At 40.2% G+C, this 576,716-nt stretch overlaps 4 protein-coding genes, 2 long non-coding RNA genes and 1 pseudogene across 20 annotated transcripts; 3 read left to right on the top strand and 4 right to left on the bottom strand.

Moving 5' to 3' along the window:
- Nucleotides 1-3,189, top strand: part of LOC148113400 (uncharacterized) — a 5,809-nt pseudogene extending 2,620 nt beyond the window's left edge.
- Nucleotides 3,190-22,442: 19,253 nt separating this feature from the next.
- On the bottom strand, nt 22,443-50,871 carry NDP (norrin cystine knot growth factor NDP). Of its 3 annotated transcripts, none has more exons than XM_034423868.3 (4): nt 50,489-50,850; nt 30,757-30,877; nt 26,508-26,863; nt 22,443-23,859 (listed from the first exon to the last, which is right to left on the bottom strand). In XM_034423868.3, the coding sequence occupies exons 3-4, from the start codon at nt 26,679-26,681 to the stop codon at nt 23,632-23,634; spliced, it is 402 nt and encodes a 133-aa protein (XP_034279759.1). In that variant the 5' UTR covers nt 26,682-26,863; nt 30,757-30,877; nt 50,489-50,850; the 3' UTR covers nt 22,443-23,631. The 3 variants fall into 3 exon arrangements, with proteins under 3 accessions (XP_034279759.1, XP_034279761.1, XP_034279760.1); XM_034423870.3 differs by having other exon boundaries at nt 30,767-30,877; nt 50,489-50,610; XM_034423869.3 differs by lacking the exon at nt 30,757-30,877 and having other exon boundaries at nt 50,489-50,871.
- Nucleotides 50,872-126,321: 75,450 nt separating this feature from the next.
- On the bottom strand, nt 126,322-180,330 carry EFHC2 (EF-hand domain containing 2). Its single transcript, XM_034423872.3, has 15 exons — nt 180,202-180,330; nt 178,650-178,838; nt 175,415-175,565; nt 172,880-173,103; nt 160,698-160,949; nt 159,797-159,907; nt 159,154-159,292; nt 150,570-150,735; nt 149,636-149,778; nt 147,862-148,058; nt 144,108-144,241; nt 138,600-138,797; nt 137,081-137,173; nt 130,689-130,794; nt 126,322-126,523 (listed from the first exon to the last, which is right to left on the bottom strand). The coding sequence occupies exons 1-15, from the start codon at nt 180,241-180,243 to the stop codon at nt 126,428-126,430; spliced, it is 2,241 nt and encodes a 746-aa protein (XP_034279763.1). The 5' UTR covers nt 180,244-180,330; the 3' UTR covers nt 126,322-126,427.
- Nucleotides 180,331-250,579: 70,249 nt separating this feature from the next.
- FUNDC1 (FUN14 domain containing 1) lies at nt 250,580-269,619 on the bottom strand. The gene is made up of 5 exons (XM_034423873.3): nt 269,442-269,619; nt 258,488-258,644; nt 257,279-257,354; nt 255,677-255,805; nt 250,580-251,149 (listed from the first exon to the last, which is right to left on the bottom strand). The coding sequence occupies exons 1-5, from the start codon at nt 269,467-269,469 to the stop codon at nt 251,072-251,074; spliced, it is 468 nt and encodes a 155-aa protein (XP_034279764.1). The 5' UTR covers nt 269,470-269,619; the 3' UTR covers nt 250,580-251,071.
- Nucleotides 269,620-269,743: 124 nt separating this feature from the next.
- LOC148113399 (uncharacterized) lies at nt 269,744-278,630 on the top strand. Its single transcript, XR_015728218.1, has 2 exons — nt 269,744-270,166; nt 273,283-278,630. It is a non-coding gene; the product is annotated as an uncharacterized LOC148113399 (long non-coding RNA).
- LOC148113398 (uncharacterized) lies at nt 271,279-294,283 on the bottom strand. The gene is made up of 2 exons (XR_015728217.1): nt 284,002-294,283; nt 271,279-271,942 (listed from the first exon to the last, which is right to left on the bottom strand). It is a non-coding gene; the product is annotated as an uncharacterized LOC148113398 (long non-coding RNA).
- Nucleotides 294,284-294,370: 87 nt separating this feature from the next.
- Nucleotides 294,371-571,797, top strand: KDM6A (lysine demethylase 6A). Of its 13 annotated transcripts, XM_034423874.3 has the most exons (31): nt 294,377-295,054; nt 295,345-295,408; nt 344,573-344,681; nt 360,212-360,261; nt 408,680-408,738; nt 418,654-418,774; nt 439,692-439,746; nt 443,158-443,192; nt 444,897-444,995; nt 445,587-445,680; nt 446,942-447,068; nt 456,520-456,618; nt 457,023-457,242; nt 457,780-457,914; nt 458,348-458,497; nt 458,990-459,088; nt 459,926-460,030; nt 460,969-461,364; nt 492,875-493,650; nt 507,224-507,353; nt 508,064-508,169; nt 508,405-508,610; nt 526,442-526,506; nt 529,196-529,270; nt 540,112-540,260; nt 543,952-544,066; nt 544,684-544,871; nt 550,912-551,053; nt 563,152-563,278; nt 565,450-565,620; nt 570,918-571,797. In XM_034423874.3, the coding sequence occupies exons 1-31, from the start codon at nt 294,894-294,896 to the stop codon at nt 570,945-570,947; spliced, it is 4,458 nt and encodes a 1,485-aa protein (XP_034279765.2). In that variant the 5' UTR covers nt 294,377-294,893; the 3' UTR covers nt 570,948-571,797. The 13 variants fall into 13 exon arrangements, with proteins under 13 accessions (XP_034279767.2, XP_034279765.2, XP_034279768.2 ...); XM_034423876.3 differs by lacking the exon at nt 444,897-444,995 and having other exon boundaries at nt 294,371-295,054; XM_034423877.3 differs by lacking the exon at nt 457,780-457,914.
- Nucleotides 571,798-576,716: the final 4,919 nt, after the last annotated feature.

The following is a 576,716-nucleotide window of genomic DNA, read 5'->3' as shown; positions in this document are numbered from 1 at the left end:
ATGCCCTCAGCCAATGTCCCTTGCCCGAATTATGGACAACCCGACCCCAGAAGCCCCAGTTTTACTGCTTGACATTGTTTCCCCGGGCCCCATTTCTTCGAACGAGGTGGCGAGGGTTTCTGCCAGAGACTCTGTTTTGCGCACAGTAATGGGCTGGGTAACGAGGGGATGGCCTACCAAGGTGGACGGTGGTGACTTCCAATTGTACTTTAACAAAAAAAATGAACTGTCAATGTTGGGGGGTTGTTTGTTGTGGGGAGACAGGGTGGTCATTCCTTCGTGGTTAAGGCACAGAGTTCTCAAAATGCTGCATGAGGGACACCCTGGTGTTGTTCGCATGAAAAGCCTAGCTCGTAGCTATGTTTGGTGGCCACATCTCGACCAAGATGTCACTGAGTGGGTGGGGAAGTGTAGGCCCTGCCAGGAGTCCCACCCAGATCCTCCCATAGCGCCCGTTCGGGAATGGGAAAAACCAAAAGGGCCGTGGGGGAGGATTCACATCGATTTCGCTGGCCCGTTCCATGGCCAGAACTTTCTTATTATTGTAGATGCATATTCTAAGTGGCTCGAAATTGCCTTAATGCCATCTACCACTTCTGAGGCCATAATCAAAGTACTCAGAAAACTATTCGCAACACACGGGTTGCCAGACACCCTGGTATCCAACAATGGGCCCCAATTCACGGCGACTCAATTCGAAGGCTACCTAGCCGAATTAGGCATAAGACATGCATTATCCGCTCCTTTTCAGCCGGTTTCTAATGGCCTTGTTGAAAGATTTGTAAGAACAGCCAAAGAAGCCCTCTCCCGACTCGATGCAGGGGACTGGCAGGCTAGAATAAATGAGTTCTTAGCAGTACAGCATGCCACCCCGTGCTCCACTTCAGGCCGCAGCCCAGCCGAGCTTTTAATGGGCCGAAAGCTACAATGCGTTCTAGACAGACTGCATCCTAATTACTCCTCCGATAGCTTCACCGGGGAAGGGGGAGGACTAAGACATTTCGAAGTAGGATCACCAGTTTTTGCTAGAAGCTACACCAATGGGCCTTTATGGGTAGAGGGAACCACTGTAGGAATTACCGGTCCAAAGTCATACACAGTTGATATAGGGCATGGTAAAATCTGGAGGAGACATATAGATCAATTGTGTAAACGTTTACCAAACAAAAACTCGTGTCCTAACTATCCAAGTCTTCCTGACACAGCTACCTCAAGCCCGAGTAAGCCGGAATACTTATCTGGCAACCCTGAGTTCCAGCGCCGCCCCAGCGAGCCAACACTCCCAGCCGGAGATAGCCACACCTCCGGAGAAATCCGGGAGGTTCCATTGGCGGAGCCGGAAGAGACAGGAGGTCCCTCCGACCGGCTCGAGGCCTCGCCAACAACTGAACTGCGCAGGTCAACCAGGATTAAGACACGCCCTGGTCACCTGTGTGTTTTTGTATGTAAATATGTAAATAGATAGAATAAGTCTTGATAGTACAGTGGTTTAATGCACCCTGTTATTAACACAGCTGCCTGCAATTTCTGCTGGTTCGAATCTCTCCAAGGCTCAAGGTTGACTCAGCCTTCCATCCTTTCTAAGGTAGGTGAAATGAGGACCCAGTTTGTGGGGGCAATAAGCTGACTTTGTATAAAAAATATACAAAAGAATGAAGGCTATTGCTTAACACATTGTAAGCCGCCCTGAGTCTCCGGAGAAGGGCGGCATATAAATCAAATTTTTAAAAAAAAAATTAAAAAAAAGTGCCTTCTGGGAGGGGAGGGGTGTTGTGTATGTATCTATTTTGTGCGGGAAATTCAAATCCACAGTGAATTCTGATTGGTTCTTGGTTGCCTCTGGAAAGTATATAAAGAGGGCTGTTGCCTGTGAGTTTTTAAAGAGCTGTTGTTATTAGCCTGCTTGTGCCTCTCGTTATTCCCGCGCTACAACAATGCCTATTTGTTGGCTGACCTTGTTACCATGTCTCCATTCAGTCCCCATTGGCTAATCTATTCCAGTCCATGAATAGTCATACTCTGACAATACCAAATTTGATCTTTGCTTTGTTCAATTTTTGGAGAGTTATTCTGTTGGTGTATAGACAAACTGAACAATTTTGGGGTCATTTTCCGTCATGTATGTCTACCACTTGTCTGAAAAGGGTGACTATAGAAATTGAATGAAAGAAAAACAAATAAATTAAATATCCTTTGAAGTGAAAATAACTACAAAAGGGGGCAGTCTCCCTCCCTCTCTCCCCCCCCCCACACACCCTCTCTCTTTCTTAGGACTGGGTTCCAGAAATGGTTGAACCAAAGCTCCCAGAATCCTTGTCTTTTAACTGTGTTGGTAGGGATAGCTAAGAGTTATATAGATGTATATGCTGTTCGGTGTGAAAACCTCAGTTTTCATTTCCTGGATATGTTTCTGGAGACTTTGATGGAAGTGTCCCATTATCCAAGTGCCAGCTCTGTTCAAAGTATTGCTCTCTGAATGAAATCTGGCTAATCTATGAAGGCTCAGAGAGAGATGTAAAAAAGAATTGGCAGAAAGGCACTGAGAATAAATTCTGCCTTGAAAGTGTCTGAGTATTATGAGTGACTGTTATGTGTTCCAGGGGTTTCTGTTCTGAATGTGCGGTTTCACTTAGGCTCCATAACTGATTATATACTTTTCTGTTGTAGCTGCCAAATAAACAGGCCTCTTTGGAATTGTTTCTAGCTAGCTGTTTCTAATAAAGCCTTGACATTTGTTTATTTATATATTTGTTTGTTTAATGCTTCACTGAAAAATGCAATTCTTTACTCTTTTTGAAAACTATTCATTTTCTAAGACAGCTTTACTAAGAAACAATAAAATGCAATATTATTGTTTTTTAAAAAATCAAGTTAATCTTATTCTAACTTAAAGTAAGGAAGTGAAAATATAATGCAGTTTGAAATATTGCAAAGTATTATGTCTATTGTAAGTCAAAGCAGTCAAGAACATTTTACAAACCTTTTAAAACAGCCACAGATGGAGCCATGGAATCATGTACTGTTTTTTAATTGGCAAAGGATAGGCCCTTCTGTTGTTGATAGACCCCTCAAAACCTCTCCAAACCCCCCATGCAGAAAGAGGACAAAAACAAACAAACAAAGAGGCAAATAGACATCCCTGTCTACCCTGAAAGGCTCTGGGGAACTGAAAAGACAGTGCCGGGATAGGAGAGGGTATTTGTGTCCCATGCATTGCCCATCCTTGAAGGGGGACATATATGGAACCACAAGAAAGTTGAAACATTCACTAAAACGGGTGTCAAACTCAAGGCCCGTGGGCTGGATCTGGCCCACAAGGTGGTTAGATCCAGCCCATGGGACCATCCTGGAAACAGCAAAGGACCAGCCTGTGGCGCCTTGGCCCAGCCCAGGACAACTGGCCGCTGATCTGCAACCTGATGGCATCTGTCCGGACTGGACCATGGCCAGCCTTAGATCCGCGGTGCCACCTCACCCCCACCCCTTGGACGTGTGCATGGGAGGTGGCAAGTGCATCCCTGGGGACTGCATTCTGAGCGCTTCCTTTCTCCCAGGAAGCCAGACCTTGCATGCTTGCCGCCTCCTGCATGCACGCCCAGGGGTGGGGCTGAGGCGGTGCCACCACCAGGTTGCAGATCAGCCCCAAGGCTGAACCAGCATCTCCATGCCCTGCTTGCTGGCCTTTCACTGAGACTACCCCGCCCCCGTGCAGGAAAGCCACACTGCCAATATCTCCCCCTCCCCTCATTCCTTTCTGAGCATGGACAAACGAAGGAAATGGGAATGAGATGGAATGGGATCTTTAGGCCATGGGGCTTTTGTCTGCCAGGGGCGAACAGGCAAAAGGCGGTGGCGTGCAGCTTCTGGCATTGGGGGGGGGCAGAAGCAGAACTGCCCTCTCAGCATCAGATGTGGAGGCAACAGAGGGGAGGGTGGACAAAAAGGGAAGCCGCTGCTCCCCAAGTTCTTTTTAAAGCTGCCAGAGGCTCCAGATAGAAGTTTCCCATTTTGATCCTTCCCCCATCGTTGTCTCTGCGTGGCTCTCCACTCACTTCTCCCAGACCCCTGCATGTGTGTGTGTGTGCAGGGGTCTCCCCCCTTGCAGACCCATACTGTGACATTGGGGAGAAAAAGAACAGGAGAAGAGAAGCTGGGAAGCTTCTTGCAGGCTTCCACAGGGCTGGGGGCAGGAGCTTGGGAGACAGGGCACAATGCAATCGGTGGCAGGTTGGGGGAGGATGTGCAGTCCACAGTACCTTGAGCACACACCATTGAAGTGGCAATAGGTGAGAAAAAGAAAAGAGCTCTCCAAAAAACCAGCTTTCGTTAGTTTGCAGCCTGCCATTGCAAAAGGTCTCTGTTCAGGGTACAGGGCTACAAGGGGTGGAGATCCCCTGTGCATGCACGCACGCACACACACACACACACACACACACCAGTGATGGATTTCATTTTTTTTTACTACCAGTTCTGTGGGTGTGGCTTGGTGGGCTTAGCATGGCTTGGTGGGTGTGGCTTGGTGGCATGGCAGGGGAAGGATACTATAAAATCTCCATTCCCTCCCCACTCCAGGGGAAGGATACTGTAAAATCTCCATTCCCTCCCCACTCCAGGGGAAGGTTACTGCAAAATCCGCATTTCCTCCCGATCAGCTAGGACTCGGGAGGCAGAGAATAGATGGGGGCAGGGCCAGTCAGAGGTGGTATTTACTGGTTCTCCGATCTACTCAAAATTTCCGCTACCGGTTCCCCAGAACTGGTCAGAACCTGCTGAAACCCACCTCTGACACACACAAGTATGTGCACGGCAGTGGTGAAATCCTGCCAGTTCTGTCCAGCTTGCACGAACTGGTAGCAGCGGTGGCATGTGGTTTGGCGAACTGGTAGCAATGGCAGCGCGAGGATCTACCCACCCACCCACCCACCCAGATGTCATTACTTCCTGGTTTTAACCAGGAAGTAACCCATTTTTGACCTTCTGTGCATGAGCAGAAGGCTTTGCGCATATGCAGAGGGTCAAAAATTGGACCTGACGACGCAGCTTGTGCATTTCCGAACTGGTAGGGAAGGTAAGTAGATTTCACCCCTGGTGCACGGGTCTGGGACAGTTGAGCTGAAAGCCACATAGAGGCCCATCAGGCGCAGAGGCAACGATAGAGAGGAGGGGTCAAAATTGGAAGCCACTGTCTGGAGCCTCTGGCATCTTAAAAGAAAGAAAGAAAGCAGGGAAGGAAGGAGGGGAAGAAAGAAGGAGGGGAGGAAGGAAGGAAGTAGAAGAGAGGGAGGGAGGGAGGGAAAGAGGAAGGAACGAAGGAGAGGCAACTTGGTTGGAGATGCTCAGTTCAAAGAAGAAAACAATTTTATGTTCTGTTTTGTCACAGACAGAACTTCGTTGGCAATCCAAGTTAACATTGGTATTCTTGAATTCTCTTAGGAAAGTATCCCCTCCTTGTGTGTTGGAAACAGTCATTTCCAGTGGGGAAAACAGGACAAAGCAGAGGGGGGGGTATTTTCCTTTGCTATATTTCCAGTCTGAATTAGACCATGGCAGGGTCCCTACAGGAGAGCCCTTTTAAGGATTGTATATTAATAGGAAATCTCATAAAAAACAGAGGAGCACTGATCAACTATCACAGTACAGCCACAGCTGTACTGTTGTCCATGGATGTGCCCACGAAATGCAAACACAGGGTAAACTGAGCCTAGTTTGTCTTTTAAGTGGCCACAAACTACTAGCAAATGTAGCATTTGATCACAAGGCAAGGAAGCATCAAGAAATGTTTCCCCTTTTGCATTTGAGTATCAAAAAAGGACAGGAAAGGAGAAAGGGAAAGAGGAAAGACAAAGAAAAAAGAAGGAAAGAGGGGAAGAAAGAAGAAAGAAAGGAGGAAGAGGGAAGGAAAAAGAAGAAAAAGAAGGAAGGAAGGAAGGAAGGAAGGAAGGAAGGAAGGAAGGAAGGAAGGAAGGAAGGAAGGAAGGAAGGAAATAAATTATAATGAGAGGGAGGGTGGGTCTAAGGAAAATCCTGCCTTAGCACTTGGCCATCAGCAACCTTGCTGCCTTTTCGCCATTCCCTTGTCCCCTCCTCCTGACCTCTCTTGGTGGTCTCCCATCCTATCACTGAGGATGCTTTGGTTACAAAGCTGGGTCTCCTCGCAAGGAGAGCAAGTGGGCCTCCCTCTGACCCACATACTTTGCCCTCCCACACACACCATGAGCAACCTGGCCAAGGAGAGCGAGCACAGCAGCAGCAGCCTCAAGTAGGAGGTAAGGGCAGCCAGGCAACCCCTTGAGGAAGGCTGGGCAGGGCTGGGCACTTACCCTTTACTGCCCAGGGCTCCAGGCAGCCTGCACCACCATCTGGGGGTCCTCCACATGACCTGAGAGGGTTGGCGAGGCACCTCTGGTGGACAAGGGTCTCACCTGATCTCGCCTTCTTCTGCTAGAGACGATGGATCCCCCCATGCCTCCCCGACCACCCCCACCTTCCCCCTCCCCAAGGTCAACCACAAGCCTGATGTGGCCCTCAATGAAATTGAGTTTGATACCCCAGCACTAAAGTAAGTATATGCCTGTAAATTATAGTAATTGTGGCTGAATGTGCATGTATAGATCTATATCCACTCATAGATTTTTTTAATCAAATCTATGGTGGTGTGGGGGAAGGTTGCCCTTTTTTTAGTGATCCATTCCTTCATCAGCAATCAAAAACTTAGTGAAAATATGTAAGCTATGAGTTCAGGCTGTATTTGCTGCTTTCCTTCTCTTTTTCTTTCATCTTTCATTTACACAAATCGGAAAAAATGAAGTATTTGCTGCGCAGCAACTCCTGGCTCCTTAGAGGCAGTAATTTGGCTGTGAGTGTGTGATCCCTTTCTTGGGATATAGACATATCTCATGAGATAGAACCAAATGTTTTTAAAAAGAAAAGAAATCTGGAAACATTTTCTTAAAAAGCAATTTACAAAACTACATGCAATATTCCAGACTAACCATAAGATGGTGGCAATCTACTACAAATAGTGACCTTAGCTAGACATCCTAAAAATAGAGAGTTTCTAAGAAATTAAGAGAAAGTTGGATATTCTTGAATATGGCCAGGAAGAGAAAGAAAAGAGCTGTATTTACATAGAATCACTTGCAGTATTTGCAGTAAAAACAAGAGACAAATAAGGCTAATTAGCACCCCACAGGAAAATGCAAGTTCCTGGTTATAGATTTTTACCTATTTCTACAAAGATTATGGGTTTTGATTTTAAATTCCTCTGATTATATATCTGACCTTGTCCTAGATTTCTTGAAATCCAGATTTTAAACAGAGGTTGTAGAGGTTGATGGTAAACTTCTTTTGTAACAGACTCAGTCTTTGGGTATTTCTTCAGTTCCCTGCTTTAATTCAAATTTTTAAAACAGATTCTATTTTTTTGTCTCGAAGAAGAAAGGACTAGGAAAACTCTGCCTTTTATGTATGTAGATGATGTATATTCAAAATGAGATACTGACTTGCATGAGAGGTGCTTTAATAGTCAATAATTTAAAACATTTGTAGACAGATTTCTTTCAGATTGATTTAAATAGTTGTGCTCAGATCGCATTCATGTCAGAGGCACTGATGTACTTCTGGACTGGAAACAATTAGCTGGTGACATCACTGTTGCCTGAGGGATACCCAGTTGGGGGCTCCTTCATGTCCCTGGCAGGAGTGAAGGACAGGAGCTCATCCTGCCTCATGGCAGCACTAGGGTCTTGAACACAAGCTTGCTGCTTGTCAAGCCAGCATCCTAACCACACGGGTCACAGTGCTCCTGGAGTAGTTGTGCTAATAAACAAAGAGTGATCACTGTTTCACTGATAATATCCTTAATTGCAGTGACAATTTCTCCTGCTTTTCTTTGTATTGCTCATGTTTATTGTCAAGGAATCCCTTATTGATTGGACTAGTTGGGTCTCAGACTACAGTCTACAATTTGTTTAACTTCTGAATGGACTTTCCAGTATTCCAATATAATTTAAGAATTACATTTATTAACAGAGGCATCAGGTTAGAAACCAGGATACCATGAGTGCTAACCCTGCCACAAAGCCAGCTCAGTGACCTTGGACCAATTACTCCTTCTCAGTCCTAGGAAGCAGGCAATGGCAAATCAATGGAAGCCAAATGTTTCAAATCTTGCTGAGGAAACTTCACGGACTAGTTCAACACCAATTCGAAAGCAACCTCCACCACACACAAACCTATTAAAGATTTTATTTCCAAAAATCTGTGCCTGCCAATTGCTCCTCATGTTTTATTTCTTTCTATAATAGCGCCATTGTTCCCTTCCTACTAAGTTTTCTACCCAGCTTTCATTTCACTGTCATTTGTTTGTTGCAGTTTGAGATTTACTGTACATCAGCTATTAAATAAGCCTGTTGGTAGTCTTGAATGGTATGTCATTTCATTCAAAAATTAAATTAGGCATAACAAGCTTGGTGAAAAAGCAAGGTGCAGAACATACATACATACATACATGGATTCAGAAAAGCAATTTGCTGTAGGTTCAACTTAGGATCCCTATCTTCAAAAAAGGAGACCCCAGCCTAGTTGAAAATTACAGACCAATCTCTTTATGCTGCATCACCTGCAAAGTCATGGAATCAATCATTAACCAATCCATTACCCTCCACCTAGAAACAAACAACCTACTCTCTAATAAACAATTTGATCTCAGAAAAAAATTATCCTGTAATCTACAACTTCTACACTGCAAAAACATATGGACTACAAATCTCGATCAGGGCAAAGCAATAGATGCAATTTACATAGACTTCTGTAAAGCCTTTGACTCATTGGTACATGACAAACTACTTCTAAAACTAAAATCCTATGGCATCTCTGGACCCCTACATAATTGGATAGCTGCGATCCTTTCAAACAGACAACAAGTGGTCAAAATAGGGAGTGTCCTATTAAATCCTGCACCTGTAAATAGCAGTGTCCCCCAAGGCAGCGTTCTAGGACCAACACTCTTCATACTATACATAAACTACCTTTGCAATCATATTATAAGCAACTGCGTTCTCTTCGTGATGATCTAAAAATATTTAACACCACCAACAATGCTGCTACCCTTCAAAAAGACCTTGACTTTGTGTCGGAATGGTCAAACAATTGGCAACTCCAAATCTCAACCAACAAATGCTCTGTCTTACACATTGGCAAAAAGAATCAGAACACAAAATACAAGCTGTGTGGACACGACCTTGTAGATGACCCTCACTCTGTCAAGGACCTTGGAGTACTCATATCAAATGATCTAAGTGCCAAATCCCACTGTAACAACATCGCCAAAAAGAGTTGTAAACCTAATCTTGCATAGCTTCTTCTCTGGTAATATCACACTATTAACCAGAGCATACAAGACATTTGCTAGACCAATTCTTGAATACAGCTCATCTGTCTGGAACCCACCCTGCATATTGGACATTAATACAATCAAACGTGTCCAGAAATATTTCACAGGAAGAGTCCTCCACTCCTCTGCTTGCAACAAAATACCTTATGCCACCAGACTTGAAATTCTGGGCCTAGAAAACTTAGAACTACGCCATCTTCGGTAGCTCATAAAATTATCTGCTACAATGTCCTACCAGTCAATGACTACTTCAGCTTCAACCACAACAATACACGAGCGCACAATAAATACAAACTTAAAGTGAACCACTCCAAACTCGATTGCAGAAAATATGACTTCAGCAACAGAGTGGTCAATGCCTGGAATACATTACTTGATTCTGTGGTTTCATCCCAAAACCCCCAAAATTTTAACCTAAAACTTTCTACTGTTGACCTCACCCCATTCCTAAGAGGTCTGTAAGGGGCGCGCATAAGAGCACCAGCGTGCCTACCATCCCTGTCCTAATGTTTCCTCTATTTATATGTATTTTATGTATCCAATCCATGTTTATACTTATTACCTAATATGTTCTTGACAAATAATAAAATAAAATAAAATAAAATAAAATAAAATAAAATAAAATAAAATAAAATAAAATACAGGCAGATAGAATGACAATTTCTGTGAACTAGATTATCACCACTGGACCTCCTAAAGCCTGACTATCTTATGTCTGTTATTCTATTTCATAGCCTTAGCATTACTTGTCCTCCCCCTACTTCTGATGCTGAAAGATTTAAAGATGGTTATCTGGGTTGCTATTTTCCTCTGACTCTTCAGCATTTTACTCTTTCCAGCAGAACAGAATGTTAGAAAAAAATTACAAAAAAGGGTGTCAGGACTCTTTGTCCATCAGGTTGCAATCAGTAAACTAAACTGAATGGAATCAAATTTTTCTATTGTGGAAGAAGTGATATAAGAAAGCTTGAGTTTAAATACAGGCCAAATCCAGTTTAGGTCTGCAAAGTAAAGCATTCCAGAAAAAAAAAAAACCCAAAATTGACACAGCAGTATAGGTTGCATATTGGTTTATCAAGATTGTTGATGGTCCATTCTACAACCACCTCTCTTTTTCCTCTTGCTTATGACCAAATGTAGAGCAGTCAGAATTTATTCTGTGCTTCCCAATCCAGAAACCTACAAAAAATAACATGTAATGAAAGCAGAAGCATACACATGCACACAACACATCTGTAAAGCAATATTATCTTGTGGAAGCTAGGAGACATGCCTTCTCAGTAGCTGGGCCTGTCCTGTGGAACAGCATTCCCTCTAAAGTCCATAGGGCCCAACTCTGTTACATTTTCATGAAGATGCAAAACATACAACTTGGAAATAAGATAAGGTGACCAGATTTTAACATTGGTAAAGAGGGACATTGTGGGCGTGGCTTATTTTGTGGACGTGGCTAGCTGGTCATGTGACTGGATGGGCGTGGCTAGCTGGTCATGTGACTGGGTGGGCGTGGCTAGCTGGTCATGTGACCGGGTGGCCATGGCTATGTGTATAGGGTAAGGTGAACAGATTTTAACATTGGTAAGAAGGACACCATTGTGGGCGTGACTTATTGTGTGGGCGTGGCTTGGAGGCCATGTGACTGGGTGGGCGTGGCTAGCTGGTCATGTGACCGGGTGGCCATGGCTATGTGTATAGGGACTACTCAGAGGGCTGAAAAGTCATTTCTGACAGGTCCTCACACTTTTGACTGGTCCTCACACTTATGACCATCCTCACATTTATGCCCGTGCAGTATTCTTAACAACCATGTCACTCATTTCACAACTGCTTCTCTTCACCATGGTGACAAGATAGGGCAAAAACGTAAAATGTGAGGACAGTCGTAAGTTCGAGGACTGGTCAAAAGTGTGAGGACCAGTCAAAAATAACTTTTTCAGCCCTCTGAGTAGTCCATATGCACAAAAGGACTAACCAGAGGGCTGAAAAAAGTCATTTCTGACAGGTCCTCGCACTTTTGACTGGTCCTCACACTTATGACCATCCTCACATTTATGCCCATGCAGCATCCTTAACAACCATGTCACTCATTTCACAACTGCTTCTCTTCACCATGTGATAAGACTGGGCAAAAAACGTAAAATGTGAGGACAGTCGTAAGTTCGAGGACTGGTCAAAAGTGCGAGGACCAGTCAAAAATAACTTTTTCAGCCCTCTGAGTAGTCCATATGCATAAAAGGATAGAGCAATAGAGAGGGATGAAGGAAGGGAAGGGAAATTAGAGTAGGAGTGAGGGTAAGAGGGGGAGGAAGAGAGGAGGAGAAGGAGAAAGGAAGAGGAAGTAGGGAGGAGAAGAAGAGGGCGGGAAGAGAAAGTAAGAAGGAAAGAAAAGAGAGAGGTGGTAGGTTTGAGGAGAAAGATTGCTGTACAATAAAAAAGATGAAAGGGAAGAAAGCCAACCCCAAACAAATATAAAGATATTAAGATAAAGAATGAATGGTTAAACTTTAAAGAATAAAAGAGAACAAATATGAATAAATAGCAGTAATTAGAAACACACATACAAACATACAATTTATTTTCTTTGAACAGAGTATTTGGCCCGTTCACAAATTTAAACAGTGTTTAGTCACTTCAATTAAATTTACAATTTCTATATTTCCTTTTTGCCATATTTATTCCTCATCTATTTTTTTAAAAAAACCAATATTACCCTTCATCCTCATCTCTAATCTTAATCAAATTCAATTTTTCCCTTCTATTCTATATTATACCCCTTCCCATTGTCATCTATTTTTATATCCATCCTCACATTGGTTAATTATGTAATTATGTAATACAGTTGTTTAAAACAAATTCAACATTTTAATATAAATCAATTAGTTATAAAACTATCTTTTTTGTATATTAATCAATATGAACATGAATATTCCAATTATTTCCATGCAATCCAATTTCTTACAAATCAATTAATTATATTTACCAATAATAATAAACCAAATAATTTCCCCCATATATTCCTCAGAACCACAATTTAACCATTTCTGCTTTCAATACAATATACAATTAATAGTATCTCAATTATTACAATTCCCTAGTTAAATACAGCTTTTTTTTCTTTTGTGTTTTAAAATCTTGAACTCTCCTCCTAAATTTCCCATTGTTTGCAGTTTTTCACCTACCTTTTTTAGGGAGGAAAAATAAAAATAAAAATAAATCTCTTCTCTGCCTCATTTTGTCAAGTTGCACCAAAGATCCTGGTTTCGGTTTCGTTTCTGCAGCTTAGCTAGGGGGGAAAAAACTGCTTCAGGAACTCTTTACACTGATTGCCTGTAGGGCGGCCCTTTGAAGCCCCGGGCAAGAGTTTAAACAGTTTTTTTTTTCTTCTAGCCATCAGCTGGGGCTCAAGAGGCAGCGGGACTCAGGAGGGAGAATGAAAAATCGGGACTTTTTTGAAACGCCGCGGGACGCGGGACAAATTGCTAAAAATCGGGACTGTCCCGCCAAAAGCGGGACGTCTGGTCACCTTAAAATAAGGCAACATAATACATAGTTTATGTAATTTCACTTTCCTGTAGTAACTTCTGAATCTTTTTGGGATTTTACCAGTTTTTAACTGATAATCCTAAATATTTTGAGGCATATACACATCTAAAGATTTTATGAATAAAAGATCATTCTCAGAAGATGAATAGAGGCCTGTGATTATTTAAAGGTTTTGAAAGATGAATATCCTGGAAACAAACTAGTAATCTGTCCAGCCAAAATGTTTAATTCTGATCAGGCCCTGCTTCCCTTCACTGCAGTTTGGAATATGCAAGGTTGTGTGACAACCATATTGCTATGTTACTCCTAACTTTCTTGGGTACTAGAATGATAGCTTTGAAAAAATCTTTTATTTCTGTTTTGTTTCTTTTTGTTCATTCTGACAAATCTGTCACCTTGTAACCCTTATAAGGTAACTTTTGCTTGCTAACTCTTGTTTCTCTGGGTAAAGTGATATTCCAGCTTCCAACCTTGTTTTGTAAAATTCAGCTGAGCCATCAATGGGAATAAAAACATTGCAAAACAACCTCTTGTAGACTGTTATAGTGGTATATCTTGTCTCCTGCTGGGCTCTGGATTTTTCATACTTACTGCATACCCTGAATAAGTCCTTCGTATTTCTAAAAACTCTCTGCCAAATTATGTTATTAGGATTTTGTCCTGTTCCTACTGAGCTCAGCTGAAAATCTCCCATCAGTTTCATTGGTAAATAATCACACATGGAGGTAAACTATATATCTTTTTTAAAAGACACATTATCATACGTGCCTCCAAAACAGGTGCTGGTTGCCTTATCTAATATTTTTGTTTTCTTCTTAAGTGTGAAGATAATAATAAAATAGTCATAAGTAACAGAATATTGGATTGCTCCTTATTAGAAATGTACAAATACATATTTAATTAAAATGCATCTTAATTTCTGGCATTAAAGACAAGCAGGAACCCCAGCATACCATCTGGAATTGTACGATATTTGTATCTGTAGTTATGCCAATTAAGCCAATTTGAACCAATATGTAGTAATGTTTACCAAAATTAATAGAAATTACCATATAATATATTGCAAACAACCTAACTGTAACCTCAGAATATAAATCTGACTTCTTATGATGATGGTGTGAGTACAATCCTCCCAGTGCAACTGAAACAAGTGTATCAAGTAAATTCACAATTTTTAAGAGGTCAAGTTTGGGACTTTCGCTTTATGAATATTAACAAGGCTGAGAATTCTTCAAGAAAAAATTATACGATAGCTACTTCAGTGAGGGAAAATTTAATCAGGAAATATTTGCTTCAGACCAATTTACAACATCTAACAGAACAACTTTGGGAGTTTTTTTTTTAAAATGGATATAAATAAAGCTGAGAACTTCTTCAAGAAAGGAGACTTTGATAGACTCTCCCAAGAAGAAAAACACTCTATTCTATGAAGATAAGATAGAGGGAGTGACTTAAATATGTTTTAATTAATTAGGATGGATTTTTTAAAAATGTCATATATATACTGATAGTAAGCTTTAAATTAGTTTTGTATATATAAAATGAGTATGTATGTATGCACAGATCTACCGGTTCTTTAAGTAATGCTGAATAATATTCTAACATTGGTAAAATATTATGGAGTAGATTTGAAAATATGAGAATGAATCAGCAGTGAAATGCACTTACCTTTGCTACTGGTTTGGGAGTATGAGCATGCACACCTCTTCTGCGCATGTGCAGAGGGTCAAAAAGGGGACATAATAATGTCCTGGCGGGTGGGCAGAGCCTCCCACTGCTGGAGCTACTGGTTCACGCGAGCTGGATAGATCCGGCCAGATTTCACTGCTGGAATGAATGATATATTATTCCCCACAGCAAAGATAAGACAAGATAGTTAAAATGATTCTTTTATCCAAATAAGAGATTATATTTAATTTTATCTCTAGTTTGAAATTGCTTCTGGATTTTGTGTTTGTAATGAGAAAAAAAATGAAACTTTGATTCTGTTTTTTTAAACTAGACAGACTTATTGTTATAGAAATGGCTTGTACATACTGTTGTGTAAAAGCAACAAGTTGTGGTTGTAATGTTGTTACCTTCAACTGTGCCAAAGAGAGTCAGAAGTTAGAGTCTTTTTCTTTTTTTCCTCCTGTTACACTATACCCCCTCTTTTTCTCTTCCTCTCTTCTTATTTTCCATGGTTTTTTTTCTTTATATTTTATACTTTAATAAACTAATAAAAAAGTTAAATTAAAAAAAATACCATATAACATAAGGTGTGGCTAAACATTTAAAAGACAGACCACATGCAATGGCAGGCCAAGGCAGATTTAAATGTAGTACAGACAAAAAAAGAAATGGGTAGAGCCAGGGATGGGATTGAAAAATTTCAGCAACTGGTTCATTGCCTGGTTGCTGGGTGGGTGTGGCCATGGGGTATGGCGTCCCCAGGCTCTGGAGGCTTTTCTCAAGCCTCCAGGAGGGCGAAAATGGCCTCCCCTGGCACCGGAGGCCCTCTGGAGGCCGGAAACAGGCCCATTTCTGGACTTCCGGTAGGCCCATTTTTTGCCCTCCCAGAACCTTCACACACCCCCTGCACTTACCTGGCATCCAAAACGGGCTGCATGGAGACTACTGGGAGGGGTGGGGTGGACGGGGTCAGCTAGTCCATGGAACAACTGGTTTGGCGAACCAAATTAAAATTAACATCCAGTTCACCCGAACCGGTTGGAACCAGCTGAATCCCACCCCTGGGTGGAGCCATCGAGAGAAAGCAGGTGATGTCAAAGTGAGTCTTGAATCTGGGCAACTACATCGAGAAGTCTATGCATCTTTTTTGACAGCATTTTTCAGATATGCCTTCCTAGAGCTAAGCTATGGTGACTGGACCAGTGGTGAAATGCAGCTGGTTCTATCCGGCTCGGGTGTTTTTGACCTCCACACATGAACAGAAGGCTCTGTGCGTGTGTGGAGGAGGCACATGTGAGTGTAGCAAGCAGACGAGTGCACTCCCATTTGCAAAGTGGATTTCACCCCTGGACTGGACCAAAGTCATCCGGCTGGATTTATACCTAATGGAAAACTAAAATTCATGATCTTCCTGTTTCTAGCATATCGCCTTTAACCATTATACCAAATAGACTCTCTTAAATCAAAAATTATGTGACATGAGATTAAAATTTAATGAATTAAATTACATAAGAATAAACTTAATGTTCTCCTTCTGGCAATCTGATCTTTAAAAAACCCTGACAGGGATGATTCAGAATTCACTATCAAATACTGTGTTCAACCATTTTATCATCAAGTGGGGCATTTCAAAATAAGAAAAATATGATTTTTCCCCCTACTTTTAATTTATATTCTGAACCTCTGTAACTCTGAAGTATAAACCGTCCTGATTGCTTTTCATTTTTCTAACCCTAATAATTTCCAGATCATTGTTCCAGCAAGTTAAGTGTTTGCAGCTAAATGCCCATAGTCAATGATAACATCAGGTTTCACTGGCAATGAGCAGTGGAATCCATAAAGTCTTCAAGAAAAAGCTGCAGTTAACCACCTATAAGCAATAATGGCAACAGACTCCAATTTAGGAATGTACTGATGGATGTAAATTAAAGAAAAGTCTTACAGATTGGTGATTACTTTATTATGCAGATTAAATTATGCATATAGCACAATTACATTGGTTATTTAAATTTGGATTTAATGGATAGTTGGACTTGCCTGATACTCCTTCCTCTCAAAAGGTTCATTAAATGAAGATTTAGCATTAATAGGAAAATGCTGGAAAGGAACAACCTGCTTGTACTTACAAAATGTTTAAATGGCCATTTCATTAATTCAGTTTTGTAGATGTAAAAAGTAAGCATTAAACCGACTATCTTAAAGAACTAATCAGTATTGAAATATAAGACCTACTCCTATGAATCGTAAGATTTTTACTGGAGTCTATTGGCTGTGTCTGTGAAAAAGGAATTAAAAATACCTACAAACTCTAAACCCCAAAAACAAAAACTCCAAGAAAGATTGTGTAAGGCCTAGCAAATGTTAAAGTCTGTAGTTGAGTTTGTCTACATGGACATATCTACAGTATACTGCTTTCTCAATAACACCATAGAAGTAGTTTGTTGTTAACTTCTTTCAATAATGTTTTCAACTTCTCTGTCTCAGTTGTGAGAAAATCTCTTCCTCAACCTATTAAACCAGGGACAGAATTTTTGAAGTTTGCTGTAAGAGGTTTTTGCCAGTTTATATGAATGCTGTTTTTGACCTAGTCAGCGATGGATATTTCCAGGTCTCATGTGGTAATAAGATCCACTCCTCTTGTTTGATACAATATCTTACTGCCAGGGGTGAAATGCTACCAGTTCAGGCAAACCGGTAGCGATAAAAACTACTGGTTCAGGTGAACCATAGTAAAAAAAACTACCAGTTCGGTCGAACCGGTAGTTAAAAAAAGCTACGATCCGACGATCACCTGTGCCGCACGGTTTAGCTTTGCTAGAAAGCAGGATTTCCTGCGTTCTAGCGAAGCTAAACTACACGTCACAGCTGATCCCCCCCTCGCTGTTCCACTTACCTTCCCAAGCCTCCTTTTGGTGGTGCGTACTGCGCATGCACGTGCACGCAGTATGTGCCAAAAGTAGGCTTGGGAAGGTAAGTAGAACAGTGAGGGGGGGATCAGCTGTGGCACACAGTTTAGCTTCGCTAGAACACAGGAAATCCTGCTTTCTAGCAAAGCTTAACCGTGCAGCACAGGTGATCGTTGGATCGTAGCTTTTTTAAAATACCGGTTCGCCCAAACCAGTAAATTTTTAAACACACAGCGCACATTTGATGTGCACTGCGCATGCGCACACAGTGCGTGTTTGGTGCGCATTGCACATGCAGCATGCATTTTGTGTGCAATGCACATGCAGTGCACATTTGGTGCGCACTGAGCATGCACATGGAGTGTGCATTTGGTGCACACTGTGCATGCGCATGCAGCATGTGTTTGGTACGCACTGTACATGTGCATGCAGCACACATTTGGAGTGCACTGTGCATGAGCACGCAGCACATGTTTGGTGCACACTGTGCATGTGCACATAGCATGTGTTTGGTGTGCACTGCACATGTGCATGCAGCGTGCGCTTGGTGCGCATTCTGCATGCCCAGCCAGCAAACCGGTAGCAAACCGATTCAGATTTCACCCCTGCTTGTTGCCAGAAGATACTTGCAGCTAGCCTAGAAAGTATGATGAATGCATCTCCAATGAAAGATAGTTCCTCCCCTAGTTTAAAGGATCATTTTATTAGGTCTTTGCTTAAGAAGCTCACCTTAGATCCATTAGTCTTGGAATTTACAGATCTGTTCCTCAAGTCTAGGTAAGGTAAGCAAGAAGGTGGTAGCTGATTGGCTTCAGGCAGATCTAAATAAAATAGATTAGCAAAACCCATTTCAAATTTGTTCAGAGGAAAATATAGAGGTGATACTACCTGAGTCAATCTAATTATTATCTATGATTGGAGAAAGAACTCCATTGATTCTCATAGATTTTTTAGCACCACCGACCAAGATATTATTCTGGGCAGCCTAGTAGGTTTAGAGGGACTGCCCTTTGGTCATAGGGGTTCCTTTCCTGTCTGCCTCAACATCTCGCTTAAGCACTGCTATTCCACGTAGCAGAAATTGTTTGTGGAATCCCCACAGGCTTTGTTTGTCCTTGATTCTTTTTAATATATACAGTAAATGAAACTGTATATATGTATTCAGTATATGTATACTGAAACTGTATAGATTCTGTTCTATATACCAATATCATTAAGCAATTGGTATAGATCCTCTTAGTGTTTGCCTATGAATAACATTGGGTTAGATGATGGTAAATATATTGAAAATGAATGTAGATAAAACTGAAAAAGGGATATTATAGATCCATGATAAATTCACCTATTCTGGATAAGCTATACCTTTCTATAAAATTTGGGAATGATTCTAAAACGGACTCTTTGTAATTGTTCAGGTGGAGTTGGTGGCCAGAAACTCTTTTTATCAATTTCAAGTGGCACACCACTTGCAACCATTCCTAGATAATAATGGCTTAAAAATAGTAGTACTCTAGACTTGACTTTTATAATTTATATTTTACACACTATGTTATATCAATGTTATAATGCCACACTGGCTGACAATTCATTTTGGGGTAGAATATAAAATGCTGTTCCTAAAGTCCTGAATGGCTTTGGCCTGGGATATCTAAAAGAACACCACCTCCTTCAAGGTTTATATTGCCTCTTGGAGTCACTTGGGAAGAATGATTGGAGATAGCCATATGTGAAACTCACTCCCCAGGAATATGGGGTCACCCATCCACCTGGTACATCTTTTCCAATTGAGTTTTAACAATGTCTAATTGCTTATATTATTATGAGATTTGCTGTTTTAGTAAGTTTAATTTGACTAAACCACCAAGCTGCTTTGGGAATGATCATCTTTGAAAAAATCAGATGAACAAACAAATAATGTAGATCCCCTGACAGCATAATCTTAATGTATTTATACTACACTGAACATCTAAATCTAATTGTATACACTATTATATCTTAATAGCTTTTAGGCTGCCTTGATGCTTAAGATTCAATTAATCCTTAAATTGTTTGGCTTAGCAATTAATTTGTGGAGGAAGTTGATACTGACATCTTAATATGCAAATGTATAATACTGAACATTTTATAACAGAAATGGAAGAAATCTGTAACAGTTAAACTTGTATACATTATCTTTTCTGAGTTAAATTGTATGATAATAACTCTGACATTTTAATAGCAAAGGAAAGGGCTGTACAGACAGTGATGAGTCTAAAATCTTTTCACTTACTGTAAATATTTTTCCTATGCTTATTCTCGAGTGAAAGTATAATATTGAACTGACCTTTTTTTCCTAATAATGTGAATTAATGTGATGTTGTAGGATGTCTATGGTAACTTTTGATAAAACTTTATTGAAAGCTCTTTAATAAAATTTGTTAATCAGAAAGGATGCTATCAGATTCCTTCTGATTTTATTTGTTGATGTGCAAGAGAAGGAATGGGACAGCTACATGAATAATGCATTATTATTTAATTCTGAACCTCTTGGCTGTACATTAATATCTCAAAATGTCACAGGGGTGGAAAAACAATGACAGTTCTGAAAATTGGTGTAAGATCTATTGAGAGTTGACGGTATCATTTAATTCTTGAGAAATATGTCAGGAGCTGGAATGTGCGAGGAAAATAGATGAGGCCAAAATAGTTGTAATTATACTTACAAGGTATACATGTGTACACTCTCAGCACACCCATACAATCCTGTTCACATTCACACATACATGCATTCATAATCACCATTAAATTGTTTTCCTACAGCTACCTCTAAGATCACTTTACTCTGCCTCAATATACCATTGATTTATATCTTTCAATCAATTATTCCTCTTCCATTGTTTGATGTTATAGTTTCTGGTTGGTTGATTGGTTGGCTTTCTAATGATTCTGAAAACCCTGAGCCTGCAGAACATATTTCTGCAGCCAGGAAGAGGTCAACTAGTCAGAGGTCAGGAAGGAAGGAAGGAAAGGAAGGAAGGAAGGAAGGAAGGAAGGAAGGAAGGAAGGAAGGAAGGAAGGAAGGAAGGAAGGAAGGAAGGAAGAAAAAGAAAGAAAAAAAGAAAGGAAGGAAGAGAGAAAGAGAGAAAGAGAGAGAGAGAGAGAGAGAGAGAGAGAGAGAGAGAGAAAGAAAGAAAGAAAGAAAGAAAGAAAGAAAGAAAGAAAGAAAGAAAGAAAGATTTCTTTTTCAATGCAGGGAGAAATCTGCATTACTGCTGGGAAAGAATAAATTAAACCAAAGAAAAGCTTTGACTGAACCTCGGGCTTGGGTTATAAATCAATGCATTTTCCAAATTTATTCAGCTATTGAAATAGCCACTACAGTTTATGGTTTGAAGTCTCCTGAATGTAAAATAAATGAATGAATGAATGAATGAATGAATGAATGAATGAATGAATGAATGAATGAATGAATGTTAATATGTGAAAATGTCAATATATCTGTATAATATATGTGTCAAATATAGGCCACATTAGCTAAAGAGTGATAAAACTATAAGCATTCTAGATTTTAAAAAAATAGCTTAACCAGGAACATAGAATTAGACTGAAATCTGTGAACATCTAGATTTGATTCTGTAGTCATAAAGACATGATAGGACTTGATCCCTGTTGTGATGGATGAAGGAACTTGGATTCATGATCTCCACAAATTTCCTATCTGCTGGACAACTCACAATTTATTATTTTCACAGTGTTAACAAAAATCAGTTAAAGCCAACAAACTCTTGCATTTTGGTTAATTTGATAACATGGATGTTAACAGCTTGGTTTTCAAGAATTTTTTTGTGAGATGATAATCATATTTCTTACTTGATAGTCCAGTTCTGTTAACAGATTTATATGAAGGTATAGGGGAAAAAATCCACTCAGAGGTAGGCAAGCTGTGGCACTTCATACACTATTGAGCTACAAGTTACCCATCCGCTGGGTCTGACTGAAATTAAAGTCTAATCATAATTTGAAGACCACATATTACCAGTTTCCACCATAGATAGACAATTTTAGTAGCTGTATATCAACATAGAAAACAGAAATAGAAATGTAAAAGAAAAAATGGGGGAAATATTCAAAATACTTTTCACCATGGCAATGGAAAGATCATTCTGAAACAATGCATATCTGATCAAATGTTCTAAAAGTTTCTGTCATGAATGATATCTTTGTGAAAAGTATTTAACTTCAGAAAGTAGCTTACACCTGCCACTAATTTCTCTTTCTCTCTCCTTGCAGTTTATTGATGAATGGTCAATACTAATGAATTTTGGCATTTCCTGGATGATCATAATTATGGCTGTGTAATTCACAAAGCTGCTTGGCTAGATATTCAGCAGGTCCTTTCAGTTGTTGTTTCCATTAGCCAGGCAACCATCCCCGAAGAGACCAAGAGGACTCTTTCTGTGTATTTAATGGCCTCTCTCTGATTTAATTGTCAAAATTCTGGTTACTCTACATGGCAAGTATTCCAGAAAGAATATATGACATAGAACAGATGGGCTGCTTGCCTTCTCAGTTTAAGCCCCCATTTTATGTGTTTAATCAGTTAAATTATGCTAACGATATTAATATGACTGTAATTGTTAGACTATAGTATAATTAATTGGGGAGTTGACAATTTCTTTGGAGCCACAAATCAGCATCCAGGAATCACTCTAAATTTTTATACAAGTCTATGTGAAGCAAAATCATTGTACGCTATAGTGATAATGGTGAGATCCTTATATCAAGGCCTTTGTGATGAGAATGCCAGTTCTATCCTCCTTTTACTCTCTATAATTCTCTTTTGTGTAACTTTGAAAATGGAATTTATATTCGTTGGAGAATGTATAATACAATGTAATCGGTATAACTCTTTTTAAAAATATCTGTGAATTACAAAATTCATGAAGAACTTTTTTTAAAATGTGAAACATTTATTAAACCTATGTTTCCAGAATAAATCATTTTGTTAGAGTCTCCCACCTAGAGCCACAAGTGTATTTGGCACAATGAGTCAATGAATTTAAGTTTAAAAATCTTATGGTTCCACTATAAAAATGTAAGCATACTAGTTTACTATATTATGAGTAATTGGTTGATATTACCTTTTCTGAGTGATACATACATTTAAGATAAATCTTTATTTAAATTTGTTTTTACATATAAATGAAAGCAAAACCAAGTATTATTATTTTGGTAGATTTAGATTAATATTATAATACTGACCAAGAATGTGTAACATTTTCTTTTTGGGGGATTACTTGACACTCGACAGAGGAGGGGGAAGAGGAAAAGGAAGGGGAAGGGGAAAGAAAAGGAGGAAGAGAAGGGGAAGGGGAAGCAGAAAGAGAAAGAGGAGGAGGAGGAGCTTGTTTTCCAGATTTCAACTTTTGACTGTAAATATACTTTGTAAATATACTGGAGAATCCACACTGATAGTTCCATAAATTTTCTATTATTTATTTTGTAATTGCACCTAAATCACAATAACTTGTCTAACTGCTGCCAGACCATATAAAATATATCTTTTACTATTCAATGCAGTCTGTTTTCATGGCCACTATAAACTAAAGGACATGTTTAAAAGACACAATAGGCTTCTGTGTACAGGGAAGGAGTCTTTGTTTTCTTGTAGAATAAATTGTTTTCCCACATAATAGCTTCCACTGTATGCATTTTCTATGTCCCTGGTCCTTTTGTGTTGCTGGCTGAACATTCAAACCAAGAGCCATAATTCTTAAGTTGACCTTATTCAATATTAAAGAATCACTGACATAGAAAAATGACCCGAAGAACCTGAATGAGAGATTTCTAACAATGTATGTTCCCATTCCTCACCATCACAAATGATTACATCTTCAGCAACGATGTGCAATTATACATTCTGGTGTCTGTTGTATTGTTTGGTACAACCCCCATGTATCCATGTGGCTCCTTCTCACCAATGAAATCCATTCTAATATTCCTGGTTGTAGCAACAGCAAACCATCAGAAGGTTATCCCTAGTTGTTTCTGCTTCTGGAAGTTCTGCTGAAGAGCATTTCTACTTCCTGGTTTTTTGTTTTGTTTTGTTTTTGTTTTTTTGCTACAGCAGATTTTCCCCTAAGAGTTGCATTCCTCACAGTGACACGAGAGGATGTAGCGGTAGGTGGCAGTAAGTCTCATTCCACCAGAACAGCGCAAACGCATAGCCTTCAGTTTAGAAGTCTGTGGCCGGCAGCAATGACATGTGGATCGGAAAGGCTGTTTCAGAACTGTGCTGAAGGACACCATTGGCTCTGAGCGTGATATCTGAGTGCACTGTCCCTCACAGCGAGCCAGCAGCACCATCTGTAAAGAAAGGAGACCAAAAGATCAGAAAAGAAGAGTTAGCCCTAAAGAGTGCAACATATAATACAAGTAGAAAATGTGGGGCTCAGAACTGTATGATTCTTACATCCCAATTCATAAACTGGTGAAGTCTTATATATGTTGTTGAGCCATTTTAAAGTCTGTATAAAACTTACAGTAATCTTCCTTGCACATATAAATAGCCATATCCTAAATGTTATATCATGGACACTGCATATTGTATTAACTATATAAGCATCTGCATGGTATATCAATATTTTCAGTGTATTTTTAATCACTCCCATTCAATTTAATAAAAAGACATTTCTTTCAAAAGAAGAACAAAGCTGATGGAGTTCTCACCATGTATACTGTATATAGTATATATTGAAAGGTGTGTGTATCCTGACTTTTCACATTTAATTTATGAAGGGAAATTTATGAGGAACTGTCTGGAAGGGTTTTTTTTTTTTTCTAATCAGGATTCATGGGCAACCAGAGAGACTTCAGAATGATGGAACAGCATGCCACAAAGAGAAACTCAACAAAATCTCACAACTATAAAATTTTACACCATGTACCACTTAAAGAAAGGGGAATCATGAGATCACGCTGTAAAATAACCTAACTAAAATGCTGAATATTGCAAAAATTAAGTAATTTATTATGGCAAATTAAAAATGGTGCATTTTGATCAGATACATAATCTGTCACTTCATAGAATACAATTTAATACAAATTCAGATTCTAAATTCTAATACAAATTCAGATTCTAGACTAGTATTGTCGCTGGCCTTGTAGTCAAGGTTTATGTTTGGGTGAAATAATAACAATGAAGAGTTCCTTTATTAAGGAACTTAATAAACACTTAATTTAAGTAAAATTACAGCAGTTGAACCCACTACATCAGGGATCTCAAATTAGATTTCATTGAGGGCCACATCAGGGTTGTGTTTGACCTCGGAGGGCCGGGGTGGGCATGGCCAGGGTGGGAATGGCCAGCATGATGTCACTCATTTCTGCCAGAGAAACTGTGACAGCCTCCTGCAACCCTCTGCCAGCGAAAGCAAAGCTCGGGGGACGCGAGCGGCCCTCACGAGCTCCATTTTCAGCTGGGACAGCCATCTGCAACTCTCTGCCAGTGAAAACAGAGCTTAGGGGGTTCATACGCAGCCCTTGTAAGCTCCTTTTTCAGCTGGGACAGCCTTAGTGCAACCCTCTGCCAGTAAAAATGGAACTCAGGAGGGCTGCATGCAGCCCTTGTGAGCTCTGTTTTCACTGGCAGAGGCACCTTGGGCAAGTCCTTAGCTGTTTCTAGGGTGGCCCTGCAGGCCAAATCTAACCAGATCTAAGCAGGTCTTGAGTTTGACACCCCTTCCCTACATTATTTAGGAATTCACTAAATTTGTCTAAATTTTCAGCCATCTGTATATGCTATGGAACAAAATAAGACCATATATGAAATACAATTGTGCATTGGTGAACATGTAATTGATAAATTGAAATTTGAAACAGAGGAAAAACAGGTTAAATAATGTATCATAAGGTAGGCTATGAATTTTAGTTTTAATATACAGATAGACTAAAGGGAAAATATGTGATTGAAAGGGTTGAAATTTAGGCTGTTATAATCTTAAAGAGATTTTTTGTAAAATGATGTACTGTTGAGATATATCACGAGAGAAATTGTCTAAAATGTATAATAGCACTTCAAATTCAAATTGGAAATGCGAACAACAAGGGACATTTTATCATGTTTAGTGGACATGTAAGAAAGCTAGAAAGTTTTGGATTCAAATACACATGTTGATGCAGAGCATTTTAAAGATATACAACTGAGAACAGAAGTCTTTCTTTTGGGACTGATGGAGAAACTGCTGGAAAAAGTCAGGGAACATTGCTTTTGTATGTGATAACTGCAGTGAGATTATTGTATGCACAAACATGGAAAAATTGTCCACAATGGAGGAATGGTTGTTGAAGATGATGGAAATTTCTGAGATGACTAAATTGCTTTTTTAATTTAGAGAAAAGATAATATCTATGTTTATTGTTGACTGAAAATCCTTTATGGATTTTTGTGTAGAGCAGAAATAAAAAGTTTGGTTAAACTACTAAAAACCAGGGAACTGTGAGTTCTAGTCCCTCTTTAGGCACAAAAGCTGGCTGGGTGATTTTGCGCCTCTCATTCAGCCCAACTCACCTCACAGAGGGGTTGTTGTGGGGAAGGAGGAAGGAATATTAGTTATGTTTGCCACCTTGAGTTGTTTATAAAAATGATAAAGGCAGGATATAAATAAAAACAAACAAATAAATAAATAATGGTTTTATGATTACAGGATAGATTATGGAAAGAACTCTCTCCTAGTATATGAACTGAAGTTGATTGAAATGTTAGTTCAGCTTCTTTCTCTAAAATGAAGTGGACAGAAGCATGCATCTTTACATCACATCAAGTAATAAAAGATCATTTTCTGATGATCTTGCATAATATCAAAACATCTCTGGAATTAACCTAATTTTATAAGCAATTATGTATTGATATTAAGCTAATATTTGGTTTTAGAAAATGTAATTGTCCTTCCTTACAAGTTTGGTAGTGCCTGTAATAATTCCACGTAGCTTGAGAAGTTTCCAGCAACACTTACCTTTGAGCTGCATTTGTATAAAGGATGGCTGATAGAATCAACATAGTGATGCCTCATACATCGCCCTGGGTCCGTATCAATCATAAAGGTACTATCCTTTTTACTGCCTGTATCTCCTGTTATTACCAGAAGGGACAGCATGGAAATTGAAGCCGCAATGACATGATTTCCCATCCTTAGTGAATGTCTTAGGAGTACCAGTAGAGGGAGATAGAGTATCAGAAGCCCTCTAAAGACTGAGGCCCAGTCTTTTGCCAAGAAAGCAGAGGGTCTGTTTTAAGTCTCCAGGTTGTCATTGCCGGTTTGGGGTTAGACATTGGCTGAGGTTATAATCCATCAAAACATCTCCTTCATAGCTGGAATAAAAATAAATAAGTTACACTCCTGGAAAACAGCACAATGGCCTCAAGAGGCATAAATTACAATGGAGCTCAAAGTGCTGATGTGGTCCAAGAAACACTTATGGAGTAACCATTGTCCCAAATTAAATATAATGAAAATAAGGGTCAAACCTTGCCAAGCTTAAGGCCTCTTCTATTGACATTATAGTGGAGAGGATTTTAACTTTTAATCTTGAAATGTGGGTGATGAAATCTCTCCACTGGGATCCAACTTAATGAAAATTAGCAAGGTATTTGTGGTTTCTAAATGTAAATGCCTGTATATCCACATGTCATAATAAAAGGCCTATTATAGGGGTTTAGATCAAGACAGTGTTTCATCAGAGTTGCTGGTTTGGCTTCAAGAGGAAGAGAAATTGGATTCTTCCCTTTCCTGGGTGGGTTGCCTTGTCATTACAAAAGCGAGTTCCTCAGTCATATATTTGTGTCTACAAATATACAACCCACTCATGCTTGTGCGCATTAAAATGTACTGAATGAGACTTATGGAATTAGTGGATGTAATACTGTTTGCAAGGTAAAAATAGATTTTACATCTGCACATGCAAATAGGCTACAGATGTCTGTATGTGAACACACTCATGATAGATGTGCTCCATTAAATAGGAAATACATGTATGAAAAAAAGAATACCTATAAGGAGGATAGAGCTATAAACAAAGTTTTTAAAAAATCATTCATAAAGGCACAATCTGATAAAAATCTTGATCCTAAATGTAAATATGACTCTGTTATTAGCAGATTTTATTTTCATATGCACCTATGAGAAAATTAATTTTTCCACCTGAGAGAAAAGAACAGCTATTATTAATTAACTCTCTTAATTTATTCAAATACAGTCAAATAATTATGTAAACACATCAGGCCTTAAAATACTAATTATTGAAATACTCAATAAAAGTAGCTGCTAATTTAAAAGAACCATAAAACTCATTCCAAATTGCTTTAAAACAAGAATGCAATAGTTAAAATATAAATGCTGAAAATCTATAAAATGATGGCGCTATAAATATAAATGATTTCAAGTTGCAAAATTGATTTTTGAAAGTCTGAAAGCTGAAAAGATATATACGTTATCTTTATTCATACAGAGATAACTGTAAATGTTTATCCAGTGATATATATGTAGACATGAGCCACTTGATAAATCAACAGGAACTCTGATCTTGCAGCTACTATTCAACTACTAAACTTATTATGTTCATTTCCATTAGCATATAAGAGCTGTCATTTCTTGCTGTCCAGGCAACCATCAAGAAAAGAGACTTTCCATAGTGACGTAATTATTCAAGGACAGAGCTACATCCTCTATTCCATCTGCTTGGTATCTCCCCCACATTCTTTATCTCCATCAAGGAAGGCAATATGAAGAGTTAAGTGATTCATTTTCTTTCCAACAGAAATCTAGAAGTTGGACACTCCAGTAGGAAGGGAAAAAAGTACATAAATTCTGTTCACAAAGTTAATTTGTCTGTGAACATGAGATCAGTTCTTAGAAATAATATGGTTTAGTATACAAACTGACGTACAGGGAAAAATAAGGCACCTTCACAGTCTTCACCAAAGCCATTCCAGAAATGCTATTGTATTTGGGTAAATTAAACAGTGTTTCTTTCAGCCAACTGCACAATACTGAACTAGCAATTCACCTTATCCTCATCCTTAGCTTGCTGAGCATTTTCGTAGTAATTTGTTTTCAAACTGTTCTCATGAGAGAGAAAGCTGCAAAGCCATCTTTCCACTAAACTGAAAAAGCTTGGGGAAGTGTTGTGTGGCACCAGGAAACCATCAAGAAGTAAAAACCCAAGCTGCAGCATTACCCTTGCAGACATCCTACTCAACGGTTGGGTCATAATTAAATTGGCTCAGTAAAGTGTTGGGAATGCAGGATGTCAGCAACTTAGTGAAAGCTAATGCTATGCCAATTTTGTACCCCATCATCCCTACTTCTCATTCAGTTTGATGGGAAAACTATGCCACTACTGCTACCAAGAAAAAGAACATGTTATTCTAGCACTTCTGCTCCTTATGAGATGACTGAAGAGACTCTTCTGTCTTATTGTACCCTCACTATAGCACTCTGCTGCTTTCGTGGCTTCCCACACCTTAATTAAATCCCATCAAAACATATATGGGGGAATTTTGCCTGTGGGTGTGCCCCCCCCCCCCGAATCATGGAAAACCAGGAAGGCAGCAAAGTGTGGAGAGATAAGAAAGAAAAAGGCAATAGCAGCAGCTTCTATCATTTCTGAAACTTTTTCAAAAGCTATTTTAAAATGTTCTAAATAATTAAGTAGAGAAAGTGTCAAACCAAAGAATATTGAACAGAACTGATTGTACTTTCACTGAAAAAATACTGCTACTCCCTATTTGAAAATTTGGGCTTCAAATTGGCTGTTTCCTTGAATTAATGGAAAGATTGATCAATGTTACTTCATGAATGTTTAATAAGATTTAATATATAGCAATAGCAACAGCACTTAGACTTATATACCACTCCATATTGCTTTATAGCACTCTCTGTGTTGGCATATTGCCCCCAACAATCTGGTCTTCATTTTACCGACCTTGGAAGGATGGAATGCTGAGTCAACCTTGAGTCAGTCAGGATTGAACTCCAGGCTGTGGGCAGAGCATTCTAACCACTGTGCCACCAAGACTCCCAGGATATATGCTGTCACCATGTATTATAATAATTTTCCTTTCTCTTTTTATATATTGTTTTGTATTGTGTGGTAACATTTCTTGTTTTCATTTTGTATATTACAATAGTAGTGAAAATAATGGGATGTGGCAGTATCTGGAGACAGCAGAAGAGAAGAGAAAGAACTGGAAAAGATAACAAAATATAAAGACCTGCAAATAGAAATAGAACTGTGGCAAAAGAAATCAAAGGTAGTACCAGTAATAATAGATGCCTTTGCTGCAATCCCAAAACAATTGGAGCACCACTTGAATACCATTGACATTGACAAATTCACATCAGTCAATTGCAAAAGGCAGCTTTACTTGGAACAGCTTACATCCTTTCATGATATATGTAACACCGTCAAACATCCATATCTGCCTATCCCAGGTCCTTAGGAAGGACTTGGTAGGCAGACAAAAATACCAAATTCAGTCTGAACATCTGGCTGACTGTGTGATGAATCATCCTAATAATAATGCAGCCCAATGATGATCTTTGCAAAAGCAATCATCAGGCTCCCCTAGGCCTCCTTCTGCAGTCTTTTGTTACATGCCCAAAAGACCCACAATCTCCAGCTAAATGACAAACAACTATTACCAATATATGGTTTTCTTTGAAGTCTGGTTTAATTACTTTATGTACTCCTCTATGATCATATAGCTGTATATTGATAGGCCTCCGTTATAAATTGACACACATACATAATATAAACATGTAGATACCAGGAAAGGGGGCATATGCCTCACAGGCATCCTCTTACTTCCCCCTTGCAAGTATAGAGGGTTAATTGTCCTATTAGGAATCACTGTCTCACAAATTTAAAACATGCTTCAAAAATATTGAACAAGAAAGACATTTGAGCAATGAGTAACTCTTGGAACTGTTTTCTTTATTATATAATTTTCCTGTTTTTATATATATATATATATTCTGAAAGTCATATTATGTTATTAAGGCTAATATATGCTTGGGTTTGTTTGGTTTTTTTGTTTAATTAATTTAATGAAACTAATTTTTAAAATGAAATGGACTTATTTATCTATTACTAAGATAGTCTTTTGCCCCTTATAATTTTACTGCTGATGTTATTTTTATTGAACAAGTGGTAGGTACATTGGGATATGATGGTTTTGCATATAATGGAAGACTGGAAACTCACTTCAACCTACAAAAATAGTGAATGTCCTCTTCCATCATTTCTATTTGGGACAATGAAGATTACACAATCATTCTGGCTGTACAGTTTCTCCAAGTTGTCCTTTTAGAGCCCAACTGTTTACCTGTAGATTCAAAAGGGAGATGCAACAAACTTAATAAATATTTGATGTATATTAACTGTAGAAATGGCTTTGATTCTACCACAGACTTGTAACACAATAAAATGTTTTTAGAAGAGTGAATTTTGGTTTCTCATCAAATCCCAACTCAATAAACAATTTGGCAGAGAATGCTGGCTCCAAGATTACTAAATTCAGTTTTTCCTTTACTTCATTATTATATCTATGATATTACATTTTCCTTTCTTGCAAATAATTTCAGGGATACATAAAACACCTAAATATGAGGCATGAGTTAGAAATTGAAATTGACACTCAGATTTATTTGGCATACATATGATTGTAGAGACTCCTAATTTATTTTTCTTCCTCCATAGCACAACATGTTTTTTCAATGCTGTTTTAGAGCATGAAAGAAACTTTCCATAAATGCATGTTGCTTTTGACATCACTTATTTCTGCTTGAATCAGAACAGGCAGCCCACTTTTGCCTGCCAAATCTGAATGGCAGGAAATTTTGAAGTCATGCAGGTGTCTCTCCCTGTAAGGATCTGTTAAGGCCCTTATCAAGAAAGGAAACTAATCCAGAGAGTCTGCTGTGCAAAGCAACTCATGTTTTCCTGCTGAGCTCCTACATTTGGGTCAATTGAATCCATGCACACATTGCCATAACTACATGTAATTATTTCTGCATGAAGCCAAAAGGCCTATATTCAGGGGTGAAATGCTATTGGTTCGGACTGGTTCGGCCGAACTGGAGCAATGGCGGCAGTTGTTTCGGAGAACCGGTAGCAACGGCAAGCTAAGACTCCGCCCACCCACCTGGTCGTTGTTACTTCCTGGTTTTAACCAGGAAGTAACCTGTTTTTTACCCTCTGTGCATGAGCAGAAGGGTTTGCGCATGTGCAGAGGGTCCGCGCGTGACGCGTGGCCCGTGCACTTCTGAACTGGTAGGGAAGGTAAGTATATTTCACCCCTGGCTATATTGCAGCCAAAACAGTCCTTGAAGGGACAATTCAGTCACAAGAGTACATGTAGAACCAGAAATACATAAGTCATCATATATCTATACACATACATGGAATACACATATACCTGAAGAACATCCACCCCTATTCTATATATCTCCTACATAGTCACATACATACAGCTTCACATGTTACTCAGGAGTAGTGATTTTTGAGGGCAAGTATATCCTTCTACCAAAATCCAAAATTAAATTCATGATAAAATGCAACCCTTATGAATAACAAAGACTCCACATAGTCATTGAATTGCTGCAACATACAAGAGAATCCCACCTTTCATTTATTTACACTTTATCAGCCTGCAATAGACACAATAGGAGCCAGATGAATCTTCATATATTTCCCATGATTGCCTTTTGGAAAAGAGCAAAAGGCATACCAAATAGATTTTGTCCTTTGTCACTAAATAAAAATTACATTACATGTTTATTTCTCTCTCCCTTTTCTTTTTCTTTTTTCCTTATTGAAGCATTTGTGTATCGCTGATGATTGGTTGGGCAATGATTTGAGCACATTTGAAACTCATTTTATACCCGATTGTAGAATGCCCAATGAAATTATAAAGCAGCTGTGGTTCATTCAGAGGTAAAGAGGAGAAAATAGAGGCAATATAAAGTATACTTCCAAACAAATAACAAAGGGTCACTCCCCACTCTGACACAATTTTGTATGGACACCAAATTCAACATTTGGAGTCTGATGTTCTCTGATGGAGATGCATGGAAAACTGGCTACAATATACCCCAAATTGCTTAAAGCCTGTTGAACATTTGGCCTACAATTTATGAACACTAATCTAGGATTGTATAAACAATATGCTGTTTAAGCATGGAATCTGATCAAATTGTCTACAATTGAAGGGTGGGTCTTTTGGCTTATGTCTTTATGCTGTCCTGTCATGGCTGTTGAGTATTCCAACATAAAGATGGAATCCACCTGCAATCCTTTCTTCAGGAAGTTTGGGGGGGGGGAGTATTTTCCTTGAAGCCAGCATTTTACCTGAAGCCATTTTGCTAAATTCTAGTGAACAATTGCTAGGCCTGGGCTCAGGGGCTATGGTTTCATCTTCATGAGGTACTTTGGGATAAACTATGTCTTGCTGATGATTCACTTCACATCTTTCATAACTCCTCCTAGTTATCTCCATAGTGTCAAATAGTGTCAAATGTGGTATCTTAATTTGATACTTGTTACTAGTAAACTTATTTTGTCTCTCTTCATGGTCAAAAAGAAAGACTTGGGACACCCAAATGTCAAATCCCATTTTAAACTTATCAATAGATTTTGTCCTTCAGAATACAGTTGTTTTGAAGATAGAAAATGAATGTGTAGCAGAAAGAATGGATCTAGGTCCTGAATCTTTGTAGAAAGGATAAGATCAAAACATTTAGAATATCAGAATCATCCTTCTCATCTTTTCTACTACCTTCTCTTATTGGTGGTATTATGATTATATTACTTTGTTGTTTGTATGTACATTAATGCAGTTTATGCATTGGAACAAATTCCTTGTGTGTCCAATCACACTTGGATAGTTATTCTACCCTTCTCTATTCCTAAAATGGAGGAACTAAGAGAAGACAGAAAAATTTCTTTGCAAATCCTGTTAGGAATCAAGGAAGCTGCTTGTCCTCTACTAAGTCAGACCACAAGCCCTTGTCCAGCATAGTTTAGTGTTGTGGGAATTTAGATGGGGAGTCTCCATATCAGGTTGGCAATGCCAGAGATTCAACCTGGAGGTTTTTGCAGCAAAGCATGAACTCCACCATTTTGCTGAAGTCATATACCAAATGAGTGAGGTGAGGAGGTGGGACTTAGACATACAACTACAACAGGAACTGGTTTATATTTTAAGGTCTGGGCATTTGGAAAATCTCTTCTGCCTCAGTCTATTGGTCAAACTTCCTTACTGAGAGGCTGGCATCAGCTGTGCAGAGGTTTAAACTAGAGTACATGGGATCATCCATTGTACTACAGTCTTTATTCATGGAGCAATGGGAAAAAAATAAACATGTGGGAGATATAGGTTCCAAGTTTTCACATATTTCTTTAGATTTTTTTTTATCCTGCCTTCATTATTTTACAAGTAATGCAAGTATACATGACACTCCTTCCTCCCCCTGTTTTTGCCACAACAACCCTGTGAAATGGGTTGGGCTGACAAAGAGTGACTGGTTCAAAGTCACTCAGCTGGTGTTTTTTGGCATATTTGATATGTACATAAGCCACATGGAAATGCCAATGGCAGCATGTGCTTCTATTGGAGACTCAGATTAGGGGACTCCTCTAGTATGTAGATTCTGCAATAACTATTGTGTGCCTATACATTTTCTAGAAATCAGTGCTAGTCAGCTAAAGTATGCCCTTATCTTATCAGATTTCAATCAGTTACTGAAGCCATGAAAAAAAATCTGTGCAAGATTGTACAAATTATGATCTACCACAAGTTTCATGATAAGTATTGTATAGACGTACAATATAAGGAGTAGGGAATGGTACACTCAAGATTCGTTTGGACCCTTTCCTGGAAATCCCCCTCCTGCTCATTGGGTTGAAGCATGCTATAATATGGTCCTTAAGGGTACTATTAATTAGACCCTGGGATGCCCCTAGAAAACACAGTACTTTTTCATTGAAAACCCCATACTGCTAATAATGGGATGCGATGTTTACTAGTGGTCCTAGACATAGCTAAAACCAGCTTTTCAAAAAACAAAATCGTAGCCATCTGAGTCTACAATTCCCAGGGGAATGCCCAACCTATATAACTCTGTCTTATGTCTAATAAGCTTGAAGTTTCAATATCAGGGCTTACAAGTATATCCAATATGGATATAATCAACATTATCATACGACTGACAAATACTTATATGTGAGTATCAGAGCTTTATCTTCTACAATCTGAAAACAGAACATAACTTCTGAAGGCTGGATGTCTTTTAAATTTTGGTGAATAAAGTTTGGCTTTCCTACACCTTCAACTTTGCTATTATAAAATGCTAAAATGTTATTATTTTAAATTCTAATCTGATTCACAAAGCAGCTTTAAATTCTAACTACATGAGGGAGTGACATTCTGCTAGAATTTATAATTTTTACAAAATGAAGAATTAGTATTTCTTTGATGCTTTAGATAGAAAAACCTGAACCCAGGGGCTGTTCCCCCCACCACCACTGTGTAAAGATTAATCAAGACGAATCTGCCTTCATGGGTGAGATACACTGCAGAGAATTGAGTTTCCTAATCACATCCAATTGTTCCCATAGCCTTCAGCCTTTCCCCTTTGGTTAACAATCAGCCTGCATAAAAAAGAGTTCTAGCAATTCACAAGATTGATCACCATTTGGTAACATGTGAACTGGGAAGAGTGGTGGAAACACTCTCTACTGAAGAAAACAGCAACTCTCATTTCCCCACTTTCTGTTCGCTAGCCAGACATGTTGCCAAAAAAATCTTTGAACAGGCTTCTAGGTAACTGGAAACTGACTAATTTTAATTAAAATTTAGAAGCTTCTAGAACAATTAAGAAATATTGATATTACTGAACAACTCTTTTAAAATGTGGAACCAATTTTTTTAAAAGAAGCAGGACTGTGATAATCAATACACACAGACTAGAGGAAGTGAACATATATTCAATATAAAATCTTCCTTTTTAAATTAAAATCAAGGATAAAAAGAGAAAAATTCCCATTTGAAAATATTTCCTGATACAAATTCTGTGAATCCTAACTATCAAAAGTACAACCATTAACATCTGCATTGCCAAGAGCAAACATCCCAATCTAATTCATGTTCAATTAATACCTCCATAATCCCCAACTCATTGTGGAGAACATTTGATTGGAAATGCAGGCCTAGTGGGAAGGACTACTTTGATAACATAGGAGGAAAGATATAGATGATGATGATGATGTTCGTCCATCATTTTCGAAGAGGACATCTAACAAGTTGTGGGCTGTCCTGCATGTGTCCACGGGTGGCTGGTAAGGCCTATACAGGCATGGAATGTTCTGCCACATGTCGGGCAGACATGTGTGGGCACCACTATTGTAGCATTTGCAGCTCTGGCTTTGCAGAGTGCTCGCTTCTCTTGGTGGATCAACATGCACCATGTCAATGATAGATGATAGATAGATAGACAATGATAGATGATAGATAGATAGATAGACAGACAAATGGACAGACAGGTGGGTGGGTGGGAGAGGAGGGGGTAGATAGGTAAATAAATAAACTTCTTTTTCTGCTCATTTGCCCCTTACTATAGTATGAACTGAATAGCAGAGAGAGATAAGTTTATTTATTGATAGGCTCTGAAGATTCATGAAATGTGGAGATTAGATTGGCCCCCACTTTGACATTCTTTCACAAGGCCCTTAAGACCTGGTTTTGCCAACGGGCCAAGGGAACCTAAAGTGGCTTATCTGATCTATTGTTATTGCCGGGTGGGGGTAGTCTGTGCAAAAATGCTAGAGAGATATATAGGATTCCAAGAGAGAAACATAAAAGAATCACTAAAAAATCAATAAATGATGAAATTTTTAAAAGGCTGAGAGATGATGAATAGAGATATAATATTTTGCAATATAGTAACAATAGAAATAAGTGGAAAGTTTAAACTGGGAAAACAGTAGTATATATATAGACATATAATGGAATTTATTATAAATACAAATACATTACAATTAGGAGGTAAAAGACTAGGATTAGATATATCTAAAGGTATTATGATCAACAGGATGTAAAAAATATATTGGAAAATATAGTTTTCAAGGACTATAAATTCAGGGGACTTAGAGATATGTGACTCCTCTACTCACAATAGAATTCCCTATGCCTCCAGGCTTGAAATTTTGCGCTTGGACAATCTGGAACTGCGCCACCTGCAGTCCGATCTAAGCATAGTACACAAAATTGTCTGTTACATCTTGCCTGTCAACGACTTCTTCAGTTTCAATCACAATAGTACACGGGCAAACAATTGATACAAACTCAAGGTAAACCGCTTCAAACTCGATTGCAGAAAATACGACTTCAGCAACAGAGTGGTCAACGTCTGGAATGCTCTACCCGACTCCATTGTTACAGCCTCAAACTCTCACAGCTTCAATCTCAAACTGTCTACCGTGGACCTCACCCCATTCTTAAGAGGTCCATAAAGGGGATGTGCCTACAGCCCCTGTCTTACTGTCCCCATTTATCTGTATTTACTTCCTTTGCTCATGTTTCTCTTCATACCTATACTTGTTATCATGTTTGACAAACAAATTTTATATATATATATATATATATATATATGCGATATTTTTGCAATCAGGGTTTTTTTCCTATGTTGAAAGATGTTAAAATGGCCATGGTGGGATGAAATCTCTATTCATCACTTTCAGACCTGTCAGACATTTTATGTTGTTTCTTCTGTGACTTATGGGAGACTGGGATAGCACTATTTCGGCCTTTTTAGACCTCTTCAGCCAGACACACCCATATTTTGTGACTCCTCCCTGTAGAGGTCAAATATTTATTTCTTTTGATTCATAGGTATAAATGTGCGATATTTTTGCAATCAGGGTTTTTTCCTATGTTGAAAGATGTTAAAATGGCCATGGTGGGATGAAATCTCTATTCATCACTTTCAGACCTGTCAGACATTTTATGTTGTTTCTCCTTTCATCTTTCAACATAGGAAAAAACCCTGATTGCAAAAATATGAGTCACAAAATATGGGTGTGTCTGGCTGAAGAGGTCTAAAAAGGCCGAAATAGTGCTATCCCAGTCTCCCATAAGTCACAGAAGAAACAACATAAAATGTCTGACAGGTCTGAAAGTGATGAATAGAGATTTCATCCCACCATGGCCATTTTAACATCTTTCAACATAGGAAAAAACCCTGATTGCAAAAATATCGCACATTTATACCTATGAATCAAAAGAAATAAATATTTGACCTCTACAGGGAGGAGTCACAAAATATGGGTGTGTCTGGCTGAAGAGGTCTAAAAAGGCCGAAATAGTGCTATCCCAGTCTCCCATAAATCACAGAAGAAACAATATAAAATGTCTGACAGGTCTGAAAGTGATGAATAGAAATTTCATCCCACCATGGCCATTTTAACATCTTTCAACATAGAAAAAACCCTGATTGCAAAAATATCGCACATTTATACCTATGAATCAAAAGAAATAAATATTTGACCTCTACAGGGAGGAGTCACAAAATATGGGTGTGTCTGGCTGAAGAGGTCTAAAAAGGCCGAAATAGTGCTATCCCAGTCTCCCATAAGTCGCAGAAGAAACAACATAAAATGTCTGACAGGTCTGAAAGTGATGAATAGAGATTTCATCCCACCATGGCCATTTTAACATCTTTCAACATAGGAAAAAACCCTGATTGCAAAAATATCGCACATTTATACCTATGAATCAAAAGAAATAAATATTTGACCTCTACAGGGAGGAGTCACAAAATATGGGTGTGTCTGGCTGAAGAGGTCTAAAAAGGCCGAAATAGTGCTATCCCAGTCTCCCATAAGTCACAGAAGAAACAACATAAAATGTCTGACAGGTCTGAAAGTGATGAATAGAGATTTCATCCCACCATGGCCATTTTAACATCTTTCAACATAGGAAAAAACCCTGATTGCAAAAATATCGCACATTTATACCTATGAATCAAAAGAAATAAATATTTGACCTCTACAGGGAGGAGTCACAAAATATGGGTGTGTCTGGCTGAAGAGGTCTAAAAAGGCCGAAATAGTGCTATCCCAGTCTCCCATAAGTCACAGAAGAAACAACATAAAATGTCTGACAGGTCTGAAAGTGATGAATAGAGATTTCATCCCACCATGGCCATTTTAACATCTTTCAACATAGGAAAAAACCCTGATTGCAAAAATATCGCACATTTATACCTATGAATCAAAAGAAATAAATATTTGACCTCTACAGGGAGGAGTCACAAAATATGGGTGTGTCTGGCTGAAGAGGTCTAAAAAGGCCGAAATAGTGCTATCCCAGTCTCCCATAAGTCACAGAAGAAACAACATAAAATGTCTGACAGGCCTGAAAGCGATGAATAGAGATTTCATCCCACCATGGCCATTTTAACATCTTTCAACATAGGAAAAAACCCTGATTGCAAAAATATCGCACATTTATACCTATGAATCAAAAGAAATAAATATTTGACCTCTACAGGGAGGAGTCACAAAATATGGGTGTGTCTGGCTGAAGAGGTCTAAAAAGGCCGAAATAGTGCTATCCCAGTCTCCCATAAGTCACAGAAGAAACAACATAAAATGTCTGACAGGCCTGAAAGTGATGAATAGAGATTTCATCCCACCATGGCCATTTTAACATCTTTCAACATAGGAAAAAACCCTGATTGCAAAAATATCGCACATTTATACCTATGAATCAAAAGAAATAAATATTTGACCTCTACAGGGAGGAGTCACAAAATATGGGTGTGTCTGGCTGAAGAGGTCTAAAAAGGCCGAAATAGTGCTATCCCAGTCTCCCATAAGTCACAGAAGAAACAATATAAAATGTCTGACAGGTCTGAAAGTGATGAATAGAGATTTCATCCCACCATGGCCATTTTAACATCTTTCAACATAAGAAAAAACCCTGATTGCAAAAATATCGCACATTTATACCTATGAATCAAAAGAAATATATATATATATATATATATAAGCTTGGGACTGATTAAATTTTATTGATTACTAGTTTTATTGGTATTTATAGAAAGTTAAGATATTGAAAATGTGGTGAAACACTGAGTAATAAATTGGGAAAATATTAGTGTAATATTGATTGATACATAAAAGAATATATTATAATTATAAGGAGCACATTTAGGCTAGAAGTTGGAAGATAAAAAATCTGTATATGTAATTGTATTATTACTGTGAGCACTGTATGAAAAATATGTCAACCCAGTCATTACACTGTCCACAAAAAAATGTTGGTTGTTAAAGAAAAACTGTAAATAAAACATATACCAAAAAAAGATTCATGAAATGTGGAGGTTAGATTGGCCCCCACTTTGACATTCTTTCACAAGGCCCTAAAGACCTGGTTTTGCCAACGGGCCAAGGGAACCTAAAGTGGCTTATCTGATCTATTGTTATTGCCGGGTGGGGGTAGAGCATTATTTTTGTTGTTTGTATATTGGTTTTTTATTTTGTTAAGACACCCAGAGTCACTGAAAGGGAGTGGGGAGCCACACAAATTTTCTTAAATAAGTTTTTGAAATCCATATAAACCTTAACTTTATTGCACCATATGCCTTCAAACCTCATGTATAATCTTCTAACTCTAAAGGTATCTTGTTTCTCAGTAACATCCATGAGGTCAGACCTGGACAACGTGCTGCCAGAACCACTATTTTCTTGAAGCATTACTGGGAACAAAGTTCATTCATCCTCATTTGACCCAATGCCTACATGCCATTTATTGGTCAGCCAGAATGTCTCTGAACAGAGATTTAGTATTCTTTTACAAAAGCACTAAACAGCTCAACTCACAGATAAGAAGCCCAAAGAAGATGTCAAGAAACTCTCTCTTGCTTCTCCTGATGCCCTCTCCGTAATGCCTGCCCCTTTCTCAGTTAGGCAATGTGACAGGGAGATAACCGCCATTTTGAGCTTGGGCCTAAACTCCTTCCACTTCCACTTTGCCATATCCCATAATGATTGATGATTGTTTTCCTGACACCAGGTGACTGTTAGTGGGAGGGGAAGTGAAGCCAATGGAAGCAATCTTGCCTTTTAATAAGTAATTAAGGATTGCATCATTTCTCAGCCTTGCCATTTTTACAGAGTAGGGACCAGCAATGGGGGCAACACAGTTTAGGCTGACATACTTTTCTGCCAGCACCTGGTTGATAACACATTAATACAGTCATAAAGAAGAACCTCCCTCTTCTCCCCTCTCTCCCTCCTTCCTCCCTCCCTCCCTTCCTCCCTCACCCTCACCCCCTCTCTCTTTCTCTTTCTCTTTCCCTCTCTTACACACACAGATATTGTCAATCACTTCAAGAGCTAAAAAGAATTTTTAAAAAATGAACAAAGAATTGCTTTTTTGCTGTATCTTCAGCTTCATCTTTTCAATTTATGCAAGCCCTATTTTCCCTGAAAGAGTATTTAATTGCGAACAGATAAAAGACCCACACATCTCTATTATTTCTATTAAGAATACAAATGCACCCTTGGAGATCCCATTCATAGAGAGCTTCATCGTTGCGGCAGTGATGTGCATGTCACTGCCATGGAATGCTCAACCTTTGCCAAACCAGACGCTGGGTATTAACTCCAGTGCTGAACTTGCTTGTCCTAAAGGGCAGTATGGCCCCTTCTGCTCCAACCTCACCACACCAATGTAGATTGTGTCTCTGTTATAATAAGCTTGAAAACCTTGTTAACAGACTCCCTCACCCCTATGATTGAATTTTGCTGGTGGTGGTGGTAAAATATTATTCAATTTCAATACCACCAAAATAATACGAAAACAACCTTATTCCTGGTGGCTCATAGTCTCCTCGATTATCCTGAACATTTGATTGGTGAATGGTGAGAATAATCAGACAAAAATATTACCTGGAGTTTGTAATTTATTAAGCATGATAATGCCTGGCATGAGAGCTGATACAGCAGAGAAGTGACAGTGTTTCCCAAATTCTACACTGAATTAAATTATATGAAGAAGAAGAAGAAAGTAAGTGGGAGAGGGTGTGGGGGGAGAGACAGAGAGAATATATAGACAACCAGCTGCTCAAAGGCTTACTACAACCCTGGTTTCATTGTTCTGTTAAGTTAGAGGTGGGGCATCAAAGAGATTCCATGCGTGCTGTTACTGAGAAATTTTAATATGTTCTACACTGACACATATAAAAAGGAAATAACAGCTGATTGTAAGTCAGACCAGGCGACAGAATCACACACTCTCTCCCTTTAGATGTATGCAAAATAGTAAGCCCTCCACGAAGGCTGCATCATTGTGTGCAAGGAATCGAGCAAATAAATTCAGGGAAGGAACCACAACTATATTTTGTTATGAAAGTTAACCATACAAATCCTAGGCAGTCATCAGTCCCTAAAGGTAATTAAATTAATGTGTTGTGGCCTCATATCAATTTAGTACCTTAACAATCTCTATTCTTAGCTTACAAGAACCGAGGGATAATAAATGGCATAAGAAGCAATCTACTGAATATTGTTGAGATAAAACTCTTTATCTTTAAAGCAGCACCATGGAATTCACTGCCACGGGATTTTTCTTAAAGCAAGAGCTAAATAAAATCTATGAAATAAAATGGTTGCTATATGAATATGATCAATTAAAATAACAAAAATTAGAATGTTCTGAAGCATTAAAGTTTATTAGTTTTTCAGTTATGCTTCAGAACCCAAGGCAGCTTTTGCCTTAAAGAGATTAAGGAAAACTCCACTTAATTTTTTTTTCCTGTATAGAACATGGCTTGTTGGTAATCCATGCCAAGAAGGTTTGACAGTTAAGCTGATTAGCAATAAATAGATTTCACTGCATTATTAGAAGAATCCTGCTAGACTGGATGAAGCATCCTTATTATTTTGGTTTCTGAAATGTCTTCCAATTATTGACTATTGTTTCATTTTTCTTCTTTTTGTTTATTTGTTTTACTTCAATGATAATTTCCTATTACTGGATAAAATTCACTGTAGGGATATTTTATAACAGCTATCTAATATAGATATCATATTTTTCTCATTGAGCTTGGAATATAAACAGATTTAGGGGAAAGACTGAAATGTGACAGATATTTTTCTTACATTTCTTAGCCAGAACAAGCTTTTCTTGGGTTGAATCAAACCCTTATTCTCTGTCAGATTAAATGTATGCCCATCCTTATGTAATGGGGTTGATTCTCTGATAAAGAAAAAGTCTGAAATATATAAAATAAGAAGATTGTCTAATACATTGTTTACTCTATTTGGTCACCTCTTGATACATTTGGACTAAAATTCTCAGAACTTTCATCCACTGATAGTTTGGAATTCTGGGAATTGAAGATGCAGCCCATCAAGAGGGCATCAGATCGGAGGAGGCTGAATTAATCAAACTATTTATTACCTCTTGCAATTACATATCTTCTTCCCTGCTTCCCTCACTTTGCCTAGAAAAAAAGGAAAGTGGCTTATCTGGTTTGGACTTTCTAGTTAACCCAATAGTGTCCACTTTGACTAGTAGTAGCAGCAGAAGCTTTTTAACCTTTCAAGCAAAGATTACCCAGAAATGGTTCATGCCATTTTTTTTCACCATCTGCATGCCTCTGCAGTGCTTAAATGAAAGGCCGTCTTCCCTTGACTGAATACATTCATCAAGTACATATATCAAGTAATTTATTTTGAATGCAACTGCAGGATGCTCATCTTGGTTTGCATTTTTTTTCCTACTAGTCAATTTGCTGTGTATAGTTCAGAACACAAGTACTAGAAAACTAATACAGCTTCTCTCTCCAGCATTTCCTCACAAAAGTTTTCTCGTTCTCATTCTCTCTCTCTTCCTGGTCCCTTCATATACATTGAAAATTGAAAATGAAGGCCTCATTTCCCATTTTCATGAATTATGAAAGGACATTTTCTGTCTCCACAACCAATAAACAATTGTGAGATAAAATTCATTGGGGCAAAAAAACCCTGCATGTTCACCACAGAAAAACTTGTGGGCATTTGTGTGTATACAGTGTAAGAAAGGCAGTAGAATTGCTACAATAAATTCCTTTCTCTAAGTAAGCTAAGTAAGACTATATCTTAAATGCCCATGTTCACTCCCACCGAACTAAGATTTGATATAAAATGATAGCTATAGATGACAGACAGAAAGGTAGGTATGAATGGACCATGCTGCTTCAATTTCAGATTTTATTTACTTTATTGAAAGTACCTGTAATACAATCTGGATCAGGACCATAAGGCATAGGAAGGGCAAACACCATCTTTTTTTCTAGCTCTTTTGTTTGAAAGACTAAATAGAATAACCTCCACCATTGTCAGTCCTAGACTCTGCAAAAAGGAAAGGAGGGCACTCTGATCATGATGTCTTTGGACTGTCTGTCCCCATATTTCTAGCTCAATTATGAAACAGAAAAGGCTTAGATTCTGAATCTTCTGCAGTTTTGAGGACAACTCTCCCCAGCAGAAACATGCTTGAGAAAGAACTGAGTATGAAGAAGAGATGCTTCCCTCTGTTAACTGCACCATTAACCTTTCCTTACAGTGGAAAGATCACCTGTGAGAGAGAGCCAAGATGTTGTCTAATCAAGTGCGCTGGTGTTTGTGTTTCTAAAATTGATTCTGTTAGGAAATGGCTATTGCCTAACTGGTTGGGTTGGCAATATATATAAACCATCAATGCATGTTTGCAGTCAAAATGTATTGTATAGCTTTAAGACTGTAATGCTGTATTGCATCATACTGTATTCTGATTGGCTAGCTCTGTAGCCAATGTACTTAAGAGGAAGCTTGAATCATGGCTTATTGTTCTTATTACATTATTATTGCTACCTCTGCTCCTCTCTGCCTGTTCTCTCTGCATGATCACTGCTTGATCATTGCTACTTGTTGTTTTCTACTGTTTTACTGATTCTTTTACTGCTGTACTTGTTCCTGTTTGTAACTCCAAAAAGAACTGTTTTATTGCATATGACTTCAACAACTGGTAAGAAGACTTTGTCCTTGGAATATCACTGGACTGACAATTTAACTCTCTTTATCTGTGTATGACCTGGATTGTTTATTGGACTTTGCTTTGCTTTTTCCTAAAAGTAAAAGAATATCACAACTCCGACGATCTGGAATGAGATACGGAGGATTCCGGATATGCGCACCTTCTGCCGCGAGCTGAAGACTCTTTTATTTCATCAAGCTGGCCTCACCTAAATCTTCTCCCTTTTAAGTGTAAATTTTAAATTTTTACTGTATTTTAAAATATGGGTATTTAAAATTATGGGTATCAATTCAGCCAAATTTATTTAATTCATTTTATTCGATTTTAAATTTTGTATATGTATGTGTTTTATTTCATGGCTGTTCACCGCCCTGAGTCCTTCGGGAGTAGGGCGGTATAGAAATTCAATAAAATAAATAAATAAAATAAATAAACTCAGTGTGTCTGTATTGACAGTGCTTATTCACATCACTCTCAGCCGTTTTCTCATGTGCACACCCTTGCTCCTCAAGGGTTACTCTGCGCATATTCCTTAACATTGGTTATGGGCCCAGAATACTGAGAGTTGGTGTGAATACACAGTACCATATTCAGACAGCTGTGTTTGTGGTTAATTGTCCAAGTGAAGATGGCACAAGAACAGTCATCCAGCATATCCATGATAGCCCTGTTGGATGGAACAAACTATGTTTCCTGGTCTATGAAATGCAGCCTACTTCTGCGTAAGGAAGGGCTATGGGATGTAGTTATTAATCCACCGGTTGTAACTGATTGGAATCCAGCGAACGATGAAGATGTGAAGAAAATAGCAAACTTTTACCAGGATAACAAAAGGGCTCTTTGTATAATTGGACTGACACTGAGTGACCAGCAGCTAGTCTATATTCATGGTGAGGATTCTGCTGCCAGGTGTTGGAACAATTTGAAGAGGATTTATGTTCGTGATAGTGTGGGAGCACACATACATCTTACACGTAAACTGTTTAGAGCTTGTCTTCTGAAAGGTGGAGATATGTTAGCTCATTTGGAGTTTATGAAGAGAACTTTATAAGAGCTACATGAAAAAGAGCTAATTTTCTCAGAACTGCATCAGGTTTATATCATTCTTTCCTCTTTGGATGAAAGTTATGATGATTATGTGTCTTCACTGGAAGTTTTGACCAGAGATGAACTATCATTGACTGGCATAACCGGAAGATTGTTAGAAGAGTCCATAAGAAGGCAAGAAAGAGACCAACTGAGAGAGAGACAACCACAAGAAGAAAAACTGTCTTCAACTGCCTATACTGTTAGAAAATGTTTTTCTTGTGGGGCTAAGGGTCATATAGCTAGATTCTGTAAAAAGGGTAAGAAAATGAATACTGGTAATCAACAGAATCAAAAAGAATGTTAATCTAGCTATATCCAGTTCCACTACTGTAAACCATGATTTGTGGGTAGTTGACAGTGAAGCATCACAGTCTACCACTAAAAATAAAGAGAGGTTTGTAAACGTGACTAATAGTAAACAACATGTATCATTAGCCAATAGATGGAAAATGAAAGCATCTGGAGAAGGTATTGCATATTGTTCATGTATAAATGAGCAGTTACCAATGTTGTATATACCTAAACTAAAATTCAAGTGTGTCTGTATTGACAGTGCTTATTCACAATCATTCTCAGCCTTTTTCTCGTGTGCACACCCTTGCTACTCAAGGGTTACTCTGCGCATATTCCTTAAGAGATTCAAAGCTGCTTTCTAATCCAAGTCATCTTAAATGTTTCAGGCTCAAATTGCCCTAAGTTATTTGGCTCCTATGCCGTTCCTGTCTGTTTTTTAAGCTATCTTCAAAAATTCAAGTTTTTGGTTGCAAAACATTGGGCACAGGGCTGGGCTGCCCACCCTAAGACTTGACTGATTGTTCCCCAATCCTTGTTCTTCTCATATATATGCAGGAAAGACAAGTCTCAGCTACACAGCTACACAGACCATTTGTTACCAGTGCCTGCTTTGTTGTTTGTTTGTTTGTTTTTTGTGAGATTGTTCTACCTCGCTAGCATCATGCTTTCCCAGAGATTTCCATACACAGATGCCTTCACATCCCTTCCTTTCTCCTTATCATTGCTCGTTAGATCCTAAGACCCTTTGTAGGTCCAGGAAAACTTGTAAGAATAAAGAATTGATGGTTCAGTTTCCTAGAAAAAAGAAAGTAGCAACTTTCCCATGTTGTAACTTTTTTAAAGAGGAAGGGTAAGGAAGCTTTGCAAATGGGGAGAATGTTTTACCCAGCTTGGGTAGAAATCAAAACAGTGCCCACTAAGAGATGCAAGGATTGAACGAAGCATAAGTTTCTAGAGATTTCAATGAATTAAAAAGGCATTGCTAGATCAATGTGGGATTATAAAAAAGTAGCAGTTGTCAACCAGCAGAGAACATAGAAGCTTGCTAGCCTAGGTTGAAACAACACAGAACAGTGCCCAGACACTGGAGGGGAGAGAGGTATGTAAGCACCGTATCCCATCAGAGCTAGGGCACTTACTACAACAGAATGAAACTCTGGAGAGCCTTTACACTAAAGGGCTTAAGACTGTTGGTGTCCTAAAATTATAGTTTTGAATCTGAGTTGGAAAACATTATGTGGGTGCATTTGCAACGGACTGGGAGTGGGGAGATGATGGTGTCATCCTTTCCTGCATTCAAGAAGTGGTGGGTGGAGTACACCGATGGGTTAAGAAGAACATGGAAATTTGTTCCTTAGGATGCAAGGTGGAATTTCCTGAAGATAGGTCCCCAGAGCTCTATTTAAAGCATTGGCAGTCAGGAAATTGATTTCATGAGGCATACATGGCGCTATCTTTGAATAAATATGATTGCAGATGAGAGAAGTGGGACTGGCAAATTGGTTTAAGTATAAATGGCCATGTGCAGTAGGGCTGTGCAGCAGTTGGAATCAAAGGGAGGCGTGTGATTCAGAAACATGTAGCATTTGTCAGAAACACCTTAAAGCAGATGGACCTTTCCCAAGCTAAAGTTGCTGCCTTATGTAGCCATGTTTGGATTAAGACATTTCTGGAGGGTGCTTCCATTTTTCTATGAATCCCATTTTCCCCTTCATATTCAAAATGCTGCACAGCCCTAATGTATAATGTAGCATTTGTAAAGCACACACCACTTTTCTTCTCCCTGGACTCCCCACAAATCCACATCTTATAATTGCTTTATATACCCGATATGCTGTAGCAAATTTTGGAGTGCATGCATTTTAAATGTATATAAATCGTGGCACTATTATAACTAACATAACATAACAAAACGGAATTTGTTGTGAAGTATTGCTTACTTGGAATAAACACCATTTTGTAAAGGATCAACCATAAGTTAAAGTAAAAAATAATTAAACAAACTTTTGTAACTATCTTGGAATGAGGGGTGTGTGTGTGTAGAGAAGGTTGCTACAACAGTGAGTCCCCATGAGATCTAAAACCTAGATTTCCTATTCCTTTGTACATAGCTATTTGGGAATTCTCTGGATCCAATCTGGAAAATCTTATTGATGTTGAATACTGTGCATTCATTATTTTGTGACTGAGGACAATGTGATTAAAGTCAAGAACATTTGGGTAATATGAGAGGGAGTTGGTGGAATTTGTAGTATGATGGGGACTTGGTACCTTATCTTGAGTTAAAAATTGTTCCTTCTAAAAATGTTGCATTTCAGGGCCCAAAATTTCAGTAACATAAACTGTAGGGGTGTGTGCATGCCCTTTAAACGGTTGTTAAAATGTTTTTGGGATCACTGTAGCCTATGATTGCCTCTTCAGGTTACAGTAGCAGATTTCTCAGTATTAGCTGCAATTCTAGGAAGAACTGGGAAGAAAGCTGCTAAATGCAAACCAACATAGATATGACCATCTTGGAAAATCTTGTCTTACCTTTATGGAAAGAAGTCTGTTTCTTTGGTAGGCTATGTACTTTATTATTGTTGGCAAGTAGAATTTTTATTACCTCTCATTTTCTCGCTCTCTCTTTTAAAACATTAGCTTCTATCATACAAACACTGCAAGGTTCAGTAAGAAAAATGTCCATCTAAAACTCAGAATGCCCTTGCCAGACAGCTAGGATGCAACAATAGCTGCCTTAAGGATTTGATTTAGCTTCCCCCACCCCCCACCCCAGTCCCTTGGATTACATTAGCATGTATTACAGCCAGAGAATTGGGTGAAATCCCCCTGCCTCCTTCCGTCTACATAAGGAAACTGATTCTTCCTTGTGTAAATCTTTGGTTGAAGCTGTCAAACATGCATCCACTTAAATCTCAGTCATTATTTTGCATATGGGTTTTGGTCATATCATGTGGTTTAATAGTGGGAAATCCTTTGGAAATGAGATAATGAAACTATATTGCATCTCTTATAACTACATTTTCTGCTACCCACCATTCCGGGAGGAATAGAGTCCCAATTGTAAATGAAAAAATCACTTTATTAAAGTGATTTGGGGTATATTCTCTCTATTTTTGGGCTGACTCTGGCTCATGCATTTCCTATACAGTATCCCATTTCAGGTAGTGATTGGGATGTTACTTGTAAGGTAATCTTTCATTGTGTACATTGAATTTTCTTTAGTGTGTTCATTCCAAAATTAGCATTATGCTAAAAAGATTTGCTCACATCCTTCATGCTAACAGGCAGAAATCTCTCAAATTCAAATGCAACCTTTAAAAAAAGTTAAAGGACAATGTTCTTAATCCCACAGTCAAGCTTGTTAATTTTAAGCAGTCATCTCTGACTGCGTATTTTAGCTCAGCATCTGGTGGTAGTTTATATTTTTAATAAAATAACATTTGAGGATTTTTCTATATTTTATCTTACTTTAAGGTCTCTGTTAATTTCATGTTTTAACATTGGTTATACATTTATCCTAAAATCCCATGACCTTTTTATCTTGCAAGGTAATTCTTCTTTGAAAGAACCACCACCAAAACATGATTCTAAGATAGAAGAAACTTCTCTTAAGGACAAGCACTAAAGACCTGACAAATTATTCTCTAAACCACTTTTTTGTTGAGCATCCTCTAGTTTGATCTGCCAACAGGCATCTACATTGCATTAATGGTAAGCCGACTGCTCAATATATCTCCTCTGTTCTGCAGCCAAGACAAACACAATGGATTTACTTACTCCCTTTAACCAAACACATGCACATATTAAATCTATTTCTAATCCATAACCAGTGCTGTGTACTCAATGGCAAAACTTCCCTGGACATTTAATAAAGGGGTTTTTTTTAATGACCTCCACACTACCTCCGCACACATGCTCACATGCTCATATATAAAACCTAAAACTATTCTCTGTGAAGGATGACAGACTATGCCTGAAATAAATATTGCCATTGTTTCCAATTATTCTAAGCATTCTATCAGATGACCATCATCCATAAGTTGCAATAAAAGTAAACATTGGTTTCAAAGCAGATGCTTAGCCTATGATCATAGAGTCCCATTATGATGGCATATAGAGACAGTGCTGAGAGTATCCTGATCCTTTTTAGAACTCACATCCAATTCTAATATTTCCTGCTGTCAAGTAATGGTTTTGTGCAAATGAAGAGCAGTCTAAAGGCACAAATTTAACATAACTGATAGCCAAGAGATTCTCTGTTGCTGCCTAATTTCTCACAAACATTCTTAGCAGATATATAATTCAAAGACATGCTGGCAATAAAAAAGATGCAGATACTGAGGTTAGTTACCTATCTTTAAAACAAAGCTTATTAAGCTTCAAAGAAGATATTCAAATAATCTTGGGCTGCAAAAAATCAGCTAGTGATATTAAGTACATGAAATGTTTGGTGTTTGATCCTAAGCTTTTGGTGATATGCTTGCTTACCTTTTGCAAAATGCACTGTGCCTTCCCTTCTATTGGACTCCCCAGACCGAGGGCTAAAATGAGGTCTTGTTACTTCCAAATGCTTTTGTTCTTCTGCCCCTCTATCACATGGTTTGCCTTTTATATTTGCAACACACAAAAGTTAGGGCTGCTGTTTAAGCAAGAGAAAAGGGGGGTGGGTGAGTGGGAAGAGAGTGCAAGGGAGAGAGAGAGAGAGAGAGAGAGAGAGAGAGAGAGAGAGAGAGAGAGAGAGAGAGAGAGAGAGAGAGAGAGAGAGAGAATGTCAGATGGAAAAGTGCCATTGCAGCCATCGATCAATCAGGCAAGCTGCAGCCATACAGCAGCAGCACAGCAGCAGAAGCAGCGATTCACCAGCAAATGGGAATTTGCAGAAATGTGAAGCTCTTGTTATCTGAGAAATCATTAAATTCCACCAGTCCAACTCCGTTCTGCAGGGGTTTCTCATTGGAGAGAGGCATAATCGTATGTTAATATATGGAAATATACAATGCTTCAAGTTAGGAAGGCATGAAAGTTTGAAGCCCTCTGTGCAGAATATATCTAAATACCAAGAGCAACTTACTTCACATAACTCTGGTGATGCTTACATGCACTAGATGTGAAAAATCAGGCACTGTACAGTATTTGAAATATTTATCCCCCGTTTATGGCTTGGAACCTAAAGAGGAGATGGATCATCTTATAGAAGTCAATCAAGCAATACATATCATACTAGCCTAACATGAAGCCTTTATAGATATGGAATTGTAATTCTGAAATTTTTTCCCACTAGCTTGAAAATCTCTTTTATTAAGGTCTAAAGCTCAGAGAATAGCCTGTTCATGAAGCATTAATGCATACTTGCCAACAATTTCTTTTGCTATCACTTTTTTTCCCTCCATGTCCTTTTTGATTGGGTTGATTCATTGGCTTAATCCTTTTGGCTTAACCTTGAAGTATTAGAGGCAGGATGTTAATGACCCACTTCTAATGTTGGATAAGATGAAATCTAAGCACAGAAAAAGCACCCAGTGTAATTGATGCTGTGTTCTCATTCCTTGATACTGACTGGTGTAACATGGGATGAAACCTGCCCCTTTGCCACACAGAGGCCCTACAGTATATTGCTGTAATGCTCAAAAGATTAGTACCGCTTCACACAACTCAGTGTCATCTATTAAAAATAAAAGCTTTGCACTCTGAGCTATAAAGTGAAGCTCACATCTTTCTATCCAAAACTGCTATGCAGGGAGCCCCTGACTCCCAAACTGGCAGACATCCTGAGTCCATGTCGTCACGGTCTCTTTAGACTGTGTTGTTAATATCTGAGCCTCTTCTGTGGTAAAAGATCAAAAGACAAATGGAAAATTAGGCTGTAAAAATAGACTCCTCTAAAAGGGGAATGGCTGGTAGATGAGTAAGCATCATGCATACACAACAAAGGAAACATTCTTCAACTTGATCTGTATAGTTGGATTTGGCTGGGAGGAAAGTAAGTGGACCACTTTGGTTTTAGGCTGGTTTAAGAGAGCCATTTCTTCCAACCAGCCAGCCCCTGGGATACAATGTAATGGTTCCTTTTCTTCTTGTAAAAGAAGAGGAGTGACAGTCTGTGATGACCAAATATCAGGAATCTAATAGCATCGTTTCTGACTAATACATGTTATTAAAAGGAAATATGTTAAGGATCAAACCTTCAAGAACCAAAATTTATTTCCATTCCATGAAACTTACAACATGGTTTTAAGCCCCTGCAGCTTTGCAAATGAAAGCAACAGGTGAAAGTGCTCATGCATTGAAATCATGTAATATAAGGAAAAAGAAAATGTGTCTTAAAATATATATCTATAGCTCTGGGGGAAAAGTCACTCAATAAAGTGCACTTTTATCATGCGTTCTTAGCTGAGTATGTACAATGCCAACAATATAGTTGCCTAAAAATAATATGCATTATTTATGCACTCTGCAAATAGCAATATACTGAGACTTATATACTGCTTCATAGTGCTTTACAGCCCTTTCTAAGCAGTTTACAGAGTCAGCATATTGCCCCCAAAAGTCTGGTTCCTCATTTTACCAACCTCGGGAGGCTGAGTCAACTTTGAGCCAGTCAGGATCAAACTCCTGGCAACGATAAATAATAGGGGGGGGTGTGTGAAATGATTTATTGCTAATTCTGTTGTATCTCATGTGCCAGTTTCTATTAATTTCCTGTTAAAATAAAGGTCTTGAAATTGGAATTTTGACATCAGTGCCATTTTCCTTCATGAAACAATTTATGATGAGCTGTATATTCCAAAAACTCAACTGTCCCAAGATAATGTACAACTTATAGATTATAATCAATATACTGTATATTTGTATATACAAATACAATAATACTACCAACAAATACAGAACAGAACCATCAAATGGTTTTTGAAGATGAGTATAATTGCACCTTTGGGAAGACGGAGTAGAATAACTATCTTCAGCACACTGTTTGTCCTAGTATTGTCAGAGAACCTACCATGATATATCATGTGTAATTAGCCCATGAAACAAGCCATCACAGGAACAAATGGCAGCATCTCCACAGATAGGGAAGAACTTCTTTCTAGTTGACTTTTGTTGTTGGCTGTTCTTTTGCCTCAACAGGGAGGGGCTTTAAAGATTCCTAGTTCCCGTTGTGAAAGCCAATAGTAAGCTTGCTGGTTTAGGGTTCACTTTCTTATATCCTGATTATTGAAATCAGAGCTTCTAGTGAATGATTGAAATAGTAGCTTCTAGTGAACTCCACAGCCTAGACTGCATGAATACAATTTTTCTGCTTTGTTTGAATATGTCTCTTACAAATAAACTCTACCCTTAATGATTGAGAGAAATTGTCCATCTTTTATTCCTTCAATACATAGAAACATTGTTTTAGCATAATAAAATTGCCTCTTTCAAGTAAGTGCAAAATTGAGAACAATTATGTTTATAAGTCGAATTTTATTTCTGTCCTTTAGATATGTCTACTGAGTTATCACTCCAGTTATAGCTATATTATTTTCTTGCATAAATATCAAAGCACAAGCCATGAATTAGAGGCAAACATTCCAGCTATTGAGCTATTCAGACCATGGGTAAATCTGGAGGGGAAGTGCTCAGGTAAAAATATCCCCCCAAAAATATATTTTTTCTTCCTCTTTTTTACTTCTGATCATGCCTAATGATTTATTCTAAAAGCTCTCCTTTTGCTGGCCTCCCACAAAAAATAAGGCATGGCAGAAGAGGAGCTATCATTTTGCATTTCAAGCTGTTCCATTACTTATCTTTGCATTTTCCTGAATATACTAGCAGCAATAATAGGGCCCAACAATTTCCAAGGATAGATTGAAAATTTAGTTAACTGGAACAGGAGGTTTTTACATGTGTGTGCATTTATATGTGTGTTTGTGTGTATGTGCGTGAGAAAGAGAAACTCAGCCAATCACCAGCATCAGATAAGAGAACTCCCATTAAGTGATAATCAAGCTCTACAGTCCTTTCTGTATTTTCATCTGACTGTGTGGAAGAACTCAATAGGCATAAGAAGATGGGTTGGGGCCTGTTTCTTCCTTCACATCATTATCTGTAAAAGACGTGTTGCTCTAAAGGTTACTGACCATTGTCCCATCCTCTCCCAGGGGTTCCCTCTATCTCTGCCTCTGTCTCTGGCATTTTCAGGTAATAACAGTGCTGTGTGATACCATATATTTCAGTCAGGGCCGGATTTAGATGAAAAGAGGCCCTAGGCTATTCCACTTATGAGGCCCTTTCACCTATAGTGAAAGTGTAATTTTAATTTTGCTAACAATTTGAATGTAGGCCCCTCTTGATCTTGAGGCCCTAGGCTGAAGCCTAGTTAGCCTATAGGAAAATCCGGCCCCGATTTCAGTGTGTTTCTTTGGAAATGGAACCCCAAAAATTGAGAGAGGGAAAAAAATAAGCTAGATTAGTGCCACTTCGGAAACACAAAAGATTGTGAAGAGTTTTTGAGATTCTCTACAATCCCCCCACCCTTAGTTAAATATGCATTTTATGAAAGACCAGACCCACCATTCAGCATTTTATAAATGGGCAATCTACCATACCATCCATTTTTGGAGGCATATGTAATATGCTCTGAAATTGTTAAATGTGGCCATTAGGCTCCAAAGTCTTCCTATCTTTGCTATACACATTTCTCTTCGATTAAGCCCTGTTGTATTGAATGGAGCAATGTTGGTTTGTCTACGAGGGAGTGTGAAATTTTAGACCTCAGTGTTTTGGATGACTCATTCCCTCATTTATTTACTCTAAAATCAGCATTGAGACTTTGCATGTCACAGATTATATACAGATAGAATTTTTAGGTCATCAAATAATGCTTTTTATTTGTATTTATTTTACTTATTTATAATTTGATTTATACCCAACTTTTCCTTGGCACCTTTAGGCAGCACATATGAGAATTGCCCATAATTTATCCTCCCAACAACAGCAACAAACCACAATAATGAGGATACATGGATGATGATATCATCATGTAAATGCCACAAATTATATATGCATTATGGCACTTAACACAAGTGCATATAGTATGAGATTTGTATGATGTTGTCATTAACCATGTTATATCACTCCACACACACACACGCTTGTCTTTCCACATAAAAACATGCACAACTATAATGTGAAAGATAGAGTAGGCTAAGATAATGGTCTGACCCCAAATTTCCCGTGAACTCCAGTGTTGAGTGGTTAAGTGAAGTTCCATCTTTGTGGACCAAATCCAAAATCTTACCTTACTACTATATTAGCCTGGTTGAAAGAAATTTTATCTGAATTTCAAAAAAAAAATGATTAATTACACATACCCAAACATGCATGCTATTTCGTTTCTTTGCCGGGGGTTGGGGGGTGGAGGAGTTAACAAATTTATGGTCCTGAAGCACTTCTGTTCAGCTAACCACAGTCCATTTGATTTTGAAATTATAACAGCAGATTTACAAAGTGATCCAAGAACAGTGTAAATAATATATACCAACCATTCCCATTAACCCAGATATCTTTAGGTAGGAGGACAGTAACACATTTATGGCTATTTAATGCCACAAATTGGAATATTCCTCTTTAAAGAGTTCCTTACCAGCTATTGCTACTGCATCCTCCATTTCCAAGTATCTATAACAAGAAGCCAAATATTTTTCTGTCACACTTTGACTTCTTAGATTTGTTACTTTGCTTAAATGATCAAACATATTCTTCTGGTACTCAGATTGGTAATCTGGATATTAAGGATTTTGTCAGATGCTTCATGAAAATGTAGCTCTAAAGATAAAAATAGTAGTAGCCCATAGCAGGAAGGGAGGACGGGAGGGACAGTCTTTGGGAGGGACAGAAGCATAACTCCAGGGAGCAAAATATCATGAAGTGAAGAAGTAATGCTAATTTTGCAGCAGTGGATAATTATGAGCTATAATGAATTGGCTACATACCACTATACAACTGATTGAAAAAAATCCACTTTGCACTCAAAGGTGAATAAATGTACTCCTACACTATTAATGACATTAATGTGATAGTCATTTTGGTAAAAGTATTTGCATTGTACTACAACCTCTGTAAAGGTTGTCCCCTGCCTTATGCTGGTGAATTTCCAGCATAATTTGTAGCTTTCACTGACAAGTCAGAAAGTGTTTTCTTAAATAAACCTTTAGTCATTGGGAACCAGAAGATGAATCTGATTCTTTTGTTATCCTCAGACAAGGCACTTGAAGCCATCTCCTCAAAGAAGAACCACTGGGCTTTCTGATTTATTGCATCTGCACAGATGTCTCAGTAATTATGAAAGCCCAGTTAGCTTCCAAGTACAAAGTTTTCCTCTTCTTTTGTTCCCAGGATCTGGTACAACTGAAAGAGTAACAAGTACAGGGAAGCCTCTGTGACAGGTTGCCATGTGACACCCAATCTCTAACATCTCTGTATGAAATGGCAGCCTAAATTATAGGAATACTTTTAAGAGAATATTTATAGGTAACAAAGATGTTGCAGCTTGGTGTTTTGGTGTCAATTCCAGCCACTTCTCATGCTATTCATCTTTCCCCACCATTCATACCCGTATATAAAATGACCAGATGCAAAAGGGGAAATGTTTTTGTTATGCAAATAAAAGAGCTGAGTTGCTCTTTTAACCCCAACCATCAGGCCACTGAGCATGTTAGGGTCTTCCCACCCACCCCCAAGATATTTCTTAGTTTTGCAACTCATGGGGTTATTATGAATCTAATGATCATTTCTGTGTATGGATGGCACGGTTCTGAGTATATAAGAAGAGATAGTTAAAAAATGAAAGCATTTATTACTATGTATAACAGTTGCATTTTACACAATAAAAAGTCAAAAGAGAGGAGGAGAATGATGACAATAATTAAAAGCAGCAACAGCCTATTATAGACAAAGGAGAAAGTGTAAATTACAGTTCTCATCTGTTTCACCATCAGGATATATTATATTGGTATGTTGCATATTATGTCTTTTTTTTCACATTCCTTATACTATTCTGATTTTTTAAAATCAGAATTAAATTATCTGCATGTAAGCAAGAAACTTTAGCCACATTATCATAAAGTAAAAAATAAATTGGTTAGGTAAGTTTCTACTGAATCTCATCATCGAAGGACCCTAATCAAGCTCTTCAATCATGATATGCATCCCCCTGGGGGAAAAACACCCCTGCTGTCTATTTATTCTTTTATTTTATATTAACACCCTTTAGCTACTGCAACTGGACAGCCCTTGTGCTATGACTGATCAACACTTCTTGATTTCTCTTTGGTTGCCTTGGGCTATATAAAACAGCACATGGAAAGCAAGACGTATATAAGCAACGTGACAGCTGCTATCCTTGTTTGCAGTTCAGATGCCAGGCCAATTTCTCCTCTCACCTTGACCCGTCCTTGCTTCTGCTTTTGAAACTTGTCTTTTGTGCGTTCTCCCCATGGTCTGATTCTGACTCCTTTTTTGTTTGTGAGCTTCCTAAATTCTTGCTCCTACCCAAGTACTATGGTTTGTCTGTGCTCCCAGTTTTCCCTTCATCGTCAGTCCTTAATTTGATTTTCTGATTGTTCTTTAATCCTTCAAATCTGTAACCTAACTTGAATAGGCATGCAAAATTTGTTGAGCATGACTGACTCCAATAAATATTCCTTATAGCTGAAGAAAATATTTTAATAATATCTCAGGTTTTTAAACATTCATATTCCTTTTCCCCAGTATGCTTTTTGTTCCAGTAATTATTCAACAGAAAACACACTGAAAAGTTTAAAGAAATAAAATACACGATTCTTCTTTATACCAACATACACTTTCATTAAAACTGGAGTTTAATTCTTGTATAAAATAAGAAAACCCTAAATAGAAGAGTCATTATTCTAGCTCAAGTAAACATGATTTGTTTTGGCCCCTGGAGCAATTTTATGAATTTTTTTGAAAGGAAATACCATATGTATTTTTAAATAATATACAGGATCCCTCAAACTTCAGATATCAGATAGAAGGTTTATGGAAAGAACAATATGCATCTTTAAACATCAAAGTAATTCTTGCTCTTTATAGCACATTCATTATAACTTTTCATAGTTTTCCTTTTGATCCTCTTTTCTTTCTTTATGGACCCAGTCCAGTTGCACTGATCAAAGCCAAGGTTGCCAGTTCCATCCTGGAGGCTCAGAGCCTCAGCTTTTGTTCTAAACATTCTCAACATCCCATGTGCCAAAAGGTTCATGGGAAAACTACCACTACAGGATGACTAGCCTTGCAGTGGGCATTGAAGCAGCAAACTCACATGCTAGCTTTATTATGCCTATTTATGATGTCCTGCTGGTTAGAGAGGCTACATTCTTCAAGTACATGAAAGGAAAGCACACAAAAGAAGTTTGAGGTTTGTTCTGTATTGTTCCAAAGAACAGGACACAGAATAATGGTTTTAAGTTCATTTCAATTACAGTACGGAAGATTCCAATTGAGCGGGTTTAAAAAAATCTCCCTAACTTCATATATTATTGAACAGTTGGAGCAATTCTATAAGGGAACCAGTTACCCAGACAAGTGATGATTTCCAATCATAAAGTGGAGACTGGATAACCATAGTGGATGCTTTTATTAGGGTTTCTGCACCTAACAGAGAGTTGGAGACTTGATACTCTTAATACCCCTTTCTAATACATGATTATATATTGGATTTAGGTGACCACAAAAAAGGAGCTCAGCATAACTAAAGTTTACATGTCAAGTGGCCAATTCCAAAGCTATAGAATAGATAATGTATCTTCATAACAAATCATCCTTTTCCTGACTAGGATTTCTATATACCATTGGAAAAGAAAGTACTTTTTTAAATGATAATGATGATAATGATGAATTTATATCCCATCTTTCTCCCATTCCCCTAGAGCTAATACAAATTCCTCACTTAATAAAAAACAGTATTAAACTGTTTTTAAATAAAGGTAAATGTTGGAAGGGAGGGAGGATCTACAAACTGTATTTTGGGACTCTCTGAGTCTTTATTTAACCTTTTTTCTGATCCACATTTTTCCTATCCTACAAAATGCAAAATATACCATTGACTTTCATTCTACCCTTTATACTGTAACCAAAACATGATTTACAACGAACTTTGTCTGAAACAAACATAATATCATTATCAATGGACATGCTTAGAAAATAATGTCAAAGTTGTCAGCTATGTGTTTGCATTCACTTCTCCTGATCTTTGAAAGCTGAGAAGATGCTCAGAACACCAAGGACCAGTCACTGATTCCTAGTAAGTGATTGTAAACATTACAATCAACTCCTCCAGTCCATATGGAAAGGGAAAAATCAAATCAAACTGCTTGCTTGTCCCCCTTAAATCTTCAGTATATTCTATATGTATTTTGTTTTGCCATTTTAAAAAGCCAAAGCCCTGAGCTGTTGGAACAAAGGTAAACCAACTTGATAAAGAGTTTATTCTCCCTGCTATTGTTGAGGTTGAAGAAAGTCAGCTTGGTTGCCTAGGAAGAAGGTTTGCACACAAGGGGGGCTAACAATAGTAGCCACAATGGTACAATCAATATTCATTTTGATTATAAGATGTGCCGCACTACTATCTTGATTTTTTTTTTTTTACCATACCCTGCAGACACTCCTGATTCTATGTTATCACAAAAACTCAGTGGCAATGCAGGATCAGTAATGAAGCCCTGGGTTATTTGTTGCTATTGTTTTTACTGCAATGTACTGTAAAATATTCTGAGTTGTGGTGAACCTTAAAAAGAAATCTAGCAGTTGAGGTGCTAGATAAGCATGCTCTTCGTAGTGATGCCTTGTGAAAATTATTCTGAGGATTCCTTGATGTTCTCTGAGCTTGGTTGTTTTCTTCCAGATGTTTCATTACCCAAACTAGGTAACATCATGCAGCACTGATGATATTACCTAGTTTGGGTAATGAAATATCTGCAAGAAAACAACCAAGCTCAGAGAGCACCAAGGACCCTTCATTTCAACCCTGAGTTACAAATATTCTCCTTTATTGATAATTATTCTTGATAAAGTATTTACTAAATAATTTTGCACCTCAATGGTCATATCTAGCCCCCCAAAGTTAAAACCTGTCTACCAGGTTGACTTGATATCCAAAGCCAGAGATAGGAATCAACATGATGAAATAAGATCCATAAAAAGCAACTTCTTCAGTAACTTTCAGTGAAATTCTTTTATGAATCAGCTCTGGTTCACTATAGCTTTCATTCGTTTCTCCCCAAACTAGCTAAATTATGAATTCCAATAAAACATATTGTGATCTTTCCATTGTTGAAACCTAAATGAGCATTTTGAGGAACATTCCAAACTTTGCCTGCTTTCAGCAAAGAAATGTATGAGTCCCTGAAATTATTTGTTTTTATTCTTGCTATATGTCTACAAAAAGTAAAAATCAATCATGTTGACTTTCACAAAGAAAATCCATTTCATTCTTTAATTATCTAAAGGTCTTTAATTCTTGAATAAAATGTACAAGCATGAACTTATCTGTTTGATAATCTGATACCGCTCTATTCCTAAATAATATATATTCAGGTTTAAAAAATTAAAAATAGAATAGAAGATAACTGATTCACAGAATATAGATTCAGCCAAACTATCATATGTTTATTGCTCATTTTAAAACACACAATGTGCTTCTTTGGCAGGAAAATATGAAACAACTGCAAAAAACATGGGGATCTGATATTGAATAAACTGTTTAGCAACTTTCTGAAACCCAAATAGTAAGCAATGATTTGATGTGTAAACTGTCTAAATGGAATGTGAGAACAAAGCCTGTCTTGAAATTCAATATAATTTCTAAGATTATCATCAAGGCTCCAAAGTAGCAAACTGATTAATGTTAAAAGGAAGCATGCAAACATAGACTATTGGAAAATACATTGTGCATTCCTCATTGTTGCTAACGGTGGCCAGATGAAACATTGCACACCAAAAATAAACAATATAAAAAAGCAAAAACAAATGCTTTTGATAAAAATCCAAATTATTTAAAAAACAAATTATCATAAAAATAAAAAATGAAACACTGACAGAAAGCATTCATTCATTTATTTATTTGGTACTTTAAAAATACAAATTTGTCCTCAATGTGACATTAAAACAGACTTTAACAATCTGGTACATGATACAACAGACATCATCCCAGTTTGCATCCAAAGATTTTGGTAGCACATGCTGTCCAGTCCTTGCACAGAAAAGGAAGATAACTAGGGGGGATAGAATAATGCTTCCTTTTTATTTCAGGTTTAAAAATAGGATTGAATCCTTTATATCCACACCATTTTATGAATAGAATTCCTCACTCACTGCATTTTCAAACTTCAGTATAAATAGGTATCTATTCATTGACTATGTCACACAACTGAATCAGTATAGAAAACAAAGTTACAACCAGTGCAATAATTATAATAAAATTATGAACCATGAAGCAATAAATATGTAATTCAAGTTAAAAATTAAAATTAACCATAGAAAAATAATTGTATAGGGAGTTAGACACCTGTTAAAAGAGTTTATATTCTGTAAGTCAGGTCTCGCTGTCATCTGTATTCTGTTTCTTAGATGCAAAAAGCATTTATATCTACAATTCTTCTTTTTCCCACTACTCTCTTTTTATTTTACACACAGAGGTATACATATAAGCTGTTAAAAGTGGAAAGATAGAATAACCAGAAGTGCATAAATATGTGCAGCAGCTATGCAGAATGTTAACAAGATTTTTTTTATTTTTAGGATTTTTTTCCACAGCATCCTAAGGAATCCATAAACATTGGTAACACACTTGCACCCATCTGAAGACTCTAATATTCTTAGGAATCTACAGATCCATATATATCACAACATTGTAATTTTTCCATTTGTTATAGCAGCATTCCAATCCATTGGAAGGAAAAATCCACATATAAAGCATTTGCATAAAATTTCCTATCAGGTATAATTTTTAAGACACAGCATCTAATAGAATATTAGATATATTCTAATATATGTAGTTCAGGTTGAATGTAGTCTTTAGCCATATCTTAGTTAGAGACTTGAACAATGCCAGTTGATTTTATCTCTGTGCATAGGTGGTATTCTAAATTAATTGCAGAGCTCTGAAACAAGAAATGGCAGCTGAAATGGCAGCTGATTGCCTGTCCTGGCATAAGCTCTCCTGTAATAATTTGATATATTGGATGTGTTTCAGGAATAGAAAAATACAATTCTGCAAAAAATTGAAAACATGTCAGTTGAAGGCCAATTTTTGCACCCACACAGTCTTGATTGGACCGGTGGTGTCTCTAAAGTTGTATAGAATATGGTGCTCCAGTTACTTTTAGGAATGTGCTTGCATCCTGCACAAAGCAAACACAAATGTTATCTTTGTTTATATCTGGTTTTTATGTTTGTGTATGCATGCCTTCTTTTAATCTTCTCCATATGCCAAGGCTGCATCAGCCAACTTCTATTTGTTCAGTTTTGATAACCTCTCCTCAAACATTTTGCCATTTCCCATTTCTCTATCATTTATGGGCTGTATGTAATTCTGAGAATATAATCCTATATATAATTCATCTGAGAATATAGACATATTCTTACACACTGATCCCCTTTGTATAATAGCTATTATAGCCGAAATGTTTTGGAAGAGAGTGCATTTTTGGCCTCAGTAAATGCATTAATTTCAGTGAAATACATTACAAACCTATAACCTCCTTAAAAATGTCAAAATAAGTATCCACAGTATGAGCCTTAGAATGCAAACCTATGTGTATTTATCTGGGAATAAGTATGCAGGGCTTTCTCTTTGTATATAAGCTTGTTTTGAGAGTGATGAATATGAATATTTAATAGCAAATTTTAAACATTCTTGTCTCTGTTTTAAATTTTTATATTCAGTTATTACGTTTTTAACCTTTTATTTGTACAGGCTGTTTCATTTAAAAGAATGAATAAAGGCCTCTTCTGGGATTGGCATTACAATTTTTGCACGTTTTGTCTCTGTGAAAAGCAGGAAACCACAACTTTGCTTTGAGCAGTTGCGTTGAAACAGTGGTTGGAAGGAGTACTGGGGCATAGAAAAGATGCAGCTATTTTAGAAGCTAAGCAATGCTGGGGATGGTTAGTACTTCGATGGAGCAATTCCAAGGAACAGCAACACTATTAGCTAAACTGAGAAGCTCAGAAAAAGACTCTGGCAAACAATTCTGCAACATTGCCAGCAAAATACCCTCTAAGCAGTAAGTAGGATCTGAGCTTGACTCCAGGACACCTTTCCCTTGTTTGAGAGTTACCAGTGACCCTGATTCTTCTATAGTGTATTGATTTATTTATTAATTTGGATGGCTCTTGTTTGCATTTTAATATCTTAATTGTTAAAAAAAGCAACATGAGCAAAGTCCATATTCTTTTGTAACTTAAATTCTTGTGGCAAAAAAAGTATTACAAGAATATGCTAGGAGTAGTGAATTCAGTATTTTGAATAGGGAATTAAATAATAAATACATTTGAAGCTACAGTAATTCAGGCATATATGCACTGAATGGCATCTGCCAACATCTTTTCCTATGCTAAAAATCTGCAGGGGAAAAATACAATTTTAGCATATACCGGTACTACTAAAACATACACAACAGGTAGTTGTTTTAAAGTATAGCAATATTGTGTACTGAAAACATTCATGCAGAAAGAATGACATCTATAAATAGAATAGAATAGAATAGAATAGAATAGAATAGAATAGAATAGAATAGAATAGAATAGAATAGAATAGAATAGAATAGAATAGAATAAGCAATAAAAAGTAGTAAAATAAAAATAAGTTTTCTTCTGAAAAACTTTGTCTTTGGTGCTCTTTGAGCTTGGTTGTTTGCTTGCAGAAGTTTCACTATCCAACCAAGTGACTTCATCAGTGCTAGTGAGTGCAAAGCTTGCTCCTTGTTTCTATTACAGTAGTTTGCCCTGCCAGTGTTAGTGAGGAATGTGGGTTTTGTTCCTTGGTAGTTCCTTGATTAGGGCATTTTTTTGCTGCTTTACAGGTAACCCTCAGTCTACAACTGTAATGGAGTTTGCTGATTATAGTCACAAGTAAGGTCAAATGTTAAGTGAGACAGACTTGTTTAACAACTTCCACTACCTGCTCTCCCTGATGCCACCATTAAATGAATGCCTGGGTCATTAAGCAAGTACAGGGTACCTTATGAGTGGGGGAGGCTCTGGGAGGCCGGTCACTCAGCTGAATCCATAAAGAAGGCAGAGAAGCAACAGCTTTGCAAAGCCAAAAAAAATAATTAAAGTAGAGGTCGGCTGCCTCCATCTCCAAGGCTTCCTTGAGATACCCAGGGCAGTATTATCAATCGGGTACAATCAGCTGGCTATTGAATTTCAGGAGGGACCATCACAGAGCCTTACCTACCCAACTGATGCAGTGCTACAGAACAGACCTACATACTACAGAACCAGAGATCTACCACACAAATGCTTCAGTTAAGGCCTGCCTTTCTATCTGACATCATGGAAATGATGTCACTTTCTACAGATAGCTGCACTTTCAGCTCAGATCCAGCAAGAGCAAATGTGGAAGCCAGGCCCCATCCATGCTTTTTAATTAATTTTTATTCAACTGCCTGCTGTAATTAATAAGATTCTTATTTTATTCCACTCTAATAAATCTCTAATTTTTAATTCACTCTAATTTTATTCCATTCATAAGAATGAAAGATTTTTGGACCCACTGTCAGTGGTCTAAATCATTCCAAGAATTCTACTGTAAAAGAAAAAATAAATATAAATTTATAATCACAGTGCAATTGACTGTAGTGATAACTCCATTCTTTTTTAAAGAAGTGTGATTGAATCCAATTACTTAGCAGCATTCAATGTAATTTATTCTGAATGATTAAGGTTTGCATGGATAAACCAACATCCAATGTTTTTTTTAAAAAAACCCTTCTCTTGTAAGGTTTTGTTGTGGATGTCCATTGTTAAATATCCTGTAATGGGAAATTTCACTGATTTCCACTAGATGTGCTATGTTAAACATAGAGTTATAGCCAATGAAGGAGGAGGAAGGGGGGAAGAATTCAAGAAACAAAAGGAGATGACTGATGATACTATTCAGCCAAAGGACTGAAAGGTGAAAATGGTTCTGATGTCCCTCTCTATTTGACTTGTCACTGAACACTTCAGCCAGGAAAATGGTATTTTGTGATTTAGACACTCCTAGGTTGGGAAGACCACTTACCATCAAACTATGATTGGTAATAACAAATATGCTGATTTATGTTACAGATTCTTTATAAATGGTATGTGTTAATCTATAGACTAATTTCTATAGACTAGAAATATTGTTTGCTCAAGTTATGCTTCATTTTCCTTTCTAAAATTCTTTCAAATCTGCATGATAAACATTTTTAGTTAAAGTTGAGTTCAATAAACATGAAAGTATTGGCCTTCCTTGGAGGATTAAATGGCTTTTAATTTAGGTTTTTATGTATAAACCTAACAATTCCTCCAATTCATAATAACATTGCCCATCTCATAAGCTAGTCATCTACTTTGTAAACTAGATTTCAAATGGAAAAGTTACAGATGACTTTAGTGTAAGTATTTTATTATTTTACTTTTATAGAATTGATATGGCTGTCTAGCTGGAACACTATAACTTAAGGAGCATATAGTAGATCCAAAATATATAGAAGAAACAACTATTTCCATTATGTTCCCAAACATTAATAGGTGACCAAATATTCATACCTCTATCCAGATAGGGATTGTTAAATCAGGCGCAGGGAAAGAAGACGCGACCAGCGATGGTCCATCCACTGGGCCCCCAGTGACAGCAGTTCCTTTTTCCCGCCGGTGGATTAGCCAATCCCTGACGGATGTCCTTACATGGACATAACACCCGTCCCCTCCTAGTTTGCAGTCTGTCCATCATAGTCAATAAAGGTTACGTAGTCGCGCAGGTAGGCGGGACGTCTGATGGTCCTGGTTGACCTGCGCAGACCCATTTGAGCTTTGCCGCCTACCAGAACAGCGAAGCTCCTGTTCCCTCCGGTTCCCACGTAGGAACCATCCAGAGCTCGGCCATCGAGTGTGCGGGCCCTGCCCCAGCACCTCCGGCTGAGTCTCGAAGTTCTCCTCGCTGGTGACGCCGGTCCTCTCCCTGTCCTGGATGCTGGATGCCTCGCGGCCGGACATCGCTGCTGATCAGTGGGGAACAACTGATGCCCGGTAAGTCCTTGGTTTTTTCCTTTGGCTTGGTGGCTTGCAAGGTTGGGGGGTCTGGTTGGGCCTCCAGTTCCTGTTGCCGTTGTCATTGTTGACAATGTTTATCTGGTTGTCGTGGCTGGTGGCCGACCCCGCCAGGGGGTCGTCCGTCTACCTTGCCGGGCCGGTGCAGGCCTTCCTCACCGGGGTGGTGCAGGCCGACCTCGCTGGGGTGTTGAGGGCCTGCCTTTTCCGCGCGTTGCCGGTCTACCTCAATGGGGTGGTGGAGGTCTCCCTCGCCAGGGTGGTTTCGTCCCACTTCCCTCCACCTTTTCCAGAGCTGGTCGATGTAATGTTTACAGACCTGTCCGTCTTCGAGCTCCACTCGGTAGGACTTCGGGCCGGTTATACTCGCAATCTTCCCCTTCAGCCATTTCGGAACCCCATGGAAATTGAGTGCAAATACCAGATCCCCTATGGTGAAAGTGTGCAGCGGGCGGCTGGCGTTTGGTGGCACCTCTGGGTTGTATTGGGGGTGCAGCCGATCCAGAGGTGATCTCAGTCTTCTGCCCATTAGCAGTTCTGCTGGGCTCTTGTGTGTGGTGGCGTGTGGCGTGATGTGCTGGGTAAGGAGAAATTTGTCAATTCTCTCTTGCCAGTCGCCTGTGCCCATCTTGGCGAGTGCCTCCTTGGTGAGTCTCACCATTCTCCCCACTTGTCCATTTCCAGCCGGCCTGTATGGTGCTATCAGGGCATGATGGATGCCCAATTCTGCCAGGAACGCTTCCATGGGCTTAGATGTGAGTTGAGGCCCATTGTCAGAGACCAGCACATCCGGTAGCCCGTGGGTTGCGAATAACCTCCGGAGCACCCTGATCATTGCCTCTGTAGTGGTGGATGTCATGGGAATTACTTCCAGCCACTTCGAGAAGGCATCCACTACTATCAGGAGATGTTTCCCCTTCATCGGATCCACAAAGTCAATGTGGACTCTTGACCATGGGTTGCTGGGTGTCTCCTACTCCGTCGGCTGGGCATGTGGAGGTGCTGGCCGCACTTCTTGGCATGGGTCGCATTTGGTGACCCATTCCTCAATGTCTCTGTCTAGGGTTGGCCACCAGATGTAGCTTTGTGCCAACCCCTTCATCCTCACTATGCCCGGGTGCCCGCTGTGGAGGGTTTCCAGGGTCTTCCATTGTAGGGCGCAGGGAATCACTACTCTGTCACCCCAGAGGAGACAGCCCTTCATGGTGGATAGCTCTTGCTGCTTCCTGGTGAATGGGCTGAACTCTTCTGCCATCTTCCCCGTGGGCCAGCCCTGCAGGACCCATGACCTCACTTAACTGAGGGTCTTGTCCTTTTGTGTATGGGCTGCCACATCTGCAGAGGTTACCGGGCAAGCTTGGTCGTCGTCGATGTGGAAGAGCCCAAGTGTGGGGGCTGGGTCTTCCACCGGCTCTTTGGAAGGGCATCTGCTAAGGGCATCTGCATTGCCTATGGTTTTGCCGGGTCTATGGATCAGTGTGTATGAGTACCCAGCTAGGAAGATTGCCCATTGCGTCATCCTGGGGGACATGTATGATGGTGTCGGTTTATCACCCGCAAGTAGTCCCAGCAGTGGCTTGTAATCGGTGATAATGTTAAATCTCCTGCTGTAGAGGTATTCGTGGAAGTGCTTGATGCCAGCGACGATGGCCAAGGCTTCCTTGTCCAGCTGACTGTAATTGCATTCTGCACTGGACATCGTTTTGGAAAAATAAGCGATGGGTACTTCTGTGCCATTGGGGAGTTTGTGGCTGAGTACTGCTCTGACTCCGTAGGGTGACATGTCACGGGTCAACATCAGTGGGAGCGTCTCATGGTATTGCATGAGCACGCTGTCCGAAGAAAGCAGTCCTTTGATGGCTTTGAATGCCGCTTCCTCTTCTTCCTCCCACTTCCAGGGTGCTGCTTTCCCCAATAGGCGATGGAGTGGCTCAACAGTCGTAGCTTTCTGTTTTAAAAAGACACTGTAAAAATTCAGTAGTCCTAAGAAAGCCTGAAGCTCCGCTTTGTTTTTGGGGTCTGGAGCTTCGTGGATAGCTTTGACCTTGGTTTTGGTGGGGTGGATGCCAGTGCTATCAATGAGATAGCCCAGGAACTCGACCTCCTGGACTCCAATGATGCACTTATCTCTCCTGACTCTTAAACCCTTCGCCTTGAACTGCTGTAGGATAAGCCTGAGTCACTCAATTAGTTGGGTTTTTGAGTGCCCGGAGATTAAGACATCATCAAAGTACAGCACCACCCCCGGAATGCCTTGGAGTAGGCATTCCATCATCAATTGGAAAATGCCTGGGGCTGCGCTGACTCTGAATTGGAGGCGGTTGCATTTAAATGCACCCCTGTGGGTGACGACTGTCTGAGCCTCTGCAGTTTTTTCATCCACTGGCAGTTGCTGGTAAGCCTGGGCCTGGTCCAGTTTTGCGAATATTGACCCACTCCCAAGTGAATGTAGCAGATGTTGCACCACTGGAACTGGGTATGCTCTCTTCTGTAATGCCCGATTGATCGTGCATTTATAGTCAGCGCAGATGCGCACAGATCCATCATGCTTCATTGGGGTCACAATGGGGGTCTCCCATGTCGCATGATCGATTGGTTCCAATACGCCCTGGGCAATTAATTTGTCCAGCTGGGCATCTACTTTGGGCCGCAAGGGAATGGAACCCTGCAAGGCTTGAGCCTAATTGGGGTAATTGACTTATCTGAATTGAAGGAAATGGGTTTCCCCAAAAATTTACCTAATTTCCCATCGAAGACTTCCTTGAATTCTTCGATGAGCTTGTCGAGTTCATCCTGTCGAATTTGGTGAATCCCTCCAATTGAGAGCCCTAAGGGCTTGAACCACTCCACTCCCAAAAGGTTTGGGCGGCTGTGCTTGACGATGGTGATGGGGAGGTCGCCATGGAAATTGTGATAGGTGACCTGGAGTGAGGTTCTTCCAAGGACTCCAATTGGATTGCCTCAGAAGTCGACCAGCCTTGACCGTAGGGGTTCCAAGTCCTTCTTACTGAAGCCCGGCTTTAAGCGCTTCAGCTGATGCCAGTTCATGATGGAGTAGATTGAGCCCGAATCTACTTCCATGGAACATGGTGTCCCTTCCACATGCACCGTCATGTGGAACTTGGTGGCACTGTTGTCGTCAGTATGAGCAATGGTGATCTGATGGACTGCTCCGCTTCTGGTAAAGTCATCCTCCCCCTGTCTGGGTTGGTAGGAGGACCGTCTAGATGACCTCTGGTTGTCTTTGCAATTTTCGCGAAACCGATGCTTGGACGGTTCTGGGGCTGGATCCCCAGCTTTGCAGGCTTCTGCGATGTGATCCCTCTTCAAACAATGTCTGCAGGTCGCATCTCTCCACCGGCATTTGGCCTACGCATGGTCCCCTCTGCAACTGCTGCAGCATTCCCCCTGGTCACCATTTTGAGCAACTTCCCGCCTTGGGGGTCTGGAGACCTTGTGGACGGCCATTTCCTCCTCTAGCTCGGATCCAGCAGTGGATTCGTTGGTGGAAGTTTGGGGAGCCCTTTGGATCTTGTGAACCGCTTTGACTTTCATCATTGCAGCCACTGTTTTCTCCGATGTTTCCGCAGCCATGGCTTCTTCGACAACTTCCTTGAGCGCTATCTTTTTTCTGCTTAAGAATTTCTTTTGGAGCGCCATGTCCCTCATGCCAAACACAATGCGGTCTCTGATGGCATTGTTCATGTTGTTGAATTCGCAGTTGGCTGCGATTTGGCGTAGGGCTGCCACGAAGTCCTTGATCGACTCTCCTTCCAGTTGGTTCCTCTGCTGGAAGGTGAAACGGTTAGCGATCGGAGTTCCCGTTGGGGCATAGTGCTCTTGTAGCACTTCTTGGAGGTCACCCCACAACATTTCTTCGATGTCCCTCAGGGCCACGAGGTCGATGGCCATTTCCAGGACTTCGGAGCTGCATTGGGCCCGGAAAAGGGCTCTTTTGCGGTCATCGTTTAAGTCTTGGAAGTTGTTGCTCCTAAGGAACTGGCGAAAACGGATCATGTACGATCTCCATTTTTCCTTTCCGGGGTTGAATGCGGCTAGCAAGGCTAGCGGGGCTTGCGGTGTTGCCATGATTCCGGTGGCTTCGGTTCCTGCAACTTCAGCTCAGTGCCTAGCTCTGTTGGTCGGCTGGCGATGTGCCACGAGGTTCTTCGCTGTGGTTCTTTGTGTCCTTCGTCGCCAGTGTTAAATCAGGTGCAGGGAAAGAAGACGTGACCAGCGATGGTCCATTCAGCACTTTATTCAGCTCAGGAGTAGACTGGCAGCTGCACTGCCGGAGCTCTCTTTTATAGCACTCCAGCAGGCTGGGCCGCCCAGTGACAGCAGTTCCTTTTTCCCACCGGTGGATTAGCCAATCCCCGATGGATGTCCTTATACGGACATAACAGGGATTCCAATCATCCTAAGCCTAAGGAAATTAGCAAAAACATGAAATCTTGTGGCAGTTTCAAAAATAAAAAGTTATTTAGGCATTACAGGAATAAGCAGCCTACATTCTATAGCAGTGATGGCTAACCTTTTTGCCATCTCGTGCAAAAAGTGGGGGGAGGGGGGGGTCGCACACGTTTGTGCCCACACTCTTAATTCTATGCACCCCGCCTCCCCATCCATGCATGCACGACCCCTCTGCACTCCTCCCACTTTTGGCATGCAATGGCACTGTGGTCCTGGTAGGCCCATTTTTCATTCTCCCCAGGCTCCAGAGCCTTTCTAGGAGCCTGGGGAGGGTGAAAACGGCCTTCCCCACACCCCTGGAGGCCCTCCAGAGGCTGGAAACAGCATGTTTCCTGACTTCTGGTGGGCCCAGAAGGCCCGAAAATCAGCTGGCCGGAGCTGAGCTTGCGTGCCCACCAATATGGCTCTGTGTGCCACCTATGGCACACGTGCCATAGGTTCGCCATCACGGTCTTATAGGAACCAGAATGCCCATGCGCTGATCAGAGTTGCTTCTTTAATGTTGGCTATCTATTTACAAGAATCTCACCAGACTGACTACATTCTATTGGAAATAGTCAGATAAAGGCTTAAGGAATTTTCCAGTAACTGGCCTCCATCACTTCCTTCCCTGCAAGAACTCAATATTCATCATCTTTTCATTCCTCCCCCACTCTAGTTGGAGCTTCCATCACAATATAGAAGGAGCAAGCATTCTTAAGAATGTATCATGAATCTTGAAGAACTATCTATGATAGATGAAAAAGGCAATGAAGTGATGTCAATGGCAAATATATTTCCATAAATTTTCAGTAGCCATATAATATATAAATGGGCACATGAGCCTTATGTCCACCAGAAATGCATAATTTGAACATTAATTCACTTCTGGGAAGATGGCCAGCTACATTACACACCCAGGGAGAGATCTCTGAAAGATTTTTCCCTGGGGTGTAGCCTTTAAACTGATAGGACTGGCATCCCATCAGCTTTTATGACCCACTCGGTCAGGTTGTGTTGAAGAATTTCCCCTTGGAACTCTCCAATATAGCTCTAAACCAGCAAATGGCTTCTGGAGTTGAACTCTGCATGCCAAAAGCTGAGAGAGGAGGAGTTGTAATCTGTTCAGGGTTGAAGAAGCCTCTGCTTTGAAATTCACCTTTCAAACAGACAGTAAGTCATGCCTTTCTCTTCTTAATCACTTTCAATGACTATTATTCTTTCTTAAGTGAACTTAAAAAGAGGCTCTTTCTAGAAACAGCCTACTATACCTTTTTGAAACTTGTGCAATTTTAGGGATCTCTTTTTGTCTCAAAGAACAAGGAAGAAGGCTGCTAAGGCAAGCCAAATAAGGAAGTGTGTTGAGAGAAAGAAAGAAAGCTGACAGAAAAAGATAGATTGAAAGCTGTGATTTTAGTTTACTATTGTAATAACTGGTAGCTTGATCTTCTTAGCTGTGGGTGGTTAAAATCTTCTGATTCTGATTAAAAGAGGAAGACAATATGGTGGAGCAAAGTATTAGAGATATATTTGAAAGATCTCTAAATAAAATACGCCAATTTGTTGACCAGCTGTTCTCTGATGATAAAAAATCCTCTCAAATTACTTTTGAGATGCAAATATGTGGAGAATGTTACCAAACTGCCGGGGCAACTTCACAAGTAGCTGAAAATGCAGAGGAGTTTATCATAGTTTTGGTAGAACCTGATATTAACTTTCACTACTATGGTTCAAATGTAAACCTCTCAACACAACTGAAAGAAAAACATCGAGAGAAAAGGCAAATTTGGGACTTTTTCTTTAAGCTTGAGGATCTTATGATAAAAAGAAAGGCCTATAAATCTTTGATAAAACTTCCAGAGAAGAAAAAGATTTTACTCCATGAAGATAAGATGGAAGGAGTGACTTAAACTTAATGAGTTAACTGGAATTAGGATGCATTTTTGTCTGCTTGATATGTGCAACTGAAAAAAAGGTTTAACCTAAAATTTGAAAATATATTTTTTTACATGTATATAATGCTTAAGTAATTCTTAAAGTAGGTAAAAATTATTGAAAATGTATTTGAGAGTACCTGTATTAAGAGAAAGTTAAAGAAGATGATGTACCAGTTTAAAGAAAAAAAATTCTATAAGAGTAGTTTGGAGGGAGGGATCTAAATGCAATACTGAAGTTTAAAGCTAGTTTGTTAAGAAGTCAAAGAAAAAGATGTACTAGAAAGTTTTGATTTTAAAAAAAGAAAATTGTTTTTTTTTAAAAAGTTTAGTACTTTGAGGGAAAAAGATGGGGAAAAGGGGGGGGTTTCCCCCCCTTTTTTTTCAGTAAGGTCAAAGAATTTGAAAGAATACAATAAATTTTGTAAATAAAAATGGTGACAGTTCACAAAAATTACTAGGTGGAAATAGAAATACGCATTATTTCCAGCAAGGAAGATAAAGCAGGAATTGTTAAATTGATTATTTTATTCAAAGAGTAAAATATGTTCTTATTTGGATATCACTTCTGCAATTTGTACTTGTGAAGAAAAAAATGTAACTTTGACCTTGGTTTTGTTGATTAGAAAGATTTGGTGTTATAGGAATGGCTAGCTATATATTAATGTGTAAAAGCAAAAAAAGTTGAGTTGGAGTGTGCTAAGAAGAGTTAGAAGTCAATGGCCCCTTTTCTTTCTTTTTCTCTTTCCCCTTGTATCTCACGCCCCCTTTTCCCCGCTCCCTTTCCCTCCCTTAATTTCCTATTTTTTCTTTTCTTCTTTGTATTTTATATAATAAAATAAAAATGATAAATGAAGAGATGAAAATTAATGAAAATATAAACCCCCGAAAGGATAGTTCTTCAGATTTAAAAGAAAAATGAAAATCAAACGATTTGAAGTGTCACATGATGCAAACTTATACTATATATGTACTTACTCAGGGGTAGTGTGTAAAATAGCAGCTTCCCACTTATGACTGTATGACTGTACCCTTGTTGCTGGTATCCTTACAATTTATATTGACTGTTTCCTAATATGATTTGATTGCTTATTTGTACCCTATGACTATCATTAAGTGTTGTACCTTATGATTCTTGATGAACGTGTCTTTTATTTTATGTACACTGAGAGCATATGCACCAAGACAAATTCCTTGTGTGTCCAATCACACTTGGCCAATAAAAAAATCTATTCTGTTCTGTTCTGTTCTTTTCTGTTCTGTTCTGTTCTGTTCTATTCTATTCAGCATTTTCTTCAGCATAATCAGAAGGTCTTACTAACATTCATGTCAACTGATATAAAGATATAATTTGAATTCTACACTGGGATAGCTTGGTTAAAAAAAAAAGGTAAATTTAGCCTTATTCTAAAAGTGAATACATTTAATTACAGCAGGAATAAGCAAACTGTTTGAAGAACTGAAAGACCAATGGAGAAAATCTACCTGTGTGATTGCCAAGAGACAACTGTAACTTGATGACACATAATCATAATTATCATATTCAATTAATTTAACATTGACCCAATTCTGTGATTTTCTTGTAAAAATGCAAAGAACGTCATCATTTATATATTATTTAAGAAAAGCTCAACTGTTTTTTAAAAAATAGTCTAAGAAATGTAGTTAGGCCTTTATAGCTCTTTGCATTCATTTTATCACTACCTAGATAACAAGAAAATAGCTCCTTTCCTCTCTACTGTCACACCAAATACAAAGAAATAAGTGGCTAATAACACCAGCTACTTTATACCTGTTACCCTATCTATAGGTTGTATCTATATACAAATGTGATTCATATTGATTTATGGCTACTAGGCTTCTTATATAATAATTGCTTACTGCAGTTTAATATGTGTAGTTCTAAATATATCTGAGGGATGTTACTTCGTATCTCAGGAGTCTGCCAATTATTTATTAAGAAAACAATATTTGTCGGGACTTCCGGTTTGCTGCTTGTCCCCGCTGGACGCTCCTTCGGGATCGTCGAACCCACTGCCTGTAAGAGCCGCCTTTTTCAGCGGAATGGCGGCTCGAAAAAACTCCGTTTCCATTAGGAAACGGAGATAGAGCCGGCTGGGGTGGGTAGAGTCCTCTGCCTAATCCCAAAAGTTTTTTATTTACTTTTGGGAGGGAGCGGAAGAGACTCCCCGTATCCCCAGCCGATGCTCCGGGCTCTGGGAAATCTCTGCTACACGCAGAGCTAGGGGGCAAAAGCAAGCCTGTAAATCTGTCAAATAAATTAATTAAAGAAGATATGAGCTGGACCTCTGATCCTGAAGCGCAAGTATTCTTTTTATTTTATTTTGCCTAAGAAGTGAAGTGAAGGGAAAAAAGTTTTTTAAAATGGCGATTGCTGCTGCAGCTTGAAGAGAGGCTGAAAGGGAAACTCCTTCCATTTTCAATTACAAAGTAGCGGAATGAATACTTTTGGCTGTAACTGAAGGCAAAACCTCACTCTCACTTCTGTTTTTTTTTCCTTTTTTTTTCCTTGGGGATCTGATATTGATCTTGGTTGGAAAAAAGTTTTTTTTTTCTCTTTTCCAGTAAATTTTGTCTGCGTGGAAAAATGGCACTGAGACTTATAAAGCTAGACAAACAGGCAGTGGGGGGGGATTCCCCCATTAATAAATTACATCAACAAGTTTTAACTCTCCAGTCTCAGAAATCTGACTTTAATATAATAGAATTTCTTCTTGAGGAGATTGTAAGAAGGGATGAGATTGTGAATCAGCAACTTGAAAAATTTAAGTTGGAAATCAAAGAAATTGGTGAATTGGTGAAATCTAAGTTTGGCTTTTTGGATCGAAAGATTTTAAAAACAGCTAATGGCTTAGCAGACTTTGTGATTCAGTTGGATGCAAATACTAAATTATTAGAGTCTAAAATGAAAGAAACTGAGGAGAATTTGGATGACAAGATCCAAAAAATTAAAAAGGATTTGGCAAACACTCAGGATAATAGTTCAGAAGACAAACTTAAAATGGAGGCTGATCAAAAGACTGGTAATGAAGAAAATGTACAACAGAGGATTGAAAGAGAAGTTTTAATGATCCAACACAATTTTACAGAATATGCAATTAGACTGAGAGGTCTGCAGGAAAATGACAGAGATGATTTAAGGAAGATATCTTCTGAAATTCTGGCTGGGATTTTAAAGGTTCAACCTGATGAAGTGTTTTGCAGGATTGACAGAATTTATAGAATAAACTCCTGGTTGGCAAAACAAAGGCAATTGCCTAGAGATGTGGTGATTTATTTTACAGACAAAGAAATTAGAAATAAAATTGTGCAGAATTCTTATAATTCTACTTTGCAATTTCGTGGAAGAAAGATTTGGATTTTTAAGGAACTCCCGCCCAAGATGTTAATGGAGAGGAAGAAATTTGGTTTTCTAGTGAATGAGTTAAAAAAAAGGAATATTCTATTTAGGTGGGACGTCCCAGTTGGTTTAATATTGAGACACCAAGGAGTAAGATACCAACTGAATACTGTCGAAAAAGCGGAAGAATTTTATCAAAAAATTTTAAAAATAAATTTAACATCTTTAGGCATAACACAGGACAAGCAAAAGGAGCTGGAAATAAAGGGAAAACATCAAATTACAGAGGCTGTGGTAGATAAACTGTCTTCGGACTCCTTGGATACCCCAGCTGGACTGTCTATAAATTTGAGAGCAGTGTCATCTGATTCTAATGTGATGAATTATCAAGTTACAGACAAGTGCGTAAATCAACCAGTTGATATACAAGTGATGGAAAAGACATATGAGATAATAAAACAAAACCAACAAGATCAATTTACAAAGCAGAATGACAACCGATCAGCTGATACACAACTTGTAGGAAGGAAATCTGGATGGAAATGCAACCCGCAAAAGAAAAAGAAAAGAAACAGATCTCGTAGAAATAGTAGTTTCTAAACCAAGCAACAGTGAAGCCAGGGATTTTAAAAAATAAATGAATATGTGAAAAGATATTGGAGGCGAATTATTGTTTAATACTATCTTGAGGAAAGTGGCAGATCTCTGCAATGCCGTGATTTTGGGATGTGGAAAGAGCCTTACATTGTTGGATTTGAACTATCTATTTTGGATTTCTTTTACCGATAAATATATTATAATTATTTTGAGTTACAAGGCAAGAGAGTTATGCTGGGGCATGCAGAAGATCTGGCTGTTACCCACTAAGATGATGGGAATTTATAATCCTGATGAAAACCACAATTACAACTATATGGAATATAATTATAATGTCACTCGGGTGGTTGTTTTTACTTTTATATATACATGAGGATATTCATTATTGATGGGGGCAGAAGATGACTGAAGATTTTGAATAAACTGTTGCACCAGGATGCTATGTTACCCTATTATGGATGATGGATTTAACAATCTAGTGGAAAGACATCAAAGAAGATACTAAATGAATTATAAATTTAAAGTTATTGTCTTTTCTCTTTTTATAAAATGGAATGTATATATAGACATATGTATATTTTAGCAGAGTGGGCAGTGGATTATATTTAGAATTGTAGTGTATGGTAATCTTGCAGGAAACTGGGTTGAAATAGGCTAGTTTAGTGATTGATTAGTTTAAGAAAAAGGATTTTTAAGTCATATATTTTGGGGAGTGGAAGAATTGGATAGAACTGAATAAATGTTAAATTTGGAGAAGGCTGCTTTGAAATGTTATATTAATATATATAAAAGATTAAAGGTTATGTTGTAATAATAATAATATTTTATAAGTTTGGGGGAGGAGAAAAAGGGTAGATTATTGCGAAAAGCGGAGAAAAGCGGAGTTATAAGAATATTATGCTAAGGGTCAGTACTTTGAGGAGTGAGTAAGGGCATGGTAAAATATTATGTAATTAATTACGAATTAGCTTATTGTTGTGAAGAAGAAGTCACAGGGGGGATGGGTGGTGAGGGGGGGTTAGGGAAGAGGGGGGGAAAGGGGGAAAAACTTGTATTTGAAAACTTTTTCAATAAAAAAAAAAGAAAACAATATTTGTCTAAGATAGTTGAAGAGTTTTTCCTCTCTGCTTTCAATTAGTTGGGAATTTACTGTCCTCAACCACATGTCCATTTATCAAATCCTCAATTCCCAACAATCTGATATATATATATCAGTGCCCTGTTCAGCAAAACAAAGGAACAGGGAAATGAATCCCATGAAACAAGGAACAAACAATGAGTCCATGAACTAAGGAACAAACAGTGAGTCCACCAAGTAAGGAACAAGGTACTGAGTCCACAAAGTCAGGAAGAAGCAAACAGTCCTGCAAACTCTAAATGTCTGTACCAGCACACCAAACTCTACCAATTCAGCATTTGTTCCCGACAGTGTCTCCTTAAATCTCAATCCCGAGGTGTGCCTTGCAAAAAGGGGCAGGGTATTCTCCTCCCAAGTCATTGGGTGGGCCTGCATTGTTCCCACCTTCTCTCTACTCTCCATGCTCGGGGATCAGAAGAGGGTGGTCCTTGCTCATATATATATATGAATTTTTTACTTTGCACAGTATCCTGATTTATATCAGGTGGTCTTTTCATTCCTAAAGTCATACACATAAAGAATCCTGCAGATTATATACAAAAACCCACCTAGCATAGGAACTAGTTCTTACATTGTGTACTAAGGTTCCTGTGAAAACTATGAACATTGCAACATCTTACTATCTTGGTCTCTGTAACTGGTATTCCATGCCACACTGTTGTAGATAGATGTGCCACCATGGGCAATAGTAGAGGGAACAGTAGAGGGAAATGTGCAGTATGAATTCAATCAACAAAGGCACTTCTTACAGCTTACTTTCTGTAAATTTGCATTTCTTCATTTGCAGCTAAGCCATAACATGTGCATATCCCACAATAAAAAAAATGATATCTTAAACATACATAATTAGGCCTGGCCAACACTATATTGATGATGTAACATTCAGCAAATTCATGTTGATGCTCAATTATTTTGCTATTGTTGCCAACTTTCATTGGATCCTAGAAAAGCCAATAATCAGAGGCAACAAAGTAGTACCATTCATGGTGCGATAGGTTTTTAGGTATTAGAAAAATCAATATAAGGTCATTTTTTTTCTTTTAAAAAAAATGATCTTTATTAGGTATAAAAAGATAAAATATCACATTCACTACATACAATATAAAATATGAAATAAAGAGATAAAAGAACATTAAGAACTGAAGAGAAAGAGAAAGACATAAAAAAGAGAAAGACACACAAAAGAAAGAAAAAAAGGAAAAGAAGAAAAGGAAAAGAAAAAAAAGAAAAATAGAAAATGGATGTGAGGACGATCTGGCTGCGACATCTGTCACCCCATTGATCGCCAGGGTTGATTCGGCTGATCTGGCTGGCTAGGTGGGTGTCCCCTTCCTCCCTCACCGCTCCATGTGCGTCCCTCCCGAAGCTGTGTGCTCGGTGGAAGAGGACGACCATCCCAGATAGAAGGAGTGTACCGATCTTCGGTCAAGGGTATACGATAGCTGCGCTCCCCTGCTAGAACCTCCAAACAAGCTCAATGTCATTTTTTTTTTCAATTCCTTAACCATAGCCTTATTTAGTCTGGTGTACTATAATCCCTTTTTAAAAACACAAGTAGAAGATTGCTAGAAAGGGTATTTCTTCCATCCAGTGGTGGTAAATCTATGAAATCTATTAAAAGTGACACACCACTGCATTTTGGGTGACATAGCAGCATTCACCATCTGCTGACAACAACTATACTTGAAAGTACGCCCCATTCTAGTACAATTTTTGAAAGCTGTGAAGGTCTCATGAGAGTGGGGCATGCTTTTGCATGGTGTTTGGAAGCTGCAGAAGCAATGAGAGAGCATTCTGCAAAGCCATTTCAAGAATGAAGACCTTGTGCGACCCAGAGGTCCCTCAGGTAGACTGCAGGGGTCTGTCAACAGAAAGTAAATATCCTGGGGATAACACACACGATTGGAACTTTTTTGGGAACTTTTTTTTAACATAAATGAATATGTAAACAGTTACTGCTTGCTGTTTGGGGTATCTGTGGTGACACATCAGCAGAGTCAAGTTAGGCATTATGCTTTTTTTTGAAATGTATGGTAAAAGGGGAAAGTAACAATATCAATAATATTTTTAGTAAGTAAGGGTCAGTATATAGAGGAGGGAGTAAGGAGATGGTAAAATATTATGTAATCTGTTATGAATTAGGTTTTTGGTGTGAAGAAGTCACAGGGGGGGATGGGTGGCGAGGGGGGGTTAGGGAGGAGGGGGGGAAGGAAAAAAGGGGGAAAATTTGTATTTGAAAACTTTTTCAATAAAAAAAAAAAGAAAGAAAGTAAATATCCTGGGGATAACACACACGATTGGAACTTTTTTGGGAACTTTTTTTTAACATAAATGAATATGTAAACAGTTACTGCTTGCTGTTTGGGGTATCTGTGGTGACACATCAGCAGAGTCAAGTTAGGCATTTTTTTGAATTTTTGATATGCTGAGCCCAAAAGATTTGCCATCACAGAAATAGCTGGTTCTGGAGATTTGGAGAAGAAAAGGTTTTAAAACCCGCCACTGTCCATATTGTGCTCCTCTTCCAGTTTGCAACTTCCTGAAAAAAACTATCTGGATTTCAGAAAGCAACTTCTGCTATGTCTGTAATTATGGATCAAAGAAGCTTGAGAATTTTGATCTGTCTCCACTTTTAAGCAAACTCACTTGACTTACACTTCCCATGAAGTAGAATGCAGTGATCCTTCAGATCATAATTCTTTCCTTGTTACTTTTGTCAGTAATTTTTGACTTAATGTGAATTTTATTTTGGTGTAACTGCTTATAAGCATGTATTGAATTAAATTAATTCATTAGATGCAAATGGGAACGTAGGCTTTTTAAAACTAAAAACATTATATATTGTTTATTCAATGGGATGGAATAGATTTATGAATGGAAATATCAGATGTGAATTGGAGTAGAAATATGCGAATGACATTGGCAGATAATGGAACATTTCCAGTACCAGGAGTATAAGTAACAACTTAGTTCTCCCTGTGCCTAGCCACCTGGAGTTTATTATTATCTTGATTTGCACAGTCAGACAGATGTTTAGACTGGATTTGGCATTTTTGTTCATTTATCAAGCCCTTCCCAAGCAACTGAGATAGGCAGATGTGGGTATTTTTATGGACTTAAACAGGGGTATCAAACTCAAGGCCCAGGACTGAATCCAGTCCACTAGACAGGAAAGGAGAAAGGGAAAGAGGAAAGACAAAGAAAAAAAAGGAAAGATGGAAAGAGAGCAAGGAAGGAAAAAGAAGGAAAGAGGGGTAGGAAGAAGAAAGGAGAATGAAGAGGGAAGCAAAAAGAAGAAAAGGAAGGAAGGAAGGAAGGAAGGAAGGAAGGAAGGAAGGAAGGAAGGAAGGAAGGAAGGAAGGAAGGAAGGAAGGAAGGAAACAATGGATCCCCCAGCCCCACCCGGGCCACCACAGGTGCCCCCAACACAAGTGATGTTGAGCTGGCCATGCTCACCCTGGCCATGGCTCCCCTGGCCCCCCAAGGTCAAACCAACCCTGATGCAGCCTTCAATGAAATGGAGTTTGATACCCTGGTCTTAAAGGTATCATTGGAGGATGTAAGCTGTTCCAAACAAAGTTGCCTATTGCAATTGACTGGTGGTGATTTTGTCAATGATGATGGTGTTAAAGTGATGCTCCAGTTGCTTGGGATTGCACCCAAGGCACCTATTACTATTGGTACGACATAAGTCATTCTATTTCTATTTGCAGGTCTTTGTGTTTTATTATTTTATCCAATTCTTTCTCTTCTATTCTGCAGTCTCCAGGTAATGCCATGGTCCAATATCCAGACCTTTTTTTGGCTTTTCTTATTGACAGTTGTTTGGTCTGGGCTGTTATTTGTTAGATGCCTGTCTGTTTGAATTCTAAATTCCCAGAGCACTTTAGCTTCTTCAAATTCTATTATTTTCTCTATTTATTTATTTTTATTTGATTTATATGCCGCCCTTCTCCGGAGACTCAGGGCGGTTTACAATGCCTTAAGCAATAGCCTTCATCTTTTGTATATTTATACAAAGTCAGCTTATTGCCCCCACAAACTGGGTCCTCAATTTACCTACCTTAGAAAGGATGGAAGGCTGAGTCAACCTTGAGCCTTGGCGAGATTCGAACCTGCAGTAATTGCAGGCAGCTGGTCTTAATAACAGGGTGCTTTAGACCACTGTATTACCAAGGCTCCTTATTTTATGGTCCCACTGGTTCTTGCTTCCAGGCAAATGGTATTTCTTTAAGATCTTCCAATGCATCGTTGTTGTTACTTTGTCATGCTGTTGTTTGTAGTTAGTCTGTGCAATCTTCTTGCAGCAGCTAAACAGGTGATCCACTGTTTCTTTAGCTTCTTTGCAGAGGTGGAGTTTGCTGTCTGTTGCAGTCTTCTCACTTCTCACTTTCATCTGTTCTAGCTTGCTTGCATCTGATCTTATCTTATTGATCTTATTTTCCAACATGATCTTCCATTTTGTGGTACACTGCTTGGTTTTTATTGTATGTTGATTTTGCCTCCTAGATATTTAATAATAACGGCAGCCATACTATTTACTGTTTCTTGCAGTGAGCTAGTGCTTATATTTTATATTACAATATTGGCATCTTTTAAAACTTATGCTTTTTTTTTAATAAGCTGCAATGCAAACAATCTTATTCGGTTGTTTCTGTTATTCTAGTTGCTCAATTATTCCTTATTTTAATTCTTCTTCTTTTGTTAAATGGCTTGTTCTTCCTGAGGAGAAGGCAGAGGAGCAGATGCCTTGTGCGGGAATGAAAACAATTCAGTAACTATGCCAGCCTCTACTACTGCTGACTTCACCAGATTTGCTTCTACAATATGTACTATTTTATGCCAAGGCTTCAGTTTATTTGCCCTGGGTGGACTTTTGTAGTTCTTCCAATTCTGTTTTGTGAATACTTTATTTTGTATTATAAATTAATATTGATCATCTAGTCTCTATTCAGTTATCTCTGATTCTGGATATTGTTTAGTGCATTCTTTTCAGCTATCCTCTTCTTTGGACTTGATTCATAATAACAAATCATTTTTTTTTCCATTTTCAATCTCTGTATATTTGCAATGGGTAAAACACCTCTTTTTCCAGTAGTTTTGCAGCTGCTGGCTCTGGTTGCTCAATCAACAGTCCTTTGTCACCAAATGTCCAACACCTAGTACAGTCCTTGTTGATGACTGATCTGTTATGGGCTTCTATAAATTACATCTCACCATATTTTTAAATGGGAAAATCACTCTTTATACTGCTCCTCTGATGAAACTGGTCCAGTATGGTTGAACCTCTGGCAGAGATCTCAGCTTCCTGAGAATGCACAAGTCCTACAATCATAATTATAATTTGTAAAGCTACCCAAATCTCTGTCTCTGGGTGGCATACAGCATAACAATCCACCCCCATCACACTGTATAATATTGAACATCTACAATATATAAATGTAAAACATAAAATAGTGATCACACAGAACAACTAAAAAGGTACCTCACTCATCTAGCTCCCAAGAATTTCACTGCTTTCCTACATAGACGAAATGCATGGAGAAACTTTGCGTAGAAATGAAAAGAGAATATAACTAAAACACAACTTCCACAGGGGTGGGTTCTAAATTTTTTTACTACCGGTTCGGTGGGTGTGGCTAGGGGTGTGTGTGACTGATTGCGCGTGGCCAACATGATGTCACTCACGCACTCAGTCACATGACCCCCCCCAAGCCACGCCCACTGAAAAGGTGGCTAAAATTTTTGGGACTTCTTGAAACTTTTTTTTGACACTCCGGTCCCATATCCAGGTCGGGACGCATGAGGTGGCGGTGGTCATCTTGGTTTTCCCTCCATTGCCCTTCCTGGCCGAAAAGTGCCCCTTCTCGCCTCTGATGGGCCTTCCTTGTGGTTGCAGCCGGAGCAACCCACTCTGCCAGGTCAGGGCAGTGGACTCAGCTGCAGCCCAGATGAGCCAAGAAACTGCGGGGAGCCTCCCGCGTGTTGCACCCCCTCCCAGCCTTCCCCCTGTGCCTCCTCACCATTTTCAGGCACCCAGCTTACTGGGCTGCCCCAGTCCCTATTGCGGCTCCAACGGCGGCGTCTTTGGGAGATGCTAGTGGCACGAAAGCACGGACAAAGGCTGGGAGGGGGATGCAACACGTGGAGGGCCAAGTCTGCTTCCCTTCACCTCCCCACACTTGTTTACCTGTCCCAGAAAGCTTGGGCTATGCCTCCCTCCGACCCAGCTGCCTTCCTTGCTGGCGTCGCACCTGAGTGAACTCTTCTGTCCTCGGCTGTTGCAAAGAAGCGGCAGCTCTGGCTGCGCCACGCCCCTTCGTTCTCTTTGAGAGCCGCTTTGCACCTTGTTTGCAAAGCAGCTGTCAAAGAGAAAGAAGCGGGCATGGCTCACCCAGAGCTGCCGCTTCTTTGCAACAGCCAAGGACTTCTTCCGCTTGGAGCTCCAAGTTGCGGGGAGTGGGGGGACTGCTGCAATGCCAGCAGCTTCGGTGGGCTCCTTCCCTCCGTGGTTTGTTTTCTTTTACCTCGTCTAGATGACTTTGTAATTAAAGGCTGCTCCACGCCTTTTGATCTTTCTCTGGCACGGAGAAAAGCGACCCTATGTGAAGGGACTGAGCCTGCTGCTGAACTCAGAAGCCGAGAGGCTTCTTTTCTACCCAGCCACTGGTGCACAGCACCGAAAAGACCTCCGGTCGCTGCTGCCATCTTCACGCATGTGCAGCTTTCACCGGCTGAAGGACTTTTCAGCACCCTCAGGTGGCTGAGAGGCTTCTTTGCTCCGGTCAGCTTCGGGTGGGCGAGCAAGCAGCGCTCTCTTACCAAGAGCCTTTTTTTCTAAAAGGAGATATGGCAACAACTATAAAGGCAGCATTGCTCAGCATTCCCAGTTTTTCATTGGATTATCTAACATGATCCAACACCAATAGGTGCTTGCCTTTCCCATTTTCTTGAAATATCTCCCCCCCAGTTCCCTTTTTTGGGTACAGTTCAGTGGTGATTGCTACTGATTTGCCCCGGATCAGGCGAACTGGTAGCGGCGGCGGCAGTAGGAGGCTCCGCCCACCCGCCCAGACATCTCTGCGCATGCGCAGAAGTGTTGCGTGCTCATGAAAGTGCACACCCACCCACGAGTGAATCGGTAGCAGCCAAAATTGAAACCATTACTGGTACAGTTAAAGCTAAATTGTACAGTGTTATGCTGCTCCTATATCTCATCCAATTTCCCCAGCTGGAATAATAATCCTTTTGAAGTTCTCCATGCTTTCTGAACTTGGATGTTTTCATGCAGACATTTCATTAACCATTTCATTATTACCTGTTAGCTAGTTGGCTAATGAAAAGTTTGTAAGAAAACAATCAAGCACCAAGGAATCCACAGTTCAACACCAAGTTACATATATTCTCTAATAAGCATTATTACATGTTATTACTCTTTGAGATTGTTCTCTTGGGTCTTTCCCAAGGCTTCCCAAAAAGAGAATATATGGCTCCAGAAAGCAACCCACAGTCCATCAATCTGTCCTTATTTCCATACTATCTCTGAACGGTCTGTCCAGCTTTATTTGACATGAGCCAGAAACCTCTCCCACACAGGCAGCTTCTTTTGCTTCCCACTGCCTGGTTCCCTCCCTTCTCCTTTTGTCTAAGCAGATGACACCACACCATAGCTCTGATTTAAGCCATAGCTACTACATTATTTTTTGCTAGCTCAAATATACATGACTTCAATAAAATGGATCTTTTCAATATTGCTTATAGTTTTCTCACAAATCTAAATAATTTCTGATCCAAACAGAGAAGCGAATTTCATATAAATACACACATTATATACACATACATTTTTATTTTGATTATGAGTTTATTTTTCAGTAAACTGACTTGACACTAAAATAATTCATTTTGAAACATCAGAATAATGTGAAATTCTTTGTTTTTGTTGTGCCCTTTTCTTGCTTGATAGTTTTTCTAAGTTACTGCATTATTTACTGCAATAAATTGGATCTGAAACATTATAGCAAGGCCCAGTAATTCTATAGTTAAATAGGGATTTTTTGCTATAACGGAATTGACAACGTTTTTACTAGTTTTTCCATCCACATTTTTAATCCCAGCATTTTAGGTAGGAACATATACATAATCAATCATTTCAATTAACTAACAATTGGCCAGCTATTTTCTGCAAATTATGTCCCAAGCCATTATAAGGAATTATTGCTTTTGGGGCATTCAGGATAAGCCAAGCTTATGTGTTACTTGTAGATGGTTCCACACTGAGTTGCTAGTTCAGAAAATTCTCTAAGGACAGATAGTTTAAATATGCCAAATATATAATCCATGATTGGTGTATATGATCCTCTTTTTGATGTAACATCTTCTGAATGGGGCAGATGAGCTGGAAGTACCTCCTCTGGGGGTGGGGAGCTTTATTTAATTTCAGGGCAAGTTGACATTTGTTTTCCCACTCTTACTTTCAGACTTAAGGTATTTCTTGAAAGCAGGATCAAGTCACAACATATAGTCCCATTTCCATTCTGCATAAGGCAGCCTTCCTCAATTTTATTTTTAATTTTTATTTTATTTATTTATTTATTTGACAAGCATATTTAAGATAACAGGTAAAAGTATAAATAATTTGAATACATGAAAAGAGTAAGAGTAAAAAGGAACATTAGAACAGGGACGGTAGGCACACTGGTGCACTTATGCACACCCCTTACAGACCTTTTAGGAATGGGATGAGGTCAGTGGTGGGATTCAAATTTTTTAACAACTGGTTCTGTGGGTGTGGCTTATTTGGGGGCATGGCTTGGAGGTCATGTGACCAGGTGGCTGTGGCTATGCGCATAGGGACTACCCAGAGGGCTGAAAAAAGTGATTTCTGACAGGTCCTCGCACTTGTGACCAGTTCTCGCACTTGTGACCAGTCATAATTTATGCCCGTTGCAGCATTCTTAACAACCGTGTCACTCATTTCACAACTGCAGTGCTTCATGTGACCGGGTGAGCATGGCCAGGTGGTCATGTGACATTGCTTCTTTGCCCTAACGACAGTTTGCTGCAACAGTCTAAAGTGTGAAAAATGGTCATAAATCACTTTTTTCAGTGCCATTATAACTGTTGTAAATCAAGGATTACCTGTAGAAAAATGCAAAATGCTTCTTTGCTTGCAAAAAGCTGCCCTAAATACCAATCATTAGATTAGAAATACCTGCAAACTGGAGTTACAAATCAGGCAGGGTGCCAGAGCACTTTGAGGAATTAAAAAAGTTAAAATGCAATGATAACTATCAGCAGCCAACTCTTGCTCATAAAGTAAAACCCTTAAGCAGAGAGATCATTTAAATTCTCCAGAATGAAGCAAAGGAGCAAACAGAGTATCTGTTGCTTGTTAAACCAATTACCAGAACAAATAGACACAGGAACTAGTCAGATTTCTGAAGCTGCTTCTTTTCAGGAACAGAGATTAACATTTTTCCTTCCAAACAAAGCTGAATAGGGAAAATTATCCTATCAATAAACACAGGATTAAACATCATCAACACAGAATTAAACTTCACCAAAAACCAGTTTTAGACCAAAAGTCAGAAAGGGTATGTAAACTCACGTTTGAATGTCAATCTTTCTAACTAGCCAAGAAGCCTTGCTGAATGTCACTCATCTTGATTCCTTGTCATTAAAAGCTTCTGCTTCATTATTCAATTATTTTTTCAAAGTGCTGATCATTGCATCCTGGCTGGAAGAACTCCAACAGGGGAGTATTTCCTCCCAACAGTGGTGTAAAAAGCTTAAGACAACCCTTCCCCTTTAAGAAAGTCAAGCAAAAAAAACAACAACACACAACTCCGAGAAGCTCCGGAACCGGAAGCGACAGTAAGTCTAGGCGTACTGCCAAGAATGTAATAAGGGTTAATGGAGAGGCAGTTTCTGTAAGCAGGGCAATAAAGATTAGGCTAGGAAACACCAGAATGTTGTAATTCCTTACAGGATTAATTCTGTAAAGTGGAAAAAAACAACAGGAGATTTCTTCTAACAACCGGTTTTCTGAACTGCTTAACTACTTAATAACCAGTTCTACCAAACTGATGCGAACCAGTAGAATCCCACCACTGGGTGAGGTCTACAGTAGACAGTCTAAGGTTAAAGTTTTGGGGGTTTGGGGAAAAAACCACAGAGTCAGGTAATGCATTCCAGACATTGAGCACTCTGTTACTGAAGTCATATTTTCTGCAATCAAGTTTGGAGCAGTTTACCTTGATTTTGTATCTATTATTTGCTTGTGTATTGTTGTGGTTGAAACTGAAGTAGTCATTGACAGGTAGGACATTGTGGCAGATAATTTTATGTATTACGCTTAGGTCAGACCAAAGACAGTGTAGTTCTAAGTTGTCTAAGCCCAAAATTTCAAGTCTGGTGGCATAAGATATTTTATTGCAGGTAGAAGAATGGAGGACTCTTCTCATGAAATATCTCTGGACTCTCTCAATTGTATTAATGTCTGATATGCAGTGTGGGCTCAGACAGATCTTTATCTTTTATCTTTTATTAGATTTGTATACCGCCCTTCTCCTTTCGGACTCAGGGCGGTGAACAGCCAAAATAAAAACATTTGTACACAAAAGTTAAAATAATTTTTAAAAATAATTAAATGAAATTTGGCCCATAATTTAAAACATTTCAATTAAAATCAGTATCAAACGTTAAAACCAACATGGAATCAGGCCAGCCTGGCTAACTGAAAAAAGTAAGTTTTTAGGGCCCGACGAAAATTCCAGAGGTCTGGGATCACTCGTATCTCTGGGGGTAGATCGTTCCAGAGGGTAAGTGCCACCACAGAGAAGGCTCTCTCCCTGGGGGTCACCAGCCGACATTCTCTGGCTGATGGCACCCTGAGGAGGCCCTCTCTGTGGGAGCAAACCGGCTGGTGGGAGGCAATTGGTGGCAGAAGGCGGTCCCATAAGTACCCCGGCCCTAAGCCATGGAGCGCTTTAAAGGTGGTCACCAACACCTTGAAGTGCACCCGGAAGTCCACCGGAAGCCAATGCAGCTCGCGCAGGAGAGGTGTCACATGGGAGCGCCCCGTCACTCCCATAATCCCCCGCGCGGCCGCATTTTGCACCAGTTGGAGCCTCCGGGTGCACCCCAAAGGGAGCCCCATGTAGAGAGTGTTACAATAGTCCAGATGAGAAGTGACGAGTGCTTGAGTGATCGTGCGTAAGGAGTCCCGATCTAGAAAGGGGTGCAACTGGCGTATCAGGCGAACCTGATAGAAAGCCCCCCTGGCCACGGCCGTTGTATGCTCTTCTAAAGACAGCCGTGCGTCCAAGAGGACGCCCAAGTTGTGGGCCCTTTCCATGGGGGCCAGTGATTCGCCCCCAATAACCAGTGTTGGCACCAGCTGGCTATACCGGGACGCCGCAGCCACAGCCACTCGATCTTGGAAGGGTTGAGTCAAAGCCTGTTTCTCCCCATCCAGACCCGCATGGCCTCCAGGCACTGGGACATCACTTCCAAGGCATCATTGGGATGGTCTGGGGTGAAGATGTACAGCTGAGTGTCATCAGCGTACTGATGGAACTCCACCCCAAAACCACGGATGATCTCACCCAGCATCTTCAAGTTGAACAGGAGGGGCGAGAGGACCGACCCTGGTGGCACCCCACAAACAAGGCGCCTCGGGGTTGACCACTGCCCCCCTGTCAACACAGATTGCGACCGGTCAGAGAGATAGGAGAACCACTGCAAAACGGTGCCCCCCACCCCCAATCCCTCCAACCGGCGTAACATGATACCATGGTCGATGGTATCAAAAGCCGCTGAGAGATCTAACAGGACCAGTTTAGAGGAATAACCCCTACCCCGAGCCCTCCAGAGATCATCCACCAACGCGACCAATGCCGTTTCCGTGCTGTACCCAGGCCTGAAACCGGACTGGAGCAGGTCCAAATAAACAGCTTCATCTAGGTACTGGGGAAGCTGCTGCGCCACCACACTCTCAACAACCTTCGCAATAAAACGAAGGTTGGAGACTGGACGATAGTTAGCCAAAACAGCCAGATCCAGAGAGGGCTTCTTGAGGAGGGGCCTCACCACCACCTCTTTCAAGGTGGTCGGCAGGACACCCTCACTCAAAGAAGCATTAATAATCCCCTGGAGCCAGCCTCGTGTAACCTCCCGGGAAGCCAGCACCAACCAGGAGGGACACGGGTCCAATAAACATGTGGTCGCGTTCAGCCATACCAAGGTCCTGTCCACATCCTCGGGAGCCACAGGATCGAACTCCTCCCAGATAACACTCTCAAGACCTACCTCAGTCATCTCGTCTGAACTAACCCAGTCAGCGGCCAAGTCTTCCCGAATCTGAGTTATTTTATCATACAGATATTGTACAAAATCCTCAGCTTGGCCCTGCAAGGGGTCATCCCGCACTCCCAGAGGGAGCAGGTCACCCTAAACAGGGCGGCTGGGCGATTATCTGATGACGTGATAAGAGCAGCAAAATAGCTAGATTTCGCCGCTTTTATCGCCACTAGGTAGGTCTTAATATGAGACCTTACCAGTATCAAATCAGATTCGGACCGGCTGGCCCTCCAACCGCTCTCTAGGCGTCTTTTCCAGCGCTTCATCTCCCTCAGCTCCTCGGAGAACCAAGGAACTAAGTGAGTTCAGTGCCGGGTCAGAGGCCGCAAAGGCACGACATGGTCCAAAGCCCAGGCGGCCGCACTATCCCAGGCAGCCACCAGGTCCTCAGCCAAGTTGTGAGCCAGAGTCTCAGGAAATGGCCCAAGCTCCATCTGGAACCTATCAGGATCCATCAGGTGCCTGGGGCGGAATCACCTGGTCAGTTCCGCCTCCCTGCGATGGGGTGCGGCGGTCAGAAAGTCAAGTCAAAGGAGCGAGTGGTCAGACCATGACAAGGGTTCAATGCCTATATCCCCTATATCAAGGCCACTCGACCACTGACTAAAGATAAAAACTAAGTCCAGAGTGCGTCCACCTATGTGAGTAGGGCCATGAATTATTTGAGTCAGGTCCATGGCCATCATGGAAGCCACGAACTCCCGAGCTACCTCAGATGTTTCACCGATGGATGGCAGGTTAAAATCCCCCATGACCAAAAGTCTGGGGGTATCAACCGCCACCTCATCTAATACAGATGAGCTGTATTAGAGAATTGGTTATCATCCAGATGCATTTGAATAGAAGTTCCATCACCCAACTTCAACAGCTAATGATCATGTTTGCAGGAATGATGGCAATAATGTCTGGAGGGTACTAAAATGAGGGAGGCAATCATGGACAGAATGACTGTGATGTGTTCATATCTGTTTCCTTGCATAAACTCCCCTTAGCATCTGTCTAATGTTCCTCAGCCTGGGTAATTGAGAGGAATGAGTATTTATTTTACTAGTGAAATACACCTGCAGCCCTAAGTGCTGTATGATAAGCAGATGTTCATGTCTATAAATTGAACTACACATAATGATTTATGGAGACGTTGGAATCAAAATACCAAGTGAGAGCCAAGGTCCCTACTGGATTTTTCACATTTAATACATCTTGACATTGTTTGGATATAGGAGGAAGGCTTGTGGTGGAAACAAAGTCATTATAACATGTAACTATTTTAGAGGTATGTTAGTAGTGATCTATGAAGCAGATGTAATACAGGTTGATTTTAACACATGAAGCTGACCTTGGAGAGGAGATTAAACAAATTAAGCACCAAGTCTGGAAACACAGATGAAGTATAGAGTGAAATATATATAAGTGAGGTGATCACATCAGCCACTGTATATCTAATACAGCCTTGCTCAATTGGGTTCTGACCAAATATGTTGGAAACCACCATAGTAAATAGCTATGGTCTCTAGGAAAGATATGAACTTCAGGATACATATCCAGAGAGCTGAAGGTTGAAGAAATTCAATTTTAGGCTTCATTTGTTATCATCTGGAATGCCTAAATAGACTTGTATAGGATTGGCCTCCATAGTTTGAAAACATATTGTCATTTAAGGTGGTGTAGGATTTTATCTGAATTATATTTCAGGTTCTCTGTGTCATGCATGCTTGCTCAGACTTTCCTGCTTGCTTGCTTATTTGCTGGCTTAATGACCATAATAAAATTTTCATATCAAAATGTGCATTTGGCATTGCATGCATCAGAATGCTCAAATTTTTCCTATTGTACCAAAAGAATTATATCTGATTGCAAAATAAATTGTAGGTATTATACTCTTTCTCACCTAGTGTAAATATAAATATATCAGAAGACTATCGCTGTGCTCAGGCTTGCTTTTGCAAAATGCTCCTCTAAGAGTTTCATTCATTTTGAATCAAAGCTTTAAAGCAGATATATCTTTTTCAGATTAGCTTGGATGCCCAAACAAAAATAAATAAACCAACACAGGTTGCTTTACAAAACCTAACAGAAGTGCTGTGTTAACACAAATTTCAAAATCTTTTCACCAAATAATGTTCAAAACACACACACACTTAATTTATGGTATTTCTCTCCTCCAATTTTATTCTCACAAAATCCACTGAGGAACTTGAATAAAACTTTTAAAACTATAGTTGGTGGTCATATCTCTGTGAACATTAATCAAATATGAGTCTGGGTCATCTTGTTCCTCACAGTGTATCAATGATAGTTAGCAAAGGATTCCAAAACCCATCTGATGGCTTGTAAGAATCCTGACAAGAAGACAAGCAACAGCATGAGATCCTGGCATATTCTAGTAATCCCTCTTGCCACAAAATACAAGACCAATATTTTTGTAGCAAGCTCCACTTACTGGTATTGTTGTGATGCTTTTAAGTTCACTTCATGCATGTTTGGCAAATTATTTTATATGTTTTTCCTTAAATGCTATATTAAATTTCAGTATAGCATTAGATGTTCAAAAAAGTTCAAAACATACGTCAAGAACTGCAGACAGAAAAATAGAAAACAGTGGAGTGAAACATAAAGAAAATAGACACTAAAAATCTGGAAAAAAAGCTTTACTAATGCCAAGGAAGTATTTGGTGACAATATATCGATGAAGATTGGAACAGTATAAATATTTCAGTTATCAATAACCTTCTCTGGATATCTGTGGTAGTTTGTTAGACTGCAAAACATGTGCAAAAATAACTTCTAATTTTACTTCTGAAAGTGAAAATATGTACCCATATTAGGCATAGGAAAAAAACATATGGTTGACTGTGAAGATGAAACAATGACAGTAAAACAGGCATATTTCCAAATATATATATATATATATATTTGATAGTCAAGTCTACAATAAAATTGTATCATTACTAGAAGCTGCTAATGCAAATTTACTTTACTTAATTTAATAAAATGTCAACCAACCATACCATGAAAAGTACTGGTTTCAGGATCTATAAGAACTAATAAAACAGCAAATGAAGTTGCAGTTAGTAGTGCAGAAGCAAAATGTTATAAATATTTCAAGAACAAAAGAAGCTCACTCATTGTACTTTTCATTTTGAAAGGTTAATAAAACAAATTATTGATGGAACCAGTTGACTAATTTAGATAATGCCTAGCAACACATCAATATGATATATTGCGTAAATAACCATGGCTGGGAAGAGGTATTAGACAACAGAACAGCAAATATTTCATTTCCTTTTAGTATTGTGTTAATTCTGTGATTCACCTAAATGGAATAATAATGTCTGTGGGAAAGGACATTTGTCTCTTTTATCCTTCCAGAGTTTATCAAAATCAAACTGCAATCTATTTGGTAACTGGAAAAGGGACAGCTTTTGCAACTGTTCCAGAGAGGCCAATATCTCTAGTATTGCTAAGAGATAAGAAAAGATGGATAAGCTGTATTATCTTACATATTACTCATGAAAGGATAAGAAAACATGCATTTTTTAATGGAATACTATCTCTATAACAAAACTTTGATTTTCAGCCAATTTATAACTTTTGAAGACATCCTGTACTTTATTAGCTTTTCTAAGATTGAATCTTGGGCTCTGCAGATGGACAGTGACACAAATCCTTCAGCTCCATGCAAGAAAAAGAATCAGCTTCTTAGATCAGGGATAAGCAATAGGGTGCCAGTTAGCATTATAATCTCACTGGCTTCCTGCTCCAGCAAACTTCATATAAAATAAAGAATAAGAAACTGCTGTAAAGGAGTAATAACATATATCAACATCTTTGCTTTATTTAATGTTTTGGAGGGGGAAATTATTTCATTTCCACTATATATTTTAGGACTTCCAGATATGGATTGCAAAAATCTAGATAACCACTAGATAGCAGCAAAGAAATACAGAATACTATTTTTTTTTTTTTTTTTAGTGTTTAGGGTCATCTGGTATTTATCAAAATTTCTTCATTCATGGAACACAAAATAAATACTCACAGAAAATGCAGACCAACCAGATAAATACCCCTTCCTATGTTTCATTTTTAAATGTATACCTTTTGGTGAATAAGATAATGTTATAGTTGCCTTCCTGTATGCCTTTCCATCTCCTCCTTTTTAAAATGTCTTTTTGACTAAATCATTTATTTTTTTAAAAACTAAAGTTATTTTGTTAAATTAATTCTTTATGTTTTTTTACAACTTCAATTATTTTATATCTCAGATATCACACTGCAATAAGAGCACAAACATTTAGAAGAATATTCTTAATAAATATCTAGATGGGCAGGGATAAGTGAATCTTGAGTTCAGCAAAATTTAGTTGGTAGATATTAATTTTTATATTTTATACAAGTCTTTTCTTTTTGCTAATACAAGATCACAGTTCCATGTTACACAGCACATGTGGATTGAGTAACTACACCCAAGATTGATCAGGTTTTTTTAATGTAATATTTACATTATTATTTGTTGTTTTTTATTGAAAATAGATTTCAAACCACTAGTTCTCAGTCACCAATGTATTTATGCAAATCAATTGATCAGTAGTAGATCTGGAGGGGCTAAGGTTGAGAAAGAAAGCAGCTCTGGCCTAGCAATTGACTGGCTGTGAACTAGGGAAACTAAGTGAATGGTGTATTTATTTCTTTAAATTAGTGGATGCATCTTTAGTACTTTCTGTTCATTATAATTTGATGATTGCTCCTCTGATTTCCTTCTGATTGTTGAAATAAGACTTTAACAGTTAAGGTAGTATCGATGCCATGAAAAATAATTCAAGGCATTAAAGATTCCACAACCACAACAACAAAACTACTTAAGGAGTCTAGACTGATGCTGCGTTGGTAGCATATCAAATGTGAATTTACCAGGCTTCTTAAATTGTCTTTCCATTTCAAAAGGAGTCATCTGCATGAGTTCATTTAAACAGCCAGTTTAGTGTAGTGGTTGAGCTGGACTAGAACTGGAATACTGTAAGTCCTGGTACTTCCTTAAGCATGGGAACTGGCATGGGATTTGGGGCAGTTGTTTCTTTCAGCCCAATCCAATTCACAAGGGGGAAATTGAAGGAAGAATCAGTATCATGCATACTGGTTTGAATTATATAACTAAAGGTGTGGTATAAATAAATTTATCTCCCATCTACAAGATAAATTTATTTATATTGCACCCTTAGTAATATAACTAATAACTAATGTAACTAAATTATAGTTATATAATATATATAATGTATATAATATATAAATTATATATTATTATCTAATACAACTAAATCAAACTAATATAAGTAATAATAACCCCACAAATTAACCATTACCAAAAACACCAGATACACCACATAGCTCTGGGTTAATTTATTGAAATATGCTGGAGTTTAACAAAGAAGGAATTGTGTTTATTCCCAAATAAGTGTTCAATAGTCTTTTACTCAATTTTACTCAATGTAATGTAATGTAATGCAATTAAAAATAAAATAGCACAAAATCTAGAGTTTGCAAAATCTATAAAAATATCAACACCTGGTGGGAGCAACAGTTAAGTCCTCATAGATTTCTGCAGTCATAAAAAGTTAGCAGCAAGGATGCCATGCAACTTTATTGCTACTTTCACCACAGAATATTCCATTGTTTGACTGTTCATGGCAAAGAATGCTACAACTAGCTCACTCTTCAAGTTGATGAATTTGGGCCTGTTAATCATCCCACCCCAGCCTACATGACGGAGGGAGCACTGTGTATGTCAGCTTAAGCTCTTCTATGATAGACGTGATCAATCAGTCAATGGGATGTACAAGTCTTGGTAGTACAGTGGGAGCCTTGGTAGTACAGTGGTTTAATGCACCCTGTTATTAACACAGCTGCCTGCAATTTCTGCAGGTTCGAATCTTACCAGGCTCAAGGTTGACTCAGCCTTCCATCCTTTCTAAGGTAGGTTAAATGAGGACCCAGTTTGTGGGGGCAATAAGCTGACTTTGTATAAATATACAAAAGAATGAAGGCTATTGCTTAACGCATTGTAAGCCGCCCTGAGTCTCCGGAGAAGGGCGGCATATAAATCAATTTTTTTAAAAAAAGTCATTTTCTGTTTTTTTCATTATTCTACTTTTTTTCAGTCAAGGAGGATTTATCTTATTTCCATATTAGATTTCTTAATGTATAAATATGTACAATATAATTATTTCTGTAAATGCACATTTGGCTGCAGAAGTTTGCATTGTGATGTCAACCCCACTAGGTAGATCAGCCCATGAAATTAACTCCATTCGCTATAATTATGTAATTTTGCAAGTCTGATTGTGCTACATCTTGAAGTTCAGTCAATTAGGGAGGCATCTGCCTGAGCTGCTTTTGAATGTTAGCTCATGGTTCGGCATGATATAATTTGCATATCTCTATCAAGGTCATCTTCCTTACTCTGTACAAATATAAGTATTGAAATCATTTTCTTTAACACATTTTGATTTCCTTATATTCCCTTTAATATTTATCTTCTGTGAACCTTTTTAATGCATTGCAGAAGTTGAAAAAGTATAACTTTCAAAGAGAACCACATTTTGCTCTTGTAAAATCCTTGAAAAATTAATTGAGAAATTAAAATAATGTGAAGAAAATAAATGCTTCCCCTCATGCATAGCAAAAAGCACTTTTGGACATGAGCATTGTTCCAAAGACCAAGTCAGATTTAATGTCTTGTAAATCAACTAATTGTTATCCTTCATGTTAGTCACTGCTGAGCGATGCATGCCTATTCCATTAACTCTCCTCAAGAAGCCTTCCCTGGACCCGGCAGTATTGGCTAACTATCGTCCAGTCTCCAACCTTTGCTTTGTGGCGAAGGTTGTTGAGAGTGTTGTTGCACAACAGTTCCCCCAGTACCTGGATGAAACGACGTATCTAGATCCCTTCCAGTCGGGCTTCAGGCCTGGGTACAGCACGGAAACGGCACTGGTCGCGTTGGTGGATGAGCTCTGGAGGGCTCGGGACAGGGGGTGCTCCTCTGTCCTGGTCCTGTTAGATCTCTCAGTGGCTTTTGATACCATCGACCATGGTATCATGCTGCACCAGTTGGAAGAGTTGGGGGTGGGAGGCACCGTATTACGGTGGTTCTCCTCCTTTCTCTCCGACCGGTCGCAGTCTGTGTTGACGGGGGGCAGAGGTCGACCCCGAGGCCCCTTATATGTGGGGTGCCACAAGGATCGGTCCTCTCGCCCCTTTTGTTCAACATTTATGTAAAGCCGCTGGGCGAGATCATCCGTGGTTTCAGGGTGGAGTACCATCAGTATGCTGACGACACCCAGCTGTACATCTCCACTCCAGACCACCCCAACAATGCCCTTAAAGTAATGTCCCGGTGCCTGGAGGCCGTACGGATGTGGATGGGGAGAAACAGGCTCAGGCTCAACCCATCCAAGACCGAGTGGCTGTGGTTTCCGACGTCCCGATATAGTCAGCTGGTGCCATCGCTGACTATTGGGGGCAAATCATTGGCCCCCACAGAAAGGGCTCGCAACTTGGGTGTCCTCCTGGACTCACGGCTGTCTTTAGAAGAGCACTTGATGGCCGTGACCGGGAGGATTTTTCATAAGGTTCGCCTGATTCTCCAGTTGCGTCCCTTTCTAGATTGGGACTCCTTACGCATGGTCACTCATGCCCTCGTCACCTCCCATCTGGACTATTGTAACGCTTTCTACATGGGGCTCCCCTTGAGGAGCACTTGGAGGCTCCAACTGGCACAGAGTGCGGTCACGCAGATGTTGACAGGAGCGACGTGGCGCTCCCATGTAACACCTCTCCTGTGCGAGCTGCACTGGCTCCTGGTGGTCTTCTGAGTGCACTTCAAGGTTTTGGTTATCACGTTTAGAGCACTCCATGGCTTAGGACCTGGTTATTTATGGGACCGCCTGCTACCACCAATAGCCTCCCACCGACCAGTATGCTCCCATAGAGAGGGGCTCCTCCGGGTGTCGTTGGCCAAACAATGTCGACTGGTGGCCCCCAGGGGGAGAGCCTTCTCTGTGGGAGCACCTACTATCTGGAACAAGCTCCCCCCGGAGATACGGAGGATCCCAGATCTGCGTACCTTCCGTCGCGCGCTCAAGACCTTCCTATTTCATCAAGCCGGGCTGACCTAAGTCTTTCCCCTTGTAAATGGAAATTTTAAATCTGGTTTTAAATTATTGGGGTTTTAAATTTGTTCAGCCAAATTATTTAATTCGTTTTAATCTATTTTAAATTTTGTATTTATATGTTTTATTCCATGGCTGTTCACTGCCCTGAGTCCTTCGGGAGTAGGGCGGTATACAAATTCAATAAAATAAATAAATAAATAAATAAACCATTATTCTAATCAAATCCATTCTTTTCTTTGTCTTCAGTATATGCAAGAGGATCTTCTCCAGAGAATTTGAGGTCTAGACACCACCATTTTCACTTTAAACTGCAGCTTTACTGTTCAACTATAATCTTCAGCCTATAAATTGGACATTAATTTTTCAAAGTGGGAATAGAAATTTGGTAAAAGTGGGGCTTCTGGGGTGATGTCATGGTGGTGCAGTACAGGAGAATGGCAATGGCAAAGTTGGACCTTGGAAAGGTCAGCGATAGAGAGGGGATAATCTAGGGGTGACAGGGAGAAGAGCAATCCCCCCATTGTGGAGGGTGGAATTCCTGAAATCTGGCATGGAAGAGACCAGCTGTCATAGCTAGGTCCGGAGGCGTGACAGCCTGATTGAATGGCGGAGGAAGCAAAAAGTGAGAAACAGCAAGAAGTATTGGTGGAGAGTGCCAAAACAAAGTGAGATACCGAGTTACTTCTCTAAGTTGGTGGAATATACAAACGAGTATTCAAGTGAGTTTCCAAAGTGGAAGAGCAGCGCCTTAGCAGTGGGAGTGGAAAAAGAAAGAAGATGGAATCAGCACAGAATCGGTAGAAAGTGAAAGCGATTGCGAATGGTGATTCGAACGACTGTTGTTTTGGAAAATCGTATAGACCTCTGAGACTGAAGTTGTGGGATACGTTGGAGAGTTTGTATAGGTGGTGAACGGACTGGAAAAAGAAGAAAAGAAAGGATCTTAGTGACAGAGATGGAGAAAAGTGAAGAGAGGGGACAGTGACTGTGCAAATTGTGGGAAGCTGTCATCTTGAATGTGGAGAACAGGGAAGTTGCAGAGGAAGTAGAGAGATTGAGGAATAAAGAACTTTGGTGATTCCAACGAAGGACTTTGGATTGGACTCATCTATAATCAGCTTTGTATATTGATTACTCAAATACTTTTTATAGTTTAAATACTTTTATATAATCTAGAGACATTTATTACTGTGATATTTATATAGAATCTTTAGCTTTAAAAATTTAATATTTTGTATATATATATATACATTTTATATATACTTAATACAGATTTATGCATATTTAAAATAGGTTAAAATTTATAGTTACTTCATTTATTACTGCATATTTGAAAATTTACTTAGTTTAAAATAGGAATTGTTGATCAACATTAATTTTTAATTAATTGTGTATATTAATTTTATGTATTTATATAGATTTAATATATAGTAAAAAAACTGTAATAGATTATTCAAACACACACACACACACACACACACACACACACATATATATATATATGTATGTATGCACACACTTCTTTTTTCTTTCCTTTTAATATAATTAAGTTAAGTCAGGAAAATCCATATTAAATTTATAACAATAATAATAATTATAAATATAATAACATAACTGTGACTTATATATACAATTGTATATAGAAAATTGATATTAATTGTTGGACCTAATTAGTGAATTACATCATATTTTTATTGTTAATTATCCATTACAAAAAAGGGATATACGCAGGGGCAGTGACTAAGAAAAGACCTGTTAGAGTGAAAGATTAGAAACTTATGGTATTGTGGAATAACCTCTTCAAAAAGCTAAAGATGTCAAACACATCTACAGTTACCAAAAGTGTAAAGAAAATAGTGCCAACGATAGCCTCTCCAGCAGGTTGAAGTCAACAACCAACATGTCAAGCAGTGAAAACCCAGGATCTGCACTAACCTTACAAAACATGCAAGCCACATTAAATATGATTCAGGAGGTTATGATGAAAACACAAGAATCAATAAACAACAACTATGAGGAAATGAAAGGTGAATTACGTGAAGTGAAAGAAGATATAAAGAAATTGGATGATAGAATGGGGAAGATTCAGGAAACAATAGTTAAAAATGAGCAGAAGATAAAAATGGTAGAAACAAGAACAGAACAAACTGAAAAGAAACTGGAAGCAACGGAAAAAGGCTGACAGAGATCTGGAGGAGGCATTAATCCATCTAGAATTGGAAAGATCCTCATTTTACTTGAGATTCCAAAATATAACGGAGACCAAAGAAGAGGATCTATCAAAACTTATGACAGAATTGTTAGTGGACTCATTGCAAATGGATAAATGTGAACTGCGGAACAACATTGATGAAATATACAGAGTGCATACCAATTACACATGACGACATAGATTACCCACAAAATACATGTAAGATTTGCAAAAAAAAAGCCGTTAAACATGAAATCTACAAAATAACAAGAGATGAGCAGGTGATCTATAAAGGAAAAGAAGTCATAACCCTCAAACAGTTACCGAAGAGAATTAGAGAGCAAAGAAGGAACTACCAATTTCTCTCCTCACAATTGATAAAAAATAAAATAATGTTCCGTTGGTTGATACCTGAAGGCATGCTAATATCCTGGCAAGATAAGAAAATAAGAGTCCATAGATAGAGCCATAGTTAAAGCCCAGGAATTTTATGAACATTACATAGGGGAAGAATCGGACAGGAGAGAGGAGTTAGAAACTAAAAGCCAAAAGGAGCAATAAACAGAGGAAAAAGAATCAGACCAAGAAGTGAGAGAAAGGATGGATACGGAAGACCAGGAAAGAGAAGGAGCGAGGATAAGAAACCAAAGGGAAATAAAACCAAGAAGAGGAACAAGGGCGACAAACAAGTAATAGAATGGAGAAAGAAGTGAAATTAATATCGGTTAATATAAATGGACTAAACTCACCTATAAAAAGAAGACAAACAATTTCTAAACTCCAACAAAAAAAAAAATTGGATATCACATGCCTACAGGAGGTTCACATCAAAAAAGGAAAAGGTGGTATCCTGGAATCTCCCAAGATAGGAAAACTATATCTAGCCTTGACCAAAACAAAGAAAAGGGGAATTGCAGTATATGTAAAGGAATGACTAAAACCTAAACAATTATATGCAGATGAAGAGAGAAGAACATTAAAGAGTATTAATCGCAGTCATATATGCACCAAATACAAATCAGAAAGAATACTACAGTAAATTACACAAACAGATAGCAGAATTAGAGTTGGACAAAGTATGTTTACTTGGGGACTTTAAGGTGGTAGTAGATCCAAAGAAAGATTATAAAACAGGCAAAAAAAAAAAAATCATGAAAGGAGAACATTACCAAATGCATTTTTTGAAATGACCCAAGAATTAAGCCTAAAAACCGTATGGAGAGAAGTCAACCCGCAGAAGAACCAATATACTTTCTTTTCCAACCCTCATAATTCATGGTCCAGGATTGACATGCTGTGGATGGACCCAGAAATGGAGAAAGATATAGCAGAAATAGAAATAGCATCAAACATCTGGGCAGACCACAACCCATTAATAGTTAAATGGAAAGGAGAAGCAAAAAGGAAAGGGAGATGGACCATGAACCAGAGGGTTGTGAAAGAAAAGAACTATGTCCAATACATAGAAAAAGAACTAGCGTTTTTCCTAAGGGAAAATTGGAACAAACCAGTGGTGAAATGTAAAATTTGTTATTACTAGTTCTGTGGGCGTGGCTTGGTGGGGAGGTAATGTGACTGGGTGGGCGTGGCCAACCTTTTTTTTCTTTTAAAAACATTTTTTCTACAACCTCTTTGGCTGAAGAGGTTGTAAAAAAATGCTTTTAAAAGCCTCTGATGATCCCAGCTGAGCTGCGCGATCATCAGAGCCTTTTTTTTTTACTTTTAAAAGCATTTTTTCAGCCGAATAGGTTGTAGAAAAAAAGCTTTTAAAATTTTTTTAAAAGCCTCTGATGATTGTGTGGCTCAACTGGGCATGGGTGGGGGGGTGCAGGGATTTTTGCTACCATTTCTCCAAACCACCAGCCGCCATCGCTACCAGATCGGGCGATCCGGTCCAAACCAGGAGCATTTCACCCCTGGAACAAACATACAACCACTCAAAATTTATGGGACACAACCAAAGCCTATGTGCGGAGCATAACAATAGTGTATACAATATGAAGAAACAAAAACAAAAAGAAACAATATGCAGAGCTCTGGGAAAACTGGAGAAATTAGAATAAAAAATGCAGAAAGAACCCCAAAACCAAGAAATCAAAGAAGAAAAAAGACATAATCAAACTTAATTTGCATTTAATTACACAAGAAGAAGTGCCCAAAAAAATTAGATCAATTAGATAAAACAATTTCAAAAATGCCAATAAACCGGGGAGATGGCTGGCCTACAAATTAAAAAAAGAAAAAGAAAAGAAATTAAAACAGCAATTAGAGGATGAAGAAGGGATGACACACTACCAGAAAACGGGGGGGGAGGGAAAGTATCGCAGTAAGATATTTTCAAACCCTGTACAGTCGAGAGAAAATAGAAGAGGACGTCAAACAATACTTACAAGAGAGGAATCTCCCAACTCTACTGGACTCAACAAAGGAAATACTAAATGAGAGAATAATGATGCTAGAGTTGAAGAGGGCAATCCAAAAGCAAAAAAACAACGAAACCCTGGGCCCAGATGGAATTCCAGCAGAATTTTATAAAGAAATTCAAAAACCATTAGAGAACCTATTATTAGAAATATACAATGAAGCATTAGAACAAGCTAAGATATCTTGGACGGAGGCACTAATAACACTCATCCCCAAAGATAACACCGAGAAACAAAAGATCCAAAATGATCTTTTGTTAAAGATCTTTAACAAGCGATTTTAACGATTGCTGTTAAATGCTGATTATAAAATATTTATGGCGATAATGGCAGAAAGAATTAAAACTATACTAAATGAAATCATACACCCGGACCAAAATGGATTTCTACCCAATAAGCACATAAAAAACAATATACAAACTATAATGAATGTATTAGAATACTATGAGGCACATCCAGAAAAACAAGCAACATTGATATTCATAGATGCACAAAAAGTGTTTGATAACCTAAATTGGGATTTTCTTATAAATCAATTAGCAGTAATGAATTTTGGACAGAAATTTATTGGAATGATCAGAGTAATATATTCTAACCAGATGGCAAAAATAATATTAAATGGAGAACAAATAGAAGACTTCAACATAACTAAAGGGGTAAGACAGGGATGCCCCCTATCCCTGCTGTTATTCATCCTCTCAATGGAGACATTAATGTTACAAATTAGACAAAATCAGGAAATAAAGGGATTAAAAATCAAAACACAGGAATATAAAGTGCAGGCCTTCGCGGATGATCTGGCATTTATCATAGAAGAACCTTTAGAAACCGGGCAAATACTATTACAAGATATAAATCAATTTGGCAAAATGGCAGGACTTAAAATAAATAAAGAGAAAACTAAAATATTAACCAAGAGCCTAACCAATAGACAAAATGAAGAACTGGAGGAGAAATTGGGACTCTCGAGAGCCAAGAAACTCAGATATTTGGGAATATGGTTATCGGCAAAATGCATTACGACAACTACAATAATTGTTTGGACAATTGGACCAAACTACAGATATCACTAATTGGCAGAATCTCAACAATTAAAATGAATATACTACCCAAATTACTTTATCTCTTTCAAACAATACCAATAAAATTAGGGAATTTTTTTTTTGAACAATTAAATAAAATGGTATCCAAATTTATCTGGTCAGGGGAAAAAAACACGTATTAAACTTAAACTTCTACAAGATAGTAGAAATAAAGGTGGTTTTGATCTCCCAGACTGGGAGCTTTACTATCAGGTGGCAGCCTTGATATGGCTCAAGGACTGCATCCAGTTGAAAAATAAAAGGATACTAACAATAGAAAGCCACAATTTCAAACTCAGCTGGCACAGTTTCCTCTGGGAGGGGAAGAATAAATCCCATTTATACTTCCAGAGGCACATAGTAAGAGATGCCCTGTTAAAGATTTGGGGGAAAATTAAAAAGAACCACTATATGAAAATCCCAGTTTGGTTATCAACAATGGAGGCAATGATATATCCAAATACCACAGATCTTAGTAAAATGGTGAGTTACGCTGAACTTTTAGATGAAAAGGGAGAATTAAAATCGATCCAGGATATGAAATTACAAGGAATAGATATGGAATGGTGGCCTTATTTACAAATCAAGACAAGTTTCAAAAAAGATCGGGAACAATATGGTATTTATGAGAAACAATTGGAAGTGGATAAATTACTAGAAGGAACAGGAGGAAATGATCACTAAAATATACAATTTCCTTTTAAGATACAAAATGGAGGAAGAGACAGTAAAGGAGACAATGATTAGTTGGGCCAGAAATTTCGGTCATAATATAGAGCTAGAACAATGGGATAAATTATGGGAAAGAAACTATAAATTTACGAAGGCTGTAGCCTACAAAGAAAATCTCTATAAAATGTTTTATAGATGGCATTTTCCTCCAGCAAGATTGGCCAAAATGTTTCCAAATCTATCCCCCAAATGTTGGAGATGCGGTCACAAGTCAGGAACGTTCTATCATATGTGGTGGACGTGCCCCAATACAAAATCAAGAAATGGCTGGAAGAAATTATGGAACAAAAAATAGAACTGAAACCGGAATTGTTTTTACTAGGAATATTAGATCCGAAAATGGATAAAAGTTTTCAATATATAACACTACACATACTAACTGCTGCTAGGATTGCCTTCGCGCAAAATTGGAAACAGATCAGAGATGGGTTTCAGCAGGTTCTGACCAGTTCTGGAGAACTGGTAGTGGAAATTTTGAGTAGTTCAGAGAACCAGTAGTAAAAATTCTGACTGGCCCCACCCCATCTATTCTCTGCCTCCCAAGTCCAGCTGATCGGGAGGAAATTGAGATTTTACAGTATTCTTCTGATGCCACACCCACCAAGCCATGCCCTCCAAGCCATGCAATGCCACGCCCACCAAGCCACACCCACAGAACCGGTAGTAAAAAAACTTGAAACCCACCCACCATAGTAATCAGAAAGATACTTGAGTGCGCAGTGGACAAAATGACCATAGAGTTAAAAGAAAGAGAACAATCGGATTATTATAAAGTTTGGAATAGAATGTATAAGTGGGTAGAGAACAGAAGCCAAAGCAAGAAATAGGAGTTTTAAATTAGTATTGATTAAATATTAACCAAAATTACCAATTATTACCGTGTTTCCCCGAAAATAGGACATGTGCCGAAAATAAGGCCACACCTGATTTTTGGGGTGGGTGTAAATATACGCCCTCTGCCCGAAAATAAGCCCTCCAGCAAGCATGGCCATTTTTGCCATGGATTGCAGCCACTTCTGCAGCAGGAGTCCAAGTGATGCGCCTCATGTGCCTTGTGGCAGCCTTCTGAAGGATACTGTAGCAACAGCTATCCACAATTTTTTTACCCTTATTTCATCCCAACTGTACTGGGCCACATGGGTCGGGGCAAAATAATGGTTAACAAATTGTGGATAGCTGCTGCTACGGTACCCTTCGGAAGGCCGGCGCGAGGCACGAGTCTCCTGCTGCAGAAGTGGCTGCGCCCAAGGAGCCCTTTTGGGAGGGAAGGCAAAGGGGAAGCGATCACTTGCAAACTCCCGCCCTGCTCCCGCCTCTCCACCGGGCGACTCCCGGCAGCCCCAGATGCCCAAAGCCTGTGCCCACCTGGCTCCCTTTTCCACAGTGCCTGGCTCTTTATTGAGGGGGGTGGGAGAGAAGCGAGATGCATGGAGCGAGACAGGGCTCACTCTTCTTGCCGTCTCTTCTCCCCCTCTCACTGGGCATGGCAGGGTTTCATGTCCCTGCCCAAATGGGATGCAATTTGGGGATGGCAAGTGGGGAGGAGTGGGGCTGGGGAGATGTGAAATGTGTCTTACCTGCCTTGTAGCTCCATTGCGTGTCTCACCATTGTTTGCAAGCAAACACATTGTAGGGTAAAAGAAACCTCGTGAGTTCAATCAAACTTCTCGAACTCGCGAAAAGTTTGGTTTTACCCTACAACGTGTTTGCCTGCAGACAATGATGAGACACGCGATAGAGCTGCAAGGCAGGTAAGATGCGCGTCTCGTGTCTCCCCAGCCACACCCCTCCCCACCTGCCACCCCCAAATTGCATCCAATTTGGGCAGGGGCAGGAAGCCCTGCCATGCCCGGCAAAATGGGGAGAAGAGACTGCAAGAGGAGCCCCATCATGCTCCATGAATCTCGCTTCTCCCCCGCCCTACCTGACATCCCCCTTGACAAAGAGATGGCAGAAAAGGGCAGAAGCCAGGCTGCTGTTACAGTACCATTGGATTGCGTGGAGCTGTCTTACCTGCCTTGCAGCTCCATCATGTGTCTTGCCATTGTCTGCAGGCAAACACGTAGGGTAAAAAAAAAACTTGTGAGTTCAATCAAACTTCTTGAACTCACAAGAAGTTTAGTTTTACCCTACGTGTTTGCCTGCAGACAACAGCGAGACACATGACAGAGCTGCAAGGCAGGTAAGATGTGCGTCTCGTGTCTCCCCGGCCCTGGTGAGGGGGGAGAAGAGACAGCAAGAGGAGTGAGCCCCATCTCGCTCCACGCGTCTTGCTTCTTCCCTGCCCCACATGCCACCCCCTCGATAAAGAGCCAGGTGCTGTGGAAAAGGGAGCCAGGTGGGCTCAGGCTTTGGGCATCTGGGGCTGCCAGGGGTCACCCGGCAGAGAGGTGGAAGCGGGGTGGGAGTTTGCAGGCGAGGGGGATGGATGGATCGATGGGAGGCGGGCAAGTGCCAAGAACGCTGGGGAGATTCCCACCTTTGGTTGCCCCAGCGAACAGCTGATGAGCGGCTGATGAGCAGAAGCCATGAGGTGGCCACACTCGCTGTCTCCTGCACCCCCAAAATAATAAGAAACCCCCCCCCTGATAATAAGGCCAAGCTCTTATTTCAAGGTTCAAAAAAATATAAGACAGGGTCTTATTTTTGGGAAAACATGGTATTAAATCTAAATTACTGGTTATAATGTAAGTGTAATGTAGATATGAATAATTAGTATTGTTATAATTGTTATTATAGCATTATACTTGTTATAACCGATAGGAAGGCAATGTAGAAGTACGAACTATAAAAACAGAACACATATGCTAATATGGAAGACTGTAAAACTACTCTACATTGTTATGTTTGTCTTGTTTTCTCTTGTTTTTTTTCTGTTTTTGTTGTTGTTTTTTGTTTTTAAAGGTGAAAAATGTTTAATAAAAACTATTTTTAGAAAAAAAGAAATTCGGTAAAAGTGAACAATGTATTATTGATGGGGCTACATTCTGCACAAAGGCAGAGGTCTAATTTTTGTTTGTTTCTAATTTTTGTGCCTTGGGAGTAGTGTCTTCTTAAAGTGTGTTAAACTTAATTTATGTTTATACTACAATGTTGGTGTATTTCCTATCTTAGCATGGTAGGAAACTGAAATTGTATGCTTCATTTGCTGAGTCTTCCTAAAGAATTAACAGATAATTGGTGCTGGGGCCAACTTTTCTTATGCAATTTGCCATTTAATTATCATGCCAGTGCAGAGTTCTGATTATACTTACAGTATATAGCTCTGAATAGAGATATTTTTTCAGGGTGTACAATATGAATAGGGCCCACTTTTGTAAGGATCCCTTCAAACAATTCAGCACTTTCCACAAGAAATAATGAAAGCCATAGCATTATGCATATTTTCTAAGGAATAAATCCCAATGAAAACTGTAGGACATACGTTTCAGTTACATGCTTAGAATTAAACTTTATGGATATTAGGAAATTCTGTTTGCCAGGGAGAAGGTTTATTTATTCTTCGATAGAAGCCAACTTTAATAAAGCAAGTCTATTCTCTCCCGAGAGGCAAGCAAATAGTTGAGAAATGCCATAAATTTCATAAATCCAACTTAAGGGTACAAAACATGATCTGCATTGTAACAAGTTTTCTGTCATGTGCTTTCTTTGAAAAAAGTACTTAATGGGACTGAAATAAAACTTTTATCTCTGACTAAATAAAGTGTATGGTGAAACATTTGAATAAATGTTCTCAGCTGGTTTTAATTTGTCCAGAAGGGAAAAGTACAGATTTCCCAACATAAACATGATTCCAAAAAAAAAAAAAGTTGAGAAAGAACATACTAATTACTGTTTTATTTTGATTTATTCTTTACACGTAGGTAAGAAGGGTTTCTCCTACTTTTTTCTCCTCTAAATGTTTTCCTCTAGGTTGAAAAAAGTTTGGCTTCAAGTGAAATTCTAAAATCTGGGGGTGGAGAGGCCTTAAAATTAGCTACTTTTATGCCTGTCCATAAAAACTTTTGCCAACATAAATGCCAATCCGTTTAGAAAGGTTCTTTGGAAGTATAACATTTCCAGAATAAAGTTTTTCCTCAAGAAATTAGATTATTAAACACTTGTTCCAGTACCAGCAAAGTTAATTGGAGAAGAATCCACCAATTTATTTGGTATTTGGAGTGCATATCATCTTATCATGGATTTGCTAAGTGCATAGAATTTATTTATGTATTTACTGGAAACATTCATTGCTTTTCAGCCTGAATAATACTCAGAACAGTTTAAGGATGGGGGTTCCTGCCCTAAAGTTTATAATTCTTTTTAAAAGATACACTTAAAAAGGGTGAGAAAGGAAGAGAATAACAGCATTGATGTAAGTACAAACTGGAGGTGTGCAAAATATTTCCGTCTGGTAGCTTGCCAGTTCTAAAATACATTGCTCCAAAATTACTGGAACAATGACTGATTTAATAATAAAAAGGAGATTAGATGAAAAATTTAGTTAACCTGGTACAGCTTCAGAAACACTTTCAGGGTGTTCTGGAGAAAGTAAATTTCAATAATGAAAAGTTTGGTATTATGGTAATTTTTAATATTTTATATATTCACTGATAACCCGGCATTGCCCGGTATTTATTGATCGCTGGTTCCCCCCTCTCTGTGTGTATCTCTCTCTCTCTACCCCTCTCTCTCCCCACCGTCTCTGTATCTCTCTCTCTCTCTCTCTTCCCTCTCTCCCCCCTCTCTGTGTGTCTGTCTCTCCCCTTCTCTATCTCCCCCCTCTCTCTGTGTATCTCTCTGTCTCTCTCTCTCCCCCTCTCCCCCCCCCGTATCTCTCTCTGTGTCTCTGTGTCTCCCCTCTGTATCTTTCTGTGTGTGTGTGTGTGTGTCTCTCTGTCTGTATCTCTCTCCCACCCTCTGTTGTGACTCCGACCCCCGAGCCCGTCTTATCAGAGGGAGAAGACTCCAAAAGTGAAGGAGAGGAGGCAATGCCTCAGATGTCTTCCGAAGGAGAAGAGATAGGCCAGGAGCCAGGCATTTCTGAGCAGCTGCAGTTAGACAGTGACGGAGATAAGTCTTGGCTGGATCCCCGACAGTGTCAGAAAGACAAGCGCAGGCAGCAGAGAAGGAGGCGTGCCAGAGATTAAGCTGAGTCACTGGACCACACCCCACAGGGGATAAAAGGGGGTGTGGTGGCCATTCAGGCTTTGTGATGGACAAAACTGAAAGCTAGCAAGTCGTTCTGCATTTCTGGAACTTTGTTATATACTCTGCTTGGACTGATTTTTTGGACTGGACTTGACTATTCTTTGGCTTTTGTGGACATTGATGTTTTCAGTCGGAGGAGATAAACCTCCCTTTGTAAGTAAAAAACTGTTGGCAAGCAGCCACTGGGTTGCTGCCAATTCTGTTATCAAAGGAAATTCTTGTCTGCTGGTTTATTTTAACTCTTGGTCGACTGCTGGTGTGTGTGTGTGAGACGGGGACAGAACACCCTCTGATTCTGATATGAGGCATCGGGCAGGCCATGAGGCACTCTTGCAGTACCTTGCGCAGCACAGTGAACTTTAGTGCACTTCACAATGGGGAGATGGGGTCCCTTCCTTCTCCTGCAGCCCATTACAATGCGATCCTGCCCCACTCGCCCCTAGCAACAGGACGCGGCTTACAGCTCTGAGCCAGAAGCAGCAGGAGGGCTGCCTTGAGTGCAAATGTGGCATGAAGGCAAGTACAGGGTCGGTTAGCTCCTGCACTAAAGCTCTGGTCATTGCCTTGCTGTGTCCCCCATTCCTTCCCCCAAGAGCTCTTTGGCCGAGCGCGGTGGGTATGAGCTCCAGCCCGAAGTGGCAGGAGGCAAAGGCTGCCTTGAGCACAAATGTGGCGTGAAGGCAAGTATATAGCCACTTCACTCCTGCACTAAGACTCTGGTGGCCCTCTTCCTCCTCTCCCTCCTTCTCCTCTCGTGACCACTGGCTGGCTGTGGTGGGGCTGGGAGGGTGCACCGTTACCATGGCAACTCCACTGTGCTGTACAGTAGAAGCCATTTTAAGGCAGTACAGTAGAAGCCATTTTAAGGCATAACAGATTGTATCTTAACAGAACACACCCCCCCCCGAGGGGTGTTAGGGGTGTCTTACCCCCAGAGTGTTTGTTTCCAGGGAGTAAGTCATCTGTGTACCAAGTTTGGTTGAAATTGCTCGAGACATTCCAGAATTATGCTGGAAGATACACATACGCATGCACACACATACACACGCACACAAACAGCCTTTTATATATAGATAGATAGATAGATAGATTTACCTAATCCTAAAAGGACTGATAGTAATATATTAAAGAGTGGTATTGAGATGAAGGCTCTTAAAATGTAATGATGAATAAGGATCACCAAATTAATATACTGAAGACCAAAGTAGTTGTTTTTCATAGGGAAACTGGAATGAGTAAGTTCCGTAGATGTGGGGAAACATTGGAGCAAGTAGAGGGATTAGTTTACCCTGGTAGTAATTTTCTGAGAGGAGCAAATACTGGTAGAAAGGTAGCAGGCAATATATGTGATACATTGTGATGAACATTTGTCTAAAGAAAATGAGCGTGTATAAGATGGTGCTTCTACTTAATTTCTTAAGCATGACGCATCTGGCCCGCGGGCCACAAGTTGACACCCTGGCCTACACAATTTGGCAGCTGTCATCACCTGTCTCTTTATTCATGCAGAAACAGGTGAAAACGGATGTTGGCTTACCTGAATGTCCCTTTTTAGCTCGCTGCGACGACAATCCACACATGGGTATTCACTTCTGTTTTGCTAGAGACTGAGTGTAAATTTTTTTCCATTGGTCTAGCCACGCCCCCTGCTCTGCTCTTCAGTCTTTTCACGAAGGCATAGGCAGTAGAAATCTTGCAGAAACGACCATCCAGAAGAACCCAACTCCGGTCTTGAACAGTCAGCAACGAACCGTCCCCAGGAAATCTGCAGGAGAAGCACAGAGAACAACTGGCCAAACAACTGGCAACCTAGGATCAGGAAGGCTAAAGTGCGGGTTGGATTGTCATTGCAGTGAGCTGAAAAGGGACGTTCAGGTAAGCCAACATCCATTTTCCAGACTCGCTGCTCTGACAATCGATGCATGGGATATACTCAAGCTCAAGGACACTGGGCGGGGGCCTGATCGATCCCCTGTCCATGGGTGGAGAGTACGCTTTGTAAAACCCTTCTCCCAAATGATACCTCAGCAGAGGCCAACCTGTAATGTCTTACAAAGAAGGATAACAACAACCAGGAGGCTGCCCTACTATTTATTTATTTATTTGTTTGTTTATTTATTTATTGATTTGATTTGATTTGATTTGATTTGATTTGATTTGATTTGATTTGATTTATATGCCACCCTTTTCCGGAGACTCACGGTGGGTCCTCATTTTACCTACCTTAGAAAGGATGGAAGGCTGAGTCAACCTTGAGCCTGGTGAGATTCGAACTTACAGTAATTGCAGACAGCTGGTGTTAATCACAATGCTTTTAGTCTGCTGATCCACCAGGCCCTACAAATGTCCTCCACAGATGCCTGGGTAGCCCAAGCAGCCATAGTAACCACACTGTGAGTAGAATGCGGTAAAACTCTTCCTGGCAAGGACTTAGCCTTCAGTTCATAGGCTTTAGAAATATAGGCCTTCAGCCACCTGCCCACAGTAGAGGCTGAAACCTTCTTCCCCATAGAAGAAGGGTGAAATGACACAAACAATGCCTCAGTCTGTCTGAACGAGGCTGTCCGTGCGATATATCGTCTGAGGGCCCTGCGAACATCCAAGATGTGCCAGTGTGCTTCCCACGGATTGCGAGGATCAGAGCAGAAGTCAGGTAATATGAGTTCTTTTTTTTTTTATTGCAAAAGCTTTACAATTACATTTTCACCCCATTTTTCCCCCCCTCAACCCGCCCCAAACTCCCCAACCTCACCCTCCCTAACCCCCCCCTAACTCTCCCCTCCCCCCCGGACTTCCACAGAATATGCTCACATCAAAAAAGACCCCCCTTTATATAAAACTTGAACCCTTCCATCCCCCATATAATTTTTCATCTTGACAAAGTTAAAATGTTTCTATCTTAATATAACATTTTCAATTAAAAGCTATTTGATACTTCCTGGTTTGATATTTGTTCTGCACATAATCTATCCACTTTTTCCATTCCCATTCATAAGTCTCTTGTGAACAATCTTTTAGATATGCTGAAATCTTCGCCATCTCTGCAAAACTGGCCATCTTCAAAGTCCATTCCTCGATAGTGGGCAAAGCTTCATTTTTCCAGTATTTACCTATCAGTAATCTCGCTGCTGTTATCATATGAGTATGAATATGAGTTCTTGAGCATGATGAAAGTAGGAATTAACTTTAGGTAAAAAGGCAGGATCCATATGAAGGACTACACTGTTAGAATGAAAGATGCAGAGGTCTTTCCGAATGGAGAGAGCTGCCAGTTCGGAAATCCGCCGTGCAGATGTAATTGCCAATAGAAAAACAACTTTTAATGACAAGAATCAAAGATTGACAGAGCCAAGCAGCTCAAAGGGTGTTGCCGTCAATGCCTGGAGGACCAATGTGAGGTCCCACGTTGGGTAGTGATGCACAACCGGAGGTCGAAGATTGGTAGCCCCTTGGAGAAAGGAACAAATCCTCGGATGGTGAGACAAAGACCGGTGTGTATCGCAGGCGAGCACAGTAGACAAGGCCGCAACCTAGTGACGGGAGTAGGAGGGGCCAAACCCTTGTCCAAGCCTGCTTGGAGGAATTCAAGAACGTCAGACACTGATGCCGATGTTGGATCGACGTGAAACTTGGAGCACCACAGGCAGAAGTCTCGCCAAGAAGTGTTGTAAATCCGATTTGTCAATGCCTGCCTGGATGCCTGAATGGTATCTATCACCTTCCCTGAAAGATTGTCCCTCCTCAAGAGGACCCTCTCAAGTGCCAGACGGTCAATTGGAGCCACTTGGGCTCTGGATTGAGAATGACCCCCTGGCTGAGAGAAATCCTTTTCGGAGGGATCCTCCAGGGACATGACACGGATAGATTTACTAGGACTGGTGCAGCCAATGAGGCGCTATTAGAAGAATCTCCGCCTTTTCAGTGAGCAGCTTCCGAAGAATTCACGGAATGAGGGGAATCGGCAGAAATGCATATAGGAGCCCCTCTGGCCATTTGCAACAAAGGGCATTGCAACCTTCCGCCCCCGGACTCGGGAACCTCAAGAAAAAATAGAGCCTGTAGTACAGTGGACTAAAGCACTGTAATTAACATTTGCTGCTTGCAATTACTGCAAGTTCAAATCTCACCAGGCTCAAGGTTGACTCAGCCTTCCATCCTTTCAAAGGTAGGTAAAATGAAGACCCAGATTGTGGGGGCAATAAGCTGACTTTGTATAAATATACAAAAGTATGAAGGCTATTGCTTAACGCATTGTAAGCTGCCCTGAGTCTCCGGAGAATGGCGGCATATAAATTAAAGCAAAAAAAAAAACCTCGGCAGCTGTGTATTCTTGGGCTGGGTGAAGAGGTCTAGAATTGGATTGCTGAATTTTAGAGATAAGTCCAGAAACAGCTGAGGATGAAGTCTCCTTTCAGATGGATCTAGGTGGGTCCGGCTCAGCCAGTCCGCTTGAAGATTGGATGAGCCAGAAATGTGTTCTGCCTTCACTGAGAGAGTATCTCTCTCTGCCCAGCTCATCAATCGCTCTGCTTCCTCCATTAGCAGCTTGGACCGTGTGACCTCTTGTCAGTTTATATGGGCCTTCGTGGCCATATTGTCCATTAGTATTAAGACATGTCGACCGGCCACCTCAGTCCGAAAGTGATGAAGAGCAAGCCTCACCGCCTGCAGCTCCAGCCAATTGATGCTGTGGTGACGTTTCTCTGGAAACCATTGTCCTTGCACCACCTGAGATAACAGATGTGCACCCCAGCCATAGAGGCTTGCATCTGATTTTAGTGTGATGCGTTCAGGGTCCTGGACTGCACAACCATTGTGCAAGGCCGACGACATCCACCAGCGGAGAAACAGGCAAACTCGAGATGGTACCAGTACTTTGGACCTGGAGGTGTTCAGTCCTTGTTTTTGGAATGGTAAGAGGAACCATTGTAGTGGGCGAGAATGTAGATGAGCCCATGGTACAATTGACAGACATGAGATCATCTTCCCTAACAATTGGGAGAGCAGAAGCAACAGAACCAACCTCTGTGACAATATTGTTGACACCATCTCCGTGATGCTGCACTGGCGATCGGGCGAGAGATATACTTGGCCTCTGACAAAAACTATCACCTTCCAAGGTGAAGAATGTGAGTGGAGATCGGTGGTAGGTTGCTCCCGGTTCACACCGGTTCTCAAGAACCGGTAGTAAAAAAATTTAATAGTTTGGAGAACCGGTAATAAGATTGGCTGGCCACGCCCCCGAACCAGTTCCTGGCCCGGTTGCTGTTCACTTACCCTGCCCATTCCCAATCTATGCTGCCTCCTGAGTCCCAGCTGATGGCTAGAGGGGAAAAAATCTGTTTAAACTCTTGCCGCGGGACTTCAAAGGGCCGCCCTACAGCTGATCAGTGTTAAAAGAAAACAAATGAGTAGACCTGTGCCTGCAAAAATAGAAAAAACAGCCCCTTTCAGCTTCAGCATAGGTTAATTAGCAGAAGTTGATTAGATCGGCCTCCCAACTCTCAGCTGTTTTGCTCAGGGCTCTGTTCTGTTGCTAGCTGCAAAGAGTGCTGGAGCAGATTTTTTTCCCCTAGCTATGCTGAAAAAACAAAACTGAAAGTAAAGCAGGGTCTTTGCTGCAACGTGACAAAATGAGGCAGAGAGAGATTTCTTTTTCTTTTTCCTCACCAAAAAAGGTAGGTGCAAAACTGCAAACAATGGGAAATTTAGGGCAAAAGAGGAGAATTCAAGATTTTAAAACACAAAAGAAAAAAAGCTCTATTTAACTAGGGAATTGTAATAATTGAGATATTAATTGTATATTGTGTTGAAAGCAGAAATGGTTAAGTTATGGTTTGGAGGAATATATGGGGGAAATTATTTGGTTTATTATTATTGGTAAATATAATTAATTGATTTGTAAGAAATTGGATTGCATGAAAATAATTGGAATATTCATGTTGATATTGATTAATATACAAAAAAGATAGTTATATAACTAATTGATTTATATTAAAATGTTGAATTTGTATTAAACAACTGTAATATTACATAATTAACCAATGTGAGGATGGATATAAAAATAGATGACAATGGGAAGGGGTATAATATGGAATAGAAGGGAAAAATTGAATTTGATTAAGATTAGAGATGAGGATGAAGGGTAATATTGGTTTTTTAAAAAAATAGTTGAGGAATAAATATGGCAAAAAGGAAATACAGAAATTGTAAATTTAATTGAAATGACTAAACACTGTTTAAATTTGTGAACCGGCCAAATACTCTGTTCAAAGAAAATACATTGTATGTTTGTATGTGTGTTTCTAATTATTGCTATTTATTCATATTTGTTCTCTTTTATTCTTTAAAGTTTAACAATTCATTCTTTATCTTAATATCTTTATATTGGTTTGGGGTTGCCTTTCTTCCATTTCACCTTTTTTATTGTACAGCAATCTTTCTCCTCAAACCTACCACCTCTCTCTTTTCTTTCCTTCTTACTTTCTCTTCCTCCCCCTCTTCTTCTCCCCCCTACTTCATCTTCCTTTCTCCTTCTCCTCCTCTCTTCCTCCCTCTCTTACCCTCACTCCTACTCTAATTTCCCTTCCCTTCCTTCATCCCTCTCTATTGCTGTATCCTTTTATGCATATGGACTACTCAGAGGGCTGAAAAAGTTGTTTTTGACTGGTCCTCGCACTTTTGACCAGTCCTCGAACTTACAACTGTCCTCACATTTTACATTTTTGCCCTATCTTGTCACCATGGTGAAGAGAAGCAGTTGTGAAATGAGTGACACGGTTGTTAAGAATACTGCAATGGGCATAAATGATGACCAGTCATAAGTGCGAAGACCGGTCAAAAGTGCGAGGACCTGTCAGAAATGACTTTTTTCAGCCCTCTGAGTAGTCCCTATACACATAGCCATGGCCACCCGGTCACATGACCAGTTAGCCCCACCCACCCAGTCAAATGACCTCCAAGCCACACCCACAAAATAAGCCACGCCCACAGAACCGGTTGTAAAACAAATTAGAACCCACCCCTGGTGCAGATGACTCTTTGCTAGGTTGATAGTGAATCCATGACGCTGAAATGCATGAGTCACTCCTTCAGCATCGGCCACTGCCTGCGACAGGTTGGACGACAGAATTAGAATGTCCTCCAAATAGCAGAGAATATGGACCGGAACCATGCAGACAGCCGCTGCTATCACCGCCAGCAATTTTGTGAATGTCTGCGGAGCTGAGGAAAGTCCAAATGGCATGGCCCAGTATTGGTAATGACGATTTGCATATGCGAAGCAGAGATACTTGCGATGTGCTGGATTAACTGCAAGAGATCACCCTGCTGTATGCATCCCAAGATTGACCTTAGGGATTGCATCTTGAATCATCTGTACAATATATAATAATTTAATTGCTTGAGATTCAAGATCCCTCTCCATCCCCCTGAACCTTTTGGAACAGAAACAGGATGGAATAAAACCCCATCCGTTTCTTGTTCTCTGGCACCGGTTCGATGGCCCTGATATCAAAAAGATGTTGAATTTCATCATCCATGAGTTGTTTCTTTACATGGTGACAAGAGACCGGGCACTGGACATAACAGTTTGGGGGGCTGGTGTGGAATTCTAAGGTGAGACCGAGTTCTACCGTTCGTCGAATCCAAGCATCGGACGTGACTAAGTCCCATTGGCGGTGAAATTGTTGGAGACGACCACCAATGTGAGAAGTGGCTGGGAGTCACTTGCCATGACGAAATGACTGGTTGCCCATTCCCCAAAAGGATTGCTTAGACTGGGCCTGGTGTCTGCCACGATCTCTGAACATTGTTCGGTCAGAAGATTGAGTAAATCCCTGTGAATAAGATCGTTGAAAGTAGGACCCCCTGGGTCCGGAGTCATAACGATAGGGCTGTCGCTGCGAATAGGGAGTGTATCTGTGGTCTGGTCTTCTTTGAGAAGAAGATAAAACTTTCCGTTTATCTCGTCCCTCTACTAACACTGGATCTAATGCTTCCCCGAAGAGGTTAGACCCCTTATACGGAGCAGACGTGAGTTTCTATTTTGATTTTGTATCCACCTTCCAATGGCGGAGCCACAGCAGTCTGTGAGAAGTGACAGTAGAGGCCAAAGCCCGAGAAGCAAACTTTACCCGCCAGTGATCCAGGCTGATTCCACGGTTTTTGGATCACCTCTGAAAACAGAGCTGGGCATGATATAAACTTCTGTTCAGTTTTTGGCATTCTAAACAGACCACCATGAGGGTTGGAGGAGTCCAGATCCTGCGTTGAGGAAGTACCTTCAACACCCATATTTGTGGCTAATTTAGCTTTGTGCAACAGTGATCTGAAAAGTGAAGGGCGAAATAGGCCAGTAAAAGCCAGTGTATCCGACACCATCCCTTCATCTTCGGAAAATTCAAGGTCCCCATGATAATCGTCTTCCAGGATTGAACTGTCACTGTAAGAGGAGTCGTGGTCAGAAGGGGAGTCAGGTGCATTAGACGCATGTAATGGTAACTGAGGCCTAGACATGACCTCATTGGAGGGCAAACATGTGCCCCATTGGATGGTAGCAGCAAAAATCTTTGAAATAGCCTCCAATATTACAGATTGAAAGTCCAAAATCTGACCAGCCTGCTGCTCGTCACCCACATGGAGCCCCGCTGCTGTCGGAGTGAAGGTCACCTCTGGAACCCGGCAGTTATCTGCAGATGTAACGGGAACCTCTGGCAGTTGTGTCTGAGATACTGCCAAGGGGATGTCATGTGCCATACCCACTGATTGTCTTTGCAGAACCATAGTTCCGCCAGATGCCACCTTATCCTGCATGACTAATACATCCTCAGTAACAGATTCCACCAAATGCCCAGAAGCTTGTCACTTGGCTTTGTCAAACTGATGCTCCAAGGCCTTATGGCGCCTTTCTGTGGCTTTATCTATCACAGATGTCCTTTTGGAAGTCCCAGAAGAAGACACCTTAGCGTTGGTCAACTTACGTGTGGAAACAGCCCTAGACCATTTGGAACCCAAGTGCTGAGATTTATGCAGGGCTGAGTAGATTGCCCTGTAGACCAAGTACTGTGTGAGAGAAATAGGTTATCATTAAGACCTGGCCAAGCAGGTCAATGTTAGTAGTCACTCTGATAATAACACACATACTTTCCAGGAAACAGCTGTAGGAGCTATACTAGTCCAAAACAGCTGGAGACAAATCTGACTATAGCACACGTTGGGCAAACCTGTCCTTCCTCGCTGTCGTGTTGGGTCTCCTTAGCACTGTCAAAGGCAGAAGACAACCAGGAACTCGGCGTGGGGAAAGGCAAGACCCCCTGAAGGCCACACCACTTCGCAAGAAGGCTCGGCTTTGCAAACAAAGTCCCAGAGCCTGTGGTAGTACAGCAAGGTGAGAGACGTCAAATGCCTCCAAATTCGCCGCCACGGCTGACAAGGAAACAAAATGGCGGGCGTGAGCAGGAAAACCGCTCCTCAGTGCCACCACAGCCTGCTGAAATGTCAAAATGGTGCGAAAGCTAAAAATCGCCTTCTCAGCGCCGCAAAGCGAGTTCCTGGACACAGAATTTGTCATGGTTCGGCAGGCAGTGACTCCAGAGCCGCTGCTGAGGAGAGGGCTGAGGGGGTGGTGGCGGTTGTGCCGGCAAGCTGGGGAACCAGCTCATCACCAGCAGCAATCAGAAACACACGGAGCTGCCCCAAAGACTTCCAGAAAGCTGCTTGCTGTAAGGTCCTGGGCAGTGGAAGCGACTTGGAGCCCTAAGCACACTAATCACACGGCCAGCAGCTGAGCGGAGCGCTGCAAATCCCCTATAAATCCACGTTGCGCAACCCTTCCTGTAGAATTCAACTAACCAAGTCCAAAGGATCCGAATAAGTAATAATCCACAAAAAAACCAACAGAAATAAAACAATTGAGAAACTGACAATGTCAGAGAAATCCAACTCAAGTCTCTTCAGCTAGACTAAGTGAAAAGACTGAAGAGCACGAGCAGGGGGCGTGGCTAGACCAACGGAAAAAGTTTTACACTCAGTCTCTAGCAAAACCCATGCGTGGATTATTGGAGCAGCGAGTCTGGAAAACTGATTACTGCAGTTCACCACAAGCCTTGCAAATACACACGCTTTGTCTCACTAATTAAGGGCTTAGTCCAAAAGGTAAAGGATCTGTCTGTTCTGTCACCCCTGTAATTCTGGTAGATTCAGTTAATAATCTTTGGTCCTGGTTACCTTTCTCCCAATGTCTCTATCTAACCTGTAGAATCTGTCAGAGAGGGCGTGTTCTGGGTCCCATTCTTGTAACAATTCATGTAAAGGGTCCCAGGGAACATACCTTCTTCATAGTGGCATCTATCTTCTGGAAAGTTTTTCTCCCCATCCCCATCCCATAAATTCACATTGCTCTTTTAAGCAAGCTTCTTCCCCAAGTCCTTGAGATGATGTGCTGTTTTGGGGTGTGTTTTGCACAATCAGGTTTTGTTCTTTTTGATTTCCATTCTTTTTATTCTGGTTTGGTCATTTTACTAGATGCTTTTTAACTGGATTTTCTTTTAAGATGTGCTCATTCTGTCAAGCTGAGAGACTCTAAAAATGTGATTAAAAAGAAATAAGAAAATCACTCAACACAGGATTCCCTTCCTTTAATGAAATATATAGACTAATTCATGATGATCTATCAACGTGCTCACCAAGAGTTGAAAATAACTTGATGCATGTAATAAATAAATCAATTTAAACTAATATTTTCCTATCAGGGCATTTGTCAATCTATGCCTCAGTCAACGGATTACCTGCATATTTTATTGCCATTGCTAAGTATTTGCAGAGTTCCAAGGGAAAAGATCACCTCAATTTCCTTTGCTTTGCTTTGTGCTTGTAACACAAGCATTAATTCCCTGCATATGATTAGGGAAAGAAGGCTGAACAAAATGCTTTTTTAAAAGATCAAACAAAAAGGATGCTTTAACACCAGCATTCCAACAGCACCTGGTATCATAAAATAAAATCCCAGGCAGGCAGATAAAATTATGGTTTTATTAATATACTATTTAGATCAATATTACACCATCCTCATTCAAATATAAGTTTCATTAACAAAGTCAGCTGTCTAGTTTTCCACTGTTGTTTTTAGACTGATATTTAGTATGATAAGTCTCCTGAGAAAATTGACTGACGCAAAAGGACAAATGTGCCTATTGCTGCCATGTTCTGAATTATGAACATTAAAATAAGTCAACATATATTAAAGATATTTTGGTGCCAGAGTTTTCTTCCTGTTTCATGTAGGTAGAGGTCCCATAATATATGCTATATACTAGACTTTCAAAAAGCCTTGAACAAGAACCTTATTAAAGAGGCCTAAAAAAACTCAGCTCCCATAGGATAATAGGGATATTGCACTCATGCACTGGTAACTGTAGCCAAAAATGTAGAACTAAATGGAAAATTTGACAGTTGTTCAAAGTAGATCTATCAAGGGTCAATAATGGGAGTTTTAAAAATGATTTGGAGTTTGAAATGAGTAGTTAGGTTATCAAGTTTCCTTATCACTAAACTGCTCAGGATGGCAAATCAAAAGTAATTATATGTTCTGAAATGATCCCTAGCTAAACTGAGTAAATGAGCATTAAAATGTGCAGTTCAGTGTAAGACCAAAGTAATTCATAGATGTGCAAAATATATTATATATACTAATGAGATTCCAGCTAGCACTGACTGAGAAGGGGTTTTGGTCATATAGTGGACAGCAAAATAAAAATGTTGACATGATATGTGATTACTGTATAACAAAAACAACGCATTTCATTCTTGGAATTACAGTATTAGAAGGGGAATTTAAAATCAAGGAATCAGTTTAGCAATGTTCATATGTAAACCTATGTTAAATTGCATCTGGAGAGTGATGTACAATTCTGGTCATCATATCTTAAAAAGAATGTCAGGTTGAAAGGGAGCTCCAAAGGGGCCAAAATGATTAAAAGCTTAACACGGCTCCCACACAAAGAAAGGTCCCTCGATTCAGAACGAGGCTCCAGATCTATCAAATTTCACAATGCTAGCGTGTTTATATTCTTGATACCTTCCAGTTGTCATAGGACAGTGATGGTATTTGAGTGGGCTGCTATTCCACCTCCCAAGCCCAAAATGGGAGGTCATCTAAGAATGTGATGATGTCATGGAAAGTGGTAGGGCTGAACATTTGCAGTCCATTTTGGCAGGAAGGGAATTTAAGATTGGAAGTGCAAGTTCTTATTCTATTCTCACCCCTTGAATTTTATAAAATGTGCCTATTTCACTATGCCTTGGGCCTTCTGGCCAAAAGAACTTGAAGAGACCTTTGGCTTCCATTCCTATCCTTGAAAAATAATCATTACAGATCTCAAGAAGGTGGAGTTGATAAATATGATACTGGATTGCTCATCTGAATTTACAATATGTCTTGTCCACTCACCAGCATAGCAATATGTATCCATGGTTGGGAAAAGTACCAAGTTTTATACTAATATGCCATCATTCCATCTTCATAGTTTGTAACACGCTTTTAAAGGCAACAAAGTAATAACATCTTTGCAACCAGGACATTTTTCCTTGTAGTACATGTTTGGACATATACTGAATGTCAGGTTTGAAATGTTGATGGCGATGCTTCCAGTTTATTTTGCTCCCTTTAATATTGATTGGGTTTAAAATATTTTTTTTTTTTTGCTCAAAAATCTATTGTAAGATTTGGAGGGGAAGGGAGGGGAGTGGGGGGAACAAGATGTTCAAATTAAGCATTTTGTGCTCTCCTAGTGATAGAAAGCCGATTGTTTATCATGTTCCCTGCAATTTCAAATCTGCAGAAATGAGGTCGACTACAAGCTGGTTTCGAACCCCTTATTCAAGGATTTGTGGAGCAGAAACAATGGATTGTAGAAATGCTTAAAGAGTACAATAGTGATTGTCAGCTTGGAACAGAAAAAGTTAAAGTAATTTATGAAAGAATATACAGTATATAGTTAGAAGCCAGTATGGAAAATATGGAGAATCTTTTCTTCTCTATGATATTAGAGTTAGGGCCCATTCATTCAAACTTGGACAACTTTTTTAATTGCAGTAGTATATAAATGTAATAAAATAATTCATGTAATAAAAAAAGATTGGATATTAATACTATTAGATTTTTATCCCTCCTGTTTTAATGTACTTTGGCCAACTGAAATACTCTTAATAGCTTGTTTATGAGGATTATGCTGCAGGTCCTGTCTACTAGTGTATATGAAGGACCCAGATGGCATTTCTTTAGTGCTGTAGCGCGCCTTCCCCCCCCCCCCCATCCATTTTCTGCAACATCATTCTCCCTGTGGTAAAGTTGGACCCACCATCTACTTTCTGGAAGGCTTTTAAGATTTCATTTGGGGGTCATCAGCCATGGTGAGCCAGCAAGATAGTTATGTGATGCTGAATGATTGCGTTGTCTCACTTTCTTTGTTTTTTATCCTTTATGTTGTTCAAATCATGATTTTAACTGTGCATATGTTGTATGCTGCCTAGACTTATGTTTCATGAGATGGGTACTAGCTCTTAGACTTATATACCACTTCATAGTGATTTTATAGCCGTTTAGATTCTAAGCAGTTTACAGAGTCAGCATATTGCTCCCAACAATCTGGGTAGCTATATGAATTTATCAAATCAAATCATGGAGGATTATACTATCAATTGCTATGAATTTTGATTACTCTTTACTACACTCTACACTCATTTACAGCATCATCTAAGGATCATCAATGATGAAAGAAGACTAGTATCTTTTTATCTGTATTGTGGTTCCCTGAGTGCATCTAGTTGTTCACTGTGTGACGCAGAATGCTGGACCAGATGGGCTGTTGGCCTGATGAAGCAGCATCCCCCCCCCACCTACATTCTAATGTTCCATTCTTGCCCAATATAGGATTGCCGCAGACTCTAGTGAATCAGACAACATACACACGTTTGTAATAAACAAATAATTACGATCCCCATGTAATAAAAATGTTGGTCAGGAGTTACACCCCCACTCAGCAGTCTGCATATCCTTTGCTCTGTTGAATCACCAAACATCCAAAGACAGCACAGACCCACATATTGCTGAATGAATCAATAAACATGTACCTGCCAATTTTAACAGTAGGAATCATTATTCATTGTTGACTGGAAATGTTGACTAACTTTTAATCATACTCTTTTTTTTGTATTTCTGATATCATAAGATACATTACTCATTGTTAAGTGGACCAGGAGTTGGTTAGTGATGTTATTCACATACATGAAGGGAAATCTCATCCAAGTCAATGCATTCACTTCACTATTTTCAGGCTGGGTCCTCTCAAAAGGTTTGAAAAGTAAGTTAGAAGACTTAAAACGTTTGCTGGTATTTAAAGCATTCAGATCAGTAGTGGGTTGCTAGTGGTGGCGGCAGGAGGCTCTGCCCACCCGTCTGGATGCTTCTGCGCATGCGCAGAAGCATTGTGTGCGCACGCAAGCGCCCACGCACTCACGAGCAAACCAGTAGCGACGAGTTTTGAAACCCGCCCCTGATTCAGATCTATTTGTATAATTTCCTGGGAATACATATACTGTTCTCATAATATAAAAACCTGAAGAGTTTGAACTGGAACAAAATTAAATAAAAATGTATTTCAACTTTATACTTTAAATCACACATCCAACAGGTGAAAACTTGAAAGGATGTCCCATTTGCCATAAAGAAGAAAGGGTCAACCTATTTTCCAAATCACCAGAAGGCAGGACAAGAAGCAATGGATGGAAACTAATTAAGGAGAGAACCAACCTAGAACTAAGGAGAAATGTCATGACCATTAGAACAATTGATCAGTGGAATAGCTTGCCTTCAGAAGTTGTAGGTGCTCCATCACTGGAGGTTTTAAAGAAAAGATTGGACAGCCATTTGTTTAGAATGGTATAGGGTCTCCTGCTGGAGCAGGGGGTTGGACTTGGAGACCTCCAAGGTCCCTTCCAACTCTTTTCTGTTAAGTCTAGGGATATTATAAATATTTTTATATGAGAATTTCTTGGCACATTCCTGTTTGGAGCAATAAAACCATGAACTATTAAAAAATGTATTGATGTTTCTGAATTGTGATGTATTTTTTTAAAAAAAATCTCTTTTCAGTTATTTCACAAATCACTTTCCTTTTTCCAAACAAAAAGAAAATATCTTGTATTAAAGACTTTTTGTTCAGATTGCTGTTGTCCATATTTAAGGAAAAGACATTCATTCCTGTGAGAAAGTGGAGAAATGTTAAGACAACAGTTAAAGGAATGTATGATTTTATTACAAATTTATTTTAGTCATTAATAAATCTATTCAAATTCTTTTCCAACAAAGGAGAAATATTTGGTATTCCAAAATACGCTAGAAAGAAATGGGGGAAAGGATTATGAATATTTCACTATTACCAGACTACTGTGCTATAACAAAGATAGGAAAGTTCCAGGTACTTTAATAAATTTGTTATTAATTATATCACTCATGTAAATGTTTTTCCTGAGATAGTATTTAAGAATATCAAAACAAAATCTGTCCCACAAACAAAATCTGGCTAAATAGAACTGTACCGCACTTGTAAGAGGACTGCCTGCACTATTAAACACATCCATCTCTAGTTCTATCTCTATACCCATATCTATTATCTATATTTCTCATATAAATACATACACACACCTATATTTAAGAGAGGCATAAGGCTATATTAACAAAATAGGATGAAGAATGATAGTTACTTTTGTCATGAGACAGCTGAGAACAAAACATGTTTTACATTTTATTAAACTTACTCCATGAGCAATCCGTATCTGCATAAAGCACATCCCTGTGACCTTCTATCAATAGATTTTTATTCTTGATATTTCTTGCATTTTCTTTTGGTTGTTTTTAACGATCAATTGGGAATTTTGAAAAAGATATTATCTTATTATAATCATAGAACAAGCCTGGCGGTAATCTGGAGTCATTTTAACTATTATTGACATGCTTTGACATGCAAATATACATTCCTGTTCCTTTTCATGTGGAAGTTGAATTGTAATTACTTATTAACAACATTTAAAATGCTAGGCTGGGAGATTCTGGTCAATTTTTCTCTTCTATGCAACTCTCAAAGGGCCAGGCTTTAATCCCAAAATTTGTAAGGACTTTCTTGAAAAAACAAAGGGTAACAGCTTGATTGTTCAAGTGGAAAGGAGCAAAATTCTAAATTATATAGCATCCATTCCATATGTAAGAACTGAAAATAAAAACACATTTAAATTATTATACTGAATATATGGTATAAGCATTTCAAAGAATTACAAAGTATATGAATTATATTTCTACAATAAAATAAAAAATAAAACTTACATCCCCCCCAAAAAATCTATAGCTGTGATTCTTTTATTTTGTTTAAATAAAAATATGCAGTAACTGTCCAGAAAGAGAAAGTTGCAATGTTTATCCATAAGAAGTATAATGTATGGACTAAGGCTAATCTTTGCTGCCAAAGACATCTTCTATTAATGGTAGGTATTTTATTTTTTTCACTGGAAGTGCTGGTGGCTCCCCACTCCATCCATCTTCATACTGAAAGCATAAGCAAAGGGTAAGAAGGTTTAGAACTGCAAAGTGAAATGGATAGTAACTAAAAATAATGTTGAGTACTAACAAGCATTGCAGTCTTTGTTTCTATCAAAACAATACACCATATATTTGCATTGTAATTTTCAGTGCTCTCCAGATGAAGAGGGGGAGTTTACCTTTTTTCCGGCCTTTTTCTGACGTAAACCTGATGATAAACCTGATGATTTACCTCATGATGTAGTGATGTGTCTATCTTATTTGATGTAAATATAGATGTAAAATATATTTAATTACATAAAACTGTAAGTTAATTTCAACGTCTCATTTGGACACTAGCTGCGCAATTCCCTGACATCATGACTATCTGTATATTTCTTTGGCCTGCCCAGGGAAGGGACAGTGCTGGCCAATCTTAATAATTGGGGGGAGGGGAAAATGCTCTGTTAGACAAACTGACTGCCAATAGGATTCCTCAATCTAATATCCTTCTGGAGAGAGACTGATCTCCATCCAAGAAAAATTAAAATGAGAACTGAAGACAGTCCGATAGAATTCCCTTTAGAAATATTGGTAAGGAAGGCACGTTATTATGTATGTTCCATTTTAAAGTAGAATATATATTATTAAATAATTGGGTGAGACAATGTTTAATTTGGAAACAGTATGATTTTTATTTCCTCTTTACATAGTTCCTCTGTGCAGTTTCTAAATGTGATAATTAAATAAAATGAAATATTAAGGGGCAAATGAATAGAGATTTCTACACTTTAAATGTATGCTACCCACGTTATCCAAAATTATTTTAAATGACAACATGTTTATTCTTCAACTCATTTTATGATTAACCTTTCATGTTTTCTTGGAGCTTGCAAAGATGGAATGAGACTTAAAAAGTTGTTTGAAAATATTCAAGGGAATCTCTGCCCAATTGCTCTATATTTCTACTGTCAAGAGACAGATAGACAGACGGACTTGACTGACTGACTACCAGTAATAGATATGATTAGGGAGAACTTCAAAAGTCTGAGAATGTACATCTTTAAGACAGACAATCAGCTGCTGCTGCATACTGAACAGCTCATAGAAAATGTTATTAAATAGGATGTCCCACATCTATAAATGTGAAGTCTCTAGCTTTTATTGAAATGAACTGCCTGGTCACTCACTATAGGCTAAATTCTGAGAAACTGATAGAAGGAAGCATCAGAATTGTAGGAACTAAATTTCAAAAAGTCTTGAGATCAGGTTATCATGCTTTACTGTTTTTAGTACCCCCATTAAATATAAATTTTGCCTTCTTGTAATCTTATTTTTTCCCTCCCTAAACTTCATAAATCAGGTACAACAGGTAGCAGTACCTACCCAACCTTACTTAATCAAATAACTAAAAGGACAGGACAGGCTGGTTTTTGAATAAACAATTATAATGAAAGCCCAGAGCTATAAACTAGAGTAGGAAACACACACACAAAAAAAAAAATGGTAGAGGGAAGCAATGGCAAGCTACCTCATCTTATCGGCCAAAAAATGTAGTCAATAGGAATCTAATTTGACTTGAAGGAGACTATCTTTCATGGAATGAGAGAAGTGATTCTTACTGTGATCCATACAATGGATGAAAAAAGAAAATACTTGGCTTGTATTTCAATATGAATCAACCTAATTTAAACTTTCCAAGTATTTTTTATAAGAGAAAAAATGTTACTAATAAAACATTAATTAGCACTGTTTCATACTTTTTCAAATTTTGGAATATAATTCTTTAATGAAAAAACAGGCAACATTATGAGAAAGTAAAAATTAGTGGGAGAATGCTTATGTACAAAAATGTACATTACATTTTACATGCAAGTATATATATATTGATATTCATACTGATTTTAAAAAGAAATAAATGTATAAACTGAATATGAGATTAAAAATTTATTAACGTTATAAAAATTAGAGATTCCTAATCTGCAGTTATCGGTTTCATATCTTTTGTTAATCTAGGCCATTTCATTTCTCCTTAAATCTGATTTAATTAATATCTCATTAATATCTCATCAAGTAGAAGCTGATTTTTAATATCTGAAGGATATTAAATATGCCACAGGATATTATGGTAGCAGATATAAGAAATTTTAAATAAGTATCTGGTAGGCACTCTAGGCTGCATTCTCACTTAATATTTAACATTTTTTAAGCTATGCTTTGTACTCTAATGACCTGGTTTGAACAGAGAGAAGTCGTCATAGATAGAGCTGCACATCCAAAATTAAACCATTTCAATTACAACATAGAGTTTGGGACAAAGCAATCTTTGTCCCAAAGATGGGTACCCTCTTCATCAACCTAACGTATGTTTTCTTAATCAACTTAAATTAATCCTGCCTGGTTCATACACTGATTAAACCTCCTAGCAACTTAAAATCAGCACAGGGTGCCGTTGGTCAAGCAATGTCGGCTGGCGGCCCCCAGGGGGAGAGCCTTCTCTGTGGGAGCACCCGCCCTCTGGAACGAGCTACCTCCCAGAATATGACTGATCTCCACACTTTCCGTAAGGCCCTGAAGACATTTTTATTTCAGCAAGCTGGCCTGGCCTGAATAGATTTTATGGGTTAGTTTTTAATTGTATAGCTTGGGGTTTTAAATTGGGAGGCTGATTAATTTAATTTATTTTTAGTTATCTTAACTTTTATATTGTATGTTATTTTAATTTTCGGCTGTTCACCGCCCTGAGTCTCTTCGGGGAGAAGGGCGGAATATAAATTCAATAAATAGATAGATAGATAGATAGATAGATAGATAGATAGATAGATAGATAGATAGATAGATAGATAGATAGATAGATAGATATGGATAGAGAAGCTACTCAGTGGTGGGCTCCATATTTTTTAACAACCAGTTATCTGCTCTAATGACTGGCTGGGTAGGCTGGGTGGAGTCATAGGACTGAGTGGGCGTGGCCAACTCTACATCATTTGTGTGGGACAGGCAGGATTGAGGAGGGAATCCAGGGGTCTCCGGTGTGGGGGGGGAGGAAAAAAAGATCCAACCTGTTTGTGTGTGTATGCTTGTGTGTGTGTGTGTGTGTGTGTGTGTGTGTGTGTGTGAGAGAGAGAGAGAGAGAGAGAGAGAGAGAGAGAGAGAGAGAGAGAGAGCGTCAAGCTAGACTGGGAAAGATGGCTGCGAGAGGAGGAGAAACTGGGTAAGCTGGACCCAGACGTTTCCCGGGTCCCCTCATCCCAGAAGCAGCAACCTTGCAATCTCCCCTCTCTGCTAGCCCCCTTCTTCGCACGGGATCGCCCAGCAGCAGAGACGGAGAGGGAGAAGGGGGCAGTGATGGCCGCTAGCATTGAGGGGAGGAGTGCCACACAGAAATGGGAGCACACAGAAACACCGCCCCTTCTCCCTCTCCGTTGCTGGGCAGAAGCTACTTCACGTGGACATGATCCTCATTATATAGGATTATTACCTGTAAAATGGAGGGCCTATGAAAGTATAAATTAACTAGGTATACAGGTAGAGGCCATAAACATTAATACCAAGTGTAGAACTAATTAACATCCACCATAGAGAGAAAGTTGAAGCAAACATAATTAAGTTTTCAATTCTATATGCTACTAAAACTCTCATGCCTATAAACTTTAATTAGGTGAAATGGTACATCGTAGAGAAAACATTTTCAACCAGGATACCCAAATGAGGTGATGTACAGAGCTGATGACATACAGACCTATGACAACCAGCGAAACTGAAATTTTACCAATTTTATAAAACATTTTATGAAATAAAAATTATTATAAAGCATTTTGTGACACAATACAAAATGTCATAAAATGTTTCCTAAGATCAACTCCTAATGTCTGACAGTGCTATACAGTTCAACATAGGCTACTTTCCAGGCACATATATCTCTGAATATCTCCTTGAAATTTTAAGAATCTTTCAAATACATTATAAACACTGCCATTTTTAAAGGCATTGGGGAATCTGGTAAGGAAATATCTCTCAAATGATGACCCAAACAGTTACAAATTGTCTAGTGTAAAATTAAAACTGAAATTCCTTATAAATAGTAGCAATGTTTTGGCAGTAAACACAAACCACTCTGTATTCTTGTTTAAGAACCTGAACTGTTATGATTTATATTTTTGGAAACTTATGGATACAAAATTTACTTTACCTGTAATGGCGTCAGGATGGTTTGGAAAGCTGGAATTGGGTGCTCTCTCCAGTTCAGCCTATCAACCAACTTCTTATAATTTACATGTTCTTTGCAATCTTCACATCTAAATAAAGATTGTGTGCATATTTTCATTATTTGGCTCTCCTTCTATCATTTGGTTTAACCTGTTTATTTTGACATAATGAATAATAAAAGTATCTTTGGAGTATAGCTGAAACTCATGAAAAAGAAGAAATGTAAGGAGAAAAAAAGAGACCCTTGGTTTTATCTTGTGTTCACTCATGTCTTTTAAGCAAACAAATTTTCATTATTTATGTACAGAAAGTGTGAAAGCAACTCCCTATTTTAAGACAGGCTTGCTTACAGAGCCCTCTTGTTTTTCTTTTATTATTTCTTGATGATTTCTTATTCCTGATTTAACTGGCAAAGCACCATGTTGGCATAGGCCCCTAGCTCTCAGAGCTCAGCTGTCACAAGAGAAGACTGGTCTGTCAGTGAAGCAACTGATACTTAAGAGGCTTTTTTAGAATTCAGAAACTAAATTCCAAGAGTCAGAGTATGCTCTGGAAATGCTTAAAGGCCCCTCGTTTGTGGCAGAGTTTACTTTGCAGGTGCACATTCATGGAGTGTTTTTTTTGAGTCATTCGACCACAAGGAGTGGACCGAAATTTATTTTTATGGTAGAATTCTCCTTTTACTTAAGAAAGACTGAAGTATTGGTTATGTATTACAAGAATAGATAATGAAAAGGCAACAAAATCAAAATGAAATAAATTATGGTAGTGGCCTTTGAACTAAATTAGATTGACTCCAGAAATATTCCTGATTTTGTTTGCTGATGGGAAATCTGGTCAACTGCCATGAACATGTTTTATGTCATTACATTTATTCTTCCCATTTGTGAAAAACAATTACTTATCACACAGAAATACTGAGCCAATAAATGGTCATATTTTAAAAGATTAAATCTGAAATGACAATAATTCCCAAACCTTTGTTTAAATAACAAATACACTAAATAAAAATCAACTGGTATTAAACAGTTTTACATGTGTGCCTTGAAATAACATGTATTCTTTCAGTAAAGACTAGGGCAATCATCCTTTAGAGAAATATTGGATTGCTACATTATATTAACAATCTGCAATTTTATTAATAGGTTTTTAGCTTTTTGCATTTGCAGTATTTGTTTGGCTCAGAAAAAAAAGGAGAAAAAGTAAGAGTAAGAAGCCTAAAGCTAAAGAAATAAATGTTGTTACAGTGTTAGATAAAAACAACAACTGCGGCACGCAGAGATAGACTTTCTCTGTTAAAAAAACTTTTTTTACACTCAACATCTGAACAAACAATACATATTCATTCCACTGCTGTAAAAGTGCTATTGTATAATTCAGGAAATAACTGGGAACATACTCCAATTTTCAAGTTGTTGGATCAAATTTTTTAAAAAATATTCCAATAAATACTGTATACTATAAGATTGTGGGAAACACTGTAGGCCCTCTTCCTTAATTGCTATCAAATAACCATGGCAATTGAATTATCGGTTTTGTTTCAGATGTAATACATTCCTGTGGCCCATTTTATATTTCACAATATGAAATTTGTAATTATTTTTAGATGAACACATGTATAAGACTTAATTCAGAGAAAGTTTAGCTTTTATATAACAAATTAAACATGTGTTTTGTAATTGTAATTGTAAAATTGACATATTGTGGAATTCGTTCAGGAGAAAAAGAGAAAGAAAGAAAAAGAAAGAAAGGAAGGAAGGAAGGAAGGAAGGAAGGAAAAGGAAGGAAGAAGGAAGGAAGGAAGGAAAGATAGATGATGGATGGATAGATTTTATATATACACACATATATGCAGAGAGAGAGAGAGATCAAAAGTTATGTTGTATTCCTCTATATTTTCTATACAAAGCACTCATATTAAATATTCAATACATTTATCATAATTCTCTTTGGATACAATTCTTTGACTACTGGTTTAGAGAACAGAGATAATTTTTCATTCTGGGATTTTAGCTATTCTAACTTTCTAACCATTCAGTAGGGAATCTAAAGTGGTTTACTTTCCTCTTTTTAATGCTCATGACCAGGTGTTATAAATGATGAATATGCAGCAAGTTGCAAAAATTATCCATTTGCCACTATGGTGAAGTCCCTGAAATTATTTTATTTTATGAAGAAACCAATTTTTTCACTAGCATTTTAGTACTCATTAGGCATTTCAGATAAAGATTATTTCCTATGAAGAAATAAAACTCAATAAATAAATAAAAACCCTCAATAAAACTTTATATTCAAAGTGTCATCCTATATTCAGAGCTGAGATATTGAGTCTTGTCTTTCACAGAACAGAATCCTATGTTTGGAACGAAAATAAGGACTGGGAGTAACTACAGTATAATTCATAAGAACTCCCCTGATGAATATTAACTATACTTCTGCACATAAATCCCCTAGCTTTTCCTCTGTGGAGCTCCTATAAAGTCTTTCCAATTAAAGTATTGGCTAAAATTAATCTTTAGAGGAGAATCTCAAATCCAGTTATGGTTTAGTCTTCTTCTTCTACAAAAAATGTATGGTCTCAGATTTGAATTCTTATGATTTCTAACATAATTCCTGATGATGCTGTGATTTGACAGTTACTTTAGAAATAAAGCTGCAATTTCCCAACATGGTTTTACATATAGTAGGACTCCCTCACAATTCTAACACTTAGCCACTTTGATAATCCTTTAACCACTCTACTATACTAAGAGATAGTTAAAAGACTATTATAGCTATTTTACTAATATTTTCTCCATCTTGCATAAGAAAACATTCTCTTGGGTTAAACTAAATGTTCTATCATCCGTGGTTCTACACTGTGTGCACAATAGTTAGGCAAGTTGTATTTTGGAGGGTTAATGTTATTATTGAACAACTACAGTGTTCTCGGTCAATCCAAAATATTAATAAACCTCAAACCTGAATATTTAAGAAAGTAAAAGTGAGGTTTTGGCTTTCTTAGGAGAATATCTATGTGTGCACAGTATTTGGGCAACTATTAGTATGCAAAATTATTATGAAGAATGAAAATTTGCCCATCTCATTCGTTTATTTGCATTTGATAAAGTAAGAATAATAAACAAACAACTCAAAATGTACAAATAAACATTTATCAGTGACCAATATAGCCTTCTTTTCAATAACAGTCATAAGCCTTCCATTCATGGAGTCTGTCAATTTCTTGATCTGTTGACGATCAACTTTTTGTGCAGCAGCAACCACAGCCTCCCAGACACTGTTCAGAGAAATGTACTGTTTTTCTTCACCATAAATCTCCCGTTTAAGAAGGGCCCACAAGTTCTCAATAGGGTTTAGGTCAGATGCGGAAGGGGGGGCATAACATTATTCTTTCATCTTTAAGGCCTTTAGTGGCTAGCCACACAGTGGAGTACTTCGATGCATGTGAACGACTGAGCAGTGTCCTGCATAAAAATCATGGCCTTCTTGAAAGATGCAGACATTTTCTGTATCACTGCTTGAAGAACTGCCTTCTAAAAACTGGCAGTAGGTTTGGGAGTTGATTTTGAGTCCATCTTCAACCCGAAAAGGTCCAACTACTTCATCTTTCATACCAGCCCATACCAGCACCCCTTCTCCACCTTGCTGGTGTCTTGAGTCAAAGTGGAGCTCTATGCCCATTACTGATCCAGCCACGGGCCCATCCATCTAGTCCGTCAAGAGTCACTCTCATCTCATCAGTCCATAAAACCTTTGAAAAATCTGTCTTCAGATATTTCTTGGCTCAGTCTTGCCCTTTCAACTTATGTGTTTTATTCGGGGGTGGTTGGATTTCAGCCTTCCTTACCGTGGCCATGTCTCTGAGCATTGAACACCTTGTATTCTGGGCACTCCAGCTGTGGTGAAATCCAAATTTTTTTATTACCGGTTCTGTGGGCATGGCTTGGTAGGTGTGGTGTGGCTTGGTGGGTGTGGCTTGGTGGGCATGTCAGGGGAAGGATACTGCAAAATCTCCATTCCCACCCCACTCCAGAGGAAGAATACTGCAAAATCCTCATTCCCTCCCCACTCCTGGAGAAAGGATATTGCAAAATCTCCATTTCCAACCCACTCTGGGGCCAGCCAGAGGTGGTATTGGCGGGTTCTCCGAACTACTTAAAATTTCCGTTACCAATTTTCCAAACTGCTCAAAATTTCCGCTACCGATTCTCCAGAATCTGTCAGAATCTGCTGGATTTCACCCCTGCACTTCAGGTAGGTTGCAATTCTGGAATATGACAGCACTGGAGGATAATGGGTTCCTGGTAACTTTAAATTTGATTATTCTCAAATCTTTGGTGGTTAATGTGCATCATTTTTTTTCAACACGTTTTTTTTGTGACCCTGTTGACTATTTGCAATAAAGTTTGATGGGCCTGTGATCACGCCCGAATATCTTAGCAATTTCAAGAGTGCTGCATCCCTCTGAAATACTTTTTACAATTTTTGACTTTTCAGAATCAGTTACATCTCTTTTTTGGCACATTTTGCCCTGAGGAAAAAAAGCTGCCTAATAAATATGCACACTTTGATATAGGGTGTTGATCTCCTTAGGCCATACCCTCCCTCATTACACATCACCTGATATGCTTATATCCACTAAGCATTCAAGTTTATACAGCTTGAAGATGGAAAATATGCATAAAAATGATATGGTCAAAATATTCAGTTGCCTAATAATTGTACACACAGTGTAGAGGGGAGGGTTCTGAAATGTAACAAGCCTACAGTTATCTCATGCATCATAACCCTCTGGTGTTCTGAATGAATAATACCCAAATTGGGTATTGTAACCCAAACTGGGTTGCCTTGAAGAGTTGAATATCCCCCGCTGCACTTTTGCAAGTAGTATGCTCAAAATAATAGGCAGTGACAGATATATAGCTTTAATAGTTGCACTGACTAACTTCAGCCTAAATAGTCCAAGTTCAATAATGAGGCGACTTTTTCATTCAAGCTGTTTCTACATTGTGTATTTTCTTCTGAAGCAGCTGTGTTAACAGCACATTTTCTAAACAATATTCTCATTTGTTTCAACATTGCTAACATATTGAAGTGCAATGTACACACATGACTCATCTGAATAATAAAAATATTAAGCAGAGATATAACAAGGCTGTAGTCAAAATGAAAATAGCATGAATATGGAAAAGAATCCCTGGGGAGAAACAACATTAGAATATAAACAATAAGAAGGGCAGAATTACTTGCAGATTGCCATTCATCCAAGCTGAATAGGTTTAATAATTTTTCTCAGTGTTAAAAGGGATTTTAATTAAAGGGATGACATGTAATTCCATTCCCACTTAAGGAAAAAAGGGTTTTGTATATTTTACTACTAATTCATAAACTGGCTGTGACTATCTCTCAGATTTGGAAAGAAATTTGCATCACTTGAAAACTTTTCTAGACATATAGCAGATTCTTCATCTTCCCTATCAAGCTCTGATTTTAAAAAACTGAACTGAACCCTGCAAGTATACAAAGGACTCTCCCACAGATCTGGGACTGAAGGAGATATAAGACCATTTTGTCTTAAACATTTTGCCTTGCTAGTTTCTATAAAACATAAATATAAGTTCCTGAAAATCACTGGACCAGCTTTTATGTGTATGTTTGGAAACCCTTCTCGAACAATTAATATATTGTTTGTGTGGACTGCTGCTTTCCCTTATTATTTCTTTTTCTCCATTTTTCCACATAATCATCTATTGTTGTTTAGAGGCTGAACATTTGGATATTTATTTTAGCAAGAAAATCAAGTTCCTTGCTAAAATCTCTTCAAGGTAAACAGATATTTCCATTCCTGCTATTTTTACATTTTTTTTCCTTAGAGTGGTGCTTGTCAAAGCATCTTTGACAAGAAGGTTTAGATGTATCCTGCTGAATAGATTAAGACAAGGTAGGATTCTCATAACTGGAGGACAGGAGCAAGTACCCTAGGAAACCTATGGCTTGCTAAAACAGACAGTCATTCCTCTTTTTAAAGTCCATCTCTCATTGAAATTACTTCCAAATAATGATTACTAGTTTACAATGGAATTACTTCAGCATCACATCTCAGATATGTTGCCTGGAGCATTTATATTAAGATCAATGGAATGTTATGTGGTTCTTGGCCTTTTTTGTGTTAAAAAAAAACCTTCTCCAATCAAGTAGTTTAGCCCTGTGTCCTGATCCCAACAGCAACAGAGAGAGGAAGAAGGGATAGGAAGAAAAGAGATGGTCCTGAAATAGCCTCTGATACATTATCAGAAAAGGAATGTGGCTCTCAGAAGAAAAAAAAATTATTTAACTCTTATTCATACTAATTATTACACTGGAATTATGACTTACGCAGCCAATAAAGCACGTAGAAGATCATCTGCTAATGGTAGCCTGAAGGATTTGCAAACAGTCCTGCACTTGTCACTGGCCAGCAGTCCGCATCTGCGCAAACAAAAGTAGTAACTTTCTAATTTTTTAAAATTTGGAATTAAGAACAATCATGATGGATGGTTTAAAAGAATGTTTAGAATTGTGCTATAAAGGAATGTAAAAAGGATGGGAAATGAAAAGGAAAACTGGTTCAAATGTGCCAGCTATTTCTTTTGATCCTCTGTCTTTAAAGGTTTTGAGCCCTAGAGAAAATTGATGTTCCTGAACATTTGCACTCTTTTCACCAAGCAATCACTTGGCTCCCCCACCAACAACCTCCTGCCAAAGTTTATTTATTAGTTCAATTTATATGCCGCCTTTCTCTGAAGATTCAGGGTGGCTTCCATCTTCCTTCCATCTTCCCATCCCCAATTCAGGCATTAACGAACAATACATTATCACTTCTGTGATGTATTTGTTGGGGGGGGGGGTACCTTCAGTTCATAGCTGAGCAGCCACCTTCCTCATCCTTCCTCCTTGCTAAAGAATTTTGCCTCTAAGACAAGGGCCTTCAACCCCCGGTCGTAAACTGGCCCCAGTCGGCAGCATGACAGAAACTGGTCCAGGCAAACAAATGAAGCCCCATCCACGGGATGTAGGCAGCAGGTGAAACCTCTGTAGTCCATGGAAAAACCTCTCCCAACAGAACTGGTCCTGTGTGCTCAAAAGGTTGGGGCTGCTGCTCTAAGACACTAACACCCATGTAACTACACCAACAGATTTATATTTATCTTCTCTTTCAAATCTATAGGTTTATATTGATTGAACTGTTTTGGTATATGATTTGTTAACAGTATTAAGATCCAGACCATATTCATTCTGTAGGATATTTAGAAAAACAAACATTTTGAAGCATATTAAAAAGATAAGAAAGTTGTAACTACTGTTCCACGCCTTTTTAGCATATTAAAGATATCTGGAATCAAATTTCAACTTTTGCTTTGGTTCAATATAAAGTAAAAAAAGCCCTTCAGTTATCGAAATCAGAATATTCAAATAAATCCAAATCGCTTACAGTTCATGAAGGTCTTATATTATGCATATATGAGTCTTATATGCCCAAAGGGAAGCCATTGACAATTGTTTTCTCTAATTACTTAGGCTGAGTGATGAAGTATGATTATGAAGGCAGATTGATTATTCCATTGTCATTGTGCTTCTGAGAGTTTCCTATTAGTTGTTTGTAATGCATGATACCCGATTTAAATGGGAAGGAAGGCAGGAGTGAGAGTAATTTCTGTTCACTTCTGCCATGACAGGAAGGCTGACATGGAGAAAAGCTATTTCCAGTGTCAATCATCTGAGATATAGAGTAGAAGGCTTAAACTTTCCACCACACACATTGACTTGACATGAGGGGAAAGACAGCTCCTATTTTATTAGATTGGGGTTAATAAGAATTAAACCATGCAGATTTGATATTAGAAGAAGGCCTTACTTTTCCCGATCACTGTATGCCAAGGCTGCCAACAGCTGGCCAAAATTTTCAAAGTTATTTTTCTTGAGATTTTCCTGAGACACTGCCAGAAGATAAGTGGCATCCATTTCATTCTCCTCTCTTACACTGTAATATCGCCCAATAGTCATAATTTCATGTTCTGATAATTTTCCATCTGAGATATTCAATAACACATTTCTAAAAAGGAAAAGTAAATTAAAACATTAGTCCATCCATCTGTCCACTGGCATTTCTAGAGTAGTGTATATATATAGTATGCAGAATGTTTTGTGTGTGTCATCCAGCAGTAAAATACAGCTCTTTCTAATGCCAGCAGAAATGAAAGAATATCTAATTCTATAATGGAGTGGAAAATGTCTATATTATGTGTATCACAATGGCACTTAAAACTTACTTACTTACTTTATGACTAGTATCTTGTGTAAAAAGTATCATGTTTGCTTTTTCTACAAAGAAAGAAGCACTTAGCAACAGAAAAAGTATTTATTTATTTGTAGCATCTTAGCTGTTCTAAGAGCTTTGTTGTTTCCTTGCAGAAATTTCATTACCTGACTAGGTAACATCTTCAGTGTTAAGTGTGCTTGGGGCTTGCTCCCTATATATGTACAGCATAATACTTGCCCTGCCAGTATTGATGGAGTTAGGTGTTCTCTATTGCTTAATTGCTTAATTTCTTGTCTGGTATTAATCCTTTTAATTTGGGTGTTGGCTGCTGAATGAATATGCTGTGGTCTTCTTAGCTGTTTACTATCTCTTATGAATGGTATGTAAACGTGGACTGATGGCTGATTTCTTTGAACACCAAGTTTCAACAGTAACCTACATATATTCTTATTTATATGTTTGTTTGTTTGTTTGTTTACTTATTTACTTATTATATATTTATTCATTTTAGTTCTTATAACTGGATATTCCAAAGACAAATTGGATTAGAATTGGTAATTTAAAAAACTGTTTTTGTCTTAAAATACCCAATGAGGGAGCACGCAGTATTGCTTAAAAAATAATAACATTCATTACTAATATATTATTGGGCTAAATTTTTCACAATGGCTTTTCATTCAGATAGGGAGCACACTGATTAATTTTCTTTGAGAAAACATTCAGACCTTAAAGCACAGAGATAAACTATGCTTTAAAAGCTGTTATAAGCAATCACTGATAGTGACATCTATATCAGTGGTGAAATCTAAAATTTGTTAATACCGGTTCTGTGGGCGTGGCTTGGGGGGGTAATGTGACTGGGTGGGCGTGGCCTTTTTAAAAAAACTTTTAAAACCATTTTTTCTACAACCTCTTTGGCAAAGAGGTTGTAAAAAAATGCTTTCAAAAGGCTCTGACGATCCCAGCCTCTGCCTTTAAAAAACCTCTGCCAATCAGGCAACTCAGCTTGTATCGTCAGAGGCATTTAAAAGAAAAAAAGGGGTTTTTTCTTTTAAATGCCTCTAACGATCCAAGCTGAATTTTTTAAAAAGCCTCTGCCGATTAGGCAACTCAGCTTGTATCATCAGAGGCATTTAAAAGAAAAAAAGGGTGTTTTTTTAAAAAAAGCCTTTGATGATCCCAGCTGAGCCGCGCAATCATCAGAGGCTTTTTTTTTTTACTTTTAAAAGCCTTTTTTTGGCCGAAGAGGTTGTAGAAAAAATGCTTTTAAAAGTAAAAAAAAAAAAAAAAAGCCTCTGATGATTGTGCGGCTCAGCGGGGGAGGGGGGGAGAGGGGAGGGCAGGGATTTTTGCTACCGGTTCTCCAAACCACCCGCCTCCATCGCTCTGGTCCGAACCGGGAACATTTCACCCCTGATCTATATACCTAAAGGAAAAAAATTATATTGGATAATGCTTATTTTACTGCTACTCCGCTCAACTCTATTGATTTTAATAAACATGGGTTCTTAAGGTAAACAAATAACATAGATTTTTGTGTGGACTTTTAATTAACTAACTCAGTCCAATAATTTCAGGGCTTTTAAAAAAGTACTAGTATTTTAATAGTGCCTTGAAATGTACTGTCAATTGATGCATCTGGTCCTGAATTAGTGTAATACAATCTGACTGTTTAGCACCAACAAAAATAAATTTAAAAAATTCTAAATTTTGTATAAATTGAACTTTTTGAATAAAAAAAAATATGTTTACAGGCTATATTACTGAGATGAATTCCATTTCTCTTAACTAAAGTCACAGTTGAAGTATAAGCCTAAACTGATGGATGCTCCAAATTGTATTACTCCAATAGTAATTGGAGTAATAGTAATTGAATCCCTCTATCAAATTAATAATTCCTTATTTGAAACACTTCTTTTTCCCAATTAAACTTTAGCCTGTTCAACCATATCTAGCCCCTAACTACCACCAGTTTTTCAGTTTCCTAAGAGTTTATAGATTAAAAAAGAGGGGCACAACCATTTGAAATCTTCATATTAATAACACTAGCAAAAACTTTATAGGTCATTTCTAGTGGTTTAACACAGATATTAAACAGCACAGAAGATAAGTACTATACAACTAAGGGTCACAGGGCCCAGCAAAAATCCCAGAATTTTTGAGATACATCTTTCAGATAGGATTAAAGCAACCATAATACTCCATTCCTAAAGCTCAACCCAACTGAGAAACCATTCAAAAGAATATTATCGTCCATAAACTGCCATCCTGTAGAGCATTCTAGAAAGTTTAAACTCTTAAATCAGGCATTAATCTGGTCTAAAATTACCTAAAATGAAATACTGCTAAAATTAGTATTGACTATCTTTTGCTGCACATTATACTGCTTCTTTTTTACCATGAGTTTCATAAAATAATGAGATGGAAAAAAATATCATGGCAATATGTCAATTTCTGAACTTTTACCTACTTAGTTTAGGATTGTTTTTCATAATATTGATAAGTTCTATGAATTATAATATGAAAGTTTAATAAACCAAGAAAGACACTTAAAACACACAATCCACCTAAGTTAAATTTGGAATTCTAAACTATATATTAGTTACTGATATTTAGATTGTGCACATTTAAGGATAGGAACATTGTTTTTAACTTTTATTTTCCTTGACAACTCCAAATGATTTTTCTTTGGATCATAAACAACAAAACATCTGAATCAGGGTGATCGAGAGATGGTATTATCTCCAAAATTATTCTGTCTACTTCTAAGGAAAAAAGATGAAGCAAAGTTCTAGTTTTCTTAAAACTCTGCAGTGGTTGGGAATGATAAACTAAACAATGGTCAACTTCAATAACTGAAACTGTATTCTTACATTAGAAGTTGTAGTTTAATATTGATAAAATGATTGCACTGTGTCTTGCTGAAAGGCACTGATTTGAAAATAAGATTGTTTTAACTCATAACAGGAGACAATTATTTTATAAAGATGTATGCATATTTGTTCAAGATCAATATGACTTTCCAATAATAAGGAACGCTCACAGTTACAGTAATATTCACACTTTATTTCACTAAAGCAGCATAATCAATATAGATTCATCAAATATCTTCTGATAAGATATCATATTTTTTGGACTATAAGACACACATAGCTTTTGGGGATGAAAACAAGAAAAAAAAATCTGCCTCTGCCTCTGCCTCCCAGCAATTTGCCTCCTTGCAGCAAACAGCAAACAGCCTGGTCAGCTTCAGCACAGCCTGCTTTAGCATGAGTAACTTGATTGGTGGTTGGATCTGCTTCCTGGAATACTGCCTATCAGCTGTTCCAGGCTGCGGGGATCGCCACGCCCATCACCGCTGCCGCCTATTGCCGCCTCCATGCACCCCATTTTCAGCCTCTGCATGTCCCATTTTCAGCCCATCCCAGGCGGCGGGGATAGGTGGCAGTGGCAATCCCCGCCGCCTGGAACAGGCCAAAAATGGGGCGTGCAGATCCAACCGCCAATCAGCTGCTCATGCTAAAACAGGTTGTCCTGAAGCTGACCAATCTGTTTGCTGCAAGGAGGCAAACTGATGGGAGGCAGAGGCCAAAGGGTGGGGGCCGGTGGGTGGGTGGGGCTTTGGCAACATTTGCTGTATAAGACGCACAGACATTTCCATCCACTTTTTTTTAGGAGGGGGAGTGTGTCTTATATACCAAAAATACGGTAAATCTGATTCCCTTGGAATACAATTCTGTACAGGTGATCACCATTTGTAACCTTCCAACAAGCAAAGTCAATGGAGAAAGCCAGATTAGCTTAATGACTGCACAATTCATTTAACAACTGCATTAATTCAAATAATGACTGTGGCAAAAAAGGTCATAAAATTAGACACAACTTACTTAATTACTGCCTTGTTTAGCAATGGAAATTTTGGGCTCAATTGTGGTCACATGTGGAGGATTACTTGTATAGGGTGACCCTGAAGGAATTGCCTGATTTATGAACTTTCTTCAGGTTCCTGATAGGGCATATTCTTACTTACTTACTTACTTACTTACTTACTTACTTACTTACTTATTTACTTACTTACTTATTTACTTATTTATTTATTTATTTATTTATTTATTTATAATTTATATACCGCCCTTCTCCCTGAGGACTCAGAGCGGTGCACAGCCAGAATTAAAAACATAAAATACAAATATTAAAAACAATTAAAATCTATATAAATTTGGCCCAAAATTTAAAAAACCACAAACCAATTAAACATTTAAAAATTTAAAAAATTTCTTCCTAAGCCAGCCTGGCTTGCTGGAAAAAGTGGGTTTTAAGGGCACGGCAGAAGGCACTGAGGTCTTGGATTCTCCTTATCTCTGGGGGCAGCTGATTCCAGAGGGTAGGTGCCCCCACAGAGAAGACTCTCCCCCTGGAGGTCACCAGCCTACATTGTTTGGCTGATGGCACCCTGAGGAGGCCCTCTCTGTGGGAACACACGGGTCGCTGGGAGGTCGTCGGTAGCAGCAGGCGGTCTCGAAGATAGCTAGGCCCTTAAAGGACTCTTCAGCCTCAATCCATGTAAAGCAGGGGTATCAAACTTGTGGCCCGCAGGCCAGATGCATCATGTGCTGGCCCCGCTCCCACCCAGTTTAGCGAAGGGGGGAAGTCCTGATATGTCATGTGACACCGCCGTGACGACGCGAGTTTGACACCCCTGATGTAAAGCAAAGAGTTAAAAAATGGCATGTTGAATTCACCTGCCATTTTGTTATTTACTGAAGGTACCTAAAGTATGCAAGGACCTTGGTGTTAATGGAAGGCTTTTGGAAAGATACTTTTGAAATATATTGTTATGAACTTACAATATTGTCTATAATTATGAACATAACATTTTGATCTATGTATAGAATGACTAAGGTTCAATTGCTTTTTATGCTCTGGGAAAAATCTTTCATAGTAGGGTTAATTAAAACAAAACATGCTGGCTAAATGGATGAATAGTTAAAGAGTATAACAACTCGTATGTTAGAAAATTCATTTTGTTTAACAATATTCTACATAAGAATTAAAAAGAATTCTTTGTGGTAGCATTATTTGCTTGGATGCTCAGAATCTTACCTGAACTCATCATAATCAATCATGTAAGTGCTCTGAGGATCAGCGGCTGCAAAAATCTGTTTAATCTCTCTTGACCGAGGTTCTCCTATAACTTTCAATTTGTTCAGGATTACGTTGATATTGGCCATAGCATACTAGAAAAAAAAATGAGGGAGGTTCAAGGTTGATTTTGCTGTACCCCTTAACTTAATACTGTATAGTGCAAGACTGAGTTCTAATGACACCAAGTTATTTTTTCCTTATGACATATATCCATTGAATTACATTTCAAATTACCACTTATTAAGAATGCCAGGATTTACTTCAGAGTCATGTGCCAATATACTGTCAGACTGCACATGTATTCTCCCAGTTTTCTTATATGGATAGCCAGCAGTTTCGATCTGCATCTCACCACTGCTCTTTCCTGAGTTTGAGCATGGATAACAGCATTAGTGGAGAGCCAATTTAGTGGAGAGGTTAAGGCGTCAGGCTAGAAACTGGAAGAGTATTGGTTCTAATCCTGCTTTAGGCATGAAACGAGCTGTGTAATTTTGGGCCAGCCACTCTTGTCAATACTAGAAAATAGGCAATGGCAAACCACTTCAAAAAATTCTTTTCCAGGAAAATTGCAAGGACTAGTTACTAGGAATCAAAAACCATCTTGAAGCCCTGCCCCCCCCCCCAAGTATTAGAGAGAAGGTATTTTAGAAACTTAGTATTTTTATAACTCTTGGCCTGTTCTGTGAGGAATTAAGACAGTAAAACAAGGCAATATTACCTTGAAAGCAAGACAATTTGTCAGATTGTTAATATGAAAATTTCACTGCTAGAATGCAGAAAACAAAAACCAGAAGTTAAAGAACTGAAGAGAACAAACAACTTGCACAGAATTTGGACTGATCGAATGATGCCAGTTCTGGATGTCAAGTACAATTTCACCATGTGTGAAGAAACTATGAAACTGTGTTATATATAATTTAACTTTAAATTTTAAATTTAAGAAATTATAATCTTTATAAGACTTGTACTTGATTACTCTGCTGTCTTAGTGATATGCAATATTTTCCTACTGAAAATACCAATATTTTCCAGTGAGTGAGAAAATCTAAAAACATTCATTGTGCACTAATATTAATAACTGGCAAAAACAAATGGTAATGGTTTTAAAAAGTGACATACCATTTTGTTCTGCATCTAATTTGCATTCAAGACAAAAGCTTAGTCACATCAGATCTATGGTGTTAGGCAACAATTGTAGCATGATCTCCAATATGTTTGAAATGGATCTGAATTTTAGTATTGCTTATTTTTACTTGTATATATTTTATTTATTGATTTGTTCAACTTCTATGCCGCCTTTCTCTGAAGACTCAAGGCGGCTTACAATGCATTTAAAAACTATATATAAAAACATTAAAAATTAAAACATTAAAAACAATTGAAACCCATTCACACCATTCATGGCCGGATCTCGCCAGATCGCAACAGCGAGATCAACGGCCCCAGGCCTGCCGGAAAAGCCAGGTCTTCACTGCTTTTCGGAAGGCCAATAGGGTGGGGATGGTCCAGATCTCAGAAGGTAACTGGTTCCAGAGAGCTGGGGCAGCCACAGAGAAGGCCCTCCCCTGCGGGCCTGCCAGCCAGCATTGTTTAGCTGACGGGACCCGGAGGAGACCAACTCTGTGGGATCTTACCGGTCATTGGGAGCTATGCGGTAGAAGGCGGTCTCGAAGATAACCTGGCCCTGAGCCATGTAGGGCTTTAAAGGTAATAACCAACACCTTGAATTGTGACCGGAGACCAATAGGGAGCCAGTGCAGCTCGCGGAGAATTGGTGTAATGTGGGTGTACCTAGGTGCACCCACGACAGCTCATGCGGCTGCGTTCCGGACCAACTGTAGTCTCCAAACACTTTTCAAGGGTAGCCCCATGTAGAGCGCGCTGCAATAATCTAACCGTGAGGTGACAAGGGCATGAGTGACTGTGAGGAGAGCCTCCTGATCCAAGTAGGGTCACAATTGGTGCACCAGGCGAACCTTGCAAAGGTCCCCCTAGCCACAGCTGACAGATGTTGCTCTAATCTTAGCTGTGAGTCTAAGAGGACACCCAAATTGCGAGCCTGTTCTGAGGGGACCTTTGCAAGGTTCGCCTTGCAAAGGCGACCCCCCAGAACCAAGGATGGACAATCAACATAGTCTTTAGGAGGCAATACCCACAGCCACTTGGTCTTGTCTGGGTTAAGTCTGAGTCTGTTGACTCCCATCCAAACCCTCACAGCCTCCAGGCATCGGCACATCACATCCACCGCCTCACTGAATTGACGCGGGGTAGAGATATACAGCTGGGTATCATCAGCGTATTGCTGATACCTCACCCAGTATCATCGGATGATCTCACCCAGTGGCTTCATGTAGATGTTAAATAGGAGGGGAGAGAGGACTGAGCCCTGAGGCACCCCGCAAACGAGGGGCCTAGGGGTCGACCTCTCTCCTCCTACCAACACCGACTGTGACCGACCAGAGAGATAGGAGGAGAACCACCATAACACGGTGTCTCCCACTCCAAAGTCATCCCAGGATACCATGGTCAATGGTATCGAAAGCTGCTGAGAGGTCAAGTAGCACTAAAATGGAGGAATGACCCCCATCTCGGGCTCGCCAGAGATCATCCATCAGTGTGACCAAGACAGTTTCTGAGCTGTAGCCTGAAGCCAGACTGAAAAGGGTCTAGATAATCCGTTTCCTCCAATGACCGCAGGAGCTGAAGTGCCACCACTTTCTCTACCACCTTTCCCACAAAGGGTAGGTTGGAGACTGGACGAAAGTTCTTTAATTCTGCTGGATCCAGGGAAGGCTTCTTGAGGAGGGGCCTTACAACTGCTTCCTTTAATGGTTGCGGGAAGGCCCCTTCCCTCAAGGACTCGTTAACTAAAGCCTAGAGCCAGCCTCGTGTCACCTCCCTGCTGGCCAAAACCAGCCAGGAGGGGCACGGGTCCAACAAACAAGTGGAAGAACTCATCGCTCCTACAGCCTTGTCCACTTCCTCAGCAGTCACAGGCTCAAATTCATCCCACACAATAGGACTAAGACCTAAGACCTATTTGCACAATGGCATTGTAAATTCTTTTCTAATTTGAGAAAATGTTATCACAACATATGGCTATTAAAATATATCTACTTCAACAGAATACATCAAGTAGCTATAAGCATCAAATAGAAATGATATTTAGTTTCTGGATTAAAATTAAAAAGTTTTAAAAAATTCCTACAATTCTGCCAAATTTTTCATCAGGCTAGTTTTATCTTTTCATTGTTTAGCTGTTCTTTATCCAATAGGCTTTACATGAATACTATAGTAAACAAGCAATCATAACAATGATCAAATATTCTTAGGGATTTTGTTTGATTAGCTTTAGCTCCTTTGGATTTTGTATGGGAAAATAAACCGGTACAACACAGGCCTTATCAGTAGTTCCCTTTTTGTTACTATTATTATTCCTTTCTTAAAACAAAGGTAGGATTAGAACATTATGAAAAATCAGTCTGTAAACTTCAGTCATCAGGCACAAAATAAACTCCATGGCATTTACCAAACTCACAATGTAGCACGTATTACTCATAGAGCATATTATTTTTTATACAAAATCAAACAATGATGGCTGTTTTGATCCTCAACATATAAACAAAGATCTTCAGAGCCGCCCTTATTTAGGCAAGATAATAAAACCACATATGCCTTCAAAGACAAATAAGGATTAGCAAACATAGCTTGCCTCATTTGCATGCTTCTCCATGTAGTTGAAAGCATATTCATCAGCATCCACCAAAAGAAGGACGTGGCCATGGAAACACACTTTGGCTCCAACAAACAGGTCCTTAGCTGTGTAGTATTCAGATGGCTCACTTTTATAAAGCTCTTGTCCAGGCTTTTTAATGCGACTTCTTTCCAAGAATTTCCCACCAATTACTCCTATAATGAAAAAATCATAAGCACACTAGATCTTTTGAATGCAAGTCATAAAATACACATGAAAATAAAACAAGACTCATACATTTCACTCACTCACATTGAATTTTCCATAGCCAAGCCTATGTAACAATCATTACAATTCATTTCCTCCTTGCCCCAGATTTCCTGCTATATTCATGATAATAATCAACATAATCTAACGACACTCTTCTTTTATTTCACCACAATGATCAAACTTACAATTTTAGAAGTTTTCATGAGCAACTGAGAATCATATCATCCCTTTGGGAGAAATTAGGATTACAGCAGACTGGATTCATAAGAAATTAGGAAAATATTAACTCAAATGATTTGAATTTTATTTTATAATTTTATTGCAACGTAAAAAATAGAACTCAATACACATATCCAATAAATATGTTATAATATCTAAACAAAATAAAATAAAATAAGAAATGGAAAATTAATTTATTAAATTTAATAACATGTCAGATTATATATACTATATATGTGTTTGTAAGATATTACGAAATCTATGCCAATGAAATGCATCATGTCATTTTTTTAATTAATAGAAAAAACAGCCTTTTCAAAAATTAATGTTACAGATTTCTTGAATCCAGTCTTTGATATCTGGGATAATACATTTTCAGTCATTGAATATAATTCTCTTGACTATTCTTATGCCTGATATAATCAATATTTCCCCCACATTGTCAGATTCCATGATTTTGAAATAAATGATGTAATATAAACTCAACATCTTTAATTTGAAAACATTTACCTATGTATCTACATACTTACCTATGATAAAATATCATCCCCCAAAAACCACCAAAAGAGATATGACCAAATAATAAGAGCTCACGTACTACCAAAAACATTCCTATTTATAAGAGGGTGTCCACACTTATGCAACCATATTATTGTAAGTTTTTATTTGTATTTTATCCCTCCCCCAAATGTTTTCAGTTTGTTTTTCAATTAAATTGTATGGCTTACATGTTATATTAAAGGCGGAAAAATTCTGAAGTGATTTATCTTGGTCTGATATTTTTTTACATCTTAAAAACTGACATTTTAACAGGGATGTTAAAGAAGAAGCCTTGGTACTACAGTGGTTTAAAGCACCCTGTTATTAACACAGCTGCCTGCAATTTACTGCTGGTTCGAATCTCTCCAAGGCTCAAGGTTGACTCAGCCTTCCATCCTTTCTAAGGTAGGTGAAATGAGGACCCAGTTTGTGGGGGCAATAAGCTGACTTTGTATAAATATACAAAAGTATGAAGGCTATTGCTGAACGCACTGTAAGCCGCCCTGAGTCTCCGGAGAAGGGCGGCATATAAATCAAATTTAAAAAAAAAAAATGTGTAGACTTCTGTGTAACAACTGTGGGATTCAGTTAACAAAGACAACAAGGATTGCGAGGATTGGTTTTGCTAAGTAATGCACTAATGCTTTAGACTGCATCACTTACTGACAGTAATTCAGTCCCAATCACAGTTGTAAGTAAAGGACAATCTCTATCCTCTTCATTATCAGAGTTGCATGCAGCAGAATTACCGGTATTATCTTACCTGTATTTCTTTGGGGAGGTTCAAACACTGATATCGTGTCATCACTTAGAAAATAAGAAATAATGAACTTCCGATCCTTAGCGATGGGATCAGAAGTAATATATTGTGCAAGGAACCGCAAAATATTGCTTTCAAGGCCTTGTCTGAAAAAGCAGAAGGACAGATTTTCAAAATTGTTTCATTTTCTCTTTACCTGGAGAAACAGATAATTTCAATTTGTAAAATAACATCCCATAGTCAGGATTTATATTAATTCAATCTTGGCCCTCCAAAACTGCTGTGGGAAGTGCATTACAGCATACTAAGATTAATATATTTGAAAAGAGGAGTTTGATTGCTAAAAAATATTCCTAAGAAGAGCAGACTGATTTGTTGGGCTTCCAGTCTTTGATAAGTTGTTTAAATGCACTAAGTGCACACTCATACCCCATTATTAAGAACACTTCCTAGAGAAGCCAAGATACTGAAGTTTTGGGGAGATGGTCATGAACTATATTGATTTGCAATTGTCCTCTATAAGGAAAGAATTCAAATCTGTGGGGAAATTCCATAGCAAGGCTTTCTCCATTAATTCACAAAATTTACCCATGCAGTATATAATGATCTAGATGTCCTAATTCGAAAAACTGCTTTGTAAATCTCAGACTACGTTGCAAAATAGAGCATGATATAGGACATATAAATGATTACAGAGAAGAGGCCAGAAAAGATAAACGGACTATAATGGTTCTTAGAATTTTCTTATAGAAAATTTGAGATTAATGAAAATATATTAGATCAAAACTTTGTTATTAGGATCTGTTGTCTACCAGATAGAAAATATGACTGCTACAATTGCCCATTTGTATTGACATTATTTAAAAAATGATCATCTCTTCCTGTCTCTCACTCAAATGGAGAAAAAAGGTTCTGAGTATCACTGTTATTCAGATACCTGTCTTTTTCCATGAATTTCTTGAAGTCCTTTTGGGGAGGTTTAGGAAGTAAGCTAAGGCAAGAGCAAAGAGAGTCTTCTTCAGATCCAAAACCACTGTACGGAGGAATCACTCTTTCTATTTTCAGAGAAGGTGCTGTCTTGTATGGAACTGGAGTAAAATCCTCTGTGAAACACAAGTAACAAATCAACATATTTCAGATTAGTTCCTGAATATTAGCGCTTACATTTTATATATACCACATACATCTATTGAAATAAAATAATTTTCCATTTAAAAAAAAAGTCATAAGATAAGTAAGTATATGTTTGAAGAATAAGACATTTCTCTAAACAGGAATTTTTGTAAAGATTTTTCCCTGCATATCACCATTGATAGTTCCCTTTGCTTCCTGTACATTTGCCTGGTCAGTAAAATGAGCACTATGAAGCACTATGAAACAGTATATAAGTCTAAGTGCTATTGCTATTTTTTTATAGATAGGAAAAACTTATACATTACTAATAACATTCTAGAAGATGGACCTTTATTCACATCATTAGTTTTAGATTATTTTAGTCTTTTTAAATATAAATACAGATCACTAAAGTTTACCTGTAATAATTTCATAACTATGATATATTTCATAACATTTTACTCCAGCTATGTATAATTTATATGTAACCATCCTGCCCTAACATTAAATTACATGGGTAAACCAATTTATTCTCACTGAGCTCAACTAAATTACAGCTAATAAAGGAGAATATTTGTAGTTCAGGGTTGAAATGAGGGATCCTTGGTGCTTTCTGAGCTTGATTGTTTTCTTGCAGACGTTTTATTCCCAAAACTAGATAACATCATCCTGCTAAACCACTGTTTTGGTAATGAAACGTCTACAAGAAAACAATCAAGCTCAGAGAGCACCAAGGACCCCTACATTATAGCTATACATTTATGAAGAGTTACTGGGAGTCAGGCAGTATTGCTGTAACAGTACTACTATCACTACTTATTATAATCTCTGTATTATATGAAATACTAGAACCAATCCTATGAATTGACCCGTCCCCTAGCGAAGAAGGATTAAAAGAGAAAATTATGACATATGCAGGATTTTCAATAGAAAGACAAAATTGTCTGCATTGAAAGTAATGCCCCTAAAATATCTGGCACCTATAATGAAGGATGTAAATAAGATCCTTGCAAAGATTAAAATAACATGTATCAAACAGACCAGTCAGTCTGCCTACAATACAGCAGTGGTTGATATAGAAAAACTGAATATCAAACTTAGAAAACCAAAAGCAAAATTATATGCAATCCCAAAATGGAAGAGTAGATTGGAGATCAAAATAAAGAAATTAAGATCAGATGTGAGTAATTTAAAGAATATGAAAGAGCAAAATCTGAAAAATGTAAGGAAAAAGATAAGCCTAATAAAAAAATATTGTCTTAGCACAAGAAAAATTGAAGAAATCAAATTTAGAAATCATAAAGCAGCAAATAACAACAATAGTGGGGAACACTAATGGATATATCATCCAATTTAAATAAAATCACCTATCTCAATCAGACCAGAAACTATTCTACCGAAGTAAAATAGCAACAGAAATTCCGAAAATAGAAAACCAAATAAAAAGGAAACAATCATTTTGGAAAGATATATGGGAAACTCAGAAAGAATGCAAGATGGATAAAAGAATTTGAAAATGAATTTACTACAAATCATATGGAAGAGCCAATAATATGAGCAGAAATTGTTAAAAATCAAGTGAAAATGATTAAAAATTAGATAATTCCTGGAAATTACCAATTGCATAACTTTTGGCTCAAATAGTTGACTAGCTTACATTCAACTATAGCTAAACAGCCTAATGAACTATTGCAATAATTGGCTAATCCTAATTTGATTCAAAAAAATCCAGTGAAAGGAAACTACAGGCCAACAACATGCCAAGAAACTACAGGCCAACAACATACTTGCCAACAATGTTTAAATTACTCACCAGCATGATGGGCAGGCAAAATGCAAGGTTATTTAGAAGAAAATAGCATCCTTTCAATAGAAAAGAAAGGAAATAAAAGGAAAAGCAGAGATACAAAAAATCAAATTCTGAGTGATAAAACGGTTTTGGAGAATTACATATGGCAAAAAGCAAATTTTCATATGGTCTGAACTGATTATAAAAAGGCATTTGATAATTACTATATAGAATGTTATTGAATGTTTGCAAACAACTGGTGTCAATAGAAACATTAGAATGTCTGTATAAAAAATAATGAAGTAGTGGAAGGCAGAACTGGTGATTGGAAATGACAAATAAGGGATCTTCCAGGGTGACTCATTATTACCCTTATTATTTGTCATTGCTATGAACCCACTTTCAGTGATTTTGAAAAAAACCCCACAAATCTTGAATACAAATCAGCAAAAAGTTCTAATAAAATCTCACATCTGCTTTAGATGGATGATTTGAAGTTTTATGGAAAATTAGAAATTGAAATAGAACCATTAGGAGCCATCAGGATGAAACTTACAGTATCTGGGCACTTTATAGTTGAGTAACATCAAGTATGGATAAATTAAAAATGTGATTAGTAAAGTTATCCAAAGAGTGAGAAAAGATTGAATATAAAAATTAGTACCCAGTACAAAAGAAGTACATTGTGTGGTTTGGTCAAGTAAAGAGAATAAATCACAAAACAAATGAGTGAGTTGAAAGGAAGGAGAGGGCTAAGAAAATTGTGATTACCATAAATAGAGCTGACATAGACTGAGTGGTTAGAAACCTAACAAACAAAAGACAATGCATGAATCAGTAAGTGAAGATAGTGAAAGAAAGAATAGCTTCCCAAGACTTAAAGATGTGAAGTTATACTGAACAGGATTGATATAAATTAAATTTAGTCAAGAGCTCCTTTTTCTTTTTTCTTAACTCCTGACTTTAATTTCTTTTGCTTACTGCTTTTTATTTTCTCTGCATTATGTTGTTTATACCAAAGAGGAATAACATAATAACATATTCCAAACAATAAATGGGATATGTTCCTTGAGGACAAACATTTTTTTAATGTGCAGTTATCTTTTCCTGAATCTGAATTTCAGGACTTGCATAACAAATAGATTGCTGATTAAGATCTTCCTTTATTCCAACAGTGCCACCTAGTGCACTTCTTGAAGATGGGCTAAAAGGAACTACATTTAAATGGTTCTTCCAAGAGAACCATTGTAAAAATGAAAAGCCAGTTCTTCTACTTCAGTTGCACCAGCAACTGCAGATCACAACAAGCTCAGCTTGAAACTGAAAGCAATACATTGTGTTAATCTCTCAAATGCATTTATTTTACTCATTTACTTGAGTATTTTTGCTGCTCTAGTCTGCAGATTCTAATAAATAAGAAGCAACTGTTTCTGTTGCTTTTCTCATTCTCTCAGAAGCATTGCTGCAAGGCAGGATGTGAAAATAAATCTCACAAGCAACCACAAATTCTTTTCAGCTGGTGAGTGTCCAATAGAAATCATAAAATGCAGAGATGATCAGGCTCAAATAAATAGCTTACTCTTAATTTTCAATGCAACAGGCTATTTAAATTCACATTTAACTCTCCAAGAGAAATCATTTCAAACTTAAAGGATTTGAACTTAGGTTTTGCAATTGCTGTTGTTTCTCTAATAGAATTCCCATGACCAAGTTTTATTACAATCTGATATAATCTGATGTTCAGACTATCTAGCACTGAATAAACAAAAAAGTGAATCAGTTAAAGAAGGCTGGTTAATTCTTACTTTATCTGAAGAGTAAAGTAATAGGAGTCAAAAATTCCATGTTTGAAGCAGAACACCCATTACTTAAAATTGTTTTTTCCTTGGAAGCTGCATTTATTAAAGCACTCATGGGGAGAGCTGGTCATGTTATTGGAGTGGGCAGGACAACTCTATTTTTGAACATATTTGCAAGTTTCAGTATTAAATAGCTTGATATGTGTACTGTAAATCTTCAATCCTAAAAAATATCAAAAACTTTGCTAGTAAATTTTTTCAATGGACTGCTCCTGAGGAGATTTAGGGGCCACACAGAGCCTATGGGCTGCCCATTGACCTAAAGCAGACATGTGAAACACAAGGCCCATGGGCCACATCTGGCCCGTGATGTGGTTAGATCTGGCCTGTGGGGCTGCCTGGAGATAGCAAGAGGCCGGCCCATGCCGCCTCGACCCCAGCCCAGCCCACTAGGTGGCAAGCGCGTGGGGGCTGGCCTCCAGGGTGGCCCCACAGGCTTGATCTAAGGCCTGGGTAAGCCACCACGAAGTTGATGTAGATCAGCGTGCGGCCAACAGCAGTATAGCAGCAGCCACCATTGTCTCCACTGCCTCCATGGCTCGCTCGCTGGTGTGGCCCCACAGCCCACCCCCCACCCCTGTATGGGAAAACCATGGCCACCAGCAGCTCTGCCACCCTCTCCCCCTCCCTCCTTCATCCCTTTCTGGATGCAGAGAAAGGGAGGGAGGGAGGGAGGGAAGTTGGAATGATAGGGAGGGAGGGTCTGAGGGAAATCCTGCCTTAGCACTTGGCCACCAGCAGCCCTGCTGCCCTTTTGCCATCCCCTTGCCCCCTTCTCCTGGTCTCTCCTGATGGTCTCCCATTCTATCACTGAGGATGTTTTGCTTACAAAGCCAGGTCTCCTCGCATGGAGAGGGAGTGCAGGGGCATGCACTTTGCCATCCTACACCCACCATGAGCAACCTGGCCAAGGACAACACAGCAGCAGCAACCTCAAGAAGGAGGTAAGTGCGGCTGGGTGCCCTCTCAGGGAAGTGGGGCAGGGCTGGGCTTCTTGGTCCCAGTACCCCAGGAGCTTGAGCCCAGGCTGGGCACTTGCCCTTTGCTGCACAGAGCTCCGAGCAGCCCGCGCTGCCATCCAGAGGTCTTTTGTGTGGCCTGAGAGTAATGGCGAGGCGCCTTCGGTGAACGAGGCTTTGATGGTCACCCTGATTTTGCCTTCCTCCACTGGAGATCTCCGGATCCCCCCTCCCAGCCTTGACTTGCCCCCCACAGGTGGCAGAGGATGATGCTGCTGCATGTGGAAGCACAGAGGAGAAAGTTTGCAGGAAGCAGTTTCCTCCAAGTCCAACTTCTGCCTTGACAGATCTCTAGAAAGGAGGAGGAGGTGGCAGAGGAGCTTCATGAGGGAAGCCTGCCCCAACAAGCCAGGATTCTTACCATACATGATTGGAAATGGGGATTCCCTTTCGAGAAGGGCCAGCCTCCCTCGTGCAGGACTGGGAAGCACTGCTCCCCACCTCCTCCTCTTGCTCTCCAGAGATCTGGACTCGGAGAAAATTGCTTCCTGCAAACTTTCTCCTCTGTGCTTCCACATGCAGTAGGATTGTCCTCCACTTCCTGCTTTCCTGGGAGGGGGCACCGGAAAGGGAAATGCCAATGTCCCGATGTCTGGGATTGGGGGAAGAACGTCTCCTTTAACATGTTGTGCACATGCATGCACACACACATCATTCCAAGTCTTCATTGGAGACTTTTATCCACATCTGAACTTGCAAACTGCCAATCATGCCTGGGCTTGGAGAGAAGGCCCTCTCTCTCTGTGGATAAAAATCCCCAAATGTAGAATGTGTGTGTGTGTGTGTGTGTGTGAGCATGCACGCACGCACTTGGCTGCCAGCAGTTTAGGGAGGCGAGCAGCTTGTAGGGCACCGAAATGTCTCCACATTGAGTTAGCCACTACAACTTGTTCCATCCCAACGTAGCCATCTCTGGTCAGCCGCACCCAGTGAGGAGGGTTGAGCTGGTCATACCCAGCTATATCCACTTAGTTGCAGCGACCCGGCTGTGACCACCCAGCCACACCTACCCAGCCACACCCACCTGGCCACTGTGAGTTGTCATAGTATTACATACAGTGGGGCAAAAAAGTATTTAGTCAGCCACCAATTGTGCAAGTTCTCCCATTTAAAAAGATGAGAGAAGCCTGTAATTGTCATCATAGGTAGACCTCAGCTATGAGAGACAAAATGAGAAAACAAATCCAGACAATCACATTGTCTGATTTGGAAAGAATTTATTTGCAAATTATGGTGGAAAATAAATATTTGGTCACTTACAAACAAGCAAGATTTCTGGCTCTCACAGACCTGTAACTTCTTCTTTAAGAGGCTCCTCTGTCCTCCACTCATTACCTGTATTAATGGCACCTCTTTGAACTTGTTATCAGTATAAAAGACACCTGTCCACAACCTCAAACAGTCACACTCCAAACTCCACTATGGTGAAGACCAAAGAGCTGTCGAAGGACACCAGAAACAAAATTGTAGACCTGCACCAGGCTGGGAAGACTGAATCTGCAATAGGCAAGCAGCTTGGTGTGAAGAAATCAACTGTGGGAGCAATAATTAGAAAATGGAAGACATACAAGACCACTGATAATCTCCCTCAATCTGGGGCTCCACGCATGATCTTACCCCGTGGGATCAAAATGATCACAAGGATGGTGAGCAAAAATCCCAGAACCACACGGGGGGACCTAGTGAATGACCTGCAGAGCTTGGACCAACGTAACAAAGCCTTTGTTAAAGGCTACCATCAGTAACACACTACGCCGCCAGGGACTCAGATCCTGCAGTGCCAGACGTGTCCCCCTGCTTAAGCCAGTACATGTCCGGGCCCGTCTGAAGTTTGCTAGAGAGCATTTGGATGATCCAGAAGAGGATTGGGAGAATGTCATATGGTCAGATGAAACCAAAGTAGAACTGTTTGGTAGAAACACAACTCATCGTGTTTGGAAGAGAGAGAATGCTGAGTTGCATCCAAAGAACACCATACCTACTGTGAAGCATGGGGGTGGCAACATCTTGCTTTGGGGCTGTTTCTCTGCAAAGGGACCAGGACGACTGATCCGTGTACAGGAAAGAATGAATGGGGCCATGTATCGTGAGATTTTGAGTGCAAACCTCCTTCCATCAGCATGAAACGTGGCTGGGTCTTTCAGCATGACAATGATCCCAAACACACCACCCGGGCAACGAAGGAGTGGCTTCGTAAGAAGCATTTCAAGGTCCTGGAGTGGCCTAGCCAATCTCCAGATCTCAACCCCATAGAAAACCTTTGGAGGGAGTTGAAAGTTCGTGTTGCCCAGCAACAGCCCCAAAACATCACTGCTCTAGAGGAGATCTGCATGGAGGAATGGGCCAACATACCAGCAACAGTGTGTGCCAACCTTGTGAAGACTTACAGAAAACGTTTGACCTCTGTCACTGCCAACAAAGGATATATAACAAAGTATTGAGATGAACTTTTGATATTGACCAAATACTTATTTTCCACCATAATTTGCAAATAAATTCTTTCCAAATCAGACAATGTGATTGTCTGGATTTGTTTTCTCATTTTGTCTCTCATAGTTGAGGTCTACCTATGATGACAATTACAGGCCTCTCTCATCTTTTTAAGTGGGAGAACTTGCACAATTGGTGGCTGACTAAATACTTTTTTGCCCCACTGTACAACTGGTCCTTTTGAGGGCAACCATAATGCTGATACAGCCCTTGATGAAATTGAGTTTGACATCCCTGGTCTAAGTTATTTCATTTTATTTATTTTTAATTTACTATTAAATATGATTATTCTCCATTCATATTTTTCTTCTATCTCATTACAAGTTTTAATTTGGTAATAACCTTTGACAATTTCTGGGGGGTATAACTAGAGGTAAAAGTATATGAAATCCAAGGGGCTCAGATATGACAGAATCTTTGCCATACAAGGATATTAATAAAAGCATTCATCTCCAATTGCTTAAATTCCTATACAGATCAGTGGTGGGTTGCTCCCAGTTCGCAAAAACTGGTAGTAAAAATTTGTAGTAGTTCGGAGAATCGGTAATAACATTGGCTGGCCACACCCTCGAACCGGTCCCCGGCCTGGTCACCGCTCGCTTACACCGCCCACCTCATCAGAGGCTTTTTTTTTTTTTACTTTTAAAAGCATTTTTTCTACAACCTCTTTGGCTGAAAAAAATGCTTTTAAAGTAAAAAAAAAAAAGCCTCTGATGATTGTGCGGCTCAGTTGGGATCGTCAGAGGCTTTTAAAAGCATTTTTTCTGCAACCTCTTCAGCTGAAGAGGTTGTAGGGGAAAAAATGCCTTTAAAAGCTTCTGGCGATCCCAGCTGAGTTGCCTGATTGGCATTAGGCTTTTAAAAGCATTTTTTTCTGCAACCTCTTTGGCCGAAGAGGAGGTAGGGAAAAAAATGCCTTTAAAAGCCTCTGGTGATCCCAGCTGAGTTGCCTGATCGTCAGAGGCTTTTAAAAGCATTTTTTTCTGCAACCTCTTAAGGTTGTAGAAAAAAATGCTTTTAAAAGTTAAAAAAAAAAAAGGCCACGCCCACCCAGTCACATTACCCCCATGAAGCCATGCCCACAAAATAAGCCATGCCAACAGAACCGGTAGTGAAAAATTTTAGAACCCACCCCTAATACAGTTGTTATTGTTAAAATGAGCACTACAGTAATGAAGATTCTCAATGGATTAAAAAGCCAACCTTGACAAATGCCCAATTTAAAATTAAAATATTGGTATTTTTACTTACTGACTCCATACTTTGTCTTATAATATTCTTTGGAAAATTCATCACAATCACAGAGAATTATTTTTCGTCCCCAAACATTGATTGTTGCTCCTATTCTCAGGTCACAGTCTTTATAAAATTCCTGATACACTGCTCCTGTCTAATAATTGGGGAGTGGGGAGAGGAGAAATATATACACTAAAGGTTATATCAGTTATTTTATTTTGAAAAATTTCTTGAGAAGCTTCGGTTTGAGAAATAATTTTTGTTTTTAATTTGATTTATATGCCGCCCTTCTCCGGAGACTCAGGGCGGCTTACAGTGCGTTAAGCAATAGCCTTCATACTTTTGTATGTTTATACAAAGTCAAGCTTATTGCCCCCACAAACTGGGTCCTCAATTTACCTACCTTAGAAAGGATGGAAGGCTGAGTCAACCTTGAGCCCGGTGAGATTCGATCTTACTTTAATTGCAGACAGCTGGTGTTAAATTACAGAGCTCTGTCTGTTGAGCTATCCAGGCTCCTTTTTGTATGAGATTATATTTTTGTATTACATTCTCCCAATTCACATTTTCACCCAACCTGCTTACTCAAGTTACAGTCATAGAAATACAATTTAAATATTGTGAACTTTGTAAATTATAATTGTCTAAAATAGCTTACCTTACGATTATCCAGAATATAACGACCTTTATTCCCAACTAGCCCTCCAAACACATTCAAGACTGTTCGATCTGTAATTGTACCAGGCTGATATATTCCAACTGGAGCAAACTGGGATTCAGGTAAAAGACACAGGCTATTAATATATGTAATTACCAGACTAACTAAAGAGAACAGCCAGGATTATCTAGTATAAAGAGTGCTCGATGTATGACCATTCATTCAGCAACTATTTGAAATTACACTGGTACTAATTGAATGGAATTATGACCCATGCCTGAAGTTACAGCTGTTGTAGTCCTCATGATCATGTTATCAAAATTCAGGAGCTTGGCAGCTCAGCCACACTACAACCATACTACAGCCACACTACAACTGCAACTCCCTCCACCCACCTACGTAAATCTATGCAAATATGTAAAAATGTTTATGTGTGTGGATGGACTCTGTCTGAAGCCAGCTGAGGCCTCCCAGGCCATGGAAGGATTGCATGTGCTGCAACACCCTATCTTATCCTTAGCCTACATTGGGCATCCAGGTGTTTTTCCCACCCGCTCTGAAGCAACTGGTACTATTTAGTTGTGATTCCATTCACACAATGACCTATAAGATCACTTAACAATTTCAAACGTGAGTGCCAGAATTGCAGGTCATGTCATGTCTCACTTAAAGGCCACTTCACTCAACCATCAAGATTCCTGTCCCAATAAGTCAAGAACTACCTGCATCTGAAATTTTATAAGGTAATAAATTTCTGTTTCACATAAAAGCTATATTTTATGTCCAGCTAAGTACATATATAAATATTTATTTCATTGAAAAAGACAGCAAATGAAATAAGTGTATAAATTCATTCCAACCCTGCCAAATATCAAATCATATTTTTCACATACGCATTTACCTTTGGTAGTTTCTGTCTATTGAGGAATAGAGGTACAGCATCCCGGCCAGAATTTAAAGGTATCACTTCTTTTATTTCAATCGTATCATCAGCCAAAAAATAATGTAGCACCACTTCTCGAATGTCCCCAAACATTGTTTCAGTGTCATCCCAAACACCATAAAAACGTAAAACATGTCCTTCATGTTCCAGAAACTGACGAAGTGTATCAAAGCGCTCATAGGGACGCAATGGTGTCATACTATCTATCAACTGCAGATCAGAAAATATTTTTTTAAAAAAATTACTATTGTTATGAACATATAAATCTCAGTGTGTTACTAACTTTTAAAATGTCCCATAGGACCAGTCTTCATAGCTAAAACCATAGTTTATTCCCTAATATGTCTTGTTTCCTATACATTTTATTTTAGCACAACATATACACATTTCAATTTTGTTATAGCAAATGAAATATATGCTATATTTAGTAACCATCCAGGAACAATTTCAATAGTGAGTTTAAGTATCAAGTTTTCATTTTTTTTTCCTTTTCATGATGAACTTTTACATCTAAAAATTGGAAATTTATTTATTTATTTATTGAATTTATACTGCCACCTATTCGCACTTGGCGACTCAAGGTGGCTTAAGGAATATAAAACCTCATTTAAAACAATAAAACAAATAAAAAAGAATCAAATAAATTAATATAATAAAATAAAATCACCCCCAGCCCCCCCCCCTTGGCGACAGCACATCACACAAGTCATTTAATGGGCTCCATTCTTCAGCGCCTTCCAGAAGAGTGTTAGAGTGGGGGCCATTCTAATCTCTGGGGGAATGATGTTCCAGAGAGAGGGAGCCACCATGGAGAAGGCCCTTCTTCTGGGTCCCATCAGGTGTATCTCCTGAGGAGATGGGACCCGCAACATTCCCTGCCTCCCTGCTCTGATAGGTCAGGTAGATGTGACTGGAAAGAAATGGCCCCTCAGATAACCTGGTCCCAAGCTATGAAGGGCTTTAAAGGTGACAACCAGCACATTGAATTGCACCCAGAAGCAAATTGGCAGCCAATGCAGCTCCCGCAGGAGAAGTGATACATATGCATATGGGGTCTGCACAGAACCATGTGGGCTACTGTATTTTGCACCAATGGAACTTCCGGATGCTCTTCAAGGGCAGCCCCATGTAGAGCGCATTGCAATAGTCAAGGCGGGAAGTGACTACGGCATGAGTAACTGTGAGTAGGGATTGTTGGTCCAGGAAAGGGCATAACTGGCACACAATCTGCAGTTGCGCAAAGGCCCTCCTGGCCACAACCACCACCTGCTCTTTGAGCAGGAGTCGTGAGTCCAGGAGAACCCCCAGATTATGCACAGGGTCTGTTTGGGGTAATGCCACCCCATCCAAGACCAAAGGTGGCAATTCTTCTGAGCCAATGAACCCCAAACCCAGAGCCACTTGGTCTTGCCAAGGTTTAGTTTCAACTCGTTGCTCCCCATCCAGCCCCATCCAGGCCCTAACAGCCTCCAGACAACATTACTATCTTCCAATATCTCAATACACGATCCCATTTTTTGTATGCAAAAATGTGTCTCAGGCACATTTTTGTCAGATATATTTTCTTCATTTTGTAAACATACTTTTTCATGTTCTGAAGTGGTATTATAAACTTTCTTATCCAAGCAGGTATCGGTTCTTGTTGTCAAAATGAACCTTTTACTATTTTTTAATACTAGCAGCTTGCTACATTATGCTTATAAAATAAACTAAATTAAAATGGTTCTGTTCTCAAAATATATCCATTAGTATTATTTCAGTATTAGTAACTTGCTACAATACGCTTATAAGGAAGGTTCAAAGACAAAATAAATAATTGTACTGAAAACCACATTAGGTGAATAATTGGAGGTAATGAGACTATATAAAAACAGTTTGTGAAAATAGGAACACATTTTGAATGGAAGAAAATGGTCTGAAGAAATGGCAGCAATGAGGAAAAAGATAGTAAGATAAAAATTTGAAGAGACCAAATTGTTCATTGACAAATCTAGAAAGCCAATACAAATACCCTAGAAACAGTGTAAATGATATTACCTTCAATTTGAAACCTGAATTTGATTTCAAAATCAAATTAATGAAATGTGAATGAAGGAAACAAGCAATAAACATCTAAAGGAAACAGGATTAACATCCCTGTCTCTTCAGAACACTAACCTTAGATATTATGACATCACTGAAGAGGAAGTGGGAGGGGGGGCTGGAATCAAGGGGAAAAAAGGCAAAAAGGCAGATAGAAAGGCATAAAATGTTGTTAGTCTATTATCCTATAAGCCCCAACCAATGATTGAGCAACCATAGTATTCCAGACTTTAAAATATTAATAAAATGATCACTGAGTATAAGGCTGGGAAGAACCTTAAGATCCTCTAGTCCAAGCCCCTTTCCAACATTATTTAAAACCATGGTTAACTTAGAATGCTAATTCAAAACTAAACAAATTACATTATGGCTTAGCATGTTGTGTGAATCAGATTCAGATCAATTGAACTGTAGTGAAAGAAGCAAAGTTTCATTTTATTATGAAGCAACATAGAAGTGGACAATTGAATAGTAGAAGCTAGGTCCTCTAGAAGGGCTATATTGAATTGTTTTCGACAATTCAATATCTCTTAGTTTAATCTATACAATGGGACCATTATGAAAATAAAGAAATAAAATGCTAGTTAAACAAAAAAGTATATTTGCTCTTTTAATCATAAAAGCATGATTTTAAAAATAAAGAACTGGGATGACAGTTGCATGATTAAAAACTGTCATGGCATTTGGGGACAAGAAAGAGGGAGAAACTGTTAATAGCTAGAAACTGTTAACAGCTATAGGAATTAATGTGGATTAGGAGCTGTCAGTATATTGTTCAACTTAAACCATTCATAACACATCTACAGTAGCATCATTTTGATATTCTTGCTTTACATCATTGTTATATTTTTTACAAAACATATGAGATAAAATGAATAAATGGGCAAAAAAAACTTGATCAAAAAGATTGTGAGGGGAAAATGGTAAATTCTCCTTTCAGTAATAGATATCATATTTATCTATTAAATACACAAAAATCTTACATTGTAGTATTATAACAACTCTAATTTAGAGTCTCTAAATTTTCCATGGATTAATATAATCATTCTCCTGGAAAACAAATCAGTTAGTTTGCCAGATTACATAGTTTAAAATATATATTGCCACTCAATTATTTTATATGCCAGCTAAAATAATAAGTATGTTAACATTAGCAATCGTAAACACATGTATTCTGTAGGTTACATATGTGCAGGTCAATTAAGAACAATTTCTATCTCAAATCTGCTATCCACTACTCCCAGTCTCTAGGCTGTAGAGATTTAAGCAACAATCCTACTATCATTTACTGTGGAGTAAACACCAAAAAACTCAGTGATAATTTGAGTAGATGCAGTAGTATAGGATTGCTCTCTAAATAGGGCTGAGGGTACACAAAATATTTGTGCACAACGGCTACTTAATCTAAATGGCCACCTGTGGCAGAATTTCCCTGCTTCTTAAAATGACATTTTGAATATATTAATAATTGTGCTAAAATTTTCTAGATTCTGTGTGTATACATGTGTGTAAAGAATGAGATGGATTTAGAAGAAAAAGGATGGTCAGCTGCCACTACTGAACTTTTTGTAATATAATATATTCTTAATGAGCCAACTGAAAAGAGAAGGCTAGTGCAGATAATAAAGTGAAAATATTACTATCCAGAACAATCCAGAATATATTTTTATCTGGCCCCTGTGCATAAGCAATTATGGACATTGATTTCCAAATACATCATTTGTGCCATTTATAAGATGTGTGTGAAACATCTTTATATCTTGTTCTAAACCCAACGATGCCTTGGAAGTGATGTCCCAGTGCCTGGAGGCCGTGCGGGTCTGGATGGGGAGAAACAGGCTTCGACTCAACCCTTCCAAGACCGAGTGGCTGTGGCTGCCGGCGTCCCGATATAGCCGGCTGGCGCCATCGCTGGTTATTGGGGGCGAATCATTGGCCCCCACGGAATGGGCTCACAACTTGGGCGTCCTCCTGGATGCACGGCTGTCTTTAGAAGAGCATATGACGGCCGTGGCCAGGGGGGCTTTCTATCAGGTTCGACTGATACGCCAGTTGCGCCCTTTTCTGGATCGGGACTCCCTACGCACAGTCACTCAAGCACTCGTCACTTCTCGTCTGGACTATTGTAACGCTCTCTACATGGGGCTCCCCTTGGGGTGCACCCGGAGGCTCCAACTGGTGCAGAATGCAGCCGCGCGGGGGATTATGGGAGCAACGGGGCGCTCCCATGTGACTCCTCTCCTGTGCGAGCTGCATTGGCTTCCGGTGGACTTCCGGGTGCGCTTCAAGGTGTTGGTGATCGCCTTTAAAGCGTCCATGGCTTAGGGCCGGGGTACTTACGGGACCGTCTTCTGCCACCAATTGCCTCCCACCGGCCAGTTCGCTCCCACAGAGAGGGCCTCCTCAGGGTGCCGTCAGCCAGACAATGTCAGCTGGCGACCCCCAGGGGGAGAGCCTTCTCTGTGGTAGCACCTACCCTCTGGAACAATCTATCCCCCGAGATACGAGGATCTCAGACCTCCGGACTTTTCGTCGGGCCCTTAAAACCTACCTCTTTCAGTTAGCCAGGCTGTCCTGATTTTATGATGGGTTTTTAAAATTTGAAATTGGTTTTAAATTGAAATGTTTTAAATTATGGGCCAAATTATTTAATTACTTTTAAATCTATTTTAACTTTTGTATATAAAGTGTTTTACTTGGCTGTTCACCGCCCTGAGTCTGAAAGGAGAAGGGTGGTATAGAAATTTGAAATAATAATAATAATAATAATAATAATAATAATAATAATAATAATAATAATAATAATAAACCAAGAGCAGAGGGTGGTCGAGGACTCCTACAAGTAAAGCAGACTGTGGAAGAAGAAAAATGCAGCTTGAATGGTTACATCCAGAAAAGTGAAGAACCAATGATTAAGGAAGTAAATAAAGGAGGCCTTTTAAAGACAACTAAAACAAAAGCAGAATATAAGAAAGAAGTAATTGAGCAGCGAGCTGAAAATTGGAAACACAAAGCTCTGCATGGCCAATACTTGAAAAGTATTGAAGGCAAAGCTGACCAGAAACTAACTTGGAACTGGTTAAGATCAGGAGTACTGAAAAAAGAAACAGAAAGCTTTATTTTGGCAGCTCAAGAACAAGCCCTAGCCACAAACTGTATGAAGGCAAAAATTCAACATGTTACCACCAACAGCAAATGCCGCCTCTGCAATGAGAAAGATGAGACAGTCAACCACCTGATCAGTGGGTGCAGCAAAATTTCACAAACTGACTACCTACAACGCCATGACCGTGTTGCTAAAATCATTCACTGGAAATTGTGCCAGAAGTTTGGATTTGAGTACAGCAAAAACCACTGGGAACATCAGGTTGAGAAAGTTTTAGAGAATGAGAAACTCAAGATCTTGTGGGACTTTAGGATTCAGACTGACAGGCACTTGGTCCACAACACACCTGACATAACAATAGTTGAAAAGAAAAAAGTATGGTTCATTGACATTGCAATACCTGGTGATGCACGAATTGAAGATAAGCAGCAAGAAAAAATCACAAAGTACCGGGACTTACAAATTGAAGTTGAGCGACTGTGGAAAAAGAAATCGTGTGTTGTCCCGATTGTAATTGGAGCCCTCGGAGCAATACCCAAAGGGTTACCCCGCTATTTAGAAATTCTAAATTTGCCGGACTTGAACATTTTGACTCTACAAAAAACCACCTTACTCGGAACAGCTTACATCCTCCGACGATACCTTAACAGTTCCTAGGTCCTTGGTTAGGACTCGAGCTGCTGAGCTATTAACCAGCCTCAAAGGCTGTGAATCTCACTAAAGATTAACCAATAAATAATAATAATAATAATAATAATAATAATAATAATAATAATAATAATAATAATAATAATAATAATAATAATAAACATTTAGGGAAGCAGAGTTTCCACTCTTTGTTGAGTTAACATTGAAATATAGAGAAATTAAGAGAAAACGAGCAAGCATCACAGAAGTATAAATAAGTGTGTATGAAACTGAGTAAAGACGTGTGTGCATATTGCAAGCTCTCAGTGGTTAGTTCAGCATAGAAAAGCCTTTCAATCAGCAACTACAGACAAAAAAAGAAATGATAACATAGTTGAACTGTTTCAGTGCCGTAACAGCTACTTTTTTTATTTTGTCTGTGAATAATCCATAATTCTTGATTTATGAAATCTTAGATTAAATCCACTGTCCCTATTCTTAACAATGGCTTTCAGAAATTAATTCATAATTTCTTGGCACTTACTATGATGACAGCAGAACTCTATATGTTCAGCCACCCCTGTTATATGGCTCCTTATCTACAATTCTGTAACATAAAGGAGTATCTATGGGGATTCTCAGTCATCCAGGTCATGGTTGCCCCAAAGGTGCTTTTTCCAAGAGGCAACTGGACTTTTTTGTTTTTCTTTGAAGACGTTTGGCTTCTTTATTATCCAAGGAGCTTCTTCAGCTCCCATTCCCCACCACCCAGTCAGAGTTGAAGAAGCTTCTTGGATGAGAAGCCAAACATCTTCAAAGAAAAACAAAAAAGTCCAGTTGAAAAAAGTCCTCTTGAAAAACATTTTGGGACAACATAAAGAAGTCTTTTCCATCAGTTTTATTCCATTCTCTTGTCTTTTGTTCTATTGCAAATTAATTGTTATGCAACATAGGAAAGAACAAACGATAATAGAAACTGGTATTAAATTAATCTGACAGTTACCATGGTGCAGTTACGTTTAAGCTAGGAGAATCCTAATTAAAAATCTATGTAAAAGCTTGTAGTGCTATTACATTGATTCAAACATGTATTACAAGATAAACTATAAACATTCTGCATATTCATTCTAGTAAAGTACAGCTAGGTTTGTGATAAATGGCATTGAGGGTTTTCAGTAGGTTAGGGTAGGCCAACAAATGTCTGTTCAGTTGATTTATTTCATGAAATCTCTCCTTAGGGTAGTTATTATTTTATGTTTATTATTAAGTTCCAGGCTTTAAACCAAGCAGCTTTGAATATATTACATATTTTACAATTCCTTCCAGAACAATAAAAAACTGCCAAAATGTTTAAAAGTATCAGCAAGATTAGAATTTAAATGAAATTGTCTCAAAGGGGGATATATACAAGAACACAACATTTGAGCAGATTCATATAATGGGAATTCTGTTGCACTGTGTTACATTTTACAAAGTAATTATAAACATTCAGCAGAGTTTCTTACATATGTGAATTCCTCTTACAATTTTTGTATCAACTTCCCTGAATTAACAGCTACTCAGTTTTAGGCAATAGGTCAGTGATGGCTAACCTTTTTGCTGTTGCATGCCAAAAGCGGGGGGGAGTGGGGTGGTGGTGCATACATGTGCCCACACCCATAATTCAATGTCCCCCGTGCTCCGCCCCCCCCATGGATGCACACATGACCCCGTGCTCCCCCCACTTTTTGCATGTGACGGCAAAAAGGTTACTGGTGGGCCCAGTAGGCCTGTTTTTTCGCCCTCCCCAGGCTCCAGAGGCTTTCTTGGAGCCTGGGGAGGGCGAAAACGGCCTTCCCCATCCCCCTGGAGGCCCTCCAGAGGCCAAAAACGGCCCGTTTCCTGACTTCCGGTGGGTCAAGGCCTGGAAATCAGTTGGCTGGCGCGAACTAGGGCAACACTCGCGTTCTCACAGATATGGTTCCGCGTACCATCATGGCAATAGGTCTTACTAGAGAAAAACCTTCAGCTCTTACTTCTTTTTAATCTAATTCAACTCCAGTGCCTATTTTCCTTCTGCTTCCCTTTAATATAAACTAGCCCCCATTTTCTCCTATAATAAATCTCACAAGGAATCTGTCCCAGTTGTTATCCTCAACCTAGTGTTGAAATCGCCCAAAATGATGAATTTGTCACTGTCTAAGCTTATTCAAATAATTTGATTCAGGTCTTCATAGAAAGCTTTCTTGTCTTCAAATGTGCTAGTGAGAGTTGGTAAATAGGTGCTGACAATGGTTATATACCAGGTTTTGCTGAGAGGAAAGAGAAACTTCATGAGGCATTCATTTATTCCAGGCAGAGTAGAGTTCTTCAGCAGAGCAGTTTTGAATACAAAACTGCTCACTATTCAGTGAGTCCTGTTATCAGTCTATTTTCCTTTTCCAAAAAAACTCACTTGCAACTTCCTGTTATGAACCTTCATCTGCCAACCTATCTCACTGAGTGCAGCAAAGTCATTGCTATAATAGCAAAGTTGGGCTGCTATGAGCATTGTTTGTCTTTCAGGCCATAGCACCTTGTCTCTATCAAACAATGTATGGATGCTCCAGGCTCCAAAAATGAGTTTTCTTTGATTTTTTTCCTCTTGATTCTTGACTGTTAAGGGGATGATCTGCTAGCTATGATTAACTAGCCAGATGTTGTTGAGGGGCAAGCAATGTTTAGATACCTTTTCTAACCCCCTCCCTTATATGAAGGTGAACACTGCTATCTTAAAAGGTCTGTCAGTTGCCCTTGAGATTCCTTATTTTACAATTAGAAAATAATTAATTCGGAGATAAATTTGTAAAGATGGTAGAAAAAATATATTCAACTCAAACGGCAAAGATAGCAATAAATGGAGACATTACCGAACAATTCACAATAGCAAAAGGAATGAGACAGGATTGTCCTCTATCCCCATTACTATTTATCTTAACACTAGAGATACTGTTAAACAAAATTAGAAGTGAAAATGAAATAAAAGGATTGGAAATAAAAAAAGAGGAATATAAAGTCCAAGCCTTTGCCGATGACCTGGTCTTCATCTTAGAACAACCAATACTGTCAGGACCCAAATTAATAACGCAAATAGAGAAATATGGAAAAGTAGCAGGACTTAAAATTAATAAACTCAAAACAAAGGCACTAACAAAAAACCTTACCAAGCAGCAGGAGAAAGAATTAGAAGACAAAATGGGTATCCAAATGAAAAAAAAATTAAAATATTTAGGAATATGGTTAACAAATAAAGGTTCATCGATCAAAGATGACAACTATAATAAATTAATATTACAGATAAAGAAAGACTTGGAAATTTGGAGCAAATTACAATTATCCTTTTTAGGAAAGATAGCTTCGATTAAAATGATTACTATTCTTATTTCCTTATTTCCCATAAAATTAGGAAAAAAATTTTTTAAGATCTAAATAAATTAATAGCAAACTATATCTGGCAGGGAAAAAGATCAATAATCAAAATACAATCATTGCAAGATAATAGAGAAAGAGGAGGATTTGGACTCCCAGATTGGTAAACATACTATAAAGCATACTATATGGATCAAAGACTGGATGGGACTATGAAATAAAAGAATTTTAACATTAGAGGGATATGATTTGCAGAGATGGTGGCACACCTTTTTATGGGAAGGAAAAAATAGACAACATAACTATTTTCAGTGACACTTAATCAGAGATGCACTATTACAAATATGGCAAGGGATAAAAAAGAATCATTACGATAAAATTCCAGAATGGTTATCCTCAATGGAGGCACAAATCTACCCAAATGCATTAGACAGCAACAAAATGAAAAGATATAAAGATTTGTTAAATAGTCAAGGGGAATTGAAAACAAGGCAGGAATGAAAAGAACAGGGTACATACATTGATTGGTGGCCTTACATGCAAATAAAATCTAGATATAAGACAGATTTGACACAATATGGATTCCAAAGAGAAGTATATGAATTACACAAAATCCTCCAAGGTACAGAAAGTAAATTGATCAAAAAAATTTACAATTATTTATTAAGACACAAATTGGAAGAGGAGGTAGTTAAAGAAAATATGATAATTTGGGTGAAAAATTTCGGATATAACATTGAATTAGATAAATGGGAGAAATTATGGAACAAAAATTATAAACTGACAATGTCTGTATCCTATAAAGAAAATCTGTATAAAATGTTTTACAGGTGGCACTTGCCACCAGCCAGATTGGCAAAGATGTTTCCCAATACCTCACCAATGTGTTGGAAATGCAAATAGAAAAAGGGAACATATTACCACATGTGGTGGTCCTGCCACAAAGCGAAACAATATTGGAGTAGAATCAGATCACAATTAGAAGAAATAACCAAACAAAAGAGAGAGAGGAGGCCAGAAACATTTTTATTAGGAATACTCCCAGGGTCATACGAAGCACTCCATGGCTTAGGACCTGGATACTTACAGGACCGCCTGCTGCCACCAATAGCCTCTCACCGGCCAGTACGCTCTCATAGAGAGGAGATCCTCAGGATGCCGTCGGCCAAACAGTGTTGGCTGGCGGCCCCCAGGGGGAGAGCCTTCTCTGTGGGGGCACCTGTTATTTGGAATGAGCTCCCCCCGGAGATACGGAGGATCCCGGATTTACGCACCTTCCGCCGCACCCTCAAGACCTTTTTATTCCAACAGGCTGGCCTGGCCTAACTTTCCCTTTTAAATGGTATATGAGAAATTTTAAATTTGTTTTAAATATGGGGATGTTTTTTAATTCGTCTCGGGCCAAATTGTTTAATACGTTTTTATACTCTTTTAAATTTTATAATCTGTATGTTTTATCTTTTTGGCTGTTCACCGCCCTGAGTCCTTCGGGAGTAGGGCGGCATATAAATCTAATAAAATAAATAAATAAATAAAAAGAAATACAATATTTAATTATCCATATTACCACAGCAGCAAGAATAATCTACGCTCAGATTGGAAAAATGATAATATACCATCCGAAGATAATTTGATCAGAAAAGTTTTGGAATGTGTGGAGATGGACAAATTAACAAAGGAGATACAAGAAAAAGAGGAAACAGAATATTACTTAGTGTGGGAGAAATGGTATGAATGGTTGGAGGAGAGAGATAAAAGGAAGGGAAAAATTAAATAATGGTCGAAATAGGAGTTGAAGTATAATTGCTAATCTGAGGAAACAAAAATTGTAGAAATGAAAGTGGGTACACGGTTATTGTTATGTATATATGTAAGTAAATAAATATATATTAGAAGTATATGAATAAAAGATATAGTAGAAATAAGGGAGGAAAAAATGTATAACTATGAAATTTTTGACTGATGCGAGACTGTTGAAACAGAAAAAGTGTTAAAGCTTTCTTTTTGTTTTTTAAAAAAATGTTTAATAATTTTTTTTTTGCCAGTTGCCCTTGATGTTGCCAGACATTTCTGCTGCCCAGGGTACACAAATGAACGACCAAGGCACATAATGAAATATGAAATACAAAATGGATAGAGTAACAGTATCTTGAAACAGAGTCAGCTGCCAGACAACAAGCAAGCTGCAAGCTACATAGCTGATTAGTGTTAATTGAAAATTCTCAAAGAAAATGTAAACTAGAAAGATTCAATCAGTGCCTTTGATCAGAGAAATAAAATAATTACTGCTGCAATTGAAGAGAGGCTTGCTATTTTGCTTACTATGTTCCATGCTGATATGTGTTGAAAAATGGGCTTTTCAGTCAAATAAAGTTAAAGAAACATTTATAGTACATTATAAGTTTCTTTTAAACAGGTTCCACTGTATATAATCATTCTTCCTCCTTAGTTTGCAGTATTTTAAAAAGTATTAAAAGGACTTTATTATCTGCAGTACTTTTGAACACTAACATCCTTGGTCTACTATTCAATATTTTATTCGCAAATGAGAGAAGGCAAGACATTTTACATGCTATCTAACACATCCTGGATATTGTATGAAAACTATGCACAATGCATGAAGATACTGCCAATTTAATCTGGTTTACTCATTGATACAAACACCAAATTTTATAGCACTATTTATAGTGATGGCAAACATAATGTTAAGCTATACTTCTGGTCATGTTCTGGGGGAATAAAGTATATAATAAGGAATATATGCAAACCAATACAAGAAATGTAATAAAATATGGATTATTAATATAAGACCTCTTCTTAAGAAGGATTCTTTAAGATATTTCTTTCCCAACAAGAAATTTTGCTTGTTTGTTATATACAAGCTGTTCTTAATTTTATCCTACAAACAATAGTATTATCAACCATTCTTTCAGCTAACCTTCTGGCGTCCTTTCGTATAGGGATCATCTGGACGTTCCAACGGGGGATTTACTTTGACTCCCATCTTTCTCAAGAAATTTTTAGTGAACTGATCACAGTCTATAATTTTATATCTTTGGTCATAAAATATCACATCAGTGTCAAGGTTGAAATAATCAACAGTATAAAACTGATCTTCATTAGGAGGCGGGAGTGGAATCCGATGGCGCCTAAGAAGTGTTCCTATATTGAAGAAAAACACAATTAATATAACTTACTCCAAACTGGAACTTTGTATTAACATTATTCACATGAAATCTCAAAACAGTTACATGGTAACAGAAATTTCACCTGAAATATTAAATAGGATGAATTTAAAATCAATTTAAACAGCGACCTTTGGACTGTGCCACTTGAAACTTGTATCTGAGGATTTCTCTCAGAAAATCATCGATAAAAACAGTATATCAGGGTTTTGTTCCTTTATATATTATTACTATATGCATTCAGAATTCTGAATGCAACTTACAGAATTTTGTGCCTCTAATTCCAGTAGCTTACTAGGTAAAGATGTAACGTTTCAAACAATTACCGTATTTTAGCATTCCTTGTTTGAGATTACCCTCAATTTACAACAGTTTGTTTAGTGACTGTTTGAAGTTACAATGTGACTTATGACCATTTTTCACACTTACAACTATTGCAGTATCCCAATGGTCGCATGATCAAAATTCAGACAATTGACTCATATTAATGACAGTTGCAGCATCCCGGGGTCATGTGATCACCTTTTGTGGCCTTCTGATAAGCAAAGTCAATAAGAACCAGATTCACTTAATAACTGTGTTACTAACTTAAAAACTGCATTGATTCACTGTGGCAAGAAAGATTGTAAAATGGGGCAAAACTCACTTAACAAATTTCTTGCTTAGCAACAGAAATTTTGGACTCAATTGTGGTCATAAATTGAGGACTACCTGTACTAGATATTTCTTAAAGTAAAGACATTTATTTTCTTAAAATCCAATAAATATCACTATAAATCCTTGCTTTCTGGCCATCACTGTCTTACCAGGTCAGGTTAAATCTCGTATAAGTTATGTCTTCTGATTTCTTGATGGATTTGTTTTTTTATTTGTCACTAGTGCCATAAATATGGTGGTTTCCCTCTTAATAGTTAATGTTAACTGTTATTCTGTTCCTGTGCATACTTATTTAAAATCTTACTTCATTAAATAGGATTTATTTAAACACATAAAACCACAATACAGATTTCTGTTTTTCTGCAATCTTATCAAATTCTGAAATTAGAAGACCACCTATAAACTTGTTCCAGAAAACTATCCTTAGCTGAACAATTTTCTCTAAAAATACATTCAAACACAATTATACCAACAGCACAGCAAATGAACTAAAATACCTCTGCTTTACTTTCCCTCACAACCCTCTCCTTTTGTATCTATTGTATAGTGTGCATCTTCAAATCAGTGCTGATTCTAATAAGTACATGAACTATGCAATTTTCTTGGCAATATTTTTCAGAAGTAGTTTGCCATTACCTTTTCCCTAGGACTGAGGGACACAATTGACCCTAAATCACTAAATCATTTTGGACCTAAAGGATCCATAGTGTCTCAGTTTCTAGCACATTGTCTTTAGCAAAACCATAAAAATTAATTGAGATTAGGTTAGGGTTAAGGTTTGGAAAGAAAACACAAAACATGGGATGAATACTGCAAGCAGAAATGCTGGATTATCCTTAACCAGATGATCAAGAGACTCCTCCTCCTGAGGCTTCATTAGTTTTTTATCTAGCTATCATACAAGGTGGTGTTACAGCTGTATTAAAAATATCAGAAATATTACTATAGATCTTATACTAAAAACTAAAAGCAAATAAACAAAAATGGTTTTCTTCATTATAACTGAATGAAAAAAGGATTTCCTTTCTGAAAAAAAATGCAACTTTTCCTTTTTGTGTTCATAAACATTATTAGGTTTAGCATAATAATGTAATTTTTTTACTGATAATATGTCATCAACTTTAAACCGTTGACTCTCAAAGGTAAAGGAAATTTAAACTCTATATTTTCAATTTCAGATTTAAAACACAATTATAATTCATATGAAATATCATTTCTATAATTCACACTTAAATCTAATCACAGGACCATCACAAAATTATATTGGGAAACTATATACTGTATATTGCAACAAATAGTGGCCTATATCACTAAATTTTATATGGTGGCTGAAGCTCAACATAATTAAGTGGTTCTTGACTCTCAGAAAATTTATTAGGCAAGCAAAAGAAAAAAAACTCTCAGAACAGAAAAAATAACTGTTAAAATAATTATCATTGGAATGGCTTGCCTTCCGAAGTTGTGTGTATTCCATTACTTTTTTAGGTTTTTAAGAAGAGATTGGACAACCATTTGTCTGAAATGGTATAAGGTCTCCTGCTTGAGCAGAGGGTTGGATTAGAAGACCGCCCAAGATCCTTCCAACTCTATTATTCTGTTAAAACATTTGCAATAAAAAAGATATAAAATACCTTGTAGAATTCCACTATTCTTCACTTGGGGTTCAACAACCTGAATTGTGTCATCTTCAAGATAGAAATATATTTTACAATGTCTTATTCTAAACAGCTCTTGATTTTTGTCAGGAACTTCTTCATCAAAATAAGCACTAAAAGACAATACCTACATAAAAGCAGAGACAGAGAAAATCAATTCTAGTACTACTACTACTACTACTACTACTACTACTACTACTACTATACACACACACAGTATATGCATATGGATACACATGTACACATTGGAAAAGTTGGATTCTAACAAAGAACTATACTATTTTGTATTTATTATGGAGATATTTTAATTAGTTGTATTGATTTTTTATAGGATCATAACACTGGAATTGATCTGATTATACAATTGATTATTTATCCAGATTCTTACATTTAGATATGACACAAATAAAATAGCTCAACAATCTAAGAATGAAAATCAGTATTAAATTTTCCTATTTCTGAAGGGAGGGAGGGAGGGAGGGAGGGAGGGAGGGAGGAGTAAAATCAACAGAAAATCCCCATGTCAACAACTTTTTTAATTGTCAGGGACATAACAACAGAAATTATATTTTTTTTAAAGGAACTCTATTGAATGCCACTCTGTCTGATTGTCCTGATACTGTAAACACATGGCTATCCAAATTTTCTGGTTTTGTAATATTCATTGGAAAATAAATTATTTAAAACTGTCTTAATATGATGGCATATATTTTTTGTAGTGCATGCAATCAGCATGGCATACTGCAGAAAGAAGAGATCCTTTAGCATGCTTTACTGAAAGAATACCAAAGCATGTTCTGCTATCAAGATAAGAGGGACAGCAGCTATGTAGGCAAGAAAAAGATTATGAAAGGTAGAGTCCTGTCTGAATTTACCCTTAATGATAGATTTAATCTTCTAATTACACAGGCTATACATAGTTAATTAAACATTGTGCAGCTATCATTACCAATATCAAATGGAAATAATCACAAGCCTCATCAAGAAAAATGTTCATATTAGCAAGGAAAAAAATTGTAGATGATACTTTCTGGTAATTCAAATCTCTGAATTTTTGAAATGTCCTTTTTTTCTTGTAAGTATATAGCTTTGGAAACAATTTAACACCATCTGCCTAGTGTTTGGCAGGTATGTGCTGATATTTATTCTCCTTTTTTCAATAAAATTAATAGAAATTCTATACCAAGGAGAAAAAAACATGGTGGTAGACAGGGAAAATGGAGATTAGCCAAATCCTGGGGGCACTGCAGGAAACTGAATTATGTTTGGCTTGCTTGGACAATACAGTTTAATGAACATGTTTTATAAGGAATATTTTCAAGCATGAATTGTCCCATTTGTGACTTAACTATTTAATATCCTAATCCACAGTCCAGCTAAGTAATTTTATTTGGATTTATATGAATTCTGTCCCACAGGGTTTTTTTCAGACTGGGAAATGATTTAATTTCAAAACACTTTGGCTGAACTAGTTTGTAAATCATGCTGCAAACATTACATTCATGTGGCAAGCATTACACAAACAGAAAACTAAGATTATCATTTTATGTGTTATTATTATGCATGAAATGCAAACCTTTCTCTAATCATCATAATCCTTCAATTTGTATACTTTGAAAATATAAAATTAGGAGTAAAAAGAATAGTATGTGAGCATTTCACATGATACAAACTCTTAAATGCTGGATTACAAATGGAATACTTCTGTCTATATAAAAAATAAAAAGACCTACAGGATCTGGCTAAAGGCTTATCTTGTCCAGCATTCTGTATAACACATGGTCAACCAAACACATTTTGGAAAGAAGCATGGACAAGGGGGTAATAGCCCTTTTCCATTGTTTTCTAGTAGTCTGTAATTAGAGTGTGTGATTGGAGCAAGATCTGAAAAGCAAGACAGTAAATTGGATTAAACTGTTTGGCAATCCTGGATCAGAGGGCTTGCTAATCACAGGAAGCATAACAGTCTGTTTCCAATCATCCAAGCTAGAGTGTGAAGGTACAGAAATATGATTTGTGATAGACCATTACCTAAATAACCCCACAATAATCTTGCAAATTAAATCAATTTCTAAGGTACTAAATGCATTCATAGTACTGCGAGTTTTTCTAAATTTATAATTTAATTACTTTCTGTCAGAACTTTATAGTCAAAATCCCAAGCTAGATGTATCCTTAATATTTATTGCACAAGAGGAGGTAACACTGGAGATACAACTAATATTTATAAAATTCATAAAATCTATAAAACAGCAAATGTATGCCAAGTGTGCTTTTGCACATAGCGAATCCAGGATAACAAAACTCTGATTTGCTTACAAATTCAGTAGAATAAATGAATTGCAGAGATGAAGCAAGTAAGAAGAATCTCTGGTCAATTGGACTGGACATTTTTTTTATCTGAATAAATCTGTTAAAATTTCATCTAACAGTTTGCAAGGTTGGAGTGTACAGTTCTTTAATTATATAAATGACTTGTGAACAACACACACCAACACAGACTAGAAGTTATGTATACATAATTAAAAACTGTTGAAGAGCGCTAGAAGATTTGACTTCTAACTGTCCCTGCAGGCACTTCAGAGGTGGGTTTCAGCAGGTTCTGACCAGTTCTGGAGAACCAGTAGTGGAAATTTTGAGTAGTTCGGAGAACCGGTAGTAAAAATTCTGACTGGCTCTGCCCCCATCTATTCTCTGCCTCCCAAGTCCCAGCTGATTGGGAGGAAATGGGGATTTTGCAGTATCCTTCCCCTGGAGTGGAGTGGGAATGGAGATTTTACAGTATCCTTCCCCTGCCACGCCTACCAAGCCATGCCACACCCACCAAGCCACGCCCACAGAACCAGTAGTAAAAAAAATTAAAACCCACCACTGAGGCACTTCTATATGTTGTCCAACCTCCAAAATGTTTTGTGTATATAGTCCAATAGCACAGAATTTGTCTAGTAGCCTGGCCAGATTTCAATAACTCAATAGCAAAGACTTCCACCAATTCTGGACTATTCTCTTCCTCATTAGAAATTCCTCCTCTTCATCCCATCTGATGTGCAATGGTCAATCTCTGGCTCTCCCAAAATGCTTTTTATGGGGTACAATAAACTTTCTTCTTTCATTTTTTCAGTTAACTTATTTTAAGATCCAATTAATTACTGAAAATGAAAACACACACAAAAAACAGCAGCAGATCAGTGAGAAAAAACTAATCAATTACCTGTTTATCAAATGCTACCCATGAAGGTGCATCACTTCCAACGCCTCTAGGAAATACACTATACTTTGGTTTTAGTTTTTGTCCAAGCAAAGGTTCTCCTCCTATTCCAGGTTTGTCTTCTCCCACCAACATAGAAACCTTATTGCAGTAACTCCAATGTTGAGATTTATGGAACTTTTCTTTTCCTAGCTGCAATCAAAATGAAATAAATAGAAGAGAATTATTAAAAAAAAAAAGAAAGGAAAAGAATGTTTTAAATATACAAAATAATTTATACAATAATTATTCAAATCCATAAAACTCTGAAGAAACCTGAGTGGCAGTCAGTTTTATTATCAGTGATGAAATATTGTATGTTTTCAATCACATTTAAAGATAAAGGTGGGGCAAGACTGCATAATGTTAAGAGTCCATCTTAATACTGTGCCTTAGCTTTACAAGAACCAATGTCAAAATTTATCATGTAACAAAACACAGACCTGACTTTGCAGATTTAAAGTGCTACTTCTGTAAATAACAATGGGAATGGATATGCTCTGTGAAAACATACATATACATTTTAATGATCTCTTATTTTCTCTCTCTCTCTCTCTCTCACACACACACACACACACACACACACTCACTCACACACACATATGCAATAGTGACTTAAGAAACTACTAAAATTATGGAGTGCTGGTGGTGCAAGAGGCAACTTCTATGGAGGTACTTCTGAAACATTTAATTGTACCATGGCTCTAAAAAAACAGAGGAAAAAGTGGACAGCTACACTTTGGGTAAATTCAAATATCAAATAAGGATAGGAGTACTGGAATAAGTTGGCTTTTTTAAGTATAAGATATTTTTATATCTGCATAGATGAATAGCAGACCAAGGAATGATGTTGGCTGAATCTCTAACCTGCACTGCCAATCAGTTGTAAAATCCTTCTCAATATAAGATTTAGCCATATCCTTATATCAGAAAGCATTATACACTAAGAAAGGCAGGGTGTATATATACATATACATATACATATACATATACATATACATATACATATACATATACATATATATATATATATATATATATATATATATATATATATATATATATATATATATATATATATATATATATATATACAATATCCTGCCAATTTTAGCAATGAAAGAAGAGTGAAAATACAAAACTGATTCATCCACCTTCTCTGTCGCCTGGGTGCAGACAGAGCTCCTGTTTCGTCACCCCATATTTCTAGCAAGGACTCCCAATAATCAGGTTTAGCCTTTTCTTTACCCAGATGATGCAGGTCCAGGAAGCAAGCCGGGATTATACCACATTGACGAATCCTATAAATAATCTGAGACTTGATCAAAGACAGAGTTTGAGTCTGCCTTCTGAAGGGAAGAGATTCTTTCTCTGGTTGGACGGCAGTTATTGGGCATTTAGAATTAGTTTCACGAACGAAGTTTACACACGTGCATAGGTATCCCCGCAAAACATTCTGTAAACCTAAATTTAGAGAGCTCCCGGTGGCTCCTGGATCTTACTCAACATTACTTACATTCCTGTTGAAAGAGTTCCCGGGCAGGAGCGGTAGCGCCATAGTTGTGCCGGTCCTGCCTGCCGCGCCCCCCGCCGCCTCAGGGCTGGTGTTGCTGCCCGAACCTGGCTGACCGCCCTCCGCGCTACCAAGGCCGAAGGAAGCGCAGCAGCGCTGTTTGGAGTCCAGTTGCCTGGAGACCCCCATTTGACGTCACATAGGGTGGCGGGGAATAGTGCGTTCGCTTCGCCCCTGCTCTTTGCTGCCCCCTGCAGACACAAGACTCTGCCGCAAAACCTGCTTGGGCTGTTGGCTCGCGCTTTGCTGTTGGGTTATGCGAAGTTCCATCTACGGGACTCCTAGGAAAGGTCTTTCTTCCTTTTCATCGTGCATATCCAAGGGATTGTTGCCATCCCAGGTCACAAATTAATTAAATGGACATTTTCATTGACATAGGCCAATTCTTGAAAATGGACATAACAACAGGTAGCCCTTTTATTATATTATAGCTTACAGTTACTTATTGTGGTGCCTCACTATATTACCAATATATTAGGTGGTATATGAAATACAGCTAACTTCACTTCGGAAATTCGGATTTCGAAATTCTTCCATTTTTATTTTAGGAGGCATCTACCACCTTGGGAAAGTCTCCCCCCCCCCCAAAAAAAAATCTGGAACTCCTGAGTCTAAAATTCTGTCAGCACTGATTTTGCTTTTTGTTTTCTGTTCACTCCATGAGTGGCGAGATAATACCTCATCAATCAGTCCTGCAGGGAATGATCATTGTTCTTTTGTGTATATTTAACTAAAATTTGTTATACACATTTAGGAGTATAAGTCTTTTTGAAATGAGTAGGATAATATCAACTAAACATCTTAGGGTGATTTATTAAACTGTAATATAATATCATTCACTAAATTCAGTTATATATATTTGTCTATACTCACCTGTAGCCTGAGAAGTGTAGATAGTTTGTTTCATTTTCACATTTGATGAAGTAAATACTAATCCCCAATTTGTTCCTTATCTAATATCTTGATTTCAAATTGGAATTACATAACCTAGCACCTTTCCTGATGTGATTGGCTGGTATTCTATAATCCTTTGTCTTTTTAAAGTATTTAAAACAGCACAAACATGATGAATTCAGCCACATACTCCATAATTTAATTCACCTGCAAATGGACAGCAGTTTTCTGGTGACATATCAATGTGTTTGTGTGAAAATTCTTGTGCAAGAAGAAAAAATATTTTATATTGGAATGCATGGAATCTTTATCTCCATCATGTTGACCTTACAGCAGGCCACTGTTCAGTGTATAGTTGTATATCTGGGTAACATCTAGACTCAATTTGTTGGCCTTTTAAAATATAATCAATTACTGGTATGATTTAAGATCCCTGCTTGAAACATACTTTATGCTACTTGTATCTGGTGTTTTTGCCAACAACATGAATTGTGAATAAAAACCAAAAATTAAGCCATTGTATAACTGGCACAGCTTCCTGGGAAATCATTTTCTTTCCTCTCCTCTACCTATACCCAGAGCCTTGGTACTACAGTGGTTTAAAGCACCCTGTTATTAACACAGCTGCCTGCAATTTACTGCTGGTTCGAATCTCTCCAAGGCTCAAGGTTGACTCAGCCTTCCATCCTTTCTAAGGTAGGTTAAATGAGGACCCAGTTTGTGGGGGCAATAAGCTGACTTTGTATAAATATACAAAAGTATGAAGGCTATTGCTTAACGCACTGTAAGCCGCCCTGAGTCTTCGGAGAAGGGCGGCATATAAATCAAATTAAAAAAAAATATATATTACAAAGAGATAATGTTGAGTGACATGAAGCTAGCAGTAGCTGCTTCCCTATTCAACTGCTATCGCAACACTATATTTCCTTTTTATCAATTACTTTCTTAGCAGCTAGGCTTATTTTAAACTTATTTTATACTTATTTTTTATACTTATTTTATACTTATTTTATTCAGAAATGGTGTAGGGTCTCCTGCTTGGGGGGGTGGGGTTGGACTAGAAGGTCCCTTCCAACTCTGTTAATCTGTTAATCTGAGTCTATTTGCACAAATTTTGTAGTGTGTAAGGCCTCACATTTTGTTCTTCATACAATTTCTTTGTGAAAAGACAATCTTCAATTTATCTACAGTTCAATTATTGTGTCTTTTCAAAAGGAAGCCAAGAGAAATAAGTCTCTTTCTTATATCATTGATTACCATTTTTGTAGCCAGTTGATAATGGAATAGAAGTAAACTCTAGTTTATTTATTTAATTTATTATTCATATTTCTATGCCACCCACTCTCCGAGGACTCTGGGCGGCTTACAACAAAGACAACATGAACAACATATTGCCCCCAACAATCTGGGTCCTCATTTTACCCACCTCGGAAGGATGGAAGGCTGAGTCAACCTTGAGCCGGTGAGATTTGATCTGTTGATCTGCTGAACTAGCAGTCAGCTAAAGTAGCTGCAGTACTGCACTCTAACCACTGCGCCACCTCGGCTCTTTTTACAGCTTCTTTGTTAAAAATAAATTAACTGAATCAACCAAACTCTTTTATAAACAATGCCAACTTGGGAACCAATAATTTAAAAATGCACATCAGTTGTCATTTAATTTTATTCAAAGTTTAGTAAACAAATGTTGGTATCCTTTCTGTGTATCCTTTGTGCTTACTACAAATCCTTTTTCTTTTCCATATCAAGACCAAAATATCTTAGTTCTTTATTAACAAGCAAACCTTCTGTATTCTACATATTTTCAAAATGCCACTTGCAAATCGCTTTATAAACAAAAAGAGGTTTAGTGGATTTTATTTGCTGGTCTATTTTGCAATAGAAAAATTTTGTGGTAATTTCTACCTGAATTGTAATTTGGCCAGTATTCATTCCTATATGAATAAATATAGCAGTGACCAAAGATTTTAAAAAATCATTATTTCATTCTGCCTAATAAAGATTGATTCATGATAAAATTACATTGAACTAGTCACAACATATGTAATACATCAAACAAATTCATAACACATGAATTTAACTCACAAAGACTAAAAAGTATACACACATACATACAATACAGGCAGGGAGGTGTATATCAATTGAACAAAAGAAAAATAAGGAGGTTGATAGCAAAGTATTTTCTTCCCTTTTGAGGCAACTCAGAGGTGAATGGAATTTTTACTGCTCCAGATTTGGCAGTAATTTGGGACAGGAGACAGTGTTTTGCATTCTCCTATAGGTTCAGCCAGAGGGAACATTGATTGGTTCATGGCCTTCTGAGCATCTTTTTTTTTTTTTTTGCTTCACATTTTTTATTTTATAACATATAAAAATTCCATTTTCAGTGTGTTGTCTGGGTACAAATAGTTTTAGGAAATAATCAAAATGTTTACAACAGTATTCATTACAATAATAACAACAACAACAACAACAACAATAATAATGGACTTGAAAAATGTGCTATATTATCCATGCAGCAAGGAAAAATGGAAAAAACAGAAGGAATAGAACTGGGAAATGGAAACATAGTAAAAGCATTAGCAAAGGATGATGGTTACAAATACCTAGGCATATTGGAAGCAGATAACATCTTGATTGGAAAAGTCACAAAGAGTCGAGACAAAAGGAATACATCAGGAGGGTCCACAAAATATTAAAATCAAAGCCGAATGCTGGAAACATAATTAGAGGCATTAATACATGGGCAGTTCCAGCTGGAATCATCAACTGGACTTTGGCTGAACTGGAAAACTTGGACCGGAAATGCACAAACTTTTGAATATGTACCACGCTTTACATCCACGAAGTGACATCAACAAGTTGTACCTGCCAAGAAAAATAGGGGGCAGAGGACTATTGCAAATCCATCAAACTGTAGAAGAAGAAAAACGAAGTTTGAATGATTATGTGAACCAAAGTACAAAAAAATTGCTGCAGGCTGTGAAAACAGATAACATTATAAAAACAACAGAAACAAAGGCAGAATATAAGGAAAAACAGCTGGATGACAGATTAAATAGATGGAAAACCAAAGCTTTGCATGGACAGCATTTGAAAAACATTGAAGGAAAATGTGATGACAACTTTACATGGGCATGGCTTAAGATGGGGACCATCAAGAAAGAAATGGAAGGTTTAGTACTCGCTGCTCAAGAACAAGCACTACAAACTAATGCCATGAAAGCAAAGATACAAAAATCCACCGACAATTCAAACTGCCAACTTTGCAACAACAAAGTCGAAACTGTTTCACATTTAATATGTGAATGCAGCAAAATCACACAAACTGATTACAAAGCTAGACACGACCAAGTTGCTAAATTAATCCACTGGTCATTATGTAAAAAATACGACTTATCTGTATCCAAAAAGTCATGGGAACAAAAAGTGGAAAAAGTTATAGAAAATGAGAAGGTGAAGAACTTATGGGACTTTCGAATACAGACAGATCGTCACTTGGAACACAACACGCCAGATATCACAGTTGTCGAAAACCGAAACGTACAATTTATTGACATCGTGGTACCAGGAGATGCCAGAGTCGAAGAAAAAGAACTGGAAAAAATCATGAAATATTGTGATCTGGCCATCAAAACTACACGGCTATGGATGAAACATGTAACAGTGATACCCATTGTCATCGGGACACTTGGTACCATGTCCAAGAATTTTATAAGATACATCAACAAATTGCAGCTTCCTGCAATAACACCAGCGGAACTGCAAAAAACTGCCCTACTTGGAACATCATACATCTTAAGAAGGTATTGGTTGATACCTAGGACACTGGCAGCAACCTGTACACCATCAGTGGTATTTGTGATGCATTTTTGAATGTTCAGTTGACTGAGTTTCATGTTTAATGAATAAAGTAAATAATAATAATAATAACAACAGCAGCAGCAATAACAATAATGTTTACTCAACCATTTTAACATACCTTTCTTATATCATTGATCCTTTCCATGTATTTCCCTGTTTCTAGCTCCTGTTTTTGTCAGCTAACCATTGATAAAATAAGTCCCAGGTCAAAAAGTATTCCGTTTCTTTCTTTTCCTTAATTGTAAGTGTTAGCCTATCCATTTCTGCACATTCTAATATTTTCTTAATTACATTCCCCTCAGACAGGGTCTCATCATTTTTCCATTGTTGTGCAAATACAATTCTAGCTGCAGTCAGTACATGTAAAATGAAATATGCATTCCCTTTATTATACTTATCCAGTAAAATGCCCAACAAGAATATTTTTGGTTTCAAATCAATATGTTGTTTTACCATTTTTTCCAACCATGTATGTATTTTTGTCCCATATTTTTGTGCTTTTGGGCAGGTCCACCATATATGATAGTACGAACCAGGTGTTTGATGGCATTTCCAACATTTTGTGGCCTTATCCTTAAACATCTTTGCTAACCTTGCCATCTATAAAACATTTTATAAAGATTTTCTTTGTATGCAGTAGACATTGTTAATTTATAATTTCTATTCCATAGTTTCTGCCATTTATCTGCCATTTATTTAATCAGATAGCCAAAGTTTTTAGCCCATACTATTATTGTCTCTTTTACCTGTTTATCTTCCATCTTAATACTTAACAAATAACTATATATTCTCCATTGTGGGTGGAGACAGCAGCCAGGCATGGGTTGTACTCGTCTGTTCAGATTGAAAGACTGAGTCTGTCAGAGTTATTAAGTCCCGCCCTTGTTGCTAAGGGCTTCCAGCTTTTGACTCAGTCCTTCAGACTGGACGGACGTTTCTCTGGCACTGTTACTCTGGCATTCATTGATTGATGTTTCTGCATACTTTGGATTGGATTTCCAGGAATTTCACCAGAATCATGAGTGACAAGACTGATTCCACCTTAGTGGATCCTGCCTTTTCCCCTGCAGCTAGCTTTGGCTAACTTACATTTGGGGTTTTCTCAGCTCTCTATTTGATTTAATTGAAGGTTTCAAGCTCTGTTGAACAGCAGGTATTCTGGAGCGATGTGGAGTTTCGCGCTCCAATGGGAGCTGGCATTATTTGCAGAGCTTCGCGCTCCCCACAGCCGGAAGAATTGTGTGGAGCTTAGTGCTCGCCTGAAGGTTAGTCGGATGGCTGTTTGCTCTTTCAGCTGACAGAAGCCGCCCGACATCTGATTCTGTTTGTGGAACTTTGCGCTCCCCTTTCGCCCGCCTGCAACCTGAGAGGCGACAGCCCTGCCTAATTATTCTCCAGCTTGGCGGCAGCGACTTCCGAAGCTAGGCAGAGTGGTTGGATCTTACATGCTTCATTTGCCGCCCTAGGAGCTTCATGCTCCTCTACTGGTTTCACAGCTACCATTTTGAGTTTCGCGCTCAAGTTTCTGTTAGTGCAATCACGCATTTTAGTATTGGACCTTCGTGCCCTTCTGAAGCACTTAACAGCGGTTTTGACTTGCACGCTTCATTGGCTGCCGTAGGAGCTGCGCACTCAGCTTGTTACCCGCCGCCTTTTGAGCTTCACGCTCAAATTTCAGTCAGCGCAATCGTGCATTGTGTATAGGAGCTTCACGCTCCGCCATTACTGACTGCCCGCCATTTGAGCTTCACGCTCGATTTTTGGCAGCGCAAACATGCTTTACAGCTGATCCTGACCGGCCATTCTTGTGAATTTTCCGAGGGTCTCCTTGCCCTCCGAGACTAACTGTGGCCGGGGCGGTGGCCATTTTGCAAGGTGGTTTGAAATTTGAACTGGCAGTGCTCTGACAGACTCTGTTTGTCTTGGTGACCTTGTTCTATCCATCCTTTGCCACACCTTTGTTCCAAGGGCAGCATCAGTCTGCTTGATAATGCACAAAGCTTTAACTAAATCAAAGCATGGCTGAAAGGCCGGGGCACATGAACAATCAATCTCGGTTCCAAAGGACGCTGTTCCTGGCCCTTCCCAAGCCCACAGCCCATGGGTTAAGGCCTCAGGCAACAAGGACACACGTCCTCACTACAAGCCTTACAGTCACAGTTCTGCATCTTTGAAAGATGAGAGGCGCAGGGACAAAGCCTTGCAAAAGATTTGCAATAAGGCTAGTAGTCATCTGCCTTTAGCTGCAGCGCCCATGGAGGGAGTTTGTCCTTCCGGCACAGAGCTGCCTCTGGAGTGGTCTTCCATGGTGACCCCAGACCAAGTGTCTCTCAGAGATTGTCCTGAGTCCATTTCAACATCTGGATTGTGGGGGCCCACTATGGTCTCAGCATCTGCTCCTGCTCCTGCTGGTGATACTACGCCTGCTCCTAACATGGGTCCAGCACCTTCTTCGGTCCACACTTCCATGGAGGCAGGACCTTCTCAAGACCAGGTTCACAACCTTATTCTACCTGAGAACATTCAGCATATTATTGCCGCAGCTAATCAACAATCGTTGTCAGCAGGATTGGTGCCTCCCAGCAGGGAACCTTCTATGCAGTCCATCGCTTCTGCTTCTCCTGATTGGGATTACTAAAACGACTCCTTGTCTACTCTGCCTTCAGGTTCCCTGGCTCCCTCCCATGGAGGCCGCCCATCGCTTCTTGGTGAGGTTGAGCCCCGGGAATCAGATCTTTCTGATGATGAAGCTTTTCCCCCAGAGCAACCCACTTTCACTGGTCTCTTTCCTCAGGCCATTTTCAAGTCTTACACTCTTTAAGGCTTCCAATGCTGCACAGCTTGGCTCTTGTTCTACTGAGACAGTCACTCCATCATCTCATGGGGGTCTGAACCCTCTATTTGCAGAACCTACCAAGCCGGTGGATTCCATTCCAGCATCTCCTCTTTTCCTCGACGTTGTCAGGAAGCAATGGTCCTCACCCGGGTTGGCTTTGGTGTTGTCTTTGGCTGACAGGCGCTTCTTCAACATGGCACCTGAATTGGCAGCACTCCTCCAAGTGCCGACTGTGGATGCCCCAGTCACCACTCTGCTGCCAAACACCACCATCCTGGGGGATCCGGATGAGGGGCTGCATCCAGAGGAACAGCGGTCTGACTTGGTCCTTCAATGGGCACATCAAGGGGCTCCCTGGGTGATTCGCTCAGCAACCACTGCATCTTTTTTCAAAAGGGCAACATTACTGTGGTTGTGCCAGTTGCAGGGTAAATTGTCACCTGAGGACACCAGACTGCAGTAGGACCTGAATAAAATCATTGCTGCAGTCCAATTTTCAGCTGACGCCACCCTCAACTCTGCAAGTTTCACTTCTAAATCCCTAGCATCTTCGGTGGCAGCTCGCCGCTTGGTCTAGCTCAGACATTGGCAGGCAGATGCTAGACACAAGTGGCATTTGGCTTTGGTTCCCTTTACGGGGACTAAATTGTTTGGAGATCCATTTGACACAGTTCTGGTTGAAACCAAGGACAAATGGAAGGTTTTGCCAGCTGCTCACTGTAGGGGGGGAGTCCCGTTTTCTATCGTACTCCCATTGCCTCCAGTTTTGGGGATCAGAGAGGGTTCTTCTCATTTTCAGGGAACTTTCCCTCCGAGACAGAGGGGGCTCCATGACAGGTCTTCAAGAAGTAGACCCTTTTTGAGTAAATGGCCCTTTCGAGGGGGAGGAGGTCGTTCGATCCGGTGCCATCGCTAGCTGCATTCCTGGTCCTCCCATTGGCGGCAGTTTGGCCTTCTTTACCAACCGATGGGAGAGAACAACATCTGATAAGTGAGTCAGGGATAGTATAAAATTGGATTTATCCCTGGAATTTTTCTCAATCCCTCCGACGTTTTTTATACGCTGCCCACTGTCTTACAACAAAGACAAGTGGATCCTCATGGATTTAGTGGTACAGCATCAGCTTGAAATTAGAGCTATCCAGAAAGTGCCTGAAGATCAATTCAGGCTAGGATTTTATTCCTGTGTTTTTCTTGTTCCAAAAATCATCGGGGGGGGGGGGTAGAGACCCATTCTGGACCTTAAAATGTCTGAGTTGTTATATTGTATATAAATGGTTCAAAATGCAGTCTCTGTGATCCATTCGGCGTTAGGAAGGGTGACTTCCTCACCTCTATTGACCTCACCAAGGTTTACCTCCATATTCCAATCCTCCGTTCTCATCGAAGGTTTCTCAGGTTTTGTTACACAGGGGCCCATTATCAATATCGGGCTTTGCCCTTTGGGCTGACCTCCGCTCCCTGTAGTTTCACCAAGGTTTTATCCTCCTTGGCTGCCTCTATTAGGGCCAAATCGATTCGTCTACACTGCTACCTGGATAATATTTTAATTTTGTCCCCTTTGGCACAGCGAGCAGCTGAGGACCTCCATGTAACACTTCATGTCCTCGCTTCCCATGGGTTCTCCATTAACGTGGAGAAGAGTCATTTGACTCCTTCGACCCATTTACTCCATCTGGGAGCAGTCATTGATTCCCTTGAGGGCAGGTTTTATTTGTCCCAAGAGCACCAGGATAGTCTTAACAGCCCTTGTGGCCAGAGTTCAAAGGGACCGAAGGGTGTCCCCTTTCTTACTTTCACAGCTCCTGGGCAAAATGATTTCGACCATTTCCATCATTCCCTGGGCTCGCTTGCATGCTAGAGACCTTCAATGGTTCCTTTTACCGTTCCAGAAGGGGGGCGGAGGCATGTCATCAGCTAGGGTCCCTGTCTTAAAGGAGGTGCTCAGATACGTTGACTGGTGGTGGTCGCTAGCCTTTGCCAAGGGCTGTCAGTTCCACGATCCCCAGAGGCTGGTGGTAACAATGGATGCCAGCTTCTTCGGCTGGGGGGCGCACTTACAGTCACGGGTGGCTCAGGGCAGGTGGAGTGCCCACGAGCAGCTGGAGTTGGCTGGAGTTGCAGGCCTTCTATCTGGCCCTCCATCATTGTCAGAGGTTTCTGTTCGACAGGCACGTTCTAGTGCTCACAGACAATGTTGTTACAAAGGTGCACATAAAACATCAGGGGGGCACCAGGTCCAAGTCCCTGATGTTGGAGGCCAAGAGACTGGGGCTTTGGGCAGAGTGACACCTTTGCTTCTTGATGGTGGAGCATATCTCCGGGGTGTTCAATATGCAGGCGGGGACTGGCTGAGTTGACAGGCCATCAACCACTCAGAGTGGCGCCTGCACCCATCGCTCTTCAGGGACCTGATGGCCTATTCTGGCATCCCAGAGGTTGACTTGTTTGCCAGACAAGTGAACGGTCAACTTCCGGGTTTCTTCTCACAGTATCCAACATTACAAGTGGAGGGCATGGATGTTCTCCAGTCCCCATGGCCAAAAGGGCTCCTCTATGCGTTCCCTCCGCTGTCCCTCATTCTGAGAGTGGTATGCAAGATTCTACAAGAACAAGCAGAGGTCGTTCTTCTTGCACCTCATTGGCCAAGGTGGCCGTGGTTCACCAACTTATTAACATTGTTGGTGGCCCCACCCTGGAGGATCCCTCAGGGCATGGCTCTGCTCAGCCAGGGGGCATTGGTCCACACGGATCCTCAGTGGCTCCAACGGACCACCTGGCGCTTGAGCGGCACACTCTGAGTGGGGACAACTTCTCCAGGGTCATCCAGACTATTCAAGCTTCCCAGAGGCCTTCTATGGAGTGAATTTATTCTGCCACTTGGCGGATATTTTGTTCTTGGTGTGAACGGGTGGGTGTTTTTCCCTTCCAGGCCTCGATAGCCCAGATCCTGGAATTTCTCCAGGACAGACTCGATAGTGGGCTATCGCCCAACACTGTTGTGGTCCGCCAGCAGCCTGTGGAGCTGGCAGTGGAATCGGACAGCAATGAGGCTGAGGAAGAACATGGGCCAGTTCTGGAGGCTGGGGAAGGACCAGATGAGGGCTCTGCGTCGGAGGCAGAGATGGGGCCAGGGCCATCAGGGAGTGATGCACAGACTTCGGAGCCTCCAGAGGCTGACAGTACAGAGGCAGAGGAACAGGAAGAGCCTGTTTCTAGTGCACGTATGAGAAGAGCTGCCAGAAGGCAGGAGCAGCTAAAGCAGAGAGGACGACTCGGGAGTAGGGCCAAGAGATGATTGGCCCCTCCCATAAGGCTTAAAAGACGAGCAACGGCTCTTGGTCTCTTTGCCGGAAAACAACCATTGAGAGATTTGCTTTGTGTTTGGATGTATTTCTTTCTGGTCAGCGTCTTCTGTTCCTGAACTGTTGCCAAGAAAAGCTTTGGCACTTTGCCTAATTATCCCAAGGTCAGAGATAAACTGAAGAATGGTGTTTTGAGGACTTTGCTTTCATTTAATTCGGAATACGCTGAGAATGAGTTAATTCTCAGCTGTTTTAATAAAATCTGTCTGTTTTTTGGAACTGTTTTGCATTTAATATTAACTATGTGGGCCTGGGTCACAACAAATACCATCAGGAGACAGGTGGCGGCTCTCTCAAGTGTCCTGACTTGTAGGTCCCTTATCTCTTTATCTCAGAATCCCACCATATGGAGGTTCCTGAAGGGTGCCATGAATTTATGTCCCCCTGTGGTCCACAGATATACCCCACCTGGGACCTGTCTATTGTACTAAACTCCCTTATGGGAGCCCCATACAAACCCTTACGGATGGTCAGCCTCTGTCTTCTGTCATGTAAGGTCACCTTTTTGGTGGCAATTACTTCTGCCAGGCGGATTTCGGAGATTGCCTCACTTTCTATGCGAAGTGACCTCTGCGTGTTCGACACTGATCATGTGGTTCTTTGTTTTGACCCCATTTTTGTTCCTAAGGTCAATACGCCATTCCATCGGATGCAAGAGCTGATCCTTCCTGATTTCTGCCCTCATCCTGCTAACCCTTTGGAACGACGTTGGCATATTTTGGACGTCCGGAAAATATTGGGCAAAATATTCATTTTTATAGTAGCTATTCTTTCTATCAATGACAATTGCACATTTTTCCACTTCTCCAAATCTGCTTTAATTTGTTGCGCCAATTTATAATAATTATCTTCTTTAACACACCTTGCCATTAGTTGAATTTCTAAATATTTATCTTTCTTGACTCTCTTCTATTCTTTTTGAAGAGCTATTAATCTAAATTGACCTTTTTTTCTCCCCTGCTCAGAACATTTTAATATAAAGTTTAAAATATGCAATTAACATATTAACATTTATGTTTTAAACTATGATATTAAGGCACTAGTGTCAACTTTCAAAACGACTCTGACTCAGGCATTTTTTTTCCATTTCTCAGTTGCCACACAGATGTGGGGAGGATAGTAGGTTTGGAATGCTATTCTACAATGTGCTACATTTACTGCATTTACTCTAGTGTTGACACTAGACATAACATAGGCAGAGGCTGGTAGAGCCAAGGTCATCTCAACAAGTGCTGAGCAAGAAAGGAGGGGAGTGCCTGAAGAGCCTACCATTTACCCAGTTGAGCAATGTGATCTGTGACACTTGGGGGGGTGGAATCATTTACTCTTTTAATTACAGTAGAACCTCTGGTCATGAACGCTTCTGACCACAACCAAATCGGGTTCTGACCAAAAAATTCACAAATTCTTTTCTTTTCTTTCTTTTTTGCAGCCGATTTCCCCTTCCGCGCCATTTTTTTTGTAAGTGCCAAATTTCCAAAATTAGATTCAGGTCACGACCAAATCGGGTTGCGACCAAAGTTATGGATCAAATTATGGTAATGACCAGAGGTTTTACTGTATACTGAACCACGGGAAATATTTAGAGTTGGCTTCACATTTGAACATGCAGATACGATGTACCCAATAAAGAGAATCTTTGAAAAGAGCTCCAGTCTCAGAGTTTTGTCTTGGTTGGGATCATTACTCAGAACCATGACATCAAGCCAACTCCTAAACCAACCCTCTGGGGTCCTGACCCTGGCTGCCTACCCAGTCACTCCGGGAGGACGGGTAAGACTCAGGGAAAATGGTGGAGAGGCTGAAAGAGAGGGGTGAACTGGAGCCACTGGTGGAGACTGACATATGCAATCCAACCACCCCTCATCTGTCAGAGGCTGAGTTCACCTGCAGTAGCCTGACCAGCCAGTCTGCCTTCTTGGCTGGCTGAAGTGCTGAGCCCGGCGGGGTGGCCGTGGCAAACCCCTGGAGGTCCTGGACCATACCAATGACCCTATCCCCAGTCCCTGGTTGGCACCCTGGCTATTGGGTGCCTCTACCTTCGCCAGTGGATCCCCCTCCAATTTGAGTCACCTTCGACAGAAACCTAGACAAGCTGGCCTTTTTCCTGAACCAGATACTGGCGTATGTGGATCGCTATGGCTTAGCCTACCCAACCGGAATGGTGAATGCTGTAGCCGTTAACCTGGAAGGGGAGGCTGTGGAGTGGGTGGCAAGCCACCCTTCTTTTCAATAAGTCATAATCCTTCCATTCATGGACTTTTGTCAGTTTCCTGATCTGTTGATGATCAACTGTTTGTGCAGCATAGCCTCCCAGTTACTGTTCAGAGAGCTGTACTGCTTTCCTACACTGTAAATCTCCTGTGTAAGAAAGGCCCACAAGTTCTCAGTGGGGTGTAGGTCAGGTGAGGAAGGGGGCCATGTCATTAGTTTTTCATCTTTTACTGGCTAGCCATGTAGTGGAGTACTTCGATGCATGGTTGGAGCATTGTCCTGCATAAAAATCATGGTCTTCTTGAAAGATGCAGACTTTTTCCTGTACCACTGCTTGAAGAAAGTGTCTTCTAAAAACTGGCAGTAGGTTTGGGAGTTGATTTTGACTCCATCTTCAACCCAAAAAAGTCCAACTATCTCAACTTAAATATTACGAGCCCATACCAGTACCCCACCTTCACCTTGCTGACATCTGACTCAGCAAATGGATTCAGTCATGGGCCCATCCATCTAGTCTGTCAAGAGTCACTCTCATCTGATCAGTCCATTAAACTTTTGAAAAATCTGTCGTCAGATTTTTTTTGGCCCAGTCTTGCCGTTTCAACGTATGTATCTTGTTCAGTTGTGGTCAGGTTTCACCCTTCTTTCCCTTGGCCATGTCTCTGAGCAGTGAACTTGTGCTTCTGGGCACTCCAGGTAGGTTGCAGTTCTGGAATATGACAATACTGGAGGATAATGGATTCCTGGTAGCTTCACATTTGATTCTTCTCAAATCTTTGACAGTTAATGTGCATCTTTTTTTCTCAACACGTTTCTTGTGACCCTGTTGACTATTTGCAACAAAACGTTTGATGATTCTTTGATCATGCCCCAATATCCTAGCAATTTCAAGAGTGCTGTATCTCTCTGAAATACTTTTTAAAGTTTATTTAAATTTAAATTAAATTAAATTAAAGTTAATTTAAAAATAAAAAGTTTACTTTTTATTTTTGACTTTTCAGAGTCAGTTAAATCTCTTTTTTGGCTCATTTTGCCTGAGGAAAACAAGTTGCCTAATAATTATGTACACCTTGATATATGGTGTTGATCTCCTTAGGCCACACCTTCCCTCATTACACAAGTACACATCACCTGATCTGCTTATATCCACTAACCATTCAAGTTTATACAGCTTGGAGTTGGAAAATATGCATAAAAATGATGATATGGTCATTGAAACTGGGGATCCGAGTGAAGCGGCTATCCAGGGCCATGAAATTTGAGCAGGTCGATGGCTTGCTAATGGGGGGGGGCTGCTACCCACCTGACTGAACCAGTGAGGCTAGAAATGGGTCAGCATTGGGAGATGATTCAGTTTGTGATAGTCTCAAAAATGACTGAAGTGGTGATCCTGGGACTGGACTGGCTGGACAAGTGGGGTCCAATGATTTGGTTGGAAGGGGAAAACATGAAGATGAGGCTAGGGAGAGGCCCTCTTCCTCCTCTGCACAACCAGGACATGCTACCCCTCCAGCAAAATACAGGTGATAGACAACCTGAATACTCAAGTGCAAGAGTACCAGGATCTGGCAGAGGTGTTCAGTGAAAAGGAGTGTGACATACTGCCTCCACACGGTCCCACAGACCAGGGCTGTGGAGTCGGGAGATAAATGTTCCGACTCCGACTTCTCAGTTTTTTGTACTTCCGACTCCGACTCCGTCTCCAGGTACCCAAAATTTACTCCGACTCTGACTCCGACTCCGACTCCTCGACTCCGACTCCACAGCACTGGCTGTGGAGTCAGGAGATAAATGTTCCGACTCCGACTCCGACTACTCAGTTTTTTGTACTTCCGACTCCGACTCCGACTCCAGGTACCCAAAATTTCCTCCGACTCCGACTCCTCAACTCCAACTCCGACTCCACAGCACTGCCTCAGACTGTGCAATCAAAATCATACCAGGGCAAAACTACCTAAGCCCAAAATGTACTCTATGATTAAATTCACTACTTAATGTCCAATCTTTAATAGTAGGTAAGTCTTCCTTCTTTCAATACTGCGCCACCAAAAGTCTGGCTGCTGTTATTAAATTTAAAATCAATTTGGTTTCTATAACCGTACAATTTGTAATTATACCCAACACAAAGAACTGTGGAGTAAATTTTATCTTCTTCTTGAGAATATTTTGGATAATCCACCATATTTTTATCCAAAATACCTTAATTTTTTTACATGTCCACCATATATGATAATACGTGGCATCATCATATTCGCATCTCCAACACTTAGGTTGCAAACTTGGATACATACAGGCTAGCTTTTTAGGATCTAGATGCCATCTATAAAACATTTTATAAAAGTTCTCTCTTAAATTTTGGGCTTGTGTAAACTTTACATTTCTAACCCATATTTTTTCCCACATTTCCATCATTATTGGTTCTTAAATATTTTGTGCCCATTTTATCATGCAGTCCTTAACTAGCTCCATTTCTGAATCTATTTCTACCAATGCATTATACAACCTTTTTATATGCATTTGACTTTGGTCTCTAATTTGTTTTACCAAGTTCTCCTCATTCTGCAAGATACCAGTTTTCTGATCTTCTCTCCATCTAGCTTGCAGCTGTCCATACTGAAGCCATGTTTGAATTATCTTTTCTTCTCTTAATTGATTCAAAGATTTTAATTGTAGTATACCTCTTTCCTTATTAAGAAGCTCTTTATAAGTAGTCACATCTTGTTTTTGCTCTACACTTATATTCTCTATCGCGTGTCTGGGTATTGCCCACATTGGTAACTTACTGTTTAATTTATACTGATACTTTTTCCAGACACACAATAAAGCATTCTTTAATATGTGACTTTTAAAAGTTTTATCCACTTTCTTGTCATATAATAAATAAGCATGCCAACTGTAAACCAAATCATATCCCTCAATATTCAATATTCTTTCTTCTGTTGAATTCATCCAGTCACTAATTGCTGATGGGGCAGCTGCCTCATAATATAATCTTAAATTGGGCATTTTGGGACCTCCTCTTTCTCGTATATCCTGCATTATTTTTTGCTTTATTCTCGGTCTCTTTCCTGCCCAGACAAAATTGTTAATACCCTTCTGCCATATCTTCAAATTTTCATCTTTTTTAAGTATTGGTATCATTTGAAAAAGAAATAAAAACTTAGGCAAAACATTCATTTTTACTGCTGCTATTCTTCCCAACAAAGATAATTGTAATTTTTTCCAATTTTCCATCTCTCTCTGTATTTTTTGCCACAACGGATCATAATTATGCTTAAATAATTTTGCATTTGATGTCGTAATATAAACCCCTAAATACTTAACTTTTTTTTACTATTTCAAATCCTGTTAGTCTTTCTAATTCTTCTTTTTGATTTGTAGTCATGTTTTTAGTTATTATCTTTGTTTTCCTTGCATTTATTTTAAATCCAGATACTTGTCCATATTGATTAATTATATCCATTAAACATACAACCGACTGTAATGGTTGGGTTAAAGTAACAACCAAGTCGTCTGCAAATGCTCGTAATCTGTAATCATACTGCCTAATTTTAATTCCCTTTATTTTATCCAACCCACGTATTTTACTCAACAAAAATTCCAAAGTCAAAATAAACAATAATGGAGACAAGGGACATCCTTGTCTTGTTCCTTTTTCTATATTAAAAGTATCTGTTAAACTACCATTAATTATTATTTGCTCTGCTTGTTTCTGATATATTGCCTTAATAGATTGTGTAAAATATTCTCCAAACTGCATCTTTTCTATTATTTTCAATAAGAAATGCCAGTTCAATCGATCGAATGCTTTCTCCGCATCAAGAAATATTAGCACCGCAGGGACTTGGTTGTTCTTCCCCAAATACTCTAATAGGTTAACAACTTGCCTTACATTACTTTTCATTTGTCTACCATTTATAAAACCAGTTTGATCATTATGAATCATTTGTTGCATGACTGTCATTAACCTATTTGCTAGTATTTTAGCAAAAATCTTATAATCTGTATTTAAAAGTGATATAGGCCTATAATTTTTTTGGCTGGGTGTGGTCTTGGTCCTCCTTTGGAATCAGAGAAATAAAAGCTGTCCTTCAGGATGGGGGTACATCTCCTCCAGATTGTATATTAGTAAATAGTTCCTTAAGTGATCCCACCATTTCTAACTGCAAGTATTTGTAATAAGCGGCTGTCAAACCATCTGTCCCAGGGGCTTTACCCACTTTCAACTGCGAGGAGGCGAGAAGGGTAATCTGACCGGGGTTCCGGGTAGCGAAAAGAAGGGCAGTTCCATCAATTTGATAAGTGGGAGGGACAGGTATGGTGGACGCAGGGGGCCATATCAGGTTCTGGGGGTGCGCATGCGCTGTCTTCAAGCAATTGCGCACTCCGGCCCCCATAGCGTGGCTTGTGTCCTGGATTGCACAGAGTCTTAGGCCCTGGATCCTCGACTGATGTTATGTAATGCCAGGTCGGTAATTAATAAAGCCCCCCCTCATTTGTGATCTTATTATGGAGGGGGGTGCAGACCTGGCTGGGATTACGGAGACCTAGTTGGGCCAGGAGGGGGGGTTCCCCTCGTTGAAATGTGCCCTCCAGGCTCCCGTGCATTTCATCAGCCGAGGGCTCAGGGAAGGGGTGGGGGGATAGCAGCAATTATTAGAGAAAGTCTTTGTCCGAGGGAGGCCACTGTTCCTCAGATAGCCGGATGTGAGTACCTTTTTGTGAAGTGGGGTTGTGGGGTGCAGATGGGCTTGCTGACTACGTACCTGGCTCCCTGCCACATGGTAGCGACCCTGCCTGAGCTACTCGACGTGATAGCCAGGGTGGCGGTTGATACCCCCAGACTTATTGTTATGGGGGACTTCAACCTGCCATCCGTCGGTGAGACATCAGAGGTGGCTCGGGAGTTCGCTCCTTCACTTAGATTTTCAAGCCACTTCCCCCCGCCGCAGGGAGACTGAACCGACTAGATGGTTCCGTCCCAGGCGCCTGATGGATCCTGAAAGGTTCCAGATGGAGCTTGGGCCATTTCCGGAGACTCTGGCACATGACTCGACTGAAGACCTGGTGGCCGCCTGGGATAGTGCGGCTGCAGGGGCTTTGGACCGCGTTGTGCCTTTGTGGCCTCTGACCCGATGCCGACCTCAACCGGCTCCTTGGTTCTCCGAGGAGCTGAGGGAGATGAAGTGTCGGAAAAGACGCCTAGAGAGTGTTTGGAGGACTAGTCAATCCGAATCTGACCGGACTCAGGTGAGATCTTATATCAAGACCTACCTAGTGGCGATAAAAGCGGCAAAATCTAACTATTTTTCCGCTCTTATCGCATCTGCAGAGAACCACCCAGCCGCTCTGTTTAGGGTGACCCACTCCCTCCTTTGGGTGGGAGTGCAGGAAGATCCCTTGCAGGGTCGAGCTGAGGATTTTGTGCAGTTCCTGCATGATAAAGTCACTCAGATTCGGGAAGGTGTCACAAGTGTTTTCAGGATTGCTGTGGCTACTTGATCAGTCACAAACAGTATGGATCCAATCAAGCCATCTCCTGTTTGCAATTAACTGCAAGCCTTCCCCGCCGTAGTTAATTGTAGGCTAACTCCCCATATAAGCATGGACCTTTCTGCTTGCTACTTGGGCCTAAACACTGTTTAGGCCTAGATGCAGAGCCAGTGCTGAAGCACCTGGACGCAGAGCCCAGAGCAGAGCTGCAGAAGGGAGGAGAACTCAGATAAGGAGTCCTGACGGCTGCAGCAGAGATAGCAGCAGAAAAGGAGTCGAAGAGCTGTGTAAAGATACTCTCACGGAGCTAGCTGCAACTGTGAGTTGAGATAGCTGGGAACCTTTTGAAGTCTCCAATTTCGGCTTGCCTTTTGCTGAGTTGAAGCACGCAAGCCAACATCTGAACTGTTGCTGCTGGACAGTTTCCCTCCCAGGAGCTTCAAGCCACGTTTGCTGACTGAATTGTTTTTCACAGGTGACTTTTAGCTGTGAAGCCTACGCTGCTGCGCTTCTACCACCTCAATGATGTATCGACACCGAAGCTGTTTAATGTCATGTTAGTTTTTTCTTATGGACTGTTTCAGTATTGTGGAGAGGAATTTAGGGAGATGGCCTGGCTTCATTTAACCAAGATAAGACTTTGTTATTAATGTGCCCTTTTAAAGATATAGTGTTTTTAAAACATTTTGAAGTAAAGTATATTTTTATACAAGACTCCTCTGCTAGTTTTATTTCAGTCCTAGTGTGTTTGCTCGTGAGCTGGTTTACGGTTCGGGGACAACCCTCAACCCCATCCTGACAGAAGGCTTGGATTCCGACTGGATGAGTCCGGGGAGGGAGACGGGGGTGAGTCTTGAGAATATTATCTGGGAAGAGTTGACCCCATGGCTCCCGAGGACGTGGACAGGATTCTGGGTAGGCTTAGTGCTGCCACATGTTTATTGGACCCGTGTCCCTCCTGGTTGGTACTGGCCTCCCGGGAGGTTACACGAGGCTGGCTCCAGGGGATTATAAATGCTTCCTTGAGTGAGGGTGCCTTTCCACTGCCTTGAAAGAGGCGGTGGTGAGGCCCCTCCTCAAGAAGCCATCCCTGGACCCGGCAGTATTAGTAAATTATCATCCAGTCTCCAACCTTCGTTTTGTGGCGAAGGTTGTCGAGAGTGTGGTGGCACGACAGCTACCGCAGTACCTGGAGGAAGCTGTCTATCTGGACTTGTACCAGTCGGGCTTCAGGCAGGGGTACAGCACAGAAATGGCATTGGTCGCATTGGTTGATGATCTCTGGAGGGCTCGGGACAGGGGTTGCTCCTCTGTCCTGGTCCTATTAGATCTCTCAGCAGCTTTTGATAGCATCAACCATGGTATCATGCTGCAGCGGTTGAAGGGATTAGGAATTGGAGGCACTGTGTTATGGTGGTTCTCCTCCTACCTCTCTGACCACTCACAGTTTGTGTTGGCAGGGGGGCAGAGGTCAACCTCGAGGCGCCTCCCTTGGGGGGTGCCGCAGGGATCGGTCCTCTCGCCCCTTCTGTTCAACATTATGTGAAGCCGCTGGGTGAGATCATCCGTGGCTTTGGGGTGAGAGTCCACCAGTACGCTGATGACACCCAGCTGTACATCTCCACCCCAAACCACCCCAATGATGCCCTTGATGTGATGTCCCGCTGCCTGGAGGCCGTGGGGGTCTGGATGGGGGAGAAATAGGCTCAAGCTCAACCCTTCCAAGACTGAGTGGCTGTGGCTTCTGGTGTCCCGGTATAGTCAGCTGATGCCATCGCTGACTATTGGGGATGAATCTCTGCCCCCCCCCACAGAGAGGGCTCGCAATCTGGGTGTCCTCCTGGACTCACGGCTGTCTTTAGAAGAGCACATGACGGCTGTAGCCAGGGGGGCTTTTTATCAGGTTCGCCTGATCTGCCAGTTGCGTCCCTTTCTGGACTGGGATGCCTTGCGCACAGTCACTCACACCCTCGTCACCTTCCGTCTGGACTATTGTAATGCTCTCTACATGGGGCTCCCCTTGAAGAGCACTCGGAGGCTCCAACTGGTCCAGAATGTGGCCGTGCGGGTGGTTATGGGCGTGCCTCGTTATGCCCATGTAACACCTCTCCTGCGCGAGCTGCACTGGCTCCCAGTGGTCTTCCGAGTGCAATTCAAGGTGTTGGTTACCACCTTTAAAGCGCTCCATGCATAGGACCAGGATATCTACGGGACCGCCTTCTGCCACCAATAGCCTCCCACCGACCAGTTCGCTCCCACAGAGAGGGACTCCTCAGGGTGCCGTCGGCCAAGTTATGCCGGCTGGCGACACCCAGGAGGAGAGCCTTCTCTGTCGGAGCCCCTGCCCTTTGGAATGAATTGCCCCCGGATATTCATAACATCTCTGATCTCCGGGTCTTTCGCTGTGCCCTCAAGACCCTACTGTTCCAACAAGCGGGGCTGTCTAATTAAATGATTTTAAATTGGGTTTTAACTTTGGGTTTTCAAATTTGGCCAAAACTATTTCTTTCTTCTTTCTTTCTTTTATTAGATTTATATACCGCCCTACTCCCGAAGGACTCAGGGCGGTGAATAGGCACAAAATAAAATACATAAATACAAAAGTTAAAAGATATAATTAAAGCCAAATTAAATAATTTAGCCCAAGACAATTAAAAAATCCCAATAATTTAAAACAAATTAAAATTTCGATGTAAAAGAATTTTAAAACAGGGGAGAAAATTAGGCCAGGCCGGCTTGCTGGAATAGAAGAATCTTAAGAGCATGGCGGAAAGTGCGTAGATCCGGGATCCTCTGTATCTCTGGGGAGAGCTCGTTCCAGATAGTGGGTGCCCCCACAGAGAAGGCCTTCCCCCTGGGGGCCGCCAGTCGACATTGTTTAGCTGATGGCACCCGGAGGAGCCCCTCTGTATGAGAGCGTACCGGCCAGTGGGAGGCTGTTTGTGGTAGTAGGTGGTCCCGTAAATAACCAGGTCCTAAGCCATGGAGCACTCTAAAGGTGGTAACCAGAACCTTGAAACACACCCGGAAGACCACCGGGAGCCAGTGCAGCTCATGCAGGAGAGGTGTCACATGGGAGCGCCATGTTGCTCCCATAACCACCCGTGCGGCCGCACTCTGTGCCAGTTGGAGCCTCCGGGTGCACCTCAAGGGGAGCCCCATGTAGAGAGCATTGCAGTAGTCCAGGCGGGAAGTGACGAGGGCATGAGTGACTGTGTGTAGGGAGTCCTGATCCAGAAAGGGACGCAACTGGTGAATCAGGCGAACCTGATGAAAAATCCTCCCGGTCACAGCCGTCAAGTGCTCTTCTAAAGACAGCCATGAATCCAGGAGGACACCCAAGTTGCGAGCCCTTTCCGTGGGGGCCAGCGATTTGCCCCCAATAGTCAGCGATGGCGTCAACTGACTATATCGGGACGTCAGAAACCACAGCCACTTGGTCTTGGATGGGTTGAGCCTGAGCCTGTTCCTCCCCATCCAGATCCGCACGGCCTCCAGACACCAGGACATCACTTCAAGGGCATCGTTGGGGTGGTCCGGGGTGGAGATGAACAGCTGGGTGTCATCAGCGTACTGATGGTACTTCACCCTGAAACCATGGATGATCTCGCCCAGCGGCTTTACATAAATGTTGAACAAAAGGGGCGAGAGGACCGACCCTTGTGGCACCCCACATATGAGGTGCCTTGGGTTCGACCTCTGCCCCCCTGCCAACACAGACTGCAACCGGTCGGAGAGAAAGGAGGAGAACCACCGTAATACAGTGCCCCCCACCCCTAACTCTTCCAACCGGTGCAGCATGATACCATGGTTGATGGTATCAAAAGCCGCTGAGAGGTCTAATAGGACCAGGACAGAGGAGCAGCCCCTGTCCCGAGCCCTCCAGAGATCATCAACCAACGCGACCAATGCCATTTCCATGCTGTACCCAGGCCTGAAGCCCAACTGGAATGGATCCAGATACGTCGTTTCATCCAGGTACTGGGGGAGCTGTCGTGCAACCACACTCTCAACAACCTTCACAACAAAGCGAAGGTTGGAGACCAGATGATAGTTAGCCAACACTGCCGGGTCCAGGGAAGGCTTCTTGAGGAGAGGCCTCACCACCGCCTCTTTCAAGGCGGCGGGGAAGTCACCCTCACCCAACGAAGCATTTATAATCCCCTGGAGCCAGCCTCGCGTCACCTCCCAGGAAGCCAGCACTAACCAGGAGGGGCATGGGTCCAATAAACATGTGGTCGCGTTCAGTCCACCCAGAATCCTGTCCACGTTGTCAGGGGTCACAGGATCAAACTCATCCCAGATAACATTCTCAAGACCTGCCTCAGTCAACCCCCCTGGAACTACCCAGTCGGAGTCCAGATCTTCCCGAATCTGAGTGATTTTGTCATACAGATATTGAACAAAATCCTCGGCTCTACCCTCCAAGGGGTCCTCCCGCGCTTCCTGGTGGAGCAGGGAGTAGGTCACCCTAAACAGAGCTGCAGGGCGATTATCTGATGATGCAATAAGAGCAGCAAAATATGTATATTTTGCTGCTTTTATTGCCACTAGGTAATTCTTAATATGAGATCTTACCAGTGTCCGGTCTGATTCAGAAAGACTGGCCCTCCAACTACTCTCTAGGCATCTTTTCCGGCGCTTCATCTCCCTCAACTCTTCAGTGAACCAAGGAGCTAGGTGAGATCGGCGCCGGGTCAGAGGCTGCAAAGGCACGACCCGATCCAGAGCTCCAGCAGCCGCCCTATCCCAGGTGGCCACTAGGTCCCTAGTCGAGGCGTGTGCCAGAGCCTCAGGAAATGGCCCAAGCTCCATCTGGAATTCTCAGGTTCCATCAGGCGCCTGGAGCAGAACCATCGTACCAGCTCCGCCTCTCTGCGACGGGGTATAGTGGTTCGAAGGTCAAGGCGAAGGAGAGAGTGATCCGATCATGACAAGGGCTCGGTGACTATATCCCCTATCTCGAGATCACTCAACCACTGTCCAGAGACAAAAATCAGGTCCAGCGTGTTTCCCCTGTGTGGGTAGGGCCATGAATTAACTGGGTCAGGTCCATAGCTGTCATGGAAGCCATGAACTCCCGAGCCACTTCCGACGTCTCACCCACAGATGGCAGGTTGAAATCCCCCATGACCATAAGTCTGGGGGTATCAACCACCACTGCGGCGATAACGTCGAGGAGCTCGGGCAGGGCTGCTGCCACGTGGCAGGGAGCCAGGTACGTGATCAGGAAGCCCATCTGAACCCCATGACCCCACTTCACAAGGAGGGACTCACAGCCGGCCGTCTGAGGAACAGTGGCCTCCCTCGATCTCAGACCTTCTTTAATAATAACCGCTACTCCCCCACCCCTGCCCTGTGACCTCGGCCGATGGAATGCAAGGAAACCTGGCGGGCACATTTCCACGAGGGGAACCCCCCCTCCTGGCCCAACCAGGTCTCCGTAACACCTGCCAGGTCCGCTCCCCCCTCACCAATTAAGTCACAGATGAGGGGGGCTTTATTTACTACAGACCTGGCATTGCACAGCATCAGCTGGAGGGCCGGGCCCTGAGGGTCTGTGCAACCTGGGGAACGGGTGGAGCCTTGGGGGCTGGAGCGCACCACCGCTCGTAAACAGCAAGTGTGCACTCCCCTGACTCGATATGGCCCCCTGCTCCCGCCATATCTACCCCTCCCACTCATGGTAGTGATGTTCAGAGCACTATCAGGACAAACTCTGACTCCCCCCTCGACCTCGGGATCCCACCTCCCACACCGTGTTTTCTTGCCAGGCCCACCCCTCCCCTTAGTGGGCTATCCCCCATGCCCACAACCCGCATTACAATCAAACCCTCCCTCTCCCTAGAACCCCTTAAAAAATTAACTAAAAATTTGAGTAAAAGACCCCTCAACCCCCTAGTTTTCATATGCCACCTCTCCGGGTCCCAAAACCCATCCTTGAGGTAGGCCCTCGATAGAGAGGAGGGCCACATCTGCAAGAGGGGGGAATCTCGCAGCGCAAGCAGGTCCAATGTCGTATACATCTCCAAGTGTAACGATGGAGGCACGGAGCATAAACAGGGGTCTCACAAAAGATGTAAAATACAGGTATAGTTCAATGAGGCATACTGGTACTTCCACTGTCCTCTCACGACAGTGGGAAGGGTCCTGACAAATACAATTCAATAGGAGTAACATCCAACTCGCCCTCACACGACGAGCGGCCTACAAGTGACCTTAGATCGAAATGGAGTATTCCTCCCAGTGGTACAGTCAAGATGTAATACTGTCCCCCTCAGATATTGCCTAGTTGACTAACCACAAGCTATCAGTCTATCAATCGGCCAATCAGTCCAGGGAGAGAGATGGAAATAGTCTCTGGCATAGTCGTATACTCGCAGATCACATTCGAGTAATAGTTCTGATAGAGGGGAAAAGAGGGAAAGGGCGGGGGGGAAGGAGAGGAGAACTCTTTCAATTTCAGGGCAGCTGGTAAGCCTGTTTCATAACATATGCAGTGCCCGGGAAAGGGGGAGAGGAGGGGGGGATAGATATCAATGCGACGAAGGGATGCCCCTCCATCGCCCCCAACCCTATTTCCTCAGTTTTTTGGGAAGCATAATTGCTTCCAGACCCCAGCTTCCCTTAAATACCATGAAAGGCCTCCAGGTCTACTGCAACGTTAAAGGTCTTCCGTGAGTGGTCACACATCTCCATCAGGCAACTGCCTGTGCCCCTCTCCTTTTCCTCCACAGCAGCCCCCTTCATGCCGGTGTTTGGCCAAGCGTCCAGTGTTTCTAATGGGGTATGCTGCGGCCCTATATAGTCTCTGGACCGATCTCGCACTCCCACTGATGCCAATTCTACCATCCCCGGTTCCAAGGGGCGTCATGAAGATTTCCAGGTGGGGCAGATGAAAAAAATTTTTTTTCAAGCGGTCCATCTTCCCGCTCACCACCAGGCTGCCTTGTCATTGCACCACCGCCTTCTCCTTCACCTTCTTTGCTGCCACGAACGCTGCCAGTGGGCGGCCGACAAGCTAGCATTCCCCCTGGCTCCTCCAGCTCCTTTGGCTCCGCCACACTCAGGAGCCAACACCCAAGGCCGACGCGGCCACAGCCCTCCACAGCCAAGCCGAACCCAGTCCAATGCGCCCAATTTTATTTAATGATTTTAATTAATTTTAACTATGATATTGTATATTTATGTTTTTAATTTTGGCTGTACACCGCCCCGAGTCCTTCGGGAGGAGGGCGGTATATAAATAAAATTATTATTATTATTATTATTATTATTATTATTATTATTATTATTATTATTATTATTATTATTATTATTATTATTATTATTATTATTAATTATTATTATTAATAATAATAATAATAATAATAATAATAATAATAATAATAATAATAATTGCAAACATAACTTCCTCAGAAGTTATCGGTTGATTTAAACCCTCCCTTTGCTCTTTTGTAATTATAGAAATATTCTCTCTCTGTAAATATCTATCTATATCTATACTTTAAATTTTATCACTAGCATACAACCTCGTTTAAATTTTAAAAATGCTTTTTTAATCATATTTTGCTGATAAAACTCTTTACCTTTATATTCTATTTTCTCTATAGTCCGTAACTTTTGTTTTTTCCTTAACAGATATGCTAACCATCTGCCTGGTTTGTTAGCATTGCAAAAAGTATTGTGTTTAGCATATTGCAAGTTAGTTGCAACCTGATCTTCCATTAACATATTAAATTGCCCTCGCAGTAAGTTAATTGCCTCTTTTGTTTTCTTGTCTGCTGGATTCAATATCAAAGCTTGTTCTTTTTTTTTATTTCCTCTTCTAAGTCCTTCCTTTTTTTTTCCTGTTTATGCCTATGTTTATTATTCAAATATATCAAAATACCTCTCATATATGCTTTACTTGCGTCCCAAACCATTTCCATAGATGTACCCTTATGCATATACATAATGAAAAAATTTTTCATAAATTTTTTACATTCTTTTACATTTTTCTCATATCTAAACAGATTTTCATTTAACCTCCAAGACCTCTTAAATCCCTTTCCATACTCCAATTCCATCCAAACTGGAGTATGGTCCGTTAAAACTCTTGGACATATCTTCGTCTTCTTCACCCTAGAAAAGAGATCATTGGTAATTAATATGAAATCAATCTTAGAAAAAGATTGATGTCTGTCAGAAAAAAAAGTAAAATCTTTTTCTTCAGAATTCCTCTCTCGCCAGATATCTCTCAACTCCATGTCATCCATCATTTCAAAAAACGATTTTGGCAATCTAGCGCGCGTTGAGATATTTTGCAAGAGCCCCTTCTTATCTTTTTTAGTGTCCAAACTCTATTCCAATCACCCAATAAAATGCATGATTTATAATCCCATTGTAGTAACTTGGAATGTAAAAGCTTGTAAAATTTTTCCTGTTGTTGGTTCGGTGCATATACTCCAATTAAAAGTATTTTTCCCCTTTTATTAAAAGTTCAATTGCTATGAATCTTCCTTGATCATCTGCTTCAATTAGTTTAGCAATTAAGTCTTTTTTTAGGTATATAACTATACCATTCTTCTTTTCTGGAGCAGATGTAACAAAATGTGTACCTAGTCTTGCGTTTATTAAATATTTTTGATCTTTCATTCTAATATGAGTCTCTTTAGACAGATTACTTCATTTTTAAACTGTTTCAAATAATGAAATATTTTTCTCCTCTTTTGTGGTGAATTTAGGCCATTAACATTCCAAGTCAGAAATCTAGTTGCCATTCTTGGCACCCTGAAGCTTCTGGAGCATCTGCTGGAAATCTTCATGCATTTTGCTTTTTGGCCTTGCTCCTCCCACTGCTTCTGTTTTTGTAGTTTCTTGAGTTGTCATCTGGAGTTGCTGCACTCTTAATTCTTCTTTACGCTTGGCTGCCGCTCGGGTCTGTCTTTGATCCTTAGGTTCTTCTATTTTTTCAAATACATCCAAAGCTTGAGCAGTAGTTGAAAGTTGTATTAAATCTTCTTGAATAATCAAAGGCCCTTTGGGCCTGTGCCAGCAATTCTTCCTTCTCCCCCTTTCTTGCCCCCTCTGCTTCCATCTTCCTTCTAGCTTCTGGGGACTGTGGGCATCCAACCTTTAGTACATTGGTGTAAAAATCTCTTGCCTTCCACACTGAATTAAGACGATATCTTTCTCCTGAAAAGTTCACCACTAGTCTAGCTGGAACCTCCCATCTGTACTGTATCTGAAGGTTTCTCAGTTCTTCCACCAGAAAGGCATAATCTGGCTCTCAACATTTTGGGGGGGGATTTCTTTCAATATTAAAACCTCCTGCCCCTCCACTTGAGGTTTGTTTTTAAAAGTGGCTTGTAAAATTTCATTGCGTATCCTCCTTGTAGTAAAATGAACTACAATGTCTCTTGGTAAATGTTCTGTCTGGCAACCCATGAATTGACACGATAAATTTTGTCAATTTGCCATTCAAAATTTGCTTTTTGTTCTCCCATTATCTGTGCAAATGCTTCTGCAAAAATCTCTCTCAAATTCTCTTGCTTATTTTCCTTCAGACCTCTTATTCTCAAAGCAAATTCCATGTCTCTATATTGTATCATTATTACATCGGCCTCTGCTCTTTCCATCTTATTCTGAACCTCTCCCATTTTATTTTCCAAATTCACATTAGACTGCTTAATTTCTTCCACTTTTTCATCTTTCAATATGGCTTGCCAGACCTTGAACTGCCATAACAATATCTTCTCTAATTTCCTGATTTTGAATTTGAATAAACTCTTTAATTTCAGCCATCTCATCAGCGACATCTCGAATTTTATCCTCAAACACAGAAGTAATTTTTTTTTCTGTAACAGAGGCTTGTGTTTTAAGGGCTTCCTGCAACATTTCAAGTGTTAATATTCGTGGTACTGTTGGAACAGAGAGAGACTGCAATTTGGACATTTGAGCTGGCGAACTCCCAGCACTTTTAGGGACAACAGTCTTTATTTGTTTGAAGCCATTTTTAGTTTTTAATTTGAATTTATTCATCAACCAGAACAACAAATCCACCAGGTCCAAAAATTTCCAGTCCTTGAATAATATCAATCATTTTTTAAAATCACTACTATAGTCTTTTTAGCCTTAAAATCTTCTTTCTTTCAAAGAAAAAATCTCTAATTTTAGATAGGGGCTGTGAGTGCTAAACGGAACTTTCCTTTTAGCTTTCACTTTCCATGCCCTATTAGAACTCAATCGCCATCTTGCTTTCACTTTCTTCCCTTAATAACTCAGAAGGAAGTAATACACATTTAGAGTTAAAGTTTAGTACTTGCAAATCTGATCTCTCCTAGCTTTACTCAGCCTGCTTCCAAATCCAATGTTTTATTCAAAGCGTTGTTTGCAGGGGTGGTCGCGGTGTCTTGTTCTGCTTAAAGCAGAAATGTCCCGGACCTGGAGCTGTCGGGCTTCCAGGGAGCTCTCACCCTTCGAGCCCCAGAATTGTTCCCGGGGCTCTTGGGGAGCTCTACCTACACCCGTCTGCTCTCTTCCTCCCCTTTTCCCAGAGAGAAAGTTTCCAAGCCGCTAGACAGCTGATTTGCGCTGTTCTAGCGGCTTTACGCGATCGCGGGGCTGGCGCTCACAAAGGAGCATCTACAATGCCTACGGTGCCACCGGAAGTCCCTAGATTATGCGTGGACTTTAGGAGAATTAATGGAGTATGTGTGGAAAACATGTACCCCTCCCTCTGATGACAGACATGCTGGCACACTTGGCTAAGGGAAAGATATTCACCAAACTAGACTTGAGAGAGGCATATTACTGGGTCAGGATCAAACGGGAATGGGTGGAAAATGGCAGTCAAATGCCCGCTTGGAAGCTTCCAGTTCAAAGTGAAGCCGTTTGTGTTACAGGGAGCCCCCACAGTGTTTATGCAGCTGATTAATGAAGTGCTACACAAGCATCTATATAAGGGGTTTATTTGGATGATATCCTGATCTTCACTGAGACGATAGAAGAACACGTCAAGCTCGTCCGTCAGGTCCTTAAGAAACTACTGGCAGCAAACCTATACGCTAAGTTGTCCAAGTGCGAGTTCCATCAGACCCACCTGTCGTACCTGGATTACCAAGTGTCAAGTGATGGGGTGGAAATGGACCTCACAAAGGTGAAAGCCATCTGGGAGTGGCAACCCCCTCGTACCTGCAAACAGCTACAGAGTTTTCTGGGGTTTGCAAATTTCTATCAGCAATTCATCTCTTCATTTGCAAAAGTAATCCTGTTGATCCCAGACTTATTGAAGAAGGGAAGTATGGCAGCTAAGCCACGACCAAGCCAGCCCCTCCAGTGGACTATGGAATGCCAGGAGGCATTCAAAACACTAAAGAGGTTGGTCGCAAAGAAACCGGTCCTAAAGCACCCTGACCCTGAGGAGCCTTTTGTTATCCAAGCCGATGCTAGCAATGTGGCTGCAGGGGCTGTCCTCCTTCAGAAGAATGAGGGGGAGACTTACAGCCGTGTGCCTACACCTCTCGGAAACTCACTGATACTGAGAAGTGACGGGCCATATGGGAAAAGGAGGCTTTTGCCTTTGGGTGCTGCTGACTTGGTGACATTTCCTAAAGGGCAGCAAGGTGTCTTTTGAAGTATGGACTGATCACAAAAATCTGGAGGCTCTTAAGATCCTCGCAAGCTCTCACCCAAACAGGTCCAATGGGCACAGTACTTCAACTGGTTCAACTTCACCTTAAAGCACATCCCTGGGGGGGAGACACTCCCTGACTGATGCTCTTTTGCAAATGCCCCAGTACAAGAGCAGCAGGGAGGAAGTGGTCAATGCAATCATCCCCTCTCCCTCAGCAAGCAGCCCAAATGACCATGAAGTGATGAGCCAGAAAACAATCAGCTAAGTCTGGTAATGAGTTGATACTGAAGCTCAAGGCTGAGCTATAATCCAACCCCTAGTTCAAAGACCACCAGCAACTCCTGACCACCAGGGACGGGTTAGCATGGAAGGGGACCAAACTATATATCCCAAGTACTCTATGAGTCCAAGTTGTTCAGAGAACCAATGATGCCAAGCAAGCTGGACACTGGGTTTTTGAAAACCCTACACCTGGCCAAGAGGCAGTTTTGGTGGCCAAGAATGAAAAAGGACATAGGGAATTATGTTAAAATCTGTGCGACTTGTGCAACAATAAAGAACAGACCAGGAAGCCAGTTATTTGGACAGTAATTGATCTATTTTCAAAACAGGTTCACTTTATGGCCTGTTCCGGACTATCCTCAGCCCACATACTTGTGAAGCTGTTCCTGAAATACATCTACTGGATGCAGGGAGTACCAAGAGAATCATCATCTCAGATCGGCAGGGTTCAATTTACGGGTTTCAATTTTCCCCTCAGTCTCACAGACTGGGTCGATTCGTTGCAGAGCACTGGAGAAATGTAAAGTGAGCGCTGACTAAAGCGGCAGAGGTTCAAAAGGAGCACGCAGATAAGAGGCAGTCCTCTCAGAGACCGTTTCACATTGGGGAAAAGTTTTACCTCTCCACTGAATACTTAAAATTAAAACTGCCTTGCAAGAAACTAGGTTCTAAGTTCCTAGGCCTGTTCTCAATAGTAAAAGTCATCAACCTGGTCATGGTGGAGCTAAAACTTCCCCGCTTACTGGGTAAAGTGCATCCTGTCTTCCACAGCAGCTTATTGAAGCCAGTAATAAGTTCAGAGCTAAGACCAGTAGCTTGGATAGCTCCTTGGTCCCATAGTAGTAGAAGGGGAAACCCATTATGAAGTAAAACAAATCCTAGGCTATATAAGACTCTAGGCTATATAAGGGGAAGCTACAGTATTTAGTTCAGTGGAAGGGTTACCCTCTGTCAGAGGCCCCCTTCACCAGCGGTCGCACTGTCCTGCATGAGCTCCATGGTGGCCCTGCAGTGGGACGGAGGAGGGAGGGGGAGATCACCCCTTCCACCTTTGCACCCCAAAACCCCATCTTCCCTGGCCTCTGAGCCCCCTGCCTGCACCCCTCTCACTAGAGCAAGATGTGCAATTCAATACCGATATTACCATGGAGGCCTCCCAGTGCAACTCCCTGCCATAGCTTTGGAGTAAACCTCCTTCCCTGCGCAGGATTGCACAGGAAAATCCCCCCATTTTCCTGACGATTGTTCTTTCCTTGGGATCGCAGCACAAATGCACATCCCCCAAATGCTCCATCTGAAGGCTTCAGTTTTGCAATCCTGGATGTGCATGTGGTGGCTGAGAACGGAACTAGAAGGCAGGTTAGTGAAAGGATGTGGCTTGAGGGTGAGGGTTTGGCATGGGTGGCCTGGCTGAAGGGCCTTGAGGTAAGCCAGTGCAGGGCACTTGGGGTAGCTCTGCACCCCCTGCCTTGCTTTGTCCTCCACCCACCCACCGCCTCACTTCATTCTACTTCAGAACATGCAGCCTCTCACAGTAATGAGAATTGCAGGCATGGTAGAAGCAAAGCGCAGCCTATCCCTTTAAGCAATCAAGTGTGTGTGTGTGTGTGTGTGTGTGTGTGTGTGTGTGTGTGTGTGTGTGAAAGAGAGAGAGAGAGAGAGAGAGGGAGAGAGATATGACTGGAGGGGAGTAACAAGAATTGCAGGCAACGCTGTTTGAAAGGATTTTCCCTCCACCTCTCCCTCCCCCCCCCTCTCTCTCTCTCTCCCCTCTCTCTCTCTCACACACACATTTTGTTGCTTGAAAGGGACAGGCTGCACTTTGTTTCTACCTTAAGCACACACTTCTCACATTCTTCCAGTTTTGCCTGCAATTTTCGTTACTGTGAGAGGCTGCACGTTGCTTCTGGGTGGGAGAGGCTCAGTCCCCTTACTTGGTTCCCCTCCACCATTTCTCTTTCTCTCTTTCTCTCTCTCTGTCGGCCTGCATTGTCAAATGTTTGGGCTGCTGAACCTATTCGGTGCTGCAGGCACTGGGCTACAACTATGCTGAACCCAGCACTTTTCGGGCTTTGGCCCTGGTGGCTGCTGCAGCTCTCATGCCAGCTGTGCGAGGCAAGCTTGGGGCTGCCCCTGTGTAAAGGGGCTTACCCCCCCAAGATCCTCTCAAACACCGGGCTGCAGGCTCCACTCCAGGGAGCCTCAATTGGGGCCAAGCTCTCTGTACATCCCGGCCTCCACCCGCCAGAAGGGCAAAGAACCCCGTGAAGCCAACAGCAGCATGGGCAGTAACTTAGTAGCTGCAGCATGTGGCCAAGGAGTGTCTCAGCAGCAGGCAGGGCAGCTGGAGGCTGAGGTGTGCTGAGAGTGTGGCCCATTGTGGCCATGGGCAAGCAGATAGTGGGAAGGAGAGGGCAGACCAGCAGTAGCTGCGCTCCCACTCCTAACAGCCCCTGTGTTGCCTCTTGCACATAAAAAAAATAAGACCTCCCCAAAAATAAGCCCTAGTGCTTATTTCGGGGCCCAAAAGAAAATAAGACTGAGTCTTATTTTTGGGAAACATAGTAGATGTTCACAGAACTATTTTTAAATTATTTTTTCCAGTATCTTCCCAGGTATTCATGTTAAGCTGATTGGTCTGTAGTTTCCTGGGTCTGTTCCCCCCCCCCGCTTTTTTTTTTAAGATGGGAACCACAATAGCTCTTCCAATCCTCTGGTAGTGTTCCAAAATTTTTTAAAGATATGATAACAATGGTTCTGAGATAACATCTGCTAGTTCCTTCAGAACTCTGGGATGTAATCCATCAGGTCCCTGTGATTTATATTCATCAAGGTCAGACAGGTATTCTCTTACAATTTTCTTGCTTATTTTAATTTTTATTTCTAGTCTAGAAATTATGTTTTTGGTAGGTTGGGCTATAGCTTCTTTTTTGCATGAAGACTGATACAAATAATGAGTTTTTTCTTGTTATTTATATGTTGAAATAAACTTTTTTTTTATTATCTTTGACTTTTGTTATAGGTCTTTGTTTATTCTAAGCCTTTGCTTTCCTTACTTCATCTTTGCAGATTCGGGTTACCTGCTAATATTCTTTGTACTTATCCTTTTTGTCTTTCAATTTATCAAAGAGCTATTTGTGCAACCAAGCTGTTTCTTCATGGATTTCTTATTTTTCTTTTTCAATGGTATTGTTCATACTCATGCTCATGAGTATGAGTGTGTTCATGCCCATACTCATCCTGAGTTTGACACCATTTTAAATTTTAAGTTCAATACTATATTTGAAATCAGAAGTACCCAACCAATAATATCCATTTAAGGCATTTTCAAGGGGTTTTGTTCCTGAAAGAAACAGGTAAAATCCTTGGACAGGTTCATTCCACTCTTTATTCATCAGATTCTGCCTTAGCCTGGCTTCTTTAAGCCTTTAAAGACTTGGTCCTCTCAATAATTAGTTAGCCTATTAATGCTTATTTGCAGCAAATAAATCTTTCTGCAGCCATAAAGGAAGGAAACAGTGGTGAAATTTTTTATTAAAGGAGTTATATTTGGACCAAGGCACGTGGAACAAATGTTGGCCAATGCCTATGCCATTATAGCACCTCTATGCCCAGAGAAAGATAGCAAGAGTGAATGCAAAAACATCAGAGGGATATGTTTGTTAAGTGTGCCCAAAGAGGGAAATTCTTTGAATATGATCATAAGATAAAAACTAGTGAAAATTTAAGCCTTAAAGAGGGACAAAAAGATTTTTTTTTTGCAGCCATGATTTATGTATACATTCTATTTCTCTAGCCTCTAATTCCCTTTTGTTTAGCAACATAAAGTGTAATGATGCAAGTATGAATGATACATTGAATGAATTAATTGGAATTAGCATTATTTAGGCTTCTAGAAAAATTGTTCATACTTTACCACGTAACTCAATTGTCTTATTATGCAACCCTACATTCTTTCAAAAGGTCAGGACACACAGATTCAGAATGATCTTGAGAAGTTAAAACAGCAGGATGAAAATTACATTTCATAAATCAAACTTGAAGTTCTACATACAGATAAAAGAAACCAGATTTACAGATATAGGATAGAGAATACCTGATAACTATACATGGAACAAAGACCTTGAAACTGTAGTTCATCACAAGCTGAATATACTCCAAGCCAGATAACTTAACACTGCCAACAGGCAAAAGCAATTTTGAGCTACATCAATAGAAATTTTGTTTCCAGGTCAAAGGAAGTAATAATTCCACTACATAGTATTCTGCATTGATGAAACTCCTTCACATTTCTGGACACCACAAAGAAAGAAACGGACAATCTGGAACAAGTTCACAGAAAAGAGACAAGGATGACCAAGAGGCTAAAAATAAAAGTTTTATTAGAGATACTTTTAGTTTTGAGGAAAGACAGTTGAGACACAATTTATAGCACTTTCTTTAATGAAAAAAAAACCCCAAAGGAATGTTAAATAAAAAGTCCAGTCTTGTTCCTTATTTCTTAGAGAACAGGAAACGAAATAATGGCAATAGAGTGAAGTAAGGCAGATTCCAAATGAATGTTTGGTTCAGCTTTTCGATAATCCTTTATGATTTTATTTCAGTTTACACTATTACTGTAAACATGTGTATTCAGTCAGAAATTGCTTAATTTGAGGTTAAATATAGTTTAAAGTTGTACTGCCATTACATAAAAAATAAAATTGTTATACAGAAGCTTTGTGTAATGTGTATTTGTGTGTGCGTGCATGCCCGTTCATGCGCCTTCGAGGCAGTTTTTGACTCCTGGCACCTGTGTGGAATAATTCCTGCAGCTTTCTTGGCAAGGTTTTTCAGAACTGGTTTGCCATTGCCTCCTTCCCAGAGCTGAAAGAGAGTGACTGGCTCAAAGTCACCCAGTTGGCTTCATGCCTAAGGCAGAATTAGAACTTACTTTCCCAGTTACTACCCTGGTGCCTTAACCACTCACCAAACTGGCTCTATACTAAGACTATCTCCCCTTTACTGCTTCTTTTTGTAATGTAGCACTTGGCTTGTGTGTGTGGCGGTGGTGGTGGTCATTCAAGGCATGATCTAATAATAAGGCAGGGTTATGGAGTTTTTTTCTCAAACTTTCCTTTTTCTATGAACCAAGGAACGTTTTCTGAAAATGTCCCCTTAATAGTTCACCTTCCTTCCCATTCTTAAGACTTCCTTCCCTTCTCTTCCCAGTTTTGGTTGCCTGTCCTAGTTTCTTACTTTTCTACTATGTTCACTTAATTAGATTTATGAAGTAAACTGTTGTATCATCACAACCTTTAAAGTCTACTTTGTAAGATAATGGGAAGACTTTGCATTTACAGAAACTATTAATCCAGTTGGAATATTGAAAGTACAGGGATTCCCTGCAGTCTGACTAATTTTTACCATGCTTTTGTTAATCTTTGATAGCCATTTGTAGTTGATCAATGAAAGAAGCCAAATTGTTTTTTTGGGGGGGGAGAGTTTGTGATATATTTGTGACGTTATGATGATGTATTGTAACAACATGTTCTTTTGAATTAAGTAAAGTACTTCTTAAATTGGGCTTTTAATAAAGCAATGTGATAATATTGATTACATAGTCCTCCAATTTCATCATTTTTCTCTCCTTCAGCTCGGAGATTATTCTGTTTGAACTTCATAGCACTTTAAGCTCTTCTTGACATTCTTTTCCCTTGAATTATGCATAGTTCTAATGATCACAATATAAAAAGAAAATATGAAAACATAAAAATGCCCATACAATCCAGTTCTTTGTGCACCTTCTGGAATTTGATCCTGAACAGCTTAAGGTTGACTCAGCCTTCCGTACTTCCAAGGTAAGTAAAATGAGAACCCGGATTGTTGGGGGCAATATGCTGACATAGTAAACCACTCTGAGAGTGCTATTATGCACTATGGAGCAGTGTATAAGTCTAAGTGTTATTGCTATTGCCATTGCTGCTATTATAATTATTTAGAGAATCCCTCTAGACACAAATTCTTACAGAACAGACAATGTTAAAAGTTTACATTTTGAATGGGTGAAGTATGAAAGTTGACATCAGTTTTGGAAGAATATTATTTTTGTACAGCATGTGTGGATGCATGCATCATACCTATCAGCATGTCCTTACGGCAAATGCCTTATCCTGGTATTGTCTATGTGAAACATGGAAGAGATGCAGTTTCTTTAAGGATTTGCTGACCCCATAGATACTTCCAGTGAACTTTTCTCCTTAAATCTAGGTAGCTGTATAGCTATAGCAGTTATGTATTAACCTAGAATGCATTGTATAGTTATTCGGATGCTACATTCCTTTTCTCTGTAAATATCATCAAACAATTTCCAGTTTGAAAAAAGTTAATTAAAATGTGGTCCCTTCTTGTTATTTTTCAGACAGAGGATCTTTTGTTAGCGTATATTGTTTTGTTAGCATGTATTAAACTAGATTTCCCCACCTGAATATTTTGGATTTCAATTGATGGTTAAGAATTACAGGAGCAAAAGTCCAGGACTAACAGTTTGGGGAAGATTGCCTCAGTTGCTTGCTCCATAAACTCATAAAATAGTATGCCATTCTTAAGAATCATAACCATATCAATGACACAGTACTGTTAAAAAATGCTTATTGTTATGTAAATTGGAAAAATGGAAAATATTTTTTTTAAAAAAGAATCATAACCATATCCAATGGTTGAACTACATTTTTTTAACAAATAAAAAAAGCTCTTTTGATTTTTCCAATTGAGATCAACATATAATCTGAATTCCCCATGTCATTCCACATCTGCTTAATTCCAGTTAGAGAAAATAGTTTCTTGTGCTTCAGTCATACTGAAAGGGCATTCACTGTTCTCCAACAGTACAGTAGAATGCTAGAGTTAAGAAAATCAGCAAAATGGTTCAGAAATAGAGCTACAGCTAGAATGTGTGTGTGTGTGTGTTGTGTGTGTTTGTGTATATCTTTAGCTTTAGAGCATAATTAGATATGACAGCTTGCTCTGATCTTTTATGAATGTTAATAAACTTTCACTAATCAGGGTTTTGGGTGAACTTTTGTCCAAAGGTCATCAGGGTAAAATTTGGGAACAACAAGCTTTTCCTTTCCCTTCATATTGGTGTTGCAAACCTTCACACAAAACCTCTAGTGCAAAAACACTAGGTTTCAAGTTTTAAACATTTATTAGGTTATAAGATAAAGGGACACAGTGGCTCAGTGGCTAAGATCCCGAGCTTGTCGATCAAAAGGTCGGCAGCTCAGTGGTTCGAACTGAACTGCCGTGTAATGGAGTGAGCTCCCATTACTTGTCCCAGCTTCTGCCAACCTAGCAGTTTGAAAGCACGTAAAAAATGCAAGTAGAAAAATAGGGACTTCCTTTGGTGGGAAGGTAACAGCGTTCTTTGCACCTTTGGCATTTAGTCATGCCAGCCACATGACCACGGAGACATCTTCGGACAGCGCTGGTTCTTCGGCTTTGAAACAGAGATGACCACCGCCCCCTAGAGTCGGGAACGACTAGCACATATGTGCGAGGGGAACATTTACCTTTACCTTTAGGTTATAAGATAAGATACAAAATACAAAAGTAAATAGGAAAGCAGCGGGGGGAAAGAGAAGTGAGAAAGGGTTTGAAAAAAGAAAAAAAGTGTTGACTTCCGACTCCCTCTGTTGCAGTAAAATAAGGCATTAACATCAAACCATAACTTTTTGCTTTTTCATAATAATATAAACTAGCCATTTCTATAAGCATCTATCAATCTAATCAGTAAAATCAGAGTTTCATTTTTTCCACCTCAAGCACAAAGTTCAGAAGCGGTCTCCATGTGGAAACAAAGGTACTTATATTCTTTTCTTTAATCAAAATAGTCAATTTAGCCATTTCTGTCAACTCCATCAGCTTTTGCAGCCATTAATCCATGGTGGGAATCGAAGTGTCCTTTAATTTTTGTGCACAATAGTCTTGCTGCTGTCAACATATCACTATGTGGTCAAAATGCCATTTTTTTTTCTCCAAGTCATTTTCCATTAGACCCAAAAGAAAAGTTTCTGGTTTCATCTTTATCTTTGTTTTCAGAATTTTCTGTATTAAAATATGAATCTTACTCCAAAATTTCTTTGCTTTATCACATGTCCACAGGGGTGAAATCTAAAATTTTTTGCTACCGGTTCTGTGGGCATGGCTTAATTAGTGGGCGTAGCTTGGTGGTCAGGTGACTGGGAGGGTGTGGCTTGTTGGTCAGGTGGGCGTGGCCAAGTCAATGTCACTTCTTTGCCCTTTTTTAACCTACAAAACACAACACAACACAACTGGCTCACCCACAATATAAAAGCAGCTGTGCTAAACCCAAAATGGCCCCTGCAACAAGCAGGAACCTCACACAGCCACAAAAAGCCCAAAAAAACAACTTTCACACTTTATACACACACAACACAACACAACACAACTGGCTCACCCACAATGTAAAAGCAGCTGTGCTAGACCCAAAATGGCCCCTGCAACAAGCAGGAACCTCACACACACACAAAATTCCACATACAGCTTTATGAGATTTTGAGTGTTTGTGTAGTTAGAGTGAAATACTACAGAAATACACTAAATCCCAGAAAGCTGCACAAATATTATTTTATTTTTATTTATTTTTATTTTTATATAAAAGCAACTAAATTTAAAACTTCCTAAACTTTAAATGGCTAGGTCTAAAAAAAGAACAACTAAAAAAAACCCCAATTAACTGTTTTTTTTAAGCTCCCAAAGGGGGAAAAAACTTACCCAATAGAACAGGGGTCTCCAACCTTGGCAACTTTAAGACTTGTAGACTTCAACTCCCAGAATTCCTCAGCCAGCTTTGTTTTGCTGGCTGAGGAATTCTGGGAGTTGAAATCCACAACTCCCTGCCTGCTTGATTGCAGGCAGGGAGATTCAGTTGCTTGCTGATGCAATCGATTGCATGCAGGGATTACAGCAAGGCGTTGCGACCAGCAGCTAAGGTAAGCAAGCTGAGGGGGGGAGGGGGAGGGATCATCAGAGCCATTTAAAAGGAAAAAAGTTTTTTTCTTTTACATGGCTCTGGCAATCCAAAACTGAGTTGCCTGATTAGCAGGCAACTCAGCTGGGATCGTCAGAGTTTGGCGGGTCAGAGCCATTTAAAAGAAAAAAAAAGGGCTCTGATGATCGCGCGGCTCAGCTGGGCATGGGGGGTGGGGGCAAGGATTTTTGCTACCGGTTCTCCGAATTGCCCACCGCTATCGCTACCTACTCGCCCGAGCCAGTCCGAACTGGGAGCATTTCACCCCTGCATGTCCACCAGAAATGATAAAAAGTCCCTTCTTTACTTTTATACTTCCAACCTTCATTTGACAAAACTTTATATATTTTAAATACCTTATCTGGTATTAGATACCAGTCATCTTATAATTTTTTTCTTTTAAATTATAGTTTAGTGTAAATTTTAAACCCTTCGTCCGCATATTTTCCCATTGTTCAAGCATCACATTAAATCCAAAATTCCTTTCCCACGAATCATACAGTGTTTTACATGTTCACTTTCCAAATTCAGTTTCAATAACATTTTATAAATCTTGAGCAATAATATGTTCATCATTTCCACACAGTAAGATTTCCAATTCATTTTTAACAAAATCAAACCCATAACTCTTTTTATCCAATTTAAATCTTTCTTTCAGTTGTTGCTATGTGAACCAATGGCAACCATAACCTTCTGATTCAAGTTCTTCCCTCAACTTAAGTATAGGGTCACCAAAGTTGAAAGATAGAATTTTGCCACACATCCGCCAGTCTGGCTTGACCACCATTTCTTTTCTTTAAAAAGCTTCCTGGGGTGATACCCAAAGAGGCAATTTCATAGAGACCCTTGTTTTATATTTATTCCAAATAAAAACACTAGATTGATTTATTTAAAACCCATAGCTTTAGATTTTATGCTAATTGCTTTAGCTATGCTACATTTAAACAGCACAGGATCCTTCAGGCTAATTATTCCTGTTAAATGAAACAAGTTAATGCATGGTAAAATCTTAACATACTTGATTTTGTTCCCTTCAATTGTTAAATAAAACAGGAGCAATATATTAAGTGATATGCATGACATACAAATTATTGTAAAAATTGTCTTATAACGGGGGAGAAAATGGCATGGCATTTGGATGGGGAAATATTAAAACGTGACAAAACATTATTGAATAATTGTTTATTGTAGTATGTTGCCATAATTTTCAGCTTTCGTGACTGCACTTCTATATACACATGAGTTAATCTTACTGAACACTGTAGGATTTTCATTGGAGTAAATATGCATAAAAATGGGCTTCAAGTCATTATGATCAGAGGAAATTCATGAGAAATCCACAGGGTTTATAGATAGATATAAATGTTACATGCTCAAGGACCTTTTATAGTTGAATAATTTTATGTGGCTAAAAAGGCTAAGATTACATATCTTTCTGAGTCTAAATGCTAAACCAGAACTCAGCTACTTTGTAATAACTTCAAACTAATTTTGGAGTTATATAATGCCTTTAAAAAAATCAGCATTTAAAGAATCCATTGGAACTGGAATAAGGACAGGTTTTCAACAAGAATGTCCATCAGTCACAGGCAGTATGAATGGCCAGTGATAAAGGATATGTTGCACAATATCTACATGACACAGGTTTGCTCACCTCATTATGATATCTTCAGTCCAACCTCAAATCTTCTAAATATATTGTTTTAATGTCCTTAATTTTAAATATACTCTATTTTTAATACAGTTTAGACATTGATCTGCAAAATGACAAAAATCAGCACCTATATTAAATAAACATTTCTCAAAGCATTCCCCATCCAACTCTAGCAGCTTTACAAAATATGAAAGTTATTGATAAACCATAAAAAAAGAGGAAGAGGAAGCTAAAGGTGAGAAACCACAAGACATTTCCAAAGCCGGGCATATAAAATGGGGCTATTTTGAGTTTCTTTCTCACACTTTCCTCCTTTTCAGAACCAAGTAATTTTTAATGAAACTTCTTTAACAGTTAACTCATTCCTTCCCCATTTCAAAGACCATATCTACATTCTTGCAATATGAAAAACACTTGTGAAACCACATGAATGAATTGCCTTCTCTGCTGTGCCTGTTTTTGACCACCTCCATCTCAAAGGCTGACATGCTCTTTTCCATGTGTGTCTATAGCTAGCCAACTAGCCGTGTTTCCTGAAAATAAGACTTGCTTATATTTATTTTTGCTCTAAAAAGCCCATCTTATTTTTTCATGTACTGGAGGTGGTGAGTGCAGGAGCCAATGAGAGTGGGAGCACTGCTATTGCGGGCTGGCCCTCTCTGTCCCACTGTCTGCTTGCCCATAGCAGCGACAGGCCAAGCTCTCAATGACCCTGGCCTCCGCCTGCCCTGCCTGCTGGCCCTGCTGCTGCCAGGACACTTCTTGTCTGTGGTGGACAACATGCTGGCCACTGAGCAGCTGCCCGTGCTGCTGCTGGCCTCCAATGGGCTCTTCACCCTCCTGGCTATGCTGCTCTCAGCCGCCCTGCTGGGCTGCTCCTGCCTGGCACAGGGTGAGTCAGCCCACATGTACGACCTCTGGAGACCCCCCCCACTGTCGGCCTGCCAGGGCCCCTTTGCCTGCGGCCGCTGGTACATCCACACTACCCATGCTGCCTTGCCCACCATCGCCTTTGGGCTGCTGAGCACTGACTTGCATGCCTACTCGGTACTGCAGGAGATGCGCTAAAGGCTGAGCCCAGTGCTGTCCAGGCCCAGGCCCAGGTCCAGGCCCTGGTGGGTGCTCCAGCTCTTGTGCCAGTTGTGCGAGGTGGGCATGGAATTGCTCCTGGCTGCCTTCGGCCTCTATTTCAACTGTGACTACTCTATTGCTGGCCACTATTGCTGCATTGCCTTCCACCCGGCCCACTGCCAAGCCTGGCTGCTATCCAGCACCCTCCACCACCTCCTGCTGGAGCTGCCTCATGCACCCTGCAGGCCAGGCTGCACACTCCTCCCCTGCATTGCATGGCTTCAGCAGGTGTCTGGCAGTCAGATGGAGGCAGTTCCACCATCACCTGCCCCACCTCACCTCGTGGCAGTGGCATCAGCCTGCCGGACAGGCCAGGCCAGAGGGAAGGCGAGGTTGTGGCAGTAGCCAGCGGCAGAGCAGCCGCAGTGGAGTTACAGGCTTAAGGCAGCCAGGAGCAGCCCCAAACCCACCTCACACAGCTGGCAACAAGAGCTGCAGCAGCCACTAGGGCTGGGGCCCAAAGAGCGCCGGACTCAGCCCCTAGCACAGCTTCTGTAGCATTAAGTAGGCATGCAGGCTGGCACTCAGCAGCCCGAATGTGATGGTCAAGACAGGCAGGCCCGGGAACAGCACCGCTGTGACTGAAGAAGAACCAGAGCACCGCTAAGCAACCCCAGATACTGTAGCAGCAGCCTGAGCAAGACCCAAGCTCCAGGCCTGGAGCATAAACTGTGGTCACCACCTGCTCCAGAGCCACAAGATGAGCTGTGGAAGAGAGGGGCCCACATTGGCTTGGTTGCCTGGTCCTGCGGGCAGGGCCAGGGCTGGCAAGAGTACATCGGAAACATCTCAAGGCTCCCTAAGAGACAGAATGAGAGGTCGTTGGCTGTTCCTGGCCTGGAGGCAGTGGGGGGAAATAAGTTTTCTCCTCTAGCTTCATCGCCCCCTCCTCCGTTGGGGGGGATTTACAACTTCAACTCAGGCCTTCAATTTATGTGGGCATCTGAATCAGTATACCCAGAAGCGAGTTCCTTCTCTTTAGTTACTTTTTTTTTGCAATGTTTTATTTTCTGCCCTTAGGTCTAACTGTGTTTGGGTGATTTACACATCTATTGTGCCCTCCCACTCCGTCCCACTGTCTCTCTGCTTGTCCGTGGCTGCTGCCGGACACTGTCAGCCCTCACACGCTTGCTGCCTCCTATGCTGGCCATGTCCACACACAGTGGGCTAATGATGATATTCACTAGGGCTTATTTTCTGGTTAGGTCTTATTTTTGGGAAAACAAAAATAAGACCATCTAGTGACCATCTGGATTTTGCAGCCCAGGTCTGGTAATTATATCTCCACTTTACAGTATAGCATTAAAGTAAGATATGCTTTCTTGTTTCTGTTTCTGTCATTTTAGGTAGTAGATTCCATGTGGAATAACTGTTTTCTATTTTAAAATGTTATGAGGGCAAAGGAGAAAGATCATCCTACGAGATAACATTTTGTAGACTATCTAAAAACCATTCTTTTTTTTAAAATGCAAAATGGAGAATGATGACAAAATAGAGAATTACTTTTTTCAATATTTTTTCTGATCTTCCCTTATTGCTTTTTGCATATAGGAATTTTGATGATGATGGTGATGGTGATGATGATGATAGAACATAAGAAATTTAGCTGAAAATATTTGTGTGGAAAAATGAAACAACCCATTCTATACAATTACACTACAGCATTGCCAAGAAAATGTGTGCATGGGGCAAAATACTAATGGCACTTAAGTTAGTGTACATTCAATGATCCTTCAAAGCCAATTAAGCAATTTTGGCATCTCAGATACGTCTTTTACTACCCCTTGACAATAAATAAATGGAGTAGTCCCCTTTGAATTATTTCTATTTATAATAGGGCCCTTGAAATCATAAGGGTGAAATTTTCCATAATTAAGCCCCATAGTTTTCTGTCCATCTAGACCAGAGGTATCAAACTCAATTTCATTGAGGGCTGCATCAGGGTTGTGTTTGACCTCGAGGGGCCAGGAAGGGCATGGCGAGGTGGGCATGGCCCGCTCGACATCATTTGTATCAGACGTGCCTGTGTCAGCCCGAGTGCTCTGTCAGTAAAAACAGGCTTCTGAGGTCAGTTTTCAGCTGTGACAGCCTCCTGCAACCCTTTGCCAGTGAAAACGGACCTCAGGAGGGCTGCCTGCGGCCCTTGTGAGCTCCATTTTTGGTTGGATGGCCTCCTGCAACCCTCTGCCAGTGAAAATGGAACTCAGGAGGGCCACTGCAGCCTTTGCGAGTTCTGTTTTCAGCTGTGACGGCCTCCTGCAACCCTCTGCCAGTGTAAATGGAGCTCAGGAGGGCTGCCACAACCCTTGCAAGCTCTGTTTTCAGCTGCGATGGCCCTCCTGCAACCCTCTGTCAGCAAAAACAGAGCTCCATTTTTGCTGGTAGAGGCATCACGGGCCAGTCCTTCGCTGTTTTCAGAGTGGCCCTGCAGGCCAGATCTAAGCACCCCGTGGGCCAGATCCAACCCCCGGGCCCTGAGTTTGGCACCCCTGATCTAGGCTGTACTTAGATTGATTTAAAAACAATAGAGCTTAATTATGTTGCTTGTTTAAAATAAAAACTTAATTACTAATACAGTGTCATTTTTTTATGATATACCTACAGTACAGGAATTTGCAGAAATGGGATAGGGGAGCAAGTGATAAAAAGTGCACTGTCATATCACGATACAAACCCCACGACTTGTATATATGCATTTGATATCCAAAGGGTTTATGATATTACTATATGATATTTCTTTTGTTAGTCTTTTTGTCACTAAGTTTGTAATGGGCTCCTATGAAGATCTCAGAATTCTTGTATAAGATTGTTGTCTCACTTTGCCAGACCTAGCATGAAGTTTACAAAATGCATAGTAAGAAGTAAGAGATACTTTTGATTTGGCTGTAATAGTTTGAGTCCCTTATGACAGTGCCATGACTGAAAAAAGAAGAGAGAGAATCAATTACATTTTAATTGCACTAATATGATATATTTCTCTTGGTTAATATATTGATAGTTTACTCAGCTCAATTTTCTAGTTTTGGAGTACATGCCATAATCGTCAAAAAAACACAAAGGCAAGGTTCACAGTACACAGTAGGCTTAGATATGACTGACTCATGTACACATTAGTCATGTAACCAAGCATTTGTAATGCAGAGACAAATCAAACATTCTTCTGTCATATGTATTGAAGCATTCCCTCATTTGATTATAGACAATTCTGAGAGCAACTTCATTTGTACTGCCTGGATGATGGGCTTAGGTGAGGAATTTTGAAGCTCAATTTGTCACTTTTATCTGAATTCGTCAAAATGACTTTGAACTAATCATCATTGTCTATGTCAGCTTATCTTACTTAAAGTTTGTTGAGTATGTAACAAATTCCATTTTATGTATCAGTAACTTCGCCACAGTTCATTGCTAAAGCAAGAAAGCTACCCCTCTGTCTTTAGACTGCAGAGTTTATTGTGTTATTCTTGTTAGTTATTTATTAGATAATTGGCCTATCTTTATTATTATATAAGTAACTCAAGGCAGCGAACATACATAATACTCCTTCTTCCTCCTATTTTCCCCACAACAACCTTGTGAAGTGGGTTGAGCTGAGGAAGTGTGACTGGCCCAACCTGTTGTTTAGTCAACTGATATCCCCCAGAACAGCTAACTTTAATTAAGAGGGAGGGATTGGTGCTGTTCTCAGGTTTTTACAGATATCCCTCACCAAAGGCATTGGGACTCGCAACTGCATTGCAAATTTTCAAAAGATCCTAGCAATTCTTCAGTGGTTTGTTGAGTGACATCTAATCTAAGGGACCCATCATCAGGCACTATAAAGTTTCAATTACTTTATAATGTCCTATGAGGTCTTCTTGGTAAACTGCAAAAGTGGTTTACCATTGCCTTCTTCAGTGCAGTATAAAATGATGCCTTTGACATTACAAAAATGATCACTTGTCTCCAGCATTTTCCTATATTGCTGCTGGCCTGATAGAGATCCTTGCATCCTTTATCAGGGTAGCTGTGGTGACCTCTGCTGACATTACTAGGAATATATATTCTTGGCATACATTTCTGGCGTTCTTTGCTTATCTTCCACTAGGAAAATAACCACCCCATCCCTGCCATGATAAGGAAGCACAAGATTTGAGGTATACAGGTAGTCCTTAGCTTACAATCATTCATTTAATGACTGTTCAAAGTTACAATGACACTGAAAAAAATACTTACAACTGCTCTTTGTGCTTACAACTGTTGCAGCATTCCCATGGCCACATGATCTAAATTTGGGTGTTTGACAATTAACATGTATTTTATAACAGTGGCAACACCTTGGGATCGTGGTTGCTATTTGCAATCTTCCCAACTGGGTTCTGATAAGGAAAGTAAACGGTGAAAGGCAGATTCGCTTAACAACTGGTTCACTTAACCTTGGTTCACTTAACAACTGCAGGCGAAATCAAGGAGAGAGAAAATTCCTTGGAGCCTGGTTTTCCACCAATCAGTCAATAAACAGACATATTGACATCGATCCAGTCTACAAATCACTGAGAACGAAAGAATTGCATCAACCATGATTCCGAAGATAACATTTTAAATGAACAAACAGGCATCCCACTACGCAACAACAAAAATCACAGCCCATCATCTCACAAGAAATCGGACCACATCTCAGTAACAACCAGCCATTCAAGCAGCCTGAAACTAGACTACGACTCAGCAGTATCTGAACAAACAACACTAATTTAGATCACACAGATGATACTTAAAACCAAAGACCATACCTCAGTAACAACAGCCAGCCAATCAAACAGTCTGAAGTCAGAAGTAGTGACCCAGAAGTAGTTGAACAAACAACATCCATACTAATTTGCATGACATAAAAAGGTATTTAAAGACCAGTGATCTGACAGATGAGCACAACTCAAAGTGCACTGATGATGTCTCCTTGTATGGTGACAAAACGTTTGCAACCAAATTGCCAAGCTCAGAGCTCAAACCAACAGCCCAACTACCAACCTGAGCTACTTTTATTCAAATACAATTCAATAGGAAATTTGGCTAAAATTGCCATTCATAGTGTGGAGACTTTGTCTGGAGAACCATCAGATAGAAGAAAACTGTAAAAAAGTGACTGAAGCACTGTCGGACATTCAAGTTACGTGAAACAAGCCCATTTGATTGATGGGGCTCTCCTTGAAGAGCACTCGGAGGCTCCAACTGGTCCAGAATGCGGCCGCGCGGGTGGTTATGGGCGCAACTTGTGCCCACGTGACACCCCTCCTGCGTGAGCTGCACTGGTTCCCAGTGGTCTTCTGGATGCGATTCAAGGTGTTGGTTACCACCTTTAAAGCGCTCCATGGCATAGGACCCGGGTACCTTCGAGACCGACTTCTGCCACCAATAGCCTCCCACCGGCCAGTCCGCTCCCACAGAGAGGGTCTCCTCAGGGTGCCATCGGCCAAGTTATGTTGGCTGGCGACACCCAGGGGGAGGGCCTTCTCTGTGGGAGCCCCTGCCCTGTGGGATGAACTGCCCCCGGAAATGCGTAAGATCTCCAACCTCCGTGTATTTCGCTGTGCCCTCAAGACCCTGCTATTCCGCCAGGCTGGGTATCAGTGTAATGATTTTAAATTTGGTGTTTTAAATTTTTGGGGTTTTAAATCTGAGCCGAAATTATTTAAAAATTATTTAAAAATTAAAATAATTTTAATTATTTTTAATTGATGTCTGTCTTTGTGTTTTTAATAGGCTGTACACCGCCATGAGTCCTTCGGGAGAAGGGCGGTATAGAAATAAAATAATAATAATAATAATAATAATAATAATAATAATAATAATAATAATAATTATTATTATTATTATTATTATTATTATTATTATTATTATTATTATTATTATTATTATTATTGTTGTTGTTGTTGTTGTTGTTGTTGTTGTTGTTGTTGTTATTATTATTATTATTATTATTATTATTATTATTATTATTATTATTATTATTATTAGGCTAAACTGCCTCCCCATCCACCATATATTTTAAGCATGACTTTCAGTAGTTTTACGCCATAAAGGACACAAGTTAATAATGGATCCAGTACATACAATACCATTGAAAACAAGGAAGTCATTATTGGTCTGGAAAATATGTAGTGGAATAACAATTTTAAACTGAAACCTATTATTTAATTTCTGAAACCGGTAAAGATTCACAAGGAAAGACTGAATTTTCTTTAATATGTTTGATTTATTTTGTTTGAAAAGGTTTTTCAAAATAAATTAATCACTGAAGTGTTACTGACAAGAATACCTATCTCACCTCCATATTTCCCATTACATAGTTTTATTCAAAATAGCTTCTTTGCTTGTCAATTTCAAATTAAATCAGTAAATGATTCAACTAAGATGCAACACTGTTCACTGTCAATGCAAAATGACTCACAGCAGTTTGTGTGGAAGACTAGCTGTGGCTGGAATTTAATTGTGACATGCATGACCTGCTCAGTTGCATTCTTAATACAAAACTGTCAACTTGAAATCTCACAGCTTTTGCTTCTGCCAAGCTTGGTAGCTTTTCAATTGCATTTTTAATTAAACATTTCTTTCTTTCCAGCTGTTTCAATAAAAGGCATTAAGGGAAATATTGCAATTAGAATGTCAGGTTATACCCGAAAGCAACATAGGGAGTAACATTAAGTTACACAATAGCTAATCAGTTTTCTGTGGCTGAAAATAGAAATAAGCAAGTTGTGAAAGTCTTACATATGGCCTGTAGGAGGCCCATATAGTCCAGCATGTAATTACACTCAGTGTTGATTCCTTTTTATCATTTATTTAAAAAAAGCATAGAAGCCAGATCTGGCATGAACCCATAAATTTGCTACCTTATATGGATATCCATTATGTTGATTCTTGGGAGATAGCTACTTGTCAGGTTAGAAAAAAACAATTTGTTAGAGCAATGGATTATGGATTAGAGCAATGGATGCACCAGTCTTATTTTAACCTAATTTAAGTAGAAAACAGGTGTTAATAATGCATATTCTTTGAGGTAAGGCACACTGGAAATATGAAAGATATAGATTTTTGATTTTTTTTTGCCAAGTGTGATTGGACACACAAGGAATTTGTCTTGGATGTCTCATCAGATGAGAATCTAATGCTAGCCAATAAAGCAAGATTTATGGTTTTGTGCCATCCAGTTGTGGTAAACTTCAAATCTCATCATTCAAATCTTATCCAAATATAGTTTGTATTCAGAACATCTAGAACAACCAATTGGTTAATAGTGCAGTAAAGTTTGGCTAGTATTGCACTTATACTACTATATAACTTTCTGAATAAAGTTAAATTCAAGCTCAATTCTCAGCTACAGTATAGGGCAGTGGTGGTGAATCTATGGCACGCGTGCCAGAGGGGGCACTCAGAGCCCTCTCTGTGGGCACATGCGCTGTTGCCCCAGGACTGAGTTCCAAGCCAAACCTGCCGGCCTGACACTCCTTCCCAGTGCGGCTGGCCAGTTTGGGAGAATGGATGCTCAGCTGTGAGGGGGATCTGTTCTGGGGAATCTAAAGCCAGATTAATGATCTTGGGGGGACGACACTTGACCTCAGTAGGCGGATGCTGCACCATCAATCCTGGGGAACCATCTCTCGGTAAAAAAAGCCCAGCCCGAGTCTGCCTTTTCTGCTTGAGAAAGTGGAAGGGGAGTTGGGCTGCGCTTTTCACTTCCAGAAGGGAGAAGTGGGCATTGGAAAGGTGAGCGGGAAGTGGCTGAAATCATTAAAAGGATCCCTGGGTGCCCACTTGTGCAGAGCCAGGCAGACTGGGCGAAGCGTAGGAACCAAGCGTGCCTGGTGGGAATTCCCACCCAATCCTTTTCCCCCGACTTCGGGGGATTCAGGTAGCGCTGTTCGACGCCTGAGCAGTTTCAGTGGGAATAAAAGGCAGAGAGAAAGGTTGCGTGCAGGAACTTTTTTTTTTTGTAAACAAGTTTTATTAATATTTTTCTTTCATCATACATATTTTATGAACAGAGTGTTGACTGGGTCACATCTTAATTTTTATAATCTATTCCAATCTTCCCATTTTTTCCATATTCATCCCTTTTATATAATTCTTTATCACAAATTCATCATTTTTCACCATATCTTGTTATTTCATCTCTTTTCTTTTTTTTTTTCTTCCCCAAATACATTTTACATATTTCCAGTTTTGGCTATAATATTCTTTTTCCATATTTCTTTATCTTATCTTAATCTCTTCTTAATACATAATACATAAACAGTATCACTATCTGCCTTTTAATTTCTAGTTTCTTACAATAACATCAATTAATTATCTTATTTCTCCTTTTGCAGAATATATTTCTCAAAATCCCTATCCCACTTTTTAACTATACACAATATACATCATCTTATTCAATTCTTACATTGAAACCCTTTAACTTAATTGACCATCCACATCTTTTTTAATCTCTTCTTAATACATAATACATAAACAGTATCACTATCCACCCTTTAATTCCTAATTTCTTACAATAACATCAATTAATTGTCTTATTTCTTCATTTACAGCATATATTTTTCAAAATCCCCATCCCACTTTTTAACATTTCAATTTTGTCTCTTAATTTAACTTGTCTTCATAATTGCCATTTCATATTTCATATTTCATCTGCTATTCTGTTTTGCTATAAGCAATATACATCATCAATATTCACTTCTTACATTAAAACCCTTTAACTTAATTGACCATCCACAATTAATAATATTAATACAGTTCCCTTAAATCTACTAACATATACCTTATTTCCTTTCCTCCTTTCCTCTATTTTCCCCCTCTTTAACCATTTTCTCTTGGTCTGTCCAAAATTCCACTTCTTAATAATTTCCTCCTTTTATCCCATTCTTTTAACTTCTTCTTCTTCTTCTTTTTTGGTATTTATTATATCTTTTCTCCTGAATCATTTTTCTCACTTTTAGCTATATTGCTCAAGTAATTCTCCCCAAGATTTCTCCTAATCTCTTTCCACTATTTCCTTCTTTTCCCTTTGATTGATTCTTTTGGGGGAAATATTCCCCCCTATACACTCTTTTTTTGCCACTGTTAATCCCAGTGAAAACATCTAACTGCTTTTTGCATTCAATTCCTTTTTCTTCAATATTATTTTCTTGCTCCTCATTTATGCTCCCTTTTTCCTGTTCTGTGTGTTCCAGCAAAATTTCTGACTTTTTATTATCCTTTAGTGATTTGTGCATGTTTTTAAACATCTCAATTAATTCCTCACACATCCAAGACTCCATATTGTCAATTTAAAAAAATGTTAAAACTTTTGATTTATGTTTAATTAAAATTTTAAAGTCCATATAGTCTCATTTTAGTTCCAAATAGTATCCAATTCAATTATTTATCCAATCCACTCCAAGTTAAAGCTTTGTTATCTTCCACAACCATTGAGAGTTGAAACCAAGCAGTTCAGAAAAATAGATACCCCTTAAAAATTCTCACATTTTCCCAATTATCTTTTATTAGTCAAGGTCACAGCTGTCATTTTCTCTTCTATCTTCCAACCAATATTGCAGTACTCTCTTTCCACCAGCAGATGTCTCTCTCAAATCCATAATATTCTCAGATCAACAGTATCAAAACTGTCAAAGCTGTCAAAAATATTTTAAATCCACATAAAGAGTGCTTTTCCTTGGGTTTCTTTTTCTTTTATTATTTTTAGTTTCTCCAAATGCAATTTTAAATCCAGTTATAAAATTTTCTTTCTTGGGCTTTGGTATTTTAACTTCCTCTTTGTTCTTCTCCTTCAAATGTCAAAACTATCAAAAATATTTTTAATCCACATAAAAAGTACTTTCCCTCGAGTTTCTTTTTCTTTTATTATTTTTAATTTCTCCAAATCCAATTTTAAATCCAGTTGTAAAATTTTCTTTCTTGGGCTTTGGTATTTTAATCTCCTGTTTGTTCTTCTCCCTCCATTAACTTTCCCAAGTGCCAATTAGCTGCTCATTTCTGCTCCAGGACACCTTTTAAAATTTTTCTTTTTTAACTGTGAGTTGGCCAATCACTAACCCGGTACCAGCACTCCGTTCATAACTCCTAACTCCTGCACAAAAAACTTAGTCCGGTTGCCCTAGCTTCAGAGCGGTCATTTTTCAATGGCCGCCACCCCCGCTGCTGGTTTGAAGAGCAGGCTCTGACCTTTTGAGGAACTTGCCTGTTCCTCTTGGTCGTCCGAGGCACCTCTCTTTCTTTTCCTTCGGTTCTGGTCTGAAGACCCCCCGACAGCAGTTTGTTCAGCTGGATTTTCATGGAGCTTCATCGGAGCCCGCTATTTTTCCAGCCGGTCTCGCCACGATGCTTCCAGTTTCTCCCTGTGCAGGAACTTGATTGAATTTCTCAGTATCAGGTTCAACGGTCCTCGGGTTTACCAAATGAAGCAGATTTTCTGAGCTCTCCAGGAACCATAAGTGAATACTGGGCTATCAAGCCCGCTGGATTTATTTTTTCTTTCTTTCTGGTGATTCACAAGACTGTGTTAACATGGGGAATTGGCCACTTCCATCACTAAGGAGAACCCGGGCAAACTGAGTTCATTTCTAAGATGTGGATTCAGACAGGGTTTTTATTTTTGCAAACTGGATTGTGGAAGCAAACAAGCAAACAAGCAAGCCAGTAAGCATGCGTGGCCCTGGACACTGAATTCCCGCATTTGCCAAGGGGTGACTTGTGTTGTTTGTTATTCTGTTCACATCTTTTGTTGGCTTGTTGTGGGGGATTCAGCGGTAAGGCAATTTTTTTTGAAATTTTTTATTTTTATTTTTTTAGACATACAACATAAAATACATGTTTTTAGAGCAAGGATTTGATCTGGTATAAAATAGGTACAATTACTCACATTCCCTCAACCAATTTTGTTCCAAATTTTATCCATTTACATCTTTAAAAAAAAAGAAAGAAAAAAAATCTTATTCTAAACATTTATCATTCTACTATATCACCCAAAATTCTACACAATTATTTCCAAATAGACACCAGTCCAAATCTTTGTCATTTTAACAACCAATATTTCATATATATTCCTCATTCCTAAGACCCATTACATCAAATCTATATTCTACTTCTCCTAAATGGCAGCTAGTATCCATGATCTTGACAAAGAATATTTTCCTCCTCTCTAAAAGTCGTTTCAAAATCAGTCAACATTTCCATCTATAATTTGTTACTCCCAAAATACTTTATTTTGTTTACTTCAGGCTTGTTCTCTAATACTATTAAGTCTGAATTTAGCTGGTTCATAATTTAAGTAGCTATTTCCCAGCGGTATTTTCCACCACTTCTATCTCTATTTGTTTAACTGGTTCACAGTTTGGCTTAACCATTCTCCAGTATTACCTCCTCCACTTCCTCCTAGGTTTATTTTTTGGCTGGTTCACAACTTAATCAGCTGCTTTCCAGCAATGCTTTTCTCCACTTCTAACCTTACTTATTTAGGCTGGTTCACAATATAATTTTAACTACACACCAACGTTATCTCCTTCACTCCTCCTAGATCTATTATGAAAACTGGTTCACAACTCAAATAGTTGCTTTCCAGCAATGCTTTCCTCCGCTCCAACCCCTATTTTTAACTGGTTCACAACTTTCTTTCAGTTGATCTCCAGATATATTTTCCTCCACTCCTAACTTTTTATTTTTTGGCTAGTTCACAGTTTTGCTTTAACTGTTATCCAGCGTATGCTTTCCTCCACTCCTAACTCTGTTTATTGGCTGGTTCACAGCTTTACTTTAACTGTTTTCCAGCAGGTGCTTTCCTCCACTCCTAACTTTTTTTTTAATTTTTAACTGGTTCCCAGCTTTGCTTTAACTGTTCTCCAGTATGATGCTTTCCTCCACTACTACCTAATTTGTAAGACTGGATCACAGTTTTGCTTTCACTGTTCTCCAGAATCATGCTTCCCTCCACTCCTAACTTCATTTATTTAGCTGGTTCATAGCATTTTATTTTAGTTATTGTCCAGCTTTATGTTTTCCTCCATTCCTACATCTCTTATTCAGTTTTTTAACTTTAAATTAATTCACAATGTATTACCCATATTTATTTTTCGATCCATTCTCCTCCATATCTTTTACTAATTTAAAATAAGAATGTATATCAACAAATATCTTAGCTCGTATTCTCTCCTAGGCTTTCTCCCATTCCATGGTTATTTCTTATTTTCTATAAGTAACAGCATTTTAAGTCACTTTAAAATCAATTTTCTATAATTATTAAGTCTGTAAATAGATCTTTTTAATATCCAGCACCTTAGACTTCCTGTTTGCTGCTGGCCGCCGCCAGACGTTCCTTAGGGATCGTCAGCTTCCACTGCCTGTCAGAGCCGCCTTCACAACGGAACGGCGGCTCGAAAAAACTCCGTTCCCATGAGGAAACGGAGATAGAGCCGGCAGGGGTGGGTAGAACTCTCTGCAGAGTCCCAAAAGTTTTTCTTTTACTTTTGGGATGGAGCGGATGAGATGCCCCATATCCCCAGCCGTTGCTCCGGGCTTTGGGAGACCTCTGCTAATGCAGAGCCAGGCGTCAAAAGCAAGCTTGCGAATTTGACAGATTACTCAAAGAAAATGTGAGCTGGACCTGTAATACTGAAGCGCAAGTATTTTACTTATCTTTTAAAAATTACTTAAGAGAATAGAGGAAGAGAAAGAGGAAAAAAGTTTCTTTTTAAAATGGCGTCTGCCGCGGCTGGAGAAGAGTTTGAGAGGGAAAGTTCTTCCGTTTTTTATTATTACAATGTAGCGGAATAAATACCACTGGCTACATTTGTAGACAAAACTCCGCTCCTGTTTTTGTTTTTCTCTTTTTTCCCTGGAGGCTTGAGTGTTGCTGGCTGGAAGTCTTTTGTCTTGTTTTTTTTTTTTTTCTTCTTCTAACAAAGCCTGCTTAGGCGGAAACATGGCACTGAGGCTTGTGAAGTCAGACAAACAAATAGGTGGGGGGGATTCCCCCACTAAGAATTTAAAGCAATATGTTTTAACTCTTCAGTCCCAGAAACCTGATTTTAATATAATAGAATTTCTCTTAGAGGAGATTGAAAGAAGGGATGAGATTGTGAATCAGCAACTTGAAAAATTTAAGCAGGAAACTAAGGAATTGGTGAAATCCAAGTTTGACTTTTTGCAGCAAAAAATTTTAAAATTGCCAGAATTCATGATTCGGTTGGATACAAATACTAATTTACTAGAGTCAAAAATGGATGAAATTCAAGATAAATTGGACAATAGAATTCAAAAAATTGAAAATGATTTGTTAAATATTCAGGATTATAGTTCAGAAGAAAAATTTAAAATGGATGCTGACCAAAAGTCTGGTAATGTAGAATATCTGGAACAGAGGATTCAAAAAGAGGTTCTAAAGATACAATATAATTTCACAGAATATGCAATAAGACTTAGAGGTTTGCAGGAAAATAACAGAGATGACTTAAGGAAAATATCTTCTGAATTTCTAGCTGGGATTTTAAAGATTCAACCTGAGGAAGTGTTTTGTAGGATTGACAGAGCTTATCGAATAAACTCTTGGACTGCCAAGCAAAGGCAATTGCCTAGAGATGTGGTAATCTATTTTTCAGATAAAGAAATTAGGAATAAAATTGTGCAAAATTCCTTCAATTCTAATTTGCAATTGTATGGAAGAAAGATTTGGATTTACAAGGAACTCCCACCTAAGATACTAATGGAAAGGAAGAAATTTGGCTTTCTGGTGTCTGAGTTAAAAAGGAGAAATATTCAATTCCGGTGGGACGTCCCAGTTGGTATTATATTGAGATATCAAGGAGAAAGATACCAGTTAAATACTGTTGAAAGGGCGGAAGAATTTTATCAAAATAGGTTGAAAATGAATTTAACGTCTTCAGATATAATACAGGATAAGCAGAAGGAGCTGGAACTAAAGACAGAGACTGTACCAGATAAATTGCCTTTGGATTTATCGGATACCCCAGCTGGATTATCTACAAATTTGAGAGAAGTGCCATCTGATTTTAATGTGATGACTTATCAAGGCAAGGACAAGCATGGAAACCAATTAGAGGATATACAAGGGATAAAAAAGAAATGCGAGACACAAAAAATTAGGATGAAGGTCAAACCCACAAAAAGAAAACAAAAAAAGAAATAGGTTGTACAAAAATAGAAATTTCTAACCCAAGCAACAGTGAAGCCAGTGATTTTAAAATATGAATGATAATGTGAAAACATAGAGGAGGCGACATATTGGTCAATATCATCCTGAGGATAGTGGCAGATCTCTGCATTGCCGTAATTTTGGGACATGGAAAGAGCCTCAAATTGATGGTTTTGAATTATCTATTTTGAAACTTCTTTTTGTGTTGATAAATATATTATAATTATCTTGAATTATAAGGCAAGAGAATCACATTGGGACATGCAGAAGATCGGGTTGTTACCCAATACGATGATGGAAATTAATAATCCTGATGAAACCCACAATTATTATTATATGGAATACAATTATAATGTCACTCGGGTGGTTGTTTTTACTTTTATATATATAAGAAGATGTTTACTACTGATGGGGGCAGATATGATTGGAGATCTTGAATAAACTGTTGCATCCGCAAGCTATGTCACCCTATTATGGATGTTGGTTTTAACAATCCAGTGGAAAGACTTCAAGAAGATATTATATGGACTATAAATTTAAAGTTATTGTCTTTTCTTTTTTTATTTAGATATAATGGAATATATATATATATATATTTTTAAGTAGTGTGGGCAGTGAATTAAAGATATCAAGAATTGTTGTGTATGGTAAATTTGCAAGACAGTGGGTGAATAAGCTAGCTACAGACTGATTAGTTTAAGAAAAGGGATTTTTAAGTGATACATTTAGGGGAGTGGAGGAAATGGATAGAGTGGAATAAATGTTAAATTAGATTTTATGGGGAGCCCGCTTTGAAATGTTATTAAAGTAGGACTTATTGTATAGTTTTAAAGTGGAAGGTGGTTTTGAATTGTTGCAATAATGCATAGATATAAAACACTATTATGCTAAATTAGAGTTATTTTATAATAGTTATAGTATAATGTGTTTGTTTTTTTTGTTTTGTTTTTTTTTTCTCTTCTTCTTTTCTGAAATGTATGGATAAAGGGGGATTTATAATACTTTTAGTAAGTAAAGGTCAGTATTTTGAGGAGGGAGTAAGTAATCTGTTATGAATTAGGGTTTTTTTTTTGTTACGAAGAAGTCACAGGGGGGGAAGGGTGGGGAGGGGGGGTTAGGGAGGGGGGGGAGGGGGGGGAAAAAGGGGGAAAAATTTGTATTTGAAAACCTTTTCAATAAAAAAAAAAAATATCCAGCACCTTGAAAAACATTTTCATCTAAATTATTAGGTCTGTAAATAGAGCTTATTAAAGATTCAAAATTTAAAAAGGCAATTAGAACATCCAAAAATCATGTTTTTCAATCATTTATACTCTTGTTTTCTAATCAAATTATTTGTATATTTATAAAATCCATTTCAATAAAAATAATAGTGAAGAAAGAGAGAGAATAATAACAATATTTATAATAGTTAGAATAAAAAAGAAAAAAAGGAAAAATAAAGAAAGGAAAGAGAATAGAAATATGACAAAAGAGATTAAAAAAAGAATTAGAAAAATTAGAGAGGGGAAAAAAGACAAAAAAGAAAAGAAAAAAAGAAAAGAAAACAAAGAACAAAGAGAAGACGGAAAGTATCTCCTAAGATTATTCAAACATCAAACACCCAGACACCTTTGCATCCATTTAAATCAAACTGTAGTATTTTGTTATCTTGTTACATAATATATTTCATTTTTTTTCTTTCTCCAATCTGTCTAAGTATGTTTCTTTTCCATTTCAATGTCATCAAAGTTATAAATTCTATAAAATTACCGTATTTTCCGGGGTATAAGACGACTGGGCGTATAAGACGACTCCCAATTTTTCCTGTTAAAATATAGGGTTTGGGCTATACTCGCCATATAAGACTACCCCTCTTCCGACTCACACCAAATAAAAATTAAATTAAATTAAATAAATAAATAAAATAAAATAAAATAAATAAAAATACACACACACAACGCAACACAACTGGCTCACCCACAATGTAAAAGCAGCTGTGCTAGACCCAAAATGGCCTCTGCAACAAGCAGGAACCTCACACAGCCACAAAAAGTCCCAAAAACCAACTTTCAACTTTACACACACAAAATTCCACATACAGCTTTGTGAGATTTTGAGTGTTTGTGTAGTTAGAGTGAAACACTACAGAAACACACAAAATCTCAGAAAGCTGCACAAATATTATTTTATTTTATTTTTATTTTTATATAAAAGTAGCTAAATTTAAAACTTCCTAAACTTTAAATGGCTAGGTCTAAAAAAAGAACAATTAAAAAAAACCCCAATTAACTATTTTTTTTAATGCTCCCAAAGGGGAAAAAAACTTACCCAATAGAACAGGGGTCTCCAACCTTGGCAACTTTAAGACTTGTAGACTTCAACTCCCAGAATTCCTCAGCCAGCTTTTCTTTGCTGGCTGAGGAATTCTGGGAGTTGAAGTCCACAACTCCCTGCCTGCTTGATTGCAGGCAGGGAGATTCAGTTGCTTGCTGATGTAATCGATTGCAGGCAAGCGAAGCAAGACAAGCGTTACGACTAGCAGCTAAAGTAAGCAAGCTGGAGGGGGGGGGATTTTTGCTACTGATTAGCAGTCAGTCAGAGCCATTTAAAAGAAAAAACTTTTTTAAATGGCTCTGGCGATCCAAGCTGAATTGCCTGATTAGCAGGCAACTCAGCTGGGATAGTCAGAGCTTGGCTCGTTAGAGCCTTTCGGGCTGGTCTGCCTGGTTACAGAAGAACGACACCAGGCGTATAAGACGACCCCCGGCTTTTGATAAGATTTTCATGTGTTAAAAAGTCTTCTTATACGCCGGAAAATACTGAAGTTCTGAGTTAGCTATTCCATATATGGTATCATCATGTCCTCCTTTTATTGCCACACCCTTTTTCTCTTGTTGCCATGCTTATTATTTCAGTTTCCATTATTCCATTTAGTTTCTTCTTTCTGATCTTCAATAAATCCTCCAATAAACAGATTATATATCCAAAGTCAAGCCTCCTGAGTTTTTTCTCAAAATAATCCACTTTAAGTAACAAGCAACAAAGTTTCTCTTTCAAATAACAAGCAGTCTGGAATTTACACTTTCACTTCTCCAGCGGTAAGGCAATTTTTGACAAAGTTGTGTGGGTATCCATTTTGTTGGAAGGTGCTTATAGGCTGGCTGTTTCCTTATTCTGGTGTTCAGAGTTGCTGTAGTCACATTATACTGGGATTGTCAGGGGGAACTTTGTATTGGCTGCTGTCCATAGGAACCAACCTGCTAATGGGAAAATGAAAGCTTGTATGGATGATCGAAGTTTGAACCCTTCCTGTGTATGGGAAATGTGCGCTACACCTCCACTTCATCTTATTTATGAAAATTCCCCAAGAAGTAGATCCAACGCATGTACAGCGGAGATGAATCAAAAATAGGAAATGCATTCAGATGCCTTTTTCAGAGCAGGCCAAAAGCTAGTGATCAGTGGAACATTGCTCTGTTATTGTGTTTTTCTTTTAAGACAAAAGATGTTAATGTATGAGTTGTTTTTTCTAAACTAAAACCTCAGTATTCAAGTTAAATTACTATGTTGGCACTTTGCGATAAATAAGTGGGTTTTGGGTTGCAGTTTGGGCACTCGGTCTCTAAAAGGTTCACCATCACTTGTATAGGGAATATATAATATTAGTTAAAGGTGTTTTAAAAGGTTGGAAAAATTCATATATATAAAATTTATCTTAATACTGAAACAGGACTTACATCTGTAAAACTTGCTTATTTCTGAAATTCCAGTTTTTGGGAAACTAACAATTACAATGGTTGACTATCCCTTCCTGTGTGGCTTGTGGATTTGGCTGGCATTAACCTGACCATTAAGATTTCTTAACTGGTGATTCAACAATGACCTTCTGTTGTTAGGCATTAGTGATATTCCTTTCCTAAATCCAAACCATGAAGAATTTAAATGAAATTATTCTGTAGGAAATAGTTGTCATCTTAAGTGATTAAAGGAAAATTGCTATGTCACATTTTTTAAAGTGACTGTTTTGATTTTTAAAGCAACAGATGTAAATAGGGAAACATAAATCATCAAACATTGATCATTCCAATGCCCCTTTAGTTTAGCAAGCCTTCCATGCTAAATATGTGAACAAATTTTGCACAATGAATAGAAATTTGTAATAGCTAAATGTAACTAATTGGGTTCATGTAAGATTGATCTCATTACTACGTTTTGTTTCCCAAGAAAAAATGTATCAGACATTAATTTACATTCCATTTAGCAATGTCATTTATAATACGTGAATCATATCCAATGAACCAAAAGTCTGCAGTTTGCACAGTTCTAATAAAAATTCTTGATTGAAATTACAATGACTTATCTTTTGCTAAATATAATATTCTTTTTAAAGAAAATCATGGCCATTAATAAAATAGATTTTCTAACTATTGTAAAAAAAACAAAACCTGATCTTTACTCAATGCACAACCCAATTAAATTAAAAAGCTTGGATCTTTGCGAAACTAATCACATTGTCTTCAATTGAGTTTAATCAAATTCGAAAACTTACTTTATGGCTTAGGCTGAAAATACAGTAATAAGAATCACTTCAAGATTAGCAAAAAAAAAAAAAAAAGCATCAAATTGATTAGATGACTAGAGTTCATTTAGAAACAAGACTGGTTCATCTTAGTTATGCTTCTTGCCAAACCAAGATACTTCTTACTAGTTTTTCCTTAATCTATAAAACTGGTTTCCCAAGAAAACTAAAGTCTTGCTAAAACTAAATAAATATATATTGGCATAATAAACAAAAAAAATATCTGAAAAATGTTGGTGGATTTCTAAAAACTGCAAAATATTTCAAGATGAGAGTAGCCCTGAGTACCTCTGCCCATGCAGTCACTGCTATAGTAGTTAAAAATGGAAACAGCTCTCCAATGAATAGTTTCTACAGCTTTCTGGCATTGTTGGAAGAATAGGAAAGATGAGTATTGTAAGAGCTCATTTTTCCTGCCTTAAGACTATTGCAAAAAAAGCCAAACCAGTAGTCTAGAGAAAAAAAAATGAAAGCAATGTAGGCAGTGGTGAAATGCTGCTGGTTTAACAACTGGCTTGGTGATTACGGGTACAACTGCTCATCGGTGCTACTGGTTCACCTGAACCAGTCCTAACCGGCTGAATTCTACCTCTGAATGTAGGTGGCCCATCATCACAACTTGTTAAAAAACATCCTAGATATAGTACTGTAGTGGCTAGACACTTTGCAGTGGATAGTGTATGCTAATGAAAATATAGTTGAGAAAGAGAAGTTGTAAACTGGAATTCTGATTACTTTTTCCTTGTGGGTCTATGGTAAAAGACTAGAATGTTGAATTAATATATAAGATCCTTGGGTTTGCTCAGTGGTCCCAAATCCATTCATATTCAGTGCTCCCAGTTCATCCAGATGGGAAGGTGCTTACCGTTGGGACTATTATTCACTTGAATGCAAGTAGAAGTTTGCAAAGTCAGAATAAATTCCTGTTTACTAATAATGTGGTAATCTGTAGACTTTCTCATTCAAATCAGAAACAGTAAGCAGGGCTGGTGTGCATGCTACTCCTCTTACTTATGTATAGATACCTTTCTCAGATTTACATAACAGTGAATCAGTGAAAGGATTTTAAAAATTTAAAAATGTGGGAAAAGATGACAGAATTTAACTGTGAAAGAAATGTGTAGTAAGATAAAAGCTGTAAATTTTAACTTGAGAATACTGAGTGGCACTGCTATATAAGAGAGAGAGGAGGAGAGGGAGGGAAGTCAAAAGTGAAGATTTAGAAAAAGGCAATAAAGGCATATTTTTGAGATACTCCTCCATCCACAAAGGAATAGCTGTAAAATAGCTACATTGTAGTAGGATAGAAGGGAAGAACAGAAAAACAGAACTGGGTAGCATCACCAATAACAATTCTGCACCAAAAGAAATTATCTGTCAAAAACAAGGATAGAGTAAAAAAAGAAGTTGGCCAGTAACAATCCTGAAGAATCCCAATGGAAATGTGAAACAAAATATTAAGAGTTTAAGAATGAACAGTGAGAGATCCAATTCAATAAAAAAGAACTAAGTCAAAAGACATGAAAGAATAGTAACAAAGCTGGAATAATGGAGAGATTTTTTTTCTCAATGACCTTTACAGATTTTCCTGTTTATCCTTAGTATCCTCTAATACATCTTAAATTATTTCTAGCATTATTAACCAAGATCACTAGCCTTCCATAACCTGGGTAACCTTTACATGCCTGGTCAACTTCCAAAATTCTCAGCAATGGCTATGCAGGTTAGGGAACTTTTAGTCTTATATCTGGAGGATGCCTAGACAGGAAAGGGTAGCCCAGCTGATTTATTTTTTTAAATATCTGTATCTTAATATGGAAGACAACAATTTTGACTTTAAATGTTGAATTTTATGCTTATCAAAACCAGCATACTCCGATTATTTGTTGGATTCTTCTTATATGAATAAGCAGGGAGATTCCCAGGAACAACTTAAAAACATATACCTTGTAGGAACCAATTTACATTATCTAGCCACACTCAAACATGCTATTTAACACTGTAAAATGATGCTGACAGTTTTAACAGCAATGAGGGAATAGAAGGGGAACTTATCAAATTTGTAAAGGACACTAAACTGGCAGGAATAGTAACACTCCAGAAGATAACCTCAAGATAAAGAAGGATCTTGACAGACTTTAACATTTCTAGCAAAATGAAATTCAATAGTGAGAAAAGTAAGGATTTACACTAAATGTACACGTACAGATTAGGTGAAACCTGGCTCAATAGCAGTGAAAGGGTTCTTGGAATCCTAGTGGATAATCGCTTAAATATGAGCCAGCAGTGTATGCTGCTGCAATCCTAGGTTGCATTAACAGAAGGACAGAATCGAGATTATGTAGTATGGAGGCTTTATAAAGCAGTATTAAGACCACATTTAGAATACTGCATCCAGTTTTGGTCACCATATTATTAAGAAGATGTGAAGACTCTGGAAAGAGGGCAGAAAAGAGCATCAAAGATGATTAGGGGGCTGGAGGCTAAAACAAATACTTCGTAAAACCACGCCTGGCATACTGCATCAGTTTTGGTCACATTATAAAAAAGATGTTGAGACTTTGGAAAAAGTGCAAACAAAGACAACCGACTCTAAAGGTTCCCGCAGTTTTTCACCTAGTTAAAAGAGAACATTCTCCATTGTAGTGGGGGCAGCATCCAGGAATGGGTTGTCCTCGTCTGCTAGCCAATAGGACTGAGACTGTCAAAGCTGCGAGGACACGCCTACACCAATGGTCCCCAGCTTCTGTCTCAGTCCTGGCTGTGGACAGACATGTCTTTGTTTGGTCAACCATTCCTGAATGCTTGGAGTTTGTTTGGACTTCGTTATAGGAAGAATTTTTTCCTTTTTTCTTTACAATTTAGTTGAATTAGGTTTCAGGGTGATGTGCTTTTAGCATGAGACCGCTGAGGGCCGCATTGCGGCAAGTCAGGCCACCAGCTGGTGGTCTTGACTGGGCAGCCAGATCGAGTTCGCTTGCAGCGCTGACCCAGAGCCTGGACATCGCCTCTTGTGGATTCCGCCTCAGCGGGAAGCTTAGCGCTCTGCTTTGAGCCGAAGGGCGGCTGGGCTGTCAGCAAAGCCCAAGCTGTCAAAGGGCAGTAGCCACCGGAAGGAGGAGTCCCTGTCCTATTTGGTTACACTCTATTTGCCCCGTTTGGTCGCTGGAGACTAGGGGCCCGATTCCCGAGCCTCTACTCATTCGCAAGCATGCTCGGAAGCCGCCACGGCCGCGGCGAGGCCACCTTTGATCACAGCTGTGCCGCGGTAGCCTTTAAAATGGCAGATGCGACTCTCAGTGTCAACGGGAAAGCCGCTCTTCAGAGATTGTCGCCTCTAGCCTTTGAATCCAGATCGGCTAGTAGGAGTGCTGTGGCTAAGCTCTCTAAGAGAACAAGGAAAGCTGCGAAGCCTTCCAAGGCAGCTGAGAAGGATGCTGCTAGGCGCCAGAAGGCACTTGAAAAACAGGTAGCCAGGGCATCTGTTAGCACTAGTGGGGTCCCTCAGAGTCACTCTACTGGTTTTTCCCGCCATTTTCAGGAGCAGCAGTTAAATCCTGAGGATAACAGCCGGCTATTGCAGCCCTTGTCACCGGATGGCGCTCCTGAGCAATTTTCGACTGACAATCTGCCTGACAACAGGCCAGCTCTCTTTGGCTCTTTCCCTGTTTCCCGTTCTGCCCAAGTGGCATGGCAACAGCTGATTAGGCACAGATCCTCTGCTGCAGAGGCTGCCTTTCCTCCTGTTTTACAGGGAGCTAGTTCAGGGGAGAAGCAGCAAGGCCAGTTTCCATCTAACATGGAGGCCATTATTTCTCAGGCTATTGAGAGGGGAATTGCAGCTGTCTTACAGCGCAGCCACAGTCACCGTGAGGCTTCCCTTCACTCAGACTATTCAGCGACCTCCCAGACGCCCATAAGGGGCCAGACCTCAGCTGAAGTAATACAGTCCCAGGGTTCTTACTTCCCTGGGTCTTCAGATCAGGAGGGTTCACATGAGGACATGGACAGAGAGCTTGACCTCTCAGAAGATGAGGGCTTATCTACTGAGCAGCCCTCCTTTGTGGGCCTTTTCCGGCCTCAGCTGTTTAAGTCCTTATTATATAAGGCTTCCAGCATGGTCAGGCTGGCTGGGCATCTGCCAGCAGTGGATCCGGCTCCTGATTCTGGACAGCATAGTGGCTCTCTGTTTTCTGAGCCCAAAGCAGAGGCTGAGGTGGTTCCAGCACCACCACTGTTCACAGATGTGGTACGTCGACAGTGGGCCTCCCCGGGAGTGGGACCAACTCCCAGCTCGCTTGATAGGTGGTACTTTAATATGGCCGCTGATTTGTCTCAGGCACTTGAGGTGCCAACTGTGGATGGGCCAGTCATGGCCTTAGTGACTTTGTCTGTCATGACAGATGTACCTGAAGAGTCTCTCTGGCCAGAGGACAGATGCACTGAGCACGCCCTTAAAAAGGCTCACCAGTCAGCAGCATGGGCTGTGAAGGCCTCTACGGCTGCTTCATTTTTTAATCGGGCTTCCCTATTGTGGCTCAGGCAGTTGCAGGACAGAATTCCTGTTGCAGATGTGCGTACCCATCAAGATTTAAATCAATTATCGGCCGCTATTGAGTTTTCTGCAGATGCAAGACTTGGAGCAGCGAGGTTTGCATCAAAAGCTATCGCTTCGTCCGTGGCTTCCAGGAGACTCCTCTGGCTCTGCCAGTGGCAGGCGGATGCCAAGCAGAAGTGGTGACTGGCATCTGCCCCGTTCTTGGGGAAGCAACTGTTTGGAGAGTCGCTGGAGCCACTGCTCGTGGAAACTAAAGTCAAACATAAGGTCCTCCCTTCCCTGTCACGATGGACACATTCACGCCCTTCTCCATATTTTAGAAGCCAGTCCTTCAGGGGCCCTGATGGGGAGGGGGTTGGCTCGGATAGGACGCAGCGCTCCTTCCAACCTAGACAAGGTCAACCTCAGGATAGAGGAGGGAAATTTAAGCAATTCCCTCCTAGGCGGTCCTTTTGAGGGGGAGGGAGCCGTCCTTACTGGTGCCAGCGATAACTGCCTCACGAACCCTCCCATTGAGGGATGCCTGGCCTATTTTGCCAGGCGCTGGGAGGGTATTACAACGGGTGCATGGGTCCTGGAGACGGTCCATTCGGTCCTCTCCTTAGAATTCCTCTCTACTCCCCTGAGGTTTTTCATCTCTTTCCCTGTTTCGGTAATCCGGTCAAACGAGACCTTATGGAAACTGCTATCCAACACCTATTGGATATACATGCTGTTCAACCAGTTCCAGGGGTCGAGCGAGGGATGGGGTTTTATTCTATCCTCTTTGTAATTCCAAAAGCCTCGGGTGGGTATAGGACAATTCTGGATTTCAAAAGACTGAACTGATACGTTATTTACAAACGGTTCAAGATGCATTCTCTCAAATCCATCTTGGACGGCGTCAGAGAGGGCAACTTCCTCACCTCAATTAACCTTACTGAAGCTTATTTACATATCCCCATCCTTACAGGTCATAGGAAATATCTCCGCTTCTGTTATGCAGGCCGGCACTATCAGTATCGAACCTTACCCTTTGGCCTGTCGTCAGCGTCTAGGGTTTTCACGAAAGTGTTGGCGGTCTTAGCTGCCTACCTGTGGGCTCGTCCCGTGCGCGTCCAGTGCTACCTGGATGACATCCTGATCCATTCAGCCTCCCAGGACCAGGAATGTGCAGACCTCAGGGTCACCATGCAGGTGCTTCAGGAGCACGGGTTTTCTGTTAATCTCAAAAAGAGTCATTTAATTCCTGCAACACGGCTGCTGCATTTGGGTGCGGAGATTGATACCATTGAATGCAGGGTGTATCTATCCCAGGACCGTAGGGGGAGTCTAATTGACCTTGTACTTCAGGTCAAAGGGGCTCGTTCAGTGCCCCTGGCGACGCTTTCGTGGCTGCTGGGCAAGATGGTGTCCTGCATATCAATTGTGCCGTGGGCGCGTTTCAGTTGGGCCATTCAGTTGGTGCTCCTTCCTTATCAAAGGGTGGGTACAAGTACCTCTCTGCATAAGGTTAGGTTAACTCTGCCCGCATTACATTCCCTAGAGTGGTGGCTTCTCTGGCTCTGGCCTTAGGTAGTACGTTTAAGGAGCTGGAGTGTCTAACAGTTACAACTGATGCCAGTCTTTATGGTTGGGGAGCTCATCTACAGGATGGGGTAGCCCAGGGCAGGTGGTCTCCGGCAGATTTAGCCCACATTAATTGGCTGGAACTTAGGGCCGTCCACCTGGCCCTTAAGGAGTTCCAGGATCTGGTGACAGGCAGACATATTTTGATCCTCATTGATAATGTGGCCACCAAGACACATTTTAATAGACAAGGGGGTTCCCAGTCTAGGGCCTTTATGGAGGAGGCTGAGCGACTCTATCTTTGGGCAGAACGGCTCCAGATATCATTGAGGGCGGAGCATATTTCAGGGACCGCCAGTGTTAGGGCTGACTGGCTCAGCTGGGCCACAATCGACCACGCAGAGTGGCGCCTGCAACCAGAGTTGTTTCAGGAGCTGACAGAGCGCTTCGGACAACCGACAGTGGACCTCTTCGCTATCCCGGACAATGCTCACCTGGACAGGCTCTTCACAAGGTTTCCGGTTCCTTGGCCGGCAGAGCTGCTCTACGCCTTCCCCTCATTCCGAGAGTGGTAAGGAAGATCCTGGCAGAATGAACGGAGGTGATCCTGCTGGTGCACTGGCCACGGCGGCCTTGGTTTGCTGACTTGGTGGCCTTTTCGGTGGCCAGGCCTTGGAGAATACCGCCAGACAGTCTCCCTCAGCCAGGGGGCAGTGGTCCACCCGGACCCTCAGTGGTTCCACTTGACTGCCTGGCGTTTGAGCAGAGGGCTCTGAGCCAGGACAACTATTCCTCCGAGGTCATTGATACCATCCAGGCCTCCTGGAGGGCCTCTACTAACAGAATTTCTGCAACTGGATCTAAACAAGGGGCTGTTGCCCAACATGCTCTGTCGCCAGGTGGCGGCTCTCTCCTCTGTTTTCTCCTGCGGGGGTTTGGACTCTCTGGCTCGCCACCCGAACATTTGTAGGTTCCTCAGAGGGGCGGCAAACCTCAGACCTCCGGTGGTTCACCGTTTTCCGACTTGGGACCTTACCAAGATGCTACAGGCTCTGATGGGTGAACCCTTTGAGTCACTGCGAGAGACCCCCCTGCGCTTCCTGTCCTTCAAAGTGGCCTTCCTGGTCGCCATAACCTCAGCCAGGAGGATCTCAGAATTGACGGCCCTTTCTGTCCATCCAGACCTGTGTGTGTTTCATACCAACCGGGTGGTGTTATGTTTGGACCCTTCCTTCTTACCAAAGGTTAACTCATGGTTTCACAGGGCCCAGGAGCTGGTGCTCCCAAATGTTTGTCCAGATCCAGGGCATGTGCTGGAACGCAAGTGGCACACGTTAGACGTGCGTAGAGCACTCCAGATTTATATAAAGCGGACTTCTTCCTTCCGGAAGACGGAGTCTCTGTTTGTTTCATTTCAGCCGGTCTCCTTGGAGGCCAAGGTCACTTTTTCGACCCTGGGATGCTGGATTAGGGTGTGTATTGCCAAATCCTATGAAATGCAGGCCCTTCCATTGCCCAAGAATATTATTGCACACTCCACCAGGAGTGCGGCCACAAGTGCGGCATGGGCTACGCAGGCCTCCCTGGAGGAGGTTTGCCGTGCTGCTGCCTGGTCCTCCCCATCCTCCTTTATCAGACACTATAAATTTGACGTGTATGCCTCTGCCGAGGCGGCCTTTGGGAGGCAGGTCCTCCAGCAGGTGCGTACTGATGAGGGGACCTAGAGCCGGGCTCCTGCCCACCTGTAAGGACAGCACCGCTTTGGTATGTCCCACTCCTGGATGCTGCCCCCACTACAATGAAGAAGGAACTTTGGTCTTACCTGATACGATCCTTCTTGTTGAGTGGGGGCAGCATCCAGCCCCACCCTGTTTAGGAGCCGGCCTCAGTCCGCTGGAGGGTGGTTGTATGTTGTTGCTTGACTGCTTGTTGCTTTGTTTCTGACCATGACACGTCGAGGCTGTTGTAGTTCCTTCATCAGAAGCTGGGAACTGTTGGTGTAGGCGTCCTCGCAGCTTTGACAGTCTGAGTCCTATTGGCTAGCAGACGAGGACAACCCATTCCTGGATGCTGTCCCCACTCAACGAGGATTGTATCAGGTTAAGACCAACGTTCCTTTTCCCACAACCCCAAACAATCATTCACATGGTCCAATCAAGACGCTGTCTGGTCATCTGGTGACCTCCTTCCACGGTCCAGGTGTGAGAATGTCCTTGGTTTTCAAGAGAAAGTACTTGTTTTGACTACACAAACCCCTCTATCTCTAATCCCCCTCCCTCTTCCTTAACTCCAGTGTGGCAACACTGAAGCTCCAATATGGCTCTGGTCAGGTCAGCTTCAGGGTTGACACTAAGTTGATTAAGGGCCTGGAGACAAAAACATATGAAGAACAGTTGCAGGATTTGGGTTTGTCTAGTTTAGTGAAACGAAGGACCAGGGGTGACATGATAGCAGTATTCCAATATTTGAGGGGCTGTCATAAAGGTTTTCCAAAGCACCAAAAGGCAAAACAAAGAAAAATGGATGGAAATTAATCAAGGAGGGAAACAACATAGAATTAAGAAGAATTTCCTAATAGTGGGAACAATTAACCAGTGGAACAGCTTGCCTTCAAAAGTTGTGGGTGCTCCATCACTGGAGGCTTTTAAATAGAGACTGGACAGCCACTTGTCTGGAATGGAATAGGGTCTCTTGCGTGAGCAGGGGTAGACCTCCAAGGTCTCTTCCAACTCTGTTATTCTGTTATCTCTCACACCCCTCCTTTTTTCTTCTGGATATTTAGCCATTGTACCTGGAAAAGGATACTTGGTATTCAAAGGCTTGCATGCTACCGGTATTTACTTATATGGGTAATAAAACTGTTCTCCTAATATGAACCTTTCCTCATCAGTATAATTGCATGTACTTTTTAATCTACTAACTCAATTTCTCAAAGGTACCATTATGCAGTAATGACACTGCAGTATTGAAAGAATGAGTAGTACTTTGTAGTCCAGAATCAAGAAGATGATGGTTTGCATCTCATATAGGCTTCCTAAATGCAGATTCATAATACAATCCCAAATTGAGAAAAGAAGGAAAATATAAAACAGCAAAGATCTGCTAATGTTATTTTACTCTTTAATGGGTTCATAGTTGCTTATTATTTCATTTTTACAAAAAAATACATGTACAAATTATTATTATGCTGTGATTTCAAAAATAAGGCGGCTAGCCCTGCACTTAAAGTACAATATCCTACATGTTTGGCATAACATTAACCACAGTATGAGATAATTTTATATAATAAATATAAACCCTAAAATGAAAAGTGCAGAACAAAAATAACATATTCAATATGAACGCTAAAGGAAAATGAAAACATTATAAGAATTAGCCTTTTTTTCTTTGGGAATGATACTGAATGCACAGCAGAATTTTCATGAAACCTCCTTCAGGTAAGCATAAGGAGGTAAAGCCTAAGACATAAAATGCTCCGATGTATCTGGCAACTTCATCCTTCTTCCTCAGGAGATTCAGGGAGGACAGAAAAGTTCTGTGCATCGCTGTCATTCATCTTTACCATGGTTAGGTCATCAGGATGAAAGTCATGTCCTTAAGATGCAAGACCCAACAAAAAGCCTCCGACAAACCCACCAGATACCACGATGTTCTGCTTAAGAAATTCTGTTGACTGAAAACAAAAGAGGTTTATGTCAAACTTTATAAATGCACTGGATGCTAATCAATGAGCACTTAATTATATACAAAGATCCTGCTATGCTGTTTGGTTATTCATATCAGACAGAGACAGACAACCCCTGATGCAAGAGGATCTTCTAATGGTTTTGGGGTTTTTTTTGACAACTTTCCATCCAACAGTATTTTTGATAGTTATTTTGAACCAGTTGCCACAAGTTGCTGAATTTGTGGCAACTGATTCAAAATAATTAAAAACAAAATAAAACACATTAAAACACATATACTTAGCTTTCAATAGGCTTAACACACTTCTTTTACTAAATTCCTTTATTCCTCAAATTTGAAAAAAATGTGATAAAAATTCCAGTCCTTAGCCTTTTTAAGTGATATCAGCACTGCTTAGATAGTTATACTACAATATCTACCTTCTTTCTGGGAGTGTCAAACACACTAATCCAAAGATGGCCCATGAAGGAAAGTTTCTATTAGACAACTTAAACCAGCAGTTTATTTCATAAATCAAAATCTAGAACATTAATACATTCTTCTCTGATAACAGGAAGTTTTGAATAAAAAGGGGTGAATTTTTGTTAATAAATTTTCAAAACAGAGCTTTTTTTGTTTGTTAGTAAATACCTTTTAAGAATATTTAAAAGATGCACAATCACTATAAACAACCAAGGCATTATATACTAATTAGATAGTAAATTATCAAAGCATTTTATTTTATCACAAAGTATCAATTTAAGTGAGGCCCATTTAGACAAATATATTATTATTTTTAAATATATTATTTATAATACTATTCAGCCATCTGAGATACATCTCCCAACTGCAGATTCAGTGATTTCAGTATTAATCTCACAGAATTGTTCTATTTCATGAAATAACTCTAGTTTTCAATCATTCCTCCTGCCAGTAAGAATTCTTCACAGCTCATTGTTGGGTCCCTTATTATTCTCTTGATGAATTCTTTCCCTTATATGCTCTGAATTTGTATTCCAAATTCCAAATTCAATCCTACATATATACTGACAACTTTCAGATTTGTTTGTCCCTTCTGTGGATAACAATAATGTGGGAATTTTTTTAATAACTGCTATAATATGATTTCAGATTGGATGTGCTCACACTGTCTTAAAATGAACATAATATGATAGAGATTATTGTATTTTGATACTTTGATCATCTCATCCCCACCCATTTCCCATTTTTCACTGTGTTCCAAGGTTGTCAGTTCTGAGCTACTGGAAGCCGAAACGAGTGATATATCAACATAAAAGTTTTTTTATTAAAAAACAAAAATCCAAAAACAAAAAGCCCACAACCTCCTAAAACCTGCCATTTCCATGGAATGGATGCCCACAGCATCTATGAGCATTTCTTGTTTAATGTCCTAATTGTGTCAGATTTGGATTATTGTAGCAGCCTATCAAGTGGGCAATCTAACATTTCATTCTATACTTTGATTCATGACCAGTATGCTTTTGTTTATATTTTAATGCACTTTTCCTACTCTGCTTCTGTTTCTTAATGATATTATATTAGGCCTGGATTATTTTATTCTACTGCATATTCAGGGCCCTCTTAAGAGCTTTTTCTCCTGGCTCCAGTTCTCTGCAATAGACTCCTACTAGTACTGAAGTTGAAGATGAATTGCTTAACTTTTAAAAAGCACTAACATTTCTTTATCATCATGAACATTTCGTTTTAGAAACGCCTTCAATAATTTATGTTTTTGTATCAATTATTGCTTTATTCCATGACAGCACCATGCGTGTTTATCACTTTTATATCTTTCCATAATCAAACGATTCTTAGCAGTTAACATGATATAAAGAAAAGCAGTGAAAATAACATTAGTATAAAATCAAAACAATATAACAATAAAATATTAAGAACAAAAGAATCTGCCAAATAAAAGAGATGACCCAATTTAATTAGAATGCCACCGGCACAGTTCTGTTTCAGTATCTTTCTCAATAAAATTAGTGAGGGGATCAGCTTGATTTTCACAGGAAGATTGTAGCATATAACTGGCCTTGCTACCAAGAAGTAGCTCCTTTTATCCCCCAAAGTGGGACACTAGAAACACTTTCTCCATGGATGACCTAATTGATTAGGCCAAGTCTGGTTGGCACAAGCAGCCCTGTAAATTACCCATGTGCCAAAACAAAGGCTTTTGTTAGGTCAAACGAGCTTCTTAAATTGCATACAGAAGCTAATTGAACCTAGTGCAGAGCCCCCAAGCAAAAAGTGTAATATGTTTGGGCAACAAGTGCCAGTATTATATAGGCCACTGGATTCTGTATGAATTATTGTCCCTGAATTATATTTAAAAGGAGGTTAGACTATTAAAGTGCCTTGCAATAATCTAACCTGTGGTAAGAAGGGTGCAAATTACTGTAATAAAAGTTCTCTTCTGCCAAGTAATGCTGTAACTGGTGCACTAGTCAGTGCTGGGCAAAGACTCTTCAAATCATAGCTCTCACCTGCTGTACTAGCAAAAGCTGTGAGACTAGAAGAATCCTCAAATGTGAACCTGCTTCTTCAGGGATAGTGCCCATCTTCCAGTGAGAACACTGATGTCAATGGCAAACAGTACCTTTGACTGGGCATGGCTACAGTTTGTTCTGTGCCTTCCAATCTCTGATGGTCTTCAAGTACCCAGAAAGGACATCAATAACATTTCCCCTACCTACAGTGGTAGTGATTGAGCATCACCAGGATATGATGACATAGTGTACCTTGAACTATCAGATGACCTCACCCAGCAAAGTGGAACAGGAGAGAGAAGAGCAATACACGTAGAATTCTGTGAAGCGGAGATCACTGACTCACTTCCCTTTTCCCACTACTACTGTCTCCATCTCCATCTGGAGTGGAGCATTGCAAAATGATATCTGCAATCCTGAATCCCATAAGGCCATCCAGTACAATACCATGGTAATGGAAACCCACTGAGGACCAGCAGAAGTGAGCTCCCCTTGGGAATCTAAGCATTTTGCTGTGCAAACTGGCCACATTAAGCAGGTGGAGAACATGGCATTAACTTTTTTCTAACAGAATTAGTTACTCTAAACAGGCACACAGGATGACAGTCTATTAATATAATAGTGAAGAAGATGTTCTGCCTCCCTTATCATTGTAGAGTAGGTCTGAACATGGGCATATACTCATGCTTAGTGAGAATCACTTTTCATCTTCCTCTACTAGCATTTTAGCAATTATTTCTGTTGATTCAATTTCTGGAAGTCCTCATAAAACAAAGAAGCAACTAGAATTAGCCAGCAGAAAGAAGCCACTCAGAAGCAATTTTATATAGTTCTAGGCTTGCCTCCCATGACTAGTGATTTACCAGGCACAGGAAAGAGCTGTCTGGCTGGATTTTTGGGAAATGCCCCAAATGTTCTCTAAAAACCATTTGGATTCATTAGACATTTGGACAATCCAAATGTGTTTGTGTTTTGGATGGCAATCAATATCATCTGGATCAGGTATAAGCTATAATAAATAACAGTAATAATTGAAAAATGTAATTTATACATAAAGTAATACAAACAAGTCCTAAACTGTGGATGTGCAAAAATATTTATTGTGAATAACAAGGCCAGTATGTGCCAAATTGTGGGTAATGGAATCATAGATAGCTTCATCTATATTTATCATTTTTTTAAAGTTTGGAGAAAAAGTTATGATTCTAAGAGCATGCATTTGAGGCATTACATTTATATTATGATTGTTCTAAACACTAAAACAAAACTCCAGTTTTGTTTTCTTTATATCTGTTATTCATTCTTCAGATTCTTCAAATCTCTGTTAGAGACATATTAATGCATAATCTGCTTTGGCAAAAAGCAATTTATTCAATTTATTTTAGCATTTTATAACTTAATAATAATAATGTATTATATTATTATTTATAATTACTATTATAAAGCTCTTGAGGGGAATGAGAAACTAGAAAATAAGAGCTCAACATTGTTTTTCTTCCTGTAATTCAACAATGCTTTAATTCTAGTATAAATGATTCAAATAACTCCTAAATAAAAACTGTATAAGTATACTTCTACTAATCTGTTATACTAAAAGTAGAGGTATATGGCAATTTAAATCAAATTGATTGTAATGCAATATTTTGTAGTGTAAAGCCAATGCATTTCTAAAATTTGTTTTTAAATATTCCATACAATTCTTCACCTAAAAAAGTAAGCTCCTGGATGGTAGGCAAAAATGGTACAACAACATATAGCATAACACACACATACACACAATAAAACACCCAACCAACTGAACCATATTAGAATAAAGAAAACGACAACAGTTAAGGTTCTTATCAATGAACAATCAAATATTCTAGGTAAGTAGCAACTTGTTTCTGACAAGTTCAGAGGAAAGCTAGGCCATACGAGACACAAAATGCTGAAGATCTATTAAACATTTTTTCCCCTGAATGGGCCATCCATATACCAAGAAATTACACAAAATCAATATGTAAAATAAATAACACGTATTTTACCTCTTCAATTAATGTGTTGATTTCTGGTGCTGCTTTGTTTGCACGTTTTTTGAGCTGCTTTTTTGCTTTATTTACATCTTTTTCAACTCTTTTCCAGTCAATCTGTATGTAACCACTATGGCTAGCTATCTAGGAACATGAAAGAGTTTTAAGAATTTTAAAAATACAAGGAATAATATATGAGCAAAATAAAAGATAGTCTGGATATAAAAAGCCTTATACTAAATAAACAAGCCTATTCTTGCTTGTGAGCTGGCTGAGGGGCCTCAGGAAATGATGACTGTGTCAGTCAAGACAGAAATAGGCCAAAAAAAAACCCCAATATATGCAAGAAATATCTCAGGCCACCCATAGAAAGTTCTATTCATATCATGCTCCACTTTCTTTACTTTCTCTGCAGCAGGGGAACTGGGATGAATGCAAAGATACCACTTTTTAGTCCAGTTTGGTCCCCAAATATGTACCAGCCACTCTCAGTCATGTATATGAGATTGGCAGACTATAAATTTACTAAGCAAACGGAAACTCCATGTAAGGCAAACAACTAAACAATAAACTACAAAAGCTTTCCCACCATAATATTCTTCTGCACCAATAGCAAATTGAACAGACACATGATGGCATGATTTCTGAACATGTGTAGTGGAATGTGTGGATGACCTTGGGTGATGAGGAAAAAAGATGCTGCCTTGGACAAGAGAGATTTAGGAGCCTGCAGTCACTTAATAGTCAGAGAAAGAAACTTAGAAAGGACCCATCTTCAGATGGTTAAAAGTGGCAGCAGGAAGTCTGTATTTCAGACTTGCAAGATTCTGTTAATGTAGTCTTATAATGAAGTAAATTTAGCTCATTTAATTGTGCTTCCTTTCTAGTTTATCTGGGAGGGCTGGCAACATGTGGATGTCACATCTGGTGCTGCCATCAGGATAAGGCAGAAATATCCTTTTTAAAGATTTAAACTACATATTTATGGCAGAAAATAATTGCAACAGGGGATATTATTTTTGTCATTTCACATTACATATCTCCCTAGACAAAATAAAAACATATATCAGACCCTTAATCTGAACTAGGTTTGTTCTCCTTATGAACACACATTAACTTTTATCTAAAAGCCAATCAAGTATACTTTAAGGAATTGGGTGATCTCTATGGCAGATTGGGAATATGTAAATTAATTAACTTCTGTAAATCAGTTCATGTGATTGGTTGTTAATTATATGGTTATCTTTTTATTTTTAATTTTAAAAATAGTTTAAACACTTCTGAAAATCTGCTTACACAATCCCCTTAAACATTGATTTGTATACTGCCTTTATTATTTTTACAAATAACTCAAAGCAGTAAACGTATCTAATAGTCCCTCCTCTTCCTGTTTTCTCACAATAGCTATGTGAGATGGGTTGGGCTGAGAGAAAATGACTGACCCAAAGTCACCCAGCTTGGCTTTCATGCCTAAGGCAGAATTTGAACTCATGGTCTCCCATGAGTTCAAATCCCTCTATTTAACCTATTTCTCTAGGTTCTATTTCCTTTTCTATATATGCAAAACACTTAAGTGACATTTGAATTCATATTTTCAGAATAATAACAACTACCTACTTGTAGCAAAAGAAAGCCACCACCTACTGCAGTTGCTGCTAGTTTTCCGACCTTCTGAAACAAAAATCCTGCACACCTTAAGAAATAAAAAGAGAAATAAAATTCAAAATTCATAAGACAATGGGCAATAAATATATGGTGTTATATTTAAATGTGACAAGTACAGGAAATATGCCAGAATGCTGACAATGCAGACAAAGTAATGGCAGAGTAACACAAGAGATTAAGTCATGTTAAAATGCATTAAGATCCTGCTTTTTTAAAAAAATAAATATGATCATACAGCTTTCTGTAACTTCATGCACTGACTCTTGCACAATCTTTAAGGAGAATGTGCTACCCATAACAACATACAATGAAGATGCTGTCAAATATAAACTGTATTATCACTTTACCACATATTCCAGTGTTGAATATGTTTGTTCAGTCTCTTTCAGCCCAATTACAATATACTTTTAAAATAAATTATTCTCTAACATTAGCTTTTATTTCTGGGAGGATCATTTTTCTGCTTCTTGCACATTGCTACAGTTTCTGGTAACTAAAATTAACCTACTTATCTACCCTCAGATTTTTATACTCATTTTCTTTTCAAAAATCACAACAAAAACATTTTAAAGAAATTTTAGCAAATTACTTACATGAATTATTGAAAAATTGTTTTGCTTCTATTGACTTAATAGTTTTATAATTCATCAGACAATAAGTTATTTAATAGAAAAATACAAATTAATACATTTAGCATTCAATTAATCTTTTAAAGCAGATTAAGTATAGATAATCCTCAATTTACAGCCACAATTGAGCCCAAAATTTATGTTGCTAAGTGAGAAAGTTAAGTGAGTTTGCCCCATTTTACAACCCTTCTTGCCATAATTGTTAAGTGAGTCACTGAAGTTGTTAATGGTTGTTAAATTAATCTGGCTTCCCCATTGACTTTGCTTGTCAGAAGGTCACAAAAGGTGATCATGTGACCACAAGGCACTGCAACTGTCATAAATATACTCGAGTCACTTGCCAAGCATCTGAATTTTGATCATGTGAACACAGTGATGCTGCAATGGCCGCAAGTGTGAAAAACGGTCATAAGTCACTTTTTTCAGTGCCTTTGTAATTTTGAATGGTCACTTAACAAACTGTATTAAGTCGAGGACAACCTGTATATAAAATAAATGTGCCAAATAGAAAGTCAAAGTAATTTGTTCTCACCAGCCTGTTATACCACCCATTACAATCTGAGTGGCTACAGAATACTTTTCTACAATAGGTCCAGAATTTCTGCCAAATACACGGTTCCACCAATGGTGACGCCTTGCATATTCTGTTAAATCCAACACTTCATATGAATCATCATCACTGTCACATTCTTTAAAAGAAATTGAAAATTAGACATTTTCTACATTTTAAAAAGATGTAAAACTACAGTATTCAAACATATGCATTAAGAAACAAGATAATACAAGTACATTTTCACTGAGCTACCTTGAATAGCAAATTATACAAAATATTTATTTATTTATGAAAATGTATATAGTATTCCAACTCACTCTCAGTGATCCCGGGTGGCTTATAAAGATAAAAAATCCAATATAAAAATAATAAAAAGGCAAAAAACCCCACTCTGGTGTCAACAATCAAATGTATCATTTGAGGAGCTCCATCCCACTCTGGGGTCCCCATGCTTATTGACAAAACCAGGTCTTCATGGTCTTATGAAAAAGTGTTAAAGTGGGGGCCAATCTTATATTTTCTTAGTAATAAAAACAATAATAAATACATTATTTTAATTACCTTTGAAAACATTGAATATACCAATCAGATTTAGATTTGGAATCTCCATCAATGCTCCCAATACATTACTTTATTGGTAGATCTTACTTAGTAATTTTGTAACCAATGTCCGCATTTACCATCTTTGCAGATATGCAGAAGAAACGAAAGCTGAAGATTGTAAGCATAGTCTCAATAACTTTTCACTTAGTGACGGCTTCATTTAATGACCAAGTTGCCGATCCCAACTGTGGTTGTTAATACAGGACAATAATACAGGACTACCTGTATTATATTCTTTAAAATGGTATTTACGGACTTGAAATTAAAGTTGACTCATCAAAATCCATCTATTTAATTAAAGTATATTAGGCTCTCCAAACAGTGTACTTAAACAGTGTATCAGATTTTTTCTATTGGAGTTAAAAAAATGTGAGGACTCATTAAACTATATGAAATGTATAGGCACTACATTTCTGGAGTAGTATTTTAATAGACACTAATAGATTTATGGAAAACTATCTAACACTAAAGATGTGATGTTGAATTATTTACCAAAAGTCTGGAATTTGATTAACGAATTATGGTTGTACTAGTTAAGAGTTTGGGTTGGGAAGAAGAATGATGTAGAGAAATCGGAAAGGGGTGTTGGTCTTACCTGAGACGCACCTTCTCGTTGGGTGGAGACAGCAGCCAGGCATAGCTAGGTTGTACTCGTCTGTTCAGATTGAAGGACTGAGTCTGTCATAATTGTTAAGTCCCGCCCCTGCTGCTAGGGGCTTCCAGCTTTTGGTGAAGATGGAGAAACAGACTTGACGTGTGGGAGAAAAAAAAGGAAAAAGTTAGCAATGAAGACCAGACTGACAAAAGGGTGGGGCTGGCTGCTGTCTCCACCCAACGAGAAGGTGCATCTCAGACCAACATCCCTTCTCTATTGTGGGTGGAGACAGCAGCCAGGCATGGGACATACCAAAGTTCACTGTCCCTAGGTATGGGCGGGCCCAGTCTGGTCAGAAGACTCCCCTTCAGTAAAAACTCTTTGTAGCACTCTACGTCCAAATGCCGCTTCAGCGGAGGCAAACTTGTCCAACTTATAGTGCTGAATAAAGGGCGAAGGAGAAGTCCAAGTCGCCGCCCTGCAAATCTCCAGCAAAGATGCCTGCGTGGCCCAAGCCATCGACATAGCCGCACTGCGGGTAGAATGCGCAGTCAGGTGAGCGGGTCTGGGTAAGGAACGAAGTTCATAGGCCTTAGCGATCGTCTGCCGAATCCACCGTCCAATGGTAGGAATCATCTTGCAACCTAAAGAGACTGGGAGAAATGACACAAACAACGACTCTGTCTTGCGGAAGTCAGCAGTTCCCTAAAGGTATACCCAGAAAGCCCTCCGGAATACCAAAGCATGTCAAAGGCATTCTAAGGGGTGAGCAGGGTGAGGGCAGAAATCGGGAAGAATCAGTTCTTGCATCTGATGAAACGGTGTATTGATCTTAGGGATGAAAGTGGAGTCAAGACGAAGGATCACACAATCGGCATGGAACACGCAGAGGTCACTTCGCATAGAAATTGCAGCAATCTCTGAAATCCGCCTGGCGGAAGTAATTGCCATCAAAAAGGCGACCTTCCATTACAGAAGGTGGAGACTGGTTGTCCGTAAGGGCTCGTACGGAGCACCCATAAGAGAGTTCAGAACAATAGATAGGTCCCAGGTGGGAAACCTGTGGATTATGGGGGGACATAAATTAGAGACTCCTTTCAGGAACCACCGAATGATGGGATGTTGAGACAAAGAGGTAAGGAATCCACAAGACAGGACCATTGAGAGAGCCACCACCTGCCTTCTGATGGCATTGGGCGATAGCCCCTTATCGATCCTGTCCTGGAGAAATTCCAGGATCTGGGCTATCGAGACCTGGAGGGGAACAACACCCACCCGGTCACACCACGATCAAAATGCCCACCAAGTGGCCGAATAAATCCGCTCCGTAGAAGGTCGATGGAGGCCTGAATCATCCGGATGACCCGGAGAAGTTGTCCCCACTCAGGGCGCGCCGTTCAAGAGCCAGGCAGTCAGTTGGAGCTACTGGGGGTCCGGGTGGACCATTGCCCCCTAGCTGAGTGAGGTCACGCCCTGAGGGATCCTCCAGGGTGAGGCCACCGACAATGTCTTGAGGTTGGCAAACCATAGCCTCCTCGGCCAATGAGGCAGTAGAAGAATGACCTCTGTTTGCTCTTGTAGAATCTTGTGTATAACCCTCAGGATGACGGGAATCGGAGGAAAGGCATAGAGGAGTCCTGGTGGCCACTAGAACCGAAGAGCATCTATGGCTTCCGCCTGAGGTGTTGGGAACTGCGAGTAAAAACACGGAAGTTGAGCGTTCACTTGAGTCGCGAACAAGTCTACCTCCAGGATGCCAAACTGGGCCATCAGATCCCTGAACAGTGTTGGGTGCAGGCACCAGTCCAAGTGGTTGATAGCCTGTCAACTCAGCCAGTCTGCCTGCACATTGGACACCCCGGAGATGTGCTCCACCGTCAAGGAGCAAAGGTGCCGTTCTGCCCAAAGTCCCAAACTTTTGGCCTCCAATATAAGGGACATGGACCTGGTACCCCCCTGGTGGTTTATGTGCGCTTTTGCCACGACATTGTCTGTGAGCACTAGTACATGGCTGCCAGACAGAAAGCACTGAAAGGAATGGAGAGCCAGAAACTCTGCCCGCAATTCCAGCCTACTGATGTTCTGATGGCGCTCGCTGGCACTCCATCTGCCCTGTGCTACCCACGACTGAAAGTGTGCTGAGGGTTGTGAAAGTGACAGCCCTTGGAGATGGCTGGAGACCGCCACCAGTTGAGAGATCTGAGCACCGCCTTTGGGACAGGAACCTTGATTGATGACATACTTCTGCCTGCCTTCTGAAACGGCAAAAGGAACCATTGAAGGTCTCGTGAATGCATTCAAGCCCAGGGAATGATGGAAATAGCCGAAATCTTTTTGCCCAGGAACTGTGAAAGTAAGAAATGGGACACTCTCTGGTCTCTTTGAACCCTGGCCACAAGGGCCATCAGGCTATCCTGACGCTCCTGGGACAAATAAACCCTGCCTTCAACAGAATCAATTACCGCCCCTAAATGGAGCAGATGGGTTGAAGGAGTCAAATGACTCTTCTCCACATTAACGGAGAACCCGTGAGAGGTGAGAACCTGAAGTGTAACCTGAAGGTCATCGAGGACTCACTGAACCGAAGGGGGCAAAATTAAAATGTCATCTAGATAGCACTGTAGACGAATAGATCTGGCCCTAAGGGACGCAGCCAAGGCTACTAAAACCTTGGTGAAACAACGGGAAGTGGAGGCAAAGCCCGATATTGATAATGGGCCCCCGCACAGCAGAGCCTAAGAAACCTCCTGAGAGGGAAGGATTGGAATATGAAGATAGGCCTCAGTGAGGACAATAGAGGTGAGGAAGTCGCCCTTTCTAACGCCATCAAGAATGGATCGCAAAGACTGCATTTTGAACTGGCGATATACCACATACCGGTTCAAACGTTTAAGGTCAAGAATTGGTCTCCACCCCCACCCCCCTGATGTCTTAGGAACTAGGAACACCTGGGAATAAAATCCCTGCCCGACTTGATCCCCAGGCACCTTTTGGATAGGAGATGCTGAACCGCAGAATCCATAAGGATTTGCCTATCTTTGTCATGAGAAATCAGGCGGCATATAAAAGACATTGGAGGTGTGGAGAGAAATTCCAGGGATAAACCTGATCTTATGGTATCCCAGACCCATTTATCAGATGTAGTTCTCTCCCAGAGGTCGGCGAAGAGGGCCAATCTGCCGCCAATGGGAGGATCGGAAGTACAGCTAACGACGGCGCTGGATAGAACAACCCCCTCCCCCACAAAAGGGCCGTTTACTCAAAAAGGGTCTACCTCTTGAGGACCTGTCTGGGAACCCCCTCTGCCAGGGAGAGAAAGTCCCCTGAAAACAAGAAGAAGCAATACCTCCTTCAGATCCTCAAAACTGGGGGCAATGAGAATATGGCAAAAACCGGGACTCCCCCCTACAGTGGGCTGTTGGCAAAACCCTCCGTTTGTCCTTGGTTTCAACTAGGAAAGAGTCCAAAGGATCCCCAAACAATTTTGTGCCCACAAAAGGAATGGAGGCCAAACACTACTTGTGTCTGGCGTCTGCCTGCTAGTGCCAGAGCCAGACCAAACAGCGAGCCACCACCGAAGCAGCTAGGAACTTAGCAGTGAAGCGGGCAGAGTTGAGGGTGGCGTCTACTGAAAATTGGACGGCAGCGATGATTTTATTCAAGTCTTGTTGCAGCCTTGTGTCCTCAGGTGACAATTTATCTTGCAACTGGTATAACCACAACAAAGTTGTCCGGTTGAAAAAAGACGCTGTGGTAGCCGCGTGAATCTCCCAGGCAGCCCCTTGATGTGCCCGTTGAAGAACCTGGTCAGAATGATGCTCCTCAGGATGTAGCCCTTCATCTGGATCCCCGGGAATAGTCACGTTAGGTAGTAGAGCGACAACCGGGGCATCCACGGTCGGCACCTGGAGGAGCGCTGCCAGGTCAGGTGCTATGTTGAAATATATTTTATACAAAGCTGATTTTGTATAAAATAGAACACCACTTAGGGGGGGCCAAAAGCCCAACTAAGCAGGTATATACAAAAGTATGAAGGCTATTGCTTAAAAGCATTGTAAGCCACCCTGAGTCTCTGGAGAAGGGCGGCATATAAATCAAACTAATAAACTAATAAATAATTTTCGGTTGGCTGAAGACAGTACCGGAGCTGACCTGGGCGAGGACTATTGTTTCCTGACCATATCGAGGAACAAAGGTGGTGCTGGAATGGAATCCACTGGCTTGGTAGGTTCCGCAAACAGAGGGTTCAGACTCCCATGAGACGGTGGGGGAACAGACTCAGTTGAACAGGAACCAAGCTGGCCGCATTAACTGCCTTGAATAATAAAGACTTGAAAAGAGCTTGAGGAAAAAGGCCAGTGAATGCGGGTTCCTCCGGGGGAAGGCCTTCATCTTCAGAAAGGTCTGGTTCCTGGGGCTCAAACTCCCCAAGAAGCAATGGGCGGCTTCTGTGGGAAGTAGCCGGGGAACTGGTCCAGGTGAACCTGGTCCAGAGAAGGTCCAGCTTCCTAAGAAGCTTGGACAGAAGCAGCACCCTGTCCCATGGTGGGAACAGGCGCAGCCGCAGAAGGACCACCGGGGCAGGAGCTGCGGATAAACTTGGCCCCCATATTTCAGAAGTTGGGATGGCCACAGGACAGTCTCGGAGAGATATATGGTCCGGGGTGACTGCAACAGTTCTTTCCTGAGATAGCTGAGTGGTAGAAAGACCAACTCCCTCCATAGGCATAGCCGCTAAAGGCAGATGACCACTGGTGACCACTTATCACAATTTTTTTCAAAGCCTTGTCCCTGCGCCTCTCATCCTTCAAAGAGGCTGAAGTATGCTTGGAGGGCTTGTGGTGAGGACGTGCGTCCTTGCCCACTGAGGACTTGCCTTTAGGACAGTAGTCCTGAGAAGATCTGGGAACAGAGTTCCATGGATCCACTAAGGGCTCACTTGCCCCAGGCTTCCAACCATGCTTAGATTTGGCTAAGGCCTTGGGCATGATTAGGCGGTTTGCTGCTGCCCCTGGAATCCAAAAGCTAATTAGGGGCTGTGAAACAGCACCACACTGACCAAAATGGCCACCAAAGGGTCCTGTTGGCTATCTCGGCACCAAAGGAAAATGGCCGCCAAAGACAAGCCTTGTCTATTCTGATAACGATGATGCAGCCGCAATTGTCAATGTTCTCCTAGCCACCAGCAAAGGTGGATAAACGGGCCCGTCCAGAGCATAGAAACACTCAAGGTGGCTAATAAAGCCTCAATCCAATTAAGGCAAAGACCTAAGTCTGGAGGCCAGCTGAAAAAGCACAACCGCACTATCTATAATTCAGGCGTCAAAACAAAATGGTGGCCACCAACAGCCTGCCGCAATCGGGAGCACGAAACTCTTCCTAATGGCCGCTCACTGCCAAAAAGACAAAGGCTGAAGTGCGAAGCTCCTGGAGCCGTCAGCACAAAGCTGGGAGGAAAGGCAGCTTAAAGGGCTGTCGCCAAGCACAGGCAGGCCCGCAAAAGCGGAGTGCAAAGCTTCCTCGTTAAACAAAAAGTCGGGGGGCTGCTGTCAGTTGTTAGATCAAAGAAGGGGCTGCCCAAGCCATCCACGGGGGAGCGCAAAGCTCCATGCAAGTCTCCTCCAGCTACTGGGAGCATGAAGCTCCGCTAAGCAAAGTCCCAGCTCCTTCCGGGAGTGCGAAGCTCCACACCGCTCCAGAACGTTGGACTACTCAACAGAGGGAATATCTGATTTAAAGAGAAAACCGGGAGCTGGGAACAGCCTGACAGGCAAGCCAAAGCTAGCTGCAGGGGAGAGCACAAGCCACAAAGGTGGAATCAGCCCTGACACTAACAAGTTGAAGCATCAACATCCAAATCCAGAGTCCAAAGTCCAAGTGGTGAAAGAAGCCAAAGACACAGTCCCACACGTCCGTCCAGTCTGAAGGACTGAGTCAAAAGCTAGAAGCCCCTAGCAACAGGTACAGGACTTAACAATTATGACAGACTCAGTCCTTCAATCTGAACAGAGGAGTACAACCCAGCTGTGCCTGACTGCTGTCTCCATCCACAATGGAGAAAGTAATATTCCTATTATTCCAGACAATAAGGACTGGCTCTTACATACATCTGTATGTTCTACTAATCAAAGGATGAAGAACTATAAAAATTCTTTTTTATAAAAGAATAAAACCTCTCCCATAAAACCTCTCCTCTCCCCTTCTCTCCCTCAGGCTGGCCCCATAGATCCTCTCCTCTTCTTTCCCTCAGGCTGGCCCCACAGAAGCTCTCCCCTTCTCTCCCTCAGCCTAGCCCCACAGAAACATCTCCTATCTTATCCCCTTCTCTCCATGAGGCCTGCCCCACAGAAGCCTGCCATATGCTATCCCATTCTCTCCAGATTTATTTTCAAGTTGGAAGGGGGAGTAGAACGTCTAATTAGCATCAAAGCATGTTATAATAATATAGGAAATACTAATGCTCTGATGGTCATTTCGAAAAATCATTTCTTAGTGAGCACCTAGAAGCCAAGAGGAACATACGTGGCAAATTTCAAGTTTGTAGGCTTTACAGTTCTTGAGATTTTGTGATTAATGCGTGAGTGGTTTTCACTTTTATATATATATATATATATATATATATATATATATATATATATATATATATATATATATATATATATATATATATATATATATATATATATATATATACACACACACACACACACACACACACACACACACACACACACACACACACACATATTATATGGTATTTTTTGAAAATTAGTGACTGGCTTTCACATACCGGTATATGTTAGACTTTTATTTTCAACAAACTCTTTAATACTGTAATTGGTTAAATTTTGTTTACAGGTTTTAAGGATGGCTGGAATTTTGTCTTTTTCTTTTAATGTTTTACTTTTCACTAATTTTTTAAAAATTTTATATCTTGAATTAATTAAATGTTGCTTTTACTGTGTATTTTAGTCCTCTATATTTTGTAAATTTCTAAAAATAAAGAATAAAATTTTAAAAAGGCTTATTGTTTTTTACATAACCTATCAACCAAGTTTCCATTAGCTGTTAGAAAATAATGTACTATTATATAAATGGATCTGGAATTACATTCTAATCATATTTTCATAAGAATCAGTAGAATAGAAAACTATATTTACCGTAACTAAAATAATTTTTAATTAATGATGTTGTTTGTAAGTTTCTATCCCAGAGATGCACTAAATACATTCTATTGTTAAGATCTATAGGTGACAGCTTACAACTCTCCTTTAGTTTGATTTGATTCCTCTTTCTTCTTGACGAAAGACTGTACAGTAGTAACAGGAACTAATATAAACTGAATCCAGAATAAACTTCTGAAGTTCCTCATACATTATAGCCATTAGAAGTCCATGATCTTGAACTTCACATCTGTTAACTCCTTTAAAATTACATGCACTGACATAGCTTTTATGACATAGGAATGAAAGAACAATAAAAGTACTCATATTACAGACATGAAGAAAAATTAATATGGTCACCACATATTAAGTGTTGCAAGAAATATATATACATACATACATACATACATACATACATACATACATACATGAGCTCTGGTGGCTCAGCAGACTAATTAACATCCACTTACATCTGCTGCCTGCAATTACTGCAAATTCAAATCTCACCAGGCTCAAGGTTGACTCAGCCTTCCATCCTTTCTAAGGTAGGTAAAATGAGGACCCAGATTATGGGGGCAATAAACTGACTTTGTATAAATATATAAAAGGATGAAGGCTATTGCTTAACGCATTGTAAACTGCCCTGAGTCTCCAGAGAAAGGCGGCATATAAATCAAATTAAAAAAACAAAACAACCCCCCCCCCCCAAATAATACCTACTGCAATCAGATTTTCAAAATATTATATTTTCAGTGGTTGTTAATGATAATTCTTTAAGCAGACAATGAAAAATAAAAATTTAATTTTAAAAGGGTAAATACAATTTAGGGAAAAAAGAAACATAAGTAAAATGAATTTTATAAATCTATTTCAGCTAAAAGTAATTATAGTAATAAACTCTGAATAAGCTATGGTTTCCAGTTCTATTTTCAGTTGACATTTTCTCAATATATCTAATTTTAAAATATAAAATTAAATATAGAATTATAAATACAATAGAATCATCATTTAAGAAGTTTGAAATTTAAGTGGCACTATTCTCAAGTTCAACCTTTTTCCAAAACTAAAATTCAAGGTTGAGTGGTGGAATAGTCAAAAGGCAGTAAATTATCATTTAACTATTTAAAAATAGAATAAAATGGCATCTCATAAAATGGCCTAACAATTAAAAAGGCTGAGCTTGAGCTTGATCAGCACAAAAAACATGTTTATCTAGTTTGGTTGAACATATTGCAATTAATCCATAAAACTGGGTTAGCTGAGTAATTTTTTAAAAATTTAATAAGTGTCTCATGTTAACAGAATCACAGTTTATTTTGAATTAGAGGCTAACAGTGCCAGTTATTTGACACCAACTATGAGTTCCCTCCTAAGCAAAGAAGCAACAGTAAAAAAAATTTGGACCATGTATCTTCCTTCCTATCAGTATGGGAACATCTCTCAGGAAAAGAACACATTTGGATAAACACCATTATATTTATTTACTTTGCTTTCTATGACAATCTTCCAGAGTCCCAGCAGTTAACAGGAAAATAAATTCCATGATAAATTAAGAACACCCACCCACAACCAAATAAAACTAGAGGAGCAAAAATATCTTGAGTGTATCCCAATTCATAATGTTATAGGGCAGGCTGGAAGGTTGTTTATTTCCTGGTCTTACGGTAGATTCAGCTCCAGATGACACATGCCATGAAAGGGGGTAATTACACATACACAAAATGTATCCAATGATCTTATTCAAAAAGGCCTTATTTCTTACGGCACAATGGCTACCAAGCGCGGACTGAACAATGAGCCTCAGCCCATCCCGTCAGGTGAACATGCTATAGGCATTTCTAACTTGTTTACTTGAACGCGGGCTCATAAACTATCTTCAGTCGTATCTTGATTTCATGGGAAGATGGCAGGGAGGGGAGGAACTTTTCTTAATTTTTACAGGGAACAGAGCGCATGGGCGCAGCATCGGGAACCGACAGGCAAACTCAGGACGGAAATTGGCAAAGCCAATCGTGGCTACTAACCACGATGCTGCTCCAGGACTCAAGGCAGCAAAAGCTCTGAATCGCCTGTCTTATGACCGTCCCGGTGAAGCACCTGGTTGGCCATTTTGGGAGCTGGCTTTTGGCCTCCTCCTGCGAGGCTCTTCTGACGCACCATCTCGCATCTTTCTACAAGCAAGGCGAGCCCCCCCCCAGGATGTCTGCCTGGTTAATGCGCAGTCCTCGGACGACCCCCCCACTCCCGGCGAGAGACCGCCGCTCCGCCCCGCCCGCCCTCCCTTCACGTTTCCCAGCGGGAGTCCGAGGAAAGGGCTGAGCCAAGCTCCGCCCCCCGCGCTCAACCACTCAGCTCTCGCCCGGCCCTCGGTGCGGTTGGAGGGAGGGGATCCTCTTCCTGCGCAGAGAAAGGGTCAGAGGAAGCCTGGGGAAAGAGGGCAACTTCTGGCCGAACGGACCCACGATTTCCTCGACTAGTGACTGTAATCTCTTCCCGAAATGTTGGCAAGCTCCATTCGGGAAAGCAGGAATAGCGCCATGACAGCCCTGAGAGAAACAGGGCTCTCACTGACCTGAGGCGGAGCGATTTCTCCGAGACATGTTTAGTAGCACCTGGGAAAAGCGGGAGGAAGGGAGACGCCGCGGAGTTTCACTCAGTCGCAACCTATCTCCCCTCGCATCATTCTGAACTCCGAAGGTTTCTTGCAGGAACGCATGCGCATTGCAAAGAAAACAGGCTCGCACGCTCGCCTGGATTGTCGCTCAGTAACGTCATCACAGAATCTTCCTGAGGGACTGTGGGAATTGTAGTTTGATTATTGCTCTGCACTAAAGCATGTATTGGACCCAGTCTTCCTCGCATTTAGGGAAATACATTGATAGACTGTGTTTTCCCCCGGAATGCCATGTCTGTACAAAACCTGTCGAAAATAAAAGGCTATTTAATTTCCACATACGGTGGTATTCAGCGGCATTCCGTAAATTGTAATCTGTTTATCTCGCCGTAAGGATTAGCAGTGTTACATTATTTGTAACACTGGTTAAATTCGTCCTTGGCAGATCTGGTGGAAATTTTCCCAGAGGTTCGTGTGAAAAACAAAGAGCAGGGAGTGATGTGTATGAAAGAAATTCAGCAGACAAAAGTAGTAATGGAGAGGAGAAACGCGGGGAGAGAGAAATGGCAGCCGAGCAACCAGAGAGGAGAGGACCTATCTGTGCCTTCCAACATACATTAATCCAAAGAGACTGGTGATCACATTTATAAAATGTCATCTAGTTGCCATCTCCAAAATAATAGGTGAGAAAGCATTACAGAATTACCTTAAAACCGTGGCGAGATAAAAATCTTAAAACAGGGATTCTTAATTTGGGGATTATAACCCCTAAAGTTCAGGAACTTGAATAGGAAAAAAATTACAACTTCATTTTTTACTAATCTCTGACATTTAGCTTGCATTGTTTAATAGAATCAAGAAGTTCAGATATTACTCTATTTGTTAATTTTTAATACTTAATACTTTAATACATTTTTAAAAGAGCTCCATTGTACAAAAAGGTTAATAATCTGTCTTAAAGAGCTTAAATACCAATGTAAAATCTATAGTTGATACTTTATTAATGAAGTGTAGGTGAGATCAGAGCAATTTCATAGGGTTACTTTGAAGGCCTTAATATTTTGCCATTACTTGTTCTTTTCCTTCCCGTTCCATCAGATTCTGATTTTTTTCACATTTTTGAACTGCCCATCTCCCTCCAGAGATGACCCTTATAGAAAAAGTGCACAGTACTGTATCTTGTCTGTTTAAAATATGGTTGGCATGGTGGATGTGGCCACAACACACTCATTTAGAAAATAATCTGATGAAATTGTTCTCTGCCATCTGGTCTTATAAGTAGTTCTCTAACCAGTATTTGATTATTTCCAATTATCTATAATCAAGTCTTTCTCGGATTGTGGCTCCCAAAAATATAGAAATAATTGATAAAGAAGCCCTCCCCACAAATATTTGTTGAAATAATGTCTTTAAAAATCTGTTATTTTATGACAGTACTATATTAGAGACCTTTGATGGTGCATGTGAGCTGTTGCATGAAAGACTCAGATGTAGATTCCCACTGTCTATGCCTTGAAAAACATTGACTGTGTTTACACAACATATTTATCTATGTTTAACTGATCATTATTGATTTAATTGGCACACATTCATATCACACATTGAAAAGTAATCACACAGCTTTGTTTCACACAGTATCCCAGTTTAAAGTATTGTTGGCTACTATTTAGCCGGGTGTTTTTCAAACAGTCATAGAATGAATGCAGCCAACTTGTTATCTCTGTTTATCTCAGAGTTCTGAGATATCTGTATCCATTTAGGAGAAAAATGAATTAATATATATAAAAAAGCTATGTTTAAAATTTGTATCAATTTATTTGTATTAGATTTGAACATTGAAATATCTAAGTTGCATTAAGTCCAAAATCTTTGAGTCTATTTCCTGAGATTCAGCAATTGTCCATAAAGATTAACTGTACTGTGGACTTCTTTAATAGCTATGTAGAAATAGATTCTCTTATTGAAACAAAACCCAATCCTTTTTTTTTACTGTTTTGCATGCAAGATTACTAGGAGGAAAAATAAAATACCAACATCCATTTTAAGGCACAGAGTTAATAGCAGAAATAGTGATAAACTTTCTCAATTTAATGTTCACATAACTCCTTGCTTTATATCTGTAATAGCATATAATTGAAATAGAGGGATCATTTTTATGTTTCCCTAAGAGGTACAGACATGCCTTGAAAACTGTTTTAAATGACCTTTCCTCATGATACAATTTTTAAAAAATCATCTGTAGCTCACAGCTGAGGCAACTTCATTGTCAGCTATTCCAGAATAAAAGGAATGTTTTTCTTCTCCAACATATTTTTCCCATGAACATGCTTCATTGGGAATAATGGCTGATGATGCAGTCAGAAGCTGGAATCTACACAGCTCTGTTTGGTCACCTTTGGCTTCTTTGGCCTTACTCTTGTCTTTCATCCATGGCACTTCCATCCATGGCCATTGGACATCTGTGGAGACAGGCAGCTACTAATGCTTTCCAAAACACTTGCCAGTTCTTACACATGAACCTTATGACTATAGATTAAGACACAATATTAGAACCTTTTTTTAAAAAAACAACCAGGTTTAATAGTTTTGCATTAGACTCAAAACAAGAGTCTTCCTCTCTTGAAAGAAGCTAGTTCTCTACTGTTGGGAAATTTAAACTGGGAAAGAAAGCTGGGTTCTGGCTACTATGGGTTACTAGTTCCACAACCAGTGAGTACATTTCAAGTTTTCACCGTTTCTGCCTAACAAAAAGTTTTGCCTGGCAATACTTTTTTTACTGTATGTAGTAGGAAAGTACCATTTTGTCGCTTTCAAAGCTACCTCTGGATGTTGCCAGCCATAACCACTGGGTGCCCATCTTGTTATTTCTTTGTAGCACCAAACATTATAATTTACCTGCATACCTCTTCAATGGAATAATAAATCACAAGGAAAAAACAAGGGCAATGGGTAAACAAAGAGGGAGCACTCCCAAAAATCTTTATAACTTTATAACCCCTCCTCCTGACCAGGGTATCTAGTACAGTTTTCAAAGACTGGTGCTGAACTGATGACATCACATAGCCTGAATAAGTGGCATAGAGGACCTCTGAAAGATGGCTAACCCCTCCAGGCACCAACTACACTTGTCCAACTCTGCCCCAATGCAAGTTAGAGTGACTAAGTAGTGCGTGCTCTCCTGTTTCCAGTGATGCTCAGTGGGAGGAAAACCTAAGGCAGGGTAATTCTCAAATTGTTTTTAATAAATCCTTCCATTCCCCACCATCCAGTTAGAGCTGAAAAAGCTTCTTGGATGAGAAGCGAAACGTCTTCAAAGAAAGACAAAAAAAAAGAAAAAACAAAAACAAGAAAGTCCAATTGCCTCTTGAAAAAGCACCTTTCGGACTACTGTAGTCATCCTATGGAAATCTAAACTTCTGGTACTGAAGGGATTAGAATAATGTTTTTTTCCCACCTACATTTTTGTTAGGTTCTTATGACCCAATATGTATATTGATTTCTTATTTTTTTGCTTTGTTTGCTATAGCTTTCTTTAAGTAATGTTTCTTTTCTGCCTAATCAGTATTTCCACTTATGCGTTACTGAAATAGCTAGCTAGATTCTTGAACTTACAATAAGTAAAAATTTCCTCAGTCAGGAGCCTCAGTCAGCACTTTGGAATGGTGAATACTGTCAGTTGTACTTTAGCAAAGTTAAAAGTGTTAAAAGTTTCCTTGTGTGTTTTATAAAATCTATTTTATAAAATCATCCTGCAATTATCTTTAAATTGGCTTAATATTCATTTTCTTATATTTTTCAGTGGTGTACCATTCATCTCCAAGAAACACAGAACAGCTTATAAGAGAGGTTTTCTGTTTTTATATAAAAAATAACTCTGAATAATGGGTTAGATGACCCATAGATTCAACTGAGATAGCTTGATTTATATACAGGTAGTCCTTACAATTATTAATTTAATGACTTTAAAATTACAATAGCACTGAAAATGATTTATGACCATTTTTCATACTTACGTCCATCGCAGCATCCCCACATCCACATGATCCAAATTTAGGCGCTTGGCAACTAACTTATATTTGTAATGGTTCCCGGAGTCATATGATCACGGTTTGCAACCTTCTGACAAGCAGAGTTAATGGAGAAACCAGATTCACTTAACAACCATGTTACTAACTAGGAACGACAGTAATTCGCTTAATAACTGTGGCAAAAAAGATCATAAAATGGCCTTAACTGTTGCTTAAATTTTGAACTCAATTGTGGTCGTAAGTGGAAAACTACCTGTATCAGATGAAGTAATAATGCAAATTGTTGAATCCAGTTACTTTGATACAATGTACTGTAGTAGTTTATTGTCATGAATATCAGGAAATCATTATTTACTCAATAACCATAGTTCGTTGAGTGTTTGGCCTGAAACTGTTTAAATTGCTTTTATGGCTGTGCAACTAATTGAATCACATCATTTTCTATTTCTATACAACTGTTTACACATCCTACATCATGCTGGCTCTTTCAAAACGAATTTAATATGTTGATTAGGTCTGGGTAACTTATTTCAGGGTTTGAGGAAGTTTGCTAATTTGATTAACTTGGAGACACTGATTCTCAGACCACTGTGGATTCTGTTCATATTTTAAGGGAAGATGGAAACAGTATAAAGATTAAAATATATTTGGATATAAAACTTCTCACAGAGATCAGAAAAAAATGCGTAGAAAAAATTGTGGTGGTGATGTTTACCTTAAAATTTTCTCCTGAAAAAGTCGCCACTAGAGGCCTAATTTGCCAATTAACCAAACATAAAGAGGGAAGATCCTGACATTTATTTTCTGTCAAATTCCCATTATTCATAAGTGTGACAAATTTAAGTTGTCCTTGATTGTACTAGTGTTAAAACTAGTATTTTCTCCCTTGAGTTGAGAGTATCCAACAACAGTCATATGTAAAATCTGCTATGTTTCATCATACATTCTTTTGGAGATTAAATGGTTGGTTTAATCTCTACTGCTACAGAAGGTAGCAAACAAAAGTAATCAAGTAACATGTATTATTTTATATCTATGATTTATATGGCTGCCCAATTCACACAAAAGCCTTTTTGAATCAGTAAACTTTTCCATTCCATTCCTGGCTAGCTTAAGAGTCAAATATTTATTCAGTGTTTGCAGATGTTTCTGTCCTAAGCTTTGCTGATTCCCATTGCTCCAGCTTCAACGTTTACAATAACTGTTGCTTTATAGATGTAGTGAGTTGCCATACATTTTCTAAAGCATCCTTAACTGTACATTTTGATTACAAATTCAAGTACAGTGTTAATACTGTGTCATATTCATAGTTAATATTTTACATTGCTATGGTAGTTATTTTTGTTTGTCTATCCTGCAGTGTTTTGGAGAAGAGTAAAATTATAGGCTCTGATTTTAGGCTATTTGTGTTTGAACACTATTTGTTTATTAACTCTGACTGTTTGTGTTTCTTTTTTGCTACGCTATTTCTTTTATAGTTAATTATTTATAATGAAATAAACTTGATCTAGAAAGATTTCTGATGGATGAGGGATCATAGTTTTGTTTCTTTAACAAAAAGCAAACTATATTAGTTGTATAAAGAACTGTAAATGATTCTGATTTTTTACACTTGGCTAAGCAGACACTCCAGCATATGTTTTCCAGCTGCTTTCATGCCAGTAAAGGAAATTCTGTCATATGATTCTTTCAAAACCACTGTTTATAAGAGACAGTTCATCTGATTTATGTATATTTTGCTTATAAGTCTGATTTCTAAATATTAATGAGATTTACTCTTAATTCATTGTAAAGTAGTTAGTTGCAATTTTTTCCTTTCTGTTCAATTGTGTCTGATCTTAGAGACTGCCTGAATAAGCCACTTGGCATGGTTTTTCAGAAGTGATTTGCCATTGGGCTGAGAAGAAGTGACTAACCCAACATCATCCAGCTGGCTTTGTCCCAAAGGTAGAACTAGAGTTTACAGTCTCCCAATTTCTAGCCTAATGCTTTAACTAAACTGGCTCTCTCAGTTGCAGTACTTCCATGTAGAATGCCTTTGTCCATAAAAATAAGTATGATGCTAACAACAAAATCCTAAAGAAAAAAATGCTTACTTATATTGAAAGACTAGAAAAAAATCCCACTAGCTGCTGCATAAAAACAAATGCACTGACATTATGGTCACCTTTAATTTTCTTAGTTTTAAGGGCAGATGTCCAACTCCATTTTTCCACTATACAGAAAGTCCCAAGTTACGAATGTAATGGAGCCTGTTCATTCCATTCATAACCTGAGGATTCGTAGGAGTGAATCTCGTACCTTGAATGCGATCACTCCCTCCTTTCTCACACACTTTCACTAATCAAATGTGTGGCTTGTTAAGTACACACGAGGTATCTTGGGGTGGAGAAGGCCATGGGGGGCCTAGTGATGGAACAGGCCACCTGCTTCAGACCACCCAAGGCTTCGCCCGACCAACAGATATTTATTTATTTATTTGTTTAGACTTATATGCCGCCCTATCTCTGAGAGGACTCAGGGCGGCTCACAACAATAAAACAGAAAAATAAAACAAAAACTCCGGGTTAAAAATTACACATAAAAACCCTAAAATCAATTAAAATCCATTTAAAAAACCCCTCAGTCCAGGCCAGCCAGGCGAAAAAGCCACGTTTTTAGTTTGTGGCGGAAAGAGTGAAGGTCAGGGCCCATCCGGAGCTCCAGGGGGAGCTGATTCCAGAGGGTAGGTGCGCCCACAGAGAAGGCCCGCTCCCTAGGGGTCGCCAGCCCTAATTAATAATTAATTGTATTAATTAATACAATTAAAATTAATCCAGATAAGAAAAAAATGATCCTAGTCAGGACACTGCTACCCAAATCAGCATACTTGGATCTGTTTAGTTTAACTTGCATGAGTGCTACAAATGGATTTCCATGTAACATCGTGATTAGGACTCTTCACTACCAGTTAGGTTGATTCAGCAGCTGAAATCAAACAAGAGGGACTAATGTGATGCTCCCTCATTACAGCTACTTCTACAGAGGGCAGAAGCTGGTAAGGTGTGAAGCAGTGATGTTCAGTCCAGATAACATTATAATGTAGACAAGCAGCAGATGTATTCCTGCTACAAGGCTGAGAAAAGAAAACCCAAGAATCTGTTGACTTGAAAAAGTGGGGGCAAAGGCTTTAAAAGCCTAAATGGTTCAGGATTGGGTCCCAAAACTAGCCTTTGAACTGTCATTAAGATCTATCAAGTTGATAGATATCATTAATAAGTAATTTCAATAGTAGAGTCACATTAGCTAATTTGCTGTAAGATGATGCACCCCCTATATGATGAGCTACTTTAATTTTTTTAAACAAAATTACTTAAATTTAAATAGATCTATTATGTGGCATTCAGAATTCAAATCTCACCTCTTTCTTAAAACTTCCTAAATGAGTGCTTACGTATTATATCAGTTTTATCCAAGTGAATAAGGATGTATAATAGTAAAAAATTGGAATGGCACATCCAATTCAGAACCACACTGAGAAAATAGTGGAACTACTAGCAATGGCATTTTCTTGAATACAGAGAATCTGATTTATCAGATTTGCTATCAGAAAGATATCTCGTTCTCCCTCCCGCGGGGTCCCCACAATTGGTCCCCCCCCATCCTGCTGCACTGGGTCACTTACCTGATGAAAATCTGTCTCCTCTCCAGCCTGTTTTTTTGCCTGCTCCCTCCTTTTTCATCGGCGAAGCCTTCCTCAAGCAGTTCAGCGATTAAAAAGGAGGCCCCAAAACAGGAGGAGGTGGGGTTTTCTCTACTCCATTAACCACCTCCATAAATGATTTGACCAGAAGCATCACGGCGAGACAGACGGGCTCTGATGAGCCTTGCGAAATCCCGGGCTGACAAGCAGCTATCGAGGGGTCTTCAGACCAGATCTGTCCTGTAGGACGGAGAAGGAGGAGAGACATCTCAGATGACCAAGAGGAACAGGCAAGTTCCTCAGAGGTTGGAGGAAGCTCTAAGACTCGGCGGCAGGGACAGTGGCCATTGCGGCCGTCATAAAGCTGGGGCAACCAGACCAAGTCTTGAGCAGGAGCGGTGATTTGAACAGAGTACTGATGCCGGGTGAGTGATTGCCAGCTCACAAGCAAAAAAGGAATACTTTTAAATTGTTAAAAGATGCCCCAGCGAAATAACAGCAGCTAATGGGCATGGAGGAAATGAAGAAGAATAAAGGGGAAGTTTAAAGTGGCAAAGCCCAAAATGAAACTTGATTTTTGAACTAAATGTGTGGAGATAATTAAACAATTAGAAGAAGAAAAAAACAAAAATAAACCCATAATAGGTGTGAAGAGGATTGGAAAGAATTTAAATAGAATTTTGTTGACTGCTGAAGAAAGGACAAAGGGAAACTTAAAACTAAAGCCCTGTAATAGAAGATTTTTTTAAAAAAAGCTGGATTCGGAATTTGGATTTGGATTCAAAATTGATTAGGAAATATAAAATTAAGAAGAAAAAGATAAAAATTGGCAAAGATTGGCAACATGGATTTTAAACAAAATGGATACTTTTTAGGCTGTTGATTGGAATTGTGGAATGGAGAGAGACATCTACAGGCGAAAAAAAGAACATTACAACACTGAACTTTTACTTTGAAAAAAAACCTCTTAAAGTGATAAGAGCAGTGAGAACTTTTAGGGAGGATTTGTCTGCAAGCTGTTCAACCTTGACAATTAAAGAAGGTGGATTATAACAAAACTTAAACAACAACCCAGAAATAAGAAAATGGCGCAGGAACTAATTGAAATGATTAAAAGGATCTGTATATCACTGAAAACAGAGCTAAATGAAATGATCATAATGATGCATGGAAAAACTAATCCTGATGAACCAGAAACTACATTAGAATATACTCAAGTGGATAAAGAAACCATGAATGAGAAGCAAGAAAGTGATACTGAAGACAAAGATAAAGATATTGATTATGAAAAATTAAATGATTATGTGGGAAGCAATAATGAAAAGGAGAAAATTGGGAGAAAAGAGATAAGCAATAAAGGTGAACTTTAAAGATTATATTGGGATTAACAATGATAAAAATAGAGAGGGTGGAAAGGGACAAGGAGAGGAAAAAGGGGGGAATAGAAAAAATATAAAAAATTTAAATGATTACACTGGGATTAACAATGGGAAAAGAAGAAAAGGGGATAGAAAGCAATTGGAAATACAGGCAAAATAGAAGAGTTCAGGATTTTAAAATGGAAGGAAAAAAGGGGGGAAAGAAGAAAAAATGGGAGAAAGAGAGAAAGAAATGATTGATTGATGGAAAGGGAAAAGAGAAATATGCTGTATACATTTAGAACTAAAAATCAATTGAAGTAAAAATTATAGATATAAATGAATTTTAGAAAACTTAATAGCTGAGATTGTAATATTTGGAATATTCTTAATAGTAATGATGAAATTAACTAAAACATTTGAAATTAAGATGAAAAGTAATTGTCTAAATTATGTACAAAGCAATGGATAATTACTTGAATTAAAAATGAATTGAAATAAGATTTATAAATACGTATAAATTTAATATATGAGATTGTAATATTTGGAATATTTTTAATTGTAACTATGGAAACTAATATTTGGATATATTTGAAAAAGCAATTGAAACTTGGATTTACATTAAAAATAAGGAGATTGAGAAACAGAATTATAAATGAACTGAAGTAAATTTTATGATAATGTATTGTGCAAAGTAACTTGACTTATTGTTTTAATAAGAGAATACATATATATGTGAAAAAGGGAAAGAAATGAATGATTGTAATGTTATACAATTAAGTGATTTTTAGTAAGATAATGGATTGTAATATTTAGATAAGATGACAGAGAAAAATATTAATGTTTGGGATAAGGGAATTTAAGGAAATACTGGAAATTATGTTGTGAAAAAGATGCAATGGGGAAATATTTGAATTGGAGTTAAGGTTAATTATTAGAAAAATGATTGATTTCAAATTTAAGGGTTTTAACTTGGAGAAAGTAAGGAAAAAATTAAATTTGATTAAATTTAGAGATTAGGGCAAATTGTAATATTGGCTATTAGAAGAAACAAGGAAAAGAAAATAAAAATTAGAGAGAAAAAATATTATGGTAAAAAGTGAAATATATAAACTGTGTTGGAGATAAAATTGTATAAATTTGTGACTCAGTCAATACTCTGTTCAGAAAAAATGCATTGCTTATTTGTTTGTGTAAAAAATAAAAATTATAAAAAAACCCACCTCCATAATATTTTAACTTCATTATCGCTACATTATCCAGAACATAGAAGTACCCTTATTCATATTAAGAGCAAAAAATTCATTTGTTTTTTAAGCTCTTTCACATTTTCTTCATATCTAAATAAATTTTCATTTAACTTCCAAGACCTCCTTTCTCCCCTCTCCTTTTCAAATTCCACCCAAACCGGACTATGATCAGTTAAAATTCTTGGACATATCTTCGTCTTCTTCACCCTGGAAATAAAATCATTTGTGGTTAGTATAAAATCAATCCTGGAGAAGGATTGATGTCTATCAGAAAAAAAAGTAAGGTCTCTTTCCTCCACATTACGTTCTCTCCAAATATCTCTCAGTTCTATATCTTCCATCATATCAAAAAAAGATTTAGGTAATTTTGCACGTGTTGAGATCTTTGATAAACTTTTTTTATCTTTCTGTGTCTATTACTCCATTCCAGTCACCCATTAATATAAAAGATTTATAATCCCATTGTATTATTTTAGTATGCAAAAATTTATAAAACTTGTCTTGTTGCTGATTAGGGGCATATATTCCAATTAAAAGCATTATTCCAGTCTGTGTTAGTAATTCAATTGCAATATATCTTCCTTGATCATCTGCCTCAATTAAATTAGCTGATAATCCTTTCCTTACATATATGACTAGCCCATTTTTCTTCTCTGGCGCTGATGCCACAAAGTGTGTACCTAATCTTGAATTTATCAAATATTTTTGGTATAATAATCTAATATGTGTTTCTTGCAGATAAATAACATCATTGTTAAATTGTTTCAAGTAGTGAAATGCTTTCTTTCTTTTTTGTGGTGAATTTAGGCCATTAACATTCCAAGATAGAAATTTAGTTGCCATCTTTAGCCTTTCGAAGCCGCATGAGCATCAGCTGAAGATCCTCCTCCACCTTACTCTTCAGCCTAGCCCCACACACCCCGCTTCTGTTTTCTGGACTTCTTGAGATAAATCTTGAGATTGTTGCATTTTTGATTGTTGTTCTTGAAGTTTATAAGTTGATCGGGTCAGTCGTTGTGCTTTTGGCTCTCCCTTCTTAGATGGTTCCAAAGTTGGGGGTAGGCCCCCAAGATCCAAACCTTCTTCCATGATAATTCCTCCAGCTGCAACCTCCGCATAAGTTTGTATCTGCTTTCCATCTTTTTCTTGTTGTATCATCTCCATTTTCTTCCTACCCCGCCCTGGTGAGGGTGGGTATCCAGCCTTTAAAACATTGACATAAAAATCTTTTGCCTTCCAAACTGTGTTTAACCGGTATCTTTTGTGGGAATGCGGGTTCAACTGGATATTCTCTGAAGGGCCCTATTCGTTCTCTCTTTGTTCAGAACATAGGCTGTGCCTGCATAGTAGAGACATCTCCTTGTAGAACATTCCTGAGGGTTGAAGTAATCTGATAAACGGGGAGATGGGCCCCCTCGGCTGGCAGCAACTGGCAGCAAATATGATAACATAGCCAGAGTTAAGTTTTGTTTTGCACCTTAAGTATCGCTTTCCTAGAATTCACGTGATTTACTGTAATAGGTAGAATGTGAAACCTATAAGGAGAATATGCTTCTCTATTTCTTGTATGTAATATGAGATGTGTAGCCATAATAATGCTTTCTGATGACGCTGTATTTTGATAACTAATAAAAGAGATGGCAGCCTTTTGTTCTTTGCTCCATCATCCCGAGAAACACCTGCGTTTGTGTCTTCTCTAATCTGGACCATACATGAGGAGCCCACCAGGTTGAATTGCAACAATCTTTCTCCACTATAAGTCACTATCTGTATGCCACTTGTTGATTTCTCAGCTCATTTACCAAAAAACCAAAGTCTTTTCTACTTCTCAACATCTTTGGAGGGATCTCTTTCAAAACCACCACTTCTTGCCCAGCCACCTGAACTTTATTCTTGTAAGAAGCTTGTAAAATATCATTTCTGATCCTCCTAGTAGTAAAATACATCACCACATCTCTTGGCAGCTGTCTTTGTCTTGCCAGCCAGGAGTTAACCCTGTAGATTTTATCAATTCTGCTTGCCACATCTTCTGGTCTTTCTTTAATTATCTCTGCAATAGCATCAGCACAAATATCTTTTAAATTTTCTTTGCTGTTTTCTTTCAAGCCTCTCAATCTCAAAGCAAACTCCATGGACCTGTATTGTAACATTACCAATTCATCATCCACTTTCTCTGTTTTGGTCATGACATCTCCCATTTTGCTTTCCAAATTTAAATTGGCTTCATTAATTTCTTCCACTTTCTCATCCAGCTGAATAACAAGTTTTGACAATCCTGATACAGCATAAACAATATCATCTCTTATTTCATCGTGTTTTGTTGCAACCACTTCTTTGATTTTATATCCTCCTCAACTTTCTTTAATTTCCCTTCCACAAGTACAGTTAAGTTATTCATTGCTGTGGCTTGATTATTCATAGCTTCTTTCATTGCTGTTGCTTGATTATTCATGGCTTCTTTCATAAATTCTTTGAAATCATTAAGAGCAGCCTCCTGACTCTGTGAATCAGCCGGAAGTTGTGCTTTCTGTGTCACCACTGACACAACTGGAGAACCTCCCCCTCCTTTAACAACTCCTGGCTTAACTTGTTTAGAAACCATCTTTTTGTTTCCTTTTTTTAAAAAAAAAGATCTTTTTTTTCTTTTTTTTTTCAAAGCCACAAAGTCCCTTGAACAACTTTAAAATGCTTGTAATTTATAGTCTCTAATTTATCAGGCAAAATAGTCTTTTCTCCACAAGCTCTCACTTCCCAGCAGCTTTAATCCACTCTCCCAGCGTAAAGTTCTCAATAAGCACTTTCGTTTCTGACTTTCACTTTCAAAACCATAACAAAGATGCCATCTTCAGCCTCCAGCTCAATGAGATTCAGTTTGAAACAAAATAACTCTGGAGTTAAGCTCTGTTACTTTTAAGGCTTGTTCTCCTGTTTCCGCTCTGCCTGCGCTTGTAATCAATCAGACTCACTTTTTGACAGCAGGATCGGATCGCGGCTTCTTGCTCTGCTTCCACAGAGTCGTCCTAGCTTCGGAGCTTCTTGGCGGGCTGGCTGGGGAGCTCTCACCCTCCAAGCCTCTGGAATTATTTCAGAGGACTTTCGGGGAGCTCAACTCTCACCCACCGGCTCTCCTTTCCTTCTTTTCCTGAAGTGGAGGTTTTTCAGCCGCCAGACAGCCGATTTGCGCTGTCAAAGCGGCTTTTACAAAGTCACGGGGCTGGTGGTCTAAGGAGACCGTCCACAAAGCCTGTGGTGCCAACCAGAAGTCGGAAAGAAGCGAGACTGGACACATTCTTGTTGACTCTGTAGAAAAGGCTGCTTATTTAGACCTTTATTTAAAAATTTAAAAATAAAAAATATTGGGGCAACCAGGAAAAATGGTCTTACTTATTGCAGGGAATAAACCTGTACATAATCAATACGTTTGCACTCTTCATTTCAAAGCCATCTCAAAGAGAACAAAATACCTTTATCAGATTGGCATTAACTATAGAAGTGACAATCTATCATGAAGTTTTGTTTTGATCAATTTGCATTTTTGTATCAATTTTATATATTTGATATACTCAACTGACAACTAATAAAGTTCTTTTATTTCATATTAAACTACTTTATCTTTACCCTTCTATCTTTATATTGTATACTATATTTTGTTTTATTTTATCTCACCATAGTATTTTATCTTACTTCACTGTCTTATCTCAGTTATTGTATTTTACTGTGGCTGATGCTAATGTTTGATATGGTCAATTGACTAAACAATAAAGTATCATTGACTAAACTGCCTGAAACTAATTCATCATATTTTCTATCACATAAAAATTCTGCATGGCATTATTAGTTTTGAATGAAATGTAAAGTTATTTGGATAAAGCTTTTTCATATTCTGAAATGTTTTTATACAGGACACTGTACTCTGGACCAATTAAATGTAAGACCAGCTTTGTACTATTTTTACTATAAGAAAAACTAGAAGCTCATATAACAATTTTAAAATCAAGGCCACAAAAACACAGTTTTTAGCCGCCCAAATCCCCCACGCATTGTGTTTTTGCCCTCCCCAGCCCCCAGGAGCACTCTGCAGGTCTCCCAAACCCTCTGCGTGCCCCGTTTTTGTGAAAAACAGGATGCACAGAAGGTTTGGGAGGCCTGCAGAGTGCTCCTGGGGGCCGGGGAGGGCAAAAACCTTTTTTTCTTGCTTACCTCTTTGAAATCTTGGTGCATCTTATACTGCATTTAACTCTGCCCCTATTTTCATGACCAGTTGTTTTCCATTCATCTTGCACAGGAGGCATTCTATAAAAGTAAAAACAAAAACCATTTACAGTGTTTATAAGTATTTATTGTAAATAAAACAATGCTTGTACAGATTCCTTCCTCGGAATTGGCACCTTTGCTTCATTAAGAATCCCAGTGTTCATGGAACAATTGGAAACTTAGGAGAAAAGTTGAAAAGGAAGAAGAAATGAACACTTACCTTCTGAAGTGACTGATTTCAGTCCCTGTTAGCCCAGAGACTAGCTGTTCCCACATTTAGGATCACGCTCACACATACACATATTAGACAAGATTCTTATAGTCCCAATCTCAATCCATCAAAATAAAACAGAATTTATAGTTGACACTATAGCTTGTTACCCACATTCATTAAATTGAACACTATTGCTGCTAACCAGGGGCTTTGCCCTTACCTTGTTTTCAGCCAGCCCAGGGCGAGCAAGCACAAGTAGCAAAACATAAGGACATAATGGAGCCCAGTCTCTCTTCTTATAAAAGCTTACCTTGAGAGCAGGGGAGCTCACCCTCTTGATGGATTCCTCTGCATTTGATTGTCCTGGGCTTTTGTTGTTTCTATCTATTACCTGGAATGAAGGTCAACTAAAATTCCTCGGTATCTCAATATCTTGAATGGAATCTTCTCCACCTGAGCTGCTCATTTTAATTTTTAAAAAAATCTTATTTTTACTAAGCAAATAATTTTTGCTTTTCCTGTTAAATACTGTAAATCTGCTGCAAAGTTTTATTTCAGTCAATAGTACATAAATGTTTTCCTGTGCAAGTCTCTTTACATACACATTTTGTTTGCATTTTTCCTAGTGTGCACATGATTTTTTTGTAATATAAAAATTGCTTGTTATATGTTATCCTAAGATACAATTTTTGTGTGTGCATTTCATTTTTATACCCATATTTTCAATTTGAAAAATTTTGAAAAATGTGGATTTCACAATAACAGTGCATTCTAGCTTTGCTACAAGTTCACCCGTGAATAGGACCAAATTTATATAACAGTTGAAATGGAATGGATTTTTCATATATCCCTAGTCATAGTACCATATTCTCCTATCCAATCACTTTTAAAGCTAGTCATAAATTACAAAGCTACTCTCTGTTAATTTCCAAGCCAAGGCTTTTAAACTATTGTAGTCTGAATAAGGTTCCATCTGGCAGACTGGATTTGAAGAGCAGCACAAAAACGTTGCCCAAATGAAGCAGATGCTCAAGTTCCAGGGACAGCAAAGTATGGCAACCAAGATCTAACATGCAAAGTAGTGATATGGTTAAGACATAGATGGGGTCAAGGGTTTGTATTCTCAAGTGCAACATAAATGAAAAGCCCAAACAGTTATCACCATAATTTAACAATACTTTGGTAAAGTCTTAATTCCACTGGCTGTCCATCTTTGTCCAGCATACTGATGTCTATCATGCCTATTTACAGAGTCTGGTACTGCAAAACTACATGTGTGTTCCACTTATGCAGGGGTATCAAACTCAAGGCCCATGGGCCGAATCCAGCCCACAGGTTGTTTAAATCTGGCCTGTGGTGCCACCCTGGAAACAGCAAAGGACCAGCCCATGGTGCCTCTGCCAGTAAAAACTGAGCTGGAGAAGGAACGCACGGCCCTCCTGAGCTCCGTTTTCACTGGCAGAGGGTTACAGGAAGCCACTGAAGTCGAAAATGGAGCTCATGAATCCTGGCTACCCCTACCCTGGCCACACACATCCGGCCCCCCAGGGTCAAACACAACTCTGATGGAGCCCTCAATGAAATCGAGTTTGACACCCCTGCACTTACACTATGAGCTTTTCTTTGCAAATGGGCACTCTTTCTTTGTTTTCTCTCGATAGCCAGTGACACTTCTACTGAGTAATGAGTCAGTATTTAGAATAAGAATCTATCGGAGGAAAAGTTGCAGTGCTATCAAAGTAACTTTTTCATGGAACAGGGATTTATAGAATAAACTCCATTAGAAATCATTCCTGTCAAATTAATGATATTCCTCCTTAACCAAGGAAGACATCGTTTAGTAAATTAATGTAGGACCCATGATAGTAGCTTTGTTGACTAAAACAATTAATTATACTAAGGTTTAATATTCAGAAGTTTTAATAGTAGAATTCAAATCCTTGCTCAAACAAACCCACACTGCAGTGGTGAATGCTCTGTATGGCAACCCGGGGTCAGTAACTGAGGCGAGACCAGGTAAAGTCAAACAGGAACGTTTATTGCTAACAGAACAGGTAGAGAGAAACAGAGCAAAGAGCTAGGCGTTTGACAGCTATTTATACCATAGCTGTCAAACCAACAACCAATAGGAATTGAGTATTCTCCCGCCAGCTGGATGGTGCGTTTTAGCCAATCAGGGCCGCACGTTGTAAGTGCGAGGACCTCGTCATAAGTGTGAGGACTCAACAGTGAAATTCAATTGTTTTTTACTACCGGTTCTGTGGGCGTGGCTTGGTGGGCATGGTGTGGCTTGGTGGGTGTGGCAGGGGAAGGATACTGCAAAATCTCCATTCCCACTCCACTCCAGGGGAAGGTTACTACAAAATCCCCATTCCCTCCCCAGTCCTGGGGGAAGGATATTGCAAAATCTCCATTCCCACCCCACTCTGGGGCCAGCCAGAGGTGGAACTACTCAAAATTTCCGCTACTGGTTCTCCAGAACCTGTCAGAATCTGCTGAATTTCACCCCTGTCACACTGCATGATTTTGGGCCAATCATCTCAGCTTAATCTCACAAAATTAAGTGTTCTCATGTTAAGTGAATCTGGCTTCCCCATTGACTTTGCTTGCCAGAAAGTCACAAAAGGTGATCACATGACCCTGGGACACTCAAATGTCATAAATATAAGTCAGTTACCAGGTATCTGAATTTTGATCACACGACTTGTAAGCCGTTGCAAGTGTGAAAAACTGTCATAAGTCATTTTAAAACTGTCCATCTACCTCACAGAGGAAGTACAGGTAGTCCTCAACTTACAACAATTCATTTAGTGACCGTTTCGAAGTTATAATGGCACTGAAAAAAGTGACTTATGACTGCTTTTCATACTTTTGACCATTGCAGCATCCCAATGGTCACATGATCAAAATTCAGATGCTTGGCAATTGACTCATATTTATGACAGTTGCAGTGTCCTGGCATCATGTGATCACCTTTTGTGACCATCTGACAAGCAAAATCTTCCTCTTCACTTATAGGAGCTTCTGGAGGTTCTGAAGGCCCTGGCTGAATCTCTGCCTCTGGCACCACATCTTCTCCAGCCTCCTCATTGTCTGACTCGAGTGCCAGCTGCACAGGCTGCTGGCACAGCACCACACCAGCCTCCTCGCTGTCGGAATCAGCTACTAGCTGCACAGGCCGCTGACGGGCCACAGCACTTCCATTGAGGACCTGTATACTGCACGAATCATAAAGTGGGCTGTGAAAATATTTAAAAGACCCCTCACATCCTGGACATAAACTGTTTCAACTCCTACCCTCAAAACGACGCTATAGAGCACACCAGAACAACTAGACACAAGGAGAGTTTTTTCCCAAACGCCATCACTCTGCTAAACAAATAATTCCCTCAACACTGTCAAACTATTTACTAAGTCTGCACTGCTATTAATCTTCTCATTGTTCCTATCACCCATCTCCTCCCACTTATGACTGTACGACTGTAACTTTGTTGCTTGTATCCTTATAATTTATATTGACTGTTTCCTAATATGATTTGATTTGCTTATTTGTACCCTATGACTATCATTAAGTGTTGTACCTTATGATTCTTGACAAATGTATCTTTTCTTTTATGCACACTGAGAGCATATGCACCAAGACAAATTCCTTGTGTGTCCAATCACACTTGGCCAATAAAGAATTCTATTCTATTCTATTTAAACCTGTCTTGCCCTTGAAGACAATTGACAATCCAAGTGATGACCAAGTTTAAAAGCACAATCCTTCATTCTAATCAGATATGAATGAATACTCTCAGGTTAACAATATTGGGGGGAAAAAGGTCTACATATTTTTATTATAATAATATGGTTACTAATAGCTTTAAATTCTAAAAAAGTAACTGTGTTTAAATAAAATGCACATATAATCTGTAAATGACTCTTATTTGAGAAAAAAAAGTTTCCTGGATTAGGTAAGGTAAAGGTAAAGGTTCCCCCGCACACGCATGCTAGTCGTTTCCGGCTCTAGGGGCGGTGCTCATCTCCATTTCTAAACTGAAGAGCCAGCACTGTCCAAAGACATCTCAGTGGTCATGTGGCCAGCATAACTAAATGCTGAAGGCGCACAGAATGCTGTTACCTTCCCACCAAAGTGGTCCCTATTTTTCTATCTGCATTTTTTACATACTTTCGATCTGCTAGGTTGGCAGAAGCCAGGACAAGTAACGGGAGCTCAGCTAGGGATTCAAACCGCTGAACTGCCGACCTTCTGATCAACAAGCTCAGTGTCTTAGCCACTGCGTCCCTTGGATTAAGCATCATTAATTCAACATTCTTTTAAATAATTTCAGTAATCAGTTGAGTGGTGGGTTGCTACCAGTTTGCCCCGGATCTGGTGAACTGATAGCGGCGGCAGGAGGCGCCACCTACCCGCTTCTGCGTATGCGCAGAAGTGTTGCGCACATGCACCAGCGCGCCCGGGCCCACAAGCGAACCAGTAGCGACGGTTTTGAAACCCGCCCCTGAATCAGTTATTTGGTAGATTAGTAATTTGGACAAAAAAATTCTAGCCAACTAAAATATAAGAAATACTAGAAAACTCTTACAGAACTTTTAACCAAGAGATTGATATAGTAAATAATGCACATATTTTATCAATATTAATTATACATATCCACTAATTTTATGGGTGCATGAAACTGATGTTTGGGAAAATACTTAATAAAACCTGCGAACTTTGTTTTCTGAGAAAGCTGTTTTTTAAAGTTTCCTATTGCCTACATATTAAGCAGGCTTGATAGTGTGATGACCCTTAGTCTAACAACTCCTGCAAGCAATGCACTGTATATAGATATTCTAAATATCAGAGATCAAGAAGGCAGTCTTCAACTGACAGGCAGATGATAAAGTCACTGCCTGGCAACCATCCCTTAGGAGAAATTTCAAAAAGCAAACAATCACAGAAGGGCCCAGATTCTATGCACATAACTTATAAAGTTAGAGCTGCAGGAGTAAGGTCTTAAAGATTTGATGGAATGGGTAAGTTGCTATGGGAACAAGTAGTTCTTAGATAATTTGGTCCTTGGCAGTTTTTGAGTTGTATAAGCAGACAAAATTGGAAACCAATGTAACAATATCAGCACAAAAAAATATAGTTATGGAGGATACAAATTAACAACTTGGTTGCTATGTTCTTATTAAATATAAGATTTAAAATGGTTTTTTTTAAAAAAGCAGTCCAGCGTATAAATACATCCTGGTGTTTTTTTGGGGGGGGGAGGGGAAGTGAATTTATAATAAATAAAACCTTATATAGATCTACGTTAGAATGGATGACTATGGTAATCCCATCACTTTTAGGAAAAATGAAACTAACAGAACAGCAAGAATTTATAGAAACTATTTCACATTACAAAGTAATGTAATTTATTAAGTCAGATGTATTCATAATCCAAAAAACCAGTTGTATAAGAGATATGATAAACTCACTAGTTATTGAAACTCTTGTGAGGCAGCAGTCAAGATCAGTATCAGCACTGCAGCTTATTTGAATTAAAATTCATCTTACTTCTTGGTGGCCATTTAACTCCTGGTTTTATTGATTAAAATTATGTTAATATAATTTTCTTGGTTTGCTGTTGCTTTCTTTAATGAGTCAATATCCCCAGTAACCTCTGTCTCATATCCAAAACCTAGCCAGATCTAACCTTGCTTAGATTCTGAGCCCAGGCATGAACAGTTAGGTACTACCAGTTATTGAAGCTGTAGCTCTTAAAATTATCTCAAAAAATTGCCTTGAGGAAATTTAGATTTAAAGAAGAATTTGTTTGGCATAACCCTAAGGTTTTGTATTTTCCTATGTAGTTACCTCTTGATGAAAGTGAAATTAACTTCAGTCCCAGAAATAAGACTGGAAGTCAAATGGAAATAAAACATTTGGCTCATTCAGACATATGTGAAGTTAAACAACTTCTGCCCTCTTCAAAATCTTATCCTAAATACCCACTGCTCTGATTGTCAATATTTTTTTTGTCCACCACTTTCAAGGAAACCAAAATAACTTTTAATCAGTGAGGCATTTTATAACTACTTGGATCAACACATCCACTCAAGTCCTTATAAGCCAACAAAACATTCAAACAATTGTCTCTAGCAGCTTGTCTACATCCTTATTTTTAAATTATGCCCCCACGAGGTCAAACACAACCCTGATGTGGCCCTCAATGAAATAGAGTTTGACACCCCTGGGCTAGACAATCCTGGGGTGCTGATGCTAACACCCTATGAACAACAGCCTTGGCTTTGGTTTGTTTCACAGCTGAATATTGTGCCAGTGTGTGGTTTAACAGTGCCCGCACCCAATTGGTTGATGTCTGACTCCACCAGACAATGTGTATCATCTCTGGAACATTGCATCCCACTTGTGCATACTAGTTACCAGTATGTTGCAGTATCATACTGCCCCACATACGAAGACAAGTTCTAGTTTAGTTATGGTCAAGGATGCTAAACAAGGCCCTCCCAGTTCACCAGTACAATGCATAGCCCATAACAAGATTGAAATCCCATAGGCCAGCATGGAAAACAATGGTTCATTTAACATCTATCCAGTTTAAGCCCCATGCCTGGAGAAAAGAATGGTCAAAGGTGCCTTCTTATGGCCTGACCCTTGGTGATCCATCTACCAAACTAGCTAATTTTGACCTATATCGCTCTATCTGGACAAGATTGAACAGAATTAGGTGTGATACTGGAAGAATTTCCTGGAGCCTGTACTAGTGGGGACGGAAAGATCCCCCTTGTTGTGATAGTGGTGCTGATATGCAAACTACTAAACATATAGTGCAAGATTGCCAACCATGTGTTTTCTGGTTCCCTAGAAGACCTTGACAAAGTAATGCCTGGAAGCTGAATTGGATATCCTGTTAGGCCATTGTAGTTTTCTGTAGAATTTACATGGATTGTGTGTATAGGTATACTTCTTTTCTGTCATGTTTGTATCATATGCTTAATAATAAATAGGAAAAAGCAAATTGCATACGGCTGAAGACACTGTATGCTTATAGAATAAGACTGTTTTAATGACTAAGTGCTTATGAGCAAAGCTTTTCATATTCCTGTTGATTTAAATTGTACCTGTAGATTTGCGGAATCTATATTGTAGAAATGTGGAAAGCAAAAAGTTGCAGCATTAAAGGAGCTCTTGTTCCTTTTATGTCTGCCAAAAGATTTTAACCAATGAATTTGATGAACCAATTACTTCTATTTTGGCAGTCTCATGCATTTGCCCACCCGTCCACCCACTAAATCAGCTAAGTTTTGTGTTATTGATCAATGGTTGACATTACCTCTGTGAATGTATGTCTCACACAATAATCTCAACAAGCATCTTGCACTAATCAATTATATCTGTGACAGGTAACTTTTCAGACATGGGTTTTAATACTAATAGCAGGCAAAAGAAAAAAAAAAAAAAAGAAAACTGGCCACCTACCTTATCCTCTCCTTAGAAATGTCACATTCAACAACCCATTGATTAGGAACAAGTTATAATCAATAGCTTATATCATTCTAATTGACGGTAGTCTTTGTAAATTGACTTGATTTAAACTTACTCAGAGCAAGTAACTAAAAAAATGTAGGTGCAAAACTTATTTTTTCCAAGGTAAGCTAAACCAGAGAACAAAACACAATGCTTAACATCAAACATGTTTTAAAAATTACACTTATTTCAGAGACTACTGCTTTAAAATATTAACATTTTTTTCAGTTTGCTTCTACAGTATAATTGGGAAAGAATGCAGCATGACCTTTAAAAATGGAGCACTGTAGTAAAATTATTTTAGGTAAATCAAACTGGCATTTTTTGGAATACCATTACAATGTATAAAAAGACTTGTAAATAGGTAGAATAGCATTCTATATAAGTTAAGAACGATCATACTAGAAAAAAGTCCAGTTCTTTTCAGATTCAAGGATTATTTACAAAACTGGCCTACATAGCAAGAACATATTACACATCAGCACTAGTTTTTGTCCATTAAAGTCCAAGAATTTCATGGAGCTTAATACACATGGTAATTATGTAGTCCTTTATTACTTTAAAGCACGTAAGAAGTTTGGAAATCATATCACAGTAAAAACCCCACGGCAGCATTTACAAATGCAGCATATCCTGAATCGTGATACATTGATACAAAATTAGGAATGTGGAAACAACTAGTACACTACGCTAGAAAGGCAAAATATTTCAGTATTTCTTTTACGTATTTTCTTTTATTCCTGCCTTCTCGCCGCTTCTTGGGAGAAACTGGAAAATCCGAAGACGTCCGTTTGCTTCACTTCTCGCTGAAGCCAAGAAACATTCAATTCCCACTGTACTGTTTCCCCACCCCCAAGTCATTCGTACCGCTCTCCTCCCTAACACGTCCAGCATGTCTATTCCTAGGAATGGTAATCCGCGTAGAAAGAGGGGACTCTCCAAATAGGCCTTTGGGCAGTTACTCTTCTGGATCAAAGGCATGAGCTCCAGGCCTTGCGTTAAAAATTGACTTCTTGCACGGAAAAAACGCCTTCAATTATTTCACTTATCTGCGCCGGGGGGGGGAGCTCCCTCCCCCACCCCAAGCTCCTTGGAAAGGGAAAAGCCTTTATATAATATCTATAAATTAGGCCCAGAAAATGAATCGTTCGTCTCTGGTGAAGGAGACGAGCCCAAGTCGCAGCAACCAGAACCACCCTCGCTCCCCGCGACTGCCGCTGCTAAGAAGCGGCGCCCTCTCCGTTCACAGTATTTAGCGAAGAGCAGCGAAATACCGCCCAGTTACTCCAGATCTGTTAACGGGAACAGGCGCCACTCAGACAACCGCCCACTCCTTCGTAGCGTCCCGCTAGGCTCGGCTGCGTGCCCGGACGGATTCCTCTCGTCACGCGCACGGACGGCGCTCAAGGGAAGCCATTATTACTCGTTGTTGCCAGAAGAACCACGCCCCAGGCCGTCCCAAAGGGGAGCGGGAGGGGCACACGCGTTGGCAGAGTAACCCCCCTCTACACACACACACACACACACACACACAGAGACAGTTGCATATCCCCACCGAGGGGACTGCAGCCCGCGCGCCCAGGCGTAAGTACGACTCGCGCTCGAAGACCCTCTAAACCCTTTTACAGAAATGCAGCCGCTCCACAACTAATTTAAAGGGCGCGTACGAACATGCTGATCATGAGTGACAAAGCCGTTTGATTGACTCACTAACGGCCGAATGATAACCCGAGAATATAATAAAATTCCGCCCTCTCTGTTAATATTGTGCATCCAGCGATGAGGATGGAAACCTAAGAAATAGAATGCAGTTGAATGTTTCCGGTTTCTGATTGACCTTTTGAAGTACGTACCACATGTCGGAAAAGAGTGAAGAAAATACGTAGGGATAAGTATTGTGGTAATAAAGAAACAAATATAATAGAGGTCTTCATTTCATTGCTACGCTTAGCATTAATCATGCCTTCCCTTCAAAATGGCTTTTGATTTCTAAGGAAGTCTGCGACTTCATTTGCTTGTTGGAATAGATCTCTTCCCTATTTTTTTTTTATCGGCGTGAAAACCTGCCAGTTTATAAATGGTAGTTTTAAAGATGTAAACAACAAAAAGTGGTTTTGGCTAGCGAGTAGAACAAATGAACTTTTCCTAACAAGATCAAAAGACGCGTTTGATATCCATCTTTTCAGATCCGAAACAAACTTTATGTGTAGGAGAATGCATTTCTTAATTTCTGTCTGCGATGTTACCTTGTCAAGACATCAGAATACAACCCATTTTAAATTCACGTACTGTAGTTTGTTCTAGTAGTTTACAAAACCTTAAGATGCCAATTTAAAAATTATTTAAGGAATACGAGCCTTTGAAATTTGCCCCGTTTAATTCCTCTTGGCCGGCCGCATGTGAGGGTCTCCACATACTGCAAACTGGAAGGTCTGAAATACAGCCTCAAATACATAATGGCTTTAGCCCCTTGATGGAAGCAGCGGCAATACCAAGCTTGAGCGGAGCGCTAGAAGAGCGCTACGACTGACGTAAGTCAACAAAGGTCACGTGGCCACGCCTAAGTGCGGTGATTGGCTGCGTGGGCACAGGGAAACGGGGTGGGGAGGGGGGTCACGGTGGCGGCGTGGGGTTCGCTGTGTGACACAATTACAACAACTTTGTTCAGCTGCTGGGGAAGTTTGTACAGGCAACAAATACACCCCACGCGGGCGGGCGCGGGTCCCTGTCACCTCGACTCCACTCACTTTTCGCCGCTGGGGCTGGCGGCTCAGCAGCGATGTAAACACTGCTCCGTCACCGCCAGCAGCAGCAGCAGCAGCAGCAGCCGCAGCAGCAGCCTCCTCCTCCTTCTCCTCCCACTCCCCCCCCCCCCCAGTCTTCGGCGCTGGGGCTCCCTTCCTGCTCCCTCCTCCTCCGATCAGCGGGGCTTCCCCCCGCCTTTCTCTCCCTCCCCCTCTCTGCCGGCTGTTGTTGTTGTAATAAAAGTTGTGGTGGTGCGTGTGTGTCGGGCACCCCGCCCCGCCCGGCACTGGGGGGGGGTGTTGGGGCGCGCGGGGAGGGGGGCTTGCGATCGTGAGTTAATTACGTTGCGTTTCCATGAAATCGTGTGGAGTGTCGCTCGCCGCTGCCGCCGCTGCCTCTACTGCTTTCGGTGATGAGGAAAAGAAAATGGCGGCGGGGAAAGCGAGCGGCCAGAGCGAGGAGGACTTCGCCAGCCTGACAGCGGAGGAAAGAGAAGTCCTCTCTGGCCTCGACAGGTACTCAGATGGCAGCCTCCGTATTCCGGCTTGTCCGGTGATCTCTCTTGCCCGCCCGCCCGAGGTGTACGAGTGAGCGAACGAGCGAGCGAGTGTGTGTGCGCGTGAGAGGGAGAAAAAGCGAGTGTGAGTGCGGCGGTGCTCTTGGGCCGGAGTGAGGGCTCTGCCCCTGCCAGCGAGTGTGAGGGAGCGCACGGAGCGATCTGTTTGGGGCGGGGTGGGCTGGGGGACTCGGCGAACGTGTCTGTTTTGCTCAATCTCTCTCTGTCGCTTGATTCCCCCTTGTGCAGCCGACTCTTCGGATTTTTAAGGCTTCATGAAGATGGCGCCAGAACGAAGGCCTTGCTGTTAAAGGTAAGGGGATTGGGGTGGGGGAGGAGGCAACTGACCAGGGAGCCACCCTCCCGGGTTTGTGTGCGTGTGTGTGTGTATTTGTGTAGGAGCATGTGTGAGTGTGCTGGAGAGCTGCGGAATTAAGCCGTCACCTCGCGACCGTGAGGTTCGGAATCGCGCTGACTACCCCCTTCCTCGCCTGGCTCTCGGGAGAGAACCGCTCGGCTCTTCCTTCTCCGGCCCGCTGGAATAGAAAGCTCCCGTTGCTCACTTTCAGGGTTTTATCTAAAAAGTAGGGTAGAAGGTGTCGCCCCGATTCTCTCCATTTAGGAGCAATCGGCCGATATTTAATAAGGACTGGTTGCTGAAGAGGAAAAAACTGGATCGAATTGAATCGCTGAAAATGAATTGATATAAATAGGAAGAAGGGTATTGAAGAAACGTGGCGCCTCTTCCGTGGTGTGTCACTCTCAGGAGTCTCGTAGCAAACTGATTTGTTTACTCGTGCTGTATCCATCTTCCTTGCAACGTGCATCTTCATTGAACGATTTGCTTTTTCATAAGCTTTTTATTTCGTAGGGCCGTTTATAGAGAACGGGTTGTAGGTTGCGGCTGTTTTTGTACAACTGACTAAAGAGGTATCTTCTTTCAGTAAAAAAAAAAAAAGTTATTGGTCCTGTCATTTAGTTAAATAATGGCTTCTCCTCTTGGCCCAAGATGGCCGGACAGGGAGGAGAAAGAACTTGGTGGGAGGAGGTAAACAGAAATAAATACTCTACTCGGAATGTATATGCAAATATGTGTGAAATGTTTGACTTTTTAGGAGCTGCATAGGCTGATGTGTCAAAAGTTGAATTTACTAAAAGCAGAATATTGTGTTTACAGAGGTATTGGTATATCTTATTAACCTGTAGCATATCTACCTAAATTACATAGATTTTGAAACAACAAATTAATTTATGGGACAAATATTATTAGACAACAAGAAATGGTTTATATTTCATCACTTGAGATTTTCTTTTCAGTACTAGTATCTCACAGCTTTAGTTTAGATGTAATGATTTCCTTATTGAATTTATTGGTCTACTTTGGGTATAATATAAACTTCTCTGCATTTCTTTTATATAACCAAGTAACTTAGTTTAAAGATTCGTGATTTAGGGATTTTTTTGATAGAATGTAAGTTCTTGTTTCTGGTGAAATTGTTTTTTAAAAGGCAATCTTTACCAAACATTGAAACGTTTTCTAGATACGTATGTCAAATATTTGTGATGGCAACTATCTGAATTCTAAATCTTCAAGTATTTCATTTTCTGGCACAAGGTAAAACTATACAGTATACTGAAAGAGTTGTTTTTGATGTTTAAAATGTTAGACTACAGTATTAAGGTTTGACATGATTTTAAAGAAAAGGGTTCTAAGGAGTAATATGCTATTAATTCCTCTGTAACTTAGTTTATGTATTTATCTACTGGGTATAATTACAGGAAAATTATGGGTTGGTCTTCTTTTGTTTCATTGGTGTAAGTTTAATGCTTAGTATGTACTATAATATATGTTGTGATCTACTTGGTATTTTTAAATGGTTTGTCTATTAAACCTAGATTAAAATTTTAATTGTAGGAATATCAGAAGTCAGATTATTGGTCCAACTCTCACAGAATTGATAAAACTGAATGGCAGGGTTTCGCCCATAATTTTCCTCACTTTTGTCTGGAAATTAAATGGAACTCTCCTGCATGTAAATCATTTGTTTTGCTAGAGTACTTCAGCTCCTTCTTTACATATATTTCTACTCTGTAATATATACTGTTGAATTTAATAGGGATTACTCCAGCTAAGTGGATATAGCATAAATGGTATCAGAAATTACACATCAGAAGAAAACATTTTAAACAGCCTATGGTTTTGCAGAAAGAGCGAAGTCAAACAATTGATGCCTTTGAAAGTATTAGGGTAGTAACTTTCAGAATTCCCCACTATCATTTCCAAAATGCATTGTTTCCATCAAATTTTAGATTGAAGAAGACTGTGCTAAATATTAAAGTTTATTTTCCAGAATAGGTCACATCAGACAAAGAAAATAGTACCTTGGTATTTATTCATCGTTAATTGGTTCCATGAAGCGATGACTATCAAAAATGATGAGAACAAACAGATTTTTCCCATAAGGAATAATGTAGTGAGTCACAAGGCAGCCAACACAGACAAGTTCTACTTTGTGCATTGAGTACCAAACAATGAGTACCTGGACACATTTTTGTGTCAAAACGTGTTGAGTATAAAACTTGATAAGTTTCAAAGCAGTTGACTGCCAGGGTACCACTGTAGTTGAATTATATAGAAGGTAAATTATAGTTTCGTTATAGACAGATGTGTATATGTGAGTCCAATATATAAATATTTTGGATAAGGTAGACCAAATCAAAGAAACAGTGATGGTCATAAATACCTAATGGTTATATAGTCAACAAGATAGCCCTCAATTCAGGCCTCCTTGCCCTGGTATGCTCCAGGAGTTAGTCTACAATTCAGTTCGTATTGTAAGATGTATGGTGTAAGACATATCATTAATTCATCTGTAGGTACAAATTTAGGAAAGTTTACTTTAAGAAATGAGAACAGGAAATTGGAGTGAGGAATTCTTCATTCTTAAATGTTAATACTGATGTTTACAATCAGCAAGAGAAACCAATCTAATAATTCTCCAAACTATTTTACCTTTTTAAAGGCAAAATTAAAGCTGCAAGTTAAATATTTCAAAATCTGTTTGGGTTTCAGCTGAGTTAATAGTTATATTAATATTATATATTAATGTTATGTGGAAGGTTTGTGGTCTTGTTGTTTAAAACAGCTTTCATATTGTAGGAAAAGTGAAGAAACTGTTGCTTATGTGCAAAGTCAGAGATACTGGTATTTGTACAGATATGGATGATAAATGAGATACCTGTGTAAGAACGGGGAAATGTCAAATATTTTCCTCTTGCATAGTGATTAAATCCATGATCATCATGAAACTGTCTCTTAAGCTTGGTATTTGTGTTCCTTTTGATAGATTGTTTCAGTTGTTTTATAAGAAAAATTGAGTTAAATATTCTCCAAAGTGATAGCCATTTTATGAATCAGCTCCCACCAGTAGTAACATAGTTATCACTTTAGAAAACATTAAACCCACTTTTTCTGCTGATATCAATTTACCATTATTATTTGTAATTATTGTACAATATTGCTTTTAGATATATTTCAGGAGATGCATAGCTTAGATTCACAGTATTGTGCTGTTATAGATATGATAACCTCATCTGACTTTTAACTTTTTGGCATAAGTACTGCTATTTTCAATGAAATTGGAAATAATGTATTTTTATTCTGATGAGTAGAGGCTGATACTCAATTTATGATGTCAGTTCCTGTTTTCTGCATATATGCTGCATTTAGGTTCTGTTGAAGCAAAAAGACATAGCTAATGATTTCTGTAATTCTATCAAATAAAATGCTAGTGTGAATGTCTCTGTTCAATCTGCTCTAAAATTTACATAAACACCATCATCTGAAGCATGGAACTGAAAAGAAAATTGAAATGGTGGCAAACACTGTTTCCTGATAGCCAGTTTAAAGCATTTTGGTGATTAAAACAAATATAGTAAAGTCATGATTCTTGAATAAGACCAATAAACAGCAATTAGTAGTTATTAATTACTTGATTACAAGCCGGTAGATGGTAGAACAGCTTGGAGTGTACAGTATTCTCAGCCAATGATTTTGCTATTTATATATTTGCTGTATACATGTTTCTGAAAAGTTCATTATATTAGGACTTGGTATGTGAAGTTGTAAGAAAATGAAAACCTTGCATAGAAACCTCATTTGCATCGCATGCCAGATGTTTTTCTGGCATCTCATTTCCTAATTAATAAAAACCAGCCTAAAAGATATACTTGTTAACCAGGAGAGTGATGTGCATGATATGTAGATCGAACATGCCTCATACATAGTTCAATACATTATAGGAACTTCTAATATAAAATCATTTGCACTGCTTATTAGTATGCTGATAAACAATGTCAAAAGGCTATGATAGAAATAATAATTCTTTAAAAGTATTGTTAAAATTAATTATTGGTTAATATTAAAATGGAATTGGACAGATATAATCAAAACTTCCAGTTGACAACTTCTTCCTCAATAACAGTGTTTATATAGAATTACACATGTAAGTAATGCTGTATCAATAAAGTAGCATTTAATGAAGTTTTATTGCTCTGTAGTTAAATGAATATCTACATGCATAGAAATCACCATCAACAGACATTTTAAGTAACACTTTAAACTCACCCTCAATCGTTATTAGCTATCTTCTGTGTCATTGTTGTGGTATATTATGGTCTGCTTAAAAGGGATGTCTTATTTAATATTGGAGCATTTTGTTTTCAAAGAAAGAAACTGTGAAAGGTTCTGTATGACTGACATCTTCATTTTCTCTTTTCTATGTAACTCCATGTTAATACATTTACATAGCAGGTATGGCATTAACTGAATTTAATACTCATGAAGTTGATAAAAATTCATTTGCATGATAAATCCACAGCTGATAGGTATCTACGGTATAAGGTTTGATTTTATTTTTAAAACACTGTAGCTTATGTAATGGCATACTGAGTTGCGTTCATTGCTTTATTTTTCTACTGCTTCAACGTGTTGTTCTGTAATCTTGAAAACATACATGCCATTTGGATTTTAAAGGATGTGCAGTTTGTGTTTTGATATAGCCATTTTTATGTTGAAATATCAAATTAATTCCAGGGAACGTTTTGAGCAATTGAACCAAAATTGGAGTAATGAACCTTATCAAAATGCTACTTCAATTTTAATTTATTTAAAATTAAATAATTTTATTATTTGCGGTGAGTTGATATTTTATATAGGGATTCAGAATATTTTTTAAATTTATCTGTTCTAACTTCTAGCTATAGTTATAGCCTTACAAATATATGAAAATTTGCATAGACCTTTCCCCCCCACCCCCACAGCACAGAAGCCATCTCTGATATATTTGATGATTTTATATGTGTGCTACTATATTTATTTGTTAGATTTATATAGTCTTTTATTGAAAAGCTCAAAGCAGTGTAGGTAGTGTTTCCCCTCCTATTTTTATCACAGCAATAATTGTATGACATAAATTGAACTTTATATCATTATATCTCAATCTGGACGTATTGTATAGATTTCAACTAGCTAGATAGAAAATGCTGGGGATAGAAATCTGCACATCTGGAATTGTGAAGGTTGGGAACATGCAATACACTACTATGGATAGATGTTTACTGAGTTTTATTAGAGTTATATTGGATAGATTCATATATTTGGATTATACAAAAAAAGTGCAATGTTGTGAAGTTTAAATGTGAAATTGTCGGCTTCTTGAGCTACTCATACATTGCTTCAGATCAAATGCATATATACTAAAGCATAGTTCTTGGAAGATATTAACATTGCAATGGCATTATCTGGTATATGGACCTAAGATATTAATGTAGTTAGTTAGCAACTTGAAATTGCTTTTTTTGAACACAGTTTGAATATACAATATATTTAATATGTAGTTACCTAGTCAAACATTACAAACATAATTAGTATTCTTATTGGCTAGAAATTTTAAGTATCAGTTTCTTAATGTGTACTTGCATGCAATCACAGATAATTGTTTATATTACCTGCTTACTAACAGTTTAGCAAAATTCTGATTGACAATTCTACAGTATTAAAAAAAAAAGTGGAATTGCAGAGCATTTAATATCGTAATATCACTAAGTATATTTTTATAGCAGATGTTAAGTGAGATACTGAATCTTGATAGATTAAAAGGATAGGTAATACAGTATATTGTTCACTTAGAAGATGAGTTTAGTTTGCATAATTGTAATGATACAAGATTGTTCACAGATCTCTTTTTAAAAAATAAAAATGAAGGGAATCTTGAACTTTTTTTCTGATTATCCATTCATTGTGTTTCTATACAGCCTAAGAATATATTTCATGAGGTGGCTAATTTATGGATATACAGTCATGTATGAGTTGATGCATGAAAAAAATAATTATTTCCCAACCAAAATAGTTGTGGTTGTAGGTTGAGGACTTTCTGTAGAGTGCTGAATGGTAATAAAAGTGCAGTCTCTGCTCTGCTATCAATAGAAGAGGAGATCATTGCAGAATTCAATCTGGGTCGATCGCCAGGACCAGATGTTTTGTCTTCGAGCTTTTGGACTCGTGCTGGAGCCCATCTTCAGGGAACTTCTCTCTTATCTGCAAAACAGATCAGGTACCTTTTTGTGTAGTTGTCATTTTTGGTTAATAAATGGGATATACACCATATTTTTTTAGAAGAAGGATAAGGAAAAAAAATGAAATGTGTGTAGTGTGTGTGTGCGTGTGCGTTGTAAATGGATGTGTGTGATTGTATATAAATAAGTACAAATTCCTATTTTACCTCTGGATGGTTTGTGTCTTCCTCAATCTTGGATCCTATGTCAGAGGCCTGATAGTTTGAGAGTTCTGTGCAGTATCTTGGTTATTTCTACCACTGAACCTTTCTGAACTCTTGAGATTTTTCTTGGGATCCCTCAGAGCCCAAGAATCCCTCCAGTTTAGGAACCCTGAGTGCTCTTGACACCAGTTGGATCTTAGCTTTTACTTTCCATATCCTCTCTAGTTCCTCCTTCAGACTAGTATTTCTCCAAATTCTCATATTCTATCACTTGGGCTTCACTATATCATCACCTCTGTCTTCTGGTTCTTATCTCTTACTACAGCCATTGATTGATTGGCTAATACCTGCCTGTTAATTTGGATACATAAGTCCCACAGGATCTTATTCTTCATGACTTTTTGTGGAAAGTCTAGCCTATACACTATGCAGATGTTCCTGTATATCAGGGCTGTCAAACTCGTGTTGTCATGGCATCGTCACATGGCGTATCCGGAGGTTTTACCCCTTTGCTAAACTGGGCGTGGGTGTAGCCACTATGTGACGCATCCGGGCCGTGAGTTTGACAGCCCTGCTCTATACAATATCAGCTACCTGTTGTGCCATTTAGTGTATTCTATTTGCTGCCTGCATCTTATACCTTGCCACTATTTGTTAAATTGTCTCTGTCTCTCTGCATCTTGGGTCCTATCTAATGTGGTATACTCCTTCTTGTATGGATTTGGTCCTTACTGCCTGTTCTTGTGTTGCTCTGATCAGTGCCTGAGTTCTGCCTTTTAATCCATCCCTTTCAGTCACTGGTAAGATTTTCCAATGTCAGCCATCACAGCTATCTCTTCAAAGTATATTCCAGATTTATATAATCACCTGAAGCCAACTGGACTTTAGTCAGCTTACAGAATTTACATAATAAAAAGAGATGCTTTTGAATCAGTCTTCGCTCTGGGACAATTACAATTTCTTGGCAGCATTGCCTTCCAATGGCTAAGAGAAAGTGATTGACCCAAAGTCACCCAGCTGCTTTCATGCCCAAGGCAAGACTAGAACTCAGTTGTCGGGTTTCTAGCCTGGTGCCTTTAACTGCTATACCAAACTAGCTCTCAGATAATAATTCAACTAAAAGGCTGAAAGTCTAGAATTAGAGAAAATGTAGTTGCTGCTGTATAAGTTAATGTCCAAAGACCCTCTGAAAGAGACCTATTTTCTCTTGTTTTTAGAATGCAATAAGGCTGGGATCCATTCATGCTTTTGAGTACAAACTGCTGTACTGTGTTGCAGAAGAGAAGAGTTGTTATAAAAACACCACTTTGGGGCCACATCATGCCATGCCTCTTAGAAGATGGAGACTATTGGTTAGTGCTCACTAATTGCCTGGGTAGGAAGATATCTAGGCCCCAAACCATATGGGACTTTATACAAGTGACCTGCATCTTGAATTATACCTCAAAACATTCTGGAAATCAGTACAGGTTGAACAGCAGAGGAGTGATATGTAACTGACCACTGAACATATGCACCACTGTGAGTTGGCCAGTTGAAGTTTCTGGATAGTCTGGGTATTGGGTAGAGAAGATTACAGTAATCAATATATAACAAGCAACTGTCTTCAGTGCATCTGTTTTAGGTAAGGTTGCAATTGGCACATCAGCTGAAGTTATGCAAAAGTGTTGAGTCTGTTTTTCCCCATCCATATCCTGACAGCCTCCAGGCATTGCATCAAGGTATGACTTCTATCACATCTTTCAAGAGGTCTTGATTGGAGATGTATAGTTGAATGTCACCTAATATAAATCAGTGGCCCCCAACCTTTTTGGCACCAGGGCCTGGTTTCATGGACTGTGGTGGTTTTGGTTTTGCTCACTCAACTGCTGCTCACCCCGTAGGATTCCTAACAGGCCATGGACCAGTACCGGTCTGAGGATTGGGGACCTCTGATATAGATGATATTTCATTTTGAACAGATGAATAATCTAGCAGTTTTATGTAGATGTTGAGCAGGATAACAGAAAGGATGATCTGACTTTTTCTCTCCACAGCACCTACTAAATTCCCAAGTAGAAGCAGAATCACCTTAAAATGGTGCCTCCAAATCTCAGCTCTCACATATGGTTCAGAAGGGTACTCTGCTAAAGCCTATCAAAAATTCCTGAAAGAAGTAGGAAGACAAGGATGGTTGTTCCACCTCAATCCAAGCTCACCCTAGGTCATCCATAAGAACTACTAATGTGGTTTCTTTGCCATGCCCAGGTCTAAAACCAGATTGGAAATTTCCAAATCTATATTCATCAGAGCTTTTTGCAGTTGCAACCATCTCAAGAAGGAAAAGTTTAAAATAAGATGATAATTTTATTAAATCCAGGCCTCACCTCTTAAGGAGTAGGCAAACAAGTGCCTCTTTAATATGGCTCTGCACTACATCGTACAACATCTTGAATCTCCAAAGACCTATGCAAGGGTCCTCTTTGTAGACTTTAGTTCAGCATTCAACACCCATCATTCCAGAAATCCTTCTAACTAAGCTAAACCAGCTAGCGATACCTGAACACACATGTAAATGGATCATAAGCTTCCTAACAGACAGGAAGCAGCAGGTGAAGCTAAGCAGAACCACATCAGATACCTGTACAATTAGCACAGGGGCCCCACAAGGCTGTGTGCTCTCTCCACTTCTCTATATACCAATGACTGAATCTCGCAACGATCCATCTGTTAAACTACTGAAGTTTGCAGATGACACAACAGTGATTGATCTCATTAGAGACAATGATGAATCCACATACAGCCTCGTGGTACGATCAGAACAATCTGGAACCGAACATACTTAAAACCATAGAAATTGTGGTGGACTTTAGGAGAAACACTCTCATACTACCACCTCTTACAATACTAGACAACACAGTATCAACAGTAGAGACCTTCAAATTTCTAGGTTCTACCATATCTCACAACCTAAAATGGACGCCCAGCATCAAAAACGTCATCAAAAAAGCACAACAAAGAATGTTATTTCTGCGCCAATTCAGAAAGCTCAAAGTACCCAAGGAGCTGCTGATACAGTTCTACAGAGGAATTATTGAGTCTGTCATCTGTACCTCTATAACTGTCTGGTTCGGTTCTGCAACCCAACAAGACAGACACAGACTTCCTGGACATAAACTGTTTCAACTCCTATCCTCAAAACGACGCTATAGAGCACTGCAGACCAGAACAACTAGACACAAGAACAGTTTTCCCCCGAATGCCATCACTCTGCTAAACAAATAATTCCCTCAACATTGTCAAACTATTCACTAAGTCTGCATTACTATTAATCTTCTCATCGTTCTTATCACCCATCTCCTCCCACTTAAGACTGTATGACTAACCTTGTTGCTGGTATCCTTAAGATTTATATTGACTGTTTCCCTATGACTATCATTAAGTGTTGTACCTTATGACTCTTGACGAATGTATCTTTTCTTTTATGCACACTGAGAGCATATGCACCAAGACAAATTCCTTGTGTGTCCAGTCACACTTGGCCAATAAAGAATTCCATTCTATTTCTATTTCTATTTCTATTCTAGACCTCTACCATCTCTCCTTCCCTCCTTTCCTAAAGGGACATTCACTACAGCTGGATACAGCTCACAATCCCCTCCCTGGCCACTTTAATTAGCTAGGTTGGATCCAGTTCACAAATTAAATTTATTTTAACTGATGCTTGTAACCTCTTCAGAGCTGCCTCTATACCCTGAACCATCCGCAACCATGGAAGCTCACTAGGTGACTTCAAACCAGTCACTAAGTCTCAGTTCATCCTTTTTCATAGGGTTGTTGTTTGGGGAGAGAAGTAGGAGGAGAAAACACAGCATTGTATTTGCTATCTTGACCTTCTCTATCAAAGGCAGAATCTATGTCATAAATTAGAAATAAATGTAACTGAGATTGGATGTTTCGGAAGGAATATATCAATAGTGCAGATTTTTGTACTCCTTTAAAATATTTTAATCTCTATTAAATATGTGATGAAAATTGAAATGATCCCTAGATCTCAATTGGAGAATGCTTTGGTTAAAGATAAAGCAGCAGATTGAGGAGGCATGTGCAAGGAGGAGGTATATTTATCAGGAGCAGTACTTATTCTTAATGAAGCTGTTTATCGAGAATTAAAAAATAAGGCAGAAGAATATATTGGTAGACTAAAATCAATTAGCTAATGGCAGATCATAGAACATTCCATCATGCAGTTAGAAGGAAAGAACAGGCATCCAGTGAGAAGAGACTGGTAAATTAGGAAACTCTCCTCATTCACTAAAATATACTGTTCTTTGGTTATCAATGGATGGATTAATTTTAGGATTGCTGTGACTAAAGGGCAATCATTGAAAATGATATGTTCTATTTTTTTCTACCTTGGTTTTATACATAAACACACACTCTGGTTGTTTCTCCTTTTGACACCGTTGTCAGATTGCTGACTGGCATTCTGGAGAATCATCAAAACTGGACTTTCGGGAGGTCAGAAATAGAATAGATGACAATTATTATCTTGTGTCTTTTAAAAGAAAGATTTATCCTGCTGCATTTAGAATCTGACACTTGGCCAAGTGCGGTGCATTACATTATAATCTAAAATTAGTATTTCTGATAGCAAAAATGTACTTTGGGTATGTACTGTATTTCATCTGAAGATAGGTAGCAGTTTAACAACTGATGTGTTCCCTTTTCTGAAGTTTCAATTTCAACTTAATAAAATTTGTTTGTAAATCAAATGTGTAAAATTGGCAGTATACAAGTTAAAATTATATCCAGTAGAGTAAAAACAAAAGGAAACCTGTAATCCAGATCTAATATACCCAGCATATTAATAGATCTTCGGCCAAGGCATATACTTCTTAACTCTGTGTGAGGAAAGAGTCAGGTCTTCAAGGCCCACTTAAAGGATGGCAAGGCTGAGCATACTTGAACTTTTGAGTCAGGAGGAGTGGGGAGTATACTATTCCAGAGGCAGGTAATGCAACAGAAAAGTCATGCTTCCTGGATCCCTTCACTGTTTCAAAGAAAACATCTGAAACATGCTTTTGTTTGCTTTTGTAAATATGGCTGCACCTTTATATGTTTTAATGTTTTACTATTACCTTTTAATATTTTAATCACATTTTTCATAAGTCATCACTCTCAGATAATAGTGCTGTGAAGTTTTCAAGCACTGTCTTTGGTATCTATTTTAGGAAAGCTGTTGCTTTGGTCAAAATGGAAGTATTTGTTGAAATGGCTTACTTGAGATTTTGACCTACATGTATTTATTTCATTTTTTAAAAATTTTGTCAAGCATGTATTTTATGACAGATACAAGTGTTTATAACATAATTATAAATACATGAAAAGGTTGCGAATAAAAGAAAACATTAGGACAGGGACGTCTCCTTGTTGGCCAATGGGGCAAATTGGTAGCCTTTGGAGTTCGGCCACATCTTGAAAGTTATAGGTTGCTTATTCTTATCCACAGTTCAAGTATATTTTAGAGAAATATTTGATTTAAAAGAATGAAGTATTTTTTAAAAAATGTATCTAACCTATAGTTCAGTTATTCCTTTACTAAGCATTGTTTTGCAATAGAGCAACAATAGATGTTTATAATTTGAAAACATGCAGTACAGTGATTACCTTGCCGAAAATTCCAGGTCAGACATGGAATAATTCATGGAATAATTTCTTGATCAAGCTCCTCAATGTTGTTATTGAGTTCTCCATATTTTTATGCAGACAACTTCAGTATTGATGACCTTACCATGGCAAATCAATCAAAACTGTTTTTAAGCTTAATTAGTTATAGAGTAATAGTTATTAAAAGTTCACTTTGTTGCTGTTTTTTTCAATGTTATATTTGGCTTTGACTTCTCATATTCCTCAAATGAATGCTTTAAAGAAGGCTGAGTGCTACAAAGTTATAGGATCCAAGTCAGAATTATCCACATGAGCTTCAAGAACAAATCCTTTTTATAAAGAAGGCAACTTCAAGTGATCTGTTAAGACATTCTGTCATCTAGAAAGAGGCATATATTCTCTGAATAGGACTTTAAAGGAATTAAAAAAGATCATAGGTGTTTCTGCTGAGTTGATGCCTTGAATAGCATCTTGAAAAAAATTAACTACAAACTCGATGCCCTTGATGTATATGAACTTAAATTTCCATAGTTTCCAGGCAGTACAGCTTATATTATGAATTCTAAGATTTAAAGTCCATACCTAGAAAGGATTGTTGTATCTGAGCTGCAAAAATCTGGACAACTACTAGATGACAACTAAGATGTACAGAAGCATCAACTCTTGGTGCTGTCAACTGGTTATATAAGGTTTGCAGCTCAAATACAGTATCCCTGCATCAGGAGAATGTCTGGCTTGGGGAAGGTCAGGAGAGGAATCATGTATCAGAATGGGTATGTTTATTTTCATTAAATATGTTTCTTCAAAGCAGTGAACTCACAATATAAATATTTTCTGTTCATGTATTCACATAAAATTTGAGCTACAAAGTTTTCAGCATGTTTCTGATAGGATTGGCCCAGATAAATGCTATCATTTGGAAGAGATTTGAATAAGGATGAATGGAGTTTCTTCCATTTTTGCAATTGCAGTTCTATAGTTCTTATTTTAAGAAGAATGTTTTTTTTGTTGTTGTTTATGGCAGAAATTACAGTTAAAGATAATTTCAGTGTAACGTCTTAAATATTTTATTTGCATTTTATGCATCACCGGTTGGCAACTATCACAAATGACAAGACACTTAAAATGGGGACCAAGCTTCACTCTTATATTATATACTTCACTCAATTTAGTTTTTTCTCAGTAAATGAAATAAGATAAGAAAGCATAAATTCTAGAAAACAAGACAAAACATTCTGCTTTTTGTTTTTTTGTTTGACTACCCTTTGTTATTCTTTTTCTGTATCTTATCTATATATGGATGATATATAGATATTATTAATATGTTGGCCTCTTATCAGTAAAGAAAGAAAAAGGAACTACAAAGATTCTAGTACCCCTTCTTTAAAAAACCAATCAGTGACATTGTGTGAAAAGGCATTTATTTTAAAAGCAGGGTGGCAGTTCCTTTTACATGGAAGGTAGAAATTTACTGGAATATTCTGTAGGAGGCTAGATGTCAGTTGGCAAATAGAACTTGTAAAACAGTTTTGTATACTATTTTATTTAATATATTTTTACTGATAGTATTTATTTTACTATTTGTTACAATATTTGTTCTATTTTATAAAACAAATAGTATTTTCTTTACTATTAATAGTATTTATTTAATATTTTGTTTAATATTTTTAAACTTGTCATAACTAATTTATCAGTACGTATAATAAATATAAAGCAATTTAGTTACATAACCATGAAGCATAAAATAGACATTTGTTCAGCTTCTATATAGATAGTCTGTAAATGCTTATCAGAAAAGATGAGATTTAAACCTATTAAGATAATGGTTTCATTTTAATATTTGTTGGTTATATATGACATCAGATCATATATATTATTTGGACTATGTGGCAATTTTAGAGGTATTGTATTAGGAGTATAAAGTTGGGGAAACATCTATAATTGGGCTGAGTATAAAGAGCATGGAAAATACAGTAATTAAAGAATTACATTGGTATTGTTAGTTCTGAATTCAAGTCAAGAATATTTATTGCAGTCAATGAACAATCCATTAATTCTGAATTCTATATATAGGTACTGTAGTTCTTGTTTAGTGACTGTTTGAACTGGAAATGTTTGCAGCTGCAATGGTGATGAAAAAGTAACTGCTTCCAATGCTTGCATATATAACCTTTGCAAAATCTTCTCTCTCTCTCTGTCAGTCATGTGTTTGCCATTATAGTCAGTATGTGTCCTTCAGTGCCTGACTTATTTTTTTCCCTCTTGCAAAGTTTCCCTAAACAAGCCAGATTTTCCTGAGTTGCTTTTCTTCCCAGCCCAACTCATCCCTAAAAAGTACAGAACAGAACAGAATAGAATTCTTTATTGGCCAAGTGTGATTGGACACACAAGCAATTTGTCTTTGGTGTATATGCTCTCAGTGTACATAAAAGAAAAAAATACATTCATCAAGAATCGTAAGATACAACACAGTGATAGTCATACAAGCTTAACTCTGGAACCTTAATTAGTTGATTAGAACCTTGGAGAGCTGGCTTCCACTGCCTGAAATTGACAAGCGCCCAGTCAGTTTTACATTAAATACTCTTGTTTGCCTACTAAGCTGGCTTGCAGCCACAAGCAAGCTAGACAAATAGACCATGCTACTGCATGCCTTTTGATGTGTGTTCCCCATTGTGTGCCTGCTTACTCTCTTGTAATCCCTTTCTCTCCATGTGGATATAAACATTTAGTATCTTATTGCTAATTACCTCATCACTGGGGTGAGTATCTCAAAGGTTGGAGAAATGGAGAAAGGGCTATAAGATTTGCTCTTTTACCTGGTTTCTTCCTGAGTAGAGTTCCAGAAATCTTCCCTGCCATTTGAGCTCACCCAGCTATTTGGGATTGTATCATTCTGATGCTGTAAAATAAAGAAAATGTAAAGTGAAATTATAAGCATGGTTGCCTGATTTTCTTTTAGCAACTGCTTTGCTTAACAATCAAGTTGCGGGTCCCAGTTGCAGTCTAAAATCTTCTGAAAGCAGATTTCGCTTTCCTTTTGTCAGTTATTTCATTTCTGTTCATCTGTTTGCCAACTTTTTTCTGTTGATTTATTGCAATAATCATAATGTTATATAATATGTACTTAATAAGAGGTCTTTGAAACATATGTATGTATTTGCACATATTCTATGTACATATAATAAAACTAGAAGCTGCAACTGGATCCACATTTAAATGGATTAAGCACCATTTACCTTGTTTGTAGTTTCTTGGGGTAAGTACAGTAGTTATGTATAACTTTTCAGTGAGAATGTAGAACAATAGTTTTAGAGTTTTTTTAAAAAACTGTACATAGATGCTGTTCTGTGTAATATGTGAAGTATTGTACATAACAAAGCTTACATGCACAGTAATGAAGAACGCTATTGTTTCACCAAGCAGGGCTGGCCTAAATGCTATTTTAATGGGTGGTTTCTATTTTAGCTCTTTTAGCCAAATTATTTAATATTTTTAAATTGTCTTTTAACTTTCATGTAGTTGTGGGTTTTATTTTTGGCTGTACACCGCCCTGAGTCCTTCGGGAGAAGGGCGGTATAAAAATTTAATAAAATAAAATAAATAAATAAATAAATTAAACTAATTTAACTTCAAGTTAAATAATATCATCCAGAATCCTGGATGAAACGGCTGGTGCGGGGTCCAGGAGGATAGCCTTCTTTGCTGTTGTTCCTGTCCTCTGGAACATCTTGCTCCCTGATGTGGCCCCAACCCTCCTAACCTTTCATAAAGGTCTAAAGATGTGGCTTTGGCAGTTGGCTTGGGACCCCAATGGGGGAACAGTACAGTGAAGGTGGCTGATCAAATAATAACAGATCTCACCCCCCCGCCACTCTGCCTCTGCCCCCCCCATGTGTTCTTAGGTTTTAATGTTTGATTTTAATTATTTATATTTTAATTGTATATGTGTAAACATATTTTTATGAATGTAAACCGCCCAGAGTTACCCTATGGTAAGGTGGGTGGTCAATAAAATTTATAAAGAAAGAAATGTATTTTTTTTTTGGTAGCACCTGAGTGAAGAAACACTTGCATGCAACCTATGCTGGGCCTCCCAAAGGCTCTCCCACCCACCTTACTTTACTACATTTCCTCTCCATTCCCTGCTTGGATTTTGACTGCTTCTCATCTTGGGGGGGATGCGGGGGCTAGATGAAAAGCTGCCTATCAAAGGAGTTCTCCACGCATGGTAGGGATCTCTTGACGGTATAAGAGCAGAAATAAAAAATTAAGGATTTTAGTTCCATTTCTACATCCCCTGAAGGAATTCAGCTCTCATCAGCAGGCAGCTTCAGGCAGTCCCCAGAAACGAGAATGACTCCTCTCAGTAGGCGGCAGCAGCTTGCAACATTCTCTGACTGCTTTTCGATTGTCTTTGCAGGAAAGTTGGCAGAGAATATTGTAGATAGCAATCACATGATTGCAGGGCTCTTGCAAGTGCAAACAGGTTGCTAGTACCCAGATCACAATCCCATGACTGCAGGAGAGGTAATGCAACATTTTGTGACAGCCGGAAGTGTTTCAGGGGCTGTAAAACACCCTTTCCAAGGCTGTCATAATTCCAGACCAATTTTATGTGAAAGTCAAGGACTATGTATTATCATAATACAATCTTTAAAATATATCACTTGATTATGTGTGTGCACATTTAAATAGCATAGATTAATATTTTTCTCTGTCTGAAGGAAAATTTTGCCTAAAGGGAATTTTAAAGTAATTATGTGAAGCTCCTTCTTAGGAAAAAATTTAGAAATTGTAAATGAATTAAAAATAGGGTTTTATCAATTAAAAAAATCAGGAGATATCACACACTTTTTTGGAAATCTTAATGGGAATGTTATATTCTGAGACAGAGTTGTACACAGAAATTTTGATTCTTGGCCTACTCGATTTCTATCACTTTGGGTGGGATTGAATGCAAAAAAAATTGTTTCCCTGCATTTTGCAGAATGTAACAGTTTTTTCATGCAGTAGAAAATAAATGCATTTAATGCTAATTGTTTCTGTTTATCGTTCATTTCTTTAAATCTTTTTTGTCTCTTAGAATTATTCAGTAGTTCAATGGAGAATTTAGAAGAATGATAAAAATAATTGCAACATTATTATCAGAAGATTACTAGAAGTTGGGAACAAAACTGTTTTTATTAGACTAATTTAGGTTGATTATGCATACTTATTCAGAAATGTAATTTTCATTGAAAAAAGTGTTTGTACATATACAGACATTCACAGAGAAAGGCATATTTTGGCTTTCCTGGAATAAATCCTAATTTAATTAGTATAAATCCATGTATTTGTGACTCATTTGTGTAATACATCCGGTATTGTAATTAGAGTGTTATACAAATTGAGGTCAGTATAGATTTGCCTTGTGATCTTTCTGTCAAACAATATAGTTACATCTGACTTTACAGATCAGTTCTCTCCATTGTTTCTGATGTTTTAAAACGTTGATGTTTCTGTGTTTAAAATATCTTGTTTCATATAGTCTATATAGACGATTCTTTATTGACCTCGTTTTTAGCATCTCCAACTATTCCTGGTGTAATTAATTTTTCTAAGAATTTAAACACATAATATCACCAAAATAAGACACGTTTAGCACGATAATCATACCTTCTATTGATTGATACTTCTGACTTGAAGCAGTCTACCATATTTTTAGTATTTTTGCTATCTATGGTTTTGTAGTAGTCAACTCCAAATTTGTAATTTTAAGTAGTTAGTTTTCTTCTGTGAGCTTTTTATTGTCCACTTTTCCCAAGTGTGGCTATTGTAGTTACAGGAAAACAAAGTTGTAGCAGAGGTGGATACAAAAAACGAGGCGGTAGATCCTTTCTGGTAGTGGATTTCAGAAAACACTTGACAGGCTGCTAGACAGGCCACATGTTGTGCATGCCTGTGTTAGATTGTTTATCTCTCTGTAACAAATTTGCTTATCCTAATTTCCAAATTGCCTAAATTGACATTCCTCAAACTTGCCCCTAAATATAAATTGAATTAAAATTCATATAAAATGAATTGAAATAAAACTCCTATTGTACACCTTTAGAACTAATTTGTGCTTCAGTTGTTGGGTCTCAACAAAATTTTGCCACAATGTAATGTCAGAGCTATAGTGCAGTAGTTGAGCAGACCTATATGTCACCCTTCTTTAAAATTCAGATGAATATTACTTTCTCCATTGTGGGTGGAGCCAGCAGCCAGGCATGGCTTGTACTCATCTGTTCAGATTGATGGACTGAGTCTGTCATAGTTGTTAAGTCCCGCCCTTGTTGCTAGGGGCTTCCAGCTTTTGACTCAGTCTATCAGACTGGACAGGCGTGTGGGACTATTGCTCTGGCTTTATTCCCATATTATTGGATCTTTCTGTTTCTACTGATCTTAGATTTCTGGACTTTAACCTTGGATTGTATTTTACTACTGATTGTGAGTGCTACGTGTCTTGGCATAAGGTGGAATTTCTTTTCCCCAACGGCTGGCTTTGGCTAGCCAGGGGAGGGTTTAACTCCCCTTTTATTGTCAAGTGGCCCCATTGAAAGAACATTGTTCCGGGGCGTCATGGAGCTTCGCGCTCCCAAGGGGAGTCGAGCTTTTATTGACAGTGGAGTTTGACACTCCCGGAGACCGGTGGAGTTTGTGTGGAGTTTCGCGCTCCCAGAGAGCAGGGCGAATGGCCATTTTGTCAGCCAGCATTCACACGCTTTACTAAGACTTGTGCGGCCGTCTGGACTCTTTATTCTCCGGCTGGATTTAAAAGAGCTTCCTTCACAGCCTCGATAGCTGCTCTTTTCCCCGGATTCGTGGCGCACGGCGTGAGCAGCCGCACCAGACAAGTTTTTTCCTTAAAGCGGAAAGAGGAGCTTCGCGCTCCCATTCTAGCGGTTGGCGGCCATTGAGTGAAGCCTCGCGCTCCCATTGTCACCCATGTTTGCCACCGTCATTTTGGTTTATTACTTACTCAGCCCTGAGAACGGCAACCATTTGGTGGAACTTCGCGCTCCTGTTGTCACCCACGTTTGCCGGCCGCCATTTTGTTTGCCGCTACAACAAACACCTGACCGCGACAGCTATTTCTGTGGGCCTCCAGGCTTCTGCCTGTGTCTTCCTGCCATTTGATCCCCTGCTTATCCAGAGGACGGTCTTCGGCTTATTTGAGCCTGCAGTCAAATTGCCTCATTGCTGGCAGTGATTGAAGGCTTGTTTTTCTGACAGCCTTGCGCATAACTGTGAGGAGCTCATTGGCCCCCTTAGCCTGAACCAGGGCAGAGTTGGTTAGTTGTTTCACGATGCCCAAAGCCTTGGCCAAGTCCAAGCATGGCCGGGGCTGGAGGCGATGGATCACCGGATGGGCGATCTTCCACTCATGTGACAACCGCAAGGGAGGCATCCTCTGAGCCGTCTATTAGCAGCCAGTCTTCACTTCCACATCATAAGCCTCACAGACATGCCTTAACATCTTCTAAAGATGAGAGGTGCAGAGACAAGGCCTTGAAAAAGCTTTGTGACAAAGCTAGTGCCCATCTGACTCTGGCAGGGGCTAAGGAGTCTGGTCCTTCTAGGGACCTTCTAGGTCCTCTTGTGGAACATGTGCCTGCGGGAACTCCGGACCAGGTATCTCTTTGGGACTGCCCTGTCACCATTCCAACCTCAGGAGTTGTGGGGCCCGATTTCTTCGGCAGCACCAACACCTGACGCATTAGGTCCTGTGGTTCCTGATAGCATTTCATGTCTACCTCCTACATCAGACTCTGATACCAGACCTCCTCAAGAGCAGATTTGTTGCCAAGTCCAGCCAGAGCAGCTTCAACAAATGATCTCTGCTGCTATCCAACGATCATTGTCGACTTGTTTCAGGCCTCCCAGCAGCGGCGGTTCAGTGAGGTCCTTTGAGTCTGCCTATCCTGAATGGGTTTACCCCAAGGACTCTCTTTCAGCTGGGGCTCCTGATTCCCCGACTTCATCTCATATGAGCCATCCATTGTCTTTGGTGGAGGTGGAGTCTCATGAGCTGGACTTGTTGGAGGATGAAGGCCTTACTGTTTAAGGCGGTTAATATGGCCCAGCTAGGTTCCGGAGTGCCGGAGCCTGCTCCTTCTCCAACTCCAGGTTCTTTGAATCCGCTGTTCGCGGAACCTTCAAAACCCGTGACTTCTATCCCAACTCCACTGCTTTTCCTTGACTTGGTCAGGAAACAATGGACCTCGCCAGGCTTAGGCCTGGTCCCTTCTTCGACAGACTGAAAAAAAATTAATGTAGCACCCGATCTAGAGTCTCTTCTCCAGCTACCGACGGTGGACGCTCCGGTTGCCGCTTTGTTACCCAACGCTTTGATCCCTAGGGATCCGGATGAGGGGCTATGCCCTGAGGAGCATCGATCGGATTTGGTTCTGCAACGGGCACATCAGGGGTCAGCATGGGCGATTCGATCCGCGACGACTGCATCGTTCTTCAACCGAACTACATTATTTATGGTTGTGTCAACTGCAAGAGAAGTTACCTCCTGATGACTCGAGGATGAAGCAGGATTTGAATAAAATCGTTGCGGTGGTTCAGTTTTCAGCGGATGCTACACTCAACGCTGCTGACTTTGCTGAGAAGTCCTTGGCTTCCTCGGTGATGGCTCGCCGTTTGCTCTGGTTGCACCATTGGCAGGCAGACGCGAGACATAAGTGGCGTTTGGCATCTGTGCCCTTTAAGGGGACTAAATTGTTTGGAGATCCACTGGACTCTTTTCTTATAGAGACCAAAGATAAACTGAAGGTCTTGCCTGCTGCATATCGTAGGGGGGAGTCCCGTTTTTTGCCATACCCCTTTCGCCCTCAGGTTCAAGGCTACGACGGGAATGGTACTACTACTTCTTCTGCTTCTCGGGGGCAAGGGACCTTCAACCCCAGACAGCGAGGCTCCCAAGACAGGTCTTCTAGAGGTAGACTCTTTTTGAATAAACGGCCCTTTCGAAGGGGAGGGGGTTGTTCACTCAGACGCCGTCGCGAACTGCGTTTCGGATCCTCCCATTGGTGGCAGATTGGCCCTATTTGCCAACCTTTGGTAGAGTACTACTTCTGATAGATGGGTCCAGGCTACTATTAGATCGGGATTGGCCATAGAATTCCTTTCCCCTCCCCCGATGTTCTTTGAGTGTTGTCCGCTTTCTCATGACCGCAATAGGCACGTCCTTATGGATTCAGCTATCCAGCATCTCCTCTCTATCAAGGCTATCCAAAAGGTGCCTGCGGATCTAGTGGGACAAGGGTTTTATTCCTGTGTATTCCTTGTCCCAAAGTCATCGGGGGAGTGGAGACCCATTCTAGACCTTAAACGTTTGAACCACTATGTAGTATATCGCAGGTTCAAAATGCAATCTTTACGTTCCATCTTAGATGGCGTTAGGAGGGGCAACCTCCTCTCCTCTATTGACCTCACTGAGGTCTATCTTCATATTCCTATCCTTCCTGCTCATAGGAAGTTTCTTAGGTTCTGTTATGCGGGAGCCCATTATCAATATAGGGCATTGCCCTTAGGGCTTTCCGCTGCTCCCTGTTCTTTCACCAAGGTTTTAGCAGTCTTGGCTGCGTCCCTCAGGGTTAGATCTGTTCGTCTCCAGTGCTATCTGGACAACATTTAAATTTTGTCTACTACTCAGCAGGCCCGCCAGAACCTCCAGTTAACCCTTCAGGCCCTCGCCTCCCATGGATTCTCTATTAAAGTGAGAAAATTCATCTCTCCCCTTCAACCGGTCTCCTTCATTCGGGAGTGGTGATTGACACAGTTGAGGGCAGAGTTTATTTATCCCAGGAGCGTCAGTATAGCCTAGTGGCCCTTGTGTCCAAGGTGGAGGGGTGCAGGAAAGCGTCCCCCTTCTTACTTTCACAGCTCCTAGGCAAAATGATTTCAGCTATTTCCATTGTGCCCTGGGCTGGATTGCATTCAAGAGACCTCCAATGGTTCCTTTTGCCATTTCAGAAGATGGGGAGAGGCACGTCATCAGTCAAGGTTCCTGTCCTCAAGGAGGTACTGAGATCCCTCAGATGGTGGTGGTCTCCAGCCATTGCCAAAGGTTGCCAGTTCTATGAACCTCAACGTCTGGTGGTAACCACAGACGCCAGCCTCTCCGGCTGGGGGGCACATTGTTAATTGCAGGTAGCACAGGGCAGGTGGACTTCCTGCAAGAGTCGTCGGAATATCAATTGGCTGGAATTGAGGGCAGTATTTCTGGCTCTCTGTGTCTTCCAAGGTCTTCTGGCGGGCACACATGTATTAGTGCTAATGGACAATGTTGCAGCGAAAGCGCACATAAATCGACAGGGCAGCACCAGTTCCAAGTCCCTCATGTTGGAGGTCAAGAGATTGGGGCTTTGGGCAGAGCATCACCTTCGGTCCTTGAAGGCAGAGCACATTTCCGGGGTGTCCAATGTGCAGGTGGACTGGCTGAGTCAACAGGAGATCAACCATGCGGAGTGGCACCTGCATCCGATGATTTTCAGGCATCTAGTGGCCCGGTTTGGCGCCCCGGAGGTCGACTTTTTTGCAACCCACCTGAACGCTCAGCTTCCACAGTTCTACTCACGGTTCCTGACACCTCACATGGAAACAGTCGATGCTCTTAGGTCCCGGTGGCTACCAGGCCTTCTCTATGCCTTTCTGACCATACCTCTCATCCCCAGGGTGATATCCAAACTTCTAAGGAACAAGCGGAGCTCATTATTCTGGCCCTCACTGGCCATAGAGGCCTTGGTTTGCGGATCTCACCTCGTCTGTGGCCCCTCCCTGGAGGATTCCATAGGGCGTTGCCTCTCAGCCAGGGGGCAGTGGTTCACCTGGACCCTCAGTGGCTCCAACTGACCGCCTGGCGATTGAGCGGTGCGCCCTGAGTAGAGACAACATTCCATCCGAGGTTACCCGGATCATTCAAGCGTCGCGGAGGCCATCCACGGACCATATTTATTCGGCCACTTGGCGGGCCTTTTGTGATTGGTGTGACCGTAAGGGGGTTTCACCCTTCAAACCTCTATTGTCCAAATCCTAGTTTTTCTCCAGGATGGGCTCAACAACGGACTTTCGCCCAACACACTTCAGAGGCAGGTGGCGGACCTCACAATGGTCCTGACTTGTGGGTCCCTTTCTTCTTTGCCTCAACACCCTCTTATACATAGATTCCTGCGAGGAGCCACTAATCTATATCCCCCTCTGGTGCACAGGTACCCCACCTGGTACCTGTCTTTAGTTCTGACTTTCCTTACAGGTCCCCCGTATGAGCCCTTACGGACTGGTAGTCCCCGACTTTTATCATGCAAGGTCGCCTTTTTGGTGGCTATCACCTCTGCAAGATGAATCTCAGAGATGGCCGCCCTGTCCATGCACAGTGACTTCTGCGTTATCCACGCTGATTGAATAGTTCTTCATCTTGACTCTACCTTTATCCCTAAGATCAATACACCCTTTCACCGTTTGCAGGAACTCATCCTTCCTGACTTCTGCCCTCGCCCAGCACACCCCCTAGAATGGCAGTGGCGTATGTTGGACGTCCGGAAGGCCCTCCGGGTATATTTTAAGAGAACTGCTGACTTCCGCAGGACGGAGTCTTTGTATCATTTCTCCCAGTCTCTCTAGGTGGCAGGGTGACTTCCTCGACCATCGGACGGTGGATATGACAAACAATTGCTAAGGAATATGAACTCCGCTCTTTACCCAGAGCTGCTAACCTGACGGCACATTCTACCCGCAGTGCGGCTACATCGGCGGCTTGGGCCACGTAAGCGTCTTTGCTGGAGATCTGCAGGGCGGTGACTTGGACTTCTCCTTCCCCCTTCATTCAGCACTACAAGTTGGACAAATTCGCCTCAGCTGAGGCTGCGTTTGGACGTTGAGTGCCGCAAAGGGTTCATACTGGGGGCAGTGGTCTTCAGACCAGACTGTTCCTGCCCGTATCTAGGGACAATGAACTTGGGTATGTCCCATGCCTGGCTGCTGGCTCCACCCACAATGGAGAAGGGGCGTTGTTCCTACCTGAGACACACCTTCTCGTTCGGTGAAGATAACAGCCAGCCCTACCCTTTGTCAGTCTGGTCCTTTTCCTTGCTAACTCTGTTTTTGTCTCCCACACGTCGAGTCTGTTTCTTCGTCTTCGCCAAAAGCTGGAAGCCCCTAGCAACAAGGGCGGGACTTAACAACTATGACAGACTCAGTCCATCTATCTGAACAGACGAGTACAACCCATGCCTGGCTGCTGTCTTCACCCAACGAGAAGGTGCATCTCAGGTAGGACCAACGCCACTTTTCCCTGGGTGGATAAAAATTGATGATTTTTTAAAAAAATTTAAATAGGATTTTTTTTTTATTTTTATCAAATTTATTTTAATAAAATGCTTTTGGAGTAAAAATCTATCTAAAGATAGTTTTCTATTTAAGATACATTAATAATTTAGTTTATTCAGCATGAAATGGAGCTTAGTTATGTAGCATGAGCCTGTATATTCTGTAATATTTATATTTTTTGTAAACTCATTCAATGGATCCAAGCTCTTCAAGCTGAGATAACATGCACTGTATTGACAGTAATTTCACAGTAACCATGAGATAAATCATAAAACAAAGTTCAGGAATATTCCTTTATCCCATTGTTTTGCAAATCTATGTACACTACAAACTGTATGATTGTTTGAAGAGAAATGCATCTGTACCAGTGAGGAGGAAGGGCAAGCAGTAAAAATGAAAGTGAAACCTAAGCAGTTTATAAATATAATATTAAAGAGCAGCTGTCACTTCTGATCCATCATGGCAGCGTCTGTTAATGGGCATCCACTCAACTGCTGCCACATCCCTCACCTTGTTGTGTCACTGCCGCATCACCAGCTGTCCCATTAAAGTGAATGGGACTGTCAGTGAGCTAACAGTTGGTCAGAGGAGGACCTGCTGCAGGACTGAGATGATAGTTGCTCTTTAAAATTTATGATTTAAATCGAGTTGTTCTCCTGATCGACAGCGAGTGGGTCCAAGAATGGGATCTTGACATGTCCTTTCTTCTCAGAGAAACATTTTTACTAGCGATTTAAATCATGATTTACATCATTATTTAAATTGATTTGATTTAAATCAAATCCACCCTGCTTTTTCCAGTTTTTCAATCATTCATAAATGGTCTATATTTTGTCATTCCTGCTCTTGGTTCTAATTTATTTATTTATTTATTTTATTTTATTTTTATTTTTATTATGAAATATAGAAATACAATTCAATGTTTTTTGGTTCCATAGTGTTAAAATATAAATACATAGTATTTACATAGTATTTACATAGTATTGCATCTTTGCTTGTATATGATTTGAAAAATATTACAAATAGTAATGCACAGTTCTTTATGATCATATATACATGTTGTTTACTTGTTTACATAATTTGCAGCCTTATTTCAGTAATGCAAGTAATAATAATCAACTCTTTATGATCATTATTGGTTAACCTTTATACTTCTCAAACTTCACTTTTTGTTTCTTTTCTCTATCCACTCATACCACAACTCCCACACATTATAATATTCCGTGTTCTTTCTTTCATTAAGTTCTAATGTTAGCTTGTTCATTTCGGCGCACTCTAATATTTTCCTGATTACTTGTTCTTCGGGTAGTTTTTTCTCCTTCCAATACTGAGCATAAGTTATTCTTGCCGCTGTCGTTATATGTATAATTAGATACTTCTTCTTTTTTTCATATTCTGTTTTCAGGATTCCCAGGAGAAAGATTTTTGGTTCAAAATCAATGTTATCTTTTATTATTTCCATAATCCCATTTCCAAATCATTTTCCAGAATTTTTTTGCTTGGGGGCAAGTCCACCAACAATGATAGAAGATGCCTTGGTGATGGCCACATTTCCAACAATTGGGAGTCATGTTGGGATAAATTTTGACTATCTTGGCAGGAGCTAGATGCTACCTGTACAGCATCTTATATTGATTTTCCTTATAAGTCACCGCCCTAGTCATTTTAAGGTTGCTATTCCAAATTGTGTACCATTCGTTTAAATTTATACTTTGTCCGATATTTTTGGCCCATGCTATCATCTGCTCCTTAACCACTTCTTCTATCATGTCGTATTCCAGCAAATAATTGTACAATTTAGCTAATATTTTGTTGTCAGTTCCCATCCATATCTTATCAAATCCGTTGATACCTATCTCAATGCCAAACTCCTCCTTATCCTTTTTATAACAGGATTTTATTTGTGCATATGGCCACCAATTGATTTGAATGCCCTGTTCTTTCAGTTCTTCATTTGTTTTAAGGTTCCCTCCCCCATCTAATATCTCTTTATATTTGACCATTTCCCCCATTTCCAATACGTTGGGATATATCATGGCCTCCATTGTGGAAAGCCATCTCGGGACTTTTGTATATTGTTTTCGGGACATTTGTATATTGTTTTCGTCTTATTTCACCCCATGTCTGCATTAGTGTATCCCTTATTTTATGACTATGGAAATATGTCCTTGCTCTTTTCCCTGTGTCCCAGAGTAGGAATGCCAGCCCTTCTGGAGGTCATGCCCTTCCAAAGTCAGGAGTCTTTTATTTTCCAGAGTTGTCCACTCCTTCAACCATACCAAATTCGCTGCTTTGTAGTACACTTCCCATATTGGGAGTCCGAACCCGCCTCTATCCTTTTTATCTTGCAGATTTCTGATCGCTATCCTGGGTTTCTTCCCACCCCAAAAGAATTTTCTTATGATGGAGTTAAGTTCCGAGAAGAATTTTTTATCCAATTTGGTAGGGGCAGTTTGGAACAGGTACAGCAACTTTGGTAGCACACTCCTTTTTATTGCTGCGATCCTGCCTAAAAATGATGAAGTTTCCCCCATTTTTCTAAGTCCTGTTTAATGTTTCTGATCAGGGGCATGTAATTTTCTTCCTTAAGGGCCGAGCACCTTGCCGATATCCACACTCCCAAATACTTTACCTTCTTAACTATTTGGAGCCCCATTGCTTCTTCAAGTGCTTTCTTTCAATCCTCGGTCATATTTTTGGTTAGCAGTTTAGTTTTGGTTTTATTTAATTTAAGGCCAACTACCTCTCCATATTTACCCAGTTCTTCCAATATTTTTACACCTGTTTCTAATGGCTCCTCCATAATAAGGGCCACATCGTCAGCAAATGCCTGGGTCTTGTATGTCTCCTTCCTAATTGTCAGTCCCTTAATTTCATTGTTATTTCTAATCCTTTTTAATAGGACTTATAGGGCTAATATATACAAAAGTGGTGACGGGGACATCCTTGTCTCACCCCCTTTGTAATTTGAAAGGTTTTTGTCAATTCTACGTTAAATAAGATGTTGGCTCTTTGTTTTTCATATATTGTGGTTATTGTGTTTTCAAAATTTAATCCGAAATTCATCTTTTTAGTCTGTTGTATCATGAACTCCCAATTCAAGTTGTCGAAAGCCTTCTGGGCATCTAAGAAGACCAGTACTATTTCTTTATTCGGGTATGCCTCATAATAATCAAGTATGTCTATTACTATCCTCAAATTGTTTCTTATCTGTCTCCCGGGGAGAAATCCATTTTGGTTACTATGTATCAAATTGTTCAAAATTATCTTTAGCTTCCTGCTATGACACTCATATAAATCTTATAGTCAGTATTGAGAAGTGAGATAGGTCTATAATTTTTTTATCAGTTTTGGATCTGCACCTTCTTTTTGGAAGAGTGTGATATATGCCTCCCTCCATGATTGCGGTATTTTGGATTTTGTCAGGGCCTCATTGTAAATTTCCAACAATTTTGGTAGGAGAATTTCCTCTAAGTCTGAGTTTTTATATAGTTCTCCTGGGAATCCATCTGGGCCTGGTGATTTATTCTTTTTAAGTTTCGATATCGCCATCTTTAACTCTGTCATTGTGATTTCTTTATTGAGCATTTCTCTCTCATCCTCCCCTATTAATGGGAGTTTTTCTTCCGATGCGTATTGATCCACTTTTTCTTTTGGGATTCCTTCCTCTTTATATAGAGTGGCGTAGTACTCTCGGGTAATCTCTAATTTATCTTGTTTATTCACAATATGTCCCTCTGAGTCTTCCGGCTGATAAATAGTCCCTTTCTCTTTTTCTTTTTTTTAGCCTATAGGACAACCACCTGCCCGGTTTGTTTGCATTTTCGAAATAGTATTGTTTGGTTTGTTTTATCTTATATGCCAATTCTTCCTGATCTAAAATGTTTAATTTATGTCGTAGATCTTGGTTCTAATTTAATCAGTTCTGATGGAATACCATTGATCCCAGGGAGTTTTCTCTTGGTCAGTTGATTCCTTCCCCATATTACTTTGTCTTCCAATATAGGTCTCTCACACAGATTTATATTATTTATAGTTGAAAAACATAACCTGTCATATATAATATTTCAGTATATTTATTCTATATATTTTTGATTTGCTTAAGATCATTCAGTTCTTTCCCATCTCTGTCCCTTACCTTTCTTTTGAATGCAGTGAATGGTATCCAGATTTTCTTTATTAAGTAAAAAAGCTCTAGTTATTTTTCTTCCATTTTTTTGCAATGTTCATTCCAATAATTTTCTTTGGTTTTTTAAGCTTATAAAAAATAATTTTTAAGAAACTATTTCTTTTCTTCTTCAATTGCATCTATTGTTGGTGCATCCGTTTGGAAAACTGTGAGATTCAGAAATTTAGCTTCAATTCATAATAATAATTATTCTCTCACTTTCAGCTTGGAAGCTTTCAACTGAGTGGTATTTGTTATAATGCTATTGTATTCCTTCTGAAGCTGTCATTTCCAGAAGTAATGTAGTATAAACTGAAAATAGCCATTTCCAGTCCAGGTGATCATATTAATGCCTATTTAGGTTGTTCTCATTTCTTTCTTTTCTTTTTTTAAAAATATTTTATAAGTTTTAAAAGTAAAACAATGAACATTGCTCAACGTCTCTGGTTTCTAATATTTGAGTCTAAATCAAGTTAATAAGTAATCTATTCCTTGATCTATATAGAAATTTACATATCTCCTATTTCATTATATATCAAGAATGCAGTATTTTACTTCCTAAACAACTATGCATGTATTTAATAAACCTATATTACATTCACAAATTCAATATACATTGATATATTGATACATACATTTCCAGACATTCGTTGTCCCTTGTTTTTGGTATTCTTCCTCTTATCTAACCAATTATAAAATTTATTCCAGACTTCATAGTATGTTGATTCACTTTTGTCTTTGAGTTCTAAAGTAAGTCTGTCCATCTCTGCACAGCTGTAAATTTTGTGTTTTACTTCTTCTGAGGGTATTTCTTTACACTTCCATTTTTGAGCAAATGCTAGTCTTGCCGCGGTAAGTATATGCAATATTAAATAGGTAACATTATTGTCAATCTTTTCCATCTCTGTCCCTTACCTTTCTTTTGAATGCGGTGAATGGTATCCAGATTTTCTTTATTAAGGTAAGAAAGCTCTAGTTATTTTTCTTTCATTTTTTTGCAATGTTCATTGCAATAATTTTCTTTGGTTTTTTAAGCTTTACATTAAAATGTCATATTTGGCTGCTCTGCTTCATTTCTGCCACCCATGATTTTAACTTTCCTTTCTTTTAGCTTTCCTGCTCAACAGTTTCCATGTTTTCATTGGACTTTGGACTGCACTGCAGCTCAAGGGCTGCAAGAAGGCCCATAGTCAGAATATGCCAAGAAACCCTTTGTACCATGCTGCTGGACCAGTCTGGAGCTGGGCTTGACCCTGCACAACAGTTCAGGTTTCTTGCAGCCCCAGAACCACGGCACTACAGGAGGCCCCTTGGTGCTTCCTGAAGCTGTCCCTGGCTTTACTCTATACTGCTAGAGTATCCTGGAGCATGGCAATTTGCACTGGACTGGAGGGTGACTGAGACTTCTTGTAGCCCCAGAGCTGCTGTATGCCAAGGAGCCCTGGAACTACAGTGTATTCTTTCCCCAGCCTCCCTGCACTAACGCAGTGCACCTACCTCTTTTCTCCATCTCTCTGACCTTGTGTGGCCCTTGCTAGGCCTACCTAGACCTTTCCCCATACCCCTTCAGCAACCCTAAACTCCTTATCTGGAATTCCTTTTGCTTCCTGCTTAATAACATGCATCTCGAATTATGATGGCAGCCTAGATTGGTCTCATTAAGCAATGTGGTCACAAGACATTGCACTTTGTGATCATAATGCTTAGCAGTGGAAATTCTGGTCCCAATTGTATTTGTAAATTGAGGACTACCTATAGTTCATCAGCTGTTTTTCCAAGAAGTAAAGTATAGATAGTCCTTGAGTTACAACCAAATTAGGACTAGAACTTCTATCAATAAGCAGTGTGGTTCTTAAGCATATTGGCTTGATTTTAAAATCTTGATTGTGGTTGTTAAGTGAATCATGTGGCCATTAAGTAAATCTTGCTTCCCCCATTGACTTCGCTTGTTGGAAATCACCTGGGAAGATTGCAAATGGTGATCACATGACCCCAGGATGCTGAAACTCATAAATACATGCCGGTTGCCAAGCACCTGAATTTTAATCATGTGACCATGGGGATGCTGTGATTAGCATAAGTACAAAGACGGTTGTAAGCCACTTTGTCAACACCATTGCAACTTTGAACTGTTGTTAAATGAAAGGTTATTAAGTCAAGGACTATTCATTCCTTAGTTCAAATGCATTTGAAGATGAAAATGTATTTCCTTTTGGTGTTGCAGTATCTGAACTTGAAATGAACTTTTACAGCAAAGAATTGATGATCTGAGCCACTTTCTGCATCACCTACAGAATATGTTTTTCCATAAGTTGCATAAGACATAATTGATTTGGAGATGTCCATGTGTGCATGCAGCATGTGGGTTGAAAAAGTAGTATTCTGTTCTCCTGTGCACTGCTTGGAGAGTCCAAGCATGGGTTCAATTCCATCTGATTGGCCAGAGACTGAGTTGTAAAATCTTAGTCCACGCCTCTTCCTCCCAGCTGATCCTCAGTTGATAATAGCTACTACTAAACAATCAACTTTTTCATTTTTTTTCTCCTAAGTAAGGTCTTCTAACAGTTTCTAATTTTTTTTGTCACCAATTTTGGCAATGAAATATTCCTGGATATATGATCTTTTCATTTGTCGTAGTGATTCTTGAATGTTAGTATCAGGGTGGATTTGATTTAAATCGAGTTGATTTAAATCACAATTTAAATCATGTTGATTTAAATCACAATTTAAATCATGATTTAAATCACTAGTAAAAAGGCTTGTTCTCCAACGCGCAGCTTGGAGAATCCAAAGCTTCGGGTTGTTCAGTAGTTGATAGCCTACACTGAGTGTGTTCCTTTAAGAGATTTCTCTTCAGACACGCCCACTTGCTCAACAGAGTCCCAGTTTAGTTCACTCAGTTGAGCCTGTGACACTGTCTGAAAATCTCTCTGATTGCTATCTGAACTGTTCCAGAAACTTTGGATTCTCCAACTCCAGTCCTTTTCCCTTCTATAATTGCCGGTGGTGAGTCTGCCTGCTGCTTCAGGCAAGCTGTCAGTATCTTCCCATATCCCTGACGCTTGCCCTATTGACTGCCCTCCTCAAACTGCTGCCCTCACCGTCTGGACTAAACTTCACCTTGGCGGCTGGAGATTGACGCCCTATGCTCAGCGGCGTCTCTCTCCCTCTCCCTTAATCGTCCTGAGGGCTTCCTGGCGTTTGGATCACTTCTGAGTGATCGCACGCCGTCGCCATCGCAGGGATCGCTGCAGCCTCCTCCCCCACGGTCGCCTCATCGCCGGAGCGATCCTCGAGCGCCGGAGCGCCCCACGTGCGCCCCTTCATCGCCGGAGCGCTCTCCTATCAATCCAGACAGCCGGGGAAGCACTTCTGAGCCTTCGGCTGTTTCTCCCTCGGCTTGCAACTTTTCTAAGGGCTCTAGGCGTCGTCGCTTGGACTGCCTTTTAAAGCGCGCACCTTTTCCTCCTATTCGCCTCAGCGCTGGGAGCTGCGATCAGCGCAGCTCGCGCCCCTCGGCCTCCCTCCTCCCCCCACAAGGACTCCCCCTGACGCTGGGTCTCTGCTCTGGGCTCAATTTATCGCCGTTCTGGTTTTTCAAAGGGGAACAGCCCCCCCCATTCCTTCTGTCGCCCTCGCTCTGCAAGCCCTGCTCGGCGCCATTTCTTTGCCTGAAAAGAGAAGATTTCTAACGGCTGTCAAATTCTGCCTGGTCACAGCCTCACGCAGGCGCAGTGAGTCGCAGAGGCTGATCTTCTGCTTACAAGCATTGGGGGACCTACTAGCCTGTCTCTTTGGAGCAATCGGCTAGTTGCACGGCTTCCATACCCCCACCCCCACCCCAATTCCCGCCCCCCAGACTCTACTCCTAAAACAAAAGAAAAAAGACTTACCTGCTAGCCCTGGGCTATCTTCATTTACTCCGTAGTTCTTCAACTGTTTCCTGTTTAAAAAAAAAAAAAAGGCTAATAATCAACAACTATTCCTCTGTATCTATCTATATAACCACATAAATTAAATACTTACTGAATCTTCATCTTCCTCCCTTCAAAAAAAAAAAAAGAGACAAAAGGAAACAAAGGTTACAACATGGCTGAACGTGCTCTCTCATCTGATCTGGAGGACAACAGCTCTCCCGAGCGCATTCACGACCAGGCCAAGCAACGTAAACGGTCCCGTAAACGCGCTTCACATTCATCTTCATCGGCTGCTCCACGCTCTAAAAAGACAAAACACTCATCAGCTGCAGAAAAGGACGCCTCCAGGAGACACAAGGCTCTGGAGCGCCAGTTCGAGAAAGCGCGCAACCAGTCAGCGCAAGCTGCTTTCGCACACTTACCTACGCCATTCTCGCCTGTTGTCGAAGCTATGGTCCAGCCCGTCCATCAGGCTCCTCAACAACCTCTGCAACCGTTGTTTCCATCGCCAAACATGGAAGTTTTCCCTGAGGCGTTATCGACTCACTGCATGGAGCCGGTGGACCTCTCGTGCACTGCCATTCTCCCTCGACGGTCTCAGCCGGAGGCAACCTTTACTCCCACGGCGGCAGGCTTGCACGCCACGGAGGCAGCTCCTCCACCTTCTCAGTATGATATTCAGCGGATCATCTCTGACACGGTTACCAGGACACTGGCAGCGACTTCTCAACAGGCTGCACCATATGGAGCCTGGCCTCAGCCACGTTTTCCTCCTCCTCCTCTGGCCCGGGACCCTCAACAGGTCCCTACCCAGTATCAGGCTATGACGCATGGGTCCGAGCTGTATCTGGACCATGGTCACCACGAGGAGTCATCTTCGGAGGAGGGAGAGTGCGACCCGTCGGATATGGACTTATCTGATGATGCAGATATGCCACCCGAAAAGCCAGCCTTCTCTGGGCTCTTTAGACCCTCGTTATTCAAATCGCTCCTGCGCAAGGCCAAGTTGGCCACAAATATGGCTGACCCAGTCTCTCAAGTTGATCAGCCCGGTACCTCTCAACAACATGAGGCCTTGTTTACGGCGCCTAAGGCGCAAGCGGACTTTATTCCGTGTCCACAGCTTTTTTCTGAGGTGGTCCAACGATCCTGGTCCACGCCTTCCTCCTTGCCCGCTCCTTCGGGGCTAGACAAAAAACTTTATTGTTCGGCGCCTAGTCTCCAAGATCTCCTTCAGTTACCAACTGTTGACGCGCCAGTGGCCAATCTGACGGCTTCCTCTGTAATCTCCAACGACGTCGCCGACGGTTTGCGCTCAGAGGACCGAAAAGCTGAGTTTAACTTCCGACGTACGCACAATGCGGCCGCATGGGCGGTTAGGGCAGCCACCTCTGCTTCTTTCTTCAGCCGTGCCTGCTTAATTTGGCTCCGTCAACTCCACGAGCGCCTTCCCCCTGCGGATTCACGCCTCCGCCAAGATGTCAACAAACTGGTGGCGGCTACCGAATATACAGCAGACGCCTCGCTCAATGCCGCGAAGTTTGCTTCGCGCGCCCTGGTGTCGTCCGTCACATCTCGCTGTTTATTATGGCTTAAAAATTGGAGAGCTGATGCCAAGTCTAGGTGGCGCCTCGCTTCAACTCCATATAAGGGGTCCCGTCTTTTTGGAGAAGCCTTAGACCCCATCCTTGTCGAGGACAAGGATAAACGGAAGGTGATGCCATCATCGTATAAGAGGGCAGATCGTAGACCTTCGTCCTACTTCACCAGGCAGCCCTTTCGGAACGACTCCGGTCCCTCGGGATCCTTCTCCTCAAGGCCCTATTCTCAAGGTTTCGACCGTTCCCTTGATAGATCATCCTTCAGGGACCGTGGTCGAAAGGCCCCAGCACCCAAACGACCATTTCGAGGTACGGGATCCCGTACTTTTCGAAGAGGGAAGTGACTACATCCATCTTCCCATTGGCGGCCGTCTGGCTCATTTTCTTCCCCAGTGGGAGATCTCCACGTCGGACGCCTGGGTGCTCCAGACAATTCGTCTGGGACTTACTATGGAGTTTCGTTCAAGACCTCCCTCTCACTTCGTACAATGCCCTATTTCCCCCAACTTGGACAAGCGCCAGCTAATGGAGGCAGAGATCCATCACCTGCTTCAAATTCAAGCCATCGAACCGGTTCCCCACCATCATCGCGGGACCGGCTTCTATTCAATTTTCTTCCTGGTCCCCAAGGCGTCCGGGGGCCACAGGGGCATCTTGGACCTCAAGAAGCTGAACGAATTTATAGTATACCATCAGTTCAAGATGGAGTCCCTCCGTTCGATTCTGGCTTCCATTCGACCAACGGACTGGATGACCTCTATCGATCTGAAAGAAGCGTACCTCCACGTACCTGTACGGCTATCCCATCGTCGTTTTCTACGTTTCGCCTACAACAACAGGCATTACCAATACAGAGCAATGCCCTTCGGCCTCTCCTCCGCCCCAAGGACCTTTACAAAGCTCCTGGCAGCAGTGGCAGCCCATCTACGTCAACATCCGGTCCGCCTCCACTGCTACTTGGACGATATCCTAGTGCTCTCCCCTTCTCCGGCCCGAGCATCCCGAGACCTAGCAGTGGTGTGTCGCTGCCTTCGTCATCATGGCTTCTCTCTCAACATCCCGAAAAGCCAATTGCAGCCCACTACCCGCATTCTCCATCTCGGGACATTAATAGATTCTGTAAGGGGCCAGGTGTTCCTGTCAACGGACCGGTGTTCCAGTCTCCAGTCATTAACATCCCAGGTCCTCTCCTCTCGGAAGGTGACCTTGCTGCTCCTGTCCCGACTGCTCGGCAAAATGATTTCCTGCCTGTCTGTAGTCCCTTGGGCGAGATTCCATTCCCGCCAGATCCAATGGTTCCTCCTCCCCTTTCAGAGAGCCAGGAGAAGCAACTCTTCCGCACAAGTATCCCTCCCGCCAGAGGTCTCAAGGTCTCTCCTCTGGTGGTCCTCCCAGAGCCTTCATCAGGGCAGCTACTTCCAGAATCTACAGCGCCTGGTGGTGACAACGGACGCCAGCCTGACGGGATGGGGAGGTCATCTTCTATCCCTCATTGCCCAGGGAACGTGGTCAGCAGAGGAGAGTCGCAACGGGATCAACTGGTTGGAACTCCGTGCGATCCGTCTCTCCCTCCAACGGTTCCAGCAGATCGTGTCGGGGCACCATGTCCTGATACGCACGGAAAATGTAACCGCAAAGGCGCACGTGAACCGCCAGGGGGGGACTCGCTCGGGTCCATTGATGGAGGAAACAACCGTACTGCTGATCTGGGCGGAAACGCACGTCCTATCCCTTGTGGCGGAGCACATTGCCGGGACCACAAACATCACAGTGGACTGGCTAAGCAGACAACACTTGGACCACGCCGAGTGGCGACTTCACCCAGATCTGTTCGCCGAGATCGTCCGCAGATTCGGCATGCCTCTAGTCGACCTATTTGCCAGCCGCGACAACACTCACCTCCCCAGGTTCTTCACCCGGTACCAGTGTCCTCAGGCGGAGGGAGTCGACGCCCTCGCCTCTCCCTGGCCCAGGGGTCTCCTCTATGCCTTTCCCCCTCTACCGCTCCTTCCTCGTCTGATCCGCAGGATAATATCAGACGAGGCAGACGTCGTTCTGGTCGCACCCCACTGGCCTCAGAGGTCCTGGTTTGCAGATCTGATGGACCTGTCGGTGGCACGGCCGTGGAGGATTCCGGGGGACAGAGTCGTCCTCAGCCAGGGGGTCATCCTGCACCCAGATCCGCAGTGGTTGCAGTTGACCGCCTGGCGCTTGAAAGGATCTTGCTAAGGAGAGTCAACGTTCCTAGCAATGCGATCCCCACGATTCAAGCATCCAGGCGACCGTCTACGTGCCGCATTTACAACGCAACTTGGAATTCCTTTTGTTCCTGGTGTGCTAAATTCCACCTGGATCCAACGTCTGCTTCCGTTCCTGAAGTGTTGGGATTCCTTCAGGAAGGCATGGACAAGCACCTTGCTCCTAACACTCTTCGTCGACAGGTTGCTGCTCTCAGTACGGTCCTCTCGGTTTCTGCAACGCTGCCTCTCTCGCAGGACCCTACGATTCGGGACTTTCTTCGAGGCGCGACCAATCTGCGCCCACCTGTTATACATCGCTACCCGACCTGGGATTTGACTCTGGTCCTTCAGGCCCTCATGCATCCTCCATTTGAGCCTCTCGCCTCCATCAGCCTCCGTTTTCTGTCACTAAAGGTAGCGTTTCTGGTCGCGATCATGTCGGCTCGCCGAATTTCCGAACTTGCGGCCCTATCGGTGAGAAGCGATCTCTGTATCTTTCACACCAATCGCGTGGTACTGAGGCTTGACCCGTCATTTCTGCCTAAGATAAATTCCTCATTCCATCGAAGCCAGGAATTAATCCTACCGGACTTCTGCCCCGATCCTCGACATCCTCGAGAAGCAGACTGGCACCTGCTAGATGTCCGGCGAGCTCTGCGCCGGTATATTAAACGGACTGAGCATTTCCGGAAATCTGAATCGTTCTTCATCTCCTTTCTGCCCGCTTCCATGGGCCGGAAGGTTTCTTCCACGACAATTGGGAGATGGATTAAATCCTGCATCTCTAGGGCTTATTCGGCTCGGAACAGACCGGTTCCGCAGAGAATTCTTCCACACTCCACCAGGAGCGCCGCCACTACGGCCGCCTGGGCCACTAATGCCTCCATTTCCGACATATGCAGGGCGGCTACCTGGTCATCCTTGAACCCCTTCATCAGGCACTACAAGGTGGATTCCTTTGCCTCGGCGGAGGCATCCTTCGGCCGCCGGGTGCTCCAAGCTGTATGCAACTCTTCAGACGACATACAGCAGCCAGTCACCCTCCCTGTCTGAACTTGCTTGGTTACATCCCGAAGCTTTAGATTCTCCAAGCTGTGCGTTGGAGAACGGACGTTGCTTACCTGAACGTCCCTTCTCGACGCGCAGCTGGAGAATCCAACCCACCCAGCTTGGCTGCTGGACATTCCTTCCTGACGCTCTACTGCTCCTTACTTCGTGAACAAAACTGGGACTCTGTTGAGCAAGTGGGCGTGTCTGAAGAGAAATCTCTTAAAGGAACACACTCAGTGTAGGCTATCAACTACTGAACAACCCGAAGCTTTGGATTCTCCAGCTGCGCGTCGAGAAGGGACGTTCAGGTAAGCAACGTCCGATTTAAATCAACTCGATTTAAATCATAATTTTTAAAGAGCAACTGTCATCTCTGCTACTCCTTTGACCCACTGTTGACTCACCGATAGTCCCAGTGTTGCAGAATATACAGCCTCATGCTATATAAATAAGCTCCATTTCATGCTGAATAAACTAAATTATTTATGTATCTTAAATAGAAAACTATCTTACGATAGATTTTTACCCCAAAAGTTTTTTATTAAAATAAATTTGATTTAAATAAAAAAAATCTGATTTTTTTGATTTTTTTAAAAAAAGTCATTGATTTTTTTCAATCTTGGTAATATAGAAATATTCTGTTTCTTCTTCAGTTGCATCTATTGGTGCAATATGTTTGGAAAATTGTGAGATTCAGAAATTTAGCTTCAATTCATAATAATAATTATTTTCTCACTTTCAGCTTGGAAGCTTTCAACTGAGTGGTATTTGTTATAGTGCTATTGCATTCCTTCTGAAGCTGTCATTTCCAAAAGTAATGTAGTATAAACTGAAAGTAGCCATTTCCAGTCCAGGTGTTAATATTAATGCCTATTTAGGTTGTTCTCATTTCTTTCTTGATAATAACTAGCTTCCCATGATTCACAGTTTATACAGTTTTGTTCATTTTCTTCTTTTGTCATAGACTTCATCAGCATTTTGCACTTCAAACCGTTCTCCATCTGGCATTACAAGTTCATAGACTACTCTGAGAGGGTTATTTTTCCCCAATGGCATTCTTGATACCTACTAGCCTAGGGTCCCACTGAGTGCTATCTTTGAGCTGTTTTTCTGAACATTTTGATAAAATTTTGGTTATAATGCTGGAATAGATCACCGGATCTTTGTCTAGCCTCCTTCATTTATCTGAGTTTAGGACTGGCATATAAAAAATATCCCCCACCAACAACTTAAAGGAACAAGTTTTAACTCTTCAGTCTCAGAAACCTGATTTTAATATAATAGAATTTTTTATAGAGGAGATTGAAAGAAGGGAGGAGATTGTGAATCAGCAACTTGAAAAATTTAAGCAGGAAATTAAAGAATTGGTGAAATCTAAGTTTGATTCTTTGGAGAAAAAATTCTCAAAAGTGGCTAATGGTTTTACAGAATTTATGATACAGTTGGACACAAATACTAATGTACTAGAGTCTAAAATGGAAGAAATTCAAGATAAATTGGACAATAGAATTTAAAAAATTGAAAATGATTTGATAAACACTCAGGATAATAGCTTAGAAGAAAAACCTAAAATGGATGCTGATCCAAAGTATGGTAATGCAGAAAATTTGCAACAGAAGATTGAAAAAGAGATTTTAATGGTACAATATAATTTCACAGAATATGCGATAAGATTAAGAGGTGTGCAGGAAAATAATAGAGATGATTTAAGGAAAATATCTTCTGAATTTCTAGCTGGGATTCTAAAGGTTCAACCTGACGAAGTGTTTTGTAGAATTGACAGAGTTTATCGAATCAACTCCTGGATTGCCAAGCAAAGGCAATTGCCTAGAGATGTGGTGATTTATTTTACAGATAAAGAAATTAGGAATAATATCGTGCAAAATTCCTTCAATTCTAATTTGCAATTGTATGGAAGAAAGATTTGGATTTACAAGGAACTCCCACCTAAGATATTGATGGAAAGGAAGAAATTTGGTTTTCTGGTGAATGAGTTAAAAAAGAGAAATATCCCATTCAGGTGGGACGCCCCAGTTGGTATTATATTTAGATACCAAGGAGAAAGATATCAGCTAAATACTGTTGAAAGAGCGGAAGAATTTTATCAAAATAGGTTGAAAATGAACTTAACATCTTCAGGTATAATACAGGATAAACAGAAGGAGCCGGAAATAAAGGTAAAATATCGAATTACAGAGACTGTACCAGATGAATTGCCTTTGGATTTATTGGATACCCCAGCTGGACTATCTACAAATTTGAGAGAAGTGGCATCTAACCTTAATGTGTTGATTTATCAAGGCAAGGATAAGCATGGAAACCAATTAGGGGATATACAAGGGATAAAAAAGAAACATGAGATACAAAAACAAAACCAACAAGACCAATCTACAAAGCAGAATAAAAACCGACCAGATGATACACAATTTGTAGAAAGGAAACCAGGATGGAAACCAAACCCACAAAAAGAAAAGAAAAAAAGAAATAGGTGGCATAAAAATAGAAATTTCTAAATCAGGCAACAGTGAAGCCAGTGACTTTAAAATATGAACGATTATGTGTAAACACACAAGAGGCGACGTATTGGTTAATATCATCCTGAGGATTGTGGCAGATCTCTGCATGGCCGTAATCTGGGGACGTGAAACGAGCCTTAAACTGATGGATTTGAATTATCCATTTTGGAATTTCTTTTTGTGTTGATAAACATATTATATTATCTTGAATCACAAGGCAAGAGAATTATGCTGGGGCATGCAGAAGATCGGGTTGTTACCCACTACGATGATGGGAATTAATAATCCTGATGAAACCCACAATTATTACTATATGGAATATAATTATAATGTCACTCGGGTGGTTGTTTTTACTTTTATACATATAAGAAGATATTTACTACTGATGGGGGCAGATATGATTGAAGATCCTGAATAAACTGTTGCACCAGCAAGCTATGTTACCCGATTATGGATGTTGATTCTACCAATCCAGTGGAAAGACCTCAAAGAAGATACTATATGGATTATAAATTTAAAGTCATTGTCTTTTCTTTTTTTTTTATTTAGATATAATGGAAAATATAGACATATATTTTTAAGTAGTGTGGGCAGTGAATCAAAGATGTTAAGAAATGTTGTGTATGGTAATTTTGCATGATAGTGGGTGAATAAACTAGTTAGTAGATTGATTAGTTTAAGAAAAGGGATTTTTAAGTGATATATTTAGGGGAGTGGAGGAAATGGATAGAGTGGAATAAATGTTAAACTAGATTTTATGGGGATGGCCGCTTTGAAATGTTATAGTAATATATATAGAAGATTAAATGTTAAAGTAGGACTTATCGTATAGTTTTAAAGTGGAGAAGTTATTCTATAATGTCATAGTATAATGTCTTTTTTTTTTTTCCTTTCTTTTCTCTTTTCTGAAATGTATGGATAAAGGGGGATGTTATAATATTAATAATATTTTTAGTAAGTAAAGGTCAATATCTAGAGGAGGGAGTAAGTAATCTGTTATGAATTAGGTTTTTTTTTTTGTTATGAAGAAGTCACAGGGGGGGATGGGTGGGGAGGGAGGGGGAGGGAGAGGGGGAAAAAAAGGGGGGGAAATTTGTATTTGAAAACTTTTTCAATAAAAAAAAAATATCCCTATAGGTGGTATGTGAACTCAAGGATTTCTCAATGCCACCTCAGTCATCTGTCAATGAAACTTCCCTTGTAGGTCTTGTCTTGCCGTGGCACTTCCTCTGCTTGATCTTCCTTCCATGTCTGCTGCTGCCACCTCAGGCATTCTTTAAACCACTCAACTTTTAGTATCATCATACTGATGTACTCTTGGATACTCTGGATTACTGAACATCCAGAGCAGTAGCTTTGACACTCACCATATTCTCACCTCTGCAGGACCTGTCTTCCCCTTTGGTGATCCTTGGATCTTGCTGTTTTCCTTGCCTCCTCATTATGATTCCCATGTGACTGGGATACCAAAACACTATGTGTCTGCTATGTGATCCACTGTTAGTTCTGCCCCATCACTTTTATCTACCTTTCCTTTCCTTAATACCATCTGGCCACACTTCTCTAGTCCAAATAACATGCCAATTAATTTATTGTAGATCTGTGTCAGGTGGATTTTATCTATGTCGAAGAGGGCAGTGTGATTATTTGAGGGGTATAAATCTATGCAAAAAAGCAGTGAGCACAGTGCATCACTTTGGTATATGCTGCATGTGATGGCCAGTTGCGCAAGCTGTCTTCAGTTGAATTCTAATACTGTCTTCCACTGTCCTATTGCATTCTTAGCATCTTTACTTTTTGGCACATTGAATTTTCTTTTCTGGATAGGTTTACTAGATATGTATGAGTTAGGTTTCAAACAGGATTTGATTTGATAAGTTGGAGATATGAGATTTAAAGACAAACTCATTTAATTTGAGCTGTATCATATTTTGCTTTTTTTTTTTTATTTGATTTATATGCTGCCCTTCTCCGGAGACTCAGGGTGGCTAAGCAATAGCCTTCATCCTTTTGTATATTTATACAAAGTCAGCTTATTGCCCCCACAACTGGGTTCTCAATTTACCTACCTTAGAAAGGATGGAAGGCTGAGTCAACCTTGAGCCTGGCGAGACTCGAACCTGCAGTAATTGCAGGCAGCTGGTCTTAATAACAGGGTGCTTTAGACCACTGTACTACCAAGGCTCGTGGCGGGGCAGGAGGCTCTGTGGCGCACCAGGGCCATCGCTGTGAGATGGGGGGGGTAGACCTGCCCCAGGCACCCCACATCGGCTTACCTCAGGGCCCCTGTAGCCAGGCCATCCACACCCTGACACCTACCTCGTCTTGCAGCCATGGGACCAACACACCACTCAGCCTCCTGCTCCATTGTGGCCACGAGCAAGCAGAAGAAGTGGGCCAGCGGCCACATGGGCTCCTGCCACACATGGGTGCTGCTGCTGCTACTGTGAGGCAGTTGTTGGGGCATGGATGGCCTGGGTGCAAGGGCCCTGAGGTAAGTCAGTGCAGGGCACGTGGGGCAACTTAACCACCACCTCACCTCATGGCTGCAGCACCGTGAGCAACCAGACGGAATGGCTGGCTGCGCAGGCTCTTAAGTAGGGCTTATTTTGGAGGTAGGGCTTAAATTAGGTGCACACATGAAATATGCTAGGGATTATTTTTGGATAGGTCTTATTTTCGGGGAAACTATTAAAAGCAAGTAAGTACTAACTTTACATTTAATGTTATATTTCTTGTGCATGGCAATTATGCGGTTTATGACTACTTTGTTTATCACTTGAATATTCTGAAACAACTGTTAGGCAAGAGAACTACATGTCTCCCTGCAAATAGGCACATAATGAGTAATGTGCTGCACTTCATCCTTGTGAGGAATAGGAATACCCCAAATGTTTTGAATTCAATCTGGTTTACATGCTTTGTTTTTTAAATGCCTTTTATTCAAGAACATTTGCTCCTTTTTCCTCCCAATCGTTTTAGGGATATGTAAAGAACATATTCAAAATTACTTGTTTCCAAATGAATGAAAGACACTATCTTGAATATGAAATATTCTGTGTTGAATGAGAAAGTTTCTGAATTTTAAATTGGGATTTTCAAATTGATTCAACCCTTACCATGCCTCCTTGCACACCCTCACTCACTCTCACGGCACCACCCTTGTGCATCTTCCCCAATAGCCTCCCTTGAACCCTCCTTGAGCCTTGCTGTACCTCCCTTGCATCCTTGCAACTGTACATAATGTACTATCAATTTACGGTTCTCATTTAGCAATTATTACATATTAGGTATAAATTAAAATTATGGAGATGATTCAATATTTTTGTATAATTGCAAAAATAAATGTACTTAGCTGGTTCAAAGAATGGAATAGAAAGGTTCCTATATAGTATTTGCATTAGAGAGAAATGAATCCATTTTCTGTCTTTTTAAAATATGTTCTGATATAAAGTTGGGTAATTTCAGTGAGTATGTAATTCATTGGGGTTGTTTTTTTCTCAGCCCAAGGCATTAATGGCTGAAGTTTACTTTGAAGATCTAAATAGTGAGAACAATTCAGACATTAGCCTGTACAGTGAAATTGCCTGTGAAGGAGAATATTTAGTTACTGTATATAGTTCTCTCTGGGAAGTCCTCTTTTCAGTTCTTGTGTTTCCCTGCCTAATTTAAAGCTGCTTGGTTGAAAGATATAGAAGAAAGGAAACCAAACAAATAAGTTATTGCGGTGACACGATTCCTGTATTTGTTTTTTTTGTACATAGTAAGGTCCATTTATCCATAATAGTGTAATAGCAGAGAGTAAAATATAGCATCAATTCAGATATTATCCATATCATTATTAGAAAGATCAATTATAGTTACGAAATGACAAATAAGACTAAGAGGGCATGAATTGAAATGTTTTTATTCAATATATTTATCTTTATATTAATTATGATTAGCTAAAATGTACAAATTGGGAATCATGAAGGTAGGAGAGCTAAGAAGATAGCATGTGAGATCGCAGATGTCCATGTTAATTGTTATTTAAATGTACTTTTTCCAGTACCATAATTTATTTACAGTTTAGGTCATTTGGCTTGTACTTTTTAGCAGAGCTCTGAGTGAGTCACAGAATAAGAATAAAATGAGGCAAACAATGATAATAATTTAAACATACTTTCAGGAGGTTTTTGTAGGAGAAGGAGTGGCAGAACCTGGGGGTGGAGTCAAGATTAATCAGCCAAAAAGTTTCTCTGTAGCCACAAATGGATTAAGTCCAACCCCTCCTGAATTCCATTTACCTTTATCTAGTGCCAAAGTAGTGTTAACCATTTGTTGAGTAGATTTCTATGCATAGGCATCAATAGTAATAAGTCAGTTTAATTGGACCTAAACCTATGTCCTGGCCTTTTGCTCCTGATAGTTTTTATGATATTGTTCATTGAAGTTTTTCCCCTTTGAAATTTCCATTCATCTAATGGAAAATGTACATTTGTTACAATTCATAATTTGCAAATGTGTTCTCAAACTATGAGATTAAAAAGTAAATAATATTGATGGGAGCTTTCTTCCTGAATAAATAATGCTATAGCTTTTTTCTTTACTTAATAGCAAAGAAAAAAAAATTATTCACTTGTAAATTTAGACCACCATGTATTGCTCCAAATGAGCTTCTTATAATTTGTATCTTATTGATCAAATGATGATTGAATTCAGTTTTAGTTAGAGAAATTTGATAGCTGAGATTTTTTGGTCAGACACCTATAAAATTTTCTTACTGCTTCTGGCTTGTTTTAGTTAGTCAGAAGAGATTTGCTGTATTAAGCAAGGGGCTTTAAGTATCTTCCTTCTAGAAATACTCCCAAGTTGCTTTTAAAATGACATATTCTGGCCATTAGCATGAATTAATTGTTAAAATTATGTTAAAGTTAATTTTAAATTTTTATTTTTTATTACATAATAACCAGGTTGATTATTTATTTTTATTTATTTTTGCGATTTATATGCCGCCATTCTCCCGAAGGACTCAGGGCGGCTGAGTATACATATATACATATATATGTATACTAACATATATACTCAGGATGGCTGAGTATACATATATATGTATACTAACTTTAAAATTAATTTCTAAAATTAATCAATATCTCTTACCATCTAGAGGAGGTTTTCTATGTATTGTAGTATTCATATACCAATCTTAACAAATATAATGTTGATTTGCATATGATGAAAATTAACTGATATAGTTTGCCCAGTAGGTTTGCTCTAGTATGTCTACTAGGCTTTGGCTTTTCATTGAACTTGTTTAAACATTAATTGAACGCTTGTTTCAATGTTAATATTGGTATGATTTTTTTACTTAACATTATTTAAGACAGAGGTGGCAAAGACTAAAATTTGAGTTCTTTTTTCTGGTCAAAATTTGCCGGAGCAGTTTGACAACTATGAAACTTAACAAAAAATAAATTTACTGGGTGGCCTACATTTCGGAGAGGCTTCTCCCTCCAGTGGCCCTGTGTGGACTCTGCCAGGCCCTTGATATTGTTTGGAGTGATGTGAGAACTTGGCTCCTATTGTGACTTAACTACTTCCTGGTTCCTGATGGCATTTTCTTGCAAAAGTGGTGAGAGGCTCGGTTGGCCCTATTTCATTTTATAGAGCACCTGACTTGGTTAGCAGATTATCAGCAACCGACAATTGTGGCCAGTGTTATTCTGATTCCATACTCAGGCATGAATCCTGACTGAAGGAGTTCACATAATTTACATTTTTAGAGCATTCTGTAATAAACCCCACAACATTCTCAATCATTTTCTCCACTTTAGCGGTAATATTGAGTTCATATGGTAGTGCCAATTTGGTTTAGGGAGATAGTGGTTCCTTGAGGCGCCATAGTATTGCAGTGGTGGTCCTCTTTTTGGGGGTGGTTCCAGTTGATGTTGTCAAGAGTAAGAAGTCAAACCCAGAGCCCCCTTCCTCGGATGCCTCAGGGCTTGATACGCTCACCCTTTATGTTTAACATCTATATAAAACCATTGGGAAAGTCATTCGTCAGTTTGAGATCTGGTATCATCACTATGTGCAATTGTATATCTTCTATCAGTGTTTAGGCTGGGCAGATCTGGAGGAGAAGAAGCATACTCGGGGTCAACCCTGGCAAGGCCAGACAGCCGTGGGTATTCAGCAGCCCTGAAATTTCAATCCTGGGTGAAGGGCTACTTGAAGAGCAAATAGCAGTTGTGGCCAAGAAAGCCGTGCATTGAGCCATCTAGGACACTTTTAATGTGCAATCATCTCACATTATAGTGTTACAGGGTGCTCTGAGTGAGGTTGCTCTTGAATACCAGAAGTTAAAACTGGTTCAGGCTGCAACAGCACAGACATATGTCTCAATGTACCCAAATAATTTGCTTACCATTTGGCTTCTGGGTGCACATCAGAATGCTAGTTGCCATTTATAAAGCTGCTCATGGCATAGAACTATTTATCTGAGTGACTGTCTACACTAGTTTCCGCCTGTCCTGTACAATTAGATGGAATGGATGCCTTTGGGGTCCTATTTATTGAACAATGCCCTTTGTTGGGACCATTTTCCTACAATAGAAATTTGCCTCCTTCCTCGAAGTTGTAAGGTTCCCACCCTGAAAATCCTTGAAATTTCCCTGGGGGTTTGGATAGGCATTGAATCCCCTTTTAGGGTTCAGTTTGTAAACATGAATGTTTTTTACTGGACATACACTGATTTTTGCTTGTTTTTATTATTCTGACTATTTTTAATGCTGTATGTCACCCAGGATCTTGGGTGGGAGTTGGGAGGTCTTCTAAATTTAATAAATAGATTGATAGATACATTTTAAAATTAAAATAAATAATTCCCATGTTACACTTCATCAGTTCATCTATTTTGCAGTATTTCAGCTGCAAGATGAAAAACAGGTTTCAAAGACTACTCAAGAATTACTTTGTAGGCTGAATATGTCCTCTAGGCCAGTGATGGTGAATCTTTTAGACACTGAGTGCCCAAACTGCGCGTGCGCGCATGCCCAAATTAAAAGGTGTGTCTGCGTGAACGTGCATGTGCACGGACATTCATGAATGTGCATGGACATGCATGAACGTGCATGGGCATGTGTGAAGGTGCGTGTGTGTGGACATGTGTGAATGTGCACGTACATGAATGCATGTGCGCAATCGTGTGCGTGGACATGCATGCACATGCACGGACATGCACACATGTGCAGCAGAGCCTAAAGACCAGCTGGCTGGTGGGAGGTGGGGCATCCCAACACTGGTAGTGCGACAAGAGGTAAGATCTTCTTCTTTCGTGAGCTTCTGTTTCGGCGTTTGCAGGGAAACAGAAGCTCATGAAAGAAACGCCACGAAGATCTGACCTGGGGCGACGGTGCGTGTTCCAGCAGAGAGGGCTCTACATGCCACCTCTGGCACACATGCCATAGGTTTGCCATGATGGCTCTAGGCCATTTGGTTGTTCTCACCAGATTTAAGAAACTTAAATTTGCTATTCACAATAGCAAAAAAACAAAAACAAAACAAAATCTGATGGGAACAGATCCCTCTTTTAACAGCTGGATGGAGTTTTAGTTATTATATATAAAGATGTCTTCAATACCTGTGCACATCAGTGTAGCTTTTTAGCATTCATACAGAAGTGGTTTCCATTACCTTCCAAAATATTTTTTTGAGCTTTCCAGTCTAGCTAGCTATAACCTGGGATTTTTTGATAGTATTTCATCCATCTACTGATCAAATTTACATTTGTGTGGTTTCAGAACAAAATTGGTTATGTACTACTACTGCCTGTTGAGGCGCACATGTGCACAAACTTTTTAGAAGAATCTCTCCCTTATCAATGCTCAATGTAAAAACCAGACAATTACATTTCTGCTTCTTCTTACCAAAGCAATATACTTCAGTTTATTTTCAAGGGTGAGGTAATTGGTAATTATAGAAATTAAATCTGGACATTCAAATTCCTAACCTTCAGCTATGGCGAGATGATTCAGAAAACTAAGACATAGGTTTGACTATAGTTTAGTGTAATTACAGATGTAGACTGGTGAATTTTTTATCTTTAATCTGATGATTGTATTACAAATACTTTTTTCAGCATTGAAGTATTTTTGTCAAATGTGATACTTGATTTCACTTTCAAGATAGGCAGCATGTTTTTCATATTGAAAATTTGTCATACAATATTCAGTTTAGTGTTCATAAAGCAAATAGATGATAGAGCAGTACAAGGAGTTCACATTTTAATCTGTGCAGTAATGCTTCTTCAGGCTTTTGCTTCTTTGCTTTTCACAGGATGTAACTCTTGATATTGCCAACTTATTTTCAAGCCTAGGTCCCACTTTTTTAATACAAAGGATTGATATCTACAGCATTTCCCCCCGTTTTCCATATATTTATGGAAAAATCACCTTTATGCTTTTAATCAAATATAAGATGCATGCAACAAGATACTATTATTATTATTATTATTATTATTATTATTATTATTATTATTATTATTATTATTATTATTATTATTATTACTATTACTATTACTATTACTATTACTATTACTATTACTATTACTATTACTATTGCTGTTCGGTGCTCAGAATAAATTTGACCAAAAAGCATACTTAATTCTAATGTACGTGCATTGAAAACTTTCTGTGAAAGGAGTTTGATTCAAGGAAAGACAAAGAGTAGGTTAAAGACTAAAAGTGCATTTCAGGTTCATGGATCTGACGCTAGTATATTTAAAAATCAACTTTTCTAGTCTCATAAAATATATTATGCCAGAACTATGTGGTATTTAATGCTAAAATAAGATTTACTCTTTCATTTATAATTTCTGTTACAGCAGAATTGTTCTTATAGACAAGTGACTAATACCTTAATGTATTAAACTAAACTATCATCTTAATATTTAATAATTATTGAAATATATGATATGATTAGGTTATATTATTCAGAGTGAAAATTATACATGTAGCAGGGCAGAATAATATTTAATTTTAAAATGAAAATTAAACAATTGTATCATCATAGCAGTAAAATAAGGACATATGCATTTCCCTAAAAGAAAAACTAATATTATGTAAGATGACAAAATATGGGATTGCTTCTTAGCTTTGCAACAAAAGTCAATATGTTATCAATAGAGTATATTTATAAAGAATATATCCTTTTTTTTCCAGGCTGTTGGCTGCTATGAATCGTTAATATTAAAAGCAGAAGGAAAAGTTGAATCAGATTTCTTTTGCCAGTTAGGTCACTTCAACCTTTTATTGGAAGATTATCCAAAAGGTAAGTCTATTATAATTTATTTTAGTATTTTTCCCCTCAGAATCCTAGATCAATACTACATATATAATACAATACTTACATTTTTTCCCTTTTTTAGAGAGGCAACATTATACAAAATGCATAGAAAAGCAATAACAAGGAAAAGAAATTAAAGGCAGGAGGTAAAATAAAACCCAACCAAATTCATTTTAAACCAATTCCATTCATTGTTCCTCTCTACATCTTTCTATCCATGCAAACCATTCTTGCTTCCATTATGTCCATTTACATACTAACTTTTGTTCTTCAAACTTTTCTGATAATCCCCTCAACTCCTTCTAACCGCAACTTTCTCAGTCTTTCATTTCCTCTGAACTCATTTCCTCTTCATTTATTTTTAGTGATTAGTTATTCCTTATATTTGTATAGTCAGATAACCTTATTTCTTTTGTACCGGTCATTCGTTGTTTTCAGTCTCCATTTGTTCATATCTAGTCATTGATATTCTCGATCTTTAATCTGTTCCTTTCTGTATTTCTCTTGACATATCTAAGTCCCTGTTAATGAAGTGGGCAGAAACATAATCCATTTTTGTTTGTTTAAACATCCATTCCTTGCCATAGACTATGTAGCATCAACTACATTTCTAGCAGCATTTGCATATTTTACATTTTTTCCATTCATTTTATGATTTAAAAATTCAACTAAGCAAATTTATCTATTTCCTCTAATTTTTGTCATTTATGTATAACTTGCAATACTTAGTAGCTTTTTTTTTTTTCAAATACATATTCCTCACTCTATCATACAGTCTAATACAGGTAATCCCTGGGTTACGAGTGTTCCCTTAGTGAATGTTCGAAGTTACGCGATCAGTGCCCCATAGCGTTTCCAAACAAGGCCTGAAGCTACGAATCTTGCAGCACCACAGCAGTTGTTCGCCCTTACGAACAACCGCAGAGGCTCTGCAACATTTGTCCTGCACCTTGCCGGCCAAAATGGAGCTTCTGAGGGGCAGATCTGCCCCATTTGGGCCTCCAGAGGCCTCGCCCAGCATCTTGCTGGCCAAAATGGAGCTTCTGAGAGGTGGATCTACCCCTCAGAAGCCCCGTTCAACTGTCCAGAAGTCTCCCCCGGCCTGTTGCAGAGTGAAATGGAGCCTCCGGGGCCCAGATCTGAGCCTCCTGGGGCTGGATCCGATTCTCCCAGGCTCCACTTGGCCCTCTGTGGCCCTCCCCCAGCCTGTTGCAGGCCAAAATGGAACCTCCACGGTCCAGATCTGAGCCTCCCGGGGCCGGATCCAGTCTTCCAAGGCTCCATTCGGCCCTCCACCAGATCGTTGTAGGCCGAAATGGAGTTTCGGCCCCATTTTGGCCTGTAACGGGCTGGGGGAGGCCTACAGAGGGCCGAATGGAGCCTTGGAGGGCCAGATTCACCCCTCAGAAGCTCCATTTTGGCCATGCTAGGCAAGGCATGTAGAGGCCCAAACAGAACTGCAGAGAGTGCATGAGGCTGGAGAGGAGACTGCTTGCTAGATCTTCACAAGGTAAGTGGCAGGTTGTGGGCAGTATGAGGTATTTCAGTGGGTCAGGGAGGCCTTAGGTGGTCTTAGGCAGGTGGCCTGTTCCATCGGTAGGCCCCTTATGGCCTTCCCCATCCTGAAATACCTCATGTGCACGTAATGAGCCTCATTTTTTATTAGCAAATGTGTGGGCAAAGGCAGGAGTGATCCCGTTCAAGGTATGAGATTCACACCCTCAAATCCTTGGGTTATGAATGGAATGGGCAGGCTTCATTACATTCGTAACTCAAGGACTACTTGTACTTGATGCAAATTATATGAGTTTTTAAACAACAACCTATTGTCTATATGCAGAATTATATGTATTTTTATATGCCCAATCAGCATATTTCTAATGTTACCATGGGCATTCCTTACATATAAATACATTGAACCAGTCAAGGACAGATTGTTACCAGCACTCCTTCATTCCAGCAATCATTTCTCCTTTCACATTGCCTCTTTTCCTTTGTTTATTTCCACCCCAAAGATTGATTTCTGATATTACCCAAAATGCTATGTCTCAAATTCAGAATCTCTCATCATCACTGTTTCATCACCCTAAGACCAACGAACAATCAGATCAGTCATGTTTTTAGGTATATTCCTTTGCCATGTGTTTGTGTGTAGGTTAATGCTTAAACTGACACAAACAAACCTTTTTAAAGCAGATACTCACAAAAATCACATGCTCGAATCTTTGAATGACCAATCACTCTTTGTATATTCCATTCATATCACTTAAGGAAAATAATTTTTCTTTCAAGATTGCACTCATTTAGAAATTTTTCCTCAAGCCCATCTCTTTTTTTTTAATTGTATTTTTATTGTTAAAGAATAACAGAAAAAAAAAAAATACAAAAATCAATAGTAAAGAAAAAAAAATTTTTTTTCCCAACGTGCTATACAAATGGAAGGGAAGTTTTAGGAAATTAAAGTCTTCAATTCTTCCAGAAATCTCTTTGATAAGGTACTGGCGCCGATTCATCCAATCTCCCAAGTGCAAAGTCCACAAATGGTTGCCAAGTGTTCCAAAAAACATTCTCTTTATATATACCACTTCTAATTTTAATATCACAAGTCAATTTATCATTTAATGCAAATTTCCATGTTTCATTATACCATTCTTCTAATTTTAAGTCAACATTTAATTTCTAATATCTAGCAATTATAATTCTCCCCATTATAACTAAAATCCTCACCAATTCTCTTTCTCCAATTGTTAATGTTGTTTCATTCAATATTAATAATAATATGGTTTCCGATTTCAATTTGACCCTCTTCTTAATCATTTCAAATATTTCATTTTCTATCCTAGGCCAAAAAAGTTCAACCCCATTACATTTACACCACATATGAACATATGTCCCAAGTTCCTTCCACTTTACATCTCCAACACATTTTATCCACTTTATTATCCATTTGAAAAAGTCTTATTGGGGTCAAATACCACTTCCAAATAACTTTATAATTATGTTCTTTAATCCTTATTGATAATGTCCTCATTATTCTGCTAACCCAGTTCATATTCCAATTTTGATTAGAAATTTCGATACCCAGTTCTTTTACCCAATTCTCTTTCATTACCATTTGTGAATTATTATCAAAGTTAATAATTTTATAAATTTTACTAACTAATCCCTTTGGCCCAATTTCATCTTTTATTATTCGAGATGTCAAATTTTCAAATTCCGTTTCCTTTCTACTCTCATCATTCCTTTCTTTACATTTCCTATTCCATTTATTCATTTGAATTCTTTCGAACCAATTAATGTTTAATTTTCCATAAATTTCCTCTTTCCTCATTTCATTTTCTGTAAATTTCAACCATTCACTAATTGTTTCCACTTTCTCTTCTATTATAATCCTCTCTCTGTTACTATTTAATTTCATTGGGCAATTCTCTTTCAGTTTACCTAAATACAATACGTCTGGTATTAATTTTTTTGCTACTCTATCCCAATTTTTAGTCAGACTATTTAACCAATAATTACAAATTTTAACCTTACCTTTAAAATGTTCCAAAAACCATTTGTAACCAAACTTCTTTATTTCCTTCATTTCCAAACTACCCCATAGTTCAACGTCTCCTTTTAAAATTTTTACTACTGTTCTTATATTAAATGCTCTATAATAGTTTAATAATTTTGGAATTCCTAAACCACCTTGTTTTTGGTTCTGATACCATATTTTCTTAATCAGTCTTAGTTTTTTATCTCCATTACAAAATTTATCTAATTTTTTTTGATATACTTCAATATCCTTCTCAGTTAAAAAAATCGGAAGCATCTCGAATAAAAAGTTAAATTTAGGAAGTAACATCATTTTACATATAGCAACTCTACCAAACCAAGATAACTTTAGTTTTTTATATTTCCTAATTTTCTCTTCAATTTTTTTTATTACTATGTCATAGTTTAGTTTCTTTAAATTTTTAATTTTAAGTGAAAGTATAATACCTAAATATCTTAAATTATCCTTTATCCTAATTCCAAATTGATTTTGTAATTTTTCTTTGTTTTCCCTATCAATTTCCATTAATAATTCTGATTTTGCCCAATTTACTTTCAAACCAGTCATATCTTCAAATTCTTCCAAATGTATTTGAACTCTTTTTATATCATTTGTAATATTATTTAAAATGACAAGAGTGTCATCTGCATATAAATTAACTTTGATGCCTTTATAACCTATTAATTCTGAATCCTCTTCAATCAAAGTTGTTAAAATTTCCATTGCTAATAAGAATAGGGTTGGAGACAGGGGACAGCCCTGTCTCGTCCCTGCTTCCAATTTTATGTCTTGTGTAAATATACCATTTACCTTCACTCTTGCCGTACCCCTCTGATATAATTTAGAAATAATATGAATAAATTTATTACCAAATCCTAATGCAGAAATCATTTCTTTTATAGTATCTCATTGTATAGAATCAAAGGCTTTAAAAATATCCAAGGCAAGAATACCTATCTTGTCACCATTATTTTCAGCAATATCAATAACATTTAATACTCTTCTAACTAAATCACACATATAACGCCCTTTAACAAAACCTACTTGATTGTGGTTTATATATTTATCTACAAAATTATTCAATCTATTTGCTACAATTGCAGTAAATACCTTAGCATCTTGATTAATCAAGGAAATGGGCCGATAGGATTCAATTTTTTCTAAATCTTTACCTGGTTTCGGGATTAAGGATATAATTGTTCTATTCCAGGACATGGGAATATTGCCTCCATGTAATATCTTATTATACAATTTCTGTAGTTTTGGGATCAAAGTTTCTTTAAACTCTTTATAAAATTCTGCTGGTAACCCATCCTCACCTGGAGATTTTCCAAGTTTTAGCTTCTGAATCACATCTTTAATTTCCTCAGAGGTAATATCCTTTTCCATTTTTTCTTTATATTTATTATCAATTTTCTTCTAACCATATTTTTCTAAAAAAATTTTTAATTTACAATTATCAGTTTCTTTTTTGAGATATAATTCTTGAAAAAACTTTTTGACAATTTCACATTTCTCTAATTTTTTATAACATCTCTTACCTTTTTCATCTATTAGGACACCTATTTCTCTTTTTTCTTTTTTATCTTTCGCCATTCTTGCTAATAATTTTGAATTTTTATTACCATATTCAAAAAATTCTCTTTTTAAATAGCTTAAATTTTTTTTAACTATTTCTGTATCTTTCGCTATTTGTTTATTTTTCAATTTTATAAGTTCCTCCCATAATTTCCTATCCTTAGTCACTAAAAATCTATTTTCTAGCTCTTTTATCAATTTCTTCTTTTCCTCTATTTTTACTTTATAATTCTTATACTTTCTACTTGATAATTTAATGCTTTCTCCTCTAAAAATTGCTTTCATTGTGTCCCAAACTATTCCATAATTAACTTCCCCATTATCATTCAAATCCCAATTTTCTTCCCATTTCTTAAGAATATGATTCTTATCTTCCTCGTTTTTATACAATTTTTCATCATATCTCCAACAATTTTCTTTTTTCTTTTTTCTCCAGAAACATATCTAATTCTAGTAACAATTCTGCGTGGTCAGAGTCTTTAAATATTCCAACATCCATATTATCCACGTTATCCATCAAATTCTTGGATACAAAAATATAGTCAATTCTTGAATATGAATTAAATACCTTTGAGTAAAAGGTATACATTCTTTCATTACCTTTAATCTCCCTCCAAACATCTACTACGCCATTTTGCAACATCCAATTATCAAGTATCCCCATTTTTCTTATTCCACCATAGCGGGTAGGGTTGGTACTATCCATCTGGTTTCTAATTAAATTAAAATCACCAGCAATAATTACCTTCCCTACCCTTTCAATTTGCAACAAATCGGTAATCTTATTCAAAAAATCTTTTTGATTCACATTTAATACATATAAATTAACTAATGTTATATTTTCCTCGTTAATACATCCTGTTATTATCAAATATCGTCCATCGATATCCGCTATTACTTTGTTTTTCTCAAATTGGACTTTATTTGATATTAATGTTGCAACACCTCTAGATTTTGAGGACCCAAAAGCTTTTTTCATAAACCTGCATCCCTTTTAAATACATCCTCTTTATATCCTCAGATTTCTGATGAGTTTCTTGCAAAAAAAGTATGTCAGGAGAATCTCTTTTAATCTTAAATTCTAAACATCTTCTCTTAATCTGATTCCCAGTACCTTTGACATTCCAAGTCATTACCTTAATTACCCCCATTAGTATTTTTAATTTTAACTATTCCCTCTTTTTCCTTTCCGTGACTCAAAACCCAGACAAATATATATAAACAACACATAACATAAAAATAATAATAATAAAATAATAATAATGTAAAACATGCAAACAACATAAAACAAAAACTAACATAACACACAACCACATAAAATCTTCATCTCCCGCCATCTTCATTAAAACACGCCTCGTTTCCAAGAGTGGGGGAGAGGGGACCCCGTCCATCAGCCGGGTCGTCTCTTCATTGGCATAATTCTGGTTTCAATTGAACAATTACAAGTTCTTCATCCCCGCACTCTGGCTCATCTTCCCTTTTATGTTCAGAATCCAATGTAATCATCCTTTCCACTCCTTCACCAGTAACATCTCGACTTTTCTTCTGTACCTCCGCCAAGGATGGAGAAATATCTTTCGTTGGTTTTCTTTTCCTCTTTGGTTTTGGACCTAAACCTCCAACCGCCCCTCCTTCTTCCTCTGGTGTTGATGTATATACTTCAATTCCATCCATTTTGAGTAATTGTGATCTTAATTCACTTTGTTCTTCCTCTTTTTCCAAAAAGCCAAGCTCATGGAGATATTGAACCACATCCGTTTCTATTGTAAATATATGCATTCTATTTTTATAGAAAAATTTCATTCGCTGTGGTGGTCTCCAATTATACTTAATACCTCTATCTCTTAATATTTTAGTAATTGGCTTCAAATAATATCTCCACGATCTTTCTTCTTTTGAGATATCTTGAAAGACTTGGACCTGTTTTCCCTCAAGCCTCAAGCCCATCTCTGGTTCTTTCATAACTAGCAACTATTGCCAACATATGAATGTAGAGAACAAGTTAGATGAGACAATTCATGCTTTCTGATATACATTTTAATAGTTTCATATATAGTTAAACCTATATCTTATCTATGCTTATGTTATTTTATGTAAATTAGATTTCCTAATCTAAGAACTACCTCTGAAATCTCTCAATCTGCTACTAATTAGAAAATACTGGATTGTCATTTGAATAATGCTGTCAATAATTCTGCTTTCTACTTTTGGAATTATATTGATAGGAGGGCCATAAAATATCCATTACATCTTGTATTGCTTTTTGGCTCTCACTGTTAACTAAAAATGATAATTTCAGAAAATAATCAGATTAGAGAAGTCTATCTGGAGACTATACATTTCTTTTAAATTAAGTCTTTGAAGAAAGTGATTAAGGGCCAGATTAAGAAGATCAACACTAAATTCTTATAACCTACCAGTTTGTTTTTATTTCAAGTACATTCATTATGAAAAATGTCATCTTGAAATACAATTGTATATGTGCATAAGCAGTCTTGTTTACAAATGGTATTTATTTAATTAACCATTCCAAGTATACTGTATAATCTATAATATTGATACTTGGTGTAGTAATATGAATACTTCGATAACATTTCTGTATACAGGGAAAGAAGAAAATCATGTTGCTCCATTATTGAGAAAATCTAGGTACTCTACTCTAGACAAATAAATGGAGTGTGCATTTTTATATACAGGTAGTTCTTGATTTACCATAGTTCATTTAGCGATCGTTCAAAGTTGTAATGGCACTTAAAAAAGTGAATTATGACAATTTTTCACTACTTACGACCATTGCAACAGTTCGGTGGTCATTTGATCAAAATTCAGACAGTTGGCAACTGACTCATATTTATGATGGTTGCAGTGTCCTGGGGTGATGTGATCATCTTTTGTGACCTTCTGATAAGCTTAACTGTGCTACTAGCTTACAACTGCAGTGATTCACTTTCATTTAACAACTGTGGCAGCAAAGATCATTAAATGGGGCTTGAAATCTCTCGCTTAGCAACAGAAATTTTGGGTTCAACTGTGATCGTAAGTCAAAGATTACATGTATTTACTGAATTCGAACAATGTAGCTAAATACAGTAGTGAATTTAGTATTGAAACATATCTTTGTTATTGTGCTAATATTTTATGCTAATACAAAGATAATTTTAATCAATTTTCTTTAATTTTACACACTGGCAATACATTCAAATGTATGGTATATCCGTTACTAATAATAATTTCTTTTGAAGTTGAGCTTGAATGATTTGATCCTTGTTAGACTGGAAGCAAAGCAACTATCTCAACATACAGTGTTTTTACATTATTGGGCAACTCTCTTAGCTATGGAGAGGGGCATTCTATTTGCTTTTTAGATTACATGCTTTTTAGTTTCAGTATTGAGGTTGTTTAAGCACCAGGATTGGTCTAATTGAGTAAACTTTCTTGCTATTTCCTCTTCTATTTATATAGAAAGATTTTAGTGAAAAAAGGCAAATACTGTTTTTCCTTCTTCTGCTCTATTATATATCAATTATGTACCCAAGTTTGGAGTTGGGTGGCATCCTTGAATCTGATTTGTTTATGATGTCCAACAATAAGTTTAAGATTTCAATAAAATGTCATCTGGGAAAATAGATTCCTACTAGAATACCTAGCCTTTTTTTTACAATATACATGGAAATCAGTGGAACTGTTTAAAATAATTAAGACTTTTGCTTTATTCTCTTCTCCAGGATTATGTTTTTTTTTAATTCCCAGTAACATTTGATTGCATGTCAGGAAAATCTGGGGGGAAAATGATATGTATGTATGCATGTATATGTGCATGTATGTTTATGTGAACACACACACACCACACAAAAATGCTCACACATATATTTACAGAGGAGGGAAAGCCATTTTTTAATTGGCTTCGTTTTTTTCTTACTATATTTTAATTTTTGAGAAAACTTTATTTTTCTTGGATAATCATTTTATTAAGTTTATTTTTTCTTTCCTTATTGTTTGCAATATGGAACTTCATAATTCAGCCTCTCTTGGTTGTGAAAGTAATATAAACCCCCTATCCTGTGCCAGCAATTACAAATGCAAGAAATCAAACTTAGATCAGAGTTCTGTAAATCTCACCGCAATGTGGAAATGTGAGAGCCCTAGAAAAACAAACAAGTTTATTGCAGAAGCTGAGCTTCCATTCAGATAAATCCAGGATCCAACAACTAAAGCTGAGCTTAAACTTAACATTAAAGTATTAATACTTTATTAGCCCAAAGGTCAGTCCAGGAATAAGAAGCAACATATGTTAAAGAAGCTGTGTCTGACGTTGGAAAGTCGTTTGTCCACAAAAATCTGAAGGCGCATTTTTTATAGTTCTGATTTGAGCCTGCCTCTTTTCTTGGACCATTCCTTTTCCTTTTGAGAAGCTTCCCTGAGCACGTCTTTTCTATTAGCTTGATTTTTATGCATATGTGAGAGCTAAGAATTGTCTCTTGCTTGGACTGTAGTTCAAGTGACTCATTCTATTGCTGTGTTTCTGCAACAGGTGGCTGATTACTTGACTGCTCCTGACTCATAATCCAATGAGTCTTGCATTTTCTGAATCTCATTTAGAGATAACTGAGAGCCTGCTAGCTCCTCAGTTAATAAGCTCAGAACCTCTCAGACTCTGCTTCACCAGTTCAAAGTCCGACTCAACAGACAGGCTCATATCATCCAGAGAAATCCTGGCAAATGATGGAAATCTTGCTTACTTTGGGATTGGTTTCAATAACTGTGCTGTGGTATCTGAAAAATACTAGGGGACAGTCATAGTATCTTTGACATGTGAAAAGGTTGTGTTACACAATAATTACAATTTCAAAATTATTTATTTTATTTGGTTAATTAGGCAATCATATAAATCCTATAACTATCTCATACAAAGACTCTAGGTGTTCACAATGATCCATAAAACATAGTTAAAAAACAAAGATACTCTTGCTCCCAAGTGCCACACTAAATGTCCTCGACCCCCATCATAGCTCATTGCTTGGGGGAAGAGCAGATGTTCTCAGCTCTCCAGAAAACAAACAGGTAGGATCCTCCAAGCTACCATCAAATGGCAACATTTAAGGGAGGGTACCAGGAGCATGCATGCTCTTATCTAACCTAGTAGAACATACAAATACCCTCAGGGAGAGGTGGTCCCACAAGTAACATGGCCATGTGCCATGTAGGGCTTTAAAGATGATCACCATACCGTGATTTGCACTCAGAAAGCATCTGCAATCGCAGTTTGTGTAGCATTGATGTTACTCAGGTGAACTACAGGGCACCAAACTGCAGAGAGCACCAAAGACGCCTCATTTCAACCCTGAACTACAAATACTCTCCTTAATTAAAACTGCATGTGTCATTGCATTCTGGACTGGTTGCCACTTCTAGATGGTCTCCAAGGGTAGCCCCCTGTAGAGTGCATTGCAATAATCCAAAATACCAGATAATTGTTTTCAGGAGGGTAAACTGAGGTTTGGTCAAAAAATAACAAGTAATTCTTGACTTCTGATCATTTATTTGAAGTTACAACAACCCTGAAAAAAATGACTTATGACGAGCCCTTAGGATCATCACAGCTTCCCCAGTTATGTGAGTGCAGATTGTACCTTCGCAATCAGCATGTATTTAACAATGATCAATCGTGATGATTCGCTTAACTATTGCTTAGTGACAGAAGTTCCAGTCTAAATCAATGATCATTGTTGTATAAGGCAAGGACTATCTGTATATTGTAAGTCTTGATTCTAGGGTTTTCAGTATATCAGTTTCACTTAAATGTTGTTTATACTGTATTTAGGAATTCAGACTTACATGCTTTTATTTAATGCAACTGCTTTAAAATAAAGACAGACCTAACCTGGGGGAGTATGTGGGGAAAAATATGACAACAAATAAATAAAATTGCATTTTTTTCAGATGATCAAGTAAAGCATAGGCTGTGAAAAATAAATTAGGATTAAATATCTTTATTATAATTTATTCAAGGACTATTATATTAACCAGAGAGAATATAAATTCTTACAATCTTGTAAAAGATTTACATCTAAATATTCTTATAGAGCTGTGATGGTGAACCTATGGCACGCGTGCCACAGGTGGCATGCAGAGTCCTCTCTGGGGCATGCGAATCATCGCCCCAGCTCAGCTCTGCCTTGCCGTGCATGCGCATGTGCCTCCCACCAGCCAGCTGGTTTTTGTGTCTCTGCCGCACATGCACGGGGGGCCGGGGTGCATGTAGTCGGCACGCATGAATGAATGGAGGGCGGGTCACGCATGGGGGTTGCACACACATTTGTGGGGCGCACGCAGGGGATTACGTGCACATGTGCGGTGACGGGATGCACATGGGTTGCATGCACATGCGTGGGGGTGTGCACGCATTGCATTATGGGTGTGCACATACGCATGTGCTTTCGCACGCACACATGCTTTCGGCACTCAGTGCCGAAAAGATTAGCCATCACTGTTACAGAGTAACAATATAGTAAAGGATTTTGAACATAAAATATATTCTAATTCTAAATTCTATTTAATAATAGATAATAAATTCTATTTATTCTAAAATAAATTCTAATCTTTAGAAGTGTCCTTGCCAATAATATTAGCCAGGCTAAGTGCTTCAGGCTTTTTACAGTAATCCTTGATATATTATAACAACAGGGATTGGAATTTCCATAAGTCATTGCACTTGTAAGTCAAGCCATGACATAACCAGACCCAATTTTATGACCATTTTGACAGCAAATGTAAGTCAAATCACTGTGATAGTTAAGCAAATCGAGCTTCCTTCTATTAAGCAAATTTAGCTTCCTTGGTGTTTTTTGCTGGAATGTGGCAAAATTATAAATCACAATCACATGACTATAGGATGCTGCTACTGTTTGTAAATAAAAACTGGTTGCCAAGTGCCTTAATCATGGTCACATGACTGCAGAAGGCGGCATGATAGTTTGCAGCAGTGGTAAATACGAATTTAAGTTGTAAATGGTTTTTTCAGAGGCTATCATAATTTCAAACCATTGTTAATTGGTTGTAAGTTGAGGACTATCTATATAGGAATTCCCAGACTGAAAACATATTATTTTCATTTTATATCAAAATATCACTGCTGACTGAAAATATTAAAATGATTCTAGCAAAACTGACCATGTATTAACTGTGCTGCATAAAGCAAGTGACAAAACATCTCTGTCATCCTGCTGTTACTAAACTATGATTCCCAGCAGTCCCAGTCCACATAATAGCTAGGCCAGGGGTGTCAAACTGAAGGCCTGGGGGCCGAATCCGCCCCATGGGGTGCTTAGATCTGGCCCACGGAGCCACCCTGGAAACAGCGAAGGACTGGCCCATGATGTCTCTGCCACTGAAAATGAAGCTCCATTTTTGCTGACAGAGGGTTGCAGGAGGCTGTCGCAGCCGAAAACAGAGCTCAGAAGCCCATTTTCTCTGGCAGAGTTCTTGGGTCACTAGAGGCGGCCTCAATACAAGTGATGTCGAGCTGGCCACACCCACACCCTGAGGTCAAACACAACCCTGTTGCAGCCCTCAATGAAATCGAGTTTGACACCCCTGACCTCATGCAAGATTCCAGTCATATAATAGACAATATGTTTAATTTTATCTAATGAAACTGAGCTTGATAAAATGTTAGAGCAGAAACAATATATCCTTTTAAAATTGTAAATAGTAAATAAACAAAAATGTATTAAATATAAATGTACAAAAACATTTGTACTCTTTCACACACACACACAAACACACACACACACAAAATAGATATTTTGTCATGTATGAATATGTGAAGCCAACTAGCATTGTACAAAGCATGTGAAGTTTTAGATTTAACAACTGGCGACACCTCTATTAACAGTAAGAAAACAAATGTTTCCTGTACCTTTTGTTTAATCCTGCACATTAGCTTGGAGATATTGGCTTAAATTCATTGACTCTTTTAGACTTTCTTTCATGAACTTCTCACTTCAGTTCACATTGTAACATTTCACTTTGGGTAAGGCTAGAACTTTTAACTCAGTTGTTTTAAAATGCACAACTCTCTTGTTTCAGTCATTTTACTGTAATATTGCCTGAATGTTTTTATGTTATATCATCCAGATTCATTTAAGTTTTAGCTTAATTCAATTCAGTTGTTAATACAAGTAAACTATTGCAAACCATTTCTCCTGATGCTGAAAGGCAGCCCCAAAACATGATATATCCATCACCACATTTCATGATTGGGATTTTTTTTTGGTTGAAATACATCATTTCTGTTGTGGTCCACCAGCAACCTGCGGAGCTGGCAGTGGAGTCAGACAATGAGGAGGCAGGGGAGGAAAATGGGCCAGCCCTGGATTCTGGGGAAGGCCCAGACGAGGGTTCTGCGTCGGAGACAGAGATGGGGCCAGGGCCATCTGGGAGTGATGCGCGGACTTTGGAGCCCCCAGAGTTGGACAGCAGAGAGGCAGAGGAACAGGAGGAGCCTGTTCCTAGGGCATGCACGTGCAGAGCTGCCAGAAGGCAAGAGGAGCTAAAGCAAAAGGGACAACTCTGGAATAAGGCCAGGAGATGATTGTCTCCTCCCATAAGGCTTAAAAGAGAAACAAAGGCACTTGGGCCTTTTGCAGGAAAGCAATATTGCTAATTGTTTCCAGTCAGCATCTCTTGTTTGTTTCTGAACTTCGTGGGGCTTTGCCAAGTAAGGCCTTTGGCAGGGTGTTAAAGAAGATATAGGTTGGTGATTATCTCGAAGAAATTCTTCCAAAGGACTTTTTTTTGGCAACTAATTGGGACTCAGCTGGGAATGAAAGTAATTCTCAGCTGTTACAATAAAATAGGTTTTTGGGGGACTAATTGTGTATTGTAATGGCTCAGTAAGCCTAGGTCACAACAATTTTATTCTCTCTAAAGATAATGCTTCTCATCAATGCCAGAAAGATAATTTTTCAATCAATCTATCCAGAATTTTGTTTCAGAAGTCTGCTGATCATCGAAGTAGTCTTTAGCAAATTTGAGATGGATAGCAATCTGAAGAGTAGTAGTTTCTTCATTGGTACCTTATCTCTCTTATTTTGTATAAATTGAAGCTTGAACTTGCACTTGTTTAGAATCTTTTTAAAAAAATAATATGGGGCTTTTACTTTTTAATCTTTTTAAAGCTTCTATTACAGAAAAATAAAAAGAGCCTACAAAAGGATTGGGTAGGGCTGTTCATGTTCCCTTATTTCCCCATAACTTTTAAAAATCTCTTTAGTCCTAAATTTCTTGTCTTCTTTACTTTTGGAGCTGTCTCACAGCATTTCCTCTGCTTCTGATTTCCATTTTTTATTTTTCCTGGGCTATGTTCCCTCAATAAGAGCCTTGGTACTACAGTGGTTTAAAGCACCCTGTTATTAACACAGCTGCCTGCAATTTACTGCTGGTTCGAATCTCTCCAAGGCTCAAGGTCGACTCAGCCTTCCATCCTTTCTAAGGTAGGTTAAATGAGGACCCAGTTTGTGGGGGCAATAAGCTGACTTTGTATAAATATACAAAAGTATGAAGGCTATTGCTTAACGCACTGTAAGCCGCCCTGAGTCTCCGGAGAAGGGCGGCATATAAATCAAATTTAAAAAAAAAAAAAAAAAAAAATATTCCCGTCTACTATTTCCCATCCTACCTTCCCCACTTTCTTTTCCTCCAGTTCTTTAACTTTACTTTCATATTCTCTCTTTCCTCTACCTAGTTCCCAGGTACTAGTTTCCTACAACATCCTGCTCCTTCCCAGCCTATCTTTCCTACTATTCTATTTATTCATTTTTTTGCCGCCCAGTTTGCTGCAAGATGATTGTATTCCCCTGCTGCTTCTGTCTTTGTCCATTCAGGCATTTTTAAAAAGCACTGCAATTTTTAAAATTGTTTTTAAATTTTTAAATTAAAATTTTAAAATATTTAATAGTATTTTAAGGTAAATAAATGCATATGGGTCGCCATTTGGTATGTCTTTTAACATAAAAGTGTGGCTTTTTTCATCACAAAAAATGTTCTTACATGAATTCTTTAGTGTATGAGTTGAAAATTTCATAATTTCTATGAACCTATGTGACTTTTGACTATTAGACAGAATGTATACTCTCTAGAATGCACAGATTGTTTAAATAAAATTTGTAAATGCATGTGAATATGAATGTAAAAATAAGTGCACATAAATTATATCCATAACAATTATGCTGAAATTCTATATAAATGGGTATATGATTTTATTTCTGTTTTTCCTATGCAGTAACTTTATTTATATAGCCAGAATATTTTTATTAAATACATTGACCAGTTAAGATGAGGCATGATGCTATTACTTCCTATAGTTTGTATTCTCATAAATATTTTTTTTCTATTTCAGCATTATCTGCATACCAGAGGTACTACAGTTTACAATCTGACTACTGGAAGGTCTGTATAGATTTAAATTGTCAGCAATTACTATGTTTTTTTTTATTTTATAAAGGAATATTTCATATTTAAACTATTACTTCCAGAGTGGTTATTGTTAATTATTGTTTACACTGGTATTTATCATGGCTAAAATTTCCATGTTAAGAAGATAGCAACATCACTACTAGATTCCAGTTTAGTTCAGCATCCTGTTTCTCAAAGACGCCAAGCAGATACTTGAGTGTACAGGTAGTCCTCAACTTACAACAGTTAATTTAGTGACTGTTCAAAGTTACAACAGCACTGAAAATAGTGACATATGACAATTTTTCACACTTATGACCATTGCAGCATCCCCATGGTCCCATGATTTACATTCGGATGCTTGACAACTGACTCATATTTATGACGGTTGCAGTTCCTGGAGTCATGTGATCCACTTTTGCAACCTTTTGACAAGCAAAGTCAATGGGGAAACCAGAGTCACTTAACAAGCATGTTACTAATTTAACAACTACAATGATTCACTTAACAAATGTGGCAAGAAAAGTCATAAAAGCTTGGGCAAAACAGCTCATAAATTTCTCACTTAGCAACATAAATTTTGGACTCAATTGTAGTATAAGTTGAGGACTGCCTGTATTAGTCTTTTCCTGCAGTGTTCTCTAGTAATTATCAATAATGATGCTGTATTTGAATCCAAAAGCAGTTACATGCTCATTGCTAGTTTAGTTTTCCATGAATTCGTCTAACAATTCCAAGTCTCCCAAATCATCAGTATTGACAAATTGTGGAGATGAATATCTTAGTTTAGCTTGGTATGATATTGATAGTGTTTGTCAATTCAATTTTATTGGAAAGCCAAGTGTGATTTGACACACACAGAATTTGTCTGGGGAAAAAGTTCTCAGTTTACATGAGAACATAATAATCATAATAATGATACTAATAAGAGGGGGTAGTAAAGAAGATGGGAAGTATAATGATACTACTACAGCCATATAACATGGTAAATATACTTGACAGTACTGTATTAGGTGTTCAGCAGAGTGATGGCATGAAAGAAAAGACTCCCTCTATGTACCATGTTTCCCTGAAAATAAGCCCTTGCCTGATTTTTCATGCTGCTTGCAATATAAGCCCTCCCCACAAAATAAGCCCTAGTTAAGAGTATCATCAGCAGGGGGTAGGGTAGTGGGCATGGCCAGCTGATGTTGCTCACATTGGGGGGCACCTATGGGGGGAGGAAGATTTATTTACCCCCCTTACCTTCTTTTCTCCCCAAGCAATTGCCACTTGGCTCTTTTGGCGAATGCAGAAGGGGCTGAAAGGAAAGAAGCCGTCCATTACTCCCTGGATCGATTTCAGAAGCTGCTACCATCACCAGCCCCTAACCCTAACCCTGCTGGTGCTCTCGCAATGCCTCCTGGCCAAGGTCTCAGCGTGCCCCAGACTCTGCACGCCCTGCTGCTGGGACACTTCTCGGCTGCGGTGGGTGCCGTACTGGCCACGGAGCGGCTGCCCATACTGCTGCTGCCATTACAGGGGCTCTTTGCTCTCGCGGGATGAGGTGGCCCAAGTCTATGACTTTAGGAGAATAAGGCTAGCCGGTGCATGTGTGTGACTGGCATCAAAAAAGAAGCTCCAAGTGTCCGCTCCACCTCCTTTCATGCTGAGTTGGAAGAGCCACACAGCAAGGGACTCCTGGTCAGTTAACTGTGCAACCAACACCTTTGCCGGCTTCTCTCCTTCACTAGCGCCATCCCCGTTCCAGGAGAGAGTGCAAGTCTGCCAAAAAGCCCCGCACTTCGGCACACTCGAACTGACAGAAAGCCTTTAGCATACTCGCACCAACAAAAAGCCCTGGCCGCCTTTGGCGTCTACCTCACCTGCGACTATTCTGTCACTGCCTCATCTTTTGCCTGGCCCGCTCTTTAGGTTTGAAGTTCAATCACTGCGACCAAAAAGCCCCATACTTGCACTGACATGTGTGTGCTGCTGTTTTGCGCCATGTTTATTGTGAAGCTTTTTGCCGAGGAAGGTCCGCGCATTCTCCTTCCCTTCTCTCCCCACCCCCCTGATGCTTTCACAGACAACAATCTGCCAGTGCTGGAAGCTCCCTCATGGAGCGCAATCGAATTTCCAATCCCAACAGCACGCCAGGCACTGCAAGAGCAGCAGCAGGATGGTGGCCAGAGCCGAGATCAGGCAGGGCAGCACCAGATTGCGTAACAGCAGCATGGACAGTGTTGAGAGCCGCTTCTGCCGCCACATATTGGTCTCGCTGAAAAGCAGCCTGGCCCAGGTGCCAGCAGCTCCCAGCAGCAGCAGGCAGGGCAGGTGGAGGCCAGGACGTGCCAAGAGGCTTGGTCCATTGTGGCCGTGGGATGGAGAGGATGGGTCCAGTAGCAGCGCTCCCACTCCTATCAGCCCCAGTGCTCACCGCCTCCAGTATTGAACAAAATAAGACACCCCCCAAAAATAAGCCTTATTTTGGAGGTGAAAAGAAAATAAGACTAGGTCTTATTTTTGGGGAAACATGGTAGTTGTTTTGGCATGCAATGCCCCACAGCGGCATCCCAAAAGGAAAAATTGTGAAACCGTTTATGTCAGGGGTATATGGGGTCTATAGATATTTTCTATATATGTTTCTCGGATTTCATACCCTCCCTCCTTTTTCCTAGCTCTTTTTGCTATTTTAATATCTATTTTTGTTATTTGGGGGTTGCTTATGTAATATGTGAAAACTGCTTTTCTTTTTATCTAAAAATTTGGGCCTTTTCTCTTGTGACTGGAATTTTGATACTTTATGAACAAGTTAATAAGTAATGACCCACTGCAGATCCCTAGCTATCAATAGGAAAATTGTGTGATTCACTTTTGCAGATAAATATATTTATGATATTAAGAATTTGATTTTTTTTGCTATTATATAAATATGTAACCTTATTTTCTTGATTGTTTTAATAATAATAAGTTTTAATAATAATTTTAATAAAATTAGGTCTGTACACTCTTGATATGGAGAGTGACACCACTTCCAATATTCTCTTCCATTCTGTATTATTGATATCCAGAGAGAAATGCATCATACTCATTTTCCTCCCTCGCTGCTCTGATATTCCACTGATTGGGTTAAGATCCACTGTCACTGGACTGACTGAGTGCCATTCAAACTTCCTCTACAGCCTGGTCACGCCCCTTTCTTCTGCGCATGTCCAGTCTTTTCACTTCAGTCACAGGTGATTAGACTGGTGTGCCTTTCGTTCTAGGATACAATTTGTCAATTTGTTGCAAACGTTAGGGTTTTTTAGCTAAATTTCTGTTCGGAGAGTTGTGGATTTAAAGAGAAACAATGAATCAGCGCTGAGCAGCTTCGGCGTTTCCCGGCTGGGGCGCCAGCTGCCTTGGATTGTTGTTAAAGGAAAGCAGCGCTACACGGCTTTGGCAGTTTCCTGGTTGGGGCACCAGCCGTTTTGAGCGTTATTTGACAGCGCGTGGACAGAGGACCTTGCAACGGTCCTAAAGCAGCCATTTGAGCCGCGAGCGAGGAGAGGGGCATCCGGCGTGCCGGCAAAGCCGCCCTCGCTCTCCCAACTCTTCGCATCGTTTATTTAAATTGTATGCGGCTTCGGAGTCCCTGCATAGCAGCAAACTCCATATAACAGGAGGGAACTTCGCTTTAAGATTGGCAGAAGGGACAGAGGCTGCATTTAAGCCGAGTCGGCTGAGGTTCCGATCTCGAGCTTGTATTGATCTGCCTGCTCAGCGCCCATCCGCCCATTGATCAGAGCGGTTTGGGGCAGCTTATCAGATAAGCCGTTGGAGGATCGTTAACGGCTATTGCAAGGTGTTATCTACAGACGCTGTCTGGTTTGAATAACCTCCTGTATACTGCCATCAAAGGAAAATATAAAGTTTTTTGATTATTTTAATTTCTATTGAGAGATTGATTAATTAATTTTCAACAATGGCAGAGGTAGACATTTCATCAGATTTAGAACAGGCTGATTCACCACCTAGGGCACCATCCCCTAAACCTAATAAATCTAAGAAGGGCAGAGTTAGGACCAGGGATATGACTGATCAATCCATGTCCAGGCAAAGGGACAGACCTACCAGAGAGGATTTACGTAGACATAATGCTCTTGAAAAACAGTTCAATAGAGCCAGACTGGCAGTTCAAGCTATACCTCAAAAAGAGGCTCAGGAGGTGATTTTACCTCAGACTACTGAAAAAATAATATATCCTGAGATAGATGAGGAAGCCATGATTTGGCAGGAGGCGAATTTACCTTCAGACAATCAAGGATTGTCTATGGCTGATAAGACTTTGAATACAGAAACCCAAAGCAGGGTCACTGTGGGGACAACTCAACAACCTTTTGTTCAGGCTGCCTCTGAGGCCACATTCACTCCTATGGCCGCTGGCCTACGTGTTGGAGAAGGTCTATTACAGAGTCAGAATTTGGATTTCCAGGCTTTACTCTCTCAAACATTTTCCCGCATTTTCCAAGCGGGATTGCAACAATCAGGTTTATTAACGGGACCTACACCACCAACCTCTTACCATGTGCTTCACAATACTATGCAACATTCTGTAGTTAATTGTAGTCAATTTGAGGAGGAAAATCCAGAATCAGATTATTTGAATGAATTTGACTTATCAGATGATGAGGAGGTTGATACAGATAAGCCTACCTTTCAAGGACTTTTCAATCCTAAACTTTTTAAGTCTCTATTACGTAAAGCGAGGATAGCTACCAATATGGAACAGGGTAGTGACAAGAATTCGGATCCAACTTGCCAATCTGAAAAGACTAATAGTCTATTTCCAGTTCCTTCAAATGAATTTGACTATGTGCCTTTGCCAGATTTGTTTTCTCAAGTCATTAAGAAGCCTTGGAATCGGCCTGGTTCAATTTCTGGACCCAATACATTTGATAGAAAGCTTTATTGTAGCTCCCCTGATTTGGATGCTATTCTACAGTTACCTGCAGTAGATGAGCCCGTGGCCAGCCTCACTTCGCCATCGGTGTTGGTCAGTAATGCTGGAGATGGTCTAAAATTAGAAGACAAACGGGCAGAGATGATTTTCAGAAAAACTCATCAGGCTGCCGCTTGGGCAATCAGGGCGGCAACGTCCGCTTCATTTTTCAACAGAGCCTCATTAACTTGGCTCCGTCAGTTAAGAGAAGAGATACCTTCCCAAGATGTCAAACTTATGCAAAATGTGACTAAGTTAATAGCTGCGGCAGAATATTCAGCCGATGCATCTTTGGACGCAGCCAAATTTGCATCAAGAGTGTTGGCCTCAGCAGTATCATCGAGGCGTCTTCTCTGGGTACGCCAGTGGAGAGCTGATATGAAGTCAAAATGGCGCCTTACCGCGGCACCATATCAAGGACAGTCTTTTTTCGGGGCATCATTAGAATCGATCTTAGTGGAAGGTCGAGATAAAAAGAAAGTACTACCATCTTCATATAGACGTAATGATAGACGTTTTTCACCATATCGAAGACAGTCCTTTCGGCCAGAGCAGGGACCTAGTGGTTCCAATTTTCAAAGATCTTCTGCTCAACAATATTCTTCCTCTTCGGATAGCGCGTCCTTTCGAGACAGGGGAAGACGTCAGGCCGGTTTCAAACGTCCTTTTAGGGGAACGGGTTTTCGCTCTTTCCGCAGAGGAAAATGACTCGACAACCCCTGTACCCGTTGGAGGGAAAATCCAATTGTTTTGCAACGAGTGGAAACTTTCAACAACAGACAATTGGATTCTTCATACAGTGACGGACGGATTACAACTGGAATTCACGTCACCACCTCCAATGTTTTTCCTTCAATGTCCCTTCTCAAACATTTCCTTAAAAAGACATCTAATGGAGTTGGAAATTCAACATTTACTTCAAATAAAAGCAATAGAACCAGTACCTCAACATCAAATACACAAACGATTTTATTCAATCCTTTTTCTTGTGCCCAAAAGTTCAGGAGGATGGAGGGGCATCCTCAATCTAAAGCGATTAAATCTCCATGTGAGGTATCGCCGTTTCAAGATGCACTCCCTCAGGTCACTGCTAGGATGTATCCTATCCAACGATTTTATGCAATCCATCGACCTGAGGGAGGCATATCTACATGTACCAATTTATCCAACGCACAGGCAATTTCTCAGATTTGCGTATGCAGATCGCCATTTTCAATACCGATCTATGCCTTTTGGCCTTTCGTCGGCTCCAAGAATATTTACGAAGTTAATGGCAGCAGTAGCGGCAACACTAAGGGAGAAATCAGTAAAAATTGTCTGTTATCTGGATGATATTTTGATCCTGTCGTCATCGGTACATCAAGTAGAACTGGACAGACAGAGAGTTCTTCAAACATTGCAGAATCATGGTTTGACTATCAATTGGGACAAAAGTCAGTTGGAGCCAACAATCCGAATATTACATCTAGGGGCAGTAATAGATTCCTGGCAGGGAATAGTGTATCTTTCCCCAGAGCGCCAATCCAGCATTCGAAAATTGATATCTCAAGTGTTGTCTCTGAAAACTGTGCCTTTGATTCTGTTGTCTCAACTATTGGGCAAACTAATTTCATGCATAAACATTGTGCCTTGGGCTCGACGCCACTCTCGTCAGTTACAATGGCTTCTGTTGCCATACCAAAAGCAGAGCACGGCGGACTCCCAGTTCAAGATCAAGCTAACTCCGACAGTGAAACTATCACTAAAATGGTGGATATCACCAGCCCTGAGAGCGGGGACGCTATTTATAGAGCCACCAAGGATCAAGCTGACCACGGATGCCAGTCTGATAGGATGGGGAGCCCATCTCAGGTCTCAACTAGCACAGGGAACATGGTCTCCTGTAGAGAAACAGTACAACATAAATTTCCTAGAATTAAGAGCAGTCAGATTAGCGCTAAGACATTTCCATCAGGAAGTAGCGCAGAAACATGTATTAGTTCTAACAGACAATATGGCCACAAAGGCTCATCTGAACAGACAGGGAGGTACGTGATCAAAATCGCTCATGAACGAGACAGAAAAACTGATGACATAGGCAGAAAGATATATACTGTCGATAAAGGCGGAACACATTTCGGGTTCCTTAAATCAACAAGCAGACTGGTTAAGCAGAGGGATCATAGATCAGTCAGAATGGAGATTGAATCCAAAACTATTTCTACAAATTGTAAACAGGTTCGGGAAGCCGATGGTGGATTTGTTCGCCACGGAAAAGAATACACAACTTCCGAGATTTTTCTCCAGATTCCCGACTCCAGGAGCGGAGGCTCTAGATGCCCTGCGAAGTCCTTGGCCTCGGGGACTTTTATATGCTTTTCCCCCAATTCCCATTATTCCGCTTGTCATAAGGAAAATGATGATGGAGAAAGCGGAGCTCATTCTAGTGGCACCGTACTGGCCTTGCCGAGAGTGGTTTGCAGATCTGAAAGATCGATCGATCGATCAACCATGGAAGTTACCAGTGGGCAGACGGGATCTGAGTCAGGGAGCAATCTATCATCCAAATCCAGACTGGCTCCAGTTGACCGTCTGGCGCTTGAACGGATTCGTCTCTTGAAAGATCAGTTACCACATGATGTGATAGACACTATTCAAGCGGCTAGAAGACCAGCAACAGTCCGCATTTATAATGCATCCTGGAAAAGGTTCGCTAAGTGGGCAGTTGAACAACATACAGATCCTACAACTGCATCAGTACAAGACGTTCTTAAGTTTTTACAATCTGGATTCAAAAAAGGACTTGCACCAGCGACTCTCAGACATCAGGTGGCTGCGTTAGCTACAGTGCTTCATACGGACAGGGGGCATTCGTTGTCTCAAGATCCTAGAATTAGATCATTTTTACATGGTGCTGTAAATTTAAGACCACCAACAGTACATAGATACCCAACTTGGGATCTCAATTTAGTATTACAGTCATTGACAATAGAATCTTATGAACCTATCAAGGAAATAACGTTAACACATCTTACAATGAAATTAGCATTTCTATTAGCGGTTACGTCGGCTAGACAAGTATCTGAATTAGCGGCATTATCTATTCGTCAAGATCTGTGTATTTTCTTTCCGGACAGAGTGGTTATGAGGCTGGATCTGGTATTTATTCCAAAAATTAATTCGTTATTTCACAGATCTCAAGACATTGTCCTACCTAATTTCTGCCCAAATCCTAGACATCCATTAGAAAAAAGGTGGCATACATTAGATGTTAGGAGGATATTAAAATGTTACATTAGGAGAATGGCATCTTTCCGTAAGTCTGAGGCTTTGCTGGTATCCTTTTTACCATCTACTATGGGACAGAAAGTATCCTCTACAACAGTGGGTAGATGGATTAAAGCATGCATTGCTGCTGCTTACAAATTGCAGAGTTCACAAGCTCCTGAAGGCATAGTTCCACATTCTACACGTAGTGCGGCTACATCAGCCGCTTGGGCCACTCAGGCATCAATTGATGATATCTGTAGAGCGGCCACATGGTCGTCTATTTCTTCTTTTATCAGACATTACCGAGTGGATTCATTTGCGGCTGCGGATGCATCATTCGGTAGAAGAGTTTTACAAGCTGTAATTTCCAACTGGAGCCAGGGGATGGAGTCTAAACCCTCCCATTGAGTGAAGGCTTGGGTATGTCCCAATCAGAGCAGCGAGGGAGGAAAAAGGACGTTGTACTTACCTGAACGTCCATTTTATCCTCGCTGCGAAGATATTCTAGCCCTCCCAGTGTAATTCCATCACCTGGCCTAGGTTGGGATTTTCTGTTTTTTCTTCCTCTACAGCAAAGAATGAAGTATATTCTGAGATAATGGGTGATATACGCTACGAAGTCCATAGGCTGGAAGTGAACATTACGAGAGTCGACTTCGTGAAAAGACTGGACATGCGCAGAAGAAAGGGGCGTGACCAGGCTGTAGAGGAAGTTTGAATGGCACTCAGTCAGTCCAGTGACAGTGGATCTTAACCCAATCGGTGGAATATCTTCGCAGCGAAGATAAAATGGACGTTCAGGTAAGTACAACATTCTTTCTCTTTTCCAATAGGTCCCAATATTACAATCCAACAAGTTCCTCCACACTTGTCAATTTATCTCCAATTACTTGTTCTGTGCTTTTTACATATTATATTTGTATTCTGTTGTTCATTGTGTTTGCTCTTTTTGCTTTCCTTTCTAAAATGTTTAACAGAAGATATACTGTTGCCCTTGGGTTTACCTAGAGAGCTTTCATCCATCATATTTTGATTCTGCTTTTACATTCTTGTGGATTATTTTATATTAAATTTGCATTTTCTTTATAAATAAAAATCAACAATTTTTAACACCATTTGATACTATTGTCCCTAATAAAGGTACCATAAAGGGAGTATTTTTCTACTAAATGACATAGGACAACATAGTAATTGAGCATTGACTTCGCTTCCCTAAATTCAGCTCACTTCTCTACCAGATATTATTCTATACCATCCAGTAACTAGTATCTCAAGAAACTGCCTAAATCAGGGGTCCCCAACACCTGGGCTGTGGCTCACTACCGGGCCGTAGCTATTCGGAATCGGGCCGTGTGAGTGGCTGGCCAGAGTGCATATGTGCAGCTCAACTTCATGAGCAACGGGCCGGTGGGCATTCAAGCACGTGCCCGCCGACCCATCACTTGTGCAAGTCGAGCTGCACACATGCATGGCACCCACCACTCATGCAAGGGCTGTGTTCGCATGCGTGACAGCCCACCACTCACATGGCCCAGTTCCCCTCTGCCTTCCCCCAGCCAGGCCACCAAGCCACAAAGGTTGTGGGCAGCTGGCCTAGATGGTTACTGTGCTTAACAAGATAATTGAACTGGAGTTAACCACATCCCTCATCACTTTTTATATTGTAACTGTATTCCAATTCTTTGGAATGGCTGGGAAGCCAATATTGAAGTCAATAATTCTTGCATTTATTTTTACTAATTTATTTTTATTTATTATTTTATTTTATTTTATTTATATACCGCCCTACTCCCAAAGGACTCAGGGCGGTGAACAGCCAGAAGATAAAACTACATCATACAAAAGTTAAAAACCATTTAAAAGTATATTAAATTATTTTGGCCCAAAAACAAATTTAAAAACACCCAATTTGTATAAAAAACTTAAAAGCAAATTAAAAGGGAGAGTCAAGCCAGACCAGCCTGCTGGAATAAAAATGTTTTGAGGGCGCGGCGGAAAGTGCGTAAATCTTGGATCCTCCGTATCTCCGGAGGGAGCTCATTCCAGATGGCAGGTGCCCCCACAGAGAAGGCTCTCCCCCTGGGGACCGCCAGTTGACACTGTTTGGCCGACGGCACCCTGAGGAGCCCCTCTCTATGGGAGCATACTGGTCGTTGAGAGGCTACTGGTGGCAGAAGGCGGTCTCGTAAGTATCCTGGTCCTATGCCATGGAGTGCTCTAAAGGTGGTGACCAGAACCTTGAAGCGCACCCGGAAGACCACCAGGAGCCAGTGCAGCTCGCGCAGGAGGGGAGTCATATGGGAGCGCCACGTCGCTCCCATAACCACCCGCACGGCTGCATTCTGGACCAGCTGGAGCCTCCGAGTGCTCCTCAAGGGGCGCCCCATGTAGAGAGCATTACAATAGTCCAGGCGTTAGTCCAATGAGCACATAAGAGAAATATTCACTTAAGAGAAATATTCAATCCCGAAATGGCTTTTTCAGAAGAAAAATTGCACAGATAGAAACAGATGGAGGTAATGAAAGATGACAGTATTAGCAAAATTGGCAAAGTAAAAATAATTTGTATAGACTAGATATTGTTAAAGAGTTTTTAAACAATTTTGATATGAAATTGTTCAACTTTTCACAAAATATACAACTTCTCTTTAATAATGGCATCTATTTTTAAGGATTTTTAAGGATTAAAAAACTAGTTAGTTTTACCCCAGTTTTAAAAAGGGATTAAGGGACAATAAAGGAAACCATAGGTTAATCAAGTTTAGTATCTGTTATAGCTTTTCTCCAAGTTTTCCCGAAAATAAGACCCAGTCTTATTTTCTTTTGGGCTCCGAAATAAGAACCAGGGATTATTTTGAGGGGATGTCTTATTTATTTTGAGTGTTGTTCCTGCGAGGCGAAGCTGCCACACACACCCCGCACAGGCTTAGTCCACTTCCTGCACTGGCTTAGCACCGGACCAGAAGGCTGAGTGAGGCCAGTGTGCCGCAGCTGTGAGACAAGGCAATTGTCGGGGCGTGGATTGCCAGGCTGCAGGGGCCCTAAGATAAGCTGATGCAGGGTGTGTGGGGCAGCTCCACCCCCTCACCTTGTGGCTGTGGCACCAGCACATTACTCAGCTTCCTGCTCCAGTGCTGGGAGAAGAAGTGAGCCAGCTATCATATGGGCTCCTGCTGCACATGGCTGCCAGTGCTGCCAGTGCGAGGCAGTTGTTAGGGCATTGATGGCCTGGCTGCAGGAGTCCTGAGTAAGAAAGTGTGTGTGGAGGGCAGCTCTACCACCCCTCATCTCACCTCACCTTGTGTCAGTGGCACCCCAAGCAACCAGACGGCAGGTGGCCAGCTGCCCAGGCGCTTAAGTAGGGCTTATTTCGGGGGTAGGCCTTATATTGGGCACACACACAGAAAATATGCTAGTGCTAATTTTTGGGGTAGGCCTTATTTTCGTGGAAACACTGTACTAAAGTGTTTGTTGTTAAAGAAAAATAAGAATACATAGAATAAGCTTTTAGAGGATTTCAATAAGCATGTATAAAAAGCTGACCTGATGGATGATGTTTAAATGGACTTTCAAAAAGCTTTTTACAAAATCGCTCACAAAAAATGTGATCTAACTCACCTGCAGTGATATAAGAGGACAGGTAATTTTATAGACTAGCAACTGGTCAAAATAGCATGAGACAAAGTAAACAGGAATAAGAAAGCAAATGTGGAAAGATAATGTGTTGGGGTCACTGTTACTTTAACTTGTACATAAAAGATTGTCATTAGGGGTTGCTGCCTTGGGAGTAATTGTCCAGGGAAATTTTTTTGAGTCACAGGGTAATTTGTTGAAAATGTCATTTCACGGTACATCTGCTTTTTTAAAAAAGTAAATTCTATACTCTGGAGTTATTATAAGAGGAGTACTACTACACCAACTGTTATGCTAATGTTCTGTTCAGGTTTTGTTGTTTAATTCATCTTAAAAGATGTTACTATTACTATGGTTTGTTGCACCATCAGCCAGATGTTTAGACTGGATTTGGCATTTTTGTCCACCTATCGAATTCTTCCCAAGTACCTAGCATGGGCAGATGAGGATGTTTGATCGTCTTAAATGTATCATCACAGATGTAAGCTGTTCTAAGCAAAGCTGCCTTTGGCAATTGACTGGTTTTGTTATTGCTGATGGTGTTCAAATAGTGCTCCAGTTTTATGTGATTACACTCAAGTTGCCTATTACTATTGGTACTACCCTTGCTTTCTTTTGTCATTGTTGTTCTATTTTTATTTGCAGGTCTTTGTATTTTGTTATCTTCTCCAGTTCTTTCTGTTCTCTTCTGCTATCTCCAAGTACTGCCATGTCCACTATCCAGATTTTTTTGTCTTATTGGACAATGATACTATGTGGCATGGGCTTGTCTATTTGAATTCTAAAGTCCCAGAGCACTTTAGTTTCTTCATTTTCTATTACTTTATTTTTATGGTTCCATCAGTTCTTGCTTGCAGGCAGATTGTATTTCTTGCATATCTTCCAATCGACCATTGTTGCTATTTTGTCGTACCATCATTTGTATTCAGTCTGTGCAACCTTCTTGCAGCAGCTAACTAGGTGATCCACTGCTTCTTCAGCTTCTTTGCAGAGGTTTCACTTATTATCTGTTACTTCTCAATTATGACTTTCTATGCATTTGTTCTTAAGGCTTGGTATTGTGTAGCCAGAATTAGGCTCTCTGTCTCTTTCTTCAACTTTATTATGGTTCATTGCACAATCTGCCAGATGTTTAGACTGGATTATTATGAATATGAAGCTGGCATGTAGGCATTCATAATAGTTGAAATGAGACATATTGTAAAAAAAAATTCTCCATTTTTAAGAGCCTAGACCAAAAGGTATAGTATTACATACTGGTTTTTCTCCACCAGAATGAGGCCTCCTTGAACATAAACACTTATTTGGAAGTAAAAAAAAAACCCAAACCTATTTTGAATAATAAAAATGGATGGATCAGTATGTGCCATTGACAATCCATTGCTTACTATAGGAATTCAAATTAAAATAATCTCAACTATATAACCACTACCTGAATACTTCCAATTGGGGAAATCTACTACCTCTTTGTGTAATTGATTTCACTGTCAAAGTGTCTTAATGTTTAAGTGATTTTTCTGATTTTCGATTTGAATTTATCTTCTGGAACTTTGAATTCCCTGACCTTTCTTACTATCTAAACAGAATGATTTAATTCCTCAAAAGTTGCTACATTTGAACAAAATACTTGCAAATAGTACTCATTGTTAAGCAATGCAGTTGTCAGGCGACTCATCAAATAACTGCCATCAATTTTATGAACTTTTTGCCATGGTTGTTAAGTGAGATATGACATGATTGAAATTTGCAAACTTTCCTGTCAGTTTCCCAATTGACTTTGTCAGAAGACAGCTGGGAAGGTCACAAACGGCAATTACATGACCCTACAATGCTGCGACTATTGGAAATGAGAGCTGGTTGCCAAAACGCTGAGATTGTGATCACATGACTGTGGGGATACGGAATGGTTGTAAATGTGAGGGCAGTGCAATTGTAAATTCTAATGGTCACTAAGTGAATGGTGAAGTTGAGGATTGCATGTATATGACATTGATTGATTGATGGGATTTATTCCACAGCAGTTGAAGAATGAACTTAGTTGATATGGAAAAGTTAATTAGAACATCTCTAGTACATTCAACTTAATAAATACACTGTGCACAATTGTTAGGCAAGTGAGTATTTTGACCATATCATTTTTTGCATATTTTCCACCTCCGAGCTGTATAAACTTGAATGCTTAGTGGATATAAGCAGATCAGGTGATGTGTATTTGTGTAATGAGGGAGGGTGTGGCCTAAGGAGATCAAGGTGTGCATAATTATTAGGCAGCAGCTTTTCACCAGGCAAAATGTGCCAAAAAAGAGATGTAACTGACTCTGAAAAGTCAAAAATTGTAAAACATCTTTCAGAGGGATGCAGCACTCTTGAAATTGCTAAGATATTGGGGCGTGATCACAGGCCCATCAAACGTTTTGTTGCAAATAGTCAACAGGGTTGCAAAAGAAATGTGTTGAAGAAAAAAGATGCACATTAACCGCCAAAGATTTGAGAAGAATCAAACATGAAGCTACCAGGAGCCCATTATCCTTCGGTGCTGTCATATTCCAGAATTGCAACCTACCAGTACAAGGTGTTCAGTGCTCAAAGACATGGCTAAATTAAGGAAGGCTGAAACCCAACCACCACTAAACAGGACACATAAGTTGAAACAGCAAGACTGGGCCAAGAAATATCTAAAGGCAGATTTTTCAAAGATTTTCTGGACTGATGAGATGAGAATGACTCTTGATGGGCCAGATGGATGGGCCCGTGGCTGGATCAGTAATGGACATAGAGCTCCACTTCAACTCAAGACACCAGCAAGGTGGAAATGGGGTACTGCCATTATTAAAGATGTGTTAATTATACCTTTTCAGGTTGAAGATGGACTCAAATCAACTCCCAAACCTACTGCCAGTTTTTAGAAGACACTTTCTTCAAGCAGTGGTACAGAAATTGTCTGCATCTTCCAAGAAGGCCATGATTTTAATGCAGAACACTGCTCAGTCACTCACATGCATCGAAGTACTCCACTGTATGGCTAGCCACTAAAGACCATAAATATGAAAGAATAATGATATGCCCCCCCCCTTCCGCACCTGACCTAAACCCTATTGAGAACTTGTGGGCCCGTCTTAAATGGGAGATTTATGGTGAAGGAAAACAGTACACCTCTATGATCAGTGTCTGGGTGACTGCGGTTGCTGCTGCACAAAAAGTTGATTGTCAACAGATCAAGAAATTGACAGACTCCATGAATGGAAGGCTTATGACTGTTATTGAAAAGAAGGATGGCTATATCGGTCACTCATTTATTTATTTTTTTGAAATGTCAAAAATGTTTATTTGTACATTTTGACTTGTTTATTATTCTCACTTTAACAGATGCAAATAAACGAGTGAAATGGACAAATTTCTTCATGCTTTTCTCCCTGCTTTGAAGCTACCAGCGGGGAAACTCACATTTTGAGAGTTTCACAAATAGTTTTGCTCTAGCAATTTGTTTAACACTTGCCTAACTAGACTGATATGTTCCTCCATCGTAGATGTGTAGATTAAGATGTCATCCAGATAGACCCCTCGGTACAGGTGTTCATGCAATACTTCATTTATAAGTTGCATGAATACGGCTGGTGCTCCCTGTAACCCAAATGGCATTACTCGGAATTTATAACTCCCCAGGGGACAATTGAATGTGGTTTCCCATTCATCCCCTGGGTGGATACGTACTCTATAATAGGTCTCACATAGATCGAGTTTTGTGAATATTTTACCAGTCGGCAAGGTGGTGAGCAAGTCTGTCATAAGTGGTAAAGGGTATAGTGGTTCCATACAGACAGCATTAAGGTCCCTAAAATCAACACAGAGACGTAACCTGCCATCTTTTTTTTCTCTGAATAGTACAGGTGCTGCCATATGTGATCTACTGGACTGAATGAATCCCCTAGCCAGGCTTTTATCAATATACTGTCATAGCTCCTCCATCTCCCTTGGGGTCATGGAATACATACGAGGGTTTGGTAATTTGGCCCCTGGTATCAGTTCTATAGCATAGTGATTATTGTCGTGTGGTGGTAAGGTTTCACACTCATCCCCACTGAACACTCTGGCCAAATCCCTGTAGACCTCTGGAAATCCCCCCTTCTGTACTTCCTGTTGTTCCTTCCCCGTTGCCCCACTACCACGTTTTATGTTCTGTGAGTCTGGACCAAGTGTCAACCGCACCCTATAGAATCCCCCTTCCCACCAAATGGTAGGTTCCCATTTATACAGCCAGGCTACCCCTAAAATAATAGGTCCAATCATTTTGTCAATCACTATGAGCCAGAGCATTTCCCAGTGTTCACTGATCTCCAGTCTCACTGGTTCAGTGATGTATGTAGCTGGTCGACCCCCCCAGGGTTGACCTATCCATTGGTTCGAACAAAATAGGTGTCTGTTGTTTCATTATGCGTAGCCCTAGCCCCTCCACCACCGACCGCTGTATTAAACACCGTGTACACCCAGAATCAATGATGCAGACCGATAATGTCATATGCCAGCAACCTGAGGAAAGCTCCAGCTTTTTCTCAGCTTTTCTTTCCTGCCTGTGCTGGCCGAGTTAAATACACGACTCAAACTATGATTTAACTCGTTTAATGACAGCCACTCAACAGATGATAAGCAAATGCCGGCTCTCTATACCAGAATAAAGCTGGAGCTGAGAGTGGCCGCTACTCAGCTCCTTTTTATAGGCTATTCTGCCGGCTGCTTTGTAATTGCCCACAATCAACGCCAACTGATAAGCTGCATGCTTTCCTCCCTGCTTTGAAGTTGCTGGAGCTTTCCTCGGATTGCTGCATATGACATCATCGGTCTGTGTTTACAGCTTCAGGTCGGGCTGTTCCAACTATCAGGCACAGGATTCCTACCTCCCAATATCCCACAAACAGCTGCACCGAACACCACTAATCCCATCACCAACATTGCTATCGCTATCGCCCCATTCTCGCCACCAATACCAACACCCGTGTTTATTATTCTGGCATTAATATGTTCGGCCAGCTGGTTTTCCACGTGAAGTGCCCCTCTTATTCGGTAAGTTGTCGAGGGCACTCGACAATAATATATTCAGGTCATAAAATCATCTCAGCAATAGCAAAGAATGAAATATGGTGCAAATCATGAGTGTTGTTGGAATGCTTTCTGAAATAGCTCAATTTTTAATATCATCTTGAAAGCTATATTTCAGTCCTTGGCAAGAGTTGATTGGCTTGTCTTAGTTCTTTTACATTTTTCTTTAGCTAGGTTTTATCTGTCAGTTTACTATTTTTATTTTTTATTTCTTCAACTGAGATTTAATATGTTCTTGACCATAATAAAGTATATTGTATTCTAAATCCAGTATTATGCGACTTGCACTCTGAAGTGTTAAAACAACTTTCTTTCTGCATGACATTCTTTTGAATATTTGGAGAGTACTAACTTATTCTCTTTCAGCCTGCTTGGATTAAACATGGTTGTTTCATGGTTCTCTTCATGGGTTTAATTTCTATTTCTCTGATCATCTGTCATTTCTGAATCTATCTGAATCTTTCTTAAATTTTGATATCCAAAGCAGAAAAAGGTGGAATTATTTCATTTTATTATAGTGATTATTTTTCTTTTACTTTGAACATAATAAAGTACCCCCCCTTTTTTTGTTCTTAGTCTTATTCTTTTGTTCTCTGATCTTTAGCTTTCTTGTTCATCCTTATTGTTATGGGTTACCAATTTATAATCTACCTAGTAATGTAGTCCTTTTTTCATCTCTGACATATATCTCTTTTCATTTTCCAGTGCACTACTCGGATAATCCATGCGTGCAAGGGTCATCTCTCATCTATTTGCCAGAGACTGACTGTAGATTTTTTTCAAAGTGTTTAACCATGCCTCCTTTGCTCGTTGAGCTTCAGTCTTTTTCAGTCAGTCTGCTAAAGAGACTTGGGTTTGCTTTTTCTGGCATTTAGATAGTCAGATCACCCGCATTGGATTATTTTATTTTTCTCGTTTAATTTCCTTACTGAAGAGCTGCACTTTTGAGACTTTGTGAGGAGGTTTCTGACAGCACCTTCCTCAGCTGTCGACGGTGTGTTTGGCGTTCCTGGGGCTCCAGGCTGTCTTCCACTGCCCAGAACCTTGCAGAGACAGCGTCCTGGAGTTCTGTCCCTTTTAGGGCACCTCCGGTATTTGAATTTGCCGCCGGCGGGTGAGCTGGTTCCCCAGTCCGCTGGCACAACTGCTACCACCATCATAGCTCTAACTTAGTGAGGTGGCTCCAGAGTCCCTGCTCTTGGAGCCGTGGCAAACTGAAGACTAGGATTTGGTTTCATAGTGCTGGGAGGGCTTGTTGTGGCCGCGCCCTCTGAGCCTATCCCATCGGAGGAAGAAAGCTCCGAACATGAGGAAGAGGAATCAGCCAGTCCTCCCTCTCCAGGCCCCTCCCCTCTGGCACCGTCTCAGGTGCCGGCCGAGGGAGAGGAGATTAGCCAGGAGACAGGTGTCTCAGATGAGAGTGAAGGAGAGACGTCATTCCTGGACGCACGCCAACGAAGGCGCGATAAACGATGGCAGCAGTTAAGGAGGCGTGCTAGGAATTAGAACTGAGTCACTGGACCACACCCCAGAGACTATATAATAGAGGGTGGTGGCCAGTGATCCCTGTGACGAACAAAAACAAACCCTGGATAGTCACTAGAACACGGCTGAAGCTGACTAGAAGAATATTGTTTTTGTTGGACTCTTGTACGCTGAGTATATTATCTTTCTGTTTCTGTGGCAATAAAAGCACTTGGCAGACGGTGTGTCTATCGCTGCCAAGTTGGAGATAAAGACCTGGGTGCGTGCCAAGTGCTTCCTTAACCCTCGGCTGGCTGTGTTTGTGTGTGTGTGTGGACAGGGACAGATCAGGGCTAAAAATAGCCTTTGCGCCATTTTTCCTTTATCAGCAGGCCGCGGTGGCATGGAGGAGCGGTTTTCCCACTCGTGCCCACCATTTTGTTTTCAAGTCGGACCGCGGCGGTGCTCTGAAAGGCCCAACTGTCTCGTGCCTTGCTTTTGACTGCCTCTCAGATCCAGGACTTCAAGCAATCTTCTGACCGCTGGACTGCCTTTAGCGAAGCGGTACTTAGGTAGTCGAGTTTGACTCCCGCACCTTGTTCCCTGGTTTCCTGGTGGCCTGAGCCTCTGCTGGAAGAGCGTGTGAGGCCTCACATTGCCATTGCCAGCTGTTTGGACACAGCAGTGAGGAGGACCAGGTTTGACTTCGTTTGCACCAGGCCTTCATTATTTTGACTCTGGGTCCAATAACCTTCGTAGTACTGGCATACTAAGAGTGGTAATTGGGGCAGCCATTCACGCCTCTTCAATGAGGAGTGATATAGTCTTCTGGGCTTGTTTGGACCAAGTTTCAATCTATCGGCAGCCTCGATCAGACTGCAAATATCATGGCTGACTCTGCTCTGTGTTCTGACATTGAACAAGCTGCTACCCCTCCCAAAACCCATAGATCCAAACACTCTGGCTCTAAAAGGGCTAAGATAATCACCAGGGGTAAATCAACTAAGACTAGGCCTTTGTCATCTGAGCCTTCTAAACAATCTGCCGTGATTGACAAGGATGCTAATCGGCGTCACAAAGCCTTGGAAAGGCAATTTGATAAGGCACAATGCTCAGGATGCGGAGCATCAGCGAGCTTCTACCACTGAAGCCATTTCTCCTGATCAGACTGAAATTGCCCCTTTACTACATAGCATGACTGAAGGACTCTAAGGTTGGGCTCCAACTGAGGCTGGTATTCATCCCCAGCCTTTGATTGAGGTTTCACACACAGACCCCTTTCCAGTCCAGAGCATGGTGGCAGTGGGGTTACGCAGGCAGCCAGTAGCCAGACGACAGGCCCCTGAAGCTACGTTCACCCCGACCCGAACCTGCCCTTCACCCCGAAGGGCAGGTTTCTGACCAGCTATTGGACATTCAAGCCCTGATCTCTGATGCTCTTTCCAAGATGCTGGTGGCTGGGGATTCAACAGGGCGGCCAGGTACCACTCATGGCGTCCAATCCATGGCCACAGATTCCAGCACATCTGGCTGGCAGGCCTGATTCTCCCTCTCAGCAGAACTCCTCTCACAGTGATGATTCCTTGCTGGAGGATGATTAGGGGATGATGCCAGGGGATTTGGAATTTTCTGAAGATGAGGGATTGCTGCCAGATAGGCCAGTGTTCACGGGCCTCTTCCATCCCTCAGTCCTCAAATCCATAAAGCTAAGGTGACAACCAATATTGGAATTGTTGAGAGCTCAGGGAACAGCTAATCCACATGACAACCTGTTCATGATACCAAAATCTGAACAGGAATTTATTCCTTGCCCAAAGCTGTTTTTTGAAGTGATCCAAACGCCGTGGAGTCAGCCTGGTTCCCTGGCTGCTCCTAGTGGGCATCACAAAAAAAAATATTGTTCCGCTCCCGATCTTCAGGAGCTTTTGCAGTTACCCTCCGTGGATGCCCCGGTGGCTAGTCTCAGGTCTTCCACTATCCTTTCCAATGACATAGTGGAAGGTCTTAAGACTGAGGACAGAAAGGCCAAACTTTCATTCAGAAAAACACACCAAGCGGCCGCTTGGACCATCAGGGCCGCAACATTAGCCTCATTTTTTTAACCGGGCATCCCTAATATGGCTTCGCCAATTACAGGAGCGGCTACCGCTGGGCAATACCAGGCTGCACCAAGACATTAATAAACTAGTAGCTGCCACTGAGTATTCAGCCAATGCATCCTTAGATGCAGCAAAATTTGCCTTTTGAGCTTTGGCTTCTACCGTAACATCTCACCTGCTCTTATGGCTGCACAATTGGAAAGCAGATATGAAGTCGAAGTGGAAACTCGCTTCACACCATATAAGGGATGGCTCTTTTTGGAGAGGCATTAGATCTGATACTAATTGAGAACAACGACAAGCGGAAGGTGTTACCTTCCTCTTACAGGAGGCCAGACCGCAGGGACTCCCCCTACTCATAACGGCAGCCCTTTTGGCCTGATTCCGGACCCAGCGGGTCCTATTTTCAGCATCCCTACTCTCAAGTGTTTGACCGACCCACCGACAGACCTTCCGGGATCGGGGCAGATGCCACCCTCCAGCGAAGAGACCTTTTTGAGGGGCTGGTAACCACTCCTTCTGAAGGGGCAAGTAACTCCCAGTCGTTTTTTCCCATTGGCAGTCGTCTTCATCATTTCTACCAGCAAAGGGAGTTATCTACGACCGATGCTTAGGTTCATCGGATGGTGGGGCTCGGCCTCACTTTATAATTTCGCTCCAGCCCTCCCAACTATTACCTCCAGTGCCCGGTTTCTTGGCATCCCTTAAAGAAAGATCTCATGGACGCCAACATCTCTTGGACATACGAGCCATCGAACCGGTGCCGTTGGACCAAGAAAAAATCGGGTTTTATTCCATCCTGTTCCTGGTGCCCAAGAGTTCGGGGGGCTGGAGAGGATCTTGAATCTCAAGCAACTCAATCGTTCCATCTTATACAGGCAATTCAAGATGCAATCCCTCAGATCAATCTTCGGATGCATCAGGCATGGTGACCTCTTGCAATCAGTGTACCTCAAGGAGGCTCACTTGCATGTCCCGATCCACCCAGCACATCGCAAGTATCTCCGCTTCGCATATGCCAATTGCCATTTTCAATATCGGGCCATGCCCTTCGGCATCTCGTCAGCCCCTAAGAACATTTACCAAATTGTTAGTGGCAGTGGCAGCGACTGTCCGAGGGATTCCAGTATGCATACTTTGGTACTTGGACGACATTTTGACCCTGTCGTCCTCCCAGTTGCAGGCCACACAGGACAGCGAGAGGATGATTCACACTCTCCAACAACACGGGTTTTCCCTCAACCTGAAGAAGTGTCACCTGCAACCTACTACCCGCATACTTCACCTAGGTGCGGCGATTGACTTGGTCAGGGGCTAGGTTTACCTTGGGAGGCTCCTCCTGAGGAAGGATAACCTTTCAGGGCTGGTGATAAAAACCATACAGATGTCCAGGCGTGCTTCGATGAACCAGATTTACAATGCTTCTTGGCAATCCTTCTGTCTGTGGTGTTCCAAAGAGCACATCGACCCAACTTCGGCATCAGTACCCTGGCTTCCGTCAGCAACATTTGTAGAATGGCCACGTGGCCGTCGTTATCACCATTTATAAGACACTACAAATTAGAGAGCTATGCCTCAGCTGAGGCGTCTTTTGGACGGCGGGTGTTGCAGAGTGTACACCCAGGGCCCAGGGATCAGTCAGCGTCCCACCCAGGGTCCTTGAGCTTGGGTATATCCCATGCATGGATTATCCAAGCAGCGCACTGGAAAACTGACTTACCTGAACGTCCATTTTCGGTGCGCTACGAGGATAATCCATCCCGCCCTTTCAGCATTCAGGTGGGTTTCTTCTGTTTCTTCTTCTGCAGATTCTCGAGAGTACTGCGCCTTTGTGGAAAAAGACTGAAGCTCAATGAGCAAAGGAGGCGTAGTTAAACACTTTGAAAAAAAATCTACACTCAGTCTCTGGCAAATAGATGAGAGATGACCCTCGCACGCATGGATTATCCTCGCAGCGCACTGAAAATGGACGTTCAGGTAAGACAACGTCCGTTTTCAAGCTTTCTGGGTACCTGCAGTAGATTTTTTTTTACTTTGCCAGTTTTCTTTTTTTTCTTCATTTGAATGGTATTTTTATCTTTCTTTCTTTCTCTCTCCCTTCCCTTATATCCCCCATTTCCTATTAGCTTCTCCTTACATGGAATTATGTTTAACATTGTTCTAAATTTTAAAAAATTGTATTTTTGAAGTTCAAAGTATATGGTGTTTTACCTTACTCTAATTTAGAATCTCAATTGACTAGTATTACATGGAGACTGTCAGATTTTCTTTTGTTTATACTTCTTTTACTAAATCTTCCCTATTGGTAACATAAAAACGAAAAGTAATTGATCTTCTTGTGCATTTCTCCACAATCTGGAATAGAAAATTATCAACCAGACTAATCAGGTATTTCTTGAAAGAATTATGCTTGGCAGAGTTTGTCTTCCATTATTAAAGCCTTTTATCATTGCTCATACAAACTCTTCAAAAGAGTTGCAATTTCTTTTTAGAACATTCTTTCTATATATTTTTCTTGGTTGAGTGACTTGCAATAAACACTAACAATAAACAAAACAATATTTGAACTGTTAATCCAGATATCCTGTAAAGATTTTCCTTGAATTCCTAAGCAGGGTAGTTACTTTATAGCGCAACCCCCTCCTTGTTTTTGTTCTTTTTGAACTGTGTCCTACTCTACCAGTAATGAATTCACTCCATCAGAAAAAATGGAGGTTTCTTTTTTTATTCCTGTCACCACATAGCTTGACAACTGCAGTTCACTCTACTTGGGGCTATTCTTGAAAACCTTCCAGAAGTTTCAACTGGGCCAGAATACAGCAGTGCATGCAGTTATGAGCATGCCTTAATATGCCCATGTAACACCTCTATTGTATGAGCTACACTGGTTGCCAGTTTGCTTCTGGATGTGATTTAAGGTGCTGATGGTCACCTATAGGGCCTTACATGTATTGGAAGAAATATCCACCTGGTTCAATTCCAAGCCAGGAGAAAGACACTGGAAACATGGAGGCTGATTGGAAAGATGGTTTAATGATGAAGCAGAACCACATGGGTTCTGGGGCAGCTGACCACATGGAGTTGAGAGTGAGGGGTTTTTATACCTTCTCTTGGGCTTTGAGCTTCCTGTTCCTATGCAAGAACATGTATTCTATTGGCTGTTCTCAGACTCCACGGGGCCATGTAGGGGTTATATAGGGATCATAGCTGGCTCTATAGGCAAAGTACAAATCCTAGGTGTTTGTCTGAGCTACGTTTGGTTGACGTTTGGAGGGTGATGCAATGTCCTTAGGAGATTGTGCAATGTAGTGAGGTCTGCTGCTAAATGGTAGTGGGTTAATCCTATTAAGTCCTGAAGTGTCATGTCTTAATCCCATCATTTTACCAAATATCTGCTGAGGGGAGGGAGCTGGGGCTCTGAGTTTGTGTCTCCCTTAAGATTTTTTATTTCTCTTTTAGGGGAATATTTTATCCTGCCTTTTTAAATATTCCATTCTTCTGGGAGGGGGGTGGCTTCTCACACATGGCATAGGGTCTGGTTATTTGAAGGACCACCTATTTCAGATAATATCTTCTCAGCAGATTAACAGCATTGGTACACTTGGGATTCTTTCAGTTAAGAAACACCAACTATTGGGACCCAAAACATATGCTTTTGCAGTCGTAGCAACTGCTCTATGAAATGAAGTTGTTCCCAAGAGCCAAACAGCCTTCATACCGCTGATTTCTCAAAGGGACTTGAAGATCAGTTGTTTACCCAGGTCTATAGTGGGAATGTCTGAAGTCTCCTTTTAATATAGGTTGTTTTTTAATTATTATTTTTTACCAAGTTTGTCATTCTGCCATCTATCTACCTTTTTTATTCTTTTTGTTTTTATTATCATGTTTTCATGCTTCAATTACTTGGTAAACTGCCCAAAGATCACTGGGATCTGAACAGCATATAAATTTAGTTGACAATAGTGATGGTACTGTTTTTTCTCTACTAAAATTTCAAACTCATCTTTATTTCCCATACTGTGGACATTAATATAAAAACAACAACATTCATGAACTTTACAATCCAATGTTTTTTCTGATATTCATTGAATCATATAATTCCTATTATAGTTACAGTTTATCTGCAGTTATATTTTAGAGCTTTCATCTATAACCCCATAGTATTCATTTAAAAGCCATCCCATTTAAACTCATGTTTGTTTTAATTTCAAGCATTAAGGATAGGTTGTTGATAGATGGGAGTTAAAGTCTGGGTATAATTTCAGGGGCTCTGACTACTTCTGGCAATGTATTTTGAAGTAAGGTTTTTTCATAGTAGCTTCTGATTTTTCATTGATTACTGAAATCATCACTTTGCACTTATATGTGACATTGCTTTTAGAGATTTGTTTGAAATTTCAGCCACCAATAAATTGGATTCATGATTCCTGGCTTATTTTGGATCCTAAAAAATGGGGGGAGGAAGTGGATTTAGAGACATCATTTGCAGGCTCAAATAAACTTTCAATCTAAAATGGGCAAATTTCAGAGTGTTATTGGTGTTTTTTTTTTGCCTTATTATATGCTATTCTAGAAATAACATCTATTTTAATGTAATTGAATATAGTTCAGATTAGTTATTCAAGATTTGAATGGTGAAGTACACAATGTGAATTGCTGTTGATATTGAGATGCAAACAAATTTGGTTCAGAGAAAAATCAATCATCCAATACATTGTACAGGCAGTCCTTGACTTATGGCCTTAATGCAGCCTGCCCATTACAGTTGCAAGTCATGATGGTTGTAAAGTGGGTCACCACATGATCAGTCTGATTTTGCAACCAGTTTTGCTGCTGTCATTAAGCGAACCCATTGTTCACTATGGGGTATTTTTGCCAAAAACCAGAAGTAAATGCCAGGTTTTGGCAAAAATGTAAATCATGATTACGTGATTGTGGATGCTGGAATTGACTGAAAATGCAATTGCCAATCATCTGAAATGCAATCGTGGGAGCCCAGTCATCAGAACTTCAGAAATGGAACCTAAGTACCTTTTGGAGGATCCATCATAACTGATTGATTGCTAAGTGATTTGTTGTAGTCAGGACTGATTAAAAACAAACAAACTTGCATGTGATGAATGCATTTATTTATTTAACAAGATGGGATGAAAATAGAGATGTGGAACAGTTTGTTACCCACTCTGGGTACTATCCAGAACATAGCAGTCTGAAAATAAACTGCTCAAAGAATCTGGCAGTTCAGTGTGGAAGAATGAAACATATATAAAGACCCAAATTTGGGGAAATTGAATGTTAAAATAATAATCATAATTAGCCAGAGATCTTAAGTAGTAATATTTCACAGTGGTAAAATCTTTATTGATTATGAAAAGAATTGGATTTGGAATCGGGAATTAATAAGGAATATGTGGCTATTGCTCAGCAACGAAGAAATGTAAAGAGAGCATGTCTGCCCTTATAAATATACATCTGGAGTACCTACAGAGAAGTATTATATCATTTTCTGTAATAAAGTAATAGTCAGCATCTGGTTAGCGTTGATTAAGAGTTAATGCAACTTGAGGGGCACTGGACATAGCTTGCTTGTGGCTATTTAGGAATTCTAGGCTGATTCTTCCTTTCACTGTACCCCTAGATTTTGCCATTCCTTCTACATTTTCATGCCTTTTCTGAAGAGAGAAGTTCTACAGTAGTCAAAAGCAGAGCATCCTGAAAGGCGGTTTCCATTGGCTTCAGCTTTACCACAATTGGCTCAAATGGATGATGTGAGGCAGCTAAAGCAGTTGTTTTGCAGACCATCAAGGGTAGTTCTTGTTACCAGTAACTGTAGGGAACATAGCTTTGGAGAGAGGCTTTTCTGGAAGTTTCATACATGTATTATAAATGATTTTATCATTATTTTTTCCTTGTAAGCTAGTCTTTGTTGGATTTTTTTGTACTCTTCTTGCATTATCCATTGCCACTTTCTCTGTTATTTCTTCTGTACAAAAATGGCACATTTGACATTATTACTTATTTTTTTCCAGTAATGTTAAAGTGGTGTGAAAATAGAGAAAGAGAGGCTAGTTGGCAGAAAGAATGAAATGAATGCAACGAAAAATGATGGGTTATTCCAAAGTATTTTTCTTATTTTGAAATCCTTTTTATTGTAACACTGACCATATCTTCAGACATATATTAAATACGATATGAAACAAAATTTTAGATGAAATTGCAATATAAATAGTGAGTAGAATGGAAAAGATTGAACATGCTTATTCTATTTATTGCATCAAATTAGAAATGGTCAAGACAGGAATGATAATTTAGGTTTACAGAAACTCTACGTAGTGCCTGCCATTCTGCCTTAACCCTTAAGTTGTGAATCTAGCTGTGATTTCAAGTTATTTTTAGAATGTGTATCCTTATAGCTCTATAAACATAGGAGATGTTTCAAATATCTAGAAGGAAGCACATTCTAAAATACACCTAGAAATTTCTGAAGAACACTGTACATTTGGAAAGCTAAATAATTCTTTTCATTTCTTCAATAACGTTCTTCAGTATCTAAAGATTTTTGAATGTACCGATACTTAACACTACTTTCATAAGTCATTCTGAATGCACACAGTTCAAAGTTTATATACAGGGATATTAATGAAATTTAAATCTCTATTCTCTGAAAGTTTAATATTAGTAAAATCATTAGAATAGCGCAAAAACATATTTGCTGTTATTTTGTTCAATTTTATACATTTCTGTCCCTGTGACAATTAGTCTTTATTTCATTACATTTGGTCCTCCACTTACGATTTCATTTGGGACCAGATTTCCAATCATAAGTTGTTATGGTCATAAATTGAGGCACCTTTGTGACCAGATGCAAGTTTATGACATTTTTTGCATGGTTGCTAAGTGAATCCATGGTTGTTAAGCAAATACTACCAGTTGCAAGTGAACCTATTTTTCCAAATGGGCTTTCTCTCTCCCCCTAAAAACCAACAAAAATGCCAGAAACTGAAAGCACTGCAAATCACAGTCATGTGACTGTGGGATGCTGCAATAAATTGTAAAGACAAGCTGGTTGCCAAGCATCCAGTATGTTGTAATGTAACCTGGTGGGGAAGATGAAACACTATTTTACAAGGGTGAGAAATGCTTCAGAGGTTGTAAAGCACCCATTCCAGGACTTTCATAATTTCAAATGGTCATTAAGTGACCAGTTGCAAATTGAAGATTACTTGCACCTTCTGAGATAAATATTTGGAGGACAAAGGGTATGTAGGATTATAGTCTCCAGATGACATTCTTGAGAGCATTAGGTTTAAGACTATGTTGTTGTAATCAAGATGGGTTGATGTTGTATAGATGTGTTTGTTCCAAGATTCAGTACTGTGTTTCCCTGAATATAAGACTGACCCCAAAAACAAGCCCTAGCCTGATTTTTTGGGGTGGGCCTAATATAAAACCAACCCTGAAAATAAGCCCAGTGGATGGACATGGCCTGTTGGCCCCTTGGTGCAGCGCAGATACCTGTAAGTCCGAGCGTGGAGGAAAGGAGGGAGATAGGCGATCCGGATGTGCTGTGTGGCTGCCTGGCTCGTGGGAGGCTTGCATGCTGCTATCGGCAGCAGACAGAAGCATGGTGGGGTGGGGGAGAACAGGCAATCTGGATGTGCTGCACAGCTGCCTGGCTCATGGGAGGGCTTGTGCGGCACCACAGGCAGCAGGGGGAGGGAGGAGGCAGGCGATAACGATGCCCCACATGGCTGCCCGGCACAGCCAAGCCAAGAGACAGTGGGTTGGAGTGGGCAGTGTGTTGGGCTCGCCTGCCTCCCCCCACCCCCCGGTGCTTCTGGCATTGCCACACACTTTTTGCCCAGAGGGAGAGAAAGCTTTGCTTGCAAATAGGATGCTCCATTTCAGAGTGTCCCATTTGCAAGCAAATAAAGCTTCGAGTCTCCTGCTCCAGTGCTGTGCTGGTGCCGAAAGAAGTGAGCTGGTGGCCACGTGGGCTCCTGCTGCACATGGCTGCTGGTGTTGCCACCACCAGGCAGTTGTCAGGGCGTGGAGCCATGGGGCCCTGAGGTAAGCCGGTGTATGTGACGGGCAGCTCCACTCTCCCCACCTCATGGCAGTGGCACTCAAAAAAATTAAGACATCCCCGAAAATAAGCCGCAGTCTTATTTTCAGGGAAACACAGTAGGTTCTTCTGTGCGCTGCTTCGTCTGATTGGCCAGAGACTGAGTTGTAAATTCTTTGGACACGCCCCTTCCGTCCAGCCAAGCTTCCGTTTCTTCATTTCAGTCGGTTTAGAGAGACATAGAAAGAGTTGATCCTTAAAAAATTACAGTTTATTTGTGCTTTGGAGTTACTGGAGCGCCGGGATCAGTGCAGGGATCACTGCCATTGCCGCACAGTCGGCAGCCGCCATTGCTGCGTGGGCGGAACATCGGGAACGCTGAAACTGATTACTCCAGGCAGGCCAGTGGGCCAGGAGAGGAGCATGGCATTTGAAACGGCCTCAGGAGACTGGGATTCGGTCAGCTGTGTGGATAGGGGGCCAAGCAAAGTGCAAGTAATCCGTGTTACTGAGTTTCACGATCATTTGCCTCAGACGGTGCTTATGACTGTGTTGCCGGTTTTGCGCTTTTATTGCATCTGCCGTTTCAACTGCTACTGCTTATTGTGCTAAAAATCCGTGTTGCCGGTTTGGTGCTTAAACTGCAGCCTGGGCTTTGCAGTGAGTACTACAGGTTTATAGGTCAGCTTTAAGACCTTAATTTCAAGGGCATTTGTTCTGGGGCTATTATTGCCTGGCAAATATCACCAGAGGCTGCAACATTAAAATGGCGGACTGCATGGATTCCAACAATAGCAATTCAGAGTCCTCTTCTCCTCAACAACAGAGGGCAGAAGCTTCTCCATTGTAGTGGTGGCAGCATCCAGGAATGGGTTGTTCTCGTCTGTTAGCCAATAGGACTGAGACTGTCAAAGCTGCAAGGACATGCCTACACCAACGGTCCCCAGCTTCTGTCTCAGTCCTGGCTGTGGACAGATGTGTCTTCATTGGTCTCCCATTCCTGAATGCTTGGTTTTTGTTTGGATCTCTATTTTTCTCTTTCGCCTTTTTGAAGGGGCAGTTTGTATTTTTTTCTTTGAAATTCCTTTGACAGGTTCCAGCATGAAGTGCTCCTAGTACAAGCCCGCTGAAGACCGCATGGCGGCAGGCCACCGGCCAGTGGTCCTGACAGGGCAGCCAGATAGAGCTTGCTCGCAGCGCTGACCCAGAGCCTGGACAGCGGCTCTATTGCATTCCGGCTCAGTGGGAAGCTTCGTGCTCCGCTTTGAGCCGAAGGGCAGCCAGGCTGTCAGCGAAGCCTGAGCTGTCAAAAGACAGCTGCCACCGGAAGATAGAGTCCCTGTCCGATTCGGACACACTCTCTTCACCCCGTTTTTGGAGATCAGGGGCCCGATTCCCAAGCCTCTGCTCGCTTGCAGGCACACTTGGAAGCCGCTGCGGCGAGGCTGCCTTTGATCCCAGCTGTTCAGCGGTGGATTGTAAAATGGCGGGCGCGGCTCCTGCTGCCAGCAGAGAGCCTGTTTTTCAGAGAATGTCGCTGGAGGTGACTGAGGGACCCAGGAAGGTAGCTAAGGGGGTTCTTTCCTCTGAATCCAGATCAGCTAGTCGGAAGGCTGCGGCTAAGCTCTCTAAGAGGTCCAGGAAAGCCGCAAAGCCATCTAAAGCAGCGGAAAAGGATGCTGCCAGGCGCCAGAAGGCACTTGAAAAGCAGGTTGCCAGGGCGTCCACTAGCTCTAGTTGGGTTTCCCAGTGTCAGGCTCCTGGGGATTCCTGCTATTTTCAGGAACAACAGTTATATCCTGGGGATGACAGCCAGCTTTTGCAGCCTCTGTCACCAGATGGTGCTCCTGAGCAGTTTCTGTCTGGTAATCTGCTTGACAACAGGCCAGCTCTATTTGGCTCTTTCCCTGATCCCTCTCCTGCCCAAGTGGCATGGCAACAGCCTATCAGACATAGATCCTCTCATACAGAGGCTGCCGTTCCTCCTGTGTTACAAGGGCCTAGTTCAGGGGAGAAGCAGCAAGGCCAATTTCCATCTAATATGGAGGCCATTATTTCTCAAGCTATTGAGAGGGGGATTGCTGCTGGTTTACAGTGCAGCCACAGTCACCATGAGGTTTCCCATCGCTCTGACCATTCAGTGACCTCACAGGTGCCCATCAGGGGTCAGGCTTCAGATGAGGTAATACATTCCCAGGGTTCTTATTCCTCTGGGTCCTCAGATCAGGAAGGCTCCTATGAGGAGGTGGATAGGGAGCTTGACCTTTCAGAAGATGAGGGCTTAGCTACTGAGTAGCCCTCCTTTGTTGGTCTTTTCCGGCTTCAGCTGTTTAAGTCCTTACTATATAAGGCCTCCAGCATGGTCAGAATGGCTGGGCACCTGCCAGCGGTGGATCCGGCCCCTGAGTCTGGACAAAGTGGCTCTTTGTTTTCTGAGCCCAAGACAGAGGCTGAGGTGGTTCTGGCACCCCCACTGTTCACAGATGTGATACGTCGCCAGTGGGCCACCCCGGGAGTGGGAGCCACTCCAAGCTCCCTTGATAAATGGTACTTTAATATGGCCTCTGATTTGTCTCAGGCACTTGAGGTGCCAACTGTGGATGGGCCTGTGGTGGCCTTGGTGACTCCATCTGTCATGACAGACGTGCCTGAAGAGGCTCTCCGGCCGGAGGACAGGCGCTCTGAGCACGCCCTTAAGAAGCCCACCAGTCAGCAGCATGGGCTGTGAAGGCCTCTACGGCTGCTTCATTTTTAACCGGGCCTTATTATTGTGGCTCAGGCAGTTGCAGGACAGAATTCCTGTTGCAGATGTGCGTACCCATCAAGATTTAAATAAGTTATTGGCCGCTCTTGAGTTTTCTGCAGATGCAAGGCTTGGAGCAGCAAGGTTTGCATCAAAGGCCATCGCTTCGTCCGTGGATTCCAGGCAGCTCCTCTGGCTCCGCCAGTGGCAGGCGGATGCCAAGCAGAAGTGGTGACTGGCATCTGCCCCGTTCTTGGGGAAGCAACTGTTTGGAGAGTCGCTGGAGCCGCTGTTCGTGGAAACTAAAGACAAACGTAAGGTCCTCCCTTCCCTTTCCCGTCGGACGGACTCATGCCCTTCTCTGTATTTCAGAACCAGTCCTTCCAGGGTCCTGATGGGGGGTTTGGCTCAACCTAGGCAGGGTCGATCTCAGGATAGGGCAGGGAAGTTCAAACAATTCTCACCTAAGGCAGCCCTTTCGAGGGGGAGGGAGCCATCCTTACCGGCGCCAGTGATAATTGCCTGATGAACCCTCCCATTGGGGACGCCTGGCCTATTTTACCAGGTGCTGGGAGGGTGGCACAACGGATGCATGGGTCCTGGAGACGGTCCGTTCAGGTCTCTCCTTAGAGTTTCTCTCTACTCCCCCGAGGTTTTTCATCTCTTGCCCAGTTTCGGGTAATCCGGTCAAACGAGACCTCGTGGAAACTGCTATCCGACACCTGTTGGATATACATGCTGTTCAACCTGTTCCAGAGGTCGAGCAAGGGATGGGGTTTTATTCCATCCTCTTTGTAATTCCAAAAGCTTTGGGCGAGTATAGGGCAATTCTGGATCTCAAACGACTGAACCGATATGTTATTTACAAACTGTTCAAGATGCATTCTCTTAAGTCCATTTTGGACTGCGTCAGGGAGGGCGACTTCCTCACCTCGATTGACCTCACTGAGGCTTATTTGCATTTACCCATCTCTTCAGCTCATAGGAAATATCTCTGCTTCTGTTATGCAGGCCGGCACTATCAGTATCGAGCCTTGCCCTTTGGCCTGTCATCAGCGCCTAGGGTCTTCATGAAGGTATTGGCAGTCTTAACTGCCTACCTGCGGGCTCGTCCCGTGCGCGTCCAGTGTTATCTGGATGACATCCTGATCCAATCAGTCTCTAAGGACCAGGCATGTGCTGACCTCAGGATTACCATGCAGGTGCTTCAGGAGCACAGCTTTTCCATCTCAAAAACAGTCATTTGATCTCTACAACACGGCTGCTGCATCTAGGGGCGGAGATTGATACTATTGAATGCAGAGTATATCTCTCCCAGGATCGCAGGGCGAGTCTAATTGATTTGGTTCATCAGATCAAGGGAGCTCGTTCAGTGCCCCTGGCGACACTTTCGCGATTGCTGGGCAAGATGATATCCTGCATATCAATTGTACCTTTGGCCCGTTTGCATGCCAGGGCCATACAGTGGTTTCTCCTTCCTTATCAGAGGGCAGGTACTAGTACTTCTCTACACAAGGTTAGATTGCCTCCACCTGCATTGCATCCCTGGGGTGGTGGCTTTCCCCGGCTTTGGCCATAGGTAGTACATTTAAGGAGCCGGACTGTTTAACAGTTACGACTGATGCCAGTCTCTATCGTTGGGGAGCCCATCTGCAAGATAGGGTAGCCCAGGGTAGGTGGTCTCTGGCAGATTTGGCCCACAACATTAACTGGTTGGAACTCAGGGCTGTTCACCTGGCCCTTCGGGAGTTCCAGGATCTGGTGGCAGGCAGACACCTTTTGATCCTCATTAATAACGTGGCTGCCAAGGCTCACATTAATAGGCAAGGGGGTACCCAGTCGAGGGCCCTTATGGAAGAGGTTGAGCGGCTTTGTCTTTAGGCAGAGCAGCTCCAGATATCATTGCGGGCGGAGCACATTGCAGGGACAGCCAATGTTAGGGCTGATTGGCTCAGCAGGGCTACAATCGACCGCGCAGAGTGGCGCCTGCACCCAGATCTGTTTCAGGAGCTGACGGAGCGCTTCGGACAGCCGACGGTGGACCTCTTCACCACCCCGGACAATGCTCACCTGGACAGATTCTTCACAAGGTTTGCGATTCCGGGGGCGGAGAAAGTTGATGCACTTTGCAGCCCTTGGCCGGCAGAACTGCTCTACGTATTTCCACCTCTTCCCCTTATCCTGAGGGAAGATTCTTGCAGAGTGAGCAGAGGTGATCCTGTTAGGACCACACTGGCCACGCCACCCTTGGTTTGCCGACTTAGTGGCCCTTTCAGTGGCCAGGCCTTGGAGAATACTGCCAGACAGAGTCTCCCTCAGCCAGGGGGCGTTGGTCTACCCGGATCCTCAGGTGTTCCAATTGACTGCCTAGCGTTTGAGCGGCGGGCTCTGACCCTGGGTCACTATTCCTCCGAGGTCATTGACATCATCCAGGCCTCCCGGAGGGTGTCTACCAACCATATTTATGATGCCACTTGGTGGGCATTTTGCTCCTGGTGTAGTAAGTCGGGGTTGGACCCAACCTTAGTGACTGTGCCTCAGATTCTTCAATTTCTGCAAGTGGGGCTGACAAAAGGGCTATCGCGCAACACTCTCCGCCGCTAGGTGGCAGCTCTTTCCTCAGTTTTCTCCTGTGGGGGTTTGGACTCCCTTGCTCGCCACCCCAACATTTGAAGGTTCCTAAGGGGCACAGCAAATCTTAGGCCTCCGGTAGTTTGCCGTTTTCCGACCTGGGACCTCACCAGGGTGTTGCAGGCCCTGATGGAAGATCCCTTTGAGCCCCTGCAAGAAGCCTCATTGTGTTTCCTGTCCTTCAAGGTGGCATTCCTGGTCGCCATAACTTCGGCCAGGAGGATCTCAGAATTTGCTCTCTCGGTCCGTCCGGATCTGTGTGACTTTCATACCAACAGGGTTGTGTTACGTTTGGACCCTTCTTTCTTACCCAAAGTTAATTCATGGTTTCACAGGGCTCAGGAGCTGGTGCTCCCAAATTTTTGTCCCAATCCAGTGCATGCGCTGGAACGTAAATGGCACATGTTAGACGTGCGGAGAGCACTCCGGATTTTTATAAAACAAACTTCCTTCAGGAAGACGGAGTCTCTCTTTGTTTCATTTCAGCCGGCCTCCTTGGGGGCCAAGGTCACTTCTTAGATACTGGGCCGCTGGATTCAGGCGTGTATTGCCAAAACTTATGAAATGCAGGCCTTTCCAGTGCCCAAGAGTATTACAGCACACTCCACTAGGAGTGTGGCCACAAGTGTGGCATGGACTACGCAGGCCTCCCTGGAGGAGGTTTGCCATGCCGCTACCTGGGCCTCATCATTCCCTTTTATTAGGCACTATAAACTTGATGTCTATGCCTCTGCGGAGGCATCCTTTGGGAGGCAGGTCCTGCAGGGAGTGCACTCTGAGGAGGGGACCTAGGGCCAGGCTCCTGCCCACCCATAAGGACAGCACCGCTTTGGTATGTCCCATTCCTGGATGCTGCCACCACTACAATGGAGAAGGAATGTTGGTCTTACCTGATACGATCCTTCTTGTTGAGTGGTGGCAGCATCCAGCCCCCCCCCACCCCGATTGGAAGCCGGCCTCGGTCCGCTGGGGGGTGGTTGTATGTTATTGCTTGACTGCTTGTTTCTGACTATGACATGTCGAGGCTGTCGCAGTTCCTTCGTCAGAAGCTGGGGACCGTTGATGTAGGGCGTGTCCTCGCAGCTTTGACAGTCTCAGTCCTATTGGCTAACAGACGAGGACAACCCATTCCTGGATGCTGCCACCACTCAACAAGAAGGATCGTATCAGGTAAGACCAACGTTCCTTCTCAATCTAAAAAGTCAAGATCCAGATCTAAAGGGCCTGCTACCAGATCTAAGGCAAAACACCTGACATCCACCTCTTCAGCATCTGAAAAAGATGCCAAGAGAAGGCAGAAGGCCTTGGAAAAGCATTTTGGAAAGCCCAAAAGCAGGCATAAGCACAGAGAGCTCCAGGGGTTCCTGTGAGTGCTGGGGAGGCTTGCATTGCCTTCGATAAGGAATTACCCTCTCAAATTCTGCAAGAGGACCATTTAAACTGATCTCCTGATGTAATCACTGGACTACAGGAATTTCAGTCAGCACCTTATGAGGAGCTGTGTAATCCTGCCCCTAGCATTTCTACTGCAGGCTTGGTACCTGTCTTTTGCAACAGGTATTCTGCACTTTCTGCCACGTTCACACCTACTGCAGCAGGGCTCCACCCTTTGGAGGATCAGAGTCATGGTTTGTCTGTAGAACTTCGTAACATCATAGCACAAACCATATCACAGGGCATTGATGCAGCCTTACACCAAAGGGGGTTGATGATCCCATTGGCATCGGGTCCTTCCAGGTCAGGGGCTTTGCATACTCAATTGCAACCCGATACTGGCTATAATAGGGAAGATTATTCCACACTTCTTTCAATGCACAGTGAGGCCTCACTGGTGGGGGATGAAGAAAGGGAGGATTATGAATTATCAGAGTATGAAGGTATCTCCCCAGACAAGCCCATGTATTCCGGATTTTTCCGGCCTAATTTATTTAAGACCTCATTATTTAAGGCCAAAACAACGGCCAATATGGGGATAACTGGGGGACTTGCTGATGCTCCCTCTGAGCAGCAGAATCCCTGTACCAGTCTCTTTACAGAACAGGTTACGGCACAGGACGATATTCCTTCATCCAAGTTCTTTGTAGATGTCATACAGAGACAGTGGGATCAGCCAGGTTCCATCCCTGCCCCTAGTGGGATGGACAAGAGGATGTATATGGCAGAGCAAGAGCTAGAGCAGCTTCTACAAATTCCAACTGTGGATGCCCCATTGGCTAATCTGTCTTCAGCGTCCATTCTCCCAACTGTCACTGCAGAAGGGTTAAAGACAGATGACAGGGAAGCAGAACTGTCTGCCCGTAAGACACACCAGGCAGCTGCTTGGGCAATACGATCAGCCACAGCCGCTTCTTTCTTCTCTAGAACTTCACTCTTATGGCTGCGTCAAATGCAAGCCAGGGCCTCCCCAAAAGATACAAGACTGCATCAGGATATCAGTAAATTAATAGCAGCAGCCGAATACTTGGCTGATGCAACTCTCAATGCAGCTAAATTTGCCTTGCAGACTCTGGCATACAATGTCACTTCTAGACACCTTTTATGGCTACTCTAGTGGCAAGCCAACGAGAAATCCCAATGGCAATTGGCATCAGCTCCATTTAAAGGAGACCAGCTTTTTGGGGACGAGTTTGATCCCATCCTAGTGAAGGGGAAAGATAAGAGGAAGGCTCTTCCTCATCTTTACAGGCGAGTGGAGAGAAGGACTACTCCCTTTTACAGAAGGCAGTCCTTTCGTGAACCTAAGGCTGGTTTTGACCTTGGATGCCAGTTTATTCGGCTAGAGTGCCCACCTGGACTCCAGAGTGACCCAAAGTCGGTGGTCTTCGGAGGAACTTCTACACGACATCAATTGGCTGGAACTGAGAACGGCACACCTAGCGCTATGACATTTTCAAACCGCATTGTCAGGTCAGCACGTGCTACTACTGATAGACAATGTGACACTAAAGCGCATATGAACAGACAGGGCGGCACCCATTCGAAGGTTCTGATGCACAAGGCAAAGGGCTTATGTCTTTAGGCAGAGGGGCACCTGCTTTCATTACGAGCGGAACACATCTCCGGAGTTTCCAACACTCAAGTGGATTGGTTGAGCAGGACAACCATTGATCAAATAGGTCTGGGTGACTCCACCCAGACCTATTTTGCCAAATAATGGAGAAGTTCAGAACTCCAGCCATAGATTTATTTGCCAGTCCAAGGAATACGCAACTTCCGAGATTTTTTTTCCAGATTCTGGACACCAGCAGCTGAGGGCACCAATTCCCTCCACTGCCCGTTGTCTCCCAACCTGTTATATACCTTCCCGCCACCCCTCCTCATATTGAGGGTCATCAGGAAATTCTTGGAAGAGGAGGCAAAGGTGTTGCTGGTTGCACCGCACTGGCCACATCGCCCGTGGTTTGCAGACCTGGTAGCGCCCTCCATAGCTCGGCCATAGCTCAGGATCTCCTCAGCCAGCGGGCAGTGCACCACCCAGACCCTCAGTGGCTCCAGTTGGCCATCTGGCACTTGAAAGGGAGATCCTGAGGTAAGGACACTTTTCTAGTAAGGTGATTTCGACTATTCTAGCTTCTTGATGGGAGTCAATGAACAGAATATACGAATCCACATGGACATCCTTTTGTCACTGGTGAGCTAAAATGAAGTTAGTACCCACAGCAGCGACAGTTCCATAGGTATTAGATTTCCTGCAAGTGGGTCTGGGTAAGGGATTATCCGCAAACTCCTCACGTAGGCAGGTGGCAGCCTTGGCCACAATCTTACTCGGAGAAGGTACAATCCCTGTTTCACAGCATCCCAGGGTGCGTAGTATTTTAAAAGGGTTACCCCTAACAGTTCATCGATACCCAACTTGGGACCTATCATTAGTTTTACAGGTGGTCATGTCTCCTCCATTCAAGCCCTTAGGGTCTGCTAGCTTCAGACTGCTGACCCTCAAAATGGCCTTTCTGATAACGGTCATATCTGCAAGCAGAATCTCAGAGCTGACTGCTCTTTCTGTGCAACAAGACTTGTTCATTTTTCATCCCAATAGGGTCATGCTCCGCTTGGACCTGATCTTTGTATCCAAAATTAACATCTGGTTTCACAGAGCACGAAAAGTAATCTTACCGGGTTTTTGTCCAAATCCTAGATATCCGCATGAACGACGCTGGCATACCTTGGATGTCCGCAGGGCTCTTCGTAAGTACATAAAACGTACGGCCTCGTTCCGGTGGACCAAATCTCTGTTTGTATCTTTTCAGCCCAAATCTATGGGCAAGAAGATATCTCCATCCACCATTGGATGCTGGCTGAAGGCTTGCATTGCATTGGCCTACAAACATCAGGCCAGGCCTACATCATGCTGCATCATGGTGCACTCAACCAGGAGCGCAGCCACCACAACGGCCTGGGCTACGCAGGCCTTGATCCTGGAAATCTGCAGGGTGGTGTTGTGGCTCTGATCACCGAGCCTGTGTTATCAGCAGAAGAGGACTCCGAGAGTGAAGGAGAGGAGTTGGCAAGGCCTCCCTCTCCAAGACCCTCCTCTCTGGCAATGCCTCCGGTGTCCTCCGAAGGCCAAGAGATAGGTCCGGGGCCAAGCACTTCCACGCAGCTGCAGGTGGACAGTAATGATGATGATGATGAGTCTTGGCTGGACCCTCGACAGTGTCACAGAGATAAGCGCGTGCAGCAGAGGAAGAGCCATGCCAGGGATTAGGCTGAGTCACTAGACCACACCCCACAGGGTATAAAAGGGGATGTGGTGGCCGTTCAAGCTCTGTGACGAGCAAAAACTGATATTGAACAAACCTCTCTGCATTGCTGGACTTTTTGAATATTCTCTTATCTTTCGTGTGTTGGCTTTGAAAAAACACTCCCTTCGTAAGTAAAAGACTCTTGGCAGCCAGCCACTGGGTTGCTGCCAATTCTGCTCTTAGAGAAACCTTTGTCGGCTGGTTTATTTCACTATTGACTGTCTGTGGGGGTGCGTGTGTGAGACGGGGACAGAACACGTGGCTACCTGGGCTTCCCCTTCGCCATTTATCAAGAATTACAAATTAGATATGTTTGCCTTAGCTGAGGCGGCGTTCAGAAGATGTGTGTTACAGTGGATTCTGACGGCCGAGGGAACCCTGGACCAATCGATTTTCCACCCTACGACGATTTAGCTTGGGTATATCCCATGCTTGGTCTCTCCAAGCAGTGCACAGGAGAAGGAATGTTAAACTTACCTGAACGTTCTTTGTATGTGCGCTGCAGGAGAGTTCAATCCCACCCTGGTTCTGGAATGGTCCGGGGTCCAGAAGTGGTTGATTTCATCAGTTTGGCTACGTCCTCTCCAGATCGATGTCTTCGTTGAAAAAACTGAAGCTTGACTAGATGGAAGGGGCATGGCCATAGAATTTACAACTCCATCTCTGGCCAATCAGACGAATAGAAATCCCATGCTTGGACTCTCCTGCAGCACACATACAAAGAACGTTCAGGTAAGTCCAACGTTCCTTTTCCCAAACCTTAAGCAGAATAATATTAGAACTTCGCTCCAGAGAGGCAGTAAGAAGAGTTTCTTTCCTGACATTGCCAGTTGTCTTACCATTCATTTAAAAAACATGTCAGATTGTTCAGACATGGCAACAGCTGATTTCTGATTCTTTTTTCTTAGTGATTCTGGACAGTAGTGGCAAATTCTTTTATCTCAGGTCAACTTCTACTTCTCAGGAGTTTCTATGGGAAAAAATGAAAAAGAGAGTGCAGTGTATGCCACTTTGAGGATAATGGAGAAAAGATGGGATATAAATCAGATACAGGTAGTTCTCAAGTTACAGCCATTCATTTTATGACTGGTTGAAGTTACAACAGCACTTTAAAAAGTGACATGACTGGGGACTTCCGGTGGCTCCGCGAAAACCGAACGGACGCTCCTGTAGGAGCTCCAGCCCCGCGATCTGGATAGCCGCTAGAACAGCGAAAACCAGCTGTCTAGAGGCTAAAAAAATCTCTCCCTGGGAAAAAGGGGGAGAGAAGAGCAGAAGGGTCTGGGTAGAGCTCCCCTAGACCCCCAGGTTTTTTTCTTTTTAAGCCTGGGGTTTGTAGGGTGAGAGCTCCCTGAAAGCCCTTCGTTAGCTCCGGATCCGGGGTGTGTCTGCCTTTTGCAGACCAAGGCATAGCGACCACACCAGCAATGCAATTTTAATCATGACTTTGGATGCTGGAAGAGCAAAATCAGGAGAACGACAAAAAGCAAGTATTGAGCTTTAACTCCATTTAAAAAAAGGGGAAAATGGCGCTTGAGGGCGTGGAAACGAAACTTACCAGCGAAAGTGCTTTAACGTTTGCAACATTGTTAACAACTACCGGATTACATATTAAGAAAAAGATTTAAAGTGGAAGCGGAAAGCAAAAGACTATGGAATTGATTTCAACTAATTTACATTTTTAAATTGTGTGAATAATTGGACTTTGAAAAAAAGAAAATGGCTGATACCTTTGAAAGTACTGAAAGACTATTATTTCACACACCAGCAAATACACAAATAAGAGTTATAATACATGAAATTTTTGAGTCACAAACCACTGCTTTACTGGAAAGTCTTAAAGGTTTTTTTGATGAGAGGTCTCAGGAAGAGGAAACTGTTTTGACTCAAAACATGGAGACAAAGGAGAATATAGTATCATTTCAAGGCTTGTTAGACAGTAGTGAACTGTTGGAAGAAGATGGGGCAACAATCCAGTTTAATGTGACTTTGGATAAAAAGGATGCTTTCCAGACCAAGAGGGGAAAGCAAAGGAATCTGGAAGAGTTTAATCAGGAGGACTTGAGAGAGAGGTTTATGGGGGTTTCAAATTAAATGAAATAACTTTAAGAAGACAAAAACTTTCAAAGAGACATCAACCTCAAATCCAAATTTTAAAATTCTCAAAAATAAAAGCAGGAGGAGGAGCAATGCTGAAGAAGAAAGAATTATCGAAGAAAAAGGACTGGAAAAAATACAGAAAGAAGAGAAGAATTTAAGATTAATCTTTTTTGGGGAGGATTTTGGCAAAAGGTTGAGAAGCTTAATTAAATTTGTATTTTTAAAGTTTATTCTAAGATAATATAAAGGAAGTGTGTTATTACAATTGGTTTTGGACATAAAAATGATAATTTTTTAAGAGTTATCGAGGTAAAAATGATAGCTTTTTAAGAGTTATTGAAGTATTAAAATGGCTAATTAAAAATTTAAGGGATACCTTTCTGAAGGGCTTGAAATTTATATTTTGAGAAATGACTTAATGTCTTATTAATGTATTAAGAGATTTTTAAAATGTTTAACATAAGATTATAGTATTTTAAGAAGGTATATGAGATAAAATGTTTAAAGTTTTAAAATGTTTAATTTAGAATTTCTAATGCCGAATAGTTAGAAATTGATAATTGGTTTATGAAGGAATAAAGAGGATAAATGTTTAATTTAGAATCTTATTAGGGAGCAATGTTGAAAAAGAAAGGTATTTGAACGATGAAAATGAAACTTATCAGCAGGGCTGTGGAGTCGGGAGATAAATGTTCCGACTCCAACTCCTCAGTTTTTTGTACTTCCGACTCCGACTCCAGGTACCCAAAATTTCCTCCGACTCCTCGACTCCGACTCCACAGCACTGCTTATCAGTGTTTGTTAATGCTTGTAATATTGTTAAAGTTATTGGATTACATACCAAGAAAAAGGCTCTTACGTTCAGGAAGAAAGAATTTAACTCAATTGATTTTGAGAATTTACAAAAGGGAGGTTGATGAATTTGCAAAAGAGGAGTTAAAGAATGTGAGGGAGTTTTAAACTTTGTAGTAGGTTAGTATATTTTAGCTTTTGCTTGTTAAATGTTATACCCTGTTTTTGCTCTGGGAAGTTGGGGGGTTGGGGAGAGGGGGAGGGTTGGGTTGGGATAAAATTGTTGAATAGATAAAGGTACAAATATAAAAGTAAATGTGGGGAAAATGTTATAACAAATGAAATGATAATATCAAGATATGATAAATATTGGAGGAGTAAGAGGAAAACAGATGCATTCAGATGATATACTGATTGATTGATTATATATTGTAGGTATGTTGTTTATAAAATAAAAACTTTTCAATATATAAAAAAAAGTGACATGACCATTTTTCATACTTATAACAGTTGCAGCATCCCTGTGCCACACCATCAAAATTCAGACGTTTGGCAATTGGCATGTATTTATTATGGTTGCACTGTCCCAGAGTCACCTTTTGCGACATTCTGGTCAATGGAGACCCAGATTCATTTAACAACCGTGTTACCAACTTAATAATTGCAGTGATTCATTTAACAGTTGTAGCAGAAAAGGTTGTAAACACGTCAAAATCCACTTAACAATTGTCTTGCTTAGCAATTACATTTTTTGGCTCAATTGTCATAAATTGAAGACTACTTGTAAACAAACCCACACCAGCTTTAATTTAAATTAGTAAATTGAGTTATTATCCATAGTTAGATATTGTTTCTTTGCTGATAGAAGAAATCGGAAGAGAACAATCTAATTCTGAAGTGATTTATATCCACAAAGGAAAGGAAAAGTTGTTGCAATAAACTTGAGGAGATGGAGTTTTTCAAGACATGAAGTAGGGAGGGGACCCCCAAAGTTTTCTCAGCGAACTTCATGTTAGACTTCACTCATTCCAATGTTCAGACTTAATAGTTAGCAGGCATAGATCAAGGACATTGTTCTTTGATAAATTAGACAGATACTAAAATGTCATGATTAGAAAAGAAAATAATCAACTGCCATCTACAAATCTTAAATTGTGTGTGTTCTCTCTCTCCCTTTCCCTCCCTCCTGTGGAGGTTGGGAGAGGTATTGCTGTTATCTGTGCTTTGTTCATATAGTTGATCTTTTTGGTCTTAAGCTGTTTATGTCTGACCTCTTAAGCTCTTTGAGTCTGACATTGGTCCTTCTATCCTTCAGATTTCCCATTGGTAATCATTTAACTGGAGCTACGTGTTGTGACCATAGAAGTAATGGGTAGTAGGAACTTCTGGATGAAGAAAGGGAAAATCAAACTGACTTTTAAGACAGCTTGCTGAATATTATTTTTATGGACCCTGCTGAAACAATTTCATAGGATAGGATGGGGATGGGGATTAGAATAGAACAGAACAGAACATTATTTATTGGCCAAGAGTGATTAGACACACAAGGAATTTTCTCTGGTGCAATGTATATAATGCAATCAAAGTAATATAACATACCAATAGGAGAAGGTAATAGGAAAGATGAGAAGGTTAATAGTAATACAGCCGCACTATATGGGCAAATTTCCTTAGATAAAAGACAGTGCTGTGGGAATTAAGCGTTCAGCAGAGTGGTGGCAGGAGGGAAAAAATTGACTGTGTCTACTTGTTTTGGCATGCAATGTCCTATAGCAGCATCCTGAGGGGAGGAGTTGAAACGAAGGATTTGTTTTGAAAGGGAAGGAAAAAAGATTTACTTTTAAGAAGTATGAGCTACATAAAATTATTTATAATGCTTTTGGATAAAGAGTTGTTTCAGAAATTTCATCTGAAAGATATATCAAGATGATCCTGATTGCTGTTGTCAACACTAGATATATTCTATTTTTCACAAAATTCTAAAAGTGCTTCCAGCTGATGGCACGTAGATAACATAGAAAGCTATATCCATTCAAGTCAAAGTGTGTAGCTTGCATTAAGATTTCTAGCTGAAACTATAGCCATCAGGGAAATGGGCAGGGGTGACATTCACACCTTATTCTTAATCCAGACAGAGCCCTCACACATGATTTGAATGTGTGTTTTGCGGCATTTAGCTTTATGGATTTTAGATTTTAAAAAGGAGATTCTGTAATTTTTCTTAGTCCTAGTGTAGAATTCTTGCCAATATCTAATAGAGAATACACACATCCTGCTGTACCATAATATATAAATCCAACAATCCATTGAGATTCTCAGTTATCCAGATCATGGTTGTCCCAAAGGTACTTTTTTCAAGAGGCAACTGGACTTCTGGTTTTTCTTTGAAGACGTTTCACTTCTCATCCAAGAAGTTTCTTCAGCTCTGACTGGATGGTGGGAAATAGAAGGATTTATAATCCCCTTGCAGACAGTTGGCCATTTGCATTCTTTTAGAGAATCATTGAGGCCACCTGGAGATTTATCTGTGTCCTCAGGGTCACCTGAGTAGTTCAAATGGGTGTGTAGCTTTCTTAGAACTGTAAATCCAACCATTGTGAATTGTAAATTATGGCTTATACCAGAGATGGCGAACCTTTTAGAGATCGAGTTCCCAAACTGCAACCCAAAACCCACTTATTTATCGCAAAGTGCCAACACGGCAATTTAACCTGAATAATGAGATTTTACTACCTAACATAATGATAAACAAGGCACTTCAGCTAATTGTTCTAAGAAAAACGTGATAAATTCACTTTTATGCTCCTTTTTTCTGCTTTTTAAATATTACGTTAAGCAACAATAAAAAAGAAAAACTTTTGTATTATCATTTCTCTCTTTCCTTCCCTCTCTTTCCCTCCCACTCTCTCTTTCTCTGTGTCTCTCTCCCTCCCTCTCTCTCTTTCTCTCTCTTTTTTTGTCTCCCTCCCTCCCTCTCTCTCTTCCCCCTGTGGGAGAAACTCAGAACTGGGCTGGGATGATAGCGCGCGTGCCCACAGAGAGGGCTCTGTGTGCCACCTCTGGCACACATGCCATAGGTTCACCACCATTGGTTGTACTATATTGAAGCTAATAGTTTATTCAATAAAACACAACATAATGTATGGCACAGACAATTTACTTCTGTTTTTTGGTAGCAGATTCAAATATTGATCCTTTACATTTAGAGTCGGATATTGCATCACTTACAGTGCATTCAGAAAGTATTCAGACTCCCTTCACTTTTGTCAATTTTGTTATGCTGCAACCTGATTCTACAGTTGTCGAAATTTATTTTTTCTCATCAAACACTACCCCATAATGACAACGTGAAAACAGAATTTTAGAAATGTCTGTAAATTTATTAAAAAGAAAAAAACTGAAATATCACATTGTATAAGTCTGTGATGGTGAACCTATGGCACACTTGCCACAAGTGGCACGCGTAGCCATATCAGTGGGCATGCCAGCTCAGCTCTGGCACGCATGCGCGCTCCGGCCAGCTGATTTTCGGGCCTTCTGGGCCCACCAGAAGTAGGGAAACAGGCTGTTTCCTGCCGCCTGGGGTGGGGGGTGGGGAAGGCCCATTTTTCTTTCTTACCTGGCCCCATATCCTCTCTATGCATCTGCGGAGGGCGAAAACAGCCTTTCCCACTCCCTTGGAGGCCTGAAAGGGCCCATTTCCCAACTCCCGGTGGGACAGGAAGTGATGTTTTTTGCTGTTCCCCAGCCTCCAGAGACTCCTAGAGAGGCTGCAAAAAACGTCACTTCCTGTCCCACCGGGAGTTGGGAAATGGGCCGTTTCAGGCCTCTGAGGGAGTGAGAAAGGCTATTTTCACCCTTCCCAGATGCATAGAGAGGATCTGGAGCCAGGTAAGAAAGAAAAATGGGCCTACCAGACCATCACGTGTCAGGAGCGGGAGGGAGGGGGGATTGTGCGCGCAGTGCAGGGCGCATAGAATTATGGATGTGGGCACGCACGTGCGCGAACCTTCCCCACTCCCCCCCCTCCTGGCACGCGATGGCAAAAAGGTTAGCCATCGCTGGTATAAGTATTCAGACCCTTCACTCAGTACTTTGTTGAAGCATCTTTGGCAGCAATTACAGCTTCAGGTCTTTTTGGGTAAGATATTTGAGGTCCTGAGCACTGTGGAACAGGTTTTCATTGAGGATATCCATTCAGCTTTCCTTCAAACCTGACCAGTCTCTCAGTCCCTGCTGCTGAAAATCAAGCCCACAGCATGATGCTGCCACCACCATGCTTCATTGTTGGATGACATTGGGCAGGTGATGAGCGGTGCCTGGTTTCTTCCAGACATAATGTTTAGAATTGAGGCCAAACAATTCAATCTTGGTTTCATCAAACCAGAGAATCTAGTTCCTCACAGTCTGAAAGTCCTTCAAGTGAGGAGCCTGAGTGGCGCAGCAGACTAATGCTACTGTTAAAAGGTAGTATTTAGTTTCCAGCTGCCTGCAATTACTGCGAGTTCGAATCTCACCAGACTCAAGGTTGACTCAGCCTTCCATCCTTTCTAAGGTAGGTAAAATGAGGACCCGGTTTGTGGGGGCAATAAGATGACTTTGTATAAAATATATAAAAGTATGAAAGCTATTGCTTAACGCTTTGTAAGCCGCCCTGAGTCTCCGGAGAAGGGCGGCATATAAATCAAAAATAAAATTTTTTTTTTTAAAAAGTGCTTTTTTGCAAACTCCAAGTAGGCTTTTATGTTTGCATTGAGGAGAGGCTTCCCTCTAGCCAGTATGCCATAAGGCCCAGATTGGTAGAGTGCTGCAGTGATGGTTGCCCTTCTGGAACTCTGTCCCATCTCCACACAGGATCTCTGAATCTCAGTCAAAGTGACCATTGAGTTCTTAGTCACCTCTCTTATGAAATCCTTTCTCTCCCAATTGCTCAGTTTGACTGGGTGACCAGCTCTTGGAAGAGTTCTGGTTGTGTCAGACTTCTTCCATTTAATAACTAAGGAGGCCACTGTGCTCTTAGAAACCTTCAGTACAGCAGAAATTTTATTATACCCTTCCCCAGATTTGTGCCTTGCAATAATCCTATCTCTGAGCTCTGCATGTAGTTCCTTTGACCTCATGGCTTTTGCTCTGCTACAGTATGCATTGTCAGCTGTGAGTTCTTCTATAGAGGCATGAGTGCTTTTCCAAATCATGTCCAATCAATTTAATTTGTGACAGGTGGACTCCAGTCAAGGTGTAGAAACATGCCAGCAACAATCAAGAGAAATGGGAGGCACCAGAGCTAAATTTCACGTGTTGTTGCAAAGGGTCTGAATACTTATGTCAATGTGATATTTCTGTTTTTCCTTTTTAATAAATTTACAGACATTTCTAAACTTCTGTTTTCATTCTGTCATTATGGGGTACAAAATTGACAAAAGTGAAGGCGGTCTGAATACTTTCTGAATGCACTGTATATTAAAGTTGTGCAATCTTCCAACTTCCTATTCCTCATTCCTAAAAGCAAGCACATGTAGCTAATGCACACCAAAAGAGGATGGGAGGGGGAAATGTAGTAAACACAGAAAGCACAGAAAACATTTAGCATGATCGAGCAGATAAGAAATCACAGTGTAACAAAGCCCTGAACTCAGTGTTAAATACATTTTTTTCTGGATTGCTTTATTTGTGATGCCACAAATAATGTTCCTTAACTCAGTAACAGGCCAACAGCTGGATAATTATTTGATATTTTTATGTAAGAAACATTTTTCATGCAATATGATAGCCATGTTCAATAAATTGCTGGCATAGTATTATTTGTTAGAATGCCATTGCTATTTACAATATGGAAAATATAATACTAACATGTTTAAAACTTTCTGAAATTTGTAAACCAGTTTGATTTACATTTCTAGTCTAAATTTCAGTAAATATGCTTGTTCCCTACTGTCATATCTGAATTGGTGTAAAATTGCCTTTAATTCTTTCACAAGTTCATGTCCCTCCTATCATTTTTATGACCTCATGTCATAATTATCTGAGTCTAGGAATAGGAGGCACAGAATCGGAGCCTTTGAAGAATTTATATCCTAAATATATTCCTTAAATTAATTCCATTCTGTTTTGTTTTTCTTGGCTTGTTGTCTAATTTTCATGGAAATAATGGCCAACATTGGCTCATTCATTGTGTGTCATTAGGGTCCCAAGCCAGTGATTGACAAAATAACATTGGTAAGCTTGAGGGCTTTTGTTACTGACTGGTTTCTGAGTTCTTTATGAACCTTTCTTATCCAATAGGAAAGGACAAAAAACAACACACCTTGTTGCAGCTCGTTGATGCTAAATTTCTAAGTTTGAGGTATGGCTTTGTTAGAGTTCTTGGGTGTTTTCTCTTGAGAATATTGAGACTAGAATTTATTTAGAACTAAGTGTATAGTCTGAAATATAAAGCTTTTCTACCCCTACTGATTATATTCCAACATAACTAGTCCTTTTTCCCCCCTACTTTTCATTTTGGTCTGATTTTTTTAAAAGTTCTGCTGATTTGAATGGAGATTATTTGGAAACAGAAAAAAGAAAAAGCTGATCTGTGGAATAGTTTTCTCCTACTTCCCAAAATTTTAAACCTGCATCATTGAACCATTTTCTTACATGCCTTTTTATTATAATTAATAGAAATATTAAATTATTAATATATTTAGTTGTATTATTTTCATGATATTAAATTTCAGAATTATTTATTTTAGGTCCCCATTCTGCTGCTACAACTACATTTACTTAATAATATATGTTTTTCTAAAAACTTGAAAAATTTAATCAATTCTTAAAAAGTGTTTCTTTTCTTTTTTACAGAATGCTGCCTTTTTGTATGGCCTTGGCTTGGTCTACTTCCATTACAACGCATTTCAGTGGTATGTGGCAAAAAAATCTGGGAGTGTTTTTATTTTGCTAACTGTCTACACAGTTTAGTGGGCCCTGAAAGAAATGAAAGAAAAAGTAGTATAGTTTTTAAAGAATTTTAACAACTTTTTAAAACTACAGTGTAGATTCTCCTTAGCAGTAACAGTTAGGTTGACATCTCTATATACCTGTCCTCTGTAATACTAGTTCCATCATCCTAGTTGGTATGGCCACTGATTCGTTCAGCACAAAAGTATAGAATGTTAGTATTCTCAGCCTTAGCCAAAACAAAATATGAAGGAATGTGAAATATTCAGTGTTCCCTTTCTTCTTACTGTCCTCATTTTCTCAAGTACCTTCCTTATGATTCTTAGATGCTCTGACATCCTAGTCTGGCATATTTCCCCTCCCACCTGTTTTAAATTCAGCAGGAAAGATTTGTCACATTGTTATTGTTTTGGTCCATATTCAGAACAATGTGTCCTTATTTCATTTCATGAAACATTCCTTTCATAAGAAGAGTTTTTTGGGGGTGGTTATGGTTCAGCTTCAGATTTTTAAAATTATTTTTGAACCAATATTAATCCAATTTTAAATTGGATTAATTTTGATTTTGAGGCTCAAAATTCATAATTATTTGTCTTACATTTATGAACAAATTTCATTCTTTTAAATATTTTTTTATGAATTGGCAACAGTTTTAAATCTCTGGATCACTGATTTTTAGATTGACTGCCTCATAAATATTGTTGGGATTTATTTAAAAAAGGGTTTCCCTGAAGAAGGGAAAGGCCTATCATTTTCTGCAGCAGATCATGTACTATACTATATTTCTGTCTGATAACTGAGATTGAACCATACACGTAGAAGAAAATATGAAGCTTATTCATGCAAACAATCATCAATAAATTGTGCTTAGAGCTTTTGGTAAACACATTTTTTGTTCCTAATCAAAATGCCTCTAGGAAGTAAATTTATTTAATATTAATGCAGTATAAAAATGAGTGTTGAATTAAGACTATATGTTAAAACATTAATTTTCTTATTTTGGTCAACGAAATTATTTCAGAGCTTGCCTTAATATTCTGTATAGTATTTCATCTGTTCCTGAATAGTTGGGTCTTTTTCATTCACGATTATAAGATATGTTTCTGAGCATTTGGAATTTGGAATTTCTAGATTTTAGGCAGGGGCTCCTGTTAAGCATTTTTGATTTGTTTTTGATCACCAAAACATTAGCAAAACATTAGCATTTGCCCTTGGGTTAAAATTATTTTGCTTTATTGGATTTTTTTTTTTTCATTTTTGTTTTTCTGAAAGATTTGTCCTCCCATTGCAACTCTCCAATCTTTGGCTTTACGGCCAACATTCTGGTATTCAGGGATTAATTTTTGGCTTGGTGAAGGTTGTTCAGTATACTCTTGTGTAAATTAAACAGGCTTATTGTATTTGTTACTATTTTTAAGCCATTCTTTGAGAGCAACCATCAATGGCAACAGATTCCAAAGCTACTATAGCACACTTTACTTCATCCAAACTTTCTGTTATAATCTAAAAATTATTTGGTGATTTTCTCTTCTCTGAGAGATTGAATGAATTTTACCCTCCACATTAGATCTTCAGGTCATTCTTATGCCATTATTGGCATTAGAGAAATTTCCATTAACAGATGCAGAATTATTGTAAAACAGTTGTTCTGCCTGATTCTAGTCAAGGTAAAAAGGAGGTATTCATTGCCACTCCATGCTAACTAGCAGCCTCAGATTCCTCTCATATCTGCCGTTTCCAACTCCCTTGTTCTGTCTTTGTTAATATCAAAACCCTTTGAGCCTATGGCTACTGTTCCAATTGATTTCCTCTGTTGGAAGATATTTTTGGGTAGTTGTCACATTTTTAAATCAAATTGAACAGTTTTGTGTCTTACAAAGAAATCATTTTTCATTGGTTTGTTTCATTTCTCAGAATGTCAGTTTCAGCTTAATACTAGAATCAAGACATTTATAGAACTTAACATTTTCCCCAATCCATCAGCACCATAGGAAACAGTTTTGAGGGCCCATTATGACTTCACTATTTATATGAACCATACAACACCATTTTGCTATGATATTTATTCTTGGGGTTTCAAGACTCATCTAAAAATCAATTGTTCACTCACAGTATTTTCCAAATGGATAGTAATAGCCATTGTACTTTGCTATGAGATAGCCAAACAGCTATGCTCGCTTTATTTTCCAGGGCGCTGCTTGGACAATCCATGCATGCATGGGTTAATCCAGTGGTAAAATCTAAAATTTGTTACTACCGGTTCTGTGGGCTTGGTGGGAGGGGGTAATGTGACTGGATGGGCATGGCCAATTTTTTTTTTTTTACTTTTAAAACCATTTTTTCTACAACCTCTTCAGTGAAGAGATTGTAAAAAAATGCTTTCAAAAGGCTCTGACGATCAGCTGGGATCATCAGAGGCATTTAAAAGAAAAAAAGGGGGTTTTGACAATCCCAGATGAGTGGCATGATCATCAGAGACTTTTTAAAAAAACTTTTAAAAGCATTTTTTGGCCGAAGAGGTTGTAGAAAAAATGCTTTTAAAAGTTTTTAAAAAGCCTCTGATGATTGTGCGGCTCAGCTGGGCATGTGGGGGGGGGGCAGGGATTTTTGCTACTGGTTCTCTGAACCACCCGTCTCCATCGCTACCGGATTGGATGATCCGGTCCAAACCGGGAGCATTTCACCCCTGGGTTAATCTCTCATCTATTTGCTCAAGTTTAATTTTTTTTAAATTCCTTGACCAGGCCTCCTGTGCTCTGTTGTCTTCAGTCTTTTTCACTCAGTCTATCTGATGAGACCTGAGTGGCTTTCTCTGGTAAATAGATTGTCAGATTGTCAAATTTGGATTTTTGCTTTTTTTCCATCTGTGAGCTGCGCATCTGGAATCTGGTAGGAGAGTTGTCAACATCTCCTTAGTGCTGCTGGCGATGTGTTAGGTGTCCCTGGGGCTCCAGGCCACCTTCCACCACCCTGGACTTCCTTTCTGGGAGCGTTCCGGAGTTGTGTCCCTTTTAAGGGCACCTCCGATATTTGACAGACCGCCCGTGTGTGAGCTGGTATACCGGTCAGCCGGCACAACTGCCACCACCATCGCAGCTCCAACATTTCTTGGGTGGCTCTGGAGTCACTACCCAGGGTGCCAGTGCAAACTCCAAAGACCAGGTGTGCTTCGTGGCACTCAGAGGGCTTGGATCTGCCTTTGCGCCCTTGTGTAGTTTGCCAACAGCCGTGGCGGCACGAGGGAGCTGTTTGAAGCTCACGCCGCCATTTTATTTATTTATTGGTTCAATAAATTTGGATTTATTATTCAATAAATTTGGATTGTTCTCAGCTGCAGAGGCGCTTGTAGAGGCCTGGCGCCTTCACGCCTGCTACTTTGGGCCGATTTCTTTGGATCCCGGCTTTGCCTGATTTTGCACCAAAATTGGACCTGCAAACAACCACGGTGGTGCAGGAGAGCGGTTATCGCTCGTGCCCACCATTTTTATTGTAGATTGGCCACGGTGGCACTTTGACAGGCCCAGCTGTCTAGCGCTTTTCTTTTGTGGACTATTGCCTAATTTTTCCTTTTGGATTTCTGCAGTCCTAGCATCGGTTGGTTATTTTTCACTTGCGAAGCGGTGCTTAAGAGGTCGGTTTTGGCTTTAGCACCTTATCCCTGGTATCTCTGAGGCCCGGAGCTGTGCTGCTGTGAATGAGGACTTCAATCGCCTTGCCAGCCATTTGCAACAACGCCAGGAGGACAGGTTTGCCTTTGCTGCACTGGGGCCTTTCTTCTCATGTACTTTAAGACCAGTCTCTTTATAGAGCTGGCATTGCAAGGGTGGTGTCCTGCCTAGCTGACTTTGCTACCCCCCCCCTCTTTTTTTCTGTGGAGGTGATATTCTTGGAGGACTGGCCTTCCTGATCTTTAAGGCTACCTGTCCTTATTGGCCCTTCCTGTGCCTTCTCAGCAACCTTGCTAAAAAATCCACCAGGAGTAAGTAAGTTAAGGCTATGCCTTCATCATCCGTGTCTTCTAAGCGCCAGGTAGTGGAGGATAAGGATGCTACCAGGCATCATAATGCCTTAGAGAAGCAATTTGATAAGGCCCAACACTCTGCTCAAGCGGCAGAACATCAGTGTGCTTCCACCACTGAGGTCATATTGCCTGATCTGACTGTTGTTGTACCCTTACAACACATAGTGGCGACTGGCACCCAAGGTTGGGCTTTGCTTGAGCCTAGTACTTCTTCCCAGCCATTGGATGTGATTACGCATACAGCCCCTTTGTAAGCCAGAGTGCAGCGCATGGACAATTAGTGGCCGGACGCCAGATCCCAGAAGCTACGTTCACCCCAACTGCAGCTGGGCTCCACACAGGCCTGTGTCCCGACCAGTCATTGGACGTTCAAGCCTTGATCTCAGACACTCTGTCTAGGATGCTGACGGCTGGGTTTCAACAGGGCAGTCAGACACCTTTAGTGGCATCCATGCCACGGCCACAAGTTCCAGCGCATCTGTCTGCCAGGCCTGTTTCTCCTTCGCAACAAGACTCCTCCTGTAGCAAGGATTCTTCGCAGGAGGATGCTTATCCAGAAGATTTTGAATTCTCTGAAAACAAGAGGTTGAGGCCAGATACGCCAGCGTTCACAGGACTTTTTTGTTCCTCTGTTTTCAAGTCCTTACTCCATAAGGCTAAGGTGGCGACCAACATTAGCGTAGTTGAGGACCCTTCTGACCAACCTCAGAGTTCAGCTGCTCCCCATGAGGACTTGTTTATGATTCCTAAGAAGGAGCAGGAATTCATTCCTTGCCCAAAACTTTTCTCTGAGCTCATTCAAAGGCCGTGGATTCAGCCTAGTTCGCTGGCCGCTCCCAGCGGTCATGACAAGAAACTTTATTGTTCTGCTCCTGAGCTTGAGGAGTTATTGCAATTGCTCTCTGTGGGTGCCCCAGTAGCCAGCCTTACTTCCTCCACTGTCCTTTCCAACGATATAGTGAAGGGTCTTAAGTCTGAGGACAGAAAGGTGGAACTGTCTTTTAGAAAAACGCAATAAGCGGCCGCCTGGGCCATTAAGGCTGCAATGTCAGCCTCCTTTTTTAACTGGGTGTCCCTCATACGGCTTCACCAATTGCAAGAAAAACTAGCACAGGACAATATAGGGCTACATCAAACCATTAACAAACTGGTAGCTGCCACCAAATATTTGGCCAATGCATCTTTGGATGTGGTAAAATTTGCATCTCGTGCCTTGGCCTCCACAATAACATCTTGCCAGCTCTTATGGCTGCGCAATTGGAGAGCTGATATAAAGTCGATGTGGAAACTTGCTTCGGCTCTGTATAAGGGCTCAGCTCTCTTTGGGGAGGATTTAGAGCCGATACTCATTGAGAACAATGGACAAGAGGAAATTACTATCTTCCTCCTACAGGCATCTTGAACAATGATATTCGCCTTACTTGTAGAGGCAGCCCTTTCGGACTGATTCTGGACCCAGGGGATCCTATTTCCAGTGCCCTTACTCGCAGGAGTTTGACCGGCACACGGATGGGCAGGCTTTCTGGGATTGGAATAGGCAACAGCCCCCAACGAAGAAACCTTTTCGGGGAGGTGGTACCAAAACTTTTTAACGTGGCAAGTGATGACCACCGTCCGCCCACCTTGGCAGTCGGCTCCAACATTTTCACCACCAGTGAGCAACCTCTGCAACTGATGCCTGGATTCTTCGGACAGTGGAGTTCAGCCTCACCTTAGAATTCTGCTCCAGCTCTCCGAACCGCTATCTACAGTGCGCTGTTCCTCACCAGCCCGTAAAGAAATAACTTATGGACAACGAGATCCAACATGTGTTGGATATCCAAGCGATCGAGCAGGTACCAAAAGGCTTCTATTCCATCCTATTTCTGGTACCCAAAAGTTCGGGGGGCTGGAGGGGGACTTTGAATCTCAAGCAACTCAGTTGTTTCATCTTGTGCAAGTGATTCAAGATGCAATCCTTAAGATCGATTTTAGGATGCATATGGGAGGGGAACCTTTTACAATCAGTGGACCTCAAGGAGGCCTATTTACATGTCCCCATCCACCCAGCGCATCAGAAGTACCTGCGCTTTGCGTACTCCAATTGCCATTTTCAATACCGAGCCATGTATTTCAGCCTCTCATTGGCCCCATGAACGTTCTCCAAATTGTTGGCGGCGGTGGCAGCGACTGTCCGCGTGGTTCCGGTACACATCCTCTGCTACTTGGACGACATTTAATTCTGTCGTCCTCCCCTTCACAGGCCAAGATGGACAGTGTGACGGTGATCCACATGCTTCAGAGCCACGGGTTTACGATCAACCTGTCAAAGAGTCACCTGCAGCCTACCACCCGCATTCTCCACCTGGGAGCGGTGATCGACTCGCTCAGCGGCCATGTTTATTTGTCACCCGACTGCCAGCACAGCATCAAAGAGTTGGTGAAGCAGGTTGTCTCCCAAAGGTCAGTTCCCTTACTTCTGTTGTCACAACTGCAAGGGAAAATGATTTCCTGCATAGCAATCGTGCTCTAGGCTCGCCAGCATGCTCGGCCACTACAATGGTTTTTACTACCATTCCAGAAGACAGGGCGCAGCAACTCCAGGGCCAAGGTTGTTTCAACTCATGTTCATCTGTCACTCAGCTGGTGGAGGTCGATGGCCCTGCAACAAGGGTGTACGTTCCAGGAACCCAACCGCATCACACTAACATCAGGTGCGAGTCTCTATGGCTGGGGCGTGCATCTTCTGTCTCAGATGGCCCAAGGCCTATGGTCTCCAGAGGAGTGGATGAACAGCATCAATTGGCTGGAGTTGCGGGCGGTGCAACTCCCTCTACGACATTTTCAAACCGAGGTGTCGGGTCAACATGTCCTGATTTTAATGGCCAATATGGCCACGAAGGCCCGTATCAATCAAGAAGGGAGCACTCGGTCCAAGACTCTGATGGCCAAGGCAGAGTGGTTGATGTGTTCGGTGGAGAAATACATACTGTCGATGAAAGCAGAACACATTTTGGGCGCTTCCAACATTCAAGTGGACTGGCTGAGCAGGCAACATCCGGATCAGTCCGAATGGCGTATGCATCCTCAGTTCTTTCTGGAGTTGTCTCAGAAGTTCAGCATGCCCATACTCGACCTCTTCGCCCATCCAAAGAACACGCAGCTTCCAAGGTTCTTCTTGCGGTATCCGAGCCCGGGAGCAGAAGGTTGCAATGCTCTTCGCCACCCATGGCCTCGGGCTGCTTTATGCGTTCCCACCAATACCTGATTTTTGCCCAGATCCACAACATCTGCTGGAAGAAAGATGGCACACCTTGGACGCTCGGAGGGCCCTCCCCAGGTACATTGAACGGACGGCTTTCTTCAGACGGACCGAAACGCTTTTTGCATTCTTTCATCCTTCCTCAATGGAAAGGAAGGTTTCCTCTTCTACGGTGGGCTGATGGCTGCAGGCCTGTATTTCGAAAGCATATGAACTTAAGGCCAAGCCGTTACCTGGACGCATTTTGGCTCATTCTACTTGCAGCACAGCCACTACGGCTGTTTGGGCTACCCAAGCATCAGTTGCAGACATTTGTCAGGCGGCCACTTGATCGTCCTTATCACCCTTCATAAGACATTACAAATAGGACACTTATGCCTCTGCTGAGGCATTGTTTGGGAGGAGGATTTTGCAAAGTGTACTCTCCACCCAGGGCCCAGGGATCAGTCACCCAGTGTCCTTAATCTTGGGTATATCCCATGCATAGATTGTTGGAGCAGCGCACTGGAAAAGGGACATTGGCTTACCTGAACGTCCATTTTTAGGGCGCTGTGACGACAATCCAACCTGCCCTTTGGCCTTCCCGATCCTGTCCGGGGTAGGTTTCTTCTGTTCCTTCTCCTGCAGATTCTCCTGTAGACTGTGCCTTCGTGAAAAAGACTGAAGACAACGGAACACAGGAGGCGTGGTCAAGGAATTGAAAAAAAATTACACTCAGTCTCGAGCAAATAGATGAGAGATTAACCCATGCATGCATGGATTGTCGTCGCAGCGCCCTGAAAATGGATGTTCAGATAAGCCAATGTCCCTTCCACAAACGGTATCAGCACTGGCAAACATTCTGAGGGACAATTATTTATTTGATAAAATTTGTGTGCTACCTAATCAATCTGTCCCCCTGTGGCTTAGAACAAAATAAAATACAATAAAAATATTCACAATAAGAAAAACTTATAAAAACTATAAAAGCATCCACGATATATAAAACAATTAAAATTAAAAACAACTATGCTTCTATAACCCTAGAGCCTAGAACAATTAAAACAGCCTCCTGAAACAAAAACAAAAAAACCCAAACCAAACCAAAATATAGTGAAGAACAAATTATATGGTGAAGAACGACATCTCAAAATCATTTGAACCAGTTTATTTCATCTGCATATACATGTCATTGCTCAAATGACATAAATCTTTGTGAAGTATTTACAATTCATACAAAAGTAATGTAAATTTAATTGCATCGTCCAGTCAATTTAAAGTCGAAAAGAATTCATTTGCTATTGCTGAGGAAGACAGAAATTGAACCTATTGCACCTGAAGTCTACTAAATGTGGTTGTTGAATTGAGATTTTACTTTTACTGTCAGTTATAATAGAGAAACTTATATGATCTTGCTTTTTTAAAGAACTAACTGTGTTTCAAATGTAAGGTTTCCAGAAATTACTCAATTACAGTTTGGCTTATTTTCAGTTTGCCAGAATGACAAATGATCAGGAAATCTAACAGGTGTAATCTAAATAGCACCTGGAGAGATGGAACAGGCTTACATTGGATGGAACAGTTTTGTGGTAGGGAGGCACTGGCTACAATAAATTGTATAGCTAGTGATGAAAGATGGTAGAAATTGCAGGTTTGTTTAGGTCACTGAATCTTTAAACGTTCTTATTTACTGTTGGTGTATGAATACGAAGCAGAAAACTATTTTTAAGTTGTTGACATGTTCTGGTGTAGTGAATCAAAAGTTTACAGATGTTTACAAAAGTTTTTACAAAAAGTTTATAAAAGTTTGCGGTGCTATAAAGGTTTTTTGTTTTGTTTTGTTTATTGCAAACAAATATGCTTTAACCGGCTATAGCTTCCTGTTTGCACATTTTTGTGAAATGTAGATGTAATAAAGTATTAATGCTTACCTGCTTTTGATGGTGATTAGTTTATTTAATAGATACTTATTCTATTATAAATATTAGTATAATTTGGTTTTAGAATTCAGCAAATTTTAAAACCCTATTTGAAACTACACATTCACTATTTAGTTATTAAAGCAGTGGTCCCCAACCTTTCTGCCTCTGAGGACAGGCAGGGTCAGTAGCGAGGAGAGGAGAGGAGAGGAGAGGAGAGGAGAGGAGAGGAGAGGAGAGGAGAGGAGAGGAGAGGAGACGGATGGTTTTCTGTGCATGTGCCCCGCTTGTGCAAATGGAGCTTCATGTACTCACCTGCCACTTGCATGACCCAGTTCCCAGTAGACTGTGTCCCTATATTGAGCCACATCCTGGGGGTTGGGGGCCCCTGTATCTAAAAGGAATTTATTTATTTACTTATGATCAATTTTGATTCCTGGCAACTAGTCCCTGCAATTTTCCCAGCAAGGTTTTTTAGAAATGGTTTTCCATTGTCTTGTTCTAGCGTTGAGACAGAACAACTGCCTCAAGGTCACCCAGCTGGCTTCGTGCCTGAGACAGAACTAGAACTCATTCTTTCCTGGTTTCTACTCTGATGTTTTAATCACTATACCAAACTGGTTCTTTTTCATTTAATATGTGCATTTTTCCTGGAGAATTTTCTTTTAAGAATTTTTAAGAATGCAGAATATTTCAGTATCTATACTTGTTTTTCCAGGGCAATTAAAGCATTTCGGGAAGTGCTTTATGTTGATCCCAGTTTTTGCCGCGCCAAGGAAATTCATTTACGACTTGGGCTTATGTTCAAAGTAAAGACAGATTTTGAGTCTAGTTTTAAGGTAAGAGTTTAAATTTTTAATAACAATGGATTTATTTGTTATTACACTTGCTCCTCAGTATATCATAATTGAAGTATGGATTTCTTTTCTTTCAATGAATAATTGAATGAATTTATAGTCTGCCTATCTCATATAGTTGACTTTTGACCCTTAAAATTGTATTACAGATGAAATTGGAATTTATTCATGAATTTATTGGATCTTGCAGCTTCACGTAAACTCTGGATTGAAATAATTGAATCCTTCATTTTTTTCTATTCACTATCCAGAGAGGATTCAGAAGTGTATGCATGAAGTCTAGTCCCCATCATAGGTAGAATAAGAATTAGATAATGATTGAGTGGAGGATATATTGTAAACATATTTTTTGTGAGCTAAACAACTTGCTTTGATTATAATTTTTGAACACTGATTACTGAAAATAGGCAGTCCTTTTAAAAGAATATTGAATATGCAGTTAATGAAATATTTTAAAAGTAAACAAAATTCTTTGCTGCTTATTAAAACATAACCTTGGGTTCTGACTGAACTTAACCTATCTGTGATATCTTTGCAGTGTAATATCAAGAATTAGTCCTTAGTAGTTTTTGACTTGTAACCATTTGAAGTTACAACAGAAAAAAGTGACATTACTGATTCCTGCATTTATGATCATTGCAATGTCACAACAGTCAAAATTCGGACATTTGGCAACCTGCATGTATTTATGACAGTTGCAGAATCCCAAGGTCATTTGATCACCATTTGAAACTTTCCTAGGGGGCTATCAACAAGCAACGTCAATGAAAGAAAGCCGTATTTACTTAATGACCACAACAAAACAGTAAACACAAGCACATTGCTTGGGGACAGAATTCCAATTAGGGCATTAGTCAAGGATTACCTGTAATAATCTTGCTGCTGTGCCTACCTGAATCATAAACATGCACCACAACTTTCCATCCTCCTCTTCTCAATTTTCTTATTATTGAAAAATAGTTCAGAATAATAAAAACAAGAACAGTTTTTCCCCGAATGCCATCACTCTGCTAAATAAATAATAAATAAGGCTTTTTTTTAACTTTTAAAAGCATTTTTTCGGCCAAAGAGGTTGTAGAAAAAATGCTTTTAAAAGTAAAAAAAAAAGCCTTTGATGAGGTGGGCGGGGTAAGCGAGCGGTGACTGGGCCGGGGACCGGTTTGGAGGCATGGCCAGCCAATGTTATTACCGGTTCTCTGAACTACTACAAATTTTTACTACCAGTTCTTGTGAACTGGTGCGAACTGGTAGCAACCCACCACTGCTCAACACTGTCAAACTACTTACTAAGTCTGCACTACTATTAATCTTCTCATCGTTCCCACACCCATCTTCCACTTATGACTGTATGACTGTAATTTTGTTGCTTGTATCCTTACGATTTATATTGATATTGTTTCCTGATTGCTTATTGGTACCCTATGACTATCATTAAATGTTGTATCTTATGATTCTTGATGAACGTATCTTTTCTTTTATGTACACTGAGAGCATATGCACCAAGACAAATTCCTTGTGTGTCCAATCACACTTGGCCAATAAAAAATTCTATTCTATTCTATTCTATTCTATTCTATTCTATTCTATTCTATTCTATTCTATTCTATTCTATTCTATTCTATTCTATTCTATTCTATTCTATTTTGAGAGGATCTGATTATTGCTCAGTGAAATAAAGCTCTTTGGACTTGGTAGAAAATATTCTTGTGGATTTAAAGACTATTCACAAAATACTACACCAGAGTGAGGATGTAGTTATCCAGTTGCATAATTAGCATGCAAACTGAGTGATTTATGATATAGGCAATAGCAATAGCACTTAGACTTATATGCCGCTTCTCAGGGCTTTACAGACCTCTCTAATCTGTTTACAGAGTCAGCATATTGCCCCCAACAATCTGGGTCCTCATTTTACCTACCTCGGAAGAATAGAAGGCTGAGTCAACCTTGAGCCAGTGAGACTCAAACTGCTGGCAGCAGTCAGCATAAGTAGCCTGCAGTACTGCATTCTAACCACTGCACAACCGCAGCTCAATATTCCTTCTATTGACAGTAATATAAAAGTCAGAAGCCCTTATGCTTTGTAGTGCAGAGTAACATCAAGAGATTTAACACACCATTAATCAAATTTTAGAAAGAAGGGACATTGTTAATATTGGGCATCGTTCATTGTTGGATAAAAAGATTAAAAAGCACTTTTGAGTGGGGACTGATAAAGAGAATTATAAAGACAAGCAGGGGAATAAAAAGTTGAAGAAAAGTACAGTGTCAAAATTAGAGCAGTCTAGAAACTTTTTTTTCACTCCAGTAACTTTTACTGGAATTTTCTAAAGAATCTTTAACAACCTGGATTGAAATAAACTGATGTCTCAATATTTTAATACAATATTACTCTTTTACGCATAAGATATTGCCATGTAAGAAAAGAATTGATCTAAGCCTGTGATCTTAGACCAGACCTACTTTATTCATTTTGTGTAGTTGAAATGCTTTGTCTTTGTCCTGCTTATACTGTTGATTCCTGTTTTTTTTAAATTATTTTTTAAAACAAACATACAAACAATACATTTTTTCTGAATTGAGTATTGACTGAGTCAAAATTAATACAGCTTATAAGTATATTTTAAATTAGCATCCTCTCCTTAATTTTTTTTCCAAATAAAATTTATTTATTTCAATTTCTGCCATAATATTTCTACTTTTTTATTTTTCATCTCTACTTAATATTTAATATATAATCAGTATTGCCATCCGCCCTAACCTCCAATCTTAATCTTATTTCATTTCATTATCTTATTTCTCCATTTATCACATATATTTCTCAGAATCACCACACTTGTAAATTGTCATCAATTTGTTTTCTCTTATTTCCTTTTTTCTATTGAAACCCTTTAATTTAAACATAGTCATATAGCTTGATATTTCACCTTTGTAAAGTCGATTAAGTCAATTATTTTCTAAGGGGGACCAATTTATCATTTCTTATTTCCTTATTAATCATTTTACAATTTTACCAAAAATAATATATTTCTTCAGATTTGTTTTTCACACCACCTTTTTCAGATAAAAACATTATTTTAATCTCTTCTTCATCTTCTTTTTCTTAATTTCTATTGATATCAGTTTCATTTAAATTTCCATATCTTCACCTCTTCTAAATACATCATAAGATCATATTAATCCTCCTACCATTCTTTTTGTATTTCCCAATTTGTATCATACTTCAATTTATTTCCTTTTCTCCTTTCCTTTGTTTTTCTCCATTCTACCATTCATATTACACAGTATATTCTCAGACGCGCTGCTTGGAGAATCCAAGAGCGTGGGTACTTCACCAGTTAGGATGGAATACTGAGTGCCTGTTACTTTAAGATTGTTGACTCCGCCCTAGAGGCCTGGCTGAGGCTCAGTTCCTTTCACTCAGTGAGGATAGATACTGTGCCTTTTCTTAGCTCCGTGCCTATACTCTCCACATCTATTTTGATTTCTTTTCTTTCGTTTTAAATTCCTAGTCTCCCTTCCCTCGTCTTTTTTCTCGTTGTATGGGCACCTATCTTTCTGGTTTTGACGGAGATATCTCTCCTTGTCGCAGTGGTGCGGGCCTGGAGCTCCAGGTTCCCGCCCTTGCTTGTCTTTGCTGGCCGCAGAGCTCTGCATTCACAACTTAACATCTCTGCGTGCGCCATCTACACCGCTGATCAAGATTCGGCCGGGGAGTGTTTTGCGGTGGTTGGGCTTCGTGGCCGTTTGTCAGCACTTCCGCCCCGCAAACTCGAGCTCTGCCTTGTCATCGGCATCTCTGCGTGCTCGTGGCCATTCCAGTGATCGCCCGGCCGACCTGCAGAGCTCATCGCCGATCGAGCCGCTGGTGAGTCCCTCGAAGTTTGAAGTAACGGCCCGTTTCCCGCCCATTTTCATCTCGACGGATTCACAGTCTTTCTGCCTGACAACAGCAGCGTTTCTCACTGACTGTCCTAACAGCATTAAAGAGCCATCAAAGTCTCCCTTTCTACTGCTGAGGACCTTTAGCTGGCTAGTGGAAGCGCTGGAGCTTTCGCAATCAGCTCGCACCCCCATTTTCAAAGGAGTTCATTTAGTTTGCCGCTACGCGCCATAGCCGGAGTCCCGTCCCGCGCTGACGCCATATTGGAACAGCCAGCTCACATCGGAACTCACGGTCTACTCTCAGCTGCCATCATCACCTCAGCAGCCATTTTATTTGTCTGCTTGGATCCATTTTATTTCACATTGAATTTTTTTCGCTTGCCTTTCCTGATAGAGACCGTGTCGCGGGGGACGTCCGTCTTGTAGTAATCCACTACCCCCTCCCCCCCCCAAAAGAAAGAAAGATGGCCGAACCCGATTTCTCCTCGGACCTTGACCAACCTCAGAGCCCGCCCGCACCACAGCCTCCTGAACGCTCCCCACACAAGGAAGCCAAGAAGCGCTCAAAACGCTCCTCTAAGTCGGCCCAGTCTTCGTCCTCAAAGGGGCACAAACCTTCTTCTGCTGTGGCCAAGGACGCAAGGCAGCGCCATGACGCCCTCGAACGTTGTTTCAACCAGGCACAGCGAAAAAACCATCAGCCAGCGCAACCTGCCATAATGCCAGATGCAGCACCTCCTCCAGCATCCACTGATCCCCGGGTCACTCCCCCGGTGCAGCCAACGGGAGATTCCGTTGGGATACAACTGTCTACCCAGCCGGAGGCACCCTCCGTTCTGCAGGTGCCTCAGACCTTGCTTCAACCTTTCATTCCGATCATGGCGCCTTCGTCTACTCGCCATGTGCCGGAGGCCACCTTCACCCCTACGGCGGCGGGGCTCTGTTTGCTGGAGGGGCAACAACCCTTTTATTACGACTTACAAGCGATGATCTCGGCGACCCTTTCTCAAATGCTGGCGTCGGGACTTCCTACTGTGGCACTACCACAACCGTGCCAGGTTCAAAGAGCTCCACCTGGTCCTGCTCAGTCAGATCCCATTATACCCAGGGCAGCCGCTAAGCCCAGCGACTGTTATCTTCACAAGTCGGACCACAGCGAGGACTTGCAACTGGACTATAAGGAGGATAGAGATATGGAGTTCTCTGAGGATGACGATGTTCTGCCCGACAAGTCCGCTGTCACGGGCTTATTCCGGCCTTCCTTGTTCAAGGACTTACTGCATAAGGCTATCGTTACCACGCAGTTGGCCGCCGCTCGAGTCCAACCTTCCCAGTCGGGCGACCCATCTCCACACGAGGCCCTCTTCGCTGTACCCAAGGCGGATGAGGAATTCATTCCTTGTCCACAACTTTTCTCTGAGATCGTTCAACGGCCCTGGACCCAGCCTGGGTCTCTTATTAATTTAATTAATTTAATTTGTATACCGCCCTTCTCCCAGAAGGAACTCTGGCAGCTCCCACCGGTTTGGATAAAAAACTTTTTTGCTCGGCACCCTCTCTCCAAGATCTTCTGACCTTACCTTCAGTGGACGCCCCGGTGGCTGCCTTGTCCTCTTCGGCAATCCTTTCCAACGATTCGGCTGATGGTCTACGCTAGGAGGACAAGAGGGCCGAACTTGTATTCCGCAAGTCACATCAAGCAGCGGCGTGGGCCATTCGCGCGGCCACGTCAGCCTCATTTTTCAACCGCGCATCGCTGATCTGGCTCTGCCAGCTTCAAGAGTGTCTCCCTTCCGATGACAGGCGTCTACATCAGGATGTGAATAAACTAGTAGCCGCCACAGAATACTCTGCTGATGCTGCCCTGGCCGCGTCTCGCTTTGCTTCTCGCGCCCTGGTCTCTACAGTTACATCCCGTCGCCTCCTGTGGTTGCGCCCTTGGAGGGCGGACGCTAAGGCGAAATGGCGCTTGGCCTCGGCCCCATACAAAGGCTCCGCTCTCTTCGGGGAGGCGCTGGAACCTATCCTCGTAGAGAATAAAGACAAGAGGAAGGTAATGCCGTCTTCCTATCGCAGGGCTGACCGCCACTACACTCCCTACGAACAGCGGCCGTCCTTTCGGACCAACCCCGGGACCAGCGGTTCCGCTACTTACTGACCGTCTTCCTTCTCTTCCGACCGATTTTCCGACCGGAATTCCTTTCGAGACTGTGGCAGGCACCAGGAGCCCCCCAAGCGACCTTTTCGTGGTACCGGATCCCGATCCTTCCGACGGGGTAAATGACTGTACCGAACACCCCATCGGCGGCCGTCTCGCCCACTTTTTACATCAGTGGGAACTTTCAACATCGGACGAGTGGGTTCTTCAGATAATCAGGCTGGGCCTCACCCTGGAGTTTTCCTCCCTTCCTCCCAACCGGTTTCTGTCCTGCCCAGTGTCGTCAAATCCCGAGAAACGGCACCAGATGTCCGAGGAGATTCAACATCTGCTGGACATTCACGCTATAGAGCCGGTTCCCACAGAACATCGTGGAATCGGTTTCTACTCTGCATTTTTCCTTGTCCCAAAATCCTTGGGGGACTGGCGAGGGGTCCTGGACTTGAAAGAGCTGAACAAGTGGATCTCGTACCATCGCTTCAAAATGCAGTCCCTGGTCTCGATATTGGGCTCCATCAGGAGGTCGGACATGATGACATCAATCGACCTAAAGGAGGCCTACCTCCACATTCCGGTCAGGCCGTCACATCGCTGTTTCCTCCGGTTTTCTTATTCCAACCAGGACTTCCAATACAGAGCGATGCCGTTCGGCCTCTCGTCTGCCCCTCGCACTTTCACAAAAGTCCTTGCAGTGATCGCAGCCTCCCTCAGGCTAATTCCGATCAGAATACTCTGCTAATTGGACGACATCCTGATCCTGTCCCCTTCCCACGACCGGGCTCTACGGGGCTTGGAGTTAGTGCATGACTCTTTACAACATCACGGGTTTTCTCTGAACCTGGAGAAGAGCCACTTACACCCCACCACATGTCTACAACACCTCGGAGCCATCATCGACTCGGCCTCAGGGCATGTATTCCTATCGCAGGATCGTCGTCTGAGTATCGCAACCATGATTTCACAGGTCTTATCCACCCCCTCAGTTCCCGTGTTGATGTTGTCTCAACTCCTGGGCAAACTCGTTTCCTGTATAAATATTGTGCCCTGGGCGCACCTGCACTCCCGTCCCCTTCAATGGTTCCTCCTTCCCCTGCAGAAAGCCCTCGGCAGCAACTCCAGGACCAGGGTGCCCCTCCCTCAATCAATACAGCGATCTCTCGAATGGTGGACCTCCCCTGCAGTCAGGAAAGGCTCCTTCTTCCAAGAGCTGTACCGGGTGACCTTGATGACGGACGTGAGCCTCGTGGGGTGGGGCGCCCACCTCTCGTCCAAAGTAACTCAAGGACGCTGGTCGCAGTCGGATCTCAGGAACGACAAACTGGCTAGAGCTACGGGCGATCCACCTGGCACTCAGTTGCTTTACATCTGTCGTGGAGGGGCGACACGTTCTTGTCTTGACCGACAACACCACGGCCAAGGCGCATGTCAATCGGGAGGGTGGCACCCGATCCAAACTGCTCCTGGACGAAGCGACGTCACTTCTCTCTTGGGCGGAGGTCCATGTGCTCTCCATCACGGCTCAGCACATTTCAGGAGCGGACAACAACCAGGCGGACTGGCTGAGCCGCTCCCAGATCGACCACGCAGAATGGCAGCTACACCCCTCCCTCTTCCAAGAGCTGTCTGCCAGGTTCGACACTCCTCTGGTGGACTTATTTGCGAGCCCCCGCAATACTCACCTTCCCCGTTTTTTCTCCAGGTTCCCCTGTCCGACGGCAGAAGGGACAGATGCTCTCCGATGCCCGTGGCCCTTGGGCCTGTTGTATGCCTTCCCTCCCATTCCTCTCATCCCCAGAGTGCTGCGGAAAATCCTCTCGGAGGGTGCGGAGGTTCTCCTGGTCGCTCCGCACTGGCCCCGTCGGTCGTGGTATGCGGATCTACTGGACTTATCCATCTCCCGTCCCTGGAGGATCCCACAGGACCGGATCTCTCTTTGCCAAGGGGTTTTTCGCCACCCGGAGCCACAGTGGCTCCAGCTAACCGTCTGGCATTTGAGAGGTCCCTCCTCCTGAGGGACAACCTGCCAGGGCCGGTAATCACCACCATGCAAGCCTCCCGCCGCGACTCTACAAATAGAATCTACGACGCCACGTGGCGGGCCTTTTGTCGCTGGTGTACCACATACGACGCCGACCCGGCTTCTGCCACCGTCTCCACCCTCCTTAGATTTCTACAGGATGGCTTAGACAAGGGCCTCGCGTCCAGCACCCTCCGTCGTCAGGTGACTGCACTCAACACAGTGCTCCAGGCGGCGTCTTTTCCATTGTCTCAGGACCCAAAGATTCGGACCTTCGCGGGGCCACTAACCTCCGTCCCCCAGTAGTCCACCGGTACCCGACTTGGGATCTTCCCTTGGTCCTCAGGGCTCTGATGTCCGCACCCTTCGAGCCTTTGTCTTCCACCGGCCTGCATTTTCTCACCTTGAAGGTGGTATTCCTGATCGCCATCACCTCCGCCCGCAGGGTTTCTGAGCTGGCAGCCCTTTCCGTCCGCCCGGACCTTTGTATATTCCACACCAATCGGGTCGTTCTCCGCCTTGATCCATCCTTCTTGCCAAAAATAAACTCGATGTTCCACCGATCACAGGAGCTAATACTCCTGGACTTCTGTTCTGCGCCCCATCATCGGCTTGAAGCTCAATGGCATACTCTAGATGTCAGGTGGGCGCTCAGACATTACATCAAGCGGACGGCACCCTTCCGCAAGACTGAAGCACTCTTCGTCTCCTTTCTGCCGGCGTCCTTGGGACATAAGGTATCTTCCACCACCATTGGACGTTGGCTCAAGGCATGTATCGCTAAGGCGTATGCGCTCCAAAGTAGATCACTGCCGAGACGTATCCTTCCACACTCGACGAGGAGCGCCTCCACGACTGCTGCCTGGGCTACACAATCATCTGTTCTAGACATATGCAGAGCTGCAACCTGGACATCCCTTACGCCATTCATACGACACTACAAGGTTGACTCCTTCGCCTCGGCTGAGGCGTCCTTTGGACGGCATGTTCTACAGTCTGTCATTTCTGATCCGGCCATTGTGGAGCAACCTGTTTCCCGCCCTGAGTGACACTTGCTTGGGTACGTCCCACGCTCTTGGATTCTCCAAGCAGCGGGTCTGAGAATGGACATTGCTTACCCTGAATGTCCCTTCTGGATGCGCTGCTGGAGAATCCAACCCTCCCTGGCGTTTTACTCTATGTACTGTCTATATTGGACCCTTTCGTTGAGCCTTCTTCGTGAAAGGAACTGAGCCTCAGCCAGGCCTCAAGGGCAGAGTCAACAATCTTAAAGTAACAGGCACTCAGTATTCCATCCTAACTGGTGAAATACGCACACTCTTGGATTCTCCAGCAGTGCGTCCAGAAGGGTAAGCAACGTCCATTTCATATTACAATCACAAATGTTAATAATAATACAGTTCACTTATTACTGTAGGTATATATCATATTGCCCTTCCTCCTTTCCATTAATTAATCCTTTTAACCATTTTCTCTTGGTCCATCCAGCCATCCACCTTATCCCATTCTCTCATTTTCTTTCTTTTTTCTTTTTTTCTTTTTATAGTTATTGTTATAGTCTTTTTTTCTGTATCTTTCCTTTGACTTTTAAGTGGTTTATACATCTAGTTTGCCCTAAATTCCCATTTGATCTATTCCCCTTTTCTCCTCTCACTTTTCTTATTTCCCCACTATTGATCTCAGTGTAATCATTTAACATTTTTGTGCCAGATCCTTTCCCCTTTTTTTTCTCTCTTGCTTCATTCTATCCTGTCTATTTTTGCCACTGTTAATCCCAATGTAATCATTTACACTATTTTCCTCTAGCTTTTTCCCCTTTCCTTTTCTTCTCTTAGTTTGCTTCTTTTTTTTAGGTTATTTCCTCCCCTCCCTTCTCTTTTTTTCATTGTTACTCCCAATGTAATCATTTAATTTTTCATCATCAATGTCTTTATCTTCAGTGCAGTTTTCTTGCTTCTCATTCTTAGTCTCTTTATCGAATTGAATATGATCTGACACAATTCCTCGTTTTCTATCCAGATTGAATGATACACACATCATTTTAACCATCTCAATTAGTTCCTGCCACATTTTGATGTTCTGGTTTGTTTTTAACTCCACTTTACAATTTTGTTATTTCCCACCTCCTTTAGTTGTTGATTTCAAACAGCTTAAAAGAAAACAAATCCTCCTTCAAACTTCTCACGGCTCTTGTAGCTCAAGGTCACTGTAATTTTTTCCAGATTTCAAATTGTTTGTTGTAGTACTTTTTTTCCGCCCGCAGATGTCTCTCTCCAATCCACAAGTTTCAAAATAACAAAGTCACAAAATATCCAATTTGTGTATTAAATCCGCTTATCAAATGCTTTTCGAATTCCTTCTTTCTCTTCTTGATTTTATATATCCCAAATTCCAGTTTAAAATCCAATTTCAAATCCAAATCCAATTGAAAAATTTCCTTTACAGGGCTTTTCTATTTTAAATTTTTCTTTGTTCTTCCTTCAAAGTTCAAAACTTTTAAAATTATGTCCAAAAACTATCTTGTTCAAAAATTATTTTATTTATTTATTTATTATATTTCTATACCGCCTTTCTCCCGTAGGACTCAAGGCGGTGTACAGTCAAGAAAAATATAGACACACAAACATCATAAAATTGCTAATTAAAATTATTACTTGGTTTGATCAATTAAATAAAACCCAGAATTATCTAACATTTAAAAAATCATTCACATGTTCGTATGTTTAGCCCCGCCTGTTGGAACATCAGGGTCTTGAGGGCATGGCGGAAAGCACGGAGATCAGGGATATTCCGTTTCTCCGGGGGCAGTTCATTCCAAAGGGTTGGAGCCCCCACAGAGAAGGCCCTCCCCCTGGGAGTCGCCAGTCGACATAATTTGACTGACGGTACCCTGAGTAGTCCCTCCCTGTGAGAACGAACTGGTCGGTGGGAGGCTATTGGTGGCAAAAGACGGTCTCGTAGGTACCCAGGTCCTAACCCATGGAGCGCTTTAAAGGTGATAACTAACACCTTGAATGGTACCCAGAAGACCACCGGGAGCCAGTGCAGCTCGCGTAGGAGAGGTACATGGGCGTAACGAGCTGCGCCCATAATCACCCGCGCGGCTACGTTCTGGACCAGTTGGAGCCTCCGGGTGCTTTTCAAGGGGAGCCCCATGTAGAGAGCATTACAGTAGTCCATACGGGAGGTAACTAGGGCATGAGTGACCGTGCGCAAGGCGTCCCGATCCAGAAAGGGACGCAACTGGCGGATCAGGCGAACCTGATAAAAGGCACCCCTGGCCATGGCCGTCAAATGATCTTCTAAAGATAACCGTGAATCCAGGAGGACACCCAAGTTGCGGGCCCTCTCTGCAGGGAGCAAGATCTCATCCCCTATTGTCAGTGATGGTACCAGCTGACTATACCGGGACGCCGGAAGCCACAGCCACTCGGTCTTGAAGGGGTTGAGTCTGAGCTTGTTTCTCCCCATCCAGATCCGCATGGCCTCCAGGCAACGGGACATCACAGCAAGGGCATCATTGGGGTGGTCTGGGGTGGAGATGTATAGCTGTGTGTCATCAGCATACTGATGAACACTCACCCCAAAACCACGGATGATCTCACCTAGCTGTTTTACATAAATGTTGAACAGAAGGGGTGAGAGGACTGAACCTTGCGGCACCCCACAAATAAGGTGCCTCGAGGTCGACCTCTGCCCCCCTGCCAACACAAACTGCGAACACAAACTTTTCTTTCAGGTTTCTTTTTCTTTTAATAATTTTAATATCTCCAAATCCAATTTCCATTCCAAATATCAAGCTCCGTTCTGGGCTTTAGTGCTTTAACTTCTGTTTTGTTGTTCTCCCTCCATTAAGATTGCCCAATGCCAATTAGCTGCTATTTCCTCTCCGGGACTTCTTTTAAAAATTTTAAAATAGTTCTTTTTTACCTGTGAGTTGGCCAATCGCTCATCCTGTACAAATACTCTGTCCAAATCACCGTTCCTGCACAAAACTTATTCCAGTTGCCCCAGTTTCATGATGGCCGCAATGGCAGTGACCACCGGATTGAAGAGTTTTCTCCAACCTTCCGAGGAACTTGCCTGTTCCTCTTGGTCGTCCAACATGCCTCTTCTTCTTCACCATCCCTACAGGACGGATCTGGTCCAAAGACCCCCCAACAGCAGTTTGTTTGCCTGGATTTTCGCAGGGCTCATCAGAGCCCGCTATTCTCCATTGTGGGTGGAGACAGCAGCCAGCATGGGTTGTACCCGCCCGTTCAGATTGATGGACTGAGTCTGTCATAGCTGTTAAGTCCCGCCCATGTTACTGGGCAGATCCAGCTTTTGACTCAGTCCATCAGTCTGGACGGGCATGTGGGACTGTCTCTGTTGCTACTTTGACTGTTTTCTGGCTATTTCTAGCTGCTTATAGTCATCTCCTTTCCTCATCCTTTCCCCTTACTGCTGGAATTCCTTGATGTGATCTGGAATGTAAATGGACTGTTATCTGGACTTCGTTTGAACAGTAAGACTGGCCGCAGTAACTGGCTTCGCTGGTTTCTGAGGGGAATTTCCCTCCGTGGATTTCTCTTTCCTTTGAAGGGGTCATTTAATTCAGTCGGAGGATTTGGGGCGCTTGTTTTTCCTACGTGAGGGGGCTGGAGCTTCCCTGGGGCCGGCTACGATTTTTTCGGACTTTTTTCCATTACTGACAGTTGCGGAGCTTTGTGCTCCCCTTTGACAGTGCCAGCAGCCATTTTGATCCTCATTGCAAATTTCACACCGAAAGCGCTCAAACAGCCTTTGATCAGCCCGACTACCAGCTGAGACTGAATAACACTAGCGGGCTGCTGCATCATTGCGGAGCTTCGCGCTCCCCCTTTGAAACGCGGTTTTTCCTCGCGTTGGCTATTGGGCGAGCGCTGGGACCATCAGTGGAGCTTCGTGCTCCCTATTTGACAGTGTTGTTCACGCCCCAACGCACTGGACCAGGGAGGATTTTTGGCCTTTAGTGGAGCTTCGCGCTTCCACTGTGGGCACTATTCGCACCGTTATGTTTTGCCTGCTGAGGCTTCGTTTCGGAGCAGCTGCAGGGGATTGAGGGCTTCAGGCCTCTCCCATTATGCACAATTTGCGGAGTTTTTACGCTCCCCAAGCTGCAGGAGCACTTCCCTGGGATTGAGAGCCTCAGGTCTCTTCCTTTGGTGCACGTTGTGGAGTCTCGCGTTCCCTACGCTACAGGCGCAGTTTTAGCTAACGCGCTATCAGTACGCACCGCTCCTATTAAGCGCCCTGGGCGTACTGCTATTGGCCTCCAGACCTTGGTCTGTGCCTCTCAACGGCCAGTGCTAGGGTCCTCCACGGTCTTAGGGCAAGTTTGGCATTAATAGAAATTGAACTAAGCCCCTATTATGCCCAAGAGTTTGCACAAGTCCAAACATGGCAGGCGGGCAGGATAGTCTGATGGTCCAACAAAGGGCTCCTCATCCATGACCAGATCTTCAGCCAGACCCTCCAGTGACAGCGCGGCACAGCCTCACCATAGGTCCACCAGTCGCTCCCTTTCTTCCCGGGCTGAAATTCACCAGGATAAGGTTTTAACAAAGTTTTGTGCCAAGACCAGTGAGCGCAGACCTGCTCATCAAGCGAGGGCTGAGGTTTCAAAAGAAGCGGTGCGAGTACCTTCTACGACTCCTTCCGACCAAGCCTCCCTCAAAGACTGTCCTGTCGTTATCCACCCTAATGCTCTGTGGGGCTCAGTGACGGTGACCGAACCTGAGGCTTCTGGGGACAAGGTGCCTTCATCTCCTCCGATACTTGCCTTGCCTGAATCTGCTCCTCCATCTCCTGTTGATCTGGCGTCAGGCGTTGGTCAACACTCCATTTTCCTTTTGCCCGAGCAGATACAAAACATTATTTCTGCAGCTGTGCACCAATCTCTGGCTGCCCAATTCAGGCCCCCCAGCAGAGCGCTATCGGTGGCATCTGGTGCTTTGGCTTCTCACTTGGACTGCTATGAGGACGCTCTGCAGGGGGCGGCTCCGGATTCTCCCATCTCTACCGGCTCTCAGGTTTCCCCATCAGCGGAGGCAGAGCTTCCGAGGATGAAGGCCTTCCTCCAGATCAACCCGCCTTTACCGGCCTTTTTCCTCAGGCCTTGTTTAAATCACTATTGTTCAAAGCAGTCAACACCGCAGGACTTGGCCCACCTCCTCCAGCACAGATGCCCATCCCTGCAGCTCATGGGGCTTTGGATCCTCTTTTCGCTGAACCATCTAAGGCAGTAGATTCCATTCCTACCCCACCCCTGTTCCTAGATGTCATCAGGAAACAGTGGATCTCACCAGGTGCGGCACCTATTCCGTCAGCAATGGATAAAAAGAACTTTAACGTGGCTTCTGAACTTGCATCACTCCTCCAGGTTCCTTCTGTCGACTTTCCAATAGCGGCTCTGCTACCTAATGCAGCCATTCCCGGGAACCCGGACGAAGGTCTGCAACCAGGCATTCTGACCAAGTTCTACAGCGAGCCTACCAGGGGGCAGCCTGGGCCATCCGTTCTGCCTCCACCGCATCCTTCTTTAACCGGGCCACACTTTTGTGGCTGCGTCAGGTACAGGACAATTTGATTATGGAGGATGTCCGGGTGAAGCAGGACTTGAATAAGATAATCGCGGCCATACAGTTTTTGGCAGACTCCACCCTTAATGCGGTCCGATTTGCTGCTAAGTCCCTTGGCATCGTCAGTAGTGGCCTGACGTTTAGTCTGGCTCCATCATTGGCAGGCGGATGCCAGACATAAAGTGGCGCCTGGCCTATGTCCCATTTGTACGTTCAAAGTTGTTCGGAGAACCTTTGGATGCCTTTCTTATAGAAACTAAAGATAAGAGGAAGGTTCTCTCTGCAGCTTTCTGCAGGAGAGAGTCTCCGTTCATGCCTTATCCTTCCTGTATCCAAGCCCGGAATTTTGATGGGGATAGCACATCCTTTGCTACGACTAGACCGCATGGCAATTTTAATTCCCGGCAACACGGCGCCCAGGACAGAGCTCCCAGAGGTAGACCCTTTGTGTCCAAATGGCCCTTTCGAGGGGGAGGAGGTCGTTCTTTCCGACGCCGTCGTTAGCTGCATCCCGGACCCTCCCATAGGTGGCAGATTGGCTCTCTTTGCCAACCTTTGGGAGAGTATCAAGTCCAATAAATGGGTCCTGGCCACGTTAAAATCCGGTTTGGCCATCAAATTCGTCTCCCCTGCCCCGAGGTCTTTTGTCTGCTGTCCGCTTTCTAGGAACGTCGAAAAGAGGTCCCTTATGGACTCAGTGGTTCAGCATCTCCTTTCAATCAGGGCTATCCAACTGATGATGCCTGATGGTGCCTGATGATCAAAAGGGAACAGGTTTTTATTCCTGGGTTTTTCTGGTATCTAAGTCATTGGGGGGGGTGGAGACCTATTCTGGACCTTAAACATTTGAACCTGTATGTCGTATACCGTAAATTTAAGGTGCAGTCGTTACAATCTGTTCTCGACGGTGTTCGGAGGGGCGATCTCACTTCAATAGACCTCACCGAGGCCTATCTCCACATTCCCATCCTCCCCTCCCATAGGAGGTTCCTTAGATTCTACTATGGGGGATCCCATTACCAGTATCGGGCCCTACCCTTTGGCCTTTCTTCCGCCCCCCGGTGGCAGTTTGGAAGTTCATTTATTTTGAGATAGCATCGAAGCCTTACACCCGGATCTTTACCAAGGTTTTGGCGGCTTTGGCTGCTTCCCTTAGGGCTAGGTCCATCCATCTCCAGTGTTACCTGGATGACATCCTGATTTTGTCCTCCACCTCACAGCAGGCGTCGGCTGATGTACAGGCCACCTTCCAGGCTTTGGCCTCCCATGGCTTCTCCATTAATACGGAGAAGAGCCATCTTGTTCCGACCACTCATTTACTCCATTTAGGAGCAATAATAGATTCCATGGCGGGGAGGGTCTATCTATCGCAAGAAAGACAGGACAGTTTGAGATCATTAGTTGCTAGGGTTGAAGGTTGCCAATCCACTTCCCCCTTTCTCCTATCACAACTCTTGGGAAAGATGATATCAGCCATCTCCATTGTTCCTTGGGCTCAACTTCACACCTGGGAACTTCAATGGTTTCTTTTGCCATTGCAGAAAGCAGGCAGAGGGACTTCCTCCCTAAAACTCCCAGTTCCCCAGTCGGTGCGCAGGTCCCTCTGGTAGTGGTGCTCCCCGGCCATTTCAGCAGGTTGCCTTTTCTTTGATCCACGGAGAATAGTGGTGACAACGGATGCCAGCCTTCGAGGCTGGGGGGCCCATTGTCAGGGTCAGATGGCTCAAGGCCAGTGGACCACCAGCGATGCTCGCAGACCGATCAACTGGTTGGAGTTACAGGCGGTATTCCTAGTTCTGCGATCTTTTCGCCATCTCGTGTCCGGCTCCCATGTCCTAGTCCTCACGGACAGTATTACAGCAAAGGCACACATCTATCGCCTTGGGGGCACACGGTCCAAGACCCTCATAGCAGTGGCCATGAAGTTGGGACTCTGGGCGGAACGTCATCTTGCTTCGCTCAAGGCGGAGCACATCTCCGGAACCACCAATGTTGAGGCAGATTGGTTGAGCCGCCAGCAAGTGGACCATGCGGAATTGCATCTATACCCGTGGATCTTCAGGGACCTGACAGACCGCTTCAGTGCTCCGGAGATGGACTTGTTTGCAATTCAAGTGAACGCCCAGCTCCCGCAGTTCTTCTCTCGCTTCCCATCGCCTCTGGCGGAGTCTGTTGACACTCTCCGATCCCCCTGGCCGGCGGGGCTCCTATATGTCTTTCCGCCGATCTCCCTCCTTTCCAGGGTCATTTGCAAGCTGTTACTGGAACTTGCGGAGGTGATTCTTCTGGCCCCTCATTGGCCTCGGAGGCCTTGGTTTCCGGACCTCGTCTCCTTGTCTGTCACCCCTCCGTGGCGCCCATGGCGCATTCCCCAGGAGCGGACACTCTGACGCAGGGGGAGCTTCAACATCCGGACCTGCCGTGGCTCAATCTGACCGCTTGGCGGTTGAGCGGTGCATTTTAGGGGGTGCCAATATCCCACCAGATATCCACACAATTCAAGCTTCACGACGGCCTTCTACGGACCGTATCTATTCGGCCACCTGGCGGGCCTTCTGTGCATGGTGTGATCGGAACAGTGTTCAGGCCCTTCACGTCTCAATAGTGAACATTTTGGTCTTCCTCCAGGAGGGTCTCTCCAAAGGTCTTTCCCCTAATACCTTGCGGAGACAGGTGGCGGCGATCTCATCGATACTTACCTGTGGTTCTTTGACTTCTTTAGCTCAATACCCTCTGATTTGTTGTTTTCTCTGCGGCGCTACTAATTTGTGTCCTCTGATCCTGCATCGCTACCCTACTTGGGACCTCTCGATTGTGTTGAACTCGCTTACGGGTTCCCCGTACGAACCTTTGCGGACAACGAGCCTTCGTCTGCTATTGTATAAAGTTGCCTTTTTGGTCGCCATCACTTCGGCTCGCCGCATCTCAGAGATCGTCGCCCTTTCTACTTGTAATTACCTCTGTGTTCCACGCGAATCGCGTGGTTCTTCGACTGGATCCTACCTTTGTGCCAAAGGTCAACACAACGTTCCACCACATGCAGGAACTCATCCTTCCTAACTTCTGCCCTCATCCTGCTCATCCCCTGGAACGCCGCTGGCATACTCTGGACATCAGGATGGCACTCCGTGTGTATCTTAAGCGGACTGCTACAATCCGCAAGACGGAATTGTTGTTTGTGTCCTTCCTGCTGGTATCCCTGGGCTGCAAGGTGTCATCATCGACCATCGGTCACTGGATCCGGCAAACTATTGTATCTGCCTACGAGCTATGTTCTTTACTGAGACCTCCTCGTTTAACTGTGCATTCGACCCGCAGTGCTGCAACGTCAGCGGATTAGGCCACGCAGGCCTCTTTGCTCGAAATCTGCAGGGCGGCGACATGGACATCGCTGTCTCCCTTCATCTAGCATTACAAATTGGACAAATTCGCTTCGGCGGATGCCGCCTTTGGTCATCAAGTTCTGCAAAGGGTCCTTCTGGGGAGGGTTCTTTGGACCAGCCTGGTTCCCCCCCCCCATGTTTAGGGACAGTGAACTCCCATGCTGGCTGCTGTCTCCATCCACAATGGAGAAGGGGTGTTGGTCCTACCTGAGACACACCTTCTCGTTGGGTGGAGACAGCAGCCAGACCCTCCCTTCGCCAGTCTGGTCTCTCTCTCTCTCTCTCTATTACTTACCTTTCTCTTGGTCTCCCACACGCCGAGTCTGTTTTTATGTCTTTGCCAAAAGCTGGATCTGCCCAGTAACATGACAGACTCAGTCCATCAATCTGAACAGGCGGGTACAACCCCTGCTGGCTGCTGTCTCCACCCAATGAGAAGGTGCGTCTCAGGTAGGACCAACGCCCTTTTCCAGGCAGTCTTGCCACGATGCTTCCGGTTCTCTCTTGATGCCTCTGTTTTGATTGTGGAGCCCACAGTGGAAGAAATTGCTTACATCTTAATCACCTTTCTTTAAAAGAATAGATTCTGATTTTGAAGAGTTTTAGAGCACAAACAAATGGGTTGATTTAGCAGTACATATTGCAGCCTCATTTTTAACCTTCAGTTATGTTTCTGCTTGTTTGACATGACTTTGATTATGCAGGCCTTTCTATGTTCTAATTATATGAACAAAAGGCAGCTCACAGGATCAGACTTCATTCATAGATTATAAATTATCTTTCTCAAAGGTTTGAATTTAGGTATGATTTTCTAGCTATGGTAAACACATATAAAATTTATTAAGTATTTAATCTTGACTTTTTGAATGACCTGTTACATAAACTTCCAATTCTGGCATATCATAGCGTTCAATATCTAAAAAACCCTGATATTTTCCTTTGATTTTTTAAAAATCTTGTTCTAGTGTTAAGTGTTATTTTGACTTGGCAGTTGTGCATGATGAAATAACATTGTAGAAATACCAATAAAACTAAGAAATAGACAATTCTAATTTTCAATATGTAGTGATGAAGCAAACTATTGTTTATATATAATTGTTAATAATGGATAGTTACCAATACTATACTTTTAATTATTTGCAAAGATTACATCTGTCATTTTTATTGCAAACTTTAACTATCTAATTAATTACTTTTAGACAAGCCTCTTCTGATTTGGATTTCTTTAGATGGATTTCTGCCTTGAAATATATAATTATCTGGCTTCTCTTGCATATTAAACTATTTCATACAGTAATACCTGGCTTCAGTACTGCAATATTTGTATGAGATGCAGATATTTACTAATGTTGATTTGGGCAGAGATTTAGAGCTGGATGTTTAATTTGATGAGTTGGTAGTTGTACTGGTGAAGATAATAAATCGTTTATTTTCAGGTAAATCCAAATATGCTTTTTCAAAACGCAGCTGGACTTTCTTTGTTTTTCCTTGAAGACATTTGCTTCTCATCTAAGCATTTCTTCAGTTCTGAGTGAATGCAGAGAATGGAAGGATTTATATTCCTTGCAGTCATCTGGTTGGTAGCCCTCTTTCTGAGAGTTGTTTATCTGTGCCCTCATGGTCACGCGAATAGTGCAAATCAGTATGGAACCTTCTTGGAACCACTGAAAGTTCCACACCCATTTGCACAATTTAGGTGATCCTGACGGTACAGATAATCCTCCAAGTGGCATCAACGACTCTCAGAGAGAGTACTAAGGACCACATGACTGCAAGGAATATAAATCCTTCCATTCTCCATCATTCAGTTAGAACTGAAGAAATTTCTTGTATGAGAAGCGAAACATCTTCAAGGAAAAACAGAGAAAGTCCAGTTGCCTTTTGAAAAAGTGCTTTTGGGACAACCATGACTTGGATGACTGAGAATCTCTATAGACATTTGGAGGTAAAAGAGCTTTGTTCTACATGTTTTTGATTTTTTTTAAAAAAATAATACTTCTCAGAACGAACTTTGGTAATTTGTTAGATGTACTGGATTGTTCAAAATTCATAGGTTTGTTCATTGATGCACATTCATAATTAGAAGTAGCTATATAATGCTAAATTATTTTTAATTATATATCTGTACCTTTTGATGTTGGCATGTGTTGAGAAAATACTTTGTTACTTAAATGCAAATGAACATTTAAGTATTCGTTTTCACTGAAAATGAAAAATGTTCGGTGATATTTTCTTTGCAGTAGAGTTTTCATAAATCTATTTATATTTCAGTAGGTATAAGAGGAACATTTCAGAATACATTGTATGGTTCCTGAATTTTTTAAAAGGGCAAATAACTTAGGGATAATCAGTATTATTTGTAAGATTTATTTCTGTGAGTGTATGTGTATACACCCAATTTGTTTTTATATATAAATTCATTTAAACTGCTGTAACGACAGCAGATTTTATGATCCAATTAATATACTATTTACAATACCTAGTTTGATTTTTATTTGATTATATTGATAATTAATGATCTTTGATTTACTTAAAATACTTCTGTGATTATGTTTCATGTGTTTGATGGGAGTGAAGACTTACAAAATTATGTATCATTTTGTTATATCAGTACCATTATCAGTTGCTTGTCTACAAATTAGAATTTTTTGCAACATTGTTTATATTTTTAGAAATTTAATTGGCTTCTATTCACAATTCTATTATTTAACTGTATGTTAATGGTCATGTTATCAAAAGATTTTCATTCATTGAGTTGTTAGAATGAAAATATGTTTCAAATATTTCAAAGTATTTTTCAAAAATTATTAGTTTTCATTAGGAGAAATATTAATTATTTTGTTTTCTTTTGCAGCATTTTCAGTTAGCTTTGATTGACTGCAATCCTTGCACTTTGTCCAATGCTGAAAGTAAGTATTTTAAGTATTTATTACAGTTGTATTTACTGTAATAATTTTATGTCCTGTATCATATCTTTATAATTAATTTCTATGGTTGTATGATGATAGCACCTTGTAATTGGCATTAAAGTATGTACATTAGTATTTTACATTTACAGATAAATCTTGTAATTAGCTTCTTGATAAATGTTGGACCAATATATTACAAATAATTCTTCTGAACAATTTCTTGTGAATGGTCATTATTTAGTTTTGCCTTTTCCTTATAATGAGAACTAAACTCAGACACTGGTATAATAATAACAATGAAAATGCATTCTTTATTAAACTAGTTTTATCATTTATAAGTAACTGAGGTAGGGTATGGCTGTAAAGAAAGATAGCTGAAAGAACCCCTACCTTGAGTGTCTTTCATGTCACTACCTGATTTAGAATAGTACCAGTCATTTAGCTATGGTGAATCTCACTTTCAATTAAACATACAAAAGAGAATAGTTTGTTAAGAGCTTGGAAAAGGGAATAAAGTCCCCTGGTTCACATTTCCAAAGTATTCATTATTGTTTGAAATGATCACCTGATACAATACAAGAAAACAGGTAACTCTTAGAAAAATGTGCCTATCTGAGCTCCAGGTTACATGAGGTCTTCAGTCTGGAAGTAACTTCAGAGGATGCTCTTGCATGGCCTCTGAAAACAGCAAGAAAACATGCTTCATTCTTGAGTACTTTTTGAGGCTGCAGTCTTCAGAGGATCTGGAGGCTGCATGAAAGCACACCACATTCTTGTGTGGTTTCTGCAATGTCAGAAAATCGAGCAAGAATGGAGGTTTTAAGTTGCAACACAAATAGTTTGCCCATAAAAGGTTGTGCCTTTCTGAGATTCATTTACAACTTTGAAAATGTTCTAGTATCACCAAACAACAATTTTCATGGGAGGCATGTGCAGTTCACAAAATACTGGGAGTTATTCTCATTTTATAGAGTCCATACTGCATTTTCCCAGTACAAATACTCCTTGTTTAACGTCCATTCATTCAGCAACTATTTAAAGTTACGATGGCACTGAATGAGACTGATTCTCGAAGTTCCAGCTGTTACAACTCACTGCGATCATGTGAAAAAAATCCATGCCAACTGAGACCCACTGCATTTATGACCATTTTTGGCTGCCCACCTACCCAATACCCCTGTTGTCCAGCCAGTCTGCTGCCATGCGCAGACCATCTTCTGTACTGGTCTTCTGTGTTGACCAGAGTCTTCTTTCACACTGCCTTTTGTGACAGTGCAGCCAGGGCTTTTCTTATGCCTCACCTAGGGCCTTTCATGAAAAAAGGTGCTATTGTAGAAGAAGGATTTTCTTTCATGTTGGCATAGCCAGGGCCTTCTTTCATGTGCCAAGGTTCATTTACAAACAGGAGCCCTGGGTGGGGTGAAAATAAAGTCCCTGGATGAACCGTGAATGGAGGTCCTGGGCAGAGTCCAAGATAAACCCAGTGCAAAAGAAGGCAGTACACATACACACACAAAAAGGCCCCAGCCAATATAGCAGTGGCAGACAGCATGGAGGATGTGATGGAAGGAGACCAGCCAGGCAGTGGGGGTAATGTGTAGGTGGGCAACCAAAAGGGCAGAGATGGGGAGATAGCCATGTGAAGGGAGTTCAAGAAGAGGTAGTCTCTTTCCTTAGACAGATTTGAAATTGAAAAAGACCAAGCCAGGAATGCTGTGGATTGAGGTGGGATTTGATTAACAATAGGGACTGCTGAAATTACTGTAATCTGTAAACAATTACATTATATCACACTTTATGACCACATAGCTGCGGATATTGTGGTCCCAATTACCATTGTTAACCAAGGACTACCTGTACTGGGCTCAGTTAATTATATTCCCTGCCCACCAAAGAAGATTCCTTTTCTCTTTTTTACCCTCATCCCACCTTTATTGGGCCTAACAAAGTTGCATCTTATAATAAACCACTACTGTATGTTCCTTAAAACATTTATTTAAAAAAATCAGGCGGAGGATAATGTTTTGTTCTGAAGCAATTTGAATTTTATTTAAATATTATTGCAAGAGAAATAATCTTTCTGCAGATGTTTTGAGATATGGTGGCTTATACTGGTGTCATCACATTGGCAAACTCAAGCATATTCCCTAGTCCCTTTTTCTTGCTTAAGAAATACTGTACAATACTGTAGTACTGCTAGTAATGTAATAGGATTAAATTATAGAAAAAACAAATTTCCTTCATTAAAAATCTTGAAAGGATGAATTTTCTTTAGGAAAAAAACATTGAGATTCATAAATATGAGTGATATGTGAAACACAAAATATAATGTATATTTAAGTTCTAAGGGATGAATTCATATATTGATAATTTTACTTATAGCCCTTTTAAAAATCCTTTTGCATTTGAATAACTTTAATATTATTTGGGAAAAGAACTAGTGTAATGCTGGTTAATAACTCTAATTGTTTCTTCATATTCTAATCATTTTTTTTTCAACAACCAGTATTATAGTTGTCTGTGAAATGAATTAAATTAATATTTGGCCCTTACATGATTAGGCTAAATTGTAACACGATTAAAAAGATATGTCAGAAAGCTAAAATGAAGATACTCACTTTACCTTGCTGAGCATCTTATCGAAGTATCTTATAGTGAAAATATAGTCTCTTCTTTTACAATAAGAAGATGGATAAACAAAAGTTGTTTGACTAATTATTTTTAGGATGAAGCTTGTGTCAAAATAAATTTCTATCATGAAGGAGTTGTTATTTGAATTAAGTGTCACTTGAGAAATGATAACCCGGGATACAAAGACAGTTAATTGCTTTCCAAATATATGTTTAATTTCCTGCTACATTGAGCTATTGATGGTTTATTGTAAATTGTAAATTTACTGTAAATTGTCTTGAATATTCTTTGAATGATTAGGTAATTCAAAAATACTTTGTATTACCTAATTGGTATTTTGGAGAATGGAACAAAAGGATGTTTTCTTTGAAGCCCAAAAAGCTATTCAAGTATATTTCAGTTGAATTGAAACAGAACCCATTTGCAGGCTATTTCCTTTGCCCTAATTAATTAAATATATATATATTCTGAAAATCTTGCCAAGAAAACTTGAGGGATTATTCCAGGGACCCAAAGGCACAGTATGTAAGTAAATAAATAATTCCCCAGATCTGCATATTTTCTTTATATGCATGCACAACTCCAACTTGTTGCAGCTGTTGTGTGTAAAGATGATTCTTTTCACATATCTTTTTCTGGAAGGATGGAACTATATTCTCTGCTTCTGTATATGTCCTTTTCTTCCCTGATTACATAGCAATAACAAGTAAAGTTATACATATAAGCAATACTTACCTTGAATCTGCTATTCCTAATATTTTTATTTCCATACTTTCACAGTTCGGTTTCATGTTGCCCATTTATATGAAACCCAGGTAAGGCTGTAATACCTTTTGAATATTAAATATAACAATTTGAAATATGTCAATGGAGTTATATTTTGTAATAAAGTTCTTCAACCTTAATTCAAAAAATTACATACAGTAGTTCTACGAGACAAACCAATAAGATGATACAATTTTTTTCTTTTTAAAAATAGTTACAACTTAATTTATTTTTAGTTGTAATAGGTCAAACTATTTATTCTTTTATATTTTTGTAAACCAGAAACAAATATATTAGAATAGAATAGAATAGAATAGAATAGAATAGAATAGAATAGAATAGAATAGAATAGAATAGAATAGAATAGAATAGAATAGAATAGAATAGAATAGAATTTTTTATTGGCCAAGTGTGATTGGACACACAAGGAATTTGTCTTGGTGCATATGCTCTCAGTGTACATAACTGGGCTATTCTTAAGGACTTACAAAAACTTTTTTGTTGTTATTTGTTACTGGTTTATTGTATGTAGCATTGTTAGTACTACTTTGCATTTCCAAAAGGAATTTATTTATTGAACAATCAAAATGTACATTAAGTACAATACATAGTACATACAATACATAATACATAAGTACATAGGAAGATATGAAATCCTTAAACTAGAATGCATTCAAATGTGCATTTTCAGAAAATATTCAAATCACTTACATCTTTATTGATCTGATCAATAATACTAATATAATAAATATTTTTGAACTCTAATTAACAGCCTGATAATGATTTATTGCAATGTTCAAATATGTTTAAAAAATTCAATAATATTGAGTTCCATTTCTGTTTTCTGCTAAATATGTATAATGTTGGAATAGAAAGCATACCTTTTATATACCTTGGTATATGAAATAATAACACACACACATACACACACACCCTACATTGAGTCTTGAGATTACACTTAAACATGATAACTATTCTCTCAAATATTTATCCATTTATTCACATCTTATTATTAGCTATATTATATTTTCATACATAGCTATCCCCAATTTTTTCTGCCCACTTGGTATATTTTGGCAGATTTCAGCAGAGTGGTTATGGTCCAATCCCTCAAGTATTGCCATCTGAGGGACTGAAGAAGCCGGCATTCTTTATTTCTACCCCTGCCCTCTGGAACTGCATCTCCCCAGCCCCACCCCCCACCCCCCGGAGATATGTAAGGTGCCTACTCTCCTGAGGTTCTGGAAGGCCTTTAAGAACTACTCTGTTCCCAGGCCTGAAGCTAGTGTGTTTGTTAAGCCCCCGTGTGTTATTTTTACTATGATTTTTTCCCCCTTTGGGCTGTTAGATTTTATTATTTTTAACTGATTTAACTGTATATTTCAATACTATAAATCACTCAGATTTTTTTGCAGTGGGTTCCCATAATACATCTAAGTAAATAAATACTACAAGATGATATTTCACAGATCCAAATGGCTGCAATGATTGACCAATTTAGTTGCGCCTAGTGTCTGTCACATATTAAATAAAAGATCTCTTTACAGAATTTTATGGGGCAGAACTGAACAGATCCCTCAGTTGAGGGGTGAGGGAAAGAAATTATTTTTGCTTATTTTCCCCTCCCGCTACAGCCTATATGCCCTCAAAAATCTGTTCTAGATGGTTGGGGGCACTTTTGCTTGACATAGCAGTGAGGGCTGCAGGGGGAAGGGGAAATCAGTGAAAATTGCTTCCCCCTCTTCCACCTGCAGAAGCATCCAGTTGAGGAGGAGCATCCACTGGATCCAACTCACTTCTGGGAACGGAAGAGGCTCTTCCATTTGTGGAGCAGCAGCCCTGGATCCAACCCAGTATGTTTGAATTGAAAAGGCAGATGTTCTAGTTGCTTGACAGTATTTGTTCTATTTTAAAACCCCACTTTGATTAAGGATCTCCTCACTTGTTCCACATCTTTTCTATTTACTTTTACATACCCCGTAGGAGATTTAATCCTAATGTGAAGCATAGAAATTTGAGAATCAGAAAACGACAATGTTCAACATTGAGAAAATTTTGAATATAATTAGCTTTTGTTTAATTTAATGGATTGCATTTATTCACTTCCATCAATTTATGTTGGTTCTTCAGTAATTTAATTTTCCTCTTCATTTTGGAGTTGCATATGGTAATCTAAATTTATTGGATGGACATTGTCATCACCACCCGAGTAGAGCACTAGTAATATAGTAGAATTTGAATAGTTCATATTTAATTAATAGTAAGCTGATAGATCAGGATTCACCAGATTCAAATATTATATTTGAATTTGCTTCTTTAAATAATTTTTTCATCATAAGCATAGTAGTCTGCTGCAATGTGTTAGTTGCTGTATGTATGTATGTAATATCAATCCAGCTTCCAGTTTAAAAAAAGTATCACTTACATCTCATTCTACTTTTTAGAGAAAATATCATTCGGCAAAGAAGGAATATGAACAACTTTTGCAGTATGAAAACCTTCCTGCACAAGTGAAAGCAACTGTGTTGCAGCAGTTAGGCAAGTATAAATGAAGAAATGGAAGAATTTTTTTAATATTCTTTGATTTGCAGGAAATTGTAATGCATCCAGTTCTCCAAAAATTCAATTCCAGATTTTAATTTTTCATTAGAAAAATAACTTGATATTTTTGCATCAATCTTCTAAATATGGAGATGCAAGGAGATGCAAGGATACAGCTTTAAATCATATATTACCATCAATTATCTTTTTTTCTTTAAATAGCTCATTTTTCAGAATGATATTAATATCCAAACGAAGTAAATGGAAAACTTACTCTTTTACTTTCAATTCCTTGCAACTGTGGTTTAGTGTTTTTTTTTCCTATGGTACAATTACAGGTTGGGATTGATTATATAAAAATATAGAAAAAGAATTGTATAGAACTTCATAAAATATACCAGTATATAAAATACATTTTTATTTAGAAGTAGCAAAGTATTTGCATTCTTTGAAATCAGCTATCAGTGCTACTATAGAAGGAACTACAGTTTGCTGGTTTGCTACTGGGAACTGAGTCTTAACTGTTTTCTGGGAAGAGCCAAGCTCTTTTTAAAAAAGGGTAGGTGTTACATAGGAATGGCTTCAGCTTTAGCAGCTGCACCCGAATAGAGCTTATTAGTAACCTAAAGTTCCACATGAACCTCTAACTCATCCTACATACATACAATCCTACATACAATAATGGATTTCCTTTACAGAGACTGGGTAATCTAACATTAAGACTCCTACTAATAAAGATGTTTCCTCTCTGATATAGATTATTGTAATGAATTCAGGATCTCTATATATTCTATATCTATTCCTATATGTTACCTTTTAGTGGCTGCTTAAATCTTAAAATGATGTACTTATTCTTTGTTTTAATGTTGTATTTATGATTATTTGTATTTCCTTAATTGTATATTGCCTTTCCCCCTTACATATAATGGTTCATAAAGGATAGTTTGTATAGAATAATTGCTATAGTTTTCATTTGTTCTGATAAAGCAAATGAAAACGAGAGAATTGTAAGAAAAACTGCAATGGTTCACTGGTAAAGATGCTCAGATTTAAGCAGAATGTATTGTTGTCTGCTAATTATAGTGCTAATTTTCTTTGGAAAAAGAAAATGAGAAAATTCTTTGAATTGGTAAAGTAAATATCTCTGCCAACTATATTTATAGGAAGGTTTACACATAATAAATAAATAAAATAATAAGTAATCTGATTCATTCTAAAACATAAACACCAAATAATATATACATGTTTTTTTTCTTAGGCTGGATGCATCATACAGTGGATCAATTAGGAGATAAAGCCACCAAGGAAAACTATGCTATTCAGTGTCTCCAAAAGTCTCTAGAGGCAGATCCCAACTCTGGCCAATCCTGGTATTTCCTTGGAAGGTAAGAATGAATTATAACAAAGTTTATGGTTCAGAAAATATATAGGTAGAGGAAGCAAATGCTTGATTTATATGATAGGGTAATGTTATTTTATGCAATTACTACATTTTATATAGTTACTCCTTGAGGCTCAGTGGTTTAAAAGATGCCAGAGAAGGTCTATGCTCTGGCGGTTTGAGTCCTACCACCGTGTGATGGCATGAGCTCCCATCACTTGCATCAGCTCCTACCAACCTAGCAGTTCAGAAGCATATAAAGGCAGTAGATTAATAGGTCCCATTTCACTGTAAAGGTGACAGTGTTCCTATACTCTGCACTGCAGCATGATGTCATGCTGGCCACGTGACCATAGAAATGGCTTAAAAAACAGATGAGCTTCACCCCCTAAAGTCAGCTATGACTAGTGGAGTAAAACCCACAGGGACATCAGAATTGGTTAATAATGGTAATTGGGTCCAGGAAATCTGTTGCTAAGCAATGCAATAGTAAAATATGGCATCATATGACTAGGTAAACCTACAGTGGTAATTTTATCTGTGGCTGTTAGGTGAATTCCATGCAGTCACAGTGTTCCACAATCACATTATCCCTATTTGTGACCTCCTGCCAAGTTCCCCGTTGACTTTGCTTGTTGGAAGCTAGTAGTGAAGGTTGCAAATGGCAATCATGTGACTGCAGGACTCTGTAATTGTAATTGCAAACCAATTGCCATGAATTGTGATCATGTGACCATGGGAATGCTGCAATAGCTGCAAATTTGAAGACCAGCTATAAACCTCCTCATTCAGGACCTCATAACTTTGAACAGTTATTGAACAAATGGTTGTTAACCAAGCCTATCTGGTTTGTTTGAAGACAATTATTTTCCATTGTGCTGCTCAGATAATCCATGCATGGGTTAATTCTCATCTATCTGCCAGAAACTGAGTGTAGATTTTTTCTTTTTTGTCTTTTGACCACACCTCCTCTGCTCGGCTGAGCTTCTGTTGTTTCACTCAGTCTAGCTAGAGAGACGTGTGTATCACTGCTCTGGCAGTTAGAGTTATTTTCAGCATTGGATTCTATTAGGTTTTTTTTCTTATTTTTCTTATTTTGAATTTGTTTTGAATTTGGACTGGGTTTTTTTGTATGGGGAGCTGAAGTTCTTCCTCATTACTGTAGGAAGGCAGCTTGCGGCTGTGGCTTGCCCTCAGCTGCTGGTGGCTGGCTAGTCGTTCCTGGGGCTCGAGGCCAACTGCCGCCGCCCGGATAATTGTAAAGCAGCATTCGGAGTTCTGTCCCTTTCTGGGCACCTCCAACCAGCTTGAGTTTGCTAAATTGCCGCCGGCGGGTGAGCTGGTTCCCCGGTCCACCAGCACAACCACCACCGCCCATAGCTCCCATACTTTAGGGCGGCTCCGGAGTCACTGCCCAGGTCACCGCGGCAAACTCTGAGGACTTTGGAAGCTTCGCGGTGCTGGGAAAGTCTTTCACTTTCGCGCCTGTGCTCTTTCTTGGCTTCGTCGTCCACAGAGGCATGCAGGAGTCAGTGTACTCTCCAATCGTGAGTGACGCTGCAGAGGCGCTTGGCAAGTTGGTTGGCTCGTGCACCATTTTGTTTTCTTTTGACAAGCCGCAGAGTCAAGAAGCGACCATTTGAATTTCCCGCCAAATTTACCAATAGCAAAGCAGTGCTGAGGGAGTTGGGGCTCCACTCCTGTGCTTTCTGATTGCCCCTGTTTGGGCTGCTGTCTGGATGCTGGGAGGATGATTCGTTCTTATACCTTTGGGCCAATTAAAGATGCTAACAAGGCAACGGAGTTTTTGCACCTATTTTAATGGCTTGGCATTTCGTGCCAGATAACAACAACACTGGGCTGGGGACTTCCATTGAAGGCTCAGTCAGTAGTTCCTGGATTTATTTGTTGTTCTAAGTCATAGCCAACAGACTTTTTGTTTTCTTGACATCTTTTGCCTCAGGATCCAGATTTGATTTGGCCCTTTTCCAGGGGTTACAGCATTATGGCTGATCCTGATTTATCTCTTGACACTGCCCAATCTAGGGGTCCTACCAGGGCCCGTAAGGCTGGTAATCCTGGCAGTAAGAGCTCACAGCCTACCTCCAGGAGTAATGCAGTCAACAGTAGGCCTTCAACGCCTATACCTCCTACAAAGTCTACATGCAGTGACAAAGACGCGAAGAGATGCCATGAGGCCTTAGAGTGACAATTCGCAAAGGCTCAGCAACAAGCCCAGGATAAATGGTCTCAAGTCGTTTCTACTGCAGAAACTGTATTGTCTGCCTCAGATGTGTAAGTTCCTGCATCTCAACAGGAGCAGGAACAGTTACAGAGTTGGTCACTGGGAGGGGCTGATGAGCAGCACCAATACCAGTTTGCAGTGTCCCTGGGGGAGGCGTTTCCTCTACCTAGACTTTCGCAGTCTGGGTTACCGAGGGCCCCTCAGGTTCCACGTGTAGCCCTAGAAGCGACATTTACCCCGATGGCAGTGGGGCTCCACTTTGGGGAGGGACAAGGTTCGGGCTAACCCTAGACTTTCAAGCTCTACTTACAGAAGCATTCACAAAAGCTATTGCTACAGGGCTTTCTCAAGGGAGTAATTTACCCTCCTTTTCAGCCAACTATCAGCTCCAGAGTCAGGTTCAGGTTCTGGAGAACCCGAGACTGGATTCTCCATCTCAGCACAGCTCGGTTGAGGACGTTGACTCTTGGAGAGGAGAGGAGGACCAGGGTGATCCTGAGTTCTCGGATAATGAGGGGGTGTTACCAGATAGACCAGCCTTTACGGGTCTCTTTTGCCCTTCGGTGTTTAAGTCATTGCTTCATAAAGCAAAAGTCACGACTAATATGGGAGTTGATGAGACTCCAATAGACCAATCACAATGGGCTCTTAATCCACTTGGGGACCTTTTTCCTGTACCAACACCTGATCAGGAATTTATTCCTTGCCTGCAGCTTTTCACTGAGGTTATTCAGAAGCAATGGAGTCAGCCAGGTACTTTAGCTGCGCCTAGCGATCATGATAAAAGATTTTACTGTGCGGCGCCAGACCTAGAAAACCTTCTACAACTCCCACTGTGGATGCCCCTGTGGTTAGTTTAACATCTTCCACAGTTTTGTCTAATGACATCCTGGAAGTTTTGAAAATGGAGAATAGGAATGCTGAAGTTGCCCTTAGAAAGACTCACTAGGCGGCTGCTTGGACCATTAGAGCTACAACATCAACATTGTTTTTTTCTCGAGCTTCCCTGATATGGCTCCGCCAATTACAAGAGTGGTTGCCTCCAGATGATACACAGCTCCACCAAGATATTAACAAATTGGTGGCTGCTACTGAATATTCGGCAGATGCATCTTTGGATGCGGCCAAATTTGCTTCTCGAGCCTTGGTGTTAGCAGTGACTTCACATCGCCTATTATGGCTATGCCATTGGAGAGCAGATATGAAAGCTAAGTGGAAACTGGCTTCTGTTCCTTACAAAGGGTCGGCTTTTGGGGGGGGATGCCTTAGATCCAATTCTGATTGAGGGAAAGGACAAGAGGAAGGTGTTACGTTCCTCATACAAGAGGCCAGACTGTAGGTATTCCCCATATTCACAGCGGCAGACCTTTCGGCCTTACTCCGGGCCCAGGGGGTACTATTTTCAATGTCTCTACTCCTAGGGATTTGACTGTCCTTCAGACTGACTGTCCTTCAGAGACAGAGGCAGGCGCCAACTGCCTACAAAGAGACCCTTTTGGGGGACTGCTGCTAGATCCTTTCGGTGGGGCAAGTGACGCTCAGCCTCTTCATCCCATTGGCGGTCATCTCCATCATTTCCATCACCAATGGGAGTTATCCACAACAGACGCTTGGGTTCTTTGGACGGTGGGGCTAGGCCTCACCTTAAAATTCTGATCCAACCCTCCAAACCATTACCTACCTTGCCTGATATCTCAGCATCCACTAAGAAATCAGCTGATAGACGCCGAGGTCCAGCATTTATTGGACATAAAAGCATCAAACTGGTGCCGGTAGGACAAGAACGAACCGGGTTCTATTCCATTCTGTTCCTGGTGCCCAAGAGTTCAGGGGGCTGGAGAGGGATCTTGAACCTCAAGCAACTCAACAAATTTATCCTATATTGACGGTTCAAAATGCAATCCCTCAGATCGATCCTGGGATGCATAAGGGAGGGCGATCTTCTGACAACTGTGGACCTCAAAGAGGCCTATTTACATGTCCCGATCCACCCAACACATCGCAAGCTCCTGAGTTTCACATATGCCAGTCGCCACTTCCACTTTCGAGCCATGCCGTTCAGCCTGTCATCAGCCCCCAGGACATTTACCAAGTTGTTGGTGACAGTAGCAGCAACAGTATGCTTGGTTCCAGTATGCATCCTGTACTACTTGGACGACAGATTAATCTTGTCATCTACCCGGGCACAAGCCATGAAGGATTTAGAGACGGTCAGTTACATTCTTCAAAGCCATGGTTTTTCCTTGAACTGGGAAAAGAGTCATCTGCAACCTACCACCTGCATATTCCATCTTGGGGTGGTGATCGACTCGCTTAAAGGTCAGGTTTACCTGTTCCCAGGTTATCAAACCAGCATCAAAGAGTTGGTGTCACGAGTTGCCTCACACAGGTCGGTTCCCTTGCTGCTTCTGTCTCAGTTGCTAGGGAAAATGATGTCATGTATTTCGATGGTGCCATGGGCATGCAGATATGCGCGACCCCTGCAACGGTTCTTACTGCCATTTCAGAGAACAGGACACAGCAACTCCAGGTCCAAGGTTATGGTTTCTGTACATCTTTCCCTCCACTGGTGAACATCTACGGCGCTTCAGAAAGGCTGCATGTTCCAGGAACCACACAGAGTCACAGTGACATCGGATGCGAGCCTATCTGGCTGGAGGGCACATCTGCTTTCCCGAGTGGCCTAGGGACAATGGTCCCCAATGGAGCAGAAAAACAGCATCAATTGGCTAGAGCTGCAGGCAGTCCACCTTGCCCTCCGCCACTTCTGGGATGCAGTAACAGGTCAACATGTATTTATTTTGATGGACAATGTGGCCACAAAAGCATATATAAATCGAGAAGGGGGCACTCGTTCACAAGCTCTCATGTCAGAAGCAGAGAGATTGCTGAACTGGGTGGAGAAGTACACACTCTCCCTCAGGACAGAGCACATTTCTGGCTCATCCAACATTTAGACAGACTGGCTGAGCAGATGGCAACTGGATCCGTCAGAATGGTGTCTTCATCCGCAGATCTTCCAAGAGCTTTTCCCTGAGGTTCAGCCAACCAATCCTCGATTTGTTTGCTCGACCAGAGAACACACATCTCCCACGGTTCTTCTCCCGATTCCCGAGCCCAGAGGTGGAAGGTTGCGACACTCTCCAGTCTCCGTGGCCACCAGGAATGTTATACGCATTCCCACCCCTCGCACTCATTCCGAGGGTGCTTTGGAAACTGCTGGCAGAAAGAGCAGAAGTGCTGCTGGTCATCCCACATTGGCCTCGCCGTTCCTGGTATGCCGACCTCATGAATCTCTCTGTGTCCCAACCCTGGAGGATTCCCCAGGACAGGATCTCTCTCAGCCAGGGGGTCATACTCCATCCGGAGTCCCAGTGGCTCCAGTTGACCGTCTGGTACTTGAGAGGATCCTTCTGAGGAAAGATAATCTTTCAGGGAAGGTGATACACACCATACAGGCGTCCATCAACGAACCGGATTTACAGCGCTTCCTGAAGTTCCTTCTGTTTTTGGTGTTCCAAGGACCTCATCGACCCGACTTCGGCATCTGTTCCTGAAGTCCTTGACTTCCTGCAAGTGCAATTAGACAAGGGGTTGGCTCCAACCACTCTACGCCGGCAAGTTGTGGCTTTGTCTACTGTACTTATTTGTGACTCATACCGTACCCTTGCTCACCATCCAAGGGTCTGTAGTTTCCTCCAGGGGACTACCAATCTCCAACCACCTGTGATTCATCACTACCCAACATGGGACCTTCTCCTGGTCCTTTAGGCCATGACGACTTCGCCATTTGAACTCCATCAGCCTCCATTTGCTGACCCTCAAAGTCGCCTTTCTCCTGGCCATTACATCTGCCAGGGGGATATCTGAATTGGCAGCCTTGTCCATACGAGGGGATCTCTGTATTTTCCATTCAAACAGAGTGGTACTGCGGCTGGATCCCTCCTTTCTGCCCAAGGTAAACTCCTGGTATCACCGTGCCCAGGAGCTCATTCTGCCTGATTTCTGTCCATCTCCTAACCATCCTCTGGAAAAAAGATGGCATACCTTGGACATTAGGAGGGCCCTCCTCAGGTACATTAAGAGAACGGCATCATTTAGGCGAACTGAAGTTCTTTTAGTGTCCTTTCACTCTTCATCGATGGGCAGGAAAGTTTCATCTGCTACAGTGGGTTGCTGGCTGAAGGCCTGCATTGCAAAAGTGTATGAACTCAAGGCTAAGCCTTTGCCTGGGTGGATTTTGGCACATTCGACTAGAGGCGCTGCCACGACTGCTGCTTGGGCTACGCAGGCTTCCGTCAGTGACATTTGTAGAGCGGCCACTTGGTCATCTTTGTTGCCATTTATACGCCATTACAAATTGGACAAATATGTCTTGGCAGATTTGGATGACGGGTGTTGGAGAGTGTACACTCCATCCGGAGCCCAGAGGTCAGTCAGCCTCCCGCCCATTGTACTTAAACTTGGGTATATGCATGGATTATCCAAGCACAATGGAAAATGGACGTTGTCTTACCTGAATGTCCATTTTCGTTATGCTGTGAGGATAATCCATCCCGCCCATTCATCTTCCTGATTACGCCCCGGGTGGGTTTTTCTTCCTTCATAGGACACGTTGGAGGACTACGCCTTCATGAAACAACTGAAGCTCAGCCGAGCAGAGGAGGTGTGGTCAAAGAGAAAAAAAATCTACACTGAGTCTCTGGCAGATAGATGAGAGTTAACCCATGCATGGATTATCCTCACAGCACAACAAAAATGGATGTTCAGGTAAGACAACGTCCGTTTTGTAGAAAAATGTTCAATGCTGATAATATTTTGTAATATGCCTGGGATTGTTCAGAATAAGTATAGAGATGAACTCATTAGCAAAAGTACATGTGGTTACTTAAAGAGAAGTTCATGTGATCTTATTTTTTAATTACCATATTTTTTGGACTATAAGACACACTGGAATATAAGACACACCAAGATTTTGAACTGGTAAACAAGAAAAAAAAATGTTTTTGCCCTCCCCGGCCCCCAGGAGCACTCTGCAGGCCACCCAAACCCTCTGCACATCCCATTTTGTGGGGGTTTTGGTAGACCAAAACAGGGTGCGCAGAGGGTTTGGGAGGCCTTCGGAGTGCTCCTGGGGGCTGAGGAGGGCAAAAACGCAACATGGGGTTTGGGAGACCAAAAATGGGCTCGTTTTTCGCAAAAACGGTGCGCGCAAAGGGCTCAGGAGGCTCGCAGAGTGCTCCTGGGGAATGGGAAAGGCAAAAACGTGACACGTGGGGGGTTTGGGAGGCCAAAAACAGGCCCATTTTTTGCAAAAACAGGACGCCCAGAAGATTTGGGAGGCCTGCAGAGTGCTCCTGGGGGCTGAAGAGGACAAAAATGCCCCCATTTTGGGGAAAATGGGCCAGTTTTTGCGAAAAATGGGCCTGGTTTTGGCCTCCCAAATCCCCCATGCATCGTGTTTTTGCCCTCCCCAGCCCCCAGGAGCACTCTGCAGGCCTCCCAAACCCCCTGCACATCCCGTTTTTGTGAAAAATGGGCCTGTTTTTCACGAAAACGGGACACGTGGGGCAAAGTTTCAGGAGGCCAAAAATGGCTGTATTCGATGTATAAGACGCATAAACATTTCCACCCTCTTTTAGAGGGGAGGGAGGAGTGCATTTTATACTCCGAAAAGTACAGTATGTGAAGTGCTGCTCTTGCTGTTTGATTTATTGTCATCCTTTAAATTTGTGAAGCTTCCAGGTTTTATGCCAAATAATGGCAATTATACAGCTGTGGCAACTCATACTCGAGACTTCTAAGCCTCTTTGTTTTTGTATATTATTTAGGCTACAAAAATAAATACCATGTTATGAAAGCACTGATTTATGTTTTGAGTTTCTTCTAATAGCTTATTTATCACTTTGAATAGTTGCATGACAAAACAAGTATTCTGAAATCCTCCAGATATTTTTGGTTCAATTTCAAAATCTTTATTATCATAGCTTGTATGCCCAGTAGCAAGGGATAGCTGATCCCTATTTCTAATATATGATGTTTATAAAATAGTTCAGTAAAGATTCTGTTTTCCTCAATTTTGCATTGCTAGTTTCTGACAGTCTTCCTGTGCCTATGTAGAGATAATATGACCTTTTATTTAGCAACTGTTTGAAGTTGCTACAATCCTAAAACAAAGCAATTTAATGTTTGGTCCTCTCACTTAGGTCTGTTGTCATTCAGAGGCTTGGCAACCATCATGCATCTATGGCTGTTGCAACATCTGGGATTGCCATTTGCAACCTTCCCAGCCAGCTTCCTACAAGCAAAGTCATTGGGAAATCCATTAGGAAGGTTGCAGGTTGTGGTCACATGATGTCTTAATGACTGCAACAAAAAATAATAAAATTGGATGTGATGCTCTGCACTTAATGAGGTGTAATGACCACTCCATTTAATGAAGAATTTTCCATTCTCTATTGGAGTCATAAGTCAAGGACTATCTGTCTTGCTGTATTAAACGTAAATAAGTCTGAGATTTTATTAGGAAAGTATATTATTTGTAGTAACTATCTACTTAATAGTCTGCAGACTATATGAAAATACTCCTGATGGTTTATATTCTATTCCAATTTTAATGCTTAATTGTATTCTAAAATAATATCACTGAATTCTTTATTTTAAATTAATTTTGTGTAGCCTTAGTTATGGCCTCTAAAACTAATTCCTTCAATTTAGTGTTTCATTAAGTGTTGTACCTTATGATTCTTGATGAACGTATCTTTTCTTTTATGTACACTGAAAGCATATGCACCAAGATAAATTCCTTGTGTGTCCAATCACACTTGGCCAATAAAAATTCTATTCTATTCTATTCTATTTAGTTTGGGGGAAGAGAAATAAAAGACAGATTTTCCACATAAAATATTAGTTGCTTTCAGTTCACATTTCATTCTATACTAGTTTTTCATTTATTATGTAATATTGGCAATTATTATAAGTAGATAACCTATGAATGAAGCATACAATTGCCACTTGTATTTCATAATGGTAGAAATTTTTTGATGGTTGCAAGGTTTTGGTAAAATTGATTCTGGTGAAATTGATAAGATAAATTGAACCAGACAGCAAATTGTAAGAATACATGAATTATAATTAATCTATGCAGTATTAAAAGCAAACAATTATAAAATCAGTCTCAATATTTGTTTTTATCCATCTTTTCTTTCAGGTGCTATTCAAGTATTGGGAAAGTTCAGGATGCCTTTATTTCTTACAGGCAATCTATTGATAAATCAGAAGCAAGTGCAGACACATGGTGTTCTATAGGGTAAGAGATTATGAGAGAAGTAATGTAACAAAATTTAATATAATTCAGCAAAATGGTTTTTAATAGATGTTTTATCATATAACTATCTTGGAACTATAAAGTTATTATAATTTCTTATGCTAGATATTCTTCACATCTGAGATGGATATATTTAATGTTAAGTTAAGTTAATGTTAATGTTAAGACTAACTTTTAGGCAAAATTTACTAAGCACTGTACAATACAATTTCTTTTTTAAAAAGATATTTGAAGCACTTCCAATCATTCCATTATAGTAAATTGAGATTTTATAGCTTTATTATTCTAGAGAATTATGCTTATCACTTATTTAAGTACAAATTGAGACAAATGATGAAACTTTGGAGATGATTTTGTTACTTACAATTGAGTATTTGTCTTTTTAGTGTGCTGTACCAACAACAGAATCAGCCTATGGATGCATTACAGGCCTATATCTGTGCTGTACAATTGGACCATGGCCATGCTGCAGCCTGGATGGATCTTGGCACACTCTATGAATCCTGCAATCAGTCTCAGGATGCCATTAAATGCTACTTAAATGCAACCAGAAGCAAAAACTGTAGTAATACCTCTGCACTTGCAGCACGAATAAAGTATTTACAGGTAAAAACATGGTCTTAAAATAGGGATCTATTTAGCAATAATATCAAGTTTAGAAAGGAGGAAGAAAATAAGGACACAGACATTTTATATGTGATTGTTTCATAAGCTTCACAGTCTGTTTCCATATGCATTCAGGACATGCCATAGCTTGCAGTTTCATTTGATTTTTCATTTTAAGTGGGTCTCTATTCTTAAGTATTTTTTGTATCTTGATATAATTTATACATATTTTGTGTTGTCTACATTTTAAGTTATAGCATTTAGTAAGAGAATACACACACTATCTTTTGCTCTTGTTAGCAACTTCAGAACCAAAGGATTAATGAGACCACTGAAATCAGAGCTCAGTTTTATTCCAATTCTCACAAAGGTTTATATCTGGTTACCCTCTTTATCCTTAGCATTTCTCTGAAGTCCCAGATTTAAAATTGATCCTTTCTAAGACATAATAGAGTACAGGATTTAGGAAAATTTCATGGACTTGATCTTACTAAATTAGGCTTGTGTTAAATTCACTTTTTACATAATTTTTCCTAGGCTCAGTTGTGTAACCTTCCACAAGGTAGTCTACAGAATAAAACTAAATTACTTCCTAGTATTGAGGAGGCATGGAGCCTACCAATCCCCGCAGAGCTTACCTCCAGGCAGGGTGCCATGAACACAACACAGCAGGTGAGAAGTTGGGTTATGTTCTGCAGGTGCCCAGCTTTTTAAGGGTTCTTTTCAATCAATCGTAGTAGTCAAAATTATTTTGCTGTAGCACAGAGTTAGTTTTCACTGGTAATAAGATTTAATAGCAGAGGGAGATTAAAGAACCTCTCTGTCATGGAAGAAATATGGGGGTTACCATTTTAGAACCTTTGTGGATTTCATAATTATCACGAAGATTCCCACATAGAATTTGCAGCAGTTTTTTGTCTATCTGTTTTGAAAACAAACCCATGAAAGGTACACACTACTTCTTTGATACTATGAAATTGATTTTCAGTAACTAAGTTCAGAGTAAATTCACAGCCCTTTTTAAAATGTACAACTGGTAAAAGATACTATTCAAGGAACAGTTTAAAATGAATAGAACCATATTTTCTCTCCCTCTAATTCCTAGGCTTGTAAACCTCATCAAAATACTGAACCTGTACTAGGCCTCAGTCAGACACCTATTTCACAGCAGTTGCCACTACACATGATTCCTTCTAGCCATGTAGATGACCTGTCCAGTCCAGCCAAGAGGAAAAGACCATCTAGTCCAACCAAGGTATATATACTCATATAAGAGCCCCACTTAATTTCAAGAATCAGCCCTTCAAAAGAATTAGGCAATTACCAAGATAGGTCTTTATAACAGTTATAATATTCACAACTGTGACATTGGTGTAAGAGTAGTTCACCATTACAATAGCTATAACAGTACCATAGCAGAAGGTTTGAAAAGGGCCATGCCATTTTGTCTATCATCTTTGCTTATATTTGGAATCCTGAATCATCACATGGATGGTATCATAGAAACTGAAATGAATTTTGGTGAACTTTGAAATATGTATCATTTGATTTTATTTAATTATTCATCATAATTGGTTGGTTTTTTTGCATTATCTCACATATTAACCAATGTTTTATTGTATTTGGCAGTATTTTACTGTTCCTTTAAGAATTGATTTGTAGTGAGCACCATTGAGACAATTTGAATTTTAGATACTCTACTAACACTATTATTATTGTTGTTGTTATTGTTATTAATTGTTTTTAGAACACTTTAGAGGCTTGGAGCAGTGGCCATACAATGTCACATCCTCCTCCAGTACAGCAGCAAATACATTCTTGGTGCTTGACACCACAGAAATTACAGGTGAAGGGATTTTTTTGTGTTTTTTTTTACTTAATAACATATAACTATAAAATCAGAACGTTCACATCTTGCCTCATGACTTTTAGTGTATGTGTGTGTCAATGTGAATGTATTTACTAAATGTTTTTTACTTATGCATTTGTTTTTCTCTTCTAAGACATTTAAATTCATAAAAATTATTACTGTAGTTAAAACAGTTTTTCTACATATTGTGCATGTTACTTGAAAGCATTGCATTTGTATGAAAACACATTTTTATTGTTTGAACGGGATGTCATGACAAACATGTCACAGAATAGTAGTCATTTCATACAATGCTTTTGCTCTGAGAGTACTTTTTTGCAGGGTATAATTTTGATACCCTACAATATTTGATGATTAAATGAAATACTCAAAAGATATTCTTGGTATACTGAATCAAAAAAATGGACAGCTCTGTTTTTTTAACAGACTAAATGACTTTTTAAAACCAATATCTTTTTTCTCTCTAAGTAAGGGGGTTGACAGAGAAAAATAGCTTGAAGAACTGTAGGGATAGAGCTAAAGCCATCTATATTTATTGTTATGCATACTGTACAGTGTAGTATTCTCTATGAAACATTAATTTTGCAAAGACTTGATGTCAGCATCTGTCATCAAAATTAACAACTTTGTTATTATTTAAACTGTCGCCATAAGAAATTCCATTTGGAACAGTCCTGATTTTGAGTGGATTTTAGTTTGCTATTGCATAAATGAAAAAGTTAAAACTTTTAAAAGATGGTTTTAAAAGGAAAGTAAATAAGGAGATACTTTGGTCATATTGTGATAGGAGATATATTTTTATTTCTTTTTCAGCACTTGGAACAGCTGCGTGCAAATAGAAATAGTTTAAATCCAGCACAGAAACTTATGCTGGAACAGCTGGAGAGTCAGTTTGTCTTGATGCAGCAACACCAGCAGGTGCCAGCAAACACATTTACTTTGCAGATTGTCTTATAAATGAAATTGGTTGGACATTTAAAATTCTAGGATTTTAAATATGTATGAATATTTTAGTCATTGTTGGTCAGTTTTGTAAGTATGGGGGGAAAAAGATGGATGAATAAATAGATTAAATAGATTAGAAGGAATTCATATGGTGAATTAGCATAGGCTTATTTTTTCATAGAGGCAATGAGATAATATAGTGCAATTATTTATTCTTCATGGAATAACATGGAAGTAGTACACATTCATAATATGGTATTTATTTTCTGTCATTAATTATGAACTTATATAGAGATGCTAGAGAATTTTGTGAAGTAAAACCTCAAAAGTGTTATTTTACAGTACTATTCCGGTCTTTATTAGATGACAGGATATCTACTTGAAGCATAGTTTTTTTTTAAAAAAAAAATGAAGATGCATATTTTTGCATAATGGTTTTGTCAAAAAATATGTCTGGCTTTAACAAGAAAAATGGGGGCAAACATTTTATGTTGAGGTATATACTGCTCCTGGCTGCATCACTTATTCCTGATTCCTGCTGGATTGTTATTATTATGTTTTACTATGCTGCTGTATTTATTTCATTTTTGCCAGTGTACTTTTGAGAAGTACACAATGACTTAAGAATGACAGCCATGTACATAAATGCAACTTTTGCCTATAAAATATGCCAAAGGGATAACATTTTTTTCATTGTTACTGCTCAATATGATCTTGCTCAGACAGAATGATTCATATGTCACATTATGGGCTTGTATAATTTTGTACTATCTTTTATGGGGTATACCTTTATATTCATAAACTTTAGAAGAAAGTAGTTTGGGCTTTAATACCTGCTTCACCAAAAATGCTTGAGGAAATCATAACTATAATTTGCCAACCTTTTAAATATTTTATTCCCTTTTTGTTAGATGAGGCAGATGGGAGTTGCACAGGTACGATCTACTGGAATTGCTAATGGGCCAACAACTGACTCATCACTGCCTACAAACTCTGTCTCTGGTCAGCAGCCACAGGTTGCTCTAACCAGAGTGCCTAACATCACACAGCACGGAATCCGTCCAACCTGTCCTGGGCAGCCTATGGCAAATGGACCCTTTCCAGCAGGCTCAGTTCCCTGCAGCACAGCAAAAACGCTGAGTAGTACAGACACTATTTTGATAGGCAATAATCACATAACAGGAAGTGGAAGTAATGGAAACGTGCCTTACCTGCAGCGAAACGCACTCTCTCTACCTCATAACCGCACAAACCTGACCAGCAGCGCAGAGGAGCCGTGGAAAAAACAACTATCTAACTCCACTCAGGTAAATGATAATATCAGTTTAATTTTTAATGCTGATGCAAGAGCATAACTTTCTTTTCCAGATGACAGTTTCCATTCAGTAGAAATATACATGTAATCCTCAACTTTCAATCATTTGTTTAGTGACCGTTTAAAGTTACAGTGGCATTGAAAAAAATAACTTATGAGCAATCCTCACACTTACAACCATCACAGTATCCCGATGGTCACACAATTAAAATTTGGGTGCTTGGCAACTGGCATGTATTTGCAACAGTTTCAGTGTCCCAGGGTCATGTGATTGCAGACTTTAATCTATGTTACTAAGTAAACTATTTTCCAAAATGGAACAGTTTATAGGATACTTACAGATATGTTTAAATAAAACGTAACATTCATTAATAATCAGAAAGAACATGAAATATTTGAATCACCAGGTGATATTTATATTTACAATTAATTACAATTATATTTACTAAGTAAACCCAATTGAGTAGATTCATTATTTTAGAATTTCTTAGTATTTTTATTTAAGAATTTATTTAATAAAATTTTAGTTTTCTAAAAGAAAAAAAATCACAAACATAGGAAATGTTTGCAAGTAAATATAGTATTTTTTTTTCTTTTTGAAAACTCAAAATAAGACATCAGTTTTTTATATATATAACTATTAAAGTAGAACTAACGTACTTTTTGGAGTATAAAACACACTTTTCCTCCCCCTAAAAATGGGCGGAAATGTCTGTGTGTCTTATACTGAATGTTGCCAAAGCCCCGCCTGCCCTCCGGCCCCACCTTTCAGCCATTTTTGACCTCCACGCATCACGTTTTTTGGCCTCCACATACCCATTTTTGCCTCCGCGCATCACATTTTTGGCTAGTTCCAGGCAGTGGGGATTGTCACTGCCGCCTGGAACCAGCTGAAAATGCAATTCATGGAGGCCCAAAATAAAGCATGCAGAGGCCGAGAACACGATGCGCAGAGGCAGCGATCGGCGATGATGTGCTGTGGCAATCCCCACAGCCTGGAATGGATCTAAAATGGAGCATGTGGAGGCTGAAAACACAACACGCAGAGGCCAAAAACGCGATACATGGAGGCCAAAAAACATGATGCGTGGAGGCGGTGATGGGCTGTGGCGATCCCCACAACCTGGAACAGCTGATTAGTGATATTCTGGGAGACTGATCCAACCGCCAATCAGCTGCTCGTGCTTAATCAGGCTGCGATAACATGTTGAAGCTGACCAGGCTGTTGGCTGTTTGCTGCAAGGAAGCTAGCCAGATGAATACCAATGGATGCGGGTAGGCATAGGCAGATTTTTTTTTTCTTATTTTCCTCCCCAAAAACTAATGTGCGTCTTATACTCCGAAAAATATGGTATGTCTTACTTTGAAAAGTAATATGATTTTCTTCCACCAATACAAAATGGGTTTAATCACAAAAGTCCAGAATGCGGCCACACAGGTGGTTATGGGCGCAACTCGTTGAGCCCACGTGACAACCCTCCTGCGTGAGCTGCACTGGCTCCCAGTGGTCTTCCGGGTGCGATTCAAGGTATTGGTTACCACCTTTAAAGCGCTCCATGGCATTGGACCTGGATACCTTCAAGACTGTCTTCTGCCACCAGTAGCCTCCCACCGGCCAGTCCGCTCCCACAGAGAGGGTCTCCCCAGGGTGCCATCAGCCAAATTATGTCGGCTGGCGACACCCAGGGGAAGGGCCTTCTCTGTAGGAGCCCCTGCCCTTTGGAATGAACTCCCCCCAGAAATTCGTAAAATCTCTGATCTCCGTGTATTTCGCTGTGCCCTCAAAACCATGTTGTTCCACCAGGCTGGGCTATCAATATAAAGATTTTAATTGGTTTTAAATGGGATTTTAAATTCAGGGTTTTATAAATTGGACCTATTATTTAATAATTTTAATTATTTTTAAATATTGTCTGTCTTTGTGTTTTTAATTAGGCTGTACACCACCCTGAGTCCTTCGGGAGAAGGGCGGTATAGAAATAAAATTAAATGAATGAATGAATGAATGAATGAATGAATGAATGAATGAATGAATGAATATTTGCTTTATCCGTTTTCATGGTAGAAAAATATTAATGAAATTCTAAACACAGTCAAAAATTTAATTAAAAATTTAAGGGGATTGATTTGGAAGAATTTTATTTATCATTGAACTTAGCTCATCTATTTACTAATTATTGAGCTTTGAATTTATTTCTCTTAGGAAATTCATAACAATACATTTGGTGTTTAATTAAGTAACCATATGTCTCTACAGAGATGGTTCCAATTGGATATCTGAATGTGAGGTATCCTCTTCTTCATTCATGTTATTTGTGTATTGGATGTTATATTTTTATCTTGTGATTTTTCCTTTTTCAATTTCAAGGAAAAATTAGACAACCCATGCCACCTTGGGTCATTGTTTTAGAGATATTTCCTTACTAGATTCCTCAATGCTTTCAACAATGGGAGAGCTTCAAGTGTACTTAAAAAGTTCTTAAAAATTCAGGGAGATATTCAGAGATGTATCTGCCTTAAAACTACCTCATGTTGAACTTTATAGCATAGTCAAACATCAGACAGGAAATGTTTTGTGACATTTTGTATTATGTCATAAACTGTTTTTTTTTATAATTTTGGTCATAAAATGTTTTATAAAATTTGCTAAATTTCAATTTCACAAGAGTCATGGGTCCAAGATTTTGGATTCATTCTGTATGTTAGCCCATTTGAAATATCTTCCATATGTTGTATGTTGCCTGATCATGCAACACTTCATCCAGTTAAAGTTTATGGGAACAGCAAAAGAAAATTCCCCCTGAATGGCCTTTAATATGTAAAACCATATTTATCTAGGTTGACTGCTTTACAGTGTGGTGAAAGCAAGGGGGAAAAGTTTGTTTTTAAGTCAGTTAAATTGAATGGTAAATTGGAATCTTATTTGACTCCTATTTATTTATTTATTTATTTATTTATTTATTTTTTATTATTATTATTATTATTATTATTATTATTATTATTATTATTATTATTATTATTATTATTATTATTATTATTATTATTATTATTATTATTATTAGTTCGATTTATATGCCGCCCTTCTCCGGAGACTCAGGGCGGCTTACAATGCATTAAACAATTATAAATGTAAATTATAATCTAAATGAATAATGTTTCAAATGTATGAAGTTCATAAAGAAAATGATGGATTAAAAACTATTTTTCCTAATGTTTTTTCCATCGGTTTCTATAGCTTCTTGTGAAGTGCTTCAGTTTAATCCTCCTCCAAGTTGTTCTGTGTAAGTAAACTCATTTAACAGGAATGCTCTAGAGCAGGAGTGTCAAACTGGCGGCCTATGGGCCGGATGTGTCATGCGCAGGCCACGCCACCCCAGCTCCAAGAACGGGAAAAAAGTTGCAATATGTCACATGACGGCAATGGGACACTGTGAGTTTGACACCCGTGCTCTAGAGGGAAAGAACATTTGATCAAGAACCTCTAGGGGCCGGTAAGAAGAATTTTTTTTTAAAAAAGTAAAATAAATTTGAATACAGGTAATTAAAATGAAAAATCTGACCTTTTTTTAGGTAATTGCATAATAAATAATACAATGTACAATTAAAATAATATTGAAAGTGTTTTTCATTGCTACTCATAATTTCTCAGGAAATTCACACGAACAGGTAGAATTTGCTTTTGACCTAAGTAAATCCGTGCATTTCTCTTTTTTGCATTAAAGATTTCTCATCATTTACTATCAATTTATTCTAGTTTATGGTATCTTTTGAGTATAATGAATTTAGAAATGTGTTAGAAATCTATAAAATCCTGTTGTACCCATTTTAGATATTCATTCATTCATTCATTCATTCATTCATTCATTCAATTTCTATGGCTGCCCATCTCAGTCAATGACTCTGGGCAACTACCAATTCAGAAAATATATTACAATTTAAAGATTTAAAAATATTTTAAAATAATAAAACAGTAAAAACAGTAAAAACATTAAAAACATCCAATTCAATATATAAAAGAAGATGATATTTGACCAGTTAGCAATATTCCTATAGCAATATAAGAAGCAGGACTCTTTTCACATTCAGCACTGCATACTGGGGAACATAACCAGGATTTTAGGGATTTATCAAAAGGTAACAGGATTGGGGTCATTCTGATGTCTGAAGAGAGGATGTTCATAGAGCCACTGCAGAAAAAGCTTCCTTTTGGTCTCTGCCAGCTGACATTTTTTGGCTGATGGGATGTGCAGCATGCCCATTCTGCCTGACCTAGTTGGATGGGTATAGACTCATGAAAAAAGGTGATCCCTCAGATTTTTTTATAATCTGATTTTTATAATTTAAATCCGTCAGGAACATAATGAACAAAGGACTTATGATCTTTTATTTCTTAATAGCATAAAATTAAATTTATTTCTTTATTTAATTTCTATAACTAGCCATCACAATCCAACTGTCTTGTCTAGAGACAAGTGCTTACTCACGACATTTACAACCCACCTGCCACACTCACTGTGGTACATGAATTGATGTGTGGCCTTCCTTATGAGAGAACCGGTTTAGTGGTTAAAATGCTTACATAGAAACCAAGAAACTGTAGGTTTAGTTTTTTCTCCCTTAGACATGAAAGCAAATTGGATAACTTTGGAACAGTCTCTCTGTCTCAGCCCACTCCTACCTGACAGGATTGTTATAGACAAAACAAGAGGTAGATAGATGCATGTTTGCCACCTTGAGTTGACCCCCCCTCCCATTTTTTTTCCCAAAAAGAGGGATACAAATCTAATATCCAGGTCCTTGGGAAAGACTCAGTAGATGGATAAAAATCTCTTATCCAGTCTAAACATATGGCTGAGTCTGCTACCAACCATAATAATAATAATAATAACCCCACAGTGAGGTACTGCCTTGATGTGGTTGTGGGCTTGTGTGCTGTGAGAAAAAGGGATGCTATGCCAGATGTTCAACCATATTGGATAGGTCTTATCAGAGGAGCTAGATGCAGAGTCACTCTCCCATAAACAACATGGTGAGAGGTAATTTACAGAGAAAGATTGATTGATTCCTAGAGCAACAAGGATAGTGCTAGGTATTGGAGCTCCTGGATAAATTGGTGTAGAGGACTGTTAACTGAGCAACCAGGACCAGCAACTGGAGGACTACTGGGTGAAGAGGTCTTTACCTGGCACAAATGTACAAGAATTGAAAAGAAAGAAATATAAATATACTGTTACAAATCAAGTCCAACAAGAAGAAGATATTGGAAAAAAATGCACCAGTTCTGGACACAGCATCCAGAATCAGAAATAGCAGAACAGTGACAAGCAGATCAAGGTTAATTTATAATATGAAAGAAACTATTCACAGAAGCAGGTTGGAAGAACTGCAAAGGCCTACCCCAAGCACAGAAATTGAAGCCTTGCCAAAAATAGCTCATGTTGTAGAAGTAAATCATGAAGCCATCATAATGGAAACCAGGATAGATATTGAAACATTTTCATTCCCAATCCAGGCACCCTCTCTGCCTTCTCCTCAGAAAGAATAAAGCCTTCTAACTAAAAGAATTGAAACAAAGAATAACTGAGCATCCAGAACAGCATAAAAACAACATTAAAAAAACGTAGCACAAATTATTATTTTAAAAAACTAGCACAAATTTAAAAGATGCCAATATTGTAATAGCAAACATAAGCACCGGCTCACTATAAGAACTGCTCTACAGTCATTCATTGTCAAGCAGTTTAACAACATACTGCAAGGAAATAAAATTGAAGATTAGTTAACATCTGGCAAAATCTACCTAATATTGAATAATCCAACAAAATGGACAACACCAGACAACTCCATGCCAATTTCCTGCTTAACAACAACTTTCAAATTGCTAACTGGTGTGGTAGCTGATGCAGCTCTAAGAGCATATAATTGAAAATAAGAAAGAAAACTGCCCAAACGGCAGAGGAACAAAAGAGCAGTTACTAATTCTCAGGATGATTCTGGAAAACAGAGAGAAGGAAAACCATCTTGAATGTAGCTTGGAGTGATTACAAGAAGGATAATCAAGTGCCTAGAAATAACATGAATCAGCAGGAACATCAGAAACTTTGTATAAAGATAAGTAGCACAATGGAAGACACAGTTGAAGGTCAATAGTGAGAGATTGGGAGAGATCTCATCGGTTCAAGGTTGACTCAGCCTTCCATCCTTCCAAGGTGGGTAAAATGAGGACCCAGATTGTTGGGGGCAAAATGCTATTTAATATACTGTCTGGTGTAAGCCGCCCAGAGTCCTTGGAGAGTGGGCGGCATAGAAATATGAATAATAAATAATAAATTAATTAATTAATATCAAGAGACGAAACTTTCAAGGAGACTCACTATCACCATTGCTGTTCGTCATTGCGTTGTTCCTCTATCAACAATACTGAACATGGCTATCAAATATCAAAAACATCTTCCAAGCTTCCTTTGCATGAAGCTGTATGGAAAAATGCTATCTGAAATATAATCACTGCTTAACACTGTCAATACAATCTTTTTTTTAAAAAAAAAAATTTTTTATTGAACTTTTGACTTTTAAAAACAAAGTAAAGAAAAATACAACAAAAAACGAAAACACATTAAAAACACGTAACAAACATAACATTACATCATATATTATTTTACAGTTTACTGTATCGACATGGATATATATTCTCTATTCTTATTCAATCATTCATCTACATACATATATTTACATTTATTTACATTTGTATCTATTTACAGAACCATCATTATCAGTTAACACTATTCAGTAATTTACACTTCTAGTTTTAACCTGATTAAATTAACATTCTGAATTATTATTTTGATTTCTTTTTTCTAACCAATCATATAGTTTGTTCCACACACTATAATATTCCAACTCTTCCCTCTCCTTAATTTCCAGCGTCATCTTATCCATTTCTGCACATTGTAGAATTTTTCGAATTACTGTTTCCTCTCCTGGTACATTATTTTGTTTCCATCCATATGCGACGGTAATCCTTGCTGCCGTTAATATATGAAGTATTAGATATTGTAAAGATTTGTCTATTTTTGGGTTAAGTATTCCTAATAAATAGAGTTCTGGTTTAAATTCCATTTTTAATTGGGTAATTTCCTCCAGCCAATTTTTAATTTTATGCCAAAAAAATTTTATTTTAGGGCACATCCACCACATATGGTAGAATGTGCCTAATTTGTAACCACATCTCCAACAATTAGGTAATAAATTTGGGAACATTTTGGCCAATCTCGCTGGTGCCAGGTGCTATCTATGGAACATTTTATACAAATTTTCTTTATAGGCTACTGCCATTGTTAATTTATAGTTTCTATCCCACAATTTGTCCCACTTTTATAATTCTATATTGTGCCCGAGATTATCATTTCTTTTACTGTTTCATCTTCCATTTTGAATTTTAATAAGAGATTGTAAATTTTTGTTAATCTTTCCCCCCCCCGATCCTAATAAAATTTTATCCATATCCAATTTTTCTCTGTATGCCATATTGCTCCTGATTTTTTTTGAATCTAGTTTTTATTTGTAAGTATGGCCACTATTCCATGTTTAATCCTTGTTGTTTCAAATCTTGAATTGATTTTAATTCCCCTTTTTCATCAAGTAGTTCTGCATATCTTATCATTTTGCTCAAGTCCGTGGTGTTTGGGTGTAATATTTCTTCCATAGTTGATAGCCAAATTGGGACTTTTGTGTAATGATCCTTCTTAATTTTCTCCCAGACTTGCAAAAGGGCACTTCTTAGTAAATGTCTTTGAAAATATGTATGATATTTATTTTTCCCATCCCAGAGAAAACTGTGCCAACCAATCTGGAGATCATGACCTTCTATCAAAGTACTCATTTGTTTTGTAGCTGAATCCATTCTTTAAGCCATGTTAGTGCTGTGGCCTGATAATAGAGCTCCCAATTTGGGAGACTAAAGCTGCTTCTACTTCTACTATCTTGCAGTATTTTAAATTTTGATATAATTTTATTTAATTGTTCGAAGAATTTTTTCTCTAATTTGATCGGTATAGTTTGAAACAAATTTAGCAGTCTGGGTAGTATATTCATCTTTATTGTTGATATTTGCAATTTGGACCAAATTTCTAGATCCTTTTGGATTTTTTGTAGCAATGTGTCATAATTATCTTTTTTATTGTGGTGCATTTTGCCGATATCTGTATTCCTAAATATTTAATTTTTTTGATTCTCGAAATCTCCAATTTCTCCTCTAATTTCTCATTCTGTTTATTTGTTAGGTTTTTGATCAACATTTTAGTTTTGCCCTTATTTATTTTGAGCCCTGCCACTTTACCAAATTGGTTTGTGTCTTCAAATAGTAATTGTCCAGATTCTAAGGGTTCCTCAATAATGAATATCAGGTCATCGGCAAAAAGTGTCCTGGTGGCGCAGCAGACTAAAGCACTGTTATTAACATCAGCTGCCTGAAATTACTGCAAGTTCAAATCTCACCAGGCTCAAGGTTGACTCAGCCTTCCATCCTTTCTAAGGTAGGTAAAATGAGGACCCGGATTGTGGGGGCAATAAGCTGACTTTGTATAAATATACAAAAGTATGAAGGCTATTGCTTAACACATTGTAAGCCACCCTGAGTCTCCGGAGAAGGGCGGCATATAAATCAAATCCCCCCCAAAAATACTTGGACTTTATATTCCTGTGATTTAAATTTTAATCCTTTTATGTCCGAATTTTGTCTGATTTGTGACATTAATATTTCTGTGGATAGGATGAATAATAGGGGGGACAGAGAGCATCCCTGTCGTACTCCTTTTTCTATATTAAAACTTTCTGTATATTCACCTTTATAATTATTTTTGCTCTCTGGGTAGAATAAATCGCTCTAATCATTTCTATAAAAAAAATTTCCCCAATTAATTTCTATTAATTGGTTAATCATAAAGTCCCAATTCAAGTTATCGAAAGCTTTCTGTGCGTCTAAGAATATCAGAGCTACTTGCTTGTCTGGGTGGGCTTCATAATATTCAAGTACATTTATAATGGTTCTCATATTATTTTTGATGTATCTGTTGGGCAAAAAACATTTTGGTCTGATTCTGTCTATACTATCTTGACTATACAATCTTGACAAGATACACTGCAGTATCTTGACTCAATACAGTCAAGATACTCCAGTGAAGTTTGGACTGGAAAAATGTGTCACCCTTACCAGGGGAAAAACAGTGAAAACTGAAGGAATCAAGATGCCCTATATAAACAAGAGTCTGGATGATTATGATTACTATAAATACCTGAGCATCTTTCAAGCTCAACATTAAGTACACTGAAATTGAGAAGAAAGTTGAAGTGAATGCATCAAGAGAGTTAAGAAGATCTTAGTCCAAACTAAGTGGAGGAAATTTCTTCAAGGGAATTAATACCTGAGCAATTCCTCTCATTAGATAACACAGCTGGAATAGTGAACTAGACTCTTAACAGAACTAAAAGTCCTGAGTAGGAAGGCCAGAAAAATAATAAATCATTTCATTCAACCATGGAGTTAGGTTGGCAGATTTTATTTAGCAACAAAAATAGGGGGATGTAGAATATTACAAGTACATCAGACAATTAAAGAAGAAAAAGGGCCATTGGAAGAATATTTGATCAGAGATGTACTGGAGCTAGTATACCAGTAAGCCTTAACTGACTACTGGAGAGACCAAACTGGCCTGTAAGATTATGAATAATGAAATGAAATAATAGAAAAGAAATGTGGCAAGGCAAAGTTTTACAAGGCCAATACATTAAAAAAAATTGCAGATAATAGCAAGACTAAGAGACAGGGGAACTGATTCTGTCTGCACAAGACCAAGACATACAAAGCCAGAATTGAGAAGACAGCAACAGGCAGCAAATGTTACCTTTGCAAAGAAGCTGAAGAAACAGTAGACCACTTAGCTGCTACAAGAAGATCATACAGATTCACTACAAACAATGGTCTGACAAAGTATTAACAATGTTGCTTTGGAATATCTGCGAGAAATGCTATTTTCCTGTGAGCAAGATCTGATGGGACCAGAAAATAGACAAAGTAATAGAAAATGAAGCTAAAGTACCCTGGGACTTTAGAATTCAAGCAGACAAACAACTTTTAGTAAAAAATACCAAAAAGCCTGGATTGTAGACATAGCAGTACCTGGAGATAGCAGAAGAGAAAATCTGAAGAAAATCACAAAATACCAAACCTGAAAATAGAAGCAGAACAACTATGACATAAATTCCTTGATTACAGTCCCAAAGCAACTGTAACACCTCCTACAATTATACTTTTAACCAGTGGTGGGATTCAATTTTTTTAACAACCGGTTCTGTGGGCGTGGCTTAGTTGGGGTGTGGCTTGGTGGTCATGTGACTGGGTGGGCATGGCTAGCTGGTCATGTGACTGGGTGGGCGTGGCTATGTGCATAGGGACTACTCAGAAGGCTGAAAAAAGTCATTTCTGACTGGTCCTCGCACTTTTGACCGGTCTTCGCACTTATGACTGATCATCATTTATGCCCATTGTAGCATTATTAACAACTGTGTCACTCATTTCACAACTGCTTCTCTTCACCATGGTGACAAGATAGGGCAAAAACGTAAAATGTGAGGGCAGTCGTAAGTTCGAGGACTGGTCAAAAGTGCGATGACCAGTCAAAAATAACTTTTTCAGCCCTCTGAGTAGTCCATATGCACAAAAGGATACAGCAACAGAGAGGGATGAAGGAAGGAGAAGAGAGATGGAAGAAGGAAGGAGAGAGAGGGAAGGAAGAGAAGGGAGGAAGGAAGGGAAAGGAAATTAAAGTAGGAGTGAGGGTAAGAGAGGGAGGAAGAGAGGAGGAAAAGGAGAAAGGAAGAGGAAGTAGGGAGGAGAAGAAGAGGGGGGAAAGAGAAAGTAAGAAGGAAAGAAAAGAGAGGGGTGCTAGGTTTGAGGAGAAAGATTGCTGTACAATAAAAAAGATGAAAGGGAAGAAAGCCAACCCCAAACAAATATAAAGATATTAAGATAAAGAATGAATTGTTAAACTTTAAAGAATAAAAGAGAACAAATATGAATAAATAGCAATAATTAGAAACACACATACAAACATACAATGTATTTTCTTTGAACAGAGATTTGCCGGTTCACAAATTTAAACAGTGTTTAGTCATTTCAATTAAATTTACAATTTCTATATTTCCTTTTTGCCATATTTATTCCTCATCTATTTTTGTAAAAAACCAATATTACCCTTCATCCTCATCTCTAATCTTAATCAAATTCAATTTTTCCCTTCTATTCTATATTATACCCCTTCCCATTGTCATCTATTTTTATATCCATCCTCACATTGATTAATTATGTAATATTACAGTTGTTTAATACAAATTCAACATTTTAATATAAATCAATTAGTTATAAAACTATCTTTTTTGTATATTAATATGAACATGAATATTCCAATTATTTCCATGCAATCCAATTTCTTACAAATCAATTATATTTACCAATAATAATAAACCAAATAATTTCCCCCATATATTCCTCCAAACCACAACTTAACCATTTCTGCTTTCAACACAATATATAATTAATAGTATCTCAATTATTACAATTTCCTAGTTAAATAGAGCTTTTTTTCTTTTGTGTTTTAAAATCTTGAACTCTCCTCTTTTGCCCTAAATTTCCCATTGTTTGCACCTACCTTTTTTGGTGAGAAAAAAGAAAAAGAAATCTCTCTCTGCCTCATTTTGTCACGTTACAGCAAAGAGCCTGCTTTACTTTCAGTTTCATTTTTTCAGCATAGCTAGGGAAAAAAAATCTGCTCCAGCACTTTTTGCAGCAAGCAGGAGAGCCCTGCACAAAACAGCTGAGAGCAAATCAGCTGAGAGTTGGGAGGCCGATCTAATCAACTTGTGCTACTTAACCTATGCTGAAGCTGAAAGGGGCTGTTTTTTTCTTGATGTTTGCTTGCAAGGGGGTAACTGCTGCGAGGCACAGGCCAAAGGGTGGGGGCCATCCTCCTTGCCACTTAGCCCCCCCGTCGCCCCCTTTTGCCTCTAGCGCCCCCCTGCCCCCCCCTTGCCTCTTACCGCCTCTCTAAGGCATCCCACCACCCCCCAGGGGGCAGTACCGCCCACTTTGGCAACCACTGGCTTAACTACTTAACAACCGGTTCTACCGAAGTAGAATCCCACCGCTGGGTCTACCCATTTATTTTTGCAGACACCGGTCTACTCATTCGTTTTCTTTTAACACTGATCAGCTGTAGGGCGACCCTTTGAAGCCCCGCGGCAACTGCGAGGCCAATAAAATTATAAAAAAACACCGAACCCTTTGTTAAATTGCTGGCTTGCCCACCCTTTGCCCACCACTATTTATTGGCAATAAATAGTGGTGCGGAGGGGCGGGGCAAGGCATGGGGCGAGCCAGCAATTTAATAAACGGTTCGGCCGAACCGCCTAGAACCAGCAGAATCCCACCACTGCTTTTAACACTATCAAAGAACAACATCTGCCTATCCCAGGTCCTTGTGAAGTGCTCAATATGTGGATAAAAATGCCAAATCCTTTAAATATGTGGCTGACTTTGCAACAAACCATAAGTTGCCAAAATGATTCACTGAAATGTGTAAAAATTATCGTATACCATTAATGACAAATTGATGAGAAAATAGATTTGAAATAGTAGTTGAAAATGAGCAGGTTAAAATATTGTGGGATTTCTGAATTCATACTCTCAAAATTTTGGCTGTGTTATAACACAGCAGCTATAACTGTGGTTTAAAAGAAGAAAATATAGGTAATTAATGTGGCAATAGCAGGGGATAGTAGAATAGAAGACAAAGAATTGGGGAAGGTTACAATATATACAGATCTGACAATCAAAATTGAAAGATTCTAGCATAAAGTAGGTTGGTTATTGACCCATTTGGTGCCATGCTAAAAAATCTTGGAGATCACTTAGAAAAATCTGTGCATTGACAAAATTTTCATGTATCAATTGCAAAAGGCCACATTACTTGGCCTTTTGCATACTATGCTGATACATTAGGTTATGAAAAGAACTCCATTTGCCTAAGGCCAACACCAGCTCAAGAACTATCACCTGTGATTTTTTTTATTATTATTATTGTGAACAGATAATTTAAAAATCTTAACTAGATATTTTTTTACAGAGGCATTCTATCTGGTTACAATATTTTACTAATATAAGTTATTGGAGATTCTTTGCCTATAACCTCTAATTGGTAATGAATTGTGCTTTATTTGCAGTGATCTAAAGGCAAAACGTGCCTAAATAGTGAAGTTGGTACAGCTAGATAATCTTCAATGCATAATGAAATGAAGTTACTTTAGGCAAGTGAAATAAAGTTACTGTAGGAAAGTAACTGCTCTGTTTATGCAAGGATATAGTCCTCTCTATATTACGGTTTAAATCCAGTGCTGCTTTTTTCCTCCTCCCCACTGTCCGGTACTTACCTTGCTTTGTGATTCTCAGTCATGTTGCTAGGTAGCAATGGGTTGTTCATATAATCATGTAACTTACATCATCATCCTCTTTATTACACCTCCTCCCCCTCTGGGTGTCTGGAAAGATCAGAAACCACTCTTTTCTGATACAGAATGTTTTTCCACCCTCTGGTCCATAGTAAAACACCCCTGTTCCTACAGGTGCAGAGCAACATAAATGGATGGTATGTACTTTTTGTCTCCCGTAGTCTTCATTGCTGAAAGCTTCTCTCTGGCTGCAAAAACAAAAGTATTGCTTTCACATGAACTTCCCTCATGTGACTGGGTAATTATCCAAAGGTAACTGGATTTTAACCTCCAGTAGTTCGGTCTGCTAGAAGCATATCATGAATGGTAGCCTACATCATGAATCAGGAGTTTGAGCAACTTGTAATTTTTGAGAACATGGATAAATGGCCATTTTCCTCAGTAGAAGAAAAGCCATGGCAAAGAATGAAGTAGACCATCTTAGATAAATATCAGCTGTTACCAAAACAGTATTTAGAGCATGGACATGATAGGTCAATTGTAAAGTCTAAGGCTTTTGTCAAGTGAGTGGAGGCTGCAGTCTGGAGCTTGGCAGTTTTTTTTTGTTTTTTGTTTTAGATATCCAATTTATATGCTGCCATCTCACCTAGTAGTGATTCTAGGCAGCTTACAATAATTAAAAACCCAATAAGAAACAGTACAACATTAAAACAATAAATAGTAACATTAAATTAGCTTAACAAAGATGGGGAAAGGGAGTAAGATGTACATGGGGGAAAAGTGGAGTTTTAGTCTGTTGACCACCTCCAGAATGGAGCCACCCCCATTGGGGCTCCAAACCAGTTGGTAGAGCATCTTCAGACCTTTTTGGAAAACCAAAAGGGTGGGTGTGAACTCATGACAGAGTTGCAGAATCTTCTCCATCTATGAGAAAAGACATAAGATCATTGGGTGAAATTCTCCACCAGAATATGATGATTACAAGTGGTCCTCTGAAGGTCATCCCTCCTAGTTTGTATATAAACTTTCTGGAATCTTAGCATGGATTTGCTCAGGAAGAAGTCTTTCTTCCAAAAACAATATAATACAAACCCAATACAAATGGGAGAGAATTATGGCATAAGATGGAAGCTGGAGGAATTCGTAAGGCACAAGAAGCTTATTTGACAAGGTCCCAGCATTTGTGTTCTTATTGCTTGGAAATTCAAGTGTTTTATAAGTCAGAAACAGAAACAGATTGTGCTACCTAGTTTGATTCTTGCCCTTTCCAACAAATGACACCAGCTCTGAAAGGCATCCATGATGGTTAAAAACGTTATCAAATTTATTTGCCACCCACCTTGCAGTTCAGGTGACTCTGAGCAGCTTACATCAAACATTAAACAAATTAGTAAAAAATATACTTGTACTTATAATTTTATATATTTTTTCATTGGTTTACTGAGGAAAATAATCCAAAGCTACATATTTGTTTGTTGTGAAAGTATGTGAACCTGTAGGATTACTAGTTCATTTGAAGAGGAAAGTAGATTCAGATGTTTCATTCAATTGATAATTGGGTGGGAATGTGAGATGTCCTGCCTTTAATCAACATAACTATTAACATAATTCTGGGTATTCACCATCTAAGTCTGATTTTCACAAAACAGACATATGGAAATATGACATGGCTCAAAGAAAGATGATTTCTGAAGATCTCTGAAAAAGAGTTGATGTCCACCATGCTGGAAAAGGCTACAAAACTATTTCCAAAGAGTTTGGACTCCATCAGTTCACTGCCAAGCAGACATTGTACAAATAAATATAGTTCAACACCAACTAGGAGTGGTTGGTTAACCAAGATCACACAAAGAATAAGTTGTGTAATATTCCCAGAAGTCTCTGTGGGGGTGTCTATGACAATTCATGATGGCCAACTTGCAACAGCCAACTCACTATAGCCAATTTGCTGCAGGCCAACTTACCACGGGCCAACTCACTGCAGCCAACTTGTTATGGGCCAACTCGCCATGGGACAATTCGCTATGGGACAAGAGTTAGACTAATATCAAAGAAATGGTGGAATAGAACCATTAAGGAAAGGATGCAAAAGGAAGAACAGAATGAAATGCGAATGACAAAAATTAAAATATTTTTTTCTTTTAAATAATTGATTTGTTAAATTGTTCTATGGCAACTTGTCCTGTGGCAAGTTGGCCACGGCGAGTTGGCTATGGTGAATTGTCCCATTCTATCTTAGAGAACCCCAGGATAACATTTCGATTGGCAAATGTCAATGTCTATGAGATCATAATCAAGAAAACACTGAACAACAGTAATATGCATGGCAGGATTGCAAGGGGAAAGCCAATATCCTCAAAAAGAATATTGTTTACCATCTTCAATTTGCGAAAGACATGGAAAAAGAGAAGGCCAGTAAAAATATTTTGGAGACAAATGAGACCAAAATTTGGCTTGAATGAAAAGTGTTATGTTTGGCAAAACACTAACTTTCCAATATAAAATTCTAAATCTATTTGTGGAATATAGCCATGCCAGTATCATGGTTTGGGTCTGCTTTGCTGCCTCTGGATAAGGGCAGAAGTATCGTCTATGAGGCAACTATGAATTCTGAATTGTACCAGCAAATTCTATTGGAAAATAATAGTTTGTGAATAGATCCTCAAAAGTAAGTGGGTGATGCAGGAGCAAGACAGTGATCCAAAATATAAATCATACAACCATGGAATGATTAAAACAGAAGAATGTTTTAATGTTTAATGTTTTGGAACAGCCACATCAAAGCCCAGAGCTCAATCCTATAGAAATGTTATGGAAGGAGCTGAAGCAGGCAGTTCATATGAGAAAGGTCACCCACATCCCTGAACTGAAGCTGCTCTGTAAGGAATGGCTACAATTCCCCCAAGACAATGTGCAGGAGTAATCAACAGTTAACAAGAAATGCTACAATTATTGCTGCCCAAGGAGGACACACAGTTACTGAAAGCAAAGGTTCACATACTTTTGTCATGCACAGATATGTAGTTTTGGATTATTTTCCTTAATCAGTGAAGTATAATGTTTCTGACTGACTTGTTTAATTGGGTTCTCTTTATCTAGTTTAAGGGCTGTGTAAAAATAGAGTATGTTTTAGGTTATATTTATGCAGGGTTCAAAATCTTTAAGCTGCACTGTATATAATAGTATCACTTGACTGGCAAATGCTAACAGGAATGGAATACATGGGGAAGAATATTGTTTAGACTTTCCAGAGTGGGTCAAAACTATGGTTCCAAAATGAAGTTGAAAATACCAGCTTGTATAATGAGGGAGGAAGCAGAATTAGAATAATGAAGGATTTTCTGGAAACTGAAGGCTTGGTTAAGTCAATCAAAGGCTTCTTGGGCCTTGGAATCCCATTAAAAGAGTACATCTGAAATGTGTTTGATTATTAGTAGCTCAGGTTGGTAGTTAGGCTGTTGGTTTGAGCTCCGAGCTTGGCAATTTGGTTGCAAATGTTTCATCACCATTCAAGAAGACATCATCGTCAGTGCATTTTGAGTTGTGCTCATCTGTTAAAACAGAGAAAATAGTAAACATCATCAAAATGGAGTACCGTATTTTCCGGCGTATAAGATGACTTTTTAACACATGAAAATCTTCTCAAAAGTCGGGGGTCGTCTTATACGCCGGGTGTAGTTCTCCTGTAACCAGGCAGACCAGCCCGAAAGGCTCTGACGAGCCTTAAATGGCTCTGGCGATCCCAGCTCTGGCGATCCCAGCTCTGACAATCCCAGCTGAGTTCCCTGCAACTCAGCTGGGATCGCCAAAAACCACGTAAAAGGGAAAAAGTTTTTTCCCTTTTACTCTGAGGATCCCAGCTCTGACGATCCCAGCTGAGTTCCCTGCAACTCAGCTGGCATCGCCAGAGCCATGTAAAAGGGAAAAAGTTTTCCCCCTCCAGCTTGCTTACCTCAGCTGCTAATCGCAACGCTTGCCTTGCTTTGCTTGCTTGAATCTATTCAGGCAAGCAAGCAACTCCCTGCCTGCAATCAAGCAAGGAGTTAGTTGTGGACTTCAACTCCCAGAATTCCTCAGCCAGCAAAGCAAAGCTGGCGGAGGAATTCTGGGAGTTGAAGTCTACAAGTCTTAAAGTTGCCAAGGTTGGAGACCCCTGTTCTATTGGGTAAGTTTTTTTCCCCTTTGGGAGCTTTAAAAAAAATAGTCAATTGGGGTTTTTTTAGTTGTTCTTTTTTAGACCTAGCCATTTAAAGTTTAGGAAGTTTTAAATTTAGCTTTCATATAAAAATTAAAATAAAATAAAATAAAACAATATTTGTGCAGCTTTCTGAGATTTAGTGTGTTTCTGTAGTGTTTCACTCCAACTACACAAACACACAAAATCTCACAAAGCTGTATGTGGAATTTTGTGTGTGTAAAGTGTGAAAGTTGGTTTTTTGGACTTTTTGTGGCTGTGTGAGGTTCCTGCTTGTTGCAGGGGCCATTTTGGGTCTAGCACAGCTGCTTTTACATTGTGGGTGAGCCAGTTGTGTTGTGTTGTGTGTGTTTAGAGTGTGAAAGTTTTTTGGGGGGGCTTTTTGTGGCTGTGTGAGGTTCCTGCTTGTTACAGGGTCCATTTTGGGTCTAGCACAGCTGCTTTTACATTGTAGGTGAGCCAGTTGATGTTTTTTAATTTTTATTTGGTGTGCATTGGAAGAGGGGCAGTCTTATATGGCAAGTATAGCCCAAACCCTATATTTTAACAGGAAAAGTTGGGGGTCGTCTTATATGCCCAGTCGTCTTATACGCCGGAAAATACGGTAGCTATAATCATAAACAATCTTGTAAATAAATGCATTAAGTCCTTTATTTCTGTATCCAATAGTGATAATGATCCAAATAAATAGTACTCCAGTAAATATGAATGTTATACAAGTTTACACTCCAACGGCTGACAGTGTTGAGGAGGATTTAGAGAAGTTCTATCAAGATATAAGCAGTATACTGAAAACCCTAAAAAGTAATGATAACACAATATTCATGGGGGACTTCAATGCAAAAGTGGGAGAAGGAAGTGATGCTCCTGTAGTTGGAAACTTTGGCTTAGGAACCAGAAATGGTAGAGGTGACGGATTTGTAGACTTCTGCAAGGAACATAGGCAATGTGTGATGAATACTTTTTTCAAGTTATCCAGTTTGGTTTCAGAAACAATCTTGGTACACAAGATGCCCTATTCAGCGTTCAAGTTCTTGCACAGCGTTATAGAGATGTCAATCACAGTGTTTACATGTGATTCATTGATTTTGAAAAGGCATTCGATAAAATGAGACATAGCAAACTATTACAAATCCTGAAACAAGTGGGATTAGATGACAAAGACATCCGAATCATAAAGAATCTATATTGACATCAGATAGTGTTGTGGCTCCGTTGCCTGAGCCTGGGCTATCGACAGATGCAGACTCTGAGAGTGAGGGAGAGGAGTTGGCAAGGCCTCTCTGGCAATGCCTCCGGAGGACACCGAAGGCCAAGAGATAGGTCCAGAGCCAAGCACGTCCCCGCAGCCACAGGTGGACAGTGACGAAGTAGATAAGTGGTGGCTGGACCCTCGGCAGCGGCGCAGGGAGAAGCGTGCGCAGCAGAGGGGAAGGCGTGCCAGAGATTAGCTGAGTCACTGGACCATACCCCACAGGGTATAAATGTGGGTGTGGTGGCCGGTTCAGTTTGTGACGAGCAAAAACTAGAAATAATCCATGATCTCTGCGTTACTGGACTTCTGCCTGCCTTGTCGGACTGCATTTGGACTAATCCTTGTATTGTTGAAACTTTGCCTGCTTTATGGGAATGCTTGCAGTCTAATCTTTGTTTTGTGTGAGTAAAGTCTGAATTGGCAGCTAGCCACTGGGTTGCTGCCAGCTTTATCTTCAAAGATTTTGTCATGTGGCTTATTAACTCCGGGCCGTCTGTGGGGGTGCGTGTGTGGGACGGGGACAGAACAGATAGCAAATGTGAGACTAGACCGAATATACTCAGATGATGCGGAAATATGAAGAGGGGTGAGACAGGGATGTATTCTGTCTGCGCTGTTGTTTAATATCTACTCTGAATCAATTTTCAACAAAGCCCTGGAAAACATTAATGCTGGCCTCAAAGTAAACAGTTTTAGGCTCAACAACTTAATATAGAGGTGTCAGACTCAATTTCATTGAGGGCCACATCAGGATTGGGTTTTACCTTAGAGGGTTGGGTGGGGATGTGGGCATGGCCATGGTGGATATGGCCAAGGTGGGCATGACACGGAACCGTACTTCCGCAGACATGGTTTTATAAACTTATGAAAATAGGGAGGCATGCATTTCTGTGATTTTGGTTTTTTAATACTTACTGTGTAGTGGGGTGCCTGTTTGTTTTAAATGCTATCTTCGGGATTGTGGTTGATGCAGTTCTTTTGTTCTCAATGATTGGTAGACTGGGTTGATGTGTCTGTTTATTGATATTGGTGGAAAATAGTAACAGCAGCCAGCCACTCAAACTATCAAACAAGCCGAAACCAGACCATGACTACCAAATGTTGGTCTCGAGTTTGAATTGGAAGTTAGAAATAACGCAACTTGCTAAGATGAAGTGTAATATATACACTCTTCTAGGAGCACATAAACTGCCTGGGGCTTCCAGTGGTGAAGTCAGCATGGAGCGGGTGAGGCAGTGGTGGGTTCTAACCAGCTTTACTACCAGTTTGCTTCGTGCACGCAGTTTTTGGAGAATCCAAAAAGTGGAAACAAAAATCGATCAGATTGACAAGCAAATGGAAATGTGGGAACAGAAATTGATGCAAATAAACAGAGAATTGGCCGAATTGATCATATTTCTGGAAATGGAGAAAGCTGCTTATTTCCTTAGATTTCAAAATATTGTTGAAGAGAAAGAAGATGATTTAGGAGAGAAAATGGCAGAAATTGTGGCGGAGATATTAGGAAAAGATAAACAGGAAATAAGATGAGATATTGATGAAACCTATCGAGTATACACAAACTACTCACGAAGACATAGGTTGGCGAGGGACGCAAACATTAAATTCATGAAATGGTCAATAAGAGACGAAGTATATAAAAGGACAAGAGAGGAAACGTTAATATATAGAGGCAAAGAAATCATAGTATTGAAACAGGTATCAAGAAGGATAAGAGATCAAAGACGCCAATATCAATTTTTAACAATGCAATTAATTAAATATAAAGTACTGTATTGATGGTTGATACCTGAGGGCTTACTTGTGACATGGCAAGAAAAAAAGTATAGGATTGATTCACTGGAGAAGGCAAAAGAATTTTATGAACACCACTTCGTGCAGGGGGATGATCAAGGGAGTAGGGAAATATTAGAGACTAGAAGCCAGGAGGAAGAGAAATTGGAAGAACTAGAAATAGAGAAAGACTTATAAAAGAAACAAGAAAAAGACTGGATAGAAAGAGAAGGAGCAAAAGGAAAGGTAGTAAGAGAGACTAGAAACACAAAAAGACAGATCAAGTAGAATTTGGGAGAAGCAAGTAAGCTTTTCTCGGTATTAATGGATTAAATATCCCATAGAAAAGGACACTAATATTTAATAAATTAAGGAAATTGGAAGCTGAAGTGATATGCCTCCAAGAGGTTCATATACAAAAAGAATACAGAAAATTATTAGAAAATAGAAAATTAGGAACATTATACAACTTTAGCAGATAAAAAGAAAGGAGGTATTGCCATATATGTAAAGGAAAAAATAAAATAAAATCTAAGATATGCAGACGACGAAGGTAGAATCTTGATGGTGGAATTGGAGATAGAACAGAAACAAATGCTACTTACAGTAATTTATGCACCAAATAAAAATCAACAAGAATTCTTTACAAATGTACACAAGAAATTAGTGGACATGGACTAGGAAAGGATTTGTATGAGTGGGGACTTTAATTTGGTGGTATAAGTCGAGAGAGACTATAAAAGTAGTAAAAAAAAATAAAAAGAAAAAAAGTTTGTTACCAAGAGCCTTTTATGATACAGCATCCGAGTTCAATCTGCGAGACTTATGGAGAGAGACACATAGAACACATAAACAATATACATTTTATTCATACCCACATCACTCGTGGTCCAGGATCGATATGGCCTGGACAACAGCAGAAATTCAAAATGAAATAGAAGAAATTGAAATAGGAGTAAATGATTGGGCCGATCACAATCCAATTATATTAAAATGGAAAATAAACGATGGACAACGAATCAGAATTTGTGTAAAGATAAAAAATATAGACAGATGTTAGAGAGGGAGTTGAAAACATTTTTTCAAATAAATTAAAAAAAAGATACTTCGATACAAAACTTGTGGAATACCACAAAAGCCTATATAAGGGGATTGACCATTGCATATAATTCTAAGAAAAATAAAGAAAAGAGAGTGCAACTAGAAAGCTTGCGGGAAGAATTTTTAAAAATTGAATATGAATAGAGCCTTGGTAGTACAGTGGTCTAAAGCACCCTGTTATTAAGAACAGCTGTCTGCAATTACTGCAGGTTCGAATCTCGCCAGGCTCAAGGTTGACTCAGCCTTCCATCCTTTCTAAGGTAGATAAATTGAGGACCCAGTTGTGGGGGCAATAAGCTGACTTTGTATAAATATACAAAAAGAATGAAGGCTATTGCTTAGCGCATTGTAAGCCGCCCTGAGTCTCCGGAGAAGGGCGGCATATAAATCAAATTTTTTAAAAAAAAATGTACAAAAGGATCCACAAAATAAAAAGATAGAGGAAAAATGGAACATTAGGAAACATAAGATTAATTTGATAACACAAAAAAAAATAGCACAGAAAATGAGGAAAATTATTTTGAGAATGTGAATAAAACAGGCCGATGGCTAGCATATAAATTAAGAAAAGAAAAAGGAAGGAGAATAATACAACAGTTACAAGATGAAAATGGTATAATACAGTATAGGAGAGAAGAAAAAAAGGAAATAATACAAAACTACTTTACAAAGCTATACAAGCAGGGAGACAGCAAATGGGAAAGTTAAACAATATATAGAAGCGGCCAAAATGGAAAAAAATTTTGATGAACAAAGAGAATGTTAAATAGACCAATATTTAACTTCTCTTCTATTTATTTTATCACTCGAAACTCTTCTAACAAAAATTAGGGAAGATCAGGAAATAGGGGGCTTAAAAATTAGGAAGGAAGAATACAAGACTCAAGCATTTGCCGATGACATGGTATTTATTTTGGAAGATCTAATAGAAACGGGTTCTAAATTGATACAAAAGATAGAAGAATTTGGTGAAGTAGTGGGACTCAAAATTAATAAGGATAAGTCAAAATTAATAAAAAATCTTACAAAGGGTCAGGAAAAGGAATTGGAGGACAAAATAAAAATGAAGATAACTAAGAAAATTAAATATTTGGGACTTTGGCTTACAGTGAAATGCTCTTCAATTAAAGAGGACAACTATGATAAATTGATACATCAAATAAAAAAAGACAGGAAATTGGGAAAAATTACAAATCTCATTTCTAGGGAGGGCCGCAACAGTAAAAATGAATATATTGCCGAGAATTTGATTTCTGTTCCAAGTGATACCATTAAAATTAGGGAAAACATTTTTTCAAGAATTAAATAAATTAATTTCCAAATTTATATGGCAAGGGAAAAAGCCCAGGATTAAATTAAAACTTTTGCAAGACACAAAGGATAGAGGATTGGCATTACCAGAATGGGAAATTTATCACCAAGCGGCAAGTTTAGTATAGTTAAAAGACTGGATGGAGCTGAAAAATAACAGAGTCCTAACAATAGAAGACCATGACCTGCAAACAGGGTGGCATGCATTCCTGTGGGATGAGAAATATAAATCACATAAATATTTTCAAACACATTTGATCAGGAATGCAGTGCTACAGATTTGATAAAAAACAAAACAAAAACACTATACTAGAATCCCAATGGGTTTTTTTCTGCCTTTTCCTAACTTCCAATTGAATATTTTTTATGCTTGTTTGGATTCACAAATAATATGGATTTATGAACAGAGTCTCAGAACATAGCCCCTTTGTAAATAGAACATTGTCCTTATAATTAATTTATACATAAGAGTTTTGATTTAACCACATTGATTTTCCTCTTAGTTTCTCTTAAAATGGTAGCATTTCTGGTGAGTATAGAATTGATTTGTGTTGAGAATTATAAGTAATGACGTGACTTGATGTGTGAATTGTATTGAAACTGCAAGTTACAGAATCATTTAAAATAAAACTAACTATATTTTTAAAAAGAAAATCAAACATTGTTACATATACAGTGGGGTTTAGATGAAGTAATATTCATGTGATTGCAGCTGACAGTTTGTTCAGTGATGACAGTTACAAGATAACAGAAGAAAAATTCTTCTCAGTAGCTGGAGAGAACTGCTAATACCAGTATTAGGATCTTTAATCTCAGAAAGACATGGCTTGTTTACATCTTCTTTTGGGGGTGAGATTTTTTTTTTCTGTACATTGAAAAGTCCTTGTCATATTCTGGTTAAAGGAGGCATTATTCTAGAAATGTAGCTCAAGATTCTTTTTAAATATATTTATTTACACTTAAAATCTACAAGTGAACACACAAAACATTTTTGTCTTTGGTCAAGGCTTAGATTTCTTTTCCATGAATTCTAGAAACACCTAAGAAGTAGAGGAGATGCCTTGTCTTCACCATATTTGGACACAACTATGGAAGGATGCTGTATTCAAATTTCCAGTTCAACAAATAATGAGGAAAAGAATTTGCATTAGTTCTTGGTTCTTGTTGATTCACATTATCACTGCAGCAAGATTAGCTTATGCGCAGGAGTGGAAAAATCAATACTTACCGATAGATTTGAAAATAATATATAAAATTAATGAGTGTGCGGAATCAGATAGATTAACTAGATTGATCAATGGTAAAAAAGATTCAGAATTTTATAACAATTGGAAAGTATGGTACGATTGGGTCCAGAAAAGTTGGGATAGAATAGATACATGATGATGTATATATATGATGGCAAATATGTATGTATAAAAGAATGACTTTATACTTATGGACAATGTAATCATATTATACCATGGTGGCAGGATTGTATATTTTATTTGTGTATTGGTGTATAGAATATATTAATAAAAATTATATTAAAAAAAAGGAAAAGAATTTGCATTAGAAGGACAGATACATAGCTACTGTAATACAAGAGGGATGTAAATTTCCTGCAGACTTCATACTCAGTTGCCGAAATGCCTTAATTGCAATGTATATAAGAGTTGTATTGAATCAAAACACAAAGAATCTGTTTACTATTCTGTTCTCATAGTAGCTAAATAGATTCTGATGGGGAAGCCATAACAAGATGCAATATCATATGTTCTTGCTTATTAGTTCCCTAGCACTATTATTTAGACACATACTGGAAATGTTCTAATCCCACTTTAAAATTGTCTAACTTTATATTTTGTGGTGAATTCCTTACTTAGTCCAAGTGTGAAAGTCTTATTTTCATTTGTCCCAAATCTCTCTCCATCACCACTATTCAGCTCAGTTGGATGATTCTAATGTTGTAACAAATAGAAACTCCCATCAATTTTTTCCTGCGACATTCATAATTTTATACCGTTTCCCCGAAAATAAGACATCTCCTGACAATAATCCCAATAGGGCTTTTGAGCGCATGCGCTAAAATAAGCCTCCTCCAAAGATAAGCCCTCCCCAAAAATATTTGAACGCAGAGCTGGAAATCAGGTAAAACGGTAAGAGTAGCCCCATCTTGCTCCACGTGCCCCAAAATAATAAGTCCTTCCCGAAAATAAGGCCAAGCGCTTATTTCGGGGTTCAAAAAAATATAAGACACGGTCTTATTTTGGGGGAAACACGGTATCCGTGTCACATTATCCCAACTTCCCAGATTCATTCTCTCTTTTTAAAGTTAAAGAACCTGAAATACAACTTTGCTGAATATTATTCCATCCCGTGTTCATTCTGCCCCAATGCTTCAATCAATTAAGTGATTTTTTAAAATTTTCTTTTCCTAGTAGATACACTATGTGTTAGTGTTCTTATTAAACTATCTTCCCCAACCAGAAAGTTTCTCTGGTCTGTTATACAACACATGACCTCCCACTATGAGATTTATATTCTCATCTTAATTTTTTAAAATCACTGATTAGGCAGGAAAGGGAACTTAATCCCAGTATTTATTATTTATTTTTAACGTCCTTAAATAGTCTGACCATTTCCAATGATTCCTTAGTCTCCTCTGAATCATTTATGAACAAATTGAAGGAACATAGCTATCGATTTCTATTACAAATTCCAGGAATTTTTTTCTTTTGTTCTGTTCTTTGTAACTATATATTGAACTATAAAAGGACTTCTCTTAACTGAGATGTCTGTATGTGATATTCTTAAGGTATTTTGAGATGAGAATTATTATTGCTAAAATAATTGATGCTTATTATAAATTAGGAATTTGTTGGTGGAGTTGTTCTCTTTTGGTTACCAGGGGTATTTATAGTTGTATTTTCCCTTTCTACTGGGAATTGTTTTCATAAGTGAGCTACAAAGCACCAGCTTCTAATAGAATGTTGAGTACACAGCAGCTAGCAGGCATGAATCATTAAAACCTATAACCAACTTTTTAGATATTTTTTATAAATTTGGATACCATGCAAACTAGTTTTAACTTACCTATGAATCATTTCAGGCATAATTCTATGTGCATTAAAGATAAGGGTTTTCTTTGCATACTCTAAACTTTCTAGAAATAAGCTATTTCCAGAGACTACCCTTTCTACTGTGTGTACTTTTATATTCCTTTGTGAAGGGTGGGGAAACAAGCACACAAATAGCATGTTCTCTTTCCATCAAGATGCAATCTGTGCAAAAATCTGTATTTCCTCTTTTATTTTCCTATTTAATTTTGATACTAGAATTTGTCCAAGGAAACAAAACACCCAAATAAATAAATAAATGATGCTATGATACAGTGACTTTAATTGCAGCACCAACTTTATTGTAACTCCTTGCACTTTATGACCCAGAAAACTCCCTTTTTGAAATGTGTTAAATTTAGAAGTAAGCTTCCCTTCAGATTAACATTTTTGTATCATTTGTGTTGGGAAAAAGGACAGTTGTTGGACTCCTGTCTTCCCTGTCAGAGTTCGTTTACTCAGTTAGACAGTGCCTAACTCCAACTAACTCTGTGTTACTCACAATATATTATCATAAAAATCAACACAAACTAATATAAGATGGGACTTGGTCATTGTGTATAGACAGAAACAAAAATAACAACAACATATCTAATAAAACTAGACCACTGCAGCCATTCCTTCCTATTTATTGTTGTGCTGTGAAAATGAACATTTTAAGCATCTCATAATGCAGCATTGGTACAGATCTAGACAACTGTTAAAAAACTTTCATTTTTAATAAGAATGTGCTTCTGGTTCAGCTACCATAATAGTCTAGGAGCACGTTGGTTTTATGCTCAATGAGGCTCTTACATCGGGGCGAGCTACTGTGTGTTTGGTATCCTGTTATTTACCTTTTTCCAGAATTTCTATCATTAACCATTGACCATTCTAGTGCAGACTTTCCAGATAGTTTAGCTTCTGCAGGAGAAAACAAAGAAAAATAATCAGGTTCCCTGATTCTGCCAAGGGAAACCATTACAGTTTGAATTTTCAATCAGAACAACTCAGTCTGCTTGCCGCTTAATATATTGTTTCTCCAAATTCTTAATATGCTTGATATATTCTTCAGCACTTTCCTTGCCATTCCTGAGACTCCTCATTCCTACTAATTTGACTTTAGATAAAAATAATGAATCTAGCTTAGTGTTGAAAATATCAATAACTTTATCTCTTTCTTGTTGAAATAAATAGTGGGATATTTCCACTGGAGGTTTTTTAAATGGGAAACCCATTGCCATGTTATGACAGCTTGAAGGAGATGATCTATCTGGAAATTAAACACCCAGGTCTCTATCAGTAGAAAAGAGCTTCATGTAATCTGGAAACCTTTAATGAGCTTCGAAATCTTGTTTAAAAAAATCGTTGCAGATTTCTGCTAGAATACCATCATGGTTTAAATCTCATTTGCCCTCATTTCCTAATTGTATCATTTTCTAGGTTCACACAATATTCTGTATCATAAACTACTAAACTAAACCCAATTCACAAAATATACAACACACAGTAAAAATAAGCCCTGCTTAGCATGTAACATTTTATTTAATATTAAATTTCATTTTAATGAATGATGATTAGTGTACATTTAAAGTGACAATAAAGTTTTTATTCTATTCCAACACTGGAAGTTTTTAAGAAGAGATTAGATAACCATTTGTCTGAAATGGTATAGGGTTTCCTTCCTAAGCAGGGAGTTGGACTTTGTATGAACAGATTCAATGATTCGGTTATATTGTACGTGCAAGAAGGAATGGCATTTATTCATCCTAAGAAGATCTTTAAGACCTGTCTGAAAACATTTAAAATAACAATCTTAAAAAATTAAAGACAAGTAACATTGCCTACTGCAATTTGAGATAGTTGGCAATATCAGCCAGTTCATTTTGATAGGAATTTGCCAAGTATTGGGAGAGAACTTTTTTTAAAAAAGTGAATTAAAAAAGGTAATGGTAGCTTTAAATATTCCCATTTGTTGTTTTTTTCCTAACAGTTAACATCAATTTCAAATTACAGCAATAATAGTAGTAATAGAATTAAAAATAACAATTGTGTATAACTCAAAGTAGTAAATTTAAAATTACATTTTGGGGAAATAATATGCATACATTTGATAGAAACATAGATTTCGTAGGTTCAGTAAAAAGATAACACTTTGCTAGAGATAGATTTGGAAGAAATCATTACTGATGGTAGGAAGGAATATACTTTTCCTTTATGGCAAAGTATCTTGTAAACAGAGATGTCTGGAGCTGAAATGAGTAATAGAAAGCAAACACTGGACTATCAAAAGATAAAATAAACCTGCTATAGTTTATTCTCCCCAGAACCTTAAGCATTCAGGGTCAGGAACTAAAAACAAAACCAGACTATTTGGAAATCTGCAGTTCAAACCAACTCATAGGTAAATTTATGAAAAATTCAAACCAAGAATTAAATAGGTCAAGCTGCAACAATTTGAGGCTTATTATCCAACTTTTCACCAATAAGCTCAATAGCATTCTACAATTCTGTACTTTGGAAGTCTCTGGCCCCTTCCTTTTTTCCAGGCTTTTTAACTTGAGAAATTAGGCTCTCGGGGGGAGTAAAATCCATCTATTATACAATACATGTGATGGCCGATCCCCGGAATCTCTGTTCCACATTACATTCGTATGTCCCCACTACCGAGACATAAGATCAAGATTCATTTCTCCTATTTCCCAGAGATTCCCTGGTTCACCTGATCTGTTCAGCCTTTATTTCCTATTCCAGGACACAGACCCCAATATAACTCCAAAGGTGGCAAAAAATTTTGCTGCAGTCGTGGCTGAAAAAAAATGGGGGAAGAGACGGATAACCCCTATGGCAAAGGATCACTAGTATTGACAGTACAGATTGTATCTGAGGCAGTAGATGGTGTACTGTCACATGATCTATCTATATTTGTAAAATATACTCCCCTTCTATGTGTATTTTAATTTGGTCTCTGACTGCAATAAAAAGCTTACTTACTTACTTAACTTGAGAAACCAATTCTGTACCATGTCTGAAAACTGAGCTGGATCCCAACCAGACAGCGTATAAGGGTGTACAAGCCTTGATAAGGTTAATTCCAATTGGTGCTTCCTCCACAGGCTTGGAGCTTTTTTCCTTTTTCTTTTCCTCTGCAGCTTGATTGCAACCCCCACACCTTTCAACAGAGCAGCCTTTAAGCTTATCTAGCTTGAGTTAATGAATTTTCTGAACAATAATCAAATTCAAGCTGCTTTGGAGCTGTTGATTTCAAAAAGACAGTGGGTAAATTGTAGTAATTTACTTTTGGAGTGCATACAATTCCTTAAACACAGTTGATGATCTCCCTACTTGTAACAATGATTTGGGAGATTGGGGGGAGAATTCCAAGGAATTAAAAAGACAAATTTTGGGCCTGCAAGGAGTATGATATGCAGGTATTTTTAAGGGGTTAATGTTAAAGAATAATGCTCAATATTGCTGATTATTAGGCTCCATGGCTCCAGGTGAAAAGTAAAATGTTGGAATATTTACCTATGGGACTTGTAGACAGCTTTGTATAAGGAATTATCTCTAGGAGGAAATAACTAAAATTGTATAATAAAAAGTATAAATTTTAATAACAGTCATATATTAGTCAAAATTAAGCATTCCAAAACAATCTAACTATTCAGAGGCTTTCCAGAATAATTTAATCTTGACAATTTTTGGGAAGTCATCAGGAAAGGAAACATTCTTTCCTTTTGGAAACAAACTATTATTAGGGAGAAGTTCCCACAGAGGACAACAACTTCTATCTAAACTCTCATACATATTTGGGACAAGCAAATTGTACACAGAAAAGGCAGTCTCAACAATTTCAAGTTTCAGTTCATGTAGGGCTTCATAGTACCACCCAGCATCTTGAAGCGAGTGCAGCTCTTATAGCAGCAATGTAATGTAACAAAAATAGGGCCAATCCATAGGCACAGTTGAGATTTCTAGGTGGTCTTTTGAGGGCAGCCCCTAGAGGATAAATTACAATTGTCCAAGCAGGATGACACGTGACAATGATATGAATGACTATCCTCAGTGGATCCCAGGAAAGACTGCAATTGGCAACCAACTAAAGCTGGGCAAAGAGCTGGAATGACTAAGTTTCTAGTTCTACATTTAGATCATGTCTAGATTCACGTAACATGCAGAGAGAGACTTGTTGGGTCTGCATTTTGTAGAAATGCAACTGAAATTAAACATTTAAAATTAAACAGTTAACATTTTATACCCTCAAAGGCACAGGGCAGTAGTTTATGTAGTGTTTGCTCACTGAGGCTGGCTGCCATACTTCTCTACAACTAACGCCTGCCCTATGCCTCAAGTGAGTCCATTGTTCATGCTATATCTTAGGCAAATGCCTCAATACTTCCTATGGGCACGTATGCTTGCTGGTGGATGGGAGGGGAATGAGTTATATCAGGTAGCTGTGTGACTGCAACACCAGCAACTAGGAAAAAATATCAAATCAGTTACAGGTTTCTGCCCAAAGAGAAATGTAAAATTCTCCTATCCCCACTCTTTAGTATGCAAACTAGTTAATAAAACATTGGAAGTTTAATCAAATTTAGTTCCTTATTTATTTTTGCCATTATTTAAACATTATACAAATAGAAGTAGGATGGGCTATACCATTTTAAGTTTATTGCAAACTAAAAATATTAATTAGAATAAGTTATTAAGATTTAGAGTGTCCTAAGTATAGCAGGTCTAGGTATTCCCATTAAGGCTTTCATTATAATTTCTAATATTAAATATTTGTCTTTCTTATCATTCAGAGAAGAAAAGGAATTAACTGGAAAAGGGACTTGCAGCTTTGCTCATTTTAAAACAATAACTACAAAAATTAAAGTACATTACATTAAATAGAGCATTCTTGGTAGTGCCATTGGTGAAAAAAAGCAAAATTTGTTCTGTTGCCTTTTAACGCTTTTCACAGTTTTCGAATTTGAGCTATAATAACCATCATTTGTCTCATGCTATTTTTGAGAATGGACTTCTATGTTATAGTTTATTTTAAAATGCTGCTACAGCTCTTTTGGAGAAATTTGGAAGCTTGAGCGATGAGGTGAGACCTTCTGATACTTCCTTTTCAAAATAGGCTTTTGAAATTCATGTTTTCAAACTACGAGTTGAAAATATTGAGAACTATTGGAAAAACAAATATTGGACAGTGTTGGGAAAATATTGAAGTTATATCTGATTCCTAAACTGTAGAATATATGTTCAGGTATTTAAATAAAATCATTTTTCTTCTCTCTAGGGGCTTCAAAAAAGTCAGAGTTCACATTTGGCAGGTCCTAATAGTGAACAACCTCTCTCTTCCACTGGGCCTTCCCAGCATCTCCAGGCAGCTGGCACTGGTATTCAAAATCAAAATGGACATCCTACCATGCCTAGCAATTCAGTAACACAGGGGGCTGCTCTCAATCACCTCCCCTCTCACACTGCTACCTCAGGTGGACAACAAGGCATTACCTTAACCAAAGAGAGCAAGCCTTCAGGAAATACATCAGCAGTGCCTGACATAAACAGGCATTCTGGAGAGACACTTAACAGCACTGCCAGTGTAGAAGGACTTCCTAATCATGTCCATCAGGTGACGGCAGATGCTGTTTCTAGCCCTAGCCATGGAGATTCAAAGTCACCAGGTTTACTTAGTTCAGACAATCCTCAGCTCTCTGCCTTGTTGATGGGAAAAGCCAATAACAATGTGGGTACTGGAACCTGTGACAAAGTCAATAACATCCATCCAACGGTTCATACAAAGACTGAGAATTCTGTTGCCTCCTCACCATCTTCAGCCATTTCCACAGCAACACCTTCTCCAAAATCTACTGAACAGACTACCACAAACAGTGTTACCAGCCTTAACAGCCCTCATAGTGGACATGCAGTTAATGGAGAGGCATTGGAGGACTCTCAGAGCCCCTTAAAAATCAATCCTCCTCTTACTGGACACAAACCTAATTCCCCGATCATACCATCTATGTCGGTATCTATATATCCAAGTTCTGCAGAGGTTCTGAAAGCATGCAGGTAAGTGCACAAACTCCTTTAATTGCAAGTAACAATTTTATATTGTATGTACTGTCTGTGTCCCAAATATTTTTAATTTTATTGAAATAAAAATCATTAAATTGTACGATAGATACTTGTTTTTATAGATACTTGTTTTTAATTATTGTATGTCCCATTGAAAATGAATGTGTTCTGACTTTTGAGTTCTTTTAAAAACAAAATATATACACATAACTACATGTTTGAATATGTATTGGAAATGTAATTGAAGAGCAGTCTTACCCCTACGTTAAAGCAAATTCTGGCAGAAGAAATGGAGTAGCCATCATGAGTCAGAATGAAGGCAGAATATACAGTAGATATAAAAACTCAAATAAAATGACATGTTTTTGAGATGTAAAAAAATGAGACCAATATAAATCACTTCAATTTTTTTCCACCTGTAATGTAACCTATAGGCTGTAGAATTCAGTTGAAAAATCAAATTGAAATCTTTTTTTGGGGGGTGGGGATGAAAATAAAAAGCACACAATAATGTGGTTGCTTAAGTGCAGACCCTTAAATTAATACTTTGTTGAAACACATTTTGATTTTTTGAGAGTATTCAGTCTGTTGGGGTAGGAACCTATCAGCATGGCACATCTTGCCTTGGGAATCTTTGTCCCCTCTTCCTTGCTTAAGCACTCCAAATCTGTCAGATTGCAAGGGTATCTTCTGTGTACAGCCCTCTTCAGGTCACTCCATAGATTTTCAATTGGATTAGGTCCGGGCTGTACCTGATCCATTCAAAAACATTAATCTTCTGGCAAAGCCATTCTGTTGATTTGGAGGTATGCGTTAGGTCATTGTCATATTGAAAGCTGACATTCCTTTTCATCTTCAGCATTTTATGCCTTGGAATTTCTTCTTCTTCTCCTGACTGATACCTTCCAACAATGAGGTCCCTTTAATGCTTTGTAAGCTCTTTGCAGACCATGGCTTTTGGTATAAAATGAAATTGAGTAAATCTCAGGAAACTCCTATCAGAAGAGCTGAACTTTATATGGGCTTGAACAGAATCTCTTTAATTGGTGGCAGGTGGGTCTTGACTACAATTTACCATCAGTTTGAATGTGAATGTGAAAAAAATTCTTTCTTTTTTTGTAAAGTTTTTTTTTTTTTTTAAACACACAAACAAACATACAGTACATCTTTTCTGAACAGAATATTGGCCCGGTCTTAAATTTGTACAGATTTTGTTCATCTTTAACACAATTTTATATGTTCAATTTTTCTCATAGCATTTATTCTCTTTAATTTTAAAAAACCAATATTACCCTTCATCTTGACTTCTCATCCTATTATAGCTCAATTTTCCCTCCTTAAAATTTGAACCCTTGAATTTAGATTCACGTAACATAGTACAATCCCCAATTATTTCCTTAAATTCTCTTCTTTTAATCACCAATGATTCTTTTATCAACTATTCCCAATAATACAATTCAACATATTAGTAGAAACCAATTAACTATATATCTTAACCCAAATGTTCCGACCACTGCAATTTCATGTATTAAACTTATTATTCCTGGGTCTTATTTTCAAGTCTTAGACATCCCTACATTTTGTCATGTCTTCATATTGACTTAAATAATTCATTATTACCATTATATTATTTCATCAATTATTTATATTCTTATCTTTTATTTTAAAAGTAATCTATCATAATTTCACTAATTAATGAAACATATTCAATGAAAAATCAATTAAATATCAATCTTACTCCAGTACCCCTAAATTTAGACTCATACAACATAATACAATTCCTAATTATTTTCTTAGAATCTCTTATTCCAGTCTCAAATAATTTTTTCTTTATCAACTGTTCCGAATAGTACACTTCAACATTTTTATAAAAACCAGTTAATTATATCTAATTCATTCATAATCCAATATCATTTCAACTTCCTTTTCTTATTTAGTTAAGTTCCAAATATGCAATTGAAAATATTCCAGTTATTACAATCCCTTTCATTAATTAAAAATATTCCAATTATTACATTCATCATACATCATTTCATTAGAAATACAATTTCATCTTTTCTCTAAGATTCATTTCATTTACCCCATATTCCTCTTCCGTTTCTCTCCCTTTCTATCTTTATATTTTTTTCTTTTTCTTTCCCCTTCTTTTCTTTTGTATTTTAAAGTCCTGAACTCTTTTCCCTTTTTCGTATCTTTCCACTGTTATACCCAATACAATCATTTTGTTTTTTAAGAGCATACACTCTTCTATTTTTCTGTATCTTTCCCATTCTTTTCCAACCCTTTACTCTTTTTCTTATGTTCTCACTGATAATCCCAGTGTAATCATTTATGTTTTTTATATTCTTTCTATTCCTCCCTCTTTTCTTTCTTTGTTTTCTATTGTTTCTATTCTTCCATTGTTAATCCCAATGTAATTTTTGAAATTCTCTTTTTTATTATTGCTACCCACATAATCATTTAATTTTCCATAATCAATCTCCTTGTCTTTGTCTTCTTCTTTATTGTCAGTCTCTTTTTCTTGCTTCTCATTAGTTGTTTTTTTGTCAGCTTGAATGTATCCTAAGTCAGTTTTTTGGTCATCAAGTTTCAATTTTCCATGCAAGATTGTGGTCATTTCCCTTATTTCCATTTTCAATGATAAGCACATCGTTTTCATCATTTCCTTAAATTCCTGCACCATTTTGTTCTTTCTAGATTAATATTATTCCAATTGAAGTTACGTTGTAATTCTCTCTTTTTTTTTCAAAGCCAAGACACTTGTGAACAAACAAAGCCTCCTTAAAAATTCTCACATGCTGTTATCACTTTCAAGGTCCAAGTTTTTTTTTCTTTCCAAAGCAAAGATTCAGTGTTGCAATAATTTTTTTCTCCTGAAGATGGCTCTCTGCAATCCACTATTACAATCAACAAGCTGGAAAAGTGTCCATTTGTTTGCTGTCAGCTTTAAACAATTTTTACTTATTTAATTTTTCTTTTTCACCTTTATATGCACCAAATCAGTTTAAAATTCAGTCCAGATTTGCATAGTCCAAATTCAACGTTACATTCCAATTTAGTTTCAATTTAAAGTCATTAACCGGTCCTTTTTATTACAAGCTTTTCTTCCTTCTTTATCCTTCCTCCTTTTAAAGTTCCCAAATTAAAAAAGGGTCTTTTCGGCTTCTTAATTCTTCTGATTTTTTTTTAAAGTTCTCCAAATACTTAAATCCCAAAAAACAATTTTCAGATCGGGTTTTATCACTTTATAATTTCCGCCTTAATCTTCTTTTTCCATCCTTTCCCACGCCTATTAGCTGCTGTTATCACACCAGGACATTTACAATTGTTTTAAAAATCCTCTTTTTTTCGTTCTGCCTATGAGTTAAATATCACTCACCCGGCATCAATATTCTGCTCAATTCTCCACTCCTGCAAAGTGCTTGATCCAGTTGCCCCAGCTTACTGGCGGTCATAATGGCCGCCGTCCCCTGCTGCAGAGTCAGAATTTCCTCTGATCTCAGAGGAACTTGCCTGTTTCTCTTGGTCTTCCAAGGTTCCTCTCTTTCTTCCCTGTCCCTACAGGACAGGTCCGGTCCGAAGACCCCTCTGCAACGGTTCGCCAGCCTGGGATTTAGCGGAGCTCATCAGAGCCTGCTAATCCCCCAACTGTCTCGCCACGATGCTTCCGGAATCCCTGTGATTGGTTAATTCTGAACACAGCTATATCCCTACTTATAAGAGGGTATGCAGACTTGTGCAACTAGCTTATTGTACTTTTTTATTGTCTCCCCCCCCCCCCAGATTTCAGTTTGTTCTTTAATTGAATGTATATATTTTGTATATAATAATTGTATATAAGATATTTTGTACCTTATATGTTATATTAAAGGTACAAAAATTCTGAAGTGATTTACTTTGGTTTTATTTTTTCACATCTCAAAAACCTGGCATTTTGACAAGGGTGTGTGTAGACTTTTTATATCCACCGTAAATATGGTAAATGTTCATATTCTCCTCTGCCCCATTGAAATAATTGGGAAAGGATTGGTTTTATTTAAATTGAAGGAGTCTCCACTCCCAACAGGTCTTCCCTGCATAGAGCTAGGCACAAAGTACACTTTTCGTTCCTGTTCTTTTTGTCCTGGGCCGCACTTATGGGGTTTATGGTTCACTTTTAAAGAGATTGGTAGATTTTTTTCTGACTTCTGACTAGCTGACTTGGCATCTATAGGATCTGGAAGGGTGTGAACCCGGTACTGCTATGCACCATGTTGTTATACTTCGGCAAACAGCAAGAGATCGGCCCAGTCAGTCTGTGTGGAACAGCAATAAATTTTACTGCTCTAGAGATTGCATTAGAAACAAGGAATTGATTGCCTTGCTTGTTCAGGAGAATAGAGCAATTTAAAAGAATTGGAGTTGAAACCAACTCCTTGTAGCTATGTGAGCCTGCTCTTTTGTTCCCTAAAAGAACAGAATTGCATGGCCAAAAGGTTGAAGAAGGCACTGTAATTCTTTATGAAAAAATAGAAGTTTTACATTCTGAATATTAAATTCTGTTTTAACTATGCATATTTTCACAATTCTTTCTAATTGAATATTTTGGGACAAAATATTACTAAGCATCATTTTTAAATACAGACACTAACCTTAACTTTAATATTAAAATTTAGCATTATCACTAAAGTACAGATTTAAAATTTTCTGTTTCTGAAGTAAGAAAATTTCTTTAAATAATTGAACAGGTATAAAAATTTAAAAATTTCTGTTTTCCCCACATCCACCACCAAAACAGACTCTGAAGTAGGAAATATTTTCTTTGGTTTTATGTTTTGGTAACATCAACATTTCTCAAATTTTTAAATTTCTAACCATGTGGGGTTTTTTCCTTCTATTAATACAATAGAAAAAAATAAAAAATGACAGAAAAAAAAAACTAAAAAAGAAAAATACAGAGCATGTATTCACTTATACATATACAAAAGTTCTGTATAAGATTTAAGTGAACAGTAGCAATAGTTCATTATAATTTTCCATAGATAATCTGCATCAGGTTTTTTTAGTAAACTGTTAAAAATATCTGTGCAAAAATAGCTTTGTTCAGACATGAATTTCCATGTACTAGGAATATATTTTTAAAAACGATTCATAACATCAGAGGTGGGTTTCAGCAGGTTCTGAACAGTTCTGGAGAACCGGTAGCGAAAACTTTGAGTAGTTCAGAGAACCGGTAGTAAAAATTCTGACTGGCCCCGCCCCCATCTATTCTCTGTTTCCCAAGTCCCAGCTGATCAGGAGGAAATGGGAATTTTGCAGTAACCTTCCCCTGGATTGGGGAGGGAATGGAGAGTTTACAGTATCCTTCCCTGCCACACCTACCAAGCCATGCCCACCAAGCCATGCCATGCCCACCAAGCCATGCCCACAGAACCGGTAGTAAAAAAATTTGAAACCCACCACTGCATAACATTATATGTTTGTCTTAAAGTTAGCTAATAAATTTAATGGTTTCCTCCCAAGATGAAAATTTCTCCTTTTTTGACAAAACCTAACAAGTGGACTCTATAGAAGTTTCTACTAGTGTAGAGATAAGATTTAAAGTTGGAAGTATACTTCTGCTGCCTTTCTTAGAACCAATTCTAGGCTTTGGGGACATCTTTCTGTGGATTATAGGATTTGCAGCATTTTCAACTTGGATTTTAATAATTGTCATGATTGGTCTGTAAGATTTTATTATAAAAATTAATTCTTGGAACTATAGCATTGTGGAATTATTTTCATAAACCCAAAGACTCTTTGGATTATTTTTTTTCAAAGAGCAGCCAATCATGATGCATCCTGCCTTAACAACATAACGAAGTTTCTAAATTGTTATAAAGAAAGAAAGCAAAAAAGAGTCTCTCTTTGAGGCAGTTCAGAAGTGTGAAATATAAATAATAAAATAAATAAGAAACATTCCATTCTTTCAAAAGAAACATTCAGTGCATGCAAATATTGGAGTTTTTTGGATTTGGCATTATGTATTCATGGTCAAAATTTAAGTATCTCCAGTAATTATAATGTTGCATTCTTACTACTACATAGCCCATACTGCAAACTACAAGGCGCACTAGAGCTGGTTTAGCTTTCTATAACTCTTAAAACAATCACATACTTGCACCTGATGTGCATTTATTTTAATAGACAATCTCAGTTTTCTCTCTATTTTATTCTAAACATCTTTATGACAGTGAGGGAATATGGCGGTGAGAGAATTACTATAGAAGCTCAGTTGTGAATCAGGGAAAGGAATGAACTTATGAATATAAATATGGATGAATAATGTAATTGAAAACATAAAAAATGTTTGAAAATTAGTAGCAGCCCCAAGAAATATTGACTATATTTCATTCTTTTGAATGTTTGAATAGGACATTCAAACATTCAAACATTATAACAAACTTATATGTCAGCACTCTATTACTGCCTACGTTGTTTAGCAACAAAAAATGTAATAGTCCAGATTGGCATCATAACCCAAGGACCATGCGAGTCATTAAGCAAGGACCTCCTGTGACTATGACTTCTGACTTCCTGTCAGCTTCCCCATTGACTTAACTTGTGAGAAGTTGGTATACAATGTCAGAAGTTGTAGTCACATGACTATAGTTTACTGTGTTGTGATCATGAGCCAGGACCTGAGTGTCTAGATCCGTGATGGCCAACCTATGGCATGCATGCCACAGGTGGCACGTGGAGCCATATCGGTGGGCACGCAAGCATTGCCCTAGCTCAGCTGTAGCACACGTGCACACTGGCCAGCTGATTTTCAGGCCTTCTGGGCCCACCAGAAGTCGGGAAACAGGCTGTTTCCGGCCTCTGGAGGGCCTCCAGCGGGGTGAGGAAGGTCCAGGCTCCAGAGGCTTTTTAGGAGCCTGGGGAGGGTGAAAACTGCCTTCCCCACCACCTCCAGAGGCCGGAAACGGCCCGGGGCACATTGAATTATGGGTGTGGGCACACACGCATGCGAGCCCCCCCCCACTCCCTCCATTTTTGGCACACGACAGCAAAAAGGTTAGCCATCACTGGTCTAGATCATGATTGTGGGGACATTGCATTGGCTAGAAGTGTGAGCACTGGTTATAAGTTCCATTCATTCAGCACCATCGTAACTTTGAATGGTCTCTGAATGATATGTCATAACCCAGAGACTATCTGTAAAGGATTGCTTTAGGATTCTGCTCTGACATTTTACCCTCCTAAGGTTTTTATTTCTGTATTAAAAAGAACTGTCAGTGTTTTATAAATTCTTCACAATTGAATCTGATTTTATTTCATTTCTCTTCTGTAGCTATTTAAGTTTATTTTAGATTTTACGTGCAATTTGTTATAAACATCTGTTGTATAAAATGTCAGTCTATGGAGAAGTATAGAAATACAGCAAATAAATATAGAAATGTTCATATATTTATATGAATATATTTCTTCCGAACAATTACATTAAAGAGCACAGCTCAGTAGAGTACAGAGTAGAGTGCTGTATATTAAAAGAATTTACTGTAAACATATATTGCAAGTAATAAACCATGTAGGAGTGAGAAATATAATAGAAAATTAGGGACTGATAAATTATTGAAGCATATTAAATATGAAATTGTTGAAATTGAGAATGCCACTTCTTATACAAATAAAATTGTATTATGTAGTTGAGTTCTGCTATAAGCTAGAGAAATCTACCAACAAAACCACAATAATAAACTTCCCAGAAACACTATCCTAAGACCTGGGAACAGTCCAGGAGAGTGGGCATCACATGTATCTTTGAGGTGAAGCTGTGCCAGAGGGTAGGTTTAGCAACAGGGAAGGGATGCTTCCTCAGTCGTACAAGGTGACAAAGTTTAATTGAGGGTACCTGTAACATGCCCACAGTGCCTGAACATGCCAGGTGAACAGAAATCTGGAAGCAGATGGTCCATCAGATAACAAGGCCTTACACCATGAAGGGTTTATAGGTAACAACCAGCACCTTCAATTGCACCCATACATAAATTTGCAGCCAATGCAGCTTGTGAAGCAGTGATGACATATGGACATATGAGAAGTGCCCATTACTGAGAGCCAGTTTAGTCTAGTTGTTTAGGCACCAAGGTAGAAACCAGGAGACTGTGAGTTCTAGCCCCACCTTACGCATGAAAGTCAGCCAGATGACTTTGGGCCAGTCACTCACTCAACTCACAATGCCAGGTGACAAGCTGATCAGTCAATTTCTGCCACAATCAGTGGATCAACATTGCTTGATTCAAAAATTTGACCCTACACATGTGGGAAAATAAGGGAGGAAGGTGCCCATTACTGCTCATGCTGCTGCGTTTTATGCCAGCTACATCTTCCAGGTGGTCTGCAAGGACAGTCCCATGTAGAACATATTGCAATAGTCCAGAGGACGTTATGCAGAGACACTCCTGGTCATGCTGTTCCTGCCCATCAAAAATAGTAGCATATTAGTCTCTAATAGGGAAGTGACATCCCATGAAAGATCAGTGATGGAACTATGCTCCATTCCAAGGGGGCCAAATAGCCACAGCCACTCTTATCTTCTCGGGATTAAGCTAAAGCTTGTTCCTCCCTATCCAGATCTGAATAGTGTCTAGACCCTGGGTTAGTATATGGACAGTTTCACCTGTGCGACCCATGATTGAGATGCAGAGTTCTGAACTGGTGGATGTCCTCGCCCAGTGGTTTCAGGTAGATGTTAAGGAATAACAGAATAACAGGGACCTTGGAGGTTTTCTAGTCCAACACTGTGCTCAACAAGAAACCCTATATTGTTTCAGAAAAATGATTGTGCAATCTCTTCTTAAAAGATTAAGAGAGAAGAGAGAGTTGGGTGCACAGGGATCACAGATGGAGTTGCTCCCTTCCCATCAACACAAACTGGAAACCGCTCCAGCACAGTTCTTCCCACTCTCAGCCCTTGCAGTTGGTACAAGACAATACTGTGGTCAAGAGCATTGACCACAGTCAAGACTGGATGGATGCACCATCTCCCCACCCTAACCTGGCCAAAGATAATTGACAAGCAAGTCTCCGTAATACACCCCAGCCTGAAACCCAACAAAAATGGTTTGGGATAATTCATTTTCCTTAAGATCCTGTGTAACTGCCATCCTGGCACCATTTCCACAACCTTCCCCACAAAGGGAAGATTGGAAGTTGGATGATAGCTGCCCAAAATGGAGAAATATAATTATTCCACTTCTAACATCCCTAAATGAAATAGAATTCAGCTAGAAGTAATGTTGATGCTGTGATTGTGAACTAGCTGTGAAGATGGTGTTTACATTTTGTAAATGAGTGCATATGATCATAAGTATGAGGAGTGATCATAAGTCATCTTTGTAGTGCTGTTGTCATTTGGAACAGTCCTTAATCAAATGGTTATAAGTCAAGGACTACCTCTACAGCAAAATATGCAATCCATTTCATTAATAGCAATAATTTTCAGAAGTGGTTTGGTATTGCCTGTTTCCTAGAAAGAAGTACTGGTCCGAAGTTGCCTGGTTGCTTTCACATCCAAAACAGGACTAACACTGATATTTTATAAGGTATCTTATGCACTACAGGTAATCCTTGTTTAGAGGCTGTTCACAGTTATAACAGTGATGAAGAAATGACTTTATGACCCGACCTTGAACTTCTGATCTTCACAGATCTGTAAAGCAAAGGAAAGCTGAAGTCAGATCATAAGGATCTGACTTCAGTTTCACTTAGTGACTAAGTTTCACTTAGTAATTGCTTCAGTTAACAATGGAGTTAGCAGTCTTAGTCGTGGTTGCTAAACAAGGACTTCCTTTACATCAAACTTGCTCTCAATAATAAATGTTATAAAACCAGAAGACCAAATTACATAAAAATAGCTAGAAGCATCCAAACTCAAATACATCACCTATTCTCACCTCAGATCCCAAACACATTTAAAAGCTTCATAAATTCCAGGAGCTTCTATAACTTCCAGAGTAAAGTTTCTATAACTGGTAAGAAAGAATGCCACAGGAAGGGAGCTTCTGCAGAGGATGTTCTCTTTTGAGGTCCTCTCATCATGCCTTATTAGAATCTGGGATTCTCCAGTAAACCCTCTCCACAGACAACAAAGTTGTAGATTTCACCTTGTTTTGATGCATTAAGCATAAAATAATTATACAGGTAATCCTCGAGTTAGGACAGTTCACTTAATGACCGTTCGAAGTTATCCAATAAGCCTCTCCTGTTTACGACAAAGTCCCAAAATTACAAATGTTGCAGAACCACAGTTCACCCCAGTGGTGGATTCTACTTACCTTTACTACGGTTCGCAATGGGACTGCGTGCACGCGTTTGCTTCGCTTCTGCGCATGTGCAGAAACTTCCTGATAATGTCTGGGTTGGTGGGCGGAGCTTCCCGCCAGTTTTACTAGTCTGAACTGGGGCAACCCACCACTGGTTCACCCTTACGAATGACCCCAGAGGCATTGCAACATTCACTCTATTCCCTCCCCCACTCCCCACAACTGCTTCCCCCCTCCCATTTTGCCACGCCAGACTCATTTACCTTGCAATGATCTGTCTCCTCTCTGCCACGGTTTCTTTGCCTTTGACGGAGAGAAGATCAGGATGATTTCCCTTCCAGTGTCCAATCGGCTTGCGAATGCTTTTCGCACCGAGAGTGAAGTGTTCTGGGGCCATGATCTTGCGTGACATCAGGCACCCATTCTCTGCAAAAGCAGATGGGTGCCTGAAGTCGTGCGAGATCACAGCTCCCAGAATATTTCATTCTTGGGACAAAAAGCATTTGCAAGCCGATTGGACGCTGGAAGTGAAATTGCATTGCTTCCAGCCTACCAGTCAGCTTGCAAATGCTTTTCACGCTGAAAGTGAAAAGTTCTTTCACTCTTTGCAAGCCGACCAAACGCTGGAAGGGAAATCTTCCTACTCTCCTCTCCTTCAAAGGCAAAGAAACCATGGCAGGGAGAAGACAGATCTTTGCAAGGTAAGTGAGTCTGGTGTGGAAGGATGGGAGAGGGTGAAGCATGAGGTATCTCAGTGGGTTGGAGAAGCCTTAGGTGGCCTGTTCCATCACTAGGCCCCCATGGCTTTCCCCACCCTGAGATACCTTGTGCACTTAACAAACCACACATTTGATTAGTGCAGTGGTTCTCAACCTGTGGGTCGCGACCCCTTTGGGGGCCGAACGACTCCCTTTCATAGGGGTCGCCTAAGACCATCGGAAAACGCATATTTTCAATGGTTTTAGGAATAATTTTATGGTTGGGGGTCACCACAACATGAGGAACTGTATTAAAGGGTCATGGCATTAGGAAGGTTGAAAACCACTGGATTAGTGAATGCGTGGGCAAAAGCAGGGAGTGATCATATTCAAGTTATGTGATTCACCCCTATGAATCTTTGAGTTATGAATGTAATTGGCAGGCTCCATTATATTCATAACTCGAGAATTACCTGTACTTTTTAAATACATCTGCTGTCAAAATACAGTTTCTTAATAGTTTGCTACTGAATACAGCAATGCTGTTCGTTTCTAGAGCTACACACAAAAAAAGATTACTTAATGTATACCAGGGCTGAAATGCTACCGGTTTGCTCCGGTTCGGGCAAACTGATAGTGATAAAAACTACTAGTTCAGTCGAACCGGTAGTAAAAAAAAAAAAAAGCTACCAGTTCAATTGAACTGGTAGTTTAAAAAAGCTATGATCCGACAATGACCTGTGCAGCACAGTTTAGCTTTCCTAGAAAGGATTTCCTGCTTTCTAGCAAAGCTAAACTATGTGCCACAGCTGATCCTCCACCCCCACCCCCGTTCTACTTACCTTCCCAAGCCGCCTTTTGGCACATACCGGTACTGGTAGCAAACCAGTTCAGATTTCACCTCTGCTGTATACTTACAGCAGGGGTGGGTCTTTGTGGGTCTTTTTCTTGTGAATTAGATTAAATAATGGTTAATAGTAGTGTTTTTCTACTATACCCATATTTGGTATACACAAACATACTCCAGCTACTAAAATCTGGATACTATAATTTTTCCTGTTAGAGTATTTTATTGTATAGGATTAAGAAGGGAAAAATATAGTTGGGTAGTGCCTTGATACAGTTGCTAATTATCCCTTCCCCAGATTGCCACAGTTTAAGGGAAATCTCTAGAGTTGTGCATTAATAGAGTACAAATAATGAGTAAACCCAAATCTTTGACTGCTAATTTTGCTTCTAGAAAAGCAATTGGCCATTGATGGTTATATTCCCAAAAATCTACCTTAATTCAAAGTTGTTGACATTGTTTATTGAGTTTTTAAAATAGAAAGTTGGGTTTGATTTGTTCATATCATAGCAAACTACATCCATTTCCATCAGTGGAAGGAGAAACTGAACATTATCCATGAATTCTTCCAGTGTACTGCAAAGCTAGTTCTATTGGAAAATGTTGGAATAAGGAAATAAATTGATTCTGTTAGAACAATGTTTCCCAACTTTGGCAACTTTCAGATGTATAGAATAATGAGTATAAAATGAAGAACCTCTTCCGAAGTTAACTCTAAGAAATAAGTGTCTTGGTTATGATACTGAATCTGGTAGGCATTTTTTAAATTATATGTAACAGAAAAGCTTAATTAACTTGCAATTAAATTATTACATATGAAAATATAGTATTCCTTAAAATATTTCAAAATATTTTCCAAGTTTCATAAAGTATTTTAAAAGTTAACATTGAATAATTTAAAGTTGACAATTGTCCCTATTTCACTGATAAAGTGTTATTCTTGTGAATTTGTAAAATATTGTATCTCTTTAATTATACTAATAGCACTTCTTAAGATGAGGGTATTAACAGACATGATGGGTATATGACAATTTGCCACAGCCAGCTCACCATGACTAACACGCCATGGTCAACTTGCTGCAGGACAACTCGCCACAGCCAGCTCACCACAGGACAACTCATTGTGGGACAAGAGTTACACTAATATCAAAGACATGGTGGAATAGAATGCAAAAGTAGGGACAGAATGAAATTTGAATGGCAAAAATTAAAATAATTTTTATTTATTTTAAATAATTAAATAGAATTGCCAAATTGTCTTGCAACAAGTTGTCTTGTGGCGAGTTGGCCCTGGCGAGTTTGGCCGCTGCAAGTTGGCTGTGGTGAATTGGCTGTGATGAGTTGGCCGCATCAAGTTGGCTGTGGAAGTTGGCCATTCCCGGACATGACATCCTTTATTCACAAGTGTAAATTTGTGTCTGAGTACTATCCATGGTATTTGTACTTTTTCACAGGTGTGGATAAAAAGGATGTTCTCTGTAAATGATCACACAATTTATTTTCTTGTTAAGTCTTTTTTCTGCTTTGTGAAGCTCTCAGTTTTTATGGGTTAATTATCTTGATGTTGCAAACTGAGGAGGGATAAGGAATGCCTTTCTAAATATTGAAGCCCTTCATTAAATATATGGAGGATATATTTTTCCAAGCTTAATAATGATTTCTACAATTTGTGTGCAGAGTAATACATGGTCTTTATTTTTGTGTGTTTATCAGGTTTTAACTATTTTGTTTCTTAGGAATTTGGGCAAAAACGGCCTATCAAACAGTAGCATTTTATTGGATAAATGTCCTCCTCCAAAACCACCACCACCTCCATATCCTCCCTTGCCAAAGGATAAGCTGAATCCACCTACACCTAGTATTTATGTACGTATTGTCTAGAGATAGTTGTAAAAAGTATGTCAGTGCCTATTAAAAGCAAAATTTAGTTTAAGGTATTGGATATATTTTCAATTATCTGTGATTCTTGCAGCTTATTAGTATATATAGTACAGAGAGCTACTCTATTTCAGGTTTTCCAAAACAATAAGACTTCCATTGTCATCCCAGTATTTCATTTCAAATAGATTTCAAAAGTGGTTTTATTCAGTAACCAGACTGCTATTAAAAAAGAGAAAACATTCTATACAGAAACCAATTTACCACACTTCTCTCAGGAAAGCTTACGTACTCGCATCATTTTAAGACATTAATTAGGGAAATAGATTTACAGTAAAAAAGAATATTACACTTGTAAATAATATGCATAGATATTCTGTATAAAAGTTATCATATAGACGTATTTATTTCTATACGCTTCCAAGTATAATGATGTTTATTATTTCTTAGACACTTTAAAAACTCCAGCTACATATCTTGTATTATTATGCAATTTTATAAGCATCTGAACATCTAGCTGATTATACCTTTCTTTGAAGATTATTGTTGCACTGTTTTTAATGCATTAAATGACCATTTTCATGATTTGAATATTAATATGAAATCATCCTTGCAAAATAATCAAAGGACTAAATCCAATTTTATATTTTGAAATAACAATGATATTTAAATTACAGTGTTAGTTTCTATTTTTGTAGCTGGAAAATAAGCGTGATGCTTTCTTCCCACCTTTACACCAATTTTGTACAAATCCAAACAATCCTGTTACTGTAATACGTGGCCTTGCTGGAGCTCTTAAATTAGGTAAGTTTGATATATAAAAATTAAATTTGGGGCAGAGCAAAGGAGGCTGATTTTATTTTTATGAATATTTGCTAAAGAGACATACCCAAATGTTATCATATTTAAAACAGCATTTGCTTTGGTTGGGAATAATGCAATATTTTTTTGTAATCTCTGTTGGTAATGTCTGTAACTTTTTCTGCTATTGTTATTAGGAAAGCTTTTTCTTTTATTAAACACATTTCCTATTTCTTAGATCTGGGACTCTTCTCTACCAAAACTTTGGTAGAAGCTAATAATGAACATTTGGTTGAAGTAAGGACACAATTATTGCAACCATCAGATGAAAACTGGGATCCTACTGGAACAAAAAAAACATGGCATTGTGAAAGCAGTAAATCTCAGTCTACAATTGCTAAATATGCACAATACCAAGCCTCCTCATTCCAGGAATCCTTAAGGGTAGGTACACCATTTTTGTATTGACTGAAGGTTATTAATTTTTTTATGGTTGAAGATTTAGAAAAATATTAAAATACAGAAATGTATAATATTTAAGCAAAATGAAGAATACACACAAGTATGTAGTGGTAGTAACTATTTCAGATGAGGGAATGTGGATTAATGATTGCTGGTTAGCTATTATTTCATGTTCAGGCCTTGGGTTTTAATATGTGCAGCCCTAAATAGACCTGATAAATCATTGAGATCACCAGAGGAGTGATCTACTGCAGAGATCTCCAACCTTTCCAGCTTTACGGACCCTCTTGTGGGGGGGAGAATGGTTCCACGCAAGCTCGCAACTTGCACAAATGGACAGCGCAGGCTCGCCCATCACTTCTGTGGCCTGGTTCTAAACAGACCATGGACTGGTAGTGGACTGTGGCTGGGCCCGGGAGTTGGGACCCCTGATCTATGGTATTCGCTAAGATTGATTGCCATATTTACAGAAACTCCGTGACTTACAACCATGCATTTAGCGACCATTCAAAGTTAGAATAGCACTGAAAAAAATGACTTATGACTGGTCCTTGGACATATGACTGTTGCAGCATCCCCATGGTCACATGATCAAAATTCAGGTGCTTGGCAACCGGCATGTATTTTCAACAGTTATAGCATTCCAGGATCATGTAATTGCCATTTGCGATCTTCCCAGCTGGCTTCTAACCAAGAAGGTCAATGGGAGAAGCCTGATTCACTTAACGACCACATGAGTCACTTAACAATTGCAATGATTTGCTTAACAATCATGGAGGAAAAGGTTGTAGAATCGGGTGCAATTTAACAATAATTATTATTGCTTAATAATGGAAATTCTGGTCTGAAATGATGGTTGTAAGTCAAAGACCACCTATACTCTTAGGCAAGGCTTCCTGTAATGATATCTGTAATCTAGAAAGCTTTCTTCCCTGAAATAAACCTACTGTTACAACTTTTGAAAATCTTTCTCTTCACTTGGTTTTTCAGTATATTACTTGTGAATGACTATTTTGTTTGTTTTTTTATTCCCTTCCCCAACTTTTTAATGAATATGTTTTTATATTGTTTTGACATATGCTTTTGTTTAGGAAATGGTATAAAAATAAAATAAAAGAATGTAAAAGAATGTATATTGTGGGCTATATAAAAGATGGTATTAAAAATAATGTCATGGATAGTTTGTAATTAGGCGTATAAACCCTCCATTTATGCTGGGCATGAGGATGGGGAGCTGGGGTTGTGATGGCCAAGCTAAGGAAAACTGGAACAATGCAGCCTCCTCAGATAAGCCTTCAGGAGGATCATGGAGACAGAGCTACGTAGCAATTCGGAGGAGATTGGGAGGTGGCTGGATTTGTAGGCCCAGAGCTGCTGTTTTTGCTTGGATTGGCTAAAGTGGTAGTGGTAGTGGAAGTCTCAGATGAGCTGGTTCTCCAGCACATTGCATATCAGCTTTTGGCAGTGACCTTGGCTCAGCTACTCAGCTCTTGATGATTTTTAGAGAAAATGGCAAACTGTGGTGTGTTACTTCCAAGCAGCAGCAGCGAAGACTGATCTATGATCAGACTTGTGGGCTGTTGGATTATGTTCGCAGCCAGATGAGGCTATGCCTGTATTTTCTAGTAATGCTGGTCTCTGGATTTGGCACAGAATGGCAGCAGGAGCAGGCAGGAGGCTTTTGAAGGACACTGGCCTGTGTTCTAACTGTTCAGACTAGCTAGTTAGAACCACAGCCATTTTGTTAGTTTCATCTTTTCTGCCAGTTGCATACAACTTGCCAGCCAGCTGAAGCAATTACATAACTGGAGTCCTGTTTCATCTAATGTTTGGATCTGTCTCTCCAGTGCCATTTGTAGAGTTTATGACTTTGACAATGTTAGGGTTAGAATTGGGATGTTCTCTGGGCTACTGTTACTGTTTTCCCCTGTGTAACAGAAGAGTTGCAAAGATGTATTCTGTGTTAACCTTGCCATGTGGGCTATGGTTCTTCTATCCCAGATGACAGCAGGGCAATTTGTGTGGAGTAATTTTTTGCGTGATGTATAACAGATGGAAAGAGAGATGTGATAGCCTAAACTAAGAGATGCTCAGGGGACGGCAGAAGGCTTCCCATTCCAATACTGGTCAACTCTTAAAGGTGGATTAGAATGTTGAGATCCTCTGACTTGGGGATGTAGCATTTTGGGCTGAGGGAGTCTGGGGTGATCAGGGGGGAAGATGCAGGCAAGGGTGGTAACAGGCAGAAAGAGAGATGGTAGGAAATGGAGGGTGGGCAAGTTTCATAGAAGCTGGCTTCAAGCTTTAGTGTTGGTATTGCCTTTACCATGCTCTGATCCAAAACCTGGTAATCACCCAGCTGCTACTACTTAATATAGGGTCAGCCTAATAAGACTTTCCTTATCCATAATTAAATTGTGGGTGAGAGAGCTGACTGTTTGCATTATTCAAACCTGTTGGCTGGGCCTGGTGAAGGAGGTTCCCCTCTGAGATTTGCCAAGTTGGGTTTCTTGTGGGAATCCATAAATTCAGGGTTGAGGCTGAGGTCTGAAAAACCTTAGTCACTTTCAGGGTGCCTCTCTATAAATTGCTAGGTATGAAACTTTATTTGTGAAGTTAGGCTATAGGGGACAGAAGGAACTGTTGGTTGTGTACCATCCTCTCGGCTGCACAGCATCCTCTCTACCAGAGCTGCTAAAGTATGTGACTGAGTTGGCAGTGGAGTTCTCTAGATTTATGATTCTAGAGACTTGAATCTGCTGTCCTTGGGTATAGACTCCAAGGCAGATCAAAAGTTCGTGGCAATCATGCACCTCAGCCAACCATCTTTTGCTCAACTTACAGAGAATTGTAGGCCTGTTTTTATCTTGGGGCTGTGGGAATATGATTTGCAGTTGGGGATGTTTCTATCAGTCCATGTGCAGGTCGCTCCCTGCTGGCTCTAAGATTCTCTGGTGGTGCATCTCCCTGAATAGACCCAAGATCTATTTATTTATTTATTTTTAAAGATTTTTATTAGATTATAGAATAAAATACAAAAATATGAAAGCAAATAATAGGACATAGTGGGGAGAAAAGGGAGAAAGAAAAGTGAAGAAGAAAAGAAAAGAAAAAGCATTGATATCCTACTCTCTCTGTTGCAGTAGAATAAAGCATTAACATCAAACCTCAACTTTTTACTTTTCCAAAATAATATAAACTAGCCATTTCTATAATAACAAACCAATCTAATCAGTAAAACCCAAAATCAAAGTTTCATCTTTTTCCACCTCAAGCATAAAGTCCAGAAGCGGTCTCCATGTAGCAAAATAAAATATTTATGTTCTTTTCTTTAATCAAAACAATCAATTTAGCTGTTCTGACCTAGGCTTCCTGAGTCATTAAAACGCATGAGTAGTCCCAAAAACCTCTTATTGCAACAGCTCTGAATTCTGTTCATTCACAGATGAATCTCAATTAATTGTAAAAAATCTTCGGGATAAGTCCTTTGGGATAATCACCCACCTTTAGCTCCCTTGACATACTGCCAAAGACCTAATTGGCAAAGCCACATGGAGTCCAGAATCAAACAGAGCTTCAGGCTTTAAGCTGAACAGAATGAACAAACATTGCTTCCTGCAAAGGCCCACGTGCCTTTGCTCCTCTTTTAAGTCTTATGGGAGGGGCCAATCATCTCCAAGCCCTACTCCCGAGCCATCCCTTTTGTTTTAACTGTTCTTGCCTTCTGGCAGCTCTGCGCATGTGCGCCCTGGGAACAGGCTCTGCCTGTTCCTCTGCCTCTCTGATGTCTGACTCTGGAGGCTCCGGAGTCCGCACATAACTTCCAAATGGCCCTGGCCCCATCTCTGCCTCCAACGCAGAGCCCTCGTCTGAGCCTTCCCCAGACTCCAGGACTGGCCCATGTTCCTCCCCAACCTCCTCACTGTCCGACTCTTAACTGAGTCAGCCTTGATCATCCTTACTTAGCCTGATATATTTTCCTGGTTGTTCAGGAATTGCTCGAAATCTTAATTGAAATGCCTTAATCTGAGATTCCAAAATTGTTATGTCGCCCAATTCAGCTTCACACAATTTGTGTCTTCTCCAATTTGTACTTCGTAAGGTCCACTCTATCCTTCACCTGTTCAGTGTCTCCATTCCAACATTTTTTTCTCCCAGAGTTCCCTTGCTAGAGCATCAATCTCGGTTTCAAGCTTTATTCCCATCGATTGAATTAATTCATGCGTTATGGCTGTGTATTCATCCATAAAAGGCCTTAGAAGCTCTATATCGCCTGATAATCTCTCAAGTCTCTGTGTTATTTCATCTGGTCATTGTGACAATATATAACTGAGATTTAAAATTTTGAACTTAATTATTTTATACAATTATTTTAATTTTAAAATTAATTTAAATATTTTAATTTTTTTTAATTAATAATTTTGAGTTATAGATTTTTAGAGTTATGGCTTTGTAACATAAAATCCACTTGGTTTAATGATGCTAGTGAGATATTTTAAAAAATTAGCAATACTATGGTTCCACAAAAAGGAAACAACAGGCTGCAAGTAGAGAAAGCCTCTTTCAGCATGAAAGGTAAATATACAGAAAAACTAGTGCTTAAGAAGCGATAGCACCCTTTATTGTCCATTATGAATGGCTGGTTCTTCCACAGTGAACTTGCATGGTTGCCCCACCCCAGCCAGGGACTCACCTTCTTCTCCAAGAAGCAGTCTGAGAGTGTCTGGCTACTCAGGGAAGCAAAAGGATTGATTTTCAAAGCCTCTCCTTTCCCGGAGAGGTTTCTTCTGGCTTAGAAAACTTTCTCAACCTGTAACTGTGGAGAAACGGTAAAGAGATCAACATCTCTGCTACATCAAGGGCGAGTAGTTCCGCCAGAAGTAAGAGGCAAGACCTATTTAAACGTGTGCCTTAAGCATTTGATGGACCTTATTTTACAGGGAGCATAGGATTGTGCTTTGGGCTTTGGTACACAGTTCAACAGTGTTGTTTCCCAGAGACCAACCAAACTTAGCCTTGGACCAGATCATGCCTATACATCTTTTCTATGCTTGCATAATCTATGGATTATGGTGGGTTCTGTGGTTTTCATAGGTGGTTCAGATGATGAAATGGCATAAGAGATACCCACTGAAGGAAAACAAATAGTGAATCCAAACATGGGTAAGAATCATTCTTAAGGATTACTTGTGATGATAAGGGCAACAAAATCTACTTAATTTTCTGCCCTTATTGCATCTCTAGAGAGCTGGCCAGTGACCCTGTTTACAGTGACCTGGTCCCTTCTTTGTTTTTGTTTTTTATTTATTTTTATTGATTTTACAACAACAACACAACACAACATACAAAACACAAACACACAATATGTGTTTCGTTTTATATATCAGTTTTGTTCCTCTTACTTTCTACTATATATATTCCCCATTTTTCCTATCCTTTATTATCATTATCTTTATCATCCCTTTTACACATTTGTCAGCTTCTTCTCTCCATCGTTTATTCACATTTACTTTCCCTAATCTCGAGCCAATCATATCACTTATTCCATACTTGATAATGTTCTGTATCTTCCTTTTCTTTTATTTCTTTCGTTAATTTATCCATCTCCGCACCGTTCAGGATTTTCTTAATTATTTCTTCCTCTGTTGGAATCTTTTCACTTTTCCAGGACTGTGCGTAGATTATCCTTGCCGCTGTAATTATATGCAGAATCAAATATCTAATTTCTTTACTGTAAGTTCTGTTCAATATCCCCAGTAAAAACGTTTCTGGTTTCCAATTCACATTATAGTCAATTATCTCTTCTATCCAACTTCTAATTTTCATTAGAAAATTATTGTTCGCATTGGGACATGTCCACCAGAGATGATAATATGTTCCGGGGACTTTTTTACATTTCCAACAATTTGGAGAATTGTTCAGAAACATTTTAGCAAGTCGTACTGGTGTGAAGTGCCATCTGTAGAACATTTTTAACTGGTTTTCCTTGAATGCCGTTGAAAGACTCAATTTAATGTTTATTTCCCATAATGTTTCCCATTTCTCCAATTCTATATTGTAGCCAAAATTTTTAGCCCATCTAATCATGGTATCTTTAACTACCTCTTCTTCCATTTTATACCTCAGTAGATATTGGTATATATTATTAATTAATTTTATCTCTGTTCCATGAATAATTTTATCTAATTCTTGCAGCTCCTTTCGTATTTCATATATCTTTTTATCTCTTACGAATTTAGATTGCACTTGTGCAAATGTCCACCAATCCATCATCCTACCGATTTCTTGTTCCAATTCTTGTTTTGTTTTCAAATCTCCCTGATCATTTACCAATTCCTTATATCTAATTATCTTATTTTTCTCCAATAAATTTGAGTATATCAATGCTTGGTGATAACCCCATTGGGATTCTAGTACAGTGTTTTTGTTTTGTTTTTTCCCAAATCTGTAGCAATGCATTCCTGATCAAATGTGTTTGAAAATATTTATGTGATTTATATTTCTCATCCCACAGGAATGCATGCCACCCTGCTTGCAGGTCATGACCTTCTTTTGTTAGTACTCTTATTTTTCAGCTCCATCCAGTCTTTTAACCATACTAAACTTGCCACTTGGTGATAAATTTCCCATTCTGGTAATGCCAATCCTCCTCTATCCTTTGTGTCTTGCAAAAGTTTTGATTTAATCCTGGGCTTTTTCCCTTGCCATATAAATCTGGAAATTAATTTATTTAATTCTTGAAAAAATGTTTTCCCTAATTTTAATGGTATCACTTGGAACAGAAATAAAATTATCGGCAATATATTCATTTTCATTGTTGCGGTCCTCCCTAGAAATGAGATTTGTAATTTTTCCCAATTTCCTAAGTCTTTTTTTATTTGGTGTATCAATTTATCATAGTTGTCCTCCTTAATTGAGAAACATTTCGCTGTAAGCCAAATTCCTAGATATCTTATTTTCTTAGTTACCTTCATTTTTATTTTGTCCTCCAATTCCTTTTCCTGACCTTTGTAAAAAAAAATTGTTATTAATTTTGACTTATCCTTATTAATTTTGAGTCCCGCTACTTCACCAAATTCTTCTATCTTTTGTATCAATTTAGAACCGTTTCTAATGGATCTTCCAAAATAAATATCATGTCATCAGCAAATGCTTGAGTCTTGTATTCTTCCTTCCTAATTTTTAAGCCCCTTATTTCCTGATCTTCCCTAATTTTCGTTAGAAGAGTTTCGAGTGATAAAATAAATAGAAGAGGAGAAAGGGGACATCCTTGCCTAACCCCTTTTGGAATATAAATTTTTTCTATCAACCCCTCATTTATAACTACCCTAGCTATTTGTTTGGAATATACTTTCCCCACCATTTTTTCAAATCTTTCACCCAATTCCATATACTTTAATTGTGTTGTAATGAAGTTCCAATTCAAATTGTCAAAGGCCTTTTGGGCATCAAGGAAAACCAGTGCCGCTTGCTTTTCCGGATGGCTTTCATAATATTCAAGGACATTCATTATTATCCTCATGTTATTTTTAATCCCCCACCCCCGGTCAGGAAACCATTTTGGTCCGAAAGTATGCGGATTCCGGGGGTAAGGGGGACATTAGAGTCCGTTCTGTCGAGGGCTTTTCTATCAATGCGCTGAGTGGGAGGGGCAGATATCGCGGGAGTAGGGGGCCGTATCATGTGGGGGTGCGCACTCGCTATCTTCGAGCGGTGGCGTGCCCCGGTCCCCAAAGCCCTTCTCGCACCCCAGGCTATTCAGACTCTCTGGGCCCGAGCCTTCGGCTGTTGTTGTGTAATGCCAGGTCCGTGGTAAATAAAGCCCCCCTCATCTGCGATCTTATTCAGGAGCGGGGAGCGGACCTGGCAGGTATCATGGAGACCTGGTTGAGCCAGGAGGGGGGAGTGCCCCTCGTAGATATGTGCCCATCAGGCTTCCGTGCATTCCATCAGCCGAGAGCTCAGGGCAGGGGCGGAGGGGTGGCGATTATTATAAAGAAAGGTTTTGACCCGAGAGAGACCACTGTTCCACAGATAGCCGGATGTGAGTCCCTTTTTGTGAAGTGAGGCAGTGGAGTACAGATGGGCTTGTTGGTCACATACCTGGATCCCTGCCACATGGCAACGGCCCTGCCCGAGCTGCTCAACATCATAGCCGAGGTGGCGGTTGATACCCCCAGACTTTTAGTCATGGGGGTTTTTAACCTGCCATCTATCGGTGAAACGTCTGAGGTGGCTCGAGAGTTCATGGCTTCCATGACGGCCATGGACTTTACTCAGTTAATTCATGACCCTACTCACACGGGTGGACACCCTCTGGATTTAGTTTTTGTCTCTGGTCAGTGGTCGAGTGGCCTTGATACAGGGGATATAGTCATCGAACCCTTGTCATGGTCTGACCACTCACTCCTTCCACTGGACTTTCTAACCGCTGCACCTCGCTGCAGGGAGGCGGGACCGACCAGGTGGTTCCGCCCCAGGCGCCTGATGGATCTTGATAGGTTCCAGATGGAGCTTGGGCCATTTCCTGAGACTCTGGCTCATGACTCGGCTGAAGACCTGGTGGCCGCCTGGGACAGTGCGTCGTGCCTTTGCGGCCTCTGACCCAGCACCAAACTCACCTAGCTCCTTGGTTCTCCGAGGAGCTGAGGGAGATGAAGCGCCGGAAAAGACGCCTGGAGAGTAGTTGGAGGACCAGCCACTCCGAATCTGACCGAACACTGGTGAGGTCTCATATTAAGACCTACCTAGTGGCAATAAAAGCGGCGAAATCTAGCTATTTTGCCGCTCTTATCGCGTCATCAGAGAATCGCCCAGCCGCCCTGTTTAGGGTGACCCGCTCCCTCCTCCATCTGGAAGCGCGGGATGATCCCTTGCAGGGTCGAGCTGAGGACTTTGTGCAGTATCTGCATGACAAGATCGCTCAGATTTGGGAAGGCCTGGCCTCTGACTGGGTAAGTCCAGACGGGATGACTGAGGCAGGTCTTAAGAATGTTATCTGGGAAGAGTTTGATCCTGTGGCTCCCAAGGACGTGGACAGGATCCTGGGACGGCTGAACGCGACCACATGTTTTTTGGACCCGTGTCCTCCTGGTTGGTACTGGCTTCCCGGGAGGTTACACAAGGCTGGCTCCAGAGGATTGTTAACGCCTCTCTGGGTGAGGGTGTCCTGCTGGCCGCTTTGAAAGAAGTGGTGGTGAGGCCCCTCCTCAAGAAGCCCTCTCTGGATCCGGCTATTTTGGCTAACTATCGTCCAGTCTCCAACCTTCGCTTCGTTGTGAAGGTTGTTGAGAGTGTGGTGGCGTGGCAGCTTCCCCAGTACCTGGATGAAGCTGTCTATCTGGACCCGCTCCAGTCCGGCTTCCGGCCTGGGCACAGCACGGAAATAGCATTGGTCGCGTTGGTGGATGATCTCTGGAGGGCTCGGGATAGGGGTTGCTCCTCTATCCTGGTCCTGTTAGATCTCTGGGGCTGGGGGTGGGGGGCACCGTTCTGCGGTGGTTCTCCTCCTACCTCTCTGACCGGTCGCAATCTGTGTTGACAGGGGGGCAGCGGTCGACCCTGAGGCACCTTGCTTGTGGGGTTCTACAAGGGTCGGTCCTCTCGTCCCTTCTGTTCAACATTTATGTGAAGCTGCTGGGTGAGATCATCCGTGGCTTTGGGGTGGAGTTCCATCAGTACGCTGACGACACTCAGCTGTACATCTCCACCCCAGGCCACCCCAACGACGCCCTTGAGGTGATGTCCCAGTGCCTGGAGGCCGTGCGAGCCTGGATGGGGGGAAACAGGCTCCGACTCAACCCTTCCAAGACCGAGTGGCTGTGGCTTCCGGCGTCCCGATATAGCCAGCTGGTGCCATCGCTGGCTATTGGGGGCGAATCATTGGCCCCCACGGAGAGGGCTCGCAACTTAGGCGTCCTCCTTGACGCACGGCTGTCTTTAGAAGAGCATATGACATCCGTGGCCAGGGGGGCTTTTTATCAGGTTCGCCTGATACACCAGTTGCGTCCCTTTCTGGATCGGGACTCCCTACGCACGGTCACTCAAGCACTCGTCACTTCCCGCGTGGACTACTGCAATGCTCTCTACATGGGGCTCCCCTTGGGGTGCACCCGGAGGCTGCAGTTGGTCCAGAATGCGGCCGCGCGGGAGATTATGGGAGCGACAGGGCGCTCCCACGTGACACCTCTCCTGCGCGAGCTGCACTGGCTTCCTGTGGTCTTCTGGGTGCGCTTCAAGGTGTTGGTGATCACCTTTAAAGCACTCCATGGCTTAGGGCCGGGGTATTTGCGAGACTGCCTTCTGCCGCCAATAGCCTCCCACCGGCCAGTTCACTCGCACAGAGAGGGCCTCCTCAGGGTGCCGTCGGCCAGACAGTGCCGGCTGGCGACCCCCAGGGGGAGAGCCTTCTCTGTGGCGGCACCAGCCCTCTGGAATGACCTACCCCCTGAGATACACACGATATCAGACCTCCGGACTTTTCGTCGGGCCCTGAAAACACACTTATTCCATCTAGCCGGGCTGGCTTGATCCCATCCTCTCAGTTTTAATTGATTCGGTTTTAATCTGAGTTGTTTTAAATTATTTGGGCCAAAATTATTTAATTGTTTTTAAATTGTTTTTAAATTTTGTATACTATGTTTTATTTTAGCTGTGCACCGCCCTGAGTCCTGCGGGAGAAGGGCGGTATAAAAATAAAAATAAATAAAATAAATAAATAAAATAAATAAATATAATTATTCAAAAAAAATTTAATCTCCCCACTATTATTGTTGCAAATGTTTTATAATCTGTGTTCAGCAAAGAATTTGGCTTATAGTTTTGGATTTGTTGTATATCTGTGCCTTCTTTGGGTATGAGGGTAATGATCACCTCTGTCCAGGTTGCCGGAATTTTTGCTATTTCTATCGCCTCATTACAAGTCTCCAACATTATCCATTGTAGTACCTCTTGTGTATTTTTATATAACTCAATCGGAATCCCATCTAGGCCTGATAGTTTATTGATCTTTTGTTTTTTCAAGGCTGTTTCAAATTCATTTATTGTTATTGGTCTATTTAACATTTCTCTTTGTTCATCAGAAATTTTTCCCATTTTGGCCACTTCTATGTATTGTTTAACTTTCCCATCTGCTATGTGTCCCTGCTTGTAAAGCTTTGTAAAGAAGTTTTGTATTATTTCCTTTTTTTCTTCTCTCCTATACTGTATTACACCATTTTCATCTTGTAACTGTTGTATTATTCTCCTTCCTTTTTCTTTTCTTAATTTATATGCTAGCCATCGGCCTGTTTTATTCATATTCTCAAAATAATTTTGTTTCACTATCCTCATTTTCTGTGCTATTTCTTTTTGTGTTATCAAATTAATCTTATGTTTCCTAATGTTCCATTTTTCCTCTATCTTTTTATTTTGTGGATCCTTTTGTACATCATATTCAATTTTTAAAAATTCTTCCCGCAAGCTTTCTAGTTGCACTCTCTTTTCTTTATTTTTCTTAGAATTATATGCAATGGTCAATCCCCTTATATAGGCTTTTGTGGTATTCCACAAGTTTTGTATCGAAGTATCTTTTTTTTTTTTTTTATTTGAAAAAATGTTTTCAACTCCCTCTCTAACATCTGTCTATATTTTTTATCTTTACACAAATTCTGATTCGTTGTCCATCGTTTATTTTCCATTTTAATATAATTGGATTGTGATCGGCCCAATCATTTACTCCTATTTCAATTTCTTCTATTTCATTTTGAATTTCTGCTGTTGTCCAGGCCATATCGATCCTGGACCACGAGTGATGTGGGTATGAATAAAATGTATATTGTTTATGTGTCTCTCTCCATAAGTCTCGCAGATTGAACTCGGATGCTGTATCAAAAAAGGCTCTTGGTAACAAACTTTTTTTCTTTTTATTTTTTTTACTACTTTTATAGTCTCTCTCGACTTATACCACCAAATTAAAGTCCCCACTCATACAAATCCTTTCCTAGTCCATGTCCACTAATTTCTTGTGTACATTTGTAAAGAATTCTTGTTGATTTTTATTTGGTGCATAAATTACTGTAAGTAGCATTTGTTTCTGTTCTATCTCCAATTCCACCATCAAGATTCTACCTTCGTCGTCTGCATATCTTAGATTTTATTTTATTTTTTCCTTTACATATATGGCAATACCTCCTTTCTTTTTATCTGCTAAAGTTGTATAATGTTCCTAATTTTCTATTTTCTAATAATTTTCTGTATTCTTTTTGTATATGAACCTCTTGGAGGCATATCACTTCAGCTTCCAATTTCCTTAATGTATTTAATATTAGTGTCCTTTTCTATGGGATATTTAATCCATTAATATTTACTGAGAAAAGCTTACTTGCTTCTCCCAAATTCTACTTGATCTGTCTTTTTGTGTTTCTAGTCTCTCTTACTACCCTTCCTTTTGCTCCTTCTCTTTCTATGCAGTCTTTTTCTTGTTTCTTTTATAAGTCTTTCTCTATTTCTATTTCTTCCGATTTCTCTTCCTCCTGGCTTCTAGTCTCTTAATACTTCTCTACTCCCTTGATCATCCCCCTGCACAAAGTGGTATTCATAAAATTCTTTTGCCTTCTCCAGTGAATCAATCCTATACTTTTTTTCTTGCCATGTCACAAGTAAGCCCTCAGGTATCAACCATCGATACAGTACTTTATATTTAATTACACCAACAAACATTACACCAACAAATTCTTCCACAAGTCAAAGATCGATAGTTAATATGTTAGGAAAAGAAAAAACAGAACAGGCAATGAGTGTACAAATTATGCAGATAGCATTACAATTAATACAGGAAACAACGATGAAGACCTAGGAGACAATGGCAGATAACCACGAGGAGACGAGAGTTGGTCCCAAAGTTGGTCCCAAATACAACAAACAATGGTAGAAAATGAACAGAGAATCCAAAAAGTGGAAATAAAAATTGATCAGATTGACAAGCAAATGGAAATGTGGGAAAAGAAATCGATGCAAATAAATAGAGAATTGGCCGAATCGATCATATTTCTGGAAATGGAGAAAGCTTCTTATTTCTTTAGATTTCAAAATATTGTTGAAGAGAAAGAAGAAGATTTAGGAGAGAAAATGGCAGAAATTGTGGCGGAGATATTAGGAAAAGATGTCTCCTCTTCTTGTCTTACTTCCAGCATATTCAATGGCTCCAAAATATTCAATAAACACTGTCCCCTTCTTTGTGTCAATAATTTCTTGTTTGTAGTTATCTTTTCCTTCCTCAAAGTTAAGTTCCCTTAGTTAACACTTCGTTCTCCACTGTCCAATTGTCCCTTCAGCTTTTTATAATCCTTCACGTCAGTTTCTCAAAATCCTTCAGTCGCCATTTTTCATTCAGTCAATACATCCCCAATGGTATCTTCCGTTTCCTCTCCCATTCACAATCTCTTTAATCTGTTTCTAATCTTTTCTTTTTTATCAGCTCCTCTCTTTGGACTCTCCCCTTCTTCGCAGTTTTCTTAATCCAGTCTGTTTCTCAATTCTCTGCTTTGTCCTCTTTTAGTCGCCACCTTCTCGACACTTTGTGTTTTTCCTCTTATTCGCCTTACTAATTTCGCGCCGTCTCTCGCCAAAACTTCCTAACTTCCTTCTGGGATTCCTCACGTTTCCAGAACGAGGCTGTCACTTTAAATTTTCACTTCCCACTCTCACAGCCGCCAGCACTCCAAGCTGATCTTGAAGACCAGCTCCTTCTTCACTAAGTTTTAAGAGTGCCACTCCAATCAACTTGGGGGTTTGCCTTCCACTCAAGTCTCTTGAGCTTCCTCTTTAATTTGCCATTCTCTACGCGATTGGTAATGCCCTAGAAGAGCTTTTAATGAAGATATTTCGAGCTTTAGGAGCGGAGCCCCGTTCCCTCGCCTGCTCCATGCTGTCATCACTGCCGGAAGCCCTACCTGGTCCCTTCTTTGTAAGGGGGACTCCCAGGAATTCTTGCAGAGCTGAAGTTTATTCTAGGCACTTGTCGGATAAAGTTGCTCATATTTGCTCAAAGTTGGAATTCAGCTCTGTAATACTAAGAAGTTGTCTGAGGTATGGTCTTGCATGGAAAAACTTGAATCTATTTGCTCTAATGAAGTGGAGCTGTGAGTTTGGTCACCTGTGTTTTAAATCCCCATTATTTCTGGTCGATTAAGGTCTGTTTGGAAGATAGCTGGTGGTTCAGCCTATGGGGTGGTGATAAATGGTTCTCTATGAGAGAGAACGTTTTATCTGCCTTGAAGGAGGCAATTGTCCACCCCCTACTTAAGAGATCATCCCTGGACTTTGAACATGATATTGTTCTGGGCCAGCTCAGGATTAGGAGTAGGAGGAACTGTATGGTCTAGGGAAACTAAGAACAGGACAAATTTCTCAAAATATTTTTTTATTGCTGTTTGTGTATAGATAGGAATCTTGCCAGATTAAAGTACACTCAGCATATCTATCAGACAAATGCTGTGAAGCATTACAGAAAAACTTTTCTTCCTGCATACCAACAACTCAATGCTGAATTGTCGCTTCATTCCTTCTCCCTGCAAATTGATACAAGATTCCATCGCAGACATCATGTTTCTTCTCCTTGACTCTGGATCCACTCATTGTTGATCAGAAGGGAGAGATTGAGTCTGAAGCCTTTGCATTCTCCCCAATTCTATTTAACATCTACATGAAGCTGTTGGGCAAAGTCATCCACTGGCATGGAGTACAGTATCATCAGTATGCCAATGATAATAAGTTGTACATCTCCATCCTGGGCTGACCATGTGATGCTTCCCAATGCCTGAAGGCAATCAGGGTTTGGATGAGGGAAAATTGGCTATGGCTCAACCCCGGAAAGATTGAGTGATGTGTGTTTGTCCGTGTGTTTGTGTGTATAATTATATAGAATTGTAATGTATCTATAGTCTTTATAACATCACTGTTGATGTTTTAAAGAACAAACATCAACAGTAAGGTTATAAAGGGAAATAATTATCTTAAACAATAATTACATTATTAGACTTTTAGTCATGGGGGATTTTAACCTGCCATCTATCAGTGAAACGTCTGAGGTGGCTCGAGAGTTCATGGCTTCCATGACGGCCATGAACCTTACTCAGTTAATTCATCACCCTACTCACATAGGTGGACACACTCTGGAGTTAGTTTTTGTCTCTGGTCAGTGGTCGAGTGGCCTTGATACAGGGGATATAGTCATCGAACCCTTGTCATGGTCTGACTACTCACTCCTTCGACTGGACTTTCTAACCGCTGCACCTCGCTGCAGGGAGGCGGGACCGACCAGGTGGTTCCGCCCCAGGCGCCTGATGGATCCTGATAGGTTCCAGATGGAGCTTGGGCCATTTCCTGAGACTCTGGCTCATGACTCGGCTGAAGACCTGGTGGCCGCTTGGGATAGTGCAGCCACCGGGGCTTTGGACCGCGTTGTGCCTTTGCGGCCTCTGACCCGGCACCAAACTCACCTAGCTCCTTGGTTCTCCGAGGAGCTGAGGGAGATGAAGCGCCGGAAAAGACGCCTGGAGAGTAGTTGGAGGACCAGCCACTCCGAATCCAACCGAACACTGGTGAGGTCTCATATTAAGACCTACCTAGTGGCAATAAAAGCGATGAAATCTAGCTATTTTACCGCTCTTATCGCGTCATCAGAGAACCGCCCAGCCGCCCTGTTTAGGGTGACCCACTCCCTTCTCCATCTGGAAGCGCGGGATGATCCCTTGCAGGTTCGAGCTGAGGATTTTATGCAGTATCTGTATGACAAGATCGCTCAGATTCGGGATGGCCTGGCCTCTGACTGGGTAAGTCCGGACGGGATGACTGAGGCAGGTCTTGAGAGTGTTATCTGGGAGGAGTTTGATCCTGTGGCTCCCGAGGACGTGGACAGGATCCTGGGACGGCTGAACGCGACCACATGTTTATTGGACCCGTGTCCCTCCTGGTTGGTACTGGCTTCCCGGGAGGTTACACGAGGCTGGCTCCAGAGGATTGTTAACGCTTCATTGAGAGAGGGGGTCCTGCCGGCCACTTTGAAAGAAGCGGTGGTGAGGCCCCTCCTCAAGAAGCCCTCTCTGGATCCGGCTATTTTGGCTAACTATCGTCCAGTCTCCAACCTTTGCTTCGTTGTGAAGGTTGTTGAGAGTGTCGTGGCACGGCAGCTTCCCCGGTACCTGGATGAAGCTGTCTATCTAGACCCGCTCCAGTCCGGCTTCCGGCCTGGGCACAGCACAGAAACGGCATTGGTCGCGTTGGTGGATGATCTCTGGAGGGCTCGGGATAGGGGTTGTTCCTCTATCCTGATCCTGTTAGATCTCTCAGCGGCTTTTGATACCATCGACCATGGTATCATGTTGCACCGGTTGAAGGGGTTGGGGGTGGGGGGCATCGTTTTGCGGTGGTTCTCCTCCTACCTCTCTGACCGGTCGCAATCCGTGTTGACGGGGGCAGCGGTCGACCCCGAGGCGCCTTGTTTGTGGGGTGCCACAAGGGTCGATCCTCTCGCCCCTTCTGTTCAACATTTATGTAAAGCCGTTGGGTGAGATCATCCGTGGCTTTGGGGTGGAGTTCCATCAGTACGCTGACGACACCCAGCTGTACATCTCCACCCCAGGCCACCCCAACGATGCCCTTGAAGTGATGTCCCAGTGCCTGGAGGCCTTGCGGGCCTGGATGGGGAGAAACAGGCTCCGACTCAACCCTTCCAAGACCGAGTGGCTGTGACTTCCGGCGTCCCGATATAGCCAGCTGGTGCCATCGCTGGCTATTGGGGGCGAATCACTGGCCCCCACGGAGAGGGCTTGCCACTTAGGCGTCCTCCTTGACGCACGGCTGTCTTTTGAAGAGCGTATGACGGCCGTGGCCAGGGGGGCTTTTTATCAGGTTCGCCTGATACGTCAGTTGCGTCCCTTTCTGGATCGGGACTCCCTACGCATGGTCACTCAAGCACTCGTCACTTCCCGCGTGGACTACTGCAATGCTCTCTACATGGGGCTCCCCTTGGGGTGCACCCGGAGGCTGCAGTTGGTCCAGAATGCGGCCGCGCAGGGGATTATGGGAGTGACCGGGCGCTCACATATAACACCTCTCCTGCGCAAGCTGCACTGGCTTCCTGTGGTCTTCCGGGTGCGCTTCAAGGTGTTGGTGACCACCTTTAAAGCGCTCCATGGCTTAGGGCCGGGGTATTTGCGAGACCGCCTTCTGCCGCCAATAGCCTCCCACCAACCGGTTCGCTCGCACAGGGAGGGCCTCCTCAGGGTTCTGTCGGCCAGACAATGCTGGCTGGCAACCCCCAGGGGGAGAGCCTTCTCTGTGGCAGCACCTGCCCTCTGGAATGACCTGCCCCCTGAGATACGCACGATATCAGACCTCCGGACTTTTCGTCGGGCCCTGAAAAACACACTTATTCCATCTAGCTGGGCTGGCTTGATCCCATCCTCTCAGTTTTTAATTTTAATTCGGTTTTAATTGGGTTGTTTTAAACTTGGGCCAAAATTATTTAATTGTTTTTAAAATGTTTTTAAATTTTATATGCTATGTTTTTATCTTGGCTGTACACCGCCCTGAGTCCCGCAGGAGAAGGGCGGTATAGAAATAAAATTAAATAAATAAATAAATAAATAAATATATTGAAATCTAATCCTTCATAAATAGAGTTAAGGGCTGGAAGATAAGATATTGATTATAACAGTAGAAGTGAATTGAATATGTTTATCTTAGAAATATTTATAGGCACTTTACATTGTACATATACTGTATATTTGTGTAGACTATACAAATTGTATTAAATTATATGACATTTGCAGGAGGAAAATGAAAAAAAGAGTCATCATAAGGACCATTCAGATAGTGAGTCAACATCTTCGGATAAGTGAGTATATAGTGTTTTACTCTGTTTAATTTCCTTATCCTGTCATACTAATTTCCTTTGTATATTCTGTTTCTTCTGTATGTGATTATGTTGCTACAACTTACTACAAGTGCACTCAAGTATATAAAATAGTGTTCATATTGCTGGAGTCATTTAGAAAGAAAAAAATATCAATGAAACTGTTTGGGCAGGCAGTGCCTCATAAAGGTTTTAAATCTGATTAAAGGCAGGAAAAATAATTTTTTAGTTTTAAAAATAATATCTGCAATTTCACAGTTAAATAAGACCCTCATGGGCCACACCTAAGGCTGATCGCATTCTGGCCTGAATGGCCACCACAAAATTGTAAATTAGCACTGCGCCCACCACCAGCACCTCCATGGTCCACTTCCCGCACAGCCTTGTAGCCAGCTAGCACTTCCCTTTCACCGGGACTGCCCACGGTCCTGCCCCAATGTGGAAAAGCCACGGCCACCGGCAGCACTGCCAACCTCTCCCCTCCCCTGCTCCCTTCCTAGGCATGGAGGAGAGGGAGGGAGGGAGGGAGGGAGGGAGGGAGGGAGGGAGGGAGGGAGGGAAGGAAGGAAGGAAGGAAGGAAGGAAGGAAGGAAGGAAGGAAGGAAGGAAGGAAGGAAGGAAGGAAGGAAGGAAGGAGAAGCAGGGGAGGGAGGGGGAGATTGGAATGAGATGGAGGAGGGTCTGAGGGAAGTCCTGCCTTAGCACTTGGCCACCAGCAGTCCTGCTGCCCTTTTGCCATCCCCTTGCCCCTCCTCCTAGCCTCTCCTGGTGGTCTCCCATCCTATCACTGAGGATGCTTTGGTTACAACACTGAGTCTCCTCCCATGGGACTCCCTCTGAACCACGCATCTTGCATTCCCGCACCCACCATGAGCAACCTGGCCAAGGAGAGCAAGCATAGCAGCAACAGCCTTGAAAAGAAGGTAAGCATAGTTGGGCGCCCCTCGGGGGCTGGGCTGGGCTGCAGGGTCCTGGTGCCCCAGGGGCTCAAGAGCTGGGCTGGGCGCTTGCCCTCTGCTGCCCAGGGCTCTGGGCAACCCATATCACCATCCAGGGGTCCTCTGCGTAGGGCCTGAGAGGGAGAGTGAGGCTCCTCTGGTGGACTAGGCTTTGGCGCTTGCCCTGGTGTCACCTTCCTCCACTGGAAATCTCCAGATCCCCCTTTCCAGCCTTGCCTGATCCCCCACAGGAGGCGGAGGACAGCGCTGCTGTGTGTGGAAGCTTGGAGGAGAAAGTTTGCAGGAAGCAGTTTCCTCCAAGTCCAACTTCTGCCTTGACAGAAGTTCAGAAGAAGAGTGGATGGCGGGGAGCTGCGTGAGAGAAGGCTGCCCCAACAGCATCCTTATCACACATTATTGGAAATGGGAATTCCCTTTTGAGAAGGGCCAGCCTCTCTTGTGCAGGACCAGGGAGCACTGCTACCCTGCCTCCTCCTTTTCTCCAGGCATGATTGGCAGTTTGTAAGCTCAGATGTGAATAAAAATCTCCAAACTTGGAATGGGGTGAGCAAGAGGTGGCAGGGGAGCAGTTAGGGTTGCACAAGAGAGGCTGGCCCTTCTCGAAAGGGAATCCCTCTTTCTAATAGTGGTAATGCTAGCCTATTGGGACACCCTTCCCTCAGGCAGCTCCCCCGCCACACCCTCCTGTTCTCCAGAGATCTGTCAAAGCAGAAGTTAGACTTGGAGGAAACTGCTTCCTGCAAACTTTCTCCTCTGCGCTTCCACACGCAGCAGCGTCGTCCTCCACCTCCTGCTTTGCTGGAAGGAGGCACCAGACAGGGAAATGCCAATGATGTCTAGGATTGGGAGAAGAACATATCCTTTGACATGCTGTGCGCACGCACACACACACACACACACACACACACAAAAACACACCATTCCAAGCTTGAAGACTTTTATACCCACATCTGAGCTTACAAACTGCCAATCATGCCTGGACTTGAGGAGAAGGCCCTCTCCTTCCTCTGTGGATAAAAGTCCCAAAACTTGGAATGTGGTCTGTGTGTGCATGTGCTTGGCTGCCAGCAGTTTGGGGAGGCGCAGTACTTGTGAGTCACTGAGTTGTCCCCATGTCTAGTTAGCTGGTGCGATTTGTTCTGTCCTGACCAGCTGTCCCGAATTAACCATGCCCAGTAAGTGGCGTTGAGCTGGCCACGTCCACCTAGTCACGGTGACCCGGGTACTGGTCTTTTGAGGACAACCATAATGCTGATGCAGCCCTCAATAAAATTGAATTTGACACCCCTGTGTTAGACCAAACTGCACCACTAGACCAAATACATATAATTTTTAAGCTTGCAGTTAATTGGTGCATGAATAAATGCTTCATAACAATGTAACTACTGATCTGGTAGAGGCTTTATTTCATCTAACAGAACTAAAATCTATTAATTATCAATAGCTTAGTAAACATTTAAGCCAGTTTAAATTTATATGTTTGGGGGGTGGGGGGGAAGGTTTGCTAAAAATACATAATCTCTGTCAATGCATTGTTTCATTGCATTCTTTGTCTGATACAATACCCAAAATAAATTATTAAAACCTGTCTTTTCAAATGTATGTATCCTATAAGGTAGTACTCAAAGATTTTTAAATAATTTATTTAAAATATTTTAAAATAAAAAACGAAATATATTTATTGATGTCTTATTTTGTCTTTTAATTTACAGTTCTGGGAAGAGGAAAAGGGGACCTTTTAAAACTATCAAGTTTGGGACCAACGTTGATTTATCAGATGACAAGAAGTAAGTAAAGCCACATATACAATATTAAACACTTTCCTTTTATTACCATTTTTTTCTTAGATTATGTTCCCAAGTATATTTGGCTTCATTATTTTAAGCATTATGATTACAGTGATGGCTATTAGCATATTTTTTAAAATACAAAAATCTACTTAATTAAACAGCCTGTTTTGTACATCATTTGTTTCTAATATTGTGTTGCAAATTCTGCTACAGTTACAATACTCAGTGTAAGACAGTTTAGTTCAGACATGTCAAACACAAGGCCCACAGGCTAGATCTGGCCAGCGATGTAGTTAGATCTGGTCCGCGGGGCCACCCTAGAGACAGCAAAGGACCAGGACCAGACCCAGGCCAGCTGGGCACTGATCTACCACTTGGTGACGGCCATCCAGGCTAGAATGCAGTCAGCCTTAGATCTGCAGGGCTGCCCAAGAGCCAGTGAGGGGCCACCCTGTCCCCTGGGTGCACACACAGGAGGCGGTGAGCACGTGGGGTCTGGTGTTCCTGGTGACCGTCTTACCCCACAGGATGACTGCCTTCTGAGTGCTTCCCTTTCACCCTGGATATTGGCTCCCGCACGCTCACCTCCTCCTGTACTCGCTCCAGGGTGGCCATGCGGGTCAGATCTAAGGCTGACTGCATTCCGGATGGCTGCTACCAAGTTATAGATCAGTGCCATGCCCACACCAGCACCTCCATGGCCCACTCGCTGGCCTGACCTCTCAGCCCATGAGGCTTCCCTTTCACTGGGATCGCCCCCACCCCTGTGTGGGAAAGCCACAACCGCTGGTGGCACAGCCACTGGAAGCCTTGCCAATCTTTTCCCCTCCCTTTGTCCCTTCCTGAGTGGGAAGGAAGGAAGGAAGGAGATGGAAATGAGAAGGAGGAAGGCAGGAAAAAAAGGGGAGGAAGGAAGGCAAAGGACAACACTGCTTCATGTGGAAGTGTGGAGGAGAAAGTTTGTAGGAAGCAGTTTCCTCCGAGTCCAACTTCTGCCTTGACAGATCTCTGGAGAAGAGGAGGGTGTGGCGGGGGAGCTGCATGAAGGAAGGCTGCCCCAACAAGCCAACATCCTTAACACGATTAGAAACAGGGATTCCCTTTCGAGAAGGGCCAGCCTCCTTTGTGCAACCCTAACTGCTCCCCTGCTGCCTCTTGCTCACCTCATTCTAAGCTTGGAGACTTTTATCCACATCTGCGTTTACAAACTGCGAATCATGCCTGGGCTTGGGGAGAAGGCCCTCTCCTTTCTGGATAAAAGTCCCCAAACTTGGAATGTGTGCATGTGTGTGAGCACGCGCAGATGCACTTGACTGCCAGCAATTTGGGGGGGGGGGGGAGAAGCTTGTAGGGCACCGAATTATCCCCACATCAAGTTAGCTGGTGTGACTGGTTCTCCATTGTGGGTGGAGACAGCAGCCAGGATGGGTGTGCTCATCTGTTAGGTTGATAGACTGAGCCTGTCAAAGTTGCTAAGTCCCGCCCTTGTTACTGGGCAGATCCAGCTTTTGGCTCAGTCTCTCAGCCTAGACAGGCGTGTGGGACTGTTCGTTTGGCCTTTTTCTATCTATTTCTTGACTATTCCTATCATCTGGTTTCTAATCCTGGCTATGATTGCTGGTTTCTGACTTGGACTTTCTTGGATTTCAATTTCATTGGTAAACTGGCTTGCCTGTTATTTGTAACGGGCTTGCCTGTTATTTGGGGAGGTTTTTCCCTCTCTTTTGCCTCCATCCCATCTATTACCACCTGAGGACCCCTTTGGAGGGATCGTGGAGCTTCGCGCTCCCATGGGGGCGGCTACAGACTTGTTCAAGTCTTTTGCTCCCTCAGACCATATTCCGGAGTTTTTCGCACTCCCGGACACATCTACGAGCGGCCATTTTCTCTTTCCAACTGCCTGCCCTTTGCCTTGCCGTTGCTGTCATCCCGGCCAACTTTGGAGCTTACCATTGCAATTTGAATTGCACCGAGCCATCTAGCAGAGCTTTGCGCCCCCGACTGTGGCTGGTTGCGCGCCTAGCCAAGAGCAGTTAGGTCGGCTGCAATGAAGAGTCGCACACCGCTGGCAGCCTTTTTTGGTGCGAAGATCAGCCTTGTCAGCGCTTCCTGCGCCCCTTCGCTGCATGTTTTTGCGCCAGCGGTCTGAGCGCCAGCGGGGAGAATTGAGCCTTGGTGGAGCTTCGCGCTCCCTGGCAATGCTTCACACTCCTCTTTATTTTATTTTATTTTTTTTTATTATTGAAAAGTTTTATAAGAAATACAAACATTTTCTCCCCCCCACCCTTCCCCCCCTCCCCCCCTCCCTAGACTTCCCAGAACAAGCACAGGATATAGACATTCACAAATGTAAAACTAAAATATGCTAACAAATTATTGCATTCATATTTTCCCTAGATCTTTAACTCCTTGTAACTCAAAAAACTATAAACATAAACTACTTAAAAATATTTCATTATAAGCTATATGAATCTTCTTATTCGGATACTTCTTTTGTATATAGTCAATCCATCTTCTCCATTCCGATATGTATCTTTCATTTAAATGGTCTTTAAGATATGATGAAATTTTTGCCATCTCAGCCAAATGCACAACTTTTAGTGTCCATTCCTCAATGGTGGGTGGATCTTCCTTCTTCCAGTACTGTGCCACCAGTAACCTGGCAGCTGTTATTAAATTCAAAACCAATTTCGTCTCTATTACAGTACAATCCGTAACTATTCCCAGCAGAAAGAACTGTGGTGTAAATTTAATTTTTTTCCTTAAAATATTTTGAATAATCCACCATATTTTTATCCAAAAAACCTTAATTTTTTTACATGTCCACCATATATGAAAATATGTAGCATCTTCACACTCGCATCGCCAGCACTTAGGTTGCAAATTTGGATACATACAGGCTAGTTTTTTTGGGTCTAAATGCCATCTATAAAACATTTTATAAAAGTTCTCTCTTAAATTTTGAGCTTGTGTAAATCTTACATTTCTAACCCATATCTTTTCCCATGTTTCCATCACTATTGGTTCACCTATATTCTGTGCCCATTTTATCATACAGTCCTTAACTAGCTCTGTTTCTGAATCTATTTCCACTAATACATTATACAACCTTTTTATATGCATTTGACCTTTATCTCTTATTTGCTTTATCAAATTCTCATCCTGTTGCAAAATACCAGTTTTTTGATCTTCTCTCCATCTGGCCTGCAGCTGTCCATACTGAAACCAAGTCCTAATAATTCCTTCTTCTCTTAATTGCTCCATAGATTTTAATTGTAATCTGACTCTTTCCTTATAAAGGAGTTCCTTATATGTAATCTTATCTTGCTTTTGCTCCAAATTTATGTTCTCTATCGCGTGTCTGGGTACTGTCCATATTGGTAACTTATCATTTAATTTATATTTATACTTTTTCCAGACACGCAATAGAGCATTTCTTAATATATGACTTTTAAAAGTCTTATCTACTTTCTTGTCATACAGTAAGTAAGCATGCCAGCAGTAGACCAGACCATATCCTTCAATATTCAATATTTTTTTCTCCGTTAAATTTATTCAGTCTGTAATTGCTGAGAGGGCCACAGCTTCATAATACAATCTTAAATTAGGCATTTTAAGACCACCTCTTTCTCGAGTATCTTGCATTATCTTATGATTAACTCGCGGTTTCTTCCCTGCCCACACAAACTTGTTTATGCCCTTCTGCCATTCCTTCAAATTTTCATCTTTCTTAAGTATAGGTATCATTTGAAAAAGAAATAAAAATTTTGGTAAAATATTCATTTTTACAGCGGCTATCCTTCCCAGCAAAGACAGTTGTAATTTTTTCCAATTTTCCATTTCTTTCTGTATTTTTTGCCATAACGGTTCATAGTTATACTGATACAATTTCATATTTGCAGTCAAAATATAAACCCCTAAATAATTAACCTCCTTAACTATTTCAAATCCTGTTAACCTTTCTATCTCTTCTTTCTGGCTTCTAACCATATTTTCAGCTATTATCTTTGTTTTAGCTGTATTTATTTTAAAACCAGATACATATCCATATGAGCAAATTATATCCATCAAGGCTGTAATCGATTGTACCGATTGGGCTAAGGTAACAACCAGGTCATCCGCAAATGCTCGTAGCTTGTACTCATGCTGTCTAATTTTAATTCCCTTTATTGTATCCGTCCCACGTATTTTACTTAATAAAATTTCCAGCGTCAAAATAAACAATAACGGAGACAAGGGACAGCCTTGCCTTGTTCCTTTTTCTATATTAAAAATATCTGTTAAACCACCATTAATTATTATTTGCGCTGTTTGTTTTTGATATATTGCCTTAATAGATTGTACAAAATGTTCTCCAAGTTGCATCCTTTCTATTAATTTTGATAGATAGCCTTTGATAGATTGAATTGGCAATTTTTATTAAAATTAATAAAGCACGCTTCTCTTTATTGCGCATTTGTCGCGCCTGCAGTTTTGAGCGGCAGTGGGAGAGCTGAGGAGCCTTTGTGGAGCTTCGCGCTTCCATTAGCGGCATAGCCAGTGACCCAGTGTGACAGGCAATTTGTTATGGAGTCTTGCGCTACCCCATTAGCACGGGGTTCTGCCTTCTTCCATCATTGCCTCGCTATATATCTATTCCCTGGGTCTATCTGCTTTGGCACTGTTGACGCTTGCTATAGGCCTCCAGGCTTTGGCCTGCGCCCTCCAGTAGTATATCCCTTATTGGATATCACCTTTTCTGACATTTCGAGTTCTGACTCATTTGCTGTCTGCCCCACTCACTGATGGAGGGTCTAATTGGCAGGATGCCCAAGGCTTCCCACAAGTCGAAGCATGGCCGGAAAGCAGGGCGCTCAGAGAGCCCCCATCACCAAAGGGACTCTACCGCACGGAAGGACCAGGCTCCTAATCCTTCCTCCAGACCGATGGCTTTAGGGTCCTCTCGGTCTCATCATAGGTCCTCCTCCCACTTTGCGCCCTCCTGTGCTGAAGCCCGCTGGGATAGAGTGCTCAATAAACTCTGTGTTAAGGTGGGTTGCTTGCAGCCTTCAGTTGGAGAGGCTAGCGCCGCATCTTCATGAGCAGCCGCCGCATCTGATTCCGGAACTCTTCCTGATCAGATTTCTCTTCAGGACTGTCCTGTAGTGATCCAGCCGAATAGTTTGTGGGGGCAGGAGGCTGCTCCAGTTCTTCCTGCAGAATCCTGTCGAGCGCCAGACTCGTTGACAGCTGCACTCGAGCCAACAACGGCCCCTCCTTCAGCAGACCTGGGCTCTACAGCAGCGCACCAACAGACCTTTCTTTTGCCGGATCAAATCCAGCAGATCATCGCGACAGCGGTGCAACAGTCTTTGGCTTCACAGCTTCTGCCAGGCAGCAGAACAGCTTCGGTCTGGTCTGCCATCTCTCCTTCTCGAGTGACTGTTCCGCAGGAGGACGCACTATCCATTGCGGCCTCGGCTTCCCCAGCTTCCTCCATTGCGAGCCGCACTTCTTCCCAGGCTGGGGACGACCCTATGGATCTGGATCTTTTGGAGGATGAGGGCCTCCAGCCGGACCAGCCCGCATTTACGGGCCTCTTTCCTCAGGCCTTATTTAAATCTTTACTCCACAAGGCCATTAATACGGCTCAGCTGGGCTCCCCTTCTTCAACACCAGCGCCCACTGTTGCGGCCAAAGGGGCTCTGAACCCCGTGTTCGCTGAACCATCCAGGCTGGTGGACTATATTCCTACTTCCCCCCTCTTTCTGGACATCATTAAGAAGCAGTGGTCCTCGCCAGGCTCGGCGCTGACTCCATCGACTGTGGACCGACGGAACTTCAAGGTGTCACTGGATCTGACTTCCATTCTCCAGGTCCCGGGCGTGGACGCACCAGTGGCCGCCCTCCTGCCACATGCTGCGGTTCCAGGTGCTCCGGACGAAGGTCTCAGTCCTGAGGAGCGCTGGGCGGAGCAAGTACTACAGCGGACGCATCAAGGCGCCGCTTGGCCATCCGATCGGCATCCACTGCGTCCTTCTTCAACCGGACTACTCTCCTATGTCTCCGACAACTGCAGGAGAATTTGACCTCTGAGGATGTCAGTGTACGGCAAGACTTGAACAAGATCATCGCCGCCACGTAATTTTCGGCGGACGCTACTTTGAACGCCGCTCGCTTTGCGGCGAAGTCCCTCGCCTCTTACATCACAGCTCACCGATTGGTCTGGCTTCGACACTGGCAAGCCGATGCCAGGCATAAGTGGCATCTGGCTTCAGTCCCCTTAGCCGATTCCAATTTATTTGGGGACCCCCTTGGAAACGAAGGACAAAAGGAAGGTTCTTCTGGTTGTTTTCCATAGAGGAGAGTCAAGGTTCCATCCCTACCCGTCCCGCTCCCAATCTCGATCCTATGAGAGAGCTCACTTTGCCGCTCCTTCTGCCAGATCATGGGGGAATTTTCAATCTAGGCAGCGGGGCGCCCAGGGCAGTGCGTCCAGAGGTAGGACCTTTGTTTCCAAACAGCCCTTTCAAGGGGGAGGAGGTCATTTCTCCAGGCGCCGTCGTTAACTGCATCCCGGATCCTCCATAGGGGGCAGATTGGCCCTCTTCGCCCCTGTTTGGGAAGGTTCCACTTCGGATAAATGGGTCCTGGCCACCTTACGATCTGGGTTGGCCATTGAATTTCTCTCCCCTCCTCCAATGTTCTTTGTACGCTGTCCGCTTTCTAATGACATCGAGAAATGGTCCTTATGGACTCGGCGGTTCAGCATCTCCTTTCAATCAGGGCCATTCAACCAGTCCCTGAGGTTGAACAGGGTACGGGATTTTATTCCCGTGTTTTTCTTGTACCAAAGTCATTGGGGGGGTGGAAACCTATTCTGGACCTTAAACGTCTGAACCGGTATGTTGTATACCGCAAGTTCAAGATGAAGTCGTTATGATCTATTCTCGACGGTGTTCGGAGGGGCGATCTCCTCTCTTCCATAGACCTCACCGAGGCCTATCTCCATATTCCCATCCTCCCCTCCCATAGAAGGTTCCTTAGGTTCTGCTATGGGGGGCGCCATTACCAGTATCGGGCCTTGCCCTTTGGCCTTTCGTCTGCCCCTTGTACCTTTACTAAGGTATTGGCTGCTTTGGCAGCTTCCCTCAGGGCTAAATCCGTTCGTCTACAGTGCTACTTAGACGATATCCTCATTTTGTCTTCTACCCCGCAGCAGGCTTCCTCTGATCTGCAGGTTACTCTCCGGACCCTGGCTGCCCATGGCTTCTCCATTAATCTGGAGAAGAGCCACCTAGTCCCTACCACTCGTTTGCTCCATCTGGGGGCTCTGATAGATTCGGTGTCTGGGAAGGTTTACCTCTCGCATGAGCGACAGGAAAGTTTGAGGTCCCTAGTTTCTAAGGTTGAATGGGCTAGATCTGTGTCTCCCCTTGTCCTGTCACAACTCCTGGGCAAGATAATCTCTGCCATCTCCATAGTTCCCTGGGCCCAGTTGCACTCGAGGGAACTTCAATGGTTTCTTTTGCCATTGCAGAAGGCGGGCAGAGGCACTTCAGCTGCAACCATTCCCGTTCCCAGGAGGGTGATCAGGTCCCTAGGGTGGTGGTGGTCTCTGGCAATATCCTGCGGTTGCCTATTCTTCGACCCACAGAGAATGGTGGTAACTACGGACGCCAGCCTTCTGAGCTGGGGGGCTCACTGTCTGGGTCAGGTAGCACAGGGCACCTGGAACAGCGACGATGCTCGTTGGCCCATCAATTGGCTGGAACTGCGGGTGGTCTACCTGGTGCTTCGAGCTTTTCAACACCTCACCAATATTATGGCGAAGGCCCATATCAATCACGTGGGGGGCACAAGGTCCTATTCCCTCATGTCGGTGGCGTTGAGATTGGGCTTCTGGTCGGAGATTCACCTCGCATCGCTATGGGCGGAACACATTTCCAGCATCGCCAATGTACAAGCGGATTGGCTGAGCCGTCAGCGTCTGTATCACGCAGAGTGGCAACTTCACCCTCACATCTTCCACCAGGTTGCCTCTTGCTTCGGAACTCCGGTGATCGACCTCTTTGCCACATCAGACAATGCTCAGCTTCCATGCTTCATCTCGCGAGTACTCGTTGCCGCTGGCAGAGGCCACTGACACCCTGTACTCCCCGTGGCCACCAGGGCTGCTCTATGCGTTCCCTCCAGTCTCCCTGCTTGCCCGAGTGATTTGCAAGCTGTTGCTGGAGCAAGCGGAACTCATCCTTCTGACCCCGCATTGGCCACTCAGACCTTGGTTTGTGGACCTAGTGTCGTTGTCAGTAGCCCCTTCTTGGCAGCTACCTCAACCGGAGGACGCCCTGACTCAAGGGGGTGTGAGACACCCGGACCTGCAGTGGCTCCGTCTGATCACTTGGCGGTTGAGCAGTGTTCCCTAAGGGATGCTGCCATCCCGGCAGATGTGATCCGCACCATTCAAGCTTCGCGGCGGCCTTCTACGGACCAAATTTATTCAGCCACCTGGCGGGCCTTTTGTACATGGTGTGATCGGAACGGGGTTCAACCCCTCCAGGCCTCGATCGTCACTATTCTGGTATTCCTTCAAGAGGGCCTCTCCAAGGGGCTTTCTCCTAATACATTGCAGAGGCAGGTGGTAGCGATCTCCTCGATACTTACCTTCGGATCGTTGTCCTCCTTGGCACAGCACCCCTTGATTCGCCGGTTCCTGCGGGGCGTTACCAATCTATGCCCTCCAGTTCTGCATCGGTACCCAACCTGGGACCTCTCTCTTGTTTTTAATTCTCTTACGGGTGTCCCGTACGAGCCTTTGCGGTCAACTAGCCTGCGCCTCTTAATGTGCAAGGTTGCCTTTTTGGTGGCGATTATCTCGGCTCGCTGCATGTTGGAGATGGCCGCCCTCTCCATCCGGGATGACCTCTGTGTGTTCCATGTGGATCGTGTGGTACTCCGTCTGGACCCTACCTTTGTGCCCAAGGTCAATACGACCTTCCACCGCATGCAGGAACTGGTCCTGCCCAACTTTTGCCCTCGCCCGACTCACCGACTCGAACGGCGGTGGCACTTTCTGGATGTCAGGCAGGCACTATGTATTTACATTAAACGGACTGCGGACTTCCACAGAACGGAATCTCTATTTGTCTCCTTCCTGCCGGTCTCTTTAGGTTGCAAGGTGTTGTCGACGACCATTGGATGTTGGATTCGGCAGACGATTGCCAAGGCCTATGAACTACGTTCCTTACCGAGACCTCCTCAACTGACTGCACATTCTACCCGCAGCGCTGTGACATCGGCGGCTTGGGCCACACAGGCCTCACTCCTCGAAATCTGCAGGGTGGCGATGTGGACTTCGCCTTCTCCATTCATCCAGCATTACAAACTGGACAAGTTTGCTTCAGTAGATGCCGCCTTTGGTCATAGGGTGCTGCAACGGGTTCTCTCGGGGGAGGGTTCTTCAGACCACCCTGGTCCCCCCCAACTGTAGGGACAGTGATCTTTGGTATGTCCCATCCTGGCTGCTGTCTCCACCCACAATGGAGACGGGGCGTTGGTCCTACCTGAGATGCACCTTCTCGTCGGGTGGAGACAGCAGCTAGACCCTCCCTTTTGCCAGTCTGGTCGCGCTCTCTCTGCCTATTTCCTTTCTTTCTTGTTTGGCCTCCCACACGCCGAGCCTGTCTTCTTGTCTTCGCCAAAAGCTGGGTCTGCCCAGTAACAAGGGCGGGACTTAGCAACTTTGACAGGCTCAGTCTATCAACCTAACAGACAAGCACACCCATCCTGGCTGCTGTCTCCACCCAACGAGAAGGTGCGTCTCAGGTAGGACCAACGCCCCTTCTATCCCGACCCAGTAGTCTCGAGTCAGCCATACCCAGTGAGCGGCATTGGGTCAGCCATGCCCATCTAGTTGCAGCGACCCAGCTACTGACCCTTTGAGGGCAACTATAATGCTCATGCAGTCTTCAATGAAATTGAGTTTGACACCCCTGATTTAGTTTTTAAAATGTTGTATGTTTTTGCTTTTATATGTAAAGAATCTAGAACAAAACAGATAAATTCTTTTCTTAAGAGAAATTCAGTTCAAATATTTTTCTTGATCAAAGTATAAATGAGATATTATTGGTTTTCCTTTAAAATAATGCCTTTATTCACTCAAATCATCTTTCTTAATCGATGACAATTATTTATTTAAAATTATATTCCATCTAAAATAACTGGAGTAAGTTCTCCAGAGCATTCAGGAAATAAATTTTTCAGAGAACACCAAGCTGCCAACCACATCCATTACTATCTCAAATTCTCATCTGATTATCCATTGTGGGTAATATTTATCAGGACAGTTTACATACTCCATCAGTACCCTGACAGTCTGAAGAATAAATGTGTCCTCCCTGGAATTAGATTAATGGTTATCTTTGAAATCATGCATTTTTGCAGAATAAGATTAAAGGTGGAAGGTCTAAATATTATATCTCAACTGAGAGATTGAAGGGACATTGATGCTCATCTTTTTAGGGTTGATATATGCAGATGATGGCTTAAGAATTATTAATTAAATTGGATGTATATGTGTCTGAATTTTATGCTCATTTTGAACACTTGGGCAAGTTGCTTTAATACATTGTAACAACTTAATAATTTTCTTTTTCACTCACCTATGTCATTCTCCTTTTCAATTGTCATTATTATACTTGGTTGCTGTTAGTTTTCTCATCGGGTTCAATTGGTATGCTTAAGGTTCCTTTAGATATTTACTGTAATTATATACAGTTATTAAAAACTTTTCAGGAAATAAAAATGCTTTGTGTTCCCCAAAATATTATATAACCAATTCATTTGCTGTTTTGTAACAGATGGAAACTACAGCTACATGAACTTACAAAGCTTCCTGCTTTTGTGCGAGTAGTATCAGCAGGAAACCTTCTTAGTCATATTGGTCATACAGTCTTGGGAATGAATACAGTTCAGTTGTATATGAAAGTCCCAGGCAGCAGAACATCAGGTAGGTTATACAAAGTACATGCTCCATTTCAGGGGTTGGAGGAGAAAATATTAGTAGAATGAATTTTGGCTTCACTTCAGAAAAATATTGGGTTGCATTGACAGTAGAAGGGGATTCTCGGTAGCTATAGACAATGTCTTCATGACCAAACTTCATAACATAAGCAATGCCCTGCTGGATTTGACTCTTAGCCCATGTATACCAATAGGCTGTTCTCACAGAAGCTAACCATTAGTCTCCTAATATATGTCCATCAGAGGCAGTCACACTGCCATTAAGGATACTAATCATTGATTCCCCATAACTTCCATGAATTGGACCAGCATTTTTTTGAAGTCAGTCAACTTGATAGCATCTTGTGGATCTGACTTCGAAAGTTGAATTTTGTGTTGTGTAAAAGAAAAAAAAAATCATTTTTTTCTCTCTTAAGTCTTCCAAGTTTCTTTTTCATTGGGTAGCCTCTTTTTCTAATATTTTGGGAAGAGGAAAATAGCTTCTCTTTGTTTTCTTTACCTACATCCATAATAGTCAAACTGTGTCCCCACATGATATATTCTGTTTATATCATATAAATGTATTTATAAATGTATTGCTGCAACATTCATTGTAACATTTTATCCAAATAAAGGTATTTCATGAAATTAATGGCTTCTATATGATTTGAAATGGTTCCTTGGGTATCTCAAATTTGAAGATTGCTAAATTACACTATGCATAATTTTATATTTCAATTAGGTCCCCTTTCATTTGCCTCAGTTTTAGTCTAAAAAGGCCGAAATGTTGCCACCTGCCTAATAGCAAAGTTTTTCCAATGCCTTGATCTTCTTAGCTCCACTCTGAACCTTCATTATCTCCCCTCTACCTTTCGGAGGTATGGCAACCAAAACTATGCAGCATTCCAGATCCCATAAGACTATTAATTTTTCAGTACCGTTACTTATTAACTCTAATATGCTTTTGGCCTTTTCTACAGCAGATGCACATCATTTTGGCATCTTCCTTGAATAGTTTACAATTTTCCAAGGTTTCTTTCCTCATCAGTCACTGCTAGCTCTGATCCCATTAGTTTGTATGAGTAAGTTTTGGCACCAAACTTAGAGATATTGTTCCCTATCCACCCCCATTCATAAAAACTTGGGGAGAGTTTAAGACTTGAGAGTGATTATGCATGATAAGATGTGGGATAGAAATCTTCTCCCTTCTGGCTCAATGTTCTTGAGAGGAGACATACAGAGGCTATCTTTTCCAACATCATGCTGTTTTCTGAGAATGAATGCAGAGGGCCAATTTAAGATTCTGCTACCATAAGAGGGGATGCGGCATGGATCAAATGGGAGATCTTCTCTGTGTTTCTACACTATATAATACACTCTTCCCCCTTTCCCCTTCATTTTTGGGATTCAAGAAGGCATTAAAATGTTACTTTTTAAACAGCTTTTTGATGCTCTATTATTGGATAACCAGGGATACAACTGTTGTTATCATTAGTTTATGTTTAGAAACGTGGTAATTCTTTATAAATTTATTATGTTATGTTTTATTATACACTGCCTAGACTTTGTTAAGTATTTATATTTTATGTATTGGAGCTTTTCCATCTCGTGCTTGCTTTCTGGAGATTTCCTCCAGATCCCTTGAACTTGGAGGAGAGAATGGGTGAGACTTTATTGCCTTTAGGCTCTTCCCATTTGTCATACCCAGAGAAAGGAAGAATGTAAGCTATGTGTGCACTCACAGCTAGGTAAAAAAGGAAAAGATCAGTGTAGAAGGAGGTAGCATGGTTGTTAAAAAAAACATGGTCAGAGATGAAGAGCCAGAATCCATATAGGTCAATTGAATTACACAGATATGAATCACCCATCCCACAGACAAACAACCGTCTTCCAGTTGGGGTGCACAGAAGGGAAACCAGATACAAAATCTGAACCTGAGAACATAAAGTTTTAAGCTGATAGTTGGCTAAAGGAGGGAAGATGCCCTTAAGTGGGAGAAACCAGGAGCCTGCTAGAGTTAGTGGAGTGAAAAGTAGCAAATTCCTTGAATGATGGAATGCGCATACTTCGCCTGCTACATGGAACGTCAGGAAGGGAAGATTGAAATGACTACAGTTCGTATAGCCAAATGGATTGTGAGCAATTAGAAAAGATGCTGAAATGCATACTGAAGTCAACTTTTTTCCTTGCCTATTTTTAATTCATGAAACTATCTTCAAATATACTATTTGGTGCCACCTCTCTCTCCCTTTTTTAATCCTACTTCAAAGCCTATTTTTTTTGTAGAAAAATTGTGATTCAATCCCTACCTCTCCATATCTACTACAATATTTACCAAGTTTCCCCGAAAATAAGACCTAGTGCTTATTTTCAGAGGATGTCTTGTTTTTTCACACAGGCAGCTGTGCAGCACATCCAGCAGGCCGACGCCACCAACATGAGGTGGGGCAGGGGTGGCGCCATGCCATGCCATGGCCCTTGTGTGCTCCACCCCCACCGTCCTACAGTGCTCCTCTAACTTTGCCCATCCATGTTTGTTCGCTTTACTCCTACAGCAGGAAAGAGGCAACAAACCTCAAGAAATTTGAGGCTTCAAGGCTCCATCTATTGATGCACCAAAATGCCAACTCGATGAGAGGGATTAATTTTTCTGCAGATGGTTTCAGGAGGGTGCGCTGAATCAACTCAGAGCAACAAATTGCTGCAGAGTGCTGTCACTGAACAAAGAGGCGGGGCATGGGGCAGGTGCGTGCAGGGGCCGTGGCACTGTTCATGCCCCATGCCTCACTTGATCGTTTGGTGGCAGCGCTGCAGCAATTCGCTGCCCTGGGTGGATTCACCTCACCCTTCTGGAACCATCTGTAGAAAAATTAATCTCCTCTCGTTGAGTTGGTGTTTTGGTGCAGCAACAGTCTTGAGTGGGTTTCTTTCCTCTTTCCCACTGCAGGAGTAGTGGAGCCACCCCAGCCAGCCAGGCACCAAACCGCTGCTGCAACGGAGTCCATGCGTACTCCTACCACCCGCTCGCCCCACCATGCTCTCCAAGGCACACTGCAGCTGATCCGAGGCACGCAGGCCGATGCCCTTTGGGCGCCTCCCTCTCTCTATCTCTTGCTGCAGCCTGGTGGGGGGCTGACCCCCGATCCCCACCTCACTCCCACCTCACTGCCTGTGCCTTTCTCTGGTTCTCCAGTCATGGCCATGCCGGCTTTCCCCTTCTAAAGATGAAGCAATCCAGCAGGTAGGCGATCCGGACTGCCAGATGTGCAGTGCACAATCCAGACTGCTGGACTTGCCATGCGGCCACCTGCCCCATCATGGCTATGGCCATGAGCAAACAAAAACAGATGATGGGATGGAGTGGACAGACTCTTAACTAAGGCTTATTTTGGGGGGGCACGCTTAAAAAATCAGGCTAGGTCTTATTTTCAAGAAAACACAGTAAGTATCATCAAGATAATAATAGTATAAACATACACTTGTATCCTTTCTTTAATTTTCTTTTTGTTTCATTTGTGGAGGACTTTGTTTTTCCTTCATTCTTTATACTGCCTTGAATAAATATATCATCTCAAACAAGAATAGTCTTGCTATGAAAATTTACACTGATATTTTTAAGATTCTGTTGTTTTTCTATGTGTATATTGCTCATTATTTATATTGTAAATATATCATCACTTATTTTGTTTTAATTGTAGGTCATCAGGAAAATAACAACTTTTGCTCAGTCAATATAAATATCGGCCCAGGTGATTGTGAATGGTTTGTTGTTCCAGAAAATTACTGGGGTGTCATGAATGACTTCTGTGAAAAGTAAGTGTTGAATTCTGTCTGTGTATCTTTATCTCTAAACAGAGATGATAAAGTGATAATACTCTAGGTACAGCCAGACTATAATTCTCAGAAACTCCAAATAAACCCCCTAGAGAGCCTTCTCTCCTTCAGCCAGTGATTTTATCACCTCCAGTTATATAAATCAATTTAAATACATAAATATTAAGACCTTTAATTAAAAATGTGAAGGAATATAAAAACAGAAAACAGGAGAAAAAGTCCTAGTGAGTGGGCCCTTTCAATTGATTAATCTTCTGTAAAACAGTTCTGTTTTTAATTATATTTATTATGTTTGTCATTGTCTCCTATATTTTTTCTTCTGTAATCTTTATGCAACTTCTAAGGTAATGACAATATTGGTATACAAGTATAGATAAAAGTTATCATCATAGCTAGAATCTATTTAACCAGGATAAAATACTCTTATGCCATAATCCTTGTAATTTCTTAGAAAGCAGCTTCTTATACTTTGCTGCAAGTATTTAGATTAGATGGATCACATGTGATGAAAAGGTTCCTAGTCTAATAGTCTTTTGAGGATAAGCAAGCATTTGTGTATAAGTAAACTTTTCCAAATATTAATTCTTCTTTTACAGAAACAATATGAATTTTCTAATGGGTTCTTGGTGGCCTAATTTGGAAGATTTGTATGAAGCCAATGTTCCAGTTTATAGGTTTATTCAACGACCTGGAGATCTAGTGTGGATAAATGCTGGAACTGTTCATTGGGTTCAGGCTATTGGCTGGTGTAATAATATTGCCTGGAATGTTGGCCCTCTTACAGGTAGGATATTGATATATCTTACAACTGGAAAATTATTTTGAAATATTTCTGAATTTTCAACTTCTAACAGATATGTAATATGTTTACAAGACACATTAGATTGAGCTGTAGCACTAGAAATTATAGTAATAGATAAGATAATTTGATATCTTAACAACCATTTTAAAAAACACCCAGAAGAACCCAAACTCATTGTAAGAGAATTAATCATCAAAATGATATTAAAATATGTTGGCAAAGTAATACATTTTAATACAACCTTATACAAGGTTGAGAAAGTAGTGAACACAGTATCATAAACTATATTCAGCATTGTATCCTTCTAAATCATGATTTTAATGATCAGAAATAAACTGTTTCCTCCTTCATTTGTACATCTTTTTCCACTTGACCCAGATGAATATTTTCTGGTTTATCAGACCACGATTTGTCCTTGACATCAACTTTGAGCAACTTTTATAAACTTCAATTGAATGATAATTGTCAATCCTAATTCAAAGGAAACTTTTAGCCATTAGTTCCCATGGCAGCTTTTCAAGTCTTATTAAGCAGGTGCAGGAGAACTAGTGGAGGCACATTGTGACTGGGTTCACATATTTTACTAAGGTATGGCTGGTTAATTGTGATTTCTTGAATGAATAATGCTTGACATACACAAAGCATAAAAACACATGTGCCATAATTTGCATAAAATAGTAATTAAATTCACAAACATGCTAAACTAAAACCAATCAAATGTCTTACCCATAGCATATGTGAATTTACCAGATATTTTTTCTGATCCCAAGTCATGGGTTTTATTGTCTGTCACCTGAAAGCATTCATATGGCTTGGTTTAAAATTCTATGTTAAAATTAAGCACTTTCTGTTCAAAGGAAACAGGCCTAAAAAAGAGGAAGTGAAGTTGCATTATATGTAAGAAATCACTACACCTCTACAGAAATATATAAAACCAAGGATGAAAGTCTTCTTGAATGCTTATGGATTAATGTAAAAGCAAAAAAAAAAAAAAATCGCATTGCTAGAAGTGTATACTACAGGTTACCTAATCAACCAGTGGAAATAGATGAACCTTTTGCTAATCAATTAGGTAAGGTGTGCAGGAATCACCACAGTAGTAATGGGGGACTTTAGGTACCCTGACATCAACTGTGAGACAAGCTCTGCAGCATGTGTGAGATCAAACCTTGACGGTGTAGCTGACAATTTTATAATCCAAAAGGTAGAGGAGAGAGCTAGAGGGTCAGCTGTATTGGATTTAATATTTACTAACAGAGATGAAATGATGGAGTGAATTGATGTTGTGGCACAACTACAGTTGCAAGAAAAAGTATGGGATTATGTGGAGTTTTGCATGAATTGGTCATAAAATGTGCTCTGAACTTCATCTAAGTCACAACAATAGAAAAACACAGTCTGCTTAAAATAATACTACACAAACATTAGATGTTGCCATGGTTTAATTGAACATAACATGTAAACATTCACAGGGAGGAAAAAGTATGTGAGCCCCTAGCCTAATGACTTCTCCAAGAGCTAATTGGACCCAGGAGTGAGCCAACCTTGACTCCAATCAGTGTGATGATATTGGATGTGTTGCTGACAGCTGTCCTGCCCTTTAAAAACACACACCTGTTTTGGGTTTACTGGTTTCAAGAAGCACTGTCTGATGTGAACCATGCCTCGCAGAAAAGAGCTCTCAGAAGACCTACGATCAAGAATTGTTGACTTTCATGAAGCTGGAAAGGGTTGCAAAAGTATCTCCAAAAGCCTTGATGTTCATGTGTCCACGGTAAGACAGACTGTCTACAAATGGAGAAAGTTTAGCACTGTTGCTACTCTCCCTAGGCGTGGTCGTCCTGTAAAAATGACTGCAAGAGCACAGCGCAGAATGCTTCATGAGGTAAAGAAGAATCCTGGAGTGTCAGCTAAAGACCTACAGAAATCTCTGGCACATGCTAACATTTTTGTTGACACATCTACAATAAGGAAAACATTAAACAAGAATGGAGTACATGGGAGGACACCACGGAGGAAGCCATTGCTGTCCAAAAAAAATATTGCAGCACGTTTGAAGTTTGCAAAAGAGCACTTGGATGTTCCACAGCACTACTGGTGAAAAATACTGTGGACAGATGAAACCAAAATTGAGTTGTTTGGGAAGAACACACAACACTATGTGTGGAGAAAAAAAGGCACAGCACACCAACATCAAAACCTCATCCCCACTGTAAAACATGGCGGAGGGAGCATCATGGTTTGGGGCTGCTTTGCTGCCTCAGGGCCTGGACGGATTGTTGTCATTGATGTGAAAATGAATTCCAGAGTTTATCAAGACATTTTGCGGGAAAACGTATGTCTGCCAACTGAAGCTCCGCAGAGGATGGGCGATGCAACAGGACAATAACCCAAAGCATACAAGTAATTCAACAAAAAAATGGCTTCAACAGCACAGAATACGCCTTCTGGAGTGGCCCAGTCAGAGTCCTGACCTCAACCCGATTGAAATGCTGTGGCATGACCTTAAGAGAATGATTCACACCAGACATCCAAGAATATTGCTACACTGAAAAAGTTTTGTGAAGAGGAGTGGTCCAAAATTACTCCAGATCGTTGTGCAGGTCCTATCTCCAACTACAAGAAATATTTGGTTGAGGTTATTGCTGCCAAAGGAGGGTCAACCAGTTATTAAATCCAAAGGTTCACATACTTTTTCCTCCCTGCACTGTGAATGTTTACATGTTATGTTCCATTAAACCATGGCAACATCTAATGTTTGTGTAGTATTATTTTAAGCAGACTGTGTTTTTCTATTGTTGTGACTTAGATGAAGTTCAGAGCACATTTTATGACCAATTCATGCAAAACTCCACGTAATCCCAAGGGGTTCACATACTTTTTCTTGCAACTGTAATTGAACTAAGTCAAACTACTGTCTTAGACTTTAGGAGAGCTGACTTCAACAAACTAAGACTTTAGGAAGAATTCCATGAAAGAAATCCTAAAGCGAAGGGGAAAATGAGGTGCTTGGGAAATTCTGGAAAATGAAATTATAAAAGCCCAATATAAAATAATACCACAGAGGGGAAAAAACAAGAGACCCCAGATGCATGGTTCCATAAAGAGCTCTTTGACAAAGGGAAAGAAAAAAAGGAGAAGTATTAAAATGGAAAGAGGGACATAAAACTAAAATAGAATTCCACTAAATAGCCCAAATCTGCAAGGATGAATCAGGAAAGCTGAGGCTGAGAAGACTTGCAATGAATACCTAAAATAATTTTCTTTCAATATGTAAGAAACAAGAAAAAAAATAAATAAATAAAAAATCAGATCTTAGAAAAAGTGCAGAGAACAGCAACAAAGATGATAAGAGGTCTGGAATTTATGAATTATTGATTGAGGAAACTAGGTATGTCTCGTGTAACAAAGAAAAAGAGTAGAGATGATATGATAGCAATCTTCCAGCACTTGAAGGTAGTGTGGGGCTGTCAGAGAAGAAGAGGTTGACCTATTCTCCAAAGCACCTGAGGGCAGGACAAGAAGTAGCAGGTAACATCTGACAGCTGTGGCTAGGGGGACTTATGCACAGGTTCGCCTGGTGCACCAATTGCGACCCTACTTGGATCGGGAGGCTCTCCTCACAGTCACTCATGCCCTTGTCACCTCACGGTTAGATTATTGCAACACGCTCTACATGGGGCTACCCTTGAAAAGTGTTCGGAGACTACAATTGGTCCAGAATGTAGCCGCGCGAGCTATCGTGGGTGCACCTAGATACACCCACATTACACCAATTCTTCGCGAGCTGCACTGGCTCCCTATTGGTTTCCAGGCACAATTCAAGGTGTTGGTTATTACCTTTAAAGCCCTGCATGGCTCAGGGCCAGGTTATCTTCAAGACTGCCTTCTACCACATAGCTCCCAGCAACCGGTAAGATCCCACAGAGTTGGTCTCCTCCGGGTCCCGTCAGCTAAACAATGCCGGCTGGCAGGCCCACGGGGGAGGGCCTTCTCTGTGGCTGCCCCAGCTCTCTGGAACCAGTTACCTCCTGAGGTCCGGACCACCCCCACTCTATTGGCCTTCCGAAAAGCGGTGAAGACCTGCCTTTTCTGGCAGGCCTGGGGCCGTTGATCTTGCTGTTGCGATCTTGTGAGATCCAGCCATGAATGGTGTGAATGGGTTTAATGTTTTAATTTTTAAATGTTTTTATAACTGTGGTTCTCCTCCTTTCTCTCCGACCAGTCGCAGTCTGTGTTGACAGGGGGGCAGAGGTCGACCCCGAGGCCCCTTATATGTGGGGTGCCACAAGGATCGGTCCTCTCGCCCCTTTTGTTCAACATTTATGTAAAGCCGATGGGCGAGATCATCCGTGGTTTCGGGGTGGAGTACCACCAGTATGCTGACGACACCCAGTTGTACATCTCCACCCCAGACCACCCCAACGATGCCCTTGAAGTGATGTCCCGGTGCCTGGAAGCTGTACGGATCTGGATGGGGAGAAACAGGCTCAGACTCAACCCATCCAAGACCGAGTGGCTGTGGTTTCCGACGTCCCGATATAGTCAGCTGGTGCCATTGCTGACTATTGGGGGCGAATCATTGGCCCCCACGGAAAGGGCTCGCAACTTGGGTGTCCTCCTGGATTCATGGCTGTCTTTAGAAGAGCACTTGACGGCCATGACAGGGAGGATTTTTCATCAGGTTCGCCTGATCCGCCAGTTGCGTCCCTTTCTAGATCGGGACTCCCTACGCACAGTCACTCATGCCCTCGTCACCGCCCGTCTGGACTATTGTAACGCTCTCTATATGGGGCTCCCCTTGAGGAGCACTCGGAGGCTCCAACTGGCGCAGAGTGTGGCCGCGCGGGTGGTAATGGGAGCGATGTGGCGCTCCCATGTAACACCTCTCCTGCGCGAGCTGCACTGGCTCCCGGTGGTCTTCCGAGTGCGCTTCAAGGTCTTGGTTATCATCTTTAGAGTGCTCCATGGCTTAGGACCTGGTTATTTGCGGGGACCGCCTGCTACCACCAATAGCCTCCCACCGACCAGTACGCTCCCATAGAGAGGGGCTCCTCCGGGTGCCTTCGGCCAAACAATGTCGACTGGCGGCCCCCAGGGGGAGAGCCTTCTCTATGGGGGCACCTACTGTCTGGAACGAGCTCCCCCCGGAGATACGGAGGATCCCGGATCTGCGTACCTTCCGTCGCGCGCTCAAAACGTTCTTATTTCATCAAGCTGGCCTGACCTAAGTTTTTCCCCTTTTTAAATGGAAATTTTAAATTTGGTCTTAAATTATTGGGGTTTTAAATTTTCAGCCAAATTATTTAATTCGTTTTACTTTATTTTAAATTTTTTATTCCTATGTTTTATTCCATGGCTGTTCACCGCCCTGAGTCCTTCGGGAGTAGGGCGGTATACAAATTGAAATAATAATAATAAATAATAATGGTTTTCTAAATGCATTGTAAGCCGCCCTGAGTCAAACTGATTGAACTAATAATAAGGTAGAAGATCATTAAAGAGAGGTCCAACCTAGAACTAAGGAGAAATTTCCTGACAGAACAATTAATCAGTGGAACAGCTTGCCTCCAGGAGTTGTGGGTGCACCATCAGTGGAGGTTTTCAAGAAGAGAGTGGACGGTCATTTGTCCAGAATGGATAGGATCTCTTGCATCTAGAAGACCTCCAAGATCCCTTCCAACCATATTCTGTATTCTGTGTTATTGGTACTTAAACCCAACATATTGTTTTGTCAATATGGTTTCGTCACAAAAGGCCCTGTTGAGATTTTTTTTGACAACTCTTTTTTGAAATTCCATTCATTTTTATTTGCCTCTAATAAAAAATGTGCTTAGTATAAAATGCCTCACTGAAAATGTTTCCTTGTGTCATTGACATTTTACTTCGGCATATACAATCAAGAATTTTGGCCAAGTGATTTCATAGAATGTTTAAAATCTCTAATGACTAGATTTTTTCATTGATGGAAGGAACGATCATTATAACAAAGTGGTCCACATATTTTTCATTTTCATTATAGCTTGTCAATATAAATTAGCTGTGGAACGGTACGAGTGGAATAAATTGCAAAGTGTGAAGTCAGTAGTACCTATGGTTCATCTTTCTTGGAACATAGCACGAAATATTAAAGTACCAGATCCAAAGCTTTTTGAAATGATCAAGTAAGTCATTTTAACACAATATATATATTTATTTAGTGAATTATTATTTATAGAAAGAACAATAAGTGAAACAAATTAGGGGTTCCTAGTGCAGAAATATAAATATTGAAGAAAGCTCATCACTACTGTTAAATGTAACTAATTTGTAAAGAACAACTTTGGAAATATAAGTTATTTACTATGTTATAATTAATTAAAACAAGGCTACTACAGTATTGTATATCTAGTATTCTGACAGAGCAACAAATCATCTACTCTTGATTATTGGCTTTGCAATATCAATTGTTGAATGCTTTACTTTATGTTGAAAGAAGAAAAACTTGACAATATATAATAGTTTTGCTCATTTGGATTAAGTATTGTATATGAGTAACTGTAACTTACTTGCTATATAGTCATATGTAATATAGTAAAATGCAGTATATGGATCTAAAGTTGGAAAGGTGCTTTGAATCCAGCTTGCTAAACCTATTGGGAATTTCTTAACACATGCATTTTTCTAGGACCACTCAGCTATGGGTAAATCCAGGAAAAGATGTGACTTAAAGAGCTATCAATGGATTGATTGATTGATTGATTGATTATTTGTTTGTTTGTTTGTTTGTTTATTGTATCCCACCTTAATTATTTACAAATAACTCAAGTCAGTGAATATATCCAACACTCCTTCCTCCTCCTATTTTTTCATACCAAATCTAAAAGATCTTTCTTGCTTCAAATTTGAATACTGCTCACTTCTAATATTGTACTGTGGATCATAGGAGGGAGGGGGGCATGATAGCTATATATAATGTTTTACTGATGAGGAAGTGAATGTGATACTACTTTAAAGCTATATTTCCAATAGATTATATTCTTTTTCACTCCTTCAAATGTATGCATTGTGAAGAAAGATTAAAAGGTTTTGTAAATCTTTTCAAGAAGCCATTGAGTATGCTAATATAGTGCACACTTTTCTCATTTTCCTCTTCCTCTTTATTATTGCCTAATTCCATTTAGTTACCAGGTGTTTAAAGGAGTTAGTAGAAGTAAATCTGTCTCATCACCATTGCTGTATAGTAAATGATTACATTCTTTTCCAAATGACTATGTAAATGTACCAAAATACAAATCTTTTATAAAGCTGATTGTTGATACAAATGAAAGAATAAGAAAGGAATGAATTCATTGACCAAATTGTTTATCATTTAGCCCAATTAAAGTGACATTAATACATTAAAACAAAAATTTAAATGCAGTCCAACAATATTTTAAAGAAATAAAATATATAAAGAACAGATAAAATAATAGTACTTTACTATTTAATGTTCAATAACCAAGTGAAATTCAAAAACCATTCGAAATCCAATTTTAATATCAATATCAAGAAAAAAAGAAACAGTTATATTTAAGAACTTGTAGTTTTTATGCTTATAAAAAAGAGATTCTACGAAGAGGTCCTTACAGCCATTGCATTAGAAGTGTAATGCAACAAAAGATCCTTTGTTGCAACTCTGTGATGTAGATGCTGCAAGAATGATACCTATGATCAGTTGAAGCATAATGTATCAAATAGGTATTTCTAAATTTAGTAATCAAAGCAAAAAACAGATGAAATTATGTCAGGTATTTAGTAAGAAATGTTCAGTCTGAAGCACCAGAGCTCCCATGTTACCTTTATACTTTTCTAACAAAACTGATGGATGAAATTTGAGACCAAGACTCACTCAGTTAATTATTTCCCATAGTTAATTCCAGTATTTCAGGTTATACATCATAAATTAAAGTTATGAGGATAAAGTGAAGACTTACGTTAATCTCCAGTTCTCACAGAAAAAGGAGGATTGAAGAGTGAAAAGAATATGAAGTGAATGCAACTATTTAGAGTCTAAAAGAAAATATTCTAAATAATTGTGCTAGGCAGCCTATTTTTGTCCTGATCCCATTTTTTCACTGTTACGAGATTGGTTATCATTTTGGTGGTCATGACTGAAAAGCAGCCTTTTAGAAAGACTTTGTATGTGTAATATTTTCTCTCAAAGGTCTAAATTGTTCTCTTAATGTATTATACTTTTTAATTAGTCTGATTAGAATTCTTTTTAATTTAACATGAATTTCTAATATTCAAAGCTGCTGCTTTGAGAAAGCTTTTATTTTGACAAGGTGGCATATAAATTTTTAAAAATGTAAAAGTAAAATAAGAAATGTGCGGTTAATAGGGGGCCAATTAGTGGCCAATTAGGAAGACAAAAGGAAGGAATCTGTCTGTTGCAGGGAGATGTAAATCTAAGTTAGGGTATATGACTGAGTTTTACAATGTAGTTAGATTATATGCTTTGTGGATTTTTTTCCCCATGCCTACGGTGCATATGCTTGGAGAAGAACATGTGGGCATTATCTTGTTCTTTGGCATAGGAGAGGGGCCCTGCTGACGGTGCACTGAGACATTCCTTAATGCTAGAGAGCTGAGAGATGTTACATAATAATGTATTAACAGATAGGTACGGGAGAAAAGAAAGTAATCTGAGAAAAAAAAAAGAGAGATAATTTTTCCTTTGAGACATCTTGGATTAGTAACACCCCGGAGGGCCTGTCCAATAAGTCCAAAGGAGGAGGGAAATAGGCCTTCGGGATAGAACTGTATAAAATGAATGTTTTTTAAATCTAAGGGTGTGGCTTCCTGGCCCAAACTCCTTGTTGAGGTCTATGCTGGGATACCCCATCACATTTTGCAAAATTGCTTTCTTGTTTATTTTTGAAATAAAATCTCTGTGTTTTCACCGGGAAAAAAAAAGAAAAAAGAAAGAAAGAAAGGGAAAAGGAAAAAGGGAGGGAAAATTGAATTTTCATGAAGATATGAGCAGTAGCATTCCTTTTCCAAAAATATAGTTACTCACCATTCATAGCTATATTTTCCAAGTTAAATTGTCTAGTTCCTCACATTTTATAATCAAGATAATGAATGTTATCAGTTTTATAATGAACTAAAATAAAACTGGCTCATGAATACTTACAAAAAAAAAATAGGTGGAATGCTTCTGCAGTGTATTTTAGGTTTTTGTATATTTGTTTATATAGTATTTTTTAATCCATGTCAGCCACTGCAATCTAGAACTAAAGAGAAATTTCCTGACAGAACAATTAATCAGTGGAACAACTTGCCTCCAGAAGTTTGTAAATAATAATATTAATTATTATTATTATTATTATTATTATTATTATTATTATTATTATTATTATTATTATTATTATTATTAGTCATACTTCTATGCCTCCCACTCTCTGAGGACTCTGGGCGGTTTACACCAAAGACAGAATCTGGGTCCTCATTTTACCCACCTCGGAAGGATGGAAGGCTGAGTAAACCTTGAGCCAGTGAGATTTGATCCGCTGATCTGCTGAACTAGCAGTCAGCTGAAGTAGCTGCAGTACTGCACTCTAACCACTGCGCCACCTCAGCTCATACAGTCAGGTCCAGAAATATTGGGACATCGACACAATTCTAACATCTTTGGCTCTATACACCACCACAATGGAGTTGGAATGAAACAAACACAATGTGCGTTAACTGCAGACTGTCAGCTTTAATTTGAGGGTGTGTACATCCAACTCAGGTAAACGGTGTAGGACTTACAGCAGTTTGCATATGTGCCTCCCACTTGTTAAGGGACCAAAAGTAATGGGACAGAATAATAATCATAAATCAAACTTTCCCTTCTTAATACTTGGTTGCAAATCCTTTGCAATCAATCACAGCCTGAAGTCTGGAACGCATAGACATCACCAGACGCTGGGTTTCATCCCTGGTGATGCTCTGCCAGGCCTCTACTGCAACTGTCTTCAGTTCCTGCTTGTTCTTGGGGCATTTTCCCTTCAGTTTTGTCTTCAGCAAGTGAAATGCATGCTCAGTGGGATTCAGGTCAGGTGATTGACTTGGCCATTGCATAACATTCCACTTCTGTCCCTTCAAAAACTCTTTGGTTGCTTTTGCAGTATGCTTTGGGTCATTGTCCATCTGCACTGTGAAGCGCCGTCCAATGAGTTCTGCAGCATTTGGCTGAATGTGAGCAGATAATATTGCCCGAAACACTTCAGAATTCATCCTGCTGCTTTTGTCAGCAGTCACATCATCAATAAATACAAGAGAACCAGTTCCATTGGCAGCCATACATGCCCACGCCATGACACTATCACCACCATGCTTCACTGATGAGGTGGTATGCTTAGGATCATGAGCAATTCCTTTCCTTCTCCATACTCTTCTCTTCCCATCACTCTGGTACAAGTTGATCTTGGTCTCATCTGTCCATAGGATCTTGTTCCAGAACTGTGAAGGCTTTGTTAGATGTTGTTTGGCAAACTCTAATCTGGCCTTCCTGTTTTTGAGGCTCACCAATGGTTTACATCTTGTGGTGAACCCTCTATATTCACTCTGGTGAAGTCTTCTCTTGATTGTTGACTTCAACACACATACACCTACCTCCTGGAGAGTGTTCTTGATCTAGCCAACTGTTGTGAAGGGTGTTTTCTTCACCAGGGAAGAATGGCGGATGGGGGGGGAAAATCCACCAGGGTCAGAGCCGTGCCCGGCACAGGGTAACGATTTGGGGGGCACTGGACGAGGGATTGGGAAAGGGATGGGGGACGATATCTATGAGGGTTGTACCATCGGCACGATAAATGGGAGGGGCAGATATGGCAGGAGCAGGGGACCATATCAGGTGTTGGGGGCTCGCACTCGCTGTCTGAGAGCAATTGCTTGCCCCGGTCCCCAAGGCTCCGCTCGGATACTAGGTGGCTTAGATGCTCAGGATCTGGGCCTTCGGCTGATGCTGTGCAACGCCAGGTCCGTGGTCAACAAGGCCCCCCTCATTCACGATCTTATTCAAGAGGGAGGAGCGGACCTGGCGGGTATTACGGAGACCTGGTTGAGCCCGGAGGGTGGTGTCCCTCTGGTTGAAATGTGCCCACCAGGCTTCAGAGCATTCCATCAGCCGAGGGCCCAGGGGAGGGGCGGGGGGGTGGCGGTTATTATTAACGAGGATCTGGGTCCGAGGGAGACCGCTGTGCCTCAGATAGCCGGATGTGAGTCCCTCCTTGTGAGGTGGGGCCGTGGGGTTCAGATGGGCTTGCTGCTTACGTACCTGGCTCCCTGCCGCGTGGCAACAGCCCTACCTGAGCTACTCGACGTGATAGCCACGGTGGCAGTAGAAACACCCAGGCTTTTAGTCATGGGTGATTTCAACTTGCCATCCGCTGGTGAAACGTCTGAGGTGGCTCGGGAGTTCATGGCTTCCATGACGGCCATGGACCTGACCCAGTTAGTTCATGGCCCTACTCACAGGGGAGGTCACACTCTGGACTTGATTTTTGTCTCTGGCCAGTGGTTGAGTGGTCTTGTTATAGGGGGCATAGACATGGAACCCTTGTCAAGGACTGACCACTCACTCCTTCACCTAGATCTTCGAACCGTGACCCCTCGTTGCAGGGAAGCGAACCCAATTAGATGGATCCGCCCCAGGCGCCTGATGGATCCTGATAGGTTCCAGACGGAGCTTGGGCCATTTCCTGAGGATCTAGCACATGACTCGGCCGAGGACCTGGTAGCAGCCTGGGATCGGGCGGCTGGTGGGGCCTTGGACCGAGTCGTGCCTTTGCGGCCTCTGACCCAGTGCCGATCCCATGTGGCTCCTTGGTTTACTGAGGAGCTGAGGGAAATGAAACGCCGGAAAAGACGCCTGGAGAGTGGTTGGAGGGCCAGTCTCGCTGAATCTGATCGAACACTGGTAAGGTCGCATATTAAGACCTACCTAGTGGCGATAAAGGCAGCAAAGTTTAATTACTTTTCCGCCTCTATTGCGTCATCAGGGAATCGTCCGGCCGCCCTGTTTAGGGTGACCCGCTCCCTGCTCCATCCGGGAGTGTGGGAGGATCCCTTAGAAGGCAGGGCAGAGGATTTGGGACAATACCTGTATGACAAAATCGCTCAGATCTGGGGGGATTTGGACTCTGACTGGGTAGATCAGGGCAGGGTGACGAGGAACAGTCTTGAGAATGTTATCTGGGAGGAGTTTGATGCTGTGACTCCCGATGATGTGGACAGGATTTTGGGGAGACTTAGTGCGGCCACATGTTTACTGGACCCGTGTCCCTCCTGGTTGATACTGGCTTCCCGGGAGGTTACACGAGGCTGGCTCCAGGGCGTTATTAATGCTTCGTTGAGTGAGGGTCACTTCCCCGCTGCCCTCAAAGAGGTGGTGGTGAGGCCTCTCCTCAAGAAGCCAATAAGTATCAGACCAAAAAATATCAAATAGCTTATGAATGATTTCTTTTAACTGTATAAGCGTTATATGTTTTTATGTTTATGTTTTATTTGATTTGTATACCGCCCTACTCCCGAAGGACTCAGGGCGGTGAACAGCCAAACAATAAAATAACATAGATACAAAAAATTTAAAAAACCAGATAAAATCAGATTAAATCATTTTGGCCCAGACAAATTTAAAACACCCCAATAATTTGAAAACAGATTAAAATTTACATGTTTAAAAAGGGAAGAGATTAGGCCAAGCCCGCCTGATGGAATAAAAAGGTCTTCACAGCGCGGCGGAAGGTGCGCAGATCCGGGATCCTCCGTATCTCGGGGGAGCTCATTCCAGATGGTAGGTGCCCCCACAGAGAAGGCTCTCCCCCTAGGGGTCGCCAGCCGACATTGTTTGGCTGACGGCACCCGGAGGAGTCCCTCTCTATGAGAGCGTACTGGCCGGTGGGAGGCTATTGGTGGTAGTAGGCAGTCCCGTAGATAACCAGGTCCTAAGCCATGGAGCGCTTTAAAGGTGGTAACCAAAACCTTGAAGCGCACCCGGAAGACCACCGGGAGCCAGTGCAGCTCGCGCAGGAGAGGTGTCACATGGGAGCGCCATGTCGCTCCCATTACCACCCGCGCGGCCGCACTCTGCGCCAGTTGGAGCCTCCGGGTGCTCCTCAAGGGGAGCCCCATGTAGAGAGCATTACAATAGTCCAGGCGGGAGGTGACGAGGGCATGAGTGACCGTGCGTAACGAGTCCCGATCCAGAAAGGGACGCAACTGGCGAATCAGGCGAACCTGATGAAAAATCCTCCTGGTCACGGCCGTCAAGTGCTCTTCTAAAGACAGCCGTGAATCCAGGAGGACGCCCAAGTTGCGAGCCCTCTCCGTGGGGGCCAATGATTCACCCCCAATAGTCAGTGATGGCATCAACTGACTATATCGGGACGTCGGAAACCACAGCCACTCGGTCTTGGATGGGTTGAGCCTGAGCCTGTTCCTCCCCATCCAGATCCGTACGGCCTCCAGGCACCGGGACATCACTTCAAGGGCATTGTTGGGGTGATCCGGGGTGGAGATGTACAGCTGGGTGTCGTCAGCGTACTGATGGTACTCCACCCCGAAACCACGGATGATCTCGCCCAGCGGCTTCACATAAATGTTGAACAGGAGAGGCGAGAGGACCGACCCTTACGGCACCCCACATATGAGGGGCCTCGGGGTTGACCTCTGTCCCCCTGTCAACACAGACTGCGACCGGTCAGAGAGAAAGGAGGAGAACCACTGCAACACAGTGCCTCCCACCCCTAACTCTTCCAACCGGTGCAGCATGATACCATGGTCGATGGTATCAAAAGCCGCTGAGAGATCTAACAGGACCAGGACAGAGGAGCACCCCCTGTCCCGAGCCCTCCAGAGATCATCGACCAACGCGACCAATGCCGTTTCCGTGCTGTACCCGGGCCTGAAGCCCGACTGGAACGGATCCAGATACGTCGTTTCATCCAGGTGCTGGGGGAGCTGTTGCGCAACCACACTCTCAACAACCTTCGCCACAAAACGAAGGTTGGAGACCGGACGATAATTTACCAACATTGCCGGGTCCAGGGAAGGCTTCTTCAGGAGAGGCCTCACCACCGCCTCTTTCAAGGCGGCAGGAAAGACACCCTCACCCAACGAAGCATTTATATAAGTTATATAAGTGATATTAGAAGTTTTATGTCTAAGAAGTAGGATTTTATCTATGGGGGGTTAAGATTTTTTTTAGGGGGTGTTAGTTTAATGATTGGTTAAGCAATTTAGTTTATTGTTAAAAGTTAATAGAAATACCTTGTTTTCTGCTCTGGGAAGTCAGGGAAGGGGGGGTTGGGGGGGAGGGTTGGGGGGAAATTGTGTTTGTTTTAAAACTTTTCCAATTAAAAAAAAAAAGAAGAAGAAGCCGTCCCTGGATCCGGCAATATTGGCTACCTATCGTCCTGTCTCCAACCTTCGCTTTATTGCGAAGGTTGTTGAGAGTGTGGTCGCGCGACAGTTTCCACAATTCCTGGAGGAAACATCTTATCTAGATCCGTTCCAGTCGGGTTTCAGGTCTGGGCACAGCATGGAAATGGCATTGGTCGCGTTGGTTGATGATCTCTGGAGGGCTCGGGACAGGGGTTGTTCTGGTCCTGTTAGATCTCTCAGCGGCTTTTGATACCATCGACCATGGTATCATGCTGCACCGGCTGGAAGAGTTGGGGGTGGGAGGCACTGTGTTGCGGTGGTTCTCCTCCTTTCTCTCCGACCGGTCGCAGTTTGTGTTGGCAGGGGGGCAGAGGTCGACCTCGAGGCCTCTCATCTGTGGAGTGCCGCAGGGATCGGTCCTCTCGCCCCTTCTATTCAACATTTATGTGAAGCCGCTGGGTGAGATCATCCATGGCTTTGGGGTGAGATACCACCGTACGCTGATGACACCCAGCTGTACATCTCCACCCCAGGCCACCCCAACGATGCCCTTGAAGTGATGTCCCAGTGCCTGGAGGCTGTGCGGATCTGGATGGGGAGGAACAGGCTCAGGCTCAACCCTTCCAAGACTGAGTGGCTGTGGCTCCCGGCATCCCGATATAGTCAGTTGACTCCATCACTGACTATTGGGGGCGAGTCTTTGGCCCCCACTGAAAGGGCTCGCAATCTGGGAGTCCTCCTGGATAGGCAGCTGTCTTTGGAGGAACATCTGACGGCTGTTACCAGGGGGACCTTCTGTCAGGTTCACCTGATTCACCAGTTGCGGCCCTTTCTCGATCGGGATTCCTTGTGCACAGTCACTCACGCCCTCGTCACCTCTCGCCTTGACTACTGCAATGCTCTCTACATGGGGCTCCCCTTGAAGAGCACCCGGAGGCTCCAACTGGTCCAGAACGCAGCAGCGCGGGTAGTGATGGGAGCAACATGGTGCTCCCATGTAACACCGCTCCTGCGCGAGCTGCACTGGCTTCCAGGTGCGCTTCAAGGTGTTGGTTATCACCTTTAAAGCGCTCCATGGCATAGGGCCTAGCTATCTGCGAGACTGCCTGCTGCTACCGACGACCTCCCATCGACCCGTGGGCTCCCACAGAGAGGGCCTCCTCAGGGTGCCATCAGCCAAACAATGTAGGCTGGTGACCCCCAGGGGGAGGGCCTTCTCTGTGGGGACTCCTACCCTCTGGAATCAGTTGCCCCCTGAGATAAGGAGAATCCATGACCTCAATGCCTTCCGTCGTGCCCTTAAAACCCATCTTTTCCAGGAAGCCGGGCTGGCTTAAGAAGAAATTTTTAAATTCTTTTAATCAGTTTGTGACTTCTTAACTTTCGGGCCAAATTTATATATATTTTTAACTGTTTTTAATATTTGTATTCTATGTTCTTATCTTGGCTGTACACCGCCCTGAGTCCTCAGGGAGAAGGGCGGTATATAAATTGGAAATTAAATTAAATTAAATAATTTAATTTAATTTAATTTAATTTAATTTAATTTAATTATTAAGTAAATTAAATTAAATTAAATTAAATTCTTTGGTCATCCACCACACTTGTTTTCCGTGGTCTCCCAGGTCTTTTGGTGTTGCTGAGCTCACCGGTGCATTCCTTCTTTTTGAGAATGTTTCAAACAGTTGTTTTGGCCACGCCTAATGTTCTTGCTATCTCTCTGATGGGTTTGTTTTGTTTCTTCAGCCTAATGATGGCTTGCTTCACTCATAGTGACAGCTCTTTGGATCTCATCTTGAGAGTTGACAGCAACAGATTCCAAATGCAAATAGCACACTTGAAATGAACTTTGGGCCTTTTATCTGCACATTGTAATTGGGGTAATGAGGGAATATCACACACCTGGCCATGGAACAGCTGAGAAGCCAATTGTCCCATTACTTTTGGTCCCTTAACAAGTGGGAGGCACATATACAAACTGCTGTAAGTCCTACACCGTTCACCTGAGTTGGATGTACATACCCTCAAATTAAAGCTGACAGTCTGCAGTTAACGCACGTTGTGTTTGTTTCATTCCAACTCCATTGTGGTGGTGTATAGAGCCAAAGATGTTAGAATTGTGTCGATGTCCCAATATTTCTGGACCTGACTGTAAATGCTCCAAAATGGAAGTTTTTAAGAAGAGATTGAATAACCATTTGTCTGAAATGCTATAGGGTTTCCTGCCTAAGCAGGGAATTGGACTAGAAGACTTCCAAGGTCCCTTCCAACTCTGTTATTCTATTCTATTCTATTCTACTCTACTCTACTCTACTCTACTCTACTCTACTCTACTCTACTCTACTCTACTCTACTCTATTCTATTCTATTCTATTCTATTCTATTCTCAGAGTTATATTTGTGAGATGAGCAATGTCAGGCTCAAGCAACCAGAACCACTCGTGAATAGGCCCAAGTAGATATTTTATCATTGATTACCTATATTACAAGAATATCACCAACTGTCTGCCTTCCCTTGAGGAACAGCAGATACAGACCTATGGGTTTGATCTCTTCCCCAAATGACTCCCAGCTATATCTCTTTAGTCCCCTAGAGACCCCCTCTCCTTCAGCCAGTGATTTTATCATATCCAGACATATACATCAATTTAAATATATGAATATTAAGACCTTTAATTAAAAACGTGAAGGTATATTAAAATCTAAAAACATAGAAAAGAGTAAACATAGAAAAGTCCTAGTGATCCACTGAATCTGTCAAGCCTGAATTTGATGGGGTGGAGATTTGTTTGGCTGATGGGTGCATTATTTGGAGCCTAACATCGCCCTTTGAACTGATTTTGTGTTTATATTGTATTTATATTTATTTTTATTTTATTTCTTAACTTTTGTTGGATGATGGACCTGTGTATCCCAAGCATGTTTAAACTCAGGTACTGATGATTGACTCACTACCTCTGCTGGATCCAAGCTTCTACTACTCTTTCTGTGAAATAATACTTCCTAACATTATTTTTGATCTTCACTCCAGTCAGTTTGAATTATGTCCCGATTCTTGTTCTTGATTTTTGCTTAATATTAAAAATACTATCTTCTAGAACCTTATTTGCACAAACCCTTAATATATTTAAAGATTTCAATCACGTTATCCTTTTCCTTTCTGTCCTCTAGTCTGTATATATTCATGACTCCAATCTCTCCTGATACGTTTCATCCCTCAGACCTTGCATCATATTTGTTGCCCATCTTTAGACTCATTCAATCTTATCTTATATCTTATCAATATCAATATTGAATTTTGTTATGTAATTTGTTAATATCAAAGAAAAATGGGGGATATCTATTTAACAGAAATCAAATTAGTATTCCATATTATCTACCACAACTTAATTTTATATCAGATTTCACTACTAATCTGCAATGGGATCACACCACCCTATTATTTTTTTCTAGTTGTGCCAGAGAAGATGTGGTTAAAGCAGCAGAAAGATTTCTTCTTTCCTCCAATAGGATGACATCAAACTTAGAAGACAGGAACTTCTTAGTTCTATCTTGAGAGTACTAGAGGACCATATTGTCCAAGAATGGCTACACAACTGCAGTGGTGCTACTTTAGTGTATTTCTATGCATCCTGATAGAGGAATTGGAACAGAAAAGAAATATTATTGTTTTCAGTATCCCATCACTAGATAAATAAGGAAGAAAAGTCAAGATGGGTACATGCGGTGGGAGGATTGCATAGATTTGAAAAATGAGATCATCTAATCGAATAGATTTTTGTGGAATATTTGTGAATGCTCAAAATCAAATTCATATAATCACATTCCATATTTTTAAACAAATTAATTAAATTAATTAATATTTAAGGTATTGCCTGTTGAGAACTCTCAAGCAATGTCAGACTTTGAGGGAAGCTCTAATTGCTGCAGGAAAGGAGATTGTATGGCATGGGAGAACAAAAGAAGAACCAGCTCATTATTGTAGCATATGTGAGGTTAGTAAATATATGTGTGCTGTGGTTTAATATTCCTTGAATTTTTTTTTTGAAAACATATTCTTAAAAGCTTTTTACTAATGTCTCTTGTATTCTCTGTAGATGGTGGTAATTTTAAATTCTTCTTTAACCTACCCGTTCTCAAGTATAACATTCTTCTGTTGGACCTAGCTGTAACAAATTATTTTTCTAGGTGTGATGTTAACTATCAAAAGTTTCTATTTAATGCAAGGTATAAAAAAGATGTAAACTTTGAAGTCAATAGTAACACATTTTTATGAGTTCCTTTATACAGCTTTTCATTTTTATGAGGTCACAAATGATATCGTAGACCAATTTTTTAGCGTATAAATTACAGTTCATACAAATACTTTATTTTTGTTTTTAAAAAAAGTTCATTGTAGCCTTTCATCAATAAATTTTAAGACATTTAACAGAAAATGTATGAAAAGGAGCCTAATATGAAATAGTTAAATAAGTGGGAAATAAAATCCCTCAGTTTGTCGCTGAAAAGAAGAAATGCAGGAGATAAGTGCATATGTTTGTATGTAGCTTTTCTACATTTAAGCTTAGATATTGTCAACAGCAAAGAACAAAACCTTTCTTCATTGTTGAATTACAAATTCCATTTTGCAAAACAAACGCAGAATACTGTTAAACCATATTGTTGACATTTTACCCCCAAACTAACAGATTTTGGGTGGTGCAGTTATTCCATTTTTTGAAGGGAGAAAGGAAATCAATATAGGAGCCTTTGGCTACCCATTGTTGTTTAACCTCTCCCTATCATCAAATCTGGCTTCAAGTCATCATTCAGGTCCCTGCTTTAAGCAAACATTTTACTATTTTGTATTCACTGGAAAGTGAATTCTATTCACTGGAAAGATCCAATACTTCACTCACTTAGGGAAGTATAAGAAAACATTGCCATTAAATCTCATGTAGTAATTTATTATAAAACTAATCACAGATCTGTGTTCTTTGAACTGTGAAAAGCATGTTTTGATGAACAAATATAGAAACTTATCAGGTAAATTTAAAATGGAATTCAAAAAACTGTTCAGATTGGTCCTTTTGCATAATTGCAGAAAAAGTTATGAACAGCACAAAATTAAAAATACTTTTTTTAAAAAAATGCATGGCCAAGATCTCCTTGAAGGACATAGAAATCTTGTAAGGTTTGGAACATCTCATTACATTCTGACCATTTTTATTGTATTTATCTAATTTGGGGGATGGACGAGGAAGTAACAGTAGACATTACCTAGTGGCATTTTGGTGCTGTATTGCTGAATTCTAAGGTAAAAAAATGAAATTTCCAAGATATTCTCCTTTTAAAAACAAAGAAAGAAATTTTAATAAAGTATCAGATTCTAATATCTACAAATCATAATGTTTCATATATTAAAAGTAACTGTAGTTTATCCATAAACGTAAGTGTGATGATAACCTGATAAGTGCATTACTAATCTATATCCACAAAATATGAGATTAATAAGAAGACTTCTCTTATTTGTGAAAATAGCAGCCCCTCTTGGAGTCCCCAAAGTATCTTGGTGTTGCAGGTATTTCTAAACTTCAGTACAGAAATTTTAAGTATACAGCATGGAGAAATCTTTTCCTTTATTAAGGAAAAGAACATTTTGAAGAACATTTGAGGAGTAAAAGTTTTTTCATATATTAATATTCTAAATATTTTTACTTTATTTCAGTTCTCAAGTTTATTTTTTTCAAGGTATCTGGTGATGGCAGAAAAAAGTCTTATAACTAAAACTATATATTTTCAGAAAAATAATGGAATGTTCTCTATGGACACTGATTAGAATTTTTGGAGGAATTGGATCATCAGAGGCTAAAGGAAGAATACTATTAATTCAGAGCATAGATTTCTATTCTTATTTCAGCACACTCCTACACACACACACACACACACACACAGAGAGAGAGAGAGAGAGAGAGAGAGAAAGAGAGAGAGAGAGAGAGAGAGAGAGCCTTTACAGCTCCTGTTTTTTTCAGTAGATGGTAGTATGAGTACCTGAGTTTATTTTCTATGAAAATGATGCCTTGTCTAGGATTAGACTTTGCATGTACATCCTAAACTGCTGTGATTTCCCCTCTAACTTTGTCTACTATTTTAACATTAGTTTTATCATCTTTTTGTAATTCAACAGGTAGAAGTCTTCAATTTGCTTTATGTTACAAATGAGAGTAATTCTCAAAAAACCTATGTTGTAAATTGCCTAGACTGTGCACGAAAGATAAGTGGGAACCTGGAAAACTTTGTGGTGCTAGAACAATACAGAATGGAGGATCTAATGCAAATCTATGACCAATTTACATTAGTAAGTGATGAAGATACAAAGTACTTTGAATGCTTTATTGTAAATAAACCATGTTTGAATAATGCTATTAAATTATTAACTTCAGAAAACTAAAGCTTACTAATCGCTCTAAATTAACTTTTGTCCATCTGTATTCTTTCTGTAAAGCAAATTCATTCCTTGAGTGCTGAATGATAATAATTTAAGATCACCTGATAGCTTTACATTCCATGACATCTGACTTTGCATTATCCAGGAAATGGCACTGTGAGATGCAGGGCAACTGGACATGTCAAGAAGAGATTGCAGGGGTATATAGAGCTCAGAGAATATAAATTGCAAAGTTATTAGTTGTACCTCCAGATATTACCATGTGGTTGAAGGGAATTGAATTAAATCACCATTTCAGTCAGTATATGTTGTCCTGGTGTTTTTTTTTCCTCCAAAGGGATTGTAACAGAGTAAGTTGTTCTATTCATCAAAACCAATGCAGTTGTGTCATCCGCCTGGAGCTGGGAGCAGCAGGCAGCTATGCAAACAGATTACTGTATTTTTCGGAATATAAGATGCACCTTTCTCCCCCCTAAAAGGGGGTGAAAATTTAGGTGCGTCTTATACATCAAATGTAGCCCCGCCCACCCACTGGCCCCCAACCTTTGGCCTCTGCCTCCCAGCAGCAAGAAGAACAGCTAGTTTCAGCTTCAGCACAGCTTCCTGACTCTCAGCTGTTTTGCAAGGGCCTCTGCTGCTTGCTTCAAAAGGTAAATTGCTGGAGCAGATTTTTTTTTTCCCCTTGTACTAATCAAGCTATGCTGAAAACAAAAATGAAAGTAAAGCAGGCTGTTTGCTGCAAAGAGGCAAAATTTCTGGGAGGCAGAGGCAGATTTCTTTTTCTTGTTTTCCTCACCAAAAAAGGTAGGTGCATCTTATAGTCCGAAAAATACGGTATTCTCTTATACTTCCTTCCTTTCCAATCTCTTCACTCTGCAAGGTGGGGAAGAAGCAATGTCTGTAGAAAATCTCTCCTTTGCCTGACTGTTTCTCACCTTCTCACAGAATGAAAAGATTGGAAAGGATCAAATTACAAGAGAGTATCCTGTTTGTGCAGTACTCCTGTGGCTACCAGTCCTAGACTGCCTGTACAATCACATTTTTTTCAATGTGTACAAGATGGTAAACAGGCATTCAAGCATGCCAAAGGATGGGAAAGTGGTTAGGAGGCAAACAAAAGCTGAAGATGTGAAACTGAATACAGGAGTCTTGTCTTTTTCACTCAGAAAGCACAGTTGCAGTCATTTTCCCACTTAGCAACTGCTTTGCTTACCATCATAATTGCAGGTCCAAATTAGAGTTGTTAAGTGAGGCCTTACCTGTAATTTCATTCAGCAGTCTTAGAGCCACATTTAACAAGAAACTTCTCTCTCTTTTTTCTTTTTAATGCAGTATGAAACTGGCCTGATTGCTGTCAGATGAATATTGGCTTTGTTCTCCTTACCCATAGAAAAATATTTGCTACAATATTTTTAGATTTTAAATTATTTCCCATGTCCTAACTCAGCAAGTAGCTTTGCTCCCATGGAAGTAATATAAAAGAAAAGTAAAGAATTATACATTTGTAAATGTAAGCACTGGATATGATCTGGGAGATCATCCTATCCAAGTTTCTACGCCTTGCAAGAATCCACTACTACAATATCCCCTTAACAAATGGCTGTCCAAATTCTTTTTAACATCCCCACCCCATCCTTAAGTGAAAGAAGTTTACTACTTCTTGAACAATCCTGTTTATTGTTCAGAAACATTTACTAATGGGATCTTTTTTCCAAGTCCAGCCAAAAGCTACTTATTTGTAATGTAAATATATTGTTTCTTATTTGTCTTTCAAAACAATTCTGCCCCATGTCTCCTATTAGGTTTCTCATCTCCAGACCAAGTATACCCAGTTCCTCCCAACTGTTCATTGTTTTTTTTTTCCTTCCAGTCCCCTGATCATCTTGATGGCTTTCCTCTGGATACCCTTCAGTTTTCAATATCTTTCCTTTATGCAGTGTCCAGAGCCATTTGCAATGTTCTGCATAAGGTCTGATCAATACAAATACAGAGGATTGACCACCACATTCCATAGCCATTTAAACTGTTCACTCTATGAAAAGGAAATCGGACTGGTTAGGTACAATCTGTTTACTATTAAAAAGCTGTGGTTCCTGAATCTTTTAACTGAGGAAAATGGTAGGCCATAGGGCAAAACCTTTTGAACAAAAGTATCCCAAATGGACTAACTTATAGAATATATTCAAAAACAGGAATCCATGACTCCTGTAGAATTGAAATTTGGCAAATTTATGAAATATTTTATGACATAAACATCATGAAGCAGTTTATGACATAATACAAAATGTCATAAAATATTCCTATGCTGATTTTGTCTGTGTTATACAGTTCAACATGGCCTATTTTCAAAGCAGATATACATATTAATCTATCTCAGCTTTTCCAGTATAGGCAATACATTAAAAGTGCTGTCATTGTTGAAGTCATTGAGGAATCTGGTAAGGAAATATCTTTGACACAACTCAATGGGGCACGGATTGTCTAGTTTATTGATAAACTCATGGTATCTGTCTCTATGCACTGCATTCTTTTCTAAATGTTGATAAATCAACTGCTAAATAATCCAAAATTATTGCTTAGTTTTAATATCAAGTTGATTGGTCCATAGTTATTACTTATTAAGCTTTTGTTTCCCCTTGTTAAAAGTGTAAGCACCATGCCTCACCTCCATTATTTCTCATAAATCATAGAAAGTAGCTCCAAGGTGAAATCTGCAAGTTCCTGTAATGTAATTGGTTTGATCCTGGAGGCTTAAATTCATTCATGTTGGTCATAGGCTCTTTATCGATCTCTTGATGACTTGCGTTTTGCCCTCCCCCCATTAACTGTCCAATTAGCGAACTCAAAACAAGGAAACACTCTTTGGAGAATTGAGAATTCCCAAAAGTACAACTTCATTGGATGCACCATGTTGGTATTGAAGAAACTAAACCAGCTCTGGTTTCCTGCGCAAATGCGCAGTTAAACAATCCTTTCCCCTTCTTCCCACCTCTGGTTGGTCACATTGTCCAATTATGAGACAGTCTTTTATTATGAGAATGGTCCATCTCTTTCTAAAGGACCTATAACAGTAACCTTGCCAGCTCCAAGCTCTCACAATCTGTGCATACATTCTCCACATTCCATCTCCCCCGCCCCCCCAGTTCATAGGCAAGTTGAAAAGCATTAGGCTTGAAAAACAGTTTAATCTTGACACATTCGTTTTGTCAATTGCTTTGCTTAGATCTATTTCAATATAGATCTCCTTCTGGAAAAAGTTAAAATAGGTTCTAGGTGAGCAGATCTGTTTATCTTCTTCAACATTCCAGAATAATAGAATAACAGAGATGGAAGAGAAACTTCAGACAAATTCTTCTTGACTGACCTGAGCCTTTCCTCCATTTCTTAGCCCATCAATTGGTTTTCTGTACAATTTCATGGGAAGTTTCTTTTAATGCTGTTGCACTTCTGCAAGTAATATTTTGGTTTAATTTAATATGCTCTTACCTTTCTTGATAAACTGGAGAGCGCCCCATTTTGTTAAAAGAAAATCAAAGCAAATTCTGCATCCCCTCAGATTCAAGCACTTGGCTTTAAATTTACCTTATTCTAATGTACTTAGGTGTTAGTTTCAGTTATTTCCACCATCCTTTTTACTTGTCTGGATCTTTCAAAATAATTTCCTGCAGTAATTCAGATAATTTCTGCACTTTTAAGAATAAAGTTTCAAACAGAGAATGAGAAAGTGTCTCTAAATGAACTGAAGAAAATGAATAATAATAGCAATAGCACTTAAATTTACATACTGCTTTACAGTGCTTTACAGCCCTCTCTAAGCAATTTACAGAGTCAGCATATTGTCCCAACAATTTGGATCCTCATTTTACCCACCTCGGAAGGATGGAAGGTATCTTGAATTAAAATCAAGATGTAGACTCGGTCATCCTAAAATGCTCCAGGATTTTTGTCATGCTTTATGAACCACATTAGTTTAAGCTTTGACTCACAGATACCATGACATTATCTTGTGGAAATTTCTAGTACAGTTTTCTCAATGAGGCTAACTTGTTAAAGTCCTGAGGCTACAAAATAGTTCCACTATCATGCTTCACAGGATGAGGGGTCTTTTATTGGAATAGAAGCAGGGTGAAATACTCCCGGTTCGGACCAGATCGCCCAATTCAGTAGCGATGGTGGGTGGTTCGGAGAACCAGTAGCAAAAATCCCTGCGCCCCCACCCCCATGCCCAGCTGAGCTGCGCGATCATCAGAGGCTTTTTTTTTTTTTTTACTTTTAAAAGCATTTTTTCTACAACCTCTTTGGCCAAAAAAATGCTTTTAAAAGTAAAAAAAAAGCCTCTGATGATCGCGCAGCTCAGCTGGGATCGTCAGAGGCTTTTAAAAGCATTTTTTCTACAACCTCTTCAGCCGAAGAGGCTATAGAAAAAAATGCTTTTAAAAGGCTTTGACCATCCCAGCTGAGCTGCCTGATCATCAGAGGCTTTTAAAAGCATTTTTTTCTGCAACCTCTTCGGCTGAAGAGGTTGTAGAAAAAATGCTTTTAAAAAAAAAAAAGCCTATGACGATCAGGCAACTCAGCTGGAACGGTCAGAGCCTTTAAAAGCATTTTTTTACAACCTCTTCGGCCGAAGAAGTGGTAGAAAAAATGCTTTTAAAAGTTTTTTTTAAAAGTTGGCCACGCCCACCCAGTGTTTTTTAGGTATATAGATTTCTTATCCATAAAACTGTCCAGAAGAGCCTACTTTGATAGTGATAATCAATCACTACAATGTGTTTCTTACGTAAATGGCCCCTCATACTTGGATTCTCCTAAATTAAAATATCTGACTCAACTTACCCTTTAGGAGCTGATTATCCTTTTTCCAACAAAGATAATGAACATACTCAATAAAATCATACCACAGTACAGTACGTTGTTTTGTATGTTTTTTGCTTAATTTGATTCTGTTAATAGGTTTTAAATGAAGTTTTAATTGCATTATAGGTTATAGTAGTGCAGGATTGCAGATGGTTCTAAAATATTCATTTACTTTCTCACCATTGAAATTGCAAAGTGTTTTGAAAAGCTGCAATGGAATAGCATTTAGAATAGATTTTAAAAAAAACTATACTGTAGGTCAAGTCAATATTCTGTATGTACTGGACACTTGTCCTGTAGTACATGGAAAACATTTTTAAAGGTAAATCTGATGTGCTTTCTCTTTTCAGGCACCTCCATTGCCATCATCTTCATCTTGACATATTTCCAAGGACATTTATATAAAATCTTTTCTGATATTCAGGAAGTGACCCAGTTCTGCACCACGGATTTTTGTAGCGATCCCATAAGGCTGCTGGCTGAAAGCTGTGTCTATGCAACCTTCGAAGTGTGGAGTGTCAACCAACTGGACAGGAGAGAGCACAGCTCCTACTCCAGAATTTTAAAAAATAGAAAGCTCATTCAACTGAATTGAAAAAAAAATCCCATGGTTTGTATATATCTGACAAAACTGGCAACATTATACAGACTACTGACTTGAAGACCACCTTTTTTCTATTTCTCTGTTTCTGGGCTGATGAATTGGTTTCATCAAATTCTGTATCCTACTCCCCTTCAAAGTTTTTTTTCCCCTTCTTGGAAAAGTATCGGCTTAGCTGGTCCTTTCTATGTAAGGTAGTTAGAATTTTATGTCTTTCTTTGGGCTACTTTTTTTTTAATGTGAAACTTAGGTGATACTTTTTTTTCTACTGCTTTTATGTTATTCTCTTGTTTTGAAACCACAATGGTTACTTTTTCTTTCCTAAATAAAATGTTAAAAAATTAACAGCCAAGTCACAAAGATAAATGGGTTGCACATAGACTAAAGAATAAACTTCAGATTTGTGATTTTGTTTCTAATCTTGATGTAAATTTACACTATTTATAAATACATATTTATTGCTTGAAAATATTTGTGAATGGAATGCTGTTATTTTTTCCAGATTACCTGCCATTGAAATTTTAAGGAGTTCTGTAATTTCAAACATTACTCCTATTACATTTTCTATATGTAAATAAAACTGCTTAGCATTGTACAGAAACTTTTATTAAAATTGTTTAATGTTTAAAGTTTTGTATTGTTTGAGTTTTAAAAAATTATGTACATGGCCCCATTATTGTTGATTTTTTAAAAAAATCTGATTATATATATTTTATATATACTCTTTTGTGTGTGTGTATATAATATATATATATATATATATATAAATATAAATATATATAAAACTGAATATAAATATATGTATAAAGATTAGAGCCTAACATTTTCTTGTTTTTAAGTTTTACATATATATGGTAGAATTGAGGTGTCTACTGTAAATATTGCTTTAAAAATTATGAATATATATATATATATATATATATATATATATATATATATATATATATATATATATATATATATATATATATATATATATGAGAGTATGTATCCTCAAGATATATGTCCAGACTGATTTATTGTTAAATTGCACTTCCTGCAATGACAGACTAATAGCTGATGCCAAATTGTAGAAGTAATAAATGAAATAACCTAGTTAGCAGCTCCAATGAAATATAACTTAATGAGATTTTGAAGATTCAATTTAGGCACCTTGGAATTTAGTGAGAAGTTATACAGGAAATAGTTTGAGAATGATATCTTTACCTAACCAAAATAAGAAATGTACATTCCAGTTGTTTTTTAGCAAGCATATGGCTACATTGTCTTAAGTACAAATCATGCTATATTTTTGCTTATTATGTAATTTAATCACTGATAAATTTTTAAAGCATTAGTGTCCTTTAGGGCATGTTCTTTGTTTAAAATTACTGATAATATTTCTTTTTATCCAGTTGCTCCCATATGCTTCACCTGTCACATGAAAACCCATTAAATTGAAATCCAAGTTCTTTGTTCATCCCAGTGAATTAGTTTACTGATTCATGAACTTCTGCATTGAACTGATAATTGTTAAGTTCCATAAATGTCTTACTATATTTGATGATGTTGAAAGAAATAATCAAAATTTGTTGAAATAATGGTTCTTACATTGTTCTCAGCAGATCATGCCTCCAGAAGGATAAGAGGAAAATCAAAAATAACTGTGACCAAAACCAGTTTCAAAACAGGGTTATCTTATTACTGTACTTCAGATAATAATTTCAGAATCAGTGTAATACATAAAACTTTCAAGTATGGCGCCAAAGAGAATTGGTACTTATTCTTAGCCCCACAGATATAGTTTGTATTGTTCAATAAGTAAACTGAAATTTGTATTATACAAACAAATATGGTTTATTTGAAATACCCCAAAACTGGACAACCTGGCAAGAGAGAATTCTTATTGTCTTATATTTCAGTATGTTTCGTTTGATGGGATAACAGTATCAGTTTACAAATTGAGCAAAAGACTAATGTGGTGTTTATTGTGCCTATTTCCAATGAAGAAGCTATTGTGTTTCAGTGCTGAAATTCTAGAGGTGAAATATGCCTTCAATGAGAAAATGTCCCTTTGCTCACATACAATTATCGTAGCAGAGACATTTGATCCAAGTATATAGATACCTTCCATATTCTCAGAAAAAATACTATATATTTGTTATGAAATAAAACTATAGTCTCTCTGCTCTTGAATATAGCATGATATTTAACCTCCAGACCTATATGAAATGATAGATCCAAATAAAAAAGCTTAGGCATAACAGGATTCTAACTAAAATTTCCTGTGAATTTCTGATTTGTAACTGGTAGCTCTTAATATAAGTTTGCAAGGCTTTCTTTTTAAAGAACAGATCCAGAAAAAAAAATTGAGGATCTGATAATTTGTGCATTTCCCATAGCAGTGGAAGGCATGCATAAAATAAAATACCAACATTCTGCCATCAGGTTAACGTGCATTTTTCATTATTTGAGGTAAGCTTCAAATAGATGTTCAGAAACTATTACATAAGCAAAAAAGACAAAGTCATTGCTTGAGAACAGAGATAATATTAAAAGTCTCAAGTTAGCCCTTCCTTGATTCACTGAGGTATAAGAGGGGAGAAAAATACATCCAACTTAGAAGATTTGTTATAGCCTACTAATAAACTAGTTCTAATCTTCCTGACTTTCAAGCCTGGTCTACCTTATGGGACTGATACACAGTGTGCCAAGAATGCAAATAAATGTTGCTTGATTTCTCCACTGCTTTAAATTGTTCTAGTAGGTTACCCTATTTCACTCTAGGAAGGAGCAGCTTGTTTTCATGCTCTTAATAATTTATATAGGTTTTGTCCACAGACCATGCCTCTTACTGGCTTGTCATCTGCTGTCACTTTTGTTCTTTGCAGTTATCTTCATCACCTGTTTGTGAAGCAGGCCTGTGGGGTTCATCATTATTTAGATTCAGTGTGCTATAAATCAAATCCTGTAAGGGATAGAAATTACTCAGATTTGATGGCTTTGTAAAAGCAAATTGCAGATCTTTCAAAGAGACATGAAATAATGACTAATTACTGCAGTGCTGGTTGGCAGATGAGAAAGTCAAACATGGCACTTCCAGGAAATTCCTGACATGTCTTAATGATAACTTTATCATTCAAGAAGTGGAGGAATGCCAAGAGGATAAGTTGTCTTTGATCTATTACTATTTAATAAAGATTTAGATCAGAAAGTAAAATATAAGTTTCAGGGTTCCAAATAACAGCCCAGATGACTGTTACTTGGAACCCTGACACTTATGGTATCATAAGTGTCATGCACTATGATAACATAAGTGCCAGGGAACAGCACTATGAAGCTCCCCGGGTTTTCCCCACCTAATTCAAAAAACCAAAGTTCTTTCCCCCCACTGCACATATCCATCACATTCCCCAATCAGGTCACAGGTCCCATCCACGCCCCACCAGGTGCTGGTGAGATTGTCCTTGGCTCCCAGAAGAATGTTATTTTGGCTACATCAGCTATCTCTACTCCCTCCTCCCTTTCCCACAGCTCTATCCAGTCTCGCTGTGGCAACCCCAAAGACGTTCCAAGATGGCTCCAGGATTGACAAGAACTTTAGGGAGAAGTGACTGTAATACTGAGGTTCTTGATTTTAAGAGAGAAAAGGGTTGGTTAAGCCTTTGTATTTATTAAAATCAATTTATATAGAATAGAATAGAATTCTTTATTGGCCAAGTGTGATTGGACACACAAGGAATTTGTCTTTGGTGCATATGCTCTCAGTGTACATTAAAAAAAGGTACATTCGTCAAAATAAGGTACAACACTTAATGATAGTCACAGGGTACAAATAAGCAATCGAATCATACTAGGAAACAATATAATATAGCCACACATATCACAAATGTGACTCTTAGTTTGGAGTTGGTCACAAATATTAACTAATACAAAGCAGTGACAAGTAGGAAGATAAAAAAGAAAAGTTCAAGAAAGATAAAAGTTCTTAAAGAGATATTAAAGACAAATAATCCCACTGAGGGGAGAAATGGATAACAGAAGAAAATGATGGGGCTACACAAAAACCTCAAACGAAGATTTGAGAACAAAGACATACATGAAGAAGTTGGCCAGGCCAGAACTGAAGAGTTGGTTTCAAGAAAGCAAAAGGTCAATAGAAGCTAAAATATGAATAGGATGCTAGGTTTATAAAAAAAAAATCCAATGTTGCAGCTGATTCATTAAAAAAAGTTATGCATTACTGTAAAAGCTATGCCATCAATGAATTTATAATACTTGAACACTGAACTATTTTAGGAGGGCTGCTTAATCAACACTTGGATATTACATTGTGCTTTGCAAAACAAAAGCCACAAAAAGACTTCCTACTTATGTTCAACCATGTGTCTCATTGCAAGTAACCTTCCACCAAAAAACCCAAGAATATTTTATTACTTTCTTACAATGAGTTGGGTCCATTCTGAGTAGAAATTTCTTGAATATTTGGACTCATACAGGTGCAGACATGGAAAAGTTCCCACTTCCATTTGTGGCATAGTTACAACCAAAAATATTAATAGAAATCAAGAATTAGAACTATTGAATCTTTCCAAAATGGCAAACAAACATTTGGTATATTAACTAATTATTCTAAATCTCAAGTCAGAAGTGAGAAAAAAGCCCTTCGTACCTAAAGTAGAAGTGAACTACCAAGATTTCAGGATGTAGGATCAGGCTGGATTGTCATTATTAATTCCCAGCAAGAAAAGTTACAAGTGCAAAAAAAAATGTTGGATGCATGGCTGCACATATGAATAGAGTACCAGCAAGGCTGAAGTGCCGTACAGATTCTGGTTTTGGCTTGCTTAGGTCACATTGAGTAAAGAGGAATTGCCTTGGGCATTATAAAATATACAGTAGTTAACTATATAATATAGTTAATGTATATAAATAACAAGCTTCCTTTTAAAAATATTTTAATTATTATGATCTTGTTGGGCCATTTTACTACTGTCAAGGGTCGCATGCAGCCAACAGTTACCCCATTGTCTTAATATTAAAAGTCGGTAAGTATTCAAAATTTCTATGATCACCCCTTAGAAATAATCAGGGGCAAAGATTCATAGGAAAAATATGACTTTATGTGTTTGTGGATTGCAAGGATTGGGGCCAATGGAATGCTGGGAGAAGACCACTGAGGGCCTGCTTCTGCTTCACACCCAACCTACCTCTCAACAGGCCTCTTCTATATTATCATTCTGGACAAATTCAATCCTGACAAGGCATTGTTTGTTGTGTCCTAGTGCTGTGCTGTAAAGAGCTTTCAAGGTAATGGTCAGCACTTTGAATTGGGCCTATTGTAATCAATGCAGCAGCCTGAAAAGTTATTCTATGCTGGTGGGATTGTGCCAGCAGCAATCTATCCCCACATTTTGCATCTGCAGCATCTGCAAAGGAACCCCAAGTTGCAATAGTCCAACCAACTGGCAATTAGGTGTTTATTTGTCATCATTAGTAACACAAATCCTCCTTGAATGAGGAAAACAAAAACAAAAGTTCTGTATTTTTGGGAAAGGAATTATTCTAT

Source organism: Pantherophis guttatus, chromosome 5 (genome assembly GCF_059756535.1).
Source record: "Pantherophis guttatus breed Tessera chromosome 5, ASM5975653v1, whole genome shotgun sequence".
Classification (NCBI taxonomy): Eukaryota; Metazoa; Chordata; class Lepidosauria; order Squamata; family Colubridae; genus Pantherophis; species Pantherophis guttatus.
Note: the sequence above shows the minus strand (reverse complement) of the source record. Positions and strands in the feature narration are given on the sequence as shown.

What these genes read in the sequence shown, in the direction of transcription:
- EFHC2 (XM_034423872.3), bottom strand. Translation starts at nt 180,243, where the DNA reads ATGGCGCTACCGCTCCTGCCCGGGAACTCTTTCAACAGGAAT. An exon ending in ATATTCTGGATAATCGTAAG is followed by an intron (nt 159,293 to 159,796) that starts GTAAGCTATTTT and finishes CCCAATTATTAG; the next exon opens with ACAGGAGCAGTGTATCAGGA. An exon ending in TGGAGAAGCATGCAAATGAG is followed by an intron (nt 144,242 to 147,861) that starts GCAAGCTATGTT and finishes TTTTTTTTCTAG; the next exon opens with TATGCTATGGCCAATATCAA.
- NDP (XM_034423869.3), bottom strand. Translation starts at nt 26,681, where the DNA reads ATGGGAAATCATGTCATTGCGGCTTCAATTTCCATGCTGTCCCTTCTG. An exon ending in TATACAAATGCAGCTCAAAG is followed by an intron (nt 23,860 to 26,507) that starts GTAAGTGTTGCT and finishes CTTTCTTTACAG; the next exon opens with ATGGTGCTGCTGGCTCGCTG.
- KDM6A (XM_034423874.3), top strand. Translation starts at nt 294,894, where the DNA reads ATGAAATCGTGTGGAGTGTCGCTCGCCGCTGCCGCCGCTGCCTCTACT. An exon ending in CATTACAACGCATTTCAGTG is followed by an intron (nt 408,739 to 418,653) that starts GTATGTGGCAAA and finishes TTGTTTTTCCAG; the next exon opens with GGCAATTAAAGCATTTCGGG. An exon ending in AACTATCTAACTCCACTCAG is followed by an intron (nt 461,365 to 492,874) that starts GTAAATGATAAT and finishes TCTTCTCTCTAG; the next exon opens with GGGCTTCAAAAAAGTCAGAG.
- FUNDC1 (XM_034423873.3), bottom strand. Translation starts at nt 269,469, where the DNA reads ATGTCTCGGAGAAATCGCTCCGCCTCAG. An exon ending in GAGAAATCGCTCCGCCTCAG is followed by an intron (nt 258,645 to 269,441) that starts GTCAGTGAGAGC and finishes TTTCTTTTAAAG; the next exon opens with AATGTGACAGTGATGATGAT. An exon ending in TCAACACATTAATTGAAGAG is followed by an intron (nt 251,150 to 255,676) that starts GTAAAATACGTG and finishes TTTTGTTTTCAG; the next exon opens with TCAACAGAATTTCTTAAGCA.